At 35.5% G+C, this 576,716-nt stretch overlaps 1 protein-coding gene across 1 annotated transcript; it reads left to right on the forward strand.

The window, feature by feature from the left end:
* Nucleotides 1-1,288: 1,288 nt before the first annotated feature.
* On the forward strand, nucleotides 1,289-327,850 carry EMB2729 (Alpha amylase family protein). The gene is made up of 21 exons (XM_089787516.1): nucleotides 1,289-1,732; nucleotides 46,226-46,297; nucleotides 46,460-46,524; nucleotides 71,598-72,269; nucleotides 93,073-93,245; nucleotides 93,388-93,477; nucleotides 117,736-117,811; nucleotides 160,734-160,841; nucleotides 161,074-161,164; nucleotides 161,552-161,653; nucleotides 162,328-162,430; nucleotides 163,453-163,590; nucleotides 220,162-220,233; nucleotides 274,616-274,714; nucleotides 274,902-274,979; nucleotides 275,125-275,235; nucleotides 308,365-308,445; nucleotides 312,144-312,248; nucleotides 327,067-327,152; nucleotides 327,287-327,341; nucleotides 327,485-327,850. Exons 1-21 carry the CDS (start codon nucleotides 1,386-1,388, stop codon nucleotides 327,515-327,517), a joined length of 2,757 nt encoding a protein of 918 aa, XP_089643642.1. The 5' UTR covers nucleotides 1,289-1,385; the 3' UTR covers nucleotides 327,518-327,850.
* The last annotated feature ends 248,866 nt before the right edge of the window (nucleotides 327,851-576,716 follow it).

A 576,716-nucleotide genomic window follows, 5' to 3' on the forward strand; every position in this document is an offset into this window, starting at 1 on the left:
TTTTACCATAATCTAAGACTGTTACTTAGGCAAAGACTTTGAACGAAGTACATTCCTTGCACAATTTACAAAAAGAAAATGACAAGGAAAATAATCCTCAAATATGTTGAAAACTTATGTTTTTAGGGTTCAATAATCTTGGGCAATGCATCCAAGACAAACTATGTATGTGGAAAATGGTGGAGATGAAAGGGTGGTGAAGGAATTAGGTGACCACATATTCCTAATGCAAACACAGAATATGTGAGTGAGACCAAACACTTATAGATAGGTGTTATTCAATTTTGTAGTTGGATATTAAAAAAAAAGGTTACTAGTTGTCTCTCAAATTGCTATGGTGCAACAAAGATTATGTATTAGGAAACACTTTGAAACAATCTCTTTTGACCCTTTTGCACATGACAAATCTCATAGTATACGTCATCAATACCCATAAGATGAATCACTAGCTTTAAGTAGTTAATTCACATATGGATATAACAATCTGTCAAGATTTGGTATGCCATGTAGAATATGCATGTGTGTGAAGTTAGCTATAGCCACTTCTAGTGTCCTTCCCCTAGTAAAGTCACTATCAATTTTTCGCTTTGAGTAAATCTTGATGTAGATCTAGACTTTTCCTTATCCGTCTTAATGATACACAGTTCTAGCTCATAGAAATGACAAAAATGATTTTTTTTTTGAAATTCATGATCAAACTAAAATCTTTTTCTATGTAAGCTCAAACTCTATATGAGATATAATGTATAGACCTTGTGTTTGAAGCACAATTAAATTGCTATATTGAAAATACAGACACCCATACACTATAAACTCTATGTGGACCTTAAAAACAAACTCTCACTATAAACAAATTAATTTCACCATCTTAAAATAAATTTGACTCATTGAAGAAATAATTGGACTTTGAGTATATCTTGATGTAGATTTAGACTTTTCCTTTCTCTTTTTGATGATAAATTATTCTAGATCATATGAATGACACAAGTACATTTTCTTAAAATTTAAACAAAATCTTTTTTTATATAAATTCAAATTCTATACGACAAAAAATATATACAACTTATATTTGAAATGCAACAAAATAAAAATAATTTATAAAACTTAAATTTTTTTTTTCTAATCATTTAACTAATTCACAAAATAGCCATTCATAATTTCAAAATCTAAAATGCCATCACCATTTTAATCTGGGTGATAGAGAGTTCTTGGGTCATCATCTTTAAAAAAAACCTAGGACTAATTGAAGAATTAATTGGTATAAACTCATATAATTACTCTGGCAGAAACACTTCACTAGAAATGTTATCTTCATGGTTGATATAGAAGAGTATACCATGAAAAACCTCCCTTAGACCTCGTTACCCAAGTCTTCTTCGCCTCCAATGGCTTTGGCTCCTACGGTCTTGTGCTCTGCCAAGGAGGTTAGCAGCGTCCCTTCATTACAATTCTCACAATGCAGAATTCTCCAGTCTTGTCCATCCTCTTCATTTATGGGAGGAGCAGGTCATTTCCATCTTCATCTTCAATTCCAGGCTCTTACAAGCGTAGAAGGGAAACGGAACAGAGCAAGCAAGAAATTCCACACGTGCAAATGCAGAGGCACAGAGCAAGCCAAGGAGGAGAGACCCAGAAGGAGACGAGACCAGTCAGAGAAAGGTGTTAATCCAGTGGGCTTTTTGGAGAGGCTTGGTATTCAGCATAAAGCGTTTTCGCAGTTCCTCAGGGAAAGGTTAGGTGCTTCTGATCTCATTCTGTGTTTTCAACAGCTACTTCTAGTTGTTACTCATTATGTATGTGCTGCCCAGTCTTTCTCTAAAATTACATGATGAACTGCAGTGACTTGGAAATTTGATTTCTTTACAGTTACGGACCGACACCGCCTAAAGCGCCTTTTGCAGCATTGTCATACTCTTCATCCTGAGTTGCGAGAATGCTTTCATGTTTGACTCTGCCTTCTTGAGAAATTCACTTCCTATCTGAACTGATTCTAGAGTTGTCTTCAAGCAGACTGGAGATGTAGGATTTTAACACAGTCGTATCTAAGATACATTCTTAAATTTGTACCTTGGAAATGTCAATCAATTATTATTAAGTCTACTGATACTCTTCAATTCGACGAGTTCTTTGGAGACGAATTCGAATGATGACGATTTTGGATTATCAATGTGCTTTCTGTTGAAATGATGTAGGTGTTCTTTTTGATCATACAAATGAAAAAAGGGCCTCGAACCGCACTCGAACTAAAGAGTGCACTCGATTATTATCAAAATATAATTACAGTTGTCTTCAAAAGTGTCTTTTACAAATTTTTAAGCACTATCATCAGCCTTGAGTTGGAAACAAAATTCGAAAGGAGTTCACAGGGGCCATATTCTTCACGTTACAGACCTTCCTGTAACACAAAAAGTAGAGTTTCCATGTCCAAAATTGAATATTCAGACTTGGGCTGCCAAAAAAATAGGGGACAAAGAGCTAAAACGTGACTTATCGTGGCCTGCTTTTTATCCCCAGGCTACATGCCTTTCACGCTCATAAAAGACACAGACATACTATGTTGCCAGTGACCTAAAACACATCATACCAACAAGCTGCAAGTCACACCAAAATGTTTCCTCGGATCACAAGCATCCTTAATCCATATCATTTCCTAACTCCTCTCTGGGAACAGTTAGGGAAGTGTCCCTTTCATCTAATTCAGTACTAACACTTGTTCCAGATCATGTTCATCGTCAAACATGAATATGCATGTCTGAGGGTCAATCTTCAGTCTGGTGCAAAAAACATCACAATTTCTTGCCTTGAATCACACAACTTCCTTAGCCTCAGCTTTTTGGAGCTTCTACATCTTATCCATCATGGTCATGACACCAAATTATACAACATGCATATTCTCATTAATTGCAAGTGCGTTACTTGCTTCTAAATGAAAGGAAACTGAGTGCAGAATAACACTTCCAATGCTAATTATATACGAGAGTGAATGCAAAATCTTTCTTACGAACCCTTTGAGAATTATATATTTGATGTACATGTAAATTGTTATCCATATTTGCCCTCCCGCCAAAAATTGAGTTTTGCCTGTCAAGCATGGCCAATGGTCATATCTACTCAAATATTCAAATAATTCAAATGACATAAGGATATATTTAAAACTTTGGCTTATCCCTTATTTTCCTAAGTTCAAGCTTTTCATGGTTTATCCCTTTGGAGTTCTTAGTCTCGACCATATGATTATCTTTCATCGCCCAGTTGCCACAGTTTGTGACTTAACCATTTACCAAGCCGCCAAGGTGCGAGGCGGTTATCCTTGTGGTTGGCATAGGGTCGCGGTTTAAAGTATCAATGCCCAGTTAATGGTTGCGACTGTGCAATCGCGGTTTGTTGATTGGCTTCATCGCAGGGTCACAGAGGGTTAAGCTCAACTCAAGATCAAGGCCGCGATGCTGCGTTTTCCTTTGCTCCGCACGTTCGCAAGGTTAAAATAGTTAACCAAGGTTTAGGTGGTGATGGAGCAATTCTCTTTTGTTCGCATGGTCACATGAGTTTCAGGCTAACCTTAGATTAAAGTTGTGGCATGGCGCCATATGGACTTGGATGATGTGGTAGCACTGAATTGGTCAAAAGTTCTAACATGGGTGGTAAACTGTGGTTTTCCCTTGGCCGTCCGATCTCCCAAGATCAATGCATGTCGCTAAGAAAAAGTGTATGATGAAAATACATAGCGAGATAGCGACAATGCGAAATGTGTCTTAGTGGGCCCAGGTGGTGAGTAAGCAGTGGTGGTTAGGTTCACAGTTCCGCACAGTCCTAGGCATCTAATGCTAGTTGGATATTAAGTTGTGACAGTGCGATGAAGTAAAGGTTTTGGCTTTGCAGTGTCGCAGATAAGATAAATGTCAAAGCCCTAACTGTGGTGATGTTGCGAAATGCTAGTTTCATGTTGTCGCCTGGTTGCAGTAGTTAGGAGAAAATGTTAAGGACAAGCTACGAAGCAGCGATATGGTTTGTTTGTGGTTTCGCAAGGTAAAGCAGTTAATGAAGGTAAAGGGTTGCGAGGCCGCGATCGATTGCAATCAGAGGTCAAACATGAAAGATAGAGGAGTGGCCAGGTGGCGAGATGATAAAATATGCTTGGTCCACGTGGCGAAGCCTGAGGATTGACTTCAGTTAACTAATGGCATGGCTGACTTGGCGTGCTGATAACAAAGGAAGCAACTCTTTAAGGGTGGATCTGATCTTTTCGATCTCCTTCAACCACTCTTCAACATTCCCCATGCCTGATAAATGTGAAGGGACACTCCATTGCCGCTTGGTGATCCATCTACCTAGTCAGAACGATAATGGCTGCCATTTCCATCTTCTCAAGGTTCTGTTTGGTGAATAAAGTGATTTTCTTGTGTCTAGATGTGTATAGTGATCAAATTTTTCCCAGACTTGCAGTGATTGTTCTCTGCAATCTTAAATGCAGTTGTTGAAGTTTTGCCTTAGAGTAGAAGCTATCTAAGTTATGCTTGCACTATAAAAGAAGATTTTGTAACCCTTCTTAGGGTCAATCTTTTCTCTGATTCTGTAGCATTGTATGTCTATGCTCTGCTAATGTAATTTCCTTTGCCTCTGAGTTATTATACTCCTCTTTTGTATCTCTTTCTTCCATTGATATACTATGCAATACCTTCTTGCCTTTGTGTTAATGTATTGTCTTCATTTCTCAACCGTATGATTTATCTACTTGGCTTTTTGAATGATATAAAGTGAAGTCTCTTCCTTATAGCATTCTTTTGGTTTCCAATCTACATATGGTTGTTGGATTAAGCAAGGATTGAATTTGTATACTTTGAGGTTATATTGATGAATTGTGATTCTTGGGCAGAGATAAGGTTGAACGTACTATTTGGTGTATCACCTCCTCTTAGATTAGATTAGGTAGTTTGCTTTCATGCATTTCTTCTCCCTTTTCCTCTCAAGAAATAGTTAGGTGCATCCTGATAGTAAGGAAGCCGGCCTTCTTCGAAGACTCAATCTCAAGTCACAAAGTCCCACACTTTAGAGATTGTTTACATGTTACACGAGGCTGCCTTTAGGTAAGACTTTAGGCAATGTTTCAAGCTTTTGTGTCAACATAAATTTCAGATTTAAATAAGTAAAACCATAACACCGGATTTATGTGGGAAAACCCTTCGAGGACTAAAAAATAGAGAGCTTAATTGCATGACAATAAGGAATTACAATGCAATGCATAGATACAAGACTGCAATTTCTCAACCGAGCTAGGCCTCTAGAGTCTTTTTGCTTCTGGACTTTGACTCAGCTGAGTCAGGCCGAGTCTGGGCTGACTCGCTGTGTTAGCCAGCCTTATTGACTCATCAAGTCTTGAGGCATGGACTCTGCTGTGGCAATCAGTCGGTTAAAGGCAAAACAAACATAATTTTAAAGTTTTGTTTGACTTTGTTTTCTACTTTATTGCTTTCCATAAAACCTAAAAGGGTCATTCCTTCATTTATAAACACAGGGAAGAGAGAAAAAGGCTCGAGAGAAGAATATTGGGGTTTTAGAAAATAGATCAGCAAATCGATTGGTGTGGATAGATTGAAAGAGGCCATTAGGTCTTTTTATATAGAGAATTGGGCTAAATATGGTCCCATATGGGATGTCATTAATCGATGATGGCACAATCTGCTTCACAAGCCTACACATGCATCTGCTCACTATCTTAACCCAACATGCCAATTTAGCCTAGGTTTCAAGGCCAATGATGAGGTGTGCAGTGGGCTCTATGATGTTGTATAGTGAATATCACCTAATTGAACAGTTGCAACAAATGTAGTCTGCAAGATAGAAATGTATAGGAATTCACAATGAGACTTTTTCTTATGAGACTTATGCAAGAAATATCAGACACTATTTATATTTTTAATGTGTTATTTAGTTGAACTTATCTACTTAGAAATTTGCATCTATACTTATATCATCAATGCAAATTTGTGTATGTGTGCAAAGTAGCTTCTGTTTATCTCAATTATTGTGTCTTTGATGTTAATTGATTAAATGATGCATAAAAAAAGTTTTAAAACCTTAAAAAATCTTTGAATTTATTGGGTTTTCCAATTTGCCAAGTCCTTGCTGAGTTTTTGCCAAGTTCAGATGCCGAGTTTGAGTAAAAAATAAGCTTGTTGAGTCAAGGTGAGTCCGAGTCTTGTAACTAAGATACAAAGTATAAGGCCAATGATCTTTTGGAGTAGATACAATGTTAGAGCTTGGATCAATTCCAGCCTTAGTTTTTGGGTGCATGCACCCTACCCTTGCCTTTGGATTCAAATCTATTTGGGTTCAGATCTTGGTGTGCAGAGCACATGTATGCTCATGTGAGTATTATTTCTCCATGTAGGTACATTTTGTTAGAGTGGGGTCGTCGTTGCACCAAAAGACCGATTTGTTAATGCCCGATACAACCACTCAACTTATAGTACATAGGAGGCGGTTAAGCCCTTGTTAGGAATCTCGAGGGGAGCGCTTAACAAATTTTCAACAATCTCCCCCTCAACATTACGTAAGAGTCTCAGGATTCAAACCTGTGACCAAGCTTTGATACCACTTGTTAGAGTGGGGTTGCCTTTGCACCAAAAGACCGATCTGTCAATGCCCGATACAACCACTCAACTTATAGTACATAGGAGGCGGTTAAGCCCTTGTCACAAATCCCGAGGGGAGCGCTGAACAAATTACATACAGATTCAGATGTGCATCAGCCCATTGGGAGAAATAATGCTCCTTGTGAGCATCCAATTCCATGTGCACCATCTCACTGTACATCAACTCCTCAAATGGAGGAAGACCATGTTGAAAGTAGATCACTGGAGCCACTTTACTCACTATGGAATGATTGATAAAATACAAGCTTCTCACTTAAGTTTGTAGGGGATTGTCTACTAGCATGCTGAAAAATAGCTTATGGTATTATTATCTACAATTTTTTTAATGATGCTTAACTCAGTTTGCTTTAATGAGGAAATTGTTGGCATTTTAAATAATTCTCATTATATAGCCACTATATTCAACGCGACCTTCTACTATTGAGGACAGCAGTTGAATATTGACATCAACACAAATATGAAATAATATGAAATTCTGAGCCCTACAAATAGAACACATGGTTGGACTTGAATTATAAATTTCAAAGATATTTTAATAATAAAATTGAACACCATTGTCTATGCAACACTGTGAATGTACCATTTATTATAATTTTTTATTAGTTAAAAAATATTATATTCATTGTATTAAGTTTTTAATTTTTTTTAATCAATGGATGATTTAAATAAAGGGTACATTCTCAATGCTACATCACTTTGGCAAATCGAAATGGGCAATTTAAAGGTGGTGAATATTGAGCCAAGTTAGGGCTCCAAAGTTTTTTTTACCTCTAGACTTTGACTCGACTGAGTCCAACTAGGATTTGTATAGTCCGTGGACTCTCTTGATTGGGCGAGTCCCATGGCTAGAACTCTGTTGTGGCTAGCTGAGCCATAAAGTAAAAAAATACACATTTTAAAATTGTTTTTAATGAATTTTTGGCTTATGCAATCATATTGCAATAGCAAGTTCCAAAAATCTGTAATGGTGATTCCCAATTAGGCAACCGACATGGAGTAGTAAAAAATGTCTTACATGTAGCATGTATAAGACATAACAATTTGTCTATAAAGAAGATTACATATAGGATTTCACTAATATCTTTTGCTAGAAAGGTAGTGTCATATAACTATGACCCAAGCACATCCACGACTGTGTTCTCGTGCGTACATTTGCATTCGGATTCAAACTGGTAACTTAGATTCCAGCAGTGTAACAATGTCTCAAAAAACAAAGCAACTTGTCTCATAATGATAAAATCAACTAAGACACAAACATATTTATAGAACTCAACATGAAGAGGTATGTGCCCTTGATTTCCAAAATCATTTTCCACGTCTTCAGGTAAGTGTTGTTAAAAGCAACTTGTCATTCCATGACACGTTGCACATAACAACTGTGATGTTCCCATTATAAAATAAATCATTTGTCAAACTATTGTAACGGGCCAATTGATTTTATGTATCTCGGACCCATTCTTATTTTTGTTTTTGTAGTTTGTGTCATTGTCGGCTATCTTTGTACACCCTCGGAAAGCTTTCCCTGACGAGTATTTAAGCACGGCTTAGAGGTAGTCTTTAGGTATGCAATTTGGATTATTTCTTTGTACTGCGGATTCCAATTGAGATTCCTTGTTGTTCGCCATTTCAGAAGTGAAAGATCTTCCCTATTTGGTTCTTCCGGTTTTGGTGGGATTAAACCCTCACCCTATTCTGTCGCTTGTAACACTTCGCTCGGATCTGGCAAGTCAGAGCATCATCATATTGCGAATATTCATTGTGTTGGTTTGATCTATTCTTTGTCCTGTGTATTTCTGTTTGTTGTTTATCTGCATTAAATCTCACTATTTGTTCACACTATCTGTGGTTTGCAAAGACTCTGTGTATTACTCTACAAATTCCGACCATTCATCCCTAGTCGCTACCGTACACCATACGGCCTCCCCTTCCCCCCCTCCAATTCGCCCCTCCTACACCATATGGTATCCCAAGACCACTATACGAAAACCCTACGATTGCTTGTGTACGACATATCACTGTAGGACTCCTCCAACATCCTCATCCATACGACCAACTCCATCGTCATCTACCGCACGACTCCCTCTTCCTACTATATGGCCTTCTTCTGTATGGTCAAATCCATCTCCATCCTCTGTATGTCATTCACTTCTCTGACCCCACACTATACGACCATCACAAGTTGCATACCGTACGATATCTGCATAATCAGCATACAACCCCTCAACACATATACGACTGTTCTTTTCCCCTTCTAACTGGGTGTATGGACTTCCCTGCATCGTACGACCATTTCAAGGGTTTGAAATTTGAATTGCGAGTTGAAGAAAACCATTGCATAGAGGGAACATAGGGAACGGATCATTTCAGTGATATCAGAGCGCTTCGATCCTACCAGCCTAAGGATAGTGAATGAGAGTTTATAGCCAGAAGAGAAGGACACAATCTATTGATTGAATAACTGCCGAACTGGAACGAACAGCTGCTGAACTCGTGGCAGTACTAAGGGAACTTGCCAAGAATCAGGCACAGATCACTGATACTCAACGATTCATGGAAGAGACTCTCAAGAAGTTGGCGAACAATAAAATATCTGGAGAACAAAATGGTCACAACGCGGACTCGGTGTTGGGTAAATCAAACCCTCATCTAGCACGCTCTCGGCCTTCCATGCCGTCTTTTCCCCCACAGGCAAAGGCACAACATGGAGGGAAACAACCAACCTTTGAAGAGATGCAAGAACAACTGAGAGAAGACTGGAAGATTGCAAATCTCGAGAAAGATATATCCTACAAAGATTACGCGGATCAGAGAATGAGATATTCAGGAGGCAGAAACGGAGGATATTTTAACAATGATCTCAAAAGAAAGTTGAGTAAAGCAAATCTGTCTCCATTTGACGGATCCGGTTACATATTTGCGCAAGCGTGGGTAATGAAGGTCGATACTTACTTCCAGCTAAATCCTATGCCAGAAGAAGAAGCAATCAAATTTGTGGCGCTGCACTTGGAGGGAGTTGTGCATGAATGGTGGCATTACGACACCATCACATTAGGGCATGATCAAATAAATACTTATGCGGAATTCACGGAGAGATTGATAGAGCAATTTGATGTTAAAGATCCGGAACTCAATTTCAAAGATTTGGCACAACTGAGACAAACTGAATCGGTCGATCAGTTCATTGCGGAATTTCAAAAACTCTCTGTTTTGGTCATGGACATTTTTGAAAGAAGATGGGTAGTGTTCTTCATGGATGGACTGACAGAACCTTTGAAAGGTTGGGTAAAGGGGTTCAATCTTGCTACCCTGTCGGAGGCAATCAATAAAGCGCAGAGTATGGCATCATCATCGTCGTCATCCTCTCGAAGTTACTCACATTCCAAACCGCCAACGTTTCCGAGGGACAAACCTCCGCTTAGGAAGTCATTGTTGGATGAAGCTATTAGACGGGAACTCCAGAGAAAGAAACTATGTTTCAATTGCAAGGGACCTTAGGAGCCTGGCCACAGATGCCTCGGAAAAGGGAAGATCCATTACATTGAGGTTGTGTCTGATGATGAGGACAAATAGGAAGAAATGCTGGCCGAAGACAGCCAACCTCATAATGACACCAACATGGTCAGTTTAAACCGTACGGAGAGAATTGCAACTTTGGTACGATGCGAAGGAACTATTGCCTTAGCCGGTAGGCCGAGGTACATAGTTTTTCGTGTATGGGGAACCCTTCAAGGGCAAAGGGTTATGGTGATGTTGGATAGCAAAACCACTCTAAACTTCATTAACTCATCTCTGGTGAAGCGAAGAGGTCTACCTACGGAGACACACGCAGGCTTTCAGGTCAAGGTTGCCAGAGGGACTCTTCTGCCCTGCACGCTCCTTGTTCCTCAGCTAAGTATCACAATGGTAACCGTACGGAGAGAATTGCAGCTTTGGTACGACGTGAAGGAACTATTGCCTTAGCCGGTAGGCCGAGGTGCACAGTTTTTCGTGTATGGGGAACCCTTCAAGGGCAAAGGGTTATGGTGATGTTGGACAGCGAAACCACTCTAAACTTCATTAACTCATCTTTGGTGAAGCGAAGAGGTCTACCTATGGAGACGCACGCAAGCTTTCAGGTTAAGGTTGCCAGAGGGACTCTTTTGCCTTGCATGCTTCTTGTTCCTCAGTTAAGTATCACAATGGTGAATCACATGGTGACTCAGGATTTCTTCATAGTGGACCTTGATGACATGGAGGTTATTTTAGGCATACAATAGATGGAGACACTTGATGAATACACTTAGAGTTTCAAATAGATGGACTTCACATTTGTTGTCGATGGAAAGAAGGTTGTCCTCTGCGGAATGGCAAATAAAGGTCTGAAGGAAGTTTCTACGCATCAGATGGAGGCAATTTTTCGGCGTGATGACGTTGCGTGGGCGACATACTATTTTATTTTGGCGGAACCTACAAAAGGACAACGGACACCTCCACAAGATGATGAACTCCAGGATATTTTAAGAAAGATGAAGTTTTCATGGACATTCCTCCTGGCATACCGCCTCGTCGAGGGTTTGAACATACTATTGAGTTGGAAGCAGGAGCCAAGCCAGTCATAACCACACCGTATTGCCATCCCAAGAAATACAAAGATGAGATTGAAGAGACGATTCAGGAGTTGCTAGAGAAAGGATTGATTTGTCCTAGTTCTAGTCTTTTCACGTCATCTGTGGTATTGGTCAAAAAGAAGGACGGGACAATGCGCATGTGTGTGGACTACTGTGCGTTGAACAAAAATAAAATAAAGAATAGATATCCCATTCCAAGGATAGATGAGTTGCTGGATGAATTGCATGGCGTGATCTATTTTTCAAAAATAGATCTCCGTTCCGGATACCATCAGATCCGCATGAGGGAGGCTTCTGTTGTCACTATGTGCATTATGAGTTTCTGGTCATGTTGTTCGGATTGACTAGTGCACCTGCCACATTCCAATCATGCATGAATTGCATCTTCAACAAACAATTATGTAAGTACTTATTGGTATTTTTTGATGATCTTATTTATAGCAAGACATGGGAGGAGCACTTGAAGCATCTAAATGAAGTTCTAAGTATCATGGAGGAACATTCTTTGTTCGCCAAGCAATCCAAGTGTGAATTCGGTATAACAGAAATATTGTACCTGGGGCATGTTGTCAATAAATACGGAGTTCAAGTGCATTAGGAGAAGATTTAGGCTATCCTTGATTGGCCTCCCCCAAAATCATTCACGGATTTGCAAGGATTTTTTAGACTGTGCAGTTATTACTGGAGGTTCGTTAAAGTGTTCTCTCAACTCAGTGCACCCTTAATGGATCTGACAAGGAAGGGGTCTTTCTAGTGGAATGAAAAGGCATAACTCACTTTTGATAAGCCGAAAGAAGCAATGAGCACTTGTCCCGTACTTGCATTACCTGATTTCACTCAATTGTTCATTTTGGAGTGTGACGCATCCAAAGAAGGAATTGGCGTGGTACTAATGCAAGATAGACACCCCATAGCTTATGTGAGCAGGAAGCTTACGCAAACAGAATGCCTATATTCCATCTACGACAAAGAGATGTTGGCCATCGTACATGCACTAACCAAATTTCGACAGTATCTGGTGGGTTCCAAGTTTGTCGTCTGTATGCATCACAACAGTTTGAAATATTTTCTGGAAGGAGACTTGAACGGGAGACAACAAAAATGGGTAAGCAAGGTTCAAACTTTTGATTTTGATATTGAATATGTGAAAGGGAAGAACAATGTGGTTGTAGATGCCTTGTCTTGGGAGCCCACCATTTGCTCACTAAACTAGATTTTAGCTGATTGGAAGGTACATCTATTAGTTGAATACTCCAAAAACACATTTGCCTGTGAGCTAATGGATGGCCACACCTAGGATGATCGGTACAAAGTGGTGGATGACATCCTCTACTATAAAAATCAGATATTTTTGGTGCCAGAATCCAAATTGAAGTAGAAAATCTTGAAGGAAAGTACACGACTCACCATTGGCAGGACACCTGGGTTTCCTCAAAACTTAGAGAAGTCTTTTGGAGAGGTTTTCATGGAAAGGACTTAAAGGGGACGTGTTGCAATATGTAAGAAAGTGTATGGTCTGCTAGCAGAACAAGTTTGAACATACTCTACCTGTTGGGCTGCTACAACCTCTGCCAATTCCATAACATAAGTGGGAAAGTATATCGATGGATTTCATAACAGGGTTTCCCAAGGTGAACGAAAAGGATTGTATTTCGTGGTGGTTGATAGATCGACAAAGTATGCACATTTCTTTGCCATCCCTTCCGACTTTTAGGCCGCACAAGTTGCCAATCTGTTTTTTAGAGAAGTCTTTCATCTGCACAAGTTACCCAGAAACATCGTCAGTGATTGGGCTGGGTGATTCATTAGCATCTTCTGGACAAAACTATTTCGAATGGCAAGGACAGAATTATCACCAAGTACTAGTTACCACCCGCCAAAGTAACGTGACTCGGACTCGGCAAGGGTAACTTGACTCGTGCCCCAACTTGGACTCGGAAATGACTCGGCGGTAACTCGACAAAGTGAAAAAATCTCGATAATTTTGATATTTTTTAGAATTTAAAGAACATCCCATGCACCCATTATTGAATAAAGCTTAAAGACACAATAACATCATTAAATAGAAGATAATTTGATCATAATGCACATACTTAAAGTTAAAAGTCAAACATACATCGATTACATAAGTACACTGTACAATACTACAAAGGTAAATTGTTAAATACTATATTACTAGTAATTAAAGTTTAAACAGTAGCTGAAGGAAATGTTATAAAAGTAAAACATACAATCATATATAAAATGATAAATTCATGCAACCCATCAAAATGTATATGTATTATGTATTATAAAATCCAACACATCAAGATTCAATGAATCAATAGTCATCATCAAATGTTCCAAATTCTGATCATATATTAAGTTAAACAAAAAGTTAAAACAAGACTATAGCTATGGCTCCTAGTTGGAGTCCTCATCATCATCCTTATCCTCATTGTCATCCTCATCATCATCGTCATCGTCATCATCATCATCATCCTCATTCCCAACCTCAACCTCAGGCTCAGTATAATCTATAAAATGCCTCTTAGTAAGGCATTTAAGGTAAGTCCTGGATGACTGATTAGCCATAGCATCAGCTTGTGAGGTGCCTCTAGGATCAACTGTAGTCTTTGGCTCTGCCAATGCCTGTGAGGTGCCACTAGGATCAACTATAGTCTCTGGCTTTGCCAATGCCTGTGAGGTGCCACTAGGAACAGCTGGAGCTCTTTGGTCCTTTGTTGCCATAGCCACAGCCTCAGCCTGACCCTCTCTATCTGCCTGGTCAACCCACTGTAGGTCCTCATCATCAAAGACAAGATCAGTAGCCTCAGTGATCCACTCAGACTTTGGATCAACCTCCTCTAGAGTAATCGGAGAGGTGTCACTATCCAAAATCTCCCTGGTCCTAATGCGTAGGTTGTAATGCACAAAGACTAGCTTATTCATTTTCTCCACAGACAACCTGTTACGCCTCTTTGAGTGGATGTGCTCGAACATGCTCCAGTTGTGCTCACATCCAGAAGAGCTACTTGGCTGGCTCAAAATGTGGATGGCGATTTGCTGAAGGTTTTTGGTTGAAGGCCCAAACATTTGCCACCATCTATTTGAATTTTGAAAAAAAGAAAAGAAAAAAATATTAGTCTCATTTCAAAATTTGAACTTTAAAGTTTAAAGTTTAAAGCTAGAAATTTAGAAACTAGATTGTATAAGGCTTAAGCTGCAATTTTTACCTAGTTGCAATTTTGTACGACCTTCTTTGCAAAATTGACTTGAAAAAATGGGCCTTGATGCATTATTATAGGCATCCATCTCAAGCAATATATCTGTGGCATTAGTGGCCATCTTCGATATCACAGTGTATAGGCCACTAAGAACCTCCTCATCTACCTTGAAATCTTCATGGAAACAGTATGCTGGATTGAGGTAATAGGCTGCTGTGTGGATGAGCTTATGAAGCTGATTTTGTCATCTTTTATCAATTATCTCCCAAATAGGGCCATAGTTTTCCTCTACTCCGACATATTTGGCCTTGATAGCCTCCTTGACCCTATCCGTGCCCTCATAAATGTAGCCCATAAAGGGCTTCTCGCCATCAACAACTCGCAGGAGGGCTACAAAGGGCTCAATCATCTACAAAACAATTAAACAAGAAAACAATTTAGTGAATGATGAAACTTTGCAAAGTTGCACAATGAAAATAGAACAAAAATATGCATGAGATAAGTTAAGTTATAAAATTTTAAGACTTAAGCTTTTAAAATTTAAATTACCTCCACAATCTTCGGACATGGCTCTCAAAAACCTTCATCATCATAAATGCATTTTGTTGCATCTATCCCTGTAGGGCTGGTGGCAAAGGAGGAGGAACTCCATTCTGGACCAACAAACATGCACCTCAAAGCTAACCTTGAACTCAACAAAGATTTTAGTGTGATAAAATTAGAGGCAAATCTTGTGATACTAGGACAAGCCAACTCCTTTCCCTTCGTGTATTGTCTCATAGTGCTGAGGACCAAGGCATGATTATAGATGAACTTACAAAGATTTTTGGCCTTGGTAACACATGATTTCACCCATACAAGCTTGCCAGTATCCTCTAACATGAGGTCGATGTAATGGGCCGCACATGGAGTCCAAAAGATTTTTGGGTGTCTCTCCATCAAAAGTTTTCTTGTAGCAATTTTAAATTAGTTAGTAAACAATGAAAATTTTTGATGTATTAAAAAACTTTTAATTTTCAAAATTTAATGAAAAACTAAAGCAAATTTTTTAGAAGTAGAATTTAAAAAGTTAGAAGTTAAACTTTTACCTGTAGCAACATAATTAGCTGCATTATCAGTCACCACTTGAACAACGTTCTCTTCCCCCACCTCTCTTATGACCTCCTCAATAGCCTCACATAAGCATTTTGCATTTTTCACATGTGAGGAAGCATCTATAGACGTAAAAAACATGGTGGATCTTAAAAGTGAAAATTAAACAAAATAATTATCATTCAAGAATCAAGAATCAATAGTCAATAAAACAAAATTTTCGTTATTCAATAATACATTAAATTTTAAATTTAGACTTCAAGAAGTAGAGGATGATGAATTACCTTTGCTAGAAACAAGAAAATTTAGGAGGGTCCTATTCCTCCTATCTGTCCATCCATCCGTCATAATGGTACACCCCTTTTGGCTCCAAATTTTTTTATGGTCCTCTAACTCAAGTTTCATCTCCTCAACCATATCCAGTAAGAGGGGGCCACTCAACTCATCTTCAGTGGGGGCTTTGAACCCCACACCACAGATGGAAACTGCATCAATCATCCCCTGCCAATAAGGAGTCTTGTTACATTTATAAAAACATTTTAATTAGCATATTTCAAATTTTCAACATCAAGTTAAAATTTAAAAGTATAAAATTGAATTTAAATTTTAAAACTTAAAACATAAAACAATCAAATATAAATGAAGTTGAAGTACTTGGTTGCTATAAATGGAATGTTGTAGAAAAACCAAAACTTGCAAATTGCTCTAATTCCAACTTCATGTACCTCCCTATTCCAGCCCGAGCTCTCAAGTGAGGGTTGCGCATTAGGAGTGGAATGTGGTATAAAAAAATTGTCCAACCTAGATTTTCTGACTCTAGGACGAAAGGTAAAGCCAGTAGGCCTAGTACTACTAGAAAGGGCAGCAGCCATAGCAGTAGCACCACTAGCAGTGCAAGGAATAGATGTAGAAGAAGTATGACTAGTAGAAGCACTAGGACGATAGAGGGGAAGGGAAGAACCTTTTCCAACACAACCTACTCACTCAGAAACATTTTCAGATCAGCATGGAAGGGAACTATAACCAATATGAGCTAACTCTTTTAATTGTTTTTTTTTAAATTCCTTTTCTTGTTCATATTTTTCCAAGACTACATAACAAAAACATTGAGCCTCAACAATTGCATCTCTACAAGGCTCAGTATCATGACCACGTATGCCAGCAATATGGCATTTCAATCTATTTATCCCCCCACTATTAATGGTTTTGCAAAATAGACATTTTGTTTGAGTTCTAGTTCTACTCGGAAAGTCTATGGTGAACTTCCAACACTCATCTTTTTTATTGCCTTTAGAGAGCTTGGATTTTTTTACCTCTAGGAGCCATTATGAGTAAGGAAAAATGTAAAGGTTGTTGCAATAAGACATTTTAGACCAAATATTACCATTTAAGCATTGTATTTTATGAAAATCTAAAGTAAAAAAAAAACTCATAAAAAAACAAAAAAATTCATCCAAAAAATCCATAAGCATAGAGAAAAAAATCATCAAAATCTAAAAAATCAACTGTTACCTCTTTCAAATGCTTTGAAAAGTGTTGAGAAGAGCTCCTATAAACTCCTTGATGATCTAAATGCAAGCTCCAATGTCACAAATGCAAGCTTTTCTCCTCTTCTTTTCAGCTGGTTGCAAAACAAGGACACTCTATTTCTCTTCTACCTCTCTCTCTCTCTCTTTCTTCTTCTCACAATAGAGTGTTATGGAAGCCCTTTTAGGGTTATAAGAGTGAGTAAGAAGGAAAAAAAAAATTAAAAAAGTATGCAAAAATTAATATTTTAAGCCTGCGGATTTTATGCTGCCACGGCCAAGTCAAGCAGCCTGAGTCGGGCGAGTCACCTTGTGACTCGCGAGTCAGGCAAGTCACGTGAGTCATGGGTCATAATGACTCGGTTAGGCATTGGTAGCTCGCGTGACTCGCGTGATTCGCGGCGAGTCACATTACTCTGCCACCCGTAGACAGACAGACAAACGAAGATTGTGAACAAATGGCTCAAAGGTTACCTTCAAAACTATGTCTCGTCACAACGAGCATGGGTCAAATGGGGAATATTGCTACAATACCACATACCACATGTCCATCGGAATGACACCATTCAAAGCTTTGTACGGGTACGAACCACTCTCCTTCATTGACACAGTTCTGGGTGACAGCCGTGCACTAAGGGCGAGGGACTGGCTTTAGGAGGGACAGGACATACTGAGATGCTTGAAGGAAAACCTACAGCGGGCACAAAATCAACAGAAGATGTACGTCGATAAACAGAGAATGGAGAGGAGTTTTGAAGTAGGGGATTTGGTCTATCTCCAAGTCCAACCATATCGACAATTTTCATTGAAGAAAAGGGAAAGGAAAAATTGAAGCCACGATTTTATGGCCCCTATCGTGTAGTTCGTCGCATGGGTGAAGCCGCGTATGAATTGGAACTTCCAGAGGGAAGTCGTATTCATAACGTTTTCCATGTTTCATGCCTGAAGAAGGCTGTAGGGTAGAACGTCATGGTAGCTACAGACCTTCCACTTCTCAATGAACAAGGGAAGCTCATACTGGAACCAACCGAGATCATCAAAGTACGCGAAGATTTCTACAAAACCGCACGGTGAAGGAATATTTGGTGCATTGGAAACACTTGCCATTGGACGACGCGACGTGGGAAGGCGAGCACATTCTCTAACACCCGACATTACAGTTGCTTGAGGATAGGCAAAATTTGTGACGGGAGGACTGTGATGTTTTCGTTATAAAATAAGTCATTTATCAAACTATTGTAACGAGCCGATTGATTTTATGTATCTCGGACCCATTCTTATTTTTGTTTCCATAGTTTGTGTCACCATCAGCTATCTTTGTACACCCTCGGAAAGTTTTCCTCGACGGGTATTTAAGCACGACTTAGAGGTAGTCTTTAGGTATGCAATTTGGATTATTTCTTTGTATTGCAGATTCCAGTTGGGATTCCTTGTTGTTCGCCATTTCGAAAGTGAAAGATCTTCCCTATTTGGTTCTTCCGGTTTAGATGGGATTAAACCCTCACCCTATTCCGTCGCCTATGACACTTCGCTTGGATCTAGCAAGTCGGAGCATCATCATATTGCGAATATTCATTGTGTTGGTTTGATATATTTTTTGTCCTGTGTATTTCCATTTTTTGTTTATCTGCATTAAATCTTGCTATTTGTTCACACTATTTGTGGTTTGCAAAAACTCTCTGTGTATCACCCTATGAATTCCGACCATTCATCCCCAGTCACTACCGTACACTGTACGGCCTCCCATTCTCCCCCTCCAATTCACCCCTCCTACACCGTATGGTCTCCCAAGACCATCGTACGACGACCCTACGGCTGCTTGTGTATGACATATCACTATATGGCTCTTCCAGTATCCTCATTCGTATGGCCAACTCCATTGTCATCCACCGTATGGCTCCCTCTTCCTACCGTACAACCTACTTCCGTACGGTCAACTCCATCCCCATCCTCCGTACGTCATTCACTTCTCTGACCCCACATTGTACGGCCATCACAAGTTGCATACCGTACATTTGCATAATCAACGTATGGTCCCTCAACACACATATGGCTGTTCTTTTCCCCTTCCAAGGTGTACGGACTTCCCTGCATCGTTCGGCCATTTCAAAGGTCTGAAATCTGAATTGCGAGTTGAAGAAAACCACCGCACAGAGGGAACATAGGGAACGGATCATTTTAGACAATTCCTAAGCACTAACATCCATCTCATCCAAAATGGTCATCTTGCCTAATGCAATGCATTTTCAACATAGAAACTGCCATAAACAAGAATAGATGCCTTCCTTACCTAACACTTCTCAAAATTGAACTGCACAATAAATGTCAGCTGCTGAGCATTACCTCCTCATCTCTTCAACCAAACTATTAACCATCATATTCATAATGAAAACTAGTCATAGTCCAACATAGCATCTTATTATACTAGCCTTTTATAGTATAGGAACTCCAAAAGTGGGTGCCAACTTCCTAGAAAATAGGAATTCATGTCCTACACTCCCCTTCCATGTAAGTTGCCACCTCACCAAGGGGTCCCACAATGGCATGACATAGAAAGTAAAAAATTTAGAGTATAACAATATTTGCAACAATTAGCTAAATTATTTTAGCATGTTAGAACTCTAAGGTTGAGACAGCTAAATCCCAACATTCTTCCACTTTTTCAAGACTTGTCAAGAGTCAGTCACCATGATTTGGTTAGGGCCTTAAGGCTTATAAGTGGCACACCATATGAATTCTTTGTGCTTACCGACTTTGTAGTGCACAAACACCATTCACCAAAGTATCAACCTTTTCCATCTTCAACGAAATCAGAACAAAATGGATTTGTACGTCAGTATGCTTTCTTTTGCCATGAAAGGTTGGATTCTTCACTAAACAAAAGACACTCTAATTGTCGAAGTAGATAGTGATCTGTCGTACATCAAATCTAACACAACCATTTAAGCCAAATGGTTTCCTTACAAGCATGCATGACTGCCATGTACTTTGCTTCTCTAGTGGATGAAGCAACTATAGCTTGACACCTACACATCCAATTTATAGTGCCACCAAACCTTATGAAAACGTATTTATTGGTGGTTTTTTTTTTCTATGTCACCTTCCCAATCTGAATTCACATATCTATAAATGCAAACTGAATGCCAATGTCTTGTAGGATAACTATGAAAACACAATGATACTTAGATGTACTCTATAAATACCCGAACACTCTCTTAAGTGCATCCCAATGCATGCATCCAGGATTAGTCATAAACTAAGGACCCCTGTTGTGTGGACAATGTCTAGCCTCATACAGAGCATATCATACCTCAAACTGCCAACAACACTTGCATAAGGAATTTGTCATGTTCTCCATCTTGGTAGGAGATTCTGGACAATCCTCCATAGATAATTTCGTCCCTTTTAACATTATAACAATTATTTGTTTGCAAGTTGTCATGCTGAATCTCTCCAATACAAAGTTCACATACTCTTTCTTAACCAAAGCTTTCTACCAGATCTATCTCTAATGATCTCAATCTCAACAATCTACCTTTTTTCACCTAGATATTTCATCTCATACTATGCTGCTAATTGAGACTTCAAATCTGAAATCATACAAATACCACTCCTAATATACAACATAGCTCTGCATAATGGACTGTGATGAGAGTGCCACCATTATTGGAGTTGTTATATGCACAATGGTCAGATTGCGATCTCTAAAATCCTAAACTCAACACATAGGTATTCAAATTTTCTTATCACATTCTGGGAGAGTGTTTCAAAACATACACAGATTTTTTCAACTTATGAACCATATTCTCTTTACCTTTTTTCAATAAAATGCGTTGGTCATAAGATATATATTTCTTCGTTTAAATCACCATGAAGGAACATTGTGTACCATCCATCTACTCGATCTTCAAATCATAAGTTGCAGCTAGTGATAATAGGAAGCAAATGTGTTAGCTTGGCTACAAGAGAGAATATTTCATCATAATCAATTCCTTGCACCCAAGAATGCCCATTCGCGACCACTCATGCTCTATGCCTATCAACACTACCATCTTGACTGAATTTCTTCTTGAACACCTATTTACATCCAAAAGGTTTTTACCCTTCAAGAAAAGATACCAAATCCCATGTAACATTCCTCAATGCAATTGTCTCTTTATTCATGGGTTCCATCTAGGAATTCACATCATGCATACTCGTAGACTTTTCTAACAATCCTAAGCTCATCAATCTTAGCAATACAAGCAAAAATATGCAACTAGAATCTAATGACAAATATTCAATCCTTTCCAATAACTGTGTCTAATATACATATATACCTTCTTATTTGGGTTGAGGCTCATCCTCTTTTTCAAAACGTTTAGAGCTGCTTGAGCTATCCTTTGTTAGAAAGTAAAGTTCACCAAGTTAATTGAGAGAGGGGGGGAGGGGGGCTGAATCAGTTAAATAATTACAACTCTCAACAACTTTATTAATTACAAAACATGTAAACAATGGATACAACAACCATAGAAAGATAACCATGCACAATAACACTAGATATGTTAACTCGGGAAACCCTTGATTAGAGGGAAAACCCTAGTGGAGATAGTACCCACAAGATTATATACTAATATAAAGTTCCTTGTGAAAGGATGGACTGCGTTGGGAGCCAATGAAATACAATTAGTACATATTAGTCCCTGTTAGGAGACTTTGAATCCTTGTCAGGAGATTCCAACCCTATTAGGAGTTGTGCCAACCATGTTAGGAGTTGAAGGGAGGACAACAAATCCTACTGCCCAAACAACGTCAAAAGCAGTCTTCACTAGACAATCTTCTGGATAAGCATATCCAAGATCTTTGAATTGACTAAACAACAACTCTCTTACTAATACAGTTCCTTTGAAGCTTACAGTACATCCTCAATATCAATCTTTTCTCTTACATTAGCCAAGTTCACATTCAAGTTCGCACAACGATCTCACTGATCAACACCACACAATTTCACACATGTTACCACAAGGAAATGACCTTTCCTTTATACCAAGTCCTAAAAAAAGTATTGAATTGGCCTTTGAGGCTTTCCCAATTTACAATTAAAATATAGGACAACATTAAGATGTTACAATACATGTTACATTACAATTATACTCTTTCCTCAAAGATATTTGCAATAGTCGACTCAGGAAACATCTTCTGAACAATCTTCGCCAAACCTCACAGAATGAACATTTGTTTTTGCCATCTAGAACATAGCATCTTCAACATGTCTCTGAACTTCCTTTGAGCTTGCTTAACTAGATTACATCTCTGTTAAAAGATATAATCAATTTACCAGTAATATCTTTCTAGAGACTCTCTCTGAAGGCTACCTTCAGAAAGCATTGCATAACTTAGTCATATTTGTAGATTTCTCTACGTGCAATTAGCTATAGCATCTACAAGCATCTTTGAACATCTAGTTAAGTACACAAAACACAACTCATAATCCTTTAATTGTGCTGAACGCATCTACCTCTGCAACTCTAGAGATCTTCATAGAATATGGTATATGTTGACATCAATGAAACACTATCATGAATACAACACGTAAGATCTGAATCATGTCTCCAACAATGCTATGATACTCCCCCATAGAAATACCATTAGCATTCATGCTAACAATCTTCCTCTTTGGCATTGATGGCAACATAGATGAAAAACATCTAAGTACCATGAATACCAAATATATTTATTCCTCATCTGCCTTTACTCCCCCATTCATGCTGCCCATGAATGTAAACATATGACATACATAACCAATATGCACAAGGAAGGTGTTAATCTCCCCTATACATAAACTACTTTTTCCATCAATCAATACTTTACATGTATTACTCTCCCCCATAAGGAATATATCAAATTAATATTTTTTATGAGCTACTTTCCCCCATAAGGATAATTTTCATGCATACTTATCCCCCATTGACATCAATGACAAAGGTATCATTATGTCAACTTTTGAAGTTCAATCATTTCCAAAATATTCTATAAAAGCTCTCAAAAATGTGTCCAAAAACACTTTTACCAAGAGTTCTTAATGACTCAACCCAAACAGAGTCTCCCCCATAGGAGAAGCATCAAGCATCCAGTCCAGATAGAAGAAATAATACTTTGCTACCAACAAGACTGATGCAATTTCTGCATCAACTATTCTGAAGTAGGTTGGGACATAACCCCAAGCATACCTCTTAGGGACTCAAATGTGTCCTTAGCCAAAGGTTTTGTGATTATATCTGCTATCAACTCCTTTGTGCTAGCATATTCCAATCTGATACCTTTTTTTGCTACCTTTTCTCTCAAAAAGTGATATTTAATTGATATATGCTTTGTCTTAGAGTGTAAAACTGAATTCTTTGGCATACTTACGATACTTGTGCTATCACAGTGTATGATAACATGATTATTAAACTCTATCCCAATATCTTTCAACATCTGCTTCATCCAAATAATCTGATTACAGTTATTTGCTGCTGCTACATACTTTGCTTTTGCTATACTCTGTGAAATGCAATCCTGTTTCTTGCTCATCCAAGAAAACAATCTTCCGCCTAAGAAGAATGCTCCACTACTGGTGCTCTTTTTGTCATCTACACTTCTTGTCCAATCAACTTCAATGTACGCACACAATGTGAAATCTTGTGTTCTTTCATACCATAAAGCATAATCAAGTGTTCCTTTCAAGTATTTGAAAATTATTTTTACTATTGCAAGGTGTCTCTCTTTAGGATCTGTTTGAAATCTTGCCACAATTCCAATTGCATTAGCTATATCAGGTCTAGTATGTGTCAAATACTACAATCCACCAATCATAAATTTGTACTTGTTTGCTCTGTACTAGGGGATTCATCTTTGGTAGATAATTTACTACTAGTTACCATAGGTGTTCCAACATGTTTACAATTCTCCAAACCAAATTTCTTCAACAATTCTCTAAGATACTTAGCTTGTTATATGAAAATGCCATCTTTGTTCTACACAATCTGCAATCTCAAGAAATATTTCATTTCTCCAATCATACTCATCTCAAATTCTTTCTTCATTTCCTCTGAAGATATCTTGCTAGCTTCATCATTACCTCAATAATGTCATCCACAAATACTACAATAATCAACAAACCACTTTCATTCTTTCTCAAATATAGATTATTGTCAACATTTCCTTTCATAAATCCTAAATTTGTCAAATGTTTATCCAATCTTGCGTACTAAGCTCTAGGTGCTTGTTTCTATCTATATAATGTCTTCTTTAATATGCAAACCTTATCCTCTTCATCTATCAAAGGAAAACCATTAGATTGTTCAATGTATACCTCTTCTTCAAGTTCTCCATTTAGAAAAAGGTGATTTGGCATCCATTTGATAAACTTTGAAGTTCTTGTTTGCTGCATATGCCAATTTTTTTTTTTTTCACTGCTTCTAATCTAGCAATAGGTGCAAAAGTTTCTTCAAGATCAGTTCCTTCTACTGAGAATATCCCTTACAAACCAATTTTGCTTTATTTCTCACAACTTCACCTTGTTCATTCATCTTGTTTTTAAATACCCATTTAGTTCTAATAACATTCTTATCTTTAGGTCTAGGAACCAGTTTCCAAGTTTTATTCTTTTCAGTCTGTTCTAATTCTTCTTTCATAGCTTTAATCTAGTAGTCATCTTTACAAGCTTCATCATCTTTCTTATGCTCAACTTGAAAAATTAAACACAATTCTTCACTAACCTTGTTCCTTGTCCAAAATCCTTTGTTCACACTTCCAATGATTTGTTCAGCGGGGTGATTCTTTACCATATTTCTATTAGGTGTCACTTGTTCAATCCTGATTTCTTCTCTAGGTTCAGATCTTTATTCTTGTTCATATCTTTGTAGTTCACTGTGCAAATTAGTGTCAGTTTCATAAAACAGTTCTTGCTCAATTTTCTTATTGTTAGTCCTTTGATTAGTCTCTCCATCAGAATCATAATCAATTATTGTTTCTTGTATTCTGATCTTTTCATCAATTTTCACATTAGCACTTTAAAAAATAGTCTTCAATCTTTGATTAAAACATGTGTATGCTTTACTTTTCGATGAATATTCAAGATACATTCCTTCATCACTTCTAGAATCAAACTTCCCAATATCATCATCTCTCTAAATATAGCATTTACTTCTAAAGATTTTAAAGTATCACAGTGAGTGCATGTCCAAACCAAAGTTCATAAGGTGTCTTACTAGTGCCTTGTCTAATCTGCACTCTGTTCATAGTGTACACTGTTGTATTCACTGCTTCTCTCCAAAAAATATGTGATACATTGTTCTCAAACACTATTGCTCTAGCTGCTTCGGTCACTGGTCTATTTCTTCTTTCCGCTATCTCATTTTGCTGTAGAGTTTTTGGAACTAAAAGCTGTCTCTTTATACCATTATCCTCACAAAAATTGTTAAACTTATTTGAAATAAATTCTCTTTTATCAAACAAGCATTCAATCATCAAACCAGATCTTTCTCAACTCTATTCTTAAATATCTCGAGTTTCTCAAAAGATTCAAATTTATCTATAAGAAATGTAACCCACATCATTCTAGTGAAATCATCAATAAGAAGCATAAAATATTTTTCACCATAAAAACGCTCTTGTTCTTGTAGGGTCACTTGGATATGTATGCACAATTTCTAACTTTGCTAAACTAGTAAATGTCTTGCTTGGAAATGAACCTTTCTTCTATTTTTCCATTACACATTCTTTGCAAATTATTTTAGTAGGTTTCACAATTTTAGACAAATCTCTAATTGCAAAGGTTGTTAACTTTATCAGATTTCCACAATCCATTTGTAAATAAAATGTTTTTTGGATTTGATTGTGTGTTTTTTACCATCAACGCTGCTATCCTGCACTTTCTCATCCTGATGATGGATCATGTAGTATGATCCAAAATGTTGATGGTAAAAAACACACACAATCAAATCCAGAAAACATTTTATTTGCAAATATAGTACGGACCTTCACAATGTTATCAAAGTTGATATGACAAAATCTTTTATGCCATAACCAACTATCATCCACTTTAGCAACTAAACATGTCATTTAAATAGGGTTATATTGAAATTCATTGCCTCTTGTCCTTGTACCAATACCTATTAATGTTCCATTTTTGTCCTTGATAATGCAAGTCTTTTTTGTAAACTGCAACTGATATTCCTTGTCAACAAGCTGTCCAACACAAAAGATTATGTTTCAAACCATCCAAAAAGTAAACATCCTTAGTGTTAGTCTTTCCATCAAGTGTGATAGATTCTTTTCCTTTTATGTGACATGTTGCATTGATTTCAACTCTAACTATTCTTCAATCTTAACTATTGAAGTCAACATATTTGTTCATATCTCTAGTCATATGATGGGAACATCTACTATCTATAATCCAATCAGACTTTTTCCTTTCAATTTGTGATACTAATGCTTTTTCTTCCTTTTTTTTTCTTTTTTCAGGGCTTTCTTCCTTAATAGCAACAACCCAATTTCATCATCCTCATTATCACTATCATCTAGAAAATTTACCATCTTAAAAATCTATTTCACCATCCTCATCAACATAGAAGCAATTCCTAGGTATTCTTGACTTGTAGGACTTACTAGCCAACTTATTTTCTCTTTTAGGACATTTAGAAGAATAATCACCAAGTTCTTTACATGTTCAACAAACAAGATTTTTGTTACCTTTAGGTTCTCTCTTCATAAGAAGCGCAAGTCCTCCTTCAATCTTCTTATCTTCTATTTCTTTTGCTTGACTGCTACTACTTCCTTTGCCTGTTTACTACTGGCATAATCTCCACTTGCACTTCTTGTGAATATAGGTCTATCCTTCTGTTTGCTAAAAGCTATTTCTACTCTAGTAGTTCTTCATTTTATCTCATCCATAGTTCAAATTATTGGGATTTTGCGAGAATAGTTTCCTTTGTAAAGTTAGGTGTATAGGGAATAACTTGTTTAGTCATTTGTGCCCTTTGATGATAAGTAGGTGTCAAAGTGTTTAGAATTTTCCACACAATCTCATCTTCTGTCTTAGATCCACTACAACTTTTGATTCCAACAACAATCTCTGATATTCTACCAAAATAGCCTCTTATAGTTTCATCTCTTGCATCTTAGCATCTTGAAATATACATATCCAACTCTGTAATCTAACCTTCTTAGCATGTTCATTACCTTAAAATATCTTTTGTAAAGCAATCCAAATTTCATGTGCAAGTCTTAAGACTTTACCTCTCCATATTCTGTTTCAAGAAGAGCTGATAATAGTGCTTCACTAGCAAGCATATTCTACATGAATAGATCTTTTTCATCTTGTTCACATGAGTCAAGCTTATCTTTTGTTCTCACCTCCTCATTTAATGTAATTAGCCAATATTCCAGGCCCATGCAAAATAGGTGAGCCTTAATCTTTTCCTCCCAGTTGTCATAAATGATCCCATCAAACTTCGAACTCTCTTTTCTAAAATAAAAAGCCATGGATCTTCTCAAGCTATTAAACTTTTCCTTCAAGGACCTAATTCTTTGATACCAATTGTTAGAAAATAAAGTCCACCAAGTTAACTAAGAGGGGGGAGGGTGTGGGGGCGTGAATCAATTAATTACAAAAACTCTCAATAACTTCATTAATTCTAAAACATGTATACAATAGATGCAACAACATAGAAAGATACCATGCACAATAACACCAAATTTGTTAACTAGGGAAACCCTTGATCAGAGAGAAAACCTCGATGAGGATGGTACCCACAAGATGATGTACTAATATAAAGTTCCTTGTGAAAGGATAGACTCTGTTAGGAGACAATGAAATACAATCAGGACATATTAGGTCCTGTTAGGAGACTTTGAATCCCTATTAGGAGATTCAAACCTTGTGAGGAGCTGTGCCAACCCTTTTAGGAGTTGAAGGGAGGAAAACTGAACTCACTATCCAAATAGCCTAAAAAACAATCTGTACTAGACAATCTTCCGAATAAGCATATCCAATATCTTTGAACTAAATAAATAACAACTCATTTGCCAATATAGTTCCTTTGAAGCTCACAATACATCCTCAATATCAAATTCTACTCTTACATTAGGAAAGTTTTCACAACGATCTCACTGATCAATACCACACAGTTTCACACATTTTACCAGAAGGAAATGACCTTTCCTTTATAACAAGTCCTGAAACAAGTATTGAGCCGACCTCGAGGCTTTCCCAATTTACAATAATAATATAGGACAACATTAAGATGTTACAATACATGTTACATTACAATATTACTCTTTCCTCAAAGATATCTACAATAGTCTTCTCACAGGAAACATCTTCTAAATAGTCTTTGCCAAACCTCACAAAATGAATATTTGTTTCACCATCTAGAACATAACATCTTCAACATGTCTCTGACCTTCCTCTAAGCTCACTTAACCAGATTACATCTATGTTAAAAGATATAATCAATTTATCAGTAATCTCTTTCCAGAAACTCTGTCTGAAGGCTACCTTCAGAAAGCATCGGATAAGTCTGTCATATTTCCAAATTTCTTTACTTGCAATTAGCTATAACATCTACAAGCATCTCTGAACATCTAGTTAAGTGTACAAAAAACAACTCATAATCCTCCTGTTGGTTCCCAAAACCGTAGATTGGAAATCCAAGAGCTTGCCACTTCTCCGATAGGACTTCTCAATCAGTTCTGGCCAACGAACAAGAATACTTCTCAATTCCCCTGCACTTCAGGCTCCGTTACACCTAGGCGGGTAGACCTTCTTCTCGAACTTGTTTACTTGGTTTAGAGCTTTTCTAAAGCGAATTTAAACCTTGGGAGTTCTTCGGCTGGCAAAGTCCTCAAACTCGATCAAAATGAAATTGGATGTTGAGTGTTTGAATTGAATGAATTGTAAATATTTGTAAATAATGGATTTGATGCTTGTAGGAAGGAATATATAGATTTTCTAACTTCAATAATAAAAAGACCAGTGCCTCTGCTCATCCAGGCAATAGAGTCAACTTCAGTGAATTTTCACGTACAACTTCATAAAGTTCTTATGCACTTGAACTGCCAACAATTTAATAATCAAGATGCAATAGTCCAAATATTACGCAATCTTAAATTAGTCTAGATTGAGCTTTAACTCCTCTGGTAGGGAGACAAACTGGACACAGATACGAAAATAATTTAATATTTCATAATATTTGCGATGATCAAATTTAAAATGCTAAATGACCATGTCCACTTATCCGACATTTAAATTGTATATAAAATTCCAAAAAATAATTACAAAGGACGATTCATCTGCAGTTTAAATCTCCGCGCATTTAATAATAAACAAAGAACATTTTATTTTATTATTAAAATAAAATAATTGAATTTACATTATAAAGTCATATTAAGTTCCTTATCCCTCCATACATATAAATATTTCTTCTTGAATATGGATGTGAATGTTCAAATGTTTTGTTGTTTCATAAAACTACTTCTATTTATATCTTCATACTTAAAAGGAATATGACTTTTCAATTTAAAAAGTCATTACTTTATAAATAAGTCGCAGCCTTTTGATTTAACAAATCACTGCTTTCCATATTACCCTTTCCTAATCGCATATCTTGAGAAAGGCATCATTGCTAATAATCCTTGACATTATCGTGTATGAATTTTTATAATATTTCATCTATTTAGGAGGGCAAACCAACTCGTGAGTGTTTTGATGTTGTGAATGATACTGAAACATGACGGTGAAACATGATGGTGGAGCTTTTCTTCATGCGGGTTCATCACATAGACCTCCACATCCTTCCTTTTGTCGGGTTTGTTTGCCCACACGATCGCTTCATATACCAACTTCAAAAACGTCATTGGGAGTGCCTCCATTCGAATCTTGGTGCTTTCTTTATCGTAGACACTTCCGCTCCTTTCTGTGCTAGACTTCTGTCTCTTCCTCACAGATTCATTCCAGACATCTGCTTCCACAATCTTCATCATCTTTTGTGCATGAATCTTTTGCCTGTACTGAATTGGGTATGCTGCTGATGCATATATTTTATCGGGGCAATATAAAGATTATTACTGACGTATTAGTAGATGGTTTCAATCAAAACGAGAAACTAAGCTGGGCATAGCTTTTAATGACACCATATTTTCTTATACCTGTGGCTTCCAATCTTCTGTTCGAACAACTTGTATTCCATTCACAAATATCAATATTCATCCTTGTATTCTGATAATGTCTCAGATGTATTTTGAAGTCTATGTATGTTCTTGGCTAAATGTCTTTGATTTTGGAAGAAACTCACACTAAATAGCTATCAACTAAAAGCTGTGATTGAGTATTTCATAGCTGAAAGTACTTGCACTTGGTCTGAGATCAGAACACGGTAATCTCTAGATATTTTGTTGCTGGCTGGGTGCTGTATTTAGACTCAACAGAGCCATGCATAGCTGATAAACATAGATGGAACAGATCTGGGATGTTTGGAGTTACAGCCTTGGGTCTGGTTTTATATTTCACATAATAAAGACACTTTATCAATCATTGAGTGGCTACAGCAAGATGACTAAGGCTGGAAAGTATCTGGAATAAACAGTGCAGATTTGAGGTGTATTTTGGTAGCAACTTAGGTGGATCTTATAAGGTTAAATACTACTGCAAGAGTTTCTCATGAAGAGTGCATTCTGGAGCATGTATTGGTACTATTGAGCATGTTGAACTAGGCTTTTAATTTCTTCTATGTACCCTTGAACCATCATAACTTTTCCATGATTGGCTGCATCTTATTTGCTGCTGCTTTGAAGCATACATAAACGACAGATGTCTCTGCACCTTCACAAATGACATCCTTTCTAGTTTCCACTGGTACTTGAGAAGCAGTATTCTTTAGCACTGATAGTACATATGAGCACACCATTCCTAATGCTTGAGACAGAAATTGTCATAACTTTACAAGGTAAAATCCAGACTACATATTGTGGATTGTTTGCAACATATGAAATATATTTATCAAGCTGTTTCAGCAAAGGAATAAATGACCACTTCCAACACTCATATGTGGTGAATAGAACTGTGTGGCAATTGTCTCAAACATTATAAATGGAGGCCCTAATTTTTTGCCAAAAAATTTAGGCCCCATCACCTCCGACTGCATTGAACGGCCTCTGCGACTCTAGAAATCTTCATAGAATAAAGTATATGTTGACATCAATGGAAAACACCATCATGAATGCAACACATAAACTCTGAATCATGTCTCAACATTGCTATGATACCATCAGCGTTCATGCTAACATCTTCATCATCATGTCCAACAAGAGTGTCTAGTTCATCTTTAATCAAAGTAGGTGGACCTTGAACTACCTCCTTTTTCTGTTTTGCTTCTTTCTCTGTCCCCTTTACTATGAGATTAGAGGGATACTTTACTACTTATTTAGGGAGGCTTAGTCTTTCCCAACCTTCTTTACATATACAGATCAGAGCTGCCTTTTGCTCTATCTTCAAGAGATATGTAGGTTCTGGGACCACACCCTGTAGTGGATTCTTTCCCCGAGATCACATTCTGATTGCTCATCATCTTGTTCTTTACAGTGTATCCCCCCTCATGCGGGGTACCAAGCTGGTGTTAGACCTCCTTTGGGGACTCCCAGGGGCTGTTAGACCACATAGATCTTCCACTCAGCAGCGGCTTTCCTCTTCTAGCACTTCCAAGGGTTCTCAGAGACGTCTTGGGATCTCCTATCCCATAGCCTATCCGTCTTTTGGATTTTTTGCCAGTTGATCGGAGCACCTAGCTTGCTGAGTTGTTTAGTTTGATCTGGTGGCTTCCTCTTGTTTTAGTTCTTTGATTCTTTGCTTTTTTCTTTGTCTTTTTCTGGACACCGTTTGGTGCCTCTGCTGTATGCTGGGTTCCTGCTCTGTTTCAGGCAGTCCCTTAGGCCCTTTTGTTGGCCCTTTGTTAAACATTATGAAATTTATCTTATCTCATCTGGTTGAAAATTAAAAGTGGAAGATTTTTGATTTCTTTGCAGATTAAAGTGCTCTCTTTATTAGTTGGTTCTGGGGTGCCTTCCAAAATCAGTTGTTTTCAAGGTCTTTGTGACCTCTTTCCTTGTCTAATATGTCTCTGTTCAAGGTGGTGCTACCAGTTAAAGGTTGCAAGAAGCCTCTCAAAACCCATTGTTAGTTATCAGTTTCCTTGGTTGTATTTCTAGTGCAAGGGTTTTTGTTTGAATGATGGTCCAAAGTTCCTTTTTAAGCCCCCTCTGTTTTGAGCATGTGAAGTTTTTTGTAGGATTGGGATCCTAGTGCTTTATGGTTTGCTGCTCTGCACAGAAGCTTTGCTTTTAGAAAGGGTTTTCACTTCTATAATTTTGGTGGTCTCACACTTGTGAGTTCCTCTCATTTGTCAACTTGCTTGGCTGTTTGTTAAGGTCTTGGGTCTTCCCCTGATTTATTTACTTAGAACATATCTGCTTGCATAGGTTGCATTTTTTGTTAATTTTACGTAACTGTGATATCATACTGATCTGAACAGCAGATCATACAAGATCAAATAAAGCATGAAGATCCTTATTTAAGGATTCGCCTCTTATATCTTATATAAAACCTGATCGGCGTCCTCCTTGGAAAGATACTGTAATCTTCTATTTGCATTGTTTTAGTTAGTATATTTATTAACTAACTAATGTATGCTTGAGACACCGATCTTGACAAGGTATTCATAATTTATATAAGGGCCGACTTGGTAAGAGTCATGTCCTTTCTAAGGACATGCCTCTTGAGTGCCATATAAATAAGGGTTGATAATATGGATAAAAGACACGAGAAAAACACCAGGTCTGCTCCTTCAGCATTACTGCCCTGTACAACTTTGTAGCAGATATAAAACATCTGCAGAATAATTATTATACTATAAGTAACACCTCATATATAGGTCTGATATATTCAAGACCATCTTCAGCAGTTCAGAAAGGCATTATATCAGTTTGGAAGTTCAGAATTTGCAAAAAATTTACATGGTATCAGAGCTCTGGTAGTTGAACGTAGGCTCTGCAAATTGACAATCAGATTCAAAATATCTCGCAACTCCTACCTTCAATGGCTAGCACAATCGGACCCGAAGATAGGTTTGATGGAAAAGAACACTTAGTTGCTTGAGAATTCAGAATTATGATGATTCTTTAAGACAATGATGTAATACAGTTTGTTGATAAAGAATCCAAGCAACCTAATGCTGATCCTTATAAAACTCTCTGGATTAAAAGAAACAGGAAAGCCATGCAAATCATATTAGATGGAGTTAAAAATGAAATAGTACCTATGCTATTGAAACATTAGACAATATTTAATATGATGAATGCATTATTAAATGCACATGAGGTTACCAATGCAACTGGAACCCTTGCACTAAAAATTCAACTAAATTATATACAGATAAAGAAGGGAGAATCTATGAATTCATACTTCCTAAGGGTGGCTAGTCTAAGAGATGAACTTGCAAGTATATGGACCATAATTGAAGACAGAGCTGACACTGATGGCTATAGATGGGTTATTGGATTTATGGGAAACATTCTCACAAGGAGTAAGTGCTAGAGACAATCTTCCAAACTTCAATAGACTTCACCTTCAAGAAGAATCTAGAAAACTTAAGAAAGGAGGAAAATTGAAAATTGAAGATGAAGAACTTCATGTTCTCAACACAAATTCTTATAAAAGTAAGAAAAAACACTTTAAGAAGAAGAAGGGTAATCAAAGAAATGAGAAACCTAAGAGAGATTTCTGCAAAATAAAATGCTTCAAGTGTGAAAAATTTGGACTGTATAGATCTAATTGCCCTAAGAATACAAAGCAACAAGTAAACATTACAAAATGATACTAGGAAAGAAGAAAACTATGATCTTGAGAAACGTGTATTATATTCTACACTATCAAATGAAGTATCAAGCATAGCATAGGTAATTGATAGTGGACCATCTTGACACATTACACAATACAAAAAGAAGTACTAGACTCAATATCAAAAGAAGTTAATGGCGAAGTTACCATAGGTGATAATTCCACTCATTCAATCAAAGGAATTGGCAACTGCACCTTGAAACTGAAGTCGGGTATATCTCTCCATCTCAAAAGAGTACTCTATGTACCAGGAATAAAGAGGAATTTAATCTCTGTTACAACATTTGAAGATGATGGACATAATGTTGCATTCATGGATGCTAAAGTAATGACCTGCTCTAAAAACTCTTCATTTAAGAAACCAAAGTCGATTGGTCAAAGAAAGGGATACTTGTATGAATTAAACATAAAACCTATTCAAGCCTTAATTCATGAAGTTGCTGATATAAACGAAATGTGGCATAGAAGGTTAGGACATCTAAACTTCAAAGCCTTATCAACTATGGAGAAGATGGTTACTAGTTTACCTAAGTTGAATAAAGATCATTCAAGCATATGCAAAGGATGTGCTCTGGGTAAGAACATCAAAAGTCCATTTCATGATAGTATTAGAAAAACTAACAATGTTTTGGAATTAGTCCACTTCGATTTATGTGGACCTATGTTTGTTCCTTCTCTTGGAGGATTTCGTAATGAACCCAATTTGGGGATCCATTGTTTATATCCGACCTTTCTCCTTTCTTGGTTGGTTTCTGGCAACCATTTGCTATTCCTGTTGTTGGATTTCCTTTGTACGTTTCCTCAATCCCTTTGACCTGTTTGTGGTCAGTCATTGGACATTAATAAATTTAATCTTTATCTTTATCTTTATCTTTATGGAATAAATATATGCACATAGGTAACACATGATGTAAGTTTAAACCCTATTGCAATCAATAGCTGGTAGTGCATATAACGAGGTATCTAATGCACTATTATCTATTACTACACACATGCAGATTGAATGCATAAGTTCTTAGGTTCCATACAGACTTATGGATGCAATGCCAACAACTCCATTCATATCTGAAGTCTGATTTCTCATATCAGATTGATGTCTTAGATCAACCTCTTTTATCAAATGGAATTATTCTGCTTGATCTGCCCTTAGCATCTGAATCCTTTTTTTCTCACGTATTCAGTATAAGCGATATTTTTTATCTCTAATCTTCCATGATCCCAATGGTGTAGGATTAAACTTCCCTAAATATCTTATGGTAACCCATGGTTGCATCTCTTTCTAGTAGTAGACATGTCTCTTCTATAATTGCACCATGCCATAATCAATTGTTATGGTGTTATGTAAATTGGTTAGTTCTCCTTATTAATAGATCACTGCATAATTATATATTAACTGGTTGACTTTTGCCTCTTAGCACTAACTGATGACTAACAATTTTCTATTCTTCCCATATATCTTAATTGTGGTGGATCACTATTTTTCAACTATTTTATAGCTTTGTTTAGAATGACTTAATAGTCTTTGTTAGTATTCCAATGTGTTTGGGGCCAATATTAGTCGCTGACCTCTACTTCATTTATGAATGTAATGATACAATATTATCTAATTTCCTATAGTCTTTAATTGTCATTCTTTCTTGTATTGACAAACTTATCCATTGTTAATTATAATCGCTGATCCTCATATATTAGTATTAATAATTAATTGTATTTATTTATTGTATTATTAATTCTATGTCATACTATTAAATTAATGATATATTACATAATATTAGATTATTTACTTTTATATTTGTATATTTATATTGTACTATCATTTTATATTAATGGTTGAACCATATTAGGTATAATATTATATTGATTAATTAATAAATTCATTACCTTTAGTTATCAATAGTATTTATATCCAAATATGATAATAGTTAGATATGTTATCATCTTATTGATTTATAATGTAATTATAACATATTATATATTAGATTAATAATAATATTAGTAATATCATTATTCTTAATACTATTATATAGTATATTTTCTTTATATATTATTTATAATTCTCAATTATATTATAATATTATCCTTGAATAAGTCCATTTCATAATATAACCTATGTAGGCACATTATAAAGTTATTATTGGTATTTGATATCATTTATAATCAAAGTATTTATTTGTTATTTAATTTATTTAACTTATTATAATTATAATTAGAATATAATATTTTATATTACAATTATGCTATAATCTTATATATTGTTTTATTTTTACATTGTCAAATATATCACTATTATATAATAGATTATGATATTATCATTCTTAATTATTATCATTGTATAATATGTTATTTGAAAGTTCATATATCCTTTTATTTTGGGCTCATGACAAGTCCGCCCTTCCTCAAATTGCTTGCCTTCAAGCAATTCCTAATTTCTACTCAACTTATAGTCTTGAAATCAATGGCCTATTCCTTGATCATTTTACTTAGATTATTAAAATAATGATTATGCTAGCAAAATTATGAAACATAAATATCAAGGTTGCATGGGTACTCGTACCCACACCCCTGGTACTCGTACCCACCGAGTACCCACGTACCTAAGTACCGGGTACACGTATCCCACGTACCGGGTACTCGGTGGAGAGCATCATAGCTAAGGACCTTGATTAAGATTCTGATTTTTTTTTTTTTTTAAATTTTTGTATTAGCTTGTTGTTTATCAAATGTAATTCAATACCAAATCAGTTTGAAACTTTGATACTCATTAACAATAAACTTTATCACTGTTCAAGTCATAAGTTTATCATTTGCAATGTGTCATTGTTATATGATTTAGGATCCTCTTGTTCATGTTTAAAGTCTGCCTTCTTTGTTATGCATCTAAGCATTTATCATGTATTATTATTTCAAACATATAGCAAATCTGAAACTGAAAACAATACATTACATTTGCAAACTTTATCACTGTTCTTGTTTTGAAAAACCATTGTCATGACTCATAATTTCAGATGTTTTATAAATATAAAGGTATAATTTTTAAATAAGTTTGACATACCCAAGTACCTCCGTCCCCTATTATGAAAAATACTTTAAACATTAAACATTCAGCAATAGCATATATATATATTTCAAATTTCTTGTTTTGAATGCTCAATGTCATGACTCATGACATATATTTTGATTTTTATATTTTCTATAAAATATTAATTACATAGAAAAAATAGGCATACACACGTACCCTCGTCCCCTATTTTGAAAAATATGCGTACCCGTACCCGTTCCCGCACCCGTTCCCGTTCCCGTACCCACGTACCCGTGCAACCTTGATAAATATATACAATGTATAAACATTAATGCATGAAGACACAAAGTAGACACGAAGCAAGCACGATGTAGACACATGAATGCATGAAAACACAAAGCATACACGATGAAGACAGATGATGCATGAAGGAACAAAGCATACACGATGTAGACACATCATACATTCTTTGTTGATTTTCACAATGAAGTAGAGTAAAAGGAATGAAAAATATACTTCCCCAATCCGCCTTTTGATCATGGATCCTGCAACACAAATAATTATTAGCATATAATAGCTCCAAAGAAAAAGATGAGTTTTGTGGTGATCCCTTTTCTCATTTACATAATCCTTTGGAAGGAATCTTTCTCTCTCCTCATTATGATCATCATAAGATGGTAGATTTATGGTGCAGAGGGCGTGTGAAACAGGCTACAAGCGATTCCCTAGAGGATATCTGTCATGTGCCCGAATTTACTCCGTCTCTCCCTCCACCAACTCCCTACCTTAGGATATCATAGTGTGGATGAGAAGATGAGTGTTAAATTTAATTTACTTAGTTCATTTGGAAGATTTCTTCTTTAGTACACAGACAACTTTCTTTCTCCTTATTATCATCATCTTGAGATGGTAGATTTATGGTGCAAAGGGCATGTGAAACAGGCTACAAGTGATTTCTTGGAGGATATCCGTCATGTGCCCGAATTTACTCCGCCTTTCCCTCCACCAACTCCCTATCTTGAGATTTCGTAATTTGGACGAGAAAATGTGTTAATCTAATTAACATAATTATCTTGGCACAGGAATCTTTCTCTCTCCTTATTACGATCATCTTGAGATGGTAGATTTACGGTGCAAAGGGTGTGTGAAACAGGCTACAAGCAGTTCCTTGGAGGATATCCGTCATGTGCCCGAAATTACTCCGCCTCTCCCTCCACCAACTCCCTATCTTAAGAGATCACAATGTGGATGAAAAAATAGACCCCTATGTACCATAATTAGAATATGTTCCTAATGTCATCATGATCCTTATGAAAACATAGATTTATATATTATACATGTATCTACTTAATTTGATATAATGATGTTATAATGCTAAATCTTTTCCCCACTTGCAGTTTAGGGTTTCATATAAAAACTCTTCCACATCAATACTAACTCAAGGGTACTAACTAACCCAAACTCTATTCAAGGTTCTTGATCTTAGAAATGAGATATCTAACAAGAATAATGACTTTTCAACTTGCAAACATCTATTCATTTGTGACTTAAAGGCTTACAAAAACCTTTGCACTTCTAAGCTCTCCAAGGAAACATAGACTTCTGAATTTCCTTTAACAATCTATCACTAAATGTGAATAAATTCTTAATCCATTTATTAATATCATTACATATTAAACTATTCAGTTTATGATCTTTAAATAAATAAATAAAAATATTGTTCGAATTCGCACACCCATATGTGCTTACCCTCAATGTCATATGAAAAAGGGCGGCTATATATGTTTCATATTCATTTACATTCCTATCATGTATCTATTGCCAATATACTAAATCTCAATAATATTATTTCATAGACAATAGTGTAAAGGAATGAAAAATAATGCATATCATATACTTACCTTACCTAAGGTGGAAGCTGCTGTCCAATCACTTAATGCTTATCTGATTCATGCGTGTCCTTGCTAACTTATACTTTTTGTGCACTAGATGAAGGTAAATTATGTGATGCCTGCCCCATTGGATGTGGGGCCTATACTAATACCTTTTCCTCTGCTTGCATCGTGTTCCTTACTATTTCTCTGGTTTCATATATCACATTGTTCCCTCTTTTATTATTATTAAACTCCCTTATATTTCCACATATTCTCCCTTTCTTAGAATGGAAATTATATATCTAAATTAGTATTGGCATTTGCTTCTCTTGTCTGTCATGTATGCCTCCTCAATTAATAGTTCACAATTTGTGAACAATGTCCGGGTTATCATTTTTCTATTTGGGAAGTAGATGGTATGAAAACTACAAATAGGATCTTTTTCTTTAATACCAAGGCCTTCTGATTTCCTTGGGACCGATCAACAATATTCTTATTATGTGATAAATTTGACAATATCATTTTGACAATACAATACATAGTTGCGAACTCACAAGCTCTTTCACGCTCTCTTGTAATCCTCATTCCTTATTTCCAGTTTCAATTTCACCTGTTTGTGAGGGAGCATCTTCATTTGCATCTTCAACTGTTTCAGTGAGCTCAGTTGTCTCTGGTAAATTGGTAGGACCTAGTTCTATGTTTGTTCTCCGTAGAGCTTGGAATCCATATATACAGTCACATACTATATTTCTATCACAAAATTTGAGCAACCTCGAACAATGCTATTCTCTGTCACTCCTCTTTGAGCTCCTATCATTTGTATGCTGAATCACCATTTCTGATATTTCTGATGCAGGCGGCATAGTTATAAGTACTTGGGATGGAGCACTTTGTTGTTCAACTTCTTCTTCCCCTTGTTGGTAATGTTATTTCATTTATGCATATTTTTGTCTTTGCATGGCCATAAACTATTAGCTTCTCAATGTTGATATCTGTATATATGGTTATCAGTTTGCCATGCAAATAAACACAAAGCTTCAAGAACTCTACAGTAGAATTTCATCAAGGAATTGCGCACAATGTTTATTGATATTTCTTCAAAGATGCCAAATTGCCATGATTTTTTAGGAGACGTTCTTGTCTTGACTCGGTAAGAACTTTTGGCACTGGTTATAAAGATTTAATGAAAGTTTCATTTTGGATTAATTCATATTTGCTAGGAAAAATCAGCCCGATATGTCATTAATAGCTGTTGTGAAGCATTTTCAGACCATTTGTTTGTTACGTAGATCATAACTGATGTTCTTACAGAGTTTCTCAGGTATTGTACTCTTGCACTTAGGTTATACCATAACCATATATCATTATCTAGATTTGATTATTTGGGTGTGATTCTGTCTTCCATACTCTAGCGCTTCTAAGTAGGCCAAAATCCTGATTGCTGCATTTGCTCAAATAATTGAAGGGCTTCCCTTTTAATCTCACAGGTTGGCAAGAAATCCTGCTCTGATACCATTTGTAATGAACCCAATTTGGGGGTCCATTGTTTATATCCAACCTTTCTCTTTTCTTGGTTGGTTTCTGGCAACCATTTGCTATTCTTGTTGTTGGATTTCCTTTGTATGTTTCCTCAATCCCTTTGACCTATTTGTGGTCACTCATTGGGCATTAATAAATTTAATCTTAATCTTTATCTTTATGGAATAAATATATGCACATAGGTAACACATGATGTAAGTTTAAACCCTATTGCAATCAATAGTTGGTAGTGCATATAACGGGGTATCTAATGCACTATTATCTATTATTGCACACAGGCAGATTGAATGCATAAGTTCTTAGGTTCCATACAAACTTATGGATGCAACGCCAACAACTCCATTCATATCTGAAGTCTGATTTCTCATATCAGATTGATGTCTTAGATCAACCTCTTTTATCAAATGGAATTATTCTTCTTGATCTGCCCTTAGCATCTGAATCCTTTTTTTTCTGATGTATTCAGTATAAGCAATATTTTTTTATCTCTAATCTTCCATGATCCCAATGGAGCAGGATTAAACTTCCCTAAATATCTTATGGTAACCCATGGTTGCATCTCTTTCTAGTAGTAGACATGTCTCTTCTATAATTGCACCATGCCATAATCGATTGTTATGGTGTTATGTAAATTGGTTAGTTCTCCTTATTAATAGATCACTGCATAATTATATATTAACTGGTTGACTTCTGCCTCTTAGCACTAACTGATGACTAACAATTTTCTATTCTTCCCGTATATCTTAATTGTGGTGGATCACTATTTTTCAACTATTTTATAGCTTTGTTTAGAACGACTTAATAGTCTTTGTTAGTATTCCAATGTGTTTGGGCCAATATTAGTCGCTGACCTCTACTTCATTTATGAATGTGATGATACAATATTATCTAATTTCCTATAGTCTTTAATTGTCATTCTTTCTTGTATTGACAAACTTATCCATTGCTAATTATAATCGCTGATCCTCATATATTAGTATTAATAATTAATTGTATTTATTTATTGTATTATTAATTCTATGTCATACTATTATATTAATGATATATTACATAATATTAGATTATTTACTTTTATATTTGTATATTTATATTGTACTATCATTTTATATTAATGGTTGAACCATATTAGATATAATATTATATTGATTAATTAATAAATTCATTACCTTTAGTTATCAATAGTATTTATATCCAAATATGATAATAGTTAGATATGTTATCATCTTATTGATTTATAATGTAATTATAACATATTATATATTAGATTAATAATAATATTAGTAATATCATTATTCTTAATACTATTACGTAGTATACTTTCTTTATATATTATTTATAATTCTCAATTATATTATAATATTATCCTTGAATAAGTCCATTTCATAATATAACCTATGTAGGCACATTATAAAGTTATTATTGGTATTTGATATCATTTATAATCAAAATATTTATTTGTTATTTAATTTATTTAACTTATTATTATTATTATTATACTATAATATTTTATATTACAATTATGCTATAATCTTATATATTGTTTTATTTTTATATTGTCAAATATATCACTATTATATAATAGATTATGATATTATCATTGTATAATATGTTATTTGAAAGTTCATATATCCTTTTATTTTGGGCTCATGATAGATTCTGGTTCTATTCCTTCTCTCGGAGGATTCTGGTACTACATACGTTTTATAGATGATTTCTGTAGGAAAACATGGATTTACTTCTTAAAATGTAAAGAATTAAAAGAAATCCTTAAGAGATTTAAAGAATTCAAAACCTTAACTAAAAACTTATTAGGACACAAAATTAAAACTCTTAGGACTGATAATGGAGGGGAATATACTTCAGATTTGTTTAAAGATTTTTGTAAAGTAGCAGGAATTAAGGAGTATATCGTCCTTTATAACCGACGGCAAAATGGGTAACAGAAAGGAAGAATAGAACAATTATAGAATCAACAAGAGCTGTGATATTTGATCAAAATTTAGAATATTATATTTGGGCAGAAGCCTCTTGTACTGCTGTTTATATCCAAAACAAAAGTCCTCACTCCCACCTTAGAGACAAAACTCCTAAAGAAGTCTTTTCTAAGGTTAAACTAAATATAAGTCATCTTAGGATATTTGGGTGTCCAGTATACATACATGTTCCAAAAGAAAAGAGAACTAAGTTAGAACCCTCAGAGAGGAAAGGTATTTTTGTCGGGTATAGTGAAACATCTAAGGCATATAGAGTTTTCATATTTGGTCAGAAAGATATTGAACATAGTAGGGATGTAATATTTGAAGAAGATTTAGCATTCAAAAGAGCGCTTAGTTTTGAAGATCCTACACATATACGTAGTTCTGAAGAAAATCATAAATATGAGTTTTAGAGAGAGAACATTGAAGAAATTGAAGATGAAATTCAAAATATTAATCTTGAGGAAACTCAAAATCCTAAGAAAAGACCACTTTGGGCTATTAAGACTATAGAGGAAGCACAAGACTTCGTTGCACCAGCTGGAACCTTCAGAGAAAGGAAAAGATCCAAAAGATTTTCTAGTTATGCAACAAACATGAGTAATTTATCTAAATCAAAACTAACCAATGTTTCAGATGCTATTAAATATACAACTTGGAAGGATGCTATGACGGAAGAATACCAATCCATTATTAAGTATGATGTTTGGGAAATGGTTCCAAGTCCTAAAGAAAAATTTGTTGTTTCTTCTAAGTGGATATTTAAAATCAAGCATGCTATTGACGGTAGCATTGAAAAATATAAAGCCAGATTTGTAGCCAAGGGATTCTCTTAGAAGGAGGGAATTGATTATGTAGAAACCTTTACTCCAGTTGCTAGATACACATCTGTAAGAGCAGTCCTAGCTATTGCAACACCAAAGGGATGGAAAGTATATCAGATGGATGTGAAAACAACATTTCTGAATGGAAAGATTACAAAAGAGGTATATTTGGAACAACCTGAAGGATTTGAAACACATGACTCCAAAGTCTTTGTAGGCTTAAACAGCCTTCAAGGGTATGGAATATAAGAATTGATAAGTATCTCTCCAGTTTAGGATTCTCCAAGAATGAAGCTGATCCAAATCTCCATTATAAAAAGGATAAAGATGATATGATAATTTTGATACTATATGTTGATGATTTACTAATAATAGGTGATAATCATCTTAGAGATCAATGCAAGAAAGATCTAATCAGAGAATTTGAAATGAAAGATTTAGGACTCTTTCATTACTTCCTAGGACTAGAAATATGACAGAATATTGACAACATCATACTTAATCAAAGAAAGTATACATTAGACATGTTGAAGAGATTTGGAATGTGGAATTGCAGACCTATGTCTTTTCCAATGGAGACTAATTTACACAAACTTAAGGAAGCAGTTGCAGAATCACCCTCCATAGATTCTACTCTTTACATATAGATGATTGGATCTCTTATGTACCTAGTAAATACAAGACCTGATATTTGTTATGCTGTTAATGCCTTAAGTCAGTTTATGTGTGAGCCAAAGGAGATTCACATAGTTGCAGTCGAACACATTATGAGATACTTACAAGGCACTCTTAACTTTGGGCTCAAGTATGAGAGAGTTGACTTGGACTTACATGGGTACACAGACTCAGATTGGGTTGGAAGTGTTACTGATAGAAAAAACACTTTAGGATGTTGTTTCAGTGTAAGCTTAGCAATGATATCTTAGATATGCAGAAAGCAGACATCAATAGCACAGAGTTCGACAGGAGTTGAATACATTGCCGCAACTATGGCCTCTTGGGAAGCAGTTTGGCTTAGAAAGTTACATGTGGGATTATTTGGTCAACCCATGTATCGTACTATTATTCATTGTGATAATTAGAGTTCCATCAAGCTTTCTGTGAATCCAATTTTTCATGACAGGTCCAAGTATATTGAAATTCCTTACCATTATGTAAGAGATATTGTAGATAGGAATACTGTAAAATTAGAATACATTTGCACTGCAGAGCAAACAATGAATGTTCTTACCAAACCTCTCCCTTGAGTGAAGATAGATCACTTCAGCAAGATTTTGTATGGTTGAATTATAATTCATTTTATTCTTTAATGAAATAATTTTGAGCAAAATTATTATTGTCAGGTTATTGACTGTTATGGGTTCCACCATTTGTATTAATTATTTAAGAGGTGATGATTTCTAAAATAATGAACATTTGTATAAAAGACATTATGAGAGATGACGATCTCTAAGATAATGTACTGAACAATAGAGAACTACTGTCAGATCTGAATGAGTTCAAGATCATGTTGTGATGTAGACATTTCTATGCCTATGAGTCACAACTTGGATAAAGGAAAAATTTAATCATTCACCGGATTTTATCCTGTGTACTAGTAGATCTTAACTTAGGATCATATTGTGATATAGGCCTTCTAGTACCTATGAGTCATAACTTGGATAAAGGAAGAATTTAATCATTCTCCGGATTTTATCCTATATATTGCATTCCTTGGAATATTGTTATCATAAGTGATAGGTCATATCACAGGTATAGTAATATGACATAGTATCATGTGTTCAATGATACCACATGCTTAGAAGATTTAGATAGATTTAGAGTTTCAATCTATGCTTATTCATCTTAATTGATGGTGCTAGATATGTTATCTCTCAGTATGATTATCAAGTTAAGAGGTAGTGTTAATTCTATCTAACTGTGATATCATACTGATCTGAACAGCAGATTGTACAAGATCAAATAAAGCATGAAGATCCTTATTTAAGGATTGGCCTTTGATGTCTTATATAAAACCTAATCGGCGTCCTCCTTAGAAAGATATTGTAATATTCTATTTGCATTGTTTTAGTTAGTATATTCACTAACTAACTAATGTATACTTGAGACACTGATCTTGACAAGGTATTCATAATTTATATAAGGGCCGACTTGGTAAGAGTCATGTCCTTTCTAAGGACATGCCTCTTGAGTGCCATATAAATAAGGGTTAATCATGTGGATAAAGGACACACGAAAAACACATATTCTGCTCCTTTAGCATTACTGCCCTATATGACTTGTAGCAGATATAAAACATTTGCAGAATAATTATTTTACTATAAGTAACACCACATATATAGGTCTGATATATTCAAGACCATCTTCAGCAGTTCAGAAAGGCATTATATCAGTTTGGAAGTTCATTTTTTGCAGAAAATTTACATTTTTTACTTTGTTTATTCTTTCAACATGGAAATGTGCACTTTGGTACCATACTTTAACAAGTTGCATGGTATGTGTTGCATTATATTCCTATCTTCTCTATTGGTTGTGATAGTTAATGTCATAATTAGCAATAATTAAGAGATATGTCATATCTGTGATTTTTCTAGCAAAGAGGGTATTGTATATGCAAGCTTATGCTGTGCATATATGTACTAATATTCTTTAGGTAGATCTGATGCAGACTGTAAGCAACTGACTAATTATGCTTATATTCTGATGAAGTGAAGATACGCCTCACTGATTTTGTTAGCTAAACTTATCTGGATAATAAATTTTGTCAAGAGGCTGTAGAGTTGACTGTTTCTAGATCAGGTTTCTTTATTATTACCTTATATGATGTCTATCAGGACAGACGAGGATATACAAAGACCTGTTCATGTATTTGCTTATCTCTGTTATGTATCTAATAAATTAAATTTAATCTCTTATTGTTGTACCTGTCTTCTGTGTACGATTGAGACTGAAATTTGGGGTTGAGAATAATTTTGCTCCAACTGTGTTGTGTGACAGGTACAAAGCTTTGAAGAATCTGAAAGATACCATTAGTCAAAGGGATGAAAATTTGTTGGAGTTAGCTTCAGCGTAAGGGTTCCAGTATCTGATTTTATTTTACAGTATGGCAGAGGAATATGTAGTCATGAATATTGTCCTGAAAAAGATAGGAAATACTTGAATAACTCTTAATTTCTGAATAGAAACTAATTTAATATCTCTTTAACTGGTTTTTGTTTACTTTTTGTATAGGTATGAGGATATGGGATTACATCGTAATCCTTATCATGGTGTTGATTTTATGGAGTGGGCACCTGGTATTTATAAGTCAATACCCTTTTATTGGTTGCTTTTTCATGAACTATCAAGAATTCGTTTCCTGCCAGATATATTCACTGCTTTAAAAAAATCATAATATTTACAGAGAATTACAGATTAAATTGTTTTTTCATTTGTTGATCTGCATATGTTATAAAGAATTACAGAAGAGATTGAAAATTCTTAATGGTATACTTTTGAATTGAATGTGCTGTATAAAATTTGTATTTTAGCTATAGTAGATGTCTCATTTGCATCTTTGACATTGAAATGGTAAATAGAAAAATATAAAAAATGTGAACTGCTGAGCTAAAGTGCTGTGAAGTCAGGGAGAACTACCTAGTTGCCTCTTAATGAAACACTCTAGAATGTTTTTTCTAACAACTGTGATTGAATTGCATTATATCCCCTTTGGAGTTTATCCAGTAATTCTCCTCCAAGTAACTGATAGGTTTATGTCATCATTTCAAAGTTTTAAGGGTGTCAAACGTTAGACATTTTATACAGTTATGCAGCTGTAAACCATTTATGCAGAAATATATCAATTATGCAGAAACCTGACAGTTATGCAGGAATAAATTAGGCATGCCTTGACATAGACATCAGTACCTATCAGTAATCTGGTCATCCATGGGAATATGTGAGTTGCAATAAACTGATTCTGGAGGTGTTTAAGGAACTTGGAAGTCAATTACACTATGATCATTAACTTTAGAGAACTTGTAATTTTGTAAAAGACATTTAAGCCTGCAGAAGATGCTAGAAACCTTTAGGGTTGCAAGAGTTGTAAAAGTCATTAAATTTCAAGTGAAACTGTGTTTTTGGATCTGGAAAATACTGGGTAGGAGCTTATGGATAGGCTGTTTGTGGCCAAGTGCTGTACCTGTATTCCTGTTGGATTGGGCTTGAATTGATATCCATACCTGCTCAGGAACATGTTTGGTGCTAAAGTGCTGTAACTGTATTCCTATTGGATTGGGCTCGAATCGACATCCATACCTGTTCAGGAACATGTTTGGTGCTAAATTCTGCGCTACCATATGACTGTCTTAAAGTGCCAGCTAGTTCTTCTTGGAGTCTGCACAATGTTTCTTAGCTTCCTTTTGTAGGCTCTCATGTTTATCTGTTGGGTATTATGGATTTCCACAACCATCTTGTTGACATCCCTTCAAAGTCTGAATTCCTTCTCAAATGCTTTCCCAAGTTTATCTTGTGACTTACTTATGATCTGGGATATTAGTATTGTTTGTGTGTGTTTTATGGCATAGACAACCCAGAATAAAATACTAGAGGTGGTCTATCCTCTCTTAAACAAAATCCTCTATGAGCTAAACAAACGAACTATGTGATACACAAAGACGATTCCAAGGTTCCAAAATTAAATCAAGATTGCATGGGGACGGGGGTACTTAGGGTACGGGTACAGTTATTTTTAAAAATAGGAAATGGGGGTACTTTGGTACATCAGGCCTTTTTTTAATATCATCTAATATTTATCGAAAATCTGAAAATATGAGTTATGATAATGGTTGTTTAAAACAAGAACAGTGATAACGATTGCAGATGTAATGTATTATTTTCAGTTTTAGATTTGCAGCATGTTTGTAATAATAATGTATGATAAATGTTTAGATGGATAACAGAGAAAGAAGACTCTGAACATAAACAAGAAGATCATAAATCCTATAACAATGACATATTGCAAAAGATAAACTTCCAACTTGAACAGGGATAATTTTTACTATTAATCAGTATTGTATTAAAGTTTCAAAACTGATTACGTGTTGAATTAAACTTGATAAACAAGAAGCTGATACACAAACAAAAAACTGCAACAAAAACCAGAAATCTTAATTGTGTTCCTTAGTCCTTAAAGAGGACAACCTGCTTAATTAGCAAAATTCACATTTTAAAACACCATTTTATCCTTAAACATAAAGTCAATTAGAATAGTTTGCCCAGTAGTGTCAATTTCTCTTTTCACTCTGATTTCAAGCATTTATTATTTGACCTCAGGCCCACTATCTTTTCTTGGGCACAAATATACCCCATATCGATATTTTGAATCCTGACAAGGGTCGGAATCCGACCCTACGTCAGGATTATGTCTGATTTTTTCAAACTGCCCCTCTATCCTTTCTTTGTAATTTTTTGGTAGGGATTTGTATTTTTAGCTGATTGGAGAACCTTTCAATTTGATTTCAATCCATTTCTTGTTCAAAATTCTGTTCTTTCTAAAAATAATCAACCTTGCTTCTAGCCTTCATTTTTCACCATTTCAACCGGCTTGAAGTTGAAGTTTTCTCATTGTATAGCTTCTATACTTGGGCTGGGTTTTGGAGTAGTCAAGTTTTTGTTAGGAACATAAGGCATAAATCTGAGGCCTCTTGAGATTATGAATCTTGAGAGGTGGTCAGGCTTCGACCTCCTCTTGGGATTATCTTTTCATCCACTTGAACAATCAAATCCCATGGACTGCATCGTTTTCACTTGGTTTACATACTTATGTTCTCTGTTTCAATAATCTTCTTTCATTTTCATCTGATTTTACCAAGGATTTGCATTTACAAAGTCATCACCCTGACCTTCATTTATCTTATTACTCCATCACATCGTTCTCTTCGTCAATTTTACATTAAATTCTTGCCATTTAGCCACTTAGAATCTGCGTAAAATAGGGCAGTAATTTGGGGTATGTCAGGATTGTGAATCCTCACAGGAGGTTGAATTTTGACCCATTCAATCTGATCTCCACTCCTAGCTGATTGAAATTCATTCCAAGTTCTGATTTTATTCATATTTATTTCCAAAATTGAACACTTTCCTTCAAGATTTTACTTGACTTCCATCTTTCATCTTCAATTATCATCATTTTTATCAGCTTCAAGTTGAATTTTTGTGTTGAATTGCCTCTGAACTAGGGCAGAATCTCACTATCTATTCGGGTTTTGCATGGAAAAGGGGGTCAGAAATCTTGGGTCACTTGGGTCTAAGAATCCTAAGATAGCTGGATTCTGACATAGGATTTGGAGTCTTGAGGAGTGGTCAGATTCTGACCTACTCTTGGGATTACTTTACATTTGCAAGTTGACTACTCAAGATCACCATTTCATTGCTTTTTACTCATTCCCCTTAGTTCATTTCCTCATTTTGCACTTGAATCTCACCTTGTAATCAGTTGGAAATCATATAGACTTGCACCAAATTTTGAGGGTTGTCGAGATTGGAAATTCTGAGACATGACCAGATTTTGACCTAGTCTTCGGATTTTTTAGTTTTGCAAGTTAAATTCCCGATTGTCAATTTAATCCCATCAATGAGGAGGGCTAAATGGTTTATATAAAATATAATATGTAACCTTTCTTATACATTTAAGTTATATTTTATATCAATATTGTAGAACCTATTGATATTCTCTAGCACTTATCGGCAAGGCAAAATTTTTTTTGTCGATAAATATCGGAGATAAATTTGTAATGTCCCTATTTTTAGTAGGTTCCCATGGTTGGCTTGGTCAGTTCACCATTGCGATCCTCGTGAGCTGACAATGGGATTTGAGGATCTCAGTTGTGGGGTTATAGGCTTTTCAGTAGCCTATGGTGTGTTTTGGCTCCATTTGAGGGACTTGCTATTTATAGTAAGTCAAACTGTTGGTTCTGATGAGCTTAGTTTAGTTAGAGGAGTTGTGTGATGCTCTCAGTTTCCAGTTTGGGCTCCAAGAATCTTAGAGGGAGCATCTATTTATAGTAAGTCACCTTGTCAGGTTCATTCATCATCTTTCATCATTACGATCACTTTGGTCTTATCAGATTTCAATTCTGATGCTTCTTTAGTTGTTTTCGCAAGACGGGTGAATTATTATTATTATTCATCTAAATATGCTGAGGTTGCTATTTTTGTTGGTGTTGTTGGTTGGTCACCTTAGTATCATAGCTCGTTGGAACCAAGACGAAAAGTTTTAAATCGTGGGAACAAGAAACAATGGCCTTGCATGTCAAAATATTAAGTTATGGTGGAAAAGGTTATTTTTTGGAGCCAAAAACAATTAATAAATTATGTTAATGACACTTTATTATATTTTAATGTTGTGTGTGGGAAGCTTCTTAAGTGAAGTTCATTTGGGAAACTTTGTACCATTTGGAGGTTATAAATATGAGCCCATTTGATGAGTAAAGCATCCAATTATTTGATTATCTTATTTTGCTTCGTCGTCTTTGTAAAGTTTCTGAAGCCTAATTTTTTCTGTGCCCTTGTTGAAGTATAAGGGTTTGTTCTTGAGAAGTTCATTGTAATTCACAGCTGAGTTATTGTGAATTAGTTTTCTGAGAATTGGTCTTTATCTCCATTGCTGTATACAGTTTGGTTGGGAGATACTGTGGTGTTGGGAATTTGGAATTTGGCGCCTTCTTATACTGTTATTACTCTTGCTGAGAAGTGGTTGGGTGCTGGTTAATTTGGAGTTGGTTGAGCACCCATTTATATTTGTTGCTAGGCGTTATTTCCTATTTGTACTTTGGAAGCAACGTTTTACATATCTGTAGTTGCATTTGTTTGTTGGAGAATTCTTTTGTTGTTGCTAGACTTCATTTCAAAGGGTTTCAAGGCATGTCTTACTTGTAAGTTCATGGATTGTAACTTCTAATTTTTCTGATTATTGTTGATTTAGATAATAGGGGATATTTTATCAATTGGGTTGTTCGTATTTTGTGAAAATACTTAGTATCTAAGTTGATATTAAAATCTGGAATTTTCAGTTGTATATTCCCTATTTAATATCCAAATATTTGAGTTGAAATAATTATTGTAATATCTTCTATTTTTCTGCTATATTGTTGTTTCATAAATTGCAAAACCTCAAAAACAAAAAAAAGGAAATCATTTCTCTGGCACAGATTGTTTGAGAGCTAGCCGGGCTCATTACGGTGGTATCAAAGCTTGCTTGCAAAGTGTTTGACGAAATGTCAAAGAACTGAATTATAAAAGAATTTGGTGTTTGATGAAGTTATAACTGGTTGGGGTTCTTATAGTGGTATCAGAGCAATTTCTTGCAATCCTGTGGGGTAGGAAAATATTTTTTAATTACAGATATGTTGTTTTCGGAGTGACCAACACTCTAGCTTTTTCCGTCTATGGATAGATACAAGAGTCCTAGTAGTCTGTACTATCCATGGGTAGAACTGCGTACTATCCATGTCATGTACAAGCAACTCCTATAGCACCAATACCCAAATAACGAACATCACCATCAAAATCATCTAAAAACTGACCCTAGGTGTTGATGAAGGCAATAACTCATCGGAACTCAACCCTACTGAAATACCAACTTTGTCCATACCTAAGTTCCAATCAAACTGACACACACACCCAACTGCACTGTGGAGACAGTAATAACCATAGGTATCTAAATCACTATCATGATCTCCAACCACTGATAAAGTGTCCTGGGTATGTGGATCCTGCAAGTGGTTTGACTTGTAGTTGTTGATCCCATCCATAGAAGATGGTGCTAATCCATCCCATAATAGATGGTATGAAATTGGAGCCAACCCACATTGACATGAACCAAATCCTCTACTTGTGGGTCAAAAGAACAGTGATGAGCGCTCCTCATAGTGTAATGCCAATAACAACTCCCAATCTCTATCAAGGGCTCATTAGTATTAGCCTAGGAATTAGAAGATGGCTCCAATCTCAGGCTCCTAACTACCAGTCGGGCAAGATCCTAGGCAATCCTCTCAACAAACCCAACCTCAAAATCCCTGTGGGGAAGCATAGTAGACAGAGTCTCTACAATCTTTCCAACCTCTGAATAGCATGAGAGCCTTGGATGAGAGTACCCTCAGACACTCTGTATGAATCCTCCCGCACATCTAAACTCTCCAAAAGATACTCCATGAAAGACTCTGTGTAGTAGAAATTATGTGTGGAAGCATCAACCTGCTCCCCTGCGACCTACAATTGATCCTTCTGAAAATGTGGTAGTGCCAACTGTCTAATGGTACCAGCTGTATGAAATGAAGAAATAGATTCGTTTCCAACAGAAAAAAGCAAATCAGCATGAGAGCTCGTCTCCACTGATGCTCTCACCTCCTCCGTACCTATTGCACCCATATGCTGGATGAATGTGTTGACCACATTATCATGTCCATTATTCCCAACCATAGAAGCAAACTCACATCACCAACCACAATATGTAACTGAATAGGGTCTAGGGCTAATGTAGACTGTACTCACTCTAAGTCCACGGTAACCTCATCCAATTGTGATTGTGACTCCTGAAGAGCCAACTGAGTATACTAAAGAGAGTCTACACTCACCTCAATCTCCTGGGTGAGCTCAGCCACCTCCTCCTCTTTCCCTAACATGTCATAACAGGTGCTACCCCACTCCAAAAGGTAATCCCTGTCAGCAACTAAGAGTAACTATGCTTCAAGATCTTGATAGCCTCTCGAAGCGCATGAACCTCTACTAGAGAACGACTACTATCACCATGCTCATCTGACACAGGAGCACCCTAACCATACTTAGCTAGCATCATAATGCTCAAGAGCTAAAGTAATGTCATTATCATTCACTTTTAGCTGACAAGTTACATGATGCCTCTGTAACCCCTTGACTCCTATGCAAGCTCTTTGTCTCACTAACTACATTGTGATAGGAAGCTCACTCAGAACCTTCCACCACAAGATCGCTCATACATGTGCTATTGTCCTCGCACAATTTTGCATCTGAGATACAATTACCATGTACCTCAACCAACTCCACATTCAAAGAAATGGAAGCCTTCGCAATATCGATCTCCTCGCATGTCTCAACTTCCACCTCAATTGTAAGATCCTGTAAACATCGATCCTGGGACCCATCAAAAAAATCCTTGGAGTCATCACCCAATATTTGACAAGGGGTGTCATATCCAGTGCAACTTATAGCATCATCAAATGGGTCATCAGATGTGTCCATACTATTTGCATCCCCATCATTTGACAAAGCCTCGATTGCCGTCACCTGACTCTGCACACATGACTCTATGCCAGGTTGTGAATCAATAACACTAGAGCATGAACCCACATCTACTGACTCTGTTGTAACACCCACATCACAAACATCACAGTTGGATGACTCTATACATGCATCAGTCCCACTTGAGGAAGCAACTGCCTCCTGTACTGGAGCAACACTATGATAACTCATATGAATCTCCAATAATAATCCCCTCCTTGAGAGAGCAAGAAGTATCAGTGGCAACAACTGCATCGACCATCTCTACACCAACTATAGCAACAACTCTAGGAGCCTCAGCCTACTGAAGCTCTGTGCCACTATTCTCCGCTGCCACTGACACAACCACATGTCCCTGTGAAATAAGTCCATCATCAACACTATAGATAGGATTAGCAGGTGTTGTACTAAATATAGGTACATCTGCATCATAGACACCCGTCAGAGAAAACTCAAGCTTCCTTCCCTCCAACTTCGATATCGGCCTTCTAAATGTAGAAACCATATACCTCACTGCCCTCTCAACTGTCTCTAGATCTGACAAGCTCTCTGCCAACCTCTGTTGATGAAGCTTAAGTTTCTCCATACTCTCCTACAAAGTATTCATTTTTGTTCTAACTTCCTCATTACTCCACCGACTTCTAGAACTACCAGTCCTCCTATGTTTGTCCATGGCTAGAAAATGCTAGAGTGCTGGTCATTCCAAATGCAACAATAAATCTGAAAATAAAATAACTTTCCTACCCCACAGGATGGTAGGAAATTGCTCTGATACCACTGTAATAGCCTAACTAGCTCTCAAACAATCTGTGCTGAAGAATTGATTTTTTTTTTTTTTTGTTCTTGAGGTTTTGCAATTTTGATACAACAATATAGCAGCACACTAGAAGATTTTGCAATAATAATTTCAACTCAAATATTTAGATTGGTCTGCAAGGCAATGGCTTCTTCTACAAGTGCTCTCTTCTCATTGGTCCAAGTGTCGTTGATCCTTATCTAGTTGTTGTAGATTTGAATTTTCTTATTGGTCCAAGAAGGCAATGTAATGTTCTAATTGACCCACAAGGTGGTGCTTATTTGTAATTGGGTGAGCATTTAATGCTTTTAGCAGGTGGTTATGAAACCCTAAATAGGGCTTATGTGGATTAGTCTTAGCCCTTGATTTCAAATCAATCTTGGTCATTCATTGTAAGTGGGGCTCCTATATTAACCCCACCCTCTCATTTGTAAAGGAGGGACTTGTTGGAGATTATAATGCCAAATCTACTCTAGTTTTCATTATTGTGTCTTGCATGGTGAATTGTTGTGATCAAATTTGTATTATCGTACGATGATCCATATTTCCTCACTTAGTTTAGGATTTCATTTCATGTTACTTAGAGGGTTCAGTTGGATGGAAGTCATTATGGGTGTTCACTTGAATGACTTGACAACTTCAGGCCACTAGTCTCTTCTTGATGGTAAGAGTGCCTTGTGTGGTAAGCCAACGATTTAATGCACTTAACTTCAATTGATATCCAATCTTCAGTTTGCATCCATTGATGGTATTGGAGTGGGTAGATATTGAGTTGAAAATTGTTTGAGCATATCCTTAGAAGCTTGCACTAGTTGGCAAGATTAAACCTAGTATAGTCCAAGTTCATCCATGATTCCTTGCATTCATAGTAGAAGTAGAAATAGAAGTTAGAAATTTAAGTTGGAGTTGAAGTGGAAACTTGAACTATATTTCCATTGCACATTGTAAAACCAAATCTTTAGAAGTGCAAGAGTTGATATCCATTGAATGAATAATGTAAGTCCCTTTGTGATAACCAACGAATCACATTATTTCACTGAGTGGGTATCCACAATAGAGGGGAATTTGAAGTCATTTCATGATCTTACATTGCGAGCTTAGCATGAGAGATGACCTATATCAAGAGAGGATTAAATGTTTGGTGTTTCTCCTTGAAGCATTTAGTATTTGATTCTATATGTTGTAGTGGAATAAGACTCACACCAACATAAATTGGCGCTAGAAGAAGGGCTCGAACAAAGTTCATTCATGGAGTTGTCAACAAATGAGCTTTCAATTACATTCAAGATAGGAGATCTCTTTAAAAGCAAAAATCCCAAAAAAGTGAAAATCTTGAAAAAATAAAAATAATAAAAATATAAAGGTTTCTCAAATGGATAGGTAGGTGGATGTTCTTCCCATTTGGTTTGACTTGAGTAAATGGTTACATCCATGTGATTTGACTCAACTTGTAGCATTGGGATGTGTAGGATACATGACACCACTGAACATGAGGAGATGCATCGTTTGATATTTTTCTTGAGGGTGGACTTGGCATTACAAGGTAGAATTTCTTTTTCATAAGCATGTGAGTCTATGGTACTTGTCAATTCAAATGAAGAGTTTCTTGAGTTCAAAGATGGTATCGTTAGGAAACCAAGGATTGTATATAGAGGAAATACTTGGTGTAGTGTGCATAACCTTTCACACGAGGAATCCACTTGCACATCTTTTCAAGACACCATTGACTTGATCAAGTCTCAAATGAGTTGGCATGAGAAAATATCTGTGGGGGCAGCTAGGATTTGTTTCAGCTCCCAAGTTGGATGTCAAAGGAAGGTAGAAGTCATCACTCAAGTTGGGAACCAAATGTTGAAGAAAGAAATCAGTTGCATCAAGGAAGCTTGGCTGAACATAATGACAATAATAATCAAGAGGAAGAACTTTCACACATCACTTCATTAGAATGGGTTGGCAAGAAAATTAAGAAGACAATAGAATTTATTTAAGGAAGGGGAAGCATAGAAGGAAAAGATAAACATCTTGAAGAACTGGAAGGCGATCATCATAATTTTGAGGAGGTGATCTTTGGTAAACTTTCCCTCGTGCTACAAGAATGAATTCTTGAGGATGAATTGCAAGCAATTTTACATGCCCTTTGGGAACAAGATAGTCAAATGGTTGCATTGAACAAAGAATTGCAAGTTATCATAGATGAATCAAGGTATGAAGAGCAAATTGATAAGTAATTGCTGCCATGTTCTTTTGGGGGGGTGTGCTAAAGGATATCATGAAGGAAGTAGTGTAATGCCCCGCTCGGAGGTCCTTGGAACACAAGGATATCACATACACTGAATATTTTGTTTTTTAAGATAAGTTACTTAGCAACAACATAAAGTAACCAAGTGCAAGAATGAAACATCTAATCAAGATAATAAAATAGGCAATGCGGCCAAACTCACATGTCCACCTACACCAGCGGAAGTCTTGCAAACCCTTCCAAAGATCCTGAAACACTAAATCATAACTAAGACTCAAAGACCCACGAATCATGAGAATACTCAAAGGAGATCTGAATAACATCCACTGATCTCAAGAGGGAAATACTTAACTAACAATCCCAAACAACATGTTATTTTTAAGCCTAAAATAGAAGTTCCTAGCATGGTTAAATGTACAAGTCCATTTCCAACTAATCATAACATAATAAGGAATAGTAAGAAGAGACCCTCAAGTGGTCCTAAACAAGATGATGACTCAAGGTACAACCACTCATCTACTAGACACCATGTTGAAAGACAAATGATGAATCTTGAAATTGGCTAAGTCTGAAATCTTTAAGCCTTGAATTTTCTAGAATCTTTATCTTAACTCCTGGAGGCCTGAAGCCTATCTCAAATGAATAGTTGCATATATAAAATTAAATGATATATTTTATACACCTTGATACTGATCTGTTTTGATCTAGGAAGATGCAAGACCTAAAAGGGTATCCAAAAGTATAAGCTACATCTTTGTGAAGTGTGTGCAAATAATCATTGTTTTCCATGCGACAGAATAGCCTGAATGCTTGCGCAAGTCAAGATTGGCTATTGGGTGAGTATTCTTTACAAACCAGGCAAGACACCCAACTAGGCTTGCACGAGACTTCGCTCTTCCAATGAGTATATTCATACTCGCATGAGAGAATGCTCTTCCCAGGTGACAGAAAATCGACAACAAAAAAGAATTTAAGAAGGAACGTGTGAAAACATGAAACCTACACATTGGGGAGTACTAGATCCACGTAAATCGAGGAATGATCACTCGAGATCATAGAAGTAAATCTAAGAACTTGATTAATGCTAAAATACACATAGCAATAATATACATCCATCTAACCAACATCATTAATATATGAAATGAGTGAGCATAAACAACATCGTAGTGAAAAGGAAAGAACACACATGTGATATAACCAGCTCAATACAACTGTTCATGTTTCCTCCCTACCATAATGGCATCATGAGATCCCAAGGATCCTAAGCATACTCCTGAGCATGAATCTCAATTTCCCAACAATATCGTTGGAGTTGTCTCATGAGATCTTTCTTCTAATAATCATCCAATAACATCACATGAAACAAGAAACATCTAACATGCTAATCTACCAATAACATCACTAATCCAAAGTAGTGGTAAGAAATCTCAACTAAGCAGTGTGATACAACATTAGGATAAAGAAATGCATCAAGTAACATACTAAACATCATCTAAACATGATATCAGATGCATTCTAAGTAAATCATAAATCACCAGGAAACATACTTCGGATACACCGCAGTATCAAGTTGTCTCATGAGATTTTTCTTCCAATAACCATCCAATAACATCACATGAAACAAGAAACAAGAAACATCTAACATGCTAATCTACCAATAGCATCAGTAATCCAAAGCAGTGGTAAAATCTCAACTAAGCAGTGATACAACATCAGGATAAAGAAATGTATCAAGTAACATACCAAACATCATCTAAACATGATATCAAATGCATCCAAAGTAAAGCACAAATCACTAGGAAACATACTCCGAATACATTGAAGTACCATGTGAACATCCAACACTAGCGTCAAACTAGAAGTAGATTGTCTCTGTACACCAACGCGCAGTAGTGGTATAGGTAGCTATGCCACCCAACCACGTGGTACCCGCATGCCCACACCCCACCGTGCTCATGGAGATAATGAATCAACCACAATCACATAAGAAAAACACCCATGGCTAACACATGCCAATCAAGTATGATACCAACATCAATATGCTCATGAAACCAATGTAATACAACAGGTCACTGCTCAGACCCACTAAGGATAACTATGTAGGGACTCAAGTGGAATGTATGTCGGTTGGCATCAGAAAGCCTAAGCTAGATTTGGTGCGAAATGAATCCCTCGGGAAACCATCACACCGATGTGGAATGAATCCCTCGGATTAATCACACTGGCACACACCCTCGGATTAATCATACAAGTGTTTTCTTATCTTATCATTAAGTTTTATTACCTAGTTATTAATTTAGTTATCACTTGTTAGAACTTCTTCATGCTACCTTGTCGGAATATACACTAGGTATACGAGAGAAGCCAATCCACTGCCTACCCTACATACCCATGCTCATCACACGATGAGTGCACCCATGCTCATCAGACGATGAGTGCCCAAAGGCAATGCAAGTTCCCAACCCAACCCCCAAATGAACAATCCCTCTATCTGGGAGTTCAGATCTTGCAAGATCCTATCATACACACGCGCATGTGCTCGTGTGTTGGCACAACCAAATTCACGAATGTAATCACATAATACCAATGCAAGGGTTGGATATGAGAAATACAACAAATGAAACAAGTAAAACAATCTCACTCAACCAGCCTATATCGAGGAGTACGAATTCGACATGATTACCAATGATAGTAAAGTAAAATTATGGTTGGATTGGAAACCTAACTTGTATTCCAGATCCACGATTGAAACAAATGCCAAGAAATACCCAAGAAAATTGGGTGGCACGCATAATGAGGCAAAGTGAAAATTGCTCAAAATTCAATGTTGTCAAAAATCGATGTAATTAAAACCCATTATCCAAATGGTTGCCGAACTCCCAAAAATCAAATAAAAATTGAGTTCCAAGCTCGTATGCAAAAAGGACTAGCATAATGGATCAAAGCTTCTAAATTTCAAGGCCACAAACCCCCAATTTGTTCACACATGCCCAACTGGGCCAAATAAACATATGAAAACGGAGGGGAACACTAGTTCTCAACCCTAAAGCAATAAAAAAGTAGTTGGAATCAGCCAAAACTATTAAACTGGAAAAGCCCTAACGTACAGCCAAAAGGACAAAAATGCAAACTGATGCTAGAAAATAATGGAGGCGCCAAAGTTGATGAGACAATCGGCAAAGGAGGCATTTCCCACTCTGAATATATGGGCTTACTCTTGCGTTGATCCCACAAGCATAGCTCCCCCAACGATCAAATCTCTAAATGCTCACAAGAGGGTTTTGGAGGATTTGCTCCAAAAGCTTGAATTTCTAAAGTAAGAAGTGAGAATAATCTCTCTTTTAGCCAATATACGCACTTTTACAAAGTGACATATAAGTTAGATTATTTAAATTAAATAATCTAATTAGCTCCCTTAACCCAAAATAAATTTGGCAATTCCAGTTGCTTGGAATTTAACTATGGCAAATTAGCCGGCAAATTAAAATAAATTAAATGAAATATAAAATTCCATTAAACTATTAGAACGCAATATTTTAATAACTGCCACAATCATTGCAGATTCCTAGATGCACAAACACACAAGTCTAATCACAAATGAATAATGGATCCGGATTTACCAATTAACTAGAGGGTTTATAATTTTAAGTAACATAGATACATTGCCCATATAGGGATGACATTGGCTAGGTATGAACAACCGAATCACTAATTCCATTTGCCACTAGAATTCACCACTTGAGATTGAATTTGATGATCTTGTGAGGATGTTTGGTGATGATCTTCTTTCTAGTTTTGAAAAGGGTAAGATTGATGAGATTCTACATAGAGAATTGCAAGTTGTTCCTAAAGAGATATCTACATGCGACACCATGGCCAAAGATGATGAAGAACAATTTGGATTGGTGCTAGAGTGGGACTTATCATTTGATCAACTTTGGGAGATATTTGAAGTTGAAAGTATAAAGGAGTCCTTGATTTTTGAGGATGTACTTGGCAATGTTCACAAGGATGCATGGTTCATGTTGTATAAGGATAGGCCTCTGTATGCAATATTTTATGGGTTTGATTGCAATGTTGATCCTTCCTTAGCCACCTGAGAGTTTGATGTTGAAACCAGAGGCGAAATCCACCACCAACTGCGACCTCTTGAAGCTGAGGATGATCAACAAGGATCTCAACATGGATTACCACTTGAGACATGCTAGGTTGTTTCTTTCCTTGCTTCTAATGTTGAAAATTTTGAAAGTTATTGTTTTGATTATGGAGGTTTAGGAAAGAAAACTTGCATTTGGATTGACAGTGTACCATGCAAACTGCCTCAACTATTGATCTTGCATAACAATTTTCTTGAGTTTGAAAGTGGGGTAATAAATATTTTTTTAGAGTACAAGGATAGATTTGTAAAATTGAGAACCATCACCCAAGCCTTGTTACTCTTGAACAATTTGAGAGACTATGTTAGAGTAAGTGTATATATCAGTCTAGTCAGTGTCACCCTTTCGGGAGTCTTGTACACAGATAGAGAAGGTTTGTCTTGGACCATTTGGCTCAAGAGGGTTATAGTAGGTTTGTGTTGGACCATTTGGCTCAAGAGGGTTATAGTAGGTTTGTGTTGGACCATTTGGTTCAACTAGTCTAGGTTAGTTTTCCTTTAAGTCACTTTAGTTTAGGTGTGTAGGTTTGTCTTGACTCATTTGACCCAAGTTGTTTAATAGCAGTTGCTTAGTTTTCTTTGGGTAGTCTGGTTTAAAGGGATTCCAATTTGTGAGAAAGGCAATGTGTTCTCACACACACTTTGGTGTTCTCCTAGTAGATTTGTTTAGTTGATTTCTTGAATATCTATTGTGAAGATACCTTGAACTGGAAATTGTTCCTTATAGCTAGTCCTTTAAAAAGGGTTTCTACTAAATTTTGATTGAATTCATTTATTGTGCTTAAGGCAATTGAGTCTTTCAGTTGCAACATTTTGGTCACACTTTATTGCTTAGTGTTCTTTGGGAGCATGGAACGGAAGTTGAAATTAACAAAAATCATACACCTGCTTTAGTGCCACTATGGTTTTCCAAATGCTCTACAAGCTTCACTACTTGTACAAAATATTTGAGATGATTAACAAAATCTTTGGACAACAATTACAAAATATCCGAGGCAATTTAACGAAATAGCATACACTAACAGTGACTAACTATAACAGGATAGATCTTTTTTCGTCACACCACTTCCACATTTGTCATGTGCCTACACCAAACTGGTCTCCAAAACACGTTGCATCTGTAGCCTCTGCTAACACAATACTGTCACCTTAGCCATGCTGACCTTGATAGCCACCCGTGCTGCATTCTCTGCTTCCAACTCCTCGGTATGCTGAGCCAAGTGTCGCTCTACTGCCTCCAATTGGATGATCAACTCCTCTGGAGCTCTCTATGCATCCATCAAGACAACCTCACATCTAACACCTACTTTGAGTGCCTCAAAGCGTAGAACCCGTCTTGAAAGGCTTCTCCAGTGCCCTTTCCACCTCTACCATACAAACACTCCATGCCTGCAGTAGCTCTAGGTCTCATCAATTAGTCACACTTCTCGTGACTGATAATTTAATTGATTGGGGGTCTAGGGGCATTGCCCCAAGCGGGGTCGAGGGGTAGCACCCCTGCAAGCCCTTGGTGCGCTCCCTGGCGCAAAATAGGGCAAGGTCGAGGGGCTACGACCCTGCCGCCAAGACCAAATTAGCACTCTCAAAGCCACATAAAAGTCCATGAAACACACCATTTTTGTGTTTTTCTTCCAATTCCATACTCTTTCTGCCAACCGTTTATGTTTTATTCATTACCCGTTTATGTCTTTCCCTTCGGTACCATACGTTATTCATTATGAACATTTTTGATTTGTCGTATTTTTTACGGCTCCTGCTTCCTGAAGAGTACAGCTCCTTCCTCTTGAATGCTCTGGTACGGCCTTCGAAGGGTAACTTTATTACTGTACCTCTATGATCCCTTTTATTATATTACCACTCAACTCCGTACGACATACGACCACCTGATGTAGTGCTTCTGTAGTGTTGGCAGATTATATTACTGTCCTTGTGAGTCGTACGGTCCTTTCTTTTGTTCTCCTTAAGCCTGTACATCAGTATGACACATTTGCAAGTGTCCATCTGTATGGCCATATGGCCTAATTTGCTTCCACTTCATGCTTGACTGTACCGTATGTTTTTTTGTTTCTCCGTACTTTCTTTCTTCTAGTATGCCTGTACGGCCGTATGGAGTTTTTCCAATGTTCACTATTCAAACTACTCTATTTTCCCATGAATGTACTCTCTATTTGGTCATACCGTACGGTGGATCGATTGGAAGCCCCTATAAGACCATATAATTTATGTGTCTTCCTCAAGGCCGTACGGCTCTTAACTTTGTGCTCTTCTTGAGTCCATATGTCCGTACGGTGGCTTAAATCCTTCAATTGATGGCCATACCCTTTCCTTTGCTGGCTGTATGGCTTACCTGTTTCTTCTCTCGTTCTGCTTTTATGCCATACAGTGTTCACCTTCTATGTATGGTGCCTCCTCTGTGTCTGATGACCGTACGATAGTTGATCTCTTTCATATAATGTCCGTACTTGTTCCTTTGCTATGTGGCCGTATGACGCTTTCCTCTTTTCCCGTTACCGTACGGTTTTTCCAACTGAAAGCAATCAAAGCTCCCTCCTAGCACTTCCGTGTGGGCCGTATAGTATCTCTCTCACTTTCTGTTTTGCAATTTTTACACAGGCCGTATGGTATGACCATTACTATAGGGTTCTTCTATTTGTATGGCCATACGGTCACTATTTTAGTCGTGGTGCTTCCTTTCATAGGTCGTACAATGGTTTCTGTTGTATTCTTTTAACATTTTATCTCCTTAATTTACATATATACATTTATAATTACTACTTTTATATTGTCTCTCGATTGTTCATCCATGGAGGTGTGTTATTTCTTTTATGATAGACTTTCAGCTTTGGCCCATTCACTGCATCAACTTCTTCCTTCCCGTCAAGCGTCCAAAATTTTATTGCTCTCTTATCGCCCACTTCACAGATTTTATATTGCCTGACCCACTTTATTTTAAATTTGCCTGGTCTAATCTTGTTGCGCCCATTATGCTTCAACACTAGTTGTCCCAGATTGAAATCTGTTCAACTTCAAGTACTTGTCGTGCCATGCCTTATGCCTGTTCTATGTAACCTTCATGGCCCATTGTGCTTGCAATCGTCACTCATCAAGTTTATTTAAATTATACCATCCCTTCCTCAGACTTTCCATATCTCCAAGTTTGTTTTCAATTGCGATCCTTGAACTTGGTACCATGAATTCTATCGGCTACTACTCCTTGCCGTCAATAAGTGTATTCTTGATTTTAGAACCTTCACTCCGTACTGTTGAAGTTTTTATTAAGCCCTTCCTCTTTGTTTCTTGTGCAGATCGTACGATGTGTTTTCCTTGCTGTCGGCACCTTTCTACTATATCTGTGGTGTGGTGTAACCTTTCCTTCCCAAGTAGTTTGTTCATCGTGTACCATACAGTGGAATCTTTTCTTTTGATGGGTTTGTACAGTATGTTCTTCCCTATAGCTTCAGTCTTAACCTCCTTTCCTTCTTTTGCTTATCTGTATTCCTTCAGACATTCATTTTCCTCTCCTTTCTCACCTTTGTCGACCCTTAACATATTACTGCTCGAAAAAAACTCGTAATCCTCCATTTGCCAATGGAATAGACCATTCACCAAGTCTAGGTCATCATCATTCGACCTTCCTAATCTCAATACTCCTTCGTCCGGTTCCATTCTCTTCTTCCTTTTGTCATCCCCTTCACCTTCACCTTCGGAATATGATGATGCTACCTCCTCACCTACCATCTGTGTGTGCAGGTCAATTACGAATCTTCGGCCTCCACGTTGCATGGATAGGGTATTTCGTTTCTAGTCATGTTTTACTTTTTCTTGTACCAACCAACCCTGTCCAAGGATAGCATCATACCCTCTTCTTTTCAGTGGAATGACCACAAAATCTAGTAAAAATGGTTGTGTTCCAATGGTTACCGGCTATGCCATCAAAGTTCCCAACGATTTGATCTTATGCTGATCTGTCATGAGTAACTGGAATGTAGGTGGCCACAGTGTAGGTTGTCCCAACTTCTTCCATATATCTTCCGGTAACACGTTCACGCTTGACCCTCCATCCACAATTGTGTTTATCAGTACAGTTCCCATAATACCCATCTCGACTACTGCTGAATGCCTTCTTGTTGTGAGTGCTAGTAGCATGGGGTTTGCTGCCGTTGTTCCACTACTGTCCCTTCCTATTTCCTCCATTGCTCTCAGGAGCGGTGTCATGTTCATAATAGTCATCTGCAACTGTGGCATTATGAGAAGGTCATTTAATTTAATAGGGACTTATGTTTGCATTATCTGTCTTATCATGTTTTGTTCAGCTAAGTTCCTTTTCGAGGTATTGGCAGTGTCTTTTACTTGTAACTTCCTTGTTCTCATCTGTCTTTCTAGCTCTGTTCGTGCTTGTTGTAACCTCTCTTTTCCTTCTTCTGCATCAGGATATTTCGCCTTCTTATTTTGCTCCTGTGTAATGGCTAGTACCTTCTCATCACATGTTTCAATGCTTAATAAATTTACCCCTTGCTTCAGGCATTTTGAATTTTCATGATCTCTTGGATTACACCATCTGCATAGTAGCTATGGCATTTCCTCTGTGGTACAATCTCTGGCGAAGTGGCCCCAGAGATTGCACGCATGACACTGTATCATTGGCCGTCCACTTGCGTCGTACTATATTCGACTCCAGCCTCCACTATTATTATTGTTATTATTGCCACCCCTTTTGTGTCGATCATTGTTGCAATATCCTCCCGAAGTTGCATTATTGTTTGTGCTTGTTCTTGCGGACGCTTCTTGCATCAGTAATACTTGCTGATGTCCTTTTGACTTCATGTTAAACAGGCACTCCTTTATGGAATGTCTCGCAACTTGGCAGACAAAACTATTTCTTCAGGCATGAACCCTTTGTGTGGCCATCCTCTTTACAGTCCGTGCACCACAATTCTCCCTTCACTGAGTCGAGATGCTTTTTCAAATTCTTAAATTCTTTCATTATTCTTAGCATATCTTTCTATAATGCTCGAACTTTCTTGCTTGATTATTCATCATTGCTGCTACTTTCGGATGATGAATCGTCTGAATTCGACGATTTATGCTTCTTCTTCTTCTTCGGCATACGATGCTGGTGGTACAATCTTCATCTTTTTCAAAGCTGGCCATAGCCCCTCAACAAACCATTGTTTCTTCAATCTGTTAGTTGGTTGACTCTCCATCTTCCCAGCTAGCTCTTTCAACCATCTTGCATAGGCATGGATTGTTTCATTCTTTCCTTGCTTGGTGTTGTATATCTTTGCTACGATTTCGTTATTGTCCCTTAGCAGTCAGAACTCTGCTATGAACTCCTTAACTTTTGCCCATGTAGTTAGCTTCTGAGGATCCGCGTCTGCAAACCAATCAATTGCCACACCCTGTAGGGTTGCTAGAAACTGTCAGACCCAATCATCCTCATCTGTTACACTATTTTCCATATTGTTTCACACATCTTGCAGTGTCTGATTAGATCTATTGTTCTGTCATCATTAAACTTCAGCAACTTCTCATTTGGTCCTGCCATTACTACTTTCTTCTAATTCTGAGGTACCTACTCTGTACTTGCATTGTTTTGAGCACCAGCGCTATTTTGCACACCTGCACTGTTTTGAGCACCCGCGCTGTTAAGAGCACCCGTGCTGTTCTGCACACCCGCGTTGTTAAGAGCACCCGTGCTGTTCTGCACACCCGCATTGTTGAGAGCACCCACATTGTTGAGCACACATGTGCTGTTCTGCACATCCGCGTTGTTTTGCACACTCGTGCTGTTTTGTACAACCGTGTTGTTCTGCACACCCGCGCTGTTCTGTACAACCGTGCTCCTTCGGACAACCGTCCTACTTTCAACAACCGTGTTACTTGGTGAAATAAGATTTTCCTCAAGTGAAGTTGTTCGATTCTCTGCTTGTATCCATTCGTTAGGTGTATCGGGAATGAAGAGTTTCATTCCACGCTCGTGCTCCCTCGGCACTTCGAGCTGTGCGAGTGGCTTCCCTTTTGTTCAGATGCTCTACCCTCGACATATATAGGTTAAGGAACTCCTCCCTTGTTTCTTCCACCAAATTCAATCGTTGTCGAGTCTCTTCCAGCAATTCCTTGGCACTCCTTGGCCTACTAGGTGAATGCATTCCCCTTGTCTGTGCGCCTTCACCCCCTCGGTGTTCGTCGGAAATCTGTTGAAGCTTTTGTCTGCGCTCCGCCTGCAATGTAAAATTAAAACTTCTTGTGCTGTATGTATTTCATCCTTATCTTTTATCTTATTCATATCCTTGTTAAGTAGATTCAGCATTAATCTTCATCACACTTCCTTCGTTCCAGGTTCGACTGACAACGACGCCAAAAGTTTACCGTACAGGGTAAAAGAGTACTTAATGCATGTAGTATAGTAAGATATAACATAGAACAAATACTTTATTCATATATGCAATATGCTTATTACAATAACTCCAATGATGTTTACAATGATGAAGATCCAAAGTCCATTTCAGATGGTGTACATATACCTTCTTGAAAGGGTGACTCAATTGTCACGCACTCTTTCGGATACTATTCTACCTGTCGGCTACAATATAGATTTTATTGACAACAATTGAAAGAAAGAAATCCTATTTAAAAAAAAAGGAAAAGAAAAGAGAAAAGATGTAATGAGCCCAACTGGCTCACACCCCTAAAATATATGATACTCCAAAAATTTCTAACATAGTACTGACATATGCAAATAGACTTTCCACAACTAGCTATGTTAACCAACAATATTTGTCAGTTGATAGGAATTTTGCAAATTTGTTTCTTTCAACTCTTTCCACTAGTGTTTGTATACACAATTCAACTTAATGCTATGCCAGAAAGACAATGAAGCACCATGATCAATTTTCCATTATCAATTATAGCCTGTACACAATAACAATTTACAAATTATAATACCATTATTCATTAAATAAACAGTGAACCTGGAAATGTCAAGCTCAATGAGCAAAGTCTATCTGATACCACCACAATGCAGGCCCAACAATTAACCGTGGGAATGATGCCAATTATGGTGCTCAACAACAACATCCACAATGTATGCCTAGGTGGCACTACTGCAGCCATGAACAGGGCTTTGGACAGCCCAAAATCCTCTCAGTAACCAAACACATTCAATGCCAAAGACAAGATTCCTGTGGCATTTGATTTTCAGAGATTTGGCATCCAAGTTTGCAATATATTGGCGCCTGATTTGCAGAAGAAGAGCACCTTTAGTGGCCAATGGCAGCCAATAACATGGGTAGCAATCCCACTCAAAACAAACCAAAGAAACACCCAATTGTGGTGTCCAGACTCCAAACCCTCAGCAACTGTGACGTCCAAGAGCAGAATAAAAAGAACGGGAAATGCCAATAGCAAATCACCCAAAGTCCACACTGAAATTCCCAAATCTTGGGCGCCTATATGCCAAACTTATCTCCACAATTTGCTGATGGAAATGTAATTAACTCTGAACCACACAACATCTCCCAGCAACAGAGAATACAGTTGGGAGAACACTTAAACTCAGAATTGCCAAAACTCAGCTTTAATCTACCATACCTCAGTAGTAGATTCAATGCACCATTCAGATTTCAAACCCCATGAAACTCAGATTGAATCCATTATACCTCAGCAATGGATTGTAATTCACAACTCAGCAAAACCCTTACAAGAGAATAATCAAAAGGCAATAAACAATTGGATTCCTTGTTATGACAAATGGACTCGTCTTTATAATTAATTGTGCAACTTGGCTTCATCTTCACACCTTTGATTTAAGAAGCTTCAACTTCACAATACCAAATCAACATAAAGTAAGTTTATAAGTCTCTGAAGTTCTAAAATTATTATAACACCTGTTGATGTCATAGATTCTAATTTATTTGTGCTATTTGTAGATTCCCAGAGATTACACATAAACTGTTTGACAAAATTCCTCAATGAAATGGAATGCTTGAAGGTTTGTTGTTGTCCTGCTGCCTGTGTGAATTCGGAAGCTCTGGAAAACGGCATGGAGATTCATGAAGAGATATTTTTGTGTAGAGTGCCCTTATAAACATGTGCACAAAATGTTGCAATTTGGAGAAATCCCACCATTAGAAGACTGCAAAGAGGAATTAAGACTGCCAGGTATTCCTTCATTTCTTCATTTATTCTCAGAAAAGGCAAATGGTTCAAAACAACAACTTTACCTTGTCTATCAAAGCTGTAATTGTCGATCTAAAGGCGATTAATGAGAGCTGTTGATCAGCTACAGGAGTGTAAAGGTCTTAGTCGAAGCAAAACTAGGGCTTCAATTCAAAGGACACATGAACAAGGATTTTATACCAAAGGAGTAGTATAGAGACAAGATGTGTGAACGGGCAGTTGAGGGTTTTTAACAGTGCCCTCAAACTTGCTAAAGGAAATCAAAGGCATTAGCAGTTGAATCAGTAATGTGTGGGTACTTTTAGAAACAAATTATATTTGTGTATTTTGTGACGTGCATAAAGATGTAGGTCTAGAATATGGTGTATTTTGAACCAAAATAGAACCAAAGTCCCAAGAAATGGGTGATGGTGTAAGCAGTTATATTTCCTTAGAGAAATTAGGTGTTTGCAGGAGGTTGTGCACATGGATGAAAGAGAATTCCATTGTTGTATCTCTATGCCATGATCCAATGAAGATTTTACCATTTATATATGGAAACGAAGTCTGATTGAATGCACAGAATGTTGAAGCAAATTTAATGTTTATGCATATAACATGATCTAATAGAGATTTGAAAGTCAAATCTAATTGAGTATACAGAATGTTGATTTGAACAGAGTCTCTACAAAAGTTTTTAAGGATTAGTGTTAGATTATGACAGGCCAAACAATGTTTCAAAGTGACAATGAAAATGGTAAAAGTAGAAGTTGAATAAGTTTTATATACTAACTTGAAAACAAGACAATAAAAAAGATTGTAAAAACTGAAAGTATTTTATAGGTTAGAATTAGTTTGATGATAATAAATATTTCAAGAGAGCATTATTCAAATTTCTAAAAAAGAAAAACAGATAGTTGGGCCATTTAGACAAACTTAATAATGAGAAAGAAAAAGCTTGTGTTGATTCCAGAGAAGATGTAATCTTAAAAGGATTTGGATGTGTCCACATTTCATTGCAATGCTATTGGAGATTATAATTGGTCTCTAGGGTCCCCTTTGTTGTTTTCTGATTCATCAGTATTTGGACGTCACATTAATTGTAAAACCTTGCCAATGTCTTAGAGAGAACTTTTCTTTATGACATAAGAGATTTCTTTTAGTATTACGATGTCTCTTATTTTTTTAACTTAAATAAAGTGCACACCTTTAATTCTTTGGTTCATGAATTTCTTTGCACTAGCAATTGCCTTGAAGCTTAATCTCAAGAAATCACCAGCCGTAATTGCCCTTTGGTTGATCATTGAAAATATGCTTGGAATAGTAGTAAAGTTAAAATCTATATTTGAGCTTGCTACTCTCACCTATGCCTCTGTTATCATTTCCTTCTCCTAGAGGATACAAATCATGGGGTGGAAAGTGAAGAGTTAACGCAATGCACAAAATGGATTCTTTGTAAATACCTCAAATCCATAATCTTGTAAGAAAATGCATTTGGCAAGCATAAAGCCAACTCTTCAACTTTTGTCATGGTGCTCCCATCTTTTTCATCATGTTAGCTCTAGCACATGATCTAGATATCCAACAAAGCATAAATGAAAATTGTTTTTTTGTCAGATGTTATAGTTGCAAAGACCCTGGTGTATTTGTATGCAAATTTGAAGCATAGACGAGGCATGTGAAATATTTTGGAAAAAAGTGATTTTTAGGAAGTCTAACTTGTTCTCCACATATATTTATAAAACTATATATTTACTATCATATTATAAAATTATCTTATTTACATTAAAAGTAATTCTCACTAATGCAACTGCATCAAATAGTATCCTTAAATATAAAATATAAATCATATTGTGACTATCAGCTAATAATATCCACAAGTGAAAAGATAGAATTAAATGAAAACTGGTTGCATATACTATTATTGGCTACACCATTGCACCTCATCTGGTGCAAGCACTAGTTTGTATACTGTTTGGTGATGATTTTAATAAAAGTAAAAACTAAAGCACTGTTTTCTGTATCATTAAATAGTTATAGTTCAAATAGTGTAGGTTTTGTGAATATTTCAGTTTTCTAGTTGCAATGAACTAATATCAGATTGTTTATTTAGAAATTGCAATTATTGCTAGAATTCCCATTTGTCTTAATTTTCATCTTTTGGTTCATAACAGTGGTATCAGAGTGTTTGGGCCATAACATTGGTATTCAAGATACTTCACTCGCTTTGAGGATTAAGACTTAAAAATAGCTATTTTTGGAAGTAATTTTTTGATTTTATAACTGTGCCAACACACTGTTCTTCGAATTCATAAAGTCTGCTTTTTCTCTTATCTTGTCCTATCACATTATTCAAATATTTAGTAACCAGATAATCAATCATGACTTTTATGTCATGGTGTTTAGGTGTGTTAAATGGATCAGCAATGCACATGCAAGAGTTCCTATTCCATTGAACTTTACATGGAGGGCATTGTAAATTATCACCTCTAGTTTTTATTTTGTTCAATACAAGTTTAAAATTAACCATTGTAATTCACATCTCTTTCCTTAACAGCATGGTTGCTTTGATGTTCTTTATGCTCAGTTGGCCTTATAATTAGCTTTCATTGTATCTAAGCTATCTTATTTTGTAAGATTCTAGTTTAGATTAAAAATTTAATCTTTAATTGGGTTTCCCTCTTTTATTTCTCAAAGCCAGTTAAATTGAGAATATGATTTGCAGGTGCACGTTCTTGCGCTCTTATTGGCGACTTTAATGATTGGTCTCAGACAGAGAACCGTGCAAAGGAAGGATATTTTGGCCGAGATGATTATGGGTATTGGCGGATATCTGTAGAAGATAAACTCCACGATGGAGAGGAGGAAGAAAAATACTATTTTCAAGAGTATAATTATGTAGATGACTTTGACCGCGGTGACAATAATGTTGATATTGAAGCATTATTCCAGAAAATGAATGATGATTATTGGGAACCAGGAGAAGATGAGTACTTAAATAACAATGCTGCTGAGAGATTGTATAAAGGAATATTTGATCCAAATAGTTCCCAAACAGAAGAAGAACTAGACAATATTCCTGATGCAGAGACAAGGTACAAAGCTTGGAAAGAAAGCCAAAAAGATGCACCTCAGAACAACTTGCCTCCTGTTGATGTGATTGATGATGGGACAATGTATGATAGTATGCATATTGTAGAGGATCCTGTTTGGCGTAAACGAGTAAGAGGAAAGAAACCACCTCTTGCATATTGGGAGGAGTTACGAAAGGGAAGGAAAGCATGGATGAAAAAATATATTCCATGTATACCTCATGGCTGTCGAGTTAAGGTTTTGTTGAATACTCCAGAAGGTCCTTTGGAACGTGTTCCAGCTTGGGCTAGATATGTTTTGCCTGGTAAGAATATCAACTATATCTGTGTAGAATTATTTTTCTTTTTTAGTGTAAGTTTATCTTATAACAATTATCAATTCCATAATTTTTTGTGTAAGTTTATCTTATAACAATTATCAATTCCATAATTTTTTTAAAGTCGAGGATCATATTGAAGTCTTATCTAAGAATTATGTCCTTTTTGATCTTCATGCCCTTTACCATATGTCTAGCTGTTGTAATGCTGGTGACGTTGTTTTCGATCTTATATAATAACCTGTCTGCCTAGCTACCAAGATTCACATGTGCAAATTTTGGTTTGGCAATCGTGTTTCAAATTTTTAGTTTTAATGTTGCCAGGTTACATCAGTGCGATAATTGATTCTGTTACACTTACCATTCAACATCTTTACATGCCTTTTATAGAAAAACAGAAAACAGTATGCTCCACAAGTCCAAAGAATGAATAGGTGTTTTGAATACCAAATTGAGTTACATATGTACTCCTACACAATTAATTATCATATTTGTAGTGAGCATTATCTTCCACATTTTGTCACTATCTGCACAACGTATTACTAAATATTTATTTATTTTAAAATAAATTCTTTGTTTGAGCATAAGAATTAGTATTATTATATTACCTTCTAGGTTTATTTTATTTTGTCCCACACTGGGTGGGGATAGAAGTTAGATTAAGCAAGCTTAGCTTGTGCAAACTTTGGTACCCTAACAACCATTTGTTCAACATGGTGAGAAGCCGAGATTGAGAGAGTTTGTGTAAAGTTTCTGCAAATTCTGTATGATCAGACTGAGATAATACCTTCTTTTATGCTTGCTGAAGATGATCTTTTATGATTCAGACTTGTATGAAGTGATGTCAATAATATAAATATTATTCTGAAATGTTTTATCTCTGCAAGTATTCGTATAGGGCAGAATTGCTTAAAGGAGCACACCATATGTTATTTGTGTTTCCTTTAACTACAACCATACCCCATATAAATAAGGTAACCAAAGGGCATGTCCCTTGAAGGGACATGACCCTATCTAGGTTGGTCCTATAATGTTTTCTCATAATCGGCATCAAGGAGTAATAGCTTTTGTTCAGTCAAACTAACAAATATTAGTTAAGTTCAAAACTCAAATGCCATAATCCAAGGGAGACACCAATCATGCCTAAACAGGGAACAACTATATATAGGCCTTCCATGCAAGAATAGATCTGTAAGATCTTGTGCAATCAGATCAGTGTTATTTCGAAATTAAAGATTTAACACTCCCTCTTAACTTGATAATCATACTGAGAGATAACATATCTAGCATCATCAATTACGATGAATAAGCATAGATTGATACTCTATATCTATCTGAATCTTCTTAGCATGTGGTATCATCAAACACATGATACTGTCATAGTACTTCTTTGTGATATGACTTATCATTGATACTAGTGATAACAGTATTGCAAAGAATACAATATATAGGATAAAATTCAGAGAATAATTAAATTCTTTATTTATCCAAGTTGTGACTCATAGATATTGGCATTCCTATATCACAACATGATCTTGAGTTAAGATCTACCAGAACACAGGATAAACTCTGGAGAATAATTAAATTCTTTATTTATCCAAGTTGTGACTCATAGGCATAGAAATGTCTACATCACAATGTAATCTCAAGAACTCATCTAGATTTGACAGTAGATCTCTACTGTTCAACACATTATCTAAGAGATCGTCATCTCTCATAATGTCTTTTATACAAGTGTTCATTATCTCAGAGATCATCACCTATTCGATAATGAATACAAATGGTGGAGCCCATAACAGTCAATAGCCTGACAATAAAAATTATTTTAATAATAATTTAAAGAATACAAATGTATTACAATTAAACCATACCAAGTATTTTCCTAAAGTGATCTATCTTCACTTGAGAAAGACGTTTGGTAAGAATATCTGTTGTTTGATTTGCAGTGCAAATGTATTCTAATTTTACAGTATTCTTATCTACCATATCTCTTACATAATGGTAAGGAATTTCAATATGCTTGGACCTGTCATGGAAAACTGGATTCATTGAAAGCTTGATGGAACTCTGATTATCACAATGAATAATAGTAGGATTCATGGGTTGACCAAATAATCCCACAAGTAACTTTCTAAGCCAAATTGCTTCTCGAGAGGCCATTGTTGTGGCAATGTATTTAGCTTCTATGTAACTTTGTGCTAGTGATACTTGCTTTCTGCATATCCAAGATATCATCGCTGAGCCTAACCTGAAACAACATCCTGAAGTGCTTTTCCTATCAGTAACACTTCCAGCATAATCCGAGTTTGTGTACCCATGGATGTCCAAGTCAACTTTCTCATACAAAGATTCAACTTTACATTATGGTTTCCATGAAAGACATTGTAGATGAGCAAGATCAGTGAGCAGAAGTAGTTCATGTAGAAGAAAACATTCAAAACCCTCCTGGAGTCAAAATATGAAGATAAGCAAATATGTGTCGTCAATTCAGTACATGAATGGTTCAGATGCGATCATACTAAGCTATGTGGTGGAGAAAAGTCAAATGAATGAAAGAATGCATGCCATTGGCTTGTTGACAAGTGAAATGGTTTAGAAGATCAAATCCAGTTCGTTGATAAAGACCTGATCAACGGATGATGTTTTAATGATGGAAATATGAGTATTCGATAATGCATCTCGTTCACTGTCAAATCAAAAGAAGATCCACGATTGTTGTTATGTTGCTATAAAATGTTGCTCGACTATTATTCATAGCGGCATAACTATAGAACATGTGTCTTGATGGGTCCAATATATTCAATGCAGTACCACAAGGCAAAGCATTTTGATGTCAGATTTTGCAAGCAATGAAATTGTGCCACTTGTCTGCCATTATGTGCCTAGTTGGAAAGTGGATCCGCCTCGCGAAACAAAGAGACTTAACATCGTTTTATTACCACCATCAGATTGGAAGAAGATCTACATTTGTCGCTATCTCTCTATGTAAAGTTGCAAGGAAAATAATCTTAGTGACATAACGACGAAAAGACACGTGTACACAGAGGAAGTTATAGAGGAAGGTTATAATCTTTTAATCACGATCATTAATTTAAGATCGACGGCTAGAGTTCAAAAATGTAGTGATTGTTGGAATATGAAATATGTAGGTTTGGTGCGAAATAGTAGAATATGAAGAATTAACGATTCTCTACAAGATTTTCTGACATTGCATGAAGTTAAATAGTCATCACGTGTTTTTAGAAAAACCATGGATTTAGAATCATTGATAATTTCATATTTTATTTCCTTTTCTATTTTGTGATTGTTGCTCTGCTGAACTAAAAGATAACAACAAACTATAAATGTAACCTCTTTTGACAATACAAAGGTTGGCAAACTTGATGATGAATTGGTCTGTAATTCCATTTACCCTATTTGCTTGTCATGTTTTTTTGCCCATGCATAGATTAGTTCTGCATTAAGAGTTGAAAGACAATCATATGTAATTCTATGATAATCATATGGATTCCATTTTATTTTGGTAATCATAGTGAAGGTGACTCCATTTACTTTCTGGATATATGGTTCTATTTCTTCTCTTGTTAATTTCATTTCATGCTAGATAGTTTCATTGGGAAATAAAAGATAAATGTGTATGAATCTATTAGTTATTGGTTGGATTCCATTTCATTCAAAGCTGATAGTGAAAGCAATTCCATTTGCCCTCATGTGCATATCTCTTCATTCCTCTTCTGCATTTAGATGGTTAATCTGCATTTAGAATAGAAGAGTCAGAAATATCAAGATAATCTACTATAGTCATTCCATTGAGTGTGATAGGTTATTCAAAATCCATCTTGCCTAAATTTTTTTGTGCGTACAAACAATTTGGTTATCCTTTACTGCTCTCAAGTTAAGAGTTTATAATGTCAAAACTTCTGATCTCATAAAAACATATCCATTGCATATTATTGCAAATCATAGGGAGCTATACCAAATAATTCAGAGGGCAGTGATGGAATACTTACATTGACCCATTTGTTGGTAAACATCCTTTTGTCTCTCCAAAACATTAGGAATCAAAGAGTCAGCTTATAAAATCTAATAGGAGGACAAACTATTAACCAACAAACCCTAAAGTCTTTGTTTGCGGGCTCAAGAAAGCTCTCTATGGGCTTAAATAGGCTTGAAGGGCATGGTATGAAAGAATTGATAAGTATCTCTCTAGTTTAGGATTCTCCAAGAATGAAGCTGATCTAAATCTTTATTATAAAAAAGATAAAGATGATGTGATAATTTTGATACTACATGTTGATGATTTACTAATAACAGGTGATGATCATCTTATGGATCAATGCAAGAAAGATCTAATTAGAGAATTTAAAATGAAAGATTTAGAACTCCTTCATTACTTCCTAGGATTGGAAGTATGGCAGAACTCTGACAGCATCATACTTAATCAAAGAAAGTATATATTAGACATATTGAAGAGATTTGGAAAGAATGTGGAACTGCAAACCTATGTCTTCTCCTATGGAGACTAATCTACACAAACTTAAGGAAGCAACAACAGAATCACCCTCCATAGATTCCACTCTTTATAGACATATGATTGGGTCTCTTATGTACTTGGTAAATACAAGACCTGATATATGCCATGTTGTAAATGCCTTGAGTCAGTTTATTTGTGAGCCAATGGAGATTCACCTAGTTGCAGTCAAACACGTTATGAGATGCTTACAAGGCACTCTTAACGTTGGGCTCTATGAGAAAGTTGACTTGGCCTTACATGGGTACACAGACTCAGATTGGGCTAGAAGTGTTACTGATACGAAAAGAAAAGAACTTCAGGATGCTGTTTCAGTTTAGGCTCAGCAATGATATCATGGATATGCAGAAAGCAGGCTTTAGTAGCACAGAGTTCTATAAAAGCTGAATACATTGCAGCAACAATGGCCTCTAAGGAAGCAATGTGGCTTAGAAAGTTACTTGTGGGATTATTTGGTCAACACGTGAATCCTACTATTATTCACTGTGATAATCAGAGTTCCATCTGTATATGTGAATTGTTGGCCTGGGAATTAATCACACTTCAACATGATTCTTATATGCTAGAATTATCTCAAAATGAACATGGGATTGTCCATTCAAAATAATCCTACAAATCGATTTGTTGCCTTCTAGCTAATTGGATTTCCCTCTCCACTCTTAGAGTTGAGAGATCAGCAACTAGACCACTAGTACGGAGGATATATATCTAAATGATATGCAAGTTTAAGCTAAATGTATGCAAGTTAATCTAAGAATAAAATGAGCAATTTAGACTAAATGTATGCATTTTTAAGCTATATGAAAGTAAGTATGAAAGAAAATGTAGTTGTAAATGCAAATAATTGAGCCAACAATTTGGCATTAGTTCAATACTATTCATGTGCCGCCTCTTCTAAAAATGAGAGATTGAAGGTTTCTTGAATAGAATCCAAGAATTTGATCAACGATCAAGATCAAACTGAATGAACGGATGAGATTGAAGATGAGATTCAATCAAAATAGAAAATTCCCTTGTGAAAAGGAAGTTAACTGATCACTTCTGAGTATAATAAGGAGTTAATTGATCTAATTCCTTTTTTGATTTCAGTCCACTCAATATTTCAAATTCTGAACTGAAGAGAGAATATTGGAGAAGATATTTGATTTAAAAAGTTAAATATGATCTCATAAATGAATAATATAATTAATTGAATAATTAAATTCAATAATTAGAGTGAGGATATTTAATTAAATCAAATAAATTTAATTCCCATGTATATTAGCTAAAAGGGTGACTTTAATTTTAATTAAAGTACTAAGACTTATGATTTGATTAAATTCGATTAATAGGTTTAATGTAGCTAATTTGAGTCAATACTTAGGAATTAAATAAAGTATATGATTAATACAGGTTAGGGATTTTCTACATTTGACACTCAGGCCAAGTAGAGATTGTCGAAATCAACATTGCTTGGTACAATAGGACTTTAAATAAGATCAATAGATTGAAATTAGTTGAGCATGGAAATGTGCCAATTTAGGGGTATTACATTTGCCCCTCTTTGAATAAATGTGCGAGTAGCACGTTGATTCAAAGAAATCAGAAGTTTGGGAATATAGACAAAGAAGTGAGATTGGTTTTGAGATTGATGACACAAAGACCAATTGATGAGCTTTTTAAGGTTATCTCTAGAACGAAGCTTAACCTAGGGAATCCAAATAGAACACCTAGATACCGATATGAAAGAACAAAGATTATCAAACTTCACCGAATCGATCCCAGAATGAGACTCAATTCTCAGGAGTCGAGGTTAGATTGCCTCGATACCTGTCCATTAGAAGGTGACAAGATTAATCACGAATCATAGAATTATCCCTAGAATGAGGCTTAATCCTTAGAAGTCAAGGTTAGATTGCCCTGATACCTGTCTGTTAAATAGTGATTGAAATTGAGAGTTAAGAATTATTTCCGGAACGAAGCTTAATTCGCCACAAGAGTTAGGATTATCTCTAGAACGAAGCCTAATTCTCCAAATTCCAGATAGAACACCTAGATATTGGTCCATAAAAGATAACAAGACCCAATCATGAGTCGTAGAATCATCCCCAGAACGAGGCTTGATCCTTAGGAATTAGGGTTAGAATGCCTTGATACCTATCTATCGAACTATGACAAGGACTATTATAAGATTGATCAGTTGATCAAGAGATGAGATAGATGACATATTATGCTAGATTGGGGGAACAAAGATGCCCCAAGTAATGAGGTGCCCCTACCAATCAAGACATAATGTTCAAATTGAGTTGAAGCAAGTTTTGAAAGATTTAATGATGTAATCACCTTGCCCCCTTGGGAGTGAAATCAAAAGATGACACTAAAACAGTGATGTAGAGCAGTAGATTGGAAGATATTGAAGTGATCTGAGAATTAGAAGAATGTAGAATATAGCAGGAGAACATGAAGAAAAATTGGAGCTGATTCAGAATAATTTTGAAGTCCAAAAGACCAATTTTGACTTTGGTTGACTAGGGTTGACTAGAGTTGACTTTTCCAAAAAGTTGGAAAATTTTGAAGAAATATGATTTGAGAATGTTCCAAGATTTGCAAAGTATTAGGAAATGGATTGCATAAGTGTTCGATCGTGCCGGTTCCAAAAATTTAAAGTGTGTTTCTTAGCTGTTTATGTGTGCCAGCTTTTGAATTTGAGCTCGAATATGAGTTCAAAGCAATCAAATTAGCCACGGGGTGATTTTCACGTCGATTAGAGCACTTTGAAAAATTAGGTCAAAATCTATATAAAGACCCAAATGGTCATTTTCAATTCATTTGTACTTTTGTCTTATATGAAGGAGCTATAAAGCAAAATGGTGGTCCCTGTGCATCGTCATCGATTGAGCATTCCATGCGACATAGCCAATCGATAGATTACGAACCTCTGGTGAGTAGGCGATTACCTGTCGTTAGATTAAAAATTTGACGCATTTTTGTCTTTTTTGCATGTTATTTTGACGTTTTTAATTAGACTATTGTCGGGTTTCATGTGAGATTCTATGCAAAATCACGCAAGAATATGGTGTATAGCGCAAGAAACCACACAATTATACACTATTTCATGCGACAAAGTGCAACATTGTAAGTGAAATTTTTGTTTCTTCCTACGAGAATTGAATTTTTTGAGTGAGAAACCAAGGAATTGTACGGACATAAATGTCAAAACATCAAAATTTTGAAAATATTAATCAACCGATGAGGCCAGAAAATTGATTTCTCGGCCCCATGGTGGGTGCCAGAAATGTGTATGCTAATTGTGGGCCTCGAAATTAACGACACTTCAACATGATCCTTATATTCTAGAATTATCCTGAAATGAACATGGGATTGTCTATTCGAAATAATCCTACAAATCGATCTGTAGCCTTCTAACTAATTGGATTTTGTTGTCCACTCTTAGAGTTGAGAGATCAGCAATCAGACCACTAGTACGGAGGATTTAAATCTAAATGATATGCAAGCTTGAGCTAAATGTATGCAAGTTAGTCTAAGAATAAAATGAGCAATTTAGTCTAAATGTATGCATTTTTAAGCTATATGAAAGTAAGTATGAAAGCAAATGTAGTTGTAAATGCAAATAATTGAGTCAACAATTTGGCATTAGTTCGATACTATTCATGTGCCGCTTCTTCTAAAAACGAGAGATTGAAGGCTTCTTAAATAGAATCCAAGAATTTGATCAACGTTCAAGATTACATTGAATGAACAGTTGAGATTGAAGATGAGATTCAGTCAGAATAGAAATTCCCTTGTGAAAAGGAAGTCAACTGATCACTTCTGAGCGTAATAAGGAGCTAACTGATTTAATTCCTTTTCTGATTTCAGTTCACTCAATATTTCCAATTTTGAATTGAAAAGACAATATTGGAGAAGATATTTGATTTAAAAAGTTAAATATGACCTCATAAATGAATAATCTAATTAATTGAATAATTAAATTCAATAATTAGAATGAGAATATTTAATTAAATCAAATACATTTAATTCCCATGTATATTAGCTAAAAGGGTGACTTTAATTTAATCAAAGCATTAAAACTTATGATTTGATTAAATTTGATTAATAGGTTTAATGTAGCTAATTTGAGTCAATACTTAGGAATTAAATAAAGTATATGATTAATGCAGATTAGGGATTTTCTGCATTTAACACTTAGGTCAAGTAGAGATTGTCGAAATCAGTATTGCCTAGTACAATAGAACTTTAGGTAAGATCAATAGACCGAAATTGGTTGAGCATGACAATGTGCCAATTTAGGGGTATTACACCATCAAGCTTTCTGTGAATCCAATTTTTCATGATAGGTCCAAGCGTATTGAAATTCCTTACCATTATGTAAGAGATATGGTAGATAGGAATACTGTAAAATTAGAATACATTTGCACTGTAGATCAGACAACAGATATTCTTACCAAACCTCTCTGTTGAGTGAAGATAGATCACTCCAGAAAAAGACTTGTTATTGTTGAATTTTAATACATTTGTATTCTTTAATTATCAATGAAATAATTTTGAGTTAAAATTATTATTGTCAAGCTATTGACTGTTATGTGCTTCACTATTTGTATTCATTATCTAAGAGGTGACGATCTCTGAGATAATGAACACTTGTATAAAAGACATTATTAGAGATGACGATCTCTAAGATAATGTACTGAACAGTAGAGAACTATTGTCAGATCTGGATGGGTTCAAGATCACATTGTGATGTAGACATTTCTATGCCTATGAGTCACAACTTGGATAAAGGAAGAATTTAATTATTCTTTGGATTTTATCCTATGTACTAGTAGATCTTAACTCAGGATCATATTGTGAGATAGGCCTGCTAGTACCTATGAGCCACAACTTGGACAAAAGAAGAAAATTTAATCATTCTCCGGATTTTATTTTGTATATTGCATTCCACGCAATTCTGTTATCACTATTATAAGTGATAAGTCATATCATAGGTATAGTAATATGACATAGTATCATGTGTTCGATGATACCAAATGCATGGAAGAATCAAATAGATATAGAGTACAATTCTATGCTTAAACAATGTTGCTAGATATGTTTCTCTCATTTATATTATCAAGTTAAGAGGGGGTGTTAAATCCTAATAACTTGATTATATCAATGTCATAATATTCCTGGTTAAACATAAGACACACAAAAATGATCAAAGTTTGCTCTTCTAGCAATCTGCTCCTTGACAATTTAGATTAGAGAGATCTATTAGATTTCCACAATCCATGCTAATGCTTTCAAATTTCTGTATTTATATCAGAGATAAAATATAATTTCCAGAATTCATTTCAGACTTCCTGAACAATAACATTCAGCCCATATTTGAAGTAGATCGATTTTCAGCAAGACTAAAATCATTATTTCAGTATTGCTTGATCAGAATTTGTAGAAACTTTACAATTTTTCACATCCCTATAATATCATCTAGAGTTAAATGGATAATTGGTGATGATAACACTAATTAGAGGTATCTATCTTCTCATTTTCAATGGATGTGTTGGAGTGATGATTTGGGACCTAGGTGCAGTTTTCAGCTTTCAAATAATGACTCGAGATTGGAGAGGTGATTTAGATTTCAAAGACAGTTTTGTTGGCAATATTCTAATTTCTATAATAGCCATAGTTGGAGAACTCAGACTTGTCAACCCAAAAATATGTATTGGACCAAGACTTGACAAAAACTCTGAAAAGGACTTGTCAAAGGAGAAAACCATAATTTTACCAAAAAAAAAGAAAAGAAATTAATGTACTTAGAGAATATAAGAGCCATAATTCATACATTACAAAGAACCTCCATTGTTTACTACTATATTTGATTATTTTCAAAAAATAATAATGGATGGTAGTTTGTACTAGATACGGGAGTAAAATATATCTTTATTTGTTCATGATTAAAGGCTAATGGAAAGAATGTAGACAATGATTCATATGTTGCAAACTCAAAGTTGTAGTATACTTCATAAATCAAATGATGGCTCAAGTCATAGAAATGAGACTCAGTCTTGACATGGACTCGACAAGGCTGACCCAACTCGGTACTCAACAAAAAATCAGCATGACTTGGCAAATATTTGGCAAAAAACCATTTTTTAGTGAGTCTCCCCTAGAGGGAGTTCTTGAAGAGTCCTGGGCCCTTTGGACTCAGCTAGGGTCACTTGTCTTGGGACTCACTAGGGTGTGAAGAGTCTAGAATTATGGTTTGGAGACAACACCCCCAACAGGGGTCAAGGGTAGTGCCCCTTGAGGGGGCTTCGAGTTGTGAATATCTGTCAAGCTAAATCATAAAATATAAGTGAAGTCTGAAAAAAACTAAGCGTCCCCCTTGGTAATATATATGTTTTTAGTTTGTTGGAGGTGGTGTCCCCAGTGGGATAAAGGGCCAACGCCTCTTATAGGCAGTGGGGTCAAGGAGCAATGCCCCTCACTAGATTTTGGTGTAGTGCTCAAGGTGTGCTCCTTGTCGTGATACTAGACATGGTCGAGGGGTAAAGCTCTTAGTGCCAAGACCAAATTAAGACTTTCAAATCCAAATTGAAATCAATGGTGCATATCATTTTTTGTGACTAAATCAACATATGACCTTCTTAGCAACAAAAAAGGGAAAAAAATACAAAGAACCAAAGTGTTTCAAATTTGCATAGGCATCCTGAGCAACTTGCTAGATTTTTTTGAAAGGACACATAAGTCTTGACCCCAGACTCGCATGAGTGTGAGGCCTGAGACTTGTGAGTCTCAAACTAGGACTCACTTAGACTTGTCACCCACATTTGTGGTGAGTTGACTCGGCCAACCACAAGACTCACAAGTCCTACCATGTTTGTAGCGAGTCCATGAGTTTGCCAACTATAGTAACAAACCCTTTTTAAGGACTGGTCTATTTCCCTTATTGAAAAACATTAGAGGAGATGTTTTGGTTTCTAATCTATGGTTGAGCAGTTTATTTTTCGTGTTACCCAAGATCGTGTTAGGTATGAGCATTGCAATGAGGGACGTCACTAAGATGTCTTGGGAAGAGATGTTTCTCGATCTAGATTTCAGCCACTTCATTATGGGTTTTGATAATGAGGGACCTCACTAAGATGTCTTGGCATGTAGTTTTTCAGTTATGATCATAGTGGTGTAGCATCAGTACAATGGATCCTTTGTGAGATTGATGTGGAACCCTAGGATCATTCTTGACTCTAGCTAGGGTGGGTTAGTTGATTGGAGGTTGTATCGGCATTGCTTGAGGACAAGAATTCTTTGCGGGTAGATTGTGATGTCCACATTTTGCACCTTTCTTAGTGTCATTTTTTTTCAGGGATCAACCTATCTCTTGGGTCTCTATAGGCTAAATCATGATATGGAAACCATTTTGGCTTCTTAAGTGGGCACATTGGGTGTCTTTCTTTGGAGTTTTCCTTTGCGCATCATCATCTTTGAGGTTTGCCTTGTTAAGAATATTAACCAAGATAAACCTACAGGTCTGACAGTATAGAGTCACAGACCATACTTCCTCTTAATGGTAATATATCTCTAATGTTGGCATTTAATAATATATATCTCTCCTATAGGTGCTGGCGATTTCTAATGATGCAACTATTTGATGCTTGACCAAACTAACACTTAGTTAATCATTACTAATTTGCGTTTTCCAGATTGCCGACTTAGGAAGAATATAGTTAGTGCCAAGTTAGGAAGGGTTATGTCCCTTGAGGGACATACCCTTTAGAAAGGATATATAAGTAGGTTGTAAATGCAGATTAAAGGACCCACAGTTACAACAGTCTGCTCCTCTAAGAATTTTATATCTTGCAATTTATATCTGAGATTCTCCCTCACGATAAAAGGTTAAATATTAAGTATTGGATCTGCATTATAATAAGCACTAACCTCAATATTCAGAATACTTAGAAGACATTCTCAGCATATAAGACTGGATTAACAGTTTGATTAAGAGAAAATAATTTAGCAGAAACTTTACATGGTATCAGAGCTCTAGTAATCGAACCTAGGCTCTACTGAATTTCAGTAATCAGACTTTGTACACATCAAACAACAATCTTCTATCTTCCATGGCTTACACAATCAGACCCAAGGACAAGATTGATGGGAAAGAGCACTTTGAAGCCTGGAGGTTCAAAATCATGAGGATTCTTGAAGAGAACAATGGAAAACAATTCATTGATGGAGCATCCAAACAACCCCCAGTTGAACCTCACAAATCTATCTGGAGCAGAGGAAATAGAAAAGCTATTCAAATCATCTTAGATGGAGTTAAAAATGATATTGTACCTATGCTTACAAAACATCAAACTGCGTTTGATATGATGAATGCATTGCGAAATGCCTATGAAGTAAACAATGCAACCAAGGTTCTTGCACTAAAAAGGCAATTGAATCACATTCAGATAAAGAAAGGAGAATTGATAAGTTTTTACTTCCTAAGAGTTGCCGGCATTAGAGATGAACTATCAAGCATAGGAACCATCATTAGTGACACAAAATTAACACTTATGGCTATAGATGGATTGCCAGATTCATGGAAGACATTCGCACAAGGAATAAGTGCCAAAGATCAGCTTCCAGACTTTAATAGACTCAAGAATGATTGTCTTCAAGAGGAATCCAGAAAACTAAAGAAAGGAGGGAAACCAAAAGTAGAAGATAACGAACTTCACGTTCTTAATACAAAATACTATAAGGGCAAGAAGAAGCATTTTAAGAAGAAAAAGGGAAATCAAAAGAATGGAAAGTCCAAGAAAGATCTATCTAAAATAAAGTGTTTTAAATGTAAAAAATTTGGACACTATAGATCTAATTGTCTTAAAAATTCCAAACAACAAGCAAATTGTACAAATGTCATTAGAGAAGAAGATACTTATGATCTTGAGAACCGTGTTTTCTATTCCTCTCTATCAAATGAAATCTCAAATAAGGCATGGGTAATTGATAGTGGATCTTCTAGACATATAACGGGATACAAAGAAACTCTAGATTCTTTATCAGACAATGTTAACGATGAAGTTACCATTGGTGATAACTCAGCACACTCCGTTGAAGGAATTGGAATATGTACTTTGAAACTAAAATCAGGAAATACTCTTCTTCTTAAAGGTGTACTCTATGTACCAGGGATTAAAAGAAACCTAATCTCAATTACAACACTTGAAGATGATGGGCACAATGATGCATTCGTGGATGGCAGAGTATTAACTTGGGCTAAGAACTCCTCTATCAAGAATGCAAAATTAGTTGGTCAAAGGAAAGGATATTTGTATGAATTGAATACAAAATCTAGTTGTTCTATTCAAGCCCTAGTTCACGAAGCTGCAGATACAAATGAAATATGGCACAAAAGATTAGGGCATCTAAATTTCAAAACTTTATCAACTATGGAGAAGATGGTCACTGGATTACCTAAATTAAATAAAGACCACCCAAGTATTTGCAAAGGGTGTGCCCTGGGTAAAAAGCACCAGAAGTCCCTTTCATGATAGTACTATGAAAACAAATAATGTACTAGAATTAATTCATTTAGATTTATGTGGACCTATGTTTGTTCCTTCTCTTGGAGGATTCTGGTATTATATCTTGTTCATAGATGACTTCTCGAGGAAAACATGGATTTACTTTTTAAAATGCAAGGAATGAGAAGAAATCCTACAAAGATTTAAAGAATTCAAAGCATTAACTGAAAATTTTTTAAGACATAAAATTAAAATGCTTAGAACTGATAATGGAGAAGAATATACCTCAGATTTGTTTAAAAAGTTTTGTAAAGAATCAGGGATTAAGAGGGAGTAAACTGTTCCTTATAATCCAGAACAAAATGAGGTAGCATAAAAAAAGAATAGGACAATTATAGAAGCTGCTAGAGCTATGATTTTTGACCAAAATCTAGAATATTATCTTTGGGTAGAAGCGTCTTGTACTGCTGTATATATTCAAAATAGAAGCCCTCCCTCCTATCTTAAAAATAAAACCCTTGAAGAAGTATTTACTAAAGTAAAATCCAAGATAAGTCATCTTAGAATTTTTGGGTGTCCTGTATATATTCATGTTCCAAAAGAAAAGAGAACCAAGTTAGAACCCTTTGGGAGGAAAGGCATTTTTGTAGGATATAGTGAAACATCTAAGGCATATAGGATTTTCATACTTGGATAGAAAAGTATTGAACTTAGTAGGGATGTAGTCTTTGAAGAAGATCTTGCATTCAAAAGAGCCATAAGTTTTGATGAACCTTCTCCTTTATCTAGTTCTAAAAGAAATAGTGAATCTGGGTCCCAGAGGGAGAACTTAGAAGAAATTGAAGATGAAATTCAAAATATGAACCTTGAAGAAAATTCAAAGGAAAGACCACTTTGGGCCATAAAAACAGTTGAAGCAACTCAAGACTTTGCTGCACCTTCCGAAATAGTTAGAGAAAGCAAAAGACTTAAAAGATTCTCTGGTTATACAACAAACTTGAGTGATTTATCCAAAACAGAGCCAACCAATCCTTTTGATGCTATTAAACATATAGCCTGGAAAGAAGCTATGACAGAAGAATACCAATCTATTATGAAAAATGATGTTTGGGAAATTGTTCCAAGACCTAAAGGAAAATCTGTTGTTTCTTCCAAATGGATATTTAAAATAAAGCATGCTGCTGATGGTAGTATTGAGAAGTATAAAGTCAGATTTGTAGCCAGAGGATTTTCTCAGAAAGAAGGGATTGATTATGAAGAAACCTTTGCTCCTGTTGCCAAATATACTTTTGTAAGAGTAGTCTTAGTAATTGCCGCATCAAAGGGATGGAAGGTACATCAGATGGATGTGAAAACAACATTCCTAAATGGAAAGATTTCAGAAGAAGTATATTTGGAGCAACCTGAAGGATTTGAAACTCATGATCCTAATACATTTGTTTGTAGGCTCAAGAAAGCTCTCTATGGGCTTAAATAGGCTCTTAGGGCTTGGTATGAAAGAATTGATAAGCATCTCACCAGCTTAGGATTCTCTAAGAATGAAGCTTATCCAAATTTATACTATAAAAGAGATAAAGATGATATGGTAATTTTGATACTTTATATCGATGATTTACTAATAACAGGTGATGATCATCTCATAAATGAAGGCAAGAAGGATCTAACTAGAGAATTCCAAATGAAAGATTTGGGACTCCTTCATTACTTCCTAGGACTAGAAGTACGACAGAATTTTGACAGCATCATATCGAATCAAGGAAAGTATACATCAGACATTTTGAAGAGATTTGGAATGTGGAACTGTAAATCTATGTCTTCTCCAATGGAGACTAATCTACATAAACTTAAGGAATCAGCAGCAGAATCACCTTCCATAGATTCTACTCTCTACAGACAGATGATTGGGTCCCTTGTGTACTTAGTAAATACAAGACCGGATATTTGCTATGCAGTTAATGCCTTAAGTCAGTTTATGTGTGAACCAAAAGAGATTCACCTAGTTGTAGTTAAACACATTATGAGATACTTACAAGGCATTCTTAATTATGGACTCAAATATGAGAAAGTTGCTTTAGACTTGCATGGATTCACCGACTCAGATTGGGGTGGAAGTGTTAAAGACAAGAAAAGTACTTCACGATGCTGTTTTAGTTTAGGATCAGCTATGATATCTTGGATATGCAAAAAGTAGTCTTCAGTAGCTCAGAGCTCGACGGAAGTTGAATACATTGCAGTAGCAATGGCCTCTTGTGAAGCAGTTTGGCTGATGAAGTTACTTGTAGGATTATTTGGGCAAGCCATGAATCCTACGATTATTCATTGTGATAATAAGAGTTTCATCAAACTCTTAGTGAATCCAATTTTCCATGATAGGTCCAAGCATATTGAAATTCTTTATCATTATGTAACAGATATGGTAGACAGGAATTCTGTAAAATTGGAATACATTTGCACTACATATCAAACATTAGACATACTCACCAAACCTCTATCTAGATTGAAGATAGAACATTTTAGGAGGACACTTAGTATGGTTGAGTTGTAATCCATTTCTACTCTTTTGATTATTAATAAAATAATTTTATTTTTTTTGTCAGGCTATTGACTATTATGGGCTCCACCATGTGTAATCATTATTTAAAAAGGTGACGATCTTTGAAATAATGAACACTTGTATAAAAGGCATTATGAGAGATAACAATCTCTTAGATAATGTACTAAACAGTAGATTTTACTGTAAGATCTAGATGAGTTTTAGATCATATTGTGATGTTGACATTGCTATGTTCATGGGTCACAAATTGGATAAAGGAAGAATCTTAGTATTCTCTGGGTTTATCTTGTATTCTGGTAGATCTTAAAACTCAGGATCGTGATGTGATATGGAAATATCAGTTTCTATGAAATCATAACTTGGATAAATGAAGAGATTACTCTTCAGATTTATCCTGTATAATATCACTAGTGGCAGTGATTTGTCATATCACGGGTTTAGTAATATGACTTTGTATCATGTGTTGTATGATACCACATACTAAGAAGAGACAGACAAATATAGAGTATTAATTCTTGCTTATTCATCTGTATTGTTTTTGCTAGATATAATATCTCTCTATAGGATTATTAGGTTAAGAGGGAGTGTTAAGAATATTAACCAAGATAAACCTATAGGTCTAATAGTATGGACCGTACGTCCTCTTAATGGTAATATATCTCTAATGTTGGCATTTAATAATATATATATCTCTGCTATAGGTGCCGGCGATTTCTAATGATGCAAGTGTTTGATGCTTGACCAAACTAACACTTAGTTAGTTAGTAAATTACTAATTTGTGTCTTCCAGATCATCGACTTAGGAAGAATATAGTTAGTGCCAACTTAGGAAGGGTTATGTCCCTTGAGGGACACACCCTTTAGAAAGGATATATAAGTAGGTTGTAAATGCAGATTAAAGGACACACAGTTACAGCTGTCTGCTCCTCTAAGCATTTTATATCCTACGATTTATATCTGAGATTCTCCCTCACGATAAAAGGTTGAATATTCAGTATTGGATCTGCATTATAGTAAGCACTAACTTCATCAATATTCAGAATACTTAGAAGATCATTCTCAGCATATAAGACTGGATTAGAAGTCTGATTAAGAGAAAAGGATTTAGCAAAAAGTTTACATGCCTTCTAGGAATGCTTTAGGTTCCTTGTGGGAACAGTTACTATTTATAGTAAGTCACTTGCATATTGGGGAAAAACCTTACCATTTATAGTAAGGCAGTAGGATAGTTCAACACATGTTGGTGATCTTCGGGAAGTTAGCAAAATGATTAAAATGTTAATTGGTATTGTTTCAAGGACTTAGAGCCCACTTCCTAATTCTTAGGAGGTATTGCTATTCTTAGGTGTCACTAGTGCGCCACAAGTGTAGCATTTGTTGATAATTTTTAGTTGCCATATGAGATGGTGAAAATTAAAATGTCATTAATAAAGTTTTAAAATGCTAAAAAAGGAATAATTGAATGTGTATGGGAGTTTTGGCTGGTGAATAAAAAAAGAGTATTTTGTTTGCCTTTTCATCATTATTCAATTGCTTGATAATTTGCAGAACAGAGAATTGTTTGCATGTTGCTGAAGATTGGCTTTTTGGAAACGAAAATTCCCAAGAAGAATAATATTTGTAGGTGTGAAAGATCACCCAAGACTACTTTGCGAAAGACTCCTTTTAGGTTTTTTTTTTGTGTATCAATCAATACTTTTTGGTGTTGATTAGACAAAGATTTGTTAAGTATTTCAAGACAAGGTTTTGGAGTGGATTTATCAGCATATTTAAGGAGTTTATTGTTGGTTCTTACTAGCTGGCTTCTGTATCATTGCAACAATGACTTGCATTACTACTACAATTATCCATATGGCTATAGTGATGTGCTACAGCACTAGGTCAATTTTCAGTTTTCTTTTCTATGGTTTGGATGAAGTTTATTTGTAGGTCTACAACTACTAGGGTTTGAAGCAATAAATATGGGAATGTTTTGGACAAATCTTATTTTGAAAGAAGCATTTTTAAGGACTTTTTAATGGAGAGTGATTAGTGATCAAAATCCATATTATTGTTTTGTGGGTTTGAAATCGAGGTAGGGAGGTAGATCAGAACAAGGGGTTCATGCATGCATTTTGAACAATTAATTTTCTGAATGCTTAAAAACTCATCTTCAAATTGCACTGAAGAGGTTTCTTGTATTGGCAATTCAGTCGAAATAATTGCTAATTGCAGAGAAGACATAGTTGGAAGTGTTTTCTGGAATCCGCAAAGAATATTTCTGACCGTATCGTTTCTTAATTACACCATATTTGTTTCAAACTGCGGATGCTATTACTCGGATTTATTCAAGGATCTGCTGTGTATCAATAATATCTGCTGGCCATGGAAGTTCTTGACTGATATTTGTATCTCAGTTTAACGCATGCAATGCTGCTGGTATCGAACTGGCCTGTTATCCAGTAACTTATTTTTTCTGGGGTAAGGCGATTGCTGGCCGAGATGAAGGTCAGAGTTTAATTCCAAAGAGCTTGTCTTAGTTTGATATTATTTGAAGAAATGTTAATGATAATATTGTTGTCTTTAATGGTTATATGTCTAAATGTCTGAGAACTGAATTGTGGAGATTAGTATAAAAAATATCCAGATGAGGGTGGTATAATTCAGCATCCATGAAAAATCAAGAAAATGTTTAACCATATATTGCATTCAATATTCATGTTGTTTTGAAAAACATTTTGCAAGTATGCCAGAAACTAAACAAAATGATTATTTGTTTTGTTTCAGTGCTCTTTCTTCAATGGTTGTTTGAACTTCAATCTAAATGATTTTTCTACAGAGTTAACACATTTTAGTTTTCCAAGTTATGCTAAGTTTTTACTGAGATTTATGTTGTTAAAAACATCTTGATCTTTGAATTGCAGCTTTTCAAACCTCTCAGTTTCGCACATGTTGGGAAGATAAGATTAAATACTTTTTTTGTTTCATCATTTAGTTTGGAACAAACTTGCATGTCACAAGTTCTGAAGTGTGTCTTTGTGGAATCCCCTTTCTCCTCATGGTAAATATCTGGCCAGATTTGGGTATATAGATGGATAAATATCATTTGAACAAAAAGAGTATATAAAATTCGAACTGCCCAGCAAGTTATACACCTACCATGCACAAAATAATGGTGTCATACATGGAATCAACAGGTATAACAAGTATCATTTGGAAAAATAAAACAAAAATAGCACATACATAACATGACCTAACTTCAGTTTCTTTCTGGTTCCATTAATCTCTATAGGATCAAATTATTCACATATTGACAAGCACTTGACTTGCATTCTGGCATACTATTTATTGTTCATTTTATTATTCTTGTAGATGACATGGTCCAATGGCACATACTATTGCCTTTGAAAACAACCACATGTTTTAAAAGTCTACATGTGATAAAAAATTATCGTAGTATTTTTTCAAGTGTCTTCCATGATTGGACCAAACAACTAATGTTAATATTTTAAATTTCATTATACTGATATTTGTACCTCCCTTCTCCTCATTAAATTTTGTCATATCCTTATGTTATCCTGCAGCTTATCATTTTCATCCAATCTATGTTGACCTATCCAAGTGCACACCTTGTGCATTTGGATACAATTTCTAATAATGTTTTCCAGTAGGATCTTGGTACAGTTGACCTCCTCTAGAAATCTTCATATCAATACTAAATTTCTTATCATTTAAACCTCTCAGTATCCTCTTCTTTAGCTAATAGCCTAAGTATGATCCTTGAGTAGTATATGCTTTGACTCAGTTATTGAGTAAATTCATGAGGTTTTGTTCAGACTTCAGATATAACATTTTTCCTGTTACTGTCAACAAGTTTCTTAGCCCAACATGTATACTTAATTACTGATATAGGTCCTTTTAGTTCATAGTGTTATGTTTTGTTTTTGTTCAATCTTGAGCATGACAGAAACCAAAAAATAATTATTTTTAGAAATCACCATCTATAGACACGCTCAGATCCCTGTTTTTATGGAGTGAAATCTAATTATAGTAACATCATAATAAAAGATGATAAAAATGCTGCCTCGTGATATTGTGGGTTATTCCATGGTAATTGTATTCTGGTTGGTGGTAGTTGAAAATTTATTGCATGATGTGATATTGTGAATTTCTCTTCTACCCAATATCTTACTGGTAGAAGAACCTCTCAAAATTTGCTTTTGGTTTTTACAGATCCAGGTGGAAAACAAGCTAGTGCAATTCATTGGGACCCACCTTTGGAAAATGTTTATGTTTGGAAAAATAAGCAGCCGAAATTACCATCAACTCTACGCATATATGAGTGCCATGTTGGAATAAGTGGTTCAGAACCCAAAATTTGTTCTTTCATTGAATTCACACAAAAGGCATTGTTGTTAAATTCTCATTTCATACGCTTCAAGTCTTCTTTCATTTATACTCATTTGGATTGTTTTTATGCTTCTTTTCTACTGTTCAGAATTAAATGCTACCACGGTTTTGTTAAAACAATGCTGCTTCTAATTGTAGATGCTTCTTCACATTAAAAATTGTGGATACAATGCTATACAATTGATGGGAGTGCAAGAACATTTTGACTATGCAAGTGTTGGTTACAAGGTACATATAGGCTTGTAGAGTTCCATTTCATTTTTTGTAAGAGCTTCTGAAGCATAGCATTATTAATTTCGAAGGGGTTATTTATGTTTTTGGAGGACATTCTTGCAACTTATCTTTGTGCATTGATTAGCATTTTCATGTATACTTACCCACATATTAGCCACAAGTTCTTTGTTTGTACTTTAACCTGTGCTGTTGTACATCATTTCGACAGCAATGATTATTGCAATTTGTTTGTGCCATTTTCTTTGTTTGAGTCAAATGTCTTGAATCCCTGTTAATTTATATCCCTTTATGCATTTGTTAATAAAAATGCATGAAAATATCTCTTAGTAAATGGCAGATAAATACCATGATAGTTACAATGCCAAAACCTAAGAGTTGTCTTAGTAGAGGGAAAAAGATTCCTATCTGGTAGATGAATTGCGCAAGGGCATGGGCTGTCTTCAGTGCAGACATAAGAAGTTATCAATGGATACATTTCAATGTGATTAACATTGAAAGGGTCTATCTTTCCTATTTGAGTCTTGCCTCCTAGAATTCAGTGATTTAATCTCTAGTTTTACAATCTCTGGCTGCATTTAGGGCCATTAATAATATTTATTCTACCCTTAAAAATTTATTGTGCCTTTACAAAGAGTCACGCATGCTTGTGATTGGCAGCCACTTAGCGAAGGTATTTGTAATGGACACCCTAGAAATGCCCAAAAACTAAACAATTGCTGATAGGAATTTCGTCAAACAGTTTGCATCCAACTCCTTATTCCTCCATGTACTAATTTAACCCCTTATGACTTTAGAAATGAGACATTTATATTGTTTGCTTGCATGGAATTGAAAATCACTCAGCATGAACAAAAAGAAAGTACAATAATATGCAGATTGGAAATTGTATTACTGTTAATATGATGTTATTTTCAGAATTTAATAAAATCAAATACGGGCAGATTATCAACTCACTAATTGCTCCAATATTATTGACATAATGCGCCAACAAATGTTATTTAAATCTGCTGCTACATGTAATATACCTATTTAGCAATCACCCTTTTATGGAAACCCCAATTTGATAATCCCAGAGGCAATAACGTATCCGTGAGGAAGGGGAATGAAGAACATGCAGGCCACTAGGCCGTACTTGGCCGTATGGTTGGGTAACATAATGTGTACAGTACAGGTAGACAACAACAAGATGACCATATGGTTGTTGGTGGATGCCATACGAATGCTGGGAGGGATGTACGGTCAGTGTGAGGGGGGTCGTACGGTGACTGAGGTATGCTATAATACGACCGTACGGTGAAGGCAGCAGTGTTGAATGGCCGTAGGGATTCCAAGGTGAGTTGTACGGTGGCAATTTGGGAGATGGAGTGTATGGCTGTACGGTGGATACAAGGGAAGAGGGAAGCCGTACAAGGAGGCCATACGGTGTAGTGTGCAAGCATATGGTGAGTGCAAGGAAGGCATGGAGGAAAGGAAGATGAGAATGAGGCCATACGGTCAAGGAATGAACAGCATGGGAATGACAGGAGGCCATTCGATGAGGTATTTGAGCCCAATATGGAAGACAACCTTGTTCATTCACAAAACACAATAAATTTATATGAAATCCAAACAATATTAAAGGCTTGAGTGCATATAATCCTTTATATATATATATATGTCGAAAGATGGTGCTCGGATTTGCCAAATCTGAGCGAAGTATTACATGGAACAACGGAATAGGGTGAGGGCTAAATCCCATCGAAACCGCACGAGCCAAATAGGGAAGATCTTTCACTTCCGAAATGGTGAATAATCCAGAACTCCAACAAGAATTTGCAGTACATAGAAAGTAATCCAAAAGCATGCCTACAAACTACCTACAAGCGGTGCTTAAATACTCGTCGGGAAACTTTCTGAGGGTGTACAAAGATAGCCGACGACGACACAAACTATGGAAACAAAATAAAAATGGGTCCGAGATACATTAAATCAATCGACCCATTAACAAGGTTTAATTAAATACATTTATTTTATGACGAGGAAATTACAGTCCTCCCGTCCCAAAATTTTCTTGTCCTCAAGCAAATGCAAACCCGGTTCTAGGAAACCTTCTCTAATCAGCTCCTTTAGTTTTAAGTTAGGCACTAAGTAGATCTTCCCGTCAAAGTAAATGATGTCATCAATAACCTTGTATCTTTCATCACGTACATGACCATCCATCAACTCACATGCAAAAGTGTTCTTGGAATATTTAGCCAATAGATGGGCCCGCCAATTATCCAAGGAATGCGGTGAGGTGTTGACTATCTTGTTTTTACTTGTAGCTTTGGGGCCAAATCTTGTTTAAAAATTGCCTCCATCTTCTTGATTGTGACTTACCTCGATCCTTTATTTGACATTCCTCTTAGCAACACCTTCTTGCCATCCATCTTGAATGAAAAGTCCATCCTTTTGAAACTTTGAGTGTACTAGTCAAGAGTTTCCAACCACTGGATGCCCAAAATGATATTAGTATCAATCAAATCTATGACAAAGAAATCATTTGCCAGGGTATAGTTTCCCATGGAAATTTGTAGCCGTGGGATCACATGAGTGTAAGGTAACAAGGTTCCTCCTACAACCTTGACCTCAAATCTTCCATGCTCAACTGCAGGCAGGCCTTTACTAGTGACCAAAAATGAATTGATGAAATTGAGTGTGGCGCCACTATCAATCATGATTGGGACTCATTTTTTGTGAAGTGTGCCACAAACTCTGAAGATATCACCTCCAGTCGATGTAGTAAGGGTAGCAATGGAACCCCCTTTTGTGTTAGGGCATTTATTCTATCTTGCTGGATAATTTTTTCGTTAGTCGCTGCAAGTATTTGTTCTTCGTCGTCATCAGGCATCATCTCAATGTAGAGAATCTTTCCCTTCCCGAGGCAGCGATGATCAGGACCCCATGGTTCTTTGTAGGTGAAATAGAGCTTTTTCCTTCGGAGTTCTTGTCGAGAATCTTCATCAAACTGAGGTTTTTTTTGAATTCGCTCCTTGTCTTTGTCTTCTTGTGGGGATGGTGTTGGTGTATCTGCGTGAGTTTTGGAGGAAGATGTAGCCATGTCATGCACCTTCTTAATAGCTTCGTTGAGTGTACATGGGTTGAACCCTTTGATCCAGTCTCTCAAAGGCTCTCTCAGCCCATTCATGAATAACACAATTCGATGTCTTTCAGAGATATCTGTGACTAATATTGGCAGCCTTTGGAACTTAGTGATGTAGTTGTTTACCATGCCCGTTTGCTTCAGCTGAGCTAGATCTTTGAAGTTTAGCTCAGGATCCTTCCCATCGAAATGATCAATGAGTCTCTTAGTGAACTCGATATAAAAGATTACTTGGTTGTGTCTGAGAGTGACCAGTCCATGATGCCACCACTCATGCCCCACTCCTTCCAAATGAAGTGTTGCGAACTTGATTGATTCCTCTTCAGGCATTAGATTGAGTTGGAAATAGGTATCTGCCTTTAGGACCCATGACTGTGCGGTAATGACTCCAGATCCATCAAATGGTGATAAGTTCACTTTTCCAATCTTTCTTTTGAGATCATCATTAAAATAATCGCGGTTTCCTCTGCCAGAATATCTCATTCTTAGATCAACAGTCTCTGTAAAATATATCACTTTCCATAATTGCATTTCATCAATCTTCTCGAAGTTTTTCTTGCATTTCCTCAAAAGTGGCCTCTCTTCCTTTGTGTGGTGCTTCTGTCCTTGGAAGGAAGATAGGTATCGAGGGTCGAGAGTGAGAGGGTTGAAAGTTTTTCCTTTCGGAAACAGAATTGTTGCTATGCCCATTTTGTTCTCCTGTTGTCTTTCCCTCGGTCAATTTTTGTAGAGTTCCCTGCATAAGCCTTTGGGCTTCGTTGATTTGCATTTGATTTCTATTCAGCTCTCTTAAAAGATTCATGAGTTTTGTCGTAGGATCTTGATGATCTGCCATTCTATCAATAGGGTTATTTCGTCTTCTCCTTCGATTATAAATTTGCATTCACTTCCACAAGCAGGCAAGATCAAAAGCTTTGATACCATTGTAATGTACCTATTTAGCAATTACCCTTTTATGGAAACCCCAATTTGATAATCCTAGAGGCAATAACGTATCCGCGAGGAAGGGGAATGAAGAACGTCTAGGCCACTAGGCTGTACTTGGCCGTACGGTTGGGTAACACAATGTGTACAGTACAGGTAGATAGCAACAGGATGATCGTACGGTTGTTGGTGGATGCCGTAGGACTGTTGGGAGGTATGTACGGTCAGTGTGAGGGGGGCCATATGGTGACTGAGGTGTGCTATAATATGGTTGTACGGTGAAGGCAATAGTGGTGAATGGTTGTACATATTCCAAGGTGAGTTGTACGGTGGCAGTTTGGGAGATGGAGTGTATGGCTGTATGGTGGATACAAGGGAAGAGGGAAGCCGTACGGTGCAGTGTGCAAGCGTACAGTGAGTGCAAGGAAGGCACGAGGGAAAGGAAGATGAGAGTGAGGTCGTAAGGTCAAGGAATGAATAGCACGGGAATGACAGGAGGCCATTCGGTGAGGTATCTGAGCTCAATACAAAAGACAACCTTGTTCATTCACAAAACACCATAAATTTATATGAAATCTAGATAATATTAAAGGCTTGAGTGCAAATAATCCTTAATATATATATGCCGAAAGATGGTGCTCCGATTTGGCAAATCCAAGTATTACATGCAACAACGAAATAGGGTGAGGGCTGAATTCCACCGAAATCGTACGAGCCAAATAGGGAAGATCTTTCACTTCTGAAATGGCGAATAATCCAGAACTCCAATAGGAATTCTCAGTACATAGAAAGTAATCCAAAAGCATGCTTACAAACTACCTACAAGCCATGCTTAAATACCCGTTGGGAAACTTTCTGAGGTTGTACAAAGATAGCCGATGACGACACAAACTACCGAAACAAAATTAAAATGGGTCCAAGATACATTAAATCAATCGACCCATCAACAAGATTTAATTAAATACATTTATTTTATGACGGGGACATTACACTACAGTGACATGAATAGTACCGCATGAACAGTACTCGCGTGAACAATGTTGCTACAATATTTTTTCTTTCAAATAGTCCAATATCTTTATAAAATCATTCCCTCAAAGTAGCATAAGCGTTGGATGAGTAATGAAGATATGAGCAAAACATCAAATCTGCCTGTAGCTAAAAATGCACCCAATCTGCTTGATAATGAAGCTGCTAACAATGTATTCCAAAGGCCAAACCCTAGGGGAATGACATCTCGAATGTCAAAAGAGAGGATATATGCCCTCTAATGCCAATAACAAATCTCCAACTCAGACATCAATTTTTTTCTCATATTCAACCTTTTGAATGAAGCCACCAATGCTCCCTTTTATTCTTTCTCCAAGGGTCGACTCAACTCTCATGAGCAATATGGGATAAAAGATGTGCAATATAAAACATATTAAAATATTCACTTATGTCTCTCTTAGGCTTCCCTTTGATTTGCACACATTCCCATAAGATTTAATATTAAAGTAACACTTTAATATTTTACAACTAAATTAAATGTTACTTTAATAATACTTTAGGCATAAAAATATATAAGCTATCAGACTCCGAACAACATGAGTAATAGCTCATTGGAAAGCTCTCGTCGAGGAGTATCAAATCCAAGCACCAAAACTAGCCTCACCTGTGTCTCGCTGACTTAATAAAAATAGTAAGTATGCCTGAGACTGAGTAAATCAACTCCGCTTTGGCCCAAATTGGAGATGACAATGACAAAACACTCTAGGATATCTTTTAAACCCTTCGTTAGTCCTCGAGATCATGTAGAACTAGGTTAACACACACACTTGGTCAACTGCTAAAGTGGTGACATTACAGTCCACCCCCCTTGAAATTGCTTGTCCTCAAGCAATTTCAATCCAGCTTGCTAAATAACCTACTCACTCTCCCACGTAGCCTCCTCCTCTGATAGGTCTTTCCATCTGACCAAATACTTCCTTCACTATCCTGGTTCTGAGTTTCCCCATTTAGGTGTCCAAAATAGCCTTAGGCACTAACACGAGCTTCCCCTCCTCATCTAAAGGGTGCAAACTTGTAGAAGGCACTACACTTTGACCAATGGCTTTCTTAAGCCTTGACACACGAAATACATTGTGCACCTGATTGCTTCTAGAAGCTCAAGCTCATAGGTGACTTCACCCACTCTATGAATCACTTTGTAGGGACCATAAAATCTAGGTTTAGCTTCTCTGCTTCGCTCCTCTTGAGTGATGACTGCCTATATGGCTGTAGCCTCAAATACACCATATCCCCTACCTCGAAACTATGCTCTACCCTATGCTGATCAACATACAACTTGTGCTGATTTTGGGCCTGTTGTATGTTCTCTTTGAGCACTCTCAAGATATCATGGCTATCCTGCAATATGTCTTTGGCTTTGGTCACACGGCTATTCCCCAAAACCAAATTCATGAAGCTTGGTGCTTCATACCCATACAATGCCATAAATGGAGTCATCTGAATGGTCATGTGATATGTGGTGTTGTAACAATACTCCCCCATGTGTAAACATTTGACCCATGCTCTCTGCTACGCAATCACACAGTTCCACAATAGCCTTCCACCCATTTATTTACTATCTCCGTCTGCCATCTGTCTAAGGGTGGTAACTCGTACTAGGTGTAAGATCTGTACAGCACAGCCTGAACAACTCCTGCCAAAAGACACTCATGAACTTTCTATCCCTGTTACTAACAATAAATCTTAGTATCCCATTTAACCTGAAAACCTCTTCGAGGAACAAATCGGCCACCTGAGTTGCTGTATTGAGTAGAAGAAATAGCAAAGAAGTGAGCAAACTTTGTCAATCTATCTACCACCACATAAATACAATCTCTCCCCTGCACTTGTGGTAAACCAGTGATGAAATCCATAGAAATGCTTTCCCATTTCCTGTCCGGAATGGGCAAGGGTTGTAGTAAATCTATGGGAAATGTGTGCTCTTCCTTATTCTGCTGACAAATTACACACTCTCTAACATACCTCTGAACATCATCCTTGAGCCCTCTCCATGAGAACCGATCTCGGATCTGCCTGTAGGTCTTGAAGACCCCTAGATGCCCAGTTGTAGGTGCATCATGAAATGCCCCCAGAATCTCCTCTCTAAATTGTGATGTAGGGATCAAATAAACCCTATCGTGGATTCCGATCAACCCATCCAACATTGCATACCTGCCATCCTGAATGGTGCTCGCAACTATCCCAGAAGCTCAATCATCTCCTGCATTCTCTGCTGCAATCCATTCTCTCCAATCTCCTGAAACCTTTGTCAGAGCACATAAGTGAGGTCTCCGAGATAAAGCATCAGCCACCACATTTTTGTTACCTTTGACAAACTCTATATCAAAGTCATATGCCTACAATTTAGCAACCCATTTCTGCTTCTGGTCATTAAAATCATGCTAGCTCATGAAGTATTTAATACTATTGTGATTAGTCTTGATCACAAAATGCCCACCTACCAAATACGATTGGAATTTGGCCAATGCATCCATTATGGCCAACATTTCTCTATCGTAGATAGAATGGCTCCTCTCAACTCCTCGAAGCTTCCTACTCTCAAATGCAATGGGGTCTCTCCTGCATCAATATTGCTGCTACCCTATCTCTTGAAGCATCACATTGAAGCTCAAATGGCTTCGGAAATTAGGTAGAGCTAGAACCGGACAAGATCGCATCACCTGTTTGAAGTGGTCAAAACATCTCTGCGTAGCCTCTGTCCATGTGAAGGCTCCTTTCTTGGTGAGATTTATCAAAGGTGCAACAATCTGTGAGAATCCCCTAACAAACCTTTTATGAAAACCACATAAACCAAAGAACCCCTTAAGCTGTGTGAGGTTTGTGGGAGCAGGCCAATCCACAACAACTCTAATCTTTTCGGGATCAACCCGAACACTATCTACACTAATGATATGCCCAAGGTAAAGGAGCTAAGTCATGCCAAACTCGCATTTTGATTCCTTAGCATACACTGACTCTCTATCCAGAATAGATAACACCTCCTCTAGATGCTACAAGTGCTCCTCCCAGGTCTTACTGAAGACCAAGATATCATCAAAGAAGCTCAAGATGAAGAAGATCAAGATGAATCTCCTCAATTGTCCCCTAAATACCTGGTTTATGCAACTTTGCAATATGGCGGGTGCATTGGTTAGCCCACATGGCATAACCATAAACTCGAAGTGGCCATAGTGACATCGAAAGATTGTCTTCTTGATGTACTCTGCTCTCATCCTGATTTGGTGGTATTCGGATCGTAAATCAATTTTGGTGAAGAAGCATACACCATGCAACTCATCTATCATCTCATCAATCCTAGGAATGGGATACCTATTTTTAATTGTTTTCTTATTCAGTGTTTCGTAATCGATGCACATGCACATCGTCCCATCCTTCTTCATTAGAACTACTGCTGAAGCAAAAGGGCTTTTGCTAGACCTAATGTGCCCCATCTCCAATAGCTCCTTAATTGCCTTTTCTATCTAATCCTTTTGTTTCTTAGGATGACAGTAGGGAGTAATCATGATCGATTTGGCTCCCTCGAGCTCAATAACATGTTCTATCCCCCTGTCAGGAGGAACCCCATGTGAAATATCACCAAATACTTTGGTGTTCTTGTCAAGTATCTGCTAGATATCTTGTGGATGACTCTTTACCTGTGGCTCTTGTGGAGCTAGCATAATGAAATATTTTGCTGCCCACTCTATGTCATTATGCCGAAAAAGTCTTTGCATTCTCCTCAAGGAGACTACTCTGCAACTCCCATCCGAAAGTCCTCTAACTATAACAATTCTGCCCTCATGCGAGAATCTCATCTCCAGTTTTGCTAGGTTGAGTGTGAACTCAACTAGCGAAGCCATCCATGTCATGCCTAGGATGACATTTTAGTCTCCCATGTCTACTACATAAGATTCATCCTCCAACTCATGGCCATCTCCAAACCTGATGTGAAGATTAGATATCTTTCGGGTGCATAATAATTTGTCACCATTAGCTACCATGACTCTAAACCCATCATGCTCGTTAGTCTATAAACCTCTCATGGCTACCAACTGTGTATCAATGAAGTTATGTGTAGCCCTTGTGTCAATGAGAGATCTCACTTTCCGCCCTTGGATAGCACCCTTGACCCTAAATGTGATCGCCTTTTGAGCCCTCGTTAATCATGTCAACGACCTATCATTCTTAGGAATGTCATTCTCCTCTAGACTGCTACTCTCATCCAAATTGGAGTGTTGATCGTCCCCCTCTAACTGTGACTCCTCTGCTGAAAAATACTCCATTTGATTTGCCTTAGCCTTGAGAGGGCAATTATGAGATAAGTCCCAAGGTTCTCTACAATGAAAACACAGCTTCTTCCTCAACTCATTCAGGGAGTGATTATCCAACTTCCTATTATCCCCTTTTGGCTATTCGTGCTGGTAAAAAGGTTTTTTTGTCCTTATCCTTCTTTGTATGTGAATCCTTAGGCTGAAATTTGCTCTTAAAAGAAGAGGGTGCTAAGTCACAAGCCTTCTTAGTGGTCTTCTGTAATGTAGTGGGATCATGCCCCTTGACCCAACCCCTCAAGGGATCTGAGAGTCCGTTCATAAACAATGCTACTAATCTCCTCTCTGAAATATCTGTGATCCACATAGCTAACCTTTCAAATTCACTGATATAGGTCTCAACTGATCCCCACTGCTTGAGCTGTGCTAACTCCTTAAACTGTAACTTGGGATCGTTGGTATCAAATCTCTCTATGAGCCTCTCAGTAAACTCTTTGTAAGATGTGATCTAATTATGCCTAAAGGTTACCATGCCATGGTGCCACCACTCATGTGCTGGGCCCTCTAAATGAATAGCCGTGTACTTGATACTCTCCTCCTTAGGCATAGGATTCAGCTGCAAGTATGTATCTACCTTCTGCATCCAAGATCGTGTAGTCATCTTCCCTGAAGCATCATAATAAGATAAAGTCTTTCTCAGCTCAAAGTTTTGATTCCTCCCTCCTGCTCTAGGCACATGTCTCATCCTCAAATCCATATAATCTCTAAGGGAAATATCCGCCTGAAACTCCAATCCACCAGCCTCCTAGTCTCTCTTGAATTGAACCTGTAACTCAGTAATCTGTGGTTCATTCACAGTTTGAACTAGATCTCTAGGTGGGAATATGGCTAGAAGAGGTCTTGAGCTTGTTCTTTGAGCTGGGTGTGCAATCTATCTAAAGCAATCAACCTCATTCCCATTGTTACCTTGTCCATCATTATTACCATTATTGTTGCCTCGGCCTCCATTATTATCATTGACCTCATTGTTATTGTTTCCATTGTTGGCATTGCTTGGATTAATATTGATGCCCATTTCTCTAGCCATAAGCTGCAACATCATATCCATTTGCCTATTTTGCTCTTGTTGCATATGCTGCCCCTACTCTAACGTATCTAGTAATCATCCAAACATTACCTCCTGATCTGGACCGACATCCTGCCTCTACCTAGTCCTGTATTCCTGTCATCTTGGTCACGTATACTGCTGTCTTGTTCAAAGAGTATCTCCTTTGTGTCTGTATGACTAGATTTTACGTCCACCTGCACGGATGAACTAGACTGCTCGCTTTGTGAGTCCGAATCTTTGTTGTCTTGCTCTGGTATGGTGAAAGTTAATGGCTTCTGTTGCATGCTCAAACAAACTTTCTTAACCTATTTTATTTCTGACTTAAGTGTTTTGACATTTCGTCAAACACTTCTCCCTCTATCTGGCCATTCTAGATTGCCTATAAGGCCTCCACAGGATGGCAAGATAAAAAGGCTCTAATACCACTATAATGGACACCCTAGAAATGCCCAAAAACTAAACAATTGCTGATAGGAATTTTGTCAAACAGTTTGCATCCAACTCCTTATTCCCCTGTTTACTAATTCAACCCCTTATGACTTCAGAAATGAGACATTTATATTGTTTGCTTGCATGGAATTGAAAATCACTTAACATGAACAAAAATAAAGTGCAATAATATGCAAATTGGAAATTGTATTACTATTGATATGATGTTATTTTTAGAATTTAATAAAATGAAATACGGGTAGATTATCAACTCACTAATTGCTCCAATATTATTGACATAATGCACTAGCAAATGTTATTTAAACCTGCTGCTTCAATGACATGAATAGTGTTGCATGAATAGTGTTGCGTGAATAGTGCCGCATGAATAGTGTAATGCCCCGCCCGAAGATCCTTGGAACAAGGATTCAATAAAGCCAAGATAAATTTTTTTTTTTTACAAGTATGAATGCACATGACAACATCATATAGGGATCACAAAGATCGCAACGAAAAACTTCACCACAATCCCGACAACCAACTGATCTTCGAACACCACTGCCAAACTAACACACACAAACAAAAGCTAACAACGACCACGCAAAGATGAGGGCTCAAAGAAATGGCCACACATCAACAAAACACTAAGTTGGGGTAGAATGTAGAATCCTGAAATTTGGCTAAGTCTGAAATCCTAAAGCCCTGAAAATTGGCTAAGTCTGGATTTCTGAAGCCCTGAAATTTCTTAGAATCTTTATCCTATCTCCGAGAGGTCTGAAACCTATCTCAAAAGAGTCGTCACATATATTAAAATATATCTTAAGTATCAACTTATACTTAAACGATATATTTTAAACCCCAAAGGACAACAACAGAAACACGCAAACTGGATTGAAAGAAAACAACCTGAATCCAAAAGGCAACAACATAGGGTTGAAGAACACCGAAAAGGGTATCCAAAACAACTTTCAAAAAGTTCGGATCAAATCGAAAAGTGCGTGCTGTCGGCCCACGTAGGTTTTTACAAAACCCGTGCGATACTTTAATACAGCACTAAAAAGTATCGCGCGACATTTCTTAAGGAGGGCGACACTTTCAGAGTTTGAGTGATACTTTTCTCAAAGGCGTGCGATACTTTCTGTAATGTCCCCCACTTAGCCAGTTTGGAGGTATGTTGTCGTTAGCCCGTTCTTGTATGGTCCCGAGGGCTAACTAGGACTTCAAAAGGGATCCTGAGGTTATTTGGCTTAGTCAAATTTAATTACAGGCCAAACGGAGTTCATTTGTTGGGTTTTGAGAAAGACTTACTATTTTTAGTAAGCCAATAGGGGGATGCAGTGCCTTCAATTTTCAGTGACAGGATGAGATGCGTTTTGTTGGGCTCTTTTTGATGAGCTATTATATGTGGGATTTCAAGTTTATTTGGTATATTATTTTAATGTTTGAAGTTACAACGGTAAAGTGACTATTTAAATTAAATATTATAATGTTTCATAAAGTCACTTTATAAAAAATCAAGAGTCCCCCTTTGAGTACAAGATTCTCATTGATGTGAATTGAAGAAAAACTCATTTGAAGCTAGCTGAAATACTATATCAGTCATACGTCCCTTGCATGTGAATTGTTTGATGAAATTCCTTGAGCTTTCATCAGCATTTTTTGAGAGCAGATTTGAGGAGGGTTATTACAGTGGTATCAGAGCTATAAGTCCTGCCATCCTGTGGAGGTCTTATAGGGAATTTGGAATAACCAGATAGAGGGGAAAGTGTTTGACAAAATGTCAAAACACTAAAATCAGAGCATTTATGTTTGAGCATGCGACAGGGGCCTTATAATTTCCGCAATACCAGAGCAAGACAAAATAGGATTTCAGACCTGCAGAGCAAACAGTCTAGTTCATCCGTGCAAGTGGACATAGAATCCAGTCATACAGACACAGAGGAGGTATTCTTTGATCAAGACGGCAATATGGGAGACAGGAATGCTCGAGATCCTGGAGAGGAAAGATTCTTACAGTTATTAGAGACCTTGGCACAGGGACAACGATTAGCAGAACAGAGGGCACAGGAACAAAATCAGAGAATGGAGCTTATGATGTAGATGATGGCTCATCAAATGGGGTTGAATGCTAACATGGGTGGAGGAAATAATCAGAATGGTAATAATCAAAATGGTAACAATTAGAATGGGAATAATCAGGATGGGACACATAATGGAGGTGAACAAGTTGGGAACAATTTCAGTCATGCACCCTAGCAAGCTAGGACAGTGAGTTCAAGGCCCATGATTCCCACATTTCCTCCTAAAGCCCCAGAGCAGCCCATACCAAAGCCCCAGATCACTGATATACAGGACCAGTTGAGAAGAGATTGGGAAGCCAAAGGTCCAGATTTTACTGCTGCAATTACCTTTAGGGAGTATATGGATGTGCGGATGAAACATATGCCACGTGGACATGACAGGAACCAGAGCTATGAGCTACGGAAGAAAGTAAGGAAACTTCAGTTACAATATTATGATGGCTCGGGGAAGTCTACAGCAAGAGCTTGGGTTCAAAAGCTTGATACATACTTTCAATTGAACCCTATGCCTAAGGAAGAAGCTATTAAGTATGCAGCAACTGGATGGGTTAGCACACGAGTGGTGGCATCATGGTATAGTCACTATGGGTCATGCACACATTACCTCATATGTGGAGTTTACGGAGAGACTGATTGAACGTTTTGATAGGAAGAATCCAGAACTACATTTCAAGGAGTTAGCTCAGCTTAAAAATTGGGGATCATTGGAAACATACATTTCAAAATTTCAGAAACTTGCAGTGTTAGTAACAGATGTATCTGAACGGAAGATACTGGTTCTATTTATGGATGGGTTAGCTGATCCGTTGAGAGGGTGGATTAAAGCTCTCAACCCTCCCACTTTGTAGGAAGCTATTAAGAAAGCTCATGACATGGATTCCTCTTCAGCTTCTAAAAGTAAATTCTAGGCAAAGAGTTTCCCTTCGAGGAAAGATAAGGACAGTAAACCTTTTCGTAGAGAGGGTCAGCCACCTAAGGAGGAAAGTAAGAGGTTGGACAATGAGACACTTAATGATCTCAGGAAGAAGAAGCTTTGTTTTCATTGCAGGGAACCTTGGGATTTGTCACATAGGTGTCCATTGAAAGCAAAAGCCAAGCAGATGGAGTACTTTTCAGCCGAAGAGTCAGTGGATGGAGATTCAGAGTAGTCATCAGAATCAGATGGAGATGATAATTCTTCACATGAGAAAGCACATAGTGATAGCATGATAGCTCAGTTGTCCAGTATACAGGAGGCCGTCACTTTCAGAGTTAGGGGAACTTTGGATGGACAAAGATTTGTGGCACTCATTGATACAGGGGCAACACATAACTTCATTGATGAAAAGTTTGTGACACGCAGAGGGCTACATATAGAAGAGCATAGGGGATTTAAGGTGATGGTTGCCGACGGCTTCAAAATCGACTGTACCAAGAAAATCTCCAACTTGCAGCTTCGTTTGGGAGATTATGACATGGTGGGAGATTTCTTAGTTGTCAACATTGGTGATCAGGATATGGTGCTTGGGATGAATTGGATGAAATCTCTGGAAGAGTTTACATTTAACCTCTAGAAAATGGAAATGAGGTTTGAGGCAAATGGTAAGAAGATAGTACTCAGAGGTTTGTCAGATGGGAGACTACGAGTGGTGTCACTCAAGTGGATGCAGAGTTTCTTCAGACACGACCAGGTGCAATGGACAACAGACTTTAGAGTAATGCCTGAGGTGACAGAGCAACATAAACAGGAGTATCCCCCTGATGTACAAAAAATAATAACCAAACATACTAAGGTGTTTGGTGAGATACCTCCAGGGAGACCCCCGGATAGGGGAATTGAGCATGTTATTGAGTTAGAGGAAGGGGCTAAGCCAGTCATCATCACACCCTACTGCCATCCAAAGAGATATAAAGATGAAATAGAGAAGGCAATCAAGGAGTTGATTGACATGGGGCACATACGACCAAGCAAGAGTCCTTTCGCTTCTTCAATAGTATTGGTGAAGAAGAAGGATGGTACAATGAGGATGTGCATTGATTACAGGGAACTAAACAAGAAGACAATCAAGAACAGATACCCTATTCTGCGCATTGATGAGCTTATTGATGAATTGCACGGTGCCTGCTACTTCTCTAAGATTGATTTGAGATCCGGCTACCACCAAATATGGTTTAGAGAGGTGAATGTGGAGAAGACAGCTTTTAGATGCCACTATGGACATTTTGAGTTCTTAGTCATGCCCTTTGGGTTGACTAATGCTCCCGCCACTTTCCAGTCCTGTATGAATAGAGTATTCAGAGATCAGTTGAGGAAGTTTGTGTTGATTTTTTTTTATGATATACTGATATACAGTTGTACTTGGGAGGAACATTTGAAGCATATTGATGCAGTGCTTAGCATTCTAGAGGGGGAGTCATTATATGCCAAGATGAGTAAATGCGAGTTTGGGATGACAGAGTTGCTCTATCTAGGGCATATTATTAGTGCAGGAAGTGTTCGGGTTGACCCAGACAAGATCAGGGCCATTCTGGATTGGCCACTGCCGAGGAACACTTCGCAACTCAAGGGATTTCTTGGGCTTTGCGGGTTCTACCGCAGATTTGTGAAGGGATTTTCACAGATAGCAGCACCACTTACAGATTTGACACGGAGAGACAGTTTCAAGTGGTCAGAGAAGGCTTAGGATTGTTTTGACAGGTTCAAGGAGCTGATGAGTACATGCCTTGTTTTAGCCATTCTAGATTTCACTAGGCCTTTTGAGCTGCAGTGTGATGCCTCAGGAGAGGGCGTAGGAGCTGTCCTCATGCAGGACAAACATCCCATCGCATATGAGAGCAGGAAATTACGAGGTGTTGAAAGAACTTATAGCATCTATGACAAAGAAATGCTAGCAATCATGCACGTGCTAGCTAAGTTTAGGCAATACTTAGCAGGGAGTCGATTCACAGTAAAAATAGATCATAACAGCTTGAAACATTTCTTTGGACAGAAGGATTTCAATGATAGGCAACAGAAATGGGTGAGTAAGTTACAGGCTTATGGTTTTGACATAGTCTATGTCAAAGGGAAGAAAAATATCGTCGCAGATGCTTTATCCAAAAGGCCTCATTTGCTTGCTATTGGGATCGTCATGGACGATTGGAGAGAGTTGATCTTGGCAGAGTATGCCAAGGATAGTTGGGCATCTAGTGTTATTGAAGGAACTATTCAGGATAGTCGATATACTGTTGTAAATGATTTGATCATCTACAAGGAAAGGATTTATTTAGTACCCGGGTCTGCTATGAAGCAGAAGATTTTGAGGGCATTTCATGATTCACCATTGGCAGAACATCCCGGATTCTTTAAGACATATCGGTAGGTGAGAGAGCGCTTCACTTGGAAAGGACTCAAAACAAAGGTGCTTCAATTTTTTAGGGAGTGCCCAGTATGTCAGCAGAACAAACAGGAACATTTTTTTCTAGGTGGTTTACTACAGCCCCTACCCATACCAGAGAAGTGGGATAGCATTTCCATGGATTTCATTACAGGCCTCCCCAAGGTACAAGGTCGGGATTGTATTTTTGTTGTGGTAGACAGATTGACGAAATTTGCACATTTCTTTGCGATTTCACCCACATATTCAGTAGTACAGACAGCAGAGCTATTTAGATTACATGGGATGCCACGGAACATAGTCAGCGACAGGGATAGTAGGTTTATGAGCCACTTTTGGCAGGAGTTGTTCAGGTTGTGTGGAACAGAGCTAACTCCAAGTACCAGTTACCACCCCCAAACTGATGGGAAGACAGAGATAGTGAATAAATGGGTTGAGGGGTACCTTCGAAACTACATTGTAGGAGAGCAGAAGGCTTGGGTGAAGTGGCTGCATCTAGGGGAGTACTGCTACAATACTTCTTTCCATATGTCTATTCAAATCTCCTCTTTCATGGCACTGTACGGGTATGATGCTCCTAATTTTCTGGATTTGTTATTTGGGGACAGTAGGGTGCCTAAGGCCAAGGATATATTGCAAGAGTGTCAGGACATTATGCGATCCTTGAAGGAAAATTTGCAAAGGGCACAAAATCAACAGAAGCAATATGCTGATCAACACAGGGTTGAGAGATCTTTCGAGGTAGGAGACATGGTGTACCTCATGTTACAGCCATATAGACAATCCTCTCTCAAGAGGAGTGGAGCAGAGAAATTGAAACCACGCTACTATGGACCATTCAAAGTAATCAGGAGAGTGGGTGAGGTAGCTTATGAGTTGGAGCTGCCTGCAGATAGTAAAGTGCATAATGTGTTCCATGTGTCACGCCTTAAGAAGGCATTGGGGCATAATGTGGTGCCTTCAATAGTATTGCCACCTCTCGATGATGAGGGAAGGCTTATCTTGATTCCCGAGGTTATACTTGACACCAGGGAGAGGGTGCTTCGCAAGCGGACTATCAGGGAGTACCTAGTAAAGTGGAGGAACCTACCAGTTGAGGATGCGACATGGGAGGCAGAGGAGATTATTCAGCATCCTGAGTTGAGATTGCTTAGGGACAAGCAATTTCAAGAGGGGCGGACTGTAATGTCCCCCACTTAGCCATTTTGGAGGTATGTTGTCGTTAGCCCATTCTTGTGTGGTCCCGAGGGCTAACTAGGACTTCAAAAAGGATCCTGAGGTTATTTGGCCTAGTGAAATTTAATTACAGGCCAAATGGAGTTCATTTGTTAGGTTTTCAGAAAGACTTACTATTTTTAGTAAGCCAATAGGGGGATGCAGTGCCTTCAATTTTCAGTGACAGGATGAGATGCGTTTTGTTGGGCTCTTTTTGATGAGCTATTATATGTGGGATTTCGAGTTTATTTGGTATATTATTTTAATGTTTGAAGTTACAACGGTAAAGTGACTATTTAAATTAAATATTATAATGTTTCATAAAGTCACTTTATAAAAATCAAGAGTCCCCCTTTGAGTACATACATGGACTTTGTAAAAAGAAAAAAAAAGAAGTAATATTAAAACTCATGTATTATCCCACATTGGCAAGACGGAAGCGTGGAGCAAGTGAGGAAGTAAATAAAAGAAAGAGGATAGCTCTCATTTATTCATGCTTGGAAATATCAAAGAAATTTGAGAATTTTTTGGAGATTATATCTCAATAGTTTGAAGGACGAAATCTCTTCAAGCTGAAAATCTTGACGCCATTGAAAGATATGGTCTTGAGATTCAACATAGTAGTAATTCGGAAAAGCGGATACGAAAAAGCAATCTGAAAAAGCAGAACCGAAAAAGCAGGTTGAAAAAGCGGGTACGAAAAAGCAGAACCGAAAAAGCAGGCCGAAAAAAAGTAGTTCGAAAAAAGCAAAGCAGAAAGGGCAGCATTGAAGGAAATTATTACAGCGATCTACAACCAGGTTCTTCTGTTAGTATTGCTTTTTAGGGTGTTATAAGCTTTTAGCTGTAAGTGTGCATTATAACAGCATTATCATTTTGTAATCCATGTAAATGCCAAAGTCTTGGCCATATTTCATGAGCATTGTAATTTTCATTGCAATTAAGAAGATAATAGTTGCTGGTGTCATTTAAGCAATTTAATATCATTATTTATCAGCTAGTTAGTTTGCATACCAACTGTTTGTAAAAATGCCAGTTGGCTGTAACTGTTCATTTCTCATGCTTATATCATATATATGCACTGAATATTGTCAAAATTAGTAGCACACTCATGTTAGGTCATTGTGTAGTCCATTGTAGTCTTCTAGCACAAGATTCTCATTGATGCGAATTGAAGAAAAAGTCATTTCAAGCCAGCTGAAATACTATATCAGTCATACGTCCCTTGCATGTGAATTGTTTGATGAAATTCCTTGAGCTTTCATCAGCATTTTTTGAGAGCAGATTTGAGGAGGGTTATTACACTTTCACAGTATCGTACGACATTTTTCCAAAGGAGGTGTGCTACTTTCCAATGTTGCACGATATTTCTCCAAAAGGCATGCGATACTTTCTAGTATCGTATGACACAGTTTCTATGGGCGTGCAATACATTTTTGTGTCGCACCATGCTGATATAATGTCGCCCATAGAAACACAAAAACACTTAAGGAAAACACAAAAGGGGAAAAATAGAGAAAAACAGAGTTCAAAACCTCCACGCCGGGGAGCAGTGGATCCACATAGACTGAGAAGCGAACACTCGAGAGCATAATCAACAATATACCAAGGAACAAGGAAGAGGAACGTCTATCCATCTAAACCCAAGTAGTAAAGAACGTACTGAAAGCAACATCTCAGTGAACATAAGCAACATCGCAATGTACAAAGATAATATCACAATAACAAAACAACCAAATTAAGTATGCGGTTCCTCCCAAACATCAATAGCATTATAAGACCATCATGGATCCTAGCCATCGCCCGCGCGTAACATCCCAAGCCACCGGTCAAATCGTCGGTACCATCGTAATAGGGACGTCACTACCAAACATGCTAATAACCAAAAGCATAAAGAAATCTAACATGCTAGTAGTACAACAAAAGATTAACCTGCATGTAGATAACATCACCTATTATATGCTAATCATCATAATAAGGATATCTAACATGCTAACCAATAAGCAATAGCTGATCCAATACAACAATTCACATCATCTAGTCATATGCTAAACATCATAATATGAGAATGCATCAAATAAACTAACATCAACTAAACATGATATCCAAGCATTCCAATGAAAGCATAAATCACAAGAAAGCATACTCCGGAGCCCGAAGCATCAAGTGAAAACATCCAACAACGGTCGCACTGGGATAAGAGACTGTCTCTGTACACCAGTCCCTAGCAGTGGTGAAGGTAGCTATGCCTCCCAACCACGTGGCACCCATAGGTCCACACCCGCCGTGCTGATGGAGATAAAGATCCAACCACAAACACACGCAAAACAATCATCCATGGCTAACACTCACGCCAGACAGTATGATGGCTGTAACCAAGAACCTAAGACAATGCAAGGAGTAAAGATCCTGGTCAGACACTCAATAGGCTACTAAGTAGGGGCTGACATCATGGAGAGTCGCTTGGCATCAAAAAGCCCAAGCTTGGATCTTGCGGATTCAACATCCCTCAACGGAATGGCTTGGCACAATATTTTATTATCTTAAGTTTTATTAATATTCACACATTTTATTTAGTTATCACTTATTTAAAACTTCTTATCCTCCGCCAACCCTATGGGATTGAGGTCACCAGGCTGTGAGATAGAAGCCCCCTCCATATGCTACCCTACCCTACCCATGCTCATCCTACAACAAGTGCCCGTGGGCATGCATACTCCCATCCCAACCCCAATGATCATAACTTCCAAAAGTACCATGGAAGATCAGGCCTCGCAAGTCACTCGACAAATGTATGCGCACATACTTGTGTGTGGCGCACCACCATCATGAAGATCACAATACAAGGATAGGATGAGAACACAATGCAAAAAAAAACCCAACTGAAAGCAACACGGAAATGATGGATTCTACACAAATCCCAAAGCCAATAAAACCATACATCATAAAATCACTCAATCGGCCTCAATCCGAGAGTATGGAATTCTACAAGAATCCCAATGATGCAACAAAACCAAACATCATGAACTCACTCAACCGGCCTCAATCCGAGAGTATGGATCCTACATGAATCCTAGTGTCCACGAAACAAATAAGAAAGGTCCAAAAAAAACCATAACACCAAGTGTAAAATTACTCAACCGAACACAAATTCAGTACGGATGCAACACGCACCCCAATGCAACATAAAAGTGCAATAGTGGTATGATTGATATCCAAATGGATCATCCAAGTCCACGATCCACATTGTGCCAAGAAAACCCAAGAAAACAGGGTGGCATGCAAAACGAGCTAAAAACTCCAAAATTAAAACCCATTTGGCCTTTGAGTACAAAAATCTCAAAAATCCAAAAATAATCAAGTTCGAACACTGTATGCAAAAACGGCCAGCATAATGGTATAAAATCCCAAACCCTCATCCCGAAAAATAAGGAAATGTTTGTACCCACCCAACCGGGTAGAACTACCATACAGAAACAGAGGGGAACACTAGTTCTTAGCCTCCAAACAAACAGCTACTAAAAATAGAAGCAGAAACGGAGCAGAAACAATTAAACGAAAAAGCCCTACTTCATAGCAAAAAGGACAAAATAGGAATCTGAACCAAAAAAAAAATTGTCGTAGAAATGGCTGAAAATCGTGGCAATCTAAGGTTTCCCCAAGCTGGATTCAACAAGCTCAACCTCACGATGATCCCACCCCCATAGCTCCCACAACGAACAAAACAGTCAATCCTCATGAAGAGGATTTTGGGTTTTACTCTCCAACTTTCTTATTCAAAAGTGAGAAGTGAGGAATTAAATTCTTTTTTGGATATTTATTCACTTTTCAAGTGAATAATCGATTAGGGCAAATAACTAGCCAACCTAGTTAAACCCCTAATCGACCCAAACGAAAATAGGCTATTCCTAAAAATAGGAATTGATCTATGGAAAAAGTACCAGAAATTAAAATAAATCAATTAAAAAGCCCGAAAATCCAAAAACACAGACATTTCCTTAATAACTTTCCCGACAATGCGAACCTCTAAATGCACAGACACGCTTACTGGTCTAATCGCATAATGCAAATGAGTTCAGATTTAATAATCATCGAAAGGTTTAATAAAACAATTAAAATAAGGATACATCGACCATACAAGGATGACATTGGTAAAATATGAAAGGCTGAATCACTAACTCCATGTGCCATTGCCAGGGATATAAATCCTGCACACTAAACAACACGATCAAGTGCAATTGCATATAATAACATAGCCGAAGCAATAAATGCATTAAATCACCTAATTTAACCATTTATTAATTTATATTAAAATAATCTATTTACGTCACTTACGTTCGCATAAAGCATAACAACGTAGGAATGAAGTAAATAACCATAGTATTAAATCCATCACCTAACATAATCAGAGGTATGTCCAAATACCGGATAACCAGATATCATCATAAAACACACTGTCATCTCAAAATGGCATCATCATGCAATATGATTAACTAAACAGCATAGTAGTCTAAAATCTATGATACTGAAATTAAGGTATAACATCTGACCCTCAAGTCCTTTCAAATATAAAACATCACATAAGTAACAGATATCTCTCAGATCAAAATATAACAAGGTAAATGTCCGCAACACATAACCAAATAATCCAACATGAACAATCCATTTCTAATTACTTAAGCATTTAATAATGATTGTTTAAGCAACATAAAAGGGCACTTAAAACACATAAGCAACCACAGTCATAAACATGACTAACCACTGCTACAGGAACCTAGTCCAGTGTAGCATGGTAAAAGTACACAGTGCAATCTCTGCACAAATCTCAAGGTAATCATGGAACAACCTCATGTTATCACATCGATCTTGGTAAGCACTGGCACAAACCTCAGTGAACCATAAATCATAACATAATCTCATAAATTAGTCAAAGCATAATCAAGGCAACTGATATAGAAACATAAATCCAAACACCTCAATGGTGTAGACTACTCATGGTCACAATCATGATCCATCACAACAACAGATCAACAAGGTTGCATCCATCAAAATCACTTACAGAAGTCAAATGGGAGAGGCACTACAATAGTGCCGCATGAACAGTACCCACGTAAACAATGTTGCTATAGTATTTTGTCTTTCAAACAGTCCAATAACTCATAACATCATTCCTTCAAATTAGCATAAGCATTGGATGAGTAATGAAGAAGATATGAGCAAAACATCAAATATGCCTATAGCTAGAAATGCACCCAATTTGCCTAATAATGAAGCTGATAACAATGGATTCCAAAGGCCAAACCCCAAGGGAATGATATCAGGAATGTCACAAGAGAGGATATATGTCCTCTAATGCCAAGAACAGATCTGCAACTCACACATCAATTTTCTTCTTATATTCAACCTTTTGAATGAAGCCACCAATGCTCCTTTTTATTCTTTCTCTAGGGGTTTACTCAACTCTCATGAGCAATGTGGGATAAAAGATGTGCAATATAAAACATATTAAAATATTCACTTATATCTCCCTTAGGCACCCCTTTGATTTGCACACATTCCCATAAGATTTAATATTTTAAGTAACACTTTAATATTTTGCAACTAAATTAAATGTTACTTTAATAATACTTCAGGCATAAAAATATATAAGCTATTGGACTTCGAACAACACGAGTGATAGCTCATCGGAAAGTTCTCGCCGAGGAGTATCAAATCCAATCAGCAAAACTAGCCTCCCCTGTGTCCTGCTAACTTACTAAAGTAATAAGTATGCCTGAGACTAGGTAAATCAACTCCATTCTGGCCCAAACTAGAGATGACTAGGACAAAACACTCTAGGATCCCTTTTAAACCCTTCGTTAGCCCTCGGGATCATGTAGAACTAGGCTAATGCACACACACTTGGTCAACTGCTAAAGTGGGGACATTACAGTTTTTTTAGTCTTTGCAATGGCCCTTTACTAATTACAATGTTCTGGGGTTTTTTGTTTTCTTGATCTGCTAATCTTGTTGATATTTTGTACATAATACTACAAAAAATATTGAAATCAGATCATAAAATGTTTCAGCACATGCATAAACCTTTTTACATGACCACGAGGACATGCAGGAACTATATTCCTGGAATTCCTTCCATTTTTGGAAATTTTATGATCACTTGCAAATTTGACAGATACTATTTGCTTTGCATTTAAGCATTTATTAACCTCTAGACTATGTGAAAACTAGGTTCTCTATCGATAGTAGCTAGAATTGGTAGACAGTGGGAATTGTGCAGCTAATTGTTTTTTACTGTGGTCCTTGCAATTTACCAGAGAGTATTATCATTCATGTTATGCATAGGATGTATATTATAGATTTGGCTGAAAATGTAAATATGCAAGGCAAATTTCCAAAGAAGCATCAACGACAAATAATGAGCAATATCATTTTATATTTTCAAAACAAGATGGCAATGGCAAAGACCAACTGCTAGGACTAATCTCTTAGGTACCTTGTGTGTTGAATGTCTTGACAAGAAGTTTAAAAGAAAATTCTTTTTTGGGTTCAATAGTTAGTCCACAGTTTTGTCTTTAATTTTTTGTGTTGGTTACTTGGTATCTTTTGTCAGCTTTCTTAGTCAAGGGATTCGGAAACCTTAATTTATGGTCTATTATATGAGGGCTATCATGTTGTTGCCCATAGTCACATTTACTCTAATTGTCATGGCTTATTATTGCAGGTTACCAATATGTATGCAGTTAGCAGTCGACTTGGCAGTCCTGAGGACTTCAAACAACTAGTTGATGCTGCACATGGTTATTCCCTTTGTCATTCTCTCTCTTTGATATCTAGCTAGTATTTTGTAATCAAGAGAAAATTGAATAACAATGCAGATCACATTGTTTTGATAATTCTCTCTCTTTGGGAGAGAGGTCACAAAGTAGTTCTATTCAGTAAATTATAGGTTACACTAATTTCAAAGAAGCATGATGCTTTGGTTGAGTAAAAGAACTATTGCAAAAGTGACCAGAACACATTATCATAAAAACAGAGTACAGCATTGAAACCATATTCTGTAGAGTTGATCATGGAGAGAACTCAGGAAAACTTAGAAAAACTTGAATAAATTAAAAATGCTTCAATTTATAAACATAATTTAAATGTTAAACATGGCTAAAAAATGTATAACATGAGTTTGGTGAGGGTTTGAGGACAATGCTTTCAATAGGGTTGAGGAGTATAGTGTTAAAACTATAACTTTCGATTCTCATACAGTCTGATTGTGCTGATCACACATTCCTCTTAGAGCATATGAAACCATTGTTAAGGCTATTAATACATTGCCCTTTGAATAGGCATGATCGACGGTCCTTTTAGGGTGACTCTAAGTTAGCATTAAAACATTAACAATTAGTTATGTTCGCTGTTAAATTAATTTCCTTTCTAGGCACCGATTATGAGGAGTCTTTGTGCACCGACCTAGATAGGGTCATGTCCCTTTCAGGGACATCCCTTTTGGTTATATATATGAAGGGTATTGTTGTAGTTAAAGGACACACATTAAAATAACAAGTCTGCTCCTTTAAGCAACTATGCCTCCAATCAATTCTTGCTGTGATAAATACATTTTCTGAAAATCCATTAATATTATCATGTCCTTTCAAGGTCTGACATTAAAGAGGATTAGAACAGTAAGTCTAAGAAGGTTTTATCTAAGATCTGATATTCAGAATTTGCAGAATATTTACATGGTATCAGAGCTTTGGTAGTTGAACCTAGGCTCTGCAAATTAATTAATCAGACTTGATATATATCTAGCATCATTCTCCTATTTTCAGTGGCATACACGATCAAACCCAAGGATAGGTTTGATGGAAAAGAACACTTTGATGCTTGGAAATTTAGAATCATGATGATTCTTGAAGAAAATGATGTAAAACAATTTGTTGATTCAGCATCCAAACAACCACTGTTGAATCTCATAAAACTGTTTGGAGTAAAGGAAATAGAAAAACCATTCAGATCATATTAGATGGAGTGAAAAATGATATTCTACCCATGCTAACAAAACATCAAACATCATTTGATATGATGAATACATTACTAAATGCATATGAGGTCAACAATGCAACTAGAGTTCTCGCATTGAAAAGGCAACTAAATCACATACAAATAAAGAAGGGAGAATCGTGAATTCTTACTTCCTAAGGGTTGCCAGTCTAAGAGATGAACTTGCAAGTATAGGAACCATCATTAATGATATGGAACTAACATTGATGGCTATAGATGAATTGCCATATTCATGGGAAACATTTGCACAAGGAATAAGTGCCAGAGACAAACTTCCTGACTTCAATAGACTTAAAGGAGATTATCTTTAAGAATAATCCAGAAAACATAAGAAAGGGGGAAAGTTGAAAACTAAAGATGAAGAACTTCATGTTCTTAATACAAATTCCTATAAAGGCAAAAAGCAACACTTCAAAAAGAAAAAGGGCAATCAAAAGAATGACAAACTTAAGATGTGTTGTGAAGTTTTCAGATCATCGCCCCAAAATTTTGAGGACCCCCTTTTTTCTCAGTTGCCTTGGCAAGTTTTTTGTTTTTTGGAGTTGTCGAAAAGTTTTCAATTTGAAAATTTTACACTTTGGACGCCTTTAGGCCAAGTGGGATGTGGTTGTATTTATTTTTTTCACCTGATGTTAACTTGATTTTCTGGAAAATGTAATTTTATCCTTAGGCCAAACAAATTTCAAAGATAACATTTTTGATGGTTAGAACAATATTCGACAGAATAAATTTGTAAAATTTTGGACTTAGACAAATTTTGGAAATTGGAAATAATTGTATAGATTTGAGCATTTTCAAAATGATTTTTTTTAGATATAATTGTTTTGGAAAATCTTGAATTTTTCGGTGAAAAATAATTTTTTTGATAGTGAAATTTAAAATTGGAAAATTGATTTTGGATGCTAGAAAAATGATTTTTTTTGGTTAAAAATTAATATTGCATTGCAAAATTAAAAGTGGATTAAATTGCAAAATCTCATTATATCGGTTGAAATATTGCTTAGGAGATTTTTAAATGTTCAAAAAAATTGGTAAATTAAAATTGAAAATCGGTTTTGGCTTGCTAGAGTTGAATTTAATGATATTTTAATTGCTAAAATGTTTTTAAATGAAAATTTTGGCATCTCCTAGGCTTTCCTTGCTTTATTTTGCAATTTTTGATCACAATTGGCAATTAAATAGGCTAAATTCACTTTGAGCTAAGTAAATTTAGCGTGGCATTTGTTTACTGTACTGGTAAAGAAATCAACGCATACAGACAAGAGAACAGAATAGCAAAATTATATTCGCATATGCCAGACATACATTATGCTTCATAAGATTAGTAATAGTAGATGATAATAATTTACAATGATCTCAGACGGGATATAAATACTATCCGCCGAACCTTCCCGAAGGAGTCCATCGGCCACAAACATTATGTCCACTACAAACTATTTACCCGTCAGCTACAAAATACAAAACGCCGACGACAATTATTCCGTCGGCTACAGAAACACCGTCGGGACCATCCAGTCGGCTGACAGCATTTAAATTTGGGCTATTTCTAAGGATGCTAATTTAATTTTGTTCTCCTCTAGGGCAAGTCAGCCAGCTTGGAGAGACATGAAATTGTGGTATAAGAGGGGCTCCCTCCCTCTTCATCTCTTCATTCCACATTTCTCCTCATGTGTTGGGTGATTTTTCTTGAAGAGGCAATTTCCAGCCCAGGCGATTTTTTTGTTGGAGCAGATTTTCCTTGCTTGGCACCATTCTCCTTCCAATTTGGGTGAATTTTTGCCCTAAACGAGTTGGGAGTAGATTTGAATATTTTCTCTTGCTTGGGCAATTTCTCAAAGTTCTGATTTTTGTTAGAGGTTGCGAATTTCTCCCCTAGATTTGGGCGATTTTATGCGGTAAAGGAGATACATGATCCAAGGTCTAATTTTTGGCAAATATATAGGCAATTTCAAGGAGACAAAGTTCTGATTTTTGCTAGGGCATCATTATTTCCAAAGAGGCTTGAAATTTCCGAGATTTGGTCCAAATTCGAAGAGGGCCCGATTATTGGTAAAGTCAAAATTAAGGTAAAATTCTATTCATTTTAGAGGTGAAGATTGGTTTAAAGGCGGATTTTATTCCTTGTTCTCGCTTGGTTTCATTTCCCTTATATTCTTCTTGCATTTATCATCCACCGCTTCATTATTCCATTGATAGGTTGAAGTTTTGAGAGATAAGTGTAGATTTCATGATAGAACACTTGGCAAGGCAGAAATAAGCTAGACCACCTTAGGTTGAAGTTGGGAGATATAAGTGTAGTCCAACCTAAGGTAATGAAGAGACATAAATAAGTAGTAGTCCCACCCTTAGGTTGAAGGTTGGAGATTGGTAAATGTAGAGATAGGATTTGGTGTCATCTCCCCAATTTTTGCCCTTCCTTAGTGACAACATTTTTAGCAAGGTTGGTCTATTATCTGGTTCTCATAGGCCAGCAGAGCATAGAGGGAACCAACCCAGGGGCTTTGAGAGTCATGCATGAGCTTCCCAAGTAGTTTGGAGCAGTAGACAACAGTTTCCTACAATTTAGGAGGGATTCCTAATTTGTAGGGATTGACTAGGAGTGGTCTAGGACGCATTTGGAGACCTCGGCGAACGTTTTGGAGACTTAGAGTGCATCTCCTATTTTTTAGGAGGAACTCCCAATTCAATGACAGTTCTCTCAGAGGTGCACACAGTAGGGGAGTCATTGCGACTCAATTTTGGTTGATTGGGGCTGTCTCCTACTTTTTAGGAGCATCCCTAGATTTTAGGGATGGACTGCCAGTTGACCCATCTTGTCTGGCATCAGTTACAGACAGGTGACAAGGTCAGATTCATGTTTGATTGGTCATTTTGGGCCTTTTGGGACCATTTGGGAAATATTTTAATATATTTAAATATTTCCTAAGTTGGTGATTAAATAAATTAAAATAAGGTTAATAATATAACCATTTTGGAGTAATAAGGGGATTTTGGCTTCAGTTGATCAGGTACACCTATGTGTTATAGCTCGTTGGAAAGGTCTCGAATTATTATACATGATTTTTACTATCTGTAGACTTTTTGGTGCCTTCAGCTATGGAATTTTAATAAAGTAATGTTTTTCCTATAGCATGGATGACTTTAATTGGGAAAATGTTATTTTATTATATTTTATTTAAAGGGCAAAGTGTAATTTCCCTTTAGGGTTCAATTTACAATTGGAAGGGGATATAAGGAGATGGAGACCTAATTTCTTATTATCTTTTGCATATTGAAAAACTTGTTTTTGTGAATTGACTCTGAGAGAGCAATTCTTCATCTGGGACGCAAACCCCAGGTTTTGGATTGGCTGGGATGTAGCCCTCAGCAGTTATTGGCATTGGATTCTTCAGACAGTGTGCGTTGCTATCAGGGATAGAGTACACCATTCTTTATTGTGGATTCAGGTTGCAGATTTATGGTTTCAGCGTTACAGATTGATTCTTTCAGTTGGGACGTGATTCCTTGCAGTCTTACGATTGCCATTTGCAGCAGTTTGGCATCATTGTTGGATGTAAGCTCCTTGGAACTGCATTGGATTTATTATTTGGCTTTATAAATCAGAAATCTGTTTGGTACGATTTATATCAATTCTGATTTGGCTCTATGTTCTTATTTATTTTCAGTCTCCTCTCATGTTTATTGTTCATTATTCATTACTATTGTGAAAACTATCAAAAAACACAAAACAAAAACAAAACCTTCTGCAACTTTTGTCTATTCTCAAAGACCATCAAAGAAATCATAAGAAAATATAGTTTATTAATTTAAAAACTACAACAGATCAGCAAGGGCATCTATCAGGGATCTTTCAGTGGTATCAGAGCCTACATCCTGCCAGCCTGTAGGGTTTGTGAGAAATTGTCACAACAGATTTTGGCATCTGGGTATTGGATAAAAAGTTTTGATAATTCATTTCAGCATCTGGGTACTGGCTTAAAAGTTTTGATAATTCATTTTGGCATCTGGGTATTGGATAAAAGGTTTTGATAATTCATTTCAGCATCTGGGTACTGGCTAAAAAATTTTGATAATTCATTTAGGCATCTGGGTACTGGATCAAAAGTTTTGATAATTCATATTAGTAGTACAGGGTCAATTTTTGTTCTGGCATGTTAGTTTCAGTTGGTCAGTGTGGTAGTTCATTATGGCAAAATTGTTAAGAGATATAACCCTGTGGAAAGAATGAGAACAATCACAACAAAAATTCAAGCTTCAATTGCAGCAGTTCAATGATTCTATGTCAAAGAAATTTGGACATGCTAGTGGATCATCATCTTCTTCTAGAAAGGATCCATTGCCACTAGACAGGAAAACGGAAGTAATTAGCATACTTGAGGAGTATAATACTCTTCCTCAATATGTTAGGGAGAACTTTCATTTCAAAGATTACATTGAAATGCATCCAAAAATTTGTCATAAGGTTAAGCTTGCAAAAAAGGAATACCATGCCATAGTTGATGATATGTTTTCATGTGAGAAAGAAGATTTGTGTCAACCTATCCATGTTCATGATAAAAACACCATAATGGATCAGTCACTTGTAGGGTACGCAGAAGAAAGGCATCAAGATGTGTTATCATTTGAGTTGCAGCCTATGAAAAACAAAAATCAGTCATCATGTGGGATTCCTAAAGAAGAAATAACTCTAGATCAGGAGGAGGCACATAGCACACCATTGATTCATCAAGTTGATCACAAAATGGAAGAGATTACAATCATGGATCAGTCCATTAGTGATGCTGAAAGCATGTCTCCAAGGTCTGATCCCTATTCTAATTTTTGCAATAGTAGCTCTAGTCATGTGGTATCATCCATTTCACATGAAGGTAATGAGGTTGTTGAGTCTTCCTATGATGGTACTCAGGTTAAGTGTGTTGCACATGAGATTTATATTGTGGATTCAAACCACAAAGGTTTTGATTGTGTTTACCCCACCTTAGAAGATGTGAAAAAGGCTCAAGAGACGTGCAATGGATGGTCACATAGAGCTAAGAAGGCCAAGATGCTTGCTGCCCAAGCAAGACAACACTTACAAGAGGTCAAGGAAAGATGCAATCAGCTTGATAATGCAAGAAGACAAAGAGAGTCATACATTAGATCCTTATTTCTTCCAAGGGAAGAAAGTGAGGATGTTGAGCATACAAGGGAAGAGCTTCTTGAGGTAAGTCCACAAGAAGAGCATGTTGAGATGTGTGAAGAGGAAAAGAGTTATGATTTAGAAAACTCGGTTTGGTCTAGGTTGCATCATGAAGTTTATGACGTTCCTCTTTTAAAGAGCCCTTTAAAGGCTCCAAACAATAATGATATTAGTTTCACACTTGATGGACCAGCCACATGTGTTATTTTCATTTGTGTGGAATGAAACATTATTGATTCTGATTTGGTTAGTCATGCATCATCTACAATGGAAGGACAATTGTTAAGATCATATGAAGCATCTTGTCTTAAAGAGATGATTAGGGAGACTAAGAGGCTGCTTACTGAGAAGATATTGCATTTTGATAATGTTTGGTTTGTTTGGCATACTACACCTTGGAGTTTGTTAGTAATGGAAAACATATCAGTTATGGAGATAGAGGTATGAATCAGATTTTGGGTAGCTAAGGCAGTTAATGGGACATCTTATATTCGTTTGAACACACCCCATAGACCAGCACCTTTAGAGGAGTCACCTACCTTTGAAGGAGAGGCAAGAGAAGACCGCAAAAACATTGTGGAAAGGTATGAACATACTTCTGATTTTCTGACTTTGAACAGCAATTCTCTTTCATCTCATGAGTCAAACTTTGAACCTTGGGTTGGTTACATTCAAGTTGGGGTGTTCAAATGTGAAGTTGATCCTTCCCTACCAAGAGTTGATGACATATTAAGTTGCATACTTAATGGACCAGCCACAAAGAGCCTGTCTTTGTTGAGAATTAGAAACATCTCTCAATCATCAATGGGTTTATCACCTCTTCCATATGATAGGGCAGCGATGTACCTTTTGATTGAAGATTCAGACTTTTTAAATATTACATTGGGCTTTCAAGATCAGAATATAAGAGACTTCGTTGGTTACATGGTTAAACAAAACATTTACTTAACAACCTTTAATGAAGGCACACTAATTTGTGAAAATATAGATAAAGTTGCAGCAGCTATTTGGAAGAGTTGGAAAAGTATTCAACAAACTTTCCTTGCCAATGATTGGCTCATTTGTGAATTCTTAACAACATTGGTTGTTGATAGTAATTGTGGCTTCATTTGGAGTGAAGTTCTTAGTTGGTTGGATGAGGTACAATTTTACAACAACAACATAATGAGTATCAACATGCCGGAGGGATGTGTCAGTGCAGAGATTTGGGATCTTGGTATCAACATGTGTCGGGCATTTCTTCAGAGGATTCATATTGAGGTGCTTCACTTTTGGTAGATAGATGTTTACATCAGAGTAGCGCAGTGGTTGGGTGGAGCAACATTTCTCAGATCGATATGGGATTCAAGAATTGATAATCCTACAATGTTGGGTACAAATGACACATGCTTTGGTTTTTCTCATGATGGCATACGTACTTCATCTTCGAGTTTGTCATCTACATCCATTGATATGGCAGTGGTATCCTTGTTGATTGGTGATTCCATAGTCTTTGATTCTTTATGGACTAGTGGCTGTCGAAGCCGGAATCATTTATTACTTGACTTGGCACTGACTACATCCATGATTCAGTATGAGGGCATTGAGGAGTGTTTCTTTGGGACATTTGTTGTTTGGAATTGGTATGATGACGTCTATGATATCATTCGAGTTGCTGGTCAGAATTATAGCAGCATTGTTAGGTGGTCATGTGGGTTGGAATACTGGTTTATGGGAGTTCACTTTCACACCTTGCTGGTCTGCTTCATTGTATGTATGTTTCATGGAGTGCGGTTGAGATACTTCTTCATCTCATTCAGTACATTTGGTATTTTGATTTGGGATCCGGGCCCTGGTCTCATTGATACATTGATGCTTCAGGGTCCTAATGAATTGTTTACAACTTGTGGTTCACTAATATTTATATCAGAGTGACGAAGCGTCAGCATGGTGGTTCCCTTTTGAGGTGGATTTGGAATCTTGGAATCACTTGGATTTGCAGTTCAATAGTTGAGGATGTGGAAGCCAATGTAGGCTTACTAGAGTTTCCGCCTTTAGTGTTCCAGTTTGGTTCTTTCGGAGAGCAATTCATTGAGGAGTTGACAGAGTTGGTACAGTATTTGATTGCTCTTCCTTCAGGGGGTTTTCATGAGGCTACTTGTTTGGGTGCAGTGCAGGACAATGTTTTTAGAAGATGGAATTACAAACCTTCCAGGATGGCTTGGGACCCTGGGATCATTCTTGGTTATGGTATGGACTTGCCTAATGTTTGTGGAGTTGGATTGACATTGCTTGACGACAAGCAATCTTTGGGAAGGGAGGACTGTCATGTCCCCAATTTCTGCCCTTCCTTAGTGACAACATTTTTAGCAAGGTTGGTCTATTATCTGGTTCTCATAGGCCAGCAGAGCATAGAGGGAACCAACCCAGGGGCTTTGAGAGTCATGCATGAGCTTCCCAAGTAGTTTGGAGCAGTAGACAATAGTTTCCTACAATTTAGGAGAGATTCCTAATTTGTAGGGATTGACTAGGAGTGGTCTAGAAGGCATTTGGAGACCTCGGCGAACGTTTTGGAGACTTAGAGTGCCTCTCCTATTTTTTAGGAGGAACTCCCAGTTCAGTGACAGTTCTCTCAGAGGTGCACATAGTAGGGGAGTCATTGGGACTCAATTTTGGTTGATTGGGGCTGTCTCCTACTTTTTAGGAGCATCCCTAGGTTTTAGGGATGGACTGCCAGTTGACCCATCTTGTCCGGCATCAGTTACAGACAGGTGACAAGGTCAGATTCATGTTTGATTGGTCATTTTGGGCCTTTTAGGACCATTTGGGAAATATTTTAATATATTTAAATATTTCCTAAGTTGGTGATTAAATAAATTAAAATAAGGTTAATAATATAACCATTTTGGAGTAATAAGGGGATTTTGGCTTCAGTTGATTAGGTACACCTATGTGTTATAGCTCTTTGGAAAGGTCTCGAATTATTATACATGATTTTTACTATCTGTAGACTTTTTGGTGCCTTCAGCTATGGAATTTTAATAAAGTAATGTTTTTCCTATAGCATGGATGACTTTAATTGGGAAAATATTATTTTATTATATTTTATTTAAAGGGCAAAGTGTAATTTCCCTTTAGGGTTCAATTTACAATTGGAAGGGGATATAAGGAGATGGAGACCTAATTTCTTATTATCTTTTGCATATTGAAAAACCTGTTTTTGTGAATTGGCTTTGAGAGAGCAATTCTTCATCTGGGACGCAAACCCCAAGTTTTGGATTGGCTGGGACGTAGCCCTCAGCAGTTATTGGCATTGGATTCTTCAGACAGCGTGCGTTGCTATCAGGGATAGAGTACACCATTCTTTATTGTGGATTCAGGTTGCAGATTTATGGTTTTAGCGTTACAGATTGATTCTTTCAGCTGGGACGTGATTCCTTGCAGTCTTACGACTGCCATTGGCAGCAGTTTGGCATCATTGTTGGATGTAAGCGCCTTGGAACTGCATTGGATTTATTATTTGGCTTTATAAATCAGAAATCTGCCTGGTACGATTTATAGCAATTCTGATTTGGCTCTATGTTCTTATTTATTTTCAGTCTCCTCTCATGTTTATTGTTCATTATTCATTACTATTGCGAAAACTATCAAAAAACACAAAACAAAAACAAAACCTTCTGCAACTTTTGTCTATTCTCAAAGACCATCAAAGAAATCACAAGAAAATATAGTTTATTAATTTAAAAACTACAGCAGATCAGCAAAGGCATCTATCAGGGATCTTTCACTTGGTGAGGCAAAAATAAGCTAGATTCCATCGATAGAAAGAAGGTTGGAGATTGATAAGTGTAGTCCATATCATTTAGAATAAAAGGGGTAGAAATAAGTGTTTAGGATGGTAGATGTTAGTGCAAGCAAGAACTCAAAGGGAACGAATACCAAAAAGACAAGGAAGACATGATGCCTAAGATCACCTTCTTCTCGAAGGTGAGGCGAATAGGTGACACCGATATTGGTACAGTGAACATGATATAGTTAAAGGACATATTGAAGGAAGGGCAATCCCCCATGGCAAAGAAAATCTATAGAAGCGAAATTGTACATGTGGCGGCCTTCCCTCCTACCCTTCCTTGTCTAGAATTGGTAATGGAGTGTGCATCCCAGTTTGATATTGTTACCAAATCCATCATTTTTGTTGAAGGGAAGAGAGTGTTGGCCAACATCAGCAGACAAGTGGTCGAAGAAGCATTTAATATCCCCCAGTACAAAAGCATGGTAGTGGTAATGATGGATTAGGCAGCCAAGTCATTTCAAGATAATTAGGAGGCTTTCTTCATTCACCTAAAGCAAAATTGGTTACATGAAAGGAAAAAGGGAGTTACCAGATTTCAAATCAGAATATGGCGATCTCATTGTGCTTCTCATCTGGATCATGGGCTTAGCTCAAGGTATGCAATTCGTGAATTGGATGTATGATTTTATTGATGGAATTGAAAATGGAAAAAGAAGATTTAATTGGGCTAGGATTATAAGTGAGAATTTAGAATTGCAATTTAGGACTGTACAAAATCAAAAGCAATTCTACATGGGGTCCTATCTTTTCTATCTGATTGCAAGATTATATGAGAATCTTGGACTTAAGGCCTTAGGAGTAATATGGCTCAACGTGTCGGATTTCAAATTAGAAAATGGCGATCTCATTGTGCTTCTCAGTTAGTGTAATGACCCTTGCCAAAAAAGCCTCTAAAACTCACCAATGCGGAAGTATGGGATTTTGTCAAACACTTGGCATGCAATCTGAACTGTGCTGTGGGAGAATATGTACTATGAAATTTCGTCAAACAGTTGGCAAACAAACAACTATACTGCCGGAAAGTAAGGACTGAATATGGACAAAGTGTTGAGCAACAAATCCACTCAACTTACTAATGCAAATTAGTACCGATATATTCACTCAACAAAGATATAGGTTCTTTTACAATCGGTTTGCAACTTCCAGACCAAACAATTTGGCACACAAAATTCTACTTTACCAATCACTTACATAGCTGGGTACAATATCAACAACTTAATTTAGAAATCTTGATGATATATGGACAGCACATAAAATCTTAATGCCAATAACATGTACAGCTGTGACTGATTATTTCAAACCCTCATAGCAAATGCTGATACAACATGTACCTACAGCAGCAACTTAATGCAACCTTATGCAACAATGAATAACTGATTTTTCAATGCTCGAAAGACTAAACTTACATGCCTACAAATGCCTCAAATGCAACTACAATGATTATATCAAACTTGCTATGTGTAACAACCAGAAATGCAAACCCAGAATTAATAAGAAACCTATTATATTGTTGGCAGCCACCAAGAACAAGTCCATCTTCTCATCTCCAACTGTGATTCTGATTTAATCCACTAGGACTGGAGAATAACACCTAGAACTCCAATGCAGGTCAGAAAAAAGAGCGAAACTCAAGCATCTTACTATAGCAATTTTACTATTCACGAGTTACTATAGCGCGACACTATTCCTGCGGTACTGTTCACGCGAGTACTGTAGTGCTGTCACTATTCACCACTCACTTTGCATATTAGTTTCTGATTTGCAAGCACCAAATAAACCCCCAGATTGTATATTGCAACTGCATGGAGATTGATAGTTGAGAGGGATTTCGTCCTCAAAGCCCCAGGAAGATTATCTCCAAACTAAACAAGTAATTTCTTCAATCAACCCAAGCATGCCTCCATGGAAGCTCTTCCACCTCTTTTATTTTGTTCTCACAAAACCCATGCCTTCGTCTTGTCAATGTGGGATAAAACATAACTCCCTTATGTAACTTATGTCTCCAATGTATTATAAAATAAGGGAGACTCTTTTATTTAAATATTTCCCACCAACTATAATCTAAGCATTAACAAAGTTAAATATTTGAATTTAACTTTATAAAATGACTTCATTAATGCAAAACAAATCATATCAATAATAAATGAATCTTTTTGTCGATTTTAAACATTTACCATTGATATGTTGCTGCCATAGGATGTCCAATCATATCCAGAGTGACTTACTATAAATAGTAAGTATGCTCAAAACTACCTCAAAACCCCTCAGAGAAACATGCAACTAAAACTATCTAGGTCAAATGGCCTCTAAGTCCCTTTGATGTCCTGGTTAGCCTATGGGACCATGGGGAAATAGGCTAACGACACATCATGCTATGAATGCTAGAAAAGGGACATTACAGTCCGCCCTTCCCAAAATTGCTTGTCCTCAAGCAATTTCAGCTCTGGATGCTGCAATATCTGCTCATTTTCCTAAGTAGCATCCTCAATAGGTAGGTTCCTCCACTTCACTAGATACTCCCTGATAGTCCTCCTACGAAGCACCCTCACCCTGGTGTCAAGTATAGTTTCAGGAACCAAGATAAGCTTCCCCTCATCATCGAGAGGTGGCAATACTACTGAAGGCACCACATTGTGCCCCAATGCCTTCTTAAGGCGTGACACATAGAACACATTATGCACTTTATTGTCTGCAGGCAACTCCAACTCATAAGCTACTTCGCCCACTCTCTTGATTACTTTGAATGGTCCATAGTAGTGTGGTTTCAATTTCTCTGCTCCACTCTTCTTGAGAGAGGACTGTCTATATGGCTGTAACATGAGGTACACCATGTCTCCCACCTCGAAAGACCTCTCAACCCTGTGCTGATCAGCATATTGCTTCTGCAGATTTTGTGCCTTTTGTAAATTTTCCTTCAAGGATTGCATAATGTCCTGACACTCCTACAAAATATTCTTGGCCTTAGGCAACCTACTGTCCTCAAATAACAAATCCAGAAAATTAGGAGCATCATACCCGTACAGTGCCATGAAAGGGGACATTTGAATAGACATATGGAAAGAGGTATTATAGTAGTACTCCCCTAGATGTAGCCACTTCACCCAAGCCTTTTGCTCTCCTGAAATGTAATTTTGAAGGTACCCCTCAATCCATTTATTCACTATCTCTGTTTGCCCATCAGTTTGGGGGTGGTAACTGGTACTCGGAGTTAGCTCTGTTCCACACAACTTGAACAACTCCAACCAAAAGTGGCTCATAAACCTACTATCCCTGTTGCTGACTATGCTCCGTGGCATCGCATGTAATCTAAATACCTCTCGAAAGAATAGCTCTGCTGTCTGTACTGCTGAATATGTGGACAAAATTGCAAAGAAATGTTCAAATTTCGTCAATTTTTCTACCACAACAAAAATACAATCTCGACCCTGTGCCTTTGGAAGGCCTGTGATAAAATCCATGGAAACGCTATCCCACTTCTTCTCTGGTATAGGTAGGGGCTGTAGTAAACCGCCTGTAAAGTAATGTTCTTGTTTGTTCTGTTGACACATTGGGCACTCCCTAACGAACTATAGCACTTTTGACTTAAGCCCCTTCCAAGTGAAGCGCTCTCTCACTTGCCGATATGTCTTAAAAAATCCTGGATGTCCTGCTAATGGTGAATCATGAAATGCTCTCAAGATCTTTTGCTTCATGGTAGACCCAGGTACCAAATAATTTCTTCCCTTGTAAATGATCAAATCATTTACAACAGTGTATCGACTATCCTGAGTAGCTCTTTCAATAACACTAGATGCCCAACTATCCTTGGCATACTCTGCCAAGATCAACTCTCTTTAATCATCCATGACTGTCCCAACAACAAGCAAATGAGGCCTTCTAGATAAAGCATCTGCAACAATATTTTTCTTCCCTTTGACATAGACTATGTCAAAATCATAGGCCTGTAACTTACTCACCCATTTCTGTTGCCTGTCATTAAGATCCTTCTGTCCAAGGAAATGTTTCAAGCTGTTATGATCTGTTTTTACTGTGACTCGACTCCCTGCTAAGTATTGCCTGAACTTAGCTAGCGCGTGCATGATTGCTAGCATTTCTTTGTCATAGATGCTGTAAGTTCTCTCAATACCTCATAATTTCTTGCTCTCATATACTATGGGATGTTTGTCCTGCATGAGGACAGCTCCTACGCCCTCTCTCGAGGCATCACACTGCAGCTCAAAAGGCCTGGTGAAATCTGGAATAGCTAAAACAGGACATGTACTCATTAACTCCTTGAACCTGTCAAAACAATCCTGAGCCCTCTTTGACCACTTGAAATTGTCTCTCCATGTCAAATCTGTAAGTGGTGCTGCTATCTGTGAAAATCCCTTCACAAATCTGCAGTAGAACCTGCAAAGCCCAAGAAATCCCTTGAGTTGTGAAGTGTTCCTCGGCGGTGGCCAATCCAGAATGGCCTTGATCTTGTTTGGGTCAACTTGAACACTTCCTGCACTAATAATATGCCCTAGATAGAGAAACTCTATCATCCCGAACTCGTATTCACTCATCTTGGCATATAATGACTCCCTCTCTAGAATGCTAAGCACTGCATCAATATACTTCAAATGTTCCTCCCAAGTATGGTTGTATATCAGTATATCATCAAAAAAAATCAACACAAACTTCCTCAACTAATCTTTGAATACTCTATTCATACAGGACTGGAAAGTGGTGGGGGCATTAGTCAACCCAAAGGGCATGACTAGGAACTCAAAATGTCCGTAGTGGCATCTAAAAGCTGTCTTCTCCACATCCACCTCTCTAACCCGTATCTGGTGGTAGCCAGATCTCAAATCAATCTTAGAGAAGTAGCATGCACTGTGCAATTCATCAATAAGCTCATTGATGCGCGGAATAGGGTATCGGTTCTTGATTGTTTTCTTGTTTAGCTCCCTATAATCAATGTACATCCTCATTGTACCATCTTCTTCACCAATACCACTAAAGAAGCAAAAGGACTCTTGCTTGGCCGTATGTGCTCCATGTTAATCAACTCCTTGATTGCCTTTTCTATTTCATCCTTATATCTCTTTGGATGGCGGTAGGGTGTGATGATGACTGGCTTAGCCCCTTCCTCTAACTCAATAACATGCTCGATTCCCCTATCCGGGGGTCTCCCTGGAGGTATCTCACCAAACACCTTAGTATGTTTGGTTATTAGTTCCTGTACATCAGGTGGATACTTTCGTTCATGCTGCTTTGTCATCTCAGGCATTGCTCTGAACTCTGCTGCCCACTATACTTGATCATGTCTAAAGAAATTCTGCATCCGCTTGAGTGACACCACTCAAAGTCTCCCATCTGACAAACCTTTGAGCACTATCTTCTTACCATTTGCCTCAAACCTCATTTCCATTTTTTGGAGGTTAAATGTGAACTCTTCCAGAGACTTCATCCAGTTCATTGCAAGCACCATATCCTGATCACCAATGTTGACCACAAAGAAATCACCTATCATGTCATAATCTCCCAAACGAAGCTGCAAGTTGGAGATCTTCTTGGTACAGTCGATTTTGAAGCCATCGGCAACCATCACCTTAAATCCCCTATGCTCCTCTGTATGTAGCCCTCTGCATGACACAAACTTCTCATCAATGAAGTTATGTGTTGCCCCTGTATCAATGAGTGCCACAAATCTCTGTCCATACAAAGTCCCCCTAACTCTAAAAGTGACGGCGTCCTGTATACTGGACAGCTGAGCTATCGTGCTATCACTGTGTGTTCCTCATGTGAAGAATTATCATCATCTCCATCTAATTCTGATGACTGCTCTGAATCTCCATCCATTGACTCTTTGGCTGAAAAGTACTCCATTTGCTTAGCTTTTTCTTTCAATGGACACTTATGTGACAAATCTCAAGGCTCCCTGCAATGAAAACAAAGCTTCTTCTTCCTAAGATCATTAAGTGTCTCATTGTCCAACCTCTTACTTTCCTCCTTAGGTGGCTGAGCCTCTCTATGGAAAGGTTTCATGTCCTTATCTTTCTTCGAAGGGAAAATCTTTGCCTGAAATTTATTTTTAGAAACTAAAGAGGAATCCATGTCACTAGCTTTCGTAATGGCTTCCTGCAAAGTGGGAGGGTTGAGAGCTTTAATTCACTCTCTCAACGAATCAACTAACCCATCCATAAATAGAACCAATATCCTCCGTTCAGATACATCTGTTACTAACACTACAAGTTTCTGAAACTCTGAAATGTATGTTTCCAATGTTCCCCACTGTTTAAGCTGAGCTAACTCCTTGAAATGGAGTTCTGGATCCTTCCTGTCAAAACATTCAATCAGTCTCTCTGTAAACTCCACATATGAGGTAATGTGTGCATGACCCATAGTGACCATACCATGATGCCACCACTCGTGTGCTAACCCATCCAGGTGAATTGCTGCATACTTAATAGCTTCTTCCTCAGGCATAGGGTTCAATTGAAAGTATGTGTCAAGCTTTTGAACCCAAGCTCTTGCTGTAGACTTCCCCGAGCCATCATAATATGGTAATTGAAGTTTTCCTACTTTCTTCCGTAGCTCATAGCTCTGGTTCCTTTCATGTCCACGTGGCATATGCTTCATCCGCACATCCATATACTCCCTAAAGGTAATTGCAGCAGTAAAATTTGGACCTCCGGCTTCCCAATCTCTCCTCAATTGGTCCTGTATATCAGTGATCTGGTGCTCTAGTACGGGCTGCTCTGGAGCTCTAGGAGGAAATGTGGGAATCATGGGCCTCGAACTCACTGTCCTAGTTTGCTGGGGTGCATGACCGAAATTGTTCCCAACTTGTTTGCCTCCATTATGTGTCCCATCTTGATTATTACCATTCTGATTATTTCTTCCACCCACGTTAGCATTCAACCCCATTTGACGAGCCATCATCTGCATCATAAGCTCCAATCTCTGACTCTGTTCCTGTGCTCTCTACTTTGCTAATCGCTGTCCCTGCGCCAAGGTGTCTAACAACTGTAAAAATCTTTCCTCTCCCTGATTTGGACTGGCACTCCCGCCTTTGCCTAATCCTGTATTCTTGTCATCTCGGTCACCCATATTGTTGTCTTGATCAAAGAATACCTCTTTTGTGTTTGTATGACTGGATTCTATGTCCATCTGCACGGATGAACTAGACTGTTCGCTCTGCAGGTCTGAAATCCTATTTTGTCTTGTTCTGGTATTGCGGAAATTATAAGGCCCCTGTCGCATGCTCAAACGTAAATGCTTTGATTTTAGTGTTTTGACCCGTCAAACACTTTCCCCTCTATCCGGTTGTTCCAAATTCCCTATAAGACCCCCATAGGATGGCAGGACTTATAGCGCTGATACCACTGTAATGACCCTTGCCAAAAAAGCCTCTAAAACTCACCAATGCAGAAGTATGGGATTTTGTCAAACACTTGGCATGCAATCTGAACTGTGCTGTGGGAGAATATGTACTATGAAATTTTGTCAAATAGTTGGCAAACAAACAACTATACTGCCGGAAAGTAAGGACTGAATATGGACAAAGTGTTGAGCAACAAATCCACTCAACTTACTAATGCAAATTAGTACCGATATATTCACTCAACAAAGATATAGGTTCTTTTACAATCGGCTTGCAACTTCCAGACCAAACAATTTGACACACAAAATTCTACTTTACCAATCACTTACACTGTTGGGTACAATTTCAACAACTTAATCTAGAAATCTTCATGATATATGGACAGCACATGAAATCTTAATGCCAATAACATGTACAACTGTGACTGATTATTTCAAACCCTCATAGCAAATGCTGATACAACATGTACCTACAGCAGCAACTTAATGCAACCTTATGCAAAAATGAATAACTGATTTTTCAATGCTCGGAAGACTAAACTTACATGCCTACGAATGCCTCAAATGCAACTACAATGATTATAACAAACTTGCTGTGTGTAACAACCAAAAATGCAAACCCAAAATTAACAAGAAACCTGTTATATTGTTGGCAGCCACCAAGAACAAGTCCATCTTCTCATCTCCAACTGTGATTCTGATTTAATCCACTAGGACTGGAGAATAACACCCAGAACTCCAATGCAAGTCAGAAAAAAGAGTGAATCTCAAGCATCTTACTGTAGCGATTTTACTGTTCACGAGTTACTGTAGCGCGACACTATTCCCGCAGTACTGTTCACGCGAGTATTGTAGCGCTGTCACTGTTCACCACTCACTTTGCATATTAGTTTCTGATTTGCAGGGACCAAATAAACCCCCAGACTGTATATTGCAACAGCGTGGAGATTGATAGCTGAGAGGGATTTCGTCCTAAGCCCCAAGAAGATTATCTCCAAACTAAACAAGTAATTTCTTCAATCAACCCAAGCACGTCTCCATGGAAGCTCTTCCACCTCTTTTATGTTGTTCTCACAAAACCCATGCCTTCGTCTTGTCAATGTGGGATAAAACATAACTCCCTTATGTAACTTATGTCTCCAATGTATTATAAAATAAAGGGGACTCTTTTATTTAAATATTTCCCACCAACTATAATCTAAGCATTAACAAAGTTAAATATTTGAATTTAACTTTATAAAATGACTTCATTAATTCAAAACAAATCATATCAATAATAAATGAATCTTTTTGTCGATTTTAAACATTTACCATCGATATGTTGCTGCCATAGGATGTCTAATCATATCCAGAGTGACTTACTATAAATAGTAAGTATGCTCAAAACTACCTCAAAACCCCTCAGAGACACCTGTAACTGAAACTGTCTAGGTCAAATGGCCTCTAAGTCCCTTTGATGCCTTGGTTAGCCTATGGGACCATGGGGAAATAGGCTAACGACACATCATGCTATGAATGCTAGAAAAGGGACATCACAGTTGGATCATGGGCTTAGCTCAAGGTATGCAATTCAAGAACTAGATGTATTATTTTATTGATGGAATTGAAAATGGGAAAAAAAGATTTGATTGGGCTAGTATTATAAGCGAGAATTTAGAATTGCAACTTAGGACCGTACAAAATCAAAAGCAATTCTACATGGGGTCCTATCTTTTCTATCTAATTGCAAGATTATATGAGAATCTTGGACTTAAGGCTTTAGGAGTAATTGGCAATGGGCTGGGGCAATGTTTGGTGCATGAGTGCTATCCACAACTTCATTTGCACAACACCAAAGATTATAAGATGTTTTGTGACTCCTTTGCTATGAAAACGATAAGGATATTACAAGGGACACCTGCTAAGAGGCTCTCATTAGAAGTAGAAGCAAAAGTCAAGAAGTATGGGAGTTGGTTCGTCCAATTTCTACAATTCACATATATTAGAGTAGCAGGAAGCACAGTATGTCCCGAGAGACTTCCAAGGTACCCACTTGACAAGGTAGTTTTGATGGAATTGGTTAGGCAACTTGAGCATTATGACAAAATGATGAAACTTAAAGGTGAGACAGGGATTTCTTTCTCATTTGGAATTGGCAATAATAGTTACCCCAATCCTGTTGCCTCTGTAGCTGCGGAGAAAGAATTAGAATGGTATCATCTAGCATGATATAGAGCAAGGGAAGGATTTGATCCTAATGGTCTTATCAAGGCATCTCATGGAAATACATTTAAACATGTTCTTACTATAGAAGATTTTTGGGCTAATGCCCAAATGACTTTTATGTGAGAAAGCTAGCTTTCTCAAGATTGTGTGAACATGATGAGGGCAATCAAATGGAGAGGCCTTGATATTCCCAATCAACTGGAAGATGATGAAAACGTGCTAAGAGAAGATTATGCTATAGTGTATGGTACGAAGTTGAGTCTAGTGGATTGGGATGATCATTAGGATCCTTCCTTGGAGGCAGTTACAAGGATAGTTGATTTGCACATTGAGTCGTGGTACAATGGGAAGTTGAGGAAATTACAAAGTTAGAGGGTACACCTTACTTATGAGAAGATGAAACTGAAGGAAGGTCCAGCAGAGTCAGTTGGACAGAAAGTTGAGGGTAGTAGCCAGCACCAAAGAACTGTTAAGAATAGGAAGAGAGGTTTGGAGATCGAGAAAAGTAAAGAACATCAGGAACCTCCAATAAAGAGACAGAATGCAGCACCATCAAGAAGAAACATTTGGGCACCCTTGCCTCCCTCAATGCCTTTAGCGGATACGCGAAAGAATATGAGAAGGATCATGAGAAAACACAACAAGCAATGAGTAACATGATGAATTCAGCTGAGCTCAAGATGAAACATACACCTTGCCCTCCCGTGAAGAAAGTCAACGACAAGCTAACCAAGTTCATCACTTTGCCTAAAAAGATCAAAGAAAGGGGTAGAACTATATTAGAAGATCATTTGATGTAAGTCTAAGTGGCAAATTCTCCTTCTTCTTGGGTAGGATAGGTGTCTGATTCTGATTGGCTACCATTTTGGTGCCTTCTCATTGTTTGCCACTTTTCCTTTTTCTCATTGGTCCATTGATGAGGTGGCGTCTTCTCATTAGCCAATGGAGTGGCAACCCTATTTAGGGTTTCTAAGATCCAATGTGGATCGTTGGTTTTGCCTCTTAATCTCTACCGTTGGTTGTAATTTTGGCCTCCATATAAAGCCATTTGCTCTCATTTGTAAAGGGTCGGAGAAAATTGTTGCTAAGATAACACCAAAATTGCCTCTCTTTATCATTGTTGTGACTTGCATGGTGATTAAGAACATTTGGTGATATTGCATGGTTTCTACTTCCAATAGTTAGAATTAGATTTCTTTTGAAGTTGTTAAAGTAGATTTCATTTCAAGAAAGTTAGTAAGAGTAAGAGTAGATGGATAATTGCATGGTGATATTAGTGGATGTTTGATAGGGATCTATAAACTAGGCCACTAGCATCCTAGCAATTGGTTAGGAAGCCTTGTATGGTAATCTAGTCATTTTCCCTTGAATCATTGCATCTATGGAGGTAAAGCCACTTGTTAGCTTTCATTAGATTTGATCCCCAACCATTTGCTAATGTTTTCATTCATAGGAGTAGGAGTAGAGCAGTTTGTAGTTTAGTATTTGGAGCTTTGAGGAAGGAGGTTAGGAGAAGCGTCATTGGTAGACACACCCCCACCATCACCATCATCAACATTATCTGGCACTCATGTTTTTTACAAACCCATCATCATCACCAAAAATCCAAGTCATCCTTGAATGAACAACGTAAGGCAGCCTACGTGATTACCAACAAATCACATCGATATAACTAAGTTAGTATCCACAAGTGTAAGGAACATTGGAGTTTTTCTCATGTCTTCATGAGTTTTAACTTTTCAAGAGAGGGATTGAGTGTTCGACATTCTATGTCAAGTATTCAATTGCTATATGTTATGTAGTGGTACAAAACTGACATCAACAAGATGTTGATGTTTACCATCAGTAGAAGTAATTATAAAGTAATTATAAATTATGATATGATAAATTTAGACGTACACACACACACATATTTGGATTATCATCATTCAAAATTACTATTGCCAGACTTGGTAATATTCATGTTATTGGTGGTCTTGTGTTATGGCGCCGATTACATAAAGTAAAGTGTTATGGATATTTAAACTGGTTTACTCTAATAAACAGGTGGTTATTTATGCCTCCGTAGAGGCATGACCCTACATGGCAAAAGGCCACGTAGAGTCATGACTCTACGGGGGTCATGGCTTTTCAAAAAAATATAAATGCCTATGTAGATCATTGAGGACAATATCAATACATGGCATTATAAGTCCTAGCAATCTGCATACTCTCTTTACAAGATAATTCTCAACATTCTCCTCTTCGATCTTTATTGAAAGATAATCAACATATTCCTTCTGTAGTACATGTTCTCAACAATATTCATTGAAAGATATCCTGCATCTCAGCAATTCAAGATCAATCACCATTTGAAGAACAATTCTATTTTGCAGTTATTCAAGGATAGATATCTATTATTTGTTAGCCGACTGGATGGTTCCGGCGGTATTTTGTATTCTGTAGTCGACGGTCCGGCGGTGTTTCTATAGCCGACGATCTGGCAGTGTTTCTGTAGCCGACGGTCCGGCGGTGTTTCTGTAGCCGACGGTCCGGCGGTGTTTCTGTATTCTGTAGCCGACGGTCCAGCGGTGTTTCTGTATTCTGTAGCCGACAGTCCAGTGGTAAATAGTTTGTAGCGTATAAAATAATTGTGGCCGACGGACTCCTTCGGGAAGGTTCGGCGGTAGTATTTATATCCCGTCTGGGATCATTGTAAATAATTATTCATCTACTATTGTGAATATAATTCTGCTGTTCGTGTTCATTATCTGTATGCATTCATTTTCTTTACTTGTACGATAAACATTATTGTTCACATCTACTGTAATAGTTTTGTCTATCAGAGATCACTAAAAATAAAATGGTATCAGAGCCATTCTGATAAGAAAATCTATTACTTAGAATTAAAATCTAAAGTCTCAGATTTATATAATTTAAATTATATTCTTAAATCAAAATGGTGAATCATGTAATTCTAGAGGATAGATTTGAGGGAGCATCAAATTTTTCATCATGGAAAATTCAAGTCATGATAATATTAAGAGAAATGGAATTAGAGGAGTATATAGAAATAAATATATCCATGCCTGAAAATGATCCAAAGAAAGTAACATGGAAAAGACAATAGCAAGGTTTTGAAAATTATAATAGATTTTGTAAAAGATCATATTCTTCCATCCATATTCAGTCTCAAGACTGCATTTGGGATGTTCTCTACTATAAGAGATACTTTTGAAATCAACAATAGTAGTAGATTAATCATGAAACAAGATCTACTATATATAAAGATTAAAAATGGAGAATCTATTACATCCTATTTTCTAAGGATTTTTGAATTAAAAGATCAACTTGCAACAATAGAAAATCGAGTTGATGACAAATAACATAGCATGGTAGCATTAAGAGGACTTCCTCTATTTTGGGAAACATTCATTCGAGGTCTAAGCTCCTGACCCGAGCTTCCTAAATTTGAATTACTAAAAAATGAATGCACACAAGAAGAATCAAGAGGACTAAGTATAAATCAAGAGGGAGACATTCAAGCACTTCATGCAAATTCAAACAAGAAAAGAAAATTCAAACATAATACAAGGGAAATTGACAAACCATATAAGAAACGTGATTGGTCCAAAGTTAGATGTTTCAAATGTGATAAAACTGGTCACTCTCATAACTTTTACCATGAAAGGAAGAGAATTCAAGCAGCCTTAGCAGAAATCAAAGGAGAGGTAGTAGAGAAAGAAGAAAAAGAAAACTATGCATTTTACTTAGCCCTTTCAAGTGAATTAAACTCAAACAACAACACTTGGATTGTAGACAGTGGAGCATCTCAACACATCACTGGTTTTAGTGACAAATTTGACACTTTTTGTGAACACTCCTCAGCAGAAGTTACCATTGGAGATAACTCCACTCATCTTATCAAAAGGTATTGGTTCTTGTTCAATTTACCTAAATTCAGGAATTACTCTCCAACTCAAAAATGTTTTATATGTACCTGGAATAAAAAGAAACTTGATCTCTATTTTTGGTCTTATTGATCAAGGATTCAAAATCACTTTCCAAGAGGACAAAATTCTATTTTGGCCAAAGAACTCTAATATCAAGAAAACCATTTCCATCGGATTTTGAGACAGAAGTTTATATAAACTAGTGTTCAGGGACTCTGCGAGTCCAAGCAAGACTCTACAAGTCCGAGGTAGAGGCGGCCTTTCTGAGGCAAATGGCCTCTAGACTCTGACTCAACTGAGTCTTGGTAGAGTCCACGTGGACACGCCGAGTCTAGGGACTCTGCCAAGTCCTGAGCCCAAGACTCTCCTAAATTTTTTAATTTTTAATTTTTAAAATTTTTTTTTTTAATATATATATATATATTTTAAAATTTTAAAAGATAGAGATTTCTGGAAGGTGTTTTTTTTCAATGTATATTAATTCTGAAAATGATGTTGTGGTATGTTAGAAATTTATTAAGGATTGAATCTTAAATCTTAAATCTTCAATTTTATATTATGTTATTCAGTTTTTTTCCTTCAAAAATTCATTGTTATAGTTATGTGATCTATGCAAAATTGTGTATGAATGTTAAGTAGCTTCTAGTTATCTCAGTTATTGTGTATTTGATGTTAATTGACTAAATGATGCATGAAAAAATCATTAAATCCTTAAAAATCTTTTAATTTCATGGGTTTGTTGATTTTTCGAGTCCTTGCAGAGTCTTGGCCGAGTCTGGTTGCTAAGTCCGAGTCCAAGTCGAATTTTGACTTTCCAAGTCAGAGGTGAGTTCGAGTCCCGTAACTATGATATAAACTTTGTAGTAATCAAAACCTAGCTCTAAGTCATGAAACATCAAATTCAACCGAAATTTGGCATAGGAGGCTAGGTCACCTTCACTATCGTGCATTATCATCTATATGAAAAATTGTAAAAGGTTTACCTAGTCTAAAAATTGATCACTTAAGCATTTGCAAAGGATGTGCTTTAGGCAAAAACACTAAGCAATCATTTCCTAAAAGTGTTCACAAATCAAAATCCATTCTTGAACTGATTCACACTGACATTTGTGGTCCTATGTCTGTACCTTCCCTTAACGGGTGTCTCTTTTATGTAATTTTAATTGATGACTACTCTAGAAGAATTTGGATCTACTTTCTAAAATAGAAAGAATCAACTGAAGTATTGTCAAAATTCAAAGAGTTCAAAGCTCTAGTTGAAAATCAGTGAGGACAGAAAATAAAAATACTAAGATTAAACAATGGAGGTGAATATATCTCCGAATTTTTCAAAATCTATTGCATTGCTGTTGGGATTCAGAGGGAGTTTTTTGTACCATATAATCCACAACAGAATGGAGTTGCAAAACATAAAAATAGATCAATTGCTGAGTCAGCTAGAGCAATGATGCATGATCAAAATCTTCATACTTCTTTCTAGGGTGAAGCATCTAACACTGCAGTCTACATTCAAAGCAGATGTCCATACTTAGTATTAGAGAACATCACTCTTGAAGAAGTATTTATGGGTATTAAACCAGATCTAATTCATCTAAGAATATTTGGATGTCTAATTTATATCCACATTCCTAAAGAGAAAAGAACAAAACTAGAACCATCTGGAAAGAAGGGGATACTCATTGGATACAGTGAAACAACCAAAGGCTACGGGGTCTTTATTCTAGGTCAAAGAATAATTGAGATTAGTACAGATGTGAAGTTTGAAGAATATATCGCCTTTAATATTTCTAGAAACAATGGTGAATCTATTATTGAAGTAGATGAAAATCACCTAGCAGAAATTGAGAGGGAGAATGATATTGAACCATTTTCTACCATTACATCTAATCATAAAGATTGTGAAAATATTAACAATAAAAAGGGACCGGTTTGGGCTAAGAAAATGATAGAATAAAATTAGATTGAACCTGATGAAGTGATTCGAGAAAGCAAAAGAACAAGAAATCAATCATGTTATGTTGTATTATTAACTGAACTTATAAAAACAAAACCTTCTAATGTTGAGGAAGCACTATCAAGTCAACCTTGGAAAGAAGTAATGATTGAAGAATATAACTCCATACTAAAAAACGATGTATTAGATGTTGTACCCAGGCCTAAGAAAAAATCAGTTGTTTCTTCTAAATGGTTGTTTAAAATTAAGCATGCATCTAATGGCAGCATTGAAAAGTACAAAGCCAGTTTGTAGTACGAGGTTTCTCATAGAAAGAAGCCATCAAATATGAAGAAACATTTGCACCAGTTACTAGATACACTTTAGTTAGAACCATCGTGGCTATCACAGAATCCAAAAAATGGAAAGTTCATCAAATGGATGTCAAAACAACATTCCTAAATGGAAAAATTTAAAAAGTTGATATTGAGCAAGCAGAAGGATTCAACGCTCATGACAACAAAACTCACATTTGTAAATAAAAGAAAGCACTATATGGTCTCAAATAGGCTCCCAAAGCATGGTATGAAAGACAACTATCTAATGAAGTTAGGATATTCTAAAAACAAAGCTGATCTTAACTTATACATCAAAATAGATGGTGATGATATGATTATTCTTGTGTTATATGTTGATGATTTGTTAATAACAAGTGAAGAACATCTCATAAAGAAATGCAAACAAGAACTCACAGTAGAGTTTGAATTGAAAGATTTAGGTCTTCTACACTACTTTCTTGGATTAGAAGTTTGGCAATAGGGTAACTACATTTTTCTGAATCAAAGAAAATATACAGTTGATATCTTAACAAAATTTGGAATGATGGAATGTAAACCAGCTTCTACTCCTATGAAAGTCAATCTACACAAATTGAAGGATGATATGATCAAGTCAGAATCTACAGATCCTACTTACTATAGGTAGATCATTGGATCTTTAATGTATTTGGTGAATACTTGTCCATACATATGTTATACAACTAACACCTTGAGTCAGTTTATGTGTGCACCAAAGAAGATACATCTACATGCAGTTAAATATATTTTGAGTTATCTAAAAGGGACTATTGGCATGGGAATGAAATATGATCAAGTAAACATTGATATGATCAAGTAAACATTGACCTTCATGGATATTTTGATTTCGATTGAGCAGGAGGCCTTACTAAACGTAAGAGTACTTCTGGATGTTGCATTAGTCTAGTATCTGGGATGGTTTCTTGATTCAATAGAAAACAAAATATTCATTGTGATAATCAAAGTTGCATCAAGCTTTCAGCTAATCTAGTTTTTCACAATCGTTCCAAACATATTGAAATTCCTTACCACTACATTAGAGATATGATGGATCGAGGAATCATTCAATTGGAGTACATCAGTACTAATAAGAAAACAACAGATATCTTTACTAAGCCTCTTGCTAAAGTGAAGTTGAAATACTTAAGATAAAAACTTGGTATGATTAATTTGTAATATTGAATATTGAATTTAAAATTTCAATTCATGTGAGTTTATGCTTCTATTGTTGTTTAGTTGCATCAGATATGTAATGAAAGATGACGATCTTTCATAGACATATTTATTCAGAAGGTAATCATTTGTAAGGTGACGATCTTGCAAGTGATAGGCTTGTTATCATGAAAAACTCTAGATATTGTTTTAGACAATTAGAGATCATTGATAACGAATCCATTATGATTACTCTAGATATTGTTTCGGACTAGAGATCATAATATATGTTATGATAGTGTTCATAACATGGTGATTTTAATTATTTGACTAGTCATTGTTGCCGAGTTTTAAGATTAGATAATATGTTCAAATATTCTATTCTGAAATCTAAGGGTGTATTACTTCTCCCTTGTTAAGAGGGAGTGTTGATGTTTAGCATTAGTAGAAGTAATTATAAAGTAATTGTAAATTATGATATGATAAATTCATACGTACACTTATATATATGTGTGTATATATATATCTACATTTAGATTATCATCATTCAAAATTACTATCAACAGACTTGGTAATATTCATGTTATTGGTGGTCTTGTGTTATGATGCTGATTAAATAAACTATAGTGTTGTGGATATTTAAACTGGTTTACTCTAACGAACAGGAGGTTAGTTATGCCTTTGTAGAGGCATGACCCTACGTGGCCAAAGGCCATGTAGAGTCAGGACTCTACGGGGGTCATGGCTTTTCATAAACATATAAATACCTATGCAAATTGCTGAGGACAATATCAATACATGGCATTATAAGTCCCAGCAATCTGCATACTCATCTACAGGATAATTCTCAGCATTCTCCTCTTCGATCTTCATTGAAAGACAATCAGCATATTCCTTCTGCAGTACGTGTTCTTGGCAATATTCATTGAAAGATATTCTGCATCTCAGCAATTCAAGAACAATCACCATTTGAAGAACAATTCTATTTTGTAGTTATTCAAGTAAGGATATCTATTATTGTTCATATCTACTATAATAGTTTTGTCTATAGAGATCAGTAAAACTAACATAAGAAAGATCTATCCAAAATAAAAATGCTTTAGATGCGAAAAGTTTGGACACTACATATTTAATTGCCCAGATAATTCTAAACAACAAGTGAATTGTACAAACATAACTAGGGAAGATGATAACTACGATCTTGAGAATTGTTTAATGTATTTGTCACTATCAAATGAAGTCTAAAGTAAAGCATGGGTGATTGATAGTGGATCATCTCGACATATTATAGGATACAAAGTAGCACTAGACTCTATGTTAGAAAATGTTAAAGGCGAAGTCACCATCGGTGATAATTTAGCACATTCTGTCAAAGGAATTGGAAATTGCACCTTGAAACTAAAGTCAGGAAATTCTCTTCTTCTCAAAGGAGTACTCTATGTACCAAGAATAAAAAGGAATCTAATCTCGGTTACAACACTTGAAGATGATGGACATAATGTTGCATTCATGGATGGTAAATTAATAACCTAGGCTAAGGATTTCTCATTTAAGAAAGAAAAATTGATTGGTCAAAGAAAAGGGTATTTGTATGAATTAAATTCAGAACCTAGTCGACCTATTCAAGCCTTGATTCATGAAGTTTCGGATATAAATGAAATATGGCACAGAAGATTAGGATATCTAAATTTCAAAACTTTATCAACTATGCAAAAGATGGTTACTGGTTTACCTAAACTAAATAAAGATCACTTTAGCATATGCAAAGGATGCGCTCTGGGTAAGAATACCAAAAGTCCATTTCATGATAACACTGGAAAAACTAACAATATTTTGGAATTAATCCATTCAGATTTATGTGGACCTATGTTTGTTCCTTCTTTTGGAGGATTTTGGTGCTATATAATTTTTATAGATGACTTATCTAGGAAAAATTGGATTTACTTCTTAAAATGCAAAGAATCACAAGAAATCCTAAAGAGATTTAAAGAATTTAAAACCTTAACTGAAAACTTATCAGAACATAAAATTAAAACTCTTAGAAGTGATAATGGAAGGGAATACACCTCAGATTTGTTTAAAAGGTTTTGTAAATAAATAGGAATTAAGACGGACTGTACCATTCCTTATAACCTGCAACAAAATTAGGTAGCAAAAAGGATGAATAGAACAATTATAGAAGTTGCTAGAGCTATGATATTTGATCAAAATCTAGAATATTATCTTTGGGAAGATGCCTCTTGTACTGCTGTCTATATTCAAAACAGAAGTCCTTACTCCTACCTTAGAGATAAAACTCTTGAAGAAGTCTTTACTAAGGTTAAACCCAATATTATGGTGTCACCTTTATTCTTATATCTATGTGCATGTACATAAATATACGTTATAATGATGAGGTGGAAAAGTCAATTAAAAACCATTTGAGGTACGCATATTTTTAATTAAAATAATATTTGAATATAGACAGCAGTACAAGAGGCATCTTCCCAAATCAGAATAAGACTAATCCCCAAATCAGAATAAGACTAATCCACCTAAGATTGATTTTGAGTCAAGAAATGAGCTGAAAAGGAGAAATATATGCTTTGCATGCAAGTAACCTTAGTCATTGGATCATAGATGTCTAGGGAAAGGCAAGGTTCATTATATTGAAGTAGTTTTAGATGATGAAAATGAGAGTAACAAATTTGATGACGGTGGTGAGGATAGTGTTCATGAGTAGTCCCAGTTGGAGAAGGTAGAGAAACAGGTTTCGGATCAACCACCTTCAATTGCTACCCTCTTAGGAGTTCCTACAGGTAGTCTAATTTGACTTAAATGAGTAGTCAAAGGAAAACAATTGGTGTGTTTAGTGGACATTGGGGCAACACACAACTTCATTAGCACTACTATAGCAGCAAAATGAAAGTTACAAGTGAATGCCATTCCGCATTTTGATGTTAAGATTGTTGGTGGAGATCTTCTTTATTGTTTAGGGATGGTCTCCTAGCTTGAATTTTAGCTAGTAGTTACACTCTTACAACAGATTTTTATGTGATTGAGTTAGGTGGGATAGATGCTATTTTGGCTCTACAGTGGCTCTAGACTCTTGGTAAATACAACATTTATCATGATAAAAAACAAATTGAGTTTATGAGAGGAAATCAATATGTCATTCTTAGAGCTATGATTGATAGGGGCCCCAAGATCTTTTCAGCTCATAGGATCGAATCCATTTTGAGACATGAGGATACAAAGTAGGCAGTGCATTTTTTTATCTCCACTAAGTTTTTTTCAGATTTTGGACAATAGCATCATATTGATATTCAACTAGTGTTAGGCAAGCACAAAGGAGTCTTTGGTGATATCCCTCCTTGTATACCTACTAACTGTAGATTTGAGCATGTAATAGAGCTGGAAGAGGGTGTGCAACCAGTCATTACAACACCTTATCATCACCCTAGACACTGTAAAGGGATAGAGAGGACCATTTGAGAGTTACTTGACATGGGACACATAAGGCCGAGTTCTAGTCCATTTGCTTCATTGGTGGTTTTGGTCAAGAAAAAATATGGAACTCTATGGATGTGTATTGACTACAAAGCACTGAATAAGAGGACCATTAAGAATATATATCCCATACCTCGTATTGATGAGTTGTTGGATGAATTACACAGGGCTGTTTAGTTCTCAAAGATTGATCTTCATTCTGGGTACCATCGAATCAAGGTCTATGAGGAAGATGTACACAAGACTATGTTCAGATGCCACTATGGCCACTACGAATTCTTTGTGATGCCTTTTGGACCCACCAACGCACTTGCTACATTCCAATCATGCAGGAATCATAGATTTAATAAGCAATAGTGTTAGTTTGTACCGGTGTTCTTTGATACCTTGATTTTCAGCAGGACGTAGAAGGAACATTTGCAACATTTGGATGAGGTTGTAAGTATCATGGAGCAGCACTCACTATTCACCAAAGACTCCAAATGCGAGTTTGGTTTGACAAAGATCTTGTACCTAGGGCATGTGATTGGTGTTAATAAGATCAAGGTTCATCAAGAAAAGATCTAGGCTATACTAGATTCACTGCCACCAAAGAATGTGTCAAACTTGAGGGGATTCCTTGGACTATGTTCTTATTACAGGAGATTTGTGAAGGGATTCTCTTAGCTTGCAGCTATACATACTGATCTGAAGGCATGAGCTTTTAGGCGGTCCACAACTATGGAGGTGATATTTAATAAGGTCAAGAGAGTGATGAGTACGTGCCCTGTACTAGCATTACTAGTTTTCACTAGACCATTCATTTTGGAGTGTGACACTTCAGGTGATGGGATTGGTGCAATACTTGTGCAGGGCAAACATTCTATTGTTTATGAGACTAGGAAAGTAAAAGACCATGAGAAGTTGTATTCCACCCATGGTAAAGAGATGCTAGCTATCATGCATGCTCTAGCTAAGTTTAGATAGTATTTGGTGGGAGGATATTTTGTAGTGAGGATTGACCATAGCGTCCTAGATTTTTTCTTGGCACAAAAGGAGCTAAATGAGAGACATCAAAGTTGGATTAGCAAGATCCAAGCTTACGACTTTGATATTGAATACATCAAGGGAAAGAATAGTGTAGTTGCAGATGCATTATCTCGAAGACTAGCCATTACCTCTTGTTGTGCTATGTTAGAGATTTCAGCTGATTGGAAGTCACAATTGTTAGTTGAGTATTACAAAAACACCTTAGCTTGTGAGGTTATGGATGGGCAGATTCAAGATGACAGGTACATGATAATAGATGATATTATTTACTACAAGAAAATAATTTACTTGGTCCCGAAATCCAAATTTGAGGAGCAAATTAAGCACAACATTCAAGATAGTCGTACAACAGGCCATCTTGGGTACTTTAAGACCTATAAGTAGATACAAGAAAGGCTCACCTAGAAGGATCTTAAAAGCGATGTCCTTTGTAATGTTAGAGAGTGCTTGTCCTATCACCAAAACAAGTCAGAGCATGCGCCCTTGCTAGTTTATAGTAGTCCCTATCGATCCCCGAGCACATGTGGGAAACTATATCCATGGATATCATCACAGTGCTTTTGAAAGTATAGGGTAAAGACTACGTTTTTGCAGTGGTAGACAAATTGACGAAGTATGCACATTTCTTTATGGTTGTAGCTGATTGGACAACTTCACAAGTAGCAACATTATTCTTCAGGGAGGTCTTTCGATTACATGGTCTACCTAATACCATTATTAGTGATAGGGACAATAAGTTCCTTAGCATGTTTTGCCAGGAACTTTTCAGACTTACAAGGACTCAACTAACAGCTAGTACTAGTTACCATCCTCAAACAGACAGTCAAATAGAGATAGTAAACAAGTGGATGGAGGGGTACCTATGTAATTACATTTTTGGAGAGCAGTGAGCATGGGTCAGATGGTTGTATTTGGGTGAAAATTGGTACAATTCCAATTATCATATGACCATACCATTGGCATGTCATCTTTCAGGGCACTTTATGGAAACAAACCCTTTTCTTTTGTAGATCTAACCTTAGCAGATACTGAGCACCATTGACCAAAGGTTGGTTGGAAGAGCAACATGATATTCTTTCCTTTCTTAGAGAAAATATGTAGCGTGCTCAAAATTAGCAAAATTTTTATGTTGATCAACACCGAACTAAGAGAGTTTTTGAGATTGGGGAGATGGTATTTCTACGACTCCAACCATACAAGTAGAGTTCACTGAAAAAGAGTGGGTCTAAGAAACTCAGACCTAAATTCTATGGGCCCTACAAGGTGATAAGGAAAATTGGAGAAACAGTGTATAATTTGGAACTGCTATCAGAGAGGTGGATTCATAGTATCTTTCATGTTTCTTTCCTAAAAAGGGCATTAATATAGTATGTTACCGCATCACCGGGGTTACCTTTGCTTGATGAAGAGGGTGAGTTGGAGCTAGTACTTGCAAAAGTGCTTGACACTAGAGAAAGGCAATTAAGGAACATAACCATTAGAGAGTATCTGGTTAGATAGGCCAATTTGCTGGTTGAAGATGCTACATGGGAAGGTGATCAATTTCTCCAACACCTAGCACTTCGATTGCTTGGGGACAAGCAGTCCAGGGAACGGATGACTGTGATGTTCCCTCCCATCAGCTAAGTTCTAAGTTGACACTTAGCCTATTTTGCACCCGGATAGGCGTAAGTGATCAAGCAAGGGGTGTCTTTGGCATGGAGTTGAGTAAAGATTTATTCTTTTTTTATGCTCTACCTCAGTTATAGTTATCTCCTCCTATCGTGCCTTGGTATTGGTCTCCCATCTTGCATGGCACTTTCTATTCACAACTTCCTAGTGGGCATCTCCATCTCTCCAATAGTTACATTGTAACGTCTTCTCTAGTCGGGTGCATGTTTGGGAATGGTAACGTCTCCTTCCTAAGTGCTTGGAGAGGCAGAAAGCAATTTTGGCAATATCGAAGGGAGGTAGGCGGTTGGTTCGAAATTGTCTGAGAAGAAATTCTAGACTTTGCTGCTCTGCATCATTGAGAGGTTATTTGCATTTGGGAAGGACAAAACCCCTTCTTATTTCTTAGAATAGGATGTCGCCCCTATTCTCTTATTATAGCTTGCATCTATGACACTTGTGTGTTCATACAACATGCTTTATCGTAGGTAGGAACTAGAGTGGATGTTGTTGAATGCTGGGGACTCATCTGACAATTCAAACATATTGGGATTCTTGGATAAGGAGGATCGACTCAAATTCTATTCCAGCATGTGAAGACAAGGAGAACAAGAGTTGCTTGGTCGACAACTTCATTCTCAGGAGCATAGACTGACTACAAGATGAGGTGTAAGCCTGTACTAGTTTGTACTAACCATAGGTGGTTTGGAAGCCAACCTCACCATTCATGCTGCTTCTTGAGAATAAATGCATATCATAGACTATCCACCACCAGCATTTAAGGGTATTTGTTAGTCTTCTATATATAAACAGTGTATTTGGTTATTCATAGTACATACACTCTCTATATCTTTGCCTGATGAGGAACGATGATGTTTGATGAAGTGTAGCTGCTTGTTATTGGTTCTGGAATCAGCTGTCATTATTAAACAGTTGTTATTCAATAAAGTTCATTTCTGAAGTTTGTATAATACAACAATGTTATGACTATTGTATGCATTTAATCTCATAGCTCACGTCAAGATTTTCTCTTGTGCTGATAATAAAAATATTCAGTTTATCAGCATCTTTACATACAGTATCATCACAGTTTTGCAACGTGTTTAACATATTCAGATGTTATTTTTATGTGATGAAATTATCTAATGCATTTGCATTAGTTGTATCTTCGAGGACAAAGACCTTTAACAAAGTTTTAGAAGGGTTGGACAAAAAACTGTTTCTTTCTAGGAGTGGATATGTGATAGAGTTCACACTTGTGCCAAATTTGTGTAGTCTTCATTTGAAGACAATTTCACAGTAATAAGGGTAATTGTAGATCTAAGGTAAAATATTTTCACCTGTGTTGAGAAGAATTATTTTGAACTTTATCTTTGTTGTGAATTATGTGAGACTATGGTTTAAGATTTATTTGGCATTCATAATAGTCTGGGAGCTGCTGTAATATTTGTGGGGCTGTCACTATTCTCTTTCACAAACTAGTCTGAGCATGAGCTTTGATATTGCAAAGAAGATAATTCAAATAAATATTTTACTAATTTAGGTGACAAGTGTAAGGGACATTATAATATTAAGTAGACTTACAATAACAAAAGGCAACAATAATATTGATGAGTAAATTAAGGTCATGGGATATACTGGTTGCAACCTATATCAAGTTTAGGAAAAATAAATATTAAGTGGCTCCTTTCTAATGCTTGTTAAAGACTTGTCAATATGGTCAACAATTCAATTATTTAATTATCTTAACGTTGTCGTGGCTTCACATATTTGATTATCATTGTTGGACATTACAAGAAGGTAGCGACAAGTGGTCTTTTTCCCTGAGCATTGAAGAGACTACAGTTCAATCAAAATGTGTGCTTTTCTGAAGGTTGTATATGATTTCCAAACCAAAAGAAATATATTGGGCATTGCATTAGTTGAACTTTCTTAACATTAATATATATTTCTGTGTGTTAGAGTAGCGGTGAAATATTGTGGAAGTGATTCAAACACTAGTGCAATTGGATGACTTTTTAGTGGGCCTAAAAGGGTACTATATGGTCTACACGAGTGAATCTAAAGAGAAACTGAAAGTCACGATTCTCTTTATCATTGGTGACATTTGGTGTTCTGTGCATGCTGTGAGTAGCTTCTGTAGGAGGAAACCATCCTCCATTTCTTGGCATCAAATCTGACTGGACTGAACAGTTATACCTCACTCAGCATTGTTTTCATTGGATGTAGTTCTTTGTTTCATTGTGTGATTTTATTTGTTGTGTAATAAACTCTGTACGACATCAAGGTATTCATTCTGCTGATTGAATTCAAGGCATGTATAATGTGATTATCTGAATACTATCATTGAATGTTATTGTTGGATGTTCAATTGAAATCTGCAACTTTCTATTCTGTTGCAAAACAAGGTCATTTTTGGACTTCTTATATTTGCAGTGTCTATCATCTCTGTTTATTTTTTATTGTTATACAATACCTCTGCAAGCTCAAGGCAACCAAACAACAAACCATATGACTTGTAATGTCCCCCTTTTCACAAGCATTAGAGTTTGTTTCGATTAGACTATTAATGGGCCTCATAGGCTAAGACAGATTTGGATAGATGGTCCCTTTTTAGCAGAGATCAATGTGTATTCTTCGTCAGAACTCGGTATATGTTTAGGATTGGCCTTCATTGGACTCAGTTTGTTTCAGTTACTATTTATAGTAAGTGACTATTTCAGGAAAATTATGGTTACTATTTATGGTAAGTGAGTAGTTGGGTGCACAGTGGACACAGTAGATGACTTCCAGGTTCAGACAGAATTGAGAAATAATGATTATATGCAGAGTTATGTTATTTTAATCATTAAAGTGATTATTTTATTAAGTATCGTTTATAATGTTGAAAAGTCACTTTACATTCAATAGGGCCATGAGCCTTAAGTGACTTAAACTGTAATTGATGGATTATATTTTGGAGGCGAAAATATTAAAGTATTTTATAAATTCAATGTGCATACAAGTTATATTATTTTAGATGATATTAAAGTGCATTTATAAGCCATGAATATGAGCGCCCAAGTTTGAAGACTTATTATAAAGTTTTATTAAAAATTTTAAAGTGAATTTAAATATTATTAAGAAGATTGAGGTTGTAAAAGCACAGAAAAAAGAAAATCAACCTCATTATTATTGATGATCATTTGTCTTTAGAAATCTGGTGTCTTTGGAGATCGTGCAATTGAAACAAGTGTTTAAGCTGTAGCAGGGCATTGGAGATTGTTCAATCTTCATTGTTTTTGGAGTTTTGAGTTTGTCAAAGATCAATTGAATTATGTTTTTGGAGGACTTCATACAGAAGCTTTATTTGTGCTTCAATTGGACAAATACATTAAGGGTTTGAATGTTTACGAAGATTCTTTAATTGCAAACCCAAATATTCATCATTGATTTCAATTTATTTCAGATTTCAAGCATTAAATTGCAGCTACAGTCCACAATGATTAGCCTACGAGGATCGCAATAACAGGCTAATCCCTCAAACCCTGATGCTAGCAAAAAATGGGGACATTACAATATGACTATAACACAAGTGTTTGACAAAATGCCTATGCTATGTATGTGAGATTTGTGATGTAAGTTTGAGTCAGAACTAGTAGGGGTTCTTAGACCTCCTCATCCACTTCACTGGTGAAACATATACTTGGATTTTGCTGCCCACAACCTTGCATCACAAATCATTGAAAATTTACGTCATTGGCCTTGGGTTGTTGTTATGCGCTGATGTTGTCTTATAGTGAGGTGTGAAAGAGGCATGCTTTTTTCCTCATGTACGAGACAGGCTCTTATAAATTAATACACATCATTATTAGGAAGCTAGACTTGTCACCATGCTATTCAAACACAATGATCTTCCTAAGGTTTTGTAATAACCCTAGCTGGTTATAACTTCAAAAATACATCAATTGTTCAGATGTTTAACAATTTGTCAAACACTTGGCAAGTGAACTCGTAACTCAAGCAAAGGAACTGGACATGGATAGATGCACATAACTATATATAATACCAATATGAGAATTGATTCTCCACTCTTTCAATAATTTGATACATTCACAAATTTGACTAGAAATTGATATTAGAATATTGGCAAACAATTAATGAGCAACTCCCCACTTTATTAAATGCCTTAGCACAATTTCATTTATTGGACATGACACAACAGCGTTGTAGATAGACACCATAAATCTAGAAATGAAATATACAATAACTAACCAGCTTCCTCATCAAACACAACTTGGAGTGTAACGCCATGATGGATGCCTATCTCTTCAAATTCTAATCTTAGCACAGCCAAATGAATCGCAAGCTCCCAGTTCTGCAAATTTGAAACTCATCTAACCAAACACTGCTTGTAGACTTCAATAATCAGCCAATCCCTTCGAACAGAAAATGCAGGTACAAATTTAATAATTTTTCCTAATGCCAGTGAAATTCTTCAACATAGAACTCTCCTTAGCTATAGTAAAATAGTAGGAGAAGTGACCAATTGTATACCTCAACACAATTGCCAATGCCAACTTAGAACAAAATCTCAAATTTGAATCTACAATACTTCAGCTGTAGATCTAATGGAACAACTCAGAATTCAGACCCTTATACTTCAGTAAGGGACAAAAATCAAAACTCAAAAAAAGCCACAAAGGCAACAAAAGTAAATAAAATACTCAAGCATGCTTTTCTTAACAAATGAGCTTGTATTTATAACCTCCAGATTCCCTTTTGTTGCAAAAATGTAACTTCACTCAAGAAGCTTCACCACACAATATTAATTAGAAGCTTCCATTAGATTCTCTCATTTGACTTCGCTTAACTAATTAATAAATGACTCTTTCCATTGATAACTCAACCTTCAACTTAAGTGAAATTATAAAGTTAAATGACAACTTTATAATAAGCCATTTAATTTTTTAATAATAATTTGGCCACTAAAAATATAACTCCCAAAATACTCATCATTTAAATATGTCGTTTGAAATAAGAGTCATACCTATTATTTCTCCATGTGACCAAATGCACTTTCCAAAAATAGAAAAGGCCCATTTCGATCAACACCAACTTACCACAAATAGTAAGTACACAAAACTAAACCCAAACAAATTCCAATCTGAGTCAAACAAAGACCAACCTATAGCTTACTGAATTGTGGAGAGGATAAGACCCTCCCAAGCCTAGATACTACCACAGAAGACCCTCTATCCACAATAATTAGCCTATGAGGATCACAATAATAGGCTAATCTCTCAAACTCCAATGCCGACAAAAATGGGGACATTACACTTTTCCAATCACAATGAAATTTCTTACACTGATTTTTTGGGCTGTTGAAGTAGTATTTGAAGAGAGTAATTGAATTTTTTGTTGAAATACAATTGAAAGGATATACCATCATCCCAAAATATTGTTGGAGGTAATGAGGATAACATTGCATTTAAGCCTAATGTGTAGCTTGTGGTGGCAGCTAGTGGACAGTAATGATTATTCACTTATCTTTCCTTTTGACTTTATTAAATTGTTTCAACATATTGTATGGGTTAAGTTCCTTGGTGTTATCGTGTATTGGGCATTATAGAATGTGCAGTGAAAAATTATTTTGAACCTTCATATTTTTGAATGTTGAGTACGGGGATATGATGCTAGGGATTGTGATAACAAGTTCTTGTTTAAAAATGGGATGCAATTATTACTGAAAAGATAAAAACTTTTTATCATTTAAAAACGATGTGAACAAAAATAAGTGATTGGGAATGAGATAGGTTTGATGTGTTACTAGTTTGGCGGGTTCAGAATTGTAATGATATTTTAGATTGTCCTTTTGATCTCTATGAGTTTTATGGTATATGAGTGGTTGTTTAAGACTAGTCCTTGGATGAGGCATGGTAGGGGTTGATGGCTTAGGTGTCTTCTTATGAAGAATTTTAGCTCCATTGCTAATGGAAAACCTTGTTGATGATTGTAGATTTCTAAAATCTTGTTGTTTAGATATGACTTAGTTGTTAGTACTAGGTACTTTGTATGGTATCTAGAAGGAAAGTTCATTGTTAGATGAAGCCACTTGAGTAGGCTCCCAAATAATTAACTCCATAATTAAGCAATGTGAGATTGCTAGTTTTCACTAGGCAGAAATTCCAAATGCACCAAAGTCTAATAGGGGGTGCTGTCAAAGTTGCTGTGGTGGTTTCATAACTACCTTAGTAGTTCTATAACCATTTTGGAAAAAAAGACACCTAAGTTATTGGAATGTGGGCACGAGAGGATAATGAATTACCTTGGTTATGTGGGTTTGGGTGAGTCCGTGCATGTGTGTGGATATACATATACATATCTTATACAATTTTTTTTAAAGAAATATACATAATTGTAAATCTAAATACATTTGATGGTAGATACTTCATCATTGATCAATGCGAAATGCCATCTAACAGCTCAAAATTTCAATATTATGTCATATCATATAATATCATAGTTTGCAAACTCTGCAAGTTGCTGAGTACTCTTTGTTTTGCTAGGTGATTTTTCCCAAGTTCAACTATAGCAATTTTATGGACACAAAAATACATGGGTAAACAAATTGATGCAAGCAAAATGCTGGTTAAAATGTGTTTTTCACATGTTGGGTTTGCTATAAATAATAAAACCATACATTTTCTCTTTTGAGACATCAAATTTTTATTTAATACATTTTGTACTTGAATTCTTTAAGATATTTTAATTTTAAGAATTTTCTAAGGTGCTGAGTTTTTGTCGAATATTTTTTGAGTTGAAAATTTTGGGCATGCCAAGTACCCTCTTAGTTTGAGTTTGTGAACTACATATAATGTATACCATATTATTCCATTTTAGGGTTTCTACTCCAAAAAGGATTAAAAAAATCATTTTTTAAATTCACTGTGCACTTTTTAAAGTATGTGTGTGTGGGTTTGCCTTTGGCACACTCAAATGCACTCAGGGTATACCCTAGATGCCCTAGTACACTATGGGCATGAAGGTGTGCACCCGCAATGTACTTGATGCACTTGTCATACCTTGGGCCCACCTGAGCAAACTTGGTGCAGGTGTGTGGGGCTGGGGGTCAAAACCTGGCAATTAAGAAAGACACTATTAGCTTTTGAAAAGGTGCATTTTCATCTTGACATAGGTAACAAGAGACTAAAGCATTCAAATTGTGTTGCGATACTTTACCAGAGGCTAGAGATGAGACACTGGTACCTGATACTGAGATGGACATAGAGATAGGGGTAATGGAGGGACCGACAGGCAAGGAGTTGGGGGCATCGGGTGTCTAATTGGATGTAGTGGGTTCTGATGTAGTGGTTACAGAAGATATGGCACAACTAGCATCACCTAAGCGAGATAGAGAGCCGAACCCAGAAGCTGAGTGTTTACCTGAGCACGTGGTTCCACCGTACCCTAGCACCTCGAGTGACATACCTGCCAACACCCAGATGGGAAGTAGTTCCAGAGAAGAACCCATTGCAAACACAGGAGGTTGGGTAGACACAGGTTGAGGAACTACTACATAGCGCTATTGAGCGTATGGCGGAAGCAGTAGAGAGGGCTATGGGTGTGCAAAAACATCCAGTAGCATAGGAAGTAGGGATGAGAGAGGATTCCTTGTTGATGTAGCAACTCTAGCGACTCGGGCTTGCCAGGTTTTAGCTTTTTAGAGACATAGGCGTTGGACTCAGTAGTGAAGGAGTTGGAGGGAGTAATATCCTTTATGAGATTAGGATGCCCGGTTGCCTTTACAGTCTGTTTTGAGGAGCGGGGATGGCCGGATGTGGAGACTACAGAGATGCGATAGGATTGGGCCACGACAAGAGATCTTGGTATGGAGAGTCGAGTAGAGGCTTTGACTCATGGGATAGTGAAGTTACATAGGGAGGCGTATTACACCCTTCGGAGTAGCTAGGCAGATTAGGTAGTAGCTGAGAGGGCTTGGGAGGAGTCAACTGTTAGGTTAGCCATAGAGAGGACAGCCTGGGAATCTGAGAGGGCAGCCTTGTTAGATAGACAGAGTCAGCGACAAAAGTTGGCAGTAGAAAAGGAACAAGTAGCAGCAAAGAAGGAGAAAGAGTTGGGAGAAATTGCAGGGATGATGCAATCAGCTTTAAAGCTTCAGATGGAGGCAGAAGTAGAACTGAAGGTTAGGAAAGAGCAAGTCTACAAGCTACGGGCGGAGCTGAATGAGTTGAGGGTGCAGATGGCCACTACACTAGGGACGCACCCTCTGTTTAGTATCTATGCATTGATGTACTTAGTTTATTTTGAGTTTTGTTGTATTGTCATCCAGAGACGACTTTTCTTTTGGGGGGAATGATATTGTTAGTAAATTCTATAGTGTAGCCGATGGGTAGAATAGTATCCGAATGGGCGCGTGACGCTTGAGTCACCCCTTCGGAAAGGTATATGTACACCATCTGAAATGGACTTTGGATCATCATTGTAATCATTGTATTCGGATTGTAATCATTGAGTGCATATTGCATATATGAATAAAGTATCTGTTCTGTGTTGTATCGTGCTATACTACATGCGTTAAGTATCTTTGCCCTGTATGGTAAACAAATTGAACCTGCCTCATTGAATTCTATGCAAGAGGATTTCTAACACATGTTTGGAATCCCTCAATATTCAATTAGAGGACATGGATAGCCGATCAAATAGGGGAGGATGAGAATCAAATTTAATATAGCAATAATGAGGTAAAGAACAACCTGAAAGCAGGGAAATGGGATTAGGAAATCTGGTTCTTTGTAACCAAATTTCTTTATTTGAGCAATATATTCTCGTAGAAGAACACTGAAATAAAACTGGTTCAAAAATTATATCTCCACTAATGAGAAAAATAGGCTAATGGGATTTGGAAGCAAATGCAGTTACAACAACATGATGCTAGGGTTGAGTGAACCATAGGATTTTGAAAATGAATAAATGGAAGAGCTTCAGAAATAATAATGATGCAAATGTAAACTTTGTGTAGGTGAATTGGCAAGTTAAGTTTTACAATTGATCTTGGTCATTGGTCAAAGCTTATGACCAGAAAACTTGAACAATGTTTAAGGTACGTGGAAATTAATCTTTTTCACTTGAACATTGTTTGACCTAAAAGGTTTGAATTTCTGTTATCATTTCTTTATATGCAAGTATTTGTTGGAACAGTCAGCCTGGAAGTGGTTGAACCACAGATAGTAAATTTTTTTTCGTTATCCTCAATGTTGTACTAATTTCTGTTGTGAATGAAGTCGATCATTTTTCTATATGGTGTTGTACAAGAGATACTCATTTGAACATGCACACTGATTGGGAAGAGCTATTAGAAAATGATTTTTAAATTTGTGAAAACTTGTCCTTCGTTATTTCTTATTCAGTGACATGTTCTAAAAAGTGTAGCATGGCCTAATTTTTGTGCCATTTCTGCTTGTTCCTTGTTGAATATTTGTGTTAAAAATAGGTCCATCACATACTTGATATGAAACTGTAGCAGAGACATGATTAATCTCTAGTGTTGCCATTTTCAGGATTAGGATTGCTAGTTTTCCTGGATATTGTACATTCGTATGCTGCTCAGGATGAGATGGTTGGCTTGGCATCGTTTGATGGTGCAAATGATTGTTATTTCCATCGTGGTATTTACTGATGGTTCAGTCCTCCTACCCATGTTTTTAATTGGGTGATATTCAGATGCAATTGTTCCATTTCATTTGCTAAAAGAACTAATAAACTTAAGGCACTTACATTGCTTTCATATAGCAATCTTAAAAAAAATATAATTTGAAACATTAAATCACAAATCTTGGTTCATTTCCCTTACGTAATGCCTTGCAATAGAACTTAATCTGAGTCCCTATCATTGTCCAGGGAAGCGGGGGCACCATAAGTATTGGGGTACACGGATCTTCAAATATGGGGATTATGAAGTCATAAGATACCTTCTCTCTAATTTAAAGTGGTAAGCTTTCTTTACTATCTGTTCTGTGCAGTTGGCGATGAATCTTTTCTTGCCTATAAATATCAAATTTTTGCACCCACAGCAAATGGTCCTGTATGGAGTAGCATTTCTCCAATGATTGGTAAATGTCATGTGCTGCATATTAAGTTTATATATGGCTGTAACATGATTGTTGAGTAATGTATCATCCTTGTGCTTTTAGTCAATCCTTTATGGATGTCTAGTTGAATACATTTGGATATTGATGTTAATGTTTGGGTCTCGAGATCTGTGAATACTTCTCTCTTGAAGCTATACAAATGTTTAAAATAATTAATAAATGAAAAATATCTTGTCATTTGATCATCATTTAGTACATTTGGCTCATTTAATAGACTTTTGAAACAGGTGGATTGAGGAATATCGAGTTGATGGCTTCCAATTCCATTCAATTTCATCAATGCTTTACACTCACAATGGTTTTTTTAACTTCTCAGGTGATTTAGAAGAGTGAGTGACTGGGCCCATTTAATAAGCAATATGAAAAATAATGTCTCTTATGCACTTGATATTGTTTCCAGCTCCCTAAAATATGTACAGTTAGATGGACATTTCTTTACAATTTAATGATAAACAAAACTTAAGATGTTAGTAGAGATTTGTAGTCACCAAAACTTGCAAGTTGGACTCACTTTTCAAAATATCTCGCACTTGGACAAAATAAATTCACATATATGTTTCGTCCTCACTCAAAACTCATATTGGAAACAGTTTTTTGCTCCTTTGGTTATTAATATTACATGATTTACAAGGTTTACAATAATTTATTCTGTGCAAAATTTAATCAATAAGATATTCTTTTTTTTCCTATTTGAAGCCACCTATCTTCCATGAAATAAAAAGAAAAACAAATCCTATGGGTGTCAATTTTGAGGGACCTCTTTCCGAAAAATGAGGAGAATTGTTATATTCTTCAAATCCTCAAATCTAGAAATTGTATGTTCAACAGTATCTATCTTAATAGATTATCACTTTTATTCACAATGATACCATGCAATCTACACATTGCATGATGTATCATTGTGGGATGATCAACCCTCTTTAAAAATGTTACCTATCTCTGACTTAAATAACCATGGATAAACTTTCATGCTATTTTGTAATGCCTGCCTTGTCTAATGCAGATATTGCAACCAGTATGTGGACAGGGATGCTCTTCTTTACCTGATTTTGGCAAATGAGATGCTGCATCAAATTAATCCGTCCATAATAACAATTGCTGAAGATGTGAGTAAGTTTCCTTTCCTTAATTTTTTAGCCATAATAACGAGTTTGTATTCATAAAGAAGAGAAGAGAATTGCAAACCTTTGCTATATATATATAGCTCTAGTAAATTCTGAGAACATTAATCAAAACACCTTATGAATAGCAATTTTGGTTTTTATTTTATTTTAACACCTGCTTCTTCTGCACCATCAGTAGTAAAATATAGTGTAAAAAGCTTGAAGCATCTATGTTCTTGTCCAACATCCGAACTGCCTAAGGAGTTGTAAATGTACCAAGCCTAATGCAGATGACAGTCTTGAGTATTAAGTTATCTACTAGAATATCTTTTATTGCTTTTATTTGTCATCACATTCGAGTTGTTCTTAGCTGTCCATTACATCATCTTCTTATAAAGTTTGTAGCTCTTCAATGTGGAGTTTTGGTTATTTGTCTACACCCACTTCTTCTGCACCATCAGTAGTAAATCATAGTATAAAAACCTGGAAACATCTATATTCTTGCCGAACACCTGAACTGCCTGAGGAGTTGTATATTTACCAAGCCTAGTGCAGATAACAGTCTTATCTGTTAAGTTATATAGTACAGAATAGTTTCTGTTACTTCTGATTGTCCTCACATTTGAGTTCATGTTTTTAGCTGGCTATTACATCATCATCTTCATCTTCTTTTAAAGTTTGTAGCTCTCTAGCGTGGAATCTTTCTCATGGTTAGACATATTTATCATGCTTGATTAAACCTTGTAGAAGTCTGAAAATGGTATATTTTATGCATATAAAATGTGCTTTCTGTTCACTGCTGAATATATCCTCTTTGACAGAAATCTCTTTTATTATGTTGTATCTATGTGGCATCTTCTAGAGGAATCTGGAATCCTACAAAATAAATTGTAATTGTTATATCACTGTAACTCATTTTTCATATGTTGAATCATGAGATTTTAGGCCCAGCTGGTCAATATTGAAGTTTGAATGATTTTTTTCTCTGCAATTGGAGGCAGACTAATTTATTTATCTTGTTTCAGGCAACATATTATCCTGGATTATGTGAGCCACTCGCCCAGGGAGGATTAGGTTTTGATTTCTTTGTCAATACTTCCATACCAGAAATGTGGCTATGGCTCCTTCAGAATGTCCCAGATCATGCATGGAATATGCATACGGTTAGCCATCCATCTTTATTCATCTTCCTAGCTTGTAGATATATTTGTGGATTACAAAAAACAATTATTGTTTGCTCTTTTCTAATTTTCAGCATTATTCAAATATATCATCTCAAATTATTATAAGTGTGTTTTACTAGCCATTTCCTTGAGTCGTGCATTTTAGAGCTATGAATTGGTATGGTTCATACCTTCCACACATTCTACTCAATAGCAATCTAAGAAATTTTCTGGTTCGAGTTTGGTAATGTGGTTGCTGGGCCCTTCAGTTGTTAAATTGCAACGTGACAACTGTTGACCTTAGCTTTGTTGTTCTGATTGAACTTCATGTTAGTGCCAATAATTTAGTCTGTAAGTCTAAATGGTTTTTGGCCAAAATGTTCCCTTTTGTATATCTATGTACCGTAGTGATGCATTCCCAATGTTTTTAGGCCTGCTTCGTATGGGGATGTTTTGAGGACAGATAAGAAAAATCTCCTGCTACATTTTGCCCCCACAACCTTGCCAATCTTAAATTTATCTCAAGATTTTCTGAAATACCTACCTTTTAGTCAGGTACAACAGGGTATGGTAAGGGACAGCCCAGATGTTTCCTACAACCCAGTCAACATAAAATGAAATTTAAAGAAAATCACAAAATTGAAAAGAAAAAAGGCTGGGATGCCTACAAGGACCCTCTCCCACCTTTACACCAACACTAAACCTGGATGAATATTTAGATAATTGCATTTGTTTGAAGGGAATTATTGTTGTATGGTAACTATGCCTCAAACACAATTGTATATTGAAATCAGACAAGATCTAAATTTTAATTGATCTATTCCTGATCCCACTGGCAGAGCTTGTTGCTGGTTTTCTCAGGCCTCTGCTCTTCTTGGTTTGATTTAGAATACAATGGATCACCTTACCCCCTTCCAATTCTCTCTGGATGCCCCCTCTCATCTCCTTGCTTCTCATGAGGATTTGAATGAGCATGTCAGGCTTGACATCTATAGATAGTATATTATCACGACATAGAGTAACCCTCTGGGGGGGAGTCCGCTTGAGGATGGCTTTATCCGCCGAGCACTTCATTGATATCCAAGATGAGGTCATTGCCCACCCTTAGTACCTCGTTCACCATTGGAGTCATGACCTCTACATCTCTTTTGGGTCTTTTAGAGTAGGCTTCCATCAGCTACGCATTTAGATTGATCCCCAGATTGATAGAGTGGCCAAGATCTACCATCTTAGCTCCCTTGTGGGGATGGAATCTGAGACCCATTTTGTTTCCGCTGCCCCATCAACTATGAGATCAGAGGGAGGTCCTATTGCTTATTCAGAGAGTGTGGGACCCCTTTTTTTTTTCCCAGATATACAGATCAACAATGTTTTCCACTTTATCTCTAGGAGGCCATGCGGCTTCAGGATCACACTTTGCAGCTTCACTTTCCATCGAGATAGACTTCTAAGCGGCTCATCAACTCCTTCTTCACTCCAACATCCCCTGCCAAATCTGTGAGACCTTGCAGAGGACACACTTGACAATCTTACTCTATATCTAGCAGCTCCCTGAGACATCCAAGGATATACCCTCTCCCCGAACCATATCCTTTACTTCTGGACCACTTCTCACCTGTGAGGATATCTAGCTTTATTTTCCTCATTCTTTTGCTTTCCTGCTTGTTCTTTTTGTGAACACCGTTTAGTGCTCTTGCTGCTAGTTATTACCCTTTTGTACTCTTTTCAGTGCCTTAGATCTCCGTGGCCTCTTGTTGGACATTAATAATTTTTTCTTATCTTATTTCTTGGGTTATAGAGAATCAATGACTCCATTTCCCTCCTTTTAGAAATGATTGGTCACCAAAGTTGTGAGACTATCTGTTATTGACTAAACTTCGTTTAGATTGGTAGTATCCCCCAATTACTCAAGTGGTGACTTTTAAAAGTGAGATCAATGCCTTGAGAGTTTCCTTATATCAATACCTTGATGAAGTTACACAATTTTGTCTAAATTACACGATTTTACAACCTATAATCCCAAAAGGGACGACTTCAATTTTTCTTCACACCTTCCCAACTTTATTTTGTTAGAAGCTATTTTGATTAGGTAACTTGAATGATCTCTTGTTGCACATCTTGATAGAGAAAGTTTGGGATTTCTTTTAATGAATCTGTAAGAGGTCAAACCCACTTGAATTTAGCATGATTTATAGATGGGAAATTTTATTAATCAATCCCATGAATGACAAGTGAAAATGCTTTTGCATCTTAGCATATCTTTGTTTAGGGAAGTAAATGATCTCTTCTTACTTGACTAGAGCAAACGTGACCTGTTTCACTTTGAAGATGGTGGTCTCTAATTTGGATGCGAAGGTCTCCCAATTCTGCATCTTTTCTAAAAAATTCTCTTGTTACAAACCTTCTATATCTGCCATATTATTAATGAGGGACTTGCAGTCTAGAGGCTGAAAGGTATTGCTTCTAGATAAGAGGTCAAACTTTGACCATTTTTTGAATTAGAGCATTAATGTTTTTGATAAAGTTGATCACTATTTCAAATGATAGCTCAGCCATATATAGCACTTGTGGGTGAATAGGCAATTAATGAACACGTTCTTGTTTGTCTCTTCCTCTTGTTTGCCTAAAACACAAAAGATTCGCTTGGGTCGCCAATCTCTTATAATCTATCCTGTTGATATGTTCCTTCTCGCAGCTTCCATGAAAAAGCTCAAGGCAAACAATCTTTATACCAACACTTATTAAATGGACAATTAAGATCATTTGGGGTTCTCATGCAACATTCATAGCCAACTTCAATGGTATAACATCCACTCTTTGAACATGGCGAATGAGGTTCATCCTTATTGTCACTAAGGTGAAATTTCAGTTTCTCAAATCAGAAGTATGAATCTCTATTTGTTCTTTGAGAGCTAGTATTTGGTGGAGATCTTTCAATTTGCATACTTTGACTCCATCGACCAAACAAGTTTAAATATATAATCTGCCACTTTTGGGCCCCATGACATTGAAAGGATTTTTAGGAGTTTATTTATTTCTACCCTCCCTTTCAATAACTTATATGCATTCCAAGAACCATCCTAGATATCCACTTTTCTCCCATTTTCGTTTCCCGTGACAAATGATCACTAATTATGTTCCTTCCCTTGATGATGAAGTTCCACACATGACAAGTACCTGGATGGATTGTTCGCTATGAAGATCCAAACACTATTTCCTTATGAACCAGCTCTATTATGAACCTTTTTCACAAAAATGTTCTAAAGTGGTTTCCCCCCAAGGGCTAGATTATAATGTGAAGCAAGGAAGTAAACCTCAATTCATCACATAACCTAACACGTTAAAGGGGAATCAAAATATTTGATCCTTTCAATTCCTATTCTAATGTAACTAGATTTAAGAAGATTAGTACCAATCAAGTGATAAAGGAGCACTAATGTAAGCAAAGATCTAATAATTATAAAATTAGAGAAAGAATCCAAGACCTCTCAAGCCCTAGTGTAGCAAGAGCAATGAATGACAACAGATTTATAAAGTAAACAAGCTGAAATAAAGAAAGCAATTGACTCACCTTGAAATTGAAGATTCATATCAGATCTGATTTTTGGATGTCTACACAACTCCAATTAGTGAATAGTCTAAGCCCTCTACCTGAAATTGCGAGAACTCTGAAACCTAGAAATGGTTTGGCTATTTGGTAGAGTCAACTTTTGTCAGTAGGCTCGACTTTTAGTAGTAGGAATGAAGTTTGTCCATGCTCTGCAATCTCTGAACACTAAACCATTTCCGATTCTTCGAGGTTTGACAAAGAGGGTGTCCGAATCTACAACATGTTTTTCCTTTTGAGTTCCGCAATCTGCAATGAAAATGTTTATTTTTTTGTGGATGGAGGATTTGCCTTGGTCAAACCCCAGTTTAGAAATTCGGCTTGACATTGAAATAATTGAAATGCTGGAAATGATAAATAAATGCACAAATTCACCTTACAACAGTAGGATTTCTCAAATCAAATGTAATGAGCTTAATTTACCAATTGAATCGGATCAAGATGATGTAGAAAAAGTATGAATCTAGAAGCCCTCCCTTGATGGAAAGCTCCACTATCCTCAATGAAGGAAGCTATATCTTGAAAGGTTTAGCACGAGGATGGAAGATAGATGATGAAGCCCCCAAATGAATGCCTTGAAGCTCCTTGAAAGCATCTTGAATGTAAGAGATCTCCTTTCCAATGATTTCAAAAGGATCTCTTTGAATGCTCTTGCAAATGGTTTAAATGCTTGGTATGAGTACTTGATCACTTGTGCATATGAGTGGTGGATGCAAAATGAGGCAAATGGATGGGCTTATAAAGAGCTTGGAATAAACTTTCTGCCATAGGCCGACTAAACCTCAAAATTAACTCCTGGAATAGGGCCTGAGAGGGGGACCAAAAATGGGTCCCAAGTAGGTGTACCTGCTAACCAAGTCCCAATATCTCTAGGAATCCCTTGGGGTGCCATAATAGGTCTCAATTTTGGGAAATTAGGTGCAATTTTCGAGAAAATTCAGTTTCGGTGCAGAAAATAGATTCCCAATGATTAAAGGAAGGTAAGGGAGGACCCAAGTAATTTGATTTCACCTTGAGCTTTTTGCAATGAAAAAGGAATACCAAGGAGGATCTATTAGGTCCTACTTGTTTTGGTCTAGGAGAAATGAGAAGTGAGAAGAATGGGGAGAAGTGCAAATCAAATGCAAGTCTAGCATTAAATTGCACTAAATAGATGCTAAATCATCAATAAATTGAAGTGCTTTCAATTTAAGACAGTACATTTAGCCCTTACTTTAGCAAGAGTATTGACTCGATCCAAAGTCTTGGTAAAGTAGAGCATAGGACATAAGATGATCTTATCACGGTCAAGGAGGCTAAGAATCCATCAAACCTCTAGGGGATTGAGTCTTTGCCAACTCCAAGATCATAATAAGAGAGAAATCATTGACTGAGAGAAGTCGAGGAGAGGTGTAATTAATTCGTCAATGAACGATGTACATCAAAAACCTCCTCAGATTCATCGCCCAATATCTGAAAAGGGATATCATACCGAGTGCAACTCATATTATCATTAGATGTGTCCATACCCTTAGCATCCACATCTCCCAACTTTGTTGTGATACCTGTATCATCAACATCATAGTTGGGTGACTCTATACGTGCCTCGGTCCCACCTAAGGAAGCAACTGCCTCCTATACTAGAGCAACACTACAGTAGTTGACATATAAGTCGCCAATGGCAACTCCCTCCTCTGGTGAGTCTGAAAATCAAAGACAACTACATCACTAACTGCCTTTGAACTAACCATAGCAACTACTTTGGGAGCCTCAACATGCTAAAGCTCAATGCTGCTATTCATCATGGGCACATCCACATGTCCCAGTGAAACGATTCCATCATCAACAATGCGGATAGGATTAGCAGGTGTCATACTAAATATAGGTACATCAACATCAAGGACACCCGTCAGGGAAAACTCAAGCTTCCTTCCCTGCAACCTCAATGTCGGCCTTCTAAGGGCGAAACCCATGTACCTTGCTAGCCTCTCAACTGTTGTTGGATCTGACAAGCTCTTTGCCAACTTATGTTGATGAAGCTTAAGTTTCTCCATACTCTTTTGCAAAGCATTCATTTTTACGCTAACTTCCTCATTACTCCATCGATCTCTAGAACTGCCAGTCCTATGTCTGTTCATAGCTGGAAAAATTAAAGTACTGGTCACTCTTAGTAATCAGATCTGAAAATCTTCGAAGTTAGCACCGAACAAAATAAAAACTGAGCCCAATTCCTGCAGGCTGGCAGGAAACTGCGCTGATACCACTGTAATAACCCCAACCGATTATAACTTCATCAAACACCAAATTCTTTTATAATTTAGTTGTTTGACATTTTGTCAAACACTTTGCAAGCAAGCTCTGATACCACCGTAATAAGTCCTGTCAGTTATGGCTCAAACAAACTCCATTTCAAAACTAAACTGGGTTTGACATTTTGTCAAATACTTGATAAACAATTTCTAATTATAAGCCTTTCATGTACTTGAATTTATTACTTTGCATTTAAACTCAGACTGAAATTCAGAATATTGGAGCTAATTAATTGCAAGTGATAACTATTGCAAGATAACACAACTCTCAGAATTCCCAAAATCTTATTTGCTCTAGGAAATAGCTAGAATGATAATGTTTGCAATAAACTTATTCAATTTTTTAATACAACCTGACTATGATTGCAGTACATAACCTGGTGATCCCAATAACCCAAATCGTATTGGCCTTGAAATGAATAGATCAGCACAGTCCAAAATTGCAAGTCCTTCAAATTGCAATAGCAACTCACCAAACTGATTGCCAACCCCTCCAATAGTGAAACGATGGGTCTGATAGGAATTGTAGGGCATAGACAATAAATCGCAGGCCTAGAAATGTTTAACGTTGGGCTGCAAATAGGATCTCAGGCCAAAGAAATGGCTATAGGACTTTAGAACTGTAGCCCACAAGTGCTGAGGATATGACGTCCAACCTCTACAGCATCAAATCGAACCACACATTCCCCATGTGGATTGCTAAATGGCCACTGGATATTTATTGCAGAAAATCGCACTGCCAGGCACAATTTCAGAATTGTAGTTAAATTCACAATTAATTCCTTCACCAATCCGAAATGCAAACTCCAATATCAGCTTCTATGTAGACATAGGCAAAGCAGTAGGAGTAAAGTAGCAAATTATTATAAATCAGCAATAATTTGCACAACACTTAGACTTCTCAGAATTAAGAAACCAATCCCACATATTAGGGAGATCTATACATTAGCAATAACTCTAAACAAACTTTAGAAACTCAGAGACCCTTATACTTTTGCAAGGGCCCACCATTCAAAACTTAGGAAAAAGCCACAAAGGCACAAGAAACAAATATATTTTCAAGTGCGCTTTTCCCAAAGAAATGACCTCTCATTTATAAGCTTTCTTTGGCAAAAGTTTCCCAAAAGCTCCACTTCAAAAAATGTGGAGTTTTTCAAAAGAACTCATCACTAGAAACTTTTCAACTTGTTTTTTAGAAATATCTCTTAAAGTCATTATTATAATAATATAAACATTATTATAATAATGCAACTCAATGAATAATAAATAAATAAGAGCTAATGCAATTATTAACTTGATCAACTGCAGGTGACGACCAACTCCCAAGCCATCCACTGCACTGCTGAAAATAGCAACTGCCCATAAAAGACTTACTAAAAATAGTAAGTAATCAACTGAGACCCCCAAAATACCCTATCAACTCACGAAGGTCGCTATGATGAGCTAACTCTATCAACCACATAGACTGGCCAAAAATGGGGACATTACAATCCTCCCTCCCTAAGATTGCTTGTCCACAAGCAATCCCGGAGCAAAATGAACACACAATCCACCTAGATCCCAAAGGTAGAACTATGTACCATCCCTACTATGTACAAGCAACTCATGTAGCACCAACACCCAAATAACGGACATCAACATTAGAATCACATGAAAACTGAGTTGAGGTGCTGATGAAGGCAATAACCCATTGGAACTCAATGCAATTGAAATACCAACTCTATCCACACCTGAGTTCCCATCAAACTGATAATTACATCCAACTGCATTGTGGAGATGGTAACAATCATAGGTACCTGAATTACTAACAACTCCAACCCATGCCAAAATGTCCTCAGTATGTAGATACAACAAGGGGTCTAACTTACAACTGTCATTACCATTTGCAAAAGATGGTGCTAACCCATTCCATCATGGATGGTATGAAACTAGAGCCAACCCACACCGACGTGAAACCAAGTCCTCTACTTGTGGGTTGAAAGAAAAATGATGAGCACTCCTTACAGTGTAATGCCAATAACAACTCCCAATCTTTGTCAAGGGCTCATCATCTTCAAACTGGGAATTAGAAGATGGCTCCAATCTCTAACTTCGAACTATTGGTTGGGCATGATCTTGGGCAACCCTCTTAGCAAACCCAACCACAAAATCCCTATGGAGAAACATAGCAAATAGAGTCTCTACAATCTTTCCCACCAACCTTTGAATAGCATGAGAGCCTTGGATGAGAATACCCTCAGATATTCTGTATGAATCCTCCCTCACATCCGAACTCTCCACTGATACTCCATGAAGCACTTTGTGTAGTAGAAATTATATGTGGAAGCATCCACCTACTCCCCTGCGACCCATAGTTGATCCCTCTAAAAATGTGGCACTGCCAACTGTCCAATACTATCAGCTATATGAGATGAAGAAATAGATTCTCTTCCAGTAGAAGGAAGCAAATCAACATGAGAGCCCAACTCCCCTGATACTCTCATCTCATCCATACCTACTGCACCCATATCCTGGATGGATGTGTCGGCCACATCATCCCCAACTGTAGAAGAAAACTCTCCACCAACCACAATATGCAATTGAACTGGATTTGGGGCTGGTGTGGTTTGAACATGCTCCAACTCCACAGTCACCTCATCCAATCGTGATTGTGACTCCTAAAGAGCCAACTGAGTACATTAAAGACAGTCCAAAATCACCTCAAGCTCTTGGGTGAGCTCAACCACCTCCTCCTCTTTGTCTAACAATGTCTCATAATAGGTGCTACCACACTCTAGATGGTAATCCCTGTTAGCAACTAGTTGTAGATAGTTATGCTTCAAGATTCTGATAGCCTCTCGAAGCGCATGAACCTCTGCTAGAGAAAGAGTACTATCACTGTGCTCATCAAACATAGGAGCACCCCAACCAGATGTAGCTAGCATCTGACGGACAACATCATAATGCCCACGAGATGAAGAAATGTCACTATTACTCACCTTCAACTGACTGGTCACATGATGCCTCTGTAATCCCTGACTCCTATGCACTTTCTCTATCTTACTAACTACACTATGATAAGAAACTGGATCAAAATTGCTCTCTACAAGATCGCTCATACGTGTGCCATCATCCTTGCACAACTCCACATCCGAGATACAACTACTAGGTACCTCAACCAACTCCTCATCAGAAGAAATGGAAACCCTCGCAATATCAATCTCCTCACATATCTTAGCATCCACCTCGATTGTAAGATCATGTAAACATTGATCCTGGGACTCATCAAAAACCTCCTCGGAGTCATCACCCAATATTTGATAAGGGATATCATACTCGGTGCAGCTCATAGTATCATCAGATGTGTCCATACTGTTAGCATTCACATCTCCCAACTTCGTTGTGACACCTATATCATCAACATCATAGTTAGGTGACTCTATACGTGCCTCTGTCCCACCTAAGGAAGCAACTGCCTCCTGTACTGGAGCAACACTACAATAGCTGACATATAAGTTGCCAATGACAACTCCCTCCTCCGATGAGTCTGAAAAATCAGTGACAACTACACCACCAACTGCCTCTGAACTAACCATACTGACTACTTTGGGAGCCTCAACCTGCTAAAGCTCAACACTGCTATCCATCATGGGCACATCCACATGTCCCAGTGAAACGAGTCCATCATCAACACTACAGATAGGACTAGCAAGTGTCATACTAAATATAGGTACATGAACATCATGGACACTCGTCAGGGAAAACTCAAACTTCTTTCCCTAAAACCTCAATGTCAGCCTTCTAAATGCGAAAACAATATACCGTGCTGCCCTCTCAATTGTCGCTGGCTCTAACAAGCTCTTCGCCAACCTCTATTGATGAAGCTTAAGTTTCTCCATACTCTTCTTCAAAGTATTCATTTTTACACTAACTTCTTCATTACTCCATTGATCTCTAATACTGCCAGTCCTATTTCTGTCCATAGCTAGAGAAATTAAAGTGGTAGTTAGTCTAGTAGTCAGATCTGAAAATCTTCAAAGTTAGCACCAAACAAAATAAAAAATGAGTCCAATTCTTGCAGGCTGGCAGGAAACCGCTTTAATACCACTGTAATAACCCCAAACGGTTATAACTTTGTTAAACACCAAATTCTTTTATAATTTAGTTGTTTGACATTTCGTCAAACACTTTGCAAGCAAGCTCTAATAGCACTATAATAACCCCTATCAGTCATGGCTTAAACGAACTCCATTTCAAAACTAAACTGGGTTTGACATTTTGTCAAATACTTGACAAACAATCTCTAATTATAAGTCTTTCATGTACTTGAATTTATTACTTTGCATTTTAAACTGAGACTGAAATTCAGAATATTGTAACTAATTACAAGTGATAACCTTTGCAAGATAACACAACTCTTAGAATTCCCAGAATATTATTTGCCATAGGAAAATAGCTAGAATGATAATGTTTGCAATTAACTTATTCAATTTCTGAATAGAACCTGATTATGATTGTAGTACATAGCTTGGCAATCCCAATAACCCAAATCATATTGGCCTAGAAATGAATAGATCAGCATAGTCCAAAATCGCAGGTCCTTCAAATTGCAATAGCAACTCACCAAACTGATTGCCAACCCCTCCAACATTGGAACGCTGGATCTGATATGAATTGCAGGGCATAGACAATAAATTGCAGGCCTTGAAATGTTTAATGTTGGGCTGCAGATAGGATTTCGGGTCAAAGAAATGGCTATAGGACTTTCAAACTGCAGCCCACAAGTGCTGAGGATATGACGTCTAGCCTCTACAGCATCAAATCGAACCACACATTCCCCATTTGAATTGCCAAATGGCCATTGGATATTTATTGCAGAAAATCACATCGCCAGGAACAATTTCAGAATTGTAATTAAATTTACAATTAATTCCTTCACCAATCTGGAATGCAAACTCCAATATCAGCTTCTCTGTAGACATGGTCAAAATAGTAGTAGTAAAGTAGCAAGTTATTATAAATCAATAATAATTTGCACAACACTTATTTCAGAATTAAGAAACCAATCTTTTAGTCACAGAAAAACACAGTAGGGAGATCTATCCAATGAAGCCACTATACATTAGCAGTAACTCCAAACAAACTTTAGAAACTCAAAGACCCTTATACTTCAGCAAGGGCTCACCATTCAGAATTCAGGAAAAAGCCACAAAGGCACAAAAAGAAAATATTTTTTCAAGTGTGCTTTTCACAATGAAATGAGCTCTTAGTTATAAGCTTTCTTTGACAAAATTTTCCCAAAAACTCTACTTCAGAAAATGTGAAAGTTTCGCAAAGGAACTCAACACTATAAACTTTCCAACTTGCTTTTTAGAAATATCTCTTAAAGTCATTATTATAATAATATTAACATTATCATAATAATGCAACTCAATGAATAATAAATAAATAAGAGCTCAACCGCAGGCGATGACCAACTGCCAAGCCATTCACTGCGCTGCTAGAAATAGTAACTACCTATAATAGACTTACTAAAATAGTAAGTAATCAACTGAGACCCCCAAAACACCCTGTCAACTCACGAGGGTCGCTATGATGAGCTAACTCTAGCAACCACACAGATTGGCCAAAAAATGGGAACATTGCAAGAATGTTCTTGAATACGTTACATGTGTATGGGATTTAGCATGTTGAATGTGAATGCTTTACCCATTTTTGATATTTAGCAAATTTGTATGCCTTACCCATATATGAGATTTAGCATATATTTGTGTGTACAAAAGAGAGACTCAATCTTAAGGATGCTCACTTCCTAAATTAAGGTGTGCACGGAGAATCCATTCTTTAGGATTGTGCATAATCCATAAAGGGATTCACAAGATGTGTTTACAAAAAGGTGATGAAGCAACAATGTACAAATTTGAGGATAACCAAGAAAACATACCAAGCCCTTAAGGCTAAAGTACCCTACGCCATACTCAGAATCTATATTCACTACTCTATGATTATAAGCAAAAAGGTGAGAAGAGTGTATTCCCCCAAGTCAAAGTCATTTCTAACACTTTAACAGGAGAAATGACTTTATCGGGATATACATACATCCACTTAGAGATGTTTCCATTGTGAAATGCACCCAAGAGAAGACAAATCAAGGGAAATAATCACATAACATATAGAGAGCACAAGAGGGATCTACTAACTTCGAGGTCAGTATGATGATATGATAATATGTATTTATTATATCAAGTATGAAATTCCATCATTCCTTGAAAGGAATTAAAACTACAACGAAATGGAAGAGAGACATGGAAGAATTATGAAAAAGAGTCTTTTTGGACTACCATTGTGGAGAACAAAAAGAATTGATGCTACGATGTTGCAAATCCAAGTAGAATAACCAAAGGACAAAGTTACAAACATTGGCACATGCACAAGAGAACAAATAACATATAGAAGAAGTGAGATATAGATAGAAGAATGATACGACATTTCAATTTCTTTATCTCCTTGCGCCAACAGAGCAACAGGGGTTGTCTGAACAAATCTAAACAATGTATAGCAAACATAGTACGAAGAGGCATATCACAACATACAAACACACAAAAACTACTATTCTAGAGCGCTTAAGCGCATTGCCCTCCTCCCCAATCTCGATTTGTAGTTTGTAGCAAAGGTGGACAACTTGCAAGAGGAGCAACATCCAACACAATAGGAACAATAGCTAAGTTTGAACAGGGACCCCCTTGAGAGTCATTGTGCTCAGGACTAGGTGCAAGTGAAAGTTGTTTTCAAAGAATGTTAGGGAAATCAACATCAAGGTCAATAATCTCATGCTCATCATCTTCTAATGTATCTTCATCAAGTTTAATAGCAATAGAATCTAAAATATGAGTATTAAATTTATCTATCTCATTAGTATGATTAACTTCCTCCACAGACATGGGTTGATCAAAGGATGGAGAAGAAGAATGAAGAACATGCACATGATGTTTAGCTCAAGTCTGACACTTCTTACGATGATCATGGGCATGTTGGTTGCACTTAGTTTTGGTTGAAATTAGTTGAGAAGAAGGGTCAATAGACATAATAGACACAGGTTCCTTTCCATCGTTAGATGGGATAACAAAAGGAATGATATCAGGTTGGGAAATAGGAGGAGCATTAGATGCAAGAGGTGGTGGGCCATTAAAAATGGAAGAATTGGGAGAAATAGGTTTAGATGGTATAGACAAAAGGTCCTGAGTAATATCCTTAGGCATACTCAGCCCAACAATCTTTCAACATTTATAAGCTTGATATGACCAGAAAAGATAATCAAGATGAGTAGGTATAGTGGGAATAGAAGGCCAAAAGAAGTTGAAGGTCTCATAATGCCTAGGCCAAGAAGGATGATAAACACTATGATTGATCGTCTTAATCTCACCATCATGTGGAAATTTAATGTATTGATGAATAGGAGAAGAAATGGCTTACATGGAGGTCAACCAAGGTAAACCAAGTTTTACTTGGAATTGATCGGAAGTAGGAATGACAACAAAGGTACTATTCACCACTTTACCACAGAGTTCAACAATCAAGGAAATGGAACAATGTGGTGGATACAAGAAACCATTGCAAGTCTAAATCCAAGTATCAATTGAATCATAAAAGTCATGATGCAATTGCTTAGCAAACAAATGTTGCTCAGTAGTAACATTAACCATAGAAGTAGGATAAATAAGACAACCATAAGAAGGATACTTAGCAACCTCACCAACAAGATAAAGAGGACCATCAAGAACATGAAAAAATGTCAGAATCATCAAATGAAATAGTAAGATCTGTAACACGCTTAATAGTAGGCTTAGTCTTTGGTTGATCATGAGATTTAGATGGAATCTTAGGTTTAGATTGAGGTTGAGGTTGAGGTACAGTTTGCTCAGTGTTAGCAGTATGGTCATTCTCTTCCCACTATTTATCATAAGCGATGTTTGTATTAGAGGAAGAAGAAGGCTGAGCAATTGTATTAGTAGTGTATTGAGCTATGTTCCCCCGAGTTTCTAGGATAGGGACGGCGGGACAGGTTTCCCGGATGACAATTTTTTTTGGCAATTTTGGGAATAGGGGGATGACAAACAAGGATGGCTATATATATGAAACTAAGCACAAAGCATGTCATTTAAACATTATAGATCCTAAACATACAACATTTGAACACCATCTAGGAAATAATAACCGATTTCAGTACTCAATAGTCAATATGCATATCAATATGTGAACAAAAATATTTAAATATAAGTTTAGTAATGAACGATATTATAAAAATCTGAAAATCTAAATATGCCCAAAGGCTAGAGAGCTGCCATAAAGTATCAATGTATCATCATCATGTTCACATTCAACATAGAAAACAAAATATAGAAAAATGAAGTCGATTGGTGCTCCTATTCTACTTTAGCCAGCATGGCATCAAAATCAAAGTCCTCCTCACTATTATCCTGTATAGGAAGCATAGCTGATTTAATGGAACCCCAACAAATCCTAGTGCTGTGTCATCCTCATCTACATCCCACCTCAAAGCTTGTGCTTGCCTATACTCTGGAGTCTGACAATCCACAAGTCGAAGAGCATGATGCATTATCACTAGCTTCTCTGCTCTTTTAGAGGTAAGTCTGTTCCTCTTGATGGAGTGGATAAATGAATATGTTGACCAATTTCTCTTTGCAGTTGAGGCACTAACAACCTATGCAAGGAGGCGATTGGCAAGTGTTTTTAACTTAGGTGTATCTCTACCATGCCAGGTCCACCATCCAATGAGATCTCTTTGTGACAAAACCACTTTATCCAACCTTGCTTTGGCTTACCCAAGTTTGGGCCACGAAGGTTCGTGAAGTCAAGGAACTATACACCAAGAGTAGAGGCCTCTTGAGTTGAACACATGTTATCAATGGCTCTTGTGAAGCCATCCAGTACCTCGGGATCATCACATGGGAGGCTCTTTCCACCCAACAGTTCATACCATTTGGGATTTAGAGCAAAGGCTTCCATATGAAGTGGGGTATTCATTATATTCCACCTCCATGTCACAATAGGCCTAATATGCTCCTTATAAAACCCCAACATAGGATCTTTTTTTGCAACAATTCTCTTCATCTTCCCCAACATGCCATCAATAGTCTCATATATCTCTCCCAAACTAGGAGTGTCAGTATCAACATATCTAATGACCTCTACAATGGGTTCTATCCAAAACAAATATATTGTAATGTCCCCTCTTTAGTTTGACATGGCATTGATCATGGATTTGCCTATTCCAGACTCTCGTAGGCAAATGGTGTGGAAAGAGAGTCAATTCTGCGGATCAGATAGTCATATCTTGCTCTTGAAGAAGTGTTAAGAGGTTATATTTTATCATTATGTGATATTGGGGCCCACATGTTATAATTTTAATTTGAGTTGCACTTTTTATTTTATAAAATTACTTTATTATAAAAAAGTGCATTATAATGAGAAATTATAAAGGATGTTTCTAGAAGTTCTAGCAACTTCTTAGAAAAGTGAATAAATAGAGGGCTAGGCCTCTCATTTGGACATGCTTGGATTGGAGAACTCTTCTACTTCTTCATTGTGAAGACATTTGTGGACTTTGGATCTGCAAATTATTCGATCTTTGGGAACGAATCACTCCCTTGGATTGGCGACTTTGAGGGTGTGAAATATCACCTGAATTGTTGCATAATTGGAGTTGGTATTCAGCCATCTCATTGGAGCTTATTGAGAATTCGTTGTTAGGGTTTGTTTTTGGTTGGAATAAGGATTTCAGATTTGCCCTATCATTGGAGAAGCATTTGACAAGAGTTTGAAGACAAAATAAGTGCATTTTCAGAATTGGCAAAGCAGGGTTCGGAACCACATAATTGCTCATATCTCCTCAACCCCGTGGAGTTATTTTTTATGGTTTTACAGGGTTACTACCTAACCCTAGGCGCCCACTTTCCTTGCATTTGGGGGTCCCAAAACCCTAATATTATTTTATTTCAGCAGCCGTACAGGTATGGCCTGGTACGGCCTTGCTAGTTTGGGCAGCAGCAGCAAATTAAGGACAGTTTGGGGGTGTGGTTGGAGGTCTTCATCAACGATCTGCAGCAAAACGTGGTGTTCTTCCATAGTTCTTCAAACCAGGTTCTTGCATTCTGAAATATATGTCATTTTTGGGGTAAATTTGCTGTCATACAGTCATTGTAATAATCAGTCCAGAATTGGTAATAAAATAATTTCAGAATTTATTGCATTGTAATTGAAATATAGTTCAATGGCTTTATATATATTGTAATTCTGTGATTATATTCTGAAAGTATCAAATCTGAAATTACCATATTTTGAATATTGTTACTGTTACACGCCAAGTGTTTGACAAAATTCCTAAGTTCAGTTTGAGGGTTTCTGTGGCCTTTATAGTGAGGGTCATTATAGTGGTATCAGAGCTATAAGTCCTGCCATCCTGTGGAGGTCTTATAGGGAATTCGGAACAGCTGGATAGGAGGGAAAGTGTTTGACAAAATGTCAAAACACTAAAATCAGAGCATGCAACAAAGGCCTTATAATTTCCGCAATACCAAAGCAAGACAAGATAGGATTTCTGACCTGCAGAGCGAACAATCTAGCTCATCTATCTAGGTGGACATAGAATCCAGTCATACAGACACAGGGGAGGTATTTTTTGATCAAGACTACGACTACAATATGGATAGAGGCGGGAATGCCGGTCCAGATCCGCAAGAGGAAAGATTTTTACAGTTATTAGACACCCTGGCACAGGGACAGCGATTAGCCGAACAAAGAGCACAAGAACAGAATCAGAGAATGGAGCTTATGATGCAGATGATGGCTCGACAAATGGGGTTGAACGCTAACATAGGTGGAGGAAATAATCAGAATGGTCACAATCAGAATGGGAATAATCAGGATGAGAGACATAATGGAGGCGAACAAATTGGGAACAATTTCGGTCATGCCCCCCAGCAAGCTCGGACAGTAAGTTCGAGGCCTATGATTCCTACGTTCCTTCCTAGAGCTCCAGAGCAGCCGGTACCAGAACCCCAGATCACTGACATACAGGATCAGCTGAGGAGAGATTGGGAAGCAGGAGGACCAGATTTTACAGCTGCAATCACCTTTAGAGAGTATATGGATGTGTGGATGAAGCATATGCCCCGTGGACAAGACAGGACTCAGAACTAGGAGCTACGAAAGAAAGTAGGAAAACTACAGTTACCATATTATGATGGCTCGGGGAAGTCTACAGCAAGAGCTTGGGTTCAAAAGCTTGACACATACTTTCAATTGAATCCTATGTCTAAGGAAGAAGCTATTAAGTATGCAGCAATTCACCTGGATGGGTTAGCACACGAATGGTGGCATCATGGTATGATCACTATGGGTCATGCACACATTACCTCATATGTGGAGTTTACGGAGAGACTGATTGAACGTTTTGATAAGAAAGATCCAGAACTCCATTTCAAGGAATTAGCCCAGCTTAAACAGTGGGGCTCATTGGAAACATACATTTCAGAGTTTCAGAAACTTGCAGTGTTAGTAACAGATGTATCTGAACGAAGGCTATTGGTTTTATTTATGGATGGGTTAGTTGATCCGTTGAGAGGGTGGATTAAAGCTCTCAACCCTCCCACTTTGCAGGAAGCCATTAAGAAAGCTTGTGACATGGATTCCTCTTCAGCTTCTAAAAATAAATTTCAGGCAAAGAGTTTCCCTTCAGGAAAAGATAAGGACAGGAAACCCTTTCATAGAGAGGCACAGCTACCTAAGGAAGAAAGTAAGAGGCTGGACAAGGAGACACTTAATGACTTGCGTAGGAAGAAGCTATGCTTCTATTGCAAAGGCCCGTATGAGTACGGCCATGACTGTCCTATGAGGCCAAAAGGGAAGGCCAACCGGGCAATGTGGGCTTATTACGAAGGCTCAGATTCAGATGGTTCAGAACATCATGATGAGGATCCTGATGAAGCAGAGGGAGAGCAGGAGATAGACAGTGCAGGGCAAAGGCAGGAAACAGAGCTACATTTACAGGAAGCACGACTGTCTAGTATCCAGAGAGGGATCTTTCAGACTTCGGGGAGTCTTGGCTGGACAGAAGGTTATTACATTGTTGGACACAGGTGCCACGCATAATTTCATTGATAACGATGAAGCGTTGCACAAAGTTGTGAAAATGTGGTAAATTCAGTAAGCAAAATCTTATCTCTAATCTCTTTCTGTAAATTGGCAATTAACATATGTTGAATATTAATATCAAGCACAAGATAAGAAACTTGAGCATGCAAAGGCTTAAATCTACCAATAAAATTAGTCACTTTTCCTAATGACCTTGTTTACAATGCATCAAACCAGTCAAAGACATGTGAGGACCAATGTTATTGTGAAATTATTGGATAAAAGCATTGGCAAGTTTGTGAAAGGAATCAATGGAAGAAGGTGGTAAAGAACAATACCACTGCAAGGCTTTGTCACGAAAAGTACAAGCAAACAACTTATCTAAAATCCTATGATCATGAGCATAATCACTAAATAGAACCTAAAAAGTTTTAAGATGAGTCACAAGGTCACACTTACCATTATAACTATCAAGGTGAGGCATATTTGCTAGTTGAGGGGCCATGGTATAGATAATGTCTAAGGACAAAGGACTACCCATATCACATGTGGGCACATTAACCTTGGATTGAACTAAGCATGCAAGTTGTTGCAAGGAAGAAACAGTTTGAGCCAAGCTAATGATAATGGAATCATTAGAGGAAATAGGGGGCAATGTCATAATTGACACGCTAGGAAGAGTGTATGAATTAGCTGGAATAAAAGGAGCTACGGGTGGAAGACTAGGAACCACGGTAGGCGGATTAGGATAAGTGTAAGGAACACTGTTGTATGAAGGTTGTGAGGTAGGCAATGAAGCAAGTGGAACACTCACAGGTAGAGAAGGAATAGGAAGATTCATGAGAGGAGGATTAGATGGTCGAGTAGTAATAGTCACAATAGGAGGAACATATGTAGGAATGCGAGATATTGGTGTGGAAATAGGCAAGGAGGGTCCAACACTAGTAACAAGTGGAATCTTTCCTATTTCGGATATGACTTCAGCCAAAGGCTCAACATGAGGGTGGATAAGGTGTGTAAGACCAAGCAAAATATTAACACCATGTTCCTCATTATGGATAACTTTGTTAAGGGCATTAAAGAAGCAATAATATTGGTATTGTGATTCTCATGAATAATCCAATCATGTATCTTGTCAATCTCAGTAGCAAGCTTATGAACTTGTTTCAAAGGAACTCTTAAAGTCTCACCTTCATCATGAGATGAATGGGAAGATCCATTCTCCTTGAAAGGATAAGGATCACGGGAAACCATAGGGACACTAGGTTCCTAAAGAGAGGAGAAGAATATTTTAGATCAAAGGAAGTCATGAGTTTACGACTTCTCCTAAAGGGAATGCTATAGGTAGGCCTTAAGATAATGAAGCTCATACACCAAACAAGGCAAGACAAAGATCACACAGAATACAATCTAAAGAAAGTAAATACATACAACATGCAAAGAGATATCTCAAGAGATGTATTGAACAAGATAGCACAATCGAACCCCAAAATCAAAAGAGGAAATGTCTCTAGTTGGGTTCACCAAAGATGTGTAGGGGGGAATTTGAAGCAAGGAGGTAAACATAAGTTCATCACATAATGTAACACCTCAAAGGGGAATCAAGAAATTTGATCCTTTCAATTCCAATTCTAAAGTAACTAGATCTAAGAAGATTAGTGCCAACCAAGTAATAAAAGAGCACTAATGTAAGCAAAGATCTAATGATTATAGAATTAGAGAAAGAATGCAAGACCCTTAAAACAATAGTGTAGCAAGAGCTATGAAAAACAATAGACTTATAAAGTAAATCGGCTAAAATAAATAAAGCAATTAAATGACTCACTTTGAAAATGAAGAGGAATATTAGATCTGATTTTTTCATGTCCATGCAACTCCAATCAACAATCAGTGCGAGCCCCAATCCTAAAACTGTGAGTTCTCCAAAACCCATATATTGTTTGGCAATTTGGCAGAGTTGACTTTTAGCAGCAGGGATGAAATTCACCCCTTCTCAGCAGTCTCCAAACGTGAAATAATTTCCAAAGCTCCAAAGTTTGATGAAAAGGGTATTCGAATCTGCAACCTATTTTACCTTCAAACATTCCCAACCTTTAATAATAGTTTTTTTTTTTTTTGTTCATGGTGGAGTTTGCCTTGGTCAAACCCTAGTTTATGCATTAACCTTGAAATTGAAATAATTGAAATTGCTGGAAACGTAAAATAAATGCCCGAATTCACCTTACAATAGTAGGATTTCTCAAATCAATTGTCATGAGCTTATTTTACCAATTCAATTTGATCAAGAGGATGTAGAAGAAGTATGAATCTAGAAGCCCTCCCTTGATGGAAAGCTCCACTATCCTCAATGAAGGAAGCTAGATCTTGAAAGGTTGTAGCACGAATGTGGAAGATAGATGATGAAGCCCCCAAATGAACTCCTTGAAGCTCCTTGAAAGCACCTTGAATGTAAGAGATCTCCTCTCCAATGACTTGCAAAAGGATCTCCTTGAATGCTCTTGAAAATGATTTGAATGCTTGAAGACTTGAGTGTTTGAGCGCAAATGCTTGATATGAATACTTGATCGCTTGTGCATAATATGAGTGATGGATGCAAGCCGACTAAACCTCAAAATTAACTTGTAGAAACAATCCCGAAACAGGGCTTGAGAAGGGGACCAAAAATGGGCCCCAAGAAAGGATGCTCTGTGTCCCTACTAACCAAGTCCCATAATCTCCAGGAATCCCCCGAGGTCCCATAACAGGTCCCAGTTTTGAGAAATTAGGTGCAGTTTTGAGAAAAGTCAATTTTGGTGCAGAAATAGATTCCAAGTGATTAAATGAAGGCAAGGGAGGACCCCAAGTAATTAGATCCTACCCCGAGCTTTGTGCCATGAAAAAGGAATACAAAGGAGGATCTATTAGGTTCTACCTGATTTCGCCTAGGATAAATGAGAAGTGAGAAGAAAATGGAGAAGTTGAAATTAAATGCAAGTCTAGCATTAAATCTCACTAAGAAGGTGCTAAATCATCTTAAATTAAAGTGCTTCCAATTTAAGACGGTACACCTAGTCTATTGGCAAAAATATTCTAACATCATAAATATCTTTTGTCATTTGTGTCCCACTAAATAAATTCACTAGTTTGAATTTCATCGGTTCTAGTTTGGTTAGTAAAAGTTAAAACCTTACGAATTCAGGGTAGGTGAATTGACAATGCAGATGGGACTGATTGAACCATAGTGATTCTCCCTATGAAGCTCAACCACTTACCTCATAGTGATATCAACCTAGATTTCACCTGCCTAAATGAGGGAAGGAAAGTCTTTCAAGATCTTGCAAATAAGTGCACCTATCCCCATGTGTTTTCCCATTTAGTTGACCATAATTTTTTATTTTTTAATTGGCATAGTTTCCTAAATCTGTAATTGACTTCTTATAGGCCGAGACTGTAATATAACCTCCAGAATTGTTTATGAAAATGTAACGCAACTTGAAATGCCAGTATTTATAGTTTGCTGATCGATTTTTTCATATTTCAATTCATTTGTTTCTGTCATGCTCATTGGGAAAGAGCAAGTACACAAACCTCATTGCAATTAAAGTATTAAGCTTTTTGAATCTTCTGTTCTCAATACAAACTGAAAACTTAATGATTTCTAAATCTTAACAAAGCATAAAATATATTACTCAGAACTAAGTTTCTAGACAATATAAATCTGCAACATACTATCTTTAATTTTGAATACACAAAATTAGAGCAACCCCTACAAATTTTGAGTTAAATCGTAGTTTACTCTCTAAAAAGACACACTTTACAAGGTCAAAACTCATAAGGTTGTATGTAGACTTGGTTATATTTGCCTGCTTTTGTTTTGTCAATTTTCAAATATTTGTTCACGCTTTTGTAGTTCTTTTGTTTGATTTTGGGTTTTGGGTCACCCTTTGCAAGTTCTCTATAATAAGTCATTTGCAAAATTTGTAACTTGTTTTTATAAACTTGAAAATGCACTTCTTGCATTTTTCTTAAGCTAAAAAAGCATTTAATGTAAAAACCCTCACTTGGTTATAGCAAAATCAAACCCATTGTTCACATTACCCAGGTGTTGGGCATTTTGTTAATTGCTTGGCAAGTAAAACTTGTATACAGTGTCAAGAGTCCAACTCCTAAAAGAACTTAATGTAATTGAACTTTTCCCAAACAATTATATCATTTATAAGATTTCAAAATAATCCAAACTTTGAGATTTGCAACAAAAATATAGTTCTGAAATAACAAGCAACTCACTCCAAAGGAAGTTCATCAAATATTACAGATCACTGAATTTCTTGAATTTTACTCACTAATGGAACAATTAACTAGTTTTGTCAATTTATTAATTTTTAGATGATGAACAACCTTGCCAATAATTGGAATACAACTCTAAACAGTAATTGGAACTTGTAATGAAGATAATGATGTAGCTGTCCTCTCTAATGACCATTTGTGGCTGCCTCCACCATTTGCAAACTGTAGGAATATCTAATTCCCTTCATGCTGTAATGAATTCAGCTTCAACACAACTCCCAACAGCTGCCGTCTATTATATATGAGTCCAACTACCTCTCACAACTTGGTCTGATCTCCCACATAGCCAATCTTGAAACCGCAGTCCAGACTAGTGTCACACTAGCTTACACACGGCCATCCTATCTCAGACTGATCGATCTACTATCTAAATGCCTCCAATTCGATGCTACTGGAACTAGCATTTATGCTGTGACCCTTAGGAATGTCAAACACTGCCTCCAATGTCCTTGCATTTTTCAGAGATTGAGATCGCAGGTGTCACAGGTATATCCACCCAGCCTAGTATTGATTGGAAATGTAGTTTGAATATTCAATGCCTCCAGTGAAAGAAAAACGATAGTCCCTCAAGCAATTCGAATTCACAATTGCTGTCACTCAGTATGAAGAACTCCTTTATTTTTCTGTACAATTCAGCCAGTAATACTTCTTTGCCACACAATAACTCCCAGCCACAAACTATTACAATAAGGGAGAATAAATGAATAGCCAGAGTATATTGATATCACTATACATCAGCAGTGACTCCAAACAATCTTCAGATTTTAGAAAGCCTTATACAACAACAAGGGCACAAACTTCAGAACACAGGAGAAAGTCACAAAGGCACAATAATCAAATATATAATCAAGTATGTCTTTCTCAATGAAATGAGCTCTCATTTACGAGTTTCCATTGGCAAAAGTTTCCATAAAACTCCACTTCAGAAAACTTCCAGAAAACTGGAGTTTCCTAAAAGAACTCAACACTCGAAACTTTCCAACATGCTTTTCAGATATATCTCTAAAAGTCATTATTATAATACTATAAACATTATTATAATAATGCAACTCAATGAATAATAAATAAATAAGAGCTCATGCAATTATTAGCCTGATCAACTGCGGGTGACGACCAACTGGCAAGCCACCCACTGCACTGCCAATAATAGCAACTACTAAAAATAGTAAATTCATAATTGAGACCCCCAAAATGCCCTGTTAGCTCACAAGGGTCGCTATAATGAGCTAACTCTATCAACCAGCAAACTAGCAAAAAACGGGGATATTATTGTCCTCCCTCCCTAAGATTGCTTGCCCCCAAGCAATTCTGGAGCAAAATGAACACACAATCCACTTGGATCCCAAAGGTAGAACTGTCTACCATCCTTGCTGTACACAAGCAACTCCTATAGCACCAACACCCAAATAATGGACATCAACATCAGAATCCTCTGAAAACTAACTCGAGGTGCTGATGAAGGTGACAACCCGTCGGAACTCAACGCAACTGAAATACCAACTCTTTCCACACCCGAGTTCTCATCAACCTAATAATCACACCCAACTGCATTGTGGAGATGGTAACAACCACAGGTCCTAAATGAGTAACACAAACTCCAATTTCTGCCAAAATGTCTAGGGTTTGTAGATAATGCAAGTAGTTGTCAATCCCATCTGCAAAAGATGGTGCTAAACCATCCCATAATGGATGGTACAAGACTGGAACCAACCCACACCGACGTGAAACCAAGTTCTCTACCTGTGGGTCAAAAGAAAAATGATGAGCACTCCTTATAGTGTAATGTTGATAAAAACTCTCAATCTCTGTCAAGGGCTCATCATCATCAAACTAGGAATTAGAAGATGGCTCCAATCTCTAACTCCAAATGATTGGTCGGGCAGGATCTTGGGCAACCCTCTCAGCAAACCCAACCTCAAAATCCCTATGGGGAAGCATAGCAGACAGAGTCTCTACAATCTTTCCCACCAACCTCTAAATAGCATGAGAGCCTGGGATGAGAGTACTCTCAGACACTCTGTGTAGTATAAATTATATGTGGAAGCATCCACCTGCTCCCCTATGACCCATAGCTGATCCCTCTAAAAATGTAGCATTGCCAACTGTCCAATGCTATTAGTTGTATGAGAAGAAGAAATAGTTTTTCTTTTGGTAGAAGGAAGCAAATTAGCCTGAGAGCCCAACTCCCCTGATACTCTCATCGCATTTGTACCTACTGCACCCATATCCTGAACAGATGTGTTGGCCACATCATCACGCCCATCATCCCCGACCGTAGAAGCAAACACAACACCAACCACAATATGCAACTGAACTGGATCTGGGGTTGGTGTGGTTTGAACATGCTCCAACTCGAAGGTGACCTCATCCAATCGTGACTATGACTCTTGAGGAGCCCACTGAGTACACTGAAGAGAGTCCACAATCACCTCAAGCTCTTGGGTGAGCTCCACCACCTCCTCTTTCTCTAACAATGTTTCATTATAGGTGCTACCTCACTCCAGAAGGTAATCCAAGTCAACAACTAGCTGCAAGTAATTATGCTTCAAGATCCTGACAGCATCTTGAAGGACATGAACCTCTACTAGAGAAAGAATACTATCACTATGCTCATCAGACATAGGAGCACCCCAACTAGATGTAGCTAGCATCTGACGGACAGCATCTTGATGCCCAAGAGTTGAAGAAATGTCACTATCACTCACCTTCAGTTGACTGGTCACATGATGTCTTTGTAACCCTTGACTCCTATGCAATCTCTCTGTCTCACTAATTACATTGTGATAGGGAATTGAATCAGAATTGCCCACAGCAAGATCACTCATATGTGTGCCATCATCCTTGCGCTTGCATGTCTCAGCTTCCACCTCAAACATAAGATCATGTAAACATCAATCCTAGGACTCATCAAAAACCTCCTCGGAGTCATCACCCAATATCTAATAAGGGATATCATACCCGGTGCAGCTCATAGTATCATTGGATGTGTCCATACCATCTACATCCACATCTTCGACTTTGTTGCAACACCTATATCACAAACATCATAGTTGGGTGACTCCATACGTGCCTCAGTCCCACCTAAGGAAGCAATTGACTCCTATGCTGGAGCAAAACTACAATAGCTGACATTTAAGTCGCCAATAACAACTCCCTTCTCTAGTGAGTCTAAAAAGTCAGTGACGACTACATCATCAACTACCTCTGAACTAACCATAGCGACTACCTTTGTAGCTTCAACCCACTAAAGGTCAATGCTGTTATCCATCATGGGCACATCCAAATGTCCCTGAGAAATGAGTCCATCATCAATACTACGAATACGATTAGCAGGTGCCGTACTAAATATAGGTACATCAACATCATGGACACCTATCCGGGAAAACTCAAGTTTCCTTGCAACCTCGACGTTGGCCTTCTAAAGGTAGAAACCATATACTTCGCTGCCCTCTCAATTGTCACTGGATTCGATAAGCTCTCCAACTTTTGTTGATGAAACTTCAGTCTCTTCAAACTCTCCTGCAAAGCATTCATTTTTACGCTAACTTCCTCATTACTCCACCGACTTCTAGAACTGCTAGTCTTATGTCTGTCCATAGCTGGAGAAATTAAAGTGCTAGACACTCTAGAAATCAGATCTAAAAATTTTCAAAGTCAACACCAAACAAAATAAAAACTGAGCCCAATTCCTACGGCTGGTAGGAAACGCTATGATACCACTATAAAAACCCTCACTTGGTTATAGCAAAATCAAACCCATTGTTCACACTACCCCGGTGTTGGGCATTTTGTTCATCGCTTGGCAAGTAAAACTTGTGTACAATGTCAAGAGTCCAACTCCAAAAAGAACATAATGTAATTGAACTTTTCCCAAACAATTATATCATTTATAAGATTTCAGAATAATCCAAACTTTGAGATTTGCGACAAAAATAGAGTAACAAACAACTCACTCCTAAGGAAGTACATCAAATATTAGTGCTCACTAAATTTCGAAAATTTTACTCACTAATGGAATAATTAACTAGTTTTGTTAATTTGTTAATTTTGAGATGATGAACAACCTTGCCAATAATCTAAATACAACTCTAAACTGTAATTGGAACCTGTTGTGAAGATAATGATGTAGCCGTCCCCTCTAATGACAATTTGTGGCTGCCTCCACCATTTGCAAACCGTAGGAATACATAATTCCCTTGATGCAGTAATGGATTCAGCTTCAACACAACTCCCAACAGCTGCCATCTTTTATATATGAGTCCAACTACCTCTCACAACTTGGTCTGATCTCCCACACAGCCAATCTTGAAACTGCAGTCCAGACTAGTGTCACGCTAGCTTACACACAACCATCCTATCTTAGACTGATCTATCTGCTATCTAAATGCCTGCAATTCAATGCTACAACAAGCAACATTTAAGCTGTGACCCTTAGGAATGTCAAACGCTGCCTCCAATGTCCTTGCGTTTTTCAAAGATTGAGATCGCAGGTGTTACAGGTATATCTACCCAGCCTAGTATTGATTGGAAATGCAGTTTGAATATTCAACGCCTCAAATGAAAGCAAAACAACTGTCCCTCAAGCAATTCGAATTCACAATTGCTGTCACTCAGTATGAAGGAAGAACTCCTTTATAATTTCTGTACAATTCAGCCAGTAATACTTCTCTGCTACACAATAACTCCCAGCCACAAACTATTACAGTAAGGGAGAATAAATGAATAGCCAGAATATATTGAAATCACTATACATCAACAGTGACTCCAAACAATCTTCAAAACTTAGAAACCCTTATACAACAGCAAGGGCACGAACTTCAGAACTTAGGAGAAAGCCACAAAGGCACACAAATCAAATATATAATCAAGCGTGTCTTTCCGAATGAAATGAGCTCTCGTTTAAAAGCTTCCATTGGCAAAAGTTTCCATAAAACTCCACTTCAAAAAATGTGGAGGTTTTCCTAAAGAACTCAACGCTAGAAACTTTCCAACTTGCTTTTTAGAAATATCTCTAAAAGTCATTACTATAATAATATAAACATTAATATAATAATGCAACTCAATGCATAATAAATAAATAAGAGCCCATGCAATTATTAGCTTGATCAACGACAGTGTCATGTTCCCCATTTTCCTTCAATAGAATTAAGTACTAAATGATAACAAAATAATAATAAAATAAATAAATAAAGTATAATAGAAATTTTAATAGAATAGAATATATTATAATGTAATAAACATATAATATATTAAAATCTATAATAAATAAATATCGATGGTCAATAGAATATATATATATATATATTGAATATCATTGATATATATAAATTGATATATTTTAAATAATAACATTTACATGCAATATATATCAAATGATAGATATGAAATAATAAACTATCATGTATAATAAATAATATCAAAATAAAGATAAACAATATAAATCTAATATATTTAAAATTAAATATTGTCATAATCAAGAATAACCGTGGCTAAACAAACAATGAAGGGTCGTATCTCATTATCCTTTATGCACGCATGATATAAGAAACAGTAGAATTAAATAGGAGCCAACATTTCTTGGAGAGCTAAAATTCTTATTGCTCAGCTGAGAACCAACTCTCACCAACTTCGTTGTGAGACCGGGCGTTGGAAGAGGCCAAAGGAGGCTTGGGAAGAGAGAATTTGCAGATTTTGCAATTCTGGGAAAGTGGAAACTGAACAACACTTTATTCTAGAATGTGAGGCCTACAAGGATAGCAGGGATAAGTTTGCGGATACTATATGTGACAGTTCTTGGCATAACCTGTTCAACGAAGAGTACATTGAGCAATTGGGGGGGCTCATCATTAGTCTACACAAGAGGCGAACAGCGCTACTTAAGTCTGCTTGAGTTGTCTTGCTGTCCCATAGGCTATTTTTGGCCTCGTGGACGTTAAATTTTTATCTATCTTATCGATCTATCTATCTACGGGGGAAAAAACTTCCAATAGAGAAATTTAGAGATGAATCACAGCTGGAAGCCGGGTGTCTGAGGAGATTCTTTTCATAATAAAAAAATGACGAAAGGAGGAATCAAGCATCAAGCAGTAACAAGGAGAGTGTCGAACATCAATCCATATCGGAAGATTACAGGATAGATTATCCACACCAACCGAAAACACCCTTCACGCAAGTTCCAGGTCGCCAAAGGGAAGTCGTGGACAAAGTGCAATTAGGGGTTTTGGCCAATCGTCATCAAATTGAAGAAATGTACAGCAGCCAGTGGGAGATGTATCAAACAAATGAAAGGAGGAATTGAATTTCATATAAATTGTAGTTCAGGGCCGGAAGGCAGCCACCACATGTAGAAGAGCAGAGAGAATCGTACTTCCAATGTTTATAGAAGAGGATAGAGGATGAGTAAGGCATTGAAGTCTACAGGAAAACAAGGAATTCGATAAGATATGTGATTCAAAATCAATACCAGCAATGGAAAGTTTTATTACAAGAATCACATGTTATCTCCTGAATTAAGAAGTCTGCAGACAAATGCATGTAGACAGGGACATCCAATCACCATTTTTTGTATTTGTAGTGGCATCATAGAGAATCTTGGCAAATATCTGAGATAACTGATCAGGCAAAACCATGACCAAGGGAAGAGAAATAAAAGATTTTTATTAACAAATGATCAATCATACCAAGAATTGACCCATGGATAAAAGAGTTATTATAACTACCACACCAGCCAGCGATTAATGTAGCGGGTGCAACATTGATATAACAATATGGAGAATCATTTGAATAAGATGAGAGCAGATATAAAGAAATGAAATATTGAAATATTTATATATATTGAAAAATATGAGCACATATGGACATATTTAATGCTCTACAAAAAAGGATCATAGATGATTATTATAATTGGTACAAATCCTCGAGAAAGTTACTACCAATCACGGTAGACAACAAATGATAATATCTTCAATTAAGAGCACTAGTAAAACAGATTATATAGAGAGTGGATGGTAATCTTTTTATAGATTGCAATAACAGAAATATAAAGATGAACTCAGCCTTTTCTTAATTCAGAACAATATTAGTAGTCATTTCTAAGGGCACACTATTACCATGATTGGAAATTTTAGAGGAATGGGGCAGATTCCGTAGAGGACATTACATATAAATGGAGAAAAGTGATATATAGTCTATAAGTACAAGGATCAAAATATTATGTTTATAGAAGTTAAAAGATCTATATAAATATTATCAATCGACAGATAAACAGAAACATATAAGTAATAATAGAAGGACAAAGTCATAATTGAGAATTTTAAAGTAAATTAATTAAGTTCCACTTGGGGACATTACACACAGGGGACGACCAACTACCAAGCCACCCACTGTACTACCAAGAATAGTAAATCCATAACTGAGACCCCCTAAACGCACTATTAGCTCATAAGGGTTGCTACGATGAGCTAACTTTATCAATCGCACAGACTGGTAAAAAACGGGGACATTACATTTAAGTCAGCTCTTGAAGCCTGAAATACTAGTTGCCAATTTTACATCTAATAAACTTGTATTGCGCATAATGAAATCCAAAGCCCGCAATTTCTTTTTAGTTTGTGATCCAAGTGGATCTCAAAGACCTAAAAAATTCAATTCTTGCAGAATCTCTGAAAAATTAGCATTAGTGCATAGAGCACGATGAAATGTTCCTGACACAATTCGAAGCATGTTAGAAGGACTCTGTTTTCTCAAGATATGCTCAGTCAAAGGTTTGGTCAAACAAACAAAACAAAGGTTGACCAAAAAGGTGAAAATTTGACTATCTCAAAATAGGTCAAAATTGGTCTCAAATTGAAGAGCTCTTCAAGAGCTTTCTAATGTATTTTGAATGGATGAAATCCAAGTTATATGCAAATGTTATGGCCAGTCAAATTTTCATGGTCAAAGGAGGACTAGGTGGACCATTGTTGACATCAGCATGATGTCAGCAGCCCAATCAGCAAAGTCAGCTAGTAGAAATTTAATAGGTGGCAAACTCATGATGACATGGCATTTTGAGATTATGAAGATAGTGACATGGCAATGCATTGTTGGTCTAGTCAAAGTGAGACACATGTCAGATACTAAACAAATAACTTGTTGCCATGTGGCACTTTGGTGGTGGATAAGGTAGTTCTTTTTGTCAAAATATTTTTATTGGTTTTGAACCCTCTAACCTCTAATTTCCTACCTATTTTCTCCACCATCACACCATGCATGCGCTTGTTAAACCATTGGCGGTAAATAGTATTTGTTCTTAACACAGAAGACAAAAGATAGATAAGACAAAAGAGGGAGGCACTTGTTTTGAACCACTGACCTCCCTTCTCTTAATAATCTCCCTTGTCATTACACCACTTATAGTGGCCTTGATATGTACTTGCATTATTTTACTTAGTATGCCAATTTTGGCTATTAAGGTCAAAGCGTGGGGACCACAAGGTGAATTGACTCCCAACAATCCATTTTGTGCGATCAAAGGATAGGGCGCCATGATATTTGAGATTTTTAAGAAGGTTATTTTAGTTTGATTATAACATCCTATTAATTATATGGTCAATATGAATGATTGAAATCAATTCCAATCTATTGGATCACTAAATTGATGAAGGGGTTTGTTTATTTTGTGAGGATTACATTTATAAAAACCAAGAAGGGTATTTTTCAATAAATATGATGGTAAGTTGGTTTTGAATAAAAAATGGTAAAAATGGTGTATAAAATGGAGTCATTTTCCTTTGTAAACACAATCAGTTTGGGAGAATTTTGGTGAAGGAATGAGACTTGGAGAAGTCTTTGTAATCCTATAGAGGAGAATTTGGGAGAGAATGCTTTAGAGAATTTAAAAATTTGAAGTTTTCTTGAGAGGATTTTTCATGACTTTATGCCATTATGTAAAGGTTTAATGCCTATTGTATTCATATGCTCTTATTGAGAGAGAGAGAGAGAGAGAGAGAGAGAGAGAGAGAGAGAGAGAGAGAGAGACACTGTCATTGCTTAGCATTGTAAACGTGACGAAGAAGCTAGGCATGAACATGTTGGTAGCAAGTTCTTGTCATCGCAGTGTGGAAGTGGGAAGCAGAATGTAACTTGTGAGGATTATATTTATAAAAACCAAGAAGGGTATTTTTCAATAAATATGATGGTTAGTTGGTTTTGAATAAAAAATGGTAAAAATGGTGTATAAAATGCAGTCATTTTCCTTTGTAAACACAATCAGTTTGGGAGAATTTTGGTAAAGGAATGAGACTTGGAGAAGTCTTTGTAATCCTATAGAGGAGAATTTGGGAGAGAATGCTTTAGAGAATTTAAAAACTTGAAGTTTTTTTGAGAGGATTTTTCATGACTTTATGCCATTATGTAAAGGTTTAATGCCTATTGTATTCATATGCTCTTATTGAGAGAGAGAGAGAGAGAGAGAGAGAGAGAGAGATACACTGTCATTGCTTAGCATTGTAAACGTGATGAAGAAGCTAGGCATGAACATGTTGGTAGCAAGTTCCTGTCATCGCAGTGTGGAAGTGGGAAGCGGAATGTAACTCCATGGAAGACCATGGTGATGTAAAAGTTTTGCATCTTAATAAGGCATTTATCTTGCAGGTTTGCAGATCCGGAGACGTAGCCTGAGTCTAGTGAACTCTGAAATAAAATTCTTTGTCTTTTGTTGTTTTTGATGCATAGTTACTTTCTGCATTTCTAAGTATTATTCTCTTAGTGCAAAGCAACGTTTGTATCGATCTTAATTTTACATCTGTATCTTGGTGAATTTGAAAAAAAGAGTCATTCATAATAGGGAGTTTACGAATCAATTTGCCATATTATAAAGTATGAATGTCGGCTTTTTAAGCTTGTATTGCAAGCTTTAATATTTAAAAACTTGTGAAATGAGGCCTGATATATCCTTTCTTGGTCTTTTACAAGCTTCTTTGAGAAAGATACAAGTGCAAATTCTTTTGAAAAGGCTTGCGTTGTGCCATATAGGGTCCGACATTGTCTTATATTTTTTATGACTTTGTCATGTGATGTTCAAAATCCAAAATGGAGTACAGTGTCCGACAATGTCTCATATTTTTTGACTTTGTAATGTGACGTTCAAAACCCAAAATGGAAAGTTTGCGTTGTGTGTATGGGAATCTGAAACACAAAGTTTGGAGTCGTTTTCAACTTGTCACCTACAATTTGGTTGCTTAAAATCAGAAATATTGGAGTTTGTATTCAGGTTAAGGTCTTTGATGCCAAAATGTACTGTAACTTATCCAATGAACAAGTTCTTTTCCCCCTTGTGTGCATATGAGCATTTGATTACATTTTTTTCATGTATGTTTTTGTTTTTTGTTAGGGCAATTTTTGTATTCTATTAAATACATTTTGTATGATGTAGTCGTGTTTTAGATAGACTTTTTGTCTACATGTATATAGGGCTTCCTACATTCCATTTTTAAGTTCTTATAAGTTTCTACAAGGCTCGCATGGCCTTCTTTCATGATTCTTACATACAGTTAGGCTTTTTAACCTTTAGTTGCTAGTCATTTTTTAAGATATTGATGCTTCATTACTTCATAAGTCTTCTTCATGCCTTTTTTTTGTAAACGACCTCTGAGTCCTTGACGAACAATGATCTTCAACAATGTGTGCATAATGATTTTAATTAAATGTGATCACCTTGCTTCCATATTCTGCAAAGGAAATTCTATATGCCGAATAGCCAAAAAGTCATGATTTGTTTTGGTCTTCATGTCTTTTATTGCATAGCAAGTCTTAAGATTAAACAAAATGCAAGTGATTTATTTGTAACTTGTATTTTCAATTCCCCTTGTAAACATCATATAATGCAATCTAGGTTTTCAAGACCATATGTTGAGCTCCCCCATTGCAAACCATCGTTAATTGCAATTGCAATCCTAAGACCTGAATTGTGCAAAATATTAGTATTTTTCAGGTTTTCAAAGCATCATTTTTTCAATCCAACACAAAAATACAAGCCTACTATTCCCAAACTTATAACTTGCAATCTAAACCCAAAATGTAGCCTTGAGGTGTTTATTCTACGCCTGCAATACTGAACATTTTTCTCCCCACTTGCAAGTTGACTTGTAAAACCTGAATGTAGCTTCAAATGCACTTCAAATGACTTGAAATCAGGTCTCTAGAACTCAATTACAAGTGCAAATTTGTATATTCCCCTTGTACATATGAAGTTGCATTTCATTTTCAACAATTGCAAGTCAATATTTCTATTCTTCCCACTTGCAATGTGCATTCAAAGATCTGAAATTCACTTGTGTAAAGAGCCCTGCTGGCTCCAACTAGCTATGCTGAAAGATATGATAATGTTTTGGAAGTTTTGTGTGTTCTTTGCCTTTTTTGTGTTTTTAACAGTATATCTTTTCTTTGAAATTTTCCAATAGATATGCAATGCTGAAAAGCAATACCAAAGACTTCTAGAATTAGGGAAATTCTAAGTATTTTTCGTGAATTTGAGATGGCAATACAAGCTACAGTCAAAGCTTCTAGTCTATGTATCACCACAATCACTCCCAGTCAAAGTTTCAGCTCCAATTGCTTCTTAAATCAGTATGCTCTATTATTAAACACACAATAATAACATGAATCAAAGACAATAGGCACACATCACAGTCAAAGCTTTTAATTTGCTCTATCACAATTGCTTCTAGTCAAAGCTTCAAATCCAGTTGCTTCTTTTATTCACTTTTCTCCCAAATTGGTGCTACTCAATCAAAGTTATGCTTGCACAAGTTGGCAGAGCTTTCTTGAATACAACAAAAGATGATTTTTACAATGAGGAGGGCACTCCTTATATATGCAAAGGAGTTAAGAAAAAGATGGAGGAAAAAGTGGGAGCAACTCAGCCAACTTTGACCCAGTCTAACTAGTGAGATAAATTTTTGGATTACATGTCATACATCATTTCATGCAATACATCCTCTCCAAGTACAAACATGACAGAAGAAGATGATGAAAGTTAAAACTATTGATTCTGAATGAATCAATCTTGTAGATTGTTGGCAAAAGACCTTGTACTTGATGACGATCACGGGATCAGGGATTCTTGTATTCTATGCCACTGCATTCACCATGATGAGTTTCTAGTTGTGTTTTGGAAACTTGATGCAATCAAGCTTTTTCTTGTTCAAGTTGTCATGCATTCTCCTTTGTAGATCAGCACAAATTGGAGTCTCTAACCCTTTGAAAACCTTCTTGATGGTGTGCAGATGTTAACTTGGAATAACTTTCCATTAGCACCGTTAACTTCTTTTTTCTTGAAGCAAATTGCTTGGTACATTCTCACACGAACTCAGGTTCTAAAGCCACCATTGGGAAAGTGGAGACCACATGAATAATTTCTTCTTGAAAATTAAAGCACATCTTCTTGATAGGATGCTATTATTCTTTGAAGAAATTATGACAATCTTGAAAAGTGTGCTGCAACATAAAGATGAAAACATCTTCCAATGAGATTAGATCCATAAAAACCTTTGGACTTGAGTTACAATGACGAATCCATGAGGGAGTGGATATGTGAAGTATGGATTAGATACTTATGGAACACATGTGATGGCCGGAAATGAATGGGGAAGAATATGTATTTGGTGAAAAGGGCCAAAATCAGACTCTTAAGGGTGGATTGCATGTGGGCAAAGATGGGCTTTTGTGGATATGGCCAAGAAAACAAGTTGGATGCATATGGATGTGTGCAAATGATGACTTTGGTGTCTAAAGAGTGACCTACCAAGGTCGGATTCTCCAGATGCAATTACATGTAAAGTGATTTACGTGTAATCCAGACTTAATGTAATCATGCAATGAGGTTCGAAGAATGAGATTACGTGTAAATGCATATGAAGGATTAGATTACATGTAAATGCGGATGAAGGATGGAATTACATGTAAGTGGAAATGAAGAATGAGATTACATGTAAGTGTGGATGGAGGGTGAGATTACATATAATTGCATGTGGAGAATGAGATGGAAAGTGCTATGGGATGGAGACTGAATTACATGTAACTGCTCTTGGAATGTAATTGCATATGAAAGGAATGGATGCATGTAATGAAATCATGTAGTTTCATGAAATGGTGGAAAGTGGAGTGAAGTGAAACGTGCTCAAGTTCTTGGGAAATTTGCAATTCCTTTCAAAAGAAGAAAAACAAAACAACAAGTAAACAAACAACGAAAACAAGCACAAAGAAAACACATACCTTTGGTTTTAGACTCAAACATGTCAACAAGCAAGTTGTTTTCATGTGCAAATTCGAATTTGGAGTTTGGGAAAAATCCAAAAGTGTGAAACTAAGAGTTTTCATCATATTTAAAGGAAAAATGCACTTTTCATGCCATATATATGAACAAGTGTGCAACATCAAGTTAAAACATGCATTAGAATAGCAAGATAAGCATGAATTAATTAAGAAAATGGAAAATGTCCACTTACTTCAATATTAATGAGCCAAAAATGAAGGAGAAAGAAGCTCCAACTTTGAAGAATTCTCAAAACAAACTTTGACCTCTTCAACCTTGCAATGATGAATTTGAAATGAGCAATGAACGATCAAACTTGGCATGAGGATGCCAGAAACCTGATCAAAGATCACTTGTGCATGCCACGGTTTTATTCAAAACTCCAAGGAAAACACATTTTTGACAAAATGTGGTCTTAATCTGCCTTTACAAGAATTGGTTTTGCCATTGAAGTTCAAGAATGTGATCTAAAATAGCAATGATATGCCTTGGTATGTAAAAACGTGCTCTAAAATGCCCAAATCTGGGTGTTTTTTGCAAAAACCTGGTTTCAATATGTATTCATATGAAATGTTTTTGACAATAGAATGCAAAAATGTGACCCCAACAACAATTATATGGATCAAAAATGCCAAACTGATTCCTCATTGAGCCAAAAAATGATCAGCAACACCGTAAAATGGATGTTTTTTACAAAACCCTGATTCCAAATCATTACAAAATGAAACACTTTTGGCATGAATCCAAACGTCTAGGTCATGATAATGCCAAGAAATGCAAAAATGACCCTCTTCTTGGGGATTTCAAGTCATATCATGATCAAATCTAAATATTTTTAGTGTAAAACATGTTCTTGGAGGAAGAAAACATCACTTTTTTGCCCTATAATTTTCAATTTCGGGTTCTTAGAACGCATTTGCATGTGTTCAAAGGCAAATTGCACTCTTGAGGATAGATTGCATGTTTTAAAAACATGTAAGGGAGTCTTTTTATGCAAATCGCACTCTAGGAGTGCATATGCATATTTGAAAAACATGTAATAGAAGATCAAATGCAAATCACACTTTAGGAAGTGCATTACATATTTTAAAATATGTATACAAATGACATTTAGCGCAAAATCACACTTTTTAGGGGTTATTGCATGTTTTGAAAACACCTAAATATGCATGTTTCACCCTTGGGGAGTCGTTGCATATTCTAAAACACGTGTTTTCAAATTGCATTTTTGTTCAAAATTGTGATCTCTAGAGGCAATAACATATTTTCATGTAATTGTGCTTATAGACATGCTGTGCACAACTTAACTGATGAATTAAGCACATGTTAATTAAATTTTTGAAGAAATGTTACTTAAATGGGTCATTAATAATATGTACACTATATAGATAGATAAATATATAATGTGCAAATATCATTTAGAAAGTAATATTTACTAAGATATTTGAATTAAAATTCAAAAATTAAATCAAACTATATAGTTAATATAGTCACTTAAGTGAAAAATTAAAATGATAAAGTAACTTAAAAACATAACATAAAGTGAATTTATGCTGTATTTTTCAAAAAGTGAATGTCAACTTGAAAATATAACATGATGTTTGAATTCGTGCAGTTGCACCTAGAGAGTCCACTTTTTGGGCACTAAAATGGTCATATCTTTTGATTGCCAACTCCAATTAAGCCCTAAGATAGATCGAAGTGAAGGGAAAACCGAAAGCAATGACTTGAGGAAAACCAAAGGACCAAAAGCCAACAAACACACTAAAATACGAGAGAAAAAACGTTGAAGGCTTCAAAAATCAAGCATAGGCTCAACAAACAGAAAAATTGAAAAGACTTGACGAAAGCCTTCAGTAAGAGGAATCATTATATCAATTGGGGTTGATTAATTGATCAATAGTAACCAATTAAATAATGAACTAAAATCAGAGAAATGTGAAACTAAGTTGAAAAGTTTCATACTGTTATCTACATTTTGTGGTGAAAAAATGTAGGACAACGTACTATACAACGACAGTTAATTGGAATGTCAAATCAACTTCAGGAAACAAATTCAAATTCTTTACAACAACAACAATGGATGCACAATTCAAGAGCAATTAGTTCTCAAGAAATTTAGAAAACTCAAACCATCACCAAGAAGTATATCAAAAGCAATACACAAGAATGAACTCCCTTTTCACAAAGCATTGTTTTTTTAACAAATATGGACGACTTCTTCAAGACACCTTTCACTTAAAAGCATCTTTGCTTTAGACTTAGACACATAATTGAATAATACAATTTATTAATTCCCTTTGGCTCCAAAATGACCTTTTCAACTATATTATGATATTCTGATACACAAGGTCATTGTTTCTTGTGCCCAAGATTTAAAACTCTTCAATCGGGGTCTAACAAGCTATAACAGTAGGGTGGCCAAAATACAATACTAACAAAAATAACAACCTTAACATATTTAGTTAAATAATAAGTATAATTCACTTGGCTTGCAAAAAATGATTGAAACATCAAAATCAAAATCTGACAATACACAAGTGATCTTGATGAAGAGAAACGATAAATGAACCTAATAGGGTGACTTACTAAAAATAGAAACTCCCTCTAAGATTCTTAGAACCCAAACTAGAAGCCATAAATAAAAATTGAGAGAATCACTCAACTCCTCTAAGTCAACTGAGCTGATCGAAACCGATTGTTGTTGTCGGTAAATGTATAATGTAGCCGACGGGTAGAATAGTATCCGAACGGGAACGTGATGCTTGAGTCACCCCTTCGGAAAGGTATATGTACACGTCCAAGATGGACTTTGGAATCATCGATAGATCATTGTAGTCATTGTAATCGGATTGTAATCTGCAAGTGCGTACATGAATAAAGTACCTATTCTGAATTGAATCGTGTTATATATGTGTTGAACTTCTTACCTTGTCCAAGTTTAAGGATAGCAACGAGAATAAACTAGGCGACATGGCGAGCTTACGGGAGAGACTGTACAATTTGAACAAACTCGATGAGCGGCGGTTGCAGGCACAGTGGGCAACCGAAGTTACGCAAGAAAGGAGGAAGGCATAGCATAACAAGCACTTAAAATTGGACAACTTTCAACCCGGTCAATTGGTACTGAAGTATAATGGACGAAATGAAATAAGGCCTGAAAAATTTAAAGTTAAATGGGTTGGACCGTACAAGATACGGGAAGTTGGATATAATGGAGCAATTAAATTGTGGACACTAGATGGAAAAGAAATACTAGATGCCATAAATGGATCAAAGTTGAAAATATACAGGGAAAGGAGAGATCTTCTGCGGACAAATAATTGAACGAAGAAAAGATGTCTGTAAATAATGTATATATGTATAATATTAAAGTCGAATATAGTTTTTTAATGTCAAGTGATAAATTGTAGTTGTAAGAGTATGAAGTGATAAAAGGAAGCATAAAGTAAATGTATTAAGAGGCAAACTTTTAAAGTAATCGAAAGCAGAAGTCTGCCGTACGGCCTTAGCAGAGACTATATAGAAGAGAAGCAAAATTAATAAAGAGAGTCATCAAATAAGAAAAGTCTGGAGGAAAACGCCGTACGGCCTTGAAAAGAAAAATGGACGTAGTTAGATGACAATACGGCTTAGTTAGATGACCGTACGGCCCAAAAAGAACTTATGTTGAAATAAAATAAAATATTAAATATGAAGAAAAGTGGAGTAAAGTTTTACATAGCCGTACGGCCCATAGGTGACCGTACGACCTCGAAGCTTTGGTGAGAAACAAGCAAGACCGTACGGAAGGAATACGGAATAAGCAAGACCTCACCATACAGAAGATAGGAGGACCGTACAACAGGTAGAAGGAATAAGCTGTACGCTGTACGAAAAAGACTGTATGGATTTGGTGACCAGAGGAAAGGGAAGAAGAAGGTCGTATGACATATGGCAAGTGAGAAGCTAAGATAGCCGTACGAAAGATATCAGGAAAGGAAGAGGAATTGCTATAGCCGATTCACAAAGCAAGTCTGCAAGAAAGAGGAAGTGGAAGAGCAAAAAAAAAAAAAAACGGACGACAAATTGAAATAGTTCGGAATGAGTAATGCATGATGACAAAGGGAAGGGGAAGTATCAATGATTGCCAGAAAGAGTGTGGAATCAAAAGAAATTGCAAAAATAGTGTGACCAGTTGATGAGACCTAGAGCTGCTGCTATAGGCATGAGTGTCCGTGTGTCTGAGGTGGCACTCGGAGTAGGTGTTTGGGCATGAGGCCGTCTTGGTGGATGCATAGAGAGCTCGGGAGGAGTTGATCATCTAGTTGAAGGCAGTACGGCGACACTTGGCTCAGTGTAACCAAGAGTTGGAAATAGAGAAAGCAGCACGGGTGGCTATCAAGGTCAGCTAAGGAGATAGTATTGTGTTAGCAGAGGCTACAAATGCAACGTGGTTTGGAGACCAGTTTGGTGCAGGCACGAGATGAATGTGAAAGTGATGTGACAGAAACAAATCTATCTTGTTGTAGTTAGTTAGTTAATGTATTTTGTTATTAATTTGTCTCAGATATTTTGTAATTGTCATCTGGAGACGACCTTTCTTTGGGGGGGGGGGGATGATGTTGTCGATAAATGTATAATGTAGCCGACGGGTAGAATAGTATCCGAATGGGTGCGTGACGCTTGAGTCACCCATTCGGAAAGGTATATGTACACGTTCGAGATGGACTTTGGAATCATCGATGGATCATTGTAGTCATTGTAATCGGATTGTAACCAGCAAGTGCATACATGAATAAAGTACCTGTTTTGAATTGAGTCGTGTTATACATGTGTTGAACTTCTTACCCTATGCAGTAAACAATTGTTGACTTACTACAAATGATATGCCCCTCAAAATGTAGCCAACTTAGTATAGGCCACTAGAGAGCCTAATAATTCCACAACAAGGTCCTCTAAACACTAGTATCAACCTAGAAGGACCCAATAATAGACTAAACCCATCAAATCTGCCACAACTCAAAATTAGAGACATTATAGTTTGCCCTCCCTAAGATTGCTTGTCCCCAAGAAATCTTGAAGAAAAACAAACATCACAATCCACCTGAATCCCAAGGGTATGAATGTGTAATATCCTTGTTCTGCATAACCGACAACTATAGCACCAACACCTAAATAATTGCATCAATAATAGAATCATTCGAAAACTGACTGTAGACATTGATGGAGTAGACAACTCATCAGAACTCAACCCAACTAAAGCACTAACTCTGTCAACATCTGAATCCCAATATAAGTGACACTCACATTTAGCTGCATTGCAGAGATAGTAACAACCATAGGGGCCTATGACACAACCACCATCTCCATCCTCTGTTGAGTAGTCCTGCATGTGTTGATGTTGCAAGTGATCTAACTTGTAGCTGTCGATCCCATCTATAAAAGATGGTGCTAACCCATAGTTGCATGAAATGATGTTCTCTATGTTTGGGCCAAAAGAGAAATGATGAGCACTCCCTACTGTATAATGGTAGTAAAAAGCTCCAATCTTTGTTGGAGGCTCATCAATATCAAACTGGGAATCAAGAGATGTCTACAATCTTTGACTCCAAGCAATTGGTTGTGCAGGATCCTGGGTAACCCTCTTAGCAAATCCAATGACAAATCCCCTATAAGGAAGCATTGTAGCCAAGGTCTCTACAAGTTTTCCCACTAGACGCTAAATGCAGTGAGAACCTTGAAGGAGAGTACTCTCAGAAGCTGTGTATGATCCCTCTTATAAGTTCGAACTCTTAAACAGATACTCCATAAATGACTATGTGCAGTAGAAATTATATGAGGAAGCATCGACCTAGTCCCCTGCAATCCACAACAGATCCCTTTGAAACTGTGGCACTAGCAACTGTCCAATGCTACCAACTGTATGAGATGAAATAATAGATTTGCTTCTAGTAGCAGGAAATAAATCCCCATGAGAGCTCGTCCCCAAATTAGATGGTATCTCACCCAAGTCTTGTGAAGAAGCGAGAATAGTGTCAAGAATTAGCACATGACTCTCTGAAGAATCCACTACTATCACCTCAAGACTATCAATAACTTTCTCCGTAGCATCTGTTTGTGTGCTAACTACTAGGGAACCTGATACAACAGGAAGCTCTCTGCAGTCCTCCATTGATGTACTCCTCTTTGCTAGAACTACTGCACTCATATCTCGGAAGGATATAATTGTATCATCATCACATCCATCATCCCTATCTGTGAGAGTCAAGTCACCACCACTATATGTAGTTGAAGTGGATCTAGGGTTGGCGTCGATTGTACATGCTCCAACTCCACCTTAACCTTATCCAAAGTGAGTGTGACTCTTGGAAGGCCAACTAAGTACACTGCAAAGTGTCTACAATTACCTCAAACTCATGGATGAGCTCAACCGCCTCCTCTTTCCCTAACAATGTCTCATAACAAGTGCTACCCTATTCAAGAAGGTAATCCTTGTCAGCTACCAACTATAAATAACTATGCTTCAAGATCTGGACAGCCTCTTGAAGAAAACGAATCTCTGCTAGGTAAAAGCATCTATCACTATGCTCATCTGACAAAGGAGCACCCCAACCAAATACAACTAATGCCTATCAAATAACATCATAATGATCAAGAGCTGAAAAGATGTCACTATCACTCACCTTCTGTTGTTTGGTCACATGATGTCTCTGCATACCTTAACTCCTACGTAAGCTTTCTGACTCACTAACTGCACTGTGATAGGAGATCATATCTGAACTGCTCGCCACAAAAGCACTAACACATGTGTGCTACCATCCTCCCGCACATCAACAACCGAGGTACTGCTACTACGTACCTCTACCAACACCTCCTGAAGATGTGGAAGCCCCTACTCTATCAAGCTCCTTGCCTGTCTCCGCTTCCCCCACAATAGTAAGTCCCTATAAATCACGATCTTGGGACCTATCATCATCCAATAGCTTCCTTGAGTCATCAACATGCATCTAATATGAAATACTAGACTCATTATAGCATCTAACTTCCTTATACAAATCATTAGAGATGCCCATAACATTGGTATCCACATCGCCTAACTGAGACCCCACCGTTGTCATCTAATGCTGCATACATGACTCAAGGTCGTCCTATGAAAAATGACACTAGGGCATAAACCTAGATCACTTGACTCTCCGTAACACTCCAATCATAAGTGTCATAACTAGGTAGCTTCATGCCCTAATCTGACCCACCTAAGAAGACTCTTGTGTCCTGCACTAACTCAACACTTCGACAACAGCCATAAAAATCAGTATTGTCAGTGCTCATATCCTCTACACAATCTTCAAAAACAATGCCCTCATCGAAAGAGTCTAAACTAGCAGTGGTAACAACTGCATCATTTGCACTCACCCTATTCGCAACATCATCAACACAATCACACAAGGGACTACTGTCCTAAAAATCAGATCCTGTATTGCCCATATCTCCACTACTACCTAATGATGTAAGACTGCCATCAAAGGTAGTTAACATGCCCTTAACATTTTGCAAAGCACTAACACAGAAATCCTCAAACTGGTGGAACTCAATGTTGCTGTCAGCTAATGAAATAAAGACATCCACATGTCCTTGTGTAGATTCTCCAAAATCATATCTGTAGATAGGACTAGTGGCTGCCCCACCAAGCATAGGACAATTATCACAAGTTCTTGACAACTCACGGTGAAGACTTCTAGATGTCTTCCCTATGAAAAACTCCAAATTATTCTTTTGCATTCTCGGTGAAGAAGACCTTTTAAACATGGAAACCATATACTTACCTAGAAGGCTTGTTTCCAACCATTTTTTATTTTGTTTAAGCCTTTCCATCCTTGCCATCAAAGCATTTGTTTTCTTTCTGAGATTTTCCTTGCTATTCAGCTGGTTCCTATAATTACGGGATTTTCTGTATATGCCCATGGCTGAAATAAATGCAAGAGTGGTGGTCACTCAAATATCAACAAGAGGACCAAAATAATGACTTTTCTCCCACCCCACAAGATGGCAAGAAACTGCTCTAATACCATTGTAAAGAGCCCTGTTGGCTCCAACTGGCTATGCTGAAAGATATGATAATGTTTTGGAAGTTTTATGTGTTCTTCAGCTTTTTTGTGTTTTTGAGAGTATATGTTTTCTTTTATTTTTTCCAATAGATACACAATGCTGAAAAAAATATTGAAAAGTAATACAAATTTGACTATGCAAGGACCATTAATTAATTCACATTCCAACACTGCAATTTATTTCTTTTCTATTCTCAAAAATTACAAATCAGAACCTGGTATCACTGCCGACTTGCAGCAGTGATGATCCCTGCCTTGGTGAAAATGCCAAACACCCCCCTGTAGATTCATACGCAGCTGCAAGAACCAAGCCGCAGCTAGGAACAAACTCAGTCCGACATGTGATTTTCTTAGCAGTAATCCAAACACTTTAATGGCATCCCATGTCCTGAGATATTATTGGGAATTGAGCTCCAATCTCTTACAAAATGCAAAATTAAAATGGCGTCCCAGTGAGGTTGTAATAGCAGATAAATGGAGGCCGACTTGCAGTTGAAGTAGCTGCCAAATGCAGAGTCAACAACACCTAAAATTGCAGAGATAAGGCCATCTAATAGCATGGATAACAAACACTCAAATGGAAGTGATAAAAACACCAATCGTCAGCACCAATAATCGCTTTCCTAGACACTGTTATAATAGGAAAGAAGGCTGAGATAATTCACCACTAAAACCCTCAATATGGATGCCAAAAATCGGATTGGAAACCTCCAATAAAATTCACTATACAACAGTTGTGAATTGGAATGTCAAATCAGCTTCATAAGACAAATTCAATTGCTTTACAACATAAAGAATTAATGCACAATTCAGGAGGAATGAGTCCAAAAAAAAATTCAACAACTTCAAACCTCACCAAGAAATATATCAAAAGCAATAGACAAGAATGAATTCTTTTCTCGCAAAATATTACTTTAATAATAAATAAAGATGACTTCTTTAAGACACCTTTCACTTAAAAGCCTCTCTGCATTATACTTATGCACATAATTGAATAAAACAATTTATTAATTCCCTTTGGCTCCAAAAATGACCTTTTCAAGGATAATATGATATTCTGACACACAAGGTCATTGTGTCTTGTGCCCAAGATTTAAAACTCTTTAACCCAGTTCCACTAAGCTATGACTTTAAGGTGGCCAAAATACAATACCAAAAAAAAAAGGTACCTCAACATATTTAGTTAAATAATAATTATGATTTACTTGTCTTTCAAAAGTGACTCAAGAAGCATCAAAATCAAAATCTAACAACACAAGCGTTATCCTAATGACTGAACTTGACAGGGTGACTTAATGAAAATAGGCGCTCCCTCCAAGATTCTTGGAGTCAAACCAAAAGCCAAAAATAAAAACTAAGAGCATCACACAACTCTTCTAACTCAACTGAGCTCATTAGAACCAACTTTTGACTTACTATAAGTAGTAAGTCCCTAAAAACAAAGCCAAAACTCACCATAGGCTACTAGAGAGCCTAATAACTCCACTACAAGGTCCTCTAAACACCAGAATCAACCTACAAGGACCCACTAATAGACTGAATCCATCCAATGTCACAACTCAAAAATGGGGACATTTCAACTTGTAACCCTACTTTTGTATCTTTTTCAACTTGCCCTTGTCAATGTTGTTTGCACACACGACCTAATAAATCAATAAATCAAGATAAATCAAGGTATGGACCTTTTTTCGCAAGTAGACTCGAAAACTGGAGAATGACTGAGCAAGATCAACATGACAAAGTCACACAAGGAGGTGGATAAGTGACATGAATGATTGAGAGCATAGAATGCTTTCAAGACTACGGTGGTCTCCCAATAAATACCACTATGATGCAAAACAGTCAAGAATGCAAGTTTCTATTTTAGTTCAAGATGTTGTCACCAAACCTAAGTATTTCAATCATGGAGCATCCTATAGCAACATGAAGATTTGACTAAGGATGGTGTAAATGGAATCATGTCTCTAGAGACTTAGCTTAGTTTTCAATTATGTACATGTAATTTAATTTTGAGAAATTACATGTAATGTCGTAATACAAGTGATCACATCACTTGGAAAGTTGTAATTATTTGTAAACAAATTTTAAGTCAAGTTACATTAGGATGACAATCTGAAATAAGTCATGTTAATTGTGGAAAATGTCTTAGTTGGGGTCATCTTAATAGAAATATAGTGTCATTGTCAAATGTCTATAATATTCATGGAATTTTCAATCCATTGAATCAAAAGTTCAAAACACATAGCAAAATAAAGGCACATAGTAGCCTATGTCCTCCTATGATTATGCCTAAGATAGGTTATGGAAGACTCTAGAGGCATCCTATCTCCTCTGTATGAGGTTGAACCTTAGTGACATGCTCATCCTTATCCTCATAGTTCTCATCATCAGAGTCAGATCCATCACTCGTGGCCTCAGGGTCCTGCACTTTGTCTCCTTTTGCTCTAACCTATTCCATTGCCATCGCCACTGACTCTACCTCTCGATCAACTTGATCAACCCTTCCCTAAGTCTTCATCATTAAAGACAAGATTATCAAGTTCCAGCTTTAATTTGACCTCAAATAGCCAAGATAGGTTGTGGGATATAACACTGCTGAAGGCATGCTAAATCCTAAAGTTTGGCTAAACCTGGAATTTTTTGAAAACCCACAAAATCTAGAATCTACATTTTAACTCCTATAAAGCTGAAACCAATCTCAAACATCCTGACAATATTTGTACAAATATAACTTAAAGTTTCTTATACTTAAATGTAACCTTTGTATAAATCCTGCTGCTCTTGAGCTGAAAATTTTATACTTTTTTGTTGGGTGACAAGCGAGTCCGACTGAAATGACCCTTACTATAAAGGCCACTAAAACCTCAATACTGAACTATGACAATCCGTCAAACACTTGGCATGCAATGAAGTATAGCAACAAATTCACTGGGTATGCAATACAATTAACAATAACAGTACCAATAACAATACTCAGGAAATCTGATTACAAAATGTTATTAAGGACTTAATTCTGAGAATACAATCGACTGTTGCTACAATATTCTTTAACTAGAAACAGTGACTGAATTGACTGATTTAAAGCATTACAAGAACTGAATATTTGCAATTTCTACTATCCAAATCAAATACAAGAACCTGGAGATTTGCTACCACTGTTTATTGCCAAAGTCTGATATACTGATGACAATTCTGCACCCCAAATTTTTACCTCTATTTCCTGCCGTACAGCTTCCTGTTACAGGCCGTACAATACAAACCCTGTACTGAAATTTATGCAAATTAATGGCTGCCGAAAATTCCCCAAACAGGGACGCCTAGGGTTGTTAAATAACCTCTTAAAAGCATTGAATTAATCTTTGAATAATTTGTGAGATATGAACAATTTTGTGTCTCAAACCCTAGTACGGCACTGCTATGTACGGCCTTGTTATAAAATAATTTGCTGGGTATTGGATGCCGAAATTGGTATGATCTGAAATGCCTAGGGTAAATATATAACCCCTCCAAAGCATAAATTCAAACTCCCAAGCAATATGAAGTTATGAGTAAAAATGTGAGTCCTGACCCTGGTACGAACTGATTAGAAAATTGCACCGAATGACCTTCGAATTTTGCCAAACTGATTCTGCACTGTGATGAAGAATTCCAAGCCCTTTTGCAAACAGTTTCAAATCCTTAAAATCAATTCTCAGAATAATCCACCATGAAGTGGCTGAATACCATCTCCAATGAGCAACCCTTCAGAAGATATCTCACTTCCTCAGTTATGCAAATCCAAGGGAGTTTTCGTTTCCAAAGATCTAATGAAAATTTGCAGACCAAAGGACCACAAATTGCTCCAATAGGAATTAGAAGTTGAATCCACAAAATCGCTTGTCCAAATGGGTGCCTCCAGCCCTCAATTTATTAACTTTTCTAAGAAGTCACTAGAAACTTCTAGAAACATCTTTTATAAAACCTTATTATAATGCACTTTATTATAAAATAAAAGTGCCATCTCAACTCAAAATTAGAACATGTAGGCCCAATTCAACTGGACGTAGGCTCAACTATGCCTCTCCAAGAGCAATATACAACCAACTGATCAACAATATTACTCTCTCTCCAAAATCATTTGCCTACAAGAGTCAATGATAGGCAAATCTACTATGGAAATCATGTCGCTAAAAAGGGGACATGATAGTCTGCCCTTCCTGAAATTGCTTGCCCTCAAGCAATCTCAATGTTGGATGCTGCAAAATCGTTTCATCCTCCCAAGTGGCATCTTCAACAGGTAGATCTCTCCATTTAACCAAATATTCTCTGATCACTCTCGTACGAAGATGCTTTTCCTTGCTATCCAAAATGAATTTTGGCACTAAGATCAATTTCCTTCATCATCCAAAGGAGGTAAAACTGCAGAAGGTACCACATTCTGACCCAATGCCTTTTTGAGGTGCGACACATGGAACACATTGTACACTCTGCTATCTGCTGGAAGCTCAAGCTCATAAGCCAATTCCCCTACTCGCCTAATGATTCTGAAAGGCCCATAATACCTAGGCTTAAGCTTCTTTGATCCACTCTTCTTAAGAGTAGATTGTCGATATGGTTGAAGCATGAGGTAAACCATGTCACCAACCTTAAAGCTCCTCTCTGTCCTCTTTTGATCTGCATACTGATTATACTGATTCTGTGCCCTGGTGATGTTATCCTGGAGAACATTAATAATGTCCTTTCCTAAATCAAATCCCCGGTACGTGGGACCCTAACATCACTCAACAGCAAACCAACAAAGCTCGGTGCATCATACCCATATAAAGCTCGGAAAGGTGTCATCTGAATAGACATGTGAAAGGTGGTATTATAACAATATTCACACAAATAAATCCATCTCACCCATGCCTTCTGCTGATTAGCCACGTCATTCCTCAAGTAGCCTTCCACCCACTTGTTCACTATTTCCGTCTGTCCATCAGTCTGCGGGTGATAACTAGTACTGGGTGTAAGCTTAGTGCCACATAATCGAAACACCTCCTGCAAAAAATGACTCAAGAATCTACTATCTCTGTCGCTCACAATACTTCGGGGTATCCCATGTAACCTGAAAATCTCTCTAAAGAATACCTCAGCTACCTGTACTGCTGTGTAAGTAGTAGTGATGGCAAAGAAGTGTGCATACTTCGTCAGTCTATCCATTACCACATAAATGCAATCACGACCCTGGGCCTTGGGCAAGCCTGTAATGAAATCCATGGATATGCATTCCCACTTCTGATCAGGAATGGGAAGTGGCTGTAGGAGTCCTGCTAGGAAGGTCTGCTCTTGTTTATTCTACTGACAAACAGGACACTCACGAACATACTGCAATACATCTGTCTTGAGCCCTTTCCATGTGAACCGTTCCCGCACCTGTCTATATGTTTTGAAGTACCCGGGATGACCAGCTATAGGCGAATCATGAAGAGCCCTCATAATAGACCGCTTCACCTTCGATCCTGGGACTAAAAATATCCTGTTTTTGTAGATAATCAATTCATCCACAAGTGTATACCTGGTATCAACAATTGTCCCATCAACTATCCCAGATGCCCAAAAGTCTCTAGCATACTCTGCAACAATCAAATGCTTCCAATCCTCAGAGATCTCAACCATCGCACTGAGATGTGGCCTGCGTGACAAGGCATCTGCTACCACATTTTTAGTCCCCCTCATGTATGATATATCAAAGTCGTAAGCCTGCAGCTTACTCACCCATTTCTGCTGTCTATCATTGAGATCTCTCTGACCAAGGAAATGTCTCAAACTGTTGTGGTCAATTTTTATACAAAACTTACCACCTACTAGATATTGCCGGAATTTAGCCAATGCGTGCATAATGGCTAACATTTCCTTATCGTAAATGCTAAATGATCTCTCTGGCGCACTGAGTTTCCTGCTCTCATATGCAATAGGGTGTTTGTCCTACATCAAAACAGCCCCAATACCATCTCCTGATGCATCACACTGAAGCTCAAATGGCTTCGAGAAATCAGGCAATGCTAATACCGGACATGAAATCATGATCTCCTTAAATCTGTCAAAACAAGCCTGTGCCTTCGATGTCTAAACAAAGGCTCTCTTCTTTAGCAAATGTGTCATAGGAGCTGCATGTCATGAATATCCACAAACAAATCTGCGATAGAAGCCACATAAACCTAGGAACACTCTCAGCTGGGTCAGTTTCTCAGGAATAGGCCACTCCACTATAGCACGGATCTTATCAAAGATCCATCCATACTCCTTCTCTACTAATAATATGTCCCAAGTATAATAACTCAGTCATACCCAAATCACATTTGGACTCCTTGGCATACAAGGACTCTGCCTGCAAGGTATTCAATACTGTCTCCAAGTGCTCTATATGCTCATGCCATGTCCGACTATATACCAAGATATCATCAAAGAAAACCAACACAAACTTCCTCAACTGATGATGGAAGACCTTATTCATGGTGGACTGAAAAGTAACTGGTGCATTGGTCAACCCGAACGGCATGACCACAAACTCAAAGTGCCCACAATGACATCTGAATGCAGTCTTCTCTATGTTCTGCTCTGTGACTCTAATCTGGTGGTAACCGGATCTCAAATCAATCTTACTAAAGTAGCATGCCCCATGTAGCTCATCTATCAACTCATCAATCTGCGGAATGGGATATCTATTCTTAATGGTCTTCTTATTCAGCACCTTGTAATCTATGCACATCCGTAGTGAACCATCCTTCTTCTTTACCAGGACTACCGAAGAAGCAAAAGGAGACTTGCTAGCTCTAATGTGCCCCATTGCAAGAAGCTCCTTGATGGTTTTCTCTATTTCATCCTTGAGCCTCTTAGGATGCCTGTATGGAGTAATCATCACTGGTTTAGCACCCTCTTCTAACTCAATGATGTGCTCAATCCCTCTATCAGGTGGTGTACCAGGTGGAATATCGCTAAATACCTTGTCATACTTCTTTCTCAATATCTAAATTTCTGGGTGATATTCTGTCTTTTGCTGTCCCTCCTGTGTGGGCATGAGAGTACACAAGGCTGCCCATCCAATATCATTATGTCTCGCCAATCTCTCCAAGCACCTGAAAGAAATGGTTCGGATGTCACTATTCCTGATAGCTCTCAACACATGTTGTTTCCCATCTACCTCAAACTTGATCTCCATGTCTTTAAGTCTGAAAGTGACCTCACCCAATAAATGCAACCATGTCATACCCAAAACGATATCCAAGTCACCCATATTGACCACATGGTAATCTACTTTGGACTCATAATTATTCAGGCGTAAAGGCATGTCTCTAACCATCCTGTTACACTTAAGAGTGTAACCATCAGCAACTTGTACTCGGAGACAATCAAACTCCTCTGTCTTAATACCACGGCACTCAACCAATCGTGCATCAATGAAGTGCGTAGCACCTATATCAACCAATGTGATCACCTTTTGTCCTGCTAGAACACCACGTAACCTAAAGGATCCCTCCTGCTGAATACTAGACAAACATCCCTGCTGTAAATGTAACTCAGGTTCCTCTTTCTGCTCTGAAACCTTTGTCGCTCCCCTCTGTATCACTGCATTCATCCTCATGTGTTGTACTGTCAGAATCTGATCCCTTGTAATATGCCCACATAACTCTGTTGGCCTTTCCCTTAGGCCTCAAAGGACAATCATGGTCCCTATCATATGGGCCTTTGCAATAGAAGCATAGCTTCCTCCTGCGCAGGTCGTTCAGTGCCTCTGTATCCAAGGGTGTAGTGGATTTACCCTTGGTATCAACGTTCTTCCCTTTATTCTTATCAAACTTCTTATTATCTCTGAAAAAAGTAGTACTCTTGGAAGTGAACTTGCTAGAAGGGTTGTAAGCTCCATACTCCATGCTTTCCTCATAGCCTCCTGTAGTGTCAGTGGGTCAAATGCCTTAATCCAACCCTTGAGGGGTTCAGACAATCCCTTTGTGAACAAGATAACCAACCGCCTCTCAGACACATCCTGTACCATAACTGACAACCTCTGAAATTCACTAATATAAACCTCCAAACTGCCTGTCTGTCTCAACTGTGCGAGGTCACGGAAATAGATCTCCCAATCCTTCCTATCAAAATGCTCAACCAATCTATCCACAAAATCTTGGTAAGATGTCACTTGGTTGTGCTGCAAAGTAACCATACCGTGTGACCACTAGTCATGAGCTGCACCCTCCAAATGCAAGGTGACATATCTAATGGCATCTATCTCTGACATAGGCCTCAATGCTAGGAAAGTATCCAACTTATGAATCCATGCCTGTGCTGTCATCTGACCACTACCATCGAAAGATGGTAAAGTGAGTTTGCCAGCAGCTCGCTGCAACTCACTATCATGACCTCCTCTAGGCCTCCTGTTCTGACAGCTACTCCTCATGTGCTCTCTCCTCTGGTTCAGATAGCGATCAAAGTTCAGTAGCTCACGCACATGTGGTGGTAATGCCTGCCATTCTGCAGTAGCAGCTCTGAGATCATCCTGAAAATCATCCGGCAAGTCATCTTCTCCTATCTCCTAAGCCTCCTCCCTAAGGAAGGTGGGATGAGTAGGCCTATTTGCTGTCCATGATCTGCGCCTAGGAGCACCCTGTGAGCTTGCCACACTTCTGTTATCATGATCTGGTGTACCTCTACCATGTTCCTGAACCCTGGGCTGAACAACTCTCTCCATCATGGTAGTCAATGCTTGTAATGACTGGGCTACTTCTTGCTGTCCGGTAGTCATGATTCTATAAAACTCTCTGGTCTCATCGTCATCAATTCTGGGAAATCTAGGTGGACTCTGTGACTGTCTCTCACCCATATCTCTGAATTTCTGTTCACCCTTAAGTGTTGCTCTTCTGTGTATATAATACCTAGAATAAGGTTGCATAAAAATGTTTTACCCAACAGGATGGCAAGAACACCGCTCTGATACCACTGAAATGACCCTTACTATAAAGGCCACTAAAACCTCAATACTGAATTGTGACAATCCGTCAAACACTTGGCATGCAATGAAGTATAGCAACAAATTCACAGGGTATGCAATACAATTAACAATAACAGTACCAATAACAATATTCAGGAAATCTGATTACAAAATGTTATTAAGGACTTAATTCTAAGAGTACAATCGACTGTTGCTACAATATTCTTTAACTAGAAACAGTGACTGAATTGACTGATTTAAAGCATTACAAGAACTGAATATTTGCAATTTCTACTATCCAAATCAAATACAAGAACTTGGAAATTTGCTACCACTGTTTTTTGCCAAAGTCTGATATACTGATGACAATTCTGCACCCCGAATTTTTACCTCTGTTTCCTGCCGTATAGCTTCCTGTTACAGACCATACATTATAGACCCTGTACTGAAATTTATGCAAATTAATGGCTACCGAAAATTCCCCAAACAAGGATGCCTAGGGTTGTTAAATAACCTCTTAAAAGCATTGAATGAATCTCTGAATAATTTGTGAGATATGAACAATTTTGTGTCTCAAACCCTCGTACGACACTGCTATGTACGACCCTGTTATAAAATAATTTGCTGGGTATTGGATGCCAAAATTGGTATGATCTGAAACGCCTAGGGTAAATATATAACCCCTCCAAAGCATAAATTCAAACTCCCAAGCAATATGAAGTTATGAGTAAAAATGTGAGTCCAGGCCTTGGTACAAACTGATCAGAAAATTGCACCGAATGACCTCCGAATTTTGCCAAACTGATTCTGCACTGTGATGTAGAATTCCAAGCCCTTTTGCAAACAGTTTCAAATCCTTAAAATCAATTCTTAGAATAATCCACCATGAAATGGCTAAATACCATCTCCAATGAGCAACCCTTCAAAAGATATCTCACTTCCTCAGTTATGCAAATCCAAGGAAGTTTTCGTTCCCAAAAATCTAATGAAAATTTGCAGACCAAAGGACCACAAATGCTTCAATAGGAATTAGAAGTTGAATCCACAAAATCGCTTGTCCAAATGGGTGCCTCCAGCCCTCAATTTATTAACTTTTCTAAGAAGTCACTAGAAACTTCTAGAAACATCTTTTATAAAACCTTATTATAATGCACTTTATTATAAAATAAAAGTGCCATCTCAACTCAAAATTAGAACATGTAGGCCCAACTCAACTGGATGTAGGCTCAACTATGCCTCTCCAAGAGCAATATACAACCAACTGATCAACAAGATGACTCTCTCTCCAAAATCATTTGCCTACGAGAGTCAATGATAGGAAAATCTACTATGGAAATCATGTTGCTAAAAAGGGGACATGACACTGACCAACAGCTTTCGTTGAGTCTGGTGAGTCCATGGGCTTGCCAAGTCAAGGGGAACTCGGCCAAGACTCGACTAAGTCCGAGGAAAGAGGCTACCAGCCTCGGGAAGGTTGCCTCATTTCGCGACTCGCTGAGTTCTATAACACTTTGTTGGACTTCTCCCACCTTTTCTCACAGACCCTAACCTACAAATGAGGGTACTTGTTAGAATTTTATCTTCTAGCAATGCAAGAAGACTCTAGCAGTTTGTACATGCACTCTAAGACTTCGAGCTTCGATGTAAATCAAATTGCTTTCAATAAAAGAGGCAGGTTGTTTTGGACTTTGTGCCAATTCAAGTTGTCATGTGACGACATTTTCTAGAATTAATTGTGAGTTTTGTGCTTTTGTTGAAGAGGGATTTAAATTCAATCTACAAACTTTGAGCTGCTCATCAATTTTGAAGCTATTGTAGAATGCTCGAGCAAGGAGGTAACTTGCAAGATTTGTGCTGCTTTTAATTTCTCAGTTTGTGCTAGACTTTTATCTATATGTATGTTTCATCCTTGTTCTTGAATTGTCATAGGGAGTCATGGAAAGACTTTGAGCTTTCACAAGCTTCTTGTTTTAACTTAGCTAAATTGTACTCAAGAGATTGTTGTGATGATACAAACCTATATTCTGAATAAGAGAATAGGAAGCATGAACACCCACTCTAAAAGAAGAGAGTACGGTGAATATACACTGTAGACTTTGATCTATATGTATGTTTTATCCTTGTTTCTGAACTCATAGGGAGTCATGGAAAGAATTTAAGCTTTCACAAGCTTTTCTTTTATACTAAGCTAAATTGTACTCAAGAGATTGTTGTAAAGATAGAAACCTATATGCTGGAATAAGAGAATAGGAAGCATGAACACCTGCTCTAAAAGAAGAGAGTACGGTGAATGTAACACCCTATCAATTAGCTTAGTGTACACAAGCTTAGGTGTTTAGTTTAGTATAGGTTGTTTATATTAGCAATAGATAAAGGGAGCCTTCCCTTAATTAGGAACACCTCACATACTATGGTTGGAACCATTATTTTTTTATTGATCCTTCAAACTGTCAATTGCTAAATGTAATGTCCCCCACTTAGCCAGTCTAGATATATGTTGTCATTAACCCATTCTTTTCATGGTCTCGAGGGCTAACCAGGACTTCAAAAGGGATCTTGAGGTTATTTGGTCTAGTCAAAACTAATTACAGGCCAAATGGAGTTCGTTTGTTGGGTTTTGGGGAGGACTTACTATTTTTAGTAAACCAACAGGGGATGCAGTGCCTTCATTTTTTTGATGGCAGGATGACATGCATTTTGTCAAGCTCTTTCCGATGAGCTATTATATGTGGGGATTCCGAGTTTATTTGGTATATTATTTTAATGTTTGAAGTTATAACGATAAAGTGACTATTAAAATTAAATATTATAATGTTTCATAAAGTCACTTTATAAAAAATCAAGTCCCCCCTTTTAAAATACATACATGGGCATTTGTAAAAGGGAAAAAGTAACATTAAAACTCATGTATTATCCCACATTGGCAAGAGGTAAGTGTAGAACTAGTGAGGAAGGGTTAAAAGGAGGATAGCTCTCATTTGGGCATGCTGAGGATTATTTGAAATTGGAAGTAATTGTGAAGATTATTTCTTCGGGCTTGGAGGACGCAAACCCTCTACGCTTTCAATCTTGACGCCATTGAAAGATATGGTCTTGAGATTCAACATTGTAGCAGTCCGAATCACTGTAAAACAATACTGTAGCAGTGAGTTATTGTAGCAGTCTGAATCACTGTAGCGCGGTACTGTAGCAGCGAGTTAATGTAGCAGTCCGGATCTGTAGCAATTTCAGAACTATTAACACTGCTGTAGCCGCAATGGGTACGGACCATCATTGAACTCTATAGTTGATATAATGTGTTGAGTTTAATGAGAAGATATGATTGTTATGGTAGTTGTAATTTCTGATAATCTGAAACAAGAAATAAATGAATGGTCATTGTTATTAGTTGCATATGGTTCTATGTTGCCTCCTATTTGCATCTCATATGAAACACAAACAATCTTGAGAAACCATTAATCAACATCAAGCTGGAAACTATAAGAAATTTAGTTGCAAGCCAATTGTTTGACAAAATTACAGGAAGAAATAGACATTAAAATAACAGAACAAGGCAGACTATTACACTAAATATCCACCTAACACAATATTATTGATTTGATGCAAGCACCCATAGATCAGAACTTGCTCTCTCAGACTTGGTCTTTTCACCGACCAGTCTTAGTCTTATTTATAACAAAAAAAGTAATCACAGATCTGATGCAAAGGTCAGACTTAGGACAGCTAATATCATCATTAATGTCATGTCTTCTAATGACCTTTTGTTGAGAGAGACTGTGATTTTTGGTTTTAGTTATTAACTGTGATGTGTGTGGATAGTCAAATTTCTGGATAGACTTAAATCGTATTACATTCGTTTGGAGTTATCTTATGTTTATGTGATCATGCAGATTGTGGATGCTTTAATAAGAAATGTTCAGAAGACTGAAAAGGTGCTAGTTTATGCAGAAAATCATACACAAGTGAGTTATAGTTGGCTTTCTCTACTGTGAATTTAACTATGAGATGTATCATTTATCAGGTTATATTTTAACAACAGGCTAGAAAATCCCTTTATGTTATTCTTCTGATTCTGCAATAAAATTGTTTGTGTAGAAGATTTATCAGATTTAAGTAAACTAAAGAAGAATAGCCCTATGGAACTAGATATGTATTTCACAGTATGCTGCACACTTTTATTTATTGCTGTTTCAGAAAGAGTTTTGATTGTCATTTTCAAGAATATGTAAAATGTGCTTAAAACACAATTTTCCATATTGAATTTTCAATTTCCAATTAATAGTTAATATCCCACACAATTCGTTATTTGTTTGAAACAATTGAAGTGATGTTCTTTGTAGTAGCCTCAACTCTCTACTCAAAGTTGCTTGTCCCAGAATATAAATAGACCACATTGCAACTAGTGTTGATTTTAAATATGGCTGATATCTAAATATGCTTATTTGGAACGTTGAAATCTAATGTATCTTACCCATTCTAATCCTGCCATGCCTGTATTCATGTCTGGTTGGTACCTGGTTTGGATTCTGTCAGGCCAGGGAGTTGATCAGTGGACATTTTTTGGTCTATTATTTGTCCTATATGAATTGAGGGGAGATTAACCCAAACTGAATTTAGTAGAAGCTCGTACATTTTCAAACAGTTTTCACAAAAAATCATTTTTCTTTGCAGTTTTCCACTTCAGGCGTGTAAACTTTACTGTGGGATCACACTGTTCTGTTGGTTTAACATTTATTAGTCTTTCTGTTTTTGTGTACTCAGTGGAGGCAGTCTCTACATTTCTTTACCATATAGCACTCAAGTGTGCTCCTCCAGTCTTCTTTGCTGTGGAAGCTTGATTTATAGTTTAGAGACTGATTAAATGATTGAGTGGAAGGACCAGTCAAATGAAGTTGAGGCCCCATACTCTCTATATCCAGTAAATAAATTTAACTGTAATGATAGATTTATTCATATTAATCTTAAGTTATTAATACATTATATTTAGATTTATTTTTAGATTTTTAATATTAATATATTTTAATGTTGCTTATTTGTATAAATCAATGTAAAATATGTTAATTCATTAATATTTCTTTCTTATTTAAATATCTACCCTTATTAATTTATATCAATTGATATTAGAAATGTTTCTTATTGTTGATATTTAACACATTAAGGAAAATCCTTTTATATTTTACCACTTAAATATATCTATGCTTCAAACATATAATGAGAAATACCAAGAGCTTGGATCAAATAATGATAAATTGTCTACGTGAGTTTTATATGTTTTTGTATGGATTAACCCAAGCCCAAGTAATTTTGACCAAATACACAAATTGTTCCCCTGACCCACACCCATATTGGTACTATGACCTTTTTGAGCAATTTTATATAGTACTTTGTTGAGTTTCAAAGGAAGTACGGAGTTAGTCTGTTAATTGCACAATTTAGATTCTCATGTTTTCCAAAAGCTAATTATTAAACATTGGACAACAGTCAAAACACAAGATTAGTATAGGATAAACATCTCAATATTTTAAGAGAATTTCTATGGCTACCAGCTAAATAAAAGAACGTGAGAGTTGTAATGCCCCTACTAGGAGGCTATCAATTTACAATGTTTAACATAAATTGCATTGCATCTAAATCAACTTTATTTAAGAAAAACAACAAATAATTCATAATACATTTGATGTTTGACATATGTAAGACCACTTTCTTCTCTCCTGAAGTCAATCCTAAGGAGGATTGGTATTTACTTGTCTCCCACTTTGTTTGGAATTTACATTGATGAGTTGGAGGAGTTCCTGCAGGCACACTCCCTCCCTAGGGATGACTATTACTTACACCAAGTGTTGATCTCTATCCTACTCTTTGTGGATGATGTGATCCTCATGGCCTCCTCTTCAGAAGGGCTTCAAAGACGCCTTGATGGCCTTGCTTCTTTCTATGATCTAGGACAGTTGATGGTGAACTTGAGCAAGACCAAGATGATGGTCTTCAATTGTCTTGACTCTTAAGACCTCTCATCTCTACCTCCTATTCTTGGGTGAGGTGATTGAGACTGCTTCCTCATACACTTATATGGGGGTTGGGTTCTTGGGACCTCGCTTCAGCTTGTGACTCCCATCGAACTCCTTATAAATTATCCTCTTTCTCAAAAAGTTGTGATCCCCTCACAAAACCCTTGATTTTAGGCAACTTGACTTAGGCATTAAGTTTACCATTAATTTTGGCAGCTTTATTTTATGCAATTATAATAAAATTTACTCAGTGATTAATTTTGTGGCCCTAAATCAGGGGCATTATAGTTTTGCAAAGTTACCCAAGGCTACATCTTGTCCATATACCAAATAGTAGGGAGTGGTTTCTAATGAATTTTGGGCTTGAATTTTGTCTATCAAAAGAAAGAATTTTAGCCACTTGTCCAATCTTTTGAAATTTTATTTGAAGATTCTTCTATGTCACAATAAATTTGAAACTTACACCATATTCAAAAGCTCAATTAAAAAATTGAAGAGAAAGTGCAAGATCAGTATCACATATCAAAGCACAAGGACATCCAAATCTGATGGTAACATTTTCTTCTAAAAGCTTGGATAGAAGGTTAATGTGTTTAGTTAAGGCAAGTGGATTGATCATATAGTCTCTCTCCCACTTTGCAAAAGGTCTTACTTTGATCACCAGTAGGAGTGGTAAACAAGGCACTCTCAAAAAGAAGCTTCATTGGCAACCCACATTGGGTGTTATATTAACAAGAGATATTCTGTTGAGGACAACTCCTTGACTTCTTGATTACAATCCTCCCCAATAGTTGAGTATCTGTCCTTTGACATTGTTGAAATAATTTGCTTCCACCCTCGAGAGGATTCGTGTGTAAAATGGAGTCATCATATAGCTTTAGGTCTTTACAACTTCTTGCAACTACACCAAGGAACTCTCTCACATTCTTGAGCCTTCTCGTTCTTGTGGTATTGTACATCTTAAATTGGAAGCACTTCCATTTAATGATGATTTAGCACCTATTTAGTGAGATTCATGCTAGACTTGCATTTAATTTGCATTTCTCCTCTTTCTTCTCATATCTCTTTATTCTTGCTAGACGAATTGAGGTAGGATTTATTGTTCCTTGGTATTCCTATTTCATGGCACAAAGCTCAAGGTAGGATCTATTCATTTGGGTCCTCCCTTTCCTCTTTCTTATCACTCAAAATCTCTTGTCCACATTGAAATTGGGTTTTCTCGGGATCTACACCTGATTTCCTGAAGCCGAGACTTGTTCTGTAACCCTAAGGGAATCCCGGGGATTTTTGGATCTTGTTCTTAGGGGTGTAGTGCATCCTTGCTCAATCAAGGACGTAGTTCATCCTTGTGTAGGAATCAAGGACATAGTGTGTCCTTACTTGGGACCCATTTTTTATCCCTGTCTCGGGCCCTTTTTCGGGCTTGATCTAAGGTGTTAATTTTGATGCCTAGTTTGCCAGCCGAAGAAAGTTTATTTCGAGTCTTATATAAGCCCATACATTTGCCTTGTTTTGCATCATGATTTCATCACGCACTAGCACTCAAGTCTTCTAGCATTCAAACATTTCAAGTACATTCAAGGAGATCCTTTTGCAAGTTATTTGAGAGATCTCTTGCATTCAAAGTGCTTTGAAGGAGCTTCAAGAAGTTCATCAGGGGGCTTTATCGTCTCTTCCATGTTCATGCCACAATCTTTCAAGATTTAGCTTCCTTGATTGGTGATAGTGAAGCTTGTCATCAAGAAAAGGCTTCTAGATCCGTCCTTCTTCTACATTCACTTCCCCTTGATCGATTCAATCAGTAAAGTGAGCTCACTACATTTGATTTGAGAAATCTTGCTATTGTAAGGTGAATTTGTGCATTTATCTTACATTTCAAGCATTACAATTTCAAGGTTAATTCTTAAATTGGGGTTTAACCAAGGCAAACCTCCATGAACAAAATAAAACCCATTTTCTTCCAAGTTACAAATTTTAGAAGACATAACATAGTGTAGGTTTGAATACCCTTTTTGCAAAACTTCGAATATCTGGAAAATGTCCCGCATTTTGACATTGCCAAGCAAGGACACATTGTGTCCCTGCTAAGTTGACCATGTTGCCTTAGGTTGACTTTGCCAAAATCTTGAAAGATTTATGGATTCTGGAGATCTCGCTGTTACAAGTTTGGAACACAGACTATTTGTTGTTTGGAGTTGCACAGAAATCAAAAAACCAAATCTAATATTCCACCTCACTCTTCAATGTAAGTCATTTGATTGATTTCTTCATTTCGACACTTCTACTTCCTATATCTATAGGCTTAATTGCATTTCATATCTCTTGCTACATTAGTGTTTTAGTGATCTTGCATTCTTTCTCTAATTTTCTAATCATTAAATCTCCATTAGAATTAGTGCTCCATCATCTAGTTTGCACTAATCTTCTTAGATCTAACTACCTTAGAGTTGGAATTGAAAGGATTGATCTCCTCAACTTCCCTTTGAGGTATAAGGTTGTCAACCCCCCTGATATGTGAAGTAATTGAGACCTATTTTGATTGCATCACATTTCATCTTGTACATATTGGCAAACCCGACTGATGGCATTTTCTCTTTTGATTTGGAGTTAGAGCCTGTTATCTTGTTAAATACATCTCTTGAGTTTTCTTTTTACATGTTATATGTATTTACTTTCGTTAGATTACATTGTGTTTTGTGATTTAGTTCATACCTCGAGGTTAGATTCCAATTTGTGTGATCTTCCTTTTGCCTTGCTTTGTGTATGAGCTTTACTACCTTGAACCCTACCTATAGCATTCTTGTTAGGCGTAGTGGTAGGCTCATGGCTCCCTTTGACCCAAAGTCATCTTCCCCCCTCTTTCGAAACCGTAGTGATCCTCTGGTTTCCCATGATCCTAATCCTTCCACGGAGAATGACTCTTCTCATTCATCTCATGATGAAGATGAGGCTTTATGAGTTCCTTCGAAACAAGTTCATAAGCTTGCTACTAAGATTGACAAGATACCTAATTGGCTTATCCAAGAGAATCACAATACCTATCCTCTTGTTTCTTTTGATTCTCTTAAGAAAGTCATACATAATGATGAACATGGTGTTAATCTTTTGTGTGGTCTTACACACCTTGTCTATTCACATGTTAAGCATTTGGCTCATGCTGCATCTGAAACAAGAATGGCTCCACCTGTCACTAGCGTTGAGCCCTCCTTACCTATTTCCATTCCTACTTATGTTCCACCTATTGTGGCTACATATATTCAACCATCCAATCCTCCTATTATGAGTATTCCTCTTCTTCCTCTTCTTGTGAGTGTTCTACCTACTTCATTGCCCACCTCACAAACTTAATACAATAGTGTTCATTACACTTATCCCAATTCCCCTCCTATCGTGGTTCCTAATGTTTCACCCATAGCACCCTCCATTCTCACTCATACATTCACTCTTCCTTGTGTGTCAAATGTGCCATTGCCAACTATTTCCTCTAATGATTGCACTCTCATTAACCTTGCTCAAACTGTTTCTTCTTTGCAGCAACAACTTGCTTCCTTAACTCAACCCAATATCAATGTGCCTACATATGACATGGGTAGTCCTCTATCCTTAAAAATTATCTGTACCATTGCCCCTCAGCAAACTGATATGCCTTGCCTTGATGCTTATAATGGTATGGGTGATCCCATGACTCATCCTTAAACTTTTCAAGTCCTATGTAGTGGCTATGCCAATGACCATAGGATTTGAGCCAAATTGTTTGCTTGCACCTTTCATGACAAGGCCTTGCAATGATATTGTTCCTTGCTACCTTAGCTCACAAACTTGCTAACGTTTTCATCCAACAATTTCAGAATAACATTGGTCTTCAAGTTTCTTTGACAGATTTAATGCATTGTAATCAAGGTCCTAAAGAAAAAGTGACTGATTTTATTTGTAGACTTAAGCATTTGCAGCTCAAATTTCTTATCCTATGCCTAGCATTGATATTCAAGATCAGTTTATTGCTAGATTACAAAAAGACACTAGAGATAAGATTCTACTTACCGAATCTACCTCGTTTTCACAACTTTGCGCAGTGCTTCATCATTATCAATCACAAGTGAGCCAGTTTGAGAGCAGCACTCCAAAGGCTCTTGTATCCGTTGATAAGAGTGATGCCACACCTAGCAACAACAAATTTCAGAAACCTAACAACTATGTCAAGATCAACAAAGCCACAAACATAGTAGATGAACCTATAGCTGCTGCATCCAAAGGTATCACTACTTCTTCCTCTGTTTTTTAAATGAGTTGTAAGTTTACTCCTCTCTCTGAATATCTGCATTCTATTATGGAAAGATTAGTAAGTACTAATAGTATTACACTCCCTCCTCTTAGGCTACTTTTTCCTTCTACCACATCAAGTCTGCACTTTGATTCTAAAGCCTTTTGTCAATATCATCGTCAACCTAGCCATGATACTAAAAAGTATTATACCTTGAAACATATTTTCAAGGCTTGATTGATTCCAATGCTTGTCTATTTATAATCTTGATAGTGGGAACAAATCTGTGGCACCTCCTTATCAAAATATTACAATCTACACCAATCCTTTACCTCAACACACTACTAATATGATTGCTCAACATTGCTTATGATCAATTGACAAAAGGGGATGACCGTACCATTAACATTGTGGAGCATGTACCTCAACCTCCACCTCAGTCTACTCCTAAGATTCAATCTCGACATCAAGTTAAACCTAAGCTTAAGCCTTGTCTTAAGCGTGCTAGAGATCTTACCGTTACACTTGATATTTTGACATTTTTTATGCTCCTGATGGTCCTCTTTACATTTGTTGCCAGGATGGCTAAGTATCCTTATGGTTGTCTTGTTGATCCTACTTCTATGGTTAATGTCATCACTGAAGACTATCTTTTTGCCAAGCAATTACACTGTGACTTTTATGATTCAACTGATTCTTGGATTTAGACTTGTAGTGGTTTCTTGTATCCACCTCATGGTACCATTACTTTGTTTATTGAACTTTGTGGTAAAGTGGTGAATACTACCTTTTATGTCATTCCTACTTCCGATCAATCCAACTGAAGCTTGGTTTACCTTGGTTAACTTCCATGCAAGCCATTGCTTCTCCTATCCATAAATGCATCAAATTCCCTTATGATGGAGACACTAAGACAATCAACCATAGTCTTTATCATCCTTTTAGGCCTATACATTGTGCCGTCCTTGACTTCATTTGGCCTTCTATTCCTACTACACCTCCTACTCATCATGATTATGTTTGCCAATCATATCAAGCTCATAAGTGTAGAAAAATTGCAGAGTCGGGTATGCCTAAGGATCTTACTCATGGTCTTTTACCTATGCCTTCTATACCCATTTCTTCATTTTCTTCAATTTCTAATGAGTAACCATGTCCTACATCCAATGCTCCCTCTAGTGTGGTTCTATCTCCTGCATCTTAACCTAATGTTATCCCTTCTACTCTCCCAACAATAGATGGAAAGGAACCCACGTCTATTGATCCTTCTTCTTCTCAACCAATTTCTAGCAAGACTAAATGCAACCGACATGCCCGTGATCATTGAAAGATGCATCGAGCTTGAGGTAAGGCCTGTATGCATGCTTCTTATTCTTCTTCTCCTTACTTTGACTAGTCAATGTCTATGGAGGAAGTCAATCACAATAACTAGATAGATTAACAGTATATTTGTATTTTGGATTCTATTGCTATTAATCTTGATGAAGAAGATACATTAGATGATCCTGCTGAAAATAATGATGATGAATATGATACTATTGATCTCGAAAATGATTTACCTAACATGCTTTGAAAAAAACCTTCACTTACATCTAGTCTTGAGCTTAGAGAATCTTAATGGGGTCCTTGTTCGGACTTAGTTATTGTTCCTACTATGTTGGATCTTGCTCCTCTTGTGAGTTGTCCACCTTCCCTACATGAACAGACCGAGATTGGAGAGGTGGGTGATGCACTTGAGTGATTGCTTTAGCATAGCAGCTTTTGTGTGTTTGCCTATTGTGGTAAGCTTTCCTAGTACTGTGCATGGTATATATTTGTTTAGATTTCTTTAAACAACCCTTGTTGCTCCATTGGTGCAAGGTGATAAATGAATTGAAATTTCGTATCATTCTTCTATATGTTGTTATATGTTGTGTTGTATATGTGCTAGTGTTTGTACATGTGTCTTTGTGTTGGTCTGATTGGATTTGCAACATGGTCTCCATGATAGTAGTCCAAAAAGACTCTTCTTCATGACTCTTACTTGTCTTTCTTCTATTGTGTTGTAGTCCTACTTTGTTTGGGGACTAATGAAATTTCATTTGCAGTAATATTTATATATATTATCTCATGATCCTACTAACTTCAAAGTTATTAGATCCTTTTTGTGCTCTCTATATGTTATGTGATTATTTCCTTTGATTTGTCTTCCCTAGGGAGCATTTCATAGTGGAAATATCTCTAAGTGGATGTACATATTCTTCATTAAAGCAATTGCTCATGTTAAAGTACTAGCAATGAGTTTAACGTGGGGGCATACATTTTGTTCACTTGTTCTACGCACGCACTTACTTGATAGCTTATACATATATCTTGTGAATCCCTTTATGGATTATGTATAATCTTAAAGAATGGATTTTCCATGCACACCCTTGACACCTTCAAGGAACTGAGTATCATAAGAATTGTGGTCTCTCTTTCTTTTGTACATTCAATATGCTAGATCCCATACACAGGTAATTCATTCAAATACACATGCTAAGTCCCATATATGGATAATGCATTTATGGTTTCATCACGCACTAGCACTCAAGTTTCCAAGCATTTATGTATTCAAGTATTCAAGTGTTCAAGCATTTCAAGTACATTAAAGGAGATCCTTTTGCAAGTTATTGGAGAGGACATGTCTTGCATTCAAAGAGCTTTCAAGGAGCTTCAAGGAGTTCAAAAGACAGATTAGAGTGCAGATTTGAATACCCTTTTCACAGAACTTTGGAATCCAGAAACTATTCCTCTTTTGGACACTCTCAAGCATGGACGCACTGCATCTCTGCTAAGTCAACCCTGCTGCCTTAGGTTGACTTTGCTAGAAGGCTTAAAGATTTTAGGATTTTAAACATCTCACTATTTCAGCTTTGGAACCCGGACTATTTGCTTTTTGTATTTGCGCAGAAATCAAAAAACTAAATCCATATTACGATAATAGGTAGTTTTTGTTATCTCTATTTAGTATCTAATGGTTATCTATTGTTATCTTCTGTAAATATTAGAACGTTTCTAATATTTAATTTTCTATTTCTAGAATAGAATTTTCTATTTTTTAGTTAGTTGTAGATAACTATTAGTTTTCGCTGAGCTAGAATAGAAAGTTTCTATACCCTATGATCGTTTCCTAAGGAAACATCATTCCATTCTTTTGTATATATAGACCTCTTGGTCTCTGTTAATACTAATCAAATATTTTTCAATTACTTTGTAATATGGTATCAAAGCGAAGACTCTAAAACTTTTTCAAAAATAATTATAATTTCTTGGTTGAAATTGTCTTTTATTTTTGAAATTATTTACATGCATAATTGCTTCCAACTCTCTCTATAATTAGACTAGTGTTTCCATTCTGAGAGATCTAAATTCATCGACTTCTTATTCTTGGTTTGTTTTTCGAGAACTCAACTGGGTTGTCAAATTTTTCTGGGTACCTCAATTTTTTTGCCCTGATTTTCAAGCTAGCCAATCCAAAGATCGACAACTTTCTGATTCTTTCAAGCTCTCTTCTGAGCCACCCCTCAAATTTTATGGGTCTACTTTCTAAGGGTTGCATGTACTTGTATGTTGTTTGCATGTGCTACTTTACCATACAAAGTCTCGTGTTTTGCCTCCCTTAAAAATTCTGGTGGGTTTTCATAAAATTTTTCCTAAAAAAAATTCTGATGGGTTTTCATATTTTCCCCCCCAAAAAAAATTCTAGTGGGTTTCTATAAACTTACCCTTAAATTTTTTTGATTTTGTAATTCGCAAAGTTGTGTGGGATTCTTTTGTGGGTTTATAATTTTTTCCTTAAAAATTATTTGTTGGGTTTTACCATTTTTCCTATAAAAAACAAACCTTTGTAATGTTGGGTTTTGATTGATTTTTCACCTCAAAAAATAATGTTGTGTTTTCATTGATTTTTCACCACAAAAATCATGTTGGGTTTTGATTGATTTTTCACCTCAAAAATCATGTTGGGTTTTGATTGATTTTTCTTCACAAAAATCATGTTGGGTTTTGATTGATTTTTCACCTCAAAAATTATGGCTTTTTGCAACTTGTATTGTAGCATTATACTCATCTACAAAGTTTTGGAGCATTATCCAAAGTACCATTAGTAGTCTTCTCAGTAGAAGGCTCTTGGAAGAAAAACATTCAATGCAACTATTTTCACAAGTTTGGGCACATGAAGGTTGAATGTCGGAAGTGCTTAGCTACCCTATCTAAGCAGTCTGGTTCGCAACCCACAACAAATAGTGCAAAGCATCTTGAGCAAATAGAATCTGTCTTTTACGCTTTTTGATAGCTTTGTGCTCTAGATAGATTAACCATTAAGGGAGGGTATTACGATGATAGATAATTTCTATTATCTCTGTTAGTATCTAATGGTTATCTATTGTAATCTTCTATAAATATTAGAATGTTTCTAATATATTATTTTTTGTTTCTAGAATAGAATGTTTCTATTTTTTAGTTAGTTGTAGATAACTGTTAGTTTTCTCTTTAGCTAGAATAGAAAGTTTCTATTACTTACGATTGTTTCCTAAGGAAACATCTTTCCATTCTTTTGTATATATAGACCTCTTAGTCTTTGTTAATATCAAGCAAATATTTTTCAATTACTTTTTAATAATCCAATTTCACCTCACTTTTCAGGGTAAGTCATTTAATTGCTTTCTTCATTTTAGAACTTTTACTTCCTATATCTATAGTCTTAATTGCATTTCATAGCTCTTGCTACATTAGGGTTTTAAGGATCTTGCATTGTTTCTCTAATTCTACAATCATTAGATCTTCGTTTGCATTAATGCTCCGTCACTCATTTTGGTTTGCACTAATCTTCTTAGATATATTATTGTGAAGTTCAAATTGAAAGGATCAATCTCCTTAATTTCCCTTTGAGGTATAAGATTGTCAACCCCCGTGAAATGTCAATTAATTGAGACCTATTTTGATTGCTTCACATTTCACCTTGTATAGGTGTACCTGCTTTCCCCATAAAGGTATTTCCCAATTTGTTTTCTGTCTCCATATGCATAGTTCCACAATTTCTTTCTTATATGTTTCCTACAATGTCCCCTCTTGAGGACATTAGAAGACTACAAATCCAATTTATAAAATAATAAAAAGTGACTATGGAGTTAAACTAAAACTATTTTAAAAAGTCTGTTTTAAATTTTTAATTAAAAGGGGGAAAAGGTGACAATGGGGAGTTAAGACAAAAGACAAGATGGGAATCTCAAGGGCCACTACTAAGCTTTAAAAGAGGAAGTCTCATTCATTTTGAGGATTTTTATTATTATTTCAAATCAGTTTTCTCTTGGTGAAAATTGGAAGCAAGATGCTTTAATTTTCAGAACTAGCTTTTGGTGCAGAGGCACCTAGTCAAACTCCTTGTTTTGATTTCTAGTTTTGATTTTGGCCTGTACTAACTCTAGCCAAGTCAGGAGTATGAGTTTGGACCTTTCATGGCCAAGTTTCTTTGCTCCTAGATGGATTGTGTTTGGTCCAATCCAATCTAAAGGTTTTGGTCTTCTTTGCTGTTTAAGGATTTTTGATAGAAAACCTAGGAATAGGGGTCAAATAACTTAGAAATCTTAGTAAAATTGGGATTTGATCTACATATGTCCTCTAAGGTGTTTTACACCTTTTTGCATAGTTTAGAGGTCACAAGTTACCATTTGGGGAAAGATTGCATAAGTTGTCAATGTTGTCAACTAGGCCTAGGAGTTCAAAAATATGAAATTGCATTGAAAATGATGGTCTGAAGGTTCAAACATGCTTAGACATCATTAAGGAACCAATTTAAGGGTATGTAGCAAGTTTCCAAGTGTTAAAATGCAAAGATGCTTAGAAATTCAAAATGTTGCTCATGACAATATTACATTTTGCAATATTGTCATGACAACATTATGACAACTTTTACATTTTGTCATCCTAACGACACATGGGTATGAGAAAGAGTTAGGGCCATAAGGAAAAGGTATTTAAGAACATCCAAATGACATTGTAGAGGTTGGAAATTGTAAGAGGAAAGTTTTGTTATTGAAAACCATGAATTCTGCCCTAGTTTTCACAATTTTCCCTGTTTTAGATTGCATGTTCACAATAATGGATTAAAGCTTGAGTTTTTGCATTGGATTATTGGAGTTCATGCTTATACAATTCTTTTTGTTTCAAGTTGCGAGGTTGTAGAAGTTCATTTGATTACTTTTTGAAAATCCTTTGTAATCCGGTTGTATGTTGTTCGAGTCTTGACAGTCAATGCAAAAATGGCTCCCCCATGAGTTCCTACAGTGGATTCATCACGGCCTTAAGAGAAATGGAAGTGGAGCTAGTGTACATTATGTATATAGCTTTTGGGACCCTGGAGAGTTGGTTAACCATTTTTAATGTGATGCCCTAGGCAAGTCACAATCACTTGGTTAGGCAATCACAATGTTCTCAAGAAGCTTTGGGGGATTCAAATGTATTAAATAGCTCAAACCAAGAGTTGCAGAATGGAGAGGGGTGAGTGATGTTGCCATATGCAAGAGAAGGAGGTTTCAAGACAAGTTTTGCTAAGCCTTTGAATAGACCCTAGGTGATGTTGTCTCTCCTAATTTGAAACCCTTAATTATAGGCACAAAAGTTGCTTTCAGGTGTATGGATGGCTTGGGGACCTAAGACCCACAAAATCTTCTAGGTTTTCCAAAAGGGTACTTGAATCTATGATTTGTTTGCCACCTTGTTCAGAGAAATTTGGGGTTATAGTCCAAAAACCCAAGTAGGAGGGCTAATTCAATTAGGCCTATTTTTTATAGTTTTGGAGTAGATGCAAAGAACTTGAGGAAAACTTGTGGGATTTGTGTCCAGAAGCCTAGGTGAGGTCTAGTACCTCATGTATGATCCCCTCACTCCATGAAGTGAGAAGTTGGTGAATGCAGAAGCAAAAATTCTGGGTGTAACTAGGTAGTGAGAAGTTGGAGGATAGGATAGGGATCCTCTAGAGGTCAAGGTACTAAAGTGAACCCTAATAGACTAAGAGAAAGCCTAAGCAAGTCCTGGAGAAGATATGGACTAAGCAAGCAAACTATCTAGTTTGACATCAGCTTTGAGGGCAGAAATCCTCTAGGCAGACAATAGTGGACAAAAGCCCATTGTTCATGGGAAACGTCATTTTAGGTGTCTCATTTGTGCTTACATTTTCTTATATTTCTATTTTGACTGTATTTAAGATTGGACTGGATGTTTGTTCTTGTATTGCTGATGTATAATGCAATAACATATTTCTAAAGAATTCATATGGATTTGCCAATTATTATATTGTATTGCTGAAAATCATAATACAACAAAATTTTTCGAGGTTTCCTATATGAGCATTTGTTATTTAAATCTGAAAGTTAATTGCATGAGCTATCGGTTTGCATTTTGAAAATTTGTTGTGAGAATAGTTGTGGAAAATATCCATTTGCGATATTATAGTGGTATCAAAGGATCGAACCTACCATCCTGTTGGGCATGAGATTTTGAGGAAATCTTTGACTTTTAAAGTTCCATCTTTTTCAGTGATTTTGGTGAGGAGTCGACATCCTTTATTTTATGATGTATTATTGCTGGAGATCAAATATAATATATTATAAGAATGGAAAGGTGGGAATACTGAGTTCGGAAGGGAAGAACTATAAAATTGTGAATAGTGAAATGAGGGACTCAAGCAATATCCTCTAGGCTTATGAACATCAATTATATCTATCAAGCAATCGTATCATAGTGTTACTGAGCATTGTTTTTAATGTGGTTGGAAGGTTGAATATATTGAAATATAAGTCTGCTACCTTACCATGAACAAAATTTATGTGCAGCCCGATGCAAACACTATAGGCATCTTATCGAGCTATTCTACTAAAAATGATTTAAAGGAATATATCTCATTTGACGAAAAATGTGTTAGTGCCTTGATTTATTGTGCAATTTGAGGGATTAGTCTTCTCCTAAACTAGTGTTGCCGCAAGTCTAAGCCTTTGGAACACAAACCAAAGTTGCAAGAGCTCTTATGAGAGTAAAGGAAGTTGACGTGAATGCATAATCCTTTTGATGGTAATAGAGTCAGTGCATTATGCGATCACGGCAGAAGCTACGTTTTGATTGTCCAATCATGTGTGACATCTCTAAGATAACACACATGTTACGGATTATTTCTCAAAACAACAAATAACTAGGAAATATTGTAAAGACATAGGAACATTTGTTGAGCAACATGGGTAGCAGAGGTTATGTTGGACTGGCAGTAATGGGTAGTAGATTGAAATAAGAATAAAAATGAGGCTTTGAAATGTCGCATGAGAAGACATCTAGGTGTAACAATGCTTGCAAGGCATGAAAACGGTGTTTCTCATTAAAACAACCCTTAACTCAGTGTCAACATCAATACTATCATCGAAATTCATAGTCTATGTGGATGGAGTATTGATAGTTATTTTGTTAACAAGAAGGTAGGGAAATCACTTAGAACTAGTCATTGGTTGTCTTTTAGTGTCGAACATCTAGCCTGAATGTGTACTTAGTTGTGAATTGGGAATTTGTGAAATACATGGAATCATCATGGCATTGGATATAAGGGGGTCATCAGAATTTATAATGGTGAAGAGGAGTTTGAGTTAGTAACATCAATCTAGACTGTGCCAATTACAATTTGAGTGCAAATACAAGCTAGTTCAGTTCCGACAAATATTTTTGGAGCTTACTGCTAAGCACATGCAAGAAAATTGATTGTCGATAGAAGAATCCAAGTCTTTTATAGCATTACATTTCTTGCACAAAAGAAAAATGCAGGGTGCAATGGCGAAAAACAGGAAAGAAGAAATCTCATAACTAAAATCCTGGGTGTTTTTGGGCAGAAGGCGAGACAAAGTAACGTCAATATCTTGTAACGTACGCAGAAGAGTCAGAAGTCTATATGAAAATGAAGGAAGCCGTCAACATAGCAATAGGGGAATAGATACAAAGTTTCAATAAGGTTCTTGCCATGTACATGTCATCCCTTTGAAATGCTGGAAAGTTAGAGACAAATATATGTAGAATATTCCTAGACATTATTTTGAACTAAGAGTTGTAGTTAAAACTTGAATGAAACAAGAGGCAGGTGAAAGGAAGTGTTGTGTAGTTGTCTAATAGAGCATTGATGTTGGGCTTTGGAGATAATTTAAGCATCCAGTTTTCCTTGGCAAAGGTCGGGTCCAAATACCATTGTTCATCACATCTTGCTCAATCACCACAATAGCATTTTTGAAGGCTTGCGTATTGGATGTTGAACTTATTATTGCTCTGTTTGCAAGTACACTGATTCGGCCTGATGTTTTTTACGATCCCAAAATTGAGAATATCGCAACGGACATTATCGAGAGTTGCTAAGTGAATGTTCTACCAGGGGAAATAATTAAACTGCATACATAAGAGGTTTTAAATTCAATTTGCATAGTGTCGTGCTTTGATATTGCCGTAGAGGAATTTTATCCAGGACTCTTCTATTATTTGATTTTGAAGTGAATACATAATCCCTCAATCTCATTCCAGAATATGTTTTGTCATGGTTATCGAGATGTATCAAACCAGTTCTGAATGAAGTTTTTACATACCGCTAATAATGTTTGTGTATTAAACCGTAGGAGTCAGGTGTGCGACAAAACCTGTCTTCTTAAAAATAAGACAAGCAAAAGAATACCAATTTAAATAGAGGAATTGATGTGCTGATGTCACTGTATTGGAAGTTGCAGGTGGCTATTAACTATTATCTTAAGAAAGGTATGTCATCTAAGGCTTGCTGTTAGAGTTAACTGTGAATGTGCCAATAAACTGACTATCTAATGACATGTTTTTTTGTGAGTAGACTGAGCTGTTACATCTACATGCTATAGTTCAACCTAGTAACAACACAGTCACCTCATTATAAAGTTCTAAGGTACAGTTCGAGACCAGATTAGCCTTGACAGTAGTTGGGTTACTGAATTAAGATTTATTTTTAATAGCATTATTTTTGAATCATCAGAGCCAGTTTCTAGGAAGCTCAGTATAGCTTGCATCTCTGCAACCCGGTTTGTATTGGCTGAGGCAAGAAGAAAAATAATAGTCACAGTGATAATGAACGTTCACTATTAATCTAGAGAATCACAAATCAGTAATGCAAGATTGTTGTAGCAGCTGCAACCTGGAAAATCAGCAAACTATGTATGCAGTGTAATGTTTCTGAACATAAATCTCAATGCATTGGCCAACAAGCTAAACAGGGATTTAGTAACCAGCGTGCAAGCTAATTGTTGACAGAGTGTCTCTGTTGTTGAATTGGTAAAAGACATCATAATGAAACAATTTTACTCTGGGTCAATGGAAAATTGGAAACACAAGGTGTTCTCCATAGGATTTAATGAGACTTTCAACAATGAATGGCTGAGGGAGCTACAGAAGGAAAAAATTTTTGAGAACGAACTCTATATAAATGGGTTGCAATCAGAGTCCATAACATATGGTTATGGTCTTCTCCTAAAGTTGGAAAAGTTAGAATCATGTTTGACTAAGGTGGTTCAGTCTGATTGGAGACTCTTAAATTGGGCATTACAACCTTCTATGATTGCCTTTGTCCTACACAGGTTAATGGAGCATCCATGTGAAGAGGTGAGATTAGCAGTTGCTACTTGTCTTAGTGAAATCATTAGCATAACAGATCATAATGCTCCTTATAGTGATTGCCTTTTGAAGAAGGTTCTACAACTGATTGTGGACAACCTATGAGGGTTGCATGATGACAAGGATCTACTTGTGGGAAGAAGGTAAAGACTCTAGAACTAACTGAAGAAACCAGATTTTTAATTCTAATGTTGGACCTTGGTTGTGAGGAGAGGATTCAACAATTGTTTGAAATTTTCTTTAGAGAATTTAGGAAACATCATCTCAACAACATGAGAGCTTGTGTAAAAACCATCATGTCATTAATCCTTGATGAGAACGATGACATATGCAAGCAATTAAAATCAGATTTGTTGGCCATGTAGAGAAGGGAGAGCATAATCTCACCAATGGCTTACAAGCTTGTGGAGTAATTAATCGAACATAAGTTCGACATGTTCAAGGAGTTTATGATTGAATGCGAGTTAACATCAGCAGGTATACAAGTTGAAGGTTCTTTGAAAATGAGCAAGAATCAAATGAGGAAAGAGAAGATACGTTTATCTTGCAAACATTTCTCATCACTTGGTTACATTTGTGGAGATAACAAATAGAAAGAATCAGCTCAAGAAGTACAGATCAGCATTGAGGAAGTTGAAGATTAGTTGGTCCAACTTCAACATAATGAAGAACATGAGAGGGAACCTGCTATGGATGGTAGTAAGATTTGTACTAGCATCTTATTTGGTGGATTGGAGGTTTTTATTGAGAAACATTATGGTAATCCCAAGGCTGAAAAATGAGTCTCTCCATGAAGATGAACTATGTGAAGGCAATGATGTGATAGTTGATGATACAATACATTTGGAGAGAGAGAAAAGTTCTAAAAATGATGCAGCTGAAAATGAAAACGAATCTAGTATTCAAGAACTATAGCAAGATGACGCTACTATAGAATCTGATTTGAAGGACCAATCAGACATTTCATTTTCTAGATGATAATTTTGGAGCGTATAATTTGGAGGATAAGCTGAAAGTATCAAATGATATGAAAATTGCAGCCTTAGAAGATTTTGATAACACCCATTAAAATATTGTGGAAACCATGTGGGAAGTTAAAAGCATAGTTATGGGACTCAACTTGCCTCTGACTCAGAAAGTCAAAATTGGGCTTGGACTTGAACTTAAGACTCAGTGATTGGACTCAGCAAGGACTCAGAAAATTGAAAATCACATGAAATTCAAAGATGTTTAAGGGTTTAAAGATTTTTTCATGCATATTTTAGTCAATTAACATCAAATACACAATAATTGAGATAAACAGAAGCTACTTAATACACATTGGCACATACACAATTTTGCATAGATTACATAAGTGAATTTTTGACAGGAAAAAAATGAAAACATAATATAAAGTTAGAAACATAATGTCATTGTAGTGTCAAATGGCTACAATATTCATGAATTATGAAATCCATGGAATCAAAAGTTCAAAACATACATCAAAATAATAGCTAGAGTGTAGAAGACTAATGCTCATAGTAGCCTATGTCCTCCTATGAGTACACCTGGGATAAGTCACTGAATACTCTAGAGCTATTCTCTCTTCCTGTGTTTGAGGTTGAACCTTAGGGGCATCCTCACCCTCACCCACATAATACTCGTCATTGGACTCGGATCCATCACTCCTACCCTTAAGGTCCTATACTCGGTCTCCTCACGCTCTAGCCTCCTTGACTGCCATGGCTACTGCCTTAGCCTCTCAATCCACTTGATCAACCCACTCCACGTCTTCATCACTGAAGACAAAATCAACAATCTGTGTGTTCTACTCTACATGTGGATCAAGAGTCTCTAATACAATCGGTGATGTATCAATGCCCTATATATGTCCATGGCAAAGGCAAAGATTGTAGTGAAAAAAGATGATCATTCAATTTTTGCATTGCTAAGCTATTGCGCTTCTTCGAGTGCATATTCTCGAATAGACTCCAATTGTGTTCACATCCTAATGTGCTAGATGGCTGGCTCAAGATGTGAATTGCAATCCTCTGTAAATTTGGCAACTTCGTGCCAAACATCTCCCACCATGCATCTGAAACAATTATTTTTAAATCAATTCAATAACTTTGACTTTATCAATTTAAAATGGTAATAGAACTAGAAATTAGGATGTAGAATCATAGATTTTTACTAGGCATCAGTTATGTCCTGTTTTTCTTACACAACTCTCATGCAAATAAGTCCCCCTGAGTTTTCTTAAACATTTCAATCTCATTGACTACAATTGTTCCAACTCTTGAATCAAGTGACATTCTCTCTACAACATCATAGAGGCCACTCCACACCTCATCATCAACCTTGAAATGTGGGCTGAATTGGTATGTTGGATTAAGGAAGTAGGTTGCTGCATGTATAGCCCTGTGAAGTAGATTGTGCCATCATCTATCAATGACATCCCATACAAGACCATACCTATCTCGATTCCTTGCAAAAAAATAAAACAATCGAATGACCTCCTTCACCCAATCCATGCCCTCCTGAATGTAGCCCATTGAGGGCTTCTCTCCATCAACAATTCGTAGGAGAACAACAAGTGGCTCTATGAACTCCATTCATTATGAAAGTTGAAAGAGAAACAATCAACTTTAAGTTTTCCTTTAAAAATGAACAATAATTTATAACATAGTTTTATAAACAAAAATTTTGAAATGAGGACAAAAGGGAAAATTACCTTCACAACCTTAGCAATCGGTGTCCAAGAGGAAGCCTCATCAAAAATGCAATCAGTTGTATCAGTCCCTACAATGGTCTTTGCATATGATGATGAGATCCACTCCTCACTTACAAACAGTCATCTCAAACCTTTGTTTCAATTAATCAAGGATTGCAATGTGAGAAAATTGTTTTGCAAATCTAGTGACTCGTAGACAAGATAACTCCTTTTGATCTGTGTATTTTCTCATGAGGTTAAGGACCCATGTATGATTGTATATGAATTTACATACACTCTTTCCTTGCTCTACAATTGTTTTTATCCAAGGGAGTTTACCAAGATCCTCTAACATGAGGTCAATGTAGTGAGCAGCATAAGGGGTCCAAAATAAGTGAGGGTGTCTCTCCATAAGAAGCTTTCCTACAGCAACATAATTTGTTACATTATTTTTAACTATTTGCACGAAATTCTCCTCACCCGCGTCCTTTATCACTTCATTCATTACCTCACAAAGATATTCATCATTCTTTGTTTTTCCCGAGGCATTAATTGATTTCAAAAAAATTGTGGCACTTGAGGAAAAGAAACAAATTAGTATAATGATCAGTGATCAATCATAACTTCATAATTTAAAAACTTAATCACTTAATCAAGATTCTAAATTTCTATGTACAATTTCTACTTCTAAATTTCTAATGATACAATTACTTGATGAGGAGACAAGAAAGTTGAGGAGTGTTCTACTTCTATCAGTTCAACTATCAGTCATAATGGTGCAACCCTTCATCTTCCACACCTCACGCTGCTTCTAAATTGCACCTTCTACATCAACCACCCTTTGGGTCAAAATAGGGCCTCCTAGCTCGTCAACATTAGTGGCTTTGAACCCTGGACCACAAACAGTAACAACATCTATTGCAATTTGCTAATAAGGGGACCTAAAGCATGTAAGGAAACTCAGGTGCGAAAACAGCTTCCTACACTAATCTCATAAGGAAAGTATGATGCAAATCCTATTAAAATCTTCTACACTTACAGATTCAATATCATGTAAACAACAATATTGCAGCCAAACATGCATACAGAAAATAGACAAAGAAAGGAACACATAACACAAGGATTTGCCGATGGGGAAAAACCTTTCAGTAAAACAACCCCACCCCTTCAGAACCTGCACAATGTATTATCTTCAACACGAGGTTACAATACACTTGCAATGCAAGTTCAACATCAACAACAGAAGACTCCAGTAGCTACTCGCAGTACTAACAATACACCTTTTTCGCATCACATCTCTTCGCAACCCTAAAAATGCTTATAACATGCGCTTCACTTTAGGGCTACTCCCAAAGGTAAACCGTATTAGGGTTTTACAGTACTCAAATATCTTAGTTGCCACATGTCTTCACCTGTCATTGAATCTTCCTAACATAGCTCTTATGTGTCATAAGAATCCGTCATAACCGTTTTAGTCATGATCTCCTTACACACAATTCAAGATGTCGACACATCAACATTATTTGCAAGAAATACATTTTACAAAACAAATAATAAGAATAGGAATTATACAAGGTTGAGACACCTTATTCCTAACATTCTCCCACTTGTCGAACACCTTGTAAGAGCAACAAGAACATAACAGGAACTAACTGCTATAGGCCGAAAGACCCATAGACTCCGAACACCATCTGAACTTCTTAGTGCCCACTGGTTTCGTTAATGCATTTGCAACATTCTTCACAGTATCTACCTTTTCCAAATTTACCTTTCCATCTTCCACCATATCTCTCACAAAGTGATACTGCACATCAATGTGCTTCGTTCTGGCATGGAAAGTTGGATTCTTCGCAAGGCAAATAGCACTCTGAGTGTCACACCAAATAGTAATCAGTTCTGCATCAACACCAACATCAAAACACAATCTCTTAAGCCAAATGGCTTTCTTACAAGCATGAGTAGCAGCCATGTCCTCAGCTTCTGTAGTGGACAAAGCAACCACAAGTTGTCGCTTGCTCATCCAACTGATGGCACCACCAAACATAGTGAACACATAAGCACTGGTAGATCTCCTGCGGTCAATATCACCTGCCCAATCTGAATCCACAAACCCATGAATACAAACTGAATGCTGAGATCCAGAAGAGTTACCATGATAACATATGGAGTAATCTACCCCTCAAATATCTGAATACTCGTTTAACTGCATCCCAATGTATCCGTCTAGGATTAGCCATAAATCGACTCAAGACTCCCACTGCTTGGGCAATGTCTGGTCTAGTACAGACCATAGCATACATAAGACTGCCAACTGCACTAGCATAAGGTACTCTACTCATGCCCTCCACCTCACTAGGAGATTTTGGACAATCATCTACAGATAACTTTGTTCCCACAGGAATAGGAACACATAGTGGTCTACAATCTGCCATGTTGAACCTGTCCAACACAGACTTCACATACTTACTCTGACTCAACCAAAGTTTTCTGTTAGACCTGTCTGTACTGATTTCCATACCCAAGATGTACCTAGCTGCCCCAAGATCTTTCATCTCAAACTGTGCTGACAACTGAGATTTAAAATCAGAAATCATACCCTTACCCTTCCGAATCAGCAACATATCATCAACATATAATGTAACAATAAGAAGGCGATCATTTTCAATTCTGAAATAAACACAATGATATGATTTCGATCTTACAAATCTAATTGACAACACAAAGGCATCAAACTTAAGGTACCACATCCTAGGAGATTGCTTCAAACCATATAGAGATTTCTTTAATTTGCAAACTAAGGATTCTTTACCTTTAACAATGTAGTGCTCAGGCTGTGACATATAAATCTCTTCCTCCAAATCACCATGAAGGAAAGTTGTCTTCACATCCATCTGTTCTATCTCTAAATCATATGATGCAGCAAGAGATAATAGAAATCTAATGGATGTCAACTTTGCAACAGGAGAGAATATTTCACCATAATCTATTCCCTCTACCTGTGAATACCCCTTTGCAACCAATCTAGCTTTGTACCTTTCAACACTGCCATCTACACAGAATTTCTTCTTGAACACCCATTTAGAACCAACAGATTTTCTCCCTTTAGGCAAAGGTACAAGGTCGCATGTTTTGTTTTTCTCTAATGAAGCCATCTCATCATCCATAGCCTCAATCCAGGAACTTGCATCTTCCATGCCCAAAGCCTCTTTCACAGATCTAGGCTCATCAGTGTTAGTAATCAAAGCAAAAGCACAACTCGAATCTAACATAGAATAACCAAACCTTTCTGGTTGCTTTCTTTCTCTCGTGGATCTCCTCAAGGGTTGAGGTTGAGGTTGTTCTTCCTCTTCTTCTGAACTATCAGAGCTGCAAGAGCTCTCCTCATCATTAGACCCAACATGGTCTCTTTGTTCAGTCTTCTCAGGGGTAGGAGGCAACTGAACAACATCTTTTTCCTTTTCTTTTTCATCTGGTTGTAGCACAATAGGAGAAGACGTTAGCTCTCTAAAAATAACATTTCTACTATACAACACCTTACTAGTCACGGGATCCCAAAGCTTGTATCCTTTCACACCAGCACTGTACCCGATGAAAATACATTTAACAACTTTGTTTTCCAACTTAGATCTTTTCTCCATTGGAACATGTGCATAAGCTTCACAACCAAAAACACGAAGATGTCTAACTGAAGGCTTCTTACTAGACAACACCTCCATGGGTGTATTACTAACAAGAGCTGATGTAGATCTGTTAACCAGATAGCAAGCAGTGGCCACAGCTTCGGCCCAAAACCTTTGTTCTAAACCAGCTCCACTAAGCATACTCCTAGCCTTCTCCATTAGTGTCCTGTTCATTCTCTCTGCAACTCCATTTTGCTGCAGGGTATAAGGAGTTGTCTTATGCCTCTCGATACCTTGTTCTTTACAGAACTGTTCAAACTCTGCTGAGCAAAACTCACCACCATTGTCAGTTCTCACACACTTAATCTTCTTACTAGTCTGATTCTCTACAAGGGCTTTAAATTCCTTGAATCGACTAAAGACTTGTGTCTTACTTTTAAGGAAATAAATCCATATCCTTCTACTGTAATCATCTATGAAAGATACAAAAAATACAGACTTGGAGATTGAAGGAACTTTTATAGGACCAAATACATCAGAATGAATAAGATCCAAAACATCAGAAGATTTGTGAGAACTAGAGTAAAACTGAACACGATTTTGTTTACCATATACACAGTGTTCACAGAAGTCGAACTCGAGATTGCAATCATTTAACCCCTCAACAAGATTTTTATTTTTCAGGGTTCTGAGACCCTTCTCACCAATGTGGCCAAATCTCATATGCCACAACATTGTCTTTTCTGCAGGAAGCTTTCCTTCCAAAGTGTTTGCACCCTTAGGTACACTTGTTGCACTACCATCAGAACCACTAACCACAGTCTTCTTTACTGCTCGTTCAGATGGTGGGGATGAAGTGATAGCTGCTCTCTTCTTTGAAACAGAAGAACTATTACACTGAGAAATGTGTGCATCAAGCTGAAACAAAGTACCTCTCCTAGTGCCCTTAGCAAGCACCATAGCTCCTCTCATCATCTTACATCCATCTTTAGAAAAAACAATTTGCACACCTACATCATTCAGCATACTTACAGACAATAGGTTTCGTGCCAAACCTGGAATGTGCATAACTCCATTGATTCCCTTTACTCGTCCATCAAGAAATTTGATAGTGACCCTTCCGCGTCCAACTATCTTTAGGTGAGAATCATCACCCAAGTACACCTTTCCACCATCGAACTCTTCATATTTTGAGAACCAGTTTCGATGAGAGGTCATGTGAAAAGTTGCACCCGAGTCAACCAACCACACATCATCAGATGCATGGGCTGCCAAAGCTACGATGAATGCATCGCCATCTTCTTGAGATTTTTCAGAACCAAAATCTGAGGCTTTCTTCTTCTTCTTAGGCTCTTTACAGTCTTTATGGAAGTGCCCAGTCTTATCACAGTTCCAACATTTTGCCTTGGACTTATTGGAAGTCTTTGACTTCCCACGGGATTTGGATCTACCCTTATTGTCAAACTTATTGTCATTTTTCTTTCCTCTTTCTGTGGATCTCCCACGAACAACAAGGGCTTCTTTTTCCGAAACAGAAGCCTGTCTCTGCATCTCCTCTGATAGCAGTGAAGACACCACATCATCCATTTTGAAGGTGACTAATGTGCTTCCGAGAGCCATCACAAGATGGTCCCATGAATCCGGTAAAGAACACAAAAGTGTGTAGCAACGATCCTCCTCCTCTAACTTGACACCAGCTGATGTCAACTGTGCAGCCAGTAGATTAAATGCATTTAAATGATCCGTTAAGGATCCACCTTCCTCCATTCGCAGAGAATACAACTTCTTCTTCAGGAACAACTTGATCACCAAAGATTTGGCCTGATACACGGCCCCAAGTCTCTCCCACAAACTATATGGAGTTTTCTCATCTAGAACATTCAGAAGGACTGCATCGGTTAAACAGAGTCTTATGAGACCCTTAGCTTTACAGTCTTTGATATCCCAATCTGCTTGAACTATAGTTTTTGGTCTTGTAGCGCTTGTAGTCGCTTCCCATAGGTCACGATCTTCCAACATGTCTTCCATCTTGAATTTCCACAACTTGAAATTAGTGCCATTAAATTTCTCCACCTCCATTCTTCCATATGATGAACTCGCCATCTCAATCTGTAAATAAGATTCAGGATGCTCTGCACAAGACTCCCACTCAACTTGAGATTAGATCAAAAAACCCTACCCAACAACTAGGATCAAAAGTTGATCAAGCTCTGATACCACTTGTAAGGAAACTCAGGTGCGGAAACAGCTTTCTACACTAATCTCATAAGGAAAGTATGATGCAAATCCTATTAAAATTTTCTACACTTACATATTCAATATCATGTAAACAACAATATTGCAGCCAAACATGCATACAGAAAATAGACAGAGAAAGGAATACCTAACACAAGGATTTGCCAGTGGGGAAAAACCTTTCGGTAAAACAACCCCACCCCTTCAGAACCTGCACAATGTATTATCTTCAACACGAGGTTACAATACACTTGCAATGCAAGTTCAACATCAACAACAGAAGACTCCAGTAGCTACTCGTAGTACCAACAATACACCTTTTTCGCATCACATCTCTTCACAACCCTAAAAATGCTTATAACATGCGCTTCACTTTAGGGCCACTCCCAAAGGTAAACCGTATTAGGGTTTTACAGTACTCAAATATCTTAGTTGCCACATGTCTTCACCTGTCATTGAATCTTCCTAACATAGCTCTTACGTGTCATAGGAATCCGTCATAACCGTTTTAGTCATGATCTCCTTACACACAATTCAAAATGTCGACACATCAATATTATTTGCAAGAAATACATTTTACAAAACAAATAATAAGAATAGGAATTATACACGGTTGAGACACCTTATTCCTAACAAAGCAAACCAATATATTACTGTTAAATTTCAAAGCAAATAAAAATAAATAAAATCAGCATATTAGTCTCTTGAAAGCAAGAGAAGTAAGACATATAAATAAAATAAATTGAGTGAAATGTTGTTGTAGATGAAGAAGTCTCCAAGAGCCAATTTTGCATATCATGCTTCTCCTTGTTCCAACCCACGCTCTCAAGCGATGGTCGTGCACCTAGAGCTGTTTGTGGAACAAAAATGGAATCAAGTGTCAATCTTTTCTTACGAATGCAAGGCCCAATGGTCACACTTGTAGAAGCAGTAGCAATAGTAAGTGGAATAGGGGATAATGGAGAGCGAAAACTAGAAGATCCCTCTTGAGCTAACTGTGCCATTTCTTCTTGTCGCTTCTTTTTCAATTCCTTTTTCTTCATTTTATCCTCTGGAAGAGCTTGCATGTCTCACATAACATCTTGGGGTACGTTACACTTTTTAGCGTCACGCCTAGGTATATGTGCTAGGTGATACTTCAATCTATTTATGTCTCCCCCATTATATGTTATACCATAATAGCAACATGTAACAACTCCCTTTTTGTCGCCCAGGATGGCATGTTTTCAACCCCTATCCCTTGCTACTACAGTTGGGTCTACATTGGTGTTATATGCAGCCCTAGCGCCACTTCCACAAGGCTCACCATGAGGCATGATTTCAATGTGGTTGCTGCTACAATATGAATTTATTATAAATAGAAATTAATTAGCATCAAATCAAATTTTTAAACTTTAGGGCCTTCTTAGTTCTTATTTATCAAGTTTGTCATCAAGATAAATTAGAATAAATCTATATAGTAGGTATTAGAAGTAGAGACTAAAACAAATGTAAACAAAATGGAAAGTAAAAAAATATGAATATAAAACAATTTTCAAAACAACACAAAGAAATGAAACTTGTTACTTACCTCTTCAAATTTGCAGAAACAATAGAAATGCAAGTTTGTAGAAGCCTCCTCCAAATGCTTCCTTTAGCTCCTCTCAATGCTTAAGTGGAAGTTACAAAGTTGCACAAACCATCAGTAATCGATATGGTAGAGCCAACCGATTTGCTAATTTCTCTCAAAAAACCCAATACTCTTCATTAACTCTTTTTTCTCTATCACAAGCATTAGCAAAGGATGGAATGACCTTTATAGGTCAAATAGATGCTATACATAATCAAAACAATTCATTAAACTTTTTATTTTTATTTTTTTGGCACTTTATGGCTTCAGTAGCCAGCAAGAGTCTTGAGCTCGAGACTTAGCGAGTCCATGTTGTTTACCGTACAGGTAACATAAATGAACGCATACAGACAATGAAACAAAATAGCAGAATAATATTCGCAATAGTAGATGATTGATGCTTTACAATGATCCCAGACGGGATATAAATACTACCGCCGAACCTTCTCGAAGGAGTCCATCGGCCACAAATATTCTATCCGCTACAAACTATTTACCGACGACGTCGGCTACAGAATACAGAAACACCACCGGACATCACCCCGTCAGCTACAAAATACAAAACACTGCCGGACATCACCCCGTCGGCTACAGAATACAAAACACAGACGACCATCATTCCGTCGACTACAAAAACACCGCCGGAACCATCCAGTCGGCTGACACCATCCCCCCCAAAAAGAAAAGTCGTCTCCGAACGACAATTACAAAATATTTGAGACAAATTAACAAACAAAATATATTATCAGAGTGACTACAACAAGAAAAATCTGCTTCTGTCACATCGCTTCACTTCGTCCCATGCCTATAGCCTTTGCTAACACAATACTGTCTCCTGAAGCTGACCTTGATAGCCACTTGTGCTGCTTTCTCTACTTCCAACACTGGGTCCACTAAGCCAAGTGTCGCTGCACTACCTCCAACTGGATGATTAGCTCCTCCCGAGCTCTCTACGCATCCACCAAGACAGCCTCCCGGCCAACACCTACTCCCAGTGCCTCTGGTACACAGAAAGTCCATGCCTGCAGCCACTTCAACTCTTCTCAACTGGTCAGACTCCCATGACTGATATCCGCAACTATTGGGGGTCCAGGGGCAGCGCCCCCGCGGGGTCCGAGGGCAACTCGCAGTATAGGGCGGGGTCGAGGGGCAGCGCCCCTCGCTGCCAAGACCAAATTAGCACTTTGCAACCTACATAGAAATGCACGGAACACACCATTTCTATCATTTTCTGTTGATTCTGCACTCTTTCTGGCAACCACGGATGCGTCCCCTTTCCTTTGGCATCATCTATCACTGATTCTGAACAACTTGATTCTGTCGTCGTTTTTTTTTTTTTTTTTAATTTTAATTTTTATTAACAATTTCTCCTTCCTGACAAAATTAGTGTGCCTCTCGAAACTCTTGGCGGAAATCCTAATCCTCTGGATGGAAACTGCCAAGCGCACAAATTGAGAACTGCCAATCGGCAAAAGAATGATGGCCAACTGCCCGAAAACAACCTTCCCCCATATGCCGATGTCAGTTACGTTGTTCCACTGAAGCACAGAGAAAACCCAAGAAAGCGCATCGAAATCTTGTATTCCCGTGGACAAGTCTGCTGGCCGGAGGAGTTTTCTAAGTTCTATGCCCCCGGTGGTGAGACTGTTTTCATTTAAGCCCGTGGCCTTCCTATTTATTGGCGAAGACTGCCCACGCGGAGGAGATGTTTGGAGGTTTCGGAGGAAAAAAACCCAAAAAAAAAAAAGTATTTAAGCCTGCGGGGCTTTGCTTGGCAAGGAATGTTTTTGTCTTAAGAGCTCGCGGACAGGCTGCCCACGGGGCTTTTATTATCCCGCGAACAGACTGTCCGCGGGGCCTTTCCTTTGTTGCCCGTGGGTCCTCTATTTGTTATGCCCGCGGACAGACTTGCCTGCGGGGCCTTTCTGTCTGTGGGGCCTCTGTCTGTTACGCCCGCGGACAGACTTGCCCGCGGGGCCTTTCTGTCCGCGGGGCCCCCATTTTTTTTTTTTTTTTTTTTTTCCTTTTTTTTTTTTTATTTAAAAAAAAAAAAAATACAAAGCACCTCACATTTTCCTCTGACCGTCGCCATTCGGCAACAACGAGGGAGTCTCCTTCTGCAACAACGACAGAGTCTTCTTGGCACCATATTTTTTGAATTTGGATCCGTTGACTACTGGAGGTACCTTCTGCCCGTCCAAAGTTGATAATTTGATTGCTCCATTGTTGCCGACCTTCCGAATCTGATATGGTCCAACCCATCTGGCCTTAAAATTTTCCACTTTGATTTCATTCCGACTGTTGTACACCTTACGTCTGTTCTGTGCCACCTCCGTCGCCCACTGTGCCTGCGGTCGTCGCGCAATTGGATTATTTCCTTGCTGTCGGTGCCCTTCCACTAATTTTATGCTGCGGTGTAACTTTTTCTTTCTGCGTGGTCCATTCACCATGTACCGAACAGTGGGATCTTTCGTTTTTCTGTGTTCAAACTGTATGTTCTTCCTCTCAGCTTCAGCCATGGCAACTTTTCCTTCTTCCGCTTCCCTGCATTCCTCCAGACATTCATTTTCCTGTGTTTTTTCACGTTTGTCGATCGTTAACATATTGCAACTCGAAAACAGTTCGTAGTCTTCTATCTACCAGTGGAACAGGCCATTCACCGAGTCCAGGTAGTCATCATTTGATCCTCTGTCAAGTCTCAATACTCCTTCGTCTGGTTTCATTCTCCTCTTTGCTTCGTCGTCACTTTCGCCGTCACTTTCTGAATCTGACGATGTTGCCTCCTCACCGACCATTTGTGTATGCAGGTCAATTGTGAATCTTTTGCCTCCGTGCTCCATTGATAGGGTATTTCGTTTCCAATCATGTTTTACTTTTGCTTGCACCAACCAATCCCGTCCCAGAATAGCATCATATCCTTTTCTTTTTAATGGAATGACCACAAAATCCAATAAAAATGGTTGCGTACCAATTGTTATTGGTTGCGCTTTCAAGATTCCCAACGGTTTGATTCCATGTTGGTCTGCCGTGAGCAACTAAAATGCAGGTGGCCACAATGTTGGCTTTCCCAACTTCTTCCAAGTATCCTCTGGCAACACATTCACGTCAGATCCTCTGTCGACAATTGTGTCTGTCAAAACATTTCTCAAAATCCCCATCTCGACGACTGCCGGATGCCGTCCGGATGTGAGTACCAGCAGCATTGGGTCTGTTGTCATCACTTCCCTCTTATCCCTTCCTGTGTCCTCCGGTGCTTTCGGGAACAATGTCTGATTCAGAATGGCCATCCGTAACTGGGGCATTGTGAGAAGGAGGTCACTTATCTTGACCGGTATCTCCGTTTGTAAGATCTGTCGTACAATGTTTTGTTCTGCGAAGTTCCTTGCCAAGGTGCCGGTAATATCCTTCAACTGAAATGTCCCCGCCGACGATGCCTTTGCAATGTCCGCCTGCGCTTCCCCCACTTGTCTCTTTTCCTCCGCTTGCCTCCGTGTAATTGCCAGAACCTCCTCTACATCCATGCCAACAGTGATCAAGTTTACTCCAGCCTTTGGACACTTGGAATCTTCATGATCGCTGGGTCCGCACCATCTGCATAATAATTTCGGTGTGTTTGTCGCTGTATAATCCCGCGCAAAATGACCCCACAAATTACATGCTCGGCATTGAACGATCGGCCGTCCATTTGCATCATACTGAGTTCGACTTCGGCTCCCATTATTATTGTAATTATTTGTATTGTTGTTATTTTGCCCTCTGCTATTATTCCTGTATCCTCCGGATGTAGCACCGGCGATATTCGTGTTTTCGCTACTACCCGACGGGGAAGCCTCCTGTGTGAGAAACACCTGCGAAGATCCTCTTGTCTTCATGTCAAAGGGGCACTCCTTTGTCAAATGGCCCATGATCTGACAAATGTCACAGAATTGGTTCTTTGGACACGATCCTTTAGTATGCCCGTCTGTCTTACACTCCGTGCACCACAGCTCACTGCCTTTTGGCTCCTTCTGCATGTTTTTAAATTCCTTCATCATGCGAACCATATCCTTTTGTAGGGCACGAACCTTCTTGTTCCTGCCTTCGTCGTCGCTGCTATCATCTCCGGCAAGCTCGTCGTCATTAGAATCAGAGGAGCTAGTTTTCTTCTTCTTTGTCTTCTGTTTACTTTCAAGGTCCAGTGCTCTGTTATACGCATCCACATATGATGACGGTGGGACAATTTTCATTTTCCTCCGCAATTTCGATCGTAGGCCGCCTACCAACCATCTTTTCTGCAATTCGTCCGCCGGCTTGCTTTCCATTTTGTTTATTAAGTCTTTTAATCTCCTGGCGTAGACGCGGACAGTTTCGTGCTTCCCCTGTTTGGTATTGAAAATCTCCGCTACGATTTCATTATCATCCCGCAAGAGTTTAAATTTCGCCAGGAACTCCTTTTTAATGTTATACCAGATATCCAACTTTTGTGGATCTGTATCCGAAAACCAATCAATCGCGACACCCCGTAGGGTTGCTGGAAATTGCCTGACCCATTCGTCGGCATCTGCGATTCCATTTGCCTGCCAGATCGTCTCACATGTCTTACAATGTCGGATGGGGTTGTCTGTACCATCGCCTTCAAATTTCGGCAGCTTTTCTTTGGGTCCCGCCATCACAACACGGGAGGTCTGCACTGTCACACCAGAGGTCTGCACTCCTACACTGGTGATCGGCACTCCCACACTGGCGGTCGGCGCTCCCACACTGGCGGTCGGCACTCCCACACCGACAGTCTGAACTCCCGCACTGACAGTCTGAACTCCCGCACCGGCGGTCTGCACTCCCGCACCGGAGATGTCGACAGCTGCGAACCTTGGCGAAGAAGAAGGATTCTCTGAAATTGTTTCCCGTGGAAGTCTATCTCGGACGAAGAGGTCACTCCACGCTCGTGCTCCCTCAACACTGCGAGCCGTGTGAGTTGATGCTCTTCCGTCTGAATTTTCTTCCCTCGGCGAACACAAATTCAAGAACTCCTCCCATGCTTCTTCCACCAATTCCACCCGCTGCCGAGTCTCCTCCAACAATTCTTCGGCACTCCGGTTTTCGTCAGCAATCTTTTGAAATCTCCGTCGGCGTTTGGCTTGCTGTGCCAGAATTAAATTCTCTTGCGCAATACGGATTCCATTTTTTCTTTTGACCTTATTCCGATCTTTGTTAAGCTGATTTGGCATTAATCTTCATTCCTCCCACCTTCTAGATTCATAAGGCAACGGCGCCAAATGTTTACCGTACAGGTAACATAAATGAACGCATACAGACAATGAAACAAAATAGCAGAATAATATTCGCAATAGTAGATGATTGATGCTTTACAATGATCCCATACGGGATATAAGTACTACCGCCGAACCTTCCCGAAGGAGTCCGTCGGCCACAAATATTCTATCCGCTACAAACTATTTACCGACGATGTCGGCTATAGAATACAGAAACACCGCCGGACATCATCCCGTCAGCTACAGAATACAAAACACCGCCAGACATCACTCCGTCAGCTACAGAATACAAAACACCGACGACCATCATTCCGTCGACTACAGAAACACTGTCGGAACCATCCAGTCGGCTGACACATGTGGATTCTGCCAGGACTCGTCTGAGTCTGAGACCAATGGTGATTTGCCTTAGAAAGTTGGACTCTGGCTCGAACTCAATGAGTCCTATTCTAACTCGCAGAGCCCCAAAACATTGGTTAAAAGCATTGAAAGGAGAAAGGAATAATAAAGGGAGCCAATAGTGTAGGCCTTCACACCTTTAAGAAGGTGCTAGAAAGAATAAAATCAGATTACTTGAAACTGCAAAAAGATAGGAATATAGCCATCAAATATGCAAAAGATAAGGAAAAGGAGGTAGATGAATTTTGTCTTCAGCTAAGTATGACACATTACTTCTTATACCACATTGGAAACCATACCACTATTGCAACCATTGACAAGGATGATGAACTTAAAGATAGAACTATGGAGATGGCACAAATTGTTGAAGGAATCAATACCATTTGTGGGCATGAAAATAAGAACAATGTATTGATTCCTCAAATTGATGGTTGAAATCCTATGAGCTTCCCACTTAGTGTTGGGATGTTCAACACAATTTGGGCAACAAATGGATTTGATCCTTCAAGAATCAAATATCCCTACTCTTTAGGCCCTACAAAACCTAGGTAGGTGTACCTTTAATATGATATTTCTCAATGATTTAATGCTTCTAAATGTTGGCTTTCTAGATTATGCTCTTGAGATGACAAGCAACTTTCAAGGAGAAATCAGGAATATGAGACAAATATTAATGGAATGTTAATATGTGATTGAAGAATATTAATAGGGAAAAGAACTTCACCATTTACAATTGTATATCAACTTAAGAAAAATGTGTAAGACCAGTCCTTAATACAACATTGGGAAAATGGAGTCAACCCTTACATAATCTTATTATCAAACTCATTAGAGACAACGTGCACACCATCAGCTACTAGACAGAGAACTTGAAATACAAACCCTAGTCTAAATGACTTCAACCCCAACTGAATGAGACCAATTAGCAAATATTGTATGACATGCAATACTTGATAATCAAGACCATGTACTAATTTCAATACATAAAACAATAGTATGAATCAAAGAGGACAATAAAGAATGCAAGCAATTGTAGAACAAAATACTCAAGTTGAGAATTTAAAGAAAGTATCTTTGTATTGCTTTCAATATAAGGAAGTACAACAAAGTAGTAGTCATTGCATGTACCAACAAGAAATTGCATAAGATCCAATTTTCTCTTTTTCATCTGCAAAAGTGTGTTCGTTGTTGTATCAAAGTAATATCTACTAACTTATATATATAGGTCATGGTACCCCTTCTCATAAAAACAAAAGGGTACAACAAAGCTACAGACCTTTTCAAAAGATGACTATCTTAACTAATTACATAGGTAATCATATCTTAATAAATATAACAAACTTAAAACATTAAAAACATTTAATGGCTATTCAGTCTGATCCACGTCTTCTTCCTCATTGTTCGCTATGTATGTCGGTGCCACCTCTAGGATAGTCATGTAATCATTCACCCATTTTGCAATCCAAGCATGTGTTGGCCATATGAATTTGGACACTTCTAGGATAAATGTCTACAAGTCTAACCATTTCTTCCCTTTGGCAACCTCACGTCCATCTAGAATTTGGTGAACTTATTTTCCATGGTAATCATCTTGTTTGGTAATTTATTGAAAGTATCTATTTGGAAATCCTTCTCCCCTTATAACTTGACCATGGCCTTTTGTGGTAGCATTGTTAGTTAATTCCTCTAGCTTTCTGAATCTTTAACTTTTCCCTCGTTGTCTTTGCTAGTAGGAATGGCCCAGTGATCTAAAGAAATGATAGGCATCAACTTTTTCTCTATTTTTTGGTATTCTCAGTCCATGTAACTTAGATTTTAGATATTGCATCAAGGATATCGACTGTGGCCTTAAATTGGGAAAGGACATGTGGATCTCTCTTAGTCACTGCATAGAGTCTGCCCAACTCAAATCTAGAGGGTTTCCACTTTCTTTCAAGTTCTTACAACATAGTTTTATTTTTCTTAAAGAAATACAACATATGATTGACCATCAGAAAAGCTTCATACATCTCATCACACTTGCTTAAAATGATTTTGGCTCTGAAGTTAAGAATCTCTTCTAAGTTTTTGTGAACACAATCCTTGTGCACATCTTCTTGTTTTGGCTTTTCAAGTTCTTTTTCGTCAATAGCAATGATAGGGTATGCTTTGTGAGCTACAATAGCACTAGATGCCTTAGGGGTTTTTAACTCATGAAACTCCTTTTCTAACCTTCTTGTCTTCATGTGAATCTTGTTTATTAATTTGTTCATCTTAGTTTCCCTCATCTGCAACTCTTGAATCATATCCTGTAGATGTGTAACTTGGGCTTAGTTAAACATTGCTTTGTGTGTCATCTTAGTATCTGTGATCAATGGGTTAGTGTTATTCATGGTCTATAGCAATGCCATGCCTTTTGTGCCTTTGGAAATGTTACAACACAATTTTGTTCTTAAAAAAAGACAACATATGGTTGACCATCAAAAAAGCTTCATATATCTCATCACACTTGCTTGAAATGATTTTTGCTCTAAAGATAAGAATCTCTTTTAAGTTTCTATGAACACAATGCTTGTGCACATCTTCTTGTTTTGGCTCTTCAAGTTGTTTTCTTCAATAGCAATGGTAGGGTATGCTTGGTGAGCTACAATAGCACTAGATGCCTTAGGGTTTTTATCTCATGCAATTCCTTTTCTAACCTTCTTGTCTTCATATGCATCTTGTTTATTATTCTGTTCATCTTAGTTCCCCTCATCTACAACTCTTGAATCATATCCTGCAAATCTGTAACTTGGGCTTGGTTAAACATCGCTTTGTGTGTCATCTTAGTAGCAATGATCAATGGGTTAGTATTATCCATGTTCTATACCAATGCCATGCTTTCTACGCCTTTGGAAATGTCAGTCAACTAGGGTTTGTTACCTTTGAAGGTAACCCAGGTGACAAGAGTCTCCATCTTGGGGTCAAACCTTGATCCCTAAACCTTTTCAAGAGTTCCAATAAAGTAGGATCTTCTTCCTTTCTAACTTGATCAAGTAAAAACAATTCTTTCAATGATAATCCAGGCACATTTAACATATCACTTTTCTGTACAATTTCTCTTGCTTCTTCCTTAGTACAAGAAATGTTATCTAAGTGTAATTCATCAATCATTTGTTGCACAATTATTGCATGTTGTGATTCATCTACACCCTCTAATCTTTTCCTTTCCTTTTCATCAAAGTTGTTCATCTTATATCTAATCCAGAAATCCTTGGACTCCTGGGTCTTTGTGAAATTGTTTTGCTCAATGAACCTAAGAGAGATTGCCTCTCTCTCATCCTTTGTGTCTATATGTTCATCATTCTCCATAGTTTGTGCATAGTAGCCATGTACCTTTTCTTGGACGATTGGGGAGGTGATGTTGCTTTTGTTATTGTGTTTTCCTTCAGACTCCTCAAAATGTGAGCAACTTCTTTTGATCCCCCCTCATTATTTGAATCCTAATAGGAAACCAGAGGGGTACTACTTGCTTCAAGTACATCTGATTGTGACATAGGAACAAAAGAATCTTATTCAAATTCATTTAGTGCTAGCCTTCTCTTCCTTTTTGCCAGTGGGGGTAGAAGTTGTTCAATGCCTTCTCCTTTCTCTTGTCTTGCGTGTGCCTAACACTATTTGTCAAAGTCTTGAATACATTTGTCAATCCTGATTGCCTCAAGTTCTTTCTCAGTATAGAAGTGAGGGAGACCTTTGCTCATCCTTTGGTTTTCTATCTTAGAGAGAACACTCCATTTCTTTACCCTCTGGATTATCTGTGAGGCATCATCACAATTTTGGATAATATCAACCTACATATTAAACTGGTGAGTATACCTTGTGATGATAGACTTAATATGTCCCTCAAGATCATATTGCCTAGCTTTATCACTGATAAACCAAAAATTGTTCATGATATACTCTTGGACTTCTTGCAGGATAGAGTAGCCCACCATGAAACCATCAAACTTTATGAAGTGAGGCCTTACGTTCCCTTTCCTTCTTGGTTGAGCTATATCATTTTCTATCCACAATAATTGCCAAACAAATTTTAGGAAACCTACACATTCATATACAAACTGTGGGAGTCTATGGGGTGCCTATCTACAACCATGCAATCTGATCAAAGTGTAGTTTGGCTTGCAGATCCAATCTCCAAGGTCGAATTCATAGCCTTTATGAGGCAAATTTTTTTTAGGTCTCAGCTTGATTTTGATTCACTGGCGTATTGAGGTAATAGTCCCCTAAGTAACCTTGTGACCCATGCTACAAACACATCCCTAAATATCTTACAATCGCCATCCTTACCATGCACATCCCAAGCCCTACACCACATTTGAACAGGTATTTTCATTGCCTTCTTCATTACAAGTAGTCAGCTTCAAGAATATCTAAATTGGTTGACATTTTCAAAGAGAATTGAGTTGCAAAGAAGAGAATAAATTTTAAAAGTTTTTAAGTTACCTACATGTGAAGTGACCTCTCAATCTCACTAGCGAAATCAAACTTGAGGTAATTATGAGGGTTTTGAATCCTCATGCACATATGCATGTAGTCGAATGAGATCTTTTATTTTTCATCTTCACCAAATAACTAAGACCAAGCATAATAGGTTTTCTTAAAGAAACCCATGAAAGATTCAATTGGGTGAGGGCCCATAAGCTCAACTGGCATCAACCTGTTGTTCTGGTCTCTGCTCATGAAATGTGCAATTTCCTTGTATCTAGCAAACTTCATTACCCTATCATGTTTTGCCTTGAATTGTTTCCTATCAATCTTAGTGAGTGCCTAGGTGCTTAAGTCAAAGCATTCCTTGATGCATGATTTGGTAATAACTAGCAAGGGCATCCAATTTACTTTTCTTATGGTTTTGGTTGCTGGTTTATAGTGTTGTGCTAAGATATTCATGAGCTTTATGTGTATTAACACATTAGGCACAATGATTTTTCCCAAATCTTACCTCCATGGATTGTTTCTAGGCTCATCCTCATCTTTATTAGCATAAAATTACCAAAATAGTGATCTACCATAAATTGGAAGCTTAGCATCTCTACATCTCCTTAATTCATCGCTAAAAACCCCCATAGTGCCAGTAGAAGAAGACCCAGGGAATATATCTAGGAGCATTTTCTGAATAACTTTCTCCACAATTTCTTCCTTAGTTTTTCTAGCACTAATTTTCCTTCTAACTTGCATATTGATCTTTAAAAAAGTTCAATGTAGGGTAGAGAGTTGAACTTACTATTTTCTTAAATTGCAGAAATGTCCTCTCAGTAGATTGCTTGCTCTCTAAGATCCTTTTCAACTCCAGACACCACTTCACATTAAATGAATGAACTACTTTAATAGTTAGTCATGCTTATTTTCTTATTAATTTCACATTCATGAGTTCAAGCTTTGGCACGAGCAGCCAATTCACAATTGACTTTAAGCTGTTGATTCAAACATTCCTCCTAATTAATATCCCATACTTCAAGATCTCTAAGTTGATATTTATTTATTTTAACTCTTTTGGAATGCCGAAAAACAACTTTCGCGCTTTTGCCAACCAGCTTTGGCTTGCCTTGCAAAACTCTGAAATTTCGCAACTTCACAACCGCTCAACAATGACACGCACAATTTAGCAAAAAGTTGCTACTTCACACGTTCTACAAATCACCTCTTTTGAAATATTGAAAAATCACTATTTTGCATAGTACTCAATTTGCTTCTCTCGAATTAGTAAAATTTCACTATTTCGCAAGTATCTTTCAACCTGATCTCCAATATGGCAAAAAAAAAAAAAATTCCTTGATGTTAGTTGAGAGATCTTAGACTAATCTCAATTTTAAGCGAAGAAAATTGAGGGTCTACCATAGTGTTTCCACCATTCTCCGTCATGATGAGGCACTTTTATCTAATGAAGATTATAAGGACCGACAAGAAGTCAAACACGTGAGTTCTGATTTCTACCACAATAGTAACATGATGTCACCATATCATGAGATAGAAGATGAACCAAGTTACTTTGCTTAAAAAATTGTGTAGAGGTGGTCATTTCACGATGGAGACATTAATTTGAGTGATGATACTCATGGTGATGCTGAAATTCAGAATTATCCTTAATGTGTATTGATAATTTCTACCGATTATCTATAGACATCAACAAGTCTCTATGAGATGGCAGTTATCTATTTGTTAGTTAGTGATTTTGTCTTTATGCATACTCCGCCTATCAGTGGTTGTTACGGATGAAGGGTTCTCCCCTTAATACCAAAAGCACATAGCATAAACAAAAAAAAACAACAATTTGCAAGAACAAAAAATGGGCTTCTTATTATCGCCACAAATGCGGAACTACAGGATTTTGAAATACAATATGCCAATCCACATGGGCATTTTCCTTACAATAATTTGCAAGGCTATTAGATCTGTGACTCTAATATCATATTGGTCTGATTGTACAGATCATACAGATCTGATTATGCATGAAATGCCTTACTAATAAAGGCCTATATATAATTGTCTCTTCTTTAGTTGTGATCGGCGTCTCCTTTGGGGCAATATTGTTTAAGAATAAACTTGTCAAACTTAGTTTAATCACTAACTAAATCTAATCTTCCATTAGACGTCGATTTGAAGAAAACAATTCAGGCCGACCTAGAGAGGGACATGTCCCTTCTAGGGACATGCCTTTTGGTTGCCATATTTATGTAGGGTATAATTGTGGATAAAGGACACACAAAAAACATAAGGTTTGCTCCTTTAGCATAACTACCTTATACGATTCATAGCAAGCATAAAATAGTTGCAAACTAATTATTATACTCCAAATAACACTTCATATACAAGTCTAATATATTCAAGATCATCTTCAACAAGTAGAGAAAGGCATTGTAAAGTTTTGGTTGTTCAGAATTTGTAGAAACTTTACATGGTACTAGAGCTCTGGTAGTCGAACCTAGGCTTTGCAAATTGACAATCAGATTTAAAATATCTAGCAACATCCTTCTACCTTCAGTGGCTAGCGTAGTCAAACCCAAAGACAAGTTTGATGGAAAAGAACACTTTATTGCTTGGAAATTCAGAATTATGATGATTCTTGAAGACAATGATGTGAAATAGTTTGTTGATAAAGAATCCAAGCAACCTGATGCTGATCCTCATAAAACCATCTTGAGTAAAGGAAACATGAAAGCCATGCAAAACATATTAGATGGAGTTAAAAATGAAATAGTACTTATGCTAATGAAACATCAGACAACATTTAATATGATGTATGCATTATTAAATGTATACAAGGTTAACAATGCAACTAGGACCCTTGCACTAAAAAGGCAACTAAATCATATACAAATAAAGAAAGGAGAATCTATGAATTCATACTTCCTAAAGGTGGCTAGTCTAAGAAATGAACCTACAAGTATAAGAACCATAATTGAAGACAAAGAGCTAACACTTATGGCTATAGATGGGTTACCAAATTCATGGGAAACATTCTCACAAGGAGTAAGTGCTATAGACAATCTTCTAGACTTCAATGGACTTAAAGGAGATTGCCTTCAAGAAGAATCTAGGAAACATAAAAAAGGAGGAAAATTGAAAATTGAAGATGAAGAACTTCATGTTCTCAACACAAATTCCTGTAAAGGTAAGAAGAAACACTTCAAGAAGAAGAAGGGTAATCACAGAAATGACAAACCTAAGACAGATTTGTCCAAAATAAAATGATTCAAATGTGAAAAATTTGGACACTATGGATCTAATTGCCTTGAGAATACAAAGCAGCAATTAAATTATACAAACATTACTAGGAACAAAGAAAACTATGATCTTGAGAAACGTGTATTGTATTCTGCACTATCAAATAAAGTAACAAGCAAACCATGAGTAATTGATAGTGGATCATCTCAACACATTACAGGATACAAAAAAGTACTAGACTGAATATGAGAAGAAGTTAATGGTGAAGTTACCATAGGTGATTATTCCAATCATTCAATCAAAGGAATTGGGAATCGCACCTTGAAACTAAAGTCGGGTATTTCTCTCCACCTCAAAATAGTACTCTATGTACCCATAATAAAGAGGAATCTAATCTTTATTACAACACTTGAAGATGATGGACATAATGTTGCATTCATGGACAGTAAAGTAATGACCTGGTCTAAGAACTCTTCATTTAAGAAATCAAAGTTGATTGGTCAAAGAAAGGGATACTTCTATGAATTAAACATACAACCTATTCAAGCCTTAATTCATGAAGTTTCTGATATAAACAAAATGTGGCATAGAAGGTTAGGACATCTAAACTTCAAAGCCTTATCGACTATAGAGAAGATGGTTGTTGGTTTACTTAAGTTGAATAAAGATCATTCAAGCATATGCAAACGATGCACTCTAGGTAAGAACACCAAAAGTCCATTTCAAGATAGCACTAGAAAAACTAACAATGTTTTGGAATTAGTCCACTCAGATTTATGTGGACCTATGTATGTTCCTTCTCTTGGAGGATTCTGGTACTGTATACTTTTTATAGATGATTTCTCTAGGAAAACATGGATTTACTTCTCAAAATGTAAAGAAGCAAAAGAAATCCTTAAGAGATTTAAAGAATTCAAAACCTTACCTGAAAACCTATCAAGACACAAAATTAAAACTCTTAGATCTGATAATGGAGGGGAATATACTCTAGATTTGTTTAAAGATTTTTGTAAAGAGGCAGGAATTAAGAGGGAGTATACTGCTTATAACCCACAGCAAAACGGGGTAGTAGAAAGAAAGAATGGAACAATATTTAGAAGCAGAAAGAGCTATGACATTTGATCAAAATTTAGAATATTATCTTTGGGCAAAAGTCTCATGTATTGCTGTCTATATTCAAAAGAGAAGTCCTTACTTCCACCCTAGAGGTAAAACTTTTGAAGGAGTCTTTTCTAAGGTTAAACCAAATATAAGCCATCTTAGGATATTTGGGTGCCCAGTGTACATACATGTTCCAAAAGAAAAGTGAACTAAGTTAGAACCCTCCGAGAGAAAAGGTATTTTTGTTAGGTATAGTGAAACATTTAAAGCATATAGAGTTTTCATACCTGGTTAGAAAAACATTAAACTTAGTAGGGATGTAATATTTGAAAAAGATTTAGCATTCAAAAGAGCCCTTAGTTCTGAAGATCCTAGACATAAGAAAATCATGAATCTAAGTTTTGAAAGGAAAAACATTGAAGAAATTGAAGATGAAATTCAAAATCTTAATCTTGAGAAAGCTTAAAATCCTAAGAAATAAACATTTTGTGCTATGAAGACTATAGAGGAAGCACAAGACTTTGTTGCACCATCTGGAACTTTCAGAGAAAGCAAAAGACCCAAAAGATTTTCTAGTTATGCAACAAATATGAGCGATTTATCTAAATTAGAACCAACCAATGTTTTAGACGCTATTAAACATTCATCTTGGAAGGATGCTATGACGGAAGAATACCAATCCATTCTTAAGAATGATGTTTGGGAAATCGTTCCAAGGCAGTTTCTAGACATCAAACCCTAACCCCTAAGGTTGATTGACCCTAAATTTACATATAGAGTCGACTCAAATCAATTATGACGATTATTTCGGAAATTTTGGTTGGTCCAACTTTGGATGATCATAACATGTGAACCATTACTCCGATTGGCTATTATAATCCCATTCTGGAACCCTCAACTTGTAATTTACAGTATTTACAAAGCTTGAATTGCGCAAGCTCCAGTCGACCCTATTTCGAAGCCCATCCGGGGCTTCTAAGGCATTCAAAACTAAGTTTGAAGTTTTTCTACCAAAATTACACACGAAGAATTCGTAATAACATAATGAATACTCATGATATGGCATTGAGCCTCAACTAGCAAGATGATATATCCAAGATGAACCCCCACTTCTAAAATTAGGACATTTTAGGCTTGTATGATAGACTTACTAAGTATCAAGCCTCCAGAAACAAGAACTCTGCACTAAGACAACCCTTATTTAAGAAACATAAAGGAAATATTTGTGGGTGATGCAAGATTGGTCTTGTACCCAGGATGCTCCTACATCAGTTACTTTGGATTAGTTACAATTTTTTCAAATTTGGTCCAACCTCTTGAGGTTAGCGAGTTGTAGGTTGTTTTATGGAGATTCCTCATCTCAAGACACACACCTTATGAGATGATTACCCTTGTAGTATAGGGGCACAATGATTGCAGCATCACCTTCTGTATTGCTCATTTGGTTTATGACAGCAATACATGGTGGACTTATGAGTTGAACTTCATGCATTTTTGCGGTTTTGGATTGGTGATCAGTTTTCTCAGTTACTTGATCTAGGATGATAGATTGTTAGACATCCATTACTCTTCCGAAGATCGTATTGATAGGATGGTTTGGGACCTAGGTGTTGACCAGATGTATGCATGGCATTTTGAGGATTTTGTTGTACTACTATATAGTTTGAGATGTGATGTAGCTATGGTCAGGGTCACGCAACCTACAGATGTAATGGTACTTCACAAATTGACATGGGATCTAGGGATTTGGGTGATGGATAAATTGCATTTGGACAATTTTGCTTCCCTCTGTGGCAGGATGTGTTTCCAGATTAGACTTTAGAGCTACCAAAAGATTATATGGGATCCTAGTACTAATTGCTTGTGGACAAGCAATCTTAAGGAGGGAGGACTGTAATGTTCTGTTTTGTGGACATTAAAAAATTTCAAGTCCAATTTATTAATTAATTAAAAGTGATTGTGGAGTAAAATCAAAACTATTTTAAAATGTCTCTTTTAAAATAAAAAGGGGAAAGGTGACAAAGGGGAAATAAGACAAGAGACAAGATGGGAATCTCAAGGGTCATTGCTGATCATTAAAAGAGGAAGTCTCATTCATTTTGAGGATGTCTTTTTTTTGGATTTCAAATTAGTTTTCTCTTGGAGAAAATTGGAAGAAGGATGCTTTCATTTTCAAAACCAGCTTTGAGGACGGAAACCACCTAGTTGAGCAACAGTGGACAAGAACCCATTGCACAACATATAGGTCAACCGGATGCAACAGTTGTACGGATGCAACAGTTGTATGTGAGTGTCTGAGAAAATTTGGAGAATTGGAAGATATCATTCAAGTGTCCTAGACACTTCATTTTTGTGCTTTCTTGGAATAGGTGTAGTTTTCATGATGGAGTGCATGTAGTAGCAGAACACATTGTAAATACAGGAAAACATTTACTTGTATAGTTGCTTTATGCAATCAAGTTGCAAGTGCATTAGGCATGCAATTTTGAATAAGTCGCAGGTAATCTTGAATAAGTCAAAGTGGGTGAGGTTTTCCCTTTTCGTCTCCATTTCTCTCTCTTCTTTTCCTATACAAAGGAGAGAGCTCATTGTAAATATATCATCTTTTAGTTTTAGGCAATGAGGCTTTTCTTGCAATATTGTGTTGTTAAAAACTTTGTGTTTCAAGATGCAATATTCAGAATTGCATAAGAGAAGCAAAGCTTTCCAAGCTTTGTGTTGCAACTGTTGAGATTGAAAAATGTTTTCTTATGTTGCATTGTTTAATCATTCTTGAGTTCATTATTATAGCTTCATTATGTGAATGTTTTGAGTTTTGAGTTTCTTTTGAAATCCTTTGAGCTTTAAAAGGGGAATTGTTATATTTAATAGCAGCGGTAAAATACTAAAAGCTAAAGACTTTGAGCTTTAGTTTGATATGTGATTGTTCTAAAAGACACTAGCTAAGAGACTTTGCGCCTTACTAAGTGTTTTGTTAAATCAGAAATTCAGGATAATTGCATGAGACTTTGGGTTCTTATTGTTATTTTACCAAAGTTTATAGTTAACTACTACCTTAGGAGCTGCTCTTACATCAACCACTGAGTCATTAGTATTATCGTAGCAATAGGACCTTTTGTTGAATTTGAAAGATGAAGTTGTTTGCACATCATTCCTAGAAAAGCAGGAAACAATTAAGAGAACTTCCCTTTTCATAATTTCCAATTAAGTTTCTATTGAAGCCACCTATGGTAAGAAGGGTGCCTCCTCTCTTGCTAAGAGGAGAGATTTATCTCACTGCATCATTGCCTAAAATCACAATTTTGTAAGTTGTAGTCTTAGTGACTTCAAAAAAATTTAGCCAACATCTTGCTAAAGGCCCATCAGCTTGTAATGTGTATACTTATCTTCGTGAATTATCTGAAGTTGATCTTGATTGCTACATGCTTCCTATAGAATCAGGGCCTACTTTGGCTCAACTTCACTGCCTTGACAATTTTCTTCTTTTTATGTCTTTCTTGGAATCACAAATGCTGTTTTTATGTGCTTGAAAATCTTAAAATTCTGATGCTTCGGGGTCTCTCTTCTAGATTTCGTGTTTCTTACACCAATTGGATAAAAACAAATTTTGAATCGAAGTTTGATTTGCCAATTCAATCCTCTACCTTAGACCTTTGAAAACAATATTCTTGAAACTTACTAATGTACTTCTGTTTTCTGTAGAAGACAGATCTTGATTGCTCTAAACAAGCATCTTTTCATAATTTGGAATTTCTTTCAATTCTCTTTGTTTGTGTGAATTATGCAGCATCAAGATCTCATCTACTTTTGGCTTATAAAGACCAAGGTTTGTTTCCAAAAATAATATACCATTGTTTTCACCATATTTTGTAACTGTCAGCTTCAATTTTGCTGTACTGTCTATCCTTATTTGATTTGAAATACTTCTCAATGGTAACCACATGTGTGAAAGTCAGTGGCTAATACTCATTCACTCTCCTAGACCAGCCTCTTCCAAAAAGCATGCCATATCCATCTAGAATGCCCACTATTGAAATGTTAATGAATTCCTCAATTCTTGGATCAAATGCTAATTGCTTGTGGATGTTGTTTGATTCTCCTATCACCAGAACTTCAATCTTATTCTATTGTATCACTTTCTTGTTTGTCTTGGTAGAAACCAAGACAACTCTCCTGCACATAGCTAATGACATTATGTTGCTGGTTTCTCCTGAATGTACCAAGCAGTTGTTTAAAAGTTTCCCGAATACCCTAAGAGAAAGAAGGAACGGAGCTGACTCACCTTTTCCTTGATAGAAGATAACTGGATTTTTTTGTCATTGTTCGATTTCACTTTATCCTATGTACTTGTTGGATTACCGTTCTTACTGCATTCTGACTGGTAGTTGCATCTTTGCCCTTTTCTGTATTCTTAGTCACATTTGGTGAACTTGGAACAACATAGAATAAAGTTGGTAACCTTTGAGTAGTATCATGCACATCTTGATCAACACATTGTACACATTGAATAACATTTGGATTCTGAACTGCGTTGGATGTTCTTTAATGGATATTTGATTATTCTATGTGGTATTTAATGAACTTTGAGTGATGCTCCCTTGAATAGTACTATCACTCAAATTGCTAAGGAGATTTTCTCTAATCTCTGGCAATTTCAACACTTCAAGCAGAGATAAACTCAACTTCACTTTCTTCAACTCTTCAATCACACATTGACCCAACCTCCTCTATGCATCTCCAAGAGGAGCATTATTCATGCTTTGTCTATATTCTAACAAGTCCTTTGGGTAACTCGACGTGTTGTTCACATTAGGATTTGGTGGAGTCAAAAAATGATTCTGAGGAATTGATGAAGTCAATGGCTCATGAGATTGACAATTCCATTGATATACCTTTGGTCCCATATTCCTTGATGGTTGTTGGAATGCATGCACTTCATTTTCCTCTTGCGTCAAAACACAATTTTAACTGTGTTCTTCACTTGGCTTATTTGCTGAGGTAGGTGGAAACATGAAGTTTGGAGCCTCTATTGGACAATTTACCGATGGTGGTGAATTCTACTATCTTGCTCTTCATAACTTGCAAATAGTGGCGCAAACACTAAATCTTTGAAAAGCAAGACTTGATCATATTGCACAATGGGGACTATTTCATATCCAATTGCAAGTGGATTTCCTTGATTCTTCACATTTTTTAACTCCTTTTGTAATATATCAGCTACTACTTGAAATTTGTGACAATGCAGCTCAAAATGTTGATTTGTTTTATGCAAGGTATGCCAACTTGATAACATTGTTTCGAGTAAGAACACTTTCTTTACAGGTTTATTCTCAAAAGTTGGTGGATTATCCAAAGGTGATGGCACATTTCCATTCTTAGGTCCTGAATTCCATGTGTTCTTTTGATATCCTTGATTGTTTCCACTAAATCATTGGTTATTCCTTGAACATCGCCTTGATTGTTTCTTTCGTAGTTTCTTTGATAATTTCTCTGTTAGCCTTGATAATTCCTTTACGTACTCTGTAGCTGAAGAGAGCCTTGACTCTTCAAATTTGTAGCTTTAGCTGATAACTTTTTCATCTGCTCAATAATTTTTTTAATGCGCCCCTCCGCCATCTCTGCAAAAAAAAATTAAAAATATAAACTAAAATCATGTTCATGTCTACCCACTCAATACGTCGACCCTAAAGTGAATACCTTCATCCACAAGAAAGCCCAGAGTAGTAAATCTGAAAACCCTAGGATGATAATTAAGCTCTCAAGATGTTGCGACAATTGAATTATGTGAAGAAACAGTCACTACGGTTGTTTTCATTTTGGCCCCAAGCAGTAAATTTGTTTCCTATATGTTAAGAATATTAACCAAGATAAACCTACAAGTCTAACAGTACAGACCGTACTTCCTCGTAATAGAAATATCTCTAATGTTGGCGTTTAATGATATATATATCTCTCCTATAGGTGCCAAGTTAGGAAGGGTTATGTCCCTTGAGGGACATACCCTTTACAAAGGATATATGAGTAGGTTGTAAATGTAGATTATAGGACACACAGTTATAGCAGTCTGCTCCTATGAGCATTTTATATCCTGCAATTTATATTTTAGATTCTCTATCACAATAAAAGGTTAAATATTCAGTATTGTATCTGCATTATAATAAGCACTAATTTCATCATATTCATACTACTAAGAAGATCATTCTTAGCATATAAGATTGGATTAAAAGTCTGATTAAGAGATAAGGATTTCTGAGCAGAAACTTTACATGGTATCAAAGCTCTGGTAATCGAACCTAGGCTCTGCTAAATTTCAGTAATCAGACTTTGTACACATCAAGCAACAATCTTCCATCTTCCATGGCTTACACAATTAGACCTGAGGACAAGTTTGATGGAAAAGAGCACTTTGAAGCCTAGAAGTTCAGAATCATGATGATTCTTAAAGAAAACAATATAAACCAATTCATTGATGGAGCATCCAAACAACCCCCAGTTGAACCTCACAAATCTATCTGGAGCAGAAGAAATAGAAAAGCTATTCAAATCATCTTGGATGGAGTTAAAAATGATATTTTACCTATGCTTACAAAACATCAAACTGCCTTTGATATGATGAATGCATTACGAAATGCCTATGAAGTAAACAATGCAACCAAGGTTCTTACACTAAAAAGGCAACTAAATCACATTCAAATAAAGAAAGGAGAATCGATAAGTTCTTACATCTTAAGAGTTACTTCTTAAAAGTTGCCTGCATTAGAGATGAACTATCAAGCATAGGAACCATCATTAGTGACAAAAAATTAACACTTATGGCTATAGATGGATTGCCAGATTCATGGGAGACATTCACACAAGGAATAAGTGCCAAAGATTAGCTCCCAGACTTTAACAAACTCAAGTATGATTGTCTTCAAGAGGAGTCTAGAAAACTAAAGAAATGAGGGAAACCAAAAGTAGAAGAAGAAGAACTTCACATTCTTAATACAAACTCCTATAAAGGCAAGAAGAAGCATTTCAAAAAGAAAAAGGGAAATCAAAAGAATGGAAAGCCCAAGAAAGATCTATCTAAAATGAAATGTTTCAAATGTGAAAAATTTGGACACTATAGGTCTAATTGTCCTGATAATTCCAAACAACAGGCAAATTGTACAAATGTCATTAGAAAAGAAGATACTTATGATTCTGAGATCCGTGTTTTGTATTCCTCTTTATCAAATGAAATTTCAAATAAAGCATGGATAATTGATAGTGGATCTTCTAGAAATATAATGGGATACAAAGAAACTCTAGATTCTTTATTAGAGAAGGTTAACGGTGAAGTTACCATTGGTGATAACTCAACACACTCCGTTGAAGGAATTGGAAATTGTACTTTGAAACTAAAATCAGGAAATACTCTTCTTCTTAAAGGTGTACTCTACGTACTAGGGATTAAAAGAAACCTAATCTCAATTACAACACTTGAAGATGATGGACACAATGTTGCATTCGTGGATGGCAAAGTATTAACTTGGGCTAAGAACTCTTCCATCAAGAAAGCAAAGTTAATTGGTCAAAGAAAGGGATATTTGTATAAATTAAATACAAAATCTAGTCGATCCATTCAAGCCCTAGTCCACGAAGTTGAAGATTCAAATGAAATATGGCACAGAAGATTAGGGCATCTAAATTTTAAAACTTTATTAACTATGGAAAAAATGGTTACTGGATTACCCAAATTAAATAAAGACCACCTTAGTATTTGCAAAGGGTGTGCTCTAGGTAAAAGCACTAGAAGTCCCTTTCATGATAGTACTAGGAAAAAAAAAAATACTAGAATTAATTCATTCAGATTTAAGTGGAACTATGTCTATTCCTTCTCTTGGAGGATTCTGGTATTATATCTTGTTCATAGATGACTTCTCTAGGAAAACATGGATTTACTTTTTAAAATGCAAAAAATCAGAAGAAATCCTACAAAGATTTAAAGAATTCAAAGCATTAACTGAAAATTTTTCAGGCCATAAAATTAAAGCCCTTAGAACTGATAATGGAGGAGGATATAACTCAGACTTGTTTAAAAGGTTTTGTGAAGAATTAGGGATTAAGAGGGAGTACACTGTTCCTTATAACCCAGAGCAAAACAAGGTAGTAGAAAGAAAGAATAGGACAATTATAGAAGCTGCTAAGGCTATGATTTTTGACTAAAACCTAGAATATTATCTTTGGGCAGAAACCTCTTGTACTACTGTATATATTCAAAATAGAAGTCCTCACTCCTATCTTAAAGATAAAACACCTGAAAAAGTATTTACTAAAGTAAAACCCAATATAAGTCATCTTAGAATTTTTGGATGTCTTGTATATATCCATGTTCTAAAAGCAAAGATAACCAAGTTAGAACCCTCTAGGAGGAAAGGTATTTTTGCTGGGTATAGTGAAACTTCTAAAGCATATAGGATTTTCATACCTGGACAAAATACTATTGAACTTAGCAAAGATGTAATCTTGTAAGATCTTGCATTCAAAAGAGCCATAAGTTCTAATGAACCTTCTCCTTTATCTAGTTTCGAAAGAAATAGTGAATTTGGGTCCCAGAGGGAGAACTTACAAGAAATTGAAAATGAAATTCAAAATATGAACCTTGAAGAATTTTTTTTAAAAAGACCACTTTGGGTCATTAAAACAGTTGAAGCAGCTCAAGACTTTGCTGCACCTTCTGGAGTAGATAGAGAAAGCAAAAGACCTAAAAGATTCTCTGGTTATATAGCTAACATAAGTGATTTATCCAAAACAAAGCCAACCAATCCCTCTGATGCTATTAAACATACATCTTGGAAAAAAGCTATGATAGAAGAATACCAATTTAACGTGAAAAATGATGTTTGGGAAATTGTTCCAAGACCTAAAGGAAAATCTGTTGTTTCTTCCAAGTGGCTATTTAAAATAAAGCATGCTGCTGATGGTAGTATTGAGAAGTATAAAGCCAAATTTGTAGCCAGATGATTTTCTCACAAAGAAGGGATTGATTATGAAGAAACCTTTGCTCTTGTTGCCAAATATACCTCCATAAGAGCAGTCTTAGCAATTGCCGCATCAAAGGGATGAAAGGTACATCAGATGGATGTGAAAACAACATTCCTAAATGGACTGATTTCAGAAGAAGTATATTTGGAGCAACCTAAAGGATTTGAAACTCATGATCCTAATGCTTTTGTTTGCAAGCTCAAGAAAGCTCTCTATGGGCTTAAACAGGCTCCCAAGGCCTGGTACGAAAGAGTTGATAAGTATCTCACCAACTTAGGATTCTCCAAGAATGAAGCTGATCCAAATTTATATTATAAATGAGATAAAGATGATATGGTAATTCTGATACTGTATGTTGATGATCTACTAATAATAGGTGATGATCATCTCATAGATGAGTGCAAGAAATATCTAACTAGAGAATTTGAGATGAAAGATTTGGGACTCCATTACTTCCTAGGACTGGAAGTACGATAGAATTCTGATAGTATCATACTAATTTAAGGGAAGTATACATCAGATATTTTAAAGAAATTTGGAATGTGGAATTGCAAACCTATGTCTTCTCCAATGGAGACTAATCTACATAAACTTAAGGAAGCAACTACAAAATCACCATCCATAGATTCTACTCTCTACAGACAGATGATTGGGTCTCTTATGTACTTAGTAATTACAAGACTAGATATTTGCTATGCAGTTAGAGCCTTAATGCCTTAAGTCAGTTTATGTGTGCACCGAAGGAGATTCACCTAGTCGCAATTAAACACATTATGAGATACTTACAAGGCACTCTTAATCTCGGACTCAAATATGAGAAAGTTGCTTTAGACTTACATGGATTCATTGATTTAGATTGGGATGGAAGTGTTAAAGATAGGAAAAGTACTTCAGGATGTTGTTTCAGTTTGGGATCAGCAATGATATCTTGGATATGTAGAAAGCAGTCTTTAGTAGCACATAGTTCCACAGAAGTCGAATACATTGCATCAGCGATGGCCTCCCAAAAAGCAGTATGGCTGAGGAAGTTACTTGTGGGATTATTTGGGCAAGCTATGAATCCCACGATTATTCATTGTGATAGTCAGAGTTCCATCAAGCTCTCATTGAATCCAGTTTTCCATGAGAGGTCCAAGCATAGTGAAATTCCTTACCATTATGTAAGAGATATGGTAGATAGGAATTCTGTAAAATTGGAATACATTTGCACTGCAGATCAAACAGCAGACATACTCACCAGACCTCTATCTAGAGTGCAGATAGAACACTTCAGGAGGAGACTTGGTATGGCTGAGTTGTAATCCATTTATACTCTCTTGATTATTAATAAAATAATTTTATTTTGTCAGGCTATTGACTATTATGGGCTCCACCATTTGTATTCATTTCTATTCATTATTTTAAGAGGTGACGATCTTTGAAAATAATGAACACTTGTACAAAACATTATGAGAGGTGACGGATCTCTTAGATAATGTGCTAAATAGTAGAGTTCTATTGTAAGATCTAGATGAGTTCAAGATCATATTGTGATGTTGACATTGCTATGTTCATGGGTCACAAATTGGATAAAGGAAGAATATTAGTATTCTCCGGATTTATCTTGTATTCTGGTAGATCTTAAAACTCAGGACCATGTTGTGATATTGAAATACTAGTTTCTACGAAATCATAACTTGGATAAATGAAGAAATTACTCTTCAGATTTATCCTATATAATATCACTAGTGGCAGTGATTTGTCATATCACAAGTTTAGTAATATAACTTTGTATCATGTGTTATATGATACCACATACTAAGAAGAGACAGACAGATATAGAGTATCAATTCTTGCTTATTCATCTGTATTGGTGTTGCTAGATATAATCTCTCTGTAGGATTATCAGGCTAAGAGGGAGTGTTAAGAATATTAACCAAGATAAACCTATAGGTCTGATAGTACAGTCTGTTACAGCAGTCTGCTCCTATAAGCATTTTATATCCTACAATTTATATCTGAGATTCTCTATCACAATAAAAGGTTAAATATTCAATATTGTATCTGCATTATAATAAGCACTAATTTCATCAATATTCATACTACTTAAAGATCATTCTCAGCATATAAGACTGGATTAGAAGTCTGATTAAGAGATAAGGATTTAGCAGAAACTTTACACTGTACACAAGTGGCGACCTAAGGAGAATTTTGTGCTACTGGGATTTGAGAAGAGGCAACTGGAAGTGATGTTTGCTTGCCCCCCAACTACACATCTGCCTCCTGCAGGGAGGAAGTACCTGCTGGGTGTTAAGAGTCAAGTTCTTTTTCCTTCATTATGAGAAAGAGCATTTGACCACCAGGATTGGTGTTCATAGTTTTTAATATGTTTGAAGAAAGGATTTACCATATGTCCAGTTCAAAGTACCGTTTGCATTGAAAGGGCAATCCTTCATAATCCAAAGACTAAGTCCAGCTATGATTGATAGTATTTAACGTGATATCTGCAGAGAGATCCCTTGTGACATCCGTGTCCTCAAGGATGTGGACAAATCGTCTGTGTGAAGCTGGAAGTGTCAAAATCAACTGTCAAAAAGTCTAATAAAGAGTCACCAATCACTTTAAAGAAGTTTCCAAACTAGAACTGTAACATGAAGATTTAGAAGACGGATCCATGTAGGCTTCCCTGGGGAAAATTCAGTGATGGGATTAAGGGTTTGAGTAGGAGAAGATTTTGCCCCAACACCATATTTCATGTAGAATAACATCCCTGTCTTGTTTACGATCAAACACCACAATGAAAAACTGTTTATGCACAAGTATACATTTCTTGATTACCTATGAGCATAGGTTGCCATGCAAATGTGTAGATGTGCAAATTTGATAATTTGGCTAGAAACAATTGAACTAGCCTATCAATCCATTAGAGGTGTAGAACTGCTCTCCTTCAAGACATCTTCTTAAGCTCTCTAGAAAAAAATAAAATGAGAGATGAATGGGCCTTTTTGATGAGGGTTTTCAAACAGACCTTAATGAACCCATATCATCAGTGCTCAAGCCACCTTTTTTGGCCATGCATCTCAGGCTGAGGGTTTCCTCCCCTTCTCTAGAATTTCCTAGAAATTGCATCCTACAACAGGCAACAGGAAGGAGCCATATCCAATCAGGACAAGGGCACACCTAGTTCTTCCTTGCCAAGTCATTTCCCAAAAACCCATTGCTGGGAATAGGGAGTGAAGGACCTTCAGTAACTGGAGTACAGGCTGTGAGAGAGAGAGAGAGAGAGAGAGAGAGAGAGATATGCAATGAACCAATCTGATTCAGGTCAGGGCACCAACAGACTTCTAGAGTTGAGCCTCATGTCGTTCTTGCCTAAAGAAACCTACCCATGCGAGAACATGATGGCACATCGGATTAGCCAGATGTCACCAAAGAACAAGCCATTTTCTGCACGGGAGAAGGGGTTGCACTATGGGAAGAGGCAGAAGTGGGGGACATTACAGCAGAGGAAGCTGGAAATTATAGATTTTGATAACCAAATCACAAATCAGATATTCAATTTTGTTATTTCCTATTTATGCTGTTTTCAAAAAAAGTATTTCAATGCCATTGTTTTGAAAGATGAAACCATATCATACCTTGTTTGACTTGAACAACATGTACATTGAATGGTGTGTAGTGCATATATCACTTGAATATTGTGACATTTATATTCATCAGAAACCTTTCTTCATATTTTTTTCTGTATAATGTAAGATATATTACTCGACTTGTCTATAGTATGCAATTGCACATTATACTAATACATGCACACAAATTGGTTTGCAGTCTATTACTGGACAGATGTCTTTTGCAGAGGTTCTGTTCGGAGATTCTCAAAATGGATTATCCAAGGAAGCAGTTGCAAGGGGCACATCTCTTCACAAAGTAATGTTTCAATATCTTTGTTGATTCTATTTTTTATCATCACGTAAGATCTCACGTATCCAAAAAGAAATCACCCTCCATACTTTTAGCACATGTCAGGTATAGTGATTCTTTTATTTTCTGTTCTACTACTATTATTATTCTATTTTGATTCTTGATATGTTTTATGCTTCTTGTGGAATTTCAGATGATCCGGCTGATAACTTTAAGCATCAGTGGCAATGCCTACTTAAATTTCATGGGCAACGAGTTTGGTCACCCTGGAGTATGTTGTTGATTCTCTATAATGTTATTCTGGTGCTCATAGTTAAAATTCTCTATAATGTTATTCTGGTGCTCATGGTATATGATTTTCTGATAGTTTTTAATCTTTCATCCATGATTTAAGATTTTAATGTAATTTAATGCAGAAAGTTGAATTTCCCAACCAGAGGAATAATTTTTCATTTACCCATGCTTGCCGGAAATGGAGTCTCCTTAGTGGTGGAGGATTGCATAATCAGCTACTTGCATTTGATCAGGTTTAAAAAAATTATGAGGCTTATGCATGCATAAAACTGGTGTAGACTGTTTCAATGCAATTGCTCTTATGGTCTTACCAGACATAAGTTGTTATGTTCCTACTATTGAACTTTTTGCTGAAGTTGATGTTGGGTAATTAAATATTCTTGTGTAGAAGTTTGTAAAGCGAGTCTGGTCTTGCAGACATATCATAGCACTGTTTCCTTGACAAGATGTGCTACTTGCTGGGAGTTGTATTTTATTAGCAAATATTTATATGTTACTGATTGCATATAGATAGTAACTTGAAGATTTCAATAATTTTTGTTCTTCCTTATTCTTATGTTAGATTGGTTGTGTCCAGAACACCTTTATCATTTGATTCAAATGCTTCTGGAACTGATTGTGTGCAGTTTTTTGCATCATTATTTTGGATTACACTATGTGATTCATCATCAGGATACCTTTGTCTTTTATTTTGATTCCTCTTTCACCATTCTATGACATTATTATCTTTTCTTTTAAATCATTGACAATGGCAACTAGAGAAAATGCTATGAATCAAAGACGTTGAAATTGAATGCATTTGTATAGCTGCCTCGAAACCTATATAACTATTTGAGTGCTTGAAATATGAGAAACAAAATTGACAAGGATTATTGTATTCTGATGTTAAAATTCACTTTCTGAGTGATATTTAAATTGGCATTCAAGCCTAAGAAGCAAGCTTTTTCTGTCTCAAGACATTTAAATACTTGCATCTGAATTTCAACCATTTTGTGGGTTGTCCCCACTTCTGGACATTTTACTTCCAGGTTTGATATAATTACGAAAAGAATGGCATGTGACTTTATTTCTTTTGTATATAGTGGATGGAAATCCTAGAAAGGACATCATGAATCTCCTTGAAAATCTTTCATTAAGAAATTGGCAGTTCAACCTCTAAAATTTGTGTTTTAAGATATCGTAAATAAAGGTGATAGTATTTTAGTCTTCTCTATCAAGATTAAGCCTTGTTATTCTGTTTTCTTTTCTGGTTTTTGATAAATAGAAATACATTGATTATTGATATAAAGGGATTCACAGAAGCCTTTTTTTTAAATGATCAGGACAGGTCAAAAGTAGCTCAACATCCGACCCACCAGGACTTGTTACATACCAATTTAAGTGGTTATATGTAAATAGTGTCATGCTTCAACACTACAGTCCTATTACAAAACGCTTAACTATTATAAAGATGATAGAATTTTTTATATCATGCTAGCCATTATTGGGACCAAGAGAGGTAGAGTTCTTAGTTTTTGTCATGTCCTTTTTTGTAATAAAATTTATTGGGGATTTATTTCTTTACTTCCCATGGGCTAAGGGTATAAAGTTAAGGGTTTAAATTATTCCTAGTAATATTATTTGAAAAAATTGGCATGATACGGCCTTTAGTATATTGTATTAAAATGTTTTTAAAAACTTTTGGAGAGAGAAGAATTCAAAACTAAGGCACCAAAATGAAGTCCGTAAAAGAGAGGCAAATCACCTAAAGGGAGATCATCCAAGTTATGAAATTATTTCCATTCTTTCTTATCTTTAGCATCTGTGTTCATCTTGTGCAATTGAGGATGGAAATCCTTGGTGTGTGGAGCGGAGGACATAGACCCTGCTGTCCCGTGAGGCAGTTTCACCAAGGAATTGCACATATGCTAAGAAGATTGCAATTTGGGTTCAGTTTTTAATTTGGAGTTCTTGCAGTACATTCAGCATGTTAGAACTTTAGTATGATGTGTTTACCTTCGGAGTATTCAGTGCTTTTGTTCTATGAAATATGTTTATTGTTGCTACAATACTGCTACTATAGTTCCTTTGATGTGCAGTGGCAATGTGGCCACGAGTTTCTAATCATAATCTTGTTTAGTGTGCATAAAACAATTTGTGTTGACAGCTGTATCATAAGATGTGTTCTTATCATTTTTAGTTATCTCATATCCATTGGTTTTTGTATCAGTATTAGATATGTAGCTTCTATTTGATTCTGAGCATTCTAATAATCCTATCCATGCATTCATGGCGATTTCTGATATATCCTTCTGTGTCTTCATGTGTTGGAGGACTAAGAAGGGTTGAATAGCTATATGCTTGCATCGAAGTTGTAACTGGTTCTTCTGTAACTCTGAACATTCTAATAGCTTCCCAAACATAAATAACAACATTCATATACATTAATATGTTACTTTGATTAGAGGCAGAATGTACTGTTAAGAGGTCTGCTGTTTGCGTCTGTAAAATGCAATGATTCCTTAATTATCAATATGTCATAGACTATAGCAGGCAATAAGCATCTAGCCTACTATTATAATAATATATGATGAGTACTCAGCTTACTACTATAGTCAAGAGGGCTTGTAGTCAGATGGTCTCTAACGCTCAAGGATATCTGTGATCTCTTGCAAGGCCATGGGCTATCATGCACACTTCGCAACATTTTCTCACTATGCCGCTCTATTAAGTCCAGAATTGAAGAATTCGAGGTATCGCAATAATTTTTGTCAGTTCCAATAGATGCAACAGAAGCTCAAAGCTCGAAACCCCAAAAATTGGCAATCTAAAATGATACAGCGATAAAGGTACTTAGAATCCTCTGCAGGAATGAGCAATATCAGGAATATAAAGGGTGGAAATAACCAATTAATGACTAAAAAGTAAACATTCTTTGATCTACAATAGCCCACTCCTGAAATTCTTAGAAATCAGCAACCCTGTGACTGAAAATACTTGTAAGGTTGTAAATAGGGAATCATAACAACCAGATGTGATGATGGCAAGAGTCCTAAAGATGGAAAGAGTAAGTGTAATGATCCTTTAAATATTATTTTTATAACATAACTATATTATGCCAACAGTATTCTCTTGCATTATATCTTGTTTATAATCTTTGGCAAAAATATCAACTGATGAAGTCATTCCACCAAGCTTATCATGATTGCTTGTGCCAATTACACAAAATATAAATGCTAGTAGCAAGTTTAGGTCACCTAAGTCACATGTTGAAATGAGATTGTTTAGTGATTCCATTGTTTACAGATTTACTGGTGATCTCTTGCTTTTTTATTGGCAGCTTTGATAAAAGCGGAATCACCACCAAAAATAGTGAGACCATTGTTGTTTTTAGCTGTCAAGGTTATGCAAGCATGCTGTGTTAACAGTGCTGACTGGCAAAAAGATATAGGCAGAACCAGAGAAGAACTTTATTTTGTTATATTGGATTGGAGATGATCAACTAGCCCCTAGTTGTATTCATCTAAAGAATGAAGTGTGCGCTAAGTGTGATGGAATAAGGTTATCTGCCACTCTGTAATATCCCAGTTCAGATATGTTACCGAATTTCTCGCACATGTTTTCAGAAATGTAAACAGATAATTCATCAATAGTATTCAGATTTAACCAGCAAATTACCATCAAATTTCTAGATAAAATTTCAGAAATGTTATTGTATTTTAATATTGAGCACGACAATGACATCATCCAATCTTAAATACAAAAATACAGTCAGATTGGATAATAAGAGAAAGTTTCAAGCGCAAGTGAAACTCCTAGTATGGCATCTCCCACAGACAATGGGTTTCCCTCCACTATCTTTCGGCTCGAGGGTTTCTGTCCTCAAACTATCTAAAGTTGAGCTTTCAAATCTTCAAGAGAAGAAATCAGAAATCAAAACATATTCAAGTATGCTGAAAAGAATAAAACTTCCTTCTTTTAATGCCCAATGCAGTGACTCTTCAGTTTACCTTCCTATCTCTTCAACTTTTATTCTTTTACGTAAAAGTTTCCCTTTTCCACTTAAGAGAATAAAAGGCCCTTTTATAATAATAAAGTGACTTATTAATATGTGCCTTAATTTAATAGTCACTTTATTAAATAACTATTGAATCTTTTGGCATTAAAATAAATGGCCAATCAAAATTGGAAAATCATGTGTGATAGCTCATTGAAAAGGTCTGAACGAGCTGCTCCAAGTCCAATATTGAAATGCGAAAATTGAGAAAACCTGCTGACTTATAGAAAATTTCGTTATAGGAGCATGTCGAAGGGGGCGGAAGCATTGCTAGAAAAGAATTAGGCATGGGGGGCACAACCATCACTGGGAAAATAGGTACGAGCCCTGAACCACCATGGTTAAGGGTAAACAACTAGGCAAGCAAAAGTGTATGTTGGACAACCATGAGCTAACTTGTTAAATTATATATCCTTTAATAATAAAAGAAATCACTAAGCATGAATTGAAATTTGAGCAAGTTTGTATCTTTGTAATTGTGTTGTTGGTTAGAGCCTCTTGGTGTATAAGAAAGTCTTATCATATCAACATCATGGTACCTAAATATCTATAAATGTATGTGTATATATGTAAACCATTCTTTATATATATAAGGACGTATATGCATTCTTGATATTTGGCATATATGTGAGAAATATATGGTTGGGGTTTACACATGTACACATATATACATATATACATATATAGGTATCTATAGATACCATGATGTTATGTACTAAGACAATATTATTATTTCTTTCAGCTTGGCAATTGTTTAATATTATTTCATGTGTGGCCACCTTTCATATTCTATATTATTTTCCATCAGGCTTTATAATTTGAGATGGCCATTTTAAATATTTGTGCAGATGACTTCTTGTTGGTATTGTAACTCCTCCACCGCCACCTTCTTGTTCTTTCTCCTAACCAAGCATGGAATTGTTTATATGCAATGAGACTCCTGCCATTGTGGATTTATATATACCTCAACCTACTTCTGGTCGTGGATTGATCTATTTAATCTTTTCTTTTGTTATGCATGAAACCAGATCACAGCCCTGTGATAGCGTTTGTGATCCTCTTGAAATGGAATCGAATTCTTCTCTCAAGTTGGAGAGTGATGAGGCATCTTTGTCTCATTCTCATATGATGTTTGGACCACAGACCAGACACCTAATTTTGAGCCAAGCTTGACCCACAATATGGGTTCAACTCCCGACTGCATCATCCATGGTTCCCTGGTATAGTAATTTATTTACTCATTCATTATTTTTTATCGGGGCTCAATCTTTGCCACTTCTCCATATATTTCCTAGATCAGGTGTTTAAATTTGTTTCCTATACTAGCATATGTGGACTTGCATGTCTGACTGGGATGCTTTCCTGTTTATTTTATATACAACATCTGCATGAAATTAGATTGGTATTGATACATTTGAGTTATGTATCTCTGTGGTCTGGGTCAGTTGTATTCATATGCAAATGTTTTTTCACATTGGCTGTACATGCATACTTTTATCAACTAATGGCGATTCACTTAGTCATTCCTCTTTTAACTCAGTTTCCTTCATCCCATATCATGCTGGTAACCGGGGTTGTTTTCCTTTCACAGAGCTCGCACTATGAAGGGAAGAGTAAATAAGAGACACTATGGTTTGTTATGAAAAAGATATGTGGCCATTAGCTGCTACCATTTGTCACATCACCATAACAGTAGCATTTAATCTCTACGTTCTATGTAATCTGGTTATGGTGGATGACTTTCATGATCCCACTTCGCTATCTTTCAAACCACTGTTATTAACGGACTGCTACTGCTGTGTATGCATTCCTTCTTGATTTCTTCATGAACCATCACCTCAGCCTTGCACAATTGATGTTCAACATTACTTGCATCCTTAAGTACCATACTTTTGTATCAGCACCCATTATCTCTGGTCATGCATGTTGTTTTGAATATTATTTATCAGGGCATTGACATCAATAATAACGTTTTAGAGATCACTCAAACATTTTGTCATCAACAATATTTCCATCAGGTCGAACCTCTCAATTTAGAGGTCATGATTTATACCTTGTTTTCTTTGTGCTTATTCAGAATTCTAGTAATAGACGATCAGATTTGATCCATTAGAAGAAGGCATCATTATCATTATGAATTCAGAAATTGAAATGAATCACAACTCTGCATATATCTTCTTTTACTTTTTCTCTGTGTCGATATAAGAAAGTACCATCAGGCTGATTGAAAGGCTAATTTTGTAAAGGCATTTTCAAGTATGAATGTATATTGTTTTTATTTAATATCTGCCAAGGAGTGCTAGCTTGTACAGAGGTAATTGCCAATATACCTCAGAGATGAGTGCAACACCTGTTTGATATTGGAAATGGTCTGGAAAGAATTATAATTTTCCTCTGTAATGACATAGACTGGATTTGGCCATAATTGAGATGGCTGTATTTTATAATCAATAATTGAATTCCGCTTGAGGAACCACCCAGGAATTCATCCATGAGGACCAGCATGGTCAAGATGAAGGGTGAGAATGGAAATACTCCTACATGATAAAGTAAACATAAGTCAAAAATAAATAATCACATCTAAATAACGAAGTCAGCTCATGGTAGCCTAAAGTTTAGATCTTGTTGTCTTGTTGAGCGGTGGATTGACACTCTAATACTAGGATGCTCGGTGGCTGGACACAGTGTCCCATGTCAATTTCCGGGTAGGGAGGGCCTTTCTTGGTTGAGATTGTGTGGGGATATTTAAGGGTCCCTCATTGGGAGGTTAAGCCCCTGACAACGCTTTTCCTCTCCACCAGATGTCAAGGCTTGCACAAGATAGAGATACGACCTACATTCAGTATCTTTAGGTAACAGATATTTTACTCTTATGATATTTTAAATTACAAGTTGAAGATATAATTAGATTGATTAATATTGTTGAATTAGTTATTCCCTTCAATGAAATCAGCTTTTCCTCTTTAATGCAATTGGTAAAACAATTAGACAATTGATCTTCCAAATTGAACATGAAATATGTATGTATGCTTGAGATAGGCCTACTTGATGCATGTTGTAATTGTCCTTTTATGTCAATAACAAAAATGAATGTATCTTTTAACTATATGTTATTGCCATAATTAGCAATTGGAAAAGGGATGATACAGTGGTATTTGATACCCTAAATGGTACTAGTCATTACGACACATTGGTTAAACTATTGTGCCCTAAGTGGTATATGTGGACTAACCTAGGTTTTGGAGATGTTGTGCTAGGCAGATTCCGGTTTCGGAATTTAGGGTATGGAATACTTAAATCTCCTATTTAGATTTATTGATTATGCGTTCAATTGTTAGTTATGATATTTCGGTTAAATTGATTGTAACCGTTAATCTCTTTCGCATGAACATAATTGTTTTAACTGCTTTTTCATAAATGTGAAGTGGTATCTGTATTTCAATATTATGTTAGTTGTTAGCTAAGAACCGAAAAAAGGGGTTGTTGCAAAAGCATTCAAATGTGTGTAGGGAGGAGGAGAATTTATGAGTATGATTCATTCTTGAATCCAAATTAAATTAGCAAAGCCCAAATGAAGGGATGCTAATACTGAATTTGAATTGTGGAAATGAATACAATATGAGGAAAACACTCTTTATCTCATGTGTAATGATTATTACAAATTAATTGGTAAAATACATCCTTGTTATTAATAGAGACCGAGAGGTCTATATATACAAAAGAATAAAGCGATGTTTTGTTAGGAAATGATCGTAAAGAATAGAAACAATCTATTCTAGCTAAAAGAAAGCTAAAAAAGCTAATAGATAATTACAGTTAACTAAATATTAGAAACATTCTAATATTTACAATAGATTACAAATAAATCACTATTAACTAATAATAGACGATTATCTATTATTGTAATAATAATATGTATGAAAATTGAACTAATTGACTAATGTAAATCTAGAAGCTAACTGTGTGCAATTAGCCCAATCAAGATACAAACTTACGATAGAATTATGAATTGAAATGAAATAGAAATGAAACATAGATGACATGCCTTGAAATATGTAGAAGAAAGTGTCATTTTGCTTTGAAAAGTGCGGATCCGAACCTGTAATTGAAAATCTGACTGTAGATCTTTGATCAAAATGAAAAACCTAGAAACTGATTTTTCAGTCAAAGCTCAAGAATAGGTTGACGTCATGGAAATCCTTTCGGAAGGTTTTCCATGAAGTCACCGTCTTCTTGGGGCACTATAACAAGGTCGACCCAATTTCTTTGGAAAGATTTTGAGGAGTTAGTTCTAGATAAACAACCACAAATAGGTTATCTTGCTCCTGCACAAAAAAAATTAAGATTTTTGTTGTTAGGTGGATGAGGGCTTGCATTGGTCAAGCCCTAGATTGAGGAATCAACCTTGAATTGAAAATGTAAATGTGTGTAAATGAAACAAGTTAAATGTAAGTATTCACCTTGCTTTCAAAAACCCTTGTCAATGAGGATTTTGTCTTGTTGTATGTTGTAGATGTTGAATTTGGTATGTAGAATGTAGGATATCTCCACAAGTTGCAATGAATCAACCATAACCACATCATGGAACCTTGGATGCAAATGTGCATCAATGATGAAGATGATGAATGCCTCATTGTAGATCTCCTCCCTCGATGGTGAACAATATGCTAGATCTTGAAGAGGAAATACTCACAAGGAATCCTTCAATGCTTGATGGAAACTCATTTGCTTGAATGCCTTGATTGCAAAGTGTAGTTGTCTTATGAAAGTGTAGGATTGCGAAATGAAGCCTTCAAGTCTCCTTATGTACTATTTATCGGCTGCAAAAACAATACAACCCAACCGGGAAGTGGGATTTTAATATTTGGAATCCTGAGACATTTCGGGCCTCATGCCTTGCAATAACAGAGGAAGTAGTCGACCTCTTGTGGAATAGGTTGACCTAGGGTCGACCTTGGTCAACCTATTCCTAGAGAAGGGAATAGGAAGGGCCTTTGGAAGGCTCAGAGGGAGTGCAGATAGATTTGGAAAAGGTGGAAGAAAACAAGAGAAAGAGCACATCGAGCACAAATTCATTCATGGTCCAAGAAGTCACTATGAGACAGGTGCTAAAAAGCCTTAAATGATAGGTACTTCCATTTTAAGACAGTACATGTAGTCCCCACTTTAGCAGAGTATGAGTTGCCTCAAACTCACAATAAAGTAGATCAAAGGCAAAGAGTTGATCTTATCATGATTTAGTAGACAAAAAAAATCAAGCCCCCAATAGACTTGAGTCTTCGTCATATCCAAAATCACAATAAGACAGATAACACTACAAAAGAGGTGTAGTTACTTGTCCAATAAGGTTTGTGTGCCTTACTGTGAACCCACAAAAGAAAAAGAAAAGGGGTGTTGCTATAGGAGATGGCGTTGAATGGTCTAGCAAGTGTGTATCCTGTTAGTCAATCCATCTTCAAGGAAACTCCATGTCCTAAAAAGAAGAATTGAAAATGATATAGGCATAGAAATGTGTGTCCTTGAGGGATCAAAAACAAGATTAGGCTTCCCAGATTGTCAGTAGTCCAAAGAAGGATCAGAAACAAGGATTGGGCCTCCAAAACTATTAGTAGTTTTGAGAGAGATCTAAAGAGACCAAGCCCCTAGGAACTGTCACTAGTTCAAAGGAAACTAATAGTGCATAAAAAAAAGATGATAAAGCAACAATACATAGGCTTGAGGATAACCCAAAAATCATACCAAGCATACAAGGCTAAAATACTCTACGCCATGCTCAGAATCTATATTTGCTACTCCATGGTTATGAGCAAAAAAGAAAGGTGAGCAAAGTGTATGCCCCCATGTTAAAGTGATTGCAAATGTCTTAACGGTAGCAATAGCTTTAACAAAAGCATACATGCATCCGCTAAGAAAGTTTCCACTATGAGATGCCCCCAAGAGCAAGGGAAATGAACACATAATAGAGAGAGAGAGAACATGAAGGGATCCACCAACTTTGGGGTCAGTATAATCATATGATAATATGTAATACTATATCAAGTATGAAATATCAGCATTCCCCAAAAGAAGTAGAACTACAACACATTGGAGGAAAAGACAAGTAAGAGGTACAAAGAGGACCAAAAAGAATCAATGCTACCATGTCATAAGAAACCAAGAAAACTATACAAGGGCACAAGTAGAAACAAAAGCACACGTACAACATAACATGTAACAACATATAGAAGAAGAGAGATACAAATAGACGAATGCATATGACAGGTTTGATTGCTTTATCGTCTTGCGCCAACGGAGCAACAAGGATTGTCTAAAGCAGTCTAAACAAAACATATAACAAAAGGTACAACACGGGGGAAAACATAGATTACCATGCTAAAGGAAGTCCGCTTCAAGCCTTCCACATACCCCCTATCTCGGTCTAAAATGTTGGAAGGATGGCAATTTGCGAGAGGAACATCTAACACGGTAGGAACCACAACCAGATCCAAGCAAGGACTCTGGTGGGAATCACTATGCTCATCACTAGAAGTGATTGTAAGCTGCCTCGAAAATGTGTTAGGCAAATCATAATCCATATCAATATATTCATTATCACTACTAACATGTTCATCATCAAGAGTATCTTCTATATGAAGATTTATAGAATCTAAAATACAAATAGAATCATCACGCTTATCCATTTACATATTGCTACCTCGATAATTCTTCCAAAGGCTCAAGCATGAGTTGATTAAAGGGAGCTAAAGGTTTAGATGAAGACGTGGTGCGGGAAGCAAGAGTACGGGCCTTAGCCTTAGCTTGACAATTCTTGCGACGCTTACGAGCATGTTGATTACAATTGGTTTTGTGAGATAAACTAAAAGGATCAGGATCAACTACCATAGGTTTCAAAGAAGGAACAACTACAAGCTCAAGAATAATAGTTGAAGGAAAGGATGAAGAAGGTAAAAGATGTTCAAAAATAGTGGTTGAAGGGACAAATGGGTTAGGTAAAATAGGTACAAGAGGATGACCCTTAGGAAGGATAAACTCGAGAATCTTGTCTATTTTGTATAGTTGATAAGAGCAATAAAGATGATCAGGGCGAGTAGATGGTTTTTTAGGAAGAGATGGTGAATAAAAATCAATTTCAGCACAATCTCGAGGACGTGAAGGATTATAAAGGGAATGATTAATGGTGGCAATTTCTGCATTACAGAGAGATTTAATGCGAGAAGGTACAACTTGCATAGAGGAAAGACATGGAATACCAACCTTAACTTGAAATCGATCGGAAGTAGGAATGACAACAAAGGTAGTATAGACAACTCTACTAGCAAAAGTGACAAGGAGAGTGATAGAACCTTGAGGACGACAAAGAAAACCATTACAAGCTTGAATTCACACACTCGAAGTATCATAGGTATCTTTATGCAATTGGTTGTTAAAGAGATGCTAGCGTTGTTGATTATGTCCTTGCCTACCCCTCTTTCACTCCCTTCATCCACAGGTTCACCATTTTATGCCTTCCTCTTGCGGACCATGCTCTCCTCAGTATTCATACTCGCATCTCTCCTCTTTTATCGCCTTCCCTTCAATTACCTCAACTCTCCTCTATCGCTACTCGTTCACCCATCCACTTCCACTTCCTCTATGGTGATTGTGAACTCTTTTCCTCTCAACTTTCCAAACTCCTCAATCTTGTGTATTTTTCTGACTCTAGTGATACTACTTCCATGTTTGACTTGCTTGCGATGGCCATTGAGAAGTCCGCCATCCTTTCCATGCCTCACTGTCCTCTGCTTCCCCTCCATAGCAAATGCTATAATACTTGTCCCATGAATCAATGGTTTGATGTTGACTATAAAGCTTTCCATCACTTTGTGCAGTCTGCTTTTGAGGCTCGCTCCCTTGACATTGCTCACCTTCGTATGTCTTACCGTCATTTTTTTTGTAGTAAGAAATGATCCTTTACCGCTTCCCAATGCAAATCCCTCTGCTCCACGCTGATTGGCAACCCCCAGCTTTTTTGGCATACCTTTTTCCCCAGTTGTTCCCCTTTGCCCTCCACCTTTGACTTTCGCTCCCTTACCTTTCACACCACGGCCCTTTATGGCATCGCTGGGCAGCCTTCTATTCACCCCCCTCTGCCTCCCTTTTGCCACTTCTTCACCCCTTGTATTTTTGCGTCCATTAGATCCATGAGATGTAGCAGAGCAGTGGATGAGGAGGGCTTCTAGGTTGAGCTCTTTAAGTTTGGTGCCTCAATTCTAGGCCCCTACCTCACTATTCTTTTTAATAGAGTGATATGCACTAGGTTCCCAATTTCTTGGTCTAGGCATCTAATTTATCCTATTCACAAGACTGGTCCTGTCTCTGATCTGGGGAATTATAGAACCATTATGATTGGACACACATTTGCCAAACTGTATGTGACAACCCTTAATGCTATGTTATCTAGCGAACTTGACAGGAAAGGTTGTAGGGCTAGAGGGCAAGCTGGCTTCCAGACCAACTATCAGACCATGGATCACATCGTCACTTTACGAGCTATTATGGAGGAGGCTAGACATAGATTAGAGAAAGTTTACTATTGCTTTGTTGATTTTTGCAAGGCTTTTGATTCCGTTCCTAGGATGGATCTTTTTGAAAGACTTCAAGAGATTGGGATTTCTAAGATGTTACTTACCGCTATTATGAAATTGTATGAGACTGTGATTGGCAGATTCAGGAACCCTGACGATTTTTCAGATCTGATCCACAACACCATTGGGGTCAAACAAGGATGTCCTCTCTCTCCTACTTTGTTCGGTTTATATATTGACGAGCTTGAGGACTTCCTTTTGAAGTCTTCGCTCCCTCATCATGGTTGTTATTTACATCAAGTTATGATCTCCATTCTTCTCTTTGCGGATGATGTGGTACTTCTTGCTTCTCTAAAGAGTTTGCAAAGGCTTCTTGATGGCTTGGCTTCTTTTTGTGTCTAGAGACAGCCTATGGTTAATTTGGTTAAGACTTGAGTTATGATCTTTAATTGCTTAAAGACTTCTCATCTTCACTTTTTTTTTTTGCAAGGACAAGCGATTGAGATCACTTCATCTTATACGTACCTGGGGGTTAAGATTTTTGGTCCTTGGTTCAATATGAGACTGGCGATTTAGCCCAAAGTCAACAAGGGAATGGGCTCTCTTGCTATGCTTGAGAAGCAATGCTTTAGACATCACTTTCAAGATACGTCATCCAAGTTATCCCTCTTGGACTCCCTTGTGCGGCTGACTGTTCTTTATGGATCTGTGGTTTGGCGCCCGTCTCTCCTTGGTTCTGAATGGGTAGCGATTGAGTGGGTTCAAACTTTGGTCTTGTGGCGCATCATTAGATGTCACAAGTTTACTCCTCATAGTATCATTCTTGTAGAGTTTGGTGCTCATCCCTTCAGTCTCTTAGCCATATTTTATCTGATTTGGTTCCTCCATCGTCTGCATGGTTTTGCGGATTTGGTTGGTGAATGTGATAGATACTTCTACTTGGCATATTGTTCTTCTGTCACTACTGCAAGTTCTGATTCATTCTCTCAGGCTTTCTGCTACCTCTTCTCTGTTGGGTTTGATTGAAATTGATATTGACCGTCTCCCTCCTTACCAATTCTTGTTGAATGCCCCTGCTCATCTCCTCCCCTCCTGGCAGGAGTTAAACGAGCATGTCCGACTTGACATTTATAGAAAATACATTACTTCTACCTGGATTAACCCACCTGGTGGTCTTTGTCCAAGGATGTCCTTCTATGCGGAGCACTTTTTGGAGATCTCTAATGGGATTATTATTCATCCTAGTTACATTTCTGAGCGGTGGTCTCACGCCTTGCGTATCTCCCTACGATCCTTCAGATTTGGTTTTCACCATCTTCGGGCTCAGACTAACCATCATATTGACAGCAGGGAATGCATTTGTAAGTTGTATACTTTAAAGGAGATTGAGTCTAAGACTCAATTTTTTGTTGCCCTATCTATTACGAGATCAGAGGGAGGTATTTCTTCCTATTCCGGGATTATTTCTCTCTTTCTGGTTTTTTTAGTTACTGTGACGAGCGGTGCCTTGCACTTTATCTTTAGGAGGCCACAATACTCTGTGATAGTACGTTATAGTCACTATTCCCTCGCCGACATACATCTACTCAGCTCATTACTGCCTTTTTCACACCCTTATCCCCTTTGTGTGGTGTGAAAAGATTGTCTAGTTCTACCAGTTGTTCTGGTCACTCCAGGTCTGTTAGACCCCGTACTGGCCTCTTGCATCAGCTCCACTTCTCTACGAGTTCATAGAGATAGGGCAGAGCTTCTCTCAATCAGCAGGCGTATATCCTTCTGTGACTGATTTCTTTCTACCTAGAAAGGACTCCTAGTCTTTGTCTTGACCTCTCTTTATTCATTTTCTTCTTCCTTGTTGTTGTATGCTTTTCTTTTCAACATTGTTTGGCGTTCTTGCTGTTTTCAGTTTTTTGATTATAATCTTCCAATCTCATAGACCTCTTTGTGGTCTCTTGTTGGACATTAATATCATTATCTTATCTTATCTTCGGTGATAACATTCACAAAGGAAGAAGAATTAATCAAAACACTACAGGAGGGAATATGAACAACCCTAGCAGAGCACCATTAGGTGCCTTAAACATATCAAACTCAAGATGATGGGAGGTGATTATTTAGGTTCAAGTGGAGGTGAAGATAGAGGTTGAGGTTGAGACTCAACATGATTAACCACATGATTAGCTTCTTCTATCTTATCGTCATAACTAATGTTATTGTCAAAAGAAGAAGGTTGATTAAGGACATTTGTTTAATGTGAAGGCATAGGAATAGTGTAGATTTGCAAATTCTAATTAAGAGGTGCAACAAATTTATTCATATTATTAACCTTAGCATCAATAGATATAGCATTAGAATCAATAAGATCTTGAATAGCATTCTTCAAAGAATAACACCTTTGAGTATCATGACCCAATTAACGATTGTATTGACAAAAAGTATTTTAAATCAAATGAATCAGGTATCGGTTTGCTAGTGTGAATAGGATGGATAGGAGGAAGCTTAAGAATACTAGCATGAATCAATTTAGTCATCACCTTGGTAAAGGTTCACATAATTGAGTGTACTTGTGATTAGGACGATACACAAAGGAAAAAGTAGTCATACCTTTAGATCTAGTAGCCACTTGATCAACAACTCTGTTGGTTGACTTGATTTTGATGAAGTTGTTAGATTTGGAGAAAACAATTGATGACGTATGGCATCACTCTTATCGCTAGTAACAAGAGTCATCGAAGTAGAGCTCTTGAGTTAACTCACTTGTAGCTGGTAATGGTGAAACATTGCACGAAGATGTGAAAATAAAGTACAGTTAGTACGGATAATCTTATCTCTATTGTCTTTCTGTAAATTACAAATAAAGATACATTGAATATCATGATATGTCACAGGATAAGAAATTTGAGCATACAAGTGCTTAAATCTACCAATAAAATCAGTAACCTTTTCTTTAACATTTTATTTGTAATGCATTAAATTAGTCAAAGAAATTTGAGGACCAATATTATTTTGAAGAATGAAAGCGTTGGCAAGTGTTTGAAAATAATCAATAGAATAAGGGGGTAAAGAGAAATACCATTGCAAGGCTTTATCCCTAAAGGTGTGTGGGAACAACGTAGCCATGAGCCTATAGTTGTGAACAATCACTACATATAGTCTGGAAAGTTTTAACATGAATCACTCTTACCATTGTAAGTCTTAAGACGAGGTAACTCAACATGTTGTGGTATAACAACACAAAGGATATCTAAGGAAAGAGGATTAGCAATGTCACGTGTAGGGATTTTGAACTTAGATTGAGTGAATTGAGCTACTTTTTGTTGCAATGCAATGATAGTTTGAACCAAGCTACTAATGGTAGGACTAAAAGATGTGATAGTAGGCATAGATATATTAGATGTGTTAGGAAAATTGTAGGAAGCAGAAGGAAGATGTGAAGATGTTTGTGGAGGATTAGAAGGAACAGGTAAAGGATTGGGATATGTAAAAGGAACCAAATTACATGAAGGTAATGAAGAAGCTCTAGAAATAGGAAGAACTCATGCATTGTGAAAGGTTAGGAAGACCAACACTTAGAGAAGTGGAGACTTTTGTAGAAGTCATCATAAGAGGTGGCACATACATAGGAATGCTAGAAAGAGTAGTGGAAATCGGAATAGTTGTGGAAGGAGTGTATACTAACTCTTGAGCACATTTTGTCAAAAGCTTAGCATGAGTATTGATAAGGTGAGATATACAACACAAAATAGAGATGTTTTATCATCATTATTAACAAGCTTCTTAATAGCCTCAATAGCATTAACACTATTGGGATTTTGATGTTCTTGCACAAGCCAATTTCACAATTCAAACTCATGAGATAGCATGTCAACTTGGGAAGGAGGAACTCTTAAGGCTTCATATTCATCATGGGATGAGTGAGAAGAGTCATGCTCCTTTATAGGATTGAGATCTTGAGGAAAGATATTAGTGTTATCATGAGTCCTAGGGGGAAAAGAGGAATCATGATCAAAGGATCCCATGAGTCTGTGGTTTCTCCTAACGGGAATGCTATAGGTTGGACATAGTGTAATTAAGCTCATAAAAATGGGGATCGCAAAAGAAATTTTTAATGAGATCTAACCACACAAATGTAAGAAAGAGCATGGAAATAGAGATAACCACACCCAATATATGGCTAAATCTAACTCTAAAATCTCTAAAAGAGAGAATGTAAGGGTTCACCAAAAGAAGGCAAACACCTAAAATAAACAATCTAACTCCAAAAAGAAAGGGGGACAAGTCAGGTTCACCTAAATGTTTAGTGGTGAAATGGAAGTCCTTTAATAAGATGTAGCCTCCACTTCACTTGCTAAAGCATTCAAATATGTGTGTAGGGAGGAGAATTTACGAGTATGATTCCTTCTTGAATCCAAATTAGATTAGAAAGCCCAAATGAAGAAAGGGATGCCAATACTGAACTTGAATTGTGGAAAGGAATGCAATACAAGGAAACACTCTTTATCTCGTATGTGATAATGTGTATGCTAAATTGAACTTATTGACTAAGTAATGTAAATCTAGATGCTAAAAGTATGCAATCAGCCCAATTAAGATACATAATTATCCTAAAATTATAAACTCAAATGAAACATAGATGACACCTTAAAATATGTAGAGGAAAGTATGTTTGAAAAGTGCGGATCCAGACATGCAACTACAAATATGACTATAGATCTCTTAACATAATGAAAACCCCAGAAAAACCCAGAAATTGATTTTCTAGCCAAGGATCAGAGAATAGTTTGGCTTGGTGGAAATCATTCTAAAAGTTTTTCAATAGAGTCATCATCTTCCTGAGCCACTATAACAAGGTCAACCTAGATTCATCGGAATGCTTTTGAGGAGTTATTTCCAAAGTTGCAACCACAAATTCACTACCCTCGTGCACAAAGAAAATTGGGGTTTTTGTTGTTGGGTAGACAAGGTAAGCCCTAGATTGAGGAATCAACCTTGAACTGAAAATGCAAATGTATGTAAAAGAAACAAGATAAATGTAATTATTCACCTTGTTAGTAAGGATTTTGCCTTGTATTTTGTAGATGTTAAATTCAGTATGTAGAATGTAGGATATCTCCACAAGTTGCAATGGATCTACCATAACCACATCATGGAACCTTGGATGTAGATGTGCATCACTGAAGACGAATATGAATGCCTTAACGTAGATCTTCTCCCTTGATGGCCAACAATATGCTAAATCTTGAAGAGGAAATGCTCACAAGGAATCCTTCAATGCTTGATGGAAACTCCTTTGCTTGAATGTTTGAATGCCTTGATAGCAAAGTGAAGGTGCCTTATCAAAGTGTAGAATTGCAAAACGAAGCCTCCAAGTCTCCTTATATACTAGTTTTCGAGTGAGAAAACAGTACAAGCTGATCGGAAACAGGATTTTAATATTTGGAACCCCAAGACATTTTGGGCCCCATGCCTTACAATCATGGAGGAAGAGGCCGACCTCTTTTGGAATAAGTCGACCTGGTGTTGACCTCATCCACAGTAGTTTGACCTTGGTCGAAGTGTTCCCAAAGAGGGGAACAGGAAGGGCCTCTAGATTGCTCAGAGGCAATGTAGGTAAATTCGGGAAAGGTGGAAGAAAGTAGGAGAAAGTGTACGGATCCATCCATGGTCCAGGAAGTCATTATGAGATGGGTGCTAATAGGTCTTAAAAGATAGATGCTTCCATTTTAAGGTGGTACAGTAAGTATCTTGGAAACTCTGTCTTAGTAAACAAATCTATTCTTTTTAATTATAACTCTTAAATACCCAAACTTGGAACAATATCTTATTACAAATAGTTGAAAAGCCACTTATGGATGGATTGGCTTTTCTCTGAATTGGTAGGTACAGCTCCCTAGAATAAATTTGCAATGAATTATGTTTTTCTCCTAAACTAATTTGGGGTGTGTTCTTGACCCGAGAATAGAAGAGGTAGAACCAAGCCAAACCTAAACAGGATCTAACTTGGGCAAATAAATTTTTTTTGAATATCTAAATAAGTTTATGAATCCACATGTCTTATGAATTCACAAAGCTTAACTGAGTAATAACTAGTATTGAACTAAGTTAATTTGAATATGAACTGCGATTAACAAACGGAAAATGCTGAAGGGATTTATCTTTGAATGAACAATGACACTACTTATCACATTCATTCATTGTTTCGAAACAGGGGAGTGAAACTCTATTCTTTCCTTGCTTCAATTCAAACAAAAGAGAAAACATAAGACTAAATCTAACAGAACTGGAACAAAAAATAATTGATATAAAATACTATTCAATTGTCTTAGCAACATTAGGTACTTCACACCAAAAATTCGCTGACCTTTTATTTATCTTTCAATCTCATACATATACAATTTCGAGATGACTGTTACAATGGAAGTTCAATCGGTTCATCTTCTCGAAAATGACAAATGGCAAGGCACCAATTTGTCATATTTCAATAATTACAAAAGAAAACAAAAAGGAGGCAAAATGTGAATCACTTCGACTTCTTCCCTTTTTCTGCTTTTGTTCTATAGGTCTTGGCAGCAACTATGATTGGGATGAGCTCTTCACGCCTAGGCACATGTATATTGGTATATCTTAAGAGCCATTTGGAATGCTCTCTGGCCAACTCCTTCACAGCATTCAATTGATTGGGTAGTTCCTCTATGGCCACGTGTATGCATCTATTGAGTGTCTGGAGTTCAATAACCCTGTTTTGACTACTGGAAGATACATCAAACAGACCATCCAAAAATTTAGAACAATTCTCCTTCATGACATTGATCCCAATGAGTGTTTTTCCTTGGCCACTAGTCTATGAATCTGTATGTAGTCCCTTCATGAGTTCAAATCCTTTTTCTTGTGCCTTCTTCACTTTATCCTCTATTTCTTTAAGCCCTTTCTCTGCTGACTGGATCATTTCCGTCTTGAACCGCATGCTCTAAAGCTACTCGAACAGAGGTTCATCTCCCTTCGGCAAGATTTTTGCTTCAACATCTTCTTTTGCCTTCATTTGAATGATCATTTTAAGGAGGGAGACGCAATCATCGCACTTCATCCTTTCTCCCACCAAGGTATTGCTTTTTGACATGATGTTATCCTTTTTTGTTTCCAACCTTAGGATAACATTACCGATTTGCTCTATAATAGCGGCTCCTTCTGATTTGAGCTTCTCAATCCATTCCTTACCAATTTGGCCAAAATGCCTATCTTCTTGAAGTTGAGAGATGAGAGCTTGAACCTCAGCAATAGTAGGATTTTTGGTTACTAATACTCTAGAGATGGCTGCCAATGGAGTAACTAACTGTCTGATGAACCTATTCAATTCTTCTATCTCGGCCTTCATTCTAGTCTTGGACAACTTCAAATTTTCTAATTGTCCGTCAATCACCTCATTGGTTGACTTCCACAAGCCAACCTTGGTGTCATACCTAGCTTCTCCGAGGTCTACATTGTGCAGAGTAAAATCATCAACAGTCATGTCTTCAATCCTTCCTCCTTTGTTGGGCTTGGCTATCTCCATTGTCAGGTGCTCTATTTCTGGATCTTGCCCAAGTATAGATAGGGTTTTCTGCTTCTTTACTTTTATCAATGCAGATCCAAAGCAAACTGCGAGGGATACAGTATCTTTGGTAGAAGTGCTTTCATCTTTTCTTTTCCTCTTTCTTTCCAGAGTATCCTCCAACTAGGAGTCAGTACCTATCACCTTGGAGGCCGTCCCAAGTGATTCTATACTAAACATCTTCTTCTTAGCTGGAGTGATTCTTACAACAGTCGAGGAGAAGGGATTCTTCGGATCTTGGGAGATGAGCTTAGAAGAAATGTGGCCTTTATCTACTTTTGGAGTCTTCTTCTTTGCCTCATCAAACTCGGTAGACTCACTACTACTACTCTTTCCATCTCCCAAATCTACTATTTGTATTATAGAGCCACTTGGTTGCAGAAGTGTAGCACTTGTTGGCAGAATAGGGCTATGATGAGGAGAGGGAACTAGAGTAGAATGGGGAGAAGGAACTGGAGCAACATGAGGTGATGGAACTGGTGTGACATGGGGGGATGGAATAGGGTGGTAGCACTATCCTTTTGCTCCTCCGTCTTATTTTCTTCGGCACCAATTTGGGTTCCAATGATTGGGAGGGAGCCATAATGACAAGTCTTGGCTATGGGAATATTCTTGTCTGGAGATTGGTCACCTCCACCCGAAGGTTGGGCTAGTCCTTGAGTGGTAGCTATTGTCACACGTGGTGTAACACTCTAGGATGAATAAGGCGTTGCGGCTGCTGGAGAGGCTTGGGTGGCTACACCTTTACTCTGGCTCCTCTTGGTTGTCCATTCAACCCACTTCCCAGTTCTCTTAATGATCCTGGCCATCATAATATCCAAATCCTCCCCAGCATCTACATAGGACTCTGAATTGATAGGAATGCCCCTTAACTTAGTTAAATATGTATTAGCATACATATTTTGTCCATCATCTTCCAAGCCTTCTACATTGAAGTTGATACCATATGTTTTAATCTGCTCCACTGTGAACCTAGCGAAAGCATGATCCCTGCTTTCAAGTTCACCCAATAATCTTCGACAATAGTAATGTGTTTGATTACACTTCCAATCTGCAACACATCCCTTGCATATCCATTCAGGTCGAACGTAGGTCTCACAGCCTCATATGCCTCCAACTTATATTTAGTCTTGAATGCTTTGAGCATATTCTTTGCATCAGAATGAGACTCGCAACTGTAGGCTCCAACTTTCATAGGGAATTCATACCCTTTCTTTTTCAAGCTGCCGCTCAGCACATTCACCTGGATCACCTACCTCACGATCTCTATCAACACGATCATATCACTCAGATACTTAGGCAGCTTCAAAGGAAATCCATCGAAAGCTGCAAGACGCAAATATGAGAAGGATGAGAACTGGATAAAATAGCTACCGAACTGACTAATAGCCACCATCGCCTCTAGGCTGAACCTCCTCTTTGGGCATCCTTGGAGTTCCCTGCAAATTCTCATTGTAAATGCGTCATTAACCTTGACATATTCTGCAATTGCAAACATGGATAGAACTCATAACTTTTCACATCATCAAGAAAGTTCTCTATCCTTGGAAGGCTTGGCCACAATTATAGAGAGGCTAGCATATAAATTAGAAAAGAAGACATATAAAAGGTGTTGTAAAACTTCGCGGTGCTAAGCGCTCTGGACAAATGCTCACTTACCTCATAGGCCCAATCAATATACTGTGTATCTGAACAGATAATTTGTACCAGAAAGAAATATTGTTCAATAAAATTAAGAGCTTCTGCCTCACCTTTCAATATGTGTAGGAGAACCAAAATGTCTACGATCTCAAGCTTGAGATCAGTGCCGAATAGAGTTTTAGGAACCTTACTCTTGATGCCCCACGGCTTTTGAAACCAAGATTGCATAATTTTTTTTCTCCACACCATCTTCTTCAAGAACTCAAAAATTGCTCCTACTGTCAGCTCAAAAAACTCCTCCCATTCTAGAACTCGGAGGCAATTCACCACAATTTGCCTATCAATGGAGATTAGAACTGTATGGTCAAGTAGCAAAATTTGTCTAGTATCCAGTTTGTAGTGATTTATGCATTCAATAATCAATTTAGGAGCTTGAACTGCCACCGAGAACCCAGCTGCCTCCACTAGCCCACTTCCTCGAAGCTTCTCGATTATAGGATGAATTGGCTCTGACCTCGGCCTCCTTTGAAAATCTTGCATGTCATAAAAAAGGAGCGAAGTATCTGTGAAACTCTGCAATTTGGATTTGATTCCATTAAGTACATCAAATCCAGCAAATCTGGTTGCCATTTTATCTGAGGAAGAAGTGAAACGAAACTTTGAACTTGGATGAGACACAGAGGATAGAATTTGCAAGTACAAGAGATTTGAAAACGTTGTGCAATTTAATAGCATAACAATTCAAGAAAAAATGGTAGTTTGAAAAACTATTATGCTTCCCTCTATATAGAAATCCTAGTTCACCCGTTAATCTTCAAGATCTGCGCCACACGAATGAATTGAAGGATAAATCCATTGAATCAGTAAATGCAGGAGCCTCTAACGGACATTTCGGTGTCTTTTCACTGTTTCTATTGGCCCAACAGTAACTTTCTTTCCTTTCATTTTTACCTTTCCATTTTCCATTCAGTTTCGGAAAATTAAGAACAGAGTACTCCATAAGGAAATATCTGCTTAGCCAAATTCTATCCAGTATGCCTTTCCAAGAGCAGTTAGATTGTTTCTATTAGCATCTTGAGATGTCTCATGTGTAATTTGCGAACCCAATCTGCTTAAAATGTTGATTTCTTTGTGAATGTGGAAAATCGCCCTCATGGGTTGAAAACCCACTGAGGAGAAGGCAATTTTCAATTTTCCGCCGAGGCTTTATTTACATTCTAACTCTTGAGTTTACATTTTCTCTGGGTTGGTTAAATCACAAAAGGACCGCAAAAGTCAAAGAGGGGCCCACTTCTTCACCTCTTTCCTTCACAATTGTTCTCAGCGAAAAACGGACTTCATGGGTCGCAAGCCTGCCAAAGAGAAGTCATTATTAGGTTTTCTGCTTAAGATGATTTCGAGCATCATGATGAATCCCAAGTGCTTCTCAAAGTAAAATATTGCAATGAAAACAAAGATTTTCCATAAAAACAACTCGTTATCTTCTTATCTTGATCCATGATCTTCATTTTTTAACCACTACGGGAAATCACCTTCATGGTTTAAAAACCCGCCGAGGAGAAGGCAATATGTAATTTTCCACGAGCATCATTCCTTCATGGGAAAAGTAAGACAAGTCGTGAACAAGTCCAGTTTTGCAGATAACTTCGTGAAATGCAAGAATCTCCATCAAATTAAGACAAGTTGTGAACAAGTCCAGTTTTGCGGATAACTTCATGAAATGCAAGAATCTCCATCAAATTAGGTACTAAGCTACCCATACGACATCAAGGACAAACCCACCTGGCCATGAAACGTAAGCAAAGGAAAAGATGGAAAATCCGATGGAGAATCTTTTCACCTAAGGAGGAAAGACTACACCTAGACATACCTAGACCAAACTAAGACTCAAAAATTTCCACTTTTGCAAAATGGGTACAAGATTAAAAGTGGGGCAACACTGCTAAATCACTTTGATTGTCCTAAAACTGAAAGTGCCTGGCCAAATCTCATACTGATCCCTATAAAGTCCTGTTTGGTCCACAAGACCATGGCAAAAAGGGCTTCCAAATACAATCCACCAAGTAGAGTAGGGTGAGGAGTTAATGCTACTAAATCGACAAATACCAAGTAGGGAAGATCTTTCACCTCTGAAATGGCATACAATTGAACTCCAATAGGAATTTGCACCTATAGAGAAAATACCAACTCTATTTACCTAGGAAAACTACCATCTTTTCCTTTTAAATGGGCTTCGGGAAACTTCCCGAAGTGTTACAAATGACCAACATGACAAAATATAAAACTTTAACTAATAAATAGGTACTCAAAGATTTTATTATTAAATCCGGGGCCATACAATAATTAATTTTAATTAAATTATTTAATTGCATCAGGGACATTACATGGCACAACATAATTGGGAATATCAGGTTGACCAACTAGTTAGGGATCATTTTTAGTTCCTAGGGAGGACTTCTTATCCATATGCAACACCTTGTTCTTAGGCTTCAAACTTCTGATCGTTCCATACTTGGGGACCATTTTTTGTGTTATTAACAATTTGAAATGCTTCATGTAGGCCTCGCTAGATCTTCATTTCTTATTTTATAATTTGTTTTCTTATTGAATGCACCCAAGTATATCACTAGTGCCATTGCAGCTTGAGGTCCACATTTTTCAAGAATCTTCTTTAAGGCTTTCATAAATCTTGAGATAAATTCAGGGACCAACTCACTTTCTTTGATATGAATAACCATAAAATCATTATTAGCTGAAAGTTCACAAATGCTTTCTCCAAATTGGTCCATGAAGAGTGATTTAACCTCATCTCATGTGCTAATAAAACTCAGTATATATAAGAACTATTATTGTAGTGATCGATTGCTTAGATCTCCTATTTGTTTAATAGTCCATCATTTTGGTGCATCCCTTTCTATATCTCATATTTTCCATCAGTTTTGGCTTTCATATTAACCACCTTTTGAGTCAAAATAGAGCCTTCATCTCCTCATCATTAGGGGCTTTGAATCCTACCATTGAAACAAGGGTATATATCATGTTTTACAAGGAGACATAAAACTTATAGAATGAACAAAATAGGGGGTCACCTTGTGTTATAGTGGTCAATTGGTAGCATTGTTAATGGCACAACCAGGTCCAAATCCCCACTTGGCCCAAAAACAAGTGTTAATGCTTGGTTGATCCCACCTTGGTAGATGTGTAGGTGGTGGTTGTTTGGGGATGATACTAGTGATTGTGCTGACTAAATAGAACATACTCACCAGGTTGGAGTACTCGTAGAGCGATGCCATACTCGCACAAATTGTGTGTATCTGTCCCATGTCTATGGGCTTGGGGTCCCTATTGGGCTTTTGAGCTCACATGGTTTGGCACTAATGTCAGAGAGATAAGGAGTTTGTCAACAATAGGACGACATAGGAGATATAAGGGTGTTATTGTCAATCATCTGTGAGGATAAGGTCCCTAAAATATGTGGCGTCACTAGTTCGTAGCTCTATTCAAAAGCAATTATTGACCAAAAAAGAAAAAACAATGAAAATAAGTCTTTTCGAATTGAAAGCTTAACTTCAAATTCTACATACGTCTAAATATAAAAAACTCAAGTTGCCAAAAATTTGAAGCATATATTTTAAAACAGTAAATATAATTCTCTGACTATGTGAAATAGAATGGTGCAAGAGAACTAGAAGTTTGCAAATGCATTTCTCTTGCATCATTTTATTGTTTTTCCTACCAATGCTCCCAAACAATGATTGGGTGCCTAAAGTAGTCTGTGGAGAAATATATCAATTTAAATTATATGAAGTTCCACAAACTTAGGACCAATACTACCATTGTCACTACTAAAAGATCTAAGAAGTAGAACATTCTGAAAAGAAATTGTACAAAGTACATGTGCAATACTGCCCCTGCGAGAAGCTCCTATGACAAGGGCATCCTCTGTCTCTTCCAAGAAACCCATGAAAGGCTTGGAATCATGGTGCAGGCGGACTAATCCATTCTTCATTGCTCTTGGTTTATGCTTTCTCCTTAAGTTGAGCTCAAATGGCTTTTTTGTGCATGCCTTACAACAAAAATTAGTGAACGGTGTGGGGTAGGATGGATGTTGGTGCCAACGAGACCATTGTGAGGCTAGTTCTCATCAATGGACGATTGCTTTTAAGTATCAACATACCTTTGTGTTGAAGGGACCAAGTTCTTGCATAGCAAGTTTAAAAATTGAAAATCTCTCCAAGGGGAACATTTTGTGCTGGGGTTTGCAATGAAAGCTTTGGGTGACAATCCCTACATCTTATGAAGAATTTAGGCAAACACGTTCCAGAATCAGAGTCATCTCATCGTAAGGCCCAACCTTCTAAGAATGTTTAGAAGACAGAGTTAGGAGAGGAATTTTTACAAGATGTGAATGAAAATGTGGTATTTTTTGCCAAGCATGATTTGATTGGGAGATTTAGAGGATATTGGTTGAGTTTGGTAGACTTATATGATTGCATTTAAAAAACTTGGTGTCCCATTCTGACTGGTGATATTCAGATTTACCCATAAGTGCAGGGATTCTTTGTTGTGGTTTTCGGCAAAGTCAAGGATTGTTCCACTGTTTAGTGTGACAACCAATGGGATTGTGATGAGCACATCCTAATATTAAAACCTTGGCACCCTTCATTCAATTGCACTACTAAAGCTTTCCATGTGATTGTAACCTGGGTGAGATTGTCAAATCTTCTTTTCCAATTTTGGTTTGATTCTTGTTTTGAAGCCATTAATAATTCTTTGGGGAAATTTCTTGGGGTTGATGAGGTTCTGTACAGTACTTTTTAGTGTGATTACCAATGGGATTGTGATGAGCACATCCTAATATTAAAACCTTGGCACCCTTCATTTGATCTCACTACTAAAGCTTTCCATGTGATTGTAACCTGGGTGAGATTGTTGAATCTTATTTGCCAATTTTGGTTTGATTCTTGTTTTGAAGCCATTGATAATTCTTTGGGGAAATTTCTTGGGGTTGATGAGGCTCTGTACAGTATTTTCACACCACCCATGGTCTCAGTGGTCATATTATAATAACTAAGAACCTGTTTGTTGAGATCTCTCTCAGCTCCTAGTATGGTAGTTGGAATCAGTCTATAGAATATGAGGGTATTTGTAAAGGTCTTCCCCTTCAAATGGTTTTTATTTGGTTATTCCAATAGCTGTAAATTTGTCGAACAGTTTGCATGCAATTGAACCACAGAGTTTGTTTAGTTTACGAGCATTAAGTATGGTTTGAATTTTGATGTCCCTTAACTTTCTGATATTTCATTGGAGGAAATGAGCACTAAATGATAAGAACTCGCACTCCACAATGAAAGAAATTTAAACACAATAATAACTTATCCCAGATTTCAGATATTCAGATTTAGTTCAAAATAACTTAATATTGCAGACTTGGCATCATCATTACATACAGTAAGAAGTATAATCCTCTTGTTCCCAGACATGTATGATCTCCCTTCAAAACTCAACTCAAGTGTGGTTTTTGATAATGACTTCACCTTCAAAATTGCAGCCCGGACATCTCTAATATTTTCTGATGACAGTGATACTCTAGCATGCCTTTCACTTCCAGTATTCTGAATGAAATACAGCCTCCAATGGATGGTTTGGCTCTTCTGTAGCAACTCCCAGTTTTGTATGGCCCTTTGGTGCTATCCTCCAACAAGTATGGCACCCTCATTCTGATAAATAACACAAGCAAATGCAGCTACTTTAACACCGATTTGGATCTCAAGACTGAGTCTTTCAACAACATCAAGATTGTTAGCCAAGAGGGGTTGTGTCCTCCAAGCCCTAGATGAAAATTTACCACAATATTACATAATTGATAAAAATAACCAAAAATGCTAACAAAAGAGCACTTAATTCTTTTTTACACTTTCACATGGTCTCACTCTCTCGTTTCATCGATGTGGGATAAAAAAAATAACATTGTTTCTTTCCTCCTGATTTCTCGCAGCTCCTATTTTTCCCTAAGTGCTTTTTCTTTGGGTATTTCCCCTTTTACCTTTTATATCTCCAATGTGTTATGAAATGAAGGGGGATCCTTTAATTTATATTTCCCACAAACTATAGACAATGCATCACTAAATTTAAATAATTAAATTTTAACTTTACAAAGTGACTTTGTTAATGCATGACAAATTATATTGATGATAAATAATTGATTTTGCCTTAGATCACATCAAATGAATTGCATGAGCCAAATGGCCTCTAAATCTGTTTCATGTCCCGGTTATCCTATGGGACCAAGGGAAAATAGACTAATGACAACAATGTGCTGTAAACTCTAGAAAGGGACATTACTGTATTCCATTCCAATGATGCAAATGTTACACTATTGGTCATGTAGCAATCCAATGTGTCAAGTGGAGGCATGAAGGCTACTTTGCGGAAGGATGTCTCCCCTCACCATTACTCAGTAGACAAGGAAGAGGAAACTGTTGAAGTTAAAGATGGCATTGATGCCTCTAAAATGTTCTTTGGAGATCAAATGCATGAGTGTTCAACAAGTAGGTCATAGGCTACACCAAGGACTCCATTTGTTCCTCATGCCCAAGGGAGGATCATTTCAAAATTGCTGTGTCACCTTCTAAGGTATGCATGGGACGGAGGAGGGCTCAAAAATATCACCTCTAGAAGGTGAAGAAAATGTAAATGTTTTGTAGCCTTTGTCAAATAGAACTCATTGGATATATATATATATATATATAGAAGAGTCATTATCACTTTCTTAATCATAGTAAACAAATATTATTCATAACTAATGAGAGTTAAAGAGACATGTCTCTACAGACACATGCCTCTTAAATGACATATACATATGCTTTGAGAATGTTATTTGAAAGACACAGAAATTACAAACAGTGTTAGTACACTTACATACTCCAGGAAAATCAACATGGTATTAGATCAAGTTAGCCATCTCTATAAATGAACAAGGTTATAATTCCAGGGCTAAAATATTTATAGTTGTGGCTTTATTCTTCGTTCCCTAATGTCATTTTCTTAGGTTCTAGAAGTGTGCAATGTTCAACATATAAAGAAACTACATTAACATTATACCATATTCTTCGTTGCTCATATCAAAATATCTACAGATATTACCATGGCGTGGGCCTTGAAATATTTCTACAGATTACATTGCTAATATAATGGTGTGTAACATTGCTTACAAGGCTTGAAGTGATACCTGGAACCAATCAAAGGAAAGTTAGTGTCACAAGACAAAAACTGCTGGAGGATCCCAAGGCTGGTTGCGGACAACTGTTGAACCAGTAGTATTATCACCAACTGCTTTTAGAGTTCGCGTTGGTGGCTCAATCTCTGGGTGAGAGTCTTATACAGATCAAACAGATAGAGATGGAGATGCAATGCAACAATGAGCGATTTAGCATGGAGACGGAGGTCAAGATGACTGGGATGATCCTCAAGATGCAACAACTTATTGTAGTTTTCAGACTTGCGAGAATATATTGACAAAGTATGTAGATCGATCTTGTATGAGAAAAATGGATTCCCCCAAAAGATGTTGAAGCTTGTTTGAGCAGAAGTTGATACCTTTGACAACGTGTTTAACAAAAAAGTGGTTATTGAATCAATGAAAAGTGCATTTGCAAAATCTGGAGATAATGAAGAAATGGACTTTTCGCTTAATGTTACCGATGATGGAATTGAGATGAATAAAAACTCATTGGATTCAAAGCTAGAGGGGATAGGAGTATCTAAACAAATGTTAGAGAAGTTCAGCGGAGTAATTTTTAAACACAAACAGATATAGATTTTGATGTAGGTGATTTCGGGTCATATTTAGATTTTTATGCAGATTTTCCAATGATCTGATGTAGCACAGTGATATTGTGGATGCTTTTTGTAACACATCCATGAGTTCTGATACACTTTATGCAGAGAGTGATTTGGTAAAGTCACCTAACACAAATTAATGAGCAGAAGATAGACATTATTGGTCTTGAGTTTATTCTGCAGATTATTCTTAAGTTTAAATATATATGGAACAAAGAACTGTGGTGAATGAATATTTAATGAGCTTCTTGCCATAGATGGGCATGAAACTTTTTTTGTGAATGTTCCAAACAAGCTAATTTGGTGGCCCAAGAATGTGTAACAATTTATATATAGTCATTTACGGTCTCCGATCATATTGCAACATCAAGAACGGGAAAGAAAGGAGGGAAAAGTCATTCCTACAAACGACCACCATCTAAGGGATTTTGGTCTAAGCATAAAGACCACATTGTATATGGCGTTAGTACAAGGTAAAACGAGGTATGCAAACTATTTCAAATTAGTTTCTATGAAAAGGATATATATATATATAATTGTATTTGAATTATATATATTAATTCAAAATGATATTTAATAAAAATTTATATAATGTTTATTAAATATAAAGAGATCTATTATGGGAGCATAAAAGAGCTACGTGCCTTGATCTTTTCTGAGAAAGTTCTTGCAAGAAAAAGAGGGAGATTGAGATTTGGAGGAAGACTAACAATTCATTAGAGTCAACCTTAAAAGAGAGGGAGTAGATAGAGGATATGATTCAATCAACCTTCAATGATCTCAGTCATATTGATTCAAAGGGAGTAAACCATGTTGAGATGGATTCTCTAGTGATCAATAAATTGTAGCAGTCAAGAGAACTGTGATTCATGAATATGCCTCATGACTTCATGATTTTAATGGGCCTACCCCTGTGTACATCATGCGGAAGTGACAACTTACAAATGATGTCAGTTGTATTTGCAGAAGTTATTGAAAGGTGACGATCTTACAATAACTTAATTTTCTCTTATGATGGATACCTTACAATGTCTATGCAGGGCATGATAGGTTATACCTTGCACGGTGGATGTTTATATGGTAAGCATTATGAGAATGCTTGTGCACATACCTTATAAACATTTTTTGAGTACATGGTGAATGTTGTCCAAATTGATGTTCTGGAACGCCATTACATAGAGTACTTGGTGAATATCGTGTGACTTGATGTTTTGGAAGGCCATTACACATAGTACTTGGTGAATACTTGCATCTCAATATTTTGCAGGCCATTACTCAAAGAGTACTTGGTGAATATCACTAATAATTTTGGGAGACCGATACTTATGATATCAAATGTGATATCTAATATTTTTGAGTAATTGGTGGATATCATGTATTTTGGGAGACCAATACTCATGATATTAGATGTGATATCAAAACCTTTTGAGTACTTGGTGAATATCGACAGTTGATATTTTGGGAGACCAATACTCATAATATCAAATGTGTTATCAAACCTTTTGAGTACGAGTGAATATCATGAGCTAATATTATGGGAGACCAATACTCATGATATGAAATGTGATATTAAAATGGTGGATACCTTCTGATCAAAGATATTCTTAAAACTTTTCATTCCTAATATTACCAATGGTGTCATATCTGTCTTATTTTTATCCTCTATAGCTAAGAGGGAGTGTTAATGTTTTGTAGCCTCTGTCAGATAAAACTCATTGGATATATATATGAGTTATTATCAATTTCTTAATCATAATAAACAAATATTATTCATAACTAATGAGAGTTAAAGAGATATGTCTCTTAAATGACAGATACATATGCTTTGAGAATGTTATTTGGAAGACACAAAAATTACAAACAGTGTTTGAACTTTGTACATTTACATCCTCCAAGAAAATCAACAGAAAAGACCACATGGAATCTACATGGGGATCAAGAAGATGGGATCTCAGAAGGAAACTAATAAAAAATTGTGCAGAGAAAGAGGGAAAAAAATGAGGTTATCCTTAAGATGCACATTTGCTCCCATGACAAAGGTGAAGAAATCTGTAATCAGAGTTTCTATTGTTGTTTGGCTTGTTAATGAGTTTGTTGGCTTTTGTGATTCCTAGTGTAATTCTGTTGTTAGGTGGTATTACTTGGCAGGTTTCATGTGATGCTTTCCAGTTTGGTAGATTGTGATGTTGGTTGGTTTTTAGTTAATGCAGTGAACAGATGTAACACTCATGTTGATTCAAAATCAGTAGACATGTTGCTGCCCCTTATTAACTATTAACTTAACAAAAAAGAAATGGAGGAATTAGGAAGAAAAGCCTCCATCAATGGGTGTCATCTCTTTTCTCTTTTTATTTTCTAATTAGTTTTGTCCCTCAAAGGATTGCAATTGGTTTTGTATTTTGCATATGTTTTCAGGAGTTGTTATTGGGCTTGGTCTAGCATATCTCAACATTGTATTTATGCAAGGTGATACTTCAAGAGGAAAATGCCTACCCTTAAACATTCTTTTTTGCAATTGGCATAACTTATATCCACTTTCATTGTTCCAAAATTGATAGATATCCAAAATGGATGCTTTCTAATTGGCATCAACTTTGTGATTGGAACAAGTAAGCTGTAATAAAAATATTATGTAAATAAATTAATATCTATAATATTAATTAATTTTTATAAAAAAGACTAAAATTTGTTAGGTTTTGTAGCTATAAGTTTTTAAAACTATTGAGGACATAGGATTTGTTCTTTGTATAATTCACTTAAAATGAAAAAGAATTTAGAACTCAATAAAATATTAAAAATTGAAAAATAAAATCTTAAATGTACAAATTCATTCATAGGATCATTTAGATGCACCAAGGGCTGCTATAAACCTACCTAAATGGTCTTCTATCATTGTTTCTTGCTCAACCTATGTGCTAGTTTTTTCTTCAATGACATATATCTGTTACTTCAAAATATTTTTCCTTCATGTGATTCAAAATGAGTTGTGTGCACTTTTGAGGTGTTAGAGCTCATTTTAAGTCTTTCTTCTACTTCCTATGGCCGATTCTTCCCTTTGAAGCTCACTAAGTATCTAGGTCACATATCCCAAAGGCTTTTTTAGTGCCAACTCCCTCAAGACTTGTTAAGTATTGACAAGTCTAGGCAAGTCTTATAACTATTATTTGAAGACAGCAATCATTTTCCTTTCAAACAGGAAGAAGAGGGTTTAAGAGTCTTTATACATTAAGAAGGAATTTCAGAGGCTCATTATGAGGGAAATTGATTTGACCTTTAAAGATAGAAATCTTGAAACTATAGAGATCTTGTCAATGAGAATGGCATGAAAAGCTTCAATAAAAGATGTGCAATGTGGGGTATTATATTTATAGAGATTTTGACCTAGATATTTGTTATTAATAGTAGGGAATCATGAGAAGAGAAGGTGACTTCACTTATGATATGAACTGGTAACATGTTTGATCTCAGATGTTAGTTTTGTGGGGGAAATCCTTTGCTCGGAAGTATTTTCTTTCTAATCTTTTCTTTTAAGTACTCTATAAATGATGTATGTGGGATTTTGTTCGATTAGTCAGAATGAAGCTTCTAGAAAAGTATATATGGTTTTAATCTTGATCAAATAATTTTAGAAATTGCTATGTTAAGGAAATTTGTAGTATTTGAATTTGTTATTTGTAAACTTTTAATGCAGGCTATGATGAAGATGGAGCACAATGAAAGAGTTCTAGAAAGGCGGCCTGCAAAGATACATCAAATAAATGATTCAGCTAAGGTAAGGATTATCTGTGTCTTCGAAGTATTCAATAGACTGCTTCTGAGATGGCAATCTCTTTTTGTTTCTGAATTTCATGAATGTAGTAGTAGTAAAAATGCATGGTCCTTTTATTAATATAAAATATGATATTATTCTGTCCATTTTATAAAACTTGCATAAACTAATGACTATTGATTCCTTATCTTAGTTTAGATATCCACTTATGATCAGCTAGCTGGTTTCTCTATTATCCATACAAGGAAAAGGAGATCAGTTTGGTAATCATGAACGAGCAAGCATTTTTGGCAGAAATCTAAGAGAAGGCAGTGAACAATATTATACTATTGTGGACTTATAGCATACCAGCTTGTTGCCATGCCTTGGGTTTAGAGATTTGTAGTTATATTAACTTTTTGTCTTTCAGATTACTTTTGTTTTCTTTCATTGACAACAATTTCTTCCTTGGTGGTTTACTTCATTGAATAGTTGTGGGTGAGTATTTCTTGTTGAACTACAAAGGCTTGTTACATGATTGGGATTCACTATTATAGCTTTAGTTATTACATAATAGATTGATTCTTCAGAGCCCCAGAAAGTTCTGGTCCTTACAAGTTTGGGTTATAGCTTGGGACTAGTTGCTTTAGAAATGAGCTTCTATAATGTCCACACCACAATATGAATATCAATGACAAGCGGAAGCAACAGTCTTGTCAAAATACTTTGTTTGATTGCATCAGTATAAACATGGAACGAAAAAAGCATAAGCAGTATAGCTAAAACAAATAGCATCATCTACATACACACTGTCGATTAAAAACATTGTAGCCATCCGAGTGGAAAAATATTTCCTTGACCTAGAAATTGTTTATTCATCATAAGATGGTCAATGCGGTCTGTGATGGAAAAGAGGCGTATTTTATTGTTTAATAAAAGTATTCATTGTGTACTTTGGGTTTCTTTTACTTTAGATGACAAAGTAATGGTTTCTCAAAAAGATACAATTGGTTGTAACATAAAAAAAGGAGTTGTAGGAGAGAGTGTGAGATTAGTAGATATCATATTTACTGGGAGACCCATTTCCTACCCCCTAAGACACATCTCGGAGAAGGAGATGCATCTCCGATACCGGAGATGTCTCGATGCACAGTGTTTGTATAGTTGCTATCTCCGAAGTCTCCCAACAAAAAATTGATGTCATCAACTAGAAAACATAGGACATAAGGTGTTATAAAAAACTTTAATTCCTATCCTCTATCATCACCCTTGCAAAGTCATTAGGACTTAGTAATGATAAATTATAATTTATAAAGATAGCCAATATATTCCTCTAGTCTATCTGCTCAATTGGTTCTCTAGAATGACCTGTCAATGATTTACGATTACTCACTTTAAAAAACAGAGTCGTCTCCCAACGACTAACAAAATTAGGAGACAACTTATAGACAACAGAAGAAATACTAGAGAGAAGGGGGCGTCCCAGAAGTGTGCTGCTGGCGACGTAACTCATACACCTGCTCTGTCCTGATGCGGAGATCTATCTGAATCTAAGAATTAACCTCGACGGCCTCCTTTAGAAGAAGCGCCGCATCCATAGCCTGCCTCCTAGCTAACTGCATCTCGTGCTCAACCGCATCCTTATCTCGGACCGCAGCCTCTGTACCTTGCCTAGCCATGTCCCTCTCCTGCACCACTGCTGCCATATCTGCCAGTAGTGCTGCCCGCTCTGCGGCCCATGCTGCCTGCTAGTCGGCCAAGTCGGCGGCTAGCTTCTTTTTAGCCTCACTCTCAGCTGCCAATGATCTCTCTGCTGCAACCCTATCCGCCTCCGCACGCCGACGACCATAGTAAACGTCCTTGTACAATCCCACAATCTCATGTGCTAGCTTCATCATAGGGGTGTCACTGGGTCCCAACTCCGGCTCAGTAGCCCAATCTGCCAACATCTCAGCTGTTTCCTCCGCCGGCCAACCCCTGTCTACAAAACAAGTCTAAAATCGTCGAGGACAAATCCCACGGATATATGCTCTGATCAAATGCCACTCCCTCCACCGAGTCAGGGCCTGAATTGCCACATCATGTCCCTTCTTCAACGCAAACTTCATAGTCCTGAGGCAATCCCGGCACCTGTCCTCATCCGACCCGTAATCCTCCTTGGCAAAGTCCTCCAATGACCATTCTGCATCACTGTTCTCCTCCTCATCAGCGGGAGCCATACCCACATCCGGTGCTGCCTAGTTCTTGTTCATCCTGTAGGGTCACTTTCATACAGGTACAACTCCCTCCACCAGCGGGATGCGGTGCATACACAATTCTGGCAGTACTCCTTTGAGGCACCGTTGGATGTTACACCCGCCCATGCATTCAGTGAAGGGGAAATAATCAAGTATAATGAAGCTACGCTACAAACGATGAATTTGGGGGACGAGGCAGAGCCGAAGAACATACTAGTCGGGGATAATTGGGATCTAGTACTCAAGGCCGCGGCATTCAAGAATTTTTACCGTACTGGTAAAGAAATCAACACATACAGACAATGGAACAGAATAGCAAAATTATATTCGCATATGCCAGACATACATTATGCTCCACAATATCGGTAATAGTAGATGATCATTTACAATGATCCCAGACGGGATATAAATACTACCGCCGAACCTTCCCGAAGGAGTCCGTCGGCCACGACATTACATCCGCTACAAACTATTTACCCGTCGGCTACAAATTACAAAACACTGACATCAGTCAATCCGTCGGCTATAGAAACACCGTTGGGACCATCCAGTCGGCTGACACTTGTAGTGTCATGATGTAACAACCATTGTTGTTTTAATTAGGTCACTGAATGGTAATAAAAGATTTGTGTAACAGAAATTCAACTATTAGAAATAATGGAAGCCATTATCTCCAGCCTTCTCAAATCTCTTATAGGGATTCATCCAAGCAAACCTTTTCCACTCCCAGAAAAACAGTAGAAAAATTATTTCTCATAACAATGCATTCCATATTCCTTGGCATGTGTATCAGAATCAAACTATATATGTATATTTCAATTTCATTGTGTAATGATAATCTAATATGAAATCTTTAATGTGAATTTTCAACTCTTTACTTTTTCCACACAATGACATTTGAAAATGGTTTTTCTCCTCATGCTTACAATGATGGGACTGTATGGTTATCCTGTGAAACGCAGAATAGAACTGTTTACCCGCCTTTTTTTTAAAGGAAATCTGTCTTTTTGTAAATGGTTATTACCAAGGGATCTATAGCTTATTGAAGTGCAGACTTTATAACAGAAGAGTGATCACCTAAACTTGCAGGAGTGACATTTGAAATAATATCAGAAGATCAACATTACTACTACAATTGTTGAAGTTTTTGTGAAGCTCATTTATATGAGCGAGGGCTGGATATATCACCAAGCTGCTCTGATTTCATAACTGTATCACCAAAGAACACATATGTTTGTTTGATAATTCATATTTTTAACATTTTTTTTGACTAACCACTATAATTGAAGTCTAGGATCAACTACTATCCAAACTACCAACATGGAGCTTTCTATTTTTCTGTGTAATTTACCAATCTCATGTCATACTATTACTTAAGTGGTGCACTTGGTTTGGAAGTATTTCCATAATAATGTTTCTTTTTTTATTGGAACTGTTTGCATCGAGGGAGAAATTTTACAAGTATCGCTTTCTTAACTAAAACAGGTCATAGTATTTACACGTGGTCCTCTTCTCTTTGTGTTCAACTTCCACCCTATGGATTCATATAATGGTTACGAAATAGGAGTAGAAGAAGCTGGCGAGTATCAGGTTAGACATTTTACTCTACCCAGAAGAGTTCAATTTTCTTTCTTGATGTCTACTATGTCCCAATTATTTCAGTATGGGAAATATTAATATAAAGTGGTGAATGTTTTCTCCCATTCAGAATATATTCAAGGGAACAAGAAATTTATGTTTTTAAACTGTATAATGGTTTGCAAATGTTTCTTCTTTTTTTGATAGATAACGGTTGTAGATGATAAACTTTTATTAACTTGTAAAATTTTACAGTCCTGTTTCACTGTGAGTGCCAGTCAGATAAGTTTTATGGAAGATTATAATAATATAACATATGATCAACCAGTTTGAGACATACGGGTTTGATTTAATGATACAAAGATTTCATGTTGATACAATCCAAAAAAGTGTATTGAATTTTCTAACATCAGCTCCTCTGAACCCATTACATTTCTTGTCCAGATCTCTCTGCAAACTTGCTTTCCTCCCTGCATTAATGTCATTTGGAATCCTAATCTGTCTTCAAAACTGCAAACATTGTTCTGCACACTGCTAAAAGCACCAACCAATTCTCCATTGACACAATAGTTAGTAGCCATAGTGTAATACTGAAATAGGATGTCACATCTCCCATATTAATGCTGATTTCATAATTTACAACGCCAGAGAGATATGTTGATAATCACATTCTAACCATACCTACTACCTAAGTCACAAGGTTTGGCGAACTTAAAACATGAAGTTGGAAATTCGTCGAATGTTTAGCAATAAAAAAAAGCAGCACATTTGCAAACTAATTTGCATTGAAAAATCATATTAATTTTAATTGATCTTTATTTTTTGTTATTCGCTTTTTTATAGTGTTTCGATGGTTTTATCTGCAAGCACAGCGCTGTGGGTGCAAACAAAGGGCATTTTAACTGTTAGTACATGCAAACAAACTCTCATTTTAACTGTTAGTACATGCAAACAAACTCTCAGAAGTGGTGCACTCCAAACAACTCAACAAGTCTGACGTGGCAGCAACTGTTCTGTTGTCTGCAAGCACAGCACTGTGGGTGCAAACAAAGGGCATTTTAACTGTTAGTACATGCAAACAAACTCTCATTTTAACTGTTAGCACATGCAAACAAACTCTCAGAAGTGGTGCACTCCAAACAGCTCAACAAATCTGACGTGGCAGCAACAGTTCTGTGACTCCTGGCAGAAGTCTATATATTTCTTTAGGTTAATTTTGTTTCTTTTTTGTATTTATAATCTACAAATATTTAAGAATTGTTTTTTCTTTGCCTTTTTTTAATTCTATAAAAATTAAAAAATACATTTCTAAATGTTTTGTTTCGTTTCAAATATTGAATTTGACATCAATAAAAAGTTCAAATATTATTTTATTTATATTAGATTTAATAACAATGAATATTTAATCATAACAAATTCAAGAATCAAGATCTTTCCTTCTTGGGAAAATAATATTTAAATAAACTGGACAATTTATTGGGTATATTCTTATATTTTAAGAAAATTAAATTTATATAAGAAGAATTTGATGTCGATTTCTTTTCCAATTTTATTTTGCCGGATTTCATCCAAATTGTATTACTGCCGAACTTGAGCTTGAATTCAAACCTTGTGATTTAGCCTACTACTAACATACTGAGGTGAACTATCAGTTATTTACATAGAAATAGCAAAGATCGTGATAGAGTCATTTAGGTATTACTACCTGTGCTATCATGCTGAAGGACACTGTCGGAAATTTTACAAGGAAAGAGCCTTATAGGAAAGTGTAAGAGCTGAATCTTATTAATCTTTAATAATGAACCACTTGTGACACAACAAGGTTATAAACCTTAGCTTTATTCAAATGAGGATATACACTAGAGCCTTTATTACTCTATCCAATCAACAAGAATGTAAACATTTAATATTAACTAACATCTTTCTCTATATTAAATCTATAACCAAATGAAGATGAATATTTTCAATAATTTGTATCTATCAATTTGTCGTTATATACTAATCTTTCTATTGAATCAGTTTGATATATACATGTATCCAAGGAACAAGTCTATATATTTATGTTTGATAGAGTGCAGAAATTTTGACCTATATATGCTTTTTTTAAAATTTATTATTTGATATAATTTTAACATAAGATCTCTCTCTCTCTCTCTCTCTCTCTCTCTCTCTCTCTCTCTCTCTCTCTCTCTCACACACACACACACACACACACACTCAATGTATACTGTACATATGTATTTCTTTATGCATTCATATACTATAATTGTTACCTGCTATTTGAGTCTCTGTATAGTATATATGCATCTATTTATATATACATATACATTATGAATGTATATCTATATAAATATATTTATATTTATTCATCAAAGAATCTACCTCAAAGTCTTATTCTGACAAAATATTTCTTCACAACTCTGGACTTCCCAATATGAGTGAACCATTTGAGCAAAGCATTAAAGAATTGCTCTACACAGTTTCAGTGTTGTTGATTTATCCAACTTTACCATTGGTGCCTAAGAGCAATCTGACATCTGCTTTCGTAAAAATCAGAAAAAATGAAAACTACTATGAATAGCCATCTAAAAATGGGAATATACATTCTAATTAAGGACACCACATACTAATATATTCCTCTGTAGTGATGAAATAACTTGCTTCAATTTATAAATAGTACAGAAATCCTAAGCTTTATTGGACTATAGATGGAGCATGATGCTTAATGTCTCTGGTCAAACACTTTAACTTACCTTGCGAGACAATACTTATTAATGTTACTAAAATAGCACTTCAATCAAATTAACAACACCATTGAATTTTTTTTTTTATATTAAACTAATCAATTGAAAAGAAATCATATGAATTCCTATTAAGTTCTTGAAAGTTGAGGAAGGACTATCGATAGAAGAGGAACTTGATGTTATACAAGTATTCCATATACTCTTTGAGGGTGAGTATGAAGTCGTAGAGTGTAATGCCTCACCTGGAGATCGTTGGAAACAAGGATAAACAAGGACTAACATATATATTTTTAAGGATAAGATGCAACAAGAAAGCACCTCACAAGATTGCAATGGAAGACTAACACAAAACCAACATCCCAAAAGATCTCCAAATGTTCATCACTTACTAATGTATTCTTTTTGAACCCAAATTCAAAATTCCTAAGTGTCTAATCCATACAAGTCAATTTACCAATTACAACGTAAGAAAGAAGAGGAAACACAAAGAACAATCACAATGAGGCATAGATATCAGAACTGTTATAGATTAGGAAGGTGTAACACTGAAAAGGTTAAATGAAACAATGATTTCCACCTTTGGGAAGTGCAGGGAAGTATCCACAGTTTCTCGTACGAGACTTCACATCAGAGGGGTCTTGTACGAGAATTCCTGCTGTCCCATACGCAGAAGTGTTTTCTCGTACAAGATTTCACATGCAACCAAAATTGCCTTCACTTTGAAGACCATAACTTTTGCGTCCGAACTCCAATTGAGTCCATTCAAAATGCATTGGAAAGCTCTCCATGAGCTCTTCGACATGAAGGAGATAAAACTCAGCTATACACATAATTAATGTCATGCAAAGCAACACAACCTAGGCAAAACAAGTGATCCTATTTACCAAGATATGCAATAGGAAGGTGCCCTGAACAATAAATGAAAGGAGCATGTCGACACCAATGTACAACATGAAAAGAAAGCTAACTCCACATCGGGGAGTGCCGGATCCACACATAAAGAGATCAATAGGAAACCACAACTCTATTCATGCTAGCATGCAGATCACAATAACATCTATCTATCTAAACCACAACATCATAAGCAAACATGAACATAAGAAACATCACATTGAAAAGGAATCTATCAACAAGAAATACAACCAAATCAAATCAACCATCCTCGTTTCCTCCCAACCTTAACGGAATCTTGAGACCTCAAGGATCCTAACCATACCCCCGAGCATGAACTCTCATTTCGCCAACAAGATTGTTGCAGTTGTCTCATGAGATCTTTCTTACCAAAAGTCATCAAATAACATCGCATGGAACAAGTACATCTCACATGCTACTCTACCAAAAGCATCACTAATCCAAGCAGTGGTAAGAAACATCACCAAAGCAATAAGATACAATTATCATGATAAAGGAATGCATCAAGCAACATACTAAGCATCATCTAAACATGATAACAAATGCATCCAAAGTAAAGAATAAATCACAAGGAAACATACTCCAAATCAAAGTAATGAGAATTGGAATCAGCAAGGCCAAATCGAATAGTGAATCGGCCATGAATTAGAATCGAATTGACAAATTAAAAAAACCTTTTAAATGTAGAGATTTTAACAATTTAAAACTTATTTCATGCACTCTTTATTGAATATAATTTAAACACACTATAACATCATCAAATAGAAGTTAACATACATAAACATGGAACATAAATGAGAAATCCATCACATACCTATCTATGTTACACATAAAATGTAAATTGTAGGCTATAGATGAAGTAAATAGAAATCATAGGATCATAAATTATATTGATTCAAATCATAGAATGTATGTAAGATGAAGATCCGTAAGACATCAAATCATAAATATATGTAATAATCTAAGATGAAGATCCATGAAATGTATGTCTATCAATATCTGTAAACAAAATGAAAAAACAAGACTCCAGCTCAAGCCTCATCATCATCCTCAAGGTCAGTTGCAACCTTAGCCTCAACCTCTAAGTATCTAGTCCACCTTCTAGAAAGGTGCTAAGGTAGGTCCTAGAGGACTGTCAAGCCATAGCCCCCGCATATAAAATGGGCTCATGAACAATAGCACTAGGGCCTGTGCGTGTGCGTGTGCGTGTGCATCACTAGTGCCTAAACGAGCTCTAGTTGCCTTCTCTACCATAGCCACAACCTCAGCCTCTCTATCCACTTGGTCAACCCACTCATAGTCTTCCTCAGTGAAGACTGGATCCACAGCCTCAGTGAGCCACTCTAGTTCTAGATAATTTCTCCCATTCAGTTAAAGGAATTGGGAATTGCACCTTGAAACTAAAGTTAGGTATTGCTCTACATCTCAAAAGAGTACTCTATGTACCAGGAATAAAGAGGAATTTAATTTATGTTACATCACTTGAAGATGATGGACATAATGTTGCATTCATGGATAGTAAAGTAATGACCTAGTCTAAGAACTCTTCATTCCAAAAATCAAAGTTGATTGGTCAAAGAAAGGGATTCTTGTATGAATTAAATACAGAACTAGTTAACCTATTCAAGCATTAATTCATGAAGCTACTGATATAAATGAAATATGGCACAGAAGGTTAGGACATCTAAATTTCAAAGCCTTATCAACTATGGAAAAGATGGTAACTAGTTTACCTAAGTTGAATAAGGATCATTCAAGCATATACAAAGGATGTGCTCTTAGTAGGAACACCAAAAGTCCATTTCATCGTAGCGCTAGAAAAACTAACAATGTTTTGGAATTAGTCCTCTCAGATTAATGTAGACCTATGTTTGTTCCTTCACTTGGAGGATTCTGGTACTATATACTTTTTATAGATGACTTCTGTAGGAAAAATTGGATCTACTTTTTAAAATGTAAAGAATCAGAAGAAATCCTTAAGAGATCTAAAGAATTCAAAATCTTAACTAAAAACTTATCAGGACACAAAATTAGAACTCTTGGGACTAATAATGGAGGGAAATATACTTCAGAGAATTCAAAATCTTAACTGAAAACTTATCAAAACACATAATTAAAACTCTTAGGATTGATAATGGAGGGGAATATACTTCAGATTTGTCTAAAGAGTTTTATAAAGAAGCAGGAATTAAGAGGGAGTATATTGTTCCTTTTAACCCACAACAAAATAGGGTAGTAGAATGAAAGAATAGAATAATTATAGAAGCAACAAGAGCTATGATATTTGATCAAAATTTAGAATATTATCTTTAGGCAGAATCCTCTTGTACTGTTGTCTATATTCAAAATAGAACCTCACTCCCACCTTAGAGATAAAACTCCTGAAGAAGTCTTTACTAAGGTTAAACCTAATATAAGCCATCTTATGATATTTTGGTGCCCAGTATATATACATGTCCAAAAAGAAAAGAGAGCTAAGTTACAACCATCTCGGACAAAAGGTATTTTTGTTGGATATAGTGAAACATTTAAAGCATATAAGATTTTCATACCTGATCAGAAAAACATTGAACTTAGTATGGATGTAATATTTGAAGAAGATTTAACATTTAAAAGAGCCCTAAGTTCAGAAGATCCCTCTCCCTTACATAGTTCTAAAGAAAATAATGAATATGAGTTTCAGAGGGAGAACATTAAAAAAATTAAAGATGAAATTTAAAATCTTAATCTTGAGGAAACTCAAAATGCAAAGAAAAGACCACTTTGGGTCATTAAGATTGTAGAGGAAGCACAAGACTTAGCTACACCATCTGGAACCTTCAGATAAAGCAAAAGAACCAAAAGATTTTCTAGTTATGCAGCAAACATGAGTGATTTATCTAAACTAGAGCCAACCAATGTTTCAAATGCTATGACAGAAGAATATCAATCCATAATTTAGATGATGTTTGGGAAATTGTTCCAAGGTCTGAAGGAAAATCAGTTGTTTTTTCTAAGTGGATATTTGAAATTAAGCATGCTACTAATGGTAGCATTGAAAAATATAAACCTAGAGGTTTCTCTCAGAAGGAGGGAATTGATTATGAAAAAACCTTTGCTCTAGTTGCCAGATACACCTCTGTAAGAGTAGTCCTAGCTATTGCAGCATTTAAGAGATGGAAAGTAAATTAGATGGATGTGAAAACAACATTTTTGAATGGAAAGATTATAAAAGAGTATATTTGGAAAAATCTGAAGGATTTGAAACTCATAACCCAAAAGTCTTTGTTTGCAGGCTCAAGAAAGCTCTCTATGGATTTAAACAAGGTCCAAGGGCATGGCATGAAAGAATTGATAAGTATCTCTCTAGTCTAGGATTCTCCAAGAATGAAGCTGATCCAAATCTCTATTATAAAAAGGATAAAGATGATAGGATAATTTTGATACTATATGTTGATGATTTGCTAATAACAGGTGATGATCATCTTATAGATCAATGCAAGAAAGATCTAATCAAAGAATTTGAAATGAAAGATTTAGAACTCCTTCATTACTTCCTAGGACTAAAAGTATGGCAAAATTCTGACACCGTCAGACTTAATCAAGGAAAGTATACATTAGACATCTGAAACAGATTTGGAATGTGGAACTATAGACCTATGTCTTCTCCAATGGAGATTAATCTACACAAACTTAAGGAAGCAACTGTAGAATCACCGTCCATAGATTCTACTCTTTAGAGACAGATGATTGGATCTCTTATGTACTTGGTAAATACAAGACCTGATATTTACTATGTTGTTAATACCTTAAGTCAGTTTATGTGTGAGCCAAAGGAGATTCACCTAGTTGCAGTCAAACACATCATGAGATACTGACAAGGCGCTATTGATCTTGAGCTCAAGTATGAGAAAGTTGACTTGGACTTACATGGGTACACAGACTCAGATTGGGCTAGAAGTGTTATTGATAGAAAAATCACTTCAGGATGTTGTTTCAATTTAGGCTCAACGATGATATCGTGGATATACAGAAAGCAAACATCAATAGCACAAAGTTCCACATAAGCTGAATACATTACCGCAACAATGGCCTCTCAGGAAGCAATTTGGCTCAAAAAGTTACTTGTGGGATTATTTGGTCAACCCATGAATCCTACTATTATTCATTGTGATAATTAGAGCTCCATCAAGCTTTTTGTGAATCTAGTTTTTCATGACAGGTCTAAGCATGTTGAAATTATTTACCACTATGTAAAAGATATGGTAGATAGGAATACTATAAAATTAGAATACATTTGCACAACAAATATTCTTACCAAACCTCTCTCTCAAGTGAAGATGGATCACTTCGGGAGAAGACTTGGTATGGTTGAATTGTAATACATTTGTATTTTTTAATTATTAATAATTTTGAATTTATGTCAGACTATTATTGTCAGACTATTGATTGTTATGGGCTTCACCATTTGTATTCATTGTTTAAGAGGTGACGATCTCGAAGATAATGAGCACTTGTATAAAAGACATTATGAGAGATGACAATCTCTTAGATAATGTGTTGAATAGTAGAGAACTACTGTGAGATTTAGATGAGTTTAAGATCATATTGTGATATAGACATGTCTATATCTATAGTCACAACTTAGATAAATGAAGAATTTAATTATTCTCTGCATTTTATCTTATGTTTTAGTAGATCTTAACTCAAGATCATGTTGTGATATAGGCATGCCAATACCTATGAGTCACAGCTTGGATAAAGGAAGAATTTAATAATTCTCAAGATTTTATATTGTATATTGCATTCCATGCAATATTGTTATCACAAGTATAAGTGATAAGTCATATCACACGTATAGTAATATCACATATTATCATGTGTTCAATGATACCACATGCTTGGAAGAGTCAGATAGATATAGAGTATCAATCTATGCTTATTCATCTTAATTGATGGTGCTAGATATGTTATCTCTTAGTATGATTATCAAATTAAGAGGGAGTGTTAATTTGTAACTTCGATCTCATACTGATCTGATTCTACAGATCATACAGATAATATCTTAAACTTTCTATAATAGTCAACTACTTGTCTGTAGTTCGTCTTTCAGTCTAGATAGGAATGTTTCCTATCCCGTCTCTTTTTTCTTCAGTCCAAATAGGAATGTTTCCTATCCTGTCTCTAGTTTTGTTTCTAATTCCGTCTTCAGTCTACGTTGTTTCTTTTAGAAACAACGTCCTTGTAATTCTTTATATTCCGAAAATCTGTTAATCTGCCAACTCTTCTTGAATCTTGTAACATGGTATCAGAGCATAGTTCTTAATTTTTTCGAAAATTATAATTTCTTTTCCGAAATTATCAGAGCCAATTTTCAAAATTATTTTGTGATTCTTGCTTTCTAAAAACCTCAAATTTTCAACTAGGTTTTTTTTTTTTTTTTTTTTTTGGTTGAGTTTTTCAAAAATCGCAACTGTAATAGTTTTCGGCCAGGTTTGAAAAAAAAAAATTTTAAAATTCTGCATCCCGCGTGATTTGCATCAGTCTGGATCTTTACATAGTATTTTTCGCAGGGGAAAAGTGCAGTTTTTCTGGAAAATCGTCAGTGATTTTACACCAAAAATGGCTCTGCATTTTTCTTTAGACGACTCGGATTTTGGAAATCAGTCATCTGCGTTTTTCATGGTCATTTTTTTCCTGTGCCTGACCTCAAGGCGTCGGTTTTCTGACCTCCATACTGCCGTAACCAGCTTTAGTCGACTGAAAACCACCATTTTTATCAAGATATCTGAAGTTTTTTCAAGCTTTTTTCAGCCAGGGCCGTTTTTTTTCGAAACCCTAATTTTTGGAGTCGAAAAAATATTTTTTTTGCAGATTCTTGGTGGGTTTTTCGAGAGCTCAACTGGGTTGTCGACCATTTTTTCTGGGTGCCTTGATTTTTGTGCCTCGATTTTCGAGCCAGCGGATCCAGAAAACGACAGCAAATTCCTTATGGGTTTTCCGAGCTCTCTTCAGGGACATTCTCTGATTTTTCAAGGTCTTTCGTATTTTTGCCTCGAAGAACGTGCCTTTATAGATTTTCACAATTTTTCATTGAAAAACATGCCATGGCATCTCTGACAAATATTCTGCTCGAACATAATTCCAAATTCAATGGTCGCAATTATGGAATCTGGAAGCAGCGCATCATCGCAATCTTCGAATATCGCAACACCGCTCAACTTGTTCTAGGTGTTACGCAGCGTTCGACTTCTCCGGGTCCTGATCAAGATACATGGGATCTGACCAATCGAGAGGCAGTAATGCTTCTCAAACTATCCGTAGCTGATGACCAGCTTTCTCAGATTCCATTCGGCAAGACAGCTGCCGAAATCTGGACACATCTAAAAGGTCTTCATGAGACTTCCGACAAGAGCAGAGCCTTCTTTCTGAAGAACACTCTATTTTCTATTTTCATGGATGAGCGCACCTTGCTCCAGGCACACCTGAATTGAATTCAGGAAATCTGTGATCAGTTACTTGCCATCGGTCGCAAGGTGGAGGAAGAGGATATTGTGGTAATCACTCTTCGGAGTTTACCAAAATCCTATGAGCATTTTATCGAGACTCTCAACACCACATCTACTGGTGTTGATCTAAAGTTCACTGATCTCTGCACCCTGTTGCTTTAGCAAGATCGGTGGAAACAACAGTTTGGTAGCAGCTCCAGTTCCACCTCCACTGAGCAAGCCTTTGCTGCAAAATCCTTTCAACAGAACATTGGCAACCATCAGTCTTCTCAGCCTTCCCAGCATCAACCCTCTACTCAATCCTTGGATGGCTCTACGAAGCAAAATGTACAGTGTAATTACTGTCACAAGTTTGGCCATATGAAATTCGAGTGCCGAAAACGTTTGGCTGCCCAAGCAAGGCAAAATGCTTTCCAGCCAACAGCACAAGTTGTCGAGCTCCCTGATCAAGCTAAAGCTACATTTTATGCCTTCTAAATTTGTTTCTATTTTTTTAGGTTTGTTGATTTTCTCCTCAAAAATCATTTCAAGTTGTCTATAATAGGCAAGGTTGTGTGAGATTTTGGGTTTTACCGTTTTTTCCACAAAAACGAAGTTTTGTAATTGCAACTTATTTTGAGTCATAGCACTCTTCTGGCAAAGCTTCTTGGTTTCAGCATTCTGTAGATCCAGAGAGGGTCTCAGTTATCACAGAATGTTCCGACATCCGTACGTTGACCATTAAGGGAGGGTATTAAGATAATATCTTATACTTTCTATAATAGTCAACTACTTGTCTGTAGTCCGTCTTTTAGTCTAGATAGGAATGTTTCCTATCCCGTCTCTTTTTTCTTCAGTCCAGATAGGAATGTTTCCTATCCTGTCTCTAGTTTTGTTTCTAATTCTGTCTTCAGTCTACGTTGTTTCTTTTAGAAACAACGTCCTTGTAATTCTTTATAAGGAACACATTTTTTCCTCTGTTAATTAATCAATCATCCGAAAATCCATTAATCTGTCAACTCTTCTTGAATCTTGTAACATGGGCAACATAGTTAAGGATTACCTAAATCATCTTGGTTAGTTAATGTATTAACATATGTCTCCATATAAAAGTTGTCAATTTTAAAGAGAGCAATTCAGGGCTGACCTAGGTAGGGACACGTCCCTTCTAGGGACATGCCTTGTGGTTGTAATATTTATATAGGGTATGTTTGTGGATAAAGGACACACGAATATTACATGGTCTGCTCTATTCGCAATACTGCCCTATCTGTATTATTGCAGAGATAAAACATTCTCGAATAGTGTTTATACTATTGGTAACACTTCATACAAGTTTGAATTATAGAAGATCATCTTCAACAAGCACTATAAAGGGATTATCTAAGACTGATTTATAACAGAATTTGTAAAAACTTTACAATTAAATTTTTACTTTAACGTTAAAGAAAACAAATAAAAAAGAATCAATTATCTAGCTGCAACAAATGGAATGTTGTAAAAGTACCAAAATTTGCAAATTTCTTTTCTAGCAGCATCATGAATCTCCTTATTCAAACCCATGCTCTCAAGCGTGGGTTGTGAGACAGGAGTAGTGCGGGGCACAAAGTAACTATCCAATCTATTCTTTCGCACTCTAGGCTACAATAAGTTGGACTCAATTTTAGTATAAAACCAATTAGCACTAGCACTAGCACGAGCACTAGAACTAGTTTGAAAAGGAGGCCTAGAAGAACCCTCTCCAACACAACCTACGGATGTTGATGCTAATGTGGATGCAGATGCGGCTACAGGAGCATGGGAGCCAATAGCCCTTAACCCTTCAAGTTGTCTTTTCTTATTCAATTTCTCTTATTCATATTTTTCTAATGCCATTAAACAAGTGCAGTTTGCCTCAGTAGTTTGTTTAGTGCAAATTGTAATATCATGTTCATGTATAGCAACAATGTGGTATTTGAATCTATAAATACCACCAGAATTGATTTCTTTACAAAACATATATTTTGTTTGAAATTTGTTTCTTCCATGAAAATGTCTTTGGTATATTTCTAAAATTCATCTTTTTTACCCATTGTGGAAAATGAAAGTTAAGGCTACTGCAATAAGAAAATTCAAGTAAAACCTCAAAGTTTGAAACTAATAAACAAAAGTTACAAAACAACAAACCCTACTTTGCAATTTAGTAAAACTAAAAACCATTCAAGATTTGCAAATGAAAACTGAAATTTTTTAATAAAAAATGCATAATACACTAACATGCAAAAAAAATCAACACTTAACCTCTTGTAAATGAGTTGAGGAGTGTTGCTATTGACTCCTTAATGCTCCCAATGCAATCTTATGGCCTTCCCAAATGGACTTTTGAGCTCTTTGGTGCTCTTTCTTTTTGCTGTTTGGAAACTTATGATTTTTCTTTTCTCTTCTTCTCTCTCACTTTTCCTCTTTTCTACTCATGCTTAACAATTAGAAGACCCTTTCAGGTTAAAACAAAGAGGAAAGGCCAAAACAAAAAATAAAAAAAATGTGTTTTAATTAAAAAATGAGTTCACATTTTGCCTTGCCACATGACTAATTTAGGCGATTCATGGCAAAAAATTGCCTAAACCAATTCACGACTCCAAAAAAATTGGCATGCCTAAATCGAATCGCCAAACTGGCAATTCTAGTGATTTTCAAGCAGTTCTCGAAACTATGCTCCAAATACACCAAAGTACCAAGTGAATATTCAATAGATTGTCTCTGTACACCAGTCCCTAGCAATGGTATAGGTAGCTACACCTCACAACCACGTGGAACTCATAGGCCAACTCCCCCTGTGTTATTGGAAATAATTCCCAGACCACAATCACATAAGACAATCACCCATGGCTAACACACACACCAATCAAGTATGGTACCAACATTTATATGCGCATAAAGACAATGTAGTACATCAAGTCACTGGTCAAATGGGATAACTATGTAAGAACTCTAGTATAACAATCTCACTCAACTAGCATGTATCCAGGAATGTAGATTCAACACAAATCCCAATAAGGTAAGAAAACCACCAAGTATCATGAACTCTCTCAATCGGCTTAAATTTGGGAGTATAGATTCTACACGAATCCCAATGATGATAAAGTAAAACTATGGTCAGATTGGAAACCTAACATACATTCCATATCCACGACCCAAACAAGTGCGAAGAATTACTTAAGAAAACTAGGTGTCATGCAAAATGAGGCAATGCAAAAATCGCTCAAAAATAAAGGTTATTGAAAATCGACTAAATTAAAACTCATCCAAATGGTTGCCAAACTCCCAACAATCAAATAAAAATTGAGTTCCAAGCTTGTATGAAGAAAATAACAAACATAACGGCTCAAAACTTCCAAATTTGAAAGCTGCAACCCCCAATTCGCTCACACACGCCTAACTGGGCCAAATAAACATACGAAAACAAGGGAAACAATAGTTCTCAACCTCCAAACCTAAAGCAATAAAAAACAAAAGCTAAAATGCGCCAAAACTATTAAAACAGCCAAAAAGACAGAAATTACAACTGACGCTAAAAAATAAGGAAGGTGCCAAAGTTGATGAAACGCTCAGCAAAGGAGGAGTTTCTCACTCTAAATCCAATGAGCCTATTCTCATGGCAATTTCATGAGCACAACTCTCCCAATGAATAAAACACTGAAAAGCTCACAAAGGATTTTTGGGTGATTTGCTCCAAAATCCTAAATTTAAAAGTGAGAAGTGGGGATAACTCACTTTTTAGCCAATATATGCACTTTTACAAGGTGACAGATAAATTAGATTATTAAAACAAAATAATCTAATTAGCTCTGTAGTAGTTTTAAGTCCTAAACTGAAACTATAAGATCTATTGACTACTTCTCATTTTTAAGTCGTTTTTCCTATTGATTTCAATAGAGGACTCCTTCCAGGATGGCCATACAAGTGACAAAATATTAAGTTAAATGGGTCTCTCTCATAACTAGTTTTGGCTGTAAAATTTGAACATTTATATTCTAACTGAGCGCTTCAAGTAGAACACCTTCAGAGTTTGTAGAAATACAAATCCACATACCATAGTACTTTCAGATGAAAAGACCAATAGAAGTTCCTGGTCTATTGTTAATTTTCCTTAAGTTTCATTACTGAATAGAAACAAATAAAGAATGGGACACTTAACCCATTACATAATTGAATATTAGGGTGTAAATGTGACAATACATTATACATTATAAACCATGAGTTCCAAACCTAGACCTTGATTAAATATTGAATGTCTTCAGACCAAAACATCAAAGCCATTAAATCTATTCGACAATCAAATTAGAAATATTGATCTCCTTGAACCCTAAACCCAAAACCTATGAAAGTTGTTTCCATAAGTTGTGCAATAACTATTGAACATTTGATGTGTTCTTAATAAGCTAATAGAAAAAGATGGAGCAATCTCTCTCTCTCTCTCTCTCTCTCTCTCTCTCTCTCTCTCTCTCTCACACACACACACACACACAACATCCATTCAATCGCCAAAAAAGGGTTATTGTGTATTTCTTGTGTGTTTCAACTTTTTTATTATAACTTTTCGCAACTATCTAGGTAGCATTAGTGAAAGGTTAGTTTGAATGTATTGTTTTGTTACACTTATATTTCATGTCACAAATATTTAGTACTAGTACCAAGCTTTCAAGAGCACCTAATTGTTTGTTACAGATTGTATTGGATACTGACGAAACAATATATGGTGGGAGGGGTCATCTTAAATCAGATCAAAGTAGACAAAGAACTTTGCGGAAAAGGTAAGAAATATCACCTCGTTTACTAGAAATTTCTTACATGAATGTTCAATATTATCATTATATTTTAATGTGACAAACATTAATGTCAAGGTTTCTTTCAACTTACTAAGTGTGAAAATATATGTAATTTTTAGGACTGACAATTTTCTCAACACTCTGTGTTTGTTCTTGCCCAAGCAAAGTGCTCAGGTATTTCAAGTTTTATGCTGATGTTTTTATAGTAACATATGATTTTGAATTTAAAAAAGAAACATGAATCTTCTTTACAAGCATTTAAAACGTATAATTATTGTTTGCGGATGCCAACATTATTGTACTTATTGTTATTGCAGGTCTACAAACTAGCACGAATTCTCCGCATTTGAATACATACATCAATTAACTATTTAATGGTGAGTGCTTTCCTATGATTTTGATTACATGGGTTGAGTTATTTCCTGCCAGTGAATTGTTACAATCCCTTGGTTCTGTGAAACATGTGAATTATATGAGTGAAAGATGAATCTTCATGATGAATGAGGGGAAGCATGTTTATCAGACAAGGCTGGCTTGGTAATTAACATTTTGTATCATATTGAATCCAAGTACAAGTAGAAATGATGTATTTTTTCAAACTGGCTATTTGGCCAAGGCCAAAACTTTGTTTTTAACAATTACAATAAGATGGCTATCTAGAAATGAGAAATAATCTCTCTCTCTCTCTCTCTCTCTCTCTCTCTCTCTCTCTCTCTCTCTCTCTATATATATATATATATATATATATATATATATATATATATATATATATCCACAGTTCTTCTTGGGTTTGTACTTATAGTAGAGAAATATGCATGATCAATTTGAGACTTCTTGGTGGTTCATTATAGAAATAATGATTGCTAATCCTAATCCATAGCAATCTAAGATTGTAGGATATAATCAAAGTGATGATCTTCTCTCTGAAAAGAAATAGGAAGACACAACACACTTTTCTTTTTTAACAGCAATCCTTTAGAGATAGTAGATGAGTACAAGATCTTGGGATTGACTTCCACAAAACCTTAGTTGGAAAACATATAGAACAAAAAGAATTCAAGTAGGCTGGAATGCACTATATTCCTTGCAAAATACATGATATCCCAATATTTTTGAAATGTAAATTAATGGGCAAGGAAAGAACATACCTTGTCTTTGTATAATCTGCATCTCTATAGTATATAGAAATGATCTTATGATAGATGGAGCTTGGCAATCACCAATGCATTCTTCCACTATGTAGACACTTTAGTTAGGATGATATCTACAAGTCACCAAAGATGATCGCTTGTAAAAACCACCATAGCTAGTGAGCTATATGATGGCAACCATCATCATGTAATCACCATCATTGTGCTCTATGCAAATCCCATCAACATACATGCATGCATCAATGACACATTACACAATCCATCATATACATAAGCGTAGCATTTATTTTTGTCATACATACATACACAATGCATGTATAACCATTTCATGCATAGGTACATCCATATTGATGTAATTGCTTGATCACGCCATCTTATCATAACTTCATTGCCTCATATCATAATCATATTACATTATCATTGCATAATCATATCTGAATCATAAATCATAGTTGCATTGCATTACCATGTGCCCACACATAGCCAATCCACATATTATTGCATCATCGTGTGTTCCACACAACCTATTCTCATAACCAGGTTGCATTAACAATACATAACCAATATATGATTAATGACATTAATCGTGATAATCATCTTGATTATTGTGAGGAATAATGGTGAATCTTCATTTATTATTATGTTGAGAGGTGACCATTCCATCGTCCCTTTTCACATGATCGATCATGTATATATGGTGATTGTATCATTGCAAGGAGTGTTGAATATAGATTTGAGAGTCTAAAATATAATTGTTTCTTGTAAATCCCTCTGTTTAGAGTAACTAATAGCTAGAAGCAATAGGTGCAAGCATTTATATATAAATTAGAGACAACATCATCCAACAAACATAATCAATACAGATATATTAAAGATGACTTCATTGTTAGTGCATAAAGATTAGATTGATCAAACACAATGTGTGCAATATCCATTTATTATTTTACCAGATAATTATTTTATTAGAGATAGCATTGTCATTATATCAAACAACCTATATATCAACGTGGATCAATTGCATATATCAAAGATAGCATTTAAGGTTACCAAGTGTATATTTCATTGCAATATCAAATACAACACATTTGTGACTATTGTGATGTAATCACTTTAATTGATTGGAAGTGTATGCATCTGGAGTTAATAACTATTTCCATTCTATTTAGCATATGCATTTGGAATTAATGTTCATTTCCATTGTACTTAGCATTTGCATTTGGAATTAGGTATCAAATAAAAATATTTTTATCATCATCAAATTCAGTTATAATTATATAATTGTGGTAATTCAAGTCGTATCTTAATTTAGATATGAAGGGACGTTATAGGTGGTATCATAGCCACCTTTCCTACCAAAAGGTGAATGAACAAAAAACCACTTGTCACTTATACCAAGTGAAAGGTGGGATAGAAAGAAAAGCTCAAATGGGAAAAGAAGGAAATATGGGTAGCAAGGTGGACTAGGTGTTGAGTGAACAAAAGGAACTACATAACAAAATAACACAATGGATAGATGTTTTGACTTGCACCACACTAAACCATACAATTGAAATAATAAAACATCAAATGGATGGGAGGAATAACTACAAAATGATAGCCCAAAAAGACAAATTCCAGGACCAAGAATTCCAAGATTTGCACCACCAAAAGGTCAAATGAAGGAAGAACCCTCTTTTATTTAGATACAAAAGATGATCAAACAAGATTGGAAAGTATGTGACCCCCAAATAGAGATATCCTTCAAATAATATCTTGACTTGAAGATGAAATACTAGCTTGGAAGAGGAAGTAGGGAAGGATTCTCATAATTAAAAGGTAGCGAAACTAAACATCCCTTAGTCAACAAAAATGACAGTTAGAACGTGGGTGCAAAATTTAGATACCTATTTTTAATTGAATCCCATGACGAAAGAAGCCATATAATATGCATCATCCACCTTGATGAGGTAGCACATGAGTGGTGGTATCATGGGATGATAATCATTAGGCATTCCAAAATCACCTCTTCTATAGAATTCATTAAGAGGTTGATAGAGAGATTTTGACCCAAGTTAAACACAGGGGGTCGATAGAAGAGTATATCACTGAATTCCAAGGAAATTTTTTATTAGTTATATGTACATGTATATGTATATGTACATGACAAGTAATCACATATGAAGGCATGAATTTTGTCATTGATGGCAACACAATTAGATGGTAAGGTCATTTAGACTTGTGTTTAGTATTGGTTTGGGTTTACTAAGAAAACTGATTAAGTGTGGTTTAGGAAAATTGCTTGCAACCGTATTGTTTTGATCAATGAGCTTAGCAAGATGTATTTTACTGGCCATAATTTTGGATATTGGTATAATGGCATTATATATATATATATATATATATATATATATATATATATATATATATATATATATATATATATGTTTGTCTAAGTTAATATGTCAAATAGTAGATATTTTGGTTGAAGAATATGAAGCTGGGCTTATATCTCAAAGTACAAGATAAGAGACAAAGATTGGGCATTTTGGCCTAAGGAACTAAATTGCCTTGTCAAGTCAATTACTTGGCAATGTAGGGATGACATCCTAGATGTTAAACCTTAGTCAGCAAGCTTTGATAATTGGTTTTGGAGAACTTTTACATGTTTCATCATTAAGGTAGACTAGATAATATAATTGGAAGGGTATATAAAGAGGACAACTTACTCATGTGAAGTATGGTTTTGATATACATGACATGTGAGCTTCATGTATGATGCTATGATGTTGTTTTTATGGTCAGATGTGAATTGTAGTTGCTTGGGCACAATAAGATGTAAGATATATGGAAGACTAATAAGATATTGCAAATGTTAGTTTAGTCAGTTTATGTGTTGTATCTATAACTTATTGTATAGGTTGAATATCATTGTAGAGTAGTGAGCTCCCATTGTAGTGCAACTCTTAATGGTTTGAGACCTCTAACAAAGTCTAGTCCTCTCACAAAGACTAATACACTATTTGTATGTAATAACTCCTAATAGAGTCAAAACTCCTAACAAAGAACTTTCAAATTAGTACATTGTTGTGGGTATTGTTGACACAAAAGTTGGCACCCATTCTTGAGGTATGACCCTCAAGCAACCTTGTGTAACATGGATACAACCTCCATGTGTGGGACTTCAAATGAGACATTCAATCTTCAAAGATCGGCTTCCTTACTATCAGGGTGTACATAACTACAACTTCTAAGGAAAAGTGAGGAGTTGTGTGAAATTAAAATGTTGAAAGGGAAAGGTGATGCACTGGATTTGAAATTTGGTTGCTCTCTCTACTTAGGACTGCACCAAACATCAATAAAGCCTTCAAAGCATACACAACTCTCAACTCTATTTTATTTCCTAAAGACTCATATACAGATCAAAACTAATGAGATGCTACAAGGAAGATGTATTCACTTATATAGAATTCATAAGAAAAAAAAAAATACAACATACTAACTTTAGAAAACAAGAAAGAAGCATTTGGCATAAGGCAAATAATATGCACAAGATACAAAATATTGAGAATAGGTAAAAGATAGAGAATTCCATTATTGTGAGGCATAAAGAAATTACTTATACAGAGCATAAATGCTACTATAAAGAACTGGAGAAGAACTCCCAAAGAAGAACCCTAAAAATATTTACAAATTTTTCTTTGAAGAGATCAGGCATAACTCAAACTACAACTATTCATTCAAACTCGAACTACATTGAAGTTAAGTTAAAAACTTACAAGTCAAGAAATATTAGATAAAATTTGATAGTGTGTACATTTCATCATGAAATGACAACAAAGAGCCAAAACTGAAGAACTCTGTAGAAGAAATAGACAACCCAAATAGAATAAATCAGAACAAAAACTAATTTCCATGTGTATCTGATCCACAAAATGATGAAAAAAGGGCAAATAAATGCCCCTACAATCAAGAAAATTATGCCCATACCCTCTGCAAGTGGAAAGAAAGGAAAGAAAAACTCGTATTGCATAAAAAAGCCAAAAATGTAGTTCAACAATAAATATTCAGCTCTTGGGTCTTATCACACGCATCAAAAAAAGTTAACACAAGCACAAAAATACACAACAGTTTTGACCTGTGTAACATTGCAACAAGAAACAACTTTCCTCTCAAAGACCTTTCGATCACATGTAGGCATGAAAATACATTGGCATAACATTGCAGCAAGATATCCCTTCCATCAACAAATCTTGCAATGTTACGAAAAGCATGAAAATACACTGTAGTTCTAGGTTGCTTAACATCCTAGCAAGATTTTTCATTTTTGCAATTTGACTTGCGATGCTACATAGAGCACAAAAATAAACTATAGTTTCGGCCCCTATGTACATCAAATGAGCAGAAAAGGCTTCCTACGATGCCTAAAGTCATTCGATGCTAGCTCCTACAATGCCTGAAAATGTACAATATTTCGTGCGCTTGAGAATGTCAAATGTAGACAACTTTTTCTAGTCAAAAACAAACAAAACTTAGCCCATAAAAAATGTCTCTGCTTAGTTGTCTGAAATGGGCTAAAAGGTGACCAAAAATGTCAACATTTCTGGCAACTCAAGAGGGATGCTTACCTGCTAAGCATATGATCAGTGGCCTTAAAGAAATCCATTGGGAATGGAATCGTTAGCATTAAGCATTGTGCATATCTCTGTCACAAGATAAAATATGCAATTTTATAACCTAGCAAAACATCAAATTTTGCTATCTCCAGGAGGGACACAGTTGTCCTCATGCACTTCTTAGAAAGTTGGAAACCAATCTACTATGTACAAGAATTTACAAAACAAAAAATAAACAAAGCCATTGATTAGCTTGTTATAATAGATGTCCTTCCTTACTAATTGATCATTTTATTCATGGAAATGGACAACTAGAAATAAGAACAAGTACAACAAACATAGTGTTGCACTTTGGAATACCTTCCCAAAGCTAAGAAAAAAGATGCTCTCCAACACTAGAACATTGTCACTTTGAGCAATATACACTTGCTCCTTTTGAAAATCTTTTTTCATTCTTTGAAATAAGCATGACTAGGGGCAACATGTTGATTTATTGCAGAGCTAGATGTTGTATGGGACATCCTCTTGATGGCTTATGGTCTAAGCAATCAGCCTTGACCACATCATTGTGCTCTGCAATTGTTGTATCTTTCTAGTATGAAAGTGGCTCCATCTTTTCTTGTGAAAATATCATCTCCACCTCTTCTTCATGTTGCTCATGAACCACCTCCTTGGGAGCTACTGGTATGGTGTGAATCTCCACTTGTTGCAACATCTCATAAACTTTTGATGAAGGATAAGATGACTTGACATCTATGGATAAGAAAAATAATTCTAGCTCATCCCAAAAGATTTTTTCTTCATCGAACTATTCAAGCTTTATTGTAGTAATATGCATATTAGTATGTTCCTCCTCAATGACAGAGCTATCTTTGGGCACCTCTTTATCATCCTCCATATCAAGGAGGATTGTCTGCTATGATAATTGGTCTTCTTCTTCTTGCTCTTGCCGTAGATCCTCATTTTCTTCTAAAGGCTCAAAAGCCAATATTTGTTCCTCAAGAATAGGAACAACCTTGCTCTCTTTTTATTCCTCCACAAAAGAGGGAAGCTCTTCAATTAAGTGGATTGGGTCATCTTCCTTATGTTCAACCTCCACATCTATGTCCTCTTCAAGCCAAGGTGAAGGCTTGCAAAAAATAGGCTGCGATCACTCCCGTGGTAGCTTTCTGGGCTTTGTCTCACGCTCCCAAAATGACATATTTGGACCATCAAGAGTCCATCCGACAGGTCCACCCTCAAAGAGTAAAATGGTAATAGGTACAAAAGCTTGATAGGGTCATCTCTTTTGCACAGGGAGTGAGAACTTATAGTAGAAGGCTCTTGTAATGGAGGGGGCTTCTTGAAGCTTGGAATGACACAATAAATTAGAAGGGGTTGTCTCTACTTCCTTGGTCTGAAAATGAGCTAATTGGAGCCTCATTTCCTCTTCTTTTGATGTAGCAACTTGCCTTACAAGTTTCTCCTCAAAATGCCTCTATTGTGCCTCCCTCTATTTTTCTTCTTGGAGATAGGCCTAGTATTTCATCTATTCCACCTGTCGATCTAGTTCTTATTGCCTCTCAATCTCATCAAGCTACCTATCACAAGACAACAACTACTCATTCAATTCATGAAACCACATGTCCATTTTCCTACTCTATTCATGTAACTTCTAGTCAATTTTCTTTTAAATTCCATCATGTTTTCAATCTTTTTATAAGGGGGTGTTCGGACTGGTGGAGCAAGAATAGGAGGACAGTAAGAGTTTTGAGCATATTGGCTATATATAGCTTGAGGTTGAGATTGGTATTGATAATATGAGTTTTCATGATATGGGGGTGAGGAATAGTAGTCATTTCTGTGAAATGGGTTCATGATTAGAACTTCATAAAAGCGACAAATTCAAAGAAAACTTTGAAAATCACAAAAGATCATAAGGATCTTTACACAACAGTATTGTTTCTACTTGAAACATTTAGATATGCACTTAGAGTCGCCAAGGTGTTTGATTAAATGCATCCAAAGGAAAATACCATTAACACCCAAATTCTTAATGAGTATATCTCAAACTAGCTAACCAACACACTTACAAAGCTAAAATCGTGTCCCACCAGGCATGCCAAAAATTGTTGACACAAAAGTTTGCACCCATGCTTAAGGTATGACCCCAAGTAACCTTGTATAAAATGGAAACAACATCTAAGTGTGGGACTTGAAATGAGAGATCGAATCTTCAGAGAAGATCAACTTCCTTACTATCAAGGTGCACCTAACTACAACTTCTAAGGAAAAGGGAGGAGTTGCGTGAAATTATAATGTTGAAAGGGAAAGGTGATGCACTAGATTTGAAATTTGGTTACTCTCTTTGGCTAAGACTGCACTAAACATCAATAAAACCCTCAAAGCATACACAACTCTTAGCATTGTTGTATTCCTAAAGACTTGTATACAGATCAAAACTAATGAGATGCTACAAGGGAGATATGTCCACTTATATAACATTCATAATAAAAATAGATACAACATACTAACTTCGAAAAATAAGAAAGAAACATTTGTCATAAGGCAAATAATATGCACAAGATACAAAATGTTGAGAATGCATAAAACATAGAGAATTCTTTTTATTGTGAGGCATAAAGAAATTACTTATACATGGCATAAATGCTACTGTAAAGAACTAGAGAAGAACTCCCAGATAAGAACCTTAAAAATATGTACAAAGTTGTCTTTTAAAGAGATCAGACATAACTCAGGTTACAACAATTGAGTTCAAACTCCAACTATATTGGAGTTAAGTTAGACTTGCAAGTCAAGAAATATCAAATAAAATGTGATTTGATGTGTACATATGATCATGAAGTGACAACAAACAACCAAAAATGAAGAACTTTGTAGAAGGAATAAACAACCCAGATAGAATAAATCATAAAAAATATAGTTTCCATTTGTATATGGTCTATAAAATGATGGAAAATGTGCCAATAAATGCCCCTGAAATCAATAAAATCATGCCCATGCCATTTACAAGTGGTAACAAAGGAAATAAAAGCCTTTTTCACGAAAAAAAAAGCCCAAAAATGCAATTTGGTAATAAATATTTTGCTCTCAAGTCTTATAACAGTCATTAGAAAAAGTTAACATGGGCACAAAAATACCCAACAATTTCAGTCTATGTAACATCGTAGCAAGAATCATCTTCCCTTTCAAAGACCTCCTGACCATACACAGACATGAAAATACATTTGTGTAACATCCCAACAAGATATCCCTTCCTTCACATAGACCTTGCGATGTTACAAAAAGCACAAAAATATACTGTATTTTCATGTTGAGTAACATTGCAACGAGATTTTACATGTTTCCAATCTCACTTGCAATGCTATGCAAAGCACAAAAATATACTAAATTTTTGGTTTGTATGCGCATCAAATGAGCAAATGATGTTGAATGAGGAGAAAAGGCTTCTTACAATGCTCGAACTCATTCGATCTCAGCTCCTACGACACTTGATAATGCACAATATTTTCATGTTCCTGAGAATGTTGAAAATACACAACTTTTTTTGGCCGAAAACAAAGAAAACTTAGGCAACAAAAATGGTCTTTGATCAGTTATTTGTAATGGGATAAAAGGTTGGGAAAAATGTCAATAGGTACCATCCCCACTGGGGTTTTCCCTTGGCTAGGGTTTCCTCAAAAACAAATCATGGTGTTATGAGTTCCTTATTGTTGTATACTTTACTTTTCAATTTAATTAATTGTGAAGCATGTGGTTAAGTTTTGAAATATATAGTTGGAGTAAAAATGTTGCAATACTAATTTACACTGCACCCCCACCCCCAAGCAGTATTTCTTATTTCTAATGATTGGTATTAGAGTTTGGTTACTCAAAAAAAGTTCCACAACTTGAGAAATATTGTAATCGATATAGATGATTTGCAATGCAACTTTGGAGCAATACTTGAAAATCTAGACAAAGAAGATGAAAGATGAAAGATGAACTTATTAATTAACTCTAATTTAACTTATCAGGTTACTCTCTTCTTACTACAAGTGATTTCCTTAGCTTCTCCTATAGTTCATGAGTCATGTTAGTTTGTTCCTCTAGCTCTCTTTCATACCTATACCTATACCTATCCATCCTTAGGAATATTTACCTCTAGTTTTAGGCTTATCTTCTCAAGGACCTAAGCTCTTATACTAAGTATTGTATTGAAATTGTACTGGGAGGAGGGTGAATCAATACAATAAGTAATCTACTAATTCAAACTATCGATCTAACTTTACTTCCATAAAATATTAACCAAATAACTGCAATAATAATAATAATTAAATTGTCCACCAATCAATCATAACACAACGCAATCATTTTGGTATCACGGAAAACCCCTAGTGGAAGGTAAAAATTGTGATGGGGATAACACCCACAAGCCTTTCACTACAGTTAAAATGTTGTCTTCTTAGAAGCTTACAAATACCCTTTATGGGGATCCACTATGTTAGGAGTGTTTTGTACACTATTAGGAGTACAAGAAGATTTGTTAGGATCTACCTCAGTTAGAGGATTTAAAACTCTTGAGGATCCACTCTATTAAAGGGATTACTATAGAAATGACTGGTTGAAGTCCAACCATCAAAGGGATTTCCCTCATTGTAACTGTTAGGTAACAATAAGTTGAATGATATGTCTATAGCACTACTTGCCTATCAAATCCTTTATGTTCATGTCACACTATAGCTTCCCTCTTGCTAGATTCACCTCTCAAACTCTATCCCCTCTTTTTTTGTTCTCACTCGGTAACTCTATATCATACTCATTGCTCTTCTTCTTTAACCTTTACTCACTCTTTTGTTGCTTGATCTCATATGTTGTTTAATCTTTTTCCTTTATTCAAATTACAAACTTTTCATGCTCATACCTTGTTCACTTGACATATCCATATGCCCTTAACACATTTACATTGCCTTGATCATAATTAGGTCTCCTTGTGTGATTACTTAGAATGCTCAAAACCTATTTGACTTTCACTTGCCTCTTCTTCAATCTTCTTACCTATCTTGCTCCCATCTTCTAACTATGACAGTTAGATTACTCATTTCATTGAAATTCATCATTACTCCTTTATTTTTTACTGCATTGATTATGTCGATCTTTTAGTCATTCTTTTGTCGTACATAACATATTACCAAATCATGTTTTGGCACATATTTTCTCATTTACCTCTCATCGTTATGAGTTTCTACCATGCATGTGATCTGCATAGATATCATAGAATATGATATTATGATCATTCCTTTGGATCTATACTTTCTCATATAGTCTCCTTGAAACATCGATCATGTCTAAGTGTCATCAATTATCTACCTTGTCTTGTTGATCATTCCTAGTTGCCCATCTCACCAATCATGTCTTGTCTTAGTTGTAATTAATGACAACCTAACACCTTTGGTTGCACCTCTTATCCAATCAATCTCTTCTTATTAATGTCAAATGCTAACAAATATCTCATTTGAAAAATGTGTCTTTCTCTTAAATGTAGATCTTGTTAGCTTTCCTAAATGACATTCCTTAGTTATTGCACTAGCACTTCAACAATCTAGGAAAATCTCTTACAACATGTGTAGAACTTATCTTCACAATGTTATCAAAGTTTACATGATAAAATATCTTATGTCATAAGCATCGCCAATCTCAACAATTAAACATATATCCTCTGCAATATTCAAATAAAACTATTGCCTTTCATCTTAGTTCCTGATCCAATCTCGTTTCTACAATTATCAATAATTGGGCACATTTCATCCTTGAATCATAAATTTTAATGTTTGTCGACACATTATCCAACACTCAAAATATTATTCTTTAGTCCTTCAACATATAGAACATCATAAGTGTTATTCTTACCATTACGAGATATATAAACTCTTCTTTTGATCAAACAAGGAATGTTATAACCAAATTTGACAACACCACCATCATACATGTCCAACTTCATAAGTGTATTCTTATCTGCATGTTATGTGATATGAATATTTGTTGTAAATCACCCATTCATCCCTCTTTTCAAAATGTGTAATCAAAGATTTATTTTAATTCGGAAAAGTAGAGCTCTCATCTCTAATACTAATGAATATAAATCTCGTTTTCACTCTTTTGAAATTCTTCACCAGTCACACCATTTATTTGCATAGTAACACTTCATATGAAATTTAGGCTAGAATATTTTTGGCTTGTGCTTTGGTGTTCTTTTCGAACATCTAGAGGCAAAATGGCCAAACTTATTACATGAAAAACATTTCAAAGGAAATTTCCCTTCGTACTTACTTGCAACCTTATATACTCCTTTTGCAATCAAGGCTTCCAACTCTCCCATCTTTTCTTCATCCTCAACTTCTTCCAAGTCCTTAGCATGTCTTGATCCACACCTAAATGAGTAATTGTTGGAACAATTGATTAATTGTGTATTGTCTTTGATATTACACAAAATGTCATATCATTACCAGTCAGTGTATGTCGAGCTCACTTGGGCATTGAAGATAGTTTTCTGTGTCTATCGAGCATTCCATATTTTTCCTAGCTTAGAAGATAATTTTTACTGAGTTCACTTGGGCACCAAAAGAAAATTCTGTGGAAGATGAGTGTTGACCAAGCTCACTCGATTACCAAAGGAACCTAGCAAGTATGCAGTGTTAATCGAGTTCACTTGGTTAACATAGGAAAATCATTCTAAGTTAGTATCGACTAAGCACGGTTGGCTAACAAAGGATTTTCTTATTTTGGCATATTGAGTTCAATTGACTTATCTATTGGTTATAGCCAAATGAGAAGATGAATATTAATTATTCTAAGTTGTATTTGAGCCAACTTGACAATATGAAAAATATAAATAAAAGGTCAAATTGAGGATTAGAAAGTGTGTGAATAAATGGAACATTTTTGAAGATCTAATGATGCTGAAAGGAAATGAATTAGAAGGATAAAATAGTTTATCCTTGTAAAGCTGAAAAAGACATATTTGATCAAAAATGATCAAGTATACAAACCAAATTTGAGATCTATAATCAGCAATTCAATTGCATCCAAATCAGGTCATGTTATTATTACTCTCTAACTATTGTAGCAATGATCAAAATCTCTTAACAGAGTTGGCTTAACAGCTATTTGTAAATCCTCTAACAAGGTGGCATTTCTATTAAAGTGTCTAAAAACCTCTAACAAGGCCACTCATAATAGGGATATTAAATCCTCTAACAGGGTCACACCTAACAGTGTGTTTTGTACCCTTTAAGAGGGTTGGCTAATAGGGCTCAATTCAGAAGAGTGGAAAATAGTAACTAATTGCAATTCGTAGTTTTTCCCAAATTGGGTTTCCACATTAAATCTTGATGTCAATTGTGTTCATGCTTTTTCTTTTATGTGTTTGCAACTAAGTTAAACTAATACGCAATCACTAATAACATCTTAAAACTTTTATGTTAATTGTTTGTCAAGCATTTTTTGTATTTACCGAGTTATAGCATTTTCTGTGTATTTATCGAGCATCAACAGAGTTTTATTTTTCAAGAGTTTATTTTGTACTAACATCTAAGGGATCTGAGATTTATTTTAGTGGTAACTGATTCACCCCTCCCCTCTCAAATTTTCCTCTTATATTTCCAACAATTGGTATCAGAGCTTTTGGTACTTGCAGAGAAGGTTTCAAGGACCTAAGCTAAAGATCAAGATATCTTACAAAAGAGAGATTCCCAAGTTGAACCTAGGCAACTTTGCAGCATGGCAAGGACTTATGAGGTTACATCTAGCAACTATCAATTATTTAGGTTGTAAGTATCTTGATACTAAATACAAGACTCCTACTAGAACATTATCAATTAAAGACATTGTTGAAAAGAAGAATCATAACATTATGATGATTGATATTGCATCTACTCTTAGTTATGCTGAATCTAATGAAATAAAAGACTGCAAATTAGCTCATGCAATGTGGATCAAACTAAAAGACATCTGTGGAGGAGATAACAATATAAGAAGAGTCAAAGTAGAAAGTCTCAAAGGACAATTTGATCAAATGAAAATGAGAGAAGATTAAAACATTGCAAAATATGTAGAAAGAATCAAAGTAAGTGTGAGAGTAATCAAAGCATCTGGAGGAGACATTGATGAAAAAACAGTTGTAAACAAGGTACTCATAACCCCTCTTCCTATCTACGCAATTAGAGTGTCTACTATTCAAGAAATGAGATGTGATCCAAATAGCAAAATAACTTTGGATGCTTTAGTTGGAAGATTGATAGCTTTTGAGTTGGATAACTATGTTCCTTGTTCCAAAGGTATTGAGTCTGTATTTAAAGTGAAACTCTCACTCAAGAAAAGGAGTAAAAAATCAAAGGCCAATCAATCAGGAAGTGAAGGAGAAATAGAAGAAAGTTCTGATAGTGATCTTGAAGTTGTTAAAGCCCTACTTGCAAATAAATATTTCAAAGGCAAAGGAAAGTACAAAGGCAAGATTCCTCTAATTTGTTTTTTTTGTGAAAAAATTGGTCACATTGTTGTTAGGTGCCCAAATAGAGAAAACAAGGATGAAAAGAAAAGCAACAAGTACAAATGAAAAGAAAAGCAACAAGTATAAAGGCAAGAAAGAATTCAAGAACTACAAGGACAAATGTAAGAAATTTTGTTTTATGGCTAAAGATTTTTACAATAGTGAAGATGAAATGGTATATATTGTTGTAAAAGATGAATCTAATGATGGAGATAAGATGGCAGTTATCTCTCATGTTAGCAAAAATGATTCATGGATTATTGACAGTGGTTGCTTGCATCATATGACTGAAGATAAAACCAAGTTTGAGCACATGGAATATTATGATGGTGGTAGTGTAAGATTTAGAAATAATGAACCTTGTTGCATAAAAGGAAAATGATGTATTTCTTTGACCAAAGAACGTATATGTGATAATGCTTATTGGGTTGAAGGACTAAAGCATAATCTACTAAGTGTGCATAGTTGAATAACATTGGATTCAAGGTAGAATTTATAAATGGGAAGGCCAAAGTCTTGGATGAAAAAGGAAATATGGTTGTATCTAGCAAATAAATAAAAAGTAATTTATTTTATTTTGATCTTAGTGAAAGTTCATGTTTCATTATTCAAGTAGAAGAAAGTTGGTTATAGCAAAAAAGATTATGTCATGTAAACTTTGATAATCTGGTTAAGATAAGCAAACATAAAAGAGTAAGAGGTATTCTTAACTTGAGAAAACTTGATATTGGTCTATGCAAGAATTGCCAAACTGGTAAGATGGGAAAGACTAGTTTCAAAAGAAAGAACTATCATTCAAAAGAAGTCTTAGAGCTTGTACATATAGAATTATGTGGACCTATTGGAATAGAAAGTTATAGTGGAGATAAGTTCTTCATTCTTTTTGTTGATGATTATTCTAGAATGACGACTATAATGTATCTAAAAGAAAAATCAAAAGCTTTTCAAAAATTCAAGTGGTATCCGGTAAGAGTAAAAAAAGAAACTAGAAAGAAGTTGAAATGTTTGAGATCAAACAGAGGTGGTGAATTCATCTCCAATGAATTCAATGAATTCTGCATTGAAAAAGGAATTAAAAGACAAATATCAACCCCTGGTACACCTCAACAAAATGGTATAGCTCAAAGAAGGAACAGATCCATCATGGATTGTGCAAGAACACTAACAATAGAAAAGAATGATGCAATCAAATACTGGAAGGAAGTTATCAACACTGCAGTTCATACCTTGAACAGATTACAACTAAAAAAAGACTCAAATCAAACTCTTTATAAATTATGGTATGGCTACAAACCTAATGTAAGTTACTTTAAAATATTTGGTAGCAAATGTTACATTTTGAAGGAATCTAGGAAATGAAAATTTGATGTCAAAGGTGATGAAGGCATCTTCCTAGGATATTCCTACAGAAGTAAAGCATACAAGTGTTTGAATTTTTCTACTCATAAAATCATAGAAAGTGCACATGTGAGAATTAATGAGTTTGTAGAAAAGAGTAAAGAAAAAAGCAACAAAGAGTCAAAGGATTAAAGAAGATTTGTTTACTATGAATCCGATACCCTACCAAATCTATCTGAAATAAAGAAGGCGCCACCTCTCGAGTCCCCAAAATCTCCAACAGCTACCAAGCTGCAAATAGTCCAACCTAAGTCACAATTGGAAGGACGCGAATCGCGGTCAGAGGCTATTGAGCTAGAAAAAATCAAGTTTGATGGACCCAAGTCACAGACAATGGGACTCGAGCTCAATACTAAAGTTCATGGTGAAATCAGTGAAATGCACTCCAAATCCAAAGACCCTGTGTTAGCAATATATGTCAAAAGGCATCATGCACCTGATCAAATCATTGGAGACAAATCAAATGGAACAATGATAAGAAACAAATTGAAAGGTACATGTTTACTTGCTGAATTTGAACTTAGAAATGTTAAAGATGTTTTAGATGATGAAAGTTGGATTGAAGCAATGTATGAAGAAATAGAACAAATAGAGAAGAATAAAACTTGGACTCTTGTTCCTAGATCAAAGGATAAAAATGTAATTGGCACAAAGTGGGTATTCAAAAACAAGCTAAATGAAGATGGAGATGTATCCTAAAACAAAGCAAGGTTGGTATGTAAAGGCTATTCTCAAGAAGAAGGTATTGATTATGGTAAAAATTTTGCTCATCTTGCAAGATTGGAAGGCGTTAGAACTTTACTAGCATATACAACTCATAGAGGATTTAAAGTGTAACAAATGGATGTAAAATCTACATTCTTGAATGGAATTCTTGATGAGAAAGTTTACATTGAACAACCACAAGGTTTTTTATATCCTAGCAAAAAGGACATGGTCTACAAATTATACAAGGCATTATATGGTCTTAAGCAAGCTCCCAGAGCTTGGTGTCATGCCCAAAAATACAAGGGTAAAACACACACAATTTTTTTTTTATAGTTAATTAATCTACCATAACATACTAAAACTTGATCTAGATATGATCGTAACTCACTTAGAACTAATTAAAATATTAAGGCGTCAACCAAATAACTTATCAAATCATCGAGTCTCTTAATCATTAAACTTGATCCATATATCTTCTAAATTTGTCATCCCTCAAGCAAGGGATAGTACACTATATATATATATATATATATATATATATATATATATATATATATATATATATATATATATATATATATATATATATATATATATATATATATATATATATATATATATATATATATATATATATATATATATATATATATATATATATATATATATATATATAATTTAATAAAACCATCATATACTAACATGTAACATTATCTAAACAATTAAATAACAACTAAAGCTATCATCGAAAATAACAACTAACTTCAATTTCTACTAACAATCCTAACTCAACATCTTAACAAGTAAATTTAACTAATATAATATCTAACACAAAATTATGGAACTAGCTAAAATAATACTAAAAATTTAAAACAAGATAAATAACTATATTAATTTAACTTCTAACATACCACTCCTAACCTTTAAACTTTAATGCATGACTTATTTAACAACAAAAATATTTAACAATATAATTAAAAACATGCTAACATATCCTTATCTATTTTATTTTAATTAACTTAATTTTCAATACAATCCTAACATTAAGCAACTTAAATACAAGACTAATCTACCTAACTTTCCACATCAAACCATACATACATGTTCTATTTAAAATTTCTTCAAATAAAGTAATGCTAACTTATCTATTATTAAAATATGCTAATTCCTAATTTAACCAATTACTAACTACTTTTAACTAACACTAATTTCAATTTAAAAACAATTATAATTGTTTAGCATTCAAAAGAAATATACAAATTAACTTCTTGAACATATTATTGGACTAACTTTTTTTTTAAAAGGAAACTTTATGTAAAAACATACTTACTAAACAATAATTAAATGAATAAAAACATACAAATTTTAACTAATTAAAAACTTTATAAAATTTCGCCTATCACTAAACAATAATGATGTTACAAATACTATTAACAAAAAAAATACTATATAAAAATTTAAAACTTTATAATTTTAAAACTCATACTAGACTACCACAAAATATACTAATTCTACACTCAAATTTATTAAATCACTAATAAATTAAAACTAACTAATTAATATTTATTTAAGTAATATAAAATCTAATTATTCAGAACGTTGAATAAAATGAACTTGCTAATTAAAATAACGTCTATTATACATTTTAAACAAACTTTATTGAATCTTTACTCTAATCACAATATTATTTAAATATATAATCTCTAATCTATTAGAAATAAAGCATTCCTATAAATACTAACCATATAAATTAAATTAAATACGCTTAAATAATAAAATAATACCCAATAACAATATCTACTAATCTAACATATGCTACGACTATCAACTTCTAACTCATAATATTTTGCTAATCTAAAAATGCTTTAATCAAAAATAATATTGAGTTTCCATTTTTTTTTAAAATAAAAATTAATATGATCACTTAATATTAAAGTATATACTAATACTAAAAAACATATAAATTTAAATATTTAAAAAAAAAAACAATTAAAACTATTTAACATTTTGAAATCTAACACACTAACTACATACCCTTTTTAAACTAACCTATACTAACTAACATTTTTAATTTAACCACTTAAAAAAAACTTAACACTAAAAAAAACTAAAACTAATAAATAATAAAGAAAACATACAAATTTAAATTTAAAAACTTATCAACCCCCATACTACCTAAACCGACGTACATCTCCCAAGCACTATTTAAAGCGTTGACATCACTATGCTACCCACCCAATGCTTGGAAAAGCCTTTTTGAAGGCTGGGCACAAGAATTAAGAGAGGTGGAAGCTTTATTCTTAAAAAAATACAATATCTCATGCATGGGTTTGACTTTGGTTCCCCACAAAACACCTTGGCTTTTTCCATGTGTCGGTGCAAGTGGCTCTCACATCAACCCCACTTAAATGGCATTTAAACTCATTTCAAACTTAAATAGTCCAATACCATGCGCTTGCTTTAGGAAAGTAGTTATGAATAAAAGATAAGTAGGTGAGACTTTAGGGGTAGGCTAACATATATATATATATATATATATATATATATATATATATATATATATATGATTATAAATCTCTTTTTTTTTTTTAACTAAATTTATAAAACAAAATTTCTAAAAGAATAAAAATAGAATATTTTCTGTTTAAGAGAATTAAAAATCTCTCCATGTAAAAGGCAGAGAGCAAATTTGCTCTAAAGATAAATTTTCTCAAGCATATATATATATATATATATATATATATATATTTTTTTTTTTTTTAATTTTTTTTTTTTTTAAGTGTTAGATTTTTTTAATTTTCTCAACTTATTTAATTAACCAAGGGGGATATATATAAATATACTTAAAATGAAAGTAATAACATTTAATGTTTATAGTGCTACAATAATATAGGAATATTTCACTTCCTAATAATCATGAAATAAACAAGATAATTTATCATTTTAAATAATCTAATTTTCTTAACATAAATTGGAATCAAATTTCTTAACATTTTATATATGATCATTTCATCTTATTATCATAAATTAAATTAATACAATTTCAAACTATAAGAATACCACATGAAAGATAAAACACTATTGCATCTATTTTCAATAAACACGTGCATAAACTGAAATATTATAAAACTCAATACAAGATTATTACTCAATCTCCTTTTCTATTAAACCACCTGGTTCAAGGCTCTGCATGGAAAGAACCAGTAAGAAAACCCGGCGTCCTTGCCACTTCCACAAAAAAAGTTTGAATACCATTCTACAAAATATTACAATACAATTTGAAATTTCTTCTAAGTCCTTAACAAGGAATCTTTTTCAATAGCTTTGATACATCACGGTGATCTTGGAGAAGACAAAAACTAACCCGGAGACAATCAAGCATAACATCAAGAACAAATCAAACATGCATCCCCATCCCGATTTTGCACAATAGGTTCAATATTGAACCAGACTAGGGAGAAGGTGGATTTTTTCGATAGGAGATGTCGACCACAATACCATAACACAGCCCTTTCGAGGCTAAAATCTCAAGAACTTTCTTGTTCCATAATGCTCTTTTGAGGCCAATAATCCAAGGATATCCATTCTTTCACTTTTTTTCAAATCTCACAATTTCAAACATGGTATGTGATGACAAGTAGGGGCCCATAACACCCTACCCTCTTTCCCTTCTCTCATCATGAGAAGAGACTCTACACTATCAGGGTCCAACTAAGGCCCTTCCCTCATACATGGCCACTGCTTCCCTATCCAAGGGTGAGTAATGCCAAAACAACCCACAAAATCTCTTCGAAAATCAAACAAAAACATGAAGGAAAACCATTCAAGAAAACATGATTCAAACCCTTCCAAACATACCCAACATACATACAAGCATACCAATGCACAACACAATAACATTAAGTATGAATCAAGCATGAAACAACGTGAGCAACATGAACAAACATGAACAAAGGAGATGAAGAACTCCTACCTCCACAATATGGTTATGGAAAAATGAACAAGTTGAGAAGAGCTTTTCCTTCCTTCCCTTCAACCTTCAAACTTTTCTCTAAAACTAGAGATTGGGTAACAACCAAAACTCCTCAAAAAAAATGCCTCTAAATAAGATCAAAATTCAACTACTTCTAAATTGCAATAACTTCCCCCACTTGCATAACATTCTAGAGGCTTCTAACCCAACTAAACCTAAGGTTAACATCTAAGTGGAGTTAAGGTCATACAACCCAAGGTAACAACATTCAATTTTTGCACTAAAGAAAAAATAGACTTTTTGAATGACCACAAAAGTCAACAAAAGGGGCTAAGGGGGTGAAAAATGCCCCCAACCCTTATCCATACCCTTTAGGTATTTAGATTTCATGTTTTAAAGTCTTTAGGATTAAATAGGGACCTAACAATTGCTAGGAAAATTCTAGGACTTTCTAACAACTTTCTAAAATGCAGATTACTCACTAATCAAGATTAGGGTAATTAACCTTGATTACTCATAGATTAGCAAAAAGGTCACTAGCCTAATCTGACTTAAATCATTAGATCACTTGGTTAACCCTAACTATCATAATGGAATGCATAAACAATTCACAAGTGTCAAGTGACACTATAAAAATACTGTTACAAAACATTAACATTTAAAGATTACAGAATGATACATTCATTCAAATCACGACACAAATAAAATACAAACAATGAGGTTTGCATCTTTTATCAGATTCAACTTTGGTTTCCATAGTTCAGTACATAGGGTTTATTCTCGTCTCTCTGGTAGATTTTTCGGCTAAAATACCCTGCACACCCATTGTACACATCAGTAGCTCAAGAAATCATATGCATATATGTAAATAACGTATCAGCAAAATCACATAACTAAAATATCCATCTTTCAAATAATCAGTTGTTTATCTCGTCGTACTCATATTCTTAATCTTTAACATTGCATAGTCAAAGCATTAATTCTACATTCACTTACTTCATCAGAATATAGATTCATAAAGCATTAAATGAAAAAATCAAATATCCAAAATTAAAACATCACACAACATACAACATTTCTTCATATCCATTTCAATCTCTTATAACGGTTTTAACAGAGAAATTTTTATTTAATGAGTATGTGCGAGGAGGGACCTTACACTTGGTATGAAGGATTTCATAACTACTTGGTATGGATTTGTTTTCAAAGAACAAATGATAATAGTAACCTGCACAACAAAGGACCAAATAAGAAGATTATGTTGGCAAAAATATTTGTGGATGACACTTTATTCACATAAAATGATGACTTGTGCAAGACATTTTCAGAAGAAATGAGTAAAGAATTTGAGATGTCTATGTTTGTTGAGATAAAATTATTTGTTGGATTGCAAATTCAGCAGAAGAAAGATGGAATCTACATTACTCTAAATGTATCAAGATCATATTAAATAAATTTGGAATGGAAGACTCAAGACCAGCTGGAACCCCTATGTCTACTGGACATAAGCTTTCCAAAAATGATCATTCCAAAGAGGTAGATTAGACCACATACAGATCAATGATTGAAAAATTGCAGTATGTAGTGCATACAAGGCTTGATATTGCATTAGCAGACGGTATGGTGGCAAGATTCTCAGCAAATCCCTAAGAAAATCACATGATGGCAGTTAAAAGAATCATGAGATATCTGAAAGGTACTAAAGAATATAGTTTATAATACAAAATAGGAGGCAATTGATTAATTGTGTATTATCTTTGATGTTACACAAAATGTCATATCATTATCAATCAGTGTATGTTGAGCTCACTTGGGCATTAAAGACAATTTTTTGTGTCTGCCGAGTGTTCCAAAGCTTGCCTAGTTCAGAAGAAAATTTCTACTATGTTCACCTGGGCACCAAAAGAAATGTTTTTGGAAGATGAGTGTTAACCAAGCTCACTTAGTTAATGATGGAAATGTTGGAATGGAAACAATGTTAACCGAGTTACTCGGTTACCAAAGGAACTTAGCAAGTATGCAATGTTAACCAAGTTCACTTGATTAACACAAGAAAATCATACTTAGTATCTACTGAGTAGGGTCGGCTAACAAAAGATTTTCTTGTTTTGGCATATTGAGGTCAATTGACTTATCTATTGGTTCTAGCCGACTGAGAAGATGAATATTAATTATTCTAAGTTGTATTTGAGCCAACTTGACAATATGAAAGATATAAATAAAAGGTCAAGTTGAGGATTAGAAAGTGTGTGAAGTGTGTGAATGAATGAAAGATTTTCGAAGATCCAATGATGCTGAAAGGAAGCGAATTAGAAGGATAAAACAGTTTATCCTTGTGAAGCTGAAAAGATATATTCAATTAAAAAGGATCAAGTATACAAGCCAGAATTAAGATTTGTAATCAACAATTCAGTTGCATCCAAATCAGGTCATGTCATTGTTACTCTCTAACCATTGTAGCAATGATCAAAATCTCTTAACAGAGTTGACTTAACAACTATTTATAAATCCTCTAACAAGATGGCATTTCTATCGAAGTGTCTAAAGACCTCTAACAAAGCCACTCCTAATAGGGTGATTAAATCCTCTAACAAGGTCACACCTAACTATGTGTTTTGTAACCTTTTATAGGGTTGGCTCTTAACAGGGCTCACTTTAGAAGAGTAAAAATTAGTAACTAGTTGCAATTAGTGGTTTTTTCCAAATTGGGTTTCCACGTTAGATCTTGGTGTCAAATGTGTTCATGCTATTTCTTTTATGTGTTTGCAACTAAGTTAAAGTAATAAGTAATCATTGATAACATCTTAAGACTTTCATGTTAAGTGTTTTTCGAGCATTTTCAACATTTATCGAGTTACAACATTTTCTATGTGTTTATCGAGCATTAACAGAGTTCTATTTTTCAAGAGTTTATTTTGTACTAATATCTAAGGGATCTGAGATTTATTTTAGGGGTAATTGATTCACCCCTCCCCTCTCAATTACTCCTCTTATATTTCCAACAATAGCAACTAGTATTACTCTCATGAGATTGATACAGTTGCTTTTCTTGAAAAATAGTAGCTTTTAATGCAAACTCTACTTTAGGTAGATTATTGCCAAATTTAATAATCTCAAAAAGAAGATAACTTACCAACCAATGAGTATCTATTCACCTTGCATGTTTTTCTCATATCTTTAATTGCAACAAACTTGTTGTTGTAAGTAGGAGGCAAGGATCTTAGTATCTTTGAAATGATTTCATCTTTACCCATGTTTCCATCAGTGCATCTAATTCCACAAAAAAGCTCTATATATTTTAGAACATAGGACTATTGTTCTCATCTTCAATCATTCTCAAATATTCAAGTTCCCTTTAAAACTTTGTAGCTTTGATTGTTTCACATAAGTATCTCCTTCACACAATGATTTCCACTTCACCCATATGTCATGAGAAGTCTTCAATTTCATGGCATTTGTATATTCTGAATATGATAAGGTACTATACTTCAATGTCTCAAATTGTTTTCAAATTCTTTCTTCTCAGTAGGACTGAAAATAGCTAGATTAGTAGGAGGCTTGTAATCCTTCTTTATAACTTCATGGTATTCCATTCCCATTCAAATCAAATGATTAATAATTCTCCCTTTCCATAAAGGATAATTGGTTCCATAAAACTTTGGAGTCTCCTTCTTAAAGGGTGTCATCACAAATCTCCTCAAGAAGTCAAGCTTCCAAAAGAGGATCAAGTATGGATAGCAATTGTAAGGAAAACCAAGGCAACTCACACAACTAGGGGGTAAATTAGTTGTGCAATAAAACTTAATCCATAAAACCATTCATCACCATAACATATGAAACATAAGCATTAAAGAAACACTAGCAACACCACCATAACACATAAACACCAAATTTGTTTTACATGGAAACCCTATTAGCGGTAGAACTACAATAGGGATCAAACCCACTAGATAATGCAATAGCACATAAACCCTGTTAGAGTACATTGAGAATGCATATTCTTTTAGGCTCAATATCTAGAACTGGTTGATCAAAGAAAAACAAGAGGCAAAAAACCATGAGAGTACAACAAGGGAAACAACTTTCAGCTAGATAACAATCCATCGTAGACAACAATCAGCTGAATTATGAAGTGGTCGATAGCATCTCTGATATACAAATGTAGTTCCAATGAAGTGTACATCAATACTATGTGTTAACATATTCCACTCATACTTCTACTCTCAATCACAAATAAAACAGACTTTCTAATCATTGCATCCCATATACTCATTGCATCTTCCATCGCTTACCGATACAAGATGTTTTCATCCTTTTATACAATACATAAACATAAAATTGAGTTGGCCAAGATTAAGGTCATAACTGCAATAATTTATCTGAATAACCAATTATATCCGAGAGCAATAAGGACATAGTGAGGACCCAAATAAACAATCTTTAACATGCCACAATCTGTAGATTATGCTCTCATTCCAAATCAACACACTAACTAGCCAAGTTGGCCAAGACTACATCAACACTTTTCATGAAATCTTCCAAATTTGATCAAACAAGACAATGCAATCTAGCAACAAGAATAGGACACCATCAAGAAACAACAATAAACAACATTGACTACCACAACAAAAACATTTTTGTCTTTGAATCCATGAACAACTGTGCATTGTTCATCATAACATCACTAGGAAATCTCTATCATAAAAGAGAAGTGTCTTGTATGTTTCGAAATCATGAACTACTCAAGTTGAGGACACATATCCATGTCCTTAGCATATCACCAAGTTAGCATCATGAAATACTGCAATTATGTCATAACTAGAATAACCATAAAAGGCTATTCACCATAACTCTAATCAACTTAATATAACTCACCCAAATCATAAAATTAACATTTGTAATCCAAGAATGATCATATATAAACATCCACGAATCCATTTGCAACTGTGCACTATCTAATTAATAAAACAGAAATCATAGATTTAATCTCCATATAGAATATACTATCAACATTGTGAGGAAAAGAAATATGGTGACATGAATGTCAAACATATAGGAAAATTTCCTCTACAATTATTCCAACTTCATCCAACAATTAGTAGGGTCAATATTATTTGACTTCTATTTGGGTCACCTCTCATATTGTTTGTGCTTCATATTGTTGATTGATTGTTTCAAATATCATTCTATGTCACATGATTTATCTATATACTATTTCACTGGTAGAGATGTATGTCATCTATGATATTCTTGATTTGTCTATGCATTGATTCTAAAATTGGTGAATCCATCTCTAATATAGAAATACTTTATTGTGCTTCTACAATGGATGTCATCTATGATATAATTGAATATTCAGCACTTATAATTTCTTATGACAATATTTAACACTCCCAAGTGAGCCCTAAACAAGGGAATATCTATCTTATCAAACATCAAATCTAATTTTTAATACCTACCCATTTGCTACCATTTAATTTTATGTTTCCAAACTCTTTTAGGTCAGTTTTCATGTGTGTTGTCAATTGTAGTGATATTTGAGGATATTGATGTGTAGCATTTCATTATGATCAAATATATTATGAGCTATTGAATAGTTGTGTCACATCATGTTTTGTTAGCTGATTATGGTTATTTTCATGTTGATTATTTGCATATGAGGATGTTATTTATGTTATGATTTTAGTGACCCCATACTTGCATGTCTATGGCCAACGTGTATGTTTGATTTCTCTATTTGATGTATCTAATGTGGTCAAGGGACGGACTTGTAGTCACCTACATTTTTTGTTGAGTTTGTTTTATTTTTAGGATTTATTTATTTCAAAACCCAGGTTTTAAATTTTTCTTTAAATAAGATGAGATTGTCGGTTTAGGGATTCATTATTAGGAGGTGGAAAAAAATTAGAGATATTTGGACAAGAAAAAAAGAGAATAATTCAAAGCTCAAAATTTTGGTTGAAATTTTTTTTTCTCTTCTTCTAAAATTTTATGTTTTTGAGGTAGGGTTTCAAACCTTTGTAATTTTAATTTGAAAATAAGGTTTAATTTTTGGGTTAGAGTTGGTCACTTTAATTTTGAAGTTGATTGTTTGAGGTTTTCTTTCTTCAATTTTGGTTACTATCTTCTTCATGATAGTATGAATTTTTATATATTATTTTAGAGATTTTTTGTGTGATTATTGAAAGAATTATTCATTTTAGGGTTTTGGTGTTTATGCTTTGCATGTATATTCTGATGGAAAAAGTTTGATTAAGATTATCTCTTAAAGTTGTTTTCTTTGCATGTTTGGTTTGGGATATGTGCAAGGAAAGTCATGTCATAGTTATGGGGATTTTTAAGGAATTTGATTTTGAAAGATATTTGTACATACCTTTTATGGTTTTCTAAATTTGGGTTCTTCTAGATTATTACATATTTTTTCTTTCTATTAAATAAATACATTAAAATATATCTTTTGAGAAATATAGGTTTATTAATATGTATATTTTTCGAAACTATTTTTAGAATTTTTATTTTTAAAAATTCTATTTTTTGAGACTATTTTTAGAAGAAAAATATGTAAGAATAATAATTATTTTATTTGATGAGGTTTTATATGATTGTTTTTATAGTTAAACTCAACTTTAGTAAACAAAGTGTTTATTGTTATACAAGTGAGACTTGTATTATGTGTTAGGATTAACTTCAGATAGAAATAACAGTTACATGCAAATATAACCAATATCAAAAAATAATAGATCACAGAGAAGAGAATAGAAGACACTAGGATTTAACGTGGTTCACCCAAACCCTGGGCTATGCCCACCAACAACAAGTCCAATATTATTATTATCTAATTATTACAATCCACAATCCCTTACATCTTAATACCACTGCAAGAAGCTACAATATCACCATTACATTATGAAATCTCTAACCCTAAGCCTTTTTATACAAATTTTTGTCGCTTACAAAATTAGGGCTAGAATAAGTCATCCAATAGGAAAATAACTGTCGATGCCTTTTATAATATAAGGTTCTTTCTTAGCTTTGGGGGAGCTACCCCCAAAATCCCACATGAAGGCGTTGCCCCTCAACCCCACCCTATACTACAATAGGGAGTGCACTTGGGGGGTTGCCCCTTGACCCCGTGGGAGCGTTGCCCCCAAACCCTCGTAGAAATAATATGGGGAGAAAATTACGCTAAATAAACCTACAAGTATAATTAGGCTTCACATCACAAAAATCTCCCTCTTGGAGACTGGTTAGACTCCACATCAATAACCTCCCACTTGGAGATTGATCATAGCACTACTAAACTTGTAGCTCCCACTAAAATATCGAACCACCCTGGACTCTGATGTTCTTTTATTTTGTTCAGTCTAAAAGACTAACCGAAGCTGAAGAGGAGTTCAACTTCTCCCTTGCTACTACCTTGGTATAGATATATGTTGGATTATCATTTGTATGTATCTTCTCCAACATTAACCGTCCATCATCCAAAACTGACTTAATGAAATGGTACTACAACTATATGTGTTTTGTCTTTAAATGCAGAGCTGAATTCTTTGCAAGATGAATGGCACTCTGACTATTTGTAAACAAATAATTATCCTTCTGAGGGTGTCCCAATTCTTCCAAGAAGAACTAAAGCCATATCATCTCCTTGGTTGCCTCTGTAGCGGCAACATACTCTGCCTTTGTAGTGGATAAAGTATTAACCTTCTATAATCGAGAAACCTAGCTCACTACTGCCCCACCAACAGTAAATACATAACCTATAGTACTCTACCTGGTATCAACATCCCTGTCAAATCTATGTCAACATATCCTTGTAAATTAGTAGTAGATCCCCCAAAATGTAGACACTTAATAGATGTTCCTCTCAAATACTTGAGAATCCATATAATTGCATTCTAATGCTCAAGCCCTGGATGACTCATATACTTGCTAACAACTCTCACTGCATGTGCAATATCTGGCCCCATACATACCGTAACATACATCAAGCTTCCTACAGTTGAAACATAAGGTACCTTAGACATCTTATCCTCCTCTTCTTTTGTCTTTGGACACATCTCCTTAGTCAACTTCAAGTGGCCAAGTAAAGGTGTACTAATAGCTTTAGCATTCTCCATAGAGAAATGTTGCAACACCTTCTCAATATAATCAGCTTGAGATAATGTCAATTTTATATTTTTCCTATCTCTACAAATCTTCATACCAAGGATTTTTTTTGCTGCCTCCAAATCCTTCATAGAAAATGAATGTGGTAAATGTTTTTTTAACCCCTTAATGTGATTCATGTTAGACTCAACTACAAGCATATCATCAACATATAAACATAAAATAATGTAGTTGTCATTATCCAACCTCTTAAAATAAACACAAAGATCTGAATGACACCTACTGTATCCATGTTCATACATAAATCTGTCAAATTTCAAATACCATTGCCAAGGTGTTTGCTTTAAGCCATATAAACTTTTCTTCAATTTTCACACTAAGTTCTCCTTACCTTTGACCTCAATTCCTTATGGTTGTGTCATATATATCTTTTTATCCAAATCATCATGAAGGAAGTTTTTTGTAACATCAAGCTACTCCAAATGCAAATCTTCAATAGCCACAATACTTAAAATAGTATGAATAGAAGTCATTTTAACAACTAGAGAGAATATCTCATCAAAATCAATGCTCTTTTTTCTGTGCAAATCCTTTTACTACTAACCTGGCTTTAAATTGTTTCTTACCTCCATCCTTTTCTTTTAACCTATAAACCTATTTATTCTATAAAGCCCTTTTACCTACAAGCAACTTGCATAAATCTCATGTCTTATTTTTCAGCAAAGAGTCCATTTCTTCTTTCATTGCAAGCTCCCACTGAATCTTTTTAACCACCTACATAGCTTCATCATAACATTTAAATTCACCAACATCAATAAGTAAAATAGAATACAAAGAAAGAGAAAATCTTTATGGAGGTCTACTTTTCCTTGTTGATCATCTAACATTCACTGGGGTGTGTGGTATTTGTTGTTGTGGTTATTGTAGATCATGAGGAATTGTTGAAACATCATCTTTTGGAGTATCATCCAACACTATATAATTATTTTCTTTCTTCTCATGTTGCTACAACAGATCTTTGTACAACACTTTTTCATTGAATATGACATCCCTACTTCTTATAATTTTATGATTTTCAAAATTCCAAAGTTTATAACCAAATTCATTAATGTCATATCTAAAAAATGAATATTTCTTTTACTTAGCTTCTAGCTTGGTTATATTTTCAGAATCTATACGAGCAAATTTTTCACGACCGATGGTTTTGAGAAAAAAATAACTCGCCTTCTTACTAGTCCATGCTTCCTCTGAAATACCACAACCCAAAAGAGTAAAGGAACCTCTATTAATCAAATATGCAATAGTATTGACAACCTTCACCCATGTGTTTAAGGGCAGCCCTACATGCAACCTCATGCTTCTTACACACTCCATTATAGTTGTGTTCATGCATTTATCCACTCCATTTTTATGTGGAGTCCTTGGAATAGTTTTATGTCTATGAATACCATTGGTGGAGCAATAATCTTCAAGTTCATGACTGCAATACTCACCCCCATTATTAGATCTAAGACATTTTAATTTCATACTAGTCTCATTTTCAACCAAGCATTTCCATTTCTTAAAAGTTTGAAATACATCAAATTTCTATTTAAGGAAATAAACCCATACTTTTCCAGTTGCATCATTAATAAATGTAACATAATAATGAAAGCCACCAAGGGAAGATACCTAAGCTGGTCCGCATACATCTATATCCACAAGCTCTAATCTCTCACTTTTTTTTGCCTTTCCAGTCTTCACAAAATTTACTCTTTTATTTTCCATACAGAAAATTTTCATAAAAATCCATATTAACACATTTCAAACCTAGTAAAACTTTCTTTGAATGAAGTACTTTCATACCTTTTTCACTCATGTGCCCAAGTCTATAGTGCCATAGCGTTGTATCACAATTTACATCAATAGTTTGTTATCCCTACTCAACTGCAACAACTATTGCTAAACATTCATTTTTCTTTGAAACAATCAAAGTAGAAGGAACCGTATGGCATTTACAAAGATATAAGGTGCCTACTTTCACACATTTTTCTACTACAATGAAACCTTTTGAAACCTTCCAAGTTTTATCATTAAAAGTAACTACACAACCCTCATTACTAATATGCCCTATTGAAATTAAATTCCTACTCAGCCTTGGAACATGTCTTACCTCATGTAGTAGCCAATGATTCTCATTTTGCAACTTAATCTTAAATTTTCCCTTTTCAACAACTGACAAGGTTTATTATCCCCCAAATAAACAAGCCCAAAATCCCTTTGGACATAATCAATAAAATAACCTCTATGAGGTGTAGCATGAAATATAGCACCAAAATCTAAAACCCATAAATCATCAACACTTTCAAGAGAAAGAAGCAAAGCATCCTCTTCAGATTTGTTACTTACCACATTTGCCTCATTATTCCCTTCTGGTTTATCTCCTTCACTGTTCTTTTGATTCCAACAATCTTTCTTCTTATGCCCCAGTTTCCCACCGTACTAGCAATCACTTGGTCCTCTAGATTGAGACATCTTCCCCTATGACTTTCCTCTTGATTTCTCATGATTTCTAGAATTATTTCCTCTTACTGTCATTCTACCTCTACTTTGTGCGTTCAAAGAACTTCCTGATGTAGATCCACCTAAGGTTTTCCTATGAGTTTCCTCACTTAGAAAAACACCAATCACATCATCAAATTTTAGGATATTAGATCCACAAATACAATTACTCATAGCCATTACCAAGCCATTCCAACTTTTAGGCAAAGAACACAAAATCAAGAGAGCCCTAATTTTTTCATCAAAATTGATACCCATAGAAGATAATTAACTAGTAACAATATTAACCTCATTTAAATGATCTGCAACAGATCTACCTTCTATCATCTTCATAATAAATAAACACTTCATGAGAAATACCTTGTTTGAAGGGGAGGGCTTTTCATATAGTTTCACTAGGGTTTGCATCAACTCTCCTGTCATCTTTTCTTTTGTGATGTTAAATGTCATTGATGGTGCCAAGCATAATTGAATTCTTCCAAGTGCTTTTTTGTCTAAAATTTCTTACTCCTCACTTGTCATAGTTCCCAATTTCTTGGGTTTTCCTTCCAATGGCTTCCATAAGTCCTTCTAATAAAGATAGTCCTCCATTTGCATCTTCCATAATTGAAAGTTTTGCCCATTAAACTTCTCAACTTTTAGCTTACCCTAATTTTTCATAGATCCCATTCAACCATAAGACCTTCTTGCAGAGGATCGCTAGAAAAAAGTGATGATGATCTGGTTTAAAAAATTACAATTGTCTGGCTCTGATTCCACTTGTTAGGATTAACCTCAAACATAAATAACAGTTATATGCAAATATAACCAATATCAAACCATTATTAGAAAATAATAGATCTCATAGAAGAGAATAGAAGACACCAAAATTTAATGTGGTTCACCTAATCCCTTGGCTATGTCCACCAATAACAAATCTAATATTATTATTATCCAATGATTACAATCCACAATCCCTTATAGCTCAATACTACCACAAAAAGCTACAATATCACCATTACATTATGAAATCTCTAACCCTAAGCATTTTTATACAAGCTTTTCTCGCTTACAAAATTAGGGCTAGAATAAGTCATCCAATAGGAAAATAGTAGTCGACGCCTTTTACAATATAAGGTCATTTTTTGGGAGTGCACTTGGGGCACTACCCAAGGACCCCACAGGGGTGCTACACCTTGACCCCATCTTGGGGACACTGCCTCCAAACCCCCATAGAAATAATATGGGGAGAAAACCATGCCAATAAACCTCCAAGTCTTATTAGCTTGCACATCACAACATTATGATTCAACCACTTGATGTATTTTATAATATTACTTGATGGTGAAACTATGTCATCTTTAGAAATTGGACACCAAAGGTCTAGGAATTAATTTTTCTTTTCATTTGCAATTTTGGTCATGATCATTGTACCCATCCTTATTTTGACCATCATATTTTAACATGATTTTATGGTTTTTTCTCTTTGGTTTTATGATGAGAATATCTATAACCATTTTGAAGTCTCTATTGAATCTTGTTTGGTTTGTGGTATCTACAAGTGTTCTCATGTACTCTATTGTGTATTGATCTTTATTCCATTTGACCATACAAGGTGATGACTACTATTTTGTTTGAGTCTAATTTACTTGGTCACTTTGAGTTCTACTATGATTGTTCAATGTTCTAGATGAATATCTTTATTGATTATGTTACAAAGTGGTTTGAGATAGATGGTATTGATCCTTTGATTATCTATGGTCTTATGAGACTCTATGGATTGTTATTATCTATGAGATATCCATTATGGGGTGGATTTTATGTGGTAATGTTTATATTGAGATGGATAGTTTGATCCTTGTACAAGATGTGATGTTATCTAGCATGCTACTTTTTTTCTTTGGTGATTATCATGATTTATGATTTGTGAGAAGTTTTTATGGTTTTGGTTTTGTATTCTCTTTCTTTGTTTTGATTGTAGCATTACGGTAGGTTATCTAAGTGTATAGAGGGTAACTAGCTTGCAATGGCGGTCAAGGCCCTAAGTGGCAACCAAGGTACCTCATTGTAAGTAACCATGCTCAACTATAAACCAAAGGTATATGCTCTCTTCATTAATTCCCATCGCCCAATAACCCTCTTCATCTTCCCTGTCACTTCCCACCATCACCTTACGGACAAAGATAGGACCAACCTCCACTCCCCACTCTACACACTTGCTCTAATAAGTAATAACTAAATTTCATTGAGAGGTTTAAAATGAATTAATAAGTTGTGTGGCTCCTCACCCATATCTTGAGCACTAAAAAAAACTAGCATGGAGCTTTAGATGATGCTCAATTAAGATCTTGCAAGTTGGTATCTTTGTATATAAGAAAGAATTAATAGCATCGCATAGAGTCACTAGGGGGATAGGGTCCAGAGGGACAGTAAGGTTGTTGGCTCCTAATAGTTTTTTAATAAACTAATGATAAGAACAAATATGTCTAGGGTGTAGTTAATTTCTATGTTCAACACACCTATTTAAGCATTGGGGCCAACTATAAGGTTGAACTCCTTCACTTTAGGCTCTACAAAGCCTACGTGGGTAGATCTTAGATTCTATTATGTGACCAGTGCGAAAGCCATAAATATGAATCTATACACATCAAATAAAAATCCAAAATCCTTCTATATGTATGTAATAACATATGCATGAAACAACTAATAACATGACCTATATATTCACAAGCTAAGTGAGGGTTAACGTTTTCAACTCTACAACATGAAAGGGAAAAGATATTGATTATAAAATGAAATTAACATAACTCGCATATGAAACAACAAGAAACATTTAGATGCTTTAACTAGTCAGTGCCCTATCCTTTGGGTATTCCATAAATCACAAGATGCATCAAGATATTGGTGACCTATCCTTTCACTTTGTCAATTAGACATCAATGTTCAAACTGAACCTCATACTCATCAATTCCTTCAATGAAATTTGTAACCCTGTTAAGATATATAAAGCATTTACTTGATTCTTTGAACCAATGGAAAAACACATGTCAACATACAACCCAAAGGAGTTGCAACTAAGATTTATTTTCTTTGTCCATAAATCACAAAATATCACAAACAAAAAAGATAGGAGACTAGAATTAGAATAAAACTAAGTTCATTTTCTACTTTTCTATTCATTTCTTTGAAACAAATACATTGAAAATGCATGAAGATAACTTAGAAAAACCAAATAGATTAGAACTAAAACACTATAACTTCATTGTTTATATTCATACAAGAGAGAATATGTAGAATGTGGAAACATAGCTAAAGCTCTACTCAATAGACTAGAACCAACCAACCCGCCACAATGAGGGAGAAGAGAAATATATTGAAGAATGAAGAATTATGGATCTAATCTATATATGACAAGTGTCCACTTGAAATCTCATCCTATTAATTCTACAAAGAATCTCTCATATTTCTTCTCCCAACTGAAAATCTAATCTAATCATTGCCTCAACAAATTGATCTAAATATCTCATAAGAATGATGGAAAAACCCCTTAGAAAGAATATCAAATTTTTTGATTAAATGTTGCTGAAATTCCCATTCAACTATTCTGGAGACAAAATAACACTGCTAGCATGACTCTCTTCAAATTTGGCAGATACCCACTTCACCATTTTCTCTATAATTGAATCTGATGCTCCAAGGTAAAAATAAAAAGTTATGTTGAGAATGCTCTCTATTTTACAAATATTCTAATAACTTCTACCTATGAGGACCTGCATACCAACTAATTGCAAAAAATGGATTCCTCGTTCTCTCCCCTTCCCAACGATATATGATGCTTGATATTTTGGACAAAAATGTTGCCCAGGGAACTCATTTGAGGTTTCAGGTCCAAAACTAATGAATAGGCCTTTATTTTACAAAGATTTACGTTTTTATAAAGTTTCAACTTTATAATATAAACCTAGAATTGTTTTTAAAAACTACATGTGCACTTCAAACTTATAAGGACAAAATAAAATATTATTTTGACTTCTTTTACTTTTAGCCCTCCTTCCAAATCTAGGTCAAACTTAGTCAACTCTTCTTCTGTGACATGTGTCATCACTTGATTAGCCCACCTAATCCTTGTCAAATGCTCTGTTAGCATCCACCTCATCCTTTGTAGGACCCATGGTGCCACATGTCATAAGAGCATAACTATGAAGATCTTCTGGAGGTTAAGCCCCTAACCGCCCTGATCATACAACTATCTGATAGTGATTAGTCATAAGGTCGCAAAGATTTTATCTTACCATTGCGACCATACACTCAACCACTAGCAATTAGTGTATCTTTGTAAACCCCGCTCCCTAATGGTCACAAGCATACGATTAACCTTGAAATGCATGCAAGTTGTCGCATTCTAATTCATCCATCCAGTTGCCACATGTCAATTTTGGAATCAACATGTCATCACACCATGTTGGATCAAAGTTTCCTCATTGTGCACCTAAATAGACTAGGCCCCGAGTGAATGCTTGGCATCTTGTCTTTAAGTATTAATGTTAAAGACATTTTTTTATTGTTGGTTTGGATATATAAAGACTAAAAATAACCTCTAGGGGACCAATGTGGGATAAAACACTTTGTTCTTCCTTTAACTAGTGACTACAACAATGCCTCATTCAATTGGTCATAATGATAATTTGACACCATCATACAAATTCCTTGCAAGATGCAGAAAAGTAATGTTATAAACATTTCCCTGATACCCATACATTCAGGTAATCTCACATACTTTGTCTCGCAATACGACTTTATCCATATTCCTTTTAACTTACAAATTCACAAATAATTGGTGTGAGCTCTCCCTCAACAAGGGTCTGAACAATTCACACTTCACTACTTTTTCCATGCACGATTCTAATTGAATTCCATATCATCTCACTAAATATATCTTGCCAAAGACGATTTACGTTGTCGTAGTCATGAAAAAAAAAAGGTCTCATGTATCTACCAATGACAATCTCAGCATCTCCAACTCATAAGAAGCCTTTGCATTCCTTGAAGTGGTGCCCACTTGACCAAGCATCTCCCATCAAAGAATACTTAATGTACCTATTGTACTATATTTCTCTGCCTCATCTCAATCTCTCTGTAGCTTTCCTTACTTGGCATGTATCTTCCATGTTCTTTAGTGACTCTTGTGATCACACTAGTGAAAGATTTTATTAAATGGGTTTTTGCAACTATGCTTGTGGTCATGGAAAAATTACTGCCCATTCAAGATAAGTTATGCAATCATGTTATTCTCTCTATAAGAAAAACATCTTGCATGCTCTTCTTTTTCATTGAAGACTGATCAACTCAAGCTTCCAAACATGTTTTTTCAAACCCTTCAGATAATCTAATGGCTTAAGCTCTATACTTTCATTGATTGAAGTTACAGCGCATTAGCTATGAAAAAGTAATTTGTCAAACTTTGAGAATGCTTGATCCATCCTTAATTTGCACTCATTTATGTTTTCAACTCATACCTTACCCTGGCAATAAAACTCATGCATTTTCTTTTTTGGCTTCTATTGGGCACAAATTCCCTTGCAAACAAAATGGTATTCGGTGTATAAAATGGATGTCCTTTAATCATGCATCTCCTACCTCATACTCGTCAATTCTTAAGGTGAATTGGAGCAATCAATCCATTTTTCTTATTAACAACAGTAATGTGGACATTATTGCACATTTCCATGCTAACTGAGAAACAAATTCAACATTGGAAGCTCTTGACATTAGTCAATGCTATGCTAAAATGATGCCCAACCATATTTTTGGGTATAGAAATAAATGACACCCTTCCATTTTCAAGTTGATCCATAATCAAAAATCGCTTATGCAAGCAAAACATAAATCATCCTTGACACATATTGACATATGTCAGAGCACAAAGTTGACAAATACATTGGACTTTGCAATCAGTGAAATGGGCTTTAGGAGAATATTGTTATACCAAACTTAATGTAGATGTTCAATTGGAGTCATTGAACTAGTTTGCTAATGCGTGTCCTCATAGATCTAAGAAGGAAAACACTTACAAGAGTATCTTGAACAATAAATTTCTCTCCATTTATTTTCACTGTGTGTCTAATTCCACACAATCCTTGACAATGTTTGAAAAATTTTTAAATGATGTAATGTGCAAACTGAGTGTTCTTAGAAATTATAATCGTATATTGCTTAGTGAAATATCTTTATTTCCCACTCATTAATTCAATTTGGTGATATTAATCAGGTCCCAAAGTGGGTCTAGTTAAAAGAAAAGAAAAAATTAAACAACTGACCTCCAAATTGATCCATTAAACTCATAGTGATTAGATTCAAAATTGATCACCAATACACCATTTGAAACACATCTTTTACCTTTCCTGCAAACTATCAACTTTGTGTCAAGAGCTTCTAAATCTAGTTTTAAAAATTGACTAAAACACCCAACTAAGACTTGAAACCTTGCATTCATGTTCTCTGGTCCACATAAATTTACCCTTCAAATTCTTATCTTTTAACGACATCTAGGTCAAAATATATTGATCATCAAAATTGCTCACTTCAAACTGTCCTGCAAATAACCATGTCAAAAATAATAAATTGCATTTAGATTTGGCTTTGAAAATAGGTCAAACAAACACTTGGGGAAATGAGATATGGGGTATTGATTCATTGTCATGTGGAGAATATAAGTCTTGAATTCGGGCTCATGACGAATAAGAAGACAGAGTTGACAAGTGTGTGAAGTTGGGTACTTGGGATTGTAGAATTGGGAACACTAACAGAATAGTGATTTTGCAAATGAAATAAACCTAGGAAAGTATGCAAATGGATTTGTCAACATTTGAAAATCGATAGACTCGAAGTATTTTCAAAGTAGAGCACAATGATACAATTGGTTTCGTCTCATCAATCATGGTTTCAAAGTTATTAACATCTTGAAAAGGTCTTCCAACCATTTCGTAAATCTAGTTACTACTATAACTTTAGAAATTTCATTTGGAATCACATTTGAAAACTAGTCAAATAGATTCATTATAGGATCAAATTTGGAACATAGCAATTCTTTGACCCCTAAAATGCAATGCAAAAATAATTTTCTCAATAGGGTCAACTAGGTCAAAGTTGTAACTAGTCAAACAGGGCTTCCTAGAATTTTGAACATTACGCATCAGCATGACAACTGTACTATCTTAAAATGGAAGAAATTCCATCTTGGTAGGTTTAGCACCCTCTTTTAGTACATTCATCATGATATATTTTCATTTAGGATGCATTCTAAAATTAATTTTTTTTATTTTAGGTGAAATTAGGATTAGGATCTCAAAGATTCTCCTTAATATCTCTCCTCTATGCCTCTATTTTCTGCATAGGACTTGGGAATAGGCCCTCCTATTCTTCATCATATTCATTATAGGATTTTGTGCCTATTCTTGGCATTCAATCCTATTTTGATATCATTTCTAGGTTTTTGGGCATCCTTAGGACTTTCTACTTTTTGCTTAGGTTGGGTTTTCACCCCTAGGTTGACCCTGACCTAGGGAAAGGTCAATCAAGTCAACCGTGACCTAGGGTAGGGTCAAGGTCGTCCCTATACAAGGTTAGGGTTGAGCTCGACCTTGACCCTCTTCGGGATTTGATCCCTCTTTCTATATTTTGGTCACAAAGGGTCTCGAAATCAATGTTAGGCTTTCGGATTCGAATGTAGAAGGGGTTTAATTCAAGATCCATTTAATTCTTTTCCCTTCGTAGTTGGTCATTGTGATTGGACCATAGTTCAAGGTGAAATTTGAATTATTGGTCCTCACATTACTCTAGGAACCTCACCTTGAAGCCTCTATATAAAGACTCACATTTGCATCTATCAAAAACTAGAAGAGAACAAGGACAAATAGAATCAAGAGATGACGCTATGAAGATGCAATATTGCAAGAGAATTATATAGAAGATCAAGCTATTATGAATATCTAGCATTTTTGTACCATTGTGAACATCTATTTGGAACAAGAGAGATCCAATCTTCCTTGATCCACCATTATCGATATTCATGCATTCAAAGTCACAATCATGGGGTAGAAATTATAGATTATGAGTTTGGTAGGAGTATTTTAGCCTTGGGGGCTTGGTATGCTTTCTTGTCTTATTCAAGTCTATGGGTTGCTTTCTTGTACATATTCATGCTAGGTTTTCAATCTAGTAGATTAGATCTTGGCATTACACATTCAATACACACACACACACACACACACACACACATATTCTATTGTATTTGGCTATTCGTAGAGGTGGAAATCACTAAAATGGGGGTTTGACTAAGGCAAAACCTTATATAGCGACCCCAAACCCCCATTTTCAGATATATGCAAGTGTTTTTTTGAAGATTGGAGTATAGATTTGGATAACCCTTTCAACAAATTTTTGAGATTCATGAATGAAATTTTCATCAAAGCAATACAAGTCAAGATCGACTTTTAAAGGCACAATTGTGCCCCGGGGTAAGATTGTGCCCCACCAAGTGGTTCAAGGTTGACCTGCCCTCAAAAGGATAAAAGTTTTATGGGTTTTCTATGTCTCAACATTTCTTGTCAGGAAACTGTACATAGTTATCAGAAAATAGATATCTCCAAATTGGTGCTATTTCAAGGTATGTATCTTATCTTCTTTAATTTCAATAATTTCCATTACTTATTCCATATCAATTCTAAAACAATATATGAATAGTGTCGAATGTCTTACACATTGTTAGAGATCCATTTTTACCCTATTCAACAACAATGGACAACCAACTTTGAGGGATTCAAAACCTTGTCAAAACATATCGAAATGACTTTAAATATGAAAAAAAGGTTCTCTAATATAGACATTAAACATTCCCAAAGTTGCAAGTCATGAAACTTTATCGGGTGCAAGATATTCAAATGCAAACTTGGCTTCTGACCTTTGTTTGACACTTGGGGCAAAAATTGCAGATTTGACAAATGCTCAAAATGACACTTCACAAAATGACTCGAAATGGTAATTTATCATCATGAAACACAACATATGTTGAATGAAAGACTAAAACACATCATAGGCCTCAAAATGATAGCTGGGGACATATGCATGAAAAACTATTATAAAGGCTTTATTAGATTTTGTTTTTAGAATGGTACTCAAAATCAATGCTTCAATTTTGAGTCTCAATTGTGGATCTATCTAGGGATGCATGTCTCTTGTAGGCATGGCAAGGATTCAGATCTTTGGGTGAAGCAAACCATTCCAAAAACCTCTCAAACAACTTTATTGAAAGCAAGAAAACTACTCCTAAACTTACACAAGCAATGGCCTTGGGCCACCAAAACTTCAACAAAACTTCTTACCTCTATCATAAACCTGATTCTCATTTCTCCCTTCTTGAGGCAAGATGAAAATATCACTCTTATCAATTTTAACAATAATATTAGCATTCTGAATTAGCTCACTTGGCAAAACAAAATCATTCTCTTCACTTTCATAGTGCACATACCAATTAAAAATGACTGCAACATAATACTCACTACAAAGGAACAGATCAGCATGCTCATAAAAATTAGAACTAGACTAAAAATCTTCTTCATTACAAAACTCATGCATGTTACCCAACTAAAAAGGGAAGGACTCACACTCAACTTCATGAAGGAGGTCCCACATACCATAAACTTCAAACTCACCTTGTGCGACTGGTTGGCATTCAAATGAGAAATCAGACTTATATTCACAAATATCATCCATATCAATGTCTTAAAAAGCTTCAAGGTTCTCCAATGTGTCTTCACAATCCAACAATTGATTAGTAGTGACATAAGATAAATCACCTTTAAACTTATCATAAGGTGTTGGTTGATTGTCAACAATTGCTTCATCAAACATCTCATCATCAATCTCACAAAATGCAGCATCCTCATCATAATCATTGTCATATCTAGAAGAAAAACAATGGGACTTCCTACAATAGTATGCTAATGTATTATCATTGAAATCCGGTTCAACCAAATATGAAAATTCAATGTGCTCTTCAAAGAGTGGGTTAAAAACTCCATTTCACACCCCTTTATAAACATTCTCACAAATAATGGACTAGTCATTATTAAAATCCTCATCATATAAAGCATTACTAAACACTTTGAACTCACTACCCACTCTGTCTTCACAAAAACTTTCAGCATATGAAGAAAAAATAGAACTACACGAAGAATCATTTTCTATTTCATTTATCAAGCATTTCATATCCATATCAACATTCTTTTCATTATCTTGCTTGGATAACCCATACATAAAAACCATGATTCATCCTTAAACTCACCACTATATGCTACAACTTCACCATTCAATGCAAAGTCACTTACCAATTCTTCATCCCGATTTTCACATTCAACTTCATGAGAAACACATTGGCTTACCGTTTCTTTATCTTCATATCTTAGAGATAAATCACTCTCAAGACTTTCACGACTTAACTGACTTGTATAATGCAAAATTTGAAACTCATTTACATTTTCAAATTTGGAAGAAGAGCTCATACCTTCATTTATAAATGAACATTCACTTTCATCATTGGCCTCTTCTTCTCATGTTGTATTTGATTCATACAAAGACACATCATTGATATTATTTTTGGCACTTTCACTTCAATAACCACTTTTAGCACTCACTTCGTTGGACTGTGAAATATGTGTTGCAACTTCATGGTTAGAAACACCATCAACACAATCATGCACATAATTATCATAAAAAGAATTTGATGTTTCTTGTTGATGGTCTGCCATGTGTTAATTTTTTATTGTTGTTGGAATCGCCATGTCATCACACCATGCTAGATCAAAATTTCCTCATTGTGCACCTAAGTAGACTAGGTCCCATGCAAATTCTTGGTATCTTTTCTTTAATCCTTTATGATTAAGGCATTTTTTCATTATTGGTTTGGATATATAAAGACTAAAAATAACCTCTGGGGGACCAATGTGGGATAAAACACTTTGTTCTTCCTTTGACTAGTGCCTGTAACAATTCGTCATTCAATCAATCATGCTAATAATTTCCACACAATCATACAAATTCCTTGCAAAACATGGGCAATTAATGACAGAGATTTCCTTGATACACATACATTCAACTAATCTCACACACTTTGGCTCACAATACAACTTTACCTATATTCCTTTTAATTTTCAAATTTGCAAACAATTGGTGTGAACTCTCCCTCGATGGTGGTTTGAACAATCCATACTTCACCACTTTGTCCATGCACAATTCTTATTGAATTACACATCGTCTCACTAAATATATCTTTCCAAAAATGATATATGTTGTTGTAGTCAAGAAAAAAAAAGTCTTTTGTGTAACTACCAATGTCTCTTTTGGTTCCAACCTACAACCTGTTTCCTCAATTTGGAATTGCATCCCTCAAGGATGATGATCTTAACATCTCCAACTCATAAGCAACCTTCACATTCTTCAAAGCAGTGCCCACTTGACCAAGTGTCTCCCATCAAAGAAAACATAACACATCTATTGTACTATTCTCTACCCCATCTCAATCTATCTACAATTTTCTTTACTTGGCATGCATCTTCCATGTTCTTTAAAGACTCTTGTGATCGCACTAGTGAAAGATTTTATTGAATGGGTTTTTGCAACTATGCTTGTGGTCATGGAAAACTTACTGCCCAACCAAGATAAGTTATGCAATCACGTTCTTCTCTATATAAGAAAAATATCTTGCATCCCCTTATTTTTTGCAAAAGATTGATCAATTGAAGCTTCCATTTGTGCCTTTTTTAACTCTATAGATAATTCAACGGCTTAAGCTCTATACTTTCTTTGACTGGGGACAAGTTACGACTCATCAAGTGTGAAAAAGTCATTTGTAGAACTTTGAGAATGTTTGATCCATCTTTAATTTGCAGTCATTTCTGTTTTCAACGCATACCTTACCCTTGCAACAAAACTCATATGTTTTCTTCTTTGGCTTCTATTTGGTAGGAGTTCCCTTGCAAACAAAACAATGTTTGGTCTATAAAATGGATACCCTTTGATCATGCATCTCCTACTTCATACCCATTGGCTCTTCAAGTGAATTGGAGAAATTAGTCCTAGTGGGGCATTACACTTGGTATCAAAGCACATGTTTCTACACTAGGAACTGGGAGATATGTATGCCCATCAGATGTCTAAATAGTTAAACTTTTTTTAAAAAGTTAGATGCGAAAATTTTATGTTTGAGAACCTTTATATTGAGACAAACTTTATGTCTTCACATTCTCTTGGCTTGTTCTAAGATTTTAGTATGATTTTGCTATTATGAGTAAGATTTCTCTTAAGGCCAATCCAATATTAGGATTGGTGTTGAGACACTAGGGTCTTTAGTTAGATTATTTCTCATGAAGTTAGTACTTTATTGTGTGACTATTTCATTGTGAGTTTTGGTTTTCATAGATTAAATTTTAACTAAGGATCGACTTGTTATCAGAATAGTGCTACAACATTGGGATTCCTAATAATTGATGCTCATGAAGTAAGTGTTTGTCTACGTAAGTGTATGATGTGAGTGGTTAGTTTTCTCCTTATATTCTTGGTATCATATAAATGAGTTATGTGAAATAATGATTGGATTTCCTTGTTTGATTTATTTAGATTATTGAGAAGTATGGTTGTTTAGGGTTTGTGTGACCCTCCTTAGTGTTGAGTTTTCTAGTTAAGAAACTTCTTTCTTCACGACCCTTATTCTTTAGAGCAGTCATGTGGTTAGAGTGGTCCTATTATTTAGCCCTTGGTGATTTGTTATTATTTTTTATTTGATGACTAGACTTGTATGTTTTTTATCTAATTCGAGTGGAGTGTTTCATATTCTTTTGTGTGTTTAACTATGATTAAATGTGAAAAGTTAGAAACTTGGATATTATTCAGAGTGACTATCCACACTCGAATGCATTTTTTGGAACTTGAAAATAATTTATCATGAAAAGGCATACACATATAGTATATAGATACATCTTTTGTCATAATGGATTAATTGGGTCAAAGACCTAAGTCCCCAATTGAATTATGCATCATATTCAAAAGGGAACCATTAGAGTCATCTTGTAATTTTTCTGTATTGATTTTGTAGCATTTCATGAGATCCATTATATCTTATTGGAATCATCATGTGCATTCCTTGTTGATTTGTAAACCACATCAAATAAAGTTGGCCTTATGCCCTTTTATTTATTCAACAAGTTCCTCATTTTCTAGTATCCTTATAACTATGATAATCATTATGGGTTTTTTTGTGATGGTATGTTTTGTAAGCCTATATAATCCCTATGAGAGTGATTTAGTTTAAATTAATTTTGAACATTAGCAACTGTAACAATGGGTTAAGGCTATTGAGTCAGAAGCATGATGTACTTTAACGGTAGTCTCAAGTATGTCACCCTTGTATCCATAATTCCTTATTTTCCTTACTAAAAGGTGTGCATTATATATAATAAGGCATTAAAGTTAATTGAACAATAATAGCAGTATTTCTATACATGGTGATTCTATATGTTTACTTGAATAAGTTAGTAAACAAAACAATTGTATTTTTATAAGTAGCTTTGGTAATTTATTCTATGATACTTGGGGGTTTAGAAAATTGAGTGGAAAGAAAAACCATAGGCTCACGATTATTTATTTCATTGATGTTATGTCTTCTTTGCACACTTTATTTTTGACTTTTATGTCTTTAATCTTTAATCCTGCCCCACTTGCTTAAGTTCATGATAAGGGAATTGTTGGAAATTCCTTTATGATGTTTTGTTTTGGGAACCTTGTAAGAACTTATAGTTGGATTTTTGTGGAAATGAATTTAATTTTTGAGGTTTATGGGATTTTTCTATGATCTCTTGAATCATGAACCTATGGTAAATAATCTAGGCATGTAGAGGGGGGTTGGCTTACAATGAGGGTCGGTCCACTAAGTGGATAACCATGACAACTCATTGTAAGTTAATCAAGTGATAACACAAAACATCAATGCAGTTTAAAATGAATTTTAAAAAATTGTGTCCAACCCCTGGCTTGAGTGCTCTGTAAAGGCTAGGATGGGAGTGGGAGGAGATGCTTGACTGAGGTCTTACATAGTTAGTAACCCCATCCATATGAGAGGATTACTAATGCCACATAGATTCATTATGGGAAGGGGTTGAGAGAGATTGTTGGGTTACTTTGGATTTAACTCATGTGATGAAACTTCCCTAAATACATCATAGGTTTCTTGCATGTGGTGTTTCCTCTATAAATTAGAGTCATTACATTAGTATGTATGTAGGAGCCATTGTGTAGAATGTTGTAAGGATCCCCATACTTAGTTACTTCGATGTATCTTGTTGATTCATATTCAAGAAGGGTTTGATTTTGTCTCCTTAGCATAGTGTGAGTGGACCATTTAGGTTCATGAGGCCAAGTCGTAGTGGATTTTCTTACCGTATGAGTATCTAACAGTTTTGTACTAGTGCGTTTGGCATACCTTGTGGCTTTTGTAATGGATGTCATTTATTGAAGTTATTCAATGGAATCAATCTAATTATGCAATTATATTATAACATGGTTCATGTAGTAATATGATGTATTTATAATCTTTATGGTTGTGTAACAATGTTATTGTAATTAACTTAGACATTTAATTAATTAAAACTTAATACATGTGACCCCTTGTTTATGAACCTTAGAGATATGTATTATATGCTGGTAACATAATTATGTGTACGTAATATTTTATCGATGTGTTGATTCTGCACTTTGTTAAATAATGTTGGATAAATATTTTGTTTAAATGTTTAGTTCACTTAGTAACTATTAGGTTAGTTTCTCTAGGCTCCCAAGTAGGGCATTATATTACCTCAACCAGTAAATTTTGTGTGTTACCTCACCCACTTAGAATTTTTCATGGATTCGTAGGCGCATCCTCTCTTTTTTAACACATCGATAAGTTGTCATGAAGATAGTTCATTATCCCTTAATTTTACTATATTTCTCTATCTATGCATTCTTTTGAAGGTTTCATCGAATTAAATCCCCAATTGTTTGCTAGTAAGAGTTTTTCTTCTTTGACTATAAACACTCAATTCTTGGCAATCATTCACATCTTTTCTTCATTTTTCTTCATGTTGTAAATATTTTTTAGCATTATTTTTTCATTAGGTTTATAGCCCTTGGAAGTTTTCTTGTTTTGAGTTAACTTAGGTCTAAATCAGAGTTGTCTAGCTCAAGTTATAAAGGAAAAGGTGAGGTTTTCCAAAATAACTGCATATAATTATTTAAAATCCTCATAAAAGTGGGATTTTTATTGGAAATTGCATGATATAAAATTATATTTGATATTTAAATTGGATTTTGACATCCATTTTCAAGTTTCAACTCATTTTGAGTTGATTTGACTATAGATTTTTATGTTTTATGACAATGGCATGTTTCAAATCTACTTTCATGCTACTTTATTGAAAATTGTAGCGGAATATTACATTTAATTACATGATATACTTTATATGCATTTAAGTGGGATTTTTATTGTTCAATTCATTTATCAACATGCAAATCACTATACAAAAACCCACTTCCAATAAAATGCAAGTCCCAACATCACAAAAGTGGACATTTTAAATGCAATAACACATGCTCATGTGTATAGTGGTTTTTTTATATGATTTTGCATATTTAGATCTTATTAAATTGACTTAAGTGAAAATTTTGAATATATTTACACATGTAAGTTCATTTTAAAATGTTTTAATGCATTTAAGAGGAGTGTTTCAAACTTATTACATATGCATTTTTAAATTTATCACTAAAGTGGACATTTGAGACCAATTTACATGTTATTATAACATGTAAATACATGTTTTAAGTGAGTTTTCAATTAAGTAAACCAAAAGTAGCATTTCTTGACTCTATTGTATATGTTTTTGGTAAGTAAAAACTCATTTCTATAAGCCAAAAGTAGAAGTGGTAATTTTCAACCCCTTTACATGTGTTTTTAAAAGCTAAAGACAACATGTATATACATGATAAAACCATTTTTTCATTTAAACAAGAGTGACAATTTCTCATGTAATAACATGTGACTTTAAAACATGTTTTTCACTTCTAAAAGTGATTTTATGAAAAGTGGGGAATTTAGACCCATTTGCATATCATTTAAACATGCAAATGGCATCTTGAAACCCATTTTTATGAGTTGTAGTGCATTAAAACCCAAATTGGAAATTTTCCATCCATTGAAATATGTTTTTAACATGTACATCCAACCAAAATTTTCATTTTTACTACATAATATGAGATATTCTGATCAAACATCCAAAATTCATGATTTTTAGCCCAAAAATACATGTTTTTAGCTCTTAAAACTCACTTTCTTGGGCATTTTCATCAAAAATGGATTTTGCAAACTTGAAAGCTCATATCTTGAGCATTACTTTAACATTATTGAAGATCTATAGGTCATTTTTTCCTAAAATCACCCAAAGAACACATTGAGCTACTGAAAAAGGAAGTTTGTTGAGTGTTTCCTCTATTTCTCAACAAATCTAGGGTATATTTGTTTCTGAAAATGCCCTAGTTTTGAGCAATTTGCACCATTAAAATAGAAAGTGTTTAGATCAAGGTAAGTCTAAAAGCATTTCTTATCCTTCCTAGCTTACATTCAAGCTTTTAAATCACTTAATATGTTTGGACACCATTTTCCAAATTCTTTGCATAGGGCATTCATTTAGTCAAAGGTTGTTGCATTCTCTAACCTTTTTCACTTGTCCAAATTCAAACCTTGACTATTCATGAGGATTAAATTTCAAAATCTATATAAGTCTTGTTATCTTTATCAATTCTAAATCCAAAGTATCTTGGATTTGTTTCTAGGTTTTCCAAAGATTTGAAAGAGACTTGTTCTTGGTGAAGAGAGGTAGGTTTTCCTTGTATATGTCTTAAGGAATGTTGTATAGTTTTGCTCTTTCTAAGGGTTGTTGTAAATATTTCATTTCTATTTTTACATTTGCATTGGTTTTATATATGATAAGCTACTCCTTATGTTCTTCTATCTATTTCTCAAAGTTGCATATGGAAGGTTTCATTTACTTGTGTATACAATCAAGGTAAAATCATGTTCTAAAGGAAAAGGAAAGCACTTCATTTCCCCTCATGTGAATGTAAATATAAACCCCACCATCATGTATTTCATGAACCTCCACATGGCTTCCCTAAGGTTCAAAATATTTTCCACAAACTTTGTAAATAAAACATCATGAGTTGCATCTATTAAAGCATGTTATGCCTCTAATTTCATACTCATTATTCTCGTTGTTTGCACATGTAAGTACCCAGAAAAACTTGTTTTTGGTTTTTCTAGTCTCTTTTTAGCAACTTTGGTCTCAACCCATTTGCTTATCAGTTGTCTACATGCATCCCGTGTGTTTATCCTCTTCATACCTTTCCCAAATCTGTATTTTTACATTGCAAAATCTTGTTATGGATCCCTCATATGATGATGTTCTTACACTAGAAATTTCATGTAACTATTGCATAGGTACATCATTTTGTGATGTCAAATGAACTTGGACCCACAAAAGGAAAAGATAAGAAAAAGATAAAGTACTAGTACAAACAATACCACAACTCCATTATGCCATCACAAGTAACTTCCTAGAGTGATGAGGTTCAAGATACGAATGTAGCGCACGTGAATATGGAAGATTTTCTCATAAAAGTCAATGTTAAAGCCACTGAGAATATGACTTGGATTAAAAAAAGTCATATTTTTTCCTATCTACCTTCCCCTTGGTGGCTCATGAACCCGAGAGTTCATCCTTGCATGCACCATACATTTTAATGCAACTTCTAGAAGTAGCAGGGACCATGAAGGCTACAGTGGTTAAGGTAAACAACCAAGAAAGTGTGATCAGCAAAGGTGTCAAAAGGATATCATGTGGAGTTATCACTAAAAGTAATGAACTCAAGAAAGAAGAAGAAGACATTCTTACAAGGTTCACAAAAGCAATTCACTTACAACTTGAAGCGCTTGACTTCAAAATCAGTTTGTTGAACACATTTGCAAGATGGAAGTAATCATTGAATGGTCTACAAGGAAAGATAGAAGGTTATGGAAAAGAAATCCCAGATGCAGTAAGTGCACTCTAATAGGTCACAATGATTACACAATAAACTAGTTAACCAAATGTCGTACTTGTACGTGAGTCATTGTGAAAATTTTGGGAGCTAGTTAATACTATGTGAACACTTAAAAAATTTCATATGTTTTAAGTATAATGATAGTAGAAATATTGTATGTAAAGAGAAATTATGTTGTAAGTACACGATAACATGTACCTATATAATTAGCTCATGTAGTCAAGTTGCAATCATATAAGGCATGCAACTTTGAATAAGCCAAATTAGTTAGAATTTTGTTAGAGAATATGTTAAGGTGGTAGAAGGTTTTCTCTTTTCCCTCCACCTTACTCTCTCCTATTTTCCTATATAAATGAGAGAGTTCATTGTAATAAATCATCTTTGGCTTTTTGTTAAAAAAGACATTTCTTGTGTCTTGGAAACTTTTTGTTTCTTGGTGCAAACTTTCTACTTTGAATAAAAGGAAACAAGATTTATCAAACTTGGTGTTATTATTCTTGGATTAAATTGGTGTATTCTAATATTGCTTTGATTGTTCATCCTTGTTTCAACTTATCACTTGTTATACAAATATTTAAAGCAATTTAGCTGAGTTCTTGAATAAAGAATGAATCTTAAAAATAGAAGTGGTTGTAGTTTGTTAGTTTATATAAAATTCAATAACAGATTTTAAGATTTAGTGTCCTTTCTTATCTAGTTTCTTTGTTATTGAATAATTTCTTGAATTAATCATTAGAGGCTTTGGATTTTGGTTGTTAATTCACTTAGATTATCATTAGTAAAATATTATCTTAGGAGGTGTTCTTACATCAACCACCAAGCCACCATTTTTATCATAGCAATGGGAGATTTTTGTAGAGTTTTAAGTTGTTACTTGTGTATCTTTCCTAAAAAGGTGAAAAATATTGAGAGAGCCACCACTTTTTAAATTTTAGTTAAGATCCTATTGGAGTCACCTATAGTAAGAAGGGAGCCTCCCCTATTCTTGAGAGGAGATATTTATCTCACTATATCGTTGCCTAAAATCACCATTTTGTAAGTTGTAGTTTTAGTGACTTACAAAATATTTAGCCAACAATTTTTGGTGACTCGACTAAGATATCAAACACATTTGAAATCCTCACACTTTTGTTTAAAGTCTTGTTTTATCCATTGTTATACTCAAAGGTAAATCATGTTGGAGGGTCTTCGTTACTATTCAAAGAGCCATATAGTTTTAATGACCCACAACTAAGATGGTCTAAAAGAGAAGCTCATGATTTCCTTTCTATTAAAGTTACTCTCAAGAGAACTACCATTTTCCACCATCCAAGAATAAGATCCCTATTCCATTGAAAATTCAGCTATCTTCTTGTCTTCATTTAAGTCTATGAAGCCTTCTAGCTCAACTTAAACATTGTCGAAAATGGTTGCTCCTTCTCCTGCAAGCCCATGGAGAAAGACTTTTAGTCCACTAAATCTTACACCACATGTACACTCTTTACCACAAGATTCCTATAAGAACTTTCCCAAGTTCTATGTAGACAACAAGTGACACCCTAATGAACACATCAAGGCATTCTCAATAGCATGTGTTTTGTTTGACATTGAACATCAATATGTTTCTATAATAATCTTTATTAAGACTTTACAAGGAATTATAGAAAATTGGTCCTTGAATTTTGCTATAGGTTCAATCATTGATTGGGATTCCCTGAAGACTAATTTCAACGAAAATTTCAAGCCTATTGAAGATAAGAACACATTGCTCGCACAACTAACCCAAATGGAGAAAGATGCACAACAAGGTGTGTGGGAGTTCATTGCCAAATTCAACAAATTGGAAAACTAGATTTTGGCCCCTTCATAACCTGCTACAGAAACTCTAAATTTTTTCTTCATCAACACTCAGCTTCAGAAAGGTAACTTCTTGCTAAGAAGATCTACTCCTCCAAATTTGGTAATAACTCAAAATTTTGCAACATAGATTGAGGATTATCTTATCATGGCTAGTAAGAAATGGAAAGGTCATTCTAACAAAAATTCTAATGATGTTTTCACCTCTGGAAGTATAGATTATATGATGCAAAAGGTCGCTAATGAGGTGTTTTCACTAAAAAATCAAATTTCTCAATATTATTTCAAGGATCCATACAAGGATGTTCTATGGTCATTTCCCAATGTTTCTGATAAAAATGTAGCTAAGAAACAAGCAAAACTTCCCCCTCCACCAGAGAGGCTTGCATTTGAAACTCCACCAAGCAATCAAACTATTGGGTACTTTGAAAATGATCAATTTGGTATTCTACCAGATAATTACTAGGAGGAACACATCATTGGCCCATACAATGATGATGATGAGGCAGTTAGTAACTCTAACATTGGGTATGTCTACTATGAAGATCAAGGTCCTAAAGACATCTTTGGTCATGCCTATGTGGTTATGATGCGTTCCCAAACACAACTTGCAATAAAGCAAGAGGAAGTTGCAAAATAGAAAATGGATGTGCAAACACCAATTACCATTTCTAAAAGAGGAATGTTTTTTTCTCTCTTCCCAAATATGTAGCAAGTAACCAAGTAATTACACATTCCTACTTCCTCTAGTATATTGAAATCTAGTATGTCTAATCCAAAGCCTCAAGCTGAAACTTTTAGCTCTTCTTTAGCTAGTTCTTTTCAAGAATTTGATATCATATATCATGCTAAAAGAACCAAAATAAAAATGTCTGAGGTTGAATAACTACAAGCTTATCTAGATCACCTAGAAAGGCTTAATAAATTTGTCAAAGAATCTCATCCTACACAAACACAAGTAGCTTTCCCAGAACCTAAAGGATTTCACAATAACCTAGTTACTATTACATCTACTATTCTTACAAGATAGAACCTTTCTATCTTTCCCTGTTAATCAATGGTTTCAAGTTGAGTAACTATTTTATTAATTTGGGAGCTTCTAATAATATCATGCCATTCAAGGTAGATGAGGCATTAGGTCTCACTTTGATAAAGACTTTTGGAAATTTCTATTTTATGGAAGATAAGAAAGTACCTCTTCAATAAAAAAATTAAGGATGTCCAATTTGCATTCACATCCTTCTTAGAAAGAAAAATATATACTATTGTTTTGGTTGTTGGTGTTCCTGCATATTATGGCATGTTACTTGGTCATAACGTCTATAAATATGTGGGAGGAGAAATCAACATGGATAAGTCTAAAGAAAGGATACATGTCAAGGATGTAATGCATAAGTTACTTCCTAAAAGAGAGACCAAGTATAAAGTCATTAAGTGAGAGTATCTTCATGTAAAGATTCTTTTTGAATTAACTAGAATGGGAAACTACTATCTTCATGCTAATGAAATTTTAGAATTTTCCAAGGATTAGTTCTCTGATGAATCTATCACGTCTTGTTTATTTGATAGTGATAGATTTACAAATGCAAGTGAAGATGCAGCATTGGACTCAGTTCCAACAATACTTTCTACCATGGTTGAAAAAAATATACTTCCTACCATGGAAGATAAAGATGTTGCAAGCTCTTCCCAATTGTTTGATGAGACTACTAGTTCTAATTATGTATGGGCATTAGAGTTTGATGGCAGTTGTACATTTACCAATGCTGGCATTGGAGCTATTTTAATCTTAGTCCCAAGGAGAAATTTTTTCTTATTGTTTCAAACTATAGTTTGATAACACTAACAAAATTGTAGAGTATGAAGCATGATACTTGGTATTTATGTTGCAGAGAATAAGGGAGTTTGTAATTTGCATGCTTGAGGTGATGTTGAGCTCGTGTTGTGTCAAGTTCAAAACTAGTACCAAACAAAGAACGAGAGGCTTAAGCACTATAGAAACTTGGTTTGGGGCTCTATTGATGGATTTGAGGCCTTCAATATTTCTATGGTTATGTTAGTGAATAGTTTTTCCCTTTTATTGTAGTACATATGGACGGAAAGAAAAACCACTCCACAAAAAATGAGATCTTTGATTTTTAATTCTTTGTGTTTAGAGGCACAACTCCCTCCAAAATAAGTTTGGCAATAAATTCTTCTATTTCAATAGAATGAAATTAAATCTTCTCTTTTAACCAGAAAGAATGAAAGGTAGTCAAAACACTTTTCCATCAACATGTAAAAGCATCGCTAAAGATGAGATGATTTTCATGAATGAGACTTAAGACTCATATAACAATGAATCACATAAATTGATCTATATTATTGAACATAATCAATTTGAATGTCATTCATCGAGAAAAGAAGAAATCAGTTACCACAATCAAGATTATATTTCTTATGAAATCAAATCAGATAACCAAGAACCATAAGATTTCAAGTTAATGATAACACCACATGAGGAACCAACAAATTCATCACTATATTCTATCAACTCATATGTGATGTAGGGAGCTCCTCTTAATGCCATAAACTTATAACAGAAACATAGTAATAACAAAAAATGAGAGAACAAAATGTGGACTTCTTCTTTGCACCGCAAATGCAGAATTATAGAATTCATAAGTACAATATGCTAACCCACATGGGTGCCTTCATTACAATAATTTGCAAGACAAGTTGCCAACTATCACCCAGAACTATTCTAGACAATGTTTGGGCCTTTCTTAAATAGGCAGTTGTATGCCACCCAGGAAGGTTCTAGATACTCAAACTTAATACCTAGCCAAATACATCTTTGACATAATTATTTTAGAAATTTCGATAGCCCAACTTCCAAAGGCCATATTAACTCACGAACTATTGCTCTGATTAGCTATTATAACCACTTTTCAGAAATGCCAACTCTTGATTTATAGGCTTGGAATGGTGTTAGCACCTTTCCATCGACTTTCCAAACCTCATTTGGGCACTCTAAGGCCTCCAATAGTGAGCCTGAAGATTTTTCAGCAAATTTTTCCACCGAAAATCTGTAATAACTTCTCTGATACTTATGCTTAAGCAATGATATTTTTTTATGGTAGGCTTACAATTTTAAAATGAACCTTCCTGTAGAAAATGAGAACATTCTGAGCTCATATGAAAAACTTACTAAAAATAGAAAGTTCCCATAAATAGTAACCACCCTATCTACCAGTCCTTATTAAAATAGAAATGACTAAAATACAAATATTTTTAGGTGATGCAAGAAGACTAAGGATGATCCTAAATCAATATGAAAAATAACACTTATCAAGATGTCTTCTTTGAGAAATTATTATAACTATCTTTCAAAATTATGTCTAGAGAATCGACCTAGGGTCTATCAAATAAAATAATATATATAGCCACACAGGGCTTTCAAAAGTAGTTTTAAAACTAATTCTACGTGGATTTATTAACAAACAAAAAGTTTTTAAATTTAAAGCCTAAACATAACTAATGAACAATTAGAAACAACTACTAGTCGAGGGCCCCTAATTTTGATCTAACTGCTAGCTACATTGCTCACATCAATTTGATGGCCTTTTTCTACGAGTGCATTTCCACTTGCTTCCTTCCATTCCTTGTAGATGACTTCAAAATTGATGATTTACTTCCACTGTGGGACACCCAATTGCCCTTTTCTCAATTGCCAAATAGCAATCACTCTGGGAACATGCTCTAGCTTCTTGTCTTGAACTGTCAATTGATCATCAAAAATTATCATCATAGAATCTACCCAAGCTTTAATGATGAACTTTGTGATATAGACCTCCTTGGCTTATTTCATGATCTTTAACTTATCTTGTCAGGCAACACATGTTTCCCTTAAATCTTTATCAGGATGATCCTTATTCCCCATAATCTCAATATTGATGTATTTGATGTCGTTATCTAGAATCTATTTTAGATATTCAAATTCCTTAATTAACTCTAAACACTCATTTAGGAACTATTCAATTACCATATTCCTCCATTCTATATTAGTTATGGATAAATATAGGAAATCAACATCTATGTTGGGATTTGGTTTTTCTACCAAACACTTGTTGAGAGATTTTTGGAAGCATGAATGTTGATGATATTCTTATGGGGGAGTATTGTAGATATGTTACTATGATGATATGTTACATTCATGACTGAATTTGTCATTGATGTCAACATAGCATTTTTTTGTGGTATCTGATAGAAGAATAGCGGAAAGATCAAGTTGGTATGGACGACTAGTTGAGTATTCTAACTATTCGATGTTATGGAATATACTTTTGAGTATCTAGTATATGTAGTTAATGTCGGATGAAGAAATGATAAGTATGGAAGAAGTTATGTAATTTTTGATGATGTCTGTTCTAAGATAGAGTTTACAAAGGCATGTTCTTCTAAATTTTTTATATCTCTTAGCAGAGTTGTTATTCTAAGAATCAAGGTTGAGGATGTGGAGAAGACATGTTGGTGATGATGTGGCTAAGATTGCTTGTCATAATATTACATGTATGAAAACATATTCAAGTTGCAAGGCGGAAGATTAATGCTATTGCTAACTGTAACATGTTCTTAATGTGGTCCTATAATAATTAATTGAGAAGGTCTAACAGCTGAGTCAAGGAATTGTATTATGGACTCAATATAAAGGAAGAACTTTTTCCTTTATCATAATGTATGGTTTTTTATTAATGATAAGCAGCAGTAAGAGTGGATTGTGAAAGTGAGAAAAGTAGAGTGGAAGTGAAGGAAACTTTATTGTTGAGGTTTTGCTGAGTGATTTGAGGTTTGATATTTGGATCTGGGGTTCATGACCTAGTCTACAAGGCCTAGCAATGATTGGTTTGGTTGGCAGAACCAAGGAAAGAAAAACATAATAGTAAATTGCATGTTTGAGCAATGATCTCTTCTTGTAGTTGAAATTGCATGTTTGGGTAGTGAGCTCATCTTACAACTCCTAACAGGGATGGAATCTCCTAATAGGGATTCAAAGTCTCCTAACAAGGACTCATATGTACTAAATGTTGTAATAGACTCTTAACAGGATCCATCCTCTAACAAGAAATATTTATATTAGTACATCATCTTATGGGCATCACTCCCACCAAGGTTTTCCCTCTAATCAAGGGTTTCCCTAGTTAACAAATCTAGTGTAATTTTTTATGTGCATCTTTGTATGGTTGTTTTTTACATTGGTTGAATGGTTAAGTTTTTTTAAAGAAGATAAATGGTTTAATTATTGGATAACTGATTCACACCCCCCCCCCCACCCAGTTATCTTGGGGGACTATTGTTTCTAACAATTGGTATTAGAGCCTCAGGTCCTTGAAGATAAAGTTTAACAACTTTAGTAGATCCATAGCGAGCATGTTTAGGAAGGAATATAGTCCTACATCTGACAAAATAAATTTCTACACCCGAATGATGGAAATTCTTGGCAAGTTATCAAATTTGTGTAAAGAGCAGAGTATTGAGTTTTCAGATCTAGAATCCTTCTATTGTATACAAAAGAACAGTAACACAACTAGAGATAGATCTAGATTAGAAGAAGATATAAAGATAAAGGAAGGTATTGATCTACTTACAAAGAGAGAACCATAAGGTATAAAAAAATTCATTTGTTGGACATGTAAAGAGTTTGGTCATTTTTCATCTTGATGTCCTAAGAGATTAAGAAAAATTTGAAAGAATCTACTTTCTGATAAAGTTGAAAAATTTAGAGAAAGTAAGGAAAGATCCTTGAAAGATAGTGTTAATAAGTCTAGATTAATTAATGAAGAACAATTATCTAAAAAGATAGCTTTGGTAGCTATTATGGAAAGTGCAAATGTGAGAATTAATGAGAAATTTAGGATACAAGAAAGAATAGTTGATTACAATTCAAATGATGATGTTGTTACTAAGCCAAGGAATGATGAAGTATTTCTTGAGACTAACAATGATTTATATAATGAAGGAGACCCGAGGTAGGAACAAAGCTTGAAACCTTCAGTAGAGCCAAGAGTTGAGATAGCAACTCCTACTTCAAGAAAGAATATGATAAAGAATCACCCATCCAAGCAATTCATCAGAAGCAAAGATAAAGGTGTGATGACAAGAAGCAAAGTCAATGAAGAACTACATTTGATATCTCAATTTGAACCCCAGAATGTAGATGAAGCATGTAAAGATGATTATTGGAAACAAGCTATGAAAGAGGAATTGGATCAAATAGTAAAGAATGAGACATGGGAGTTGGTTCCTAGACCACCAGACAAGAATGTGATAGGAACTAAATGGGTATTCAGGAACAAGATGAATGAACAAGGTGAAGTTTTAAGGAACAAGGCAAGATTGGTTTCTTGGTTAAGTAAGAAGCAAGATTGTACATCACAAAGTATAGTGGAAGCACAATATGTTGCAGTAGTAAACAATCAAAATCAAGTTGTTTGGATGAAGCAGATGTTGAAGGATATAAGGATAGAGATCAATGAACCTATTGTTATACATTGTGACAACACAAGCATGATAAATATGTCTAAGAATCCAATGTTGCATTCGAAGACTAAGCACATTTTTATTAAGTATCACATGTTGAGAGAGAAAGTTGCAAAAAAGGAAATTAGACTAGAGTATGTGAGCACTAAAGAGAAGATTGCATATATATTCACTAAGCCTCTTCCCAAAGAGACTTTTGAGTATTTGCAAGGTATGTTTGGGGTTATGCCCCTTCCTACATCAGATTAGAGATGCAAGAGTGCATTAGTCCAATGTAATAGAGCAACATTATTGTCTAGATTGAATGTTAATGCTTCTTGTATGAGGGAGTATTTGAGATGGAAAAAGTCATCTAGGACTCTTGTTGGATTTTTTTTTAACAATGTCTTTGGACACTTGAGCTACGTAAGAATCATTTGTTGTAGATTTTGATGCAATAAAGATTGGTTATTGAAACCTTTGACATTGATGTCAATGGGGTAGAAGTTCAGCATGAAAAACTTGTACAGCATGACAATTGGGGAAGTTCAGCATGAATACAGTATGTTTGAAAAAAGTACAACATGAAATGATAGTTTGACAGAAAGAACATTGCGGTATATCAATAAGGGAGAATGATTGATGAAGAGGATTTGAAAAGAAGATGAATAGTCTTTTGTTGGTATTCCTGGAACTAGATGGTTTTCATTTATGTTGCCATCAATGCCAAAAGGGTAGATTGTTAAGAGATTGTTGGAAGCATGAATTTTGATGATATTCTTATGGGGGAGTATTGTAGATATGTTACTATGATGATATGTTACATTCATGATTGAGTTTTTCATTGATGTCAACATAGTAGTTTTCTGTGGTATCTGATAGAAGAACAATAGAAAGATCAAGTTGGTACAGATAGCTAGTTGAGTATTCTAACTATCTTATGTTATGAGATATACTTCTAAGTATCTAGTATATGCAACTAATGTCAGATGAAGAAATGATAAGTCCAGAAGAAATTATGTAAGTTTTGATGATGTTTGTTCTGAGATAGAGTTTACAAAGCCATGTTCTGGTAAACTTTCTATATCTCTTAGTAGAGTTGTTATTTTGAGAATTGAGGTTGACAATCTAAAGAAGACATATTGGTGATGACGTAGCTAAGTTCGCTCATCATAATATTATATGTATGGAAAGATATTCAAGTTGCAAGGCAGAAGGTTAAAGCTATCACTAAGTGTAACATGTTCTTAATGTGGTCCTATAATAATTAATTGAGAAGGTCTACCAGCTGACTCAAGAAATTGTATTATGGACTTGGTATAGAGGAAGGACATTTTCCTTTATCATAATGTATGGTTTTTTATTAATGATAAGAGCTCATTGCCCTAACATGAAATTTATTGTCTTTCCTTTATACCAAGGTTTTGTTGAGTGATCCAAGGTTTGATATTTGAATCTAAGGTTTGTGACCTAGTCTACAAGGTCTGATAGTGATTGGTTCTATTGATAGAAGAAAGAAAAGAAGAACATAATAGTAAATTGCATGTTTGAGCAATGAGCTCTTCTTGTAATTGAAATTGCATGTTTGGGCAGTGGGCTCATCTTGCATACATTGTAATACAACTTCTAACAAGGTTGGCACAACTCCTAACAGGGATTCAAAGTCTCCTAATAGGCACTCATATGTACTAAATGTTGTAATAGAATCTTAACAAGGTCCATCCTCTAAAAAGGAATATTTATATTAGTACATAATCTTGTGAGCATCATTCCTACTGGGGTTTTCCCTCTGATCAAGGGTTTCCCTAGTCAACAAATCTAGTGTAATTGTTTATGTGCATCTTTGTATGGTTGTTGTTTACTTTGGTTGAATGGTTAAGTTTTTTTAAAGAGGATAAATGGTTTCATTTTTGGATAATTGATTCACCCCCCTCCCCCCCCCCCGTTATCTTGGTGGACTATTGTTTCTAACAACACTAATATGTTCCATATTATTGAACTTTGGTCATGTTGATGATAACTTCATCCCATTTCTCCTTCTCTACTTCCCAAGCACTTAGCTTTGATTCTAGATCTATCATCAGTTGATTAGATTTTGTTTTTGTCTCAACAAGATATGAGATGTAGTTGACTTTAGAAGAGATAATTGATTCAATCCATTCATCAAAAGCATGGAAGACTAACTTGTCTCTCTTCACCTAGTCAATGAATTGTTGATTTGCAGGGGAAGTGATGTAAACCATAGAAATGACATTAGGTTGTGCTTCAAATTCATCAGTTTTCACTATATGGATGTATTCTACCAACAACTAGATACACTATTTCAACTCTTTCTTTTCCTTCCAATCCATCCAAATTGGCTAGTGACTCTCGTATGACCAACATCAAGAATTTTCATATCAGCGGCTCTAGATTTTGGTCCAAGTATAGTCTTTTCCAAAATATAATCTTGGGGTATTATATCATCAAGGTTTTTATCCACAAAGGTCTTCTATGCATTAGCCACCCAATTTCATGATTTCTCATCGATTTTTAATAGGATTTCTATCTTGGATCTTTTTCTCTTAGGCATTTTTCCTAGACATTTCTCGACCATGTCTTCCACTAAAACATTTACATGAATTATGCTTCTTTTCTTGCTTACAAATAGGTCAAACTGATTTGGGGTTGAAGAATCACTCTTAGGTGGAGTCAACTGAAGAATAAGGGAAGCTGCAATAGCTAAAGAGTTTAGGTGTTAGCTCCACCCATGGCTTTCTAGTTTCTTTTCTCATTGGTTTTGATTAGATTAACAATAGATTCATCCATGACTTCAATGTCAATTGGTTCTATACTAGTGTTAGTCATTATGGTTTGTTGAGAACTTTTCCTCTATGTGCATGAATAAGTCCACCTAGATAGAGGTAAAAATTGAACTAAACTTAAAATAGTAGATCTAATTCCAAGTTCAAGGTGCAAGGCACCTCCAAAGGAACATGTGACAACTTTATCAATAGAATGAATAGGCAACATTGACTTGGAACTAGTTGAGTCTTTTTGGAGGTCTAACTCAGCCTATCCTAACTTGGATTTCCTCTTATCTTCCAGCCAGTTCTTGGTTCTTTTGATGACTGGGAGAGTTATGGCTTGAAGGTCATCTTGATCAGGAAAATCCCAATCTAACTCAACCAGGGGAAAAGCCTTGACTTGAGTGGCATAAAGGGGATCCACTATCTTTTTGTTTTCATGTTCTTCAACACCCTTTATATTCATATGCAATTTGAATTCTTTGATTTTTTCAAAGTGAACCTAGTCCACCACCTTTTCCTTACTTCATAATCTTCTTCACAATCTACCCAGAAATATTCCATCTAAGGGATGTGGGAAAAATATGGGTGCAACTCAAATTGAGCTTGTGCAAATCCTTTGCTATCAAATCTAGAGCAAGTAGGGTACGTAGCTAATTTCATGGTCTCCAGTTCAAGCTCTAACTCAAAAGCATCTTGAATTCTTTTGCATCGATAATGGCCAAGTTCAATGGGGAAGGTGAATCTAGAACCTTTCTAAGCCTTAAAATTTGTATCCACCTCTACCACTTATCTGCAAACCTCAACCAGAATATAGCAGTCCATACGTTATCTAGGTAGCTTTAGGGGTTTACCTTCATACCCACCAACAATTATATACGTGGATTTGGGGAACTAGGTGAAAAAAGCTATCATAGATGGCAATGAAATGGGTCAGCTCACTAATCAACCTCCTGTGTTCTTTACCTTGGAGTTCAAAAACCAATTTGGCAAGAAAAGTATCTTGTACCCTCTTAAAATCTGCAAGGTATTTCTCCTTCTGTAGAAAAGGAAAATAATCATAGATAACCATGTTATTTACCCAATCTTGGTGAGGAAAGCCCTCCCACTCTTTACAACAAGCTAGAATATAAAATAGGTAAGAGGTCATATAAAAAACAAAAGCCTTGGATACCTATGAAATCTTTTCATGTAATTTGTATGCTATAATCTCATCCCAGTCGATAAATTTACCTTCACTTAGAATGGTCTAAACAAAGAACAACATCTAATTTTCCTAGAAAAAGGCATTTGTGTTTCCCTTGACTCTATTCAGGAGGGTAATTATGTCTTTAACCTCTGGAATCATATGTTCTAGTGTCAAGGGTGAGGAAGGCGAGAACCTCCTTTTTCAGGCTTGTGAAACTAATTTTTAGCAATGACATTATTAAACTTGTTGGTACCAACGACAAATTGGGAATTAAACAAGCTGATGGTCCAAGATTTTTATTCCTCATTTGGAGGGATCCTTAGTGCACCCATGACCGTACCTTTATTTACATACACCAATGCTTCCCCTATATGCATTCTAATGCACCTTTCGATCACATCATACTTGTTTCTATATTCCAAAACCAGTTTTGGGAAAGGAACCACTTTAAGAAAACCCCCAGCTTGCAACAATCCACTCATAGCTACCTTCTCTACAATCGACTTGGGCTTAGGTTTTGAGAACCTTTCCATTAGTTTCCCAATATCCTCATTAGCAGAAAGGTATCTTCCAGTTTTGGTAAGAAATCGATAAGGGTGGTGGTCCTTTTTTTTAAGGTAATTTAGGGCAAAAAACAACTGTGATAGAGTGAAAAATTTTGATTTTATCTGCAAGGAAAAGATAAAATAAAAGAGGACTAGCAAATTTTATCTTTACATTTAAGCAAGAATAAAATAGTAGCTAATGAGGAAAAAGAATGAAACTCACCAAGAGGAATATATCACAAATCTCTCGATGAATGATTATGAAACGAAACCTTGCATCTCCAAGAAAAATTAGAACTCTTACCTCATACGGTGATGGCAGAATAAGGAAAAAGGGAAACTTTTAACAGTTTAAGTAGGAGAATACATCATGAATAAATGAGGAAAGTGTTGATTTGATAGGGTTTATTAATCATTGATGATCATTTTTTAGCTTCCCACCTACCAAATCACTCTACCACCTTTCGCACCAATTAGCAATTAATGCATGTCTTTTTTGCCTTCTTGGTAAAGATTTGATAATCTTTGTACTCACTTGTCATTATTTGTACATCTTTCAGACTAGTGAACTTTGAACTCCTGAACCATGAGAAAGGTTCGAGGTTCAAGTTTGATAGTCTAAAATGTGGAGATATGATGAGAGAAATCTGACTATTATGAACCCTAAACTTGAACCACTTGACAGTTCAAAGTGCAACTTCAAGAAGAGCATCAAAATCCAGCAATACCATAGGTGTTTTTGGGATTTAAACAATATGCCAATTGAACTAATGAAATTTGAAATTTGAACTAATCACTTCATAAGTTCAAGTTCAAGGTTTAGGTTCAAGGAAAGATGACGAGGAGAAATGTGTGACCATGGATGTCCTAAAAAGACCAAGGCAACTCGAACCTTTGAACCTTGAAACTTGAACCAGTTGGTTCAAGAGTTCAAATTCAAGGTGCGGATCAAGATGGATAACATCATGAAAAGAAAATAAAAAATAAAAATATAGGGGCAAAAGGATTAGACCAAAACATGGGTAACAAGTTCCAAGAGAATTTAATGTCAAAGGTAATTCTCTTGATTTTTAAGCAACACTCTTAATTCTACATGAGATTTTTGAACAAGATGAATATTCTATTTAATTTTTTTTCCACCCAAGTATTCCACATAATTGTGAGCAATGGAAAATTTTCAATGATGATCACTGGATTATGAATTTCTTGGAGACAAATAAAAAATTTATGAGTTATATTTATAAGGTAGAAGCTCACCTCTGCAAGAGAATGCCTCTGGCTAAAATCCTATCATAGGTGAAGAATTAATTAATCTTAAATGTAACAAGATTCTCATTGTTTGGACTCTCTAGAATAGTTATTTGGAAAATATGATCATTATGTTAAGCATCGACAAGAAGCTGGGTCTAGCTCTGCCATGGAATTTGAGAAGCACAATCTTGGAATCAAATGTTGATCCAAATTTTTTGAATATTGGAAAGTATTGTACACCTGAAGAAAGGGATTAATTCACTAATCTATTGTATGAATACATGGATGTTTTGGCATATTCATACATTGACCTGAAGTCTTTTCATCCTAAGGTATTAAAACATGAAAGTCATCTAAAGACAAGTGTTGCTCCATTCAAACAAAAGAAAAGACAATATAATCCAAAGCTTTATGGCACTATCTTCTTTGAAATTCAAAAGATTTTGGATGCAAGGATAATTTTCCCAATTCAACATTTTACATGGGTAGCTAACATCATTCCTATAAAAAAAAAAGAATGGCAAGATCCACATTTATGTGGATTTTTGTAATCTAAATCGAACATCTTTTAAGGATATTGTCCTTCATTCTATCACTACAAAATGGAGGTAGCAACATGAAAGTTTTTGAACTTAGTTTCACATTTCTCTAATTGTTCAATCAATCAACCCCAATTTTCATAGTGATTCCTTTTACTGAAGGCTTTCATCAAGTCCTTTTTTTCTTTAGTTTGTCTTCCTGTGCTTGATTTTTGAATCCTTCAAAGTCCTTATTTACATTTTTGAGTTTTTTTAGTTTTATTTAAGCTTTTTGTTTCATTCAATCTCTTACTTTTGATTTTTCCATCAATTCAATATATCTTAGGACTTTATCGAACTTAGTAGTCAAAATATATGATTATTTAAGTGTCCAAAAGGTGGACTCTTTAGGTGCGGTTGCATATTTAAAATATGAATGTTACATTTCATAATTGAGTTTCACTTTTTTAAAAATATAACATAAATTCACTTTATGTTATGTTTTCAAGTTACTTTATCACTTAAGTGACTATAGTGCACTTAATGCTATATTTTCATGTTGAGTTACTTTTTCATTTTTTTACTAAGTGACTATAGTGCACTATATAGCCTAAATTGTTGTTGAGATTTACTTTAATGTTTTATTTAAAACATCTAAGTAAAATATTGCTTTTAAATAAATATTTACACAATATGTAAACTGTATATTGTAAATACTCTTTTTTGGTCCATTTAAAGTGATTTTTACTCAATAATAAATTAGTCATATCCTAAATAGATCACTTAAGTTGCTCAACTCAACAATGTGGCTTTTTCCAAATGTGTTTCACACAATTGCATCTATAGAGTGTGATTTTTGCACTTAAATGGAAAATATTGACGAAGGAAAATAATAAAAAAGTGTCATTTTAAATATGTAATGGACTTCCAAGAGTCTAATTTACATCAAAACTCCTTTCTACATGGAAAAAGATCACATGTAGTGTGTTTTTCTCTTTGGAGGCAAGTGTTCAACATGGGAAAATAAAAATGTGTGTTTTTAAATATTTAATGGATTTTGAAGAGTTTGATCTACATGTAAATGAGAATTTTCAACCAAAAACAATACATGCAAATGCCCTCCAAGAGTGTGGTTTGCCTCTTGAACACAATACATGCATGTAAAAGTCATTTTAAAAGCATATTTTCACAAATGCAGCCCATACATTGCATGTAATACACTTCCTAGGGTGAAATTTGTGCTAAAATTGTAAATAAAAGAAAAAATAACACATGTTTACACCTAGAGTCTGACATTGCTTTCCAAGAAAAAATGTTGGAGTATAAGGCAACAATAAAGCATGTAGTCACATCTCTAAAGATTAATTGAGCAATTGAATACATTTTATCACCTCTCAAGTCCATGTTTTTACTCATTTCATGCCAAAACACCTCATGCATTTGTATTTGAAGGGCATGTTTTGCTCAAAAATGCCCAGGATTCCTTGTTTCCAACTCATGAAAGTGCTTTTGTAGGGCACATTTTTGCATGTAAATGCACGTGAAGATCACTTTTTTTACCAAGAATAGAAAAAATGTCTCATGCTTGTGCATCTCAAGGGCATGTTTTTCTCCAAAAATGCCCAAGAACATGGATTTTACTAAAACCTTTTGCATCTAAAGGGTTTGACAGCTTGCATTTTGATATTTACATGAAAAAACATTCACGTACTTGATCTTAGAGATTACCATTTGCAACTTTTAATTGGTCAAAAGCTATTAAATTAAATTGCATGTGTTTGCACTTGGAGAACCCAATTTTGGAGAAGACTTTTCCATTTCAACTTCTCTTTCCTCCATTTTTAGCTCCTTGAGCTTCAAGTAAGTAGAATATTTCATCTTTGCTTATGTTTATATGGCTCATCTTTTTCTATTTTTTCAAAGACATCCCATATTATTCGTAATTTTTCTTTAAATAAGTGTGAAATCTTCTCACTTGCAAATGTTAAAACTCTCTCACACTCCAAAAAGGAAATTGTATGTAAAGGGATATCTTGAAGTTTGTCATGTCTGAGTCAATAGCAAGAGGTATGTTTTTTATTTTTGTTATTAGTTTTTCTTGTTTGTTTGATTTCTTGGTGTGTTTTCTTTTTGGAAGCAAGTTTAAGATTCCTATCCAAGAATGCAAGTGCATATGCATGCTTTCACCTTCCATGCCAATCCATATTTCAGCCATTTTCCAACACATGCAATTACATCCTCCAAACCAAATCACATGTTTACCTCAAGTAAAAATGATTCATTTTTACCACATGTAATAACCTCTAGAGAATCCAATTTTGGTAAAAGGACACTCTTTTAAATACCAAAGTCATCATTTTGCACACATTCCTATGCTTTTAACTTGCATTATTTTCCAAACAACAAACTCCCATCTTTTCATGCATACCATTCATCCTTATAAATCTAATTTTGGCCCTTTTTTTTCCAAATACATACACTTTCCATATCACTTCTAGCCATCACGTGTTCTATGAGTATCTAATCAATACTTCAAACACCTTTTTCCTTATAGATCTACCTTTTCCAATGAAAATCTTAAACATCTTCATGGAACCATTCCCTTTAGATGATGTATTTAGTCTTTGGAATTTCCATGTTGTGGCACAAAACATGTTTTTTCTATCAAAATCTAAAAGGAAGATGAAATACCAGTCTGAGAAGGAGTTGCCAGCTTCCACAACTACATCACTTGTTTCATCTCCTCTAGATCAAGCATTAGATATGAAGATTGGGCATGTAGGTATGGGTGATTTCTTTTAGAAAATTGAAGCTCTTTCCAACAAGGAAATGAAACATGTCAAAAGGAGTAACATTCGTCTAGTGCCCACATTTTCAAAGGCTTCCTTGGAACCTGAGTTCATCTTGGGATGTGCTCAACTTTTCAAATCTAAGGCAAAAAAAATCAAGAATGCAGATGGAAAATTCATTATCAGCTTGGGTCTGGATGTTATTGAGAAAATCTTCAGGGTGCCTCAAAATTTGGAATATATAGATTTTTCTAAAGAGATGTCTCTTCAACTATGGAATCAAAGAAAACTAGATTATCAAAGACACACAAATGATCAGTGGTTGGATAAAAAGAGATCCAATTTCTCTAGATGGCCCAGAAAAATGCAGAGAGCTTACCTCAAACAAGAAGTTAATGATTTTATAACACTCCTTAATAGAGTTTGTGGCCTCAAGAAATCTAGTGATTTTGAACCCTAGACATATAAGTTTATCTTTCAGATCTTTGATAACAAGATACCCATCTACTAGGGAGATATTATAAGTACAACACTCTATGAATAATTGGTTCATGTGGGAACATTAACACCATTCTACATGAATTTTTACTTTGTCTACATTGTTGTGGTCATGGGAACATTCTCAAGACTTCCTACCAAGGGAGATTGATCTCTAGTTCCTATATGGAACTATTATGACTAAATTACACTGACATAGAGAAAGATTACATTGAACTATTAGTTTGGCTTAATTTTTTTGTAATTCCCAACTTTCACCTATTTGAGAGTGTGAGACCTTGCCCTGATCCATCATATCACGGCTGATACATTATATTTTGACATATTATGACTCGATATTTTGAGACATTATTTGATGGACTAGACATTATTTATATTATTTATGTGGTGTGATGTTTTACTTTTAAAATTCTTAATCATGTATGTGTGCAAAAATGAGAAAGGTTATTTAAATGAAAGTTTTAATGTCTTGATCAATGTGATTATGAAAATTTGGTTTAAATATATGAATATGATGTTATCGAACTACTGATATTTGAATTGAGTGTGCAGGATAATTAACCATGGAATTAATTAGAGAATCGATAATTGACCCTATATGAAAACTGTAAGACTAAGGTTGAATCTAATAAAGTGATTCAAACCTCATTGTATAGTGTTTAATTTGTATTGTAATCTAAATGTACATGTGTATCATTCTATATTTTGTGACATGTCAAATGTTATGTAAAAGTAAATCTTATGTTGTCACTTGTGCTAACATGTCAATATAGGGTTAGCAAAAATAACCCGTTAACCTAAGACTGATTATTAAGTAACCTAAATTAGTTTCCCTTAATTAGGGTTTAGTGGAAAGGTTAAATCCTTAGGTTTTTTGAAAATAAAATATTTCAAGGCACTTGTATAGGTCATCATTTGATCCTAAAAGTCAAAATTAATGTAATTCAAGTGCCCAAATGGTATGTGTATTGGTTAGGAATCTTTTCCACTCTTCTAGAACTTCCTAGCAACATTTATGACTCCTAAAATATTCCAATTTCCCTTCATTGCAAAAATGGATCATATCCATGAGGTTACTCAAGTTTTCACTCTTTCAAAAGTTTGTCTTTATGAAAGGGGTAGGTGGGAAGACCATGGGAGGCTTAGAGTCAAGTTTTGGAGTTATTGCTATTTTGGGTAGATAAGTTTAGATGTTATTTAGAGTCCCTTGGAAGAGTTGAAGGTTGTTCACTCATTCTCTACATTTAGAGAAGTCAAGTTTGGAGTTTCAAGAAGGAGAGGATTTAGTTCATCTCAAATTTCATTGCCATAACCTTTGTGAATGTAGGTTCTGCATTACCATGGGTATGTTCTTGCCCATTGCTTGTATGTGTTAAATTCTTGCATATTGTAGTATGTGTGTTTGTATCATGTGAGGGATGGGTATTGTGGGTTTTATTTGCTTTCTTTTTATGTTTCTTTTTCCTTGTTTTGTTGGGGAAACTATAAGAGGGAGCATTGGCATTACTCACCCTCAAATAGGGAAGAAGTGGTCATGTACAAGAGAAGGGATTTAGTTAGACTCAAGGTTAGTGCAAAGTATCTTCTCATGTTGAGGAGAGGGAGGAAGCAAGGTGCTATGGACCCTTTCTTGTCAATGCAAAACTGATTTTGTTTTGGGGAAATAAGGAGAGAAAGAAATGGAAGTTTATGAGATTTGGTAGCCTTGGAAGAGGTGTGTGATTTTGGTTTCTTATTGACATCTCCTACCTGGAAAAATCCACCTTCTCACAAGTCATAGGTTCATTATGAAACTTGTTGTGCATACCTTGGATGGGAATTATATGTTGAGTTGTGTCATTTTGATTGGTTTCTAAATGTCACCCAATCAGTTACTAGTTCTCCTAGCTTAGTGAGTGGCCTTTCAAAGCCTAGAATGGGAGGTGAGCTCTCCATGGTTGTTTGTGTTTTGTAGATTTTCAGGATAGGTTCTCATGATGGAATCCCATTTTTCTTAAGGAACTAATGGTGTTTTTATGTCATTTTATTGGAGATTTATCCATTGTTATACCACCTATTGTATTGTATATTCATGTTGAGAATGATCATGAAAGAGATGGCCTAAATGTTGTAATTTTAATATTGATACATCAAACAATCAGTTATTGTATGGAATAAGTAATTTATGTGAAGAAGTGTTATTCAAATTTTAAATCATACCTTACTTTCGATTATATTAATTTTTAGAAAGTTTGAGTTGTAAACTCTCTACCTTTCTCCGTGAAATCTTTATTTTAATGCATTGTATTTGAAAGTTGTTATTATAGAATATCGATATATGTTTTATTTAATTGATAGATGCAATAATTTTTTTTTAGAATCATGTGATAAAATCAAGGTTTGATTTAGATACAACCATCTTACTCACATCTTAAACCCTTAGCTTGTATAAAGTTTATTAAATCAATGCATATTGCATTACATGTAAACTACTTAGAATCACTCCTAATGTGGAGACAAAATAATTTATATCCATATTGTAATTACAATCCACTCTATAAAATGACCAAACATTAATACTCTATGCCATTACAAAATTCCTATGGGAAAACCTAGTACTTTGAAGGAGAAAATAGTACTTATAAATTTCATCTATTTAAGAGAGCCAAAATGCTCTCTGGAAAAGGTATGGAAAGAATTTTAATTCTCATTTTCAATAGAGAATATTCTTTAGATTCTCTTCTTTTTCCTAATAAAATTTACTCAAAAATCTCCCACCTAATAAACTGTATGCTAGAACTCATCTACTATAAACTCCTAAGGATCACTTTGTAATATTTATATACAAAAAAGGGGAATATACATGATGGAAGGGAGGATGGGACACCATGTGGGCCCCATCTCCACCTCACATCTTTATCCCATGAGATTCATGCAGGCCTATTTTCACTTAAGATTTCACAAAAAAATATTAACTCACACCATCATCATGGTAAGTAGAAAGGGAAAATATCCACCTAACTACCCTCTTTCCCACCCATTTTCAATGTCCCCTCTTCATTGCTTGAAATGAAATTTCATTTAATTCATTCTTGCCATACATGCCCTTTCTTGAGACATGGGCATTGACTTCCTTGGGCATATAAAAATTTACTAAACTTAAATACCCCTCTCCTTGCCATTGGTGGGAACCTTTCCCTTTAAAAAGGAAAAAAGCAACTTGTTTGCAGAGAGACCAACATACCTCCTTGGAATGCCCCTTGCTATGATTTTCAAGGATGAGACAATGTGCCAAGCTTGGGTAGACATCCTCTTGGGCCACGTGAGCTTGGGAAGACATGGAGAGGGAGTGAGGGGTAAGGGTAGTTAGGAGTTATATGGTTAGTTAGGGATTAGCAAGTGATTAATGTTAAGTTAGGATTAGTTAATTAGTTTAGTAGTTAGTTATATATTTATGATTTAGTTCATTTTTATTTATTATTTTGTTTAATAGGATTGTTAGTAGTAATAAAGGTAATTTGTCCATTGATTTTTGGGTTCATGGGTTTGTGGTTAGTAGGTAAGTGGGCTTAGGAGATAGTTAGGAATGGATGGTTTATGTGTAAGTATGGTTGTGTTTATATATATATATATATATATATATATATATATATGGGCTTTTTGGGGGGGAAAATTAATATTTAGAATATTATGTATATAATTAGAGTTTGAAAACTGGTTAGGGCCTATTAATCTTTAGGTGTAATGTTAGAGTTAAATCAAGATAGTATCTTAGTGAGGTAAACTAAAAAAAAATTTATGTATGGGTATAAGTATAAATATATTTGACACAAAAAATGAATCTAAACATTTTAGTATTATATTAAATATCTAATTAGTTATAATTTTAATTTTTATTAATGTTTGGGTTAGGAAGAGTTATCAAGTCTATAACATTCCTGCAATGTTCAAAAGTGTTGTAAGTCATGCTAACTAGACATTTTGATTTAGTAAATTGGATTATGTTTTAAAAATGAAATGAATGTCAAAAGTAGTTAAATAATGATTTAATTAGTCAAATTAAATTATGAATCCAAATGAGATTAAGTATTAAAGTTTCATATCATTTCCTAAGAGGTGTAGAACTAGATCACCTAAGAAAATTGTCTAACATAATGAAATGAACATGTGGAGTCATATCAAACCTAATATGTTGTATAAAATTAGTTGAACATATTAATTAAACTTTATGGAACTATGGAATCCTAACTCTTCCTCGTATATGATGCCAGACTTTAACTAGGGTTTTATCAAACTAAATTATGTAACCCAAATTAGGTGTACCTGTAGCAACAGAACCTAAGGTTCCATCATGGTGTAGTAGGGTTGAGATGTCGACTATGCATAATTATGAATCACAAAAGAAAATCACTTCTATCCCATTAAAACTTTCTATAACTTATTCAAATTTGTATGTGTTAAACATGGTGTTATTTAACTTTTTTTTAAATTGTTGTATTTTTGCCCTGATATTTTGGGCATGATAGAGAGTTGGTTAATTTTAAGTAGAATCATATACCTTACCAAGATATCCTACTAATAGGATTATTTAGATGGAATCGGTTAGATGGCTCATGGAGGTGCAATCATATCAACACAATCAGTACAATCTAGGATTTGGCATTGCTACTATCAAACCCCTTGTAATTGGTTAATATACACTCAATTCAGTGTATTAAGAAAAATTTGTGGAAGAATAAATTTATCTTATTACTTTGAATAAATTCAAGCTAGGATTGAATTTGATCACTAGGAGATGTATTCAAAGATCAAGAGCATTCTCCCATATTTTTCGCATGGAAGATGTGTGGATTGACTTGTGCATAGAGGTAGACATCATGAAAATGGACTACTACAGGCTCACATAATAGAAAAGCATTGACCTCAACATGGTTGAGATCCCAGAAGGCATTTAGGTTGAAGATGATGGCATCATCCTAGATCTAGAGTATCACAAAGCCCAATTTGACAAAATTATCCCTTTCCCTATCTAGTGGGAACAAAAGGAAGGCAATTGTATCCTTGATGGATTCCAACCTATCTTAAAGTGGAAAATAAAAGGTCTCAAGAGAATACATCTTAAACTTGGGTTAGATTGAAATCACTTTGGACCTATTGGGTGAAAATCTTAGGTGGAGATCACAAAGAAGGATGGTTCATCCTCTTGAGGGCTAGTCAAAACTCTCGAGTTTAAACTCAAAGGAGGAAATGGATCAAAACAACCTTTAGATTCGTCTCAAGTACTCAAAAATGCTCAAGGATCAGAGGAAGAATCAAAGAAAGAACTAGTTGAAGAAGATGAATAAGAAGAGGGAGAGATAATGATCATATCTCCCACATGGATACCAAATAGCCAAGATCCATCTACTCAAGAAAGACCCTTCTTGGATGTTGTAGATAATGATGTTGATTCATTCTTTATAGTTTTTACACCTACCATTTTTTTCTCAAACTCCCCATATGTTGTAATGACCCTCTCTATAAAGGCCACAGAAACCCTCAAACTAAACTTAGGAATTTTGTCAAACACTTGGCGTGTAACAATATTCAGAATATGGTAATTTCAGATTTGATACTTTCAGAATATAATCATAGAATTACAATATATATAAAGCCATTGAACTATATTTCAATTACAATGCAATAAATTCTGAAATTATTTTATTACCAATTCTGGACTGATTATTACAATGACTGTATGACAGCAAATTTACCCAAAAATTGACATATATTTCAGAATGCAAGAACCTGGTTTGAAGAACTATGGAAGAACACCACGTTTTGCTGCAGATCGTTGATGAAGACCTCCAACCGCACCCCCAAACTGTCCTTAATTTGCTGCTGCTGCCCAAACTAGCAGGGTCGTACCAGGCCGTACCTGTACGGCTGTTGAAATAAAAATAATACCAGGGTTTTGGGACACCCAAATGCAAGGAAAATGGGCGCCTAGGGTTAGGTAGTAACCCTGTAAAACCATAAAAAAATAACTCCAAGGGGTTGAGGAGATATGAGCAATTATGTGGTTCCGAACCCTGCTTTGCCAATTCTGAAAATGCACTTATTCTGTCTTTGAACTCTTGTCAAATGCTTCTCCAATGATAGGGAAAATCTGAAATCCTTATTCCAACCAAAAACAAACCCTAACAATGAATTCTCAATAAGCTCCAATGAGATGGCTGAATACCAACTCCAATTATGCAACAATTCAGGTGATATTTCACACCCTCAAAGTCGCCAATCCAAGGGAGTGATTCGTTCCCAAAGATCAAAAAATTTGCAGATCCAAAGTCCACAAATGTCTTCACAATGAAGAAGTAGAAGAGTTCTCCAATCCAAGCATGTCCAAATGAGAGGCCCAGCCCTCTATTTATTCACTTTTCTAAGAAGTTGCTAGAACTTCTAGAAACATCCTTTATAATTTCTCATTATAATGCACTTTTTTTATAATAAAGTAATTTTATAAAATAAAAAGTGCAACTCAAATTAAAATTATAACATGTGGGCCCCAATATCACATAATGATAAAATATAACCTCTTAACACTTCTTCAAGAGCAAGATATGACTATCTGATCCGCAGAATTGACTCTCTTTCCACACCATTTGCCTACGAGAGTCTGGAATAGGAAAATCCATGATCAATGCCATGTCGAACTAAAGAGGGGACATTACATATGTTCAGAAACTCCTCATATCCTCACAATGGAGCAATGTGAGAACTTAGGAAATTAATTTGATGAGTTTTCAACTCTCACAAAAGGTTAAGTTTCCCAACTTGATACCTCAGTCATAGGGTTTGAGATGTTCATGATGGATACATCTCAAAGGACACCCATGGTTCTATCCATACAAACTAAAGAATGCATGATGATAATAAAAATATAATTAGGATCAATGTCTATTATATCCATTGTCCTAGTTTCAACAAATGAGGGTTTTAGACTGCCGCCGTGGTTGGGAAAAATCAACATGAAGAATCATCATAGTACCCCTAGATAATATCCCTATCAAGAAGAATAAATATAAATCCTGAAAATCCAAGGTTGTTTCAAGAATAATTGTTGAATCTAATAAGACTGAATATGTCAAGATTGCAAAGTCTTTGGTAGGAAAACTAGTTGAGGATTTTAACCACTCAGATTACAAACTTTCCAAAATTGAACTTGGTAAACAATCACAGCTAGGGTGTTTACAAAATGCCCAAGATGCACTCGCCAATTTTTCAAAGATCAATTTTGAGCTTTAGAAAAATTGGCTAAATAAGGAGGTTTCATTCCTTCATGAGGTCATCTTCCAATAATCATCACATACCACAATATCACATCCCAAATAGCCCAGATAAATCAAAGAGTTGAGGCAGCAAGGGGTTTAAGGAAGTTATCTTAGGAGTTCAATCATTTGAAGATACAGTCAAAATTATTGAATGTATTAGGGGTATTGAGGAGATACTCTATGACATGATTGCTTCCAATAACCAAGAGACAAATATCTTCAAATAAATTTTGAATATTTGGGATTAAATGGAAGACGTTGAGATGGATGTGTTGATTCCATGTAATGGAATTCCATCCCCTAATATTTTGTACAAATATCAGAGACTTTTGGGTCATAAGGATAAAGTATTACGATAACTTTTGAAAAAATTATAGGGAGCCTTAGAAGGCTATCAAGCAGTGGAAATGGAGATTATGAATGGTCTAGAGAAAATGGGATGTAAGGTCCTTACTAAACATGATAACCTATTTACTAAAGAAAAAATAGCCTCAAGGTACATTGAAAGAGTCATTGTTGATTTTGATTAAAAAGAATTCAAATCACATACGATGAACGGGTTTGCTACATAAAATTCTATATAAAAACACTTGTGGAATTCTCTTCTAGAGAATTATAAGTAAATGCAGTCAAAACTAAAGTCATTTCAAAGATGATGGAGATCCCATATCTTTCTATGGTTTGTGATTTTATTGCCAAATACAAGGCATCTTTCACAATCTCAGGGATTGATTCAATCTATCTTCTTTTTAGATTGTAGTTGGAGAAGATGGATTCCATGTGATGCAATTTCATGTAATTTGACTACATGCCCTCATGACATGTAATCTTTTATTGTATGCTAGAAAGATCTAATAAAATTGTGCAAGAATAACTTTGATTGTGTAGCCTGTTTTGAAGAAAAGTGAATACAAAGAAGAAATTAGAGCTAAAAATTTGATTAAGAGCAATTGTGATAGTGAGAATTAGAAGCTTTGACTGTAATTTGCATTAGTTATCTTTAATTTGTGTTTTTATTCAATGTTTAAAAATAAAACATAATGAGTTAAGAAGAAATCAGCGCTAATTCTTTGACTAGGACTAATTGTGGTGATGCATAGACTAGAAGCTTTGACTACAACTTGTATTGTTGTCTCAATTCACAAAAATAGTTAGAATTCCCTATTTCTAGAAGTCTTTGTGCCGTAATGGTAGATGTTACTCTAATAGAATAGATTAAAATAGGACATAGAGCCAAACTGGTACACTTTCAAGTAGCCTTTGAGTTGGTGTTTGGTATTAGTGTCACCATTTTTAGCTATTAGATAGAAGTGTAGTTAGATATTTCATCTTGCCCATTACCTGCTTTACGTGTAAGTCAATTCTTTCCTTAAACATAAGAGGAAATAATATTGGTAATTCCCCTTAGAAAATCTCTCAACTTCTTTCTTTCCTTGAGTTGATCCAAGGAATGGTGAGAAGGGGTCAGAGCCTTCCCTTAAAAGGTAGGAGAGACTCTTTCTCATACGTTGTGGCTGGTCTACCAATTTTGCAATTGGATTTTAACAAAGACTATCGATTGCAAAATATTCATCCAACATTTTTTGGTGACTTGTTAGGGATACAAACCCTTTTGAAATCATCTTGCTTTCATTTTAAGTTTTATGCCCTTGTCCTAATTGGTGTTTGGCAAATTACAGGCTATCACATTGGCAAGCTTTGAGCACATATGTTCAAGGAGATAGAAGGTGAAAATTTCCTCAAATTTTGCTAGATCATTTTGGGCCCAACTAGCTAGTTTTGATTTTCTCACTAAAATCCCTTCTCTTTCATGAACTTCAAGCTACCCACCTTTCAAAAAAAAGACCACTATATCCAATGAAGATTCTCTATTTTTTCTCAAACCCCTAGTTCCTATTGCATAGATAATTCTTTCTGCTCATACTTTCCATACTCATATTTCTAATACCAATATAGCTACTAGACCATGGGAAGCATCTTTTAGGCCATTAAATTTTGCAACACCTTTACATGTACTACACCAGGGTACCTATAAGAGTTTTCCCAAATTCTATGGGGACAGAAAACAACACCCAAATGAACACATTAAATATTTCTACATTACTATAGGATTATTTTGTGTTGAATGTGATGATATATAATTAAGGCTCTTCATTGAGACTTTACAAGGTATAACAACTAATTGGTTCTACAATTTGGAATCTAATTCTATCATGCATTGGGCCTCTTTTTAGGCCAAGTTCCCTAACAAATTTAAGTTGGTAGAAGATGAACATGCTCTCCTAGCACAGCTCATGCAAATGAAGGAGGCACAAGATAGAATGTGAGAATTTGGTTCCAAATTCAATAAACTAAGCAACTGGATTCCCACTACATGTCAACCACTATTGCAGATTTGAAGTGTTTTTTTATAAACACTTAAATTCTAGAAGTTGGTTTCTTGCTAAGAAGGGTTGCTCCTGTGACTTTGACTCTTGCAAAAACTTTGACAATAGAGATTGATTATGACCTAATACTTGTGGAAAAAAACCATAAGGATTCTAACCAATTCAATAATAATTTCTATACAACATCTTCTTCATCAGGTTCAACTAATCCACTAGTCCAAAAACTAGCAAATGAACTTTTTTCCTTCAAGGAGTAGATAACTCAAGAATTGTTTGTTGCTCCATACAAGGATATATATAAAGGCAGCCATATCCTGATGTTGCAAATAATTACATATCCAAGAACAAGAACAAGCTTCCTCCACCTTTGGATAGGCTTGCACTAGAAGCACCAAAAAGTAATTTAGCCATTGGTTACTATGAAGTTTATCCTATTATTTATAGTCAAGAAGACTATCCTTCTAAGGATATTGCTACTCAATATCATGAAGGTGATCAAGAAACTAGCAAATCTACTATCGAGTATGTCTAATACAATGATGAGGACCATGAGATTAATTTTGCACAAGCCTATGTAGTCATGGCACATTCACAAACAAAGTTGGCTCAACAAAAATAAGAGGTTGAAAAGAAACTGAATGTTCCTTAGATGTATGTTAACGCTACAAAGAGGGGAACCACTTTGCCAACTCTACCTAATGACCTAGCTAAAAACTAGGTAAGTGGTGATCTACCTACTCCTCTATGTAGTATTTCAAAGCTATGTGTTCCTAATACTAATGCTAAACCCTAAACTGGAAATATCAATTCCTTTCTAGATAGTTCTTTCTAAGCTTTTCATCTCATAGATCATGCTAAAAGGACTAAAATCTAGATGTATCGAGTAGAATACCAAGAAGCATATCCATATCAACTAGATAGGCTTACTAAAATTTTCAAGGAATCGTAACCCACCCAAGCTCATTTGATTTCCTTTGAGTCTAGGAGCATGCCCAATCACCTATTCACTATTCTATCCTCAGTTTCAGGAAAGATTGAACCTTTTTACCTTTCCCTTCTGATAAATTGTTTCAAGATGAACAATTACATCAAATTTTGGTGCATCTACCAATGTCATGTTGAATAAGGTTATAGATGCTTTAGGGTTAACCTTGACTAATTCCTTTGGTAGTTGTTATTCCATGGAGAATAAGAAAGTACCCTTAAAATGACAAATCAAAGTCACTCGTTTTTCCTTTGTGTGCTTCTTGGACAAAAAAGATCAAGATGATCATCTTGGTTGCAGATGTACTTTCTTCATACAACATGTCACTTGGTCATGATTTCTAAAAGATGTTGGTGGTGAACTCAATATTAACATGATTAAAGCTAGAATACATGTCAAAGATGTTATGTAGAAGTCAAAACTTGAGAGGTAAATATTTAGTATGTGGTGGTCAAATCTTATGATCCACATGCTAAAATTATTTTTGAGTTAGTTAGTATGGGTAATTACTACCTTCATGTTGATGAATTATCATAATTTACAAAGTACTAGATAGGTAGCTCCCAAATTTCCTCCTTTCTTTTAGATGCCAAAAGATTTGTTGAATTTGTTAAAGATCAAGAGTAGGTTGTTATTCCAGAGCAACCGCTAGTCACAATTGAAGAAAAAAATTCTCCTAAACATGATCCAATGGATCTTTTAAAGAAAAAATATTTTTGAACGAGATTCTATGGATTCCCTCAAAGGAAAAATTATTATTATGGATTGTGAAGTAAGCACAAGCAGCTCTAAAGACATTTGGACTATAGAGTTTGATGGAAGTTGTACTTTTGTGGGATCTAGTGTGGGAATTGTGTTGATTTTTCCTAAAGGGGAGTATTTCCCTTATTCATAAAAGTTTTAATTTCCAAATACCAATAACACAGTTGAATATGAGGCCTTGATATTGGGATTGAATATGGTGCAAATCAAAAGAATTCAAAAGCTACATGTCAAAGGAGATGTTGAAGTGATGGTATATTAACTTAAGGATCAGTATCAAGCCATAAATGACCAACTTAGACATCACGATGATTTATTCTAGGACTTCATCAAGATATTTGATGCTTTCAATATCTTGGGCATTCCTTGGGAGCTAAATGATAGGGCCGATTTACTTGCCATTTTAGCCACTCCACTTTTCCCCCATCAATATTTTGAAGATGACATATACAGGATACAATTTGTTTATTGACCAAGTGTCCCAAATAATTTTCAATAGTGACAAGTGTTCAATGATGATACCCAAATCATTAATATTCTTGAAACCAAGGAGGGATTTGATGAAGTGTACTTTGAAGGGGGTGAAAACTCGCCAAATGAAATCATTTATAATGAAGACCTTGATACTTGTTGAGAAGTTATTTAGCTAAAAGGAAATAAGATCCCTAATGGTCAAATTTCCTTCAAAAAAAAGTTTGACAGGAACAACATGTATGTCAAAAAGTAGCAAGTGATGAGGATAAGTTCCTTTGGATGGTATGGGAAGTATTATTGGATAACTAAGAGGGGGGGGTGGGGGGGGGGAGGTGAATCAATTATGTGAAGTTATCTCATAATCCCTTAAAACATTTCAACACCATCAAAACAACAACAAAAACTTCAATACATCCAATAACGTGTTAGACACATCCAACTCAAAACTTAACTCATACATCCACTTCTTTCCAAATTGTAATTAGATTGTCCCTTACAATGCTGATTGTCAGTAAATTCTAGTAATTACCTAGTGATGTATTAGTTATTACCAAGTTGCAGTAAGTTGTAAACCACGTAAATCAACTTGTAACATAAACAAAATTCACACATTTTTTACACAAAATTTTTTAATGTGGAAACCCTACTGAGGGAAAAACCACCTAAGAGTAGAAACCCAAAAATTCTACTCTTCTAAAGTAATCTCTATTAGGAGACTACCTTGTTAAAGTTTACATACACTTTGTTAAAGTGACCTTGTTAGAGGATTTCACCAAAAGATCATCTAGACCTTATCACTCCCTACCCTTGACTAAAAAGAGTGGTCTAATTTAAAGGACTTGCAAACACCACAAATTAATGTTACCTTCATTAACCTTGTAACTCAATTAATCTTGTGATATTCAATACTTCACAGTAATACATGATTGTAAACTAATCAAACCAATATTATATAATAATTGTCCATCTCATTCAAGTACCCATTGAATACCTTACATATCAACCCTAACTTCATCATACTTTTTTCAAATCCTCTTCATTAATAAAATCCTTTTCATCAATTAAATGAAAGGGTGCCTTCCTAAGTTATCATAATGTCTAACCAATTAAGACTTTGACATCCATGACAATCTAACAACTGATATGACTCTTTTACATAAATTCATAGTATCATCATCTAAAAATCTCCCACTATCAATTACAATATAATTTGGGAATAAAAATCTCCCCCTTTGGAATTGATAGCAACATAAAACATAATATTTTACATTATATGAGATAATCAAATGTATGCATTGATAACAATACAACTTTTCAGTTCTGGATCTTCAAACTAGTACTCAATGTGTATCTTCAATAGTAGAAAACTCCAACTTCTTCAATATTACTCCCCCTTTTATTATGATCTTTTGTTTCAAGTTTAGTCTTATGTCATCTTCATTTCCTATAGCACTCCTCATTTGACATAATTCTTCTTCATCTGAATACTTCTCCTAGTATATTCTCCCCTTTAGCATCTTCTCCTCTTTAGCATCTTCTCCTCCTTTGACAACAATGCCAAACGTCATTATAAATTTCATCATGAAACTTATAAAACCTTGTAGTTGCCTATGTACCTTGCATGTATAGATTACATTAATTTTATCATAATTAATTTCACAATCTCATAAATACTCCTAAAGTGTGAACACTTCTGCATCAATTCCAAAAGATATTTCAATTCATTCATGAAATGATGCAGCATGCAGCTTCACCTAGATAATTTTGGATGGTGAAAGACCCTCAGTATACCTCTTAGATACTCAAAAGCATCCTTAGGAAATGGCTTTGTAAATATATCATCAATTTGTTCCTTATACTTCACATACTCATGCCTTACTTGCTTCCCTTGTACTTGCTCCCTCAAGTAATGATACTTGATTTAAAAATGCTTAATCTTTGTGTGCATCACTATATTTTTTGAGATATTTATAGTACTTGTGTTATCACAATAAATAGTGATACAATTAGTTACTTCTTACATTTCTTCCAATATTTTTTTGATCCTTACAATATTTGAACAATTGACTATAGCAGCTACATATTCATCTTCTATGATAGATTGTGAAATACAACTGTGTTTCTTACTTATCCATGAAATCAACCTTTCTCCTAAAAAGAATGCTTCTCCACTTATATTTTTTTTTCATCAACATTTCAATCCCAATCAACATTAGTATAGACTTTAATATTAAAGCCATCCTCTTGTTTATACCATAGGCCATAATCTCCAAATTCCTTGAGGTACCTGAATATACTTTTCACAACAGTCGTATGTGTTTTCCTTGGATTAGATGAATACCTTGCAACAATTCTAAAAGCTAGGGCAATATTTGGTCTACTATGTACAACATACTATACCTTACAAATCATAGATCTATAATGTGTTTGATCAACCTCACTAGTAGTGTCTTCCTTTGATAGTTTCACTCCACTCACCATAGGTGTACATACTAGTTTAGATTCATCCATCTAGATTCATCCATCCCAAATGTTTTCAAGATTTCCTTCACATACTTGGATTAACGTAGATACCTTTTGGTGTTTTATGAACTTGTAATCCAATGGACATTTTTATCTCCAAACATTGACATTTCAAATTTAATACACATTTAATAAAAGTTGACTTATTAGACATATCATTTCCTCCAAATATTATATCATCAATACAAAATTTAGAAATCAACATCATATCATGTTCTTCATTCTTAAAATATAGATTATTGTTTTCACTTACTCTAGAAAATCCAATCTTAATCAGATAAGAGTGTAACCTTTCATACCATGCTCTTACAGCTTGTTTCAACCCATAAAATTTTTTTAAACTTATAGACCATGTCCTTCTTTCCAAGTTCATTAAATCTTTCATGTTGTTCAATGTACACATCTTCTTCAAGTATTCCATTTAGAAATGTAGATTTTACATCCATTTGATATACCTTGAATTTCATGTATGTAGCATAAGCCAAAAAAGTTCTTACAACTTCCAATCTTGTAATAGGTTCAAAGGTTTCACCATAATCAATTCCTTCTTCTTGTTCATAACCTTTTCTAATCAATCTAGTATTGTTTCTTTCCACTTTTCCATTCTCATTCAATTTTTTTTCAAAAATCTACAAACAATCACATTCTTATGAGCAGCGCTAGTTGTTATTCTTCTCAATTTGATTAGTCCTTTCATTCATAGCATTAATCCACCATTTATCATCCAATACAACTTTAACTGGTCTTGGCTTAAAATCAGCTATTAGACATGTACCTTATCTTTTCTTGCTTCTTGTTTGTACTCCATCACTTCTATCTCCAATTATTTGCTAAAGTGAATGTTTATTTCTCACAAATTTGGTTAATATAGGTTCAGTTCTCTGATTCTCAGCATGTTCTTCACTCATAGGGATATAACTTTCTACTTAGGTTGTAATTTCTAATGCTTAGCTATAGTTATTTTATGCTCGATAGGCCTATGTTGTAACTTGATAGAGTATCTTGTGCATCTTCATAAACATAAACAAACTTATTGTAATATTTAGGTTCTTTCTTTCTTTCTAGATCATTTCTCTCTACAAACTCATCAAGTCTTACATTTGTACTTTCAATCATCTTGTTAGTAGCCCTATTCAAACATTTGTAGTCCTTTCTCTAGTGTGAATCTCCTATGCATATGCCTTCATCTCTATTAGCATCAATTTTACCATTCCTATCATCTTTGTGAATGTAACATCTACTTCAAAAAAATTGAAATAACTTGCATTCAGTGTATGTCCATACAATAGCTCATAGGGTGTCTTGTTTGTTCCTTTCTTCAATTGAACTTGATTGAGAGTGTATACAGTAGTACTAATTGATTCTCTCCAGAATGTATGAGAGACCTCCTTCTCAATCATCAACGTCCTTGCATATTCTGTGATAGATCTATTTATCCTTTCATTAATACCATTTTTTTGTGGTGTCCTTGGTGCAAATAACTATCTTTTGATACCATTCTTAGCACAAAAGGTAGTGAATTCAATAGACATAAATTCACCACCTCTACCCGGTCTTATAAACATTTCAAATATTTACTAGTTTTATTTTGAACTCTTGCTTTGTACTACTTGAACTCTTACTAGTTTCAAAAACATTACAGAAATCATATTTGAATAATCATTTACAAACAATATAAAGTATCTATCACCATAGTAACTTTAAACTCTAATTGGACCAAATAAATTAGTATGCACTAATTCCAGAATATCATTGGAAGTGTGTATCTTGCTAGAGAAACTAGAGTCATCCTATTGAGTTGAAATTCTTTACACAACATTTTTAGGCTTTTTTAGATTTGATAAATCTCTTACTCTTTTCTTTCTAGTGATTTTCAACATATTTTCAAAGTTAACTTGACATGTAAGGCCCCTTCCATAGTACCCTAGTATAAACCTTAATAACATGAATATAAGTAGAGCCAGGAAGAGTAAGGAGTTGAATGTCACATTTCATTCCCTTGTGTATAGAATTTGAATTATATATTTTTATCCATACACCTTATGATAGAACCATGGTAAGAAGGTTTTAGGATTTAAGTATGTCAGGATTGACATCTTTCTTATCAATAATGAATTACGACATCTTATTTAGAACTGATATAGATTTTAGTTAATGCTAGGTTAAATACCCTATTCGTTGCATTAGGTTGATAAGTTAAGACCTTATGGAATAAAGGCTCGAGATATCTTAGCCTAGAACCTATGTCAATGGATTCATAGCATTTTATGATCTATTATAATAATTGATTTAGATGGTGATTAAGGAAAGATGAATTAAACTCATTATTATGATAATTATAAATAATTATAGATAGAAATAGTTATTAGAACTGGGAAAGTATTTGCATAGTAGAGCCAATGTATGATTCAAGGACATGTTGTTGATGAGGGTAGATTATATTGACCAATAAAATGTAATGGTGTTATCCGATGACTGACTTTGAAACTAAGAAAACATCCTAATTACCTAACATAATTGATTCTAAGGATATAGATCTTATGATGATAACAGGATATTTTTAGTAATCTCACTATGCCAAATTGAATTAAAGGATATTAGTTGTAATGTTTACATTCAGGGTGAATTTCACAGAGGATGTGTACTAGGACCTAATTCACATGCTTGATAATTTGATAGTTATGGATTCAATATTTCATTACTATGATAGAAAATGAATTATGATGATATTCATAATGTTAGTGTAGTTATGTTAAGTAGAAATTAATGTTGATATGCAGATTTTGATATTTCAATGTTTCGAATGCTTCATATGAAATTGATTAGAAAGGAAAGTTAATTGTGATAAGTAAATATGTAGACCAATGTGAATTATGCAATATCAATTTGTCATGTGCATATATAAATGTATTTTTATATGATTTTTATTGGACCACTAATGCTTGAGTTTAGTGTGTCGTGAATTGAACCATGAAAACTAATCGAGGAAACAAGGTTTAAACTTGTATGAAAACGGTATAGTCAAGGTGAATCTTTGGAAGATTCAAAGCCTCGTTGTTATGTTTTTATTTTGTAGATGTGTGTTTGTATGCATGTAATAAATTTAAATGCATGAGTAATTAGGGGCATGTCATTGTGATGAGAAATCTATTGTAATGTGTCAGTTCACACTTGTGATTTTACATGTGTAAATGACATGTCACTTAGGGTTTTTGGCATGTGGTCGCTTAACCTAAACCTAATCCTAATTTCATACTTAAGTAAACTCACTTGGGAGAGTGTTAGGATGGGTCACCATCATGAGAATTTCGAATTCAAACTTGGCAAGGATTTTAGAGGGGTTAAATGTGGTTCCAAAGTGATATTTTGTGAAAATAAGCCGCCCTTGTGATAGTATAACATGTTAAGGGTTTAAATTTAACCATTTAAGTGCTTGGATAACTTAGGAAACCCTTTAAACAATGCATTTGTGATCCAATTCGAATTTGGAATCACCCAATGATCTTACCCTAACATTTCCACTTAGTCAAAACTTGTCACTTTGGTAGGGGCAAGAGTGTAAGAGATAGTGGGCTTGATGTTTTTGTAAAAAGTGTGATAGCAGGTGGGATAGTAGTAGAGCCTTTTTGGGGGTCTTGTGACAAACTAGTGGGGTGTTCACCCACTCTCTAAGTTTAGAGACAATTAGGGTTATTGGAGGGAAAAAGCTAAGGAAGGGAGCTCTTCAACAACTATCATTGTTATTTTCTTGGATTCAAGGTTGGTGCCCATGCCATAGTTTCTCATTGAAGCTTTCACTATGGTGTTGAATCTATGTTCATGGAGAAATATAATTTTGAAATATGCGTTGTATTGTAAATATTGTGGTGTTATTTGTTGCATTTGTTTCTTTGGCTTTTCTTTATTTTTGCAATGAATATTGTTTTGGGATGTGAAGGCTTCACTCACCCTTGGGAGGGAAGAGAAGCCTTGGGTGAAGGGCTTACTTGGTCTTGACAATGTAGTTGAGATCCTTGGACTATGGGCTTCATTGTAGCTATAATCATTCATATCTTTCTTTGTGGGCGATAGGGTAAGTATAGTGGAGAGTGAAAGTTTATGGAGTATGGGCTCCAAGAAATATGTAGTTGATGGTAGAGTTTTTGGGAAATTATTGTGAAGAGGGGGATGATTGTGAAAGCCTAGAAAGGGCATGGATATTTTTTATTATGAAAGCTTGGAAGGGCATGAAAATTGCTTATTGCAGATATTGTTTGACATGGCAAGTCTCCTCTTTGAAAAGAACAAATTCACCCTATGTTCATGGTTCCATTTTTCAACCATCATGAAAACCTTGGGTTAGGATTTTTTAAGTGTTACATTGTGATGTTGATGCATTTGCAAGATTGTATGTTGTAACCTATTTGAGTGTTGTTTCCCCTAGCTCATTGTGTTGCCTCATAGAGGCCTATGATGGAAGGTGGGCCTCCATGGTTCTTGTTTTTTTAAATATATTTGTAGGTTTGTGCTCAAATGATTCATAGAAGAAAGCTTGGATTTCTCTAGGCATGAAGTACCATGGAAGATAAGCTTGGCATTTGCGCATTGCATTTGCAATGAAGAAATCTTGATCTTGTTCATCTTGCATTTTCAAAGAAGTCACTTCATATAGTGCTTATACTAAATGTTCATAGGAATGATTAGACTTTAATTACATCATGTTCATTCTTGAATCACAAATAGAAAATGCATTCTAAGGCGATTGTACATGTAAATGTTTCAATACTGAACTTAGTTCAAAGAGTAAGTTTTTTGGGTTTTCAACACATGAATAAAGCTCATTGACCTTATAATGGATTGTTCAATATAAGAGATGAAATTGATGAAGTGTAGAAAATAACTTATATGTTTAAATTTTTAAGTTGAAAGTTTATATTCCTATATTTATAGTAAATTTAATAGTTTTATCATTTTTGACACATTCCTTAAAATATTGCTAATAACATCAAGTTAACAATCAGACTCAAAAGAAGAATGTCAAAATAGTTGAATAGAGAAAATTAATTATGGGTCATAGTACCAAAGAAAAAGAAACATGAGCAAACAAGAAAGATGCCCCACAATCTAATAAAATATTAAAGTGTAATATTCTTCAAAATCCCCTAAGTGGGATATTAGTTTTAAAAAATAATAATAGGGTGCAATAAATAATAACATTATCAAGATAGTGATTATGAGGAGGAGCAGAGAAAGGGTTTTTAGAAGAGAGGAACCATAGGCAAGGTCTCGGGAAATAGGGGAAAGAATACATAAAGGGTCTATGTGCCCTCTGATGATGAACCTTTAATTAAGAGGATGGAAAGAAAAAGAAAAAAGGTGTTTTCTTAGGATGAGGGTGATGACAATGATCTTAAGGAGGTGGACTTGGATAGAAACAAATAGGGGGAGTAGAAGGACTACTTTGAACATAATAGAGAAGAGGATGAATAGGGGTACCTAAAGGGAATCATGGGTAACCTAGGGTCAATTATGAAGGATATTGGTACCCTTAAACAAAAAATGCAGGAGATTTAAAAGGACTTTGATCAGCTCAACAAGATAGCAAGGGGGGGGTGAACATTGGGTCAGCACATTGATAGGATCTCTGAAGTCACTGGCAATGCGAAAGAGGTAAAAAACTTGATGAATCGTGTGCCAACAATTGAAACCAAAAATAGGAACATTGAATAGGTAAAACCAAGATATTAAAAAAAGGGTTTAGATGCTAAAGTAAGTAATATGGAAAAAACAATCAAGAAATTGGTAGATCAAAATTCTAGTATTTTGAAGACTATGGCTACTAACTTCAATACCTTGTTGAACAAGATGGATCAGAGTAAAGACCAAGACTCCTCTATTTTGATGAGGACCAAGGCCTGAGAAAGCAAAAAAGAGACAATTTCAAGAAGACTAAAGGAGTGGAAGAAAAAAAGCTGGATGAAATGAAAGCTTCTGTGGAAAATTTGAACATTCTGGAATATTAAGTTGTGGACCTATTGAAGACTTTGTAGCTATTCGAGGGTTGTCCTGCTTTTCTTTTGTTGTCTTTTAGTGCATAGTTGTACTTTGGCCTCCTATTTTTGTGGTTTTTTATATGTTCTCTAAGGTCTTTTATTATCTACACTTTTATGTTTGTACTTCTCTGATACTTTTTCAAAGGTTTCAAGTCCTTTAAAACCTATTTTTATGTAATCAAAACAATAACATTATCAAGTTAAAAAAGAGAGAGAGTAACTACTTCCTAAATATCTTGTGACTAAGACTTGTGTAAAAAGTCACACTCAAAAATAATGTTGTACCATAAAATTTTTAAACTAATCCCATAGTACCCCATGCCATAATTAAGCCCATAGACTTTTCATTGTGGGCATCCCCCACTGACAGAAAATTGTCAGACACTCCTAAAATGTCTTATGCCAGTACAAAACATCAATGGGAAATTGTCGGATGTTCATAAATAGTCTTATGCCAACATAAATATGTCATGATTTACAAATATACCTCCATGGATGACAAGAGAGAAAAGTCAACATGATACTAGGTAATTGAACTTGTCAATAAATAATGAATACATTTTATAAGAAAGGCCCTATCAAGAAAATGTCGTCTCATCACTGAGGAAGGTCTAGGAATACTAAATTCACAATTGATTATTTTACCACATTTAACACCAATTTTCGATGGGACACCAGTAAACACATAGAAGTACACATATTTCCAAACCATCATGCCACAACATTGGTAATATGATAGTAGTCTAGCAATGACAACATGGTGCTCTAGTGGAGAGCCCATATAATTATTCCAATGATAAAGCTATAATATTTTGATATTATTAGCTAATAATTACATTATTGATGAAAGCCACTCTTACCAATGTTAAGCCCTAGATTGAAAATATCAATTCCTTTCTAACTACTTCTTTCTAAGCTTTTGATGTCATATATCATGCTAAAAGGACTAAAGCCCAAATGTATGAGGTAGAATACCTAGAAGTATATCCATATCAGCTAGATAGGCTTACTAAATTTTTCAAGGAATCATAGCCCACCAAACCTCATTTGATTTCCTTTGAATCTAGGAGGATGCCCAATCACTTATTCACTATTCTATCCTCAGTTTCAGGAAAGATTGAACCTTTTTACCTTTCCCTTCAATTTTTTTTTTCAAGATGAGAAATTACATCATATTTTGGTGCCTTTGACAATGTCATGTTGAATAAGGTTGCAAATGCTTTAGGGTTAACCTTGAATAATTCCTTTAGTAGTTGTTATTCCATGGAGAATAAGCAAGTACCCCTAAAAAGACAAATCAAAGTCACTCATTTTTCCTTTGTGTCCTTCCTAAACAAAAAATATCAAGATGATCATCTTGGTTGCAGATGTACTTTCTTTGTACAACATGTTACTTGGTCATAATTTCTAAAAGATGTTGGTGATGAACTCAATATTAACATGACTAAAGCTAGAATACATGTCAAAGGTGTTATTGAGAAGTCACAGGTTGAGAGAAAAAAATTTAGTATGTGGTGGTCAAATCTTATGATCCACATGCTCAAATTCTTTTTGAGTTAGTTAGAATGGGTAATTACTACCTTCATGTTGATTAATTATCATAATTTACAAAGTACTAGATAGGTAGCTCATAAATTTCCTCCTTGCTTTCAAACACTGAAAGATTTGCTAAATTTGTTGAGGATCAAGAGGAGGTCATTATTCCATATCAACCACTAGTCACAATTGAAGAAAAAATTGCTCCTGAAGATGATCCAATGGATCTTCTTAAAGAAAAAAATATTTTTGAAGGGCATTCTATGGATTCCCTCAAATGAAAAATTATTAGTATGGATTGTGAAGTAAGCACAAGAAGCTCTAAAGACACTTGGACTATAGAGTTTGATGGAAGTCATGTTTTTGTGGGATCTAGTGTGCGAATTGTGTTGATTTTTCCTAAAGGGGAGTATTTCGCTTATTCGTGAAAGTTGTAATTTCCAAATCCCAATAAAAAAATTGAATATGAGGCCTTGATATTGAGATTGAATATGGTGCAAATCAAAATAATTCAAAACCTACATGTCAAAGGAGATGTTGAATTGACAATATATTAAGTTAAGGGTCAATATCAAGCCATAAATGACCAACTTAGACAATACTATGATTTAGTCTAGGACTTCATCAAGATATTTGATGCTTTCAATATCTTGAGCATTCCTTGGGAGCTAAATGATAGGGCTAATTTACTTGCCATTTTAGCCACTTCACTTTTCCCCCATCAATATTTTGAAGATGAAATATACAAAATACAATTTGTTTACTGACCAAATGTCCCAAATAATTGTGAATAGTGGCAAGTGTTCAATGATGATACCCAAATCATTAATATCCTTGAAACCAAGGAGGGCTTTGACAAAGTGTACTTTGAACAGCGTGAAAACTCGCTAAATGAAATCATTTACAATGAAGACCTTGATACTTGTCAAGAAGTTATTCAACTAAAAGGAAATAAGATCCTTAATGGTCAAATTTCCTTCAAAAATTTGTTTGACAGGAACAACATGTATGTCAAAAAGTAGCAAAAGATGAGAACAAGTTCCTCTAGACAGTATGAGAAGTACTATTAGATAATTGACAGGGGGGGCAGGGGGTGAATCAATTATGTCTAGTTATTTAATAGTCCCTTCGAACATTTCAACACCATCAAAACAACAACAAAAACTTCAATACATCCAATCAATTGGTAGACACATCCAACTTAAAACTTAATTCATACATCCACTTCTTTCCAAATTGTAATCAGATTGTTCCTTGCATTACTGACTGTCAATAAATTCCAGCAATTACTTAGTGATGTATTAGTTATTACTGAGTTGCAGTAACTTGTAAACCATGTAAATCAACTTGTAACATAAATAAAATTCACACATTTTTTACACCAATATTTTTAATGTGAAAACCCTACTGAGGTAAAAACCACCTAAGACTAGCAACCTAAAAATTATACTCTTCTGAAGTAATCTCTATTAGGAGACTACCTTGTTAAAGTTTGCATACACTTTTTTAAAGTGAGCTTGTTAGAGGATTTCACCAAAAGATCATCTAGACTTTATCACTCCATACCCTTGACTAAAAAGAGTGGTCTAATTTAAAGGACTTGCAAACACCATAAATTAATGTTACCTTCATTAACGTTGTGACTTAGTTAATCTTGTGATATTTAATACTTCTCAACAATACATGATTGTAAAATAATCAAACCAATATTATATAATAATTGTCCATCTCATTCAATTACACATTGAATACCTTACATATCAACCCTAATTTCATCATACTTTCTTCAATCATCTTCATTAATCAAATCATTTTCATCTATTAAATGATATGGTACTTTCCTAAGCTATCACAATGTCTAGCTAATTAAGACATTAACATCAATGACAATCTAACAACTGATATGACTCTTTTATATAAATTCATAGTATCATCATCTAACAATCTCCCACTATCAATTACAATATCAGTTGCCACTAACAATCTTGTTAGGATAAACCATGGACAGAAATAAAAACTACATGCAAATATAACCAATAATAGAACACACAGAAATGAACACAAGGCACCAAGATTTAACGTGGTTCACCCAATCCCTGGGCTACGTCCACCAAACAGCAAGTCCGATCTTATTACAATCCAGTGATTACAACCTGATTACAATCTGTAATCCCTTATAGCTCAATACCGCCGCAAGAACCAATTTCGTATCACCACACATGAAAATACCCAACCTTAAGCCCTTTTTATACAAGTATTAAACCGCTTTAGGGTTATAACATGTCGGCCATATGTCGGCCATAATATGTCGGCTACCATGTCGGCTACTTCCCAAAAAAAAAAATTCCCACTATTTATGAAGTATGTACAGTACTTTCCTGATCAGTCACCACAATCTAACAATCTCCCACTTGGGGACTGATCAGGCTCCACACTAAACAACAATCTCCCACTTGGAGACTGATCCTGTAGCAATACAACTACCGCATGGGGCTCCCACTGGATCAAACCACCCTGGACTCTGTTGTTCTTTTATTCACATTTAGTCTAAAAGACCAACTAAGGCTGAAGAGGAGTTCAGCTTCTCCCTTGTTACAACCTTTGTCAACATATCTGCTGGATTTTCATTGGTATGTATCTTCTCCAGCTTTAACTATCCATCCTCCAAAACTGACCGAATGAAATGGTACCGCAACTGTATGTGTTTGGTCTTAGAATGCAGAGCTGAATTCTTAGCAAGATGAATGGCACTCTGACTATCTGTGAACAAATAATTATCCTTCTGAGGATGTCCCAATTCTTCCAAGAAGAACTGAAGCCATATCATCTCTTTGGCTGCCTCTGTAGCAGCAACATACTCTGCCTCTGTAGTGGAGAGAGCATTAATCTTCTGTAGCCTAGAAACACAGCTCACGGCTGCCCCACCAACAGTAAAGACATAACCTGTAGTGCTCCGCCTGGTATCAATATCCCCAGCCAAATCTGAGTCAACATAGCCCTGTAAATCAGTAGTAGAGCCCCCAAAGTGTAAACATTTATTGGATGTTCCTCTCAAATATCTGAGAATCCACTTGACAGCATTCCAATGCTCAAATCCTAGATGACTCATATACCTACTTACGACTCCCACTGCATGTGCAATATCTGGCCTAGTGTATACCATAGCATACATCAAACTTCCTACAGCTGAAGCATAGGGTACCTTGGACATCTTATCCTCCTCTTCCTGTGTCTTGGGACACATCTCCTTAGTCAATTTCAAATGACCAGGTAAAGGTGTGTTGACAGCTTTAGCATTCTCCATAGAGAAACGTTGCAACACCTTCTCAACATAATCAACTTGAGATAGCGTCAATATTCTATTCTTCCTATCTCTGCAAATCTTCATACCAAGGATTTTTTTTGCTGCCCCCAAATCCTTCATAGAAAATGCATGTGCTAATTAGCGTTCTAGCCCCTTAATATGATCCATATTAGACCCAGCTATAAGCATATCATCAACATATAAACATAAAATAATGTAGCTATCATCATCCAACCTCTTAAAATAAACACAATAATCTGAATGACACCTATTATATCCATGCTCATGCATAAAACTGTCAAATTTCAGATACCATTGCCGAGGTGCTTGCTTCAAGCCATATAAACTTTTCTTCAATTTGCACACTAAGTTCTCCTTACCTTTGACCTCAAAACCCTGTGGCTAAGCCATATATATTTCTTCATCCAAATCACCATGAAGAAAGGTTGTTTTAACATCCATCTGCTCTAAATGCAAATCTTCAGTAGCCACAAGACTTAAAACAGTACGAATAGAAGTCATTTTAACAACAGGAGAAAATATCTCATCAAAATCAATTCCCTTTTTCTGTGCAAATCCTTTTACAACTAACTTGGCCTTAAATCTTTTCTTACCTCCTTCCTCTTCTTTCAACCTGTAAACCCATTTATTCTGTAAAGCCTTTTTACCTGCAGGCAACTTGCACAAATCCCATGTCTTATTTTTCAGCAAAGAGTCCATTTCATCTTTCATTGCAGACTCCCACTGAATCTTAGTATCCACCTGCACAGCTTCATCATAACTTTCAAGTTCACCAGCATCAGTAAGTAAAATAGAATACAAAGAGGAAGAAAACCTTTGTGGAGGTCTAATTGGCCTTGTTGGCCATCTAACATTCACTGGCGTGTGTGGTATTTTTTGTTGCAGTTGCTGCACATCATGAGGAATGGCTGGAACATCAGCTTTTGGAGTATCATCCAGCACTACATAATCATCTTCTTTCTTCTCATGTTGCTGCAACAGATCTTTGTACAAAACTTTTTCATTGAATATGACATCCCGGCTTCTTATAATTTTATGATTTTCAAAATCCCAAAGCCTATAGCCAAATTCATTAATGCCATATCCAACAAAGACACATTTCTTTGATTTAGCTTCTAGCTTGGTTCTATTTTCAGAGTCTATATGAGCAAAAGCTTCATAACCGAAGGTCTTGAGAAAAGAATAATTCACCTTCTTGCCAGTCCATGCTTCCTCTGGAATACCACAGCCCAAAGGAGTAGAGGGTCCTCTATTAATCAAATATACTGCAGTATTGATAGCCTCCGCCTACATGTGTAAGGGCAACCCAGCATGCAACCTCATGCTCCTTGCGCGCTCCATTATAGTCCTGTTCATGCGTTCAGCCACTCCATTTTCCTGTGGAGTCCTTAGAACAATTTTTTGTCTACGAATACCATTAGTGGAGCAATAATCTTCAAATTCATGACTGCAATACTCACCACCATTATCAGATCTGAGACATTTTAATTTCTTACCAGTCTCATTTTCAACCAAGCATTTCCATTTCTTAAAAGTTTGAAATACATCAGATTTCTATCTAAGGAAATAAATCCATACTTTTCTAGTTGCATCATCAATAAATGTAACATAATAATGACAGCCACCAAGGGAAGATACCTGAGCCGGTCCCCATACATCTGTATGCACAAGCTCTAATTTCTCCTTTTTGTTTTCCTTCCCAGTCTTTACAAAACTCACTCTCTTTTGTTTTCCATACACACAACTTTCACAGAAATCCATATTCACACATTTTAGACCTGGTAAAAATTTCTTTGAATGAAGTACTTTCATACCTTTCTCACTCATGTGCCCAAGTCTATTGTGCCACAACGCTGTATCAGAATCTACAGCAGCTATTTGTTCTCCTTGCTCAACTGCAGTAATTGTTCCTGAATATTCATTTTTCTCTAAAACAATCAAAGTAGAAGGAACAATATGACCTGTACAAAGATATAAGGTGCCTACTTTCACACCTTTTGCTACTACAAGGGAACCTTTTGAAACCTTCCAATTTTTATCATTAAAAGTAACTACACAACCCTCATCACCGAGTTGCCCTGCTGAAATTAAATTCCTACTCAGCTTTGGAACATGTCTTACCTCATGTAGTAGCCAATGATTCCCATTCTGCAACTTAATCTTAATTTTTCCCTTTCCAACAATCTGACAGGGTTCATTATCCCCCAAATAAACAAGCCCAAAATCCCCTTGGACATAATCAATGAAATAACCTCTATGAGGTGTAGCATGAAAAGAAGCACCAGAATCTAAAACCCATGAATCATCAACACTCTCTAAAGACAGAAGCAAAGCATCCTCTTCGGATTTGTTACTTACCACATTTGCCTCTTTGTCTCCATCTGATTTATCTCCTTCATTTTTCTTTCGAGTCCAGCAATCTTTCTTTTTGTGCCCTGGTTTCCCACAGTACTAGCAATCATTTGGTCCTCTCGATTGAGACCTCCTCCCCTTTGACTTTCCTCTTGATTTCCCACGATTTCTAGAGTTACTTCCTCTTTCAGTCGTTCTGCCCCTGCTTTGTGCATTTAAAGCACTTCCTGATGTAGATCCACCTGAGAATTTTCTACAAGTTTCCTCACTTAAAATAACACCGATCACATCATCATATTTTAGGGTACTAGATCCAGGAATAGAATTACTCACTGCCATTACCAAGCCATTCCAGCTTTCAGGCAAAGAACACAAAATCAAGAGAGCCCTAATTTCTTCATCAAAATTGATACCCACAGAAGATAATTGACTAGTAATAGTATTAAACTCATTTAAATGATCTGCAACAGATCCACCTTCTACCATTTTCATATTAAATAAACGCTTCATGAGAAATACCTTATTTGAAGCGGAGGGCTTTTCATACAGTGTCGCTAGGGTTTTCATCAAATCTTCTATCGTCTTTGCTTTTGTAATATTAAATGCCACCCATGGTGCCAAGCATAACCGAATGCTTCCGAGTGCCTTTCTGTCCAAAAGATCTCATTCAGCCTCTGACATAGTTCCCTGATTCTTGTCTTTTCCTTCCAACGGCTTCCATAGATCCTTCTGATATAAATAGTCTTCCATTTGCATCTTCCATAACTGGAAGTTCTACCCATTAAACCTGTCAACCCTCAACTTACTCTCATCTGCCATTGCTCCCACTCAACTGTGAGACTCCCACTTAACCGTGAGACTTTCCTGCAGAGGATAACTGAAAGACAACCTTGCTCTGATACCACTTGTTAGGATAAACCACAGACAGAAATAAAAACTACATGCAAATATAACCAATAACAGAAAATAATAGAACACACAGAAATGAACACAAGGCACCAAGATTTAACGTGGTTCACCCAATCCCTGGGCTACGTCCACCAAACAACAAGTTCGATCTTATTACAATCCAATGATTACAACCTGATTACAATCTGTAATCCCTTACAGCTCAATACCGCCGCAAGAACCAATTTCGTATCACCACACATGAAAAATACCCAACCCTAAGCCCTTTTTATACAAGTATTAAACTGCTTTAGGGTTATAACATGTCGGCCATATGTCGGCCATAATATGTTGGCTACCATGTTGGCTACTTCCCAAAAAAAAAAAATTCGGGGTGATGCCCCGAACCCCACTATTTATGAAGTATGTACAGTACTTTCCTAATCAGTCACCACAATCTAACAAATCTCCCCCTTTGGCATTGATAGCAACATATAACATAATATTTTACATTATATGAGATAATCAAATGTATGCATTGATAACAATACAACTTTTCAGTTCTAGATCTTCAAAGTAGTACTCAATTTGTATCTTCAATAGTAGAAAACTCCAACTTCTACAATATTACTCCCTCTTTTATTATGATCTCTTGTTTCAAGTTTAGTCTTATGTCACCTTCATCTCCTACATCACTCCTCATTTGGCATAATTCTTCTTCATCTGTATACTTCTCTAGTATATTCTCCCCTTTAGCATCTTCCCCTTTGACAACAATGCCAAAGGTCATTATAAATTTCATCATGAAGCTTATAGAACCTTGTAGTTTCCTGTGTACCTTGCATGTATAGATTACATCAATTTCATCATAATTAACTTCACAATCTCATAAGTACTCCTAAAGTGTGAACACTTCTGCATCAATTCCAAAAGATATTTCAATTCATTCATGAAATGATGCAGCATGCAGCTTCACCTAGTTAATTTTGGATAGGGAAAGACCCTCAGTATACCTCTTAGATACTCAAAAGCATCCTCGGGAAATGGCTTTGTAAATATATCATCAATTTGTTCCTTATACTTCACATACTCATGTCTTACTTGCTTACCTTGTACTTGCTCTCTCAAGTAATGATACTTGATTAAAAAATGCTTTTTCTGTGCATGCATCACTATATTTTTTGAGATATTTATAGTACTTGTGTTATCACAATAAATAGTGATAAGATCAGTTACTTCTTTCATTTCTTCCAGTAGTTATTTGATCCTTACAATATTTGAACAATTGATTATAGTAGCTACATATTCATCTTCTACAATAGATTGTAAAATACAACTTTTGTTTCTTACTTATCCGTGTAATCAACCTTTCTCCTAAAAGGAATGCTCCTCCACTTATGTTTTTTCTTCATTAACATTTCAAGCCCAATCAGCATTAATGTATACTTTAATAATAAAGCCATCCTCTTGTTCATACCATAAGCCATAATCTCCAAATCCCTTGAGATACTTGAATATCCTTTTCATAATAGTCATATGTGTTTTCCTTGGATTAAATGAATACCTTGCAACAATTCAAATAGTTAGGGTAATATCTAGTCTACTATGTACAACATATTGTAGCTTTCCAATTATAGATCTATAATGTGTTTGATCAACCTCTCTAGTAGTGTCTTCCTTTGATAGTTTCACTCCACTCACCATAGGTGTATATATTCATTTAGATTCATCCATCCCAAATGTTTTCAAGATTTCCTTCACATACTTGGATTGAGTAACATAGATACCTTTTTGTGTTTTACAAACTTGTAATCCAATGGAAATTTATATCTCTCCAAACATTGACATTTCAAATTTAATACACATTTAATCAAAAAATGACTTACTCAACATATAATTTCCTCCAAATATTCATTCTTAAAATATAAATTATTTTTTTCATTTACTCTAGAAAATTCAATCTTAACTAGATAAGAGTGTAACCTTTCATACCATGCTCTTGTAGCTTGTTTCAATCCATACAGTGTTTTTTTAAATTTGCAGACCATGTCTTTCTTTCCAAGTTCATTAAATCTTTTATGTTGTTCAATGTAGACTTCTTCTTCAAGTATTTCATTCAGAAATGTAGATTTTACATCCATTTCATATACCTTGAATTTCGTGTATGTAGTAGAAGCCAACAAAGTTCTTACACCTTCCAATCTTGTAATAGGTTTAAAGGTTTCACCATAGTCAATTCCTTCTTCTCGTTCATAACCTTTTCTAACCAATCTAGCCTTGCTTCTTTCCACTTTTCCATTCTTTTCTTCTTCTTTTTTAAATCTACTTTGTTCCAATCACATTCCTATGAGCAACTCTAGTTGTTGTTCTTCTCAATTTGATTAGTCTCTACATTCATAACATTAATCCAACATTCATCATCCAATGCAACTTTAATTGATCTTGGCTTAAAATCAGCTATTAGACATGTACCTTCTCTTTTCTTGCTTCTTGTTTGTACTCCATCACTTCTATCTCCAATTATTTGTTCAAGTGAATGGTTATTTCTCACAAATTTGGAAAATATAGGTTCAATTCTTTGATTCTTAGCATGTTCTTCACTCGGTAGGGATATAGCTTCCTACTCAAATTGTAATGTCTAATGCTTAGGTATAATTATTTGATGCTTGGTAGGCCTGTGTTGTAACTTGATAGAGTATGTTATGCATCTTCATAAACATAAACAAACTTATTGTAATCTTTAGGTTCTTTCTTTCTTTCCAGATCATTTCTCTTTACAAACTCATCGAATCTTACATTAGTACTTTTAATCATCTTATTAGTAGCCTTTTTCAAACACTTGTAATCCTTTCTCTAATATGAAAATCCTATGGATATGCCTTCATCTCTTGTAGCATCAATTTCACAATTCCTAGCATCTTAGTGAATGTAACATTTACTTTCAAAAAATTTGAAATAACTTGCATTCGGTGTATGTCCATACAAAGCTCATAGGGTGTCTTGTTTGTTCCTTTCTTCAATTGAACTTGGTTGAGAGTGTATACAGTAGTATTGATTGATTCTCTCCAAAATATATGAGATACATTTTCGATCATCAATGTCCATGTACAATCCATGATAGATCTATTTATCCTTTCATTAATACCATTTTTTTGTGGTGTCCTTGGTGCAAATAATTGTCTTTTGATGCCATTCTTAGCACAAAAGTTAGTGCATTCAAAAAACATAAATTCACCAACTCTACCAGATCTTATAAACATTTCAAATATTTACCAATTTCCTTTTGAACTCTTGCTTTGTACTATTGAAACATATCACAATCATGTGATTTTAGTTTCAAGAACATTAGAGACATCATCCTTGAATAATCATCCACAAACAATATAAAGTATCTATCACCATAGTAACTTTCAACTCTAATTGGACCACATAAATTAGTATGCACTGATTCCAAAATATCATTGGAAGTTTGTTTCTTGCTAGAGAAACTAGACTTTGTCATCCTATTGAGTTGACATTCTTTTCACATAGCAAATTTAGGCTTTTCAGATGCGATAAGTCTCTTACTCCTTTATTTCCAGTAATTTTCAACATATTTTCAATGTTAACATGACATGTAAGGCCCCTTCCCTAGTAACCTAGTATAAATCTTAATAACATGAATATAAGTAGAGCCAGGAAGAGAAAGGAGATGAATGTCATGTTTCAGTCCCTTGTGTATAGAATGTGAATTATATATTGTTACCCATACACCTTATGATAGAATGATGGTAAGAAGGTTTTAGGATTTAAGTATGTCACGATTTAAATTTTCCTTATCAATAATGAATTATGACATCTTGTTTGGAACTGATATATATTTTAGTTAATGCTAGGTTAAATACCCTATTCGTTGCATTAGGTTGATAAGTTAAGACCTTATGGAATAAAGGCTTGAGATGTCTTAGCCAAGAACCTATTTGAGCATTGTTTCCCCTAGCTCGGTGCATTGCCTCATAGAGGCCTAGGATGGAAGGTGAGCCCCCATGGTTCTTGTGTTTTTAAATATATTTTTAGGTTTGTGCTCAAAGGATTCATAGAAGAAAGCTTGGATTTCTCTAGGCATGAAGTACAATGGAAGAGAAGCTTGGCATTTGTGCATTGCATTTGCAATGGAGAAATCTTGATCTTGCTCATCTTCCATTTGCAAATAAGTCACTTCATATAGTTAGTGTTTATACTAAATGTTCATAGGAATGATTAGACTTTAGTTGCATCATGTTCATTCTTGAATCATAAATAGAAAATGCATTCTAAGGTGATTGTACATGTAAATATTTCAATATTGAACTTAGTTCAAAGAGTAAGTTCTTTGGATTTTCAACACATGAATAAAGCTCATTGACTTTATAATGGATTGTTCAAATAAGAGATGAAATTGATGAAGTGTAGCAAATAACTTTAATGAATAAATTGTTAAGTTGAAAGTTTATATTCCTATGTTTATAGTGAATTTAATAGTTTAATCATTTTTGACACATTCCTTAAAATATTTATAACATCAAATTAACTTTCAAACTCAAAAGAAGAATGTCACAATAGTTGAGTAGAGAAAATTAATTAAGTAGGGGTCATAGTACCAAAGAAAAAGAAACATGAGCAAACAAGACAGATACCCCAAAGCCTAATAAAATATTAGTGTAATATTCTTCAGAATCCCCTAAATGAGATATTAGTTTTAAAAAATAATAATACGGTGCAATAAACAATAACATTATACACTAGAGGGTTTGGTTAGCTGATCAATTGGGAAAAGAGCTTGATTTTCTTTGTTAACACCCCTTAAGTCCAACAGAGAAAAATTGCTAGGATCCTTGGCTGCGGAGTGGGAAAGCTTCCCTCTACCTATCTTGGACTCCCTTTGAGATCTTCTCCCCTAGCCTCCTTCTGGAATGGGATTTTGGACAGATTCAGTAGAAAGTTGGTTGGGTGGAAAGGTGCTTCGCTCAACTAGGTAGGAAAATGTTAGTTGGTCAAATCAACTCTACAGAACTTGCCTATGTATGCTTTGGGCTTGTATGGAATTCCTTGGAGATTTGCAGAGAAGATGGAAAAAATTTAGAGAAAATTTCTATGGACTGGTCTTGAAGGGAGAAAAAGGTATCCTCTGGTTACTTGGGAGAATGTGTGTCTCCCAAAGAGGTATGGCGGCCTTGGCATAAGAAAGTTATCCCATCTCAATAAGGCTCTACTAGCAAAGCAAATATGGCACATATTCAACAGCACTGGTGAATGGAGGGATATCCTGGTTAATAAATATATCAGAAGGCCTTCTCATCATTTTATTTTTAACAATGAGGATATTCCAAAAGAGTTATTTATCTAGAATGGTATCCTGAAGGCTAGGGACCTGGCAAGGGCCAAGGTTTCTTGGAAACTGGGAAATGGAGAGGATATTCAGTTCTAGTCTGATAGTTGGCTATTTCAATGTCCCCTTATTAACAATTCTGCATATGAAGTTTGGGTGAATGAATGTACACGATAATTTGGGTATAAAGTTAGCAATTATAGGAATGGCCGGGGATGGAGAGATCTTTCCCTCATATCTGAAGATCTGAATCTGATTATGATTATATTAAACACTATGGTTCTTAGTAATAAGAGAGATGAAATGATTTGGGGGGATAATCCTAACGGGATTTATTCTATTGCTTCAAGCTATAACTCTCTTTGGTGTATGAGCAAGAAACCCCCTTGAGAAAATGCCTAGCTTCCTGGCCTCATTCCCGAGATCAACATCTTTTATTGGCTAGCCCTTCAAAATAAAATCCTCACCCAGGATAATCTTAAAAAGAGAGGACATGTAATGCCTAATAGATGTCCTCTTTGTAAAAACTAGCTAGATTCGGGAAACCATCTTTTCATTCATTGTGTTTACTCTAGGGAGGTTTGGGAGTTCCTAACCCAAGATTTTGAGATTAGCTAGTGCATGCTGGATAATCTTCTAGATTTCTTTAGTCAATGGAAAAGTCTGTTTAAATCTTCTGTTTCGCAGGAATTAAGCACCTGGATTTTGCCTCACTTCTGTTGGAGTATCTAGAAGGAAAGGAACAATAGAATTTTTAGGGATAGAGAGGAGCCAACTCTTGTTCTTGGGAGGAAGATTAATAAAAACATTAAGGAAAACTATCAAGTCAAGAAGGGAGGAGATTTTGAAGTTGGTGGAAGCAAGATAGATGAGGAAAAAGATAGGAAGCTAAAAAGACAAGAAGCCAGATGGCTTCTTCCCTCGGAGGGATGGCACAAAGCCAATTTTGACAGTGCCTCAAAAGGAAATCGAAGTCCCTTGGGAAGTGGTGGAATAATAAGAAATAATTTTGGTGAGGGAGTCGTGACTTTTTCTCTTCCATTGGGAATCCAAACTAATCATTTTGCGGAAGCCAGAACTGCGTGCCAAGTGATTAATCTAGCTTTTGAAGTTGGAATAACTAAGCTTTGGTTAGAAGGGGGTTCCAATAACATAATTAATTGTATTAATGGAAAATCTCATCCTTCCTGGTCGATTTCCAATCTAATTGAAGAGACACATGACACCCTTGCTAAATTTGAGATTGTCCACATCATACATGCGTTCAGAGAAGCAAATCCAGTTGCGGATTGGTTTGCCAATAAAGGTGTGGGATCTGACAAGTTGATTACATGGAAATTGGGAAAAGATATTCCAGCGAAAGCCAAGACCCTTATTGACTTGGAAAAAATCGAGGGGTGTACGGTGGAGATCTAATGGTAATAATGAATATTAAAGGTATAAGAGATATGAGTATGAGTCATAAAGGCCTTTTTGGTTTGCGCAAGTAGTTGAGGCTTTCTTTGTCTTTTTGACACGTTTTGTGGGTCAAAATTGTCATTTATTGCCTGTGTTAGTAAGGGGAAATATCTTGGCACGTATCAGCGAAACTATGCCAAAGTTTTGTTTGTGAAGGATTTGGAGAGCTTGGAATTTATGAGAATTGTTGGAGCAAATATTGAAGAGATGGTGGGAGAATGCTGCAGAAAGGAGCCGGTGGGGGATCTAGAGGAATGGAGGAAAAGGGGAAAAGTTTGGAAAAAGCTAAAAAAGGGAGGGGTTTCCAGTTACATCACCAAACTTCATGGTTTCGATCCTGAGGTCACCAACAGTATGGTGAATTCGTGGAAAGACAACAAGGTGAAAGTGAATGGTGTCTCTTTTTTTATCACTGAGGAGGTTGTCACTACGATCACAGAGATTCCTATTGAGGGTTTCAAGTTTTATAGGGATAAAAAACTCTCTACCAATGTTGTGAAGGATTTTGTGAAGAGCATCGAGGAAATGAATGAACTAATTAAGAGTGAGACATTTTATGTGACAAAATCTATCAAAAAGCTTTGGAGGTATGTGTTGTGTGCTATCATTGAATATATAACTCTAGACCCTAGGTTTGATCAAGTAAGAACCCATCATTTTGTTCTTCTTAATCATTTCCACCATGCTAAGAAAATTTCTTTCCCTTACTACTTAATTCCATGAGTAAGGCTATCACTAGCTTTAAGAAGAAACCCATTGTCAACCCTACTCTGCACGAGGGATTGTTGTTGCTAATCCATGAGTACTTTAAAGCTCAAATGATTAGCAACAATCCTTCGCTGGATGCGGATGAGGACAATGGTAGATCCAACTATTCTTCTGACTTTGATGAAATTCAAAGCATAAGCTCGGAGGAGGGGAATGTTTCTTCCGAAAAGAAAATTAAGGGTCATGTTAAGAAGCAGTCCTCTGATTTAACCCCTAGGAGAAAGAGCCTTAGGGACCACAACCAAACCTATGGCAAAGAGGATATGGATTACAATGAGGATGAGGATGACATGGATTCTGAGGATGAAGACAAGGAGATGGAAGAGGAGATTAAAGAGGACCATGCTGGGGGGAAACGGAAGAGGGATAATGCGGATATAGAGAGGGGTTCGAATCAGGAACCGGATGTTTCAATTCTCTCCCTTTCCCTGGTTCATCCCCACCCTCAATCTCATTCTGAGGAGAAGGAAAAGGATAATACTAGTGCTAAAGATGGGGAAGTGCTTGTCAATAATAGGAGAAAAGCTTGGAGGAACTTCAATGTTAGGACTACGACATTGGGAATTTAAAGAGAAGCTATGAATCCTCAGATTCTGGTGGAGAATCAAGAAGAGCCCCTGGTTGAGGAGCTCATTGATCCTGCTATTGTGGCCATCTCTAATAATGCAAGGGAGACAGGAATGAACCTTTTGAACAACACTCGTAATAGCATGATTGATAATTTCATAGCAATCAAGTGCCTATACCACAAGCTGGAAGAGGTCAAAGAGAAGGTGTGTTAGTTGGAGGGAAACAACAGGAAGACTAAAAATAAAAACTAGGAGGATCGGAGCGATAGAGCCAGTCTGGTTGAGAGGAGAATTAAGAATATTGAAAACTACAATCACAATCTGGCTAGTTAGATGATCTCTCTCCTCAATTCGATCAATGACAATATGCTCTCTTTAACCAGTGTGATCAAAGACAGAGGCCTGTTGGTAGGTGGGGATGGAAAGGATAGAGAAAGAGCCAGGTCTGATGATGATATGGCTATTGACATCACCTTTACCAATTTGGACAAGGAAACGGAGAAAGTCCAAGAGCAGAAGGTCAAGGAGCACCAAAAGATTTATGAGCCTGCCCAGACCATGCAGGATTTCGAGAAGAAGAATGAAGAGTAGTCCTCTAGTTCTGTCTTTTGTGTTTTTGTTGTTCTACTGGCTTTTCGTTTTGGGTTTTGCTTAGTTTTGTTAAAGACAGTTTGTTATGGCCTTTTTGTTGGCCTTTGTTGTTGGTTGGGCCTCGTGCTAATTATTAGCCTTTAGACTCGTTTTATCTGGCTGAGCTTTTTTGCTTATTATCAGCCTTGGTTTGTAGCTACTTTTGGGTTTCAGGGTCCCTTTAAAACCTATTTATTTTACAAGATAGTGGTTACGAGGAGGAGCAGAAAAAGGGCTTTCAGAAGAGAGGAACCACAGGGAAGGTCTCAAGAAAGAGGGGAAAGAATGCGGAAAGGGTTTCTGTCCCCTCTGATGATGAACCTTTAATTAAGAAGATGGAAAGAGAGGAAAAAAGAAAGGTGTTTGCTCAAGATGAGGGTAATGACAATGATCTTGAGGAGGTGGACTTGGATATAAACAGACAGGGGGAATAAGAGGACTACTTTAAACATAATAGGGAAGAGGATGAATAGGATTCCTAAAGGGAATCATGGGTAACCTAGGGTCAATTATGAAGGATATTGGTGCTCTTAAACAACAAATGCAAGAGATTTCAAAGGACTTTGATCAGCTCAGCAAGACGGCAAGGGGGGAGTGAATGTTGGGTCAACACATTGATAGGCTCTTTGAAGTCATTGGCAATGCGGAAGAGGTAAAAAAACTTAATGAAGCATGTGCCAACAATTGAAACCAAAAATAGGAACCTTGAACAGGTAAACAAAGATATTCAAAAAAGGATGGAGAGTCTGGATGCTAGAGTAAGTAATATGGAAGAAAAAAAACAGTTAAGAAATTGACAAACCAAAATTGCAGTATTTTGAAGACTATGGCTAATAACTTCAATACCTTGTTGAACAAGATGGATTAGAGTAAAGGCCAAGACTCCTCTATTGTGATGAGGGTCACGGCCCGAGCAAGCGCATAAGGGCCAATTTCAAGAAGACTGAAGAAGTGGAAGCCAAAAAATTGGATGAAATGAAAGCTTCTGCGAAAAATATGAACATTTTGGTAGATCAAGCTATGGACCTGTTGAAGACTCTATAATTGTCTGTGGGTTGTCCTTTTGCTTTTCTTTTGTTGTCTTTTAGTGCATAGTTGTACTTTGGCCTCATGTTTCTGTGGTTGTTTATATGTTCTCTAAGGCCTTTTATTATCAAAACTCTTATGTTTATACTTCTCTAATACTTTATTAAATGTTTTGAATCCTTCAAAACCTATTTTTACATAATCAAAACAATAACATTATCAAGTTAAAACAAGGGGCGCAAGCGCCAAAGTTCCTGCCTTCATGATTTTATGGTTGATTGAAGTAAGTTTTGGTTAAAATATAATGTATTTAGTTTAATAAAATAACAAATAAATAGTAATGACAAATAGAATATTATAGTGGTAAGCTAAATTAAATTACAAAGTATAGTCAGTATATTATTAAATTATATAACTGTAATGATATATATTAATTAAAATAGTCAAAGAATATATAAATAAATATTATAGTATCATGGTAAATTAAAATTAGATGACATCGTAAAGAACATTTATGATACCAAAGATATTTATGAACTAATTATATATAAGATATAGATAAAATTATATAATTTTTTTTAAAAAGAGTTAAATTGATTAATTTTAATGATGAAATTGTTTGATATATCTTGTTTAAGCGATAAATTCATCTAATTGAAGAAGGTGGACAATATTCTTAAGCTTAAATCTAATGCATAAAAATAAATAAACATAAATTAATTTAACAATAACATTTATGCTTTAAAAAAACCAAACACACTTATCATAAATGAAGTTGATAATATACAAAGCTAAACAATTTGAACTTTATTAAAATTGATACAAAATTAGTATTATGTATTTTAAAGTATAAAATAAAAATATCAATATAATAAAAATTATATATAAAAATAAAAAATAAACAATAAATTTATTAAAAGCATTGGTTTAGATATGTCAAAATAAAAGAAACTAAATTCTAATTTAAACTTATATATAAATTAAAATTAAAATAAATATGAAATTAAGCTATATAAAAAAATAATTTTTGAAAATTGACAATTTAAAAGAGTTAAAATGTCTATATTTGATTAAAATATCTATATTTAATAGCATTTTACAAATTACAAAAATAAATATCAATTAAAAGTGATTGTCTTTTTTTAAAAAAGTTTGTCCACTAGTCACTGTGGAAAAGATAAAATTGAAATTAATGCATTCATGAAGTGTTAGGAAAATGATTTTTTTTAATAAAATTTATCCACTTGTCACAAGAAAGGAAAAGATAAAGTTGCAATTAATGCTTACATTAATAGAGGTGTTGGAAAAAATAGTTGTATTTTTGTTGAAGAAAATTACATTTTTTCATCATGAGCCAATAAGGTTTTCAAAAAATTGTATTTTTCAATTGCAAAAAATCATGCAAATTACAAAACCTTTTGCAAACATTACTATATGAATGAAATCTAAAATCTGATTGGTGCAGCTATTAATACAATGGACTAAGCGAAAGTATAAGTTACCTGCCGTAGGCAGAAACTAATAAAGAGAGACTACTTCCTAAGTATCTCGTGACTCAGACTTGTGTAAAAATAAAAAATAATGTAATACCATAAAACTTTTAAACCAATCCCACACTACCCCACGCCATAATTAAGCTGATAGACTTTTCACTGTGGGCATCGCCCACTAACGGAAAATTGTCACTCCTAAAACATCTTATGCCAGTACAAAACGTCAATGGGAAATTTTCGGATGTTCATAAATAATCTTTTGCTGACATAAATCTATCGTGATTTACAAATATGCCTACATGAATGACAAGAGAGAAATGTCAACACGATACTAGGTAATGCCCGTGGCTATACAGCCACGAAAATGCACTTCCTTTACATTGCTTTTTCTAATTTATTTAAAAATTAAGTCCTCTCCTTCGTATGGAAGTGCATTTTCGTAGCTGTATAGACGTTGCCCTAGGTAATCAAACTCGTCAGTAAATAATGAATACATTTCATAAGAAAGGCCCCATCAGGGAAAACGCCATCTGGGTCCGGGGATACTAAATTTACAGGTTATCATTTAACACCACATGTAACACCAATTTCCCATGGGAGGAGCAAGTGAGGACACCAGTACACATATTTCCAAACTGTCATGCCACAACATCGGGCAATGACAACACCGCAAGCAAAAGTGCTGGATTTTATGCAACTTGCGGGCTCTAGTGGAGAGCCCATATAATTATTCCAATGATAAAGCTGTACTATTTTGATATTATTATCTGATAATTAGATTATTCATGAAAGCCACCCTTACCAAGACGACTTGTATAAAGGTACACTAATAAAAATATAAATTTCTGTAAATATAGTTTTTTTGGGCTTTTCTATATAGGTAAGAAATAAAAGATGTGGAAGTATTTTATAATTTATTGGGATTTCTTGATAAAGAAAGATGGAAGTGTAGGACATGTGAGCAACATGCGTGATTGGTTTATTTTGTTTTTTCGTATTTTATCCATCTCGTGATATGAAATTAATTGTTGTTTAGCATTGTAATGGGTGTTGACCTATAATCCACGAGAAATAGAGTATGGAAACTTTAATTTAATTAGAGGCTTACCTAGACATGTTGTAGGTAGTTGGACTCACACCGGTCCAATTTTGCAAGAGTCTTAGTTCAACTTTTAATATTTTCAATTCTAGCATGTGGTGTCGAGATTTTTACTTGAGTTAATTGTAATTCATTGACTCTTCACCATTTTCAATCTGATTCACAAAGGCTTCAACAAAGGTTTCATAAGGACAACGTGTACATATTTGGAGATATTTGTAGTCTCGTTCACTTTCCATTTCATATTTATGTTTGCTTACAAAGTTTTTCTATAGATTAGGTGTATTTTAATTATTGAATGGCATTCAAATCTATTGTTGAATGATTGGTACATTTTAAACATTTAAAAAAAAAATTTAAGGAGGATATGTCAATTCTTTGAATTAGTCAACACTATTTAAAAAGAATACTACTCTTCCATTGGATATTAATCAATCTTACAAAATGAAGTTACAAATTTAGAGTTTCAAACAAAATGAATGTTTACTTAAGGTTATTTAATTAAATAGTTAAGAGTTCGATTTAACTAATGCTAGGTTTTGAATAAGATCTAGGTAGTTCTAGAAGTTATTTAAGCTATGGATTAGAGTAGGAATTTTATTACTAGTTTACTAGATTATACTTGATATATTGCAAATACACTCTTATGCAAAATGGATACATCAACATGCACAACACTTTTAAATGGGATTAATTGGCTAATAAAAGACAAAATGAAGATGAATATGCAATAAAGAAGGAAAATAAATATTGTCTAAAGAGGGGCTTCTGAATGGAGGAATAAGGGTACATTTGAAAAGAAAAAACATATCTTGGGAAGAAAAAACATAATTTTCATTCTTAGCTCTCTCATCATGATGATGGATCATTGAGTATGAACCAAAATGTTGATGCTCATTAACTCACACACAATCTCACCCAGAAGCATGAATACAATATCATGAATTGTGGAAATATATTACAATTAGTACGTAATGTACCATTTTTGTTGAAATAAAGTTGGGGTTCAAATAAGAGGAGGGGGAGAATAAGGGGAGGGACGACAAGAAGGAGAGGAGGAATGAGGAGGAGGAGGAGGAGAAGAAAAAGGAGGAATAGAAGCAGAAAGAGGAGGAAACCTAGAAGAATAGGACAAGAAGGAGGAGGAGGAGAGGAAAAGAACATGCTTGCTTATGTCGAGATCAGTTGGTGACAAATGTTCATTGCTTAATAATTATAGGGGAAAAAAACCATTTTTGAATGTCAAATTTGTTGTGTATCTAAAGGAAGTGGTGCCCCATTATGTCCCCCACAAGATAAATCAATCAAAATACATATACTAATTAGTTCACAGGGCAATTTTTTGTAACTACATAGTTATATCTATATATTCGATAAAGTTTTGTAGGTTTTTTCTCTTCCTCTATCCCATATCATAGTGCTTTCTAAAGAGTATAGTCCTTTCCAAAGAGTTAAAAAATTGTCATTACTCAATAGAAATTCAGCATTGCCTATGAGAAAGGAAGGATGTAGGTGTGGGTTGTATTAAATCATAATATAACAAGAGCTTCGGTCGAGTTAGGTCCCTTTCTTTGGGTAAAGAGAAAATTCAAGCACTTGTTTTCCAAAAATGGAATTAGATTTGCCAACTTATGGTGCAGATTGCGGTGGATTCAATTTTGAAGCATGTGGATTGAGTCTTTGTTGGCTTTAATTTAGGTGTAAAGTCTTTGTTGAATTTAGTTTGAGTGCATACTCATTTGATGTTATATGTGGGTAGAAGATTTTATCATAAGATTTTACTAATATCATAAGAATTTACCAATATCCTAAATTGATAAAATAAGTTTTAGAACTAAGTGCCCAACCTTTTTGTGATGAAAGTGAAGCTTGTAGACATGATAGTATCAAAGTACCACTATTAATCTATTGACCTAATGCTTTGCCAAATAAAACTCCTATGAATTGATTTTTTAAGATGATGGTGTAATTTTATTGTTAAAATATTTTTCCATATGTATTAAAATAACTTTACATTTTAACTACATTGTCTTTTACAAGAATGAAGTCTAAATAATTTCTTATCTTTTTCATCTTGTTAGAGGAAATTGATAATTTAGTATTATAATATAATAAATAATAATAAATAGTCTTTAATTTTAGGATAAAAGTATAAGGTATTACTTCAATTTTTCAAAGAAAAGAAAAAGAATATTAAAAAAGAAAATTAATGATTTTTCTTTTCACTATATAAATAAAAAATAATATGATTGTATTTTAATATAATTTGATTGATTATAAATTAATTAAAATATCTTAGTAATTTATTTAACATTATAAATTAAAAATATATATTTACCAAATAAAAATAAATAAATCTACATTAAGACAAAATACCAATACAAAAAATAACTCTAAATTAGTTTTTTCATTGAATAAATATAATTATTTCATATTTAAGGTTATAGATGTAGTCGCTGCTTATAATAGTTTATTCGTTTAGAAAAGTAACCCAAAGCACGAGCAGGTGAAAATAACTGAAAATGACTAGAATCGGATTTAGTTTGTTATTATTATTTTTAATATGCATTCAACCCAAAGAACGAGGAGGAATGATTGAAATCGAATTTGATCGAAGACTATCGTCCACCGCCATATGATTTAAACAAAGACTATGCCATATGTTTTTCTGATAATTTCTAGAGCCTCCATCCATTTTTGGCAAGCATGGGATGAATACACCAGTTTGAAATGTAGCCAAAGTTTGGATAAAATGTCAATTCATCTACTCTTCCATCTAACACCTACTGACATTTGTCAAACTTTGACTAAGATATCAAATAAATACTAGCAAGAACATTAATTAGATGCTTGTCTTTTCTATTTTTTTCTATACTTTTCCATTCAAAAAAAAAGATTTATGGCCAAGAAAATAGCTTTGAACTAATTAGAAATTAAAATTTTGGTTGTGATAAATGAATTAAAAAATACAAAGTCCCAAACCTTAGTCTGTAAAAATAGATTCTTTGTTTGAAAATTAATTGGGGTGGGGGGCTAATAAAAACAATAGTTCCCTAGACTAATAATAACTGACCCCCTCGTACCAATCATGGGTAGGGCGCGATTTCACTTTCCCATGCCGCCACATCCTGAAGAAGACCTACACCCTCATATGGAAAGGGGTGAGCTCCCTATCGATGGAGTTGACCCCTCTTTTAATAATAGCACCCCTCGCCTAATCAAACCCCATTCCTTGCTTCTCTCGTGCGCATGGAAGGAGTATAAGGAACGAAAGAGTGGGCAGTGGAAGTGGGAAAGGATTTAGTTTTTGTAGGTGGCACCCAAGGTTTTAGTGGTGGGATAGGAAGTAGAGGGGAGGGTTTATGGGAATTAAGATAGTTAGTAATAAGGTTAGTACTGAGGAAGTACGTTAAATTAGAGGTTAGAAATAGTTAAAGGTTAGATTAGTAGTATTAGTGGATAGTGAGGTATTAATCAGTTGGTGAATAGTAAAACTTAGTAATAATTAATATTAATTATTTAGTAACTAATATTAATAAATCAGTTAGTTATTAGCTAGTAGTTAGCATAGGTTATTAGTTAGTGAATATTCACTAGTTTAAATGGTTTATTTGAATAATTTTAATTTAAATGTATTGTTAATTTAACTAGATGATGTCTACTAACTTGTCATATAATTACTATGCATTTCTTCCTTTATGTCCACACAAAATGAGAAGGAATTATAGTCACTCTTGCATAAGATCTATGCAATATATTGCTCTCATTAACTATTGTTATCATGTATTATATGTCCTTCATCTATTGTTATCAAGGGTATCTATACGTGATGTTTTCTTGTGTCCATGAATAGGGGTAAAAGCACAAACCTATGTCACCTTTTATAAAGAAAAATGATATCAGAACTTAAATTGTTCAACTTTAAAGACATAAAAGTGGTATTTTTGTTTAGAATTTGAAGATGATTTAAACTAGTGAAATGTGTAAAATTTGATGAAGTTTATGCCTGCAATTTTTATTTTAAAAAATGAGTAACAATATTTGCACTTTTTCAATTGTAAAGTCTATATTTTTAGTTTTTTTTTAAATGCTAAAAATATAGAGTTTCATTCCTGATATGCAAATGATATTTTTTTGCTCTCATTTTGTAATATGTTGTACCTGACATGTATAGCTAGTGGTCAAATTTTAAAAAAAATTGATGTATATTTTTTCAGTTATAAGTGTTCAGAGTCAAACAAAATTGACAATAAAAAATAATATTTTTTTTTTGCCAAACTTTGCCTATCAAATCTAAGTATTTTTAAAATCAAAATACATATTCTTGAAGAGGACTCTCTCCTCTAGAGGTGCATATAAATTTTTGATTTTTTGAACATGATTTACTATTTCTTTTTTTCTTTTTTGAAGTGACAACTTCTTGAATCTTAAAATACTCACTTTTATTGTTATCTGGTCATAAAGTGTTTCAAATTTTGAACCTATTAATCCCCTAATTATGTGTGAAATATTTTCCATTTCAATCATTAGAATGGTCATTTTGTCTCTAAATTTTTGTGAGTTTCTAAATCTTCATGTCTCCAGCTCGTTCTCAGCTCTGCACAACACTTGAAATTTTTAAAATCTAACTTCTGAGCCTCAAGTTATTACAGGTTAATGGAGAGGCCCAAAATATGTGTTTTCAAGTCTATCATTAACCATTAACCTCTCAAAAGGTTAATGATAGCTCCCAAAAACATGTTTTCTTAACCTCTCAAAAGGTTAATGATAACTTTCAAAACACGCATTTTGGAGTAGGTTAATTAACCTCTCCAAAAATGTGTATTTCTTAACCTCTCAAACAGGTTAATGATAACTTTCAAAACACGCATTTTGGAGTAGGTTAATTAACCTCTTCAAAAACACGTATCCATTAACCTCTTCGAGGCAAGTGCCAAGATAGGAGGCATATTGAAAGTTAAGAAGAAACATACTAATGAATTTTTGAAATTTGTTTGCCCACAAGCCATGAAGAAATCCATGGCTTTTATATGGATGGTAATGCATTACAAGGCTATTTTCAAATGCATACACACGTTCTCCAGCCTTTTCCAATCAGTAAAATACTCAGGTGAAGGAAATCATGTTGATCTCCATATGGTTAAAAAAAGAAAGAAAAGGATTTATTCCCGACACCTACAGAGTGAATAGACACATTGAAAGCGTAATCAAAACCACACAAAACAAAAAATAAAAAATGGCTGATGCACGGCAACTATTTGAGACAATGCCTACAAAGAATATATTCTCCTCGAACCTGATCATTTTTGGATACATGAAATGTGGAATAATAGAAGAGGCATGTAAACTATTTGATAAAATGAGGGAGTTGCCCCTCTAAACATAGAGGAAGGCCGCATACCAAGGGCCTCTCCAACTATTGTGAATGGTTTGCCACACACTCCATTGGGAAATTATATTCTGACAAATCTATTTACCAACAGATTTTTGGTGACTCTACTGGGGAGATTGAACAAGAAAAGACTAATAGTCACCTGTAATGAAGCACAATGGTGCTTTTGCATGAGAACATTTTTCCTGTTCTCCAACCAAACCTCAACTTTCAAGAAACCTAGGAGGATATCATTTCAGACTTAAATACTCTAGCCTGGAGGTGTAGATGAAGTGCACAGCAATATCATCAAGTAAACCAAGTTCTTGAAGAGGAAGAAGAGTTCGGGGAAATCTTGCAAACGGCTCCAATTGGTCAGAATGTTGTAGTTGTTGAAAGAATAGTAGTCATTACAAGAAGAAACAGGTCGAATCTTGGTCATATTCAAGGGAAAATAAATAATAACCACTAAGTTGGCTGATAAACCATACACCTGGGTTGATAGACAAAAGGGTTTGGTAGACGAAGATTTTGAAGCCCTTTGAAAGTTAGATTTCAGGCCAGTTACTCCTAAGAAGAAGAAAAAGGTCAAGTCTATTACTAGGTCTTCTTCACCAACTAAGGCTATTGTTTCTCCTACGACCTTTCAAGCTTTGATTTTGCTAGGTACTCTTTTACCTTTAGCTATAAATTTACAGCCCTTGAATATAATTCTTCCGACTATGGCACATCAAGCACCGCAGACACTAGTCCCATGGGGAGTTGCTATTGGTCCTCTAACTTTAGGGAACCAATTACATGACATGCCCATTGGTTCTTGAAAAATTCTTCCTAAGTTTTCTGGTGACAAAAAATTCACTACTGGTCAGCATATAAGTGCATTCTTTACAGCAAGTGGTGTTCTTGCAATTCAACATGAAGATGTTTCTATCCATCTTTTTGTTGAAACATTCACTGAAGTTGTAGCTGAATGGTTTGGACAGCTACCAGCTAGATCAATTACTTCATGGGTAACATTGATTCAAGCTTTTGAGAGAAGATTTAAAACTGCTAAAGATGAACATTTGATCCTTTCCCAGTTGACTCAAATGAAAAAAGAAATTCATGAGCTAATGTGAGAATTCATTGCTCATTTTAATCAAACGATGAATGAAATTACTGTCAACAAAAGACCCACTGAAGAAAATCAAATGACTTTCTTCATCAGTGCCCAACCTTTTGATGTAAGCTTTCAAATACGAAGGGCAAGACCTCCTAATCTAGCAGTTGTGCAAACTTTGGCTATCGAGGTGGAAGATGACTTGCTTAGTTCAGGAAAATCTAGTCGTGATCTACAAAAGGGAAAAGGTCAACAAGCTCTTGTCGCTACCACTGATCCTTTATATCAAAAATTGGCTAATGATGTGCTACGACTCAAAAAGCAGTTGCCCTATAATCCTCCACCTTTGTATCAAGATATTCCAAGGAGAAATTATATGCCATATCAGCAAAAAAAAAAAACTAAATGGCTACCCCAATCAACACCAAGATTAGCCATCGAACATCCATCAATCATCATCTGGTAAACAAGTTGTTATGTGTTATTTTCACCTAACAACAGATCATGATGGTGCAAATTGTCCTGAGATGGCTAGATTCATGCAAATGCATTTGACGGCAGAGAAGATAGAAGAATATGTGGCTCCTGAAGATGTAACAAAACCTACTATCGGGACCTCTTCTATTAACTTTCTGGAATGTGAATCAGATGGTGAGAAAGTTGAAGATATTAACAATCATTCTTGCAATGTGGATACACCAAGTTGGAGACAGAGATTAGAAGAAAAATGGAGTAAAGAAGCAAAGGAGAAAGCTTCTGATGAGACTGCTAAGTGAATTCTATCTCGAAAGCATACTCTAGAAGAGCCTTCACAAACAAAGGAGATAGATAAGGGTAAAACCTCTCCCATTATTGAAGACTCTTTTGATTTCATTAATCATTGTAAGAAGACCAAAGTACAAATTTCTTAGTTGGACTACCTAAAAGCCAACCCTCATCAATTAGAAAGGTTGATCCAATGTGTTGGTAAAGGAAAAAGTTCACCTAAGATCACTATCAACCATGAATCAGGAGTTTCTCTAGAAGTGGAAGATAATTTGGAAGGGCCCATGACTGAGAAAGAATCTTTTGTTGGAGTGTCTTTGTCAAACAAATTAGAGCCTTTCTATGTTTCTTTTTATATAGTTGAATGCAAGTTAAGAAATTGTATCATTGATTCTGGTGCATCTGCTAATGTTATGCCTTCAAAGGTGGCCCACGCCCTTGGTATTTCATTAAACAAAACATCAGGAAAGGTATATTCTATGGAGGCAAAACAAGTTCCGTTGGTTGGCCAATTGAAAGATGCTCAAGTAGCACTTGCAGCATATCCTGAGAAGAAGTTAAAACTGAATATCTTAGTTGCTGATATTCTCGCTAGTTATGGGATGCTTTTGAGTAGAAGTTTTTGCAAAGATCTCAGTGGTGAGATAAAGATGGACATGTCTCATGCCCTTATCCCAATTGGAGATAAAAAGTTTAAGCTTAATCCTAAACACAAAGCTAAATATACAGTCTTGAAATCAAATGATCCAAGAGCTGAAATATTGTATGTTGATACTGGGCATGGAACATATATAATAATGTCCATTGAAGGATATGTGCCTGAGCCTTTCATGCCTAATATAACCAATGAGTTATGGTTAATGGAGTTTGATGGAAGTTCTTCTTCTTCTGGTTCAGGTGCTGGGATAGTGTTGATATCACCGAAAGGAGAGAAATTTCCAAAAGCTTATAAGTTAGCTTTTTAAAACCACCAATAATACTGCAGAATATGAAGCTCTTCTACTTGGTCTCGACTATGCAAAAGAAAAGGGAATCAAGCAACTCAAGGTATCAAGAGATGCAGAATTACTTGTCAACCAGGTGAGAAAACAATATCAAACAAAGAATGCAAAATTAAAGGCATATAGAAATAGAGTGTGGGATGAGATTGAGTATTTCGATGCCTTTTCTTTATTTTTTATCCCTCATGAAAAAAATTCTAAAGCAGATTGTCTTGCAGTCTCTGCATCTCTACTTATTCCTCACCCTGAGTTCAACAGAGACATTTACACAATAGAGATGATTCATAGACCCAGTGTGCCTGATAATGATCAACACTGGAAATTTTTTGATGATGATGGGAAAATAATTTCATTTCTCAAGGGAAGGCCTCCATTTTCATACCTAAAATTTGAAGGATTGCCTAATCATAATGGAAAACTAAGAGATGATCCTAAGGTTATTCAGTTGGAAGGTAATGTTATCCCAAGAGGATTAGTCACCCTAGAGAATCTTTTTGATAAAGAAGACAAAAGGAAAGAAAAAGTTGAAGACACTAAACCTTCTAATTGTTTGGGTTATGAGAAATTAAATATTGGTTCTGAGGAAAACCCAAAGATGGTCCTAATAGGGAAAGATTTGACATTAGAAGAGAAAGAAGAATTCACAAAGTTGCTGAAAGCTTACCAAGATGTTTTTTCTTGGGGTTATGAAGATCTAAAGGAATTCATGAATGGGAAATTTAAACATCAAATTCCTTTGAAACCTAGTTCAACTCCATTCTGGCAAAAGCAAAGGCAATTCAATCCTAAGGTAGCTAAAGCTATTTTCAATGAAGTTGATAAGATGCTTAAAGCAAAGATTATCTATCCCATTCACCATTCAACATGGGTAGCCAATATCATTCCTGTTAGGAAGAAGAATGGTAAGATAAGAATATGTGTTGACTTTCACAATTTGAATCAGGCATCACTTAAGGATAATTATGGACTCCCTGTCATGGATCATATTCTATAGTTGGTATCTGGCTCAGAACTCATGTCAATGCTCGATGGCTTCTCCGATTATAATCAAATCACTATCGCACCGAAAGACCAACATAAAACAACTTTTACCACTCCATGGAGCACATTTTCCTACAATCAAATGCCTTTTGGTTTGATAAATGTTGGAGCCACCTTTCAACAGGCCATGGATCATTCATTCGAGGATTTCAAGAATAAGATTATTATGATGTACCTTGATGATCTTACAGTGTTTTCAAAATAGAGAAGAGATCATGTGCATCATCTCAAAGCTATCTTGCATCGATGTCAAACTCATGGCATCTCACTCAATCTTAAGAAGTCTATATTTGGGGTGATAGAAGGTAAACTACTAGGGCATATTGTCTCCAAAGAGGGTATTCGAATAGATCCTGAATGGGTGAAAGCTATCCAACAGTTGTCACTTCCCATGAGTAAACCAGGAGTCAGGTCTTTCTTTGGGCAGATAAACTTCATAAGGAGGTTCGTACTAGACTTCTCTAAGATTACAAAGTCAATTGTGGATATGATGAAAGGGAATACAAATTTTAAGTGGACAAAGGAAGGTAAAGCTTCTTTCGAACAAATCAAATCTGTGATTGCTAATGCTCCTACCCTTTCTTATCCATATTTTTCTAAAGATTTTCATTTGTATTGCTATGCATCTGAGAACACTTTATCTACTATACTTACACAACCTGACAAAGACAATACCGAGGCCTCGATAGCATTCATGAGCATCCCTCTTAAGAAACATGAATTGTAATATTCTTTGATTGAGAAGAATGCATATGCCTTGGTTAGAGGAGTCAAACAATTTAGGTTCTACATCCTAAACTCTCACTCCAAGGTGTTTGTTCCTGTTTCGGCAGTGAAGACGCTTCTAACACAACAAGAGATTGGTGTGAACAAAAGGGCCTCCTGGATAGCTAAAGTACAAGAATATGATCTTGATATTAAACCTACAAAGCTTGTCAGAGGAAAAGGTTTGTGTAAGGAAATTGCAGAAGGATCTTCTAAAGGTGAAGAAGAGATAGAGGAAGAAATGCCTTTAGTTTTATTCATTAGCAATGTTGATGACTGGTTTTCAAATATTGCCTATTTTTTGACATATGGAGAATGTCCTGCTCATTTATCACCCAAAGAGAAGAGGACCTTGAAATTGAAATCTAAGAAGTATGTTCTTTGTGGTGATGCTTTATACAAGAAAGGGATAGATGATACCTTTCGGAGGTGTGTAGATTTCGAACAAAGAAAGGATTTGCTTCAATTGTTCCATAATGAAGCATGTGGAGGTCATTACTCAGCATCAGTAACAGCTTACAAAATCCTGAGAAATTATTTTTATTTGCTTGAGATGTTCAAGGATGCAGAAGAATGGGTCAAGAAGTGTGACTCTTGTCAATATTTCAAAGGAAAACTTCAATTAGCAACACTGCCCTTGAAGCCAGTGGTGATTGAAGAACCCTTTCAACAATGGGGTTTGGATTTCATAGGTCCTATCCATCCTTTATCTACTACCAGACATACTCACATTTTAATGGCAACTAACTATTTTACTAAGTGGGTAGAGGCCATCCCAGTCAAACAAACAACTTCAGAGGTGGTCTGTAGTTTCATCAAACAAAACATTTTGGTTAGTTCGGGGTCCCTATGAAGATTGTTATCGATAATGCTCCCAACTTCTCTTCCCAAGAGATATCATCCTTCTGCTATTAATATGGGATTATTCTCTCTCATTCCTCTGATTATTTCGCACAAGGAAATGGTCAAGCAGAATTGAGCAATAAAAATATTGTGACCATTGTGAGGAAATTGGTAGATGTTAATCAAAGGTCTTGGTACAAGCACTTGTACGATGCACTGTGGGCAGATCGTACTACTAAAAAGAGAGCAACAGGATTATCCCCCTTTGAGATCCTATATGGAACTGAGCCAACTCTTCCTCTTCCTTTGGAGCTATCCACCTCTAAGTTATGGAACGCTTTTGAGAATCATGAATTCAAAGATGCCCTTGAAAAGCGAATGTTGTATTTAACAAAGTTGGAAGAAGAGAGAGATGTGGTTGTAGATAGAATTCAAGAACATCAATCCCATTTTAAGAAGTTATTTGACAAGAAGGCTAAGAAAAGGGTGTTCCAAGAAGGTGACCTTATCTTGCTTTGGGATAAACGCCAAGAACCAAAGGGCTTACATGGAAAATTTGACTCTTTATGGAGAGGCCCTTTCTAGATTAAAGAGGTATGTGGCAAGAACTCCTTTATTTTTTCATACTTGAGTGGTACCCAGTTGCCCTTACCTTATAATTCGAAACACCTGAAGCATTATCATCAATAGAAGGTGTTTGTACACCTTTTTGTATATAAGTTGTCCCATTTTTGGTGTGCTCCTTTTAGTTTGTGTTGCTTTTTTTTTCTTTCTACTATCCTATTTTTGGTGTTCGTTCCCTCTTTTGTAAATTGGTCCCTTAGATGACTCTATTTCACATCCCAATGGATAAGGCACTATTTAATTCATTCTGGATTCGAGCTTCGTCCTTGTCAGTCCTTGTCCCCAAATAGAGCCAGTTGTTATCCGATCATAAAGTGTTTCAAATTTTGAACCTGTTAATCCCCTAGTTATGTGTGAAATATTTTCCATTTCAAACATTGGAATGGTCATTTTGTCTCTAAATTTTTGTGAGTTTCTAAATCTTCATGTCTCCGGCTCGTTCTCAGCTCCGCACAACACTTGAAATTTTTAAAATTTGACTTATGAGCCTCAAGTTATTGCAAGTTAATGAAGAGGCCCAAAATACGTGTTTTCAAATCTATCATTAACCATTAACCTCTCAAAAGGTTAATGATAGCTCCCAAAAACATGTTTTTCCTAACCTCTCAAAAGGTTAATGATAACTTTCAAAATGCGCATTTTGGAGTAGGTTAATTAACCTCTCCAAAAATGCATATTTCTTAACCTCTCAAACAAGTTAATGATAACTTTCAAAACACACATTTTGGAATTTAGGTTAATTAACCTCTCCAAAAACACATATCCATTAACCTCTTCGAGGCAAGTGCCAAGATAGGGGGCATATTGAAAGTTAAGAAGAAACATACTGATGAATTTTTGAAATCTATTTGCCAACAAGCCATGAAGAAATCCATGCCTTTTATATGGACGACAATGCATTACAAGGCCCTTTTCAAATGCATACACATGTTCTCTAGCCTTTTCCAATTAGTAAAATACTCAGGTGAAGGATATCATGTTGATCTCCACATGGTTAAAAAAAGAAAGAAAAGGATTCATTCTTGATACCTACAAAGTGAATAGACACATTGAAAGCCTAATCAAAACCACACAAAAAAAAACAAAAAATGGCTAATGTACAACAACTATTTGAGACAATGCCTAAAAAGAACATTTTCTCTTCGAACCTGATCATTTTTGGATACATGAAATGTGGAATAATAGAAGAGGCATGTAAACTATTTGATAAAATGAGGGAGCTACCCCTCTAAATGCAAAGGAAGGCCACATACCAAGGGCCTCTCCAAATGTTGTGAACAGTTTGCCACACACTCCATTGGGAAAATTCTATTGTGACAAATCTATTTACCAACAAATATTTTAAAATGATAACATATTATAATTGCTCAAAACACTAACAAATAATTATGACCATAACCTTGACTTCAAGATCTACAAAAGGGTATTTTTAGTTTTTGTAGAAACTTCATTTTTTACTTGACAATCAAAATCATTATGGCCAAAAGGCATTCAGTCAAAACCTAGGCACACCCACTTGCAATCAAATGGCGACCTCATATAAAAGAATTTTTTTTCCATCAATTTTCAAATAAAAGTTGCATCCAAAAGTGTTACAGTTGAAACGATTTCAATCAGAATCATTTTGGCACCTCCACGCCATGTAGATGCCACTTGGCACCACATCGGTTTGGTCGAAAGTGTTTTGGTTGTAACACTTTTGGTCATTACCCCATTAGAAATCCTAAAGGGTCACACAACTTGGTGCTTTTACCCATAGGTATCAGACATATTCTACCTAAGCTACAAGATTTGAGTTTATTTATATCACTCGTAGTGGTACAGGAAATAGTAGCTTTAGCCTTGCATAAAGAGCCAATGTTGTCCCTATATAGAAGACATATCTAATTTTATTATATGATTATACTCTTCAGTACGTGTTGATAAATATGGATTCATATTGCATTTGTGATGAGACTAGTGATTGTCCATGCATTAAAGTTCTTGTAGTTGCTGCAAAAGGGCTTAATTTAAAATGTTAATTTACCATAGTTGGGGAATTAATTTAATTTTCACTGTTGGGTAAATTTTTGTAGTTGAATCTATCTATTTAGAATTAATTTAGGTGACTTGGGAAAATTTGTAGTCGGTTTAATTTATTTTCCTTTTTGGGGCTTTATGGAAAATTGTTCCTTATATTGTGAAATAGATTTATTTGAGTTCATGTTTCACTTGTAATTTCATGAGAATTGGGAATTCACTTCAATTTTCTTTGGATAATTTCACTCATTTGCTCATTTCATTCAATTGTCTCGTTAGATTCTAGAGTGCAACAACTTGTTGGAATTGGGTCAAGATTGCTCTATGGTGCCAAAGGTTTCATCTAATTCAACATAGTATTCTTTTATTTCTCTTCTTCTTGGGTTTCTATCGCTTGCAGTGAAGAAGGCACTCCTACCATTTTAAATTTATATCATTCTATTAAACAAAATTGCTTATAATATATTAATGTGTTGAAAGCTATTGTTACACCACATTCATGCTTGATTCCATCACCTTGTTGGATGGGTACGAACACTTATGTGATTTCCTACTTGGGTTTTAAAGTTTTTTCCTTGTCATGCTAACATACTTTTAATGTGTTCAAAATTGGAATTTTATTAGATTTTTGGAATTTTGAGAAAAAAATATTAAATGGGTTTTAATTTCACTATTTGTTTAGATGGTTGAGTTTTGGGTATTTTTAAATTTTCTCATTTTGTGTGCCACCCAAAATATGTTTTAAATATTTTTAGGCATGAATGAGTGAATTTTCTTTTTATTCTTCTAGGTTTATTGTAATATTGTGAAGGCTAAATGTATATTGGACATTTTGGTTAACTCTTACCACAATTTAAACTTGCTTTGTTGATCCAAAAATCATTGAAATTGGATTTTTGGTTGTTTTGGTTATGTTTTTACCATTCAATCTTCCTCATGTCGTTAGGATTAGAGAGATAGAAATAATAGTTATATGCAAATATAACCAATATCACAAAAGAATAAAGTAAACATAAATCAAATAGAGGACACAAAAATTTAACGTGGTTCGCCCAATCTCCACCAAACAACAAGTCCAATGGTATTATCTAGTGATTCAACATAATTACAACTCTACCCCCAAACCCCACCTAGGGCATTGGCCCTCGACCCCATCATGGGGGCACTACCCCCAAATCCCCATAGAAAAATCTAGGGGATAAACCAAACCGAATGAAGTAGGAAAAAATTAACCTCTAATTTTGATTAGGATCCACATAACAACACATGTTCTAATGAGATGTTTGATGGATTCTATGGAAATATGTGATCTTAGCATAGTGTCAAATCAAGCAATTTGATTTTGAGTTTGTGGATACTTTTTCTCAGCTTGCATGCTTGAGTATTTTGGAGTGGATTTGTCCTTCACATTCCCTTTTACATTTAATGCTTTTAATTCTATCATTGGTGTAGACCGTGGAAATGATACTTTTATGAATTTCCTTGTATAGGTGTGTAGAGAACAAGGGCTATACCATCCTCATGAAAACATGTGGGAAATGTCACTATTATAGTCCTTGGATAGCCAAGTTGATGAAGAACTTTCTATGTCCTCATGCAAATTGTGCTGACTTTCTTTTATTAGTATTTGTGTAGTGAGTAGTCATAGGGATTAGCTCCTTATAGTGACCTTGGCTCAGAAGTGGATGCAATGGAAACATTTAGGAGTAGTCTTAAATAATAAAAACATAACAAAATGAAATGGGGTTTAAACATTTATAAGATAAATGTGGTGTTATGGAAATATATCTTGAGTGATTTGTGCTAGAGGAAGATGGTTGAGTATATTGATCCCTTGGATTTCATGATCAATATGTGCTAGAGATATATGGTGGAGATCATTGTTCCCTTAGATGTCATGAGTGATCCTCACTAGAGGTATAAGAAACTTGAGCCCTAAATGTTTGTATTGGTCTATGAGGCTTGGACACTCCCTATAGTTAGTACTTGCATGTCTAGGTCTAGTAGTTTTGAGTAGCACCCTGATGAGTTAGGTTTGTGAATCTATGATTGAGATTAGATTTTGGTTTACATGTCAATTGATCTATATGTTTCTTGTATTATGCATTTTGTACTTGAATTGGATTAATTTATCTCTTTTATAAGACTATGCATCTACTTGGCTTGTGCATTGGTCACTCCTTGCTTTTGTGTTTACATTGTGTTTGTGGTTGAGTTACTATCTTTATGAGAATGGTGGATGGTTCTAATTAAAAACTTACTTTTATGCCCTTTTTGGGACCATTTTTCCCTCCTTGGTGTGGATTAGTACATTAGGACCTCATGTTGTATTTAATGATTTAAACCAAGGTCCTTTCTCTTGTAATCTTGTTCAAAACTCTAAATTATTTCTAATTTCTATACTTCATTTCCCATTCATCCCTCCAATCAGAAAACTCATTTCCAATCTAGATTAAATGCATTTCAAATAGACATTCTTGCTTATCTCACCATATTTCCCTTGACACCCTTAATATTTCTTGGATCCAAGAACTTTTCCCTTGAGTTTGACACCTCTTGGTATAGGTTGACTTCAACTTATACCTTGTATATTTTGATAGGTCAACTTATACCAATGGTGGTAAATTTTGATTAACTCTCATGCTTGAAAAAATTGGCCTTGTCCCACCTAGTACCGTCAAATATTTTAATTTTGATGTATAAAATCAATATAAAAGGAGGCTTACTTCTTCATTTAATCATCCAGAATATTTATGTCATGCATACAAAAATACATTTACTCTCAACCATTAAAGAAATAGCATTTGATGAATTTTCAAGAAATAAAGCAATCAAGGTATCCATTTCCATCATTCAAGCATTCAAGATCTTCATCATTCATCTTTCATTTCTTCTCCTAGATCTAGCTTCTTTCTTCATTGGAGATAATGGAGTTGGTCATCAAGGACGAGATATACATTCACATGAATCTTCTTCTTCTTTCATTCATCAAACAAGGTGAATTACATGAATCCATTCATTTGTTTTTGCATGATTTCCTTTTGGTTTTGTGTTAAGTCAAGGCTATTGTATAACATATTTGATCACATATTAAGCACAACTACATCTACAATGGCATGATATATTCCATTCTTTGATTTATATCTATTATATGTTAGCATTTTTTTTTTTTAAAACTCAAGATTAACTCCTAAATTGGGGCTTGATCAAGGAAAGCCCTCCCCACCAATAAATTTCCCCTTTCTTGTGTGCAATAGTAGATTTATAAGTTTTTAGGATTAAAATTGGTAGATCTATGGTTATAGTGGTTACTCCTACAATTAATCATATTGTCAATTAGTGTCAAAATTCCAAGTGAAAATGTGTATAGCAACCGAATCACCATATTGTCTAAGAAATGAAGGGGGAGATGCAGGAGTTTCAAAATTATACGAGAGCTCAAGTACTCACTGAGTGATTCTATATTTTGAGCAAAAGTCATTACCGAGTCAAGAATAAACAACACTGAGTCAGTCAAAGGACACAAGAAAAATATCATACCAAGTGATAGCATATAAGAACACTACATTTACCAAGTGATATAGAGGTGACATCAAAATTTGATTTGGCACAAAATCATATTAGACACAATCATACATAGTTGGAGAAATAGTTTACACTAATCAAGGTAAAGATTTGAAATGATTTCTTGAAGAATGTGAGTTGATTATTTCTTGATTTCAAGGCTAGAAGGACCAATGCAAAAAATTAAAAATTTAAATGGAAAAGGAATGATATTTTGGATGGCTTTAGACTATTTATTATTATCAAATTAGAATTATGGAAATTTCCCAAACTCTAATTGGGTCACAGATCAAAAAGGAAAAATAAAACTATAGGACATATCAAGAACAATTTTAAGGTTATTGAAAGGATTGCAAGGTTGTTGTTGTTGTTGCTGTTAGGAGAAGTATTGAAGTGAGAAAGGGCAATAGTATGATAAAGGAAAGGTATTGAGCCCATTTAGAGGTCAGAGATCTAAGCAGTATAGAGCGGAATTGTAGATCTATCAGTGAAGGTGATAACTAGTGAGCAGAAGAGGGATATAATCAAGCAATGTAAGTTTCTATTGTAAAGATCATTATTTTCTACTTTCTAATCACTATAGTAGTTTTTAAATCCTTGAAAAAGATGGACGTAATAGTCTTTTATGTAAATCTCTTAATCAAGTACACACTTGAAGATTGTTGTAAAATCCTTGAGAAAGGTAGATCCTTGCAAATCTAATTGTATACTCCTAACAAAGTAAGTCACCAGAAGTGAAAAAACATTGTATCCCTAAAAAGGCACCCTCTTACTGTAGTAATGATGGATTTTTGGGTACCATCCCCACCGTAGTTTTCCTTTTGGCCAAGGGTTTCCTCGATACCAAATGATTGTGTTATGTTTCATGTTTCATTTGCTTATGAGTTTACAGTTGGTGAATGTTGAATTAGTTATATTAGTTTCATTTACAAAGAATTGTGGTGAATATTAAGTCATTATCAAGTTACAAAAGGAAATGGTTCAAGTATTAAAAAAATTTAAGGGTAAAATTTTTTGGGGATATTGGTTCACCCCCATTAACATCCCATCTCTCCTAATAATTCCAACAATAGTTTCTGTCAAACATTTGAATCTCATATTTTTGTGCATTATAGGCATAGGTCAACATCAACATATACCTAGGTTGATCTTTACATCAAATCTAAACTTGCATTCTCTACTATCCCACAAGTTGTGTATATTCCCCACTTTTTCATTTCATAGAGATTAATTTCATTTATAATTCCTTATCTTAGGGAAAGGAGGAAAAAACCCCAAGGGATCCCTACATTGAGAAGATCATGCATTAGTACTTCCCTCACACTAATTAGATTTCATTTTTTGTAGAAACTTGGTATTCTTCCTACACAATGCTACCATACTTTGGTGACTGGTCTACCCAGGTTGATTGCTCACCATTTTCATGTTACATTTTGTTGAACTCAAAGCTTTCATGTTTTGTACCTCTTGATTGGGTAATTAGATCTTCTATGTGTATCTCCATTTTGATCTTCATATTTTCACTTCTAATATTGGTATTAATATATCTCATTTTTTCATTTAGGTCTTTTTTGTATGCATCTTTTTTATCACTACTTTGTAACATTTTATGCATTTAAGTCTATAGGTTCTACTTTTCATTTAGATTTACTCTACATCAATTGCATTGTTTAATTCAAATTGCATAGTAAGAAATTTTTAAAAATCATCTTACATCTATTTTATTGTTACATTTCATTGCATTTTGTCTAAAACAATACAAAAAAACAAAAATGTTTCATTGCATTTAATTTTCAATAGGTTTTTTATCTTCATTTTCTTGGCTTCCTTCAAGATGCTTTGTTGCGTGCATAGGATGGTAATCTATTTATCTCTTTAATTGATTCTCAAAATGTTAACCTTCCCACCAATGAAAATATTTTAGCACAAGAAAGTATTTAATTCCTCAAAGCATCTTACTCGAACAGGTGAGATCTTGAAAGACAATGTTTTAGATTAAGGTAAAAATAGGTTTTGAAGGGGCCCCGAAACCCTATACATAAAAGGAAAAAGATAAAACATGAAGCAATACTAGGTATTACTAGGACCTAAAACTAGTTAAAAAACCAAAACCAGGTTTTACAAGGACCTGAAACCAAAAGATAAGACTAGAAAAAGCAACCAGATTTTACAGGGACCTGGAACCTAGAGACTAAACAAATTGGCAAGCAAAAGACAACAACTAGCACACCAGCTCAGCAACCAACACCTCACCGAAAAAGCTAGTGACAACAAGGGAACTTATGATTTTCCTTTTAATTTAATGCCTTCCTTGCACGACTAGAACCTAAAACCAGTTAAAAAACCAAAACCAAGTTTTACAAGGACCTGAAACCAAAAGATAAGACCAGAAAAAGAAACCAAATTTTACAGGGACCTGGAACCTAGAGACTAAAAAAATTGGCAAGCAAAAGCCAACAACTAGCACACTAGTACCACAACTAGCACACCAGCTCAGCAACTAGCACCTCACTGAAAAAGCTAATGACAACAAGGGAACTTATGATTTTCCTTTTGATTTAATGCCTTCCTTGCGCGACTGGAGGTTCATATCTAAAGGGGGAGCAGAAGGCTTAGTTTTCTTTCTTTTTACTGCAATTCAATCGTCCTCCACCTTCACAGCCTCTACAACCCAAACCCTAGAAGAAATGGAATGGTAGAACCCAGGGGAAACAGAAGTCACAACAATCTCCCTAGGAGAGCCAGAAGATGATTGGCCCCTAGGAAGAGCATCTGATACAGGGATAGGAGCCAGAGTGGGAATAGGGTCCAAACCTAAAGTCTGAACATCTTCATTTGCCACAGGCACCAAATGATTGCTAGAAGAATCAACAAGGTGAGAATCACCCATAGGTTCCAGGGATGCAACTGAGGACTTATGCATTGGCAATCGAGGATTTATGCAATCGAGGATTTATGAAAGATAATGTTTGTACTTGTACTAAAATGTAATTCTCTCATAAAGACATTTTGGTGCAAGAGACACATACTTTCTATCATTTTCTTTCACATCCCCTTACCTTTAAATATCAAGCTTTAGTGATTCATGATTATGCTTCTTCTACACCGAGTCTTGTTCATATTGATGTTCCTTTGGGCTTGATGGTTCTCCTATTTGGGATAAACTTAGATAAGGATATTGATTAATCCTAAGGATAAACTTAGATAAGGATATTCATCAATACTAAGGCATCCTTTGATCTTAATAAACTAGTTGCTTCAATACTATTCAAGGCAGATCTCAAGCTAAATCAGGGATTGTTGCAAAAGGTGACCATGCATAAGTATACATGTTGAAATATTTAAAATGGGAAGATTACTTCTGAGGGCGGGGCGGGGGGTGAATCAGAAGTAACTAGTTTTTATCCTTTTCAAAAAATAACTGAAAGTAAATTGCATGCATATAAACATTTAAGCAAACATGAAATAAAAGTATGCATCAACACATGACACCAAGAATTTGGTAACCTAGAAACCCTCTAGGAATAAGAAGGTAAAACTTGTAGTGCCTCTCCCATTTGACTTCTGTAAGTCATCCTAATGGATGCAACCTTATTGATCTTTTGTTGTGATGGGATCATGATTGTGACCCTGAGTGGTATACAATGTCAAGGTGTTTGGATTTATGTTTCTGTATTAGTTTCTTTGATTATGCTTTTGATTGATCTATGAGATTATGGTAATTTTTGGTTCACTGAGGTTTGTGCCAGTGGTTACCAAGGTCGATGTGGTATCATGAGGTTGTTCCATGATTACCCTAAAATGTGTGCAAAGATTGCACTATGTACTATTACCATGCTACACTGGACTAGGTTCCTGTAGTAGTGGTTAGTCATGTTTATGACTGTGTTTGCTTATGTGTTTTAAGTGTCTTTTGTTGATTCTGTAATCAATCATTATTAAATGCTAAAGTTATTAGAAATGGATTGTTCATGTGGGATTATTTGGTTATGTGTTGTGGACATTTACCTTGTTATATTTTGATCTGAGGGATATTTGTTCTTATGTGATGATTTATATTTGAGAGGACCTAAGGGTCAGATGTTACACCTTGATTCCAGTATCATAGAGTTTAGACTACTATGTTGTTTATTTAATCATATTGCATGACGATGCAATTTTGAGATGACAATGTGTTTTATGATGATAACTGGTTATCTGGTTTTTGGACATACCTCTGATTATGTTATGTGATGGATTTAATGCTATAGTTATTTACTTCATTCCTGCATTGTTATGCTTTATGTGAACGTGACTGATGTAAATAGATTATTTTTATATAATTAAATAAATGGTTAAATTAGGTGATTTAATGCATTTATTGCTTCGGCTATGTTATTATATGCAATTGCACTTGATCGTGTTGTTTAGTGTGCAGGATTTATATCCCTGACAGTGGCACATGGAGTTAGTGATTCAGCCATTCATATTTTACCAATATCGTCCTTATATGGCCAACGTATCCTTTGTTAAAATGTTTAAATTAAACCTTTTGGTGATTATTAAATCCAAACTCACTTGTATTATGTGATTAGACTAGTAAGCATGTCTGTGCATTTAGAAGTTCGCATTGTCGTGAAAGTTATTAAAGAGATTTATGTGTTTTTGGATTTTTGGGCTTTTAAAGTGATTTATTTTAATTTCTGGCAGCTTTGCGATAGATGAATTCCTATTTTTGTTTGGTTTGATTCAGGGTTTAACTAGATTGGTTGGTTAAATGCCCTAATCGATTATTCACCCAAAAAGTGAATAAGTATCCAAAGAGGAATTTAATTCCTCACTTCTCACTTTTGAATTAGAAAGTTGGAGAGTAAAACCCAAAATCCTCTTCATGAGGATTTATTTTTTTGTTCGTTGTGGGAGCTACAGGCGTGGGATCGTCGTGAGGTTGGGCTCATTGGATCCAGTTCGGGGAAACCTTGGATTGCCGCAATTTTCAGCTACTTTTGTGGGATATTTATTTTATGGTTCAGATTCTCATTTTGCCCTTTTGGCTGTGAGGTAGGGCTTTCCTGTTTTATTGTTTCTACTCTGTTTTTGCTTTTGTTTTTGGTAGCCATTTGTTTGGAGGCTGAGAACTAATGTTCCCCTCCATTTTTATATATTAGTTCTACCCGATTGGGCGGGTATGAACATTTTCCTATTTTTTGGAATGAGGGTTTGGGTTTTTGGGCCGTTATGCTAGCTGTTTTTGCATACAATATCCGATTCCTTTTATTTTTGGATTTTTGAGATTTTTGAACCCAAAGGCCAAATGGGTTTTAATTTTGGATTTTTTTAAAATTTGGGGTTTTTACCTCGTTTTGCATGCCGCCCTATTTTCTCAGGTTTTCTTGGCACAATGTGGGTTGTGGACTTGGATGATCCGTTTGGATATCAGTCATACCACTTCTACACTTTTATGTTGCATTGGGATGCATGTTGCATCTGTACTCCCGACGTTATGTTTGGTTGAGTGATTTTATACCTATTATGATTTCTTTTGGACCTTTGCTTTTGTTTCGTGAACGCTAGAACTCGTGTAGAATCCATATTCTCAAATTGAGGTTGGTTGAGTGAGTTCATGATGTTTGGTCTTGTTACATCATTTGGATTCATGTACAATCCATACTCTTAGATTGAGGTCAATTGAGTGATGTCATAATGTATGCTTTTGTTGTCTTTGGGATTCGTGTAGAATCTGTCCTTCCCATGTTGCTTTAGTTGGGTGTTTTCTTTGCATTGTGTTCTCATCCTATCCTTGTGGTATGATCTTCGTGATGGTGGTGCACCACACATGAGTACATGCACGTATGTTTATCGGAGGACTTGCGGGTCTCGACCTTCCATGTCTTTTCAAAAAGTTTTGATCATTGGGGGTTGGGATGGGAGTGTGCATGCCCATGAGCACTTGTCGTAGGATGAGCATGGGTAGGGTAGGGTGGCATATGGAGGGGGCTTCTATCTCACAGCTTAGCGTTATGGCACTGGAGGTTGACAGCGGATAGGAAGTTTTAAGTAAGTGATAACTAAATTAAAATGTGTGTGTTAATAAAAATTTAAGAAATGAAAAGATCCACATTCGTGTGATGGTTCCAAGGGAGTCCCTTGAGAGTGTTGCCACATGTGATCCGAGCTTGGGATTTTGGATGCTACGTGACTCTCCATGATGTTAGCCCCTACTTAGTAGCGTTTTGAGTGTCTGACCAGGACCTGTACTCGTTGCATTATTTTAGGTTCTTGGTTGCAGCCATCATACTATCTGGTGTGAGTGTTAGCCATGGATGTTGTTTTGTGTGTTTGTGGTTGGATCTTTATCTCCATCAGCACGGCAAGTGTGGACCTATGGATGCCATGTGGTTAGGAGGCGTAGCTACCTTCACCACTGCTAGGGACTGGTGTATAGAGACAGTCTTTTGTCCTAGTGCGACCATTGCTGGATTTTTTCACTTGGTACTTCGAGTTTCGAAGTATGCTTTCTTGTGATTTGTGCTTTCATTGGGATGCTTGTATATCATGTTTAGATGAAGTTAGTTTATTTGGCACATTCCCATATTATGATGTTTAGCATATGATTAGATGATGTGAAATGTTGTAGTAGTTTACCTATTACTTATTGATGTTTAGCATGTGATAGACAATGCTATCCATTGTAGGATTATCTTATGCTTTTCTACTAGCATGTTAGATTCCCTTATGCTTATTGTGCATGTTTTTAGTGGTGACGTCCCTATTACAATAGTACCGACGATCTGGTTGATGACTTGGGATGTTATGTGTGGGGGATGGCTAGGACCCACGATGGTCTTATGATGCTATTGATGGATGGGAGGATCTATGTACTTAGTTTTGTTGTTTTGTTCCTGAGATGTATTTCTATTCATTACGATGTTGCTTTTGTTCTCTATGATGTTTATTTCAGTATGTTCCTTACTGTTATGGTTTAGATGGATAGATGTTCCTCTTTCCTTTTTGTTGCTTCTCTCGAGTGTTTATTCCTTGATTCGCGTGGATATGGTACTCCCTAGTGTGGAGGTTCTTTGCTCTATTTTGTTCTTTTGTGTTTTTGGAAGTTTTTCATGTTCTTTGGCCGACATTTGTTCAGCATGGTACGACATCAAAAAGGTATCGCACGCCCATGCAAACTGTGTCATACGACACTGCAAAGTATCGCACACCTTCTTGAGAAATGTCATACGACACTAGCAGAGTGTCACATGCCTTCTTGAGAAATCTTGTATGATACTATAAAGTGTCGCACGCCTTCTTGAGAAATGTCATATGACACTGATAAAGTATTGCACACCTTAAGGAGAAGTGTCGCCCTCCCTTAGTAAGAAGTGTTGGACGATTTTTTGTAAAAACCTGTGCGGATGGACAGCGGGCATTTTTTTTCGTGTTCCAAATCTTTTGAGGGTTGATTTGGCTACCCTTTTGGGTGTTCTTTGACCCTATGCTGTTGCATTTTGAATTCTTTCGATTTCTCTTGAAATCCAATTTTTGTTTTCATCCTTCAAGGTTTATAATATATCATTTAAGTATAAGTTGACGTATATTTCTTAAGATATATTTTAATATATGCGACGAATCTTTTGACATAGGTTTTAGACCTCTCTGAGATAAGATAAAGATTCTAGGAAATTTCAGGGCTTCAGAAATCTAGACTTAGCCAATTTTCAGGGCTTCAGGATTTCAGGCTTAGCCAAATTTTAGGGTTTTTCATTTTACCCCAGCTTGGTGTTTTGTTGATGATTGGTCATTTCTTGAGTCCTCATCTTGTTGTGGTGGTTGTTGGCTTTTGTTTGTGTGTGTCAGTTGGTAGTGGCGTTCGAAGATCTGTTGGTTGTCGAGATTGTGGTGAAGTCTTCCATTGCGATCGTTGTGATCCCTGTATGATGTTGTCATGTACATTCATACTTGTAAAAAAAATTCTTGGCTTGTATTTCATCTTTGTTTCCAAAGATCTTTGGGCAGGGCATTATAAAACTGGGGTGGGGATGATACCCACAAAATCACTGCAACAATAATTGTTTGACCAATTCTAATGGTTTGCCCTGTTAAAGGCTTTACATTGTGTCAATACTAACATGGTTAAAGGATTTACAAACACTTTACAAGAAGTTTCACCATGTTAAAGGATTTACAATAGGCTATTAAACCCTCCTAATTCAATAGGATTTTCAATCACCTTCTCCAAAGGTTCTCCCACCTAGTTGTTAAGCTAACCTATCAATATAGGATTTCCAATCATCTAATACAATCACAAGAAGGTATTAGAACAATTAACCTAATAGTATGCAATCTTTAATTTTTGGATTCAGGCACTTGATTTTCTCTCTCTGATGTGACCCTTTCTTGATCTAATCTTTGTTCTTATCCCTTGTCCTCTTCTAATCAACTAAATGTGTAACTGCTGCTCAATTCTCTAAGTCTATGATGCCCCTGTTGTTTTCCTTGCTTTGCAATTTTTTATCTACTTAGCAACTTCCCTCTAACTTCTTTTTAGCAACATAAAATCATGGGGTTTAAGCCTCCTTATAAAGACTCCATAGACTTAGGGTTAGGTATGGATCTACGATCCATATTGAATCTTGAATTCTCGCTCATTCCTTGCATTTTTCTCATTGGTTGCATACCTTCTCCATTTTTTTGATTGGTTGCATGCTGATTGCATAGGAAATATACAAGATTTGTTCTCATTTTTCTCCTATCCAGTGCAATCTGCATCTTAGTTATCTTCTCAATGGTTATGGTCTTGGAGTCATCAGGAGGTATAATAATCTCTTCATCTAGCTCAGGATCTCCATAGTGAAGTATCCTCACAACCTTTGCAGAGCTTGAGCCTGGTGTTTGGACTTACAATGATATCATTTCAGTGCTCGGCTTTTGAAGAGTTTTTGTAGGAGTGCCAATTTTTGGTAATTCAATCAATGTCTAGATTGTAGCTTGCTCTTCATCTTTTGTTTCCTACTTTTCCTCTACTGATTTACCTTGGTCAATCACAATTGTTGAGGGTGCACCTATTATATGTACTAAGGGATTAGATGAAGAAGTATGTCCTGTTGTTCTTGTGTCTTCCCCTTTTTTTGCATTCGGCATCTGAACAATATCACTTGTTGCACTTGGTGGAGGTGGTGGTGGAAACATAAAAAATTTAGTGCAAGTAGCTATATAAGTGAAAGGTGGTTCTTGTGGTTTCACTTTTCTCTCTATAGTTCTGCTACTGCCTTCTATAACTCATCAACACTCACCAATACAAGGTTTGTGCATAATTGTGCCTGTAAAGGAGATTGGTGTAGGATCTTGGAGAGATCATCTACAATTACAGGATTGATTTTTTGACATGATGTGTTACTAACATCCTTCACTATTATAATTTCTGCAAGTGTAATGGCTACATGAGGAGGACTATGAGGTGGCATTGTGTGTCTTGCACACTTTGTTCCTCTTGTTGCTCTTGTTGTTCAATTGTTGCCATGTCTTCTCCCTTAGCTGATTCCTCCTCTTCTTTCTCTTTATTCTCTTCCTCTCCTTTTTCTTCCTCACCTTTCTTTTCTTCTTCTTGCTTCTCTGTTTCCTTTGCCTCTACGTTCTGCTTGGTACTGGTTTCTACTTTATTTGCCTCTTCAACTTTGTCATCAGTCACCTTGTAAATTGAATTCCACAATTGTGTGGATTTTCTCACTACATCCTCAATCTTGTTTTGTAGGATGTTGAAGGCTCTATACTTATGTGTAAATTTGCCACCATGTTTTCTATTTGCCTTTTCTATTTGACCTCTTGTTAGGTCAGGAATCACTTGGGCTAAGGTAGATTCTCTAATCTCCTTCTCCATTTTTAGACAATAATGCCATTTATTTTCAACTATCTCAAACAGTTCCTTGGGCATGGTATTGTCAAGTTCTAGAGGTGTGTTTTTTAATTTTGCCATCATGGCCTACACAGTTTCTTCTACTTCATTTTGCTCTTCTCTATTGATCTTATTAAAATCAAGAGTCTTTAAATCATTTAAATCTGCATTCCTAATCTTTTCACAAAGTTTATCAATTTCAGACTTAGGAGGATAGCTTACCACTTTAAATTGGCTAATATCCTATGACTCTATTCTTTCTTCATCATCAGTATCTAGCTATGCCACATACTTTCTTCTTTTCTTTGGCTCTTCAGTAGGTTATTTAGTGGCTTTCTTTTTCTCTTTTTCTTCCTCTTTGGCCTTTTGTGTTGTTGCCCTTGTAGTAGCCCTTGTTATAGGCTTCTTTGGCTTTTTTTGAGTGGGCTTTGCTGCCTTCTTGGCCTTTGGCTGAGCTACAGGCCGAGTTTAATCCTTTCTCTTCTTTTGCTCAGATTGAGTAGGTGCTTCCTCAACTTCTTCTACCTTAGCACCTTCCTCCTTATCTTCTCCTAAGCCATGAGTCAACTCCATAGGCCCTTACCCTTGTTCTTCTTCTTCACTTTCACTTTCTTCTCTTTCTACTTCTTCTTCTTCACCACCTGCTTCTCCTTCAATATTTGCTCCAAATTTCTTCTTTATCTTCTTCACTAATTTATCCTTCCTCTTGATAACAGAGGTTGTCTTCAATTCAGTTTCAACTTTTGATTTGACAACATCATATGTGCCAAAGTGAGGAGCTACCTTATCTATTGCTTTTGCAAGAAATGCTATGATTGTTATTGAGGCTTCATCTATATTAATTTCATATCCCAATGGCCTTAGCCATCTTACACTTGGTATTGCTTCCTAGATGTAGGTGTAGTCAATGTCAACCAAAAAGCATATGTTATTAGCATGTTGCTCTACCAATGAAACTGGTATTCTCATTCTCTGCTTCATGGATTTCTTAAAGTCCTTGAAATAACTAGTCATCTGAGCCTTGAAATTATCTCCCATCTGATCAATGAACTCATTGATTTGTGTGATTGCAGACTTGTTGGAATTCCAATTTACCTTAATTCTTCCATCACATAGAAGAATATGAAAATTAATACTGATCCAAGTTTTCATTGTACTCCCTTGGATCTTCTTATTGCTCCCAAATTTTCATTTATTTGCTAAAGCATTAGTTCTGCCAGATCATAGGTATGATCTTTCTTCACCATCTTGTAAACTACATCAATAGCTATATAGGGTATGATGTTTAGTCTACTTGATTGGTAGAATTTCTATGAAATCACTCTAACTGCAAAGTCAAGTAGGGGTTCTATTACAATGTCAATGGTCATTCCCCTATTGTTCCATTTGTCTCCTATATTCTTCTCAATGGTCTCCCTTCTATCACTTCTTAAGGTCTTTGGCCGATCTAGGGTTGAGAATCCTGTAACTCTATGTACTATCCTTTTGGTAATCTTAATAGGTCCTGTCTCTAGCCATAGACAGTCATCATGAATTTGACTCAAAATAATGTGAATCCATTCAATCTTGAACACTGTGGGAAAAACTAGGGCATTTGTCAAACCCTTTTTCTCAACTATCTTGAATTCATTTTTTAGTATCTCATTATCACATAACTTGTCATAGGCTTGGAAGATTTCAAGATCACCTATGGCACCAATTTTGTAGTTATAACACTTTCTCACATCTTGCACCATGACTACTTTGGATGGGATAATGGATAAAGCACCGGTTGGGTCATTCTTGTATGCAACCTTAGGAATGGATTTGAATTCATGTTGTTTGACCTCACTACTAACTAATTGAACCTCATGAATCTCTTTTCCTTTGGGTTTTTTGGAGCTTGATGCCATTTTACCGAACTAGGGTTTAAATATGTAATAAACTTTTAACACTGCATAGCTCGACACCCTATAAATACCTTTAAATCGATGAATTTGTGCTGAATTATTGTTGAAATCTATGCAAATGGCTATTAGGTTGCTTCTTGATCACTTCTTCACTCTTCTTGTCTTTACTTTGTCTTTGAATGGCATAAAAATGAGAAAAAATCAACCTTATACGATTCAAAAGCTAGCATTAAATGCTTAGTGCATACAAGTGTAAACTCAGCACTTGAAGGTCCAACATAACTCAGAATCCATTAAATTTCATTCACTCGACATCAACTATCAACTCGGTCACTACTGGCAACTTGACATATAATGGAGCTTTACTTGGCATCCAAGGGTAACTCGGCAGCTTCTTCAAAATTTTTGACTTGGCATCTTTTCTCATGTTGATTTCTTCTTTGCAATACTCCTTTGTTCTTTGGGACTAATGTAGGATATAGCTTTGCATACCATTCCCATACATCTTTCTTTTTCTTAGTTGGATGAAGTGTGATCACTTGACCTCTTGGGTGAAGTGATCCCTCCATCTGATGTGTTAAACTCATCTTTCTTCTTCCAAGTCTTATTTATTTGCCCTCTTATTTTTTCAACATCAACATTCTCTTTTCCTTTGTTGACTTCTGTCTTGGGTGCTTTTGGCTAGTCTTCAAGCAATTGAAAGATGTGTTTTGACTTAACCATCTGCTATAATTCCCTCTAAAGTGTTTCCTTATGCAATTTTCAGTAATGTGTCCATACTCCTGACAATAGTGATAGCTATACCTGGTATTGTAATCCCAGTTGTAGTGATGACCATGGTTGTTTCCTTTTGCAGGCTGATTAGGTGTTCACATTGGCTTTGATCTGCACTCAAAAGCTCTATGTCCATACTTTTTGTAGTTGTATCAGTGACCATCAAATCTCAGTGTCTTCACGGTCTTGGTTTTGCATTCATTTGTTTGATGTCCTTGCTTTTTGCACTTGTGACAAAAGCTTACTTTCTTAGGCTTATCATGTTGATGACCATTCCTACTCCTACACACATTAGACGTATGTCCCTTTTTACAATAGAAATGACAAGTAGGTTTAGTGTTCTTACCTTTTTTACTCCTTTCTTCTGCATTCTTGGATGATTCTCCTTGCTCAGTGCTAGTGTAACCAAGTCCTCAAGTGTCATTGCTGGATCTTGGTGATTTCAGCAATTGTTCAAAGTGCTTGATGGCTTCACTTGATTTGTTGAAGCTCTCTACTATCTCATTTTCTCTCTTAAACTAATTCTACAATTGTTTATTCTGCATTCTTAGAGTGGAGATCTCAATGTCCTTCATGTTTAGTTCATGATGAGCATTCATCATCTAGCTCAAGGTGTCTAGTTGCATGTTTGAAATTCTTTCAAACTCAATTGTCTTCTCCTCTAGTCTATTGGTAAGATTTCTCTTGTCATCTTCTATCATGACCTTGTCTTCAATGGCTTTCTTCTTTTGTTCAGTTACTTCACAAAGCATTATGGCTTGTGATTCTTACTTAAGCTTGAGTATTATGATTTCCTCAGCTTGTGCTCTACTTTTCTCCATCAATTCAGCTATTGTTGCATCAAATTCCTTGGAATCTCCATTGGAAAACACCTGTGTGGTATCAATATCCTTATAGTGTATGTCATTTTCAACTATGGCTATATCCTTCCTTCTTTTTAAGGACTTTCTCAATTCTTCTTTGGCTTATTCCAAGTTATGTAGAGCGAGATGCACATCAATCACCTAATTGTCTATGATCTTCCCAAGTTTGAAGACTTCCATCTTCAGAGCTTTTCTCTAAGTTGTTAGGCTTCTCCTTGTAAGAACCAAATAGCTCTTATACCAATTGTTTAAATATTCAAAATGGGAAGAGGACTTCTAAGAGAGGGGGTGAGGGGGGTGGTGTGAATCAGAAGTAACTAGTTTTTATCCTTTTAAATCCTTTTCAACACATAACTGAAAGTAAACTGTATGCATATAAACATTTAAGCAAACGAGAAATAAAAGTATGCATCAACACATGACACCAAGAATTTTGTGACCTAGAAACCCTCTAAGAATAAGAAGGTAAAACTAGGGTGGGGGTGATACCCACAAAATCATTGCAGCAATAATTGTTTGACCACTTCTACTAGTCTGCCTTGTTGAAGGCTTTACACTATGTCAATAGTGACCTAGTTAAAGGATTTACAAATACTTTACAAGAAGTGTCACCCTGTTAAAGGATTTATAATATGCTATTAAACCCACCTAATTCAATAGGATTTTCAATCACCTTCTCCAAAGGTTCTCCCACCTAGCTGTTAAGCTAACCTATCGATATAGGATTTCCACTCATCTAATACAATGGAAAGAAAGTATTAGAATAATTAACTTGATAGTATGCAATCTTTAATTGTTGGATTCAAGCACTTGATCTGCTCTCTCTGATGTGACCCTTTCTTGATCTGATATCTATTCTTATCCCTTGTCCTATTCTGATCAACTAAATGTGAACTGCTACTTAATTCTCTAAGTCTATGATGCCCCTACTATTTGCCATGTTCTGCAATTTGTTATCTACTTAGCAACTTCCCTCTAACTTCTCTTCAAAAACATAAAATCATGGGGTCTAAGCCTCCTTATAAAGACTTCATAGACTTAGGGTAAGGTATGGATCTATGATCAATATTGAATCTTGAATTCCCACTCATTCCTTGCATTTTTCTCATTGGTTGCATGCCTTCTCCATTTTTCTGATTGGTTGCATGTTGATTGCATAGAGAATATACAAGATTCATTTTTATCCTTGTTATCCTTTGAAATCTTTCCATGTTGGCTCCAAAAATGGTTTACATTTGAGTTTGTGAGGGCACAAACTCATATGTTGATTCTGTGTTACTTAGCACATAGTGAAATACTAGTGCTTGGCACATACTAGACTACTGGTGCTTGAAACATATACTATCCTGGTTTTCTTGGCACCCATTACATTCTATCTTGCTTGGCACATGTATGATTCTGGCTCACTCGGCATATGAAGCACCCTGACTTTCTTAGCATCAATTGTGACTTGGCACCTATCTATCACTCGGCATCTATTGCTTACTCGGCACCTGAAGTCACTCGGCACCTGTTGAAATTTTGGCTTGGCACATACTATAGCTCAACATACATAGTGTACTTGGCATGTATAGTGAAATTAGTTAAGTGTGTTGACACTCGAATGTCAAAACCATTCTGAGACCAACAATACATTGATGTTATTCTTTTAACAACTCCAACCTTAGAGTATAAGGCTCCTAATCAAAGTGACTCTATTCCATCTCCATTTGTTTCTCTCAATCTCTCTCCAATACATATAGGTGGCCCGTCAACTCTTCAAGATGATTGGGGAATCTCATATTTCACATCAGATTTCATTCCAAGAACAAGATCCTTATATGTATGAATATTGATGGTCCTCTTTAGATTTCAATCCAGTTCCACCTAAAGAATCCTCTTATCTCACTAATATGTCAAACCTTCCCAAAGACAACTAGAGATTATTCTTTTCTTAATGCCAAATAATTACTTTTCCTTGGAAAATAAGCACAAATATAGAAAACATTAAATAAAAAAACAATTCTTCCAATTGTATGTTTCATCAAATTCATAGTCATAATACTAGTGAATGTTATGTTTCACATTAGAAAATTTAAGATTCATTCATTGTGGTTTTCTTCAAATAAATTGCAATTATGAATGGTGCCTTTTTTTATGAGCAATCTTCCTAACACATCTACATTCTTATTATGTTTCTCCTCACTATAATATTGCTAGCTCATTCTGTTGGTCCTCAAAATTGTAGCCCAAACTTTGAGCACCATTGAAGAAATTGAGCCCTATAAATGCTTTTGATGTGATTGTACCTGGCTGTACCTTTGAGGCCCCTGAGGTGTTTAATGTTACTAACACCTTCCATTCAGCCTATCTAAGTGTTCCATAAAGTTAAATCATCATTCTGAGTCATTTCATGAAGTCCCATTTTATGAAATTGCCAAATCTGCATTTTTAGCCTATGTCAAACAGCGACAGGAGGTTGTGTTTGCCATTGAATATCTCAAACCCATAAATGTTTCATGATATTCTACTTTGGAAGTATCTAATATCTATACCTAAAAACCTATGTTTCATATTTTGAGTTGTTTCGATTCTGTTTGACTAGGTTTTGACTCCCTCAAAGTTGGTAGGTTATTATTTTCATGTTGCTGCACATTGCACATAATTCTGGGAAGCCCTATTTGACGAGTTGTAATTTTGACCCAATTGATCCAAATGCCAAATTTCTTTTTGCATTGTATTATAGATTTCAAATACTTGTTATGTTTCAAGTTTGAGCTTATGATGAACCTATTCGATCAGTTTTCAAACGTGATTCTAAACGCATTTTTTATCTTTTTACTAGTGTCAGCGTTTGCAGATTTGTTGGAACCCCTTTTTTGATGTTATATCTTGAGATCCATGATAGGTGAGATCAAATGGATTGTACCACTGTGTTTTCCTTCCAAAATACTTTAAGTGTGCTAGTTTTTAAGTCTTGACAAATTCATTTGCACACTTTTCTAGGTCAATTCCATTTCCAAAAAATGCTTTCTGCCATTTGTTTCAATTTGCAAAATTCTGAGCAGCCCACTTTGACCGCTCACCATTTTGCGTCATGTTATTCATAATGAGCCCAAATCATAGACTTAAAATGTCCTCATGACAGAGAACTAATGCCCCAATTTTTGTCTTCTCAAGTATCAATTTACCCAGTTTTTGAAGGTGATTTCGAATGCAATTTATTGTTTTCTAACATGTTTTCTTGCAGGCAGTTCTAAAAGGTTAACTTTGATAGTGAATATCTTTTGACCTCTAATTTTTCATGAGACAAGATTTGACATGGTACAAGAATGTAGAGCAAAAAGTTAGTGTGCCATTTTTAGAGCTCGATTAGGTGTTTTGATCAGTTTTTAAGGCCCGTCAACAGACCTCCTGGCGCAATTTTGATAGGTGGTAGAAACTGATAAAATGAGTTTTTAATGGTCAGTTAGTGATCAAATTTGATTCAAATTAGTTTGAGATTATCAGTGGGTTAGTTTGATGGTTCATATGTTTGAAAACAAAACAAAAAATTAGCCAGACCCACTTTGGGGCCCAACTGATTCCATTAAATTAGTGAAGTTTCATGGCGACTGAATTATTTTGATTATATTATTGAAGTTAAAATGTTATATAACCAGCACTGTGGATAAAAGCAATACTTGAGATGGAAAATGGAAGGGAAGTATAGTTATGTTCTTCTTCAGTCCAAGGAAACAGATAATGTGAAACCTTAAATGAAACTTCATGGAAAGCAGTAAGATGAATTAGGAAAATTTGATAAATATGGGAGACTAATGAGAAGAGACAACAGTGATAGTGAATCAGATGATATACCTCCTACTACAAAATTTTAGAGGGATTCCAGTTGGAGTTCTTGAAAGTTGTCCACTAGACTTCTTCAAGGTCAAGATTATAAGTGATGACTTGGGCATTATTAAGCAAGTTTATTGTCTAAAGATGAAGGGTGGGAAATAGCTCGAGAACCATATGACATCAAAGCCTAGACAATAGCAGGAACCTTGGATGATTAAGAAATATTATCTTTCAAAGAAGGCAAATCGTTACACTTTACATTCGAGGAGAACGACCAACCATTTAAAGTATAATTGTGATCATTCATTTTTTTTTACACATGGATTAAAACCCCAAGTTGCAAGGATTGTTTTATGCTCCCAACTATGGAATAAAGGGCAGTGTAAAATAAAGATTCCACACATAAAAAAGAAGCAGCCGCTTGTGGAAAAGGAGAGTCATAGATCCAAAGCAAAGTTTCCAATCATTAAAAAATATAGTCAAAATTATTTACAAAAGAAGTTTGTGCATTGGAATCAAAGCTACACACATGCATGAAGAAGATAAAGGTCAATTCAAAGGAGGAACCTCCCATGGCTGAGTAAGACAAAACACTCCATGCCCAAGAAGAAACTAACAATGAGGAAGAAGTACACAAATTTAGAAAACATGCTTTGAAAATCACAAAGCAAATGATATAGGGAATCAACTCCATGTTGAATGGGCAGAAGGTGAATGCCAAGAGGAAAGAATACATAGAGAATAACTCACGTAGAGGAGCTATGGCAACAACAACAAGCAGTCCAAGCATGAAACAAGGGCAAAGCCTCACACATTAGAAGACGCAAAAGACCCAGCCTCATGCAAAATAGAGACAACACTCTAAGCAAATCCAAGCCACTGTCAAAGGCATGTAAAATCAAAGGAATAGTTAGTGCTAAGAGACCAAAGAAGCTATGTTTTAGAGGAGAGGAACAGGATCCACCAAAAGGATGCCCACGCCAAGAAAGGAGAAAGCATTTGGAACAATAAAGAATCCAATGCATTAAAACGAAAATATGTCATTAAAAGGGACAAGCTACTAAGAGTAAACTACCCACACAATAAGGAATAGAAATGTTAAAGAAGCTTCCCACACCAAGGATGTAGATAATCTGTAGACAGCTAAAATAAGGAAGCCAATGCATTGTTAGGAGAAAATAGAGTATTCAATGCCTAGTCTCACGTAGGGCATAGGGAATTTGAAGGAGGTGGAACTCAGAGCAAAGAAGGGATCGGCCATTGAGAGTTGCATTGGAACAATACAGAACTGGCCGCAACCTTTGAAGAACCTCCATGCATAATTAAAAGTCCATGCTAAGACACACGGTTGAGATAAAGCCGTTTCAAATGAAGAAAGGAAGCCCAAACCAATATAAACATAGAAGATATCCACGTAGAAAGTAGTCGGGCGGACTAGCAAAGGATATGCATTCAGAGCCTTTGTCCCACCTTGTTGACACGGAGGCCCTCTTAAGTCTTTTAATACAAAAGAAACCATAGTCATTGTGTCTTAAAGAAAGAAGGCTTTTGGAAGTTGTGTGTAGGGAAGGGGTCACATCGATGAATTCAGTCAGGTCAACCAAGAAGAAATTTTAAACGAAAATGCATTAGCAATGATGTGGCACTAAAACAGAGATCGCATGAGAGTTTGACACGTGTCTGCATCCAATGGTGGGCACATGCCCACAAAAAGAAAGTGCCCAAAAGTTAAATAATGTAGGATTGCATAAATTAGACATGTGGCAGTGGGTACCAGTTGGCAGTCATGTGGCAAGGACATGCAAGTTCAAACACGAACCATAGGATCGTGACACATGTTACAATCCGATGGCTTACACATTTTTGCAAAATCAAAATGTGCACCAGTTAAGTCATGCGGGTAAGCGGGCGTGTGACATGTGGCATTGCATGTGGCATCGGGCTCAAAAAAGATGGTGCTAATGTGGCAGATGATGCATGGGTCTAGACTAATCAAGAAGCGCCATGTGGCGCTCGGTCAAAATTGGTTGACCCCAAGATTGAAGGGTAGGAGGAAATTTGAACAATAATAAAAAATATTATTTTTTATTATTATTTCTCAAAATGGATGTCAGTGCATTTTAAATCAAGAAGGGCATTAATCTAAAGTTCAAACTTTAGGTAAATTTAAATTTTTCAAAATTTTAAAATCAAATTTGCAGATAGACCTGATAGTTATAATAGAGGGGTGATTTTCATACTGACTCTCTGGGCATTCTCAGTAAGCAAAATATGTGATATTATATATCGTCAGAATTGGGAGAATCTGAATTTTTTGATTATGCAGTTAGTTTCTACAAAGGAAGAAATCTGTTTAAGCTATAAGGGTTTTCCTATCAGGCTTCCAATTTGCAACTGTATTCAGCTATCAAAGTTCATAAATAATTTCTAATAAGGTAATGATCTGAATGTGGTTAGAAGGTAGTGAAAATGCAGTTAAGGTTGAATTCTGATCAGATTCACTCTGTAAAAACTCAATTTCACCAGCATTTTCATGAGGTAGATTAGATTTTGGCAAGCAAAAGGGTTTTCATCATTGAACAGAAGATATTTTCAAATCAATTACAGAGTACTGATGAAACCAAATTAGATCAAAATGGGAGAAGGAAGTGAGAGGTTATTCAATTGCAGAAGATTGAATTCCAAGTGGACACATGCCAAGCATAGATCAGATCTAGGAATTCATCTTCTCCTATATCTTTCTATCTTTCTTTCATTGTAAGGGTTGGCAATTTTCTCCGGGTAATACCAGCAGGGTTCTAGTTTTTCACTGTTAGACCATTCAAGGTTCCAGTTCTTTGGAGAAAATTTTCTCATTGCTATGATACCAGGGTTTTGGTTCCAGTTTTTAATGCATTCCCAATACTGAGACACCATTTCTTTTAGCATATTCTCTCTTGTTTGAACAGCATTAGGAAGAATAATACAAATAGTTCAAATATGTTAAGTGTTTTCTGTGTTTTCATTTCATGCATATGAATGTATAATTTCGAGGAAATTAATACAAAGAATAGCAGATGGTTGAGTTTCATCTTGAATCTTGTCTCCTTCATCAGTGATCTTCAATGTTTTATAATCTTTGACATAGAGCTTAGGTTGTAGTTGCAGTCCCTTAAGGTTGTATGTTATTTCATTGTTGCCTATGACTCAAAGGGTTATGTAAATTCTTCAAGGAAATAAGCAGGGTTGTAAGGTTAGTGATGGGGATATCATGTAAGAATGAGGTTTAAACTGAACATTGATGTCTATTTACAAGTTGAATGGATAGATCAAATATTTGAAGATACACATATGTCTCAGATATTCATATGTATGTTTTTGATTCATGGATTTGCCCAATGGTTAAGGCACTAATCAGTTACAGGATCATTGGGTCTTATTGCTGCATATGAAGGGTCTTCTGAAATCAGCATTATTAATCAAACGTGTTTTACCCTTTTATGTTGAAGAGCTATCAAAGTTTAACCCTCACTCAGCTTGTGCATTTTGTAGAGTTGTAATTAGCTACTACACTTCTTTGTTATTGCATAAGGCTTTAGGAGATATAAGGGTTTTTCATCTGCTTAATAGATTCATGGATATGATTTTGCACTGGTATGGTATCAATTGAATCTGAGGTCCACTCACCTAGGTCTTGTAGAGCCTGAAGTAGAAGAAGGTTCTAGCCTTATAGTTGGCCCGGTGTCTGAAATACATGTTGAAAATGGGAGTTAGCTGCCCCCAGATATGTCATATTCTCATTGGGATAATTGAAAACCCTCCAGCATTTTCAAACACCAACAAAATGGAGACTCTGCTGGGGATTTGATCAGTGGTGTGAGGAATTGAGATTAGCACCAGGCCAATCAGCAGATCAATGTTTTTAGCAGCAACACTAAAGGTATTTTATGTTTTCATGTGATTCATTTTCCATGAAAGTGAATTCTACATATGTGTTCTCCATCAAGTGGTATTTCCAGCACTAAGAGGAGGAGAATAGTTTGAAAGGTTTCATACACTTCATTGATTAAGTTTCAGCTTGTTGTGTTTAAGTTGTGAAGTGTATTTGAAGAGGTTTATTTGGTAGAAGATTGTCTAGATCTACTACAAATTGCAAATCAGAATTAGTGTGAATGAGGTTCAAATTTTTAAAGGATGTCAAGATTCATTTCACCTAAGATGCAGTAGGTTAGTGAAGTTCCTAGATCCATTTCTACCAAGTGGTATATGCCATTAAGTTTTAATGGTATTCATGGTTTCCCAAATGTCATTCCTAATGATGTTAGAAAACATTTGCCTAAGTTTAGTGGGAACCATCTTGTTTCAGCCGGTCATCATGTTGAGTTGTTTATTGATTTAATGGGTGACTATGAGATTGCTCATGAGGATGTGCATATGAAGCTATTTGTTCAGACCTTAGAAGGTGATGTTAGAGACTGGTTTTGTTTTCTACCAGTGTGTTTCATCTCATCTTGGATTGAGTTGCATTCCGCCTTCATGGAGCAATTTGGAGAACCAGTAAGCATGTCTAATTATTATGATAATTTTTTCAGGATTCACATTGAGGATGGTGAACTTGTGCCTCAATTCAATATCAAATTTGCTAGATTTTTGAATGACATTCCTGAGAGTTATAGACCTGATGATCAAATGAGTTTAGTTGTTTACTTTGGTGCATTTGACAAGAAAATGAACTATCTACTAAGGGATAAAGAACCACAAACATTTTACCAGGATTTTATGATTGCTAGAGATAATGAAAATAATTTGAAGTATGGACTGGTGAGAGGTCATTTGTCTATAAATGATTGCCAGTATAATGTGTTTGAAAGAAAGGATGAGTGTGGTGTAGATGTTTTAGTCTCAAATCAGAATGTCAACACCCTTGTTGTAGGTTTTAATCAGATTTAGAATTTAAATTAGAATATGTGTATAAGGAAGGTTAGTCTGATTACAAATGAAGTTACACATGTTTTTGATTCTACAACATTAGGAAATATCTCATATTTTCATAGGGTTCAACATCATATGGATTTTATAAATCAAGTTTTAGTTACACCAGTAAGTTCTTCTCATGATAATTATATGTATGATGATGTAACTAACATTTCAAATTTTGAAGTTGCTGCACCTAGATCTCAATCTTATGCAAGTGAGGAGGTTGTAAGTTATCTCTCAATGATCCCTTATATCTTTATTTTTGTATATACTATTATGTTCTTCTTAATTTGAAGTGCATATCTTGTATAATTGGGTTATCCACCATGTGAAATCATTCCTTCTTCATTTCATCTCTCTATGGTTATGCATTATTTTATGATGCATTCTTGTTTGCATGTGATAATTTGTATCACACAAGATATGAATGTATCTTCTTAGGAAACTCTCTTCATTCCTTTAAGAGACATTTTTATCATTCATGATCATACATTCTATCATTCTTTCCTTGATGACTTATTTACTTTATGATGTGATATATTTTCTAGCATATATGTTTATTTAAGGATATCTCTCTTGTTACAACTTATATTTCTTGGAATTGTGTCTTTATTATATGTGAGGTATCATTTAGTGTGTATTATATATTTCTTTTTTCCTTTATACTCGAAGGTGGTTATTTTTCCTTTATTAACCGGGGGGGTGTTGCTTCTACAAAATTTTCTCATTTTTTTAATGATCTACTTTCCTTAATACAGTGATTTTTTTTTATCACATGGCATTATTTTCTTATATGGAATTGTTATTTTAATTGTGATTCTCTATTATGAAAGAGGTGTGAATCATTGCTCATCACTTCTTCACTATTTGTAAAACTATTTCATTATAAATAACTTCCCATTCTATGTGATGAAAATTTTGTTATCCTTCATCAAATGTGTACATTGTTGTTCTACTCCCTCTCTTTTTTCTTAAAGATTTTATCTATATTTAGACACTCCTCTTGAAGGTAGATGTATTGTAAATAAGATATTTTCCTTTCAAGGGTCTCTTCTCATAAGTGACATATCATTTCATGAGCACCTATGTTTCTTAGTGATGAGCCCCAATTTTGGCATACTTAGGTTAGTAGATAATAATTTTTCATATACTTTCAAGAATATTTTTAAGACCTTTTTATGCTATTACACATACTTTAAGCATGAATTATGGTAAATATGTGGACTTCTATAATTAGTATTATATGCTAATATAAGTACGTCTCTATGTTATTCCATGGTTGAATACTTGTTGTTTTGATGATAGTATGAAATGTGTTTACTTTCAAGAATATTTTCAAGACCTTTTTATGCTATTACATAAACTTTTAGTATGAATTATGGACAATATTTGGACTCCTATAATTAGTATTATATGATAATATAAGTATGTCTCTATGTTATGCCATGGTTGTAAACTTATTGTTTTGATGATAGTATGGAATGTGTTTTAAAATCATGTGCCTAAGAACTTCATGTAGTCATTGTCATTATGTGTCTCGTAGCCACTATGAGAAATTACTACTTTAGCTGAAATATGTGGATGGAATGATGAATCATATGTAAGGTTTTATGTTGAACTAACCTGAGATTGTAGGATTGTTAGTTAGAACATGCAGGTACTAGAATTGAGAAAAAGGTGGAGTTGTTACTTAAAGACTACTACAAAACTATGTCAAAGAAGGGACTCTTCAATTATAAATAAGGAAACAATTGATGGACCAACCATCATTCACTGGAATACATTAAAGGATTCCACAAGAGATTCATTGTTCACCAAAGATCTAGTAGTAGTTCTTCTTTATGATCCAATGATATAGGGTAGGATTTCCTTAATTTTGCTAACTATTTTGACCATTTCCTCATTCTCATTTAAATCCTTCTTAATTGTAAAAATGAAAAATGATATAATAAACATTTCCCTATGTCAAGGAAGTGATTAGTTAGTTAGTTAAGAACTCTTTAATAAAAGGATCATGTTCTCTTTTAGTAAGAATAAGGATGATAGGTTAATGTACTTTGTAATAGAAACTCAGTTATGAGCATGTTGATGTACTTGTTGAAGTCTATTATCAATAAAGTTATGAAGTTTTCCATCTAGATCTATTGCATTAATCTAGACATTACCTAAGTGGGGCCACTTAGGGAGTCGTCCTCTTTCATTTTCAGTAACAAAGGTTAGTTATTATAATTTTGAGTTGAAGTTTCATTTATGTGTTATGTATTATTTTTTATAGTAGTTTAGCATGATTGTTCTTGTGGCCAATGAAAACACAAAGTTGTCTATTGTTCATGTAGCCACTAGGAACATAATTGCATTTACATTCTAGTAGGATAAATCTAAGTAGAATCTATGTTTGAGAAAGAACTTAGTTCATATATCATGCTGACCCATTTCAAGTTTAACATCCCCGAGTTGATGATTAAATGATGTCTTAGGTCCTAATTTGTCTACTAATCCCTAAATAAAGGAACATATATTCTTAAGTCATATACCATATCTAGGACACTACATTTTTGGGACCATTTCTAAGGATGGTGTCAAACTAAGAACCTTGTGAGACATAATAGTCACATTTCCATAATTTCCATCTTTAGAATTTTTGTTATTAGTCTAGAATTGTTTATAACATGTGCATAGAAGAAGGGACTGCCTTGGGAGGGTAATTTCACAAAATGAATCCTCTGAAGTAGACAAAATTCTCAAACCTAAGTTGAAAATTCCCCAAGAATATTAGCAACCATTTGAAAATTCATTTGTTGATGCTCAGGAAGAGTTACCTTCGCTACATTCCTCATTAGGATCACTACATTTGAAAGACCTCTTTGTTGAGCCAGAATATCAAGATACCTTAGCACTTATTATCTATCGGTTGTAACCACAGAGAGGCCAACCACCTCCTCTACCAAGGATGACACAATCTACGTTTCCCTTTCCTATATATAACCTACATGATAACAATATTTTAAAGAACATTCCTACTTTAACCCTTCCAATTTTTTATGGCTTCATTACTAAAGACCTTGATACCTTCATCTTTGAGTTTTATATCCTCTATAAAAAATATGAATATACAAAATATGCACACTAGTTTAAGTTGTTTCCCTCAACTCTAAAAGAGTCAAATCTTAGGTGGTTTATGGGATTAGGGGCTAATGCCACTATAACATGGAATTTCAAGAAGAATTTGTTCCTTGAGAAGTATAAGGAATATTGTCAGGGGAGTGATATGAGAGGAGGTGACATCTTTAAGATGTCTCAACAAGAGGATGAAACTCTAGAAGACTATGTCTTAGGAGTCTTGTTTAGTCTTTAGAAGAACACTCAACATATATTGAATGAGGCAACATATAAATATCTTTTCCTAAAAGGCCTTAATGATACTTGTATGGAGGAACTAGATCTCATGGCAGATGATAACATCTCCTAGCATAGCTGAAGAGACATTAAAAATATTTATATGAACTATTCAAGAGAAGCTATGAAGAAAGGATAAGGATTCAGACCTTCTCTTCCCAAGGCAAGTGGTTATGGAGTATGAAACATAGATATTTCTAATCTCTTGCTAGATTTCAAACAAGAAATTATCAATAATGTTGCAACTCAATTAGATACTATTCATGCCAACAAGAAACAAGAGGATGTCAAGGCAATATTCGTCGAGTATTGTTTACATTGTAGACAAAAGAAGAGGGATTGTTAGTGCAAGATAGTAGCTAGGGTGGACACTCGACCAATTCCCACAGAGTTCAAAGTAAACAATGAGAATGACAAGGTGCTCTACTTCTCCATACACAAGCCATGGGCCCAACGTCAAGGTATGCCTTAGGAACTACTTCAAAATTATGTTTCATATAATAATAATAAATGAAAAAACCAATATCCTCATAGTCTTGGCCCTCAAGCTTTAAATTAGAATAGCCCATGGCATAACCAAAAATAATGGAATAATCCTTGGCCTAATCATTTCCCATCTTGGAATAACCAAAAACAATGGTAGCAACCCTCTTCCAACCAGTGGTGACCCCAACAAGAAAGCTAATGGAGGGGAAACCAACAATGGAATAATCAACCTACTAAACATCTATAACAACGTTAGCACCAAACCATTATGCCTCCTACTGCTTCCCAGTAGGGTAATAATCTACAAAAAACTCAATTTCCTACCCAACCTACTCCAAATCCTTTTAGTCAACCTCAGCAACAACAAGCCTATTCTATAGATCTTAACCAAGAGTCGGCTTATGCCATTAATCTAAGCCATATCAGCTTGATGTATAGAACTGTACTACTTATACCTACTCCAACTATAATCACTAAAATTCTTGTCAAAGAAAATGAGCCAACCACTACTAGTAAGCAAGACCTAGCTTCAAAACCTATCTAAAGTCCTTTTATTCCTACCAACTCCAACACAAATTCACCACCCTTCCCAAAAAGGTTGGTAAAAGGAGTTGTCCAAGAAGCTGATGAGTTTTCTTTTTATTTTGACCTTCTTGAATAGTTGAAGAAAATGAGTGTTAAAATACCTTTTTTTAAGGCCATAAAAGAAGTCCCCATATATAACAAATCCATTAAGGAATTATGTCTTAGGAGACCAAGAAGGAAAAAAAAGAACCCATAGACTATGCATGTCTTAGGGAAATTATTAGATTGAGTGATTATGAAGCTTACCATCCCAAAATACTCTAACTCTAGTAGTCTTATGGTGGAGATAATGATACAAGGAGTCAAGATTAGTAATGCATTAGTAGATCTTGGTGCATCTATCAATCATGACCAAGGATCTCATGACCCAACTAGTTAACCTCAGTTAAGAACTACACCTAAAATCTTATAATTAGTTGATAGCTCTACTATAAAACCTAATGGTGTGATTGAAGATCTTGTAGTCACCCTAGATTAATGGAAGTAGCATGTTGATTTTATCATCTTGTCATCTAAAGCTACCTTGGGTGGGTATCTAGTCATTCTAGGAAGACCTTGGTTGGCAACAACAAATGCATCTAAAGGTTATAGGTTTGGTAAAATGATAATTTTAGATGGTCAAAATATCAAAAAGCTAAATCTTTATGCTCTAACCCAAACTCAACTCTAATTATGACATGTAGTGTGGCTTGAATTGGGAGATTATGAAGAAGAAGTGGAGGTAAACCCAATTTCTAATTAGATGATGATAACAAGGGGTCGATTCATTGAGAAACAATAGGAAGAGGTAGTGCTCTCTAATTTACTTCAAAACTATTGTGGTATAGAAGCTCCTTTATGTGAACACAATCCATGTTCCATGCAAACTCTTCTTCCATCAACATCATACTCTTCAATCTTGGATTGTGTACATAAACTCCCTCCTCATAAGGTTGAGATATCCTATCTAGTTGAAGTATCTATGCTTGAATTAACAATATAGATAAAAGTTGACAAAGGGAGAACTTTGAATATTAATATTAAATTCACCAATGAGGAGTCTCTTGTGCAAGTGCTTAGTGTCCATAAAAAAACCTTTGCTTGTGATTATAGTGACATGAAAGGACTTGACCCAAAATTATGCAAAAATAGGATATTTATTAACAGTGAGTCCAAATCAGTTAGACAACCCCAAAGAAGAGTTAATACTACATTAATGAAAATAATCAAGGAAGAGTTGTAGAAGTTACTTCATGTTGATTTTATTTACCCCATGTCAAATAGCCAATGGGTCTCTCCATTGGTTATTGTCCCAAAGAAAGGGGGTAAATGGAGAGTATTTGTGGATTATAGAGAGCTTAATGCAACAATTAAAAAGGACCATTTTCATCTTCCATTTATTGATCAAGTTTTGGATAACTTATAAGGCAAGAAGTATTTCTCATTCCTTGATAGATTTAGTGGCTATAATCAAATCAAAATAGCACCAAAGGATCAAGAAAAGACCATGTTCACATGCCCTTGGGGCACATTTTCTTACTCTTTCTTACCCTTTATCTCGTGCAATTATCGAGAAACTTTCCAAACAGTTGTGCTTAATATCTTTGTAAATATTTTTCATGGTTGCATGGAAATTTACATGGATGATTTCATAGTGTATGGTTCTACATTTTGAAGAAACTTGAGATACCTAAGCCAAGGTATTATAGAGGTTTCATGATTATAATCTTTCTCTTAACAATAAAAAAATGTTTTATGATGATTCAAGAAGGCATTGTATTGGGACATTATATCTCGATTGCATGAATACAGGTGGATCCATCCGAAATTGAGGTAATTTCTAGTTTACCTTAACCTCTTACACAAAAAGAGCTCAAAATATTTCTAGGTCATGTTGGTTATTTTAGAAGATTATTAATTATTTCAATCAAGTTGCATCACCCTTGCACAACCTCTTTAAAAAGGATGAGCCTTTTAAGTGGATACTAGCATGTGAGAAAGCCTTACTAGATCTCAAAGTTTCCCTTAAAAATGCTCCAATGTTCTAGATTGGTCATTGCCCTTTCATATTCACACTGACACCTTAGATTATGATGTTGGAGTTATTTTGGGACAAAAGAGTGGTTCAACTAAACATGTCATTTGTTATGTAAGAAAAAATGTACAAGGTGTAGAATTGAATTATACTATCACAGAAAAGGAGATGTTAGCAGTCATATATGCACTCAATAAGTTTAGACATTATATTATAGGGTATCTTATTTTTTTTCATACTGGTCATCCAACCATTTAGTATTTGATGAATAAAATCTCAATCATAATAAGATTAGAAAGATGGTTTCTATTAATGCAGGAAGTTGATATAACAATAATGGATAAACCTAGTAAGACCAATGTGGTTGCATATTTTCTATCCAAGATCCAAAGATAGGGAGATCCTACATCCATTGAGGATATATTTCCTGATGAACACTTATTTTATATAAAGGCCTTACAACCACAATATGTAGATATTGCTAATTACATGGTTGCATGAAGGACGACTCCTCATTTCTCACCTAAGGAAAGGCTATTTCTAGTTGAAAAAAGTTATCGTTTTTCATGGATTATAGATTATATGCTTTATACTAGACTAGATCAAGTTATGAGGAGATGTGTAAGGGAAGAAGAAACTTATGAAATATTGCATGCATACCATTATGAACCTTGTGGTGAAAATTTTTCTACCAAGTGGACAATCATGAAGATATTAAATATTAGTTATTATTCTCCAACATTTCATAAAGATGTCGCTAAATACACCAAGCACTGTGATAGGTTCCAAAGAATGGGATGATCTACTAGATCTAATGAGATACCTTTGTTTCCATAAGTTGTTGCCACCCCTATTGATAAGTGGGGACTTGAATTTTTTGACCCTATTGAACCATCATCCAATGATAGGTCCTATATCCTTGTTTGTATCTATCATGTAACAAAAGGGGTAGAAGCCAAAGCCATGAAACATGCTATGAATAATAAAGTGGTAGATTTCCTTTATAAGGAAATTTTTACCAAGTTTGGTATTGCTATAGAAATAGTAACTAATTAGGGAGCCCAATTTACTTCCATATTAATCATAGCCTTAGTCAATGAATACAACATAAGGCATATGAAGTCTATACCTTACCATCCACAAGCCAATGGTTAGGAAGAGATAAAAAAAAAGTATATTGAAGATATTCTTACCAAGACAATAAATATTCATCAAAAGTGTTAGGACTCAAAATTTCAATAAGATTTTTTGTCCCATTTTGAAAATTTTGCTAAAATGAGCCCCCATAAATGCTTTTTGTGCCTATGTGTTAGGTTTCCATTTTGGGTCATAAGATATGTTTCAAGTACGTATTTCATTTCATTTAGTATATCCATGCATCTCTAATTGTTAATTTGAAGTTTCAAATCATGTGTTGAGGTGTTGTTCTGAGCACTTGCAAAATCTGCATTCTTTTTGCCTAAGTTTCAAACAGTGTTCGCAAGCCTACTTTGCATTTGAATATCTTGCATCTGGATAAGTTTCATGAATCACCACTTTGGGAGTATTGAACATGCATGTCAGAGAAGTTATGTTTCATTTTTCAAGTTTTTTTGATATATTTTGATAGGGTGTTCATCTTTGTCATGATTTTGCACTTTACACATTAATCTAAGAAGCCCTGTTTGACTGATTATAACTTTGATCCAATTGAACCTATTGAGGATATTCTTTCTTTTCAATGTTCTAGGGATCATAAATATGTTATGTTCCAATTTTGATCTTATTGAGAATCTATTTGACTATTTTTCAAACACAATTCCAAATGCAACTTCTAAGGTTTTACTATTATTTAGATTTACAGATTGATCAGGAGGCCTGTTCAAGATGTTATAACTTTGAATCTATAATAAGTGAGCCTAAAATATTTTCACCACTATGTTCCACTCTAAAAATACTACAAGGATGCCAATTTTCAAGTCTTGACAAATTCATTTGCACAATTTCCTAAGCCCATTCTGTTTGCAAGAATCTATGTTTTACCAAATTGTCTTGCTCTACAATTTTTTGAAGTTAGTGTTGCATGCTTACTAAATTCACCTATTTATCCACCATTAGCCCAAATTATAGACACATTCTCTCCACATCACAATATAGTAATAGCCTAGGTTGTAAATTCTTGAGTGACCATTTGACATATTGTTGAAGCTAAATTTGAATGCAATTTATTGTTTTCTTACATGTCAATTTGAAGGACAAGCAATTTCAAGGGGGGCGGACTATAATGTCCCCATTTTAGCAATTGACCAAGTGTGTGTGCGTTAGCCTTGTTCTACATGGTCCCGAGGGCTAACGAAGGGTTTAATGGGATCTTGGAGTGTTTTAGCCTAGTCATTTCCAGTTTGGGCCAAAACGAAGTTGATTTACTCAGTTTCAGGCATACTTACTATTTTTAGTAAGTCGGCAGGACACAGTGCAGGTCAATTTTGGTGATTGGATTCGATACTCCTTAGTGAGAGCTTTCCGATGAGCTATCACTCGCATTATTCGGAGTCCGATTGCTAATACATTTTAATGCCTGAAGTTTTATTAAAGTAACGTCTAATTTAATTGTAAAATATTAAAGTGTTACTTTAATATTTATTTTATGGTGATGTGTACCCAAGGGAGACATAAGGGGTATTTTAATATATGTTTTATATTACACATCTTTATCCCACATTGCCCATATGAGTTGAGCAGACCCGTGGGAATAGAATAAAAGGAAGCATTTGTAGCTTCATTAGATAGGTTGAATATGAGAAGAAATTGGTGTGTGAGTTGCAGCTTTGTTCTTGGCATTTGAGGACGTCTATCCTCTCTTGTAACATTCTAGACGTCATTCCCTTGGGGTTTGGCCTTTGGAATTCTTTCTTATTGGCTTCATTATTAGGCAGTTTAGTTGCATTTCTGGCTACAGGCAGATTTGATATTTTGCTCATATCTTCTTCACTACTTGTCTGACGCTTATGCCGCTTGGAGGGAATGGTATTATGAAGGTAGTGGACTGATTGGAGGACAAAGTATTGTAGCAGCAAGTTCATAAGCATGGGCTGGAGTATTATGACAATATTGCTGAAGTAATTAGTGAGTTGATAAATCTGCCATGTATTTGGTTTTATGAATTCTGAAAATAACATTTTATTAGCAACAGTTCATTTCCACTTTGCATATTATTGTAGTTTCTTTCTTGTTTATGTTGTATGATACCAATTCCATGCACGAAACACAACAAACAAATAAACGTTTGATTTCCAGAGTTATAAGGGGTTTTAAGAAGTTGAATGCAAACTGTTTGACATAATTCCTTTCAGCAATTTGGTTTAGTTAGCTGGGACATCCAAGGGTGTCCATTACAGGAATGCTACATAGTTATTAATTTTTCATAAAATACCAAAGTATTTCCAAGGAGATGAATCATAAGAGAATTGTTTTGACCAATACATGAGCAAAGTAAAAAGCCTCAATGAGGCATCATTTTTTCTTGTCCAATGTAAAGCTTGAAAATGTGTTAGACTACTATTTTAAAGACAGAAAGGATCCAATTAGAGCTCAATGATGAAGATTCCTAGCTACCAATGTAATGTGGATAATCCAAAATGAATTCCAACATGAGCAAGGCCCCAATTATTTGTAAGGTTCTATTAATTTATAGGATCATGCACAATGACCAATGAAAAAAGGAATTGAATAAATCAAGGAGGTTCTTTGACATTGCCTCTTGATATTGACTTCAACAATGACTTTCCATGTGAAGCTTCCATGTGAAACCTAAGTTGGTCTAGTGGTGGAGAACTTGTACTCTTGAAAGAGAGGTCACAAGTTCAAATCCCACTAAGAAATAAGGTATGTACACCTTAGTTGTAGTGTAGTTAGGTACCTCTCGAAAAAGAGTAAAAGGTAGTCCCATATCACTATCACCATTTGTCAACCCAAAAACTATAGTTGGTGTCATGGACTATAAAATTCCATTTCCTTTCCTTTCTATCTAAAACATTTCTCATGATACAATGTGTTATATGATTTATGTCAACAAGAAAAAGTTGGAATTAGGAAGGGGCAACATCAATTTTATAATGAGAAATAAATACTTAATCATCGGGCTTGTGTTTCAAATTCACAATAATTGCATAGGTGCCTAGATATAAGGAACAACCCGCATGAATATGATAGAAAAGACTACTAGTCTGAGATGAATGGATAAATAAGCACATTACCACATTGAAATACGTTCCCCTCAACCTATCACGTGTGCATGGAAGAAAAGCATCATCATATACATGCAAGAGGATCATCATTATTTATAGATATGAAGGACTCGATTGGGGCATGCAACCATAAGAGGCCTTTGTTTGTTTAGATGGACTTGAGGAGGGACCAATGCCATTTTGAATCGACATTAATTATTATTTTCATAGGAATCAATTTTCATTAATGCCAGTTAGAACACAAAGAGGGCCAATGATATGGAGTGGGTACTATTCAATATCTATGTGAGTTCATTCTCCTTAGGCACTATTTCCCAAGTAGAGATCCATGATAGAAATTACTAATTTGACCATACAAGCACAATGCCTATTCATTAAGGGGACACGATATGTGGTTAATTTGATCTATGAAGGGACTTACCAAAATCTCTAGGGGATGGTGATATAGAGAGATAAGGGAATTCTATAAAAACATGTGGAATAAACTCAAGTATTCAACACTCCTTTCTCAGAGGTACACATGGAAGCTATGTATTGATTAACTAAAATAATAGAGGAAAAAGGGACAAATGCAACATGCATGTAGGTGTAATTATTTCACTTCACATATAGAGAAACTGTAGCATGCCCAACTATGAGGCCTTTTGGGTTGCGACCTTATACAAAAGAAGAAGTATAAAATCTCAAAGTCTTATCTCACATTTTATATCTTCTACTCTCTAAGAATGCTACTTTCCTCCATCGAACCAAGAGTCTTTTATAGCCAACTAAGCCACAAGTCAACTAGTCAAGCATTTATATACAAGTTAAGTCCATACTTGGAATAGTAAACCAAAATTTGTGCAAATGGTGATGTGAAGAGATGCACACTTGAAGGTAGGTCCACACTTGTGGTAGGAGTCAGCTCCTAACTATGAAAGATGCCACATAATCAACCAAAATTGCATCAATCAAAATAACATGCTACACAAGGTGGAGACAAAAGGAAAACAAGACCGCAAGGAATGACACAAAACTTAAGAAATATAGACCATAAGAATTTGTGCGCTTAGCACAAGAATCAAGGATATGTCCTTTGCATGATGACAACTACTACATATCATGAAAAAATCAATAATTACTACTTCATGAACAACAGACTGATACAAAAAACTAGAAATATTTTTGGTTGATGCAAGATTTCTCAAAGGCCCAAGATGCTTTGACATCAGATCATTTTTTACCATGAACAGTAGTGAAAATGGATGTGGCTGAATGTTTGATTTATAAATCATAAAGGGTGTGATTTTTTAATGGAGCTAAGAAGAAATATTGAGGAATTTTATCCCACGTTGGCCCCATGAAGTTCTATTCACCTTAAGTGTCTCATTATGAACAAAAAATGTTTGTGTGAGGTGGGGCCCGACCGAAGGTTTCTTTAGGTAGTGGTAAGTAAATTTTGACTAAAAAATGCATAACATAATGATGATGTGGCAACTAATGACCAATGACAATGACATGCATACACATGGTGTGTATCTTAACATGTTGAGAAAGTAGAGAGGACAATTGTCAATATGATACATTCTTGTGAGATCTGGAGATAGAGATGTGAAAAAGCAAAATGGTGATGCATAGTAGTGGAACCCCACATTGGTGATTGGATAGGGGTGACATGTGGCCCAATCTCACTTGTTTGCAAACATGCATGTCATATAAGAAAAAACAATTATCATCCATGTGTCATGGTGGGCCCAGGGAACCCAATAGGAGGTTGATGATGTGGCACTCAATTGGCAACAAGGTGACACCATTGGTGAATTACAAGATGATATGTAGCATCCAAATGCAGAGGTGACAACATTAATAGATGATATGTGTTACAATCTCATGATTTCACAAGGAAGTGTGGAATGATCACAAAAAAGTGAGATTGCGACATCTGGCAGGGATGCCTGGGTGGATTGAAGATGAGGTGTTACTGACAGGAATCTGTGGGAAAATCATAGAGTGCCACATGGAAATGACATGATGAAGGATGACAAGACACCATTTAGGTGTTGATCAAGAGATGATAGGGATATGATGAACCAATCACGTGATGACATGTGTTACATGTTTGTTGACTAGTTTGAACATATAAAAAAATGGAGGGAAATCCAAAGAGTTTCAAACAAAATATTAAAATACTATTGAGTGAGCATTCATCTTAAAGTTAAAATATTAAATAAGAAACTCTAAAGTGGAAAATTCTAAGGTGAATGTACAAAAATAAGTGGGACCTGCCACCTAGAGATTTGGACCAATCAGATTACTTTGTGCATTTTAAATGAAATGTGTTCTTATTATAAAATTTTGCACTTTAAAATAAAACAATTTTTTTGATAATAAGGGTCTACAACATGTTCTTCATCATGTGTCTTTGAGAGGGGAGTTTCTTCTTCAAATGTTGAGAAAATATAGGAGTATTATCTATCAATGGAAAGCTCTCAAGACAAAATTTCCATTTCTACAGTCTAGATGTATGCAGGTATCAATGGTAAAAATTTATTCAAGGATTTTTTAGGAAATATTTTTCTGAACTATTTTTCCTTCCTAACTATTTGTTGCTCAATCATGACAATTAGAGGCATCATTTGGCAAAACTGTCATTTGGGTATGGGCCAAATTTGGAGAATAAAGTCCCAACTCCATCATTTGGCTTCTGCGTATATTTGGTGGGTTTTTTAGCAATGGATTCAAAGAGGGTTTTCTTTATTATCATTTATTGAAGATATTTCTCAGTTAGTTTTGAATAATGGTGAAGATCAGATTGATTTTTCCATTAAGGAGAGAGGATAGAGGTTTAGCTACAACAAATGGAGAAGATTCAAGTGCACAAATGAAATCATCAAATCAGATCTAGGATTTCTTCCTCTTCTACATATTCTTTCTCTCTTATTGTTTAGGGTTGGTTCCATCTTGTTGAGCAAGTCTCCAATGTTGTGATTCCACCATTCTTTCAACATCTTTCTTGTATGAACAACAGATGTATAATCTTTCTTATAGAGCATAATATGTTAAATCTATTGTTATGTCTTTCTAGGTGTTGAATATTTGAGTTTCTTGTCATTGTAATAAGGAATAACAAGAGTCTCAATGAAAATAATTTCGAATTAAAATCTCTCCAATGTGTAAATCAGTTAGGTATTGGGAATGAAATGAAGCAAAGTTTCCTTTCTTTCACTATTTTTTTATCAGATATTGGTTTATCTTTAATACTTCAATCTAATGGATTGATTAATTTGCTTTCTGGGAATTGGAGGTTTGTTTTAATTACAAAGGGATTTGATAAGTAAGCTAAATTAGATTGATTGTTGTGATGTGTTGCAAGGTTTCATCTCATAGATCTGAAGTTATTTCAAAAATACATAATGTAGTGATTTCACTTCTCGTGACTCCATATCCCCATGGATAATACACTGATCATAGCTACAAGAACTTCCATTTTCTTGTTGTTTGGTTCATGATTTTTCTAAAAAACATTTTAAATCAAAATGATTATTTCCCTTTCCTATTTGTATAATTTGAATGATGACTCCCACTTGGCTTGTGAAATTCTATTTTGTGTGATTAGCTGTTGCACATCTAGTTTTCTACATAAGTGTAGAAGATTAAAAGGCTTTATCTACTTTGTGCAGATTCTAAGAACATTTTTAGCACTAGTTATGTTTGTGAGAATCCAATGTCTACTTGCCTAGGTTTTGTAGAGCCTAAAATGTAGAAGGATAGTTTCCTTATAGTTGGCCCAAGTTCTATTTTGATAGGAATTAGCTACCCTTAGATGCATTTTGTTCTACCTAGTTATTTAAACATTGTTTAGTCAGGATCCAATAGAAAGGATTGGGTTGAAAATTTTCCTAAAGCCATTTGGGTATGCTGAACAACTTGGAAAACAACCACATGATTCACACCTTTTAAGATGGTGTATGGAAAGAAAGTTGTGATGCCAATTCAGTTTGAACATAAAACCCTAAGGACTTCTCTATAGTTGGACATGGATTTGACTACAATGGAGATGGAAAGGATTATGCAATTGAATGTGTTGGATGAAATGAGAAAAAGTGCCTTGCAACACACTGAAATGATTCAACAATAGAGAATGAGGTGCCATGATAAATAAATTAAGGAGAAGCAATTTACTATTGGGGATTGGGTATTATTATATGACTCTTGCTACAAGAATAATCAAGGTAAGTTGGATATGATATGGTTAGGTTTGTATGAGATTGATGATGTATTTGACAATGGTATTGTGCAGCTATAAACAATTGATGATGTCATGTTTATATTGTTAGTTAATGGGCATCATTTGAAGCCTTAGCACAAACCCATTATAGGGGAGGAATTCCTTAACCAATTTCAAGAATCATGGGAAGTGGTACTTCCTATAGCCAAAGGGACTAAGCTTCAACTCAATTCCCAAGGCATCACTTGAAAAGTTTTTTACCTTTTTCTCATAATAGGTTAATTTCTAACCTTTCACTCTCTTCATTCCACCTTGTGCTTCGTATTCATCCATCTTATTTCTCTCTCTTCCACCTCATCCATCCTCAATTCACCACCATTCCACTTTCTAATACAACTTTTATAATTATGTTAGCAATAGATTAATGTTCCATCATTCAAAGGTACATTCACATTTAATACTTGCATTTTTTATTTGTTATTTCATTCATTACTTGTTTTCATTTAGTGTTTTTAGTAAGTACTCTTCATATGTGGTTGCACTTATTATTATGAATTGTGCATGCATCAACTTTTATACTACCCCATTCCTAATTATGTACTGGTTACACTGAATGTACGTTCAATATTTTCAAATATTTCCTTATGTCATATCATATCATGATGTATTAAATATCTTTTGCCACATTTTATTCCTTTCACTATTACATACTACACTTAGCTATGCATCTCTATTTCTCTGCCTTCTTGTGATGTTGAACATCATTTATTAGTTTTGATTGAGGGGAGACAAGTGTTTTAGCTTGGTAATTGTGTGTAGTTATGTTTGGAAGTCTTTTTATTCAAGTCAAGTTACAGAGAAATTGAGCTATGAAGGAAAGTGAAGGAGAATTCGACGCAAATTTTTTAGGGATTTTTGTAGATTTTTGCATAAACAAATGATGGACAGCAACCTAATTTAGAATTAGGTGAAAAATTTGATTTTGTAAGACGTTAATCATTTAAATAAGTTTTAGAGACATGAATGGTTTGATTATTTCCTCAAGTTAACAATGTTTGATGAAGATATTGCAGAGGAATTCATTAGAAACTTGTAAAATGGTAGAGAAAGGGATAAGGGGGTGGTTGTCGATATGTCGGTTAACCATATTGCAAAGGTTTCTATTCTACCATAAGAAGGGGAATTATTTCCTCATGATAGGGATGCAAGGAGTGTCCATGCTAAATTTACCTGACTTGGACATGGCCCTCTTGACACAAACAAGAAAGGGGCTTGAGGAACAAGTCTTCCAAAAAAATGGAGCCACAAGGTGATGTACATCATCAAATACATTACTTGTGAAGGTAGGTTCTCCATTTTACATTCCAATCATTTTAAACTTTTGTCACATTTATGACATGGTAGAATGATGAATGTCCCTAACTTCCTTTGCAGTTTAATGTCAAATTTTGTTGATGAGTATAAAAAAGGTAGGTTGAATCCTATGTCACACCATTATTTTATTAACTTTCTTATTGAGAGATCACTTAGGGATGTTTCTAAAATGACATGGGATGACTTTTTGGTCTATAGAAGATATTCCATTGAACCAAAAGGTGAACTTGTTACCCAAAAATGTAGGGGTTCTTGTATTCAAGATTCCTCCTCTAGTCAATCCTTCTAGTCCACACAAGGTTCATCTAAGTCATCAGATAATATACCCCTATGTGAAAGAATGGCTAAGGAAAACCCTAAGGTTGTATCCCCAGAAGCTAGTCCTTCCTCTAGGAAAGGAAAAGAAAAGGTGCAAGAATAAGGACCCAACACTACCTTTAAGAACAGTAGAAAATAGAATCATCCAAAAGGAACCCCTTCTTCTACAGCCACACCATCCAAGAAACCTAAACTAATGTTTACCTCATAAAGAAGAAGTAGTAGGTTATGTTGTCAGTCAAAACTTGTGCAAGAAGCTATAGATTCACATTTTGATTCCTCATCACATAACTCACTATCTAGACAACTTGTTAATTATGCCTCTCCTCAGCCACAATTCTAACATTTTATACTTGGCGAGAAAGAATAGGCCATGGAAGTGGAAGTTGACCATGGTGTTGGATTGGGTAATTTAGTAGAGGCTATGAGACATATATAAATTAAATCTCAAAAAATAGCACAAGAAAATCAAGGGGTAGATGTTCAGGATATGCAAAATGAATAATTTCCTAAAGAAGTCATTGTTACACTAGTGCATCCATGAGTAGAAGAAACACCTAAGGAAGCTCCTACAACTTAATTATAGGAAGAAATTGTCTAACATGTGGAAGTAAGAACCACTCTAGATGAGTCATTCTTGGGGACTGGTGAGGATATGGCTACAAGGGAGAAAATTAATCAGAAGGGAGATAATGAGAAATATGATGTGCTACTTGAAAATGCACCAGTAGGAGAACTTGAAAATGATGAAGAAAAAGGAAAATATGAGGATAGTCAAGGGTGTCAAAAGAATAGGTTGGGAAAAGAGGAAGAGGCAAGAGAAGATATCATTTGACCTCCTCTCCAGCTCATGATGTTTCCTGTAGGTATGGAATATTATAGAGAAATAATTGATCAAAATACATTGTATGAAATATAAAGTTTCAAGATAAAGAGTGTGATTTAGAATAAAGATGTGGAGATTACCAATCTTAAAGAAAATTTTAATGAGGTAATTCAATTGACTCCATGGTTGCTTGAATATATGTCACCTTCCCCTATTTATGCACTTTATCTTCAAGAGTTATATTTGAATTTTCAAACAAGAAGATTATGGCAAGGGAAGAATCCTTCATTGACAAGCCCTAGTGAGTTTTATGAATCATATAGGGACTCCCTTGAACACCTTAAACATTTTCTCTATGAATTTTACATGCATGCACCTGTTGTTCCACATGATACCGATTGGAATACTTTATGTTATGTTGGTGATTTTATTATCATTTGCTTTAATATCTTGGATTTAGAATGAGATAAGGAGAGGGAAACAAATTTCATACTTATAAATATGAGGAAGCCACTAAAACCCTTTTATCTAGGAAAAATTCTAGAATTTATCACAAGATATATGTTGACTGGAAAAAAATATAGAATGATCAAAGGGCTAGGCCTCAAATTGAGCATCTTAGGCAGGAAGTTTTTTATCAATATGAGAGGATTGTGAATGCTAATTTTAAAGTTTCTTTACAACATTTCTATAACATATGGGAAGACATGATAATTTGACAATAGAGAAGTGAGACATACTCTCCCATTCTTCTCTAAGTTTCCAAAATAAGTGCCACAAGGTATATACATAATGGATTAGAAAAAAAGGGAAAATGGCTCTCATTGGTAATGCAGTCACCCATCCTTTTGTGGCTATTATTTACTCTCAAGGGAGAGGACAACATATATGAAAGGGACATAGAAGATAAGAACTGGTGAGAGTGAGAGTAAATGGAGGGCCATTTATAGAGCTCTAAGTCAGATGAGCATGGATAATAGATGAACTATGATTTGAGGGAATTTGCATGTAGGAAGAACTATTGAGGGACTAACAGTTGAATTGGTTGAGGGGAATGATGAGCCCTAATTTTGGCATGCTTTGGCTAGTAGATAATATGTTTTTCATATACTTTCAAGAAAAATTTCAAGACCTTTTTATGCTATTACACATACTTTAAGTATGAATTATAGACAATATGTGAACTTTATAATTAGCATTATATGCTAATATAAGTACATCTCTATATTATGTCATGGTTGAATACTTTTTATTTTGATGATAGTATGCAATGTGTTTTGAAATCATATGCATAAGAACTTCTTATAGCCATTGTCATTATGATTCCTACAACCACTATAAGGAATTACTACTTTAACTCTACTATGTGGAACAAAAATGTAGATTGAATGATGAATCATATGTAAGGTTTTATGTTGAACTAACTTGAGATTGCAATACTTTTAATTAGAATGTGCAAGTAACATAATTGAGTAAAAGATGGAGCCACTACTTAAGATTACTATAGGACTATGTCAAAGAAGGGATTGTTCAATAATAAATAAGAAATTAGTTGATGGACCAACTGTCATTCCCTGGATTACATTAAAGGGTTCAATGAGAGATTTATTGTTCACCATAGATATAGTACTAGTGCTTCTTTATGATATAATGATCTAGAGAAGTGGTTCCTTAATGTTCCTAATTGTTTTGACTCTTTACTTGTTCTCATTTAAATCCTTCTTCATTGTAAACAAGGGTAATGTTGTAATAAATGCAACCCTATTTCAAGGAAGTGATTAATTAGTTAGTTAAGAACTCTTGAATAAAATGATTATGTTCAAGCTTGGCAAGAACAAGGATGATAGGATAATAGGTTAATTTACTTTGTAATAACAACCCAATTGTGAGCATGATGATGTACTTGTTGAAGTATGTTATCAATAGGGTTATGAAGTTTCCCATCTAGATTTGTTGTGTTAATCTACACACTACCTAAGGGGGGCCACTTAGGGAGTCTTCCTCTTTCATTTTCAGTAGCATAGGTTAGTTATTAGCATTTTTAGTTCAATTTTTAGCTATGCATTTTGTATTATTTATTTATAGTAGTTTAGTGCGATTGGTCCTATAGCCGATAGAAACACAAAGTTGTCTATTGTTCCTGTAGCAAGTAGAAACATAATTTCATTTACATTCCAATAGGATGAATCTAAGTAGAATCCATGTCTAAGAAGAAACTTAGTATATAAATCATTTTGACCCATTTCAAGTTTAACATCCCTAGGTTCATGATTAAAAGATGTATTAGGTCCTCATTTGGTTGCTAGTTGAGATGTCCAACCCTTAAGTAAAGGAAAACCTATTCCTTAGTCATAAACTATATCTAGGAAACTACACTTGTAAGAGTCAATTCTCTTAGCTAAGATTGTGGTTTAAATTATTGTTTTAAAGATATTTACATTTTGATGGAAGTAAGTATCCTTGACTCTCTTCCTTATAATGTCTACTATGTACCCATAGTAAGGAGGTGGCATTTACATATGCTTTTTTTTGTTACATCTAGCCCCTAACAAGTATAAATTATCATTATCCATAATTGAGATGCACATTTATCTACACTTATCTTTATAGATATCAAACCCTAATCCATCCACATAAAGTGCATACATTACAAACCCCTATGGTGATAGATTGATTAATCCATGGGGTGTGAAAATAAACATTCTTATAGATAACATATCTTGATCCGTTCATAAAGAATACACACACGTATGCAGATAAAGCTACCAAAAGGTACAAGGTTTTTTATATAATTGACTAACATTGTACACAAAGCTTCTAGACTATTCAACTTTATCTTTTCTGTGGTTCACAATGTTGGCTAAATATTTTGTAAGTCACTAAAAAAACAACTTAGAAAATGGTGATTTTAGGCAATAATTAAGTGAGATAAATCTCTTCTCTTGGCAATAGGGGATACTCCCTTCTTACCGTAGGTGGATCTGCAAAATGGCTGGTTCGCTAAATCTTTTCCTCTTTTTTCAAGAAATAGCAACTTCCAACTCTACAAAAATCTCATATTGTTATGATAATATTGTTGGCTCAATGGTTGACTTAAGAACAACTCCTAAGACAACAGTTTACTAATGATAACTTGGGTGAATTAACTACCAAAATAAAAAGCCTCTGATGATTAATTCAAGCAATGATCCAATAAGAAATAAACTAGATAAGAAAAGACAATATAGCTTAAAATCTATTATTGAACTTCTTATAAACTTAAAAACTACAACCACTTATAACTTTAAGATTCATTCTTTATTCAAGGACTTAGCTAAACTGCTTCAAAGATTTGTATAACGAGTTATAAGATGAAACAAAGGTGAACCAATCAATGAAATATAGGAATACACCAATTAAATCCAAGAATAACAACACCAAGTTTGATAACTCTTGTTTCCTTTTAGTCAACACAAAATGTTTGCACCAAGAAACACAAAGTTTTCAAGACACAATAAATTTCAACATAATCTTTCTTACTTAAAGAAAAACATGATTATTTACAATGAGCTCTCTCCTTTATATAGGAAAATAGGAGAGATAGAGGTGGAGGGAAAATAGGAAATCTTCAACCACTTTGACTTATTCTCTAACAAACTTCTAGCAAACTAATTTGACTTATTCAGAGTTGCATGCCTAATGTGATTGAAACTTGACTACATGAGATAATTCTACAAGTACATGTTATCCTATACTTATAACATAATTACTCTTTACATGTAATATGTCTACCATTATTATACTTAACACTTATGAAAATTTTGAAGTGTTCACATAGTATTATCTAGCTCTCCAAACTTTCACAGTGACTCACGTACAATTGTGGCATTTGGTTAACTATTGTATTGTGCAATCACTATGACTTGTCAAAGTGTACTTACTACCTCCAAGATTTATTTGCCACAAAATTATATCATTCCTTGTAAACCATTTAATGAATACTCCCAGCTTGAAAATGTGTTCAACATACTAATTTTGAAGTCAAGCGCTTCAAGCTATAAGTGAATTGCTTCCGTGAACCTTGTAGGGATGTCTTCTTTCTTGAGTTCATTATTTTTAGTGATAACTCTGCATTAAACCTTTTGAGACCTCCATTGATCATTCCTTCTTCTTTTTTTAACCTTAATCACTATTACCTTCTTGGTCCTTAACACTTCTAAAGGTTTCATCAAAATTTCTAGTGCATGCAAGGCTAAACCCAAGTTCATGAGCCACCAAGGGAAAGGTAGATACAAAATGAATATGAATTTGTTTGATCTAAGTCATATTCTCAGTGGCTTCAACATTGAATCTTATGAGAAAAATTTATATATTCATGTGCACTACATCCATATCTCAAAATTCATCAATATAGAAAGTAACTTGTGATGGTGGGATGGAGTTATGGTACTAATCATACTAGTAATTCATCTTTTTCTTTTGCTTGTGCAAGTTCTTTTGACATCACAAATTAATGTACCTATGAAACTTTTACGTGAAAGTTCCATAGTGTAAGAACATCATCACATGAGGGATCCATAGCAATATTTTGTGATATAAAAACATGGATTTGGGCAATGTATGAATAGGAAAAACACATGGGTTTCTTGCAGACAACAGATGAGAAAATGGGTTAAGCTCAGAATGACTCAAAAATTACTAGAACAACCAAAAATGTGTTTTTATGGGTACATTACATGTGCATAAATAGAGCTTTAATTTATGAAAATGAGGGAAAATGAGTAGAAAATTAGAGGCATAACATGATTTAATAGATGCAACTCATGATGTTTTATCCAACAAGCATGTAGGAAATATTTTCAACCATAGGGAAACCATGTGGAGGTTCATGAAATGCATTATGGTGGGATTTATACTTGCATTCACATGACTGCACATGATAAGATCTTACATTTTCCTTTAGAACAAGATTTTACCCTGACTCCATATACAAGTAAATGAAACCTTGCATATGCAACTTAGAGAAATGGATGGAAGAACAGAATGAGTGGCTTATCATATACAAAACCAATGCAAATCTAAAGATGGAAATGAAAAAAATTGCAACAACATAGAGCAAGAATGAACTATAAAATATGCCTTAAGAAAATAAAAGGAAAACTTTCCTCTCTTCACCAAGAACAAAATAATAAGTCTCTTTCAAATCTTTGAAAATTTTGAAAACAAATCCAATATATGTTTTATTTAGAATTGATAAAGACAACAAGATTTATATAGATTTCAAAATTCAATCCTCATGAATAGTCAAGGTTTGAATTTGGACAAGTGTAGAAGGTTAGAGAGATAAAATGAACAAAAAATACCACAACCGTTGACCAAATCAAGGCCATATGCAATGAATTTGAAAAATGGCATCCAAAGCATATCAAGTGATTTAAAAGACTTAAATGTAAGCTATGAAGGATAGGAAATGCTTTCAAAATTACCTCAATCTAAGTACTTGATGTTTTAATGGTGTAAATTGCTCAAAACTAGGGCATTGCCTAAGCAAAAGCATTCCCTAGATGGATTGAAAAATGGAGAAAACATTCAACAAACACCCTTTTTTAGTATCCCAATGTGCTCTTTGGGTGATTTTAGGTAAAAACAACATGTAGATTATTTTAAAAGACCATGCAATGCTTAAAATATGAGCATTTGAAGGAAAAATTTGTCTTTGATGAAAAGCACCCAAGAAAGTGATGTTTTGAGAGTCAAAAACATGTGTTTTTGGGCTAAAAATTACCACTTTTGGGTGTTTGATAAAAAAGCCTCATATTATGACGTTAAAACACAATTTTTGGTTGTGTTTACATGTTTAAAACATATCTAATGACTAGATAAATTACCACTTTGAGTTTTAATGCACTACAAGTCATAGAGATGGGTACAAGCCATTTGCATCTTTAAATTATATGCAAATGGGTCTAAATTTTCCACTTTTCTTTAACACACTTTTAGAAGTGGAAAACATATTTTAAGTCACATGTTATTGCATGAAAAACTGTCACTCTTGGACTTTAAGTGAAAAAGGGATTTTCTCATGCATATACATGTTCTCTTTGGCTTTTAAAAACACATGTAATGGGGTCAAAGATTGCCACATCTAGTTTTGGCTTATAGAAATGGTTTTTTACTTGCCAAGAACATATGCAATAGGGTCAGGAAATGCCACTTTGGTTTACTTAAGTGAAAACTCATTTAAAATATGTATTTACATGTTTTAATAATATGTAAATTGATCTCAAAAATCTACTTAAGTAGCAATTTTTAAAATGCATATGCAATAGATTTTAAAAACTCCACTTAAATGCATTAAAATATTTATAAATAAACTTATATGTCGAACAACATGTGTAAATAGATTCAAAACCTCCATTTAAGTCAATTTAATAAGATTTAAATATGCAAAAGCATATTAAAAACCTACTATACACATGCAAATGTGTTATTGCATTTAAAAGGCCCATTTTTATGATGTCGGGACTTATATTTAATTAGAGGTGAGTTTTTATATAGTGGTTTGCATGTTGATATATGCAATGAATAATAAAAACCTCACTTAAATGCATCTAAAGTGTCTCATGTAATTAAATTTAATATTTAGCTAAAGTTTTAAAGTAACATGAAAATAGATTTGAAAATACTAATTTTCATAACACATAAAAAACTATAGTGAAATCAATTATGAATGTGTTGAAACTTGAACATTGATGTCAAAATCCACTTTAAATATTCAATATAATTTTAAATCATGCAATTATCAATAAAAAAAACCCACTTTTATAGGATTTTAAATAAATATATGCAATTATCCTAAAAACCGCAAATTTTCCTTTATAATTTGAGCTAGATAACTCTGATTTAGACCTAAGTTAGTTCAAAATGAGCAAAATTCCAAGGGATATTAACCTAAGGAAAAAATAATACTAAAAATATTAACAACACAAATAAAAATAAGGAAAAGACATGAAAAATAATTAAAAATTGAGCACTTGTAGTTAGAGAAGAAAAACTCTTACTAGCAAACAATTGGGGATTTAACTCAACAAAAACTTTCAAAAGAATGCATAGATAGAACAACACAAAGTGATATTCATGGATAATGAATTGTCTTCACAACACCTTATCAATGAGTTAAAACAAAGAGGACATGCCTACAAATCCATGAGAAATTCTATAGAGTTACCTCAATTTTGTGAAGCCAACATTGAGGACAACTAGCTTTAATTGGGGAACATACCTCACTTGTTCTTAGAAATAATGAGGGATGTAGACTCCAAATCTCTAAGTGCCTTTATCTACTCTATTGGGTTATAGAGCTAGGTGACTAAAAATAAAAACTCAAAAATCGTAAGCTAGAAAGACTTGGACATTATGTACAAGGGTGGTTAACTGGAGCTTATTTGAAATAATGCTTCAAATGTTGCACACTATATGGAAATGCAAAATGAGTTCAATTATAGAAGGTAAGAAGAAAGGTATTATTTCCTATCACTTGATGTATGGTGAAATAACCTTGCCATAAAGAACCAAACTCACCATGAATTCCTTTTGGTTCCTGTCTTTTATCCCAAAGTAATCACCAACTTAAAACTCTCTATGCTTAGTTATCTTGTAAAATAATGTTTTTACTTAATGCTAATTTGAAGCAAGCTTATCCACCACTTTTTTCCTTTGTTCCTCGTGATGTTGAAGAAACATGGCCCTTTTATCCAAGGAATTTTCAAAAGTTCCATCTTCTACTACCTTTGCTAACTTGAGAATAGGAAGCTCTAAAGTTATAAGAATTTCCTCATTTAAACCATAAAGAAGCTAAAATAGTGACATTCCAATAGCTATTTTTGGTGCAATTTTGTCTACCCACAAGATATTGAATAATGTCTTGTGTCATGTTCTCTAATTGTCATTCACAAGCTTATGAATAATGGTAACCCAATTCTTATTGCTTGACTTGGCCTCACCATCTCCTTATTGGTAGTAATCAAATGCGTGAGAAAGACTAATTACCCATTCAAAACAAAATTGGGTAATATTTGAAGAGAAAACCACTACAACATTGTTAGTAACAATCTTCTTGGGTACTTCAAAGTGAGAAATAATGTTCTGCTTTAAGAATGAACATACTACTGGCACTATTGTGTTCGTCATAGGAATTAGTTTCACCCATTTAATGAAGTAATTTATAGTAGTTAAGGTATACGTGTATGTTGAGATGGATGTTGGATTGATGGTACTGGTGAAACCAAGATTCCATTGCTGAAAAGGTTCTTTAATCACCATTGGTTTCAATGGGAGTGTTGCTAACTTTTGTTTTCCAAAAAAATGTTGGCAATCTTCATACTTGTGTACCCAACTATACACATCTTGGAAGAGAGTTGGCCATTAATAATTTTCTCACAAAATTTTTGGATGGTAACTAGTGCTAAAAAATATCCACCACAAGCCAAGTCATGAAATGATTCTAACAATATGGCTTGTGCTTTGTCAACACAACAAAGGAAAGTAAAATTATACTTCTTTTCTTGTAAGTAAAATGAGGATGACATTCACCATACATAAGATAATATACTATCAGAGTACCATTCATCAATTGTACTGACAAACAAAATCTTAGGAAGCTCTGCAGGTATATCTTATTATTCCTACTCATTCTTAGCCATGAGATAACACTAGCATTTACCACATCATACTCCTAAATTTTGGGAATCTAATTTCCTCTCTTTGTTTCAAACTCCTATTATATCAAAATAAATTTTATAGTTGTATCTAGGAAAATAACCACCACATGTGAATTCAATATATAAAATCTAAAGGATTTAACAACTTTGACAATTACAAAAGAATTCTTCTCCATCAGTGAATATTTTAGTTCATGTGATTTGAGTGGACAACTCATGAAAGAAATTAGAGACTCTATTCCTTCAACATTCTTTTGCATGAGAAGAGATGACATGGTAAGGTCAAAAGCATAACCATACATGATGAAGTCCTTTGTGAAGTTTGGACAAACTAACACATGTTCTATTGCTTCTTTGATCTCCTTGAATGCAAGATTTCCCTTAACACTCCAATAGAAAAATGTGGCTCATTTCATCATATTTGATATATAACGAGTCTTTTCTACAATGCCTAGAATGAATCTCTTGAGAAAGTTAAACTTTCCAAAGAAAGAATGAACTACAATCTTATAGGGTAGTAATGACAAACTTTGAATAGACATGACCCTTTTAGGATCAATTTTGATTCTTTCTTTGGAAACAATGTGTCCAAGATGCTTACCCTCAGTAATCCTAGAAAATGACTTCTTAGGATTAAGATAAATCCTCTATTTGGAAAATACAGTGAGATCATCAAGGTAGCCCATAATGAATTCATCCTTAATATCTCCAAAAGAAAAATCCAATGCCTATTAGAAAGTAACACCTGCATTTATCAATTTGAAGGGCATTCTATTGTATGAAAATGCACCCCAAGGAGATGTAAATGATTTCTTGTATTGATCTTTCTCTTTGACCTCAATGTGATTGTATCCAAAAATCCCATCAAGCATGGATAACATTTGTGACCCAGTAATTGCCTAAAAAACATGATCCATTTTCAACAAAGGATAACTATCCTTTTTTGGGTGGATATTTTGCAATTGATGGTTTTTGTTAAAATCCAATATAAAAATAGCTAAACCAACCAAATTGTATGAGACAAAGTATCTCCTGGCTTATAAGGGGTATTACCAATATTATTTACTCTTGTATTTTAGGAAAGAATCCACTTACCTGTAAAGTGAGTAATGGGTAAGATGAAATCTCTAACTAAATTTCTATCTAATGTCTAGAAATGGTGATACCAATACTAAACACCAACTCAAAGGTTGGTTGAAAGTGTACTAGTTTGACTCTAAGTCCTTATTTGATATATTATATAAGAGCAACCTCTACCATTGGGGTGCAAAGACTTCCAGGAATAGGGAACTCTTTTTTGGTGAATCGAGGCAACAATACAAGCTCCAGTCAAAGCTTCTAGCCTATGTATCACCACAATCACTCCCAATCAAAGCTTCAACTCTGATTTCTTCCTAACTCATTATGCTATATTATTAAACCTACAATAAAAACATGAATCAAAGATAACATATGAAAATTAAAGTCAAATATTTTAATTTGCACTATCATCATTGCTCTTAATTAAAGTTTCAACTCCAATTGCTTCTATGTATTCACTTCTTCAAAACAATACTACACAATCAAAGTTATGCTTGCACAATTTTATCAAAGATTTCTTGCATATAATAAAAGATAATTTTTACAATGAGGGGGAACTTATTATATAGGAAAATAAGTGAGAGAAAGAAGAAGGAAAAAATGGGAGCAAATCAACCACTTTGATTTGATATAACTAAGTGAGAAGAATTATCAGATTACATGTCACAAGGACATGAAATTTAATTACATGCAATTACATCAAATGCAATTCATCTTATCCCAATAAAACTTAAAAAGAAGAAGATAGATTGAATCAATCCTTGAGACTATCAAGGAATAAATTTTATTTGGAAATACAATCATGAACCATAGGAAGATTTTGGATCTCCATCATCTTTGAAATGGTTTCAATTCTGACTACATTTGCATATGATAATTTTACAACTTTGTAATTCTCTACAAGAGAATCCTACAAGTATCTTTCCAAAAACTTGTTCATTGTATGTGATCAGAATTCTTTAGAATCAAAATAAACATTGACTCTATCAGTATACCCTGAGGTTATTACTCCTTCACTGAACAAGTTATCATGTTCAGTAAGGACCTTGCATCCCATATGCTCCAAACTGTTCATTATCTCCATTTCCATTGCTTGACAATTTTCTAAGGCTCCTTGTAAATTTGTAAAAAGTTGTCCTAATACTTGCTCCTTATGACCCATGAGTCCCTTATATATGTAAAACATATCAAGTATGGAATGATGTTGCATAAATCAATACATCTAGATCAATGTCTACCATTTGATCCCAAATACCCAAAATCTATGTCAAGGTATTAGTTTCTTGGTTATTGGAAGCAATCATGCCATGGAGTATCTCCTCAACACCTCTAATACATTGAAGAACTTTGACCACATATTTTATGGATTGACCTCCTTCTGACATAACTTCTTGGAACCAAGCCCTTATTGTCGTAGCTCTCTAATTTATCTAAGTTTTCTAAGATGTGATGAATGTGGCTACAATGATTGTTGGCACATAAACTCATAAAGACACGTAACCTCCTACTTCATTTTATTTTAATTTTCCCAATGCTCATGATTTATTTTTGAAAAAATGGTGAGTGCATCTTGGGCATCTTGCAAACACCCCAGTCATGATTGTTTATCGAGTTCAATTTTGGTGAACTTGTAATCTAAGTAGTTAAGCTCCTCAACTAGTTTATCTACTAAAGGTCCTATAGTCTCGAATATTTAGTCTTTTCAAAATAAACAATGATTCTTAAAACAAGATTGGATTTTGAGGATTTAGATTTATTCTTGTTGATAGGGATATTATCTAGGGGTACTATGAAATTTCTTCTTTTCATGGTAATTTTTCCCAACGATGTTGGCAGGCTGAAATATTCATCTGTTGAACCTAGGATAGTGGCTACAATAGACATTGAGAGAAATATCTATAGGTGGTTTTTATCCTTTTCCTCCTTTGAGTTTAAACTTGATATTTTTAAGTAGTCCCAAAGAGTATGAACTATCCTTCTTTGTGATCTCTACTTGAGATATTGTCCCAGTAAATCCAAAGTGATTGCAATTTAACCCAAGTTTTGGATGTACTCTCTTGAGGCCTTTTAATTTTAGCCACTTTTTAGTATTCACCAAGATAGATTGGAATCTATCAAAGATACAATTTCCTTCCTTTTTTTGTCACTCGATAGGGAAAGGGAAAAGCTTGTCAAACTGGGCTTTGTGATACTCTGGACCTAGGATCATGCTATTATCTTCACTCTAAAAGACTTCATCAATCTCAACCATGTTGAGGTTAATGATTTATCATAATGTGAGTTTGTAGTAGTCCATTTTCATGATGTCTACCTCCATGCACAAGTCAATCCACACATATTCCATGTGATGAACATGGGTGAATGCTCTTTTGATTTTTGAATGTATCCCCTGGTAATTGAAGTTGAACCTATATTTAAATTTCTTCAAGGTACTAAGATGAAGTTCTACTTTTTTAGATTTCTCTTTATACACTAAATTAAGTTTTTATTAACCAATTATGACGAGTTTGGTAATGGTAATGCCAAATCTTGGCCCATATTGATTGTGTTGGTATGATCACACCTCCATGAGATGTGTTGGTGAACAAATTTTCGCTTCCTAAAATCTTAATCAATTCACAACTCTATTCTCGATATCAAGAAAAACTAATATACTAATAAATGAGCTTCTATAGTTGCAAACTCTCTACATTTACAAGGTGTAACTTCCTTACTGAAAGATTTTTTAGTTAGCTCTTATTATAAAAGAATGTTTTAAAATGATAGTTTTAACATGAAATCTTAAGGCGATATTATTCAGCTCATAAATATGAAAAGAAAAAAGTGTAGATTAAAGAACCATTCACACTTTACTATAATAATAAGCCACATGACAAATTATCACAATGAGATCATAAAATTAGCTAACTTAAATGACTTCTATCTACTACTTTGGATAAAGAAAATCTCATACAATGAAATGAGAATCAACTTCACATATTATTCATTTCCATAAGAAAATGAACAACATAAATTCATAAACCATAAGATTCAATATTCAGATGTAAAACCATAAGACCTCATGTTCTATTTGATCATATAAAGTTTCTAGCGGATCCAAATCAAAACATTAAACATAAGTTTGATGTAAAAATAGACAGTCAACCCTCTCAATATCTTTGGAATTAACTTAAATAGACACACAAGGCCAAGATTTAGTTTTTGAAATTGACTCACACAGGAGTCGCTAAACTACCTAGTATCTTAAGTGTGATTCTAAAACCCATAACTATACTAAACTAAAATGATATTATAGGCTACTAGTTCCACTATCTTTTCTTTTCTTTTCAGCTAGAGTAGAGGTATTGGCTTGTTGTTCTTGATCCATGGTAAGACCGCCACCTAATTCTTTCCATTCCTTATATGCCACAAAGAATTCAACCAACTCATTTTGTTGTAGGACCCCTATGTGCTTGAGCAATAACTTCCATATCTCTTTTACCTTGCTAATATACTCTATTTTCTTTTCATGGACCTCAAGATGATCCCTACATATTATTAACATTGGGTCTACTTTGGAGATAGTACTAAAATATTTGATAGATATTTCCTTAATTTCTTTCATGATCTTTATTTTTTAATTGAAAGAATCAATTATTTCTTTGGATCCATTATTAGGTTTCTCCTAACTCTCTATCAATTTGATATTGATGCATTTGATATCATTTTCAAGGATTCCCTTAAGGCATTCCATTTCTTTGAGCAACTCCAATGACTCATTTTTCAATGAAAATATTTCTCCATTCAAGATTGGACCTAGCTTCCAATAGGATGATCATTTTCCCAATAGTATTTTTTTCACCCAAGAAATTTATTACATTTTAAGAATGTACTTCACTAATCTATATAATATACTCATCTAGACCCTATTTGATGACAACATTTCTCCATTCAAAATTGGTCCTAGCTACCAACAGGAGATGATCATTCATCCCAATAGTAGGCTTTTCACCCAAGAACTTTATTACATCATAAGCATGTACTTCAGTGATCTATATGATGTACTCATCCTACTTGACCTTCTCTACTTCTTAGGCATTAAGTTCTGATCCTAATTCACTAATCACCTTGTCTGCTTGTTGCCTAATTTTGGTAAAACTTGTGACACAATTTGTTCCATTAGCCATTACTGAATCAATCCAATCATTAAACATTTTTTCTACTACTTTTCCTATTTTCATTTGATCTAGTAACTTTTTATTGGTAGGGGAGGTAACATCCACTACCAAGGTTACATCTGGTAAGGCTAAAGCATCTAGATTTTGTATCACACACACACACACACACACACATTCAACCATTAATCTCATGGATTTATTTCTTTCTTTCTTATCATTCCAATCTTTCCATATCCTATTGGCAATCTTCTACTTGTTGGCATTGAAGATCTTCATACTGGCTACACTTGTGGCGAAGCCAAGATAAGTCCTTTCTACAACACTCGAGGCATGATTTCATCTCAACTCTTATCACTAACTAGTTTATAGACACCAACCATCAAATGTCCATTATTTTCAGCAAGTTCAAGCATAGCTTCTACCTCTGGCATTTTAGTTCTAGGTGTTTCCCTAGGGATTTTCTAATCATGTCCTACATTGGGATAATCACATGCACAAATTATAATATTGCACTTTTTTTTAACAAAAAGGTCAAACCAATTAGGAGTGTTGGGATTTCTTTTAGCCTATGGAGTTTGGAAATTTGTAGGGTTACTTAGAACTAGTACACTAGGTGCACTAGTGACATCCACCATTTTATTTAATCCTTGGGCCATGACAACTATAGAATTATCCATAGTGGATGTTTCTACAGTTTGAACTCCTCCTTATTCAGTGTCCAAGTCTACCACTACTAATTCTCTAGACTTTTTCTTTTGACTAAATTTTTCCTCTACCATCTACCTATTGCTCCTTGAGCTAGTAATTCTACTAGATGATTGAACTTGAATTTGGACTTGCTTTGAATAGGAATTTCAACTTCAATCTTAGATTCTAGATTAGCTGGAGGAGGAGGTGGGACAATTTAATCAGTATGTTCAAGAGGGGAAGCTAAACTACAAGTTGTTTTAACTAATTGGATATTTTGCCCTTTTTTCTCTTTTTTAGCTTCCTTTTCCCTCTTAGGCATTCATTTTTTCTATTTATAACACTAAGGGTCCTTATTTGAAGATCATCTCCTCCCTTTTAATCCAATCAATCTTAGGCTTAAGAATGGCTTCAGTTTGTTCTATAAACCTAGGGTCAACTACTTCTTCCCCTTTAACTTCTTCTACTCCAAATATATATGTATGTAGATGAAAATCCATAATTTTTTTCAAGGTAAACCTCAACCACAACCTATTCCTTACTTCATAGTCATCCTCGTAGTCAACCCAATAATCCTTCATTTTAGGTTCATGTGTAAATGTTGGGTCTAGCTCAAATTGTGTTTGGAAAAATCCTTTGCTATAAAATTAGGGTTGAGCATGACAAGACTTTAGATTCATGTCATTAATTTTAGGCTCTAACCTAAATTCATTCTAAAAATTTTACATCGATAATGACCCAATTCAATAGGGAAAACATATCCAAAGCCCCTTCTAACCTTGCATCTTTTATCTACCTTAGCCATTTACCTGCATATTTCAATCAAAATGTACCTATCAAAGTAGTACCTAGGAAACTTCAATGGCTTACCTTAAAACCCACCAATTCTTAGGTATGTGAATTTGGAAAACTATATGAAAAAGCTACCATATATTGTAGCCAATTGAATTACCTCCTGAGAAAACCTTTTCCTCTCCTTATCTTGCAATTGCAAAACTAGTTTCTCTAGAAACACATCTTGCAACCTCCTATAATCCTCTGAGCTCCTCTTCTTCTGCAAAAGAGGGTAGTTATCATAAATGGCCATTTGCCTAGTCCAAACCTAGTGTGGCAAAACTTCCCATTTCTTGCAATTCACTAGTATATATAACAAGTAGGACATATAAAAACCAATTGTTCTTAACACTTGAGAGAGTTCTCCATGAAGCTTATCCACAATTATTTATGCCTAGTCAATATATTTATCATCATCTCAAATGGTCTGAATGAAGAAATACATCCAATTTTCCCATAAATATGCATGTTGATTACCTTTCACCCTGTTCAATAGAATGATGACATCTTTTATCTCTGGAATCAAGTATTCTCTAGTTAGGGGACATGCTAAATGTGAACCTCCTTTTTAAGGCTTCAAAAGGAAATTCTTGGCAAAAGAACTATAGAAATCTTTAGTGTTTGTGGTAAACTAAGAATAAGATAGGTTTATGGTCCCATCTACATACACTTCATTTGGTAGAATCCTAAGGTCATCAATGATAATGACATGATCACAAAGGCCAAAATTTCCCCTTTTTAGTTCTAATGCATCTCTTAGTGGCATCATATTTATCTCTACACTATAAGCCCAATTATGGACATGATGCAGCTTCAGGAAAACCACCATCTTATATCAATTCACTCTTAACTACTCTATTTGTCATGGACTCGGGTTGACCATTTTCAAAACTGGCCTCTACTTTCTTAGTACTTTCCTCTACCATGATAGTATCTTCTAATTCTAGGAGGAAAATCATCAGAGGCATTAGTTTTCTTTCCTTAGAAATTTTGGAGGATTTGAGGCCATGAGGATATATATGTAGGACTTAAATTGATAACACACAAGGGCACAAAGAGGAAAAACTAAAAAATCTTCTAAATGCATAAAAGAGAAAACCAAAATAGGAATTCATGATAAGGTTTGCATACTCACATGTGCTTTTACTTCCAAGAAAAACCCCTAAAAATATTACTAATTGACCAGCTTCCTTTATTTAATCTGGTAAAATTTACAGTTAATTTATCACAAGCAAACAATCATGGAAACTTAGGAGAAAAAGGTTACTTAAAATTAGACCTGACTAGCATTTATGCTAAATCATAGGGGAAAGTATTGATTTGATTTTCTATCACAATATTTAATGAGATCCTTGATCCTTTGCACATAGAATATCCATCTTGTCACCCCATTTTTTAATCATCATTATGTGTCTGTCCTTACACCTATAATGGGAGGCACTTTAAATTATCACATCACTACATGTCTTATCAACAGTATAACACATCTTGGAAATTATGAACCTTGAACCACAAAGCTTAGGTTTGAAGGTTAAACTTCCTTCCACAACAAAATATAGGATGTAATATTATGACAACCTTCTTTCAACATACATTCTTATGAACTATGAACTTTGAACCATTGAACATAAAGTTTGAGTTTCAAGTTCAATGCAAAATATGCACACTTGTTAGTGTCTTAACAAAATAGACAACATGACCTTCCTTTTAAACTAGCACAAGACAAGGGACAAACTTTGAGCTTTGAACTTCTTACTTCAATAGTTCAAGTTCATGAGGTAGGAAAGGTAACTACAAGGCATGTCATGAAAAATAATAACCAAGGAGAAAGAAGAATGTTCTTCCCTGACCTTTTAACTTTGAATTTATGATGTTCAAGTTCAAACTTCAATGACAACATTGAGACTTAAAATTTGAACATATAGGTAAAATTTAAGAAAGCCAAAACATGGGTAACAATTGGTTCTAATTGGAGACTAGGACTATAAGGGATTTAGCTAAACCTAGCATATATGGTTTCATACCTAACACAAAAACATAAAAGAAAAGAAATAAGATAACTAAAAAAAACTAATCTAAAGGACTAAATACACCATGGAAAATTTTTATGTACAAAAGACTTAACTTTACATTTGTTATAGCTTCAAATCTTGTCCATTATAGGACAAAGGAAGTTCACTGTCATCCTCATACTTAAGCTTGGAAACATTTAGACCAAGAGTACATAACTTATTTCAAATGGACCCTTCCACAAGGATTCAAACTTCCCATGTGCCCCTTTAGGTTCTCTTTGCTTGTCTCATAGGAGAACCTTGTCACCTTCCATAAACTATCTAGGTTTGGCATTACAGTCAAAGATCTCTTTTACTCTCACCTAATGACTAGTAATATGGTCTACTCAATGTGCCCTTTCTTGTTCTATCTTGTCCAAGTACATTATTACTTTCTCCAATGAACTTTGAAAAGTATCATCTTCTATAACTTTATATAGCTTAGAGGTGGCCAATTCCAATGGTAGGGATAATTGTGCTTTGAGCCTATATTCTAATTCAAATGGATCTTTTTGGTGAGCCTCTATCTATCCATAATGTTCATAGAGCCTTTTGTTCCACTCTCTACCTATTTCATCAACCAACTTCTTTATGATATTAATCAAGTTTTTATTTATGGACTCCACCTATCTATTCCCCTAAGGGAAATAGTTTTAAGGTTGTGACAGATCGATCCCATTATCATAATAGAACAACTATATTTCTTGAGATGAAAAGTTCTCTGCATTACTAGTCATTGTTTTTAAGGTAGCACCAAACTTGACAAATATATTTTTGTCAAGAATTGACACACCACTTCTGAAGTGGTTTTATTAACTAGGAATTCTTTTACCCATTTTTTGAAGTAGTATATAATAGTAAGGATATGGGTATGACCAACACTAGAGGATGGATCAAGAGGGCTAATGAAATCAAGGCCCCATTGCCTGAAAGGCTTTTCAATAACCATTGGCTTTAGAGGTAAGGTGACTAGTTGAAGTTTTCTAATAATTAATTTACACTTGTTATAGTTTTCAACCCTCTTGTAAATGTCTTTGAACATGCCCAACAAGTACTAACAATTCCTGAGAATCTTGAAGGCAATAATAGTACATGAATAATGCCCACCACAGGCTTCATTATAAAATGTTTGTGATAGTTTCTTCTGTTGATCTACATTGACACACTATAGAAACATACCATCCAGTCTCTTTTGTATTGCATGTCATCTACAATAACATACTTTACCACCTTTAATCTCAGGATTATTTTCTCTTTACTTGTCATGGACTCAGAACATTCACCATAAGTTAATAAATAAGAAATATCAGAAAACTAGGCATCTTTCATACCAACAAACAAGCAAAGAGGTAGAAATACATCTTCTTTAATTTTAGCTATTAACTTACATAGCCCCTTGCCTCTAACTAACTTTTTGGGTATACTATCAAGGTCTAATTCTTGTACCTTTGCCACCTACATAGCTCAATTATTGACAACTACTTCTTGTTGCATTAAAATACTCTTCACTATAGTGCTTGGAACATACACCACATAATGAAAATGAAGAATTTAATATCGACATTGTTTAACAAATTTCACAATGATGAATGCCTATTTTTTAACCAGATAATATTGCAACTCATGCTTCTTCAATGATATACTCATGAAAGCTATTGGAACTTCCTCATTCATCTCATTTTTTTGCAACAAAACCCATGACATTGTATGTTCATATGCATAACAATATATGATAAAACCTTTTTTTAAATCAAGATGAATCAAAGTAGGGGATTGGGCTATTTCCTTCTTTACCTCAACAAATGACTTAATAGCATCTTTTCCTCACTTAAAAGTGTGCTTTTCACTTCGAAGATTTACCGTGGGTCTTGTGTTTTTAGAAAAGTTAGGGACAAACCTTCTTAATAACTTTAATTTCCCAAAAAAGGACCTTATGCCATTTTGATTGGTAGGAAGACATAATTTTTGGATGACCCTTACTTTTTTAGGGTCAATTTTGATTCCTTACTTCAAGACTAGGTGGCATAATAGTTTCTCTTTAGTAACATAGAATATAGATTTTTTGGGGTTTAAGGAGATTTTGTGCTCATGATATCTTTGAAGTACTTCTCTGAGGTCCTTAAAATGCTTCTTGCTCCTCCTAGAAAGGTTTACCATGTTATCAAGGTAAACAAAAATGGTTTTATTCAATAGGTGATCAAAAGTTGAGTTCTTAGCCTGCTAGAAATAGCTCAAACATTGATTAGCCCAAATGACATCGTATGATAAGCGAATGTATCTCAAAAACCCATCCAAGAGGGACATCATTCCTAAAATCATCCACTATTTGGAGAATTTGGTCCATCATGGGTAAGGAAAAATTATCCTTTAGGCTTTCCCTATTTAATTTTCTAAAATCTACACAAATACGAATTTCCCCATTCTTTTTGCACACAAGCACAATATTAGCCACCCATGTAGAGTGGTGTATAGGGTAAATTATACATCCCTTTAGCATCTTGTCAACCTCTCTAAAAATAGAATCCACCACCTTTGGATTATAGGTCCTTAATATCTATTAGAAAGGTGGTATCCTAGGTTTCAAAGGAATGTGATGGAAGAATTGGCCTTGTCTAAAAATTTTGAGACCCTCGTAGGACCAAGCGAAGAAATCTTTGAACTCCTTCAATAGCTTAAAGAATCTGGCCTTTTCATCAACATCACAACACACCCCCAAACTCACTAACTTGGGATCCCATTCATCTCCAATGTTTACTCTCTCATAATCACTAGACTGACTATCATTTATTTTTGTTGCTTGGTTCACAAAGCAATCTTTTCTATCAAATAAATTTTCAAGATCTACCACCCCCTTTGGTATATCATTGTCTTTCAGCTACAAGATATCCTTAGGTAAATTAACATCCTTATCCAAATAAAATTCAAAGTATTCAATGTTTAACCATTCAAAATACTTGGAGGAAAAATTGTATGCTCCCTACAAGAAGGCGTTTATCTGAGAATCATCTATGAAAACCTACCATGATTGTGTATTATCAGGTATACTAGGCCTGTGAATCAACTAAATAGTATAACAATCTTCTACAAAGTTAGGATGTAAAATTAATAAAGAGGTTGATCCTACAACTGCATTCACTCTGGAATTGAATTCTTAGAGCACAGATTCTATGAAAAAAAAATCAAACCACTCTATTTCATCCCATACCTTATTTTTGTAATGCTTTAGCCTCTTATTTTAAATTTTGAATTGATTTCTAACCTGTTTCATGATTAATTCAATATTCCCTTGTGCTCTCAACAATTTAATGCCTATTTTCTTTTCCTCTTCTAGACCCATTAATAGAGCTTTGTATTCCATGTTGTTATTTTTATTCTTAAATTAAATCTTAAAAGAAAAAGGAAACTTCTCTTCATAGGGGAAAAGGAGAACCACACCTTCTTTTGACCTCATTTTGGAACAACTTCCATCAAACTCCATAATCCAGGGGGGTCTTCATTCGATGGTGCCAAACCTACAATGTTACTCTTAGGCATAATAACATAGTTAGTAAAATTAGTTTCATGATACAGGATTTGGGATCTGGGATCATCTAAGGGGAAGACAATATTTTTGAATTTTCTTTTAGGGAGTAAGGTTACTTTCTAACTTCCAATTGGGATGTCATCTTAAGACCAATTCATATTTATCTTACCTCCTATATCCTTACAAAATGTCCATCTCAAAAGCATTACATAGATGTCAACAACCAATATAGTTAATTTTAGTCACTTCTCAAGAAATATTGCTAATGAGACTTGTACATCTTAGATCTAGCTAACTAAGGGGACTTTCCTCAAATCCATGGAGCAACATTTTCCAAAAGTTTTGGGCATTGGGAGTTCTAAGTCATTGGCTATGGTGGATGGCATTATGTTATCAAAAGCCCTAAAATCAATACTGCAATTATTTAGTTTAAAACCATGTATGAATAGGAACACATAAAATGGTCCAAGTTTGTCCTTTATAAAGGAGGTAGAGGATAAGTTCTCTAATTGAACTGATTCTATTTCATCAGCAATTGGTTCACTCTAGAGGTCTCACTATAACATGTATTATTAACCTATTGAGATGTCACTACATTAGGTGAATCCTTAATATATTCAATCGATTTATCCAAATCATGTGGATTCATTTTAAGGTAATCAGTAGGAGAAATTTAAATTTTAGAGGATTTACAAACTTCTACAATATCAAGGAGAGGTTCAAGTTTAGACCTTTTAAGAATTTGAATCTCTGAGAATATGGCTTTTTCTATGTTAGGAGTTCCATTGCTTTGGGATCTCATGCCCTTTTCTTATTGTGTCACCATGGAAGTTGTTGTCCAAAAATTCATTCTTCCTCCACATTATCCTCTAGTAAAAATAGACTAAGAAGGCTCCTCTAGAGTCACAAATATGTCATTGCCTCTTTTAGAGTTAGATTCATACTCAAAGTTCAAAGTCACCCAGTGTCTCAAGAGGTTCTTCTTGAATGGTTATTCTATTTGCAGCTAATTTCTCAATTTCTGATTGCTCATAATGCACATATTTTGGACATATAGTTCCATCATGATCATCTATAAGGTGAAAAATGCACATATTATTCTTATTAGGAAGAGGTTCAATTTGAAGCCTTTGCTATGTAGGAGACTAATTGAACTACTTCCCTGCATTTCCCGTGCTTTGATTTGGGTATTTTTGTGGAATATGCTGATAAAGAGTTGTAACTTTAGGTAGCTATTTCTTCATAGTTATCATGTCATTTACTAAATGTTTCACTAGAGGGTAAGTAGTACTTGAATTTGATGTCTGGACATTTGGAATTTACACTTTTTTCCCACTTTCCTACTATGAGGCGACAAGGATATGGTACAATATTTTGTTGAACTTGGTGAAAAATTTTCACATTAGAACATGTACCTATTTCTATATTTAAATCAACTGCATTTAAAAATTATGTTCATCTTCAATAAATTTTAACCTAGCTTCAAAGGTTATTTTCATCTCATTCCAATTACATATAAAAGCATGTGAGAGATGGTAAAACTAGTCAACAACAAAATTAGTGATGGTTAGTACAAAGAGCATAAATGCCACATCTTTTGTTGGGACATCTAGGACACCACAAGAAGAGTAGAAGACATTTGTGTGATCTTCAGTTGATATTTTACCATCTTCTTCAAACTTAGGGAGGATGTCTTGGGTTCTTTTGGGTAAAGCATCAAGGTTTCCACCAACGTTTAAAGGAGCTATGACCTATCCCCATGGTTGAGTTAGGACCATATTAAGTGGAACAAAGTTCAATGATTGAATATTAATGTAGAGGGGTGATAAGGTACTAGAGATTGTCAAAGCTTGAACAATGGATGAGGAAGATGTAGTACGTGGTGGGGAAGAGGGCCTCCTGCTATACTAAGTTTTCTTTTTCCTTCTCAAAGCATGGTTTGGGGAAAAGTTAAAATTTTTTAGCTTCTCAAAATCTTCATCCTCTAGTCCCCTATTCTTATCTCCCTAGTATATCTTTTGTTAGCCAGTTTAGCAATTGAATTCTACTCTCAATCCCTTACTGGAACTTGAGTGACTGCATCTTGAACTAAAGGGAATCTTCTAAATCTTCTTCTCTTTCTTCTTCTTTTTCAAGAACTCTCATCACCTATTGGCATTGCTAATTATTTCTCCTTAGTTTTCATATTGCTGAGTTTAAATCTTCCTATGTGCCAAGAAATGTCAAATTTAGTTGTAACATAGGGAACAGATCATGATGAGGAAAAACCATGATTTCTCATTATACAATGAAAACTTTAGAACACTATATTTTTAATTCTAATGACTCCCGAGTAGAGTTTCTAAATAACTCTTAGTGAACAATTTTTCCCTTAGTAAAACCTTAATCAATTGATAACTCTATTTCCAATATCTAGAAAAACTAGTAAACTAACAAATGAGCTTCTATAGTAGCAAGCTCTCTACATTTACAAGGTGCAACTTCCTTACTTGAAATATTTTTTCAGTTATCTCTTGTTATAAAGAATATTTTAAAATGATACTTTTAACTAGAAAGCTTAAGGCGGTAACATTAAGCTCGTAAATATGAAAATAATATGCAGATTAAAGAACTACTCAAACAACACTATAATAATAATCTAGATGAGGAATTATCACAATGAGATCATAAAATCATTTAAAGTAAATGACTTCTCTCTACTACTTTGGATAAAGAAATTCTCATATGATGAAATGAGAATCAACTTCACATATTATTTATTTCCACAAGAAAATGAACAACATGCATGAATAAACCATAAGAATCAATATTCAAATGATTCGTATGTGAAACTATAAGATTTCATATATCTATTGCATCATATAAAATTTTGAGTTGATCTAAAGAAAAATACTAAACATAAGTTTGTAGTAAAAATAGAGAGTCGAAGCTCTCAAAGTCTTTGAAATTAACTTAAATAGGCACACATGGGCAAGATTCAATTTTTGAAACTAACTCAAATACGAGTCAGTAAACTACCTAGTAGCTTAAGAATTATTTGAAAACCCAAAAATATACTAATCTAAAATGAAATTATAAGCTATTGGTTTTCCCATCTCTTCTTTAATTGCTAGCTAGAGCAGGGGTATTTGCTTATTGTTCTTGATCCATAGCCAGGTCACCACTTGATTATTTCCATCCCTTCTATGCCACCATGAATCCAATTAAATCCTTCTATTATGGGACCCTCCATTTTATTTTCATGGATGTCAAGATGATCTTGGAAATAGTAGTGAAATCTTTGATAGAGTTCTCCTTGATTTATTTCACGATCTTAATTTTTTCTTTGAAAGAAGTAATTATTTCTTTCGATCTTTGAACAAGTTTCTCCTTATTCTCTATCAATATGATATCGATGCATTTGATATCATACTCAAGGATTCCCTTAAGGCATTCTATTTCTTTGAGCAACTTTGATGACTCATCCATGCCCTATTTAATGACAACAATCTTCCATTCAAGATTGGCCCTAGCTACAAATAGGAGATGATCATTGTCCCAGTAGTAGGTTTTTCAACTAAGAATTTTATTACACCATAAGCTTGTACTTCACTAGTATGTATGATGTACTCATCCCACTTGACCTTCTCTACTTCCCAAGCATTAAATTTTTATTCTAATTCACCAATCACCTTATCTACTTGCTACTTAGTTTTCATAAAACTTGTGATATAATTCACTCCATTAGCCATCACTGAATTATTCCAATCATTGAATATTTTGGCTACTACTCTATCCCTTTTCATTTGATTTAGGAACTTATTATTGGTAGGGGAAGTAACATCCGCTACCAAGGTTACATTTGGTAATGCTAAAGCATCTAGATTTTTAAGGGCATATATATTCAGCCATTAATCTCATGGATTGCTTTATTTATTTCTTATCCTTCTAATATTTAAATATCTAATTGGAAATCTTCTAGTTGTTGGCATTGAAGATCTTCATGTTGAATGCACTTGTGGCCAAGCCAGATGAGGCCTTTCCACAACATAGTCTTGAGGCATGATTTACTCTCAGCTCTTATCACTAGCTAGTTTATACACATCTTCCATTCAATGTCTAGACTTTTCATCAATTTCAACCATAGCTTCTACCTTTGGCTTTTTAGTTCTAGGTGTTTTCCATAGGCATTTTCTAACTATGTCCTGCATTGGGATAGTCATAAGCATAATACTATACCCTTTACTAAAATAAAGGCCAAACCAAGTAGGAGTGTTGGGATTTTTAAGCCTATAAAATTTGGAAATTTGTAGGGTTACTAATGTCTAGTGCATTAGGAGAACTAGTGCTATTCAATTTCTTCTTTTCTCCCTGGCCCAAGGCAACTGTAGAATTATCCATAGTGGATGTTTCTTTAGGTTCACCTCCTCCTTGTTTAGTGTCCATGTCTACCACTAGTTCTCCATACTTTTTGTTTTCTAATTAAATGGTTCCTTTACCTTATACCCATTTCTCCTTGAGCCAATGATTCTACTAGATTATTGAATTTGAATTTGAACTTGCTTTTGAATAGGAAGTTCAACTTCAATCTCAAATTCTAGATTATCCATAGGAGGACATGGGACAATTTAATCAGTATGTTTAGGAGGGAAGCTAAACTAGAAGATATTGTAACTAATTAGGTATTTTGCCCTTTTTTCTCTATTTCAACTTCCTTTTCCCTCTTAGGCATTCTTTTGTTCTATTTATAACACTAAGGGTATTTATTTGAAGATCATCTTCCTCCCTTTTACTCCAATGAATCTTAGGCATAGGAAGGGCTTCAATTTGTTCTATAAACTTAGGGTCAAGTACTTCTTCACCTTTAACTTCTTTGAATCCAAATATATCTATATGTAGATGAAAATCCATCATCTATTTCAAGGTAAACCTCAACCATAACCTCTTCCTTACTTCATAGTCATCCTAGCAATTAGCCGAATAATCCTCCATTTCAGGTTCATGTGTAAATGTTGGGTCTAGCTCAAATTGTGTTTGGGCAAAGCCTTTGATATCAAATCAAGGTCAAGCATGATAAGACTTTAGATTCATGTCATTAATTTTAGGGTCTAATCTAAAGGAATCCTAGATTTTTAACATCAATAATGACCCAATTCAATAGGAAAAACATATCTAGAGCCCCTTCTAATCTTACAAATTTTATCTACCTCAGCCATTTGCCTTATTTTTTAATCAAAATGTACCTATCCATGTAGTATCTAGGTAATTTCAATGGTTCACCATGAAACCAACCAATCCTTAGCTATGTGAATTTGAGGAACTGTATAAAAGCTACCATATATTGTAACCAATTGAATGACCTCCTCAAACAACCTTTTCTCTCTCCTATTCTTGCAATTCAAACACTAGTTTTTGGTAGCAACACATCTTGCAACCTCGTAAAATCTTCAAAGCTCCTATTCTTCTACAAAAGGGGGTAGTAATCATAAATGTCCATTTGTCTAGTCCAAACATGGTGTGGAAAACCTTCCAATTCCCTACAATAGGGTAGTATATAAAACAAGTAGGAGTACATATAGAAACCAATGATTCTTGATAGAGTTCTTCATGAAGCCTATCAATAATTATTTTTTCCCAGTCAATATATTTATCTTCATCTAAAATAGTCTAAATGAAGAAATACATCTAATTTTACCATAAAAATGCATGTTGATTACCTTTCACACTATTCAATAGAATGATAATATATTTTATCTCTGTAATCATGTGTTCTCTAGTTAGGGGATGTGGTAAACAAGAACCTCCTTTTTTGGGCTTATAAAGCTAGTTCTTTGCAATAGTACTATTAAAATAATTAGTGTTTTTGGTAAAGTAGGAATAGGATAGGTTAATGGTCCAGTGTTCATACACTTCCTTTAGCAAAATCCTTAGGGAACCCAAGACAGTGACATGATTCACATAGATAATTTTTTTGTTGTTGTTAGTTCTAAATCATCTGTTAGTAGCATCAAATTTATCTATGCTTTCTAAGACCAATTTTGGACACAATACAGCTTTAGGGAAACCACCACCTATATTAAACCACTTAAATACTTTGTGTATCATGGACCCAGGTTGACCATTTTCAAACTTTTCCACTACTTTCTTAAAACTTTCATCTACCAAAGCAGTATCTCCTAATTATGGAAGGAAACTCATTAGAGGTGCCAGTTTCTTTTCCTTAGGAATTTTGTAGCAATTTGAAGCCATGAGGATATATGTGAAGGACTTAAATTGGTAATACACAAGGGATTGAAGAGGAAAAACTAGAAAATACTCTAAATGTAATAAAAACAAAACCAAAATAGAAAAGTCGAGAAAAGGCTTTCAGAATCACTCATGCTTCAACTTCCAAGAAAAACCCTTGAAAAAAATTGTCAATTCACCACCTTCCTTTGTTTACTTCGGTAAATTTTGTAATAAATTTATCACAAGAAGATAATCATGGAAATTTAGGAGAAAAATTTTATTTAATATCATGAGTGGATGACATTTATGTTGAATGATAGAGTAAGGTATTGATTTGATGACATGTCATAATATTTAATAATTTCCTTAATCTTTTTCATGTAGTATATCATTCTTGCCTCCATATATTCTAAATAATCATTAAATGCTCATCCTTACAAATACTGCAAGAGACACTCCAACTTTTCATATCACTATGTGACTTATTGACAATATAACGCATCTTAGAAATTGTGAACTTTGAACCACAAAGCTTAGGTTTGAAGGTTCAACTTCCTTCTACCACAAAATATAGGGTGTGACATTTTGATGAATATATTTCTACATACATGCTTATGAACTATGAACCTCGAACCATTGAACATAAATTTTGAGGTTCAAGTTCAATGTGGAACATTAAGATGTGTTACACCTTAATAAAATAAATAATCCAACCTATTTTTTATACTATCATGAGACACGGGATGAACTTTACACTTTGAACTTCATAGTTCAATAGTTCAAGTTCACAAGGTAGGTAGGGTTACTGCAAAGCACATCATGTAAAATAATAACTAAGGAGAAAGTAAAATGTTCCTCCCCAATCTTTTAAATTTAAACTCCAAATGTATGATGTTCAAGTTCAAACTTCAACAATGACATGGATACTTGAAATTTGGACATATAAGAAAAATTAACAAAGTTGAAACACGGATAACCAGTTGTTTGGCCAATTCAATTAGAACAATCATATCAATAGGATATATTGGTAAGGTATAATATCAAACTCTCAAATAGATGAAATTTGAGGGTTGCAATAAAATGTAGTTGAATTGATTTATCCTCTCCCAAGCTTCATTTGATACTCTTTTATTACTAGTTGTTTGTCAAACTAACACCTAAAATATGCAAAAATGCATCTTGGACTCTCCTGTAATGACACTTTTCTGTATTAATGTAATATGGTCACAATAGTTCTATATGGGAACTAGAGTTTGATCACCTTGGGTGGAAATTCCTAAGAATGTTCCCATGGCCACAATGATGTAGACCAAGTATGAATTCATGTAGAATGGTGCTGATGTTCCCACGTGAACTAATTATTTATATATTGTTGTGCTTATAAGCTCTCCCTAGTAGATGGGTTCCTATGTATCAAAGATCTAAAGCATAAACTTATACATCTAGGGTTAAGAATCACTAGATTCCTTGAGGCCACAAAATCTGCTAAGGAGAGTTATCAAATCATTAACTTCTAGTTTGAAGTCAAATATGTGTATTGGTCAAGGTCATCCAAAGAAAATCTATCTCTTTTTATCCAAATAGTGATCATCTATGTGTCTCTAATAATCTAGTTTTCTCTGATTCTATAGTTGCAGAGACATCTCTTTAGACAAATCTATGCATTCCAAATTCTAAGGTACTGTGAAGATTCACTCAATAACATTTGAATCTAGAATGACAATTAATTTTCCATCCATATTCTTAATTTTTTTTTCTTAGGGCTAAAACATTGAGCACATGTCAAGACAAACTCAGGTTCTAAGGCATTCATGGGAAAAGTGGACACTAAATGAATATTACTCATTTTGATGTGTTTCATCTCCCTATTGGTAGGAGCTTCAATTCTTTATAAGAAATCAGCCATGTCTACATGCCCAATCTCTATATCTGACACTTGATCTAGAGGAGATGAAATGAGTGATATAATTGTGTAAGTCAACTCATTTTCATAATGGTATTTCATCTACCCTTTAGATTTTGATGTCACAACCATGTATTATGTTGTAGCATGCAAATTCCAAAGACTAAATACATCATTTGACAGGATTGGTTCCATGAAGATGTTTTAGACTTTGATTGGCAAAGACAAATCTATAAGGAAAAATGTGTTCAAATTATTGATTAGATACTCATGGAACACATGTGATGGCTTGAAATTATTCAAAAATCATATATACTTCAACAAAAGGGGCCAAAATCCAACTTAGAAGGATGGATGACATGTGGAAAAAGATGGGATTTTATTTGTATGGCCAAGAATATAAGAGAAATGCATAGGAATGTGTGCAAAATGATGACATTGGTATTTAAACAATTGACCTCTTACCAAAATTGGGTTTTCTAGAGGTAATTAAAATTGGTAAAAATGAATCATTTTTACTTGAGGTAAACATTTGATTGGGTTGAGAGGATGTAATTGCAAGTTTTGAAAAATGAATGAAGTATGGATTGACATGGAAGGTGAAAGCATATATATGCACTTGCATTCTTGTATAGGAATCTTCAACTTTCTTCAAAAAAGAAAAGGAAACAAGCAATCAAACAAATAAAAAAAACTAAGAACAGGAAAAAAAATATACCTCTTTCTATTGACTCAGACATGAAAAACTTCAAGATATCCCTTTATGTGCAATTTTATATTTAGAGTGTGGAAGAGTTTTAACATTTGAAAATGAGAAGATTTCACACTTATTTAAAGAAAATTTGCAAACAATATGGATTTCCTTTGAAAAATGGATAAAGATTAGCCAAATAATGCAATAATGTAGAAAAATAAGCAAGCAACATAAGCAAAGTTGAAATCTTCTACTTACTTGGAGCTTAATGAGCTAAAAATGGAGGAAAGAGAAGTTGAAATTAAAATAGCTTCTCCAAAATTGAGTTCTCCAAGTGCAAAAATTTAACCAATTCAAAGTTGCAAATGGTAATCTCTAAGATCAAATGCATGGAATTTTTTGCATGTAGATGTCAAAATGCAAGCTCTCAAACCCTTTATATGAAAAATGTTTTAGCAAAATACATGTTCTAGGGCATTGCTGGAGAAAAATGTTCCCTTGAGATGCACAAGCATGAGTCATTTTCATTGTTCTTGGTAAAAAAACATGGTCTTTACAAGAACTTACATGTATTCTCATGCAAAAACATTCCTTCCAAATGCACTTTCATGAGCTCAAAACAAAGATTTGAGGCCATTTTTGAGCAAAATGTGCCCTTCAAATGTAAATTCAAGAGGGATTTTGGCATACAATGAACAAAAATTTGGGTTAGAGAGGTGATTGCATGCATTCAAATGCTCAATATCACTTTGGAGATACGATTACATGTTTTATTTTTGCATTATATGTTAGATAACTGGAGAGGGGATTAATTTTCTATAACTAGATATATCGCAAACCTTAAAAACACTTTTCACCAACTCAATTACTTTAATCTTTCAAATCATAAGTCTACACAGTGGAATCACATATTCATGAGACCTTAGTGCAGAGTGCAATCAAAATAACAGTGAACTAATCTAGACCCAAGAAATCACAATTAAAAAAGACTCCACAAACATCTCATGTTTCCTTAACTACAACTTCTCAAATTGCTCTCAGACTAGCATCTTAGGGACAGTTCTAGAATGAGAGTATGCTATTAATGCAAATCTAGGAAAATATATAGAAGATCTATATGAAATACCAATTATATGAAGGTAATAACACTAAAATTTGATGATATGTGCATGCATAAGACTAAACAATGCTAAGTAATGCTAAATAGATTTCAAAATGATGCTAAAATGATATTAATTCTCTACAACAATGATGCTAAATGATAGCTCTAATATGCCTATAGTATGGATACCTAAAACTTGGGTCTTTTTGCTCTTGATTTTCCCTTCTATTTATAAGATTTTACAAGGGGGTTGGGCTAAGAATTTGGATTTTACCTTTTATTGAGGGTAATGGTGAAACTAAAAATATCTCGTAAGACCCCAAGAGGAACAACCCAACAAACTTGGTTTGTGAGGACAACTAGGGATTTTCCATTCTTTTAAATTCCAAAAAGGTAAATTTCACTTTTGAGAGGATAAAAGTATTTTTTTTTATTTACTAAATATTGCATTTAGTTTCAACTTTTGTCTTTACCTTTTCCTTTTTATTTTGTTTTATGATTTTATGAATTTATTTTCCTATTTAAAAGTGTCTTTGATCTTTTTGAATTTGATAGATGATTAACTAATTAACCACTCAAGTGACTTGATGTTGCAATTGATTTGAAAGTAACCCCAAGAGGAAAACACAACAAACCTGGTTTGTGAGGACAACTAGGGATTTTAGATTCTTTTAAATTCCAAGAAGGTAAATTTCACTTTTGAGAGGAAAAAAGTATTTTTGTTGATTTACTAAATGTTGCATTTAGTTTCAACTTTTGTCTTTACCTTTTCCTTTTTACTTTGTTTTATGATTTTATGAATTGATTTTCCTATTTAAAAGTGTCTTTGATCTTTTTGAATTTGATAGATGATTAATTAATTAACCACTCAAATAAATTGGTGTTGCAATTGATTTGAAAGTTTGTTATTTTTCTCATTTATTTGATTTTGTCTTTAATTTTTGTTGTTTGATTGATATTTACATTGTTTTAGGTCTTTGCCAATTTTAGGGTGTCTACAAATTCCCCTCTTTGAGCTAATATGTGAAGCATATTAGTTCAAAGAATGCCTTGATTTCTTGATTTTAAGTCAAATTTTGATGATTGAATGTCCGATTGATGATGTTTTGTCGATTTGATACGATGTTCAATTTTGGTAATTTGATGTAATATCGTTGATATTTTTTCTAATTTGAAGTTGATACAATGTCCAATTTTGATATTGTGATGTTTAAAATCCTTTTTTTAGAATAACTTGCTTGAATGCCCTAGTTTATTTGAGTTGATGTTGAAATTAGCTGGGGTAGAACATTTTTGAAATTTTTTGATGCCCCAGTTTGATATAGGTATACTGCCCCTTCAAAAATCAAATTGGAAAAATTGATTATCAATATGGGAGATTCCAATTTTATTTCTAAAAAATGATGATGACATAGTTTGATAGTAAAAATGAGTTGAAATGGAACAATACCTAGTTCAAGGAAAGTCATCTAAATGCATTAAATGGGGTGAATAATGTTGAAAAATGTCATAAAATGCCCCAAATGAGGGTTAAATAAGTCAAAAAGACCTTTTTCCAATAGTGGCATGTTGTGATGGTTAAGTTGTTGTGTTGTTATCCTTGCCATCCAAGTTCAAATCTCGCAGGGATGAGGTCCCCCGTTTGTGGCCTCACTGGTTCATAGCTCCAAGTCAAAGTGTTTACCCCTCTTTAAAAAAAAAAAAAAATTCAAAAAGACCTTTTACCTATTTTATTTTTACACTCCTCATTCACTCTTCACCCTTTGAGCTCTAAGTCAGCAGAGATGGTGGTCCAATTGCGAGAGAATAGATTTGAGAGGGGTTGTAGATACGAGCATCCATCTAACTATGGTGCCTCGGTGAGTCATCGATGACCTCCTTGATTTTGAATTGTTGAATTGTTGCATAAAGTTTGAGGTTTTTGCACAATTGTGCCTAGTAAATGCATAGATTCTACATTTTAGCACATTTAAAGTTTATTTTAGCACATTTAGATTGTTTGAGCACATACATGACTTATAATACCACATATGTGATGCATAATAACACTTTTACACAAAACTTAGGGTTGCAAAATAGTGCATAGAAAAAAAGAAAAAAAAAAAAAATAGCACATATGCATGATAGTGTAGCACTTTTAAGTTTTTTAGCACGTACAAAATACATTTTAGCCCATATAGTTTGAGAATAGCAAAAATGATAGTGGTTGTTCCTAGTGCTTTTGCCTTTGGTAGCACATTCATTTAATGAGATAGTGCATATGATGAATGTAGTAGCACCTTTTCTTTATATAGTGCATCCATGCAATAAAATAGTGCATATGATCAAGGTAGTAGTGCTTATGCTTTTTATAATGCATCCATGTAATGAAATAGTGCATATGATCAATGCAGTAGTGCTTATGCTTTTTGTAGCACTTACACCTAGTATACTATCACATATGACATATGAGATAGCACAAAGTAATGTTGTAGTGCATTTTTTGCATTGTATAGCACATATGGATAATTTAGGGTTTGTCCAATAACTAAGAGTCTAGATAGGTAGACGGGAAGGTGCCTAAAATTGATTTGAGTGTAAGATAGAATTCTGATGTAGAATTGATGAGCCTGGAGTCACCTTAGAGACTTATTCATGTAATGAATCAAAAAAATAGGGAATGTGTGGTCACAAAGTGATGTGTAGAATCAATCAGATGATTTTGGATAGATAGAAAAATTGCCCCCCTCAGGATATAGAGTAGGGAAAACTAACATGTATGTCTCAAGATATAGATTGGGACAAAAAAAAGTGGTTCAAGATAGAACCATTAGCAAGGTAGTGAGATTTTTTTTGTTTGATTGATGTATGATAATCACTTTTAATGAAACTAATGCCTTTATTTGATTGATTAGTGAAATAGGTATGTGGGCATAAGCTCATTGTGTAGGGATTATATCCATGGCCACTGGAATCCATTAATAGATTATTAATGGTCAATCAACAAATTATTGATAGATGTGGTTTTACATATCTTCTTTAGATTTTTTAGTTCTGAGTGAACCAAGGATTGTTGACAGATGTGGCCGAGTGGTGGCACTCAGACCACAACACTTTTCACATGCCCCTTAGGGAGATGATGATTACTCCCAAGGACTTATACAGGATTCTCCAGATCCCCATAGTAGGAGATATGGTATATTATAATCAGATGGATGATGGGATAACCTTAAGAGATGTATTTGCAGATGATGATATTAGGGATGATAGTGTGCCATGGTTTTAGATGTTGTAGTATGAGCCCTTACTAGTGGTTTTGGCTGGATTGGTAGGAGTATTTTCCCTGCTAGATAGGTGAGGACATAGATATCTAGTTGGAAGGGGTCATACTATTTAAGACATGATTGATCATCCATAAAGATTTTTGTGGGGTAGCTGCGTCTTATCCCACTTGTATCATGATTTACATCAGGTGGTGCACTCAAGGGTAGAGTCACTTTTGATGGGTGTTGTATTATTGCAGATATGGACATTGGGGAATATCCCCATTACCTGACTAATATGTTTGTGTCAACAACCATAGGATATGTCATATATATACATGTATTTAGGTGTGATTATGCAGACCCATTTGGGTAAGATAGAGTATTAACAATGGATGTTAGATGATCTAGATGAGGTCATGTGGAGGCCATACAAATCTACAGAGCCATGGGCCAAGGATGATGATGAGATGGTTTATTTATTTTCTCCTTGATATTTTCTTGGTTGGATCCTCTCAATGATTGAGAGATTTTGTTTTAGGAGGGTAACCAGACAGTTTGTTCATCGATAGGGGATGCCATAGGGAGTGGCACATTATGCCCATGTTTAGGCGAAGAGACTAGTATGGGGCCTAATATTGGGGCATGAGGCATTTCAAGAGGCTTTCATTTAGATGATAGGGACTCCACAGAGATGGGATTTGAGGGATGGTGATGCATATGTAGGGATGGAGGGAGACAACACTTGGTGGTTCAGACAGCATCCCTTATCGAGCTACATAGATCCCACAGAGCCAATATCCAGGATAGAGGAGTAGTTCAATGGGGGAGAGGATGGTGGTGGTAGTGGATGGAGAAGAGGTAGGGTTAGAGGTAAAGCCAGAGGTGGAGCCAGAGTGCAAGGGAGATATGGGGGCAAAGGTAGGGTAGTAGTGTGGTCGAGACATGGAGTTAAGCCATAGGGTCTAGTACAAAGGTAGATGCTAAGATAGAGTCTAGGTGATGTTGGTAGTGGTCGGCCTAGAGAGGTCTGTGGGTGAGAAGGGATTGTGATAAGAGGATTCATAGGTTGTGGTGCAAGATTGAGTTAGAGGTTAGGTGATATGGGTCTAGGTAGGACTATGCAAACTAGGGCCATGCTACTAGATGATGTCCAGTTTTTTAGGCAACAAAGGCTACGGGTTTAAGAGCTTATCACCAAGGTACAAAGCACATAGCCACAAGTAGTTAAGGCCACCACTAGTGAGACTAGGTGGGTCTGTTGATGTGGAGGCCCGTATGAGTGCCATGGAGGCACAAATTAGTTATTTATCAAGCATGTTGTAGGCATTCATAGCCATGATGACATCAAGGTAGTCATCTCCACCACCACTTTCAAGGATAGACAGGGCGACTACTAGTCAGGTGACCACAGCCATACCTAGGACACAGGCTACAAGTTTTGTATAGAAAGATCCATGAGATGGGATGATTCCCCCTAGTGATTAGGCACCTCCTAATTAGACATAGATAGACAGGGTTGGAGGCCTAGTGAGTGAGACATAGTAGTGAGCTTATGTATAATTATGTATGGCATGTATTGACCCATCCAATGTATCATTTGTGATGACGAACTTTTGATATATGATTATTTCAAGCTAGTTTTTACTTTTGTATTTATGTTGATTATTCATGTCTTTATGTCATGGACTTTATATTATTGATGTCATGGATGATGTGATGTGCATATGTTGTTTTATTTTTATGATAGTGGTAGATGTGGATGTGATGTGGAATTTAAATGTGTAGATGAATAAATGCTTAGTGTAATGAAATAATATGTAGATGAAGAATATGCTAATGAAATGGATGAATGTAATGAAATGTAATGTAATAAGATGATAAGGAAAATAGAATAGATGGTAATGTGGAGATGTAGAAAATTAATGAATGTAATGATGAAAATGAGAATAAGCAATGAATGCAATGTGATAATATGATAACACGAAATGATAAAAAAATAAAGAAAGAGAAAGAAGAAAAAATGAGTGTGAGAAGATGAAATAAATGACATGAATATGATGTAAAATGAATAAAAGAAGAAGATTGAATTAAAATAATGACGAACATGAGATAGAAATGAATGAAAATGAAAATAAGTAAAAACAATGAAATGTAATGTAATGAAATGGGTTAACAATAGAAAAATGAGATGAGTGTAATAATGAAGTGGAATAATAATAATAATTTTAAAATTCTAAAATGGTCTCAGTGAAAGGAAAGTGGAAAGATAGAAAGAAATGATAAAAATAAAGAGCAATGGTGCAATGTTGGATATGTAATGAAGACGGAATGAAAACAAAATATTGAATATGAAATGGCAGAAAATTGAAGAGAAATGAGGGTGATAGGAAAATGAGAAAATGAAGTAAAAATGGAACACAAATGAACACTAAATGATGGTATATGATGGCATGCAAAAGATTGAGAATAAATGAGAAGGAATATAATAAAATATGATAAATGAAATTAATATGAGAGGATGTAAGTGAAAATGATAAAAGAATGATAAAATGGAAGTGGAATAGGAAACAAAATTATGGTAGGATATGGAATTAAATGAAATGAGTGTAGTGTGACCCAAAGTTTGAGATTCAAAGGCCACAAAGAAATCTCAAGGCACTAGTGAATGAATAGAACATAAATGATGATGGAAGAAAAAGAAGGGTAATGAGAGAAATAGTGACCAAAACTTTTGAGATTCAAAGGTCATGTAATGCAATATGTGGAATGGATATTATGGGACAATGAGGTGATGGAGTGTGATGAACGGTGGTGGTGTTGTGATGAAATGAAGTCCTTTGATACTTGAGTGTTAAAATCTCACAGTGATTTTGATGTTGTTGTCTGCCATTTTATTGCCATATCTCAGTTTTGTCACTAATTTTTTGGATGAATTTATGTAGGAATTCTTGTGTATTCTCCATTTATCCATCATTTGTTTTAAGGTACCCGATATGAAATGCAAACTAGATGGATGCAACTAACTGTCACTTTTTGTAAAGAGATACAATTTAAATGTGATCGTTGAGCACCTAAATAAAAGTGATATAGTACAATCACCACTAGCTCATCTATGGTAATATGAATACTCTATCATTCTAATCATCACTGAAGAAAAAAAATAATGTACAAGAAAATTATAGTACCTTTGAATAGAAATTTTTACTGCAATAAAAGAAAACATATATGCAAAGAGGCATAATGTCAGATAAAGAGCCTCACCTGAGATGTGCAAAACTTATCAAGGTACACATGGCGTTCCAAATGAGAGGAGGCACTTAAAAGTGGACACCAATAATGCATAAAATTAAAGGATCATTCGATCAAAATAGTTAAAAATAAAAGCAAATAAAAAGTCATGGCTCCATCCTGGTCTCTCTAGTCAAATACATCATCGAGGTACTAGAAGCACATGATAGTGAAAAAGCTAGTGTATACGAACCATCATGCCAATAGTTGTGTGCAATAGTGTCAAGTTTGTTCAATTTCTAGTGGATAAAAGCTATTAGAGGATTCCTATAATAAGTCATGGAATGTACTAGTGACACATTTGTAGCAAAATGCAAGGTGATGGTGTTGGAAGATATGTGTTAATGGGCATCTGTTGGTTTTTTTTTAGACTACTAGCTACCTTAAACCCAATACCAGAATACATAAGATAAATGAAAACCTAAGGATTAGCCAAATCTTATATTTAGTGTGATCAGTCTTAGCTTTAGGACCAACTTCAATAGAGTTTATGAATACTCCCTTCACTTTAGGCTCTGTAGGGCCAAGGTGGGAAAATCTTAGGAATTTATCTGACAAATTTTAAGATATTCTTCTCTTCAAGATTATCCCCTATAGCAGAAAATGGTCATAATCTTCTTCTTAGATTTGTAATAAACTTCTTGATTACAATGGCTATTTATAATCAATGGGACAGCAATTACAAATAAGGGTTAACCAACAAATTTAGTTCTTCATTACTCAAAATGGAAAATTGATTATGATTGAAGTATATATCTTGCAATTATATACACCATCAACTTGCAACTGAAATTAAGTGATCAGTTCCTTATCCCTCATTATATACAGTCAATACCAATAGTCTTGGACCTAGTTAACTAACTTGTAGTTAAATTTTTCAACAGTGAACTTTGAACTTCATTCTTATCATATCCCTCTCATATACCCAAAACTCTACCTCTTGTTGAAAGAGAATACATAATTCCTTGAACTAAATGCAATCAACAAGAGATATACAATCTATCTAAATTGTATTAAACTAAAAGAACATTGTTCATTTCAATCTCAAAATCACAAATATGCAAGGAAGGAGACAAAATTTAGATTCGCAGATATGATAAATTCTCTTTTGTATTAATTTCCTTTGAAAATACATACAACACTAGATATAAACTCATAATATAACTCACAACTTGGTAATTTGATCATTCATATTCATTTCTCTCTCAAGTTCAAAATTTTGAATGCATTTATACAATTACAAAACACTAGACGGACTGTAAAAATAACATAGACTAAAAAATATGCAGACTTTTGACCTCAATGCCCCATCCTAGAAATCCTTATATAGGATTGTAACAAGTTATAGATGGGAGGAGGACACGTGTCATTATGTTAATGGAAAAGAGAAAGGCAAGACATAAACAAAAATATAATAAAAAATATTCTCCTACACTTGATCCAAAATCAAGAGAGCAGTTGAAAAGCCAATATGTGGCAGTTTATTGTACCAACTTTATCTTTACTCCACTTTGTCTTCTTCTACCATCCGCTACGTCAAAAGTTTCAAATTTTGATAGGCCTATTTATAAAAGATTTACCCTTTTGATGAAGTGCTCATTGTATCTGATCTTATCTTTTAATCTCTTACTGCATTTAATCTTAATTAAGTCTCAATTGCTTCCTACTGGTAAGGCTTTTATTTCTTCCACTGCTTCCCATACATATATATCCTGCTTGGTGGGCCACTCTATGGTTTTAACCTCTTCTAGGTTCTTAGTGGCTTTAGTCCACCTGGCATCCATTATAGCTTTAGACTCCACTATGAATTTATGAAGTGCTCAGAGTATCTAATCTTATCTTTTAATCTCTTATTGCATTTAATCTTAATTAAGTCTCAACTGCTTCCTATAAGGCTTTTATTTCTCCCACCACTTCCCATACATATAACTCCCGCTTGGTGGGGCACTCTATGGTTTTAACCTCTTCTAGGTCCTTAGTGGCTTTAGTCCACTTGGCATTCATTATAGCTTTAGACTTCACTATGAATTTATTCAAATCTATCTTAGTTTTAAACAAGGAGTCAACCAAATTATGGAAAGAGGCATCATTGATATCGTAAAAAAATTTCATTGTCTGCTGAGTCAAAATTGTACTAAATGCATCAGACCATTCATGCCAATCCTTCACTACACTAGCAGCATCCAAAATCAGTTGTATGCAGGACTCAATTCCCTAAGATAAAACTTTCAATTTTCCTTGTATTATTTACAATTTCCCAATGAAGAAACCAATTAACTCTTTAACAATTTCCACGCCCTCTTTCACGGTGATTATCTTGTCAAGAAAATCTATCTTTTTAGCCATCAATACAATAAGCCTCTCCAAGAATTGAACATATGCCCCCCATTGATTGAATGTGGGCGATAGCCATGAAAGTGTCTCATTGCAAAATTGCTTAGCATTTTGTAAAGAAACATATAATGTATGGACCTGTTGAGATATACTCTTTAGAGTTTCAAACCTATGGCCAACCATACACTTAAGAACAAATGTCCTTACCTCATCTTCTTGCTGATTTGGTGGAGCATCAATGCTCATTTTTCTAGGTTCTATTGTATCCTTTGTATCCTATTCACCTATTTGTGTTGGGATCTCAGTAGTGATCTAAGCTAACTACTTTGGATCTTCATGTTCTTTACTCTATTCTACAGTAACTACCTACTCTACATTTGCAAGTTGCTCTCTGAGGGATGCAATTTTAGTTGCTAGTACTTGGACCTTAGCCTCAAGCTCTTCAATCTTTTCCTTGTAGACATCACTTTTTCTAAGCTCATCCTCATAGAGCTTCCTTACATCAATATATTCATGCAAAGACTTGGCAAGCCTTATCTCTATGTCTTCTTCTTTCACCTCATTCATGAATGAAAAATGTTTCATGGCCTTTAAAATCTCAATGCCTGAAGTTCCATGTAAATTCTACACAACCATGTTTCCATGTTCAGTGCTCTATACATCCATCAACTTAGGCTTATTTGATGCATGAGCCATGGTCCAAACTTCTAGAGACTTGGTGTCAATGTTGAACCCTATTCCTCTTTGTAATCTAGCAACACAATATGCCTCATATGAAATGGCATTCTCCTATCTCCTAATCTAATCAATCATAAATGCTTGCTCCAAATCCCATATGGGAACTAGCAACATCCCACTTCTTTGTATAAGGTCTCTTGCTTCCTCTAAAGTGATAACTTCACTCTTAGGATCATAAGCTTGCAACTTGTCAACCAGTTCTATCTTTTGTTCATCTGATTCTCCTAGTTTCATCTTGAGCATTAATTCAATTTGTTTTACCTTATACAAAAAGCTTTTGAGCTCTTCCAATTTGATGAATTTTTCATCCTCTATTAGTACGTTGTTGGGCCTGGATGATCTTATCATCCAACCTTGCTACAGCTAGTTCTAGTTCAGTGAGCGTGCTCTCAATTGCCTTGATCCTATCTTGTAGATAGCCTTGTCTTAGGTCAGCAAAATATTGACTCTTGCTTGGTAGAATTTATAGTGTCCTCTATTTGACCTCTAAAGGAATATGGAAAAATTTTTGTCTCTTTTTTCCTCTAGTGACCCATGATGCCTCAACGAGCTCATCTTCCTCTTCTTCATTACCCAGAGTCACATCAGGCTCAGGGTTGTCAGGACATACCCTCTTTTCTTCTCTCATGGGTCCCTCTAGTATTTTGGCCATAATTTCAGCATTGGCAGTGACCATCTTCCTAATCCTATGAGGATAGGGGACCTCCATATAGAATCCCCTAAAATTATGATCTATTATCCTCATTTCCCTTTCTACCCTCAACACATCATCCATCTTGGCCAACTTATCTACTGCCTCCCTCTCTACAATAATATTAGGAATACATTCTCATGGGGTAGCTCCTTGGTGTTAGGAAACACATAATTCCTTATTTCTTTTAGGGTATTCTTCATCCAATTATTAGGATCATACATCCTATAGGGACTAGTTGATAGGTTAAAGTGGTGGAGGAAGGAATGAATTTGATGTAGGGCCTCTTTCCCAATTGAAAAGTCCCCCACCCTAAAACATCTACATAAAAATGTGCCCCTATGAACCATAGCGCCTAAGTATTCCTTATTAACCATAAACAACTGCCACATGAATTCAATGATAGCCAGTCTAGGGAGAATGAATTTTGGCAATATGTGGGGTGGTTGGGGACAACCATACACACTCATCAAAGAAAAGGTCAAAAATAGGAAGATATCTTCCCAATTATGGTCTAATATCTTACTCTCTGGGAGCACGAAAAGTCTAAATAGTACTAAAATTATTGAAGAAAGAAATAAAATCAAAGAAAATGTATGAACTATCCCATACTCATGTCCACAGTTGAACTGGCAGCTCTCCATTTGCATCAGTGGTATGATAAATGAAATTAAGGCTTATTGTTGGTGTAAATAAGTATTTACTATTTACACTTACTTAAGTTTACTTAGGTTAATGCATTATTTTAATATTTTTTATTAGTCACCTAGGAGTATGTGCACTCTTGTGAGTTGTCATGTTGACAACACAGGAATTCTCACCTCATTTATGCAAATGGTATCTACAACACAGAAGTTAGCACACTAATTAAGCACATGGTGTCTACAACATCTCCACTTCAGCTACACCTTGTTATTCTTATCCTCTCATCTAGAATGATGGATAAGACATGTGCTTAGTTGTCATACTTATCTTACCTCATGTTTCTTTCTATAGATATTCTAGGTGCTTCCTAAGAGACCTTTATATACAGGCACTCCTAATGTGTACATTCATCACATACAATACAGAGCAATGTATGAGAACATACTTTGATATATTGATCATACTCCTTTTTGGCCTATAGTTGTGCTTGTGTTCGAGTTCTACTATCTTGGGTGAATCTTGCCCTAATTCAAATTCTTACATGGTATCAAAGCTATATCAAATTCTTACATGGTATCAGAGCTATACCAAATTCTTACATGGTATCAGAGCTCTTGGGAATTTCTCTTCACATAGCCATTTGAGACCATCTTCTTGCTTTAGTACCTCAATTTAGATTTGGAGTATCACAGTCATTGGGAGTGTCTTGAGCCAAAGTGGACCTCACCATTGCATCTGGCGCATCGATTTGGTGAGTTTTAACTATAATTTTGCCTACCCTAGGCATAGTCAAAATTGAGGCAATTTTTTTTGCAAATCGGCAACCCAAAGGCCTGATTTGCAGAACTGGTATGATCATTTCAAATCTATACATTCAATTTTCAAATCTGCCTTTTTTTCATCTACGTCTCTACTATTTTTTTGGATCTGCATTATTTTCTAAAAAAAAAACTTGGCCATTGGGCCATAGGAGAGATTTTTTGCAGGTGAAGATTGGAGCTTGCTAGTGTAAATCAGATATTTGCATCACATTCAGAAGGTCCAAAAACCCCTAGATCATATTTTGTTTCATCCAAATCAGACATCTGAGGCAAAATCTAGAGCCATTTGATTTTTGGAGGCACGACGATGGTGATTTAGGAAAAATAATTACAACAGCAATTTTCAAACAGTGATATCTCCCTCATACAGACTCCTTTTTGCAATTTTTCTTTTTTGGGGGTAGAATTTCATGATCTACACATTGGTATAGGAAGTTTGACATCTCTATTCCTAAATTTTTCTACAACTTGTAATACCTAAATTTTGCCACTTAAAATGCTTAGTACGAGCTCATCTGGACTCCAAATTAGGTTCCATTTTTTTTAAAGTGCATTTTTTTGTCTACTTTCTAGATATGTAATCATATTATAGGTTTTTTGGATAGAAATACTACTTTCAAAAATAGGCCCTAAATTGGCAAGTGGCTACCAAGTGCCTAAATCATATATTGCCGGGGGGTTTCTTTGATTCTCTCTTACATTTTGGTGGGTGCATACATTTATTGATCTCATGAAGTTTTTTTCCACATGTTGGCATGGAGTTAGACCCAAGTTGAAAAAAATAAACTATCACAAATGGATTAATACACTCCTTGATCATCTAAAAGGATAGCATAAGGAAGTATTTCCTTATTTATGTTCCAACCAATTGATCTCTGACACTGAAGAATAGCCACTTGTTAATAGACTTTTGGATATAATTAATTACATTCTCTCTTCTTATGACTTTTATAAGGTCATTGCCAAGTTATGGTATCCATATGATCTTTGGATCTATCTTTGGGAGCTATATAGAGATCCACACATTCCTCCATTCCCAAAAGATCTTATACCTCTAGTTGTATCTGCATCCTCTCTAGATGAGATCACACCTCTAGATGCTCCTATTGCTCCTACTAATCCTATTTCAACCATAGATGCTTCAGATTCAGTGCAACAGGACTCTTTATGTCTTCTTGCTTTACCTTCATGCAACAAGTTCCTTCCTGCCATTACAGACCTATCCATGGAGTCTCACATTGAAGATGTGGGAGACATCCTAGATGATATTCATCCTCTCTTTGAGGTAAATTCTTCATCTATTGCTACAGTGATAGATTCATGTACTTCAACACAGCAGGGTACACTTTTTCTTCTAGGTGATGACTTCTTGCCAGACATGTTAGCTCTATTCGTAGAGTCACACACAACAAACTTGGGAGAGTTCTTTGATGATATACCACTTCTCTTTGATGAGGACAATCCTTCTATAGTTTTTGTGAGGGCTCACTCTAACCCTCATGTCCATTCTCTACATGATCAATCTTTATGGGCTGATGTGATTGTGGATCCTTATGTACAACAGGTGTAGGAGGTCTCTCTATCATTTGAGGAGATTGTTGGTTCTTTGAAATAGGTTCTACAATAGTCCTTTCTAGATCTGCACTTCTTCTCAATAGTTTTGGAAGGAGCCACCATCAGTATCGACATGGGGACACTTGAACAAGTTTCAGAGACACCTTTCATCATTGAGATTCTTTCCACACATAGCAGAAGCATCTCACTAGTACCTTTACCATTTTTTCTTCCCAAGGAGAGGAACATCATTCAATGGTAATGATTCAGCTTCTACATTGGAGCATTTCTTATTGGTCAGCACACTACCTTTAGGGGGGGACTACCTTGTTTCCTTCTTCTTCTCCTTTTTTGGGGGGGACTTTTTCCTCTTAGGGGGTTTTTTCCTTCTCCTATTTCACTTTTGTATATACTCTATGTATGTCATACTGGGGGGTTCATGATTACTCCATCCATCCATGCATCCTATTTTTATCTCTCTTTTTGAGGAAGAGTTTTTTCCATGAGGTTTTCCCTATTTCTCCACTTTATGAGAGTTACATTTTCATTATGTATATGGGTACCTAACATGGCCTCGTAGCTGGGACCCATTATGCATTTCATCCTAGTTTTTATGAGCGTAAGGGCATTCCCCTAAGTTGCACTTAAGGGGGGGTATTGGTGTAAATACATATTTACTATTTACACATACTTAAGTTTATTTAGGTTAAAGCATTATTTTAATATTTATTTATTAGTCACCTAGGAGTATGTGCACTCTTGTGAGTTATCATAGTGACAAAATAGGAGTTTGTACCTTATTTATGCACATGGTATCTACAACATAGGATTTAGCATGCTAATTAAGCACATGGTGTCTATAACATCTCCACTTTAGATACACCTTGTCATTCTTATCCTTTCATCTAGAATTATGGATAAGATGTGTGCTTAGTTGTCATGCTTATCTTATCTCCTAGTTCTTTCTAGAGACATTTTAGGTTCTTCCTAAGAGGCCTTTATATATAGGCACTCCTAGTGTTTACATTCATCACATACAATATAGAGCAATGTATGAGGACATACTCTGATATATTGATCATACTCCTTTTTGGTCTACAGTTGTGCTTGTGTTCGAGTTCTATGATCTTGGGTGAATCTTGGACTAAGGAAAATTCTTACATGGTATCAGAGCTATACCAAATTCTTACATGGTATTAGAGCTAAACCAAATTCTTACACTTATGTACCCCACATTTTTGTATAAGATCATATGCATCAATAGTGAGGAGTGATAGAACTTGAAATCTTTCATTTCTCCACTCTAAGATACTGTAATGTTTTCATTCATTACCTCCAAGATATATTCAACATATTCATATTTTCCTCCATGGTATGTTTATTACACACCTCTGGCTATGATAAACTCTTCTCCATACACCATATCTATTCCATCTTTTCCAACCACCTTGTGGACACCATATACTATTTTTTAAAAGTAATTCTTAAACTTGTTCAAAGGCATCATTTTATCCACCTTCTTAGGGTAATCACCCACACTGTTTAGGTCCATGGGAATATGTTGTAGCATAGACTTCCCTATATAAGCTTTTGTATTTCTCTCAAATTTCTTTTGTAGATCCTCCAAGTCTATAGGATGGCACAATGCACCATCTAATCCAAAAGTTTCAATGAATGAAGCATGGTCTAATGTACAAATAATTGTTCCATCTCTCCAATGGAATGAGTTTGTGGCTAGATTGTATGACTTGATTAGGGCTTTCACCAAGTCCACATCAATGAAGACCTTTGGAAATATCAATTTTGCCAAGTTCTTTTCCAAGGGTTGCAAACTAGGATCTTCTTCTCTCTGTTATGGTAGAAATACTTTAAAATATCAAAACCCATGACCCCAGGGCATGTAGCATCTCTACATAGAGCATATGGGTTGATGAAAGCATGGTCTTCTACAGTATTTGCATTTGAAGATCTTGGGAATAATTTTAACCATTCTTCAACAAACTGATTAGGTTTCTTCTATCTTTTTTTTCCTCCCTTGGAAGTGGAAGTTTCTACATTTTCCATGTTTGCTACCTGAATCTCTTCTACTTCCTTATCAGACATTCTGAACTAGCTTGAAAACACTAGGAAAAGTATATCTGAGCACTAAAAATAATAAATAACATGCACTAGAAACTCTGCAACTGATTAGATTTTCTTCTCTTTGTGAATGGTAAACTATAATTGATCAATAGAATGTCTTTATAACTCGGTATACATCATTAACATCATTTTTCATTAATTTTAGCATGCTTGAGCCTTAAAACCCAGCTTATTCTATCACCTCAGGGGAGTGTCATCATTATTATCTAATGTTACACTTTCTATATATTTCTTGAATTTCATTGGTCGAGAACCCTTTTGTGTTCCTAGCTCAGAAAATGAAAAACATATTTTCAATGGCAACTTACGGTTTACAATCTTATAATAACCTTATGTGGGGACCATTTGTTCTTTCATCTTACAATCTCGTGAAATTAAAACCCTTATCACACTATCACAAAGCTTGGAAAAAGTCTCTACAATCTCATAATACATTGGTTACCACAATATCAGAGCTTTTCTTTAAAATCTTCATGATTTGATGAAAAGCAATTTACATTGCACAATGTAGCATCATATCTCATTTTTTTTTGGGCTTATGATTCTATGATTGCGGCTCAACTAACTACTTCGTGACTTTGGCTGTCATCTTCTTTACCTCTATGAAGCTATGAGAAACCATAACCTCCCTTCATCGTAACATCATCGGCATCAACTTTTACATATATAATCCCCCAATGCATTACCTATCATAGCATCGTAACACCATTTTTCTACCCTTAAGATCTTATGAAGAACTATCTATTATAGCATCAAAGAATAGGATCCGCTAGATTATAGGCTTATACAAAGACATCTTTGGCCCCACTGGCTTGATGTGGCATCCACCTTGAATGCGTTGTTTCCATGACTAATTAGGATGGAACACATGTCACTTCTCTGACTTGAACTACCATCTTGCTTTATCATTTGTGGTTTTACAATCTTACGATCACCATCCCCACAACATCGTGATCCTTAACACCTTCCATAATCTTATGACTAGGGCTTTTAGTGTAACATTGAAAATATTATACAAATCATTATGATGCCACAATCATCTCTTCATCGTAGGATTGACACCTTCAAACTTCTTCTTTATATTCTCCTACCTCTATGATCCTATGAAAATCCAATTATTACATCGTTGTAATCCATCCATTCTGCCTCTATGATACCCCAACTACCTATTTATTGTAACATCACACACCATAACTAAAAACCTTCTACCTAGAAACTTATGATGTCATGATACAAAGGGAAATCTTAAGATCGGGAACCCTTTCTTTTTTACTTATGATATCATGACCATGGCACATCTTAAGATTGGGGAACTTTAAACATGTCTCTATGATCCTCTGCTAAACCTTGTGTTGTAACATCAAGAGTAGGAAAATGTGAGCTTGCAACTAGATGCCAAGGCCATGATCATAAGATCGGAGCTCTAGGATTTGAAAGATATACAATCTCTGACTTGAAAAATACTTAGGATAATGGAAAAAAGATTGCAGTTTAGATTAAAAAAAATTAATGGCAAGATAAAACACAACCTTAAGATACCCAAATTAAACCCTAGGACAAGATTTTCATTGTTTGAACTTGGGTAAAATAATTTGGCTAGGGTTCTTTTGAAAATTAAAATACATGAGACATAAAACCATAATAATGCAAAAAAAAATTAGATCATTTTCACAATGAGGATTAAAGTTTTAGTATAGTGAAAATGATGACTATCAACATCTTAATGTCAGAGTAGAGTGATTAGTGTACTCAGTACTAGTGCGACAAGTTGCATAGAGTGAATGTGTGGCAAGGCTAGTGAAGTTGAGTGCATGTTGAGTGATGGCCATAAATAGATGAGTATGTGCATAGGAAAAGAAGCACAGTAAAGGAATAGGTAGCACAACTACTAGGAGATTCATTTTTTAGAAAGGTGAAGGAAGTGTGCATTTGAAAGCATGGTGAGCTCACCAGACTAGTCACAGTAGGAGACAGAGATGGGGAATGTCAGCCAAGGAGGTTGGGTGAGGCGAGGACAAAGTGAAAAGCATGTCTAACAGACATTAAGTGAACTGGTGTATCAACTTGAGCTCAGGGTGCTAGTTCATGAGTAGGGCAAGTTGAGTCATGTAGGGAAAGCACAAGCACAACCAAGGGGTTTAGGAGTTAGGGTGGAAGAAGCTCCTTTGTCAACATTATTGATTTTGTTAGGGAGTGTAGCATAGCATGTGTTGCAAGAGGAATTGGGTGATGATCCTATGATTTGAGTGGAAAGTAGTCCTCCTAGGGCAAAAAAAGTGTGCAAGAAGTAGAGATAGAGATGTGTGAGATGAAATCTCTAGGGAAGATTATGGGAAAAGCACAAAGGGTGATAGAGGATGTCTATGTGGGCAAGGTGAAGAGTGCAACAAGTCATTTGATTAGCCTCATAATCATGGGACAAAGGTCAATGAGTGAGGAGATGTGTGTATTGGGTGTGATGGAGCTACAACAAGAGGTGAAGGGTAGGGCACAAGCAACAACTGAAGTAGAGGAATCACAAAAATTGTTGGCCATGGAGAGAGTCCAAGCAAAAAATGCAGAACAAGAAGTTATGTTTTTGTTGATTTTGACAGATAAAGATCATGAGGATGGAGCACAAATAGAAGTTGGATGGCTCCAAGCAGCGGTGAATATAGAATGGGCATGAGTGCGATCATTGGAAGCTGAGCTAAGGGTAGAATGGTCATGAGTAGAGGGGAATGATATAGGATCTAGGTTGAGTGAGCATGGGCACAAAGGTTACAAGATTTTTTGAGGATGATGAAAGTGGGTTTAGAAAGTGCACAAAATGAACTTGTGTTACTGCAAGTGCAATAAGATTCTTTTAAGGATGCAGTGTCAAAAATAAACACCATGTCATTACAGCTGCAAGAATGGTTGGTGGCCAATGAGGCAAAGGTGAGGCAGTTGCAGTAGTGGCTAAGTGAGAAAAAAGTATATGTGGAGCACTAGAGAATGGTAACCAAATAGATGCAACCTGAGCAGGGCATGGCTCAACGGGTGATCACTATGCCAGGTATAAATAAGCTAGTGGACAATGTGTTTATGGATATGCAAAGGACAGTGAAAGTACACTAGGAAGATGCCTATTATATGGGGCTATATTATTAGATGATCCTATTGGAGCAACAATGGGAGAGCCAATTTATGGATACAAAATTCACACAATTGTTGAATTCTCAACTACATAGTAGGAGGTTCTTGATACCAATGGATGTTGTGTGGTTGTGAGGGGAACCCATGCCAAGAGCCTCATCTTCTAGGATGGTGCTAGCGGAAATGCTGATAGTTGGAAATCCTAAAATGTCACCTCCATAAGGGAGGCTGAAATAAGTGATCTGTTAGGTGTTGCTTTGGATGTAATTGTGGTTTTGCCACTGTAATAGAATTAAAAAGTGTTTTGGTCTATGGAAAACAAAAAGGGTGACTGGTGCTCATGTCTTGTTTATGGACAATGTAATTGAAAGTGTCTGATTATTATTGTCATTTTTGTTTTGATATGTTTGTTGATATGTTTTGGATGTTTTTGGTATTTTTAAAATTGTGGAAGGTTTCCCTAAATCCACACAAAGTGTGAGCAATGGGATATTTAGAGGAAGGTTAACCATCACTTATGTGTGATAACCAAATGCCAAGGTGGACTCTCAATGAAAGATGAGTACAAACTTGTGTAACAATTTGAGAGCAAAAGTGTACGAGGTGGAAAAAAGTAGGAAGTGCTAAACCACAAATTGCAAGTAGAATTGGAGAGTAAAATCCTATGTATATTGATAGCCTTTATAGACAAGCTTAGGGCCAAAGTTGGGATCTTTCTTTAGGTGCATGATGAGATAGATATCTTACAAGGCTAGTAAAAAAGGAATTTGGGCCTATAAAAGGCACTTTGATGGCTTGAAAAGGTGCTCACAAACCCAAAAATGGCATTGGAAGGCCTAAAAAGGTGCTACAGGGCCTTTAAAAAAAAAGTGTTTGGGCCTGAAAAGGTGATATAAGGCTTTCAAAAAGCTATTGGAAGGCTTGAAAAAGGTGCTAAGGGGCCTTGAAAAAGGTGTTTGAGCCTGAAAAGGTGATACGAGACCTTGAAAAAGGTGTTTGGGCCTAAAAAAGGAACCGAGTGGCCTAAAAAAGCAATACGAGGCCTTGAAAAAGGTGCTTGGGCCTATAAAAGGTGCTAACAACCTAAAAAAGGCACTGAGTGGCCTCAAAAAAAGGTGTTTGGGGGGCTGAAAAATGACGTTTAGGCCTAAAAAGGTGCTAAGGGGCCTTGAAAAACACACTAATGGCCTAAAAAGGTGGGGGAGTCTATTACAGTCTCTTAAATGCTTACTTATTTTGTGCCACCATTAACTCCAAGGATCAATGGCTCGACTAGTGTGGCATGTAGTCTCATGGATTTCTTCTTATGCCATCCTAATAGAGTGCTAGTAGCATTGCTGGTGCACAACAAAATGATGGGCTAAATTGATGGTGATGAAAGAGTGTGATGGATATCTGTGGCAATCTGAATGGTGCCCAAATTACCAGTGTGTCCTAAAATTGTAAAGATGAGACGTGAGGTTGCAAGGACATTTTAGGATAGCATTTATGTATTTATTGAAGGGTGCTAGATCAATCATGGTTTTTGCAACATAAATAAGGTTGAAAAACCTTTCTAATATCGTTGTGAGAGAAACAAAGGCAAAAAAATTTAACAATCTGCATTGTGCTAGATTTACCAAAGCCCTGAGATATGTTTCAAGACAAAAAAACATTGCTTCTTAATTAATTTATGCACTTTTTTGTTGTCTTTTCTAGAAGTAATAGGGAAAGGGTTATACCATAGAAATATTTAAATATTTTTAAATGTAGGGGGCCTCACCATTGATTTCATATAAAACTAGTCGAGGTATGCAAACTTGTCTCGAAGGAGCAACAATTATAGACACACACTAGCTCGAAATAAAATTAATAGATCATCAGATTAAAAAATACAAAAATAATTCATGTCAAATTAAAGACAATATATATGGCATGTTTGTGATCGCTAGTTTGGTTTGATTGTTTTGATTTTTATTTTTTTATTTTTTTGATGATTTTTGATACGTTTTTACTATTTTTGTTGATTTTTTATATCTTTTGACTATTTTTTATGTTTTTGATACTTTTGGACTATTTTTGATGTTTTTTTTACTATTTTTGATTATTTTTGATCTGGTGATAATAAGAAGAGGACAGAAGTGAGATTTGTTGGAATATGGAGATCATTGGGGCCATTTCAAAGCACATAAAGAGTTGAAGAAGATCAAAAGTGGGCTTTGGAGAACACATTTTCCATTTATGAAGGCTAAAACGGAGCTCAGAGAGCTATATTTGGAATAATGGAGGCTAAATGGATTTTTGGGACCACAAATGTAATTTATGAAGGCTAAATATATATATTTGGGACCACAAATGGAGTTATGAAGGCTCAAATTAATATTTGGGATCTTTGGTAGTGATGGATATTTGAGATGTGCATTGATTTTCCTGTAATTCATGCCTGTGATATCTTAAAACATAATCAGACTCCATGTTTACTTTGAGTTGCCTACCTCCCCTTTGTTTCTCTGTGTTGGTTGTCTCTACTCTGAATTATTGTAATGCTGAGAAACCACTAAATTATAATGCACAAGTGTTTCTCAATTGGGTATATATAAAATTGACTCAAATATAGCCTATGATATCCTTCTTGTTTGGTGTCCTATTAATTGTGTTAGGTAATGTAGAGATATGCAATGAAAAGGACACAAACAAGCAAAATTTGGTGTGGATAATTTTGTTTTAGCTGTTTTCTATTGTATTTTCACATTGAAGGACTTTTGTTGTTAGGGAAGTCCAAAGATGGTATCTCTCACTCCTTTTATACCAAAGGTGGTATCTCTCATTCATTTTTACCAAATTCTTTTTTTTGGAATGTTTTCTAGTTGTTTTGGATATTTTTGATATTTTTAGATATGAGGTGGTTCGTCAAGGCTTTAGACATAGAACCATTTGAGATGGATACTGGCAATGAGTTCTTCTAGTTCTTCTTCATCATAATCAAAAAGTTTGTATGTACATGTCCCAAAAGATTCTATGATGATATAAGGGCCAATCCAATTGGCTTCTCACTTCCCTTCTTTTCTCATGTGGCCTAATTTTTGGGGTTTTCATGGAGAACTAAATCTCCATTTTGAAAAACATGAGGCTTCACCTTCTTGTTATAGTCTCTGGATAGTATTTTCTAATACAATTTAAAATGTTTATGTGTTAAGTGTTGAGGTTCATCAAGGAATTCTAGTTTCTCTAACCAAGTCACTCTATAGTCCACATCTGACATGGCATCATGGAGGGTGACTCTCAAAGATGGGATTTCAACCTCTGAAGGGAGAATTGCTTCGACCAAAGAGATGGGTATTGCACCGATAGGCATTTGACCACTTGTTCTATAGGCTCATAGGGAAGGATTTAACTATAAATGCAAATCTCTACCAGTATCATCGATGGTTCTTTTGAGGATTTTAATGATGTTTTTATTGGTGGCCTTTGCTTGGACATTGCCTTGAGGATAGTAAATTGATGATGAATGGTGGATGATGTGAAACTTTTCAGATAGCTCATCAACTATTTGATTTTTGAAATACAAGGCATTATCTATTAAGATGGCGTGAGGTATGTTGAACTAACAAATGATATGGTTCAAGATAAATGAGGAGATTTGTTTGCCGATGGAGTATGTGAGCGGTGTTTCTTGGACCCATTTGGTGAAGTATTTAGCTATTGTAATGATCCATATATGTCTACTAGAGGAAGGTGGGTTAATTGCACCAATCAAGTCAAAACCCCATTAATAAAAAGGCCATGGTGTGGCCAATGAGTTGAGTTCATGGCATAAAGCATGAATGAGGTTGTCGTGGATCTAACATTTCTTACAAGTCTTGACATAGTTGATGGAACTTTTTCCATGGTAGGCCAAAAATAACCCATTCTAAGGAGTTTTTTAGCTAGGGTGAATCCATTGGAATTTGACCCACAAATACCAACATGAACCTCTTGTAGAGAAACCTTAGACTTGTCAGTTTCTAGACACCTAAATAAAGTGCCATCTAGACCTTTCCTATGTAATGTATCAGCCACCAGTGTGTAACATGAGGTTTTTTGGATAAAGTTTCATTTTTGGTTAGAAGGCATAATGTTATTGTATAAGTAGGAGGAAATGGAATCATGCAAAGGGGAGTTAGGAGTTTCTAAGAAGAAAACAATATGGGATTCTGGTTGAGTAAATGCAGGTTGAACCACCTCCTCTACTAAGAACTCATATTGTTCTTATTGATTTGGTAATTAGCGTAAAGAGGAAAAAGTAGCCATAGCATCGACCACCCTAGTATTGTCTCTAGGAATCTATTTAAATGTAATTTTAACAAAGCATGCCATGAGAGTATCAACCAAATGTTTGTAAGGTAGAAATTTTTTATCTTTGTATTGATACATGTCATTCACCTAATTGATGACTAGCTTGGAATATCCATAGACCTCTACTGCTATCAATTTCCATTCTAAGGCTAATTTAAGATCAAGAACTAAGGCTTTATATTCTTCCATATTATTTATGCATAGGAACATGAATTTGTATGACTTTGGTATGGTCACACCTAAAGGCCTGATGAATAGAATCCTTGTGCCTAAATTATGATGTGTATATAATCCATTAAAATAAAACTTCCATGTAACTAGCTCTATTTGAAGGATGTGTATATCTAGAAAATCTTCTAGTACAGGATTCAAGCTTTCTAGGGGTTCCTTGGCCAACTAATCGATAATGGCTTGTCCTTTTATGACCTTCCTATCAACATAATCTATGTCAAACTCACTTAAAATTATCAACCATTTGGCTAGCCATCTTGTTAACATTGCTTTGCTAAGGAGATAATTAAGAGGATCAATTTTGGCTAAGAGTTTCACCTTGTGTGTTAGGAGGTAGTGGCATAATTTTTGGGAAGCAAAAACTACTACCAAACACACCTTCTTAATGAAAGTGTAGTTAAGCTAGTAGTTAATCAAGGTTTGACTAATGTCATAGATGGTTTGTTCCTTTCCTTTATCATTTTCTTGTGCCAAGAGGGCTCCTATTGATTTTTCTATTAGGGAGATATACAACAATAAAGGTTTATGTGGCATAGGAGGCACCAAGATAGGTGGATTCATTAGACAATTCTTGAAAAGATCAAAAGCTTTTTGACATTGATTATCCCACTTGAAAACTATGTCTTTGTGAAAAAGGTGAGTGAAAGGAACATATTTCTTGACCAACAAAGATATGAATCTGCAGACAAGATGAAGTCTTCCTTGAAGAGAATGTAGATGGCTGAGGTTCTTGGGAGGTTTCATGTTGACTATAGCTTGTACTTTTTTCGGATCTACCTCTATCCATTTGGCAGAGACAATAGAGCTCAAGAGCTTTTTGGATTGCACCCCAAAAGAATACTTCTTAGGATTTAGCCTAACCTTGAAATCTTCTAGACATGCAAATATTTTGTCTAGAATTGGAAGATGGTCTTCACGGGTATGAGATTTTTCTAGAAGGTCATCTACATAATCTTCCATAAATGTGTGCATCATGTCATGAAATATTGTGGTCATAGCCTATTGATATGTATCTCCTGCATTCTTTAGACTAAAGGGCATGACATTCCAAAAAAATTTCCCCCATGCACAAGTGAATGTTGTTTTCTCCTAGTCTTCAGGTGCTATCCTAATTTGGTTATAATTGAAAAAACCATCGATATGGAAGAGCATAGAGTGTCCTGCTATTAAGTCTACAATAGTGTCAATAGTTGGTAAGGGAAAATCATCTTTGGGACATGCTTTGTTGACATCACATAAGCCAATTTAGATCCATATACTACCATCTTTCTTTGAAATAGGAACAATGTTGGAGATCCATGAAGCATAGGCTAAGGGCCTGATGAAGTTGGTATGGAGTAACTTTTCCAACTCTTCTTTTACTAACAATGCTATATGTGGATGCATTTTTTGCATATTTAACTTGACTATCTTAGCTTCTATAGTAATATTGAGATAACGAAGGATTAGATTAGGATCTAACCCTGACATAATAGCATAGGACCATGCAAATTTAATTTGTCTTTCCTTAAAGAAGTGAATGAATGCACTTCTTTCTTCTGGGGTTAATGACTATGCTAGGTGAATAACTATAGGTTCTTGCTCTATCCTAATGTTGACTTTCTCTATTGGCTCAATTAGGATAGATGACCTTTCTTCTAAATATTTAGGTAAAGAATCAATCATCTCATCATTGGATGCCATAGTTGTGTTTTCACGATTAGATGCATCACTTTTGTTTGTTTCTTTTTTTATCCAAACTTGCCACAATGTGGTTTGGGTTGTTGGATTTATGGGGTTTTAGACCTCTATTCATGTGACTGAGATGAATACTGGACCCATCTATAGGTGCTCCTTTGGTTCTAGTTTCAAAGATGGTTCAACTGCATTAAGGTATACACAAATGTCATAGTCAGTGTCAAAGTTAGGAATGTTATGAGGCTCAGTTGTATCCCAATCAATAAATTTGGGATGAATCAAGGATAATGGCTCTGGGTATGGATATGGATCATCTTGGTTCAAGAACATGACCTTTTTTTGTGACTCGTACATTGTATATAGTAAGTCTATAATGTGTACCTCTTCTAAGTTGTCTAGGAAACTAGAATTGTCAAACTACTCATTATCCTCATTTTCAATTTAGATCGGAAAGAAATCTAGAAACAAGGTCTCAAACTAGAATCCTTCATTAGGTACTACATCACCCTATGGAGTGAGACTAGGTGTCTATTCCAAGCTACTTCTAAACTAGTCTAGCATGAATTGACTCTATATAGTGAAGGTAATTCTTAGCTAGAGGCAAATTCTTGTGCTATGGTAGTGCTCTACATAGAAATGTGAATTAGATTACATTCTTTATCATGAGTATATTCCTCAAATAACAAATCAAATTTTTGTTTGGTAGAGTCACCATCATCTCCATCATTAATGGCATCCATAGATGTTTCTTTTACAACTTGCAAATTAGGGATAGATAGGTTTATATTCTTTAAATGGGATGCACTATGATCTATAATGTCCTTCTCTTTTGGTAGCCAAACCAAAGTGGAGGAGGAGAAACCTTTGTATTTATGTCATGATTTATCAAGGTGTGGTGGATTAAGATAAGTTGGAAAAACTTCCTTTTCTTGTTCAAAATAACCCACTCCTATTTTCAGTTTGTTGGGTATGAACTGTGATGTTAGTGGTTCAATAATTCCTTTGCCCTTTCTCAAAGGATTGTCCCCCTTGTAACCTATTTTTTTCATCAATGCATAGCCTTTTCCAAAAGGTGGGGAGAAATATTGACATTTAATAGTCTATCATTTTCTTCTTCTGTTGTGTTTGGAGATATACCGCTTTCTTTAACAAAGTATCCATTGTAAGTGTTCTTTGTAGTTGGTTTTCCATGCAATTTAAGAGATAGTGGTGAGTCAAACAGTGAAACTAAATATTCTCCTACTCCCTTGTATTGTAGTTTTCACTTTCGATCAAATTCAAATTGAACAACTCATTTTCCTCATAAGGTTTTTTTATTGGAGTCTTTGGGTAGTAGTGATGATGAGGTAGAAGAATTGGAACAACCCACTTTCTCTTTTCCCTTAGTTGTTGCAAAAAAGCGGTTGTCGTCTTGGTTGGTGGAGCTTGAGGTTTCTACTAATGTAGATTGGCTGGCATTACTTGTTGAGATGGAGACTTCTTCCCTATTATGAGGATCAAGGGAATTGTAATATTGTGTGTACTTTTTGTCCCTAGGTATAGTTATCTCTTGACCCATGTATGGAAATTTCAAACATTGATGATAAGTGGAAGGGACTACTTGCACATCATGAATCCATGGTCTGCCTAATCAGATGTTGTAAGTTAGCTTCAATTCTAGGACTTGGAAAATAATTTCTTTCATGACCAGGCTGACCCTTATTGGTAAGATGACCATGCCCTTAGAGAATCTCTCTTTATCATCAAAAGCCTTAATTGTAATCTTTTTCTTGGGATCAACACCATCCTCTATATATCCTAGTTCTTTTACTAGGTTTAGCATGCCAATATTTGGACCAACCCTATTGTCAACCAAGGCTCTCTTCACTATGTTCTAGTTTATAAAGCTTCAATGTGTAATGGGGAGTTTTGTAAAAGGGTGAAGGAATGTCATCTTGTGCCGAGAAGGGTACACAGTGAGGGGTAATAAGGTTGCCTACCATGTTCTAGAATCTATTAACACCAAGATCATTGGGCACTAATGTTAGAGTAAATAATTAATTTATTAATTATTCATTCTATTTACTTAAGCTTACTTAGGTAAATGCATTTCATTTATTAGTTATAGTCTAGGAGTTTGTTATAAGTTGTTGACAATACGGGAGTTTGTTCTCTCCTAAGTCATACTTATCCTCTCACATTGTTTGAGGACTTTCCACCTCATGTGGATGTATGCTTAGTTGTCACACTTATCTCCTAGCATCTTCTAGCTTGTTCTAGGAGATTTTTTGAGCTCTTTATATTTAAGCTCCCTCATTGTATTTTCAACTCAACATCTCATTCTTGCATATTGTAAATACGCATTTTCTTTTGTTTGCATATTCTCTCTCTCATGTCTATTTAGGGTTTTTCCCTAGCTCCACGCTCTTCCTTCCTTGGCTTTCCTTTGACAGGTTATTTGCATGCAGGTGATCTTAGGCATCTTCAGAGTTGGATTTCATCAACTCCAACATGGTATTAGAGCCTCCCTAATGCTGCTTCATTGAAGGATTTTTGAAGCAGTGATTTGGAGACACAAACTCTAGTTTGTTTGTGCATTTTTCTTCAAATCAGGGGGAGAAAAAATTTTTGGAGCACATTGGGCCCAAACGAACACTGCCATTGGATCTAGAAGGTCGTTTGCAATCAAGATTCATTTAAAACTTTTTGATTTTGGAGACAAAGCTCTGGGAGGCAAAAAAAATTTGGTTGCAGGTTGTCGTATGGACTATACGAACATTTTTGATGAAAAAAATAAAATAAAAATAAAAAATACACAGCCGCCACCACGCTACCGTGGGGCCATTGCCGTGCCACCGACACTCAGCCTACGGGCCACTATAATCGGCTGCACGACTGCAGCAGCCCCGCAGCCCAACTACCGCCCATCTGCCACTCTCTGTTAGGCAACTCAATCCCTTCCTCAGCAGCTCTTTCGGGATCTACCGCTTTAGTGGCTCCACCAGATTCTGCAACTCTCCTGCCACTCAACCTCCACTCTACACACTCAACTACTGCATCAGCGTATGTAATTGGCACAGTTGCACAATCAACGCACTCCATTTGTGACATGTGACAGGGTTGCCACGTAGCACTTTGCCACGTGGCTCCTACCACATCAGTCGTACCTACCATGTGGTGTCCACGTGGCACTGCCATGTGGCATGCCACATGGATCTTTTTTGCTGCGATAGCTATTTAGCCATCAATTTTAAGCTTGTTGTTTGCTGACATCAGCATGACATCATCCTACATCATCCGCTAGCACCTCTCTCTGGGTCATTTTGGACCTATTTATGGTTTTTTGGCCATAACTTGAGCATACGGAGGTACTTTTCTGATCCAAAAGAAGGATCAAAAAGCTAGTTCTTAGACGGAGACATTGGTGTAGGTATTTTTAGGTTTTGATGCATTTTTGTTGCCCATTTTTTTAGTTGAAATCCTATGTTTTTGACTTCGGCATGCATATCTTTTGTGTCCCATGTTAGTTTTTTGAAAACGTTATATTTTTGGAAAGCTAGTTCTGTCATCTTTTCAGAAATGTAGTCCTTTTCCTTAGATTTTGGCCCATGCTCTTTCTATCATATTTTTGGCATTTTTGGTCCATGGTGGATATCTTGGGTGTTTTAGGTCTAAGGATCATTTTTTTGGCATGGTTTCTTTTGTTTTGGGTTGTACTATGTTTTGTATTAGCTTATTTTTAGTTTTGATCATTGTAGTTATCATTTTGAAGCACTTTTATGTATCACACTAAGATAAAGTGCCACTCTTACATTCTAGGGGTCATGAACGTTGTTCTTGAGTCAATTGTACTTGCACTATTTTTACAAAGCACCATGGGGGGATAGTTATCTGCTATTTTAGGCCTTCTCCCTTTGTCAAGTGAGCATCCCTTCCATGACATTATCCCCATGCAACGTTGTTGTGACCGTATCTTTATAGGTGTTTGTACCTCTTCCTCTCTCATCGTTCTTGGTTTGTCTACAGGAGACTTTGGCCCATCTTCTCAGTTGCCTTTCATCTCACCCTGTCTGCATTAAGGGGGGTTATGTTGTTGTTCTAATGCATCCATGGTTTGATGGTTTGATAGTGTGAACTATGTATTCAGTGGTTGATCCTATATACAAGGCGATTGTAGTGGCTGGCTACCTATGCATTTTGATGAGATGGATCATCTACCATATAGACATGCTCAGTCTATGCCTTCTTCTTCCATGGAGGTTCTTCAGATTAGCAATTTTTTTTTCTAATGGTAGATTTTATGACTCTTTCATGCTTTAGTGATGCTCTTCATGATCACTCCTTGTTCCTATTTTAGGGGACATTCCCTAGTTGGAGGCTTCTTCATTTCTTCACTAGGTTCTTACCTCTTTTTGGGGGAGTGTTTTTCCCACATGGTTTTCTCTCTTTCCCCATTTACAGAGGTTGCATCTCTTTTCATTTTACATGGGTACTTAACATGGCCTTGTTGTCGGGACCCATTTCTGAATTTCTTAGTTTTGTGAGCTTAAGGCATTTCCCTAAGTTGTACTTAAGGGGGGTGTTAGAGTAAATAATTAATTTATTAATTATTTATTCTATTTGCTTAAGCTTACTTATGTAAATGCATTTCATTTATTAGTTATATTCTAGGAGTTTGTTAGAAGTTGTTGACAATATGAGAGTTTGTTCTCTCCTAAGTCATACTTATCCTCTCACATTGTTCGAAGACTTTTCACCTCATGTGGATGTATGTTTAGTTGTCACACTTATCTCCTAGCATCTTCTAGCTTGTTCTAGGAGATTCCTTGAGCTCTTTATATTCGAGCTCCCTCAATGTATTTTCAACTCAACATCTCATTCTTGCATATTGTAAATACATATTTTCTTGTGTTTGCATATTCTCTCTCTTCTCTCTCTCTCTCTCTCTCTCTCTCTCTCTCACACACACACACACACACACACATGTCCATTTAGGGTTTTTCCCTAACTCCACACTCTTCCTTCCTTGGCTTCCCTTTGACAGGTTATTTGCATGCAAATGATCTTGGGTGTCTTCGGAGTTGGATTTCATCAACTCCAACAACTAAGGCTTTGGTGAGTATCTCATTATGCTCTAGATATATTTGCAATAATTCAAAGATGGAAATATGGGTAGGAGTTTTTAATAGTTGGTTAACCAAACTATATTTGGATATGGTGGAACTCAAGGTTGCTTATTATGAACTGGTGGTTCCCCTGTCATAACCAATTTAGAGGCTTGACCTCGGGTAATTGCATTTAATGTTTTTTTCTTATGCTTGTTTTTATCTATGATGACATTAATGACATTATCAAATCCTGAGATCATGTTGATCATATTGTCATAATGGTGGTCATAATTGACCTTATTGTTGGAGGATGTGGCTTGGTTGAGTTTGGAAGATTCACCCTTCTGAATTCACCCTTCTGATGGCTCATGAAGGGATTTTTGAAGGCTATATGATCTTCATTATTTTGAAGATTATGTACTTCAATGATCTCATTATCGATTAGTTTTTGAATGGCCCCTTTAAGGGCATAGGAGTTGTTGGTGAGATGCCCCCTATTTTGATGGTAGGTACAAAAAAATTTGTCACTCCACCATCAAGGCTTAACTTGTGGTTCATAGGGTCTAGCTTTTGGTATATACAATAAGCTCATCTGATAAGAGCATTTTCAATGTTCTTTCATAGGTTTCCCCTATGGGAGTGTATATTCTTGGTGGATTAACAAATTTATATCCTTTCAATTAAGGGGCTTGGTTATATGCCACTTATTGGTTAGAGATATTTTAGACTAGAGGAGTGCTTGTGTTTCAAAAATAGAATAGACGAGCCTGATCTTGTCTTTGTGTCTCCTGATGAGTAGTTGTGTTGGTGTTGTTAACAGTTGGATATTATTGATTGGGATAGTGGTGAGGCTATGGTTTAATGTGATTTTCTTATACTACCCCATCATTTACTATGTTTTTATTATTGTTCCTCGACCATGATTTTTGTTTGTCACTCAACTGGTCAGATGAACTATGTGGTTGTGAGGAGTTATTTCAGAAACCTTTGCCATCTTTTGATAAATTAATTATGTTGTTTCTTAGCAAGGTCTCTTCCACTTTTGCAACATTCTCCAATGTGGTTTTAAAGTATTTAAGACCTTGAAGCTACAACCAATAGCTTATAGGTTTGGAGAGGCTATTGATGAATATATGTCTTCTCTTTTTCTGGGATATCCCAATGGTATTTAGAAAATGTATACCTTGATCTTTGTATAAACACTTTGAAGGACTCTCCTAGGAATTTTTTTGTATTGCATAAGTCAATCATAGTGACCTCCCTCTCGATGTTATATGACAATTGTGCGATGAAGACAAAAGGAAGTTGATCAAATGACTTAATATTGGAGGGGAGTTTTGAGAACCACTCCATGGGTTTATCCCCAAACTCTTAGGAAATAGCCACATAAGGTAGGTCATATGATCCATGAATTCCATACTTAAAGTATAGAATTGTCAAAGATGATCTTGAGGATCATATGTGCCAAAATATTTGTCATATTTTGGTATTTGCATATTATGTGGAAAAGGTTTCATGGTGATGTTTCTATCAAATAGGAGAGGGAATACCCTCTCAAGACTAAATTTAGCTAGTTGGACTTTCCACTATTTCATTATTTCTATTTCTAGTTGCAAGTATTGAAGTTTTTGAGTGACAACCTCTAGGGGTGCGTCTTCTTGATCCCCCTTGAGGTTTAATATATCAAAGTCATGGGGTAGTTTTGCACCTTTTTGTGCCAATGATAGCAGGTAAGGATATTTACATCATTACAGTATCTTTTCCATTATATCAAAAAGTTCAAGATTCTATTGAAAATCCTCCATCTTTGGTTCTAGGCTATTTTTGCCCTATGCTTAAGATGAACCCGTTTCGTTGGTGGGTTCTGAGTTTTGGTGTTTGAACAAGGGTAATTATTTGACAAAGGTAGAAAATAAGCAATCAATGAGCATAATAGAATCAACGATATTTGGGGATTGTGTGGATTTGGTGGTTCATTTTTCTATTCTGGCATTTACCTATATGGGCGATCTTTTTGGTTCCTATGATTTTGCAACTACGATTGTTGTGTGCAATAGCATGAGATGTGGATAAGATCCCTCTAATTCTTCTACATTTTGATTGATGTGAGATTTTTTCTTAGACCAAAATGTACTAAAGTATCAAGCTATATTTTGAAAGGTTTCTAGTAATGCTAATGATGATAAGACTCAAACCTGTGAAGTCAGGTAAGGAAAGGATATGTGTTCCTTCCATGTCTGACTTGATGTATGAAGTTGAGGTGATGATGCCTATTAGATAAAGTACCCTATGTAGGGTCATATGATTTCTTTCTTGATCTCCAAGATGCAGGTTTCTTTCAGAGTTCCTTAGTTTTGTATAGTGTAAATGAAGGAAAAGGGTACCCAGATTTGCTCTTTGTTTATGGGTATTTTATGCATAGATAGCCTCTATTTTATAAATTTTCTTAGATGCATTATAGGAATCCTCAAATGCACTATTTAATTGCTCAAATGCATCATTTTATGTTATTCCAGGCATTCTTCTGCATTGTGGAAGCACTATTATAAATGCAGATGCACTATTAGAATTTTTAAATGCATTGTTTTATCAGTCAAATGTGTTATTCTATCTATCAAATGTGCTATTATAGGATTCAAATGCATTAGATAAGTGATCACATGCACTATTATAGGTTTAAAATGTGCAATTTCAATATATATTGCAACGTTTATGTTTGGTTTAGGGTTGGTTTGGAGTCATGTTTGAATTGGCTTGGAAGGATTGTAATCTGGGGTTCAATAACATGTATTAAACAAGAACATACAATTATATTAATAAAAGGAAAATGGAATATTCAACGCACAAACCTATAAAAAGAAACAGCCTCTTGATAATAATTAGCTATAGTTGGTGACTATGAGATTTTAGTGTTTATCTGATAATGTTTGAATTTACCTCTCTTATGAAGAAAGCTTTCCACCAATGCAAGGGAGGTTTACCGTAATCTCTTGTGAGACTACTAGAGGAAGGCTATGTTTCAAACATGATCATCTTGCATTCAATTAGGAATACAAGATGGAAGACTTTCCCTCTCACCGACCCTACTAAGAAAAATCTCAGGAGGTAGCCTTTCTATGGCTCTATAAACTACCTAGTAAAAGCATGAGAAATAGAAATTGGAAGTAGGTTTGACAATTTGATCATCCTAAAAGAGTGAGAGCATATCCATACTACTCTAACCTCTCAAACATGACAAGCATAAATATTTAGTTATGAGCCTTTAACTATGGAAGAAAAGAGGCTCCTATATAGTCTACATGTTTGTTCATTCTGAGATTATTCCTATTGGCCCTTTTAGAAGGTTTGGCATTCTGATCAACTCAGTGAGTTGAGAGCATACACCTACTTCCGAGTAGATCAGAGAAATTAATCTTCTTAAGCTAGGTTGTGAACTTTGAAATGCCACAATCTAATTGACAAGGGTTTTAGGCTTACCTAATTTGATGCTAGCAAAGGCTAGGCGCATTTTTTATTGTCTTCATTCCTTAGCTTCCATTTCAATGACCTGGGAGCTCATGTATAATCCATAAGAAACTTGTAAACAACTAGAAATTAGATATGCAAGTTAAATATGATAGTTTATACCTCTAATCAAATGCGTTACAAAACTTTGCATATGCATCACAAAATTATTCAAATGCATTACAATATCAATTAAAAGCTCTAGATGAACATGTAACTGCACTAAAAGATGTGGTAAATATGCTATAAAATAATGCAAATGCATTACATAACACTTCAAATTCATTATAAAACAAATTAGAAGTGTTGAAACAATGTTTAGAAGCATCAAAACATTAACACAATCTCAGATGTCATATTCGTGAGCTCAGAAGCGTCATTGAAAGGTTGTTGTTCTTGTTATGAGTCTTCTTGAACATTGTAAAGCCTATAACAAGTTAGATCTACACAAGAAACAAGAGTAACACATAGATCTACAAATAGATTCAAAGATTATAATAAAATGTTATAGAACAATGAGGCTTGAAAAGAAGCCCCATGATGGGTGCTAATTTGTATACTGTGGAATCGCGTTCTCATGAGACATTAGTGCAGAGTGTAATTAGAATAATAATGACTTGATCTAGACCCAAGAAATCACCATTAAATAAAGACTCCACAAACATCTCATGTTTCCCTAACTACAACTGCTAAAATTTCTCTCACACCAACATCTTAGTGATAGTTCTAAAATAGGAGTATGCTATTAATGTAGATCTAGGAAAATCTATAGAAGATCTATATGAAATTCCAATTCTACAAAGGTAACAACAGTAAAATTCTATGATATGTGTATGCATAAGACTAAACAATGCTAAGAAATGCTAAATAGATATCAAAATGATACTAAAATGACATTAATTCTCTATAACAATAATGCTAAATGATAGCTCTAGTATGCCTATAGTATGGATTTCTAAAACTTGGGTCCTTGTGCTCTTGATTTTCCCTTGTATTTATAGGATTTTAGAAGGGGGTTGGGGTAAGGATCTGGATTTTACCTTTTACTGGGGGTAATGGTAAAATTGAAAATATCTCATAAGACCCCAATAGGAACAGTCCAACAGACCTGGTTTGTGAGGATAAAGGGATTTTCCATTCTTTTAAATTCCAAAAGGGTAAATTTCACTTTTGAGAGGATAAATTTTTTTTTGGTGATTTATTAAATGTTGCATTTATTTTCAAATTTTGTCTTTATCTTTTCCTTTTTTTTTTGTTTTATGATTTTATGAATTGATTTTCCTCTTTAAAAGTGACTTTGATCTTTTTGAATTTGATAGGCAATTAATTAATTAATGACTCAAATGACTAGATGTTACAATTGACTTGAAATTCCATTATTTTCCTCATTTATCTGATTTTGTCTTTAATTTTTGTTGTTTGACTGAGATTTACGTTGTTTTAAGTCTTTGCCAATTTTAGGGTGTCTACAATAAGCTTATTAATCAACTGAACATCAAAATAGAAAATGATATTAACTTTGAAATAAATCATAAACTTAATATTTTAAGTATCAAATTAATCTTCCATCTTATATTGAGTCGTGAAATTTAACAATAAACATGAAATAAAATTACAACATAATAAGCATCACACAAATTGACACAAGTATTTAATGTGAAAACCCTGTAAAGGGTAAAAACACCTAGGAACAAACAACCCAAAATTTTCACTCTTCTAAAGTGAGCTCCATTAAGAGCCAACCTTTTCAAAGGTTACAACATACACATTGTTAATGTGACCTTGTTAGAGTATTTACACCATAGATCATCTAGACCTTGTTCATTCTTTTAAACTTCTAAAGAATGACCTTCTCTAAAGGACTTACAAAACATTCAATAGAATGTCATCATATAGGATTTCAAAAGACTGTTAAGTCCACTTAGTTAAGATATTTGTCTACTACAAGAATGAGAGAATAAAAATGAAATTTAATGTTAATTTTTAGCACTACCTTGCATGTTTAGATCTCTATTGCACTCAGTCTCTTTCCTCTTTTAACTTTTGATCCCTTCTTGGCTAATTCACACACTTCACACATCAACTTAACACTTCCCTTTCTTGATCTTCACTTAACAATATAGTTCTAATTGGTTCTCATTTACTTCTTCAATAATATCAACATAATCAACATAATCAACAATAATAAACATTTTTGTCCTTTATAAGTAATTTTTTTCTATTCCTCTAGAATCTTTTAGTTTTTGCCGCTTAATCACAATTGTTAGGTCTTCATTAGTTTTATTTTCATTGAATCTAGATACTTGAGGAATATACTTCCACCTTGAACTTTTTGCTTCATTTTCAATCACTAAGTCTCCTTCATCAAATCTTGTTTTAATTTCTCTAGCCATTGATCTTATAAAAAACTTCATCCTTATCTTCAAAACTACACAAATAAATTTTATTTTTATCAAATATTGACCTCAGATTTAATCTTTTCTTAAACTATTTTCCCCTTTCATGCTTGGTTAATGTTACATCTTTGTCACTCAACACTAGACTCAGTTAACATTACATCTTTGTCAGTAAAGATTACATCTTGCTTAGGCAATACTAGACTCAGTTAATACTGAAATCACTCAATTGATAGTACACTTTCTTCATTTCTTCATTAGGTTCTCAGTGACAACTATAGTATCTCAGCTAATACTATAGTTTTTTATTCATCAACAAAACTATCTTGCTTATACATGATCTCAATACTTAAATTAAATCATGTAATAAAATCAAACCAACATTATACTCTTAGAGTCTAACTTATTCAAGTGCTTATTGAATACCATACACTTATCAACTCTTATGTCATAATACTTTCTTCAAATTCTCTTCATCAATCAAATAATAAGACACTCTACTTAATTACCATAATGTTTAACCAACTAAGGCTTTACATCAGTGAAAACATACCAATTAACATGACTCTTTCACATACATTAGAAACATTACTAGTTGAGGATAACAGTCTCCCCCTTTGTCATTAATGAAAACACATAAGATATTACATTACATAAAATTACAAAACATCAAATTCCAACACATCTCCATTTCTTTGACTTTATTCAGGTTTTGTGCAATGTGTTCTTCAACTCATTCAACAACTTGTAGAACTCCCCCTTTCGATATCATCTCCATACATATTCTCTCCATCTAACTTTCTCCTCTCCCTTTTTACTTATAGGCATTATGTCCATATAGATTCTCTCTTATTCTGATTCTCTTCCCTTTTGACAACAATGTCTAAAACAAATTATAAGTTTCAATTAGAAACCTACATAACCTTGTAGCTATACCTTGTACTATATTTATCTACTTCATTACAAGCACTTTCACAACTTCAGAAAATAGTCCCTAAAGAGTGAACTTTTGTATCAACTCCACAAAGATATTCTAATAATCCATAAATTGATGTAACATGCATATTCTCCCAGTGAATATTGGATAGGGGAAAGACTCCTAACTTACCTCTATGGTACTCAAAAGCATCCTTAGGCAATGACTTTTTGAATATATCTATAATTTCCTCCTTTGATTTCACATACTCTAGTCTTACTTGTTTCTCTTGAACTTTCTCCCTCAAGTAATTATACTTGATAGATATGTTCTTTTCTTTTGTATGCATCACATGATTCTTTGATATGTCAATAGAACTTGTGTTGTTACAATAGATATTAAAAGGTTTGGTGACTTCTTCTTGCATACCTTTCAATAGTTACTTGGTCCATACATTATTTGAATAGTTAATAGCAACAACAACATACTCAGCTTTAACAATAGACTATGATATACAACTTTGTTTCTTTCTCAACCATGTAATAAACCTTTCTCCTAAAAAAAACCTCCATTACTAGTCCTCTTTCTTTCATCAACATTTCCTTCCCAATCTAAATTAGTATAAACTCTAAGCTCAAAATCACCTTCTTGCTTACATCATAGTCCATAGTCTTATGTTCCTTTAAGGTATTTGAATATCCTCTTAATTGAATTCATATGTGTCTTCTGAGGATTATATAAAAATAATACAACTACTCCAACTGCATGTGCAATATTAGGTCTGTTGTATACAACATGTTGCATTTCAAATCATTGATTTGCATTGTGTCTCATTCACTTCAACAGTGGTGTCTTCCTTATAAAATTTGTAGCCAGTGACCATAGGGGTTCCAATTGGCCTTGAGTCATCCATACCAAATGTCTTCAATATCCTTTATGTACTCAAAATGAGTCATATATATTCCTCCTTTTGTTTAATGAACTTATAAACCAATGAAAAAGTTAATCTCACCAAACATAAATATCTCAAATTATTTTCTCGTTTGATCAAAAAATGATTTGCACAACAAATTATTACCGTCAAATATTATATCATCAAAAAATATCTCAACTATTAGGGCCATATTTTCAGCTTCACTTTTCAAGTACAAGTTACTATTATCACTTGTTCTAATAAATCCAATATTGATTAGGGAAGCATTTAATGTTTCATAAAATGCTCTTAGTGCTTGCCTTAATCCATACAATGCTTTGTTTGGTTTACATGCTAGGTGCTTCTAATTTGACTCTACAAATCTTTTAGGTTGTTTAATGTGGAGCTCTTCTTCTAGTATTCCATTTAGAAATGTAGACTTGTCCATTTGATAAACATTAAATCTCTTTTAAGTTGAATAAGCCAATAGTGATGTGAATATCAGGATTTAACTGTGTGATTTTGAGTCAAACTCGATAACCCATGTTTCATGAGTAGTGATTCAACATGAATCCATCTCTCATGAGAATAAATGGAACACTTAGCACTCATTGGATCTAGGTGATGCTCACAGGGGTGAAGCACCGGGACTTCCCGAGAGGTCACCCATCCCAGTACTACTCCAGCCTGAGCGCGCTTAACTACGGAGTTTCCTCCACAGTTAAACCCAAAGCTTGCAACCCCATTTGCAAAACCTTCACCAAGTGTTGTGCCTTATGAACCATTCATTAGAAAGCCCCTTGAGCTCATCAATTGATAAGTAGGAGATGATTTCCACAGCTAGTCAAATTGTGATGTGAATATCAGGATTTAACTGTGTGATTTTGAGTCAAACTCGATGACCCATGTTTCATGAGTAGTGATTCAACATGAATCCATATCTCATGAGAATAAATGGAACACTTAGAACTCATTGGATCTAGGTGATGCTCACAGGGGTGAAGCACCAGGACTTCCCGGAAGGTCACCCATCCCAGTACTACTCCAGCCTGAGCGCGCTTAACTACGGAGTTTCCTCCACAGTTAAACCCAAAGCTTGCAACCCCATTTGCAAAACCTTCACCAAGTGTTGTGCCTTATGAACCATTCATTAGAAAGCCCCTTAAGTTCATCAATTGATAAGTAGGAGATGATTTCCACAGCTAGTCAAATTGTGATGTGAATATCAGGATTTAACTGTGTGATTTTGAGTCAAACTCGATGACCCATGTTTCATGAGTAGTGATTCAACATGAATCCATCTCTCATGAGAATAAATGGAACACTTAGCACTCATTGGATCTAGGTGATGCTCACAGGGGTGAAGCACCGGGACTTCCCAGGAGGTCACCCATCCCAGTACTACTCCAGCCTGAGCGCGTTTAACTACAGAGTTTCCTCCATAGTTAAACCCAAAGCTTGCAACCCCATTTGCAAAACCTTCACCAAGTGTTGTGCCTTATGAACCATTCATTAGAAAGCCCCTTAAGCTCATCAATTGATAAGTAGGAGATGATTTCCACAGCTAGTCAAATTGTGATGTGAATATCAGGATTTAACTGTGTGATTTTGAGTCAAACTCGATGACCCATGTTTCATGAGTAGTGATTCAACATGAATCCATCTCTCATGAGAATAAATGGAACACTTAGCACTCATTGGATCTAGGTGATGCTCACAGGGGTGAAGCATTGGGACTTCCCGGGAGGTCACCCATCCCAGTACTACTCCAGCCTGAGCGCGCTTAACTATGGAGTTTCCTCCACAGTTAAACCCAAAGCTTGCAACCCCATTTGCAAAACCTTCACCAAGTGTTGTGCCTTATGAACCATTCATTAGAAAGCCCCTTAAGCTCATCAATTGATAAGTAGGAGATGATTTCCACAGCTAGTCAAATTGTGATGTGAATATCAGGATTTAACTGTGTGATTTTGAGTCAAACAGTTAAATCCTGATATTCACATCACAATTTGACTAGCTGTGGAAATCATCTCCTACTTATCAATTGATGAGCTTAAGGGGCTTTCTAATGAATGGTTCATAAGGCACAACACTTGGTGAAGGTTTTGCAAATGGGGTTGCAAGCTTTGGGTTTAACTGTGGAGGAAACTCCGTAGTTAAGCACGCTCAGGCTGGAGTAGTACTGGGATGGGTGACCTCCCGGGAAGTCTCGGTGCTTCACCCCTGTGAGCATCACCTAGATCCAATGAGTGCTAAGTGTTCCATTTATTCTCATGAGAGATGGATTCATGTTGAATCACTACTCATGAAACATGGGTCATCGAGTTTGACTCAAAATCACATAGTTAAATCCTGATATTCACATCACAATTTGACTAGCTGTGGAAATCATCTCCTACTTATCAATTGATGAGCTTAAGGGGCTTTCTAATGAATGGTTCATAAGGCACAACACTTGGTGAAGGTTTTGCAAATGGGGTTGCAAGCTTTGGGTTTAACTGTGGAGGAAACTCTGTAGTTAAGCGCGCTCAGGCTGGAGTAGTACTGGGATGGGTGACCTCCCAGGAAGTCCCGGTGCTTCACCCCTGTGAGCATCACCTAGATCCAATGAGTGCTAAGTGTTCCATTTATTATCATGAGAGATGGATTCATGTTGAATCACTACTCATGAAACATGGGTCATCGAGTTTGACTCAAAATCACACAGTTAAATCTTGATATTCACATCACAATTTGACTAGCTGTGGAAATCATCTCCTACTTATCAATTGATGAGCTTAAGGGGCTTTCTAATGAATGGTTCATAAGGCACAACACTTGGTGAAGGTTTTGCAAATGGGGTTGCAAGCTTTGGGTTTAACTATGGAGGAAACTCCGTAGTTAAGCGCGCTCAGGCTGGAGTAGTACTGGGATGGGTGACCTCCCAGGAAGTCTCGGTGCTTCACCCCTATGAGCATCACCTAGATCCAATGAGTGCTAAGTTTTCCATTTGTTCTCATGAGAGATGGATTCATTTTGAATCACTACTCATGAAACATGGGTCATCGAGTTTGACTCAAAATCACACAGTTAAATCCTGATATTCACATCACAATTTGACTAGCTGTGGAAATCATCTCCTACTTATCAATTGATGAGCTTAAGGGGCTTTCTAATGAATGGTTCATAAGGCACAACACTTGGTGAAGGTTTTGCAAATGGGGTTGCAAGCTTTGGGTTTAACTGTGGAGGAAACTCCGTAGTTAAGCGCGCTCAGGCTGGAGTAGTACTGGGATGGGTGACCTCCCGAGAAGTCCCGGTGCTTCACCCCTGTGAGCATCACCTAGATCCAATGAGTGCTAAGTGTTCCATTTATTCTCATGAGAGATGGATTCATGTTGAATCACTACTCATGAAACATGGGTCATCGATTTTGACTCAAAATCACACAGTTAAATCCTGATATTCACATCACAATTTGACTAGCTGTGGAAATCATCTCCTACTTATCAATTGATGAGCTTAAGGGGCTTTCTAATGAATGGTTCATAAGACACAACACTTGGTGAAGGTTTTGCAAATGGGGTTGCAAGCTTTGGGTTTAACTGTGGAGGAAACTCCGTAGTTAAGCGCGCTCAGGCTGGAGTAGTACTGGGATGGGTGACCTCCCGGGAAGTCCCGGTGCTTCACCCCTGTGAGCATCACCTAGATCCAATGAGTGCTAAGTGTTCCATTTATTCTCATGAGAGATGGATTCATGTTGAATCACTACTCATGAAACATGGGTCATCGAGTTTGACTCAAAATCACACAGTTAAATCTTGATATTCACATCACAATTTGACTAGCTGTGGAAATCATCTCCTACTTATTAAGCCAATAGTGTTCTAACTCCTTCCAATCTAGCTATAGGTGCAAAGGTCTCACAATAATCAATCCCTCCCTCTTGAGCATAACCTGTTAGAAAGTAAAGTATAGCAAGATAACTGAGAGGGGGGGGGATGCATTAGTTATCAAATCAATATAACTTTTATCAACCTTATTAAACCTTTCACATGGGAACAATATAATCATCAACCATAAGAAGATACACATACAGAATAACACTAGATAGGTTAACTAGGGAAACCATTGATTAGAGGAAAAATCTTAGTGGGGATGGTACCCAAAAAATGATGTACTAGTATAAAAGTTCCTTATATAAGGATGGACTATGTTAGGAGCCAATGAAATACATTCAATACATATTAGTCACTGTTAGGACACTTTGAGTCCCTTTGAGGAGATTCCAACCCTATTAGGAGTTGTGCCAACCTTGTTAGGAGTTGTAGAAGGTAGATGGACCCACTGTCCAAATTGATTTAGGACCACTGAACTCACTATCCAACTAACTTCTGTATTATTCATTTTAGAATAATAGAAATGAAATCGATCTATGCAACTCAAAATCTTTCTCTGTTCTCTTACCATGCCAATACCACACCAAATACCTTTGAAATTTCAATACCATATTTTCAAATTCACATCACATTAATCCCTTTTATCGCTTACTCACATTTAGCAAGTCTGTATATTCAATACAAGTTCTCTTATACTTGCATTCATTCCACACTTCATCATAAGGAAAATAACCTTCCTTATACCATGTCCTCAAAATAATTCTTGAGGTTGACCTTGAGACTTTTCCCAATTAGTTATAATAGGAACTCATTAAGATAATACAATTCATTACATCTTTTCACAATTACAAAACATTTTCAGCTCAGAGTAACTACAACTTTTCACATGTGAGACCTTAGACCTTGCATAAACCTAATATCATCATGAGGTTGTCTACTATCACTATCTAAATTTTCTCATCACAATTCTACCCCTATTAGGAGATAGAATCCAAACACCAGAAACTCTTTCTCAGGTACTCTATCTATACACTATCTTTTGTAAATCACAAATAAATTTCACATATCTTCAATTTTCTACATGTGTACTTTTCCATATCACTAAGACATACTATAAAATATATCCTCAACCATGCTTGACCTCGTCATCAATACATAGTCTGTACAACCTCATTCTTTGTCTACTACTCTATCAGTCTTTACAGAAACAATACTATGTTGACATCAATGATAAACACTGGCATGAGTGAAACATGTAAATCATGCTGAAAATCTCTCCAACTATTCTAGCAATGCTTAGGATAATCCCCCAAATGAATACCTTTATCATTCATGCTAACAATCTCCCCCTTTGGCATTGATGCCAACATATATGAAAAATATCTAAGTCCATGAATACCAAATTCATCTTTGTTATTTTTGTTTCTCTCATATTTTTAAATCCTCTTCATCAATCAAATTTGAAACTTACAACAACAACTCTTTATCTATGCTTCCTTATGCTTACATGGATGACATAAATTTTTCACACTATTCCCCATTAATATAACTCAATGTGATTATCTTCCTTTAGGTACATCTCTCCTACACTGCTTATTCTCCCCCATTCATAATAGATATTTGTCATGTATTCTCTCCCCTATTGACATCAATGACAGATATATAAATCAACTACTCAAAGTCTTCAACTAGATTAAGTGTCCAAAGACATTGTTTTGTACTAGCTACCAAGAGTCCTTGATGACTTAGCTCAACCACAGATACTCTCTCATACAATAAGCATCAACATTCAATCCAAATAAATAATAGCTCTTTGCACCACTAGAATGATGCAATCTCTACATCATCTACATTGAAGTACGTAGGGGCATAACCCCAAGCATACTATGCAAATACTCAAATGTATCCTTGGCAAAGGCTTTATAAAAATATCTACAATTTTCTCTTTTGTATTAACATACTCTAATCTAAACTCTTTCTCTACAACTTTCTCTCCTTGGACATGATACTTAATAAATATATGCTTAGTCTTAGATTGTAACACAAGATTCTTAAACACATTAACTATACTTGTGCTATCATAATGTATGATAACAAGTTCTAAAAATTCTATCGCAATATCCTTCAACATCTTTTTCATCCACATGATTTGATTGCAATTGTTTGCTACTACTACATACTCTACTTATGTTGCACTCTATGAAATACAGTCTTGTTTCTTGCTCACCCAAGAAACCAATCTCCCTCCAAGGAAAAATGCTCCACCTCTTGCACTCCTATCATCCATACTACATGCCCAATCTACATCAGTATATGCAAATAAAGTAAAGGCATTTGATCTATCATACCACAATCCAAAATTAGGTGTACCTTCACTATTGGATAGTGTGATTCTTTAGGGCCTACTTGAAATCTTACTACTATACTAACTGCATTTTCTATGTGTGGTCTTGTATGAGTCAGTTATTTCAAACCTCTAGTTATTGATTTGTACTTCTACTTAATTGTGGGTGTCTTATTGTTGTTAGATAACTTGTGACCAGTTGTCATAGGTGTACCAACAAGATTACAACTTGCCAAGCCAAATATCTTCAGCAATTCTTTAAAATACTTAGTCTGTGATAGGAAAATACCATTACTATTCTATAAACCTAAGAAATTTTTCATCTAACCAATCATGCTCATCTCGAATTCATTCTTCATTTCATCAAAAAAATTATCACTTACTTCATCATTACTTTTAAATATTGTGTCATGCACAAATATTACAATAATCAACAATCCATTCTCAATTTCTTTCAAATATAAATTACCATTTGCAATACCTTTCACAAATCTCAACTTTTCTTGATACTTGTCCAACCTCACATACCATGTTCTAGGTGCTTGCTTTATTCCATACAATGCTTTTTTCAACTTGCATATAATGTCTTCTTCTTCTTCTATCAAAGGAAATCCTTTAGGCTTCTCAATGTAGACTTCTTCTTAAAGTTCTCCATTTGAAAAGGCTAACTTCACATCCAACTGATACACTTTGAACTTCTTACTAGCCGTATAAGCCAAAAACATCCTCACTGCTTCAATTCTGGCAACATGTGCAAATGTCTCATCATAGTCTATACCTTCTTTTTGTTAATATCCTTTACATACTAGTCTTTCTTTATTTCTCACAACCTCACCTTGATCATTCATCTTATTTCTTTAAACCCACTTAGTTCCTATAATATTCTTATCTTTAGGTCTAGGGACCAACTCCCATGTCTCATTCTTCATAATTTGGTCTATTTCTTTCTTCATTTCTTGAATTCAATTATTATCCTTGCATGCTTCATTTGCACTCTTTGGTTCAACTTGAGGAATCAAATATAATTCTTCATGAACTATATTTCTTATCATAGCTCCTTTTTCTTTGCTTCCAATAATCTGATTAGTAGGGTGATTCTTTGTCAAATTCTTGTTAGGTGTCATTGTCTCAATTTTTCTGCTCTAGGTTCAAATCTTGGTTCTTCTCCCTGTTACATAATTTGAATATCATTATGCAAATCATTATTAGTCTCAAATAAAGTTTCAACATTTTCTAGGATAGATTTAGGATTAGCTTCATCATCATCAAAATTATAATCAAGCATTCTCTCTTTAACTCCAAGCTTCTCATCCACTTTCACATTTGCACTCTCACTAATAGTCTTAGCCTCTGATTAAAAACTCTATATGCTTTTATTTTCAATGAATAACCAAGGAACATACCTTCATCACTTCTAGCATCAAATTTACCAATGTCATCATCTCTCTTGATGTAACATTTACTTCTAAAAATTCTAAAATACTTCATTGATGGTGCATGTCCAAACCATACTTCATAAGGTGTCTTGTTCATAACTTTTCTAATATGCACTCTATTCATTATATACATTACTGTATTGACTTCTTTTCTCCAAAATGTCTTTGATACTTCATTTGCAAACATCATAGCTCTAGTTGATTCTATTAGAGACCTATTTCTTGTCTCAACAATTCCATTCTGCTCAAGAATCTTCAGAGCCGATAGTTGTCTCTTAATGCCATTCACCTTAAAAAAGGTGTTAAACTTATTATGGGTAAACTCTCCACCTTTATTTTATCTTAAACATTTAATCTTCAATCTAGACTCATTCTTAACTCTATTCTTAAACAATTTAAATTTCTAAAATGCTTCATACTTTTCTTTAAGGAACACTACCCACATCATCCTAGTAAATTCATTGACAATAATCATGAATTGCCTATCACCATAGAATCCACTTGTCTTAGAAAGACCACTCAGATATGTATGAGCAATCTCCAATTTCACTATTGCAATGAACCTCTTGCTAAGAAATGATTTTTTCTTATATTTAGCCATAACACATTCCTTGCACACAACATTAGTAGGCTTCACAATTTTTAGTAAATCTCTAAAAACAAATATACTACTTGCCTTCACAATATTATCAAAATTTATATGACAAAAAATTATGCCACAACCAACTGTTATCAATTTTTGCAACCAAAAATGTCATCTCTATAGGGTTCAGTTGAAAAACATTACCTCTGGATCTTGTGCCAGTGCCAATCAACTTACCATATTTGTCCTTAATAATGCATTTCTTTTCTATGAATTATAATTGATATCCCTTATCAACCAACTCTCTAACACTTAATAGGTTATGCCTTAATCCATCAACAAAACAAACATCATCTATGTTAGTTTTCCCATCAAGAGCAATAGATCATATTCCCTTGATATGAAAAGTTGCATTTTTACCAACTCTAACAATATCTCCATCATGACTATTAAACTTAACAAATTTATTCATGTCACTAGTCATATGATATGAACAAAAACTATATATGATCTAATCAACTTTCTTCTCAACCAACGACACTCAGGCTTTCTATTCTCTGACTTCTATTTCTAGATTTTCTTCTTTTATAGTTATAAATCCTAACTCGTCATCACTTTCACTCTGAACATTCTCATCAAACTCATCATATTCATTAGTGAACAATCTCTAGGTATTCTAGACTTGAAATTCTTTTTGTACCTTTTTCACTCTTTTAGGACACTTAGAAGCATAATGACCAAATTCATCACAAGTCCAACATTTAAAGATTTTCTTACCATTTGGTTCTCTCCTTACAAGAAAGAAAATTCCTTCTTAAATCCTTCTATATTCTTCATTTATGGATTTACTGCTACTAGCATAATCTCTATTGGTAATTTTACTTCTTGATAAGGAAGGGTAAACACTTAATTTACTAAAAGAAGTTTCCACTCTAGGAAAATCTCTAGCCTATTTCAAGCTCACTTTTGCTTCTTCCAATCTTCTAAGAAGAGTCTCTCTGGTAAATTTCTTAGTACAAGGTATCACTTGTTCAATCATCTATACTATTTTTTTGAACAATGGTGTCTAGGTTTTCAAGATCTTCTATATGATCTAATCTTCATATTTAGATCCATTACAAGACTTAATTCTTGCAAAAATTTATGATATTCTAATAATATAGCTTCTTACATATTCATCTTCCATCATTTTAGCCTCTTGAAACAAACATATCAAATTTTGTAATTTGATTCTCTTAGCATGCTTATCACCTTCAAAATTAGATTCCAAGGCTTTCCAAATTTTATGAGATAAATCCAAGGATTTCCCCTGACTATATTCATTTTTTAGGAAGAGCTAAACAAAGTGATTCTCTAGCAAGCATGTTATACATAAATAGATCTCTTTTAGCTTCACTCCATTCTTCAAGTTTCTTTCTTCCACAATCTTCTTTCCAATCTTTGTCCTCACACAATATCTTGGACCCATGCATAACATATGTGTCTTTATCTTCTCTTTCCAGCTATCATAGTCAACTTCATCAAACTTAGGACTTTCTTTTCTAAAATGTCCCACCATTGATCTTCTTAAGCTATTATTCTTTTTCTTCAAGGACCTATTGCTCTGATACCAATTGTTATAAAGTAAAGTCCATCAAGATAATTAAGAGAGGTGGGGGGGTGAACTAGTTATTAGATCAATATAATTTTTATCGACCTTATTAAAACTTAAACATGTGAATAATATAATCAACAACTATAAGAAGATACACATGCACAAAAACACCAGATATGTTAACAAGGGAAACCCTTGATCAGAGGGAAAACTCTGGTGGGAATTGTACCCACAAAATGATCTACTAATATAAAAGTTCCTTGTAAAAGGATAGATTCTATTAGGGGCCAATGAAATATATTCAATACATATCAGTCTCTCTTAGGAGACTTTGAAGCCATGTGAGGAGATTCCAACCCTGTTAGGAAATGTGCCAACCCTATTAGGAAATGTGCCAACCTCGTTAGGAGTTGTAGAAGGCAGATGGACCCACTATCCAAATAGATTTAGGGATAACCAAACTCACTATCCAACTGGTCTCTATATTATTCCTTTCAATATAATAGAAATGAAACTGATCTCCACAAATCAAACTCTTTCTCTGTCCTCTTACTATGCAAATATCGCACCAAATACCTTTTAGATTCCAATACCATATTTTATAAATTCACATCATACTAATACCTTTGATCGCTTACTCACATTTAACAACTTCAAATATCCAATACAAGTTCTCTTACACTTGCATACATTTCACACTTAATCACAAGGAACACAACCTTCATTTAAACCATGTTGTCAAAATAATTCTTTGAGTTAGCCTTCAGGATTTTCCTATTTACTCATAATAGGACCTCATTAAGATAATATAATTCATTACATCTTTTCACAATTACAAGACACTTTCGGCTCATAGTAATTACAAATTTTCACACATTTGATCTTGGACCTTGCGCACTTGCTAATTTCATCATTAGGCTATCTACTATCATTGTCTAATTGTCACTGTCTAACTTCACTCATCATGATTCTATCCCTATTACAAGATATAATTTGAACGCTAGAAACTACCTCTCAAGTACTCGGTCTGCACATTATCTTCTATAAATTACAAATAACTTTCACATGTTTTTGACTTTTTGTATGCATACTTGTCCACATCATTAGCTCATATTGTAGAACATATCCTCAACTGCACTTGACCTCGTCATCAATATATAGTCCATATAACCTCATTCTATGTTTTCTACTATGTCAGTCTTTATAGAAACAATACTATGTTGACATCAATGAGAAACATAGTCATGAATGAAACATGTCAATCATACTAACAATCTCCCCAAATATTCTATAAATTCTTAGGATGCTCCCCAAAAGGAAGACCATCAACATTCATGCCAACATAACCTTTACAAACAAGTCTAGCTCACAAATTTTCCTTTCTCATTCAATTTTTTCTTGAATATCCACTTGGTCCCAATCAAATTTTTGTCTTTCGATCTCGATACTAATTTCAATGTATTTTTCTTCTCGATTTGATCTATTTCTTTATTCATAGCATTGATCCAATCATCATTATCAAGTGCAACTTTCATAGTTCTATGATCAAATTCAACAACATTTAGTGCATAAGAAATTTTAATCATCATACTATTTTGTTCTTTCTTCTAGTTCATCTCATGTACTATCATATGAGGGTTAGGAGGGGTGTACTAGTTGTCTAGATAGTATAATGAATTGTCTCTAATCCCAGATAGATACAACCTCATCCTGCTTTTCCATGAGGAGAAGTTGTCTTTATTCAGCTTTGATACCTCTCTCTTATACTTCTTCGAATCTTTAGCTCCCTTCAAAATTTTATTTCAAGCACTTGACTCTAATACCAATTGTTAGATAACTAAGAGGGAGGTGATTCAATTATAACCAATTATCCCACAGACCTTAAAAACACTTTTCACCAACTCAAATAGTTTAATCTTTCAAATCTTAAGCTCGGTAATCATATCTAACATCAAAATATAAACTAATATAATTTTTTTAATAAACTATCAACTTAATATACTGAGCATTAGAGCAATCTTTTGGCTTATACCAAGTTCCAAAAATTAATAGTAAACATGAAATAAACTTGCAACAAAATAAGAACCCACACAAATTGATACAAGTATTTAACATAGAAACCTTGTAAAGGGAAAAAAACACATGGGAATTGACAACCCAAAATGTTCACTCTTTTGAAGTGAGCTCTATTGGGAACCAACCTTGTTAAAGGTTAAATACACATTATTAATGTGACCTTGTTAGAGGATTTACACTAAAGATCATCTAGACTTTTTCAAAATTTCTAGGGAATGACCTACTCTAAAGGACTTTAAAATCATTGAACATAATGTCACCATATAGTATTTCAAAATACTATTAGGTCCACTTGATTAAGATATTTTTCTGCTACAATGACTATAGAGTAACAATAAAATGATCTGTTAGCTTTTAAAACTACCTTGCTTGTTCAAATCTCTATGTTGCTTAATCTCTTTCCTTTTCCTAGCTGATTCACACACCTCACACATCAACTTAACACTTACTTTCTTGATCTTGATAATGCAATTCTACTCAGTTCTTTACTTCTTCAACAACATTAACTATATAAACATAATCAACAATAAGTGTTGTGTCATCCTTTAAATTAAAAAAATCCTTTTCATTCCCTAAAAATCTCTATGATTCACCACTTAATCACAATTATTAGATCTTTATTACCTTCATGTTTATTGAATCTAGATGCTTAGAAAATACACTTCCACCTTAAACTCTGTGCTCCATTTCTAATTGTTAAATCTTCGTCATTAGATCATCTTTGAATTTTTCTAGGCATTGATCTCATAACAAACTTAATCCTTATCTTTGAAACTTCTCGAACAAAATTTATTTTCATCAAATTTCAACCTCATATATATATATATATATATATATATATATATATATATATATATATATATATATATATATATATATATATATATATATATATATATATATATATATATATATATTCTTAATCTATTTTCCCCTTTTGTGCTCAGTTAACATTACATATTTCCTTCTCAATACTAGACCCGGTTACCACTAAAATTGCTTGGTTGACATTACACTTTCTTCATCAGGCGCTTGTTGACAATTGTAGTAGCTCAATTAATGATGCAGTTCTTCATTCACTGACCAATTTTTTTTGCTTATAAATGATCTGAACACTAAATAAAATCATATAAAATAATAAAACCAACATTATACTCTTAGATTCAAACTCATTTAAGTTCCCATTGAATACCATACACTTACTAAATCTTAGATCACCATACTTTCTTCGAATCCTCTTCATCAATAAAATAATATGACACTCTACTAAATTAGCATAATGTCTAACCAAAAGGTTTGAAATCAATAAAAACATAACAAGTGATATGACTCTTTCACATACATTAACACCATTACCAATTGGGGCTAACATTATACTCCAATTTTTTTTCTTAGAGAGAAAATTCAAACTCTCTAGGTGTAAACATGTGTTGTTTTTCCTTGTGTTTGCAAGTTTAGTGAAAATGAGACTCTAGGAAGTGGATTACATGAAATGCCTAGGGTGAATTTGAGAAAATATGTCTTTAAAATAGCTTTTACATGCAACTGCTTATCTTCAAGAGGAAAATCACACTTTTGGAGGGAGTTTGTAAGGAAACTTACAACAAAAAAATATAATTGTTTCCACATAACCCATAATAGACCTGAAAATAATATGTAATTAAAATTAACATGCAAGAGAATAGAAAAAGTAGACACAAAAATATGAAAAAAGATATATCCTAAGAAACCCTCATTGAGGAAAAAACTAGCCTTCAAAAGCATCCATCACCATGTATTATTTAACAAAATAACTATTAGAATACTACTGTGGAAGACTTTAAAGACATATCCATAACCAAGCAATCCTTGTGAACAAGCATATATCCACACATCCCATGCTATGCTTCCAACCTTCAAAAATTATCCCTTCGATAACCTATCTCACTTTGTATTGCTTGATTTTTCTTTTCTTCCTTTTTTCCCATCCCTAATGCATGAGCATCCTGGGTTGCACTACTATCATACATGTTTTCAGTTTTTATTTTGTTGTTGAAATTGGGTTCTATTGAAACTGCATTTTCTGGTTTTTGGGTGCTTGTTGCAGACCATGTAACTAATTTTCAATAATTAATGAAGGGCTTCACACTTTAGGTATTGAAGAGGGCATATATTAATATGTATGATCCAATGCACAAGTTCTAACTCCATATAGGTTGGGAGTTATGGCAATTCTCCCGAAACATCAATTTCTGGCAGTTCTACGCGATAGTTTTATGTGCTCAACTTTCAAAATGGATGCACACTTTTCCTTAATGAATAAAACCTTTCATATTTAAGGTTTTGTAGAGGATCTAGATAAATACCCATAGTTTTAAGTACGAGTTCTAACTCAATCAGAGCTAGGAGATATCACAATTTTGCTCAGACATAGATTTCAAGATAGTTAATTGTTAATGCAAGCTGACTTGTGTATTTAATGTTAGGTTTATTTTTATTTAATATTTGTTGAGAGTCAAATTTTGGCTTCTCCATATTCTAGAATTATTTTTAAGCTATTTTGGCTATTATAAATAAAGTGTTTAGGCTAGGAGCTAGGGTAGTTAAAGGAAGAGTTTTTAGGCAATTTTGAAGGGGATTGCAGAGTAGAACTAGAAAGTAAGAATTTTTTGTTGATCTTTTTGTATGAACATAATTTGTATCTAGTTGTAACCTAGAAGGCCTTATAGCTAGGCATGTATTTTGAATATTTGAAGAATAAATGAAATTATTTTACTCTTCTTCCTCTTTTGGTTGTTGTTATTTATGTTTGTTTCCATTATGTTAACTCTTGCAGGGTGGTTCAAAGAGTTGGGTGTGCCATTGGCCCTAGTTTTCCCTATCCTTCCTTGTATCAGGTGGTATCATAGCTTGAGGTTCATCCTTGTGAATGTTGGATCGTATGGAACACTATTTGGATTTGGTTATAGGGTTGCAGATTTGTAGATTTGGCCTATAACTAGCAAAGGGTTATGATCTTGTAGGAACTTGATTTGTAAAGATGGTTCATGGTAGAGAAAATGTTGATAATGCTATATTGGATCAATTAAGACAAATTGCAACTAGATTAGATTTTGTAGAGATAGCCTAGAGGAGAGGAGCACATCTTGATAATGTAAGTGATGATGAAGCAGCAGCACCAAACCATCATCTAGAACTTGAAGAAGATCAAGAGGAGGAAAGATTGTTGAGAGTATTACCTAGGAAAAATTCAAAGCTTGTTATAGAAGTTGTTCCTTGTGATGAAAAATTGGATACCAATGTTGTGTTAGATTGGATCTTAGACATCAAGAAGTTCTTTGAATATGACAACACTCCTGATAATAAGAAGGTGAAGATTGTAGTTACTAGGCTGAAAGGTCATGCTTTGCTATGGTGGGAGCATTTGCAAACTGATAGACAAAGGAGAGGAAAGGAGAAGATAAAAACTTGGGCAAAGATGGTGAACAAGGTAAAGAACAAATTCCTTCCTACTAATTACCAAGTTGCTTGTTGAGAAAGATGCAAAATTTGAAACAAAAGGACATGACTATGAAAGAGTATATCGAGGAATTCTATAGATTGGACATTAGATCTAGACATGTGGATGATGATGTTGAGAAAATTGCAAGGTACATAAATGGACTGAGATCTGGAATTCGAGATGAAATAAGTTTTGTGAAGTTGGAAAGTGTAAAAGAAGCATATCAATATGCCTTGAAAGTTGAGGAGATCTTGAAAAAGAAGCATGAACAAAGACAAAGAGGTAGAGATGGTAGATTCCAGAGAGGTAGAGGTAGATCTTATAAAGAAGGTGGCAGATTTAAAAGTTTTGTGCGGGATAAAGGCAAATTTGAATGGAAGAATGATGACAAAGACAAGACTAAGTGGAAAGGTGGTAGCTCATATCAAGAAAGTACTAGATATTACTGAGGAAGAGGTAATTCTTATCCTAGAGATGGTTTTCGAGGTAATTATTTCAAATGTGGTAAAGAAGGATATAGATCTTTTGAGTGTAGATATTGTGAGAGTGGGTAGAATAATAGAAATATTGTGATTCAAGAAGACATTGAGAGTTCACCAAGTGGACCTGAGGTTGGAGAAAAATTGATGGTGAGAAGAACCTTATGTAATAAGGGAATTAATGATGAACCTGTCCTTAGAAGAAGTCTTTTCAAGACCAGATGTAAGATGGCTAGAAAATGTTGCAAGGTAATCATTGATAGTGGAATTTTTATAAATTTGGCATCAGAAGAGCTAGTTACAAAGTTGTAGTTGCAAAGGCTAAAACATCTCGAACCTTGTCATGTTTCATGGATCAAAGATGAGCATAAGATATTGGTAAGTGAACAATGCCTTGTGAAGTTCAAAATTGGACATTACTTTGATG

This window comes from Cupressus sempervirens, chromosome 6 (assembly GCF_028749045.1).
Source record: "Cupressus sempervirens isolate cs-2001-9-10 chromosome 6, ASM2874904v1, whole genome shotgun sequence".
Taxonomy (NCBI): domain Eukaryota; kingdom Viridiplantae; phylum Streptophyta; class Pinopsida; order Cupressales; family Cupressaceae; genus Cupressus; species Cupressus sempervirens.

Excerpts from the sequence above, each read along its gene's own strand:
- EMB2729 (XM_089787516.1), top strand. The coding sequence starts at position 1,386 with ATGGCTTTGGCTCCTACGGTCTTGTGCTCTGCCAAGGAGGTTAGCAGC. Across the intron at positions 93,478-117,735 it reads ATGCAAGTGTTGGTTACAAG|GTTACCAATATGTATGCAGT; the intron begins GTACATATAGGC and ends TTATTATTGCAG. Across the intron at positions 220,234-274,615 it reads ATGCAGAAAATCATACACAA|TCTATTACTGGACAGATGTC; the intron begins GTGAGTTATAGT and ends ATTGGTTTGCAG.